Here is a 576,716-nt window from a genome sequence, read left to right as displayed (position 1 = left end):
TGAGCTAGCATGAATGTAAAAAGACAAACAGCGGGGAATTGATCACCCCTCACTATAAGGAGAATGTCATTCCCACAATAGAGAGCGAAGACTAGAAAGTTAGCTAGCTAGAAGCTTAGTTCCGGAGAAGGATAGGCCGGCTTTTTCCGATGGGTGCGCCCTTTTTAGGTAAAATACTGTTAGTCCCACCACTGATAATCCTAACTGCTGCAGCCAAGTTTAAATGGACCATAAAATGTACTCAGTAATTGATGCAGTGAAAAGGGCTTACCTGGGCGCCTGGCAGCCAGACAGACTCACAGAGAATATGAGCTGGCACTGGCTTATTTGGCCTTGCTGCAAGTGTTTATTTCACAATGGTGAATATTACATCAATCTGTGCAACAAAATAGTCTTCAAATCATGTCATACACACAAATAGTTGGAAATAGAAATGAAGAGAACATTTGACAAACCCTTGAGGTAAATTGGAAAGCACGTACCATAACCCCTTAGCTTCAGAAGACATCAACCATCTATCCTCTAGTGTATTAAATTAGAGCGTGAAATGCTATGAATGATCCATTTATGAACATTAAAGTTAATATAGAGATTTAATTTTAATTTTACCTTTATTTAACCAGGCAAGTCAGTTAAGAACAAATTCTTATTTTCAATGATGGCCTGGGAACAGTGGTTTAACTGCCTGTTCAGGGGCAGAACGACAGATTTGTACCTTGTCAGCTCGGGGGTTTGAACTCGCAACCTTCCGGTTGCTAGCCCAATGCTCTAACCACTAGGCTACCCTGCATCCACAGATTGTTGGCAGGTTTGGACAATAGTGCAATATTGCGTACAGAGTTAAGGAGACATACAAAACAGGTCTGCTGAAACTTTTGAGGCCTACTTGAAATACCTGGCAACCCTACTTGGTATTGGGGCCTGCACTGGGGCATTATCTGAGCAGACACCTGACTAATGCTGCTTTCATCCTTCCACTTGACATTGCCTTGGTGGTTTTTGGACTACTACCAAACTTGAACTCCATTTGGTTTAGCATACTTGCACAGTTTTGCACAGTTCCGGGATAATACAGTTGAAGTTTACATACACCATAGCCAAATGCATTTCAACTCAGTTTTTCACAATTCATGACAATTAATCCTAGTAAAAATTAATTGTCTTATGTCAGTTAGGATCACCACTTTATTTTATGAATGTGAAATGTCAGAATAATAGTAGAGTGATTTATTTAAGCTTTTATTTCTTTCATCACATTCCTAGTGGGTCAGAAGTTCACATTACACTCAATTAGTATTTGGTAGCATTGCCTTTAAATTGTTTAACTTGGGTCAAACTATGCAGGTTGCCTTCCACAAGCTTCCCACAAAGAGTTGGGTAAATTTTGGCCCATTCCTCTTGACAGAGCTGGTGTAACTGAGTCATTTTTGTAGGCCTCCTTGCTCGCACATGCTTTTTCAGTTCTGCCCACAAATTTCCTATATGATTGAGGTCAGGACTTGATGATGGCCACTCCAATACGTTGACTTTGTTGTCCTTAAGCCCTTTTTCCACAACTTTGGACGTATGCTTGGGGTCATTGTCCATTTGGAAGACCCATTTGCGACCAAGCTTTAACTTCCTGACTGATGTCTTGAGATGCTGCTTCAATATATCCACATAATTTTCCTGCCTCATGATGCCATCTAGTTTGAGAAGTGCACCAGTCCCTCATGCAGCAAAGCACCCCCCACAACATGATGCTGCCACCCCCGTGCTTTACGGTTGGGATGGTGTTCTTCAGCTTGCAAGCATCTCCCTTTTTCCTCCAAACATAACAATACATTTTTCATTTAAGTCTCCAAACATAACAAATGGTCATTATGGCCAAACAGTTGTATTTTTGTTTCATCAGACCAGAGGACATTTCTCCAGAAAGTACGATCTTTGTCCCCATGTGCAGTTGAAAAGCGTAGTCTGGCTTTATTATGGTGGTTTTGGAGCAGTGGCTTCTTTCATGCTGAGCGGCCTTTCAGGTTTTGTCGATATAGGACTTGTTTACTGTGGATATAGATACATTTGTACCTGTTTCCTCCAGCATCTTCACAAGGTCCTTTGCTGTTGTTTTGGGATTGATTTTTCACTTTCGCACCAATGTACGTTCATCTCTAGAAGACAGAACTCGTCTCCTTCCTGAGCGGTATGACAGCAGCATGGTCCCATGGTGTTTATACTTGCATACTATTGTTTCTACATATGAACGTGGTACCTTCAGGCATTTGAAAATTGCTCCCAAGGATGAACCAGACTTGTGGAGGTCTACAATTGGCAGATTTCTTTTGATTTTCCCATGATGTCAAGCAAAGTGGCACTGAGTTTGAAGGTAGGCCTTCAAATACATGCACAGGTACACCTCCAATTGACTCAAATGATGTCAATTAGCCTATCAGAAGCTTCTAAAGTCATGACATCATTTTCTGGAATTTTCCAAGCTGTTTAAAGGCACAGTCAACTTAGTGTATGTAAACTTCTGACCCACTGGAATTGTGATACAGTGAATGATGTGAAATAATCTGTCTGTAAACAATTGTTGGAAAAATGACTTGTGTCATGCGCAAAGTAGATGTCCTCACCGACTTGCCAAAACTATAGTTTGTTAACAGTAGCTTTGTGGAGTGGTTGAAAAACTACTTTCATGACTCCGTCCTAAGTGTATGTAAACTTCCGACTTCAACCTTATGTCATTTCACACACCTGGCCCCTATTCCCATTGATTAGTAATTGTATAAGTGTGCCCTTTGTTCGCCATTGTCCTGTTGATTATTGTTACAATGTACGTTGGTCGTGTGAGTACCTGCGCCTGGTTGTCTAGGCTTTCGTGCCACTTGTTGTGTGAGGATGATTATGGGTTTCGTCCCATGTGGAATCATTGGGTGCATAGTTGTGGATACGACTGTACTCTGTCAGGTCTGGAGACCTACATTGACAGACCACAAGAACCTGGATTTTTTTAAATCTTTATTTAACCAGGCAAGTCAGTTAAGAACAAATTCTTATTTTCAATGACGGCCTAGGAACAGTGGGTTAACTGCCTGTTCAGGGACAGAACGACAGATTTGTACCTTGTCAGCTCAGGGATTCGAACTTGCAACCTTTCGGTTACTAGTCCAACGCTCTAACCACTAGGCTGCCCTGCCACACTGCCAAGCATCTCTATTCCAGGCAAGCTAGGTGGGCCTTGCTTTTCACCCGGTTCAACTTGTCCCCCTCATACCGATCGGGATCCAAGAATGTCAAGCCGGATGCGCTGTCAGGCCACTATGACTCTGCGGCTACACCCCGGAACCCGAGACCATTCATCCCACTTCGTGCCTGGCGACGGAACTTAGCTGGGGAATAGGGAAGCAGGTTTGTGAGGTGCAGCATTCCCAGCCAAACCCCGGGGGTGGCAAATAACCGGATGTTTGTACCTGATGCTGTCTGCTCCTCGGGCCCACTTCTCCAAGCTTGCCTGCTACGTGGGCTCCTGTCGGACCCTGGTCTTTGTGCGACAATGCTTTTGGTGGCCTACCATGGTTCCTGGAGTCTCTGCGTTTGTCGCCACTTGCACGATGTGTGCAGAACAAGACTCCCCAGCCAGCTCGGGCTGGTCTCCTTCAACCTCAGCCTTTTCATCACCATCCCTGGTCTCACATATCCCTGGACTTTGTCATGAGGTCTCCCCCGTCTGATGGAAACATCGCCATCCTGACAGTAGTGGAGCAATTTTCCAATGCCACCCACTTCATTCCTCTCCGCCCTCTGCCAAAGAGATGGCCCAGCTCATGGTGCAGTAAGTCTTCCGAATCCATAGACTCCCGGGTGGACATGGTCTCCGACCGGGGTTCTCATCCCAGTTCTGGAATGCGTTCTGCAATTAAATCAAATTTATTTACATAGCCCTTCGTATGTCAGCTGATCTCTCAAAGTGCTGTACAGAAACCCAGCCTAAAACTCCAAACAGCAAGCAATGCAGGTGTAGAAGCACGGTGGCTAGGAAAACTCCCTAGAAAGGCCAAAACCTAGGAAGAAACCTCTAGAGAGGAACCAGGCTATGAGGGGTGGCCAGTCCTCTTCTGGCTGTGCCGGGTCGGCCAGCCTGTCCTCCAGATTCCACCCCCAGTCCAATGGCCAGTCGGAGCAAGCCAACCAAGACCTGGAGTCGACTCTTCGCCAGTCTCCACCAACCCTACCACCTGAAGCCAGCAACTAGTGTGGGTCGAATATGCCCGCAACAACATTCCTTGCTCGCCCTTTGAGTGTTCCCTGGGTTATCAGCCCCGCTCTTCCCAGAGGTCGGCTTTCCCTTGGCCCAGATGTTTGTCCTCTGCTTTTGTCATATTTGGAAGAGAGCCCGGTCGGCTCTTCTGAAGACCACCTCCCCATCTCTAAGATCATTATCCCTTCTACTGTTCGTCTTCTCTTTTCATGTGTTTAGGATCAAACCTATGTCTCACAGCCCTTTGTCTCCTGAAACGTGATACATTGAGTAAGCACATTGAGACATTAAAGCATATCCTGGATGGGTCCCACTCAAATACCTTTTCTTTTTCCACTCCTCATCCTGGTCGTCATGCCACTACCTTGCCATCGTGTCGCCACTCTCTGGCCAGTGCTGCCCTGAAAAAACCCATCCCTCGTGAAGTCACCTCCCATCTCACCCACACTTCACATCCTAGCCCCCCTCTCCATCTCCCTTGGAGAATAAAGGAGCAAGGACGCTTTATGAAGACCTGGCAGATGCCGTGGTTACCTATCCTGTATCCCAGTGGAGGCACGTTACACAACATAATCCCAGTGCAAGGCAGCGGTCTTTGGTGAATGGGGCTGAAAAGGCCTCCTTCAACCTCTACCCTGTTTCCCAAGGGTCCAGCTCAGGGGTTTCTACCACAGGCCTGTACTGCTCAGGCTTCCTCTCACATCAGGCCTCGAGGGTGTCTGAGGCACCAGCCCCGACCTTGCTCTGAGGGCTTATGTTGACGATGTGGGTCCTCCCTCCCCCAAGTCCAGTCGGTCCTCAAGGAGGGACAGAAAAGGCCAAACATCCACAGCTACTCAACTTCCTCCAGCCATCATCATTGGTAGCTCCATGTTGAGGGAGGCAAATCTTGGTTCCTGGAGCAAAAACCCTGTGCTACCCGGGGGGGTAAGGTGAAGCATATCACAGGATACCAAACCATCTAGAAGCCTGGACCCTCTCTTCATATTTGAAGGCGGCATTAAGATATTGACTCAGAGACAGACCAAGCCCCACTCAGGTAATACCTACCATCCTTTCTAAGCTCTTTCATCATACTTTTGTCTATAATACCAGGAGTGTTGAACACTCTTAGATCTGCTTTTGTTAGCCCCTAAGAGAAGCCCACTGTGGTCTGTTCTCTCAGTACTATTAGTTCAAATGTGAATTCCATAAATTTGAATACCCTCTCTATTTTCAAATGACGTAGAGGGCTTGGGCTGTTTCACGATATCAAACAAAGCTCATGTAAGTCAGTTTATAACATTCCATCATTGGTTACTCCGAGAGTTCCTCATACTGACATTGGCAGCAGCCTCAGGCCCTATGGTGCCAACCTGGGAAAAGTAATTCCAATTTCCACTCTCTCCTCTATTACAAATAGGAATAGACCAAATGGTGCAGTTCTATGCAATCTGGACTCTGATATTAATATTGAGGGTTATGTGGTCAGAGCTGACAGACAGTGTAGAGGTGGTGGAGTGGCCATTCTTTCCCTTGCCCCCAAAAAATGAGCAACTGTCAACTATCTTTAGCCTTTGTCTGGGGAAAATGGATCCATAACTGTTATAGAGGTACACTGTCCTACCTCCGCTAACTAGTTTATTGTCTTCTGTTATTAAATCAGAAGTTATTATCCTGGTAACCAAAATTATGATTGGCAAATGTAGGCTTCAGACAATCTAAAAGACATGTGTAATGATCTAAACCTAACCCAGCTGGTGACTATGCCTACACGGCCCAACCCTAAAGATCCTTCAACTCTCAATCAGCTCTGATTGATCTGATTCTAACGAATACACCAGAGAAATATGTTTCTACTTGTGTCTTCACCTAAGATATTAGTGACCATTGCCCAGTTGTTTGTGTTAGAGATGTGAGAATACAAAACTCTTAGCCTTGCGTCATCACGAAGAGGAACTTTAAAAACTTCAGTGAACAGGCTTTTTTACATTATCTTTGTTTTAGTGACCTTGAACCTAATTTATCCCTGAACCTGATGTATCTTTCAGCCTTTTTTAAATGTCTTCAAATTATTGTGGATAATCATGCTCCCTTAAAAAAACAAAGGATTAAAAGGTCAGTCAAATGCCTGGTACACTCCAGAATTGTCAGAAGTCATTCATAAAAGAGATGATGATGCAAGGCCAGGAACACAGATTTATGCCCAGACTGAGAATCATTGTTTTAGACAAATCATAAAGGCTAAATCTGATTATTATGTAACCACTCTTTCTAATTGTAATGGGAACCAGGCTAAATTCTGGAAAACTGTCAAATCCCTGAAGGGTTCTACTTCCTCCTTTCTGCCACAACAAATTATTTCTGACACTGGGCTCATTAAGGAAAGAAATGCATCATTGATGCATTTAATCACTATTTTATTTCGGCAGGCTCTCTCTTAGAAGTTATTTCAAAGCTTATTCACAATGATACTAGGCTGGATGCTGATAGTGGAACTTGCTGAATGATCAGGGAAATTATAGTCAAAGCTTTTCTTTTAGGCTATTTACAGAAAAATAAGTCCTGGATGCTTTGCTGCAATAGACAACAAGAATTCTACAGGGGTCGACCAATTGGATCCCGGTCTGCTTAAGTGTGTAGCACCGATCATTGTTGTCTCAAGAACTCACATTTGTATTTAACATTGTTATCAGGAAATATTCCAAAAGTATGGAAATCAGCTCTTGTGCTGCCACTCCATAAGGGCGGGGATAGTAGTGATCTTAATCATTATCGCCCCATTTCAAGGCTTCCTTGTCTAGCTAAGATTCTTGAACCCTTTGTAAACGTACAACATTGATCTTTTTTTATCTGAGAAATATATTTAGAATGTAAACCAATCAGGGTTTAGGCCTGGGCATAGCACTAATACAGCAAACTGTTGATCATGCTATTTTATTGGCTAAGTTGTCTTCGATATTGACAGAACTCAGTCCATCGTGATTGATGGGGTTAAGTCAGAATTTCTTGGTGTACCACGTGTCAAATTTGGGACATGTGCTCTTCACTATTTATATAAACACCATTGGTCAATCTGTTATTATGACCCATTCACCCATCAGCAGCCTCCTGTGTTGTGGAAGAATGTAGCTGTTTTTCTGGATGATGTGATGTTTCTCTGGATGATGTGATGTTTTACTTGTCCTCCACATGACTGTGTTTTTGTGTGTATGTATATACAGTGGGGAGAACTGTATATAGCCTCTACAAAGCATGTAGAGGTCTGTAATTTGTATCATAGGTACGCGTCAACTGTGAGAGACGGAATCTAACACAACTGTCTGGTCTTGGCCATTGTGGAGAGGTTGGAGTCTGTTTGATTGAGTGTGTGGACAAGTGTCTTTTATACAGGTAACGAGTTCAAACAGGTGCAGTTAATACAGGTAATGAGTGGAGAACAGGAGGGCTTCTTAAAGTAAAACTAACAGGTCTGTAAGAGCTGGAATTTTTACTGGTTGGTAGGTGATCAAATACTTATGTCATGCAATAAAATGCAAATTAATTACTTAAAAATCATACAATGTAATTTTCTGGATTTTTGTTTTAGATTCCATCTCTCACAGAAGTGTACCTATGATAAAAATTACAGACCTCTAAATGCTTTGTAAGTAGGAAAACCTGCAAAATCGGCAGTGTATCAAATACTTGTTCTCCCCACTGTATGTATATATGTGTATATGTACATACATACATACATACATACATACATACATACATACATACATACATACATACATACATACATACATACATACATACATACATACATACCTTTTCTCACCACTGTATGTATGTAAGTGAACCCTTTGGAATTACCTGGATGTCTGCATAAATTGGTAATCAAATGTGATCTGATCTTCATCTAAGTTACAACAAATGACAGTGTACTTAAAGTAATAACACACAAATGATTGAATACGTAATTTAAACATTAAAGGTGTAGATGGAAAAAGTATGTGAACCCTTAGGCTAACTTCTCCAAAAGCTAAATGGAGTCCAATCAATCATCAGGCGAGATGTTGGTTAGATCCGCCTTGCCCTATAAAAAACACACAAAATTTGAGTTTGCAATTCACAAGAAGCATTGCCTGATGTGAACCATGCCTCAAACAAAAACGATTTCAGGAGACTTAAGATTAAGAATTATTGATTTATATAAAGCTGGAAAGGGTTACAAAAGTATCTCTAAAAGCCTTGACGTTCATCAGTCCACGGTAACAAGGAACCCAAACCGTCTGCGTGGGTGCTCCATCGTGCACTATCGTGCATACATTTATTTTGTCCCCCTACACCAAACGCGATCATAACACGCAGGTTAAAATAGAAAAACAAACTCTGAACTAGTGACATTAATTTGGGGACAGGTCGTAAAACATTAAACATGCATGGCAATTTAGCTAGTTAACTTGCACTTGCAAGCTAATTTGTCCTGGGATGTAAACATTGAGTTGTTATTTTACCTGAAATGCACAAGTTCCTCTACTCCGCCAATTAATCCACACATAAAATGGCCAACCGAATCGTTTCTAGTCATCTCTCCTCCTTCCAGGCTTTGTGGTGATTGGCATCTAAACTTTCATAGTATTACCACGACTACTGGCAAAACAGTTCGTCTTTCAATCACCCACGTGGGTATAACCAATAAGGAGATGGCACTTGGGTACCTGCTTCTATAAACCATTGAGGAGATGGGAGAGGCAGGACTTTCAGCGCGATCTGCGTCATAAATAGAAAGTAGAGTTCTTTTTAACCCTTGGCAACACAGATGCTCATTGGCGCACTCGAGGAGGGAGGGTGCAATAATTTAATAATAGTGATTTCTAAATGTATTTTGCGATGCTCACGCACGTGACGTGTGCGGTCTGGTCAGCATGTTAGACAAATAGACTATAAATGGAGAAAGTTCAGCACGGTTGCTACTCTCCCTAGAAGTGACCGTCCTGCAATGATGACTTCAAGAACACAGCGTGGAATGCTCAGTGAGGTTAAGAAGAATCCTAGAGTGTCAGCTAAATACTTACAGAAATCTCTGCAACATGCTAACATCTCTGTTGACGAGTCTACGAAACGTTAAACCCTAATCAAGAATGGTGTTCATGGGAGGACACCACGGAAGAAGCCACTGCTGTCCAAAAACAACATTGCTGCACGTCTGGAGTTTGAAAAAGTGCACCTGGATATTCCACAGCGCTACTGAAAAAATATTCTGTGGACAGATGAAACTACAGTTGTTTGGAAGGAACACAAAACACTATGTGTGGAGATAAAAAGCACACCACACCAACATCAAAACTACATCCCAACTGTAAAGTATGTTGGAGGGAGCATTATGGTTTGGGGCTGCTTTGTAGCCTCAGGGCCTGGGCAGCTTGCTATCATCAAGACATTTTGCAGGAGAATGTTCGGCTATCTGTCAGCCAATTGAAGCTCATCAGAAGTTGGGTGATGCAACAGGACAAAGACCCAAACACAGAAATAAACAGAATGGCTTCATCAGAAGAAAATACGCCTTATGGAGTGGCCCAGTCAGTGTCCTGACCTCAACCCGATTGAGATGCTGTGGCATGACCTCAAGAGAGCGGTTCACACCAGACATCCCAAGAATACTGCTGAAAAACAGTTTTGTAAAGAGGAATGGTCCAAAATTCCTCCTGACCATTGTGCAGGTCTGATCCACAGCTACAGAAAAAGTTTGTTTGAGGTTATTGAGGGTCAACCAGTTATTAAATCCAATGGTTCACACACTGTTTCCACCCAGCAATGTGAACGTTTACATGAGGTGTTCAGTTAGTTTAAGCAGACTCTGTTTTTCAATTGTTTTGACCTATATGAATATTGGATGAAATGTTATGACCAATTTACGTAGAAATTAATTATCTCCAAATCGTTCACATACATACTTTTTCTTGCCACTATATATTTTGTGTATAATATGTATATTTGTGTTGTATTGTGCAGGGCACATTTGAAAAAGAGACCTAGTTCTCAATATGTTTTCCCTGGTAAAATAAATGTACAAAATAAATACTGTAGACGAAGTCGAAAGTTTACATAGACTTGGAGTCATTAAAACTCGTTTTTCAACCACTCCACAAGTAATTTTCCCAACAATTGTTTACAGATTGTTTAACTTGAAACTCCCATCCCGGATCCGGGACTGTAAATCAGGCTCATTAGCATTCCAGTTAACGATTTCTGAAAAGCAAGTTTAAAATTAAAATAATGCGTTTGACTGTAGCCTTTTCTTTAACAACACTGTCATCTCAGATTTTCAAAATATGCTTTTGAAAATCATGAAATGGACTAATTTGTGTAAGAGTATGCAAAGCTAGCATAGCATTTTGTGTAGCATTGCACGCAACATTTTCACAAAAACCAGATAACCAAATAAATAAAATCATTTACCTTTGAAGAGCTTCTGATGTTTTCAATGAGAGACTCTCAGTCACATACCAAACGCAGTGTTTCCTCTTTGTTTGACATCATTGGGAAAATCAACCGAAAATGCAGTCACCCAAGTAAAACTTTTTCAGAAAAACATAATATAGACCGAAACACAACGTTGTTTGGAATCAGTCCTCAAGGTGTTTTTTCAATTTCTTCATTGACATGAAGGTGGAAGCTTGCTTTACTCTCTGTATCGCATGGAAAAATACTGGCAGGTGACTTTTGCGCACCTGCGCAGGAACAATGGTAAATGTGGTCTGTTATGGTCAATCTTCCATTGATCTGCCTACAAATACGTCACAATGCTGCAGACACCTTGGGGAAACGACAGAAAGGGTTGACTCAATTCCTCTTGTGTCACAGCCATATAAGGAGATGAAAAACAGACAAAAATCCTTGTCATTTTGGATGCCATCTCATCTTGGTTTTGCCTGAAAATCAATTCCAGAAGATCTTTGTATTTCTGGACACGTCAGAGTGTTTTCTTTTGTAGCAAAATGCTGGCATCTTTTTGTGACAAAATATCTTGTTTACAAAAGTTTTTCATCTGAAATATCCACATAGATGTAAGAGGTTAACTTATCATTCACTGTATTAAGTTCCAGTGGGTCAAAGTTTACATACACTAAGTTGACTGTGCCTTTAAACAAAAATTACAGAAAATCATGTCATGGCTTTGGCCTGATAGGCTAATTGACCATCAATTATGTTGGATGAGGCCTACCTTCAAACTCAGTGCCTCTTTGTTTGACATCATGGGAAAATCAAAACCATCCCAAGACCTCAGAAAAACAATTGTAGACCTCCACAAGTCTGGTTCATGGGGGTGCAATTTCCAATTGCCTGAAGTTACCACGTTCACCTGTACAAACAATAGATGGCATAAAGGAGGAAAATTATGTGGATATATTGAAGAAGTATCTCAAGACATCAGTCAGTTAAACTTGAAAATGCTGAAAATGCGAATGGGTCTTCCTAAATGAACAAACTTTATGGACAAATCAAAGTCAAGCAAAGGATTGGAAAATGCTGGAGCCATCACAAAGTATCTATATCCACATATATAATCGACATAACTGAATGTTCTCTGGTCTGATGAAACAAAAATACAACTGTTTGGCCATAGTGACTGACCATCAATATTTTCTGCAGGAGGGACTGGTGCACTTCTCAAACTAGATGGCATAATGAGGGAGGAAAATTATGTGGATATATTGAACAATCTCAAGACATCAGTCAGGAAGTTAAAGCTCTGCTTGAATGGGTCTTCCAAATTTATGGACAACAAAGTCCATTGGAGTGGCCATCACAAAGCCCTGAACTCAATAATATGGAAAATGTGTGGGCAATACTGAAAAATGCTGGAGGCAAGTGGCTTACAAACCTGACTATGTTACACCAGCTCTGACAGTGAATTTGTCACCAGCAAAGCACCCCACACGAGGTTTTTTTGGGGAAATCTGTAATTTGGTCTGATGAGTACAAATTTGAGAATTTTGGTTCCAACCACTGTGTCTTTGTGAGACATAGAGTAGGTGAACCGCTTGTGTGGTTCCCACCGTGAAGCATGGAGGAGGAGGTGTGATGATGCTTTGCTGGTGACACTGTCAGTAATTTATTTAGAATTCAAGGCACACTTAACCAGCATGGCTTCCATGGCAGCGATATGCCATCCCATCTGGTTTGTGCTTATTGCCTAGTTTGAGAAATAGATTCCTCACAAGTCCTCAACTGGCAGCTTCATTAAATAGTATCCACAAAACACGTCTCAATGTCAACAGTGAAGAGGCGACTCCGGGATGCTGGAATTCTAGGCAGAGTTCCTCTGTCCAGTGTCTGTGTTATTTTGCTCATTTTAAATATTTTATTGGCCAGTCTGAGATATAGCTTTTTCTTTGCAACCCTGCCTGGAAGGCCAGCATCCCGGAGTCGCCTCTTTACTGTTGACGTTGAGACTGGTGTTTTGCTGGTACTATTTAATGTAGCTGTCAGTTGAGGACTTGTGAGGTGTCTGTTTCTCAAACTAGACACTCTAATGTACTTATCTTCTTGCTCAGTTGTGCACCGGGGCTTCCCACTCCTATTTCTATTCTGGTCAGAGCCAATTTCTAAGTGACCCCAAAGTTTGAACGGTAGTATATATATATATATATATATATATATATAATTACTGCACATGTCTCTTTAATTATTTAACACTTTTACGAACACCAGATTGATCTCCCTTTTGAATCCATGTATTCTGGAATGCCATAATAGTCAGGTTTTACTTGATAGAAAGAGTAACTGTGTTCAAAGGTAATTTACTTGTGGATATAAATTCAACATGATAATTTGGCCACAACTTTAAAAAAACTCAGTCCAGTAGAACATCTCTGAATCTACTACGCACAGGTACAAAGAATCATACAAATAAACTGCTGTTTACTCCTGCATTGGGTTATTTATGAATTACCCCAGCATCTAAAATAGTGTTACTAAGTTACTGGATGTAAGTCATCATTTACATACAAAAACAAATTTGAAAACCACTACTCTTCCTAATTGGAATTAGCCTTTTATACCAACAGAAACTCGAGTGGAGATTAGATTTCTTCATGGTACTAAACCGCAAATGAAGTTTGTTCCAGTCACTTCAACGCACCTATTTTTGGGCATATTTCCGCATTTCCATTTTTATTTAACCAAAATACTGATATTACAATTAAGCTCAATTTCTAGTAGCACCATTGTATAATCGATTTCACTTCAGGCACCGATAATCAACAACAGCATGTCGTAGAAGAATGGTGTGAGACTAAACACGGCAGTAAATTAAAGATGTTCTGTCTGAGGCACCAAAGCATGGTGAAAATCTCTGATAATAATGAAAGGGGGCCTACACTCACTTGAATATGATTTGCAATTGAAGCTTTGTGTATAGCAACATGTGTTAATAAACCACACGCTTACTTTTCGGCTTGTGCCTTCCTCGGAGCTGGTGTGGAAGGTGATCTGAGGAAGGCACTTGTGGTTTAGTAAGGCATTTTATTATGTGTTAAAGAAAAATAAACATCTTAATTAAATTGCAAATCATATATATTTATGTGATCGAGTTTGTTCCAAGCTCCCTTTTCACTTGTTTACAGAAGACGATCTAGAGTTGAGAATATGAAAATCTGTTGTAGATCTTACTCTACTTGTATGATAAATACATTTTCAGGCCTTGAGTTGGGATTAGCAAGATGACAAAGTGATCATAACAAGCAACAAAGCAAGTAAAACCAGTGCTAATGGTTAAAATGTTACCAAAATATACCATTGTCTGTTGTGCGCAGCAAACATTATGTAGCTCTTAGTTTGTCTAATTGCTTTTAATGCATATGTACAATTCTTAATTGTGTTTGGAAATTGTATAATTTTGATTCACTATAGAGACCATTGTTGGGTTCTCTGTGACAAATATAGCATTGTGCTTCCTCCTGCCTATTCTGAATTCTTTAATATACACTATATATCACATTTTAGGGAAGACCCAGATGCAGAGTGTCGAAGTTTCAAAAGTTTATTACTAAAACAAGGACAGGCAAAACGACAGGTCAAGGGCAGGCAGGGGTCAGTAATCCAGATCAGAGTCAAAAGGTACAGAACGGCAGGCAGGCTGTGCGCTACTGGTGTAGAAGTCAGGTGCAGGATAGCAGAGTTGTGATCAGGCGCACACTTTATTTGGCAGAAGCAAACAACAGACAGACGCAACTGCGTCAAACAAACCTCCAGCCAAAGGCAAAAGTGAAAAGCGCAACAAAGCCACAAAGATGCACAATGTTTAACAATTAAACATACTACGGGTTGAACATGGTACCCAGAGAAAAACCAGCCTAGCACGTCAAACAAAACAAATATCAAAAACAATTCCACACAAAGACATGGGGGGAACAGAGGGAATATATATGTAGTGTGATTAGCAAATGTAAACCAGGTGTGTGCGGGGAAACAAGACAAAACACATGGAACAATGAAAAGTGGAGCGGCGATGCTAACGTCGACCGCTGTACGCCGCCCAAACAAGGAGAAGAGCTGACTTCGGCGGAAGTCGTGACACAGGCTCAGGGTCAGGGCAGGCAGAATGGTCAGAACCGGGAAAACCATAACACAGGAACTATAGAAAAAGACATGCACAAGGGGAATACCGCTGGTAGACTTGACTGACAAAACGAACTGGCAACAGACAATTAGAGAACACAGGTATAAATACACTGGGGATAATGGGGAAGATGGGCAAGACCTGGAGGGGGTGGAGACAAGCACAAAGACAGGTGAAACAGATCAGGGTGTGACAGTATATGAATTTAATCCTTTGGAAAACTCAGTTAATTATTCTATAACATACTTAACTGGCATGCAATTACTCAGCTCTACACATAATTCAACCAATTAAACTTGGATATTGAACAATTATTTCAGTGATAACATTTTGTAGGCTGAAATTAGTTTCATTTGAAAGTGAAGTTACTACGTAATTTACTACAAATTATCAAAATGTGTGGTTTGGCCATAAACTGAAGTATGTACACCAGAACATGCAGACATATTACATATCTGAATAATTGGATATCCACGTGTGACTTACCCCTTACCTGCACATCCAGATACAGTATGGACAGCAAGGCAATGAATTCCGTCAACTGTCACAGCTTCTTGAAAATGTATTCCGAGAAGCGCTTAGCCGATAACTACATATCTCCCCTTGCTTATTAGAGTAAAACTTTCAGCCTATAAAATGCATGGAAAATCCATCTGGCCCTTATCAGAACATGTATTTTACACATTACCTATCAGATTATTTGTCTTTGCAGAAATGGGGTTTCCAAGAAGGAAAGCGTAGACAGAGAGTGTTGTGGAGGCCAAGGCAAGTGGAATAAATAGGTCTCTTGAAGTGTGAAGGCGCTCGGCAACTGAGGCAAGATGTGAAAGTCACAGGAGCATGTGTTAAAGAAGGTCAAGAGAATGCTTGTTTATTTCATCATGGAAAAAGGATTCAAGATCTGGCAATGCGGAAATCAAGGGGTATCAATAAAACAAACAAGACGCATCAAAATTATATTTAGATAGGATAGTTGTTTTTAATCCATGAAGACAAATGTATTTATTTATCTATTGGCAAATAGCTCTCTACAAGGTCAGCATCACTGTTGGATTTCCATAAATCTCAAGAAAGGCTTTGTGCTATGACACAAAAGTTGATTGATTTCCTCAACATTTTCTTTATCATTATTCTACACCGGGTAACAATAAACATTTAACATTTGTCAAGCAAAGACAAAAAACAATGAAGTGCCCTTTGCAGCAAGAAACACAAACCAATCGTATTTGCAATTTCTCTCAAAATACAGTCAATTGTACTATTTAAATTCGAGTAGGGTTTCTAAATATTGTCTGAATTGTGTGCGTGTGTGTGACAGAGGGAGACAGATTTACAGTAGGAGACTAGTATCACTATCTAGAAGCAACCAGTAATACTATCTCTTTCATGGGCGTAAGTGACAGCAATTAGCAACTCATTTATAGTGTGTGCTAGATTAATGATTTAGGAATAAGAATTCTGGAAAAAAGTCACAACAATGTGAAAATCCATGACTGTTTGGGGTTCCTTAAAATTGACATGGTTATAATAATATCCATTTTTTTACAGTACATTCCAAAACAGAGAGGAAACTTTGTGACCTTGTTATTGGTCGGCATATTACGTTCATATAGTCCTGGGCTTCTATTTGTGAAGACTTCGACATACTAACTTCATCAAATATTTCACAGACACTACCAGTTTTGAAGGAGCAAAACTTGTCTATCACACTAAGTTATAAGCAAGTCAGGTGAATGAGTAAAGAAAAGCTGGCCCTTTAAGAAGCTCCAATTAGATCGACAAATCTCTAGAGACTTAATAATATAATGACCTTCTCTGCTCTCTCACTTTAGTAATGGGGCGGCATGTTTGCGTCTCCGAATCTATATTATATAATCTCCTGATCCGCTGAGGTTACTCCTGATACCCCAGCCAGAAAATGAATAGTCTGTGAACATCGCACCTAGACAAGGTTTCTTCCCACTACTCCTCATCCCTTCCTCTGCTCTGCGTGAATGGTGGGATTTGGATACGCTCACCGATTAAGTTCTTCCAGAGGTCCTAGCGGCAAAGGCTTTATGGGTAACTTAAGAAAAGGTGAAGCGTGGGTGGGTGGCTGGCTGCTGCGCTACTCATTCTTTTGTCGGAGGCATCTAATTAGTTTGGTTTCCCAGTCCCATAACGTTGATTGATGGTGGGCCCAATGTACAAAAGGAAAGCCTGGGTATATGATATAAAGATGCATTTCCCGAAATTGCACATGACCCCAGCTAAAGACACTGGACCTCGTTACTGGAAACGATTAGAGTTCCTTTCTGTCGCGGGAAGATAAGAGATGTCACATGGGGGTATGACAATTTCTACAGTACAGCACTCTTTTTTTCCCCCCAAAGCCGCAGCGGGACTTGTGGCGAAAGTTTAGAAAGAATTGTAAATCAACCCATGACAGAAGTAAAAACCTTCTAATTTCAGTAAAACACAATACAGTGAAAAAAGTGGCCCTTTTTAGAGGGAGATTTCAATCATTTTCAGCCCCTACCTATGACACTTTCCTCTTGAGCCCAGAAGCATGATATCAATTTCTGGAGGGTATTGCTTGGTGCAAATCAAATTGTCTCCCATCCTGAAGGCTGGAGACGTGATACTATGGAGTTACTGGTTGATGGATATCAGCAGCTTTTTGTCTTTGTCTGTTTGATCTGAAACATCAAATAGTTCCTTCTGCTTGCTGACCTGAAGACTACCTCAAACTGGCGATAATGGCCCTAACATGTATTCCCTTATAACATTATTCAGATACTTTTTGTAAAATATTACATTTTACATCCTATTGAGTAAATTCAACTATCAGTTTTAGAATAGCTGTTTCCATCTTCATCTGTTCTATAGGACTGTAGGTTGGTGTACAGTAGAAGGAGAGAATATAAATCCGAACAAATCAAATGTATTTGTCACATACACATGGTTGCAGATGTTAATGCGAGTGTAGCGAAATGCTTGTGCTTCTAGTTCCGACAATGCAGTAATCTAACCTAACAATTCCAAAACTACTACCTAATACACACAAGTGTAAAGGAATAAAGGGATAAGAATATGTACATAAATATATATGAATGAGTGATGGTACAGAACGGCATAGGCAAGATGCAGTAGATGGTATCGAGTACAGTATATACATATGAGATGAGTAATGTAGGGTATGTAAACAAAGTGGCATAATTTAAAGTGGCTAGTGATACATGTATTACATAAAGATGCAGTAGATGATAGAGTACAGTATATACATATACATATGAGATGAATAATGTAAGGTATGTAACACATTATATTAATTAAGTAGCATTGTTTAAAATGGTTAGTGATGTATTTTACAACAATTCCCATTATTAAAGTGGCTGGAGTTGAGTCAGTGTGTTGGCAGCAGCCACTCAATGTTAGTGGTGGCTGTTTAACAGTCTGATGGCCTTGAGATAGAAGCTGTTTTTCAGTCTCTCGGTCCCAGCTTTCATGCACCTGTACTTACCTCGCCTTCTGGATGATAGCGGAGTGAACAGGCAGTGGCTTGGGTGGTTGGTGTCCTTGATGATCTTTATGGCCTTCTTGTGACATCGGGTGGTGTAGGTGTCCTGGAGGGCAGGTAGTTTGCCTCCGGTGATGCGTTGTGAGAGCTCACTACCCTCTGGAGAGCCTTACGGTTGTGGGCGGAGCAGTTTCCGTACCAGGCGGTGATACAGCCCGACAGGATGCTCTCGATTGTGCATCTGTAGAAGTTTGTGAGTGTTTTTGGTGACAAGCCAAATTTCTTCAGCCTCCTGAGGTTGAAGAGGCGCTGCTGCGCCTTCTTCACGATGCTGTCTGTGTGGGTGGACCAATTCAGTTTGTCTGTGATGTGTATGCCGAGGTACTTAACTACCCTCTCCACTACTGTCCCATCGATGTGGATAGGGGGGTGCTCCCTCTGCTGTTTCCTGAAGTCCACAATTATCTCCTTAGTTTTGTTGACGTTGAGTGTGAGGTTATTTTCCTGACACCACACTCCAAGGGCCTCACCTCCTCCCTGTAGGCCGTCTCGTCGTTGTTGGTAATCAAGCCTACCACTGTAGTGTCGTCCGCAAACTTGATGATTGAGTTGGAGGCGTGCGTGGCCACACAGTCGTGGGTGAACAGGGAGTACAGGAGAGGGCTCAGAACGCACCCTTGTGGGGCCCCAGTGTTGAGGATCAGTGGGGTGGAGATGTTGTTACCTACCCTCACCACCTGGGGGCGGCCCTTCAGGAAGTCCAGTACCCAGTTGCACAGGGCGGGTTCGAGACCCAGGGTCTCGAGCTTGATGACGAGTTTGGAGGGTACTATGGTGTTAAATGCTGAGCTGTAGTCTCACATAGGTATTCCTCTTGTCCAGATGGGTTAGGGCAGTGTGCAGTGTGGTTGAGATTGCATCGTCTGTGGACCTATTTGGGCGGTAAGCAAATTGGAGTGGGTCTAGGGTGTCAGGTAGGGTGGAGGTGATATGGTCTTAACTAGTCTCTCAAAGCACTTCATGATGACGGAAGTGAGTGCTACGGGGCGGTAGTCGTTTAGCTCAGTTACCTTAGCTTTGTTGGGAACAGGAACAATGGTGGCCCTCTTGAAGCATGTGGGAACAGCAGACTGGGATAAGGAATGATTGAATATGTTCGTAAACACACCAGCCAACTGGTCAGACAAACAGAACAGGCCATGGTCCACAGGCTAAGTTTTACTCTAGAGAAGTGCTCAGAGGCCTCAGAGAAAAGCAAACAGCAGCCTTTATTTTAAGGGGTGGATCAGCTTTAAAACCTCTACTAACTCCCCATCCCCTGACACTAATTTGCATAAAGCATCGGACATAAATATCCCTAGAAAATATTCCTATTCATGAAATCACCAATTAAATATATTAGCCTTTTGTTAATCACCCTGTTAATCACCCAAAGCTAGACAAGTATTTGTGTAAGTTTATCATAGCCTAGCATAGCATTATGCCCTGCTAGCAGCAGGCAACATTTTCACGAAAATAAGAAAAGCAATCAAATGAAATAATTTACCTAATGTTTTCACTCACGAGACTCCCAGTTAGATAGCAAATGTTCCTTTTTTCCAAAAATATTATTTTTGTAGGTGAAATAGCTCCGTTTGTTCTTCAGTCTGGCTGAGAAATCGACCGGAAAATGCGGTCACTACAACGGCAAACTTTTTCCCAAATTAGCTCCATAATATCGACAGAAACATGGCAAAGGTTATTTAGAATCAAGCCTCAAGGTGTTTTTCACATATCCATTCGATAATATATCCACCGGGACAATTGGTTTCTGATTAGAAGCGATTGGAATAATGGCTACCTCTGTATTTTATGCAAGATTTTCTGCGGGAGCCATCATGTGACCACTTGCTCAATGTGGTCCCTTACGGCTATTATTCAACATAAATGTGTAAAAAGACATTACAATGCTGTAGACACCTTGGGGAATACGTAGAAAGCATAAGCTCATTCGTAGCCCATTCACAGCCATATAAGGAGTCATTGACATGCAGCGCTTTCAAAATATGAGGCACTTCCTGATTGGATTTTTATCTGGGTTTCGCCTGTAACATCAGTTCTGTTGCACTCACAGACAATATCTTTGCAGTTTTGGAAACTTTAGAGTGTTTTCTATCCAAAGCTGTCAATTATATTCATAGTCGAGCATCTTGTCGTGACAAAATATCCAGTTTAAAATGGGAATGTTTTTATACAAAAATGAAAATACTGCCCCCTAGTCACAAAAGGTTAATATTGCTTTCACATGAGAGGTAGCTCTCGTTCCATTGCTTTTCTACAGACAATGGAATTCTCCAGTTGGAACATTAGGATGTTTTTATTATAAATGTTCAATAAAGACTGATTCTATACATAGTTTGATATGTTTCTACAACCGGTAATATAACTTTTCGGAATTTTCGTCTGACCTTTCCGCTGGAAGTTGCACGCGCGTTTCGATTTGTTTACCAAACGCTCTAACAAAAGGAGGTATATGGACATAAATGATGAACTTTATCGAGCAAATCAAACATTTATTGTGGAACTGGGATTCCTGGGAGTGCATTATGATGAAGATCATCAAAGGTAAGTGAATATTTATAATGCTATTTCTGACTAATGTTGACTGCGCAACATGGAAGGTATTTATTTTGGCTGGTTTGGGCTCTGAGCTCCGTACTCAGATTATTGCATGGTTTGCTTTTTCCTTAGAGATCGGGCTACTTTTTTCAACATTCTGTTAAAAATCACGCAACATTTCAACATCCTGCTACTCATGCCAGGAATATAGTATATGCATATGATTAGTATGTGTGCATAGAAAATACTCTGAAGTTTCTAGAACTGGTTCAATGGTGTCTGTGACTATAACAGAACGAGTTCCGTGGTCAAAATCGCCAGAAAACCTGGTCACTAAATCGTCGTAGAAAAAATCAATCCGCCAGTCCATGTATTGTCTATTGGAAGGAAAAATACTTATGGCTGAGAATACAGTTCCTATAGCTTCCAAACGATGTCGCCAGTGTTGTGATTTTGATTCAACTAAATCATTGTTCATCTGAGTAATAGCCACATCCGGTTGTCAAGTCCACAGCTGTAAACAATGTTGACTACGTTTCCCAAACTTGTGCCTATTGAATACAGATCGCTCCGTGATCAATTTGATCGTTTATTAACGTTTAGTAATACCTAAAGTTGGATTACAGAAGTAGTTTGAAGTGTTTTGTCAAAGTTTATAGGCAACTTTTTTAATTTAAAAAAAAAACGTCGCGTTTAAAAAATGTGTTTTTCCTGGATCTGACGGTCTTCATAAATGGACATTTTGGGTACACAAGGACCGATTTAATCGAAAAAAAAAGACCCAATTGTGATGTTTATGGGACATATAGGAGTGCCAACAAAGAATCTCGTCAAAGGTAATGAATGTTTTATATTTTATTTCTGCGTTTTGTGTAGCGCCGGCTACGCTAATTCCTTTGTTTACGTCCCTTCTGTTATTTTGGCGTGTTGCCTGCTATCAGATAATAGCTACTCATGCTTTTGCCGAAAAGCATTTTACAAATCTGACTCGTTGGCTAGATTCACAACGAGTGTAGCTTGAATTGAGTACCCTGCATGTGAATTTTAATGAACGTTTGAGTTTTAACGAGTGCTATTAGCATTTGGCGTAGCGCATTTGCATTTATTGTTGGCAGGGGGTGCGGTTGCGTCCCAGGTGGGCCAGAGAGGTTAAAGTTGTTTTGAAATTTGACACAGCGGTTCCATTAAAGGAAAAGTTTATCTAAAGTTCCATGCATAACACTTGAATTTTCATCAACATTTATAATGAGTATTTCTGTGAATTGATGTGGCTCTCTGCAAAATCCCAGCATGTTTTGGAAGCAAAACATTACTGAACGTAACACGCCGATGTAAAATGAGATTTTTGGAAATAAATATGCACTTTATCGAACAAAACATACATGTATTGTGTAAAGTGAAGTCCTATGAGAGTCATCTGATGAAGATCATCAAAGGTTAGTGATACATTTTCTCTCTATTTGTGCCTTTTGTGACTCCTCTCTTTGGCTGGAAAAATGGCCACTTGGTGTTGACTTAACATAATATTTTGTGGAGCTTTCACTGTAAAGCATTTTTGGAATCAAACACTGTGGCTGGATTAATGAGAATGTTGTCTTTAAAATGGTGCCTAATACTTGTATGTTTGAGAAATTTGATTTTTGAGATTTCTGTTGATTTGTATTTGGCGCCCTGCAATTTCATTGGCTGTTGGTGAGGGGTACGGCTAGCGGAAAGGGGTTGCTGATAAGGCAGAGTTCATCCGTCCAGTGTCTGTGTTCTTTTGACATTCTTAATCTTTTCTTTTTGTTGGCCAGTCTGAGATATGGCTTTTTCTTTGCAACTCTGCCTAGAAGGCCAGCATCCCGGAGTTGCCTCTTCACTGTTGACATTGAGACTGGTGTTTTGCAGGTACTATTTAAAGCTGCCAGTTGAGAACTTGTGCGGCATCTGTTTCTCAAACTAGGCACTCTAATGTACTTGTCTGCTTGCTCAGTTGTGCACTGCGGCCTCCCACTCCTCTTTCTTTTCTGGTTAGACCAGTTTGAGCTGTTCTCTGAAGGGAGTAGTACACATCATTGTATGAGATCTTTAGTTTCTTGGAAATATCAAATCAAAGTTTATTTGTCACATGTGCAGAATACAACAGTGAAATGCTTACTTACAGGCTCTAACCAATGGTGCGAAAAAAAAGTTGCGTGTAGGTAAGTACAGAAATAAAACAACAGTAAAAAGACATTTGAAAAAAGCTTATTGAGGTATTATGTACACGTAGGTATCGTTAAAGTGACTATGCATATATGACAGAGAGTAGCAGAAGCGTATGAAGAGGGGTTGGCGGGTGGCGGGACACAATGCAGATAGCCCGGTTAGCCAATGTGCCGGAGCACTGGTTGGTCGGGCCAATTTAGGTAGTATGTACATGAATGTATAGTTAAAGTGACTATGCATATAAGATTAACAGAGAGTAGCAGCAGCGTAAAAGAGGGGTTGGGGGGTACACAATGCAAATAGTCCAGGTAACCATTTGGTTACCTGATCAGGAGTCTTATGGCTTGGGGGTAAAAACTGTTGAGAAGACTTTTTGTCCTAGACTTGGCACTCCGGTACCGCTTGCCATGCGGTAGTAAAGTGAACAGTCTGTGGCTCGTGTCTTTGACAATTTTTAGGGCCTTCCTCTGACACCGCCTGGTGTAGAGGTCCTGGATGGCAGGGAGGCAGGGAGTGGACTTTGCCCCAGTGATGTACTGGGCCGTATGCACTACCCTCTGAAGTGCCTTGCGGTCGGTGTTGCAGCTGTAGAACCTTTTAATGATCTCTAGACCCATGCCAAATCTTTTCATTTTCCTCAGGGTGAATAGGCTTTGTCGTGCCCTCTTCATGACTGTCTTGGTGTGTTTGGACAAATCTAGGTTGATGTGGACACCAAGGAATTTGAAGCTCTCATCCTGCTCCACTACAGCCCTGTCGATGAGAATGGGGACGTGCTCAGTGCTCACTTTCCTGTAGTCCACAATCATCTCCTTAGTCTTGGTTGTGTTGTCAGCAAACTTAATGATGGTGTTGGAGTCGTGCCTGGCCATGCAGTCGTGGGTGAACAGGGAGTATAGGCGGGGACTGAGCATGCACCCCTGGGGAGCTCCAGTGCTGAGGATCAGCGTGGCTGATGTGTTGCTACCTCCCCTCACCACCTGGAGGCAGCCTGTCAGGAAGTCCAGGATCCAGTTGCAGAGGGAGGTGTTTAGTCCCAGGATCCATAGCTTGGTGATGAGCTTTAAGGGTACTATGGTGTTGAATGCTGAGTTGTAGTCAATGGACAGCATTCTCACATAGGTGTTCCTTTTGTCCAGGTGGGAAAGGGCAGTGTGGAGTGCAATAGAGATTGCATCATCTGTGGATCTGTTTGGGCGGTATGCAAATTGGAGTGGGTCTAGTGTTTCTGGGATAATGGTGTTGATGTGAGCCATTACCAGCCTTTCAAAGCACTTAATGGCTATGGAGGTGAGTGCTACGGGTCTGTAGTCATGTTCAAAATCAAATCAAATGTATTTATATAGCCCTTCGTACATCAGCTGATATCTCAAAGTGCTATACAGAAACTGAGCCTAAAACCCCAAACAGCAAGCAATGCAGGTGTAGAAGCACGTTGGCTAGTAAAAACTCCCTAGAAAGGCCAAAACCTAGGAAGAAACCTAGAGAGGAACCAGGCTATGTGGGGTGGGCAGTCCTCTTCTGACTGTGCCGGGTGGAGATTATAACAGAACATGGCCAAGATGTTCAAATGTTCATAAATGACCAGCATGGTCCAATAATAATAAGGCAGAACAGTTGAAACTTGAGCAGCAGCACGCCAGGTGGACTGGGGACGGCAAGGAGTCATCATGTCAGGTAGTCCTGAGGCATGGTCCTATGGCTCAGGTCCTATGAGAGGGAGAAAGAAAGAGAGAAAGAGAGAATTAGAGAGGGCACACACAAATTCACACAGGACACCGAATAGGACAGGAGAAGTACTCCAGATATAACAAACTGAACCTAGCCCCCCGACACAAACTACTGCAGCATAAATACTGGAGGCTGAGACAGGAGGGGTCAGGAGACACTGTGGCCCCATCCGAGGACACCCCCGGACAGGGCCAAACAGGAAGGATGTTGCCTTTGTGTTCTTGGGCACAGGGACTATGATGGTCTGCATAGGATATTACAGGTTTTGATGTCCCGTTGGTAGGATATTTGTGATCTTACCTCATCTAGTTTATTGTCCTGTGATTGCACATTGGCGAGTAATATTGACGGTAACGGCAGCTTTCCTAGTTGTCTTACAAGGTATCCGGCTCTTCGTCCTCTGCGTCACTTCCTTTTGCGAATAATTAGGATGTCTGCCCTGTGGGGTGTTTGGAGAATATTGTGTGAGTCCTGCTTGCTGCTGTTGTTTTTGAAGAAATCTTTGTCTAATCCGTGGTGAGTGATCGCTGTCCTGATATCCAGAAGAGCTTTTCTTCGTAAGATACAGTTGCAGAAACATTATGTACAAACTAATTTATAAATTTCGCGAAAACCCCCCACATAATAGCACAATTGGTTAGGAGGCCGTAAAACGGTGGCCATCTCCTCCGGCACCATTTTGCTTCTTGCATGGAATAGCCTTAATTTCTCAGAATAGACTGACGAGTTTCAGAAGAAAGTTATTTGTTTCTGGCCATTTTGAGCCTGTAATCTATACCACAAATGCTGATGCTCAACTAATCTAATGAAGGCCAGTTTTATTGCTTCTTTAATTAGAACAACAGTTTTCAGCTGTGCTAACATAATTGCAAAAGGGTTCTGGGTCCTGTGTGGCTCAGTCGGTAGAGCATGGCGCTTGCAACGCCAAGCGTCGTGGGTTCGATTCCCGCTAGGGCCACCCATATGTAAAAGTAGTGGCCCCAGCCGACTTGTAAGTCGCTTTGGACAAAAGCGTCTGCTAAATGGGATATATATGATCAATTAGCCTTTCACAATGATAAACTTGGATTAGCTAACACAACGTGCCATTGGAACACAGGAGTGATGGTTTCTGATAATGGGCCTCTGTACGCCTATGTAGATATTCCATAAAAAAGCATTTTTCATATACAAAAGTCATTTATAACTGTATTTCTGATCAATAGATGTTATTTTAATGGACAAATTTTAAAGGACATTTCTAAGTGCCCCCAAACCTTTGCACGGTCGTGTACATACACACTTTTTCTTTTTTGAATATACCTTTATTTTTCCCCACAAACCCTACCACCCATCGCCCAAATGGAGTAAACTAATAAACAATATCACTTAGGCTTCTACCTTCAGTTTATACATTCTATACATAGTTTACAGACACAATCTATTTCACAATAGTTATATTTTGTTTGTTTTTAGTCCTAGCCTTCCTCTATTTCTGATGCCCATCCAGTTTGATTTCCACTTGTAACTGTGCTATTTCACAAAAGCTCCAATTCTAAACACATTTTACAGACCCCGTGAGTTTTACATTTGTTATCTTGTTGTTATTAATTCCACTCTTCAGCTCCATTCAACCCCTCCATTGATCTCTTAACACAATCGATTTGCCATATATATTTTCAACTGTGCTGTGATGCTTCACAAAAGTACTGAACCTTTCTATTCTCATAGTTTCTATAGATTGTTAATTAAAGATAAACATTTTTGCTAAAATCATTATATTATTGCTCGATTGACTATGACTTTTCAAATCACCCAGTATTGCTATTTGCAGCATTAGTTCTAGGTAAATGTTGCAATTCTTCAGCCATTCCTGGATCTGTGTCCAAAAATGAGCTACATATGGACAGTACAAAAATAAATGATCTAATGACTCTGCCTCCTCGCAGCAAAATCTGCCGAGCTGGGAAGATTGTATCCCCCATATATATACATAACATTCTATTAGTTGCAAGAATTTTGTATAACAATTTAAATTGAAAAATGTTAAGTTTTGAATCCCCTATCATCGTTGCCTGGAGAAGGGAATACAACTGTTGCTTCAAGTTCCAAAGAGGCCTGCTAGATGATAGGATCCATGGCTTAGAGGTCACAGGTCATGTTAGCACTACCCTGAGATTTGAGCTGACATATAAAACGTGGATTTGCCTAATGGTCCTCTACGAGGTATGTTGATACCGAAACTCAGATTTGATGAAAATACAGTGCCTTGCGAAAGTATTCGGCCCCCTTGAACTTTGCGACCTTTTGCCACATTTCAGACTTCAAACATAAAGATATAAAACTGTATTTTTTTGTGAAGAATCAACAACAAGTGGGACACAATCATGAAGTGGAACGACATTTATTGGATATTTCAAACTTTTTTAACAAATCAAAAACTGAAAAATTGGGCGTGCAAAATTATTCAGCCCCTTTACTTTCAGTGCAGCAAACTCTCCAGAAGTTCAGTGAGGATCTCTGAATGATCCAATGTTGACCTAAATGACTAATGATGATAAATACAATCCACCTGTGTGTAATCAAGTCTCCGTATAAATAAACCTGCACTGTGATAGTCTCAGAGGTCCGTTAAAAGCGCAGAGAGCATCACGAAGAACAAGGAACACACCAGGCAGGTCCGAGATACTGCTGTGAAGAAGATTAAAACCGGATTTGGATACAAAAAGATTTCCCAATTAAAATGATGAAGACAACAATAAACTCAGTGCATAGCAGTGTCATTTGAAGTTTGCTGTGCTCTTTGTTCAATTCTCCTGTTTTTAACTTGTCTGAAATGTTCTGGATTCTGTTAAGAGGAATGTGGATAAACTGATTTTCTGCCCGGACAAGGATACAGAAGATATGTTGTAGACAATCTGCTATCCCTGAGAGTTTGCCAACATGATCTAAAATTGGTATCTACTGTAATACAGAGATGTGTTTGGGCATGTATGGCCATGTTTACCTGCCTTTGTCTGCTTCCTCTCGTCTCACTGGTGTCTTTGTCTCAGTCTCCTGCGGAGCGTGCCGTTGCCGTGACGGCATGACAGAGACATCGCATTGGAAACACTGTTGGTGCAATGTCAGGGAAAGATATACCTCAGAAAAGATACTTTGGGGTGTTATTCCCCTTTGGTATTTCATCCTATTCTTAAACATGTGTTAAAGTGAAATAATAAGAGTGTGTTTTTGCATCTGGAAAGTATTCAGACCCCTTGACCTTTTCCACATTTTGTTACGTTACAGCCATATTCTAAAATTGATTAAGGATAGTGGGCAGCATTTTCACATTTGGATGAAAAGCGTGCCCAGAGAAAATTGCCTCCAACTCAGTACCAGATGCTAATATATGCATAGAAAACACTCTGAAGTTTCTAAAACTGTTTGAATGATGTCTGTGAGTATAACATAACTCATATGGCAGGCACAAACCTGAGAAAAAATCCAACCAGGAAGTGGGAAATCTGAGGTTTGTAGATTTTCAACTCAGCCCCTATTAAAACTACAGTGGGATATGGGTCATCTTGCATTTCCTAAGGCTTCCACTAGATGTCAACAGTCTTTAGAACGTTGTCTCAGGCTTCTACTGTGAGGGGGGCTGAATGAGAGGGGTCTGCCAGCAGCCTCGGTCTCGTGATACGTGGTCATGCGAAAGTTACCTCTTGTTCCATTGCTTTTCTATAGACAAATTCATTCTCCGGTTGGGAAATTATTGAACATTTATGATAAAAACATCCTAAAGATTTATTCTATACATCGTTTGATTTGACCAGTAATATAACTTTTTGGAATTTTCGTCCGACATTTCCGCTGGACTTGCCCGCGCCTCGTGAGTTTCGATTTGTTTACTAAACGCCCTAACAAAAGGAGGAATTTGGACATAAATGATGGACTTTATGGAACAAATCAAACATTTATTGTGGAACTATGACTCTTGGGAGTGCATTCTGACTAAAATCAAAGGTAAGTGAATATGTATAATGCTATTTCTGACTTATGTTGACTCCAACATGGCGGATATATTCTTGGGTTGCGTATGTTGTCTGAGTGCCGTACTCAGATTATTGCATGGTTTACTTTTTCCGTAAAGTTTTTTTGAAATCTGACAGCGGTTGCATTAAGGAGAAGTATACCTTTAAATCTGTGAATAACACTTGTATCTTTTATTAATGTTTATTATGAGTATTTCTGTGATTTGATGTGGCTCTGTGCAAATTCACGGGATGTTTTGGAGGCAAAGCCAAATGTAAACTGAGGTTTTTGGATATAAATATGAACAAAACATACATGTATTGTGTAACGTGTTGTCCCGGGAGTGTCATCTGATGAAGAATATCAAAGTTTAGTGATTCATTTTATCAATATGTCTGCTTTTTGCGACTCCTCTCTTTGCTTGGAAAATCACTGTATGCTTTCTGTAACCAGTTGCTGACCTAACATAATGATATGTTCTGCTTTCACTGTGATTGGATTAACGAGAATTTTATCTTTAAAATGGTGCTTAATACTTGTATGTTTGAGAAAATTATGAGATTTCTGTTGATTGAATTTGGCGCCCTGCAATTTCATTGGCTGTCCGCAAGCAGATCATCAGTCCTAGACAGGTTAAATAGTTTTTTTCCTCTTAATCTACACACAATACTCCATAATGACTAATCAAAAACAGGTTTTTATACATGTAAATGTGATATTTATATATTTTTTATAACTATTCAGACCCTTTACTCAGTACTTTGTTGAAGCACATTTAGCAACGATTACAGCCTTGAGTCTTCTTGGGTATGACACCACAAGCTTGGCACACCTGTATTTGGGGAGTTTCTCCCATTATTCTCTGCAGATCTTCTCAAGCTCTGTTAGGTTGGATGGGGCGCATTTCTGCACAGCTATTTTCAGGTCTCTCCAGAGATGTTCGATCGGGTTCAAGTCTGTGATCTGACTGGGCCACTCAAGGACATTCAGAGACTTATCCCGAAGCCACACCTGCGTTGTCTTGGCACTGTTCTTCGGGTTGTGGTCCTGTTGGAAGATGAACATTCGCCCCAGTCTGAGGTCCTGAGCGCTCAGCAGCAGGTTTAGATCAAGGATCTCTCTGTACATTGCTCTGTTAATCTTTCCCTCGATCCTGACTAGTCTCCCAGTCCCTGCCACTGAAAAACATCCCCACAGCATGATGCTGCCATCACTTAGCATTCAGGCTAAAGAGTTCAATCTTGGTTTCATCAGACCAGATAATCTTGGGATTGATTGATGGACATGTCAAATGATTTGCAGTAACTTACAATGTTATTAGAATAGGTACATATGCATCTGTTATATCTCAATATCAAATATTTTACAGGAAAATCACATTAAAGTTGTAACAATCCGGGTGTCGTGGGTGTGGAGTCAAAGGCCGGAGACAGAGAGTACAATGCTGTGCTCTTTAATGCACTAAACGCACCTCAGGGTGCTAACAATGATCACTGCCCCAAAACACAGGGAATGTCAAAATGACGATTCAAAAAGGCACGACTAGGAACTAACACGTTCCTCTGATACAGACCAGAAGGTTACAAAGAATAATCCCGCACAACAACCAGGCGGGCCGGCTGTCTAATAAAGACAAACTAATCATACACACAGGTGCTACCAATAAACATACAAGGAGCGGGAGAAAAGACAATCAGTGGCAGCTAATAGGCCGGTGACGACGACCGCCGAGCGCCACCTGACCGAGAAGGGAAACCACCCTCAGTCGGACTCGTGACAAAAGTTGTCATGTTATCAAAAACTTAAATTCTAAAGGAAAGTGTTCGCAACATATACTGTTGCGTTTTGTCAGAAATTTCACCAAAGGTCAAAACCGAAATGTAGTCAAGCAGAATTCCATGCATACCCCTCTTCACACATAAACAGACAGCGAGAAAAAAAACAGGAAGGAAAAAAGAAGAGAATGATCCACTGAGATATGTCACCTCTTACGTTTTCACACTTTCTGAGATCGAGGTGACAAACAATGAGTGCCATTATGGATCCAGTATTCTGACACGATTCCTGTCAGAAATGACAGCTGTAATTAGGAAACTGGAATAGTCGGCCTGAAAGAGAGCAGCACTTGTGCTGACGGGGTCAAAGGTTCAACCACGCATCCAGCAACATGAAGTGCAACTTCATAAACTGTGGGAGGTTACCGTGATGTTGACTCTCTCCGGCTCTAATAGCACCACCACTAGTCACATCAGTCTGTAGAGATTTGTGTAGAATACAATTATATTTGAATGTGAAAATGGCAAGTGTTAATAAAGTATTGATTAGTCTGTTTATAAAAATGTAGTTAATTTATTTAGCATAAAATCTTAACGTACATAACACTTTATTCATGCAATTAACTGAATTATAATAATAAAGTGTATAAATAGATTAATATAAAGTGTTACCAAATATAGTTTAAGGGGCATTTTCTTCGTTAGTGTATTCTGTGATCTGAGTGGCTCACCAGATTATGGGCTCACGTTTTGCCTCTCTTACCCAACAAACAGTATCATCTACCACACACCCTGGTATGGTGCAGTAGCTATCTTCATCCTATTTCCGCCAATCTGTCAAAGTTGAAACCGCTTTAATAGAATAGGATTAAGGCGAGGGGCCCCCTGTCACTGTGACACACAGGGAACTGCAAACACTGTGCACGTGTCATTGTGTGCTGCCGTGCTGGACTACAGATAGGCAGCTGGAAAAGGTCCAAATGAGTCAACAGGCATGTCCGCTGTGATTGGAACCTGAGGGAGTGTGCTCAGTCTGGGGGAAGTAATACCCCCTGCCCATGGCCCGGCTGCCCCCTCCGCAAACTGATATATTTTAACGGGAGCTCCAGGCAAGGCCAGTTTATACATATTCAACTTGACAGGCGATCCAGGAGGAAACAAGACCAATGACCCAGATTCATCTGCTCTGATGCGAGGACTAAAGAGCGAACTAGAGCTACCAAATGTCTTTCCACCTTTTTTTGCCCCTTTTTATGTCCTATTTTTGGTTTTGATGTTTCTCTTTCTTTCCCTTTCAGTAGAAGGGGCACTCTTGCAGGAATGTATTCCTGCTGCTTCGTTACAGTGTGTTTTGTTTTCTGAACAATTTAGAGGGGTTATAATAGATAAACTCCTAAAGAACAACATTGGCCGATTATGCTTGTTCTGAGTCAACTGGAAAACACGAGGGCTTGTTAAGAAAAATGTAGTAAATGTCACAATGCAAATCTATTTTTATTGAAAGAAACTTATTCTATTGCCATGCTCTTATTCACTCCTTTCCACCCGCAACTTTAGATTACTTTACACAACTTTAGATTGTTCAAATAGCTCTACTTTTCCATCATCCAAAAGAGTCAATCAAAATCTAACCAACTGTCACCTCACAACTCAGATCAGTGAGTTTGATTCTCCTAACTCAACACACCGTGTCAACGTACTTATCAACATCTGTCTTTCCAAAAATATGGATTGCTTCAGCTTCCTATTGCCCATGTACAACCAGTCCAATCTGTGCATTCATAGTCAAGCCAAGTACAGGTATGTCTGTCACTATGCTTTGATTTAATTTCTGTCTTGCCTTCCACACCCGGATTATTGCTTCAAGAGGGCCATGCTTCAAGAGGGCCATGCTTCAAGAGGGCCACCATCGTTCCTGTTCCCAAGAAAGCTAAGGTAACTGAGCTAAACGACTACCGCCCCGTAGCACTCACTTCCGTCATCATGAAGTGCTTTGAGAGACTAGTCAAGGACCATATCACCTCCACCCTACCTGACTCCCTAGACCCACTCCAATTTGCTTACCGCTCAAATAGGTCCACAGACGATGCAATCTCAACCACACTGCACACTGCCCTAACCCATCTGGACAAGAGGAATACCTATGTGAGAATGCTGTTCATCGACTACAGCTCGGCATTCAACACCATAATACCCTCCAAGCTCGTCATCAAGCTCGAGACCCTGGGTCTCGACCCCGCCCTGTGCAACTGGGTACTGGACTTCCTGACGGGCCGCCCCCAGGTGGTGAGGGTAGGTAACAACATCTCCTCCCCGCTGATCCTCAACACTGGGGCCCCACAAGGGTGCGTTCTGAGCCCTCTCCACAACAGTGGTAGGCTTGATTACCAACAACAACGAGACGGCCTACAGGGAGGAGGTGAGGGCCCTCGGAGTGTGGTGTCAGGAAAATAACCTCACACTCAACGTCAACAAAACTAAGGAGATGATTGTGGACTTCAGGAAACAGCAGAGGGAACACCCCCCTATCCACATCGATGGAACAGTAGTGGAGAGAGTAGCAAGTTTTAAGTTCCTCGGCATACACATCACAGACAAACTGAATTGGTCCACTCACACAGACAGCATCGTGAAGAAGGCGCAGCAGCGCCTCTTCAACCTCAGGAGGCTGAAGAAATTCGGCTTGTCACCAAAAGCACTCACAAACTTCTACAGAGGCACAATCGAGAGCATCCTGGCGGGCTGTATCACCGCCTGGTACGGCAACTGCTCCACCCTCAAACGTAAGGCTCTCCAGAGGGTAGTGAGGTCTGCACAACGCATCATCGGGGGCAAACTACCTGCCCTCCAGGACACCTACACCACCCGATGTTACAGGAAGGCCATAAAGATCATCAAGGACATCTACCACCCGAGCCACTGCCTGTTCACCCCGCTATCATCCAGAAGGCGAGGTCAGTACAGGTGCATCAAAGCTGGGACCGAGAGACTGAAAAACAGCTTCTATCTCAAGGCCATCAGACTGTTAAACAGCCACCACTAACATTGAGTGGCTGCTGCCTACACACTGACACTGACTCAACTCCAGCCACTTTAATAATGGGAATTGATGGGAAATGTTGTAAATATATCACTAGCCACTTTAAACAATGCTACCTTATATAATGTTACTTACCCTACATTATTCATCTCTCATCTCTCTTCATCTCTTATTCATCTTATGTACATATTCTTTATCCCCTTACACTGTGTATAAGACAGTAGATTAGGAATTGTTAGTTAGATTACTTGTTGGTTATTACTGCATTGTCGGAACTAGAAGCACAAGCATTTCGCTACACTCGCATTAACATCTGCTAACCATGTGTATGTGACAAATAAAATTCGATTTGATTTGATTTGTGGAAAACTTTTGGGGACCCCACTTTATGTGTACCCTCCTCTTGGATCTTATACCAACTCTCTTGGACCTTCCCCCAAGCACCCAATTACCACAATGAACAGAATAATTAATCACACTGAGTACCTTTACTGCTGCAAGTCCTCATCCAACAGTGTTGCTAAAGGCATTTTTAGATAATGTCCTGATTTCAGGGATCAAATAGCCTAGCTTTAGCGGCATGTGAAAGATGCTACTAGTCTTCCAAGAGACAAGTCTGGAGTCCTGATGTAATACACAGCAAGGGGCAGGTTTTGGGCGTAATTGAATGTCTCTCATTGAAATGCAGAAATACATTGTAATTAAATACATTGTAATTATTGTTTATATAACAGTTAGCTACAGCTGTCAGCATAAACCTCACCTGTCAAAAAACATTACTGATTTGCTTTTTGGCTCTTGAAATTGTGATATAAAATGTTGCCCTCCATGCAAAAGTGCAGGCCTGTGTTATGAAGTAGCCTCCAGTGAGGTTTGCACTTGCAGTTTGTAGGGTAAAGCAATGTAAATATCATAACCCTTTGAGTTGCAGTGTTCCTCAGGAGATTCCTATAATGTAGACTAGATTGGAAGGCACAGTGCCTTACCTCTTTTGATTTCAGTCATCTTTCAAATGTAAATGTTTAATGTACATAATTAAGAGACCTCTTTTGATCCAATTTTAGAAGAAATGTCTACACAAATCTTAAATAATTGTAACCTCTGATCTGAGATGGGTTCTATTGTGGGGACAATTAGATCTAATTGTGTCGACAGCATATAGTTAAGCACTTGGATATATTGTACAGTAGGTTTAAGAAAAACCTTAGCTTAACAAGTATACAACACATAATATATATTTTTTTGTGGTTTTGAAATGATCTCCTGGCGGTTTTAACAAAACAGACAAATTTACTAAACTAAAGTTGATCACTGCAGCAAAAACCCCATCCCTGGATATAACCTCACTTAGCCCACCGTGTACCTATACGACTCTCAGCCCAGCCGAGTGCTTCGGGATAGCGGTGGTGGTGGTGGATAAGAAAACCTCCCCATGCAGGTAATATATACAGCATGGTTTCAAAAACTATTTGAAATAATTTCAAATACTTCAGCTGGGCTTGATTACGCTTGCCTGGCTCAAAGAAACAAATGGAATAATTGCAGAAAAGCAAAGCACACAAACTGTCATGCCCTGTTCGAAGTATATTGTGTTTGTCTGCATTTATTTGGTCAGGCCAGGGTGTGACATGGGTTGTTTGTGGTGTGTTTTGACTTGGGGGTGTCTAGCATAGTCTATGGCTGCCTGCGGCGGTTCTCAATCAGAGTCAGGTGATTATAGTTGTCTCTGATTGGGAACCATATTTAGGCAGCCATATTCTTTGAGTATTTCGTGGGTGATTGTTCCTGTCTCTGTGTTTGTTGTCACCAGATAGGCTGTATAGGTTTTCCCGTTTGTTGTTTTTGTATAGTTAGTTTTTCAATCATCATTAAACATGTCACAAAAATACCACGCTGCATTTTGGTCCGCTTCTCCTTCACCAGACGAGAACCGTTACACAAACCCCGCCCACCTGGCACTCCATGCAGACTAACTCAAATGCTAAGACTGAATAACTTTAGAATAGTATTTAAACCCAGATCTGACAGCACCTTCCTAAAGGAGAGTGAACAACTCCCTCCCCTTCAAATCCCCTCTGATGCTAGAGAGTACTGGGGCTCAGCTCGGTGGAGCATCCAGGTGAGTCCATCACCAGGCATAGCCTGGCTGGCCAGTGTGCTCCAGCAAGTTTGATGGACTTTGGACTCTTATCTGTGCCACTCAGTCCCCTACCAAACCCTGTATATAAGACCTGGAGGAAAATAGGGTATCCAGGTTTCCCAGGGAGAGGCACTGTGACTCGATAGCAAACCCAGGATGAGTGTGAGCTGCACTGCGCTTTAGTCACACTGCAAACCCCCAACCACCACCTCTACTCCTCTCTCAGAGTCTGTTCCAGATAAAAGCTTGGCCTGGGGTAGGACACATGGAAGCATCTGGAACCCCAGCTCACTAATGCTAGATTAAAGCCATGTGATGTGACTGATGGGAAATCAACCTACCCAGTTATACCCAACTCAGGTGCTGGGCTGTTGTGTGTTCATTATTTTAACTTCAATAATCCAGGTGGAAATTGTGATTAATTTGTGAGTTAGTATTTTTCCAAATGGATGTTGTGTTGAGATTTGAACTGGCATAAAGGTTTTGAAACAATGTGTCATGTGTTGTTAAACTTAATCCCCTGGACCGCCAGGTTTCCTGAACCAAAGTAATGCTGGCGGTATAAAAAACAACTCTTGCTTCTTATCTCTCCTCTGGTCTATGTGATACATTTGGTTTCCAGGTTCACAATTCAACCTTTTCTGAAATATCTGCCAAGCAAGGAGAAAACAGCAGCCAAATCATTCAACAACACACTCAGGAGGGGGCTTCTCATAAACACAACACACGGGCAGTTTTCAAAATAGCCTACATCATCACCCGACACGACGTGCTTTTTACTATATTGTCAGAAGCATCATCAGACCTCAGAATTCTCTTTCAATGCTCTGGAAACCAAGCAGAAAATGCTGTGCTCTAAGGATGGCATCGTAGCCACACAATTACATTAGAAGATAATTGTCGAACTGCTTAGAAACACCGTGTTCACAACCTTTATCTCCTAAATGATGTAGCTGGTGTATTTTGTTAACATTTAGGAATACATTACAAAATAGAATATACGGTTTTTACCAGGCACAAGTCAATCCATGCTTAAGTCCCCTGCGCTAAACAACATACATAACAAGCTCGAGAAATGTGTAAGGATGAAACAAAGTTTCACCCACATTTTAAATAAGAAATATCCACCTACCTTTCTTGCAAACTAAATTCCAACCAAATCAAATAACTTTGGTTTTTAAACTTGCACATGGCCTATTCCATGATATTTTGATTTGTTTTTTGGTTACTATATGATTTCATATGTGTTATTTCACAGTGGTGATGTCTTCACTATTATTCTACAATGTAGAAAATAATAAAAATGAAGAAAACCCTTGAATAAGCAGGTGTTCTAAAACTTTTGACCGGTACTGTATATTAAATAAATATTGAAAGATAAATGGCATCGACATTCAACTGAATGCAAAATAGAAGAACATTTTGGAGAAGCAGTAGCCAATGCAGTACTGCCATACAGGCCTAATATAAAATGTCAAGCTATATTTGTGCACAAATTGTTAAATATTTGATCAGGCTGACTTGAAGAATTATACGCAACATTTTGCTGTGTGGCAATACTGTGTTAGGATTCTGAAGGGCATACATTTATACAAAAGTTAACTGTATTAATACCATTATGCAGTTGAATTCCATCTATAGCTACTATCTAAGCACAAGGGGGCACACATGTAACGTTTCCAGAATGGGATAGTATTGTACATGTAATGTTATGCTCCCTTGTGAGTTCACGATAGAATTGCATGCTGTAGCTGGCTAGAGGAAGTCCTCAATTGCTGGATTCAGTCCATTGTAACATCTCGTCTGGACAGGTCACCGTCCTTAGTTAGTTAGCTAGCGTGTCACATGGAATGACGCAGGAGAGACAAAGCAGGTACGGGGAGTAAAACATTTAATAAAGATGGACACAGAACGAGACAGGAACAGCGTCAGCAAATACTAAATAGTAAATACTAATACAAAAGACAAATGCAATACAATGCAGCAGCGGGGAACTGGGATATAAAGGGTAGGAAATGAACAGGTGATAAGTGAGCCCAGGTGAGTCCAATAATGCTGATACGTGTGACAAGGGAAGGCAGGTGTGCGTGATGGATGCCAGAGTGCGTGATGCAGGGCAATCTGGCGACCTCAAGCGCCAGGAGGAGGCAAGAGCGGGAGCAGACGTGACATAGCGTCAACGAAGCTAACGTTAGCTTGTTACATTTACATTTACATTTAAGTCATTTAGCAGACGCTCTTATCCAGAGCGACTTACAAATTGGTGAATTCACCTTCTGACATCAGTGGAACAGCCACTTTACAATAGTGCATATAAATCATTTAAGGGGGGGGGGTGAGAGGATTACTTTATCCTATCCTAGGTATTCCTTGAAGAGGTGGGGTTTCAGGTGTCTCCGGAAGGTGGTGATTGACTCCGCTGTCCTGGCGTCGTGAGGGAGTTTGTTCCACCATTGGGGGGCCAGAGCCGCGAACAGTTTTGACTGGGCTGAGCGGGAACTGTACTTCCTCAGTGGTAGGGAGGCGAGCAGGCCAGAGGTGGATGAACGCAGTGCCCTTGTTTGGGTGTAGGGCCTGATCAGAACCTGGAGGTACTGCGGTGCCGTTCCCCTCACAGCTCCGTAGGCAAGCACCATGGTCTTGTAGCGGATGCGAGCTTCAACTGGAAGCCAGTGGAGAGAGCGGAGGAGCGGGGTGACGTGAGAGAACTTGGGAAGGTTGAACACCAGACGGGCTGTGGCGTTCTGGATGAGTTGTAGGGGTTTAATGGCACAGGCAGGGAGCCCAGCCAACAGCGAGTTGCAGTAATCCAGACGGGAGATGACAAGTGCCTGGATTAGGACCTGCGCCGCTTCCTGTGTGAGGCAGGGTCGTACTCTGCGGATGTTGTAGAGCATAAACCTACAGGAACGGGCCACCGCCTTGATGTTAGTTGAGAACGACAGGGTGTTGTCCAGGATCACGCCAAGGTTCTTAGCGCTCTGGGAGGAGGACACAATGGAGTTGTCAACCGTGATGGCGAGATCATGGAACGGGCAGTCCTTCCCCGGGAGGAAGAGCAGCTCCGTCTTGCCGAGGTTCAGCTTGAGGTGGTGATCCGTCATCCACACTGATATGTCTGCCAGACATGCAGAGATGCGATTCGCCACCTGGTCATCAGAAGGGGGAAAGGAGAAGATTAATTGTGTGTCGTCTGCATAGCAATGATAGGAGAGACCATGTGAGGTTATGACAGAGCCAAGTGACTTGGTGTATAGCGAGAATAGGAGAGGGCCTAGAACAGAGCCCTGGGGGACACCAGTGGTGAGAGCGCGTGGCGAGGAGACAGATTCTCGCCACGCCACCTGGTAGGAGCGACCTGTCAGGTAGGACGCAATCCAAGCGTGGGCCGCGCGGAGATGCCCAACTCGGAGAGGGTGGAGAGGAGGATCTGATGGTTCACAGTATCGAAGGCAGCCGATAGGTCTAGAAGGATGAGAGCAGAGGAGAGGGAGTTAGCTTTAGCAGTGCGGAGTGCCTCCGTGATACAGAGAAGAGCAGTCTCAGTTGAATGACTAGTCTTGAAACCTGACTGATTTGGATCAAGAAGGTCATTCTGAGAGAGATAGCGGGAGAGCTGGCCAAGGACGGCACGTTCAAGAGTTTTGGAGAGAAAAGAAAGAAGGGATACTGGTCTGTAGTTGTTGACATCGGAGGGATCGAGTGTAGGTTTTTTCAGAAGGGGTGCAACTCTCGCTCTCTTGAAGACGGAAGGGACGTAGCCAGCGGTCAGGGATGAGTTGATGAGCGAGGTGAGGTAAGGGAGAAGGTCTCCGGAAATGGTCTGGAGAAGAGAGGAGGGGATAGGGTCAAGCGGGCAGGTTGTTGGGCGGCCGGCCGTCACAAGAAGCGAGATTTCATCTGGAGAGAGATGGGAGAAAGAGGTCAGAGCACAGGGTAGGGCAGTGTGAGCAGAACCAGCGGTGTCGTTTGACTTAGCAAACGAGGATCGGATGTCGTCGACCTTCTTTTCAAAATGGTTGACGAAGTCATCTGCAGAGAGGGAGGAGTGGGGGGGGAGGGGGAGGAGGATTCAGTAAGGAGGAGAAGGTGGCAAAGAGCTTCCTAGGGTTAGAGGCAGATGCTTGGAATTTAGAGTGGTAGAAAGTGGCTTTAGCAGCAGAGACAGAGGAGGAAAATGTAGAGAGGAGGGAGTGAAAGGATGCCAGGTCCGCAGGGAGGCGAGTTTTCCTCCATTTCCGCTCGGCTGCCCGGAGCACTGTTCTGTGAGCTCGCAGTGAGTCGTCGAGCCACGGAGCGGGAGGGGAGGACCGAGCCGGCCTGGAGGATAGGGGACATAGAGAGTCAAAGGATGCAGAAAGGGAAGAGAGGAGGGTTGAGGAGGCAGAATCAGGAGATAGGTTGGAGAAGGTATGAGCAGAGGGAAGAGATGATAGGATGGAAGAGGAGAGAGTAGCGGGGGAGAGAGAGCGAAGGTTGGGACGGCGCGATACCATCCGAGTAGGGGCAGTGTGGGAAGTGTTGGATGAGAGCGAGAGGGAAAAGGATACAAGGTAGTGGTCAGAGACTTGGAGGGGAGTTGCAATGAGGTTAGTGGAAGAACAGCATCTAGTAAAGATGAGGTCGAGCGTATTGCCTGCCTTGTGAGTAGGGGGGAAGGTGAGAGGGTGAGGTCAAAAGAGGAGAGGAGTGGAAAGAAGGAGGCAGAGAGGAATGAGTCAAAGGTAGGCGTGGGGAGGTTAAAGTCGTCCAGGACTGTGAGAGGTGAGCCGTCCTCAGGAAAGGAGCTTATCAAGGCATCAAGCTCATTGATGAACTCTCCGAGGGAACCTGGAGGGCGATAAATGATAAGGATGTTAAGCTTGAAAGGGCTGGTAACTGTGACAGCATGGAATTCAAAGGAGGCGATAGACAGATGGGTAAGGGGAGAAAGAGAGAATGACCACTTGGGAGAGATGAGGATCCCGGTGCCACCACCCCGCTGACCAGAAGCTCTGGGGTGTGCGAGAACACGTGGGCGGACGAAGAGAGAGCAGTAGGAGTAGCAGTGTTATCTGTGGTGATCCATGTTTCCGTCAGTGCCAAGAAGTCGAGGACTGGAGGGAGGCATAGGCTGAGATGAACTCTGCCTTGTTGGCCGCTGATCGGCAGTTCCAGAGGCTACCGGAGACCTGGAACTCCACGTGGTCGTGCGCGCTGGGACCACCAGATTAGGTGGCCGCGGCCACGCGGTGTGGATCGTTTGTATGGTCTGTGCAGAGAGGAGAGAACAGGGATAGATAGACACATAGTTGACAGGCTACAGAAGAGTCTACGCTAATGCAAAGGAGATTGGAATGACAAGTGGACTACACGTCTCGAATGTTCAGAAAGTTAAGCTTACGTAGCAAGAATCTTATTGACTAAAATGATTGAAATGATACAGTACTGCTGGAGTAGGCTAGCTGGGAGTGGCTGCGTTGTTGACACTACACTAATCAAGTCGTTCCGTCGAGTGTAATAGTTTCCACAGTGCTGCTATTCGGGGGCTAGCTGGCTGGCTAGCAGTGTTGATTACGTAACGTTACGTTAAAAGAACGACAATAGCTGGCTAGCTAACCTAGAAAATCGCTCTAGACTACACAATTGTCTTAGATACAAAGACGGCTGTGTAGCTAGCTAGCTACTATCAAACAAATCAAACCGTTATACTGTAATGAAGTGAAATGAAAATGTGATACTACCTGTGGAGCGAAGCGGAATGTTGACCGGGTTGTTGAGGTTCAATTCGGTAGACGTTGGCTAGCTGTTGGCTAGCTAGCTCGCAGTATCTCCTACGTTAAGGACGACAAATAGCTGGCTAGCTAACCTCGGTAAATTAAGATAATCACTCTAAGTCTACACACTCTAAACTACACAATTATCTTGGATACGAAGACAGCAAAGACAACTATGTAGCTAGCTAACACTACACTAATCGAGTCGTTCAGTTGAGTGAATAGTTTCTATAGTGCTAGTGGACGTTAGCTAGCTGCTGGGCAGATAGCAGTGTAGACTACGTTAGGACGACGAAATACGATAATTACGCAATTATCTTTGATACAAAGACGGCTATGTAGCTAGCTAAGAAGAAATTGCTAAGATTAGACAAATCAAACCGTTGTACTATAATGAAATGTAATGAAAATGTAATGAAAAGTTATACTACCTGCGGACCGAAGTGTAGATGCAGGCTGTTCATTCTCACAAAACTGAGGACTGCTTTAGATTGGAAACTTACGTTAATGGGTATGGAACCAGGCTTTATGGAAACGATATACAATATATGGGACAGAATAAAGTTAAGGAAATAATACAAACCTAGTTCGGCCTAGTTAGGACATAATGTTAACTAACGTTACTGTATTGTAGCTCATACAACCCCAACAGTCAAGCCCGGCTTTCTAATATTTATGTTAATTATTCTGAACTATAGCTAACTAACGTGACAGCTAACTTTATGGAAGCTCTTCACAGAATGCCAAAAATTGTCTTCGTTATTTATTAGTATTTTATATTATTATATAAATTATTTTGATACATATTCAGAGCCAAACATCAACCCAACTTACCATTTTAACTGTTTTCACATTCAAACTTGGCATGTTTTCAGTTGCAATTGTGAAGTTCCCTGAAGAACTCCAGCACCAATGGGGGTTCCTCGATGAACCCCACCTCCTAAGAAGTTCTTTGAAGCACCTTTCGGGGCTGTTTTTCATTGCCAAGAACCCTAAGGTCCTTTGAGGATCTTTGAGGATCTCCAGTTGAACCCCTTATTTAAGAGTGTAGACACATTTTCGAAATGTACCGTTATTTCCCTTTAAATATAGTTGATTATGAGCATGTATAGCCATATTTATGAGGTATTACATATCTCAATGACAAATGTTGGCATTGATGGCACGAGGTATCGACAGTTCCATTTTTTTAATGTGCAGCTCAAAGATCAGTCAATGCCGATCTAGTGCAGATATAAAGTCCTGAGCTGAGACGACTGTTTAAAATGGGATGATTGAGTAATTAAAATGAAATCAATCAGATATCTCTCTCTTTAATCACAAGTGTCTGAATACTCTCTCTGTGATTGATGACTGGCATTAATGAGACTGTGAGGGAGGTCTTCCTCGACTTGCTATAAAAACTCACATTCCAAGAGCTACTGTCAAAATAGGGTGAAAAATAGTAAAATACAGTGTGAAGAGGAGATATCTGAGGGCTCAACTACTCTGCGACTTGTGCTGATTGACATTGACCCAGAGTCCACATTTAAGATCTCCTCAGTCGGAAAAAAAACCAGAGCCATCATCTGGTTTTAATTCAAGTGGGTCTCGTGTAGTTAGCAGGGTGAAATTTGACACTGAACATTCCAATTTGATCAAGAGAAACGAATGAAGAGGCACGGAAATGTGCCTGTCAATCAATAGGGCAGAGAGATGGGCAATAATCTTCTGGAATTGAATTAAGCAATTGCATTTCTGACTTGAGTTAAGGCTTTTAAAAATGTTGCATACGTGTGCTGATAACACAAAATGTTTGCCTAAGTGATGACACTGCACCTCATAAGATTAACCTGGGGAAAAAGGGATAAATACATTCACAAGTTGGCTCTGTTGTGACCTGACCTTATGGCATCTGTACTTAATCCCTAACTATTCATAGTCACAACTTTATAATTAACTTTCTTGTTAAAATGCAGGAAAATATGTAAAGGCACAAAAAGGATATAAAATAAACTTTCAAGTGTACAAAAGTAAAGAATGCTAACTATAGCGAACAAACCCACCTGCAGCTCAAATAGCAAAGCTTATGTCATCATCATCATACTGGTAAAGTTCAACATCTGTACCTAACTAAACATAAACAAAGATATCATAGATTTAATTTCTACTGTTATTTCAATTGGAACAACCCACAACACCTCGACTACATATTTGTCGTCTTCACATACTAATCTGAAATATTTTGGACCCAGAATTTTTTTGTGACGGTCTCAAAATTTCGTCAGCCGGTTATTGTCATGCAAATAACTGGCAGGCTCATGGTAATTGACCGTTAATTAACAAACAAATTTAGTATCTCCTGGCTTCCATATGCCCTACAAGCCACTGATGCAGACCTTTGGAACGTCTACATTTTTAAAAGTAAAAAAAATCCATGTAAGATAGCCTACACCTTCACAATATGTTAGACAGGTCTAAAGATGCATGATCTAAAGAAAATATAGACTATTTTTAGAAGAACAGCATAACATACTGAGTTGTCCTTATGTTAGGTCATGATCTGGCTATGCCAAATGGCTGTGGGCTACACTAGTTAATTCCGGCGCCGTGTTATTTACGTGTTATTTCTTACATTGGTACCCCAGGTCATCTTAGGTTTCATTACATACAGTCGAGAAGAACTACTGAATATAAGAGCAGCATCAACTCACCATCAGTATGACCAGGAATATGACTTTCCCGGAGCGGATCCTGTGTTCTGCCTTTCACCCAGGACAATGGAATGGATCCCAGCCGGCGACCCAAAACAACGACTTTGTAAAAGAGGGAAATGAAGCGTTCTTCTGGTCAGACTCCGGAGACGGGCACATCGCGCACCACTCCCTAGCATACTTCTCGCCAATGTCCAGTCTCTTGACAACAAGGTTGATGAAATCCGAGCAAGGGTAGCATTCCAGAGGGCCATCAGAGACTGTAACGTTCTTTGCTTCACGGAAACATGGCTCACTCGAGAGACGCTAACGGAATCGGTGCAGCCAGCTGGTTTCTCCACGCATCGCGCCGACAGAAACAAACATCTTTCTGGTAAGAGGAGGAGCGGGGGCGTATGGCTTATGGTTAACGAGACGTGGTGTGGTCACAACAACATACAGGAACTCAAGTCCTTCTGTTCACCTGATTTAGAATTCCTCACAATCAAATGTCGACCGCATTATCTACCAAGGGAATTCTCTTCGATTATAATCACAGCCATATATATTCCCCCCCAAGCAGACACATCGATGGCTCTGAACGAACTTTATTTGACTCTTTGCAAACTGGAATCCACATATCCTGAGGCTGCATTCATTGTAGCTGGGGATTTTAACAAGGCTAATCTGAAAACAAGGCTAATCTCACTCCCTAAATTGTATCAGCATATTTATTGCGCAACCAGGGCTGGTTAAACCTTGGATCATTGCTATTCTAACTTCCGTGACGCATATATGGCCTTTTCCTCCGCCCTCCTTTCGGAAAAGCTGACCACGACTCCATTTTGTTGCTCCCTGCCTACAGACAGTAGCTAAAACAAGAAGCTCCCGCGCTGAGGTCTGTTCAACGCTGGTCCGACCAAACTGATTCCACGCTCCAAGACTGCTTGCATCACGTGGACAACAACATTGACGAATACGCTGATTCGGTGAGCGAGTTCATTAGAACGTGCGTTGAATGTTGTTCCCATAGCAACGACGACAACATTCCCAAACCAGAAACCGTGGATTGATGGCAGCATTCGCGTGAAACTGAAAGCGCGAACCTCTGCTTTTAATCAGGGCAAGGTGACCGGAAACATGACCGAATACAAACAGTGTAGCTATTACCTCCGCAAGGCAATCAAACACGCTAAGCGTCAGTATAGAGACAAAGTACAATCGCAATTCAACGGCTCAGACACAAGAGGTATGTGGAAGGGTCTACAGTCAATCACGGATTACAAAATGAAAACCAGCCCCGTCACGGACCAGGATGTCTTGCTCCCAGGCAGACTAAATAACTTTTTTGCCCGCTTTGAGGACAATACAGTGCCACTGACACGGGCCGCTACCAAAACATGCGGACTCTTCCTCGGCGTACACATCACAGACAAACTGAATTGGTCCACCCACACAGACAGCATTGTGAAGAAGGCGCAGCAGCGCCTCTTCAACCTCAGGAGGCAGAAGAAATTCGGCTTGTCACCAAAAGCACTCACAAACTTCTACAGATGCACAATCGAGAGCATCCTGTCGGGCTGTATCACCGCGGCAACTGCTCCGCCCACAACTGTAAGGCTCTCCAGAGGGTAGTGAGATCATCAAGGACAACAACCACCCGAGCCACTGACTGTTCACCCCGATATTATCCAGAAGGCGAGGTCAGTACAGGTGCATCAAAGCTGGGACCGAGAGACTTCTATCTCAAGGCCATCAGACTGTTAAACAGCCACCACTAACATTGAGTGGCTGCTGCCAACACACTGACTCAACTCCAGCCACTTTAATAATGGGAATTGATGGAAAATATATCACTAGCCACTTTAAACAATGCTACTTAATATAATGTTTACATACCCTACATTATTCATCTCATATGTATACGTATATACTGCACTCTATATCATCTACTGCATCTTTATATAATACATGTATCACTAGCCACTTTAAACTATGCCACTTTGTTTACATACCCTACATTACTCATCTCATATGTATATACTGTACTCGATACCATCTACTGCATCTTGCCATTCTGTACCATCACTCATTCATATATCTTCATGTACATTTTCTTTATTCTCTATCCCTTTACACTTGTGTGTATAAGGTAGTAGTTTTGGAATTGTTAGTTAGATTACTCGTTGGTTATTACTGCATTGTCGGAACTAGAAGCACAAGCATTTCGCTACACTCGCATTAGCATCTGCTAACCATGTGTATGTGACAAATAAATTTGATTTCATTTAATTTAGTAGACAAGATTTGCATAGAATTCTGTGGCATTATATTATTTTATAGTATGAAGAATTACAATTGAACAAAGCTCAATAAAATAGAAAGGATATTTTCTCCAAACAGTTTGAGGGAATGTGCACATTCGGCAATTCTGTGTTGAGCAGTTAACAATGAAATAGGTACTCCTTAATTTAGAGTTATTAATGTAACTTTAGTTGTTCTACAAACACGGGGCTATAAAATGTTGCGCAACATGAGCAGTGTTCTAGATTATTTTCAATTAAATTTGCATTGATGTCAGAGTGAATAAGAGGGACAATAGAGTGTTAAGTACCAGGCAGTTAGCAAGTTTGGTAGGCTACTAATAACCTGTAGCAGCATCAGAGCTTAGAGAAGCCTAATTACCGTGACTAAACGGTCACGTGGAATTTGACTGCCTTCATAACTTGTGACTGCCAGTGTGGCAATAATACGGTCAACCGCAACAGCCCTAAGAGTGGGTGAACATTTACACGCTGCAGACAAAACGAGTTACAAAAACAAGCCGAGTTACTACCTTTGACAATAATTAACATGTTCTTGGTCACTGGCAATAGGGATGATTGGCGTCTTGAATATCTTGTGAGGCACAGAAAGAGGTCGCACCAGGAATGGCACCCTATTCCCTAAATGTTGCAACATTTTGACCAGAGGACATTACGTAGCTATGTAGGGAAGAGTTATAGGGAATAGGGTGCCATTTGAGATGCATCCAGATTAGATTATCTCAAAACAGATCCCTCAAAAATGTCTCGAGTTCCCTTCCCTATAGTGTGTAGAGATGGGCCTCTGGAAAAAAATGTGTATTCAACACTGTGTTCTTCATTTTCTCTAAGTTATTGTCAATTTATTGCTAAAGTGGTGAAAATATTGTTTGTAAAAGTTGACAGAAGATGTCATTGACTTTACTAAAACAGCTGTAACATTTGAATGGAAGAAGACATTTATGTTCTGTTGTTAGTTTTGAAAAGCAGAGAAGTAGACCAAGATGTCGGTAAAGTGATCAAAAAAGCTGATTTGTGTAAAAGGTATATGTTTACTCGTTTAATTTTTTTTGACCTTTATTTAACTGGGCAAGTCAGTTAAGAACAAATTCTTACTCATTGTCATGTTTAGAATGTGCTCACCGAGTGCTATAATTGGACATGTGGCTACTAGCACCATCATAAAAAGTGGCATGAGGGAAGCACTACAATATAACGTTTTTGTAAGTAGTGAGAGCACTCGGGAGCAGGCAATGTTGCAAAGGAATCTTTAGACATGTACTTTTCTTAAATGTAGTTTTGTATTTGACTAAAACAAGGAGACTACAAGAAAATTGTGTTCATTTCTTTTTACTGTGAGACAAAGGGGTAGCCCAAGTAAATACAGGTTGTTTTTCCCACAAGTGGGCAGTGCCACGACGTTCTATCAAATACAGTGTATGGGCCCTTTAGAATGTTGAAGAAATCCCATGAAAGTGAATGAGGTATTTTAGCCTCTTGAACCTCTGGGGGCAGTATTTCATTTTTGGATGAAAAACGTTCCCGTTTTAAACAAGATATTTTGTCACAAAAAGATGCTCGACTATGCATATAATTGACAGCTTTGGAAAGAAAACACTCTGACGTTTCCAAAACAGCAAAGATATTGTCTGTGAGTGCCCCAGAACTAATGCTACAGGCGAAACCAAGATGAAATTTCATACAGGAAGTGAGCCAGATTTTGGAGGCGCTGTGTTCCAATGTCTCCTTATATGGCTGTGAATGCGCAAGGAATGAGCCTACGCTTTCTGTCGTTTCCCCAAGGTGTTTGCAGCATTGTGACGTATTTGTAGGCATATCATTGGAAAATTGACCATAAGAGACTACATTTACCAGGTGTCCGCTCGGTGTCCTCCGTCGAAACTATTGTGCAATCTCCAGGTGCATGCACGTTTCCATTTGGTTCAGAAGAGAAAGTCAACTGCCCTGAATGATTTATCATCGAAATATATGTGAAAAACACCTTGAGGATTGATTCTAAACAACGTTTGCCATGTTTCTGTCGATATTATGGGGTTAATTTGGAAAAAAGTTTGACTGAATTTGTTTTTTTTTCCTTTGCCGAACGTGATGAACAAAAACGGAGCGATTTCTCCTACACAAATAATCTTTTTGGAAAAACTGAACATTTGCTATCTGACTGAGATAGCATTTGCTATCTGACTCTCCTCATTGAAAACATCCAAAGTTCTTCAAAGGTAAATGATTTTATTTGAATGCTTTTCTTGTTTTTGTGAAAATGTTGCCTGCTGAATGCTAGGCTTAATGCTATGCTAGCTATCAATACTCTTACACAAATGCTCGTGTAGCTATGGTTGAAAAGCATTTTTTGAAAATCTGAGATGACAGTGTTGTTAACAAAAGGCTAAGCTTGTGAGCCAATATATTTATTTCATTTGCGATTTTCATGAATAGTTAACGTTGCGTTATGGTCATGAGCTTGAGGCTATAATTACGTTCCCGGATACGGGATTGCTCGTCGCAACAGGTTAAAAGGTCAAAAACTTTAATATTTTAAAAGTATACATGTTATCAAAAAGATATATACAAGCACACAATTCCTGATCGGTCTGCACATTTGAAAGTTTGAATAACATTTGTACTATAGAGTTGTGGCCAAAAGTTTTGAGAATGACACAAATATTAATTTTCACAGTCTGCTGCCTCAGTTTGTATGATGGCAATTTGCATATACTCCAGAATGTTATGAAGAGTGATCAGATGAATTGCAATTAATTGCAAATGAACTGAATAGCCCAAAAATATTTCCACTGCATTTCAGCCCTGCCACAAAAAGGACCAGCTGACATTATGTCAGTGATTCTCTCGTTAACACAGGTGTGAGTGTTGACGTGGACAAGGCTGGAGATCACTCTGTCGTGCTGATTGAGTTCGGATAACAGACTTGAAGCTTCAAAAGGAGCTTTGGAATCATTGTTCTTCCTCTATCAACCATGGTTACATGCAAGGAAACACGTGCCATCATCATTACTTTGCTGCCAGTAAAATTGTACCTAAATCAACCATTTATCAGATCATCAAGAACTTCAAGGACAGTGGTTAAATTGTTGTGAAGAAGGCTTCAGAGAGCCAAAGAAAATCCAGCAAGTGCCAGGACCGTCTCCTAAAGTTGATTCAGCTGCGGGATCTGAGCTTGCTCAGGTATGGCAGCAGGCAGGTGAGTGCGTCTGCATGCATAGTGAGGCGAAGACATTTGGAGGATGGCCTGGTGTCAAGAAGGGCAGCAAAGAAGCCCAGACACGGGGCAGACTGATACTCTGCAAAAGGTACAGGGGTAAAGCCATTTTCTCTGATGAATCCCCTTTCCGATTGTTTGGGGCATCCGGAAAAAAGCTTGTCAAGAGAAGACAAGGTGAGCGCTACCATCAGTCCTGTGACATGCCAACAGTAAAGCATCCTGAGACCATTCATGTTTGGGGTTGCTTCTCAGCCAAGTGAGTGGGCTCACTCACAATTTTGCCTAAGAACACAGCCATGAATAAAGAATGGTACCAACACATCCTCCGAGAGCAACTTCTCCCAACCATCCAGGAACAGTTTGGTGACAAACAATGCCTTTTCCAGCATGATGCAGCACCTTGCCATAAGGCAAAAGTAATAACTCAGTGGCTCGGGGAACAAAACATCAATATTTTGGGTCCATGGACAGGAAACTCCCCAGACCTTAATCCCATTGAGAACTTGTGGTCAATCCTCGAGGCGGGTGGACAAACAAAAACCGTGTCACACCCTGACCTTAGAGATCCTTTTTATTCTCTAATTTGGTTAGGTCAGGGTGTGACTAGGTTGGCCTGGTATGGTTCCCAATCAGAGGCAGCTGTCTAACGTTGTCTCTGATTGGGGATCATATTTAGGCAGCCTTTTTCCCACTGGGTTTTTGTGGGATCTTGTTTTTGTGTAGTGCCTGTGAACACTGCATTTACTTCACATTTGTTTGTTCGGTATTGTTTTTGGGTGAGTTTCATTTATTAAAACATGTGGAACGCTGCGCCTTGGTCCAGTTATTCTAACAACAATCGTGACAAACCCACAAATTCTGACAAATTCCAAGCACTGATTATGCAAGAACGGGCTGCCATCATGTGGCCAAGAAGTTTATTGACAGCATGCCAGGGCAGATTGCAGAGGTCTTAAAAAAGAAGAGTCAACACTGCAAATATTGACCCTTTGCATCAACTTCATGTAATTGTCAAAAAAAAGCCTTTGACACTCTTATGAAATGCTTGTAATTATACTTCAGTATTCCATAGTAACATCTGACGAAAATATCTAAAGACACTGAAGCAGCAAACTTTGTGGAAATACATTTTTGTGCCATTCAAAACTTTTGGCCACGACTGTAGTTTGAACGGTTTATGAAAAATTGCATCAGAAATAAATCTTACAAGACTTTTGCTTCACAAGTCTCAATAAAAATGTAATAGGCAGTGTGTTATCACTTGTCATGGGAATTTGCCTTAACCTCTTACATCTATGGGGGCGCTATTTCATTATTGGATAACAAAACATGCCCGTTTTAAGCGCAATATTTTGTCACAAAAAGATGCTCGACTATGCATATAATTGACAGCTTTGGAAAGAGAACACTGACGTTTCCAAAACTGCAAAGATATTGTCTGTAAGTGCCCCAGAACTGATGCTACAGGCGAAACCAAGATGAAACTTCAAACAGGAAATGAGCAGGATTTTTGAGGCTCTGTTTTTCATTGTCTCCTTATATGGCTGTGAATGTGCAAGGAATGAGCCTGCCCAATCTATCGTTTCCCCAAGGTGTCTGCAGCATTGTCACGTATTTGTAGGCATATCATTGGAAGATTGACCATAAGAGACTACATTTGCCAGGTGTCCGCCCGGTGTCCTCCGTCGAAATTGGTGCATCATCTTCAACTGCACGTCTTTTTCCAAGCGATTCAGAGGAGAAAGTAGACATCCACAAACAATATATCAATGGAGAGATATGTGAAAAACACCTTGAGGATTGATTCTAAACAGCGTTTGCCTTGTTTCAGTCGATATTATGGAAAACAGTTCGCCGTTTTGATGACTGAATTTTCGGGGTTTTTTGGTACCCAAACGTGATGTTCAAAACGGAGCGATTTCTCCTACACAAAGAATCTTTCAGGAAAAACTGAACATTTGCTATGTAACTGAGAGTCTCCTCATTGAAAACATCCGAAGTTCTTCAAAGGTAAATTATTTTATTTGTATCCTTTTCTGGTTTTTGTGCAAATGTTGCACGCTAAATGCAACGCTAAATGCTATGCTAGCTATCAATACTCTTACACAAATGCTTGTTTTGCTGTGGTTCAAAAGCATATTTTGAAAATCTGAGATGACAGTGTTGTTAAGAAAAGGCTAAGCTTGAGAGCTAGCACATTAATTTAATTTGCGATTTTCATAAATAGTTAACGTTACGTTATGCTAATGAGCTTGAGGCTATAACTGGATACAGGTTTTTTTCATAGCCAAACATGAGAAATAGAGAAATAGAGGGTCCAGATTGTCAAGCCCGGCTGATTTGTAGGGGTTCAGATTTTGCAGCTCTTTCAGAACATCAGCTGACCGGATTTGGGAGAAGGAGAAATGGGGGAAGGCTTTTATAGTGGATTTATCGGTGGTGACAGTGTTTCCTATCCTCAGTGCAGTGGGCAACTGGGAGGAGGTATTCTTATTCCCCATGGACTTTACTGTGTCCCAGAACTTTTTTGAGTTTGTGTTGCAGGAAACAGATTTCTGCCTTGGCTTTTCTAACTGCATGTGTATATTGGTTTCTAGCTTCCCTGAAAAGTTGCATATCACGGGGGCTGTTCGATGCTAATGCAGAACGCCATAGGATGTTTTTGTGTTGGTTAACCTCTAGTGACTCCCAAACCCGCATGCGTAATCATCGCCTGAAACTAATTAGCATAACACAGCGGACATAAATATCCCCAGAAAATATTAATATTCATGAAAATCACAAATGAAATATATTGAGACACAGCTTAGCCTTTTGTTAATCACCCTGTCATCTCAGATTTTCAAAATATGTTTTACAGCCAACGCTAGACAAGCATTTGTGTAAGTTTATAATAGCCTAGCATAGCATTATGCCTTGCTAGCAGCAGGCAACCTTGTCATGGAAATCAGAAAAGCAATCAAATTAATTACTTACCTTTGATGATCTTCGTATGCACTCACGAGACTCCCAGTTACACAATAAATGTTTGTTTTGTTTGATAAAGATTCTCTTTATATCCAAAAACCTCCATTTGGTTGGCACCTTCTGTTCGGAAATCCACAGGCTCGTGCAGGTCACGACAGGCAGACGAGTTCTCAGGTTGTTCTCAGGTTGTTCCGCAGGTTGTTTTTACACTGAATTATCGATAATACTTCAACCGGACGGTAGCCTTTTCAGTAGAAGAGAGAAAAAAGGTCGCGTTGCAGGCGCATGCACAAATCTGAGGACATCTGGCTGTCCACTGATGCGATGTGATCATTCTCGCTTTTTTTTCAGAATAAAAGCCTGAAACTATGTCTAAAGACTGTTCACACCTTGTGGAAGCCATAGGGAAAGGAATATGGTTGATATCCCTTTAAATGGAGGATTGCAATGGAAAAGAGTAGTTTCAGAAAAACAGCACTTCCTGGATGGATTGTACTCAGGTTTTCGCCTGCAATATCAGTTCTGTTATACTCAGACTATTTTGACAGTTTTGGAAACTTTAGAGTCTTGTCTATCCTAATCTGCCAATTATATGCATATTCTAGCTTCTGGGCCTCAGAAATGGGCATTACTTTGGGCACGGTTTTCATCCAAACATCAAAATACTGTCCCCTGGCCTCAAGAGGATAAGATATTCTCTTAAATTAAAATTGTCCAGGCATTTAGTTATAAATTCTTGTCGCACTTTATCAAAATCAGCTATGAATACTATGCCCGGTTTCCCAGCTGTTTCGTGCTGTTCTATTGTTTCCAGTACTTGTGTTATATTATCACCAATGTATCTTCCATGTAAAAAACCTGTCTGATTAAGTTGAATAATATCCGAAAATACTTTTAAATTCTATGCATGTTGGAATAATTTTTACACCACAACACTGAAGTGTCGGCCCGGTTTTGGTGGACAGGATCTTCATATACTGAATAAAAATCTGAACGCAAAATGTTAAGTATTGTTCGCAATCATGAAATAAAAAATCCCAGAATGTCACGCCCTGGTTGAAATATATTGTGTTTGTCTGCATTTAGTTGGTCAGGCCAGGGTGTGACATGGGTTTATTGTGGTGTGTTTTGTCTTGGGGTTTTTGTTAGGTATTGGGTTTGTGGCTTAGTGGGGGTATCTAGCAAAGTCTATGGCTATCTGGAGTGGTTCTCAATCAGAGGCAGGTGTTTATCGTTGTCTCTGATTGGGAACCATATTTAGGCCGCCATTTCTTTGAGTGTGTCGTGGGGGATTGTTCCTGTCTCTGTGTTTAATGTCACCAGATAGGCTGTATAGGTTTTCACACATTTATTGTTTTCTTTAGTTATTTCATGTTGAGTTCATTTATTATAGAACATGAATAACCACCATGCTGCATTTTGGTCCGCTTCTCTTCCACCAGACGAAAGCAGAATCACCCACCACAACAGGACCAAGCGGCGTGGTAACGGGCAACAGCAAAAGGAGCCACAGGAGAAGCAACAGCGGCAGCAGGAGCAACAAAATCTGGACTACACAACTTGGGAGGAGATAGACAGGTGGGCGGTCGACCCAGGGAGAGTGCCGGAGCCCGCCTGGGATTCGATGGAGCAGTGTGCGGAAGGTTACGAGAGAATGAGGTTGGCGAAGCAAGCACGGCGGCGGGGAAGGAAGCCCGAGAGTCAGCCCCAAAAATTTATTGGGGGAGGGCTCAGGGAGAGTGTGGCAGAGTCAGGAGTCAGACCTGAGCCAACTCTCCCTGTTTATCGTGAGGAGCCAAGGAGGAGACCAGAACCAGAGCTGGTGTTGCAGGTGAGCGAGGCAGAGACTGTGAAGGAGTTAATGGGGAGATTGGAGGAGAGAGAAATGAGGGAGTTGCTGTGTTGGTGCTTTAAGCATGATATTCGCCCAACGGAGCATGTCGGGGATTTGATGGCACCTGGGTCAGCGCTCCATACTCGTCCTGAGGTGCGTGTTAGTCGGCTGGTGAAGATGGTGCCAGCCTCACGCACCAGGCCTCCTGTGCACGTCCTGTACCAGCACTGCTCTCAAGATCTCCAGTACGCCTTCACAGTCTAGCCCATCCTGTGCCACCTCCACACAGCAGCCCTCGGGTGGCAGCTCCCCACACCAGGCTTTCTGTGCGTGTCCTCGGCCCAGTACCACCAGTGCCAGCACCACGCATCAGGCCTACAGTGCGCCTCACCTCTCCAGCGCTGCCGGAGTCTCCCGCCTGTTCAGCGCTGCCAGAGCCATCCTCCTCTACAGCGCTGCTGGAGTCTCCTGCCTGTTCAGCGCAGCCAGAGCTGCCAGTCTGCATGGAGCAGCCAGAGCTGCCAGTCTGCATGGAGCAGCCAGTCAGCACGGAGAAGCCAGAGCTGCCAGTCAGCATGGAGAAGCCAGAGCTGCCAGTCAGCATGGAGCAGCCAGAGCTGCCAGTCTGCCAGGATCCGCCAGTCGGCCAGACTCTTCCAGATCCGCCAGTCGGCCAGACTCTTCCAGATCCGCCAGTCGGCCAGACTCTTCCAGATCCGCCAGTCGGCCAGACTCTTCCAGATCCGCCAGTCGGCCAGACTCTTCCAGATCTGCCAGACTCTTCCAGATCTGCCAGACTCTTCCAGATCTGCCAGTCGGCCAGACCCGCCAGTCAGCCAGGATCCACCAGTCAGCCAAACTCTTCCAGAACCGCCAGCCAGCCAGGATCTGCCAGATCCAACTACCTGCCTGAGCTTCCCCTCAGTCCTCAGCTTCCCCTCAGTCCTGAGCTGCCCCTCAATCCCGAGCTGCCCCTCAGTCCAGTGGGGTTCTGGTTGAGGACTACTAGGCCATGGTCGGCGGCGAGGGTGGACTATCCTAGGACGCAAGGAGGAGGGACTAAGACATTGATAGAGTGGGGTCCACGTCCTGCGCTGGAGCCGCCACCATGGACAGACGCCCACCCGGACCCTCCCCTATTGTTTTGATGTGCGTCCGGGAGTCCGCACCTTGGGGGGGGGGGGGGGGTTCTGTCACGCCCTGGTCGAAATATATTGTGTTTGTCTGCATTTAGTTGGTCAGGCCAGGGTGTGACATGGGTTTATTGTGATGTGTTTTGTCTTGGGGTTTTTGTTAGGTATTGGGTTTGTGGCTTATTGGGGTATCTAGCAAAGTCTATGGCTGTCTGGAGTGGTTCTCAATCAGAGGCAGGTGTTTATCATTGTCTCTGATTGGGAACCATATTTAGGCAGCCATATTCTTTGTGTGTCGTGGGTGATTGTTCCTGTCTCTGTTTATTGTCACCAGATAGGCTGTATAGGTTTTCACACATTTATTGTTTTGTTATTTCATGTCGAGTTCATTTATTAAAGAACATGAATAACCACCACGCTGCATTTTGGTCCGCTTCTCTTCCACCAGACGAAAGCCGTTACACAGAAATGTTCCAGATGCACAAAAAGCTTATTTCTTTCAAATGTTGTGCACACATTGTCAGGACCCGGTTACGAACCTGGGTCTCCGGAGTGAGAAACAGCCACTTAACCAACTGAGCCACGAATAGTCAGCAGAACCCAGAAGATGAGGCAGACACAACAGTACTTAAGACGGTGTATTTAATAAAGTAAAAAAGGAGAAGTCCTTCAATACAAAAATGGCAAATCCAAAAGGTGGTAGGAATAGCACAAAAAGCCTCAAGAGATACTCAAAAACAAAATTCCACAAGAGCATCCACCGGAATCGACAAGAATACACAGAACACTAGGGCTGGGTGCTAACATACAAACACAGAGCACAGAACTGAGGGAAACTAAGGGTTGAAATACAATCAGGGTAAACGAGGCACAGGTGCAAATAATAATGGGGAACAAGGGAAAAAACATAAGGTCAAAAAGCACAATGGGGGCATCTAGTGACCAAAACCCGGAACAACCCTGGCCAAATCCTGACACACATTTGTTTGAGTGAGAATTTCACCTCTGCTAAAATAATCTATCCACCTGACTGGTGTGGAATATCAATAAGCTGATTAAACAGCATTGTCATTACACAGGTGCACCTTGTGCTGGGGACAATAAAAGGCCACTCTAAAAATGTGTAGGTTTGTCACAACACAATTGCAAAGACGTTTCAAGTTTTGAGGGAGAGTGCAATTGGCATGCTGACTGCAGGCATGTCCACCAGAGCTGTTGCCAATGTTGTTTTAGAGAATTTGGCAGTATGTCCAACTGGCTTCACAACTGCAGATCACATTTAACGACGCCAGCCCAAGACCTTCACATCCGGCTTCTTTGTCTGATATCGTCTGAGACAAGCCATCCGGACAGCTGATGAAACTGAGGAGTATTTCTGTCTTTAATAAAGGCCTTTTGTGGGGAAAAACTCATTCTGATTGTCTGGGCCTGGCTCCCCAGGCCTCCCAGCCCCACCCATGGCTGCGCCCCTGCCCAGTCATGTGAAATCCATAGATGATGCATTTATTTAAGTTGACAGATTTTTTTATATGAGCTGAAACTCAGTAAAATCATTGAAATTGTAGTGTTTATATTTTTGTTCAGTGTATTTACCACCTGGGTCCTGTTTCAGTAACAGTCAAATCAGTACATTTCATTGGCAGCGGTGTTTCCATCAAGCTGGCTTCTTGCGGATAAAAAGATTTCTGGAAAACATGGGATTTTTTAATGTTACAGGAATCTTTCAAACCTACCTTTGTGGCTCAGACACTGACAGATCCAGGTGACTTAAAAGAGTAGAAAGGATGACCAACTCGCAAGGACACGTCTTTGTTGGTGGCGTTGATAACCTTCGCTTTAACGATTTCGTTGAGTCATTCAAATTAGGGCCTCAGCCAAAGAATTTCGAATGAATGGAGATATAATCTTCAACGGCAAAGACTTCATCACAGAGGGGCGAGCAATATATCTCTTTTAAAGGTCCTTCATGTGAGGAGGAGTGAGCTTTCCAATGACAAACGTATTAGCTGTCACTCGGCAAGGTTAAAGGGAAAGATACATCGAAATCAGAATTGTAAGTGCATTTTTACATAGGAAGGGCACTTTATCATATCTGAGTCCATAATAGATGATCAGTGTCATTATGAATGATGATGTCCCACTGTCGTTATTCAAAACGCTAGTGAGAGGTGAGAACGACTTTCATTTCATGGGAAAGATACCATCTTTTCCATAGCTTGCACATGTAGATGAGTTGGCCAGGACACTTTAGAAATAGGTGACTCACACAGAGTACACAGAGCATACCTATATGTTTTTTAACACATGGTGATCAGAGAGTGAGTTCTGTGGTGTATTGGCAGATAAGTGGCCAAAAATTGCATTTAGGAGAAAAACAACTAGTAATGTCACAACTAGTAAGTGATTTTAAATATTGCCCTTTTAATCTCTTCGACAGAGACCCAAGCTTTTAAATGTTTAAACAACCTCTAAGCCTCCCTAGACATACACTACAGTTCAAAAGTTTTGGGTCACTTAGAAATGTCCTTGGTTTTGAAAGAAAAGCACATTTTTTGTCCATTCAAATAACATAAACTTGATCAGAAATACAGTGTAGACATTGTTAATGTTGTAAATTACTATTGTAGCTGGCCTTCTAGGCAGAGTTGCAAAGAAAAGGCCATATCTCAGACTGGCTAATAAAAATAAAAGATGAAGATGGGCAAAAGAACACAGACACTGAACAGAGGAACTCTGCCTAGAAGGTCAGCATCCCGGAGTCGCCTCTTCACTGTTGACGTTGAGACTGGTGTTTTGTGGGTACTATTTAATGAAGCTGTCATTTGATGACTTGCGATGCATCTGTTTCTTAAACTAGACACTCTAATGTACTCTAATGTACTCTCCCACTCCTCTTTCTATTCTGGTTAGAGACCGTTTGTGCTGTTCTGTGAAGGGAGCCATACACAGCGTTGTATGAGATCTTCAGTTTCTTGGCAATTTCTTACATGGAATAGCCTTCATTTCTCAGAACAAGAATAGACTGACGAGTTTCAGAAGAAAGGTCTTTGTTTCTGGGAATTTTGAGCATGTAATCAAACCCATAAATGCTGATGCTCCAGATACTCAACTAGTCTAAAATCCAGTTCTATTGATTCTTTAATGAGAACAACAGCATTCAGCTGTGCTAACAGCCTTTTAAAATGTAAAAATTGGATTAGCTACCACAAAGTGCCATTGGAACACATGAGTCATGGTTGCTTATAATGGGCCTCTGTACGCCTACGTAGATATTTCATAAAAAATCAGATGTTTCTAGCTACAATAGTCATTTACAACATTAAACGTCTACACTGTGTTTCTGATCAATTTGATGTTATTTCAATGGACAAAAAAATTGCTTTTCTTTCAAAAACAAGGACATTTCTAAGTGATCCCAAACTTTTGAAAGGTAGTGTAACTGTCACATGTACCATGGTCCAGTTCTCCTTTCCCTCATGTTCTATCTTTATTTGCATATTAGAAGTGTCTTATTTGTTTTTCCTCACGTGTGGTTTTGTGTTACAATTTTTATGCACTATGTGCTTGACTTATTTCCCATTTCTCACTATTTGGGTAACTTTATTTTGCTTTCAACTTGATAACCCCTTTTGAGTGTCTATCTTGTCAAATGAATGAGGGAATATGTGTGTCTACTAGCTTTCTGGTTAGGAACCAGAATTCAGGGCAGACGTGCCTGAAGAGCATTGAGCTAACAAGCTGCCACCTGGGTAAAGGTATAGCTTGTAAACCATGGTGAGGGAAATTCAACACCGCAACAGAGACCAGCCACAAAGAAGAAGACAGGCGTCGCTCAACTGTGCCGCCACCGTTACCTGGGGAGAGACCGAGACCCTGCTCGGGAGAGCCTAATGGTGGTCAATCTCCACTCTGTAGCTAATGCAGAAGGGGAGATTGACGCTGTATTACGGCAGCCCCTTGCTCCAACCTCGCCAACCTGTATGTGTATTTCAGAGTGGTTTGGATAAAGCGGAAGTCAAATTTCCGTTGGACCTTGTGTACAATTGGACGAATAAAGTGATCTTAATCTAATCTAATCTGTCTGCCTCCTGTCTGTCTGTGGTTATGAGATTCTAAAGAACCCTGGGTATTGACATAACATAAACATGCATATTATGTAAGCCACAATTGTCATCACTACCACTAGCTTGGTAAGCTAAGTTGAAAGCATAATACCTCTGTGTATACTGTAGTGTTTATGATTATATAACTCCCTATGTCAGAGACTTGGAGTCTCATGGAATTTAATGTATGTCCCCGATTGGCATATCTGTCAATTTATGTAAAAGAAACTTCTTTTTTTTAACCAAAACCATACTCCATGTTTGTCTTAATTGCATGTATTTCCAGTTCACCCTAAATCACATGAACAACAAGACTGTCAAAGTCAACAATGTCCAAAATGGTTGCCTGTCACCGCAGTAAAGTGAATCTCAAACTCAGTGTACACAGTGTATTTGGAAAGGTATTCAGACCCCTTGACATTTCCCACATTTTGTTACGATACAGCCTTGTTATAAAATTGATTAAATACAACATTTCTCTTCAATTTACACACAATACCCCATAATGACAAATAGAAATCACAAAAAAAGAAATACCTTATTTACACAAGTATTCAGATCCTTTGCTATGAGACTCAAGCGTGGGTGCATCCTATTTCTATTGATAATCCTTAAGATGTTTTTACAACTTGATTGGAGTCCACCTGTGGGAAATTCAAGTGATTGGACAAGATTTTAAAAAGGCACACACCTGTCAATATATGGTCTCACAGCAATCGGGGGAGAAGGGCCTTGGTCAGAGAGATGACCGAGACCTTTATGGTAGAGTGGCCTGACGGAAGCCACTCCTCAGTAAAAGGTACATGACAGTCTGGTAGGCTTGATTACCAACAACGACGAGACGGCCTACAGGGAGGAGGTGAGGGCCCTCGGAGTGTGGTGTCAGGAAAATAACCCCACACAAAACTAAGGAGATGATGGTGGACTTCAGGAAACAGCAGAGGGAACACCCCCCTATCCACATCGATGGAACAGTAGTGGAGAGAGTAGCAAGTTTTAAGTTCCTCGGCATACACATCACAGACAAACTGAATTGGTCCACTCACACAGACAGCATCGTGAAGAAGGCGCAGCAGCGCCTCTTCAACCTCAGGAGGCTGAAGAAATTCGGCTTGTCACCAAAAGCACTCACAAACTTCTACAGATGCACAATCGAGAGCATCCTGGTGGGCTGTATCACCGCCTGGTACGGCAACTGCTCCGCCCTCAACCGTAAGGCTCTCCAGAGTGTAGTGAGGTCTGCACAACGCATCACTGGGGGCAAACGACCTGCCCTCCAGGACACCTACATCACCCGATATTACAGGAAGGCCATAAAGATCATCAAGGACATCAACCACCCGAGCCACTGCCTGTTCACCCCGCTATCATCCAGAAGGCGAGGTCAGTACAGGTGCATCAAAGCTGGGACCGAGAGACTGAAAAACAGCTTCTATCTCAAGGCCATCAGACTGTTAAACAGCCACCACTAACATTGAGTGGCTGCTGCCAACACACTGACACTGACTCAACTCCAGCCACTTTAATAATGGGAATTGATGGGAAATGATGTAAATATATCACTAGCCACTTTAAACAATGCTACCTTATATAATGTTACTTACCCTACATTATTCATCTCATATGCATACGTATATACTGTACTCTATATCATCCACTGCATCCTTATGTAATACATATATCACTAGCCACTTTAACTATGCCACTTTGTTTACATACTCATCTCATATGTATATACTGTACTCGATACCATCTACTGTATCTTGCCTATGCTGCTCTGTACCATCACTCATTCATATATCCTTATGTACATATTCTTTATCCCCTTACACTGTGTATAACACAGTAGTTTAGGAATTGTTAGTTAGATTACTTGTTGGTTATTACTGCATTGTCAGATCTAGAAGCACAAGCATTTCGCTACACTCGCATTAACATCTGCTAACCATGTGTATGTGACAAATACAATTTGATTTGATTTGATTTGCTTGGAGTTTGCCAAAAGCCACCTAAAGGACTCTCAGACCAGATGAAACCAAGTCTTTGGCCTGAATGCCAATCGTTGGGTCTGGAGGAAACCTGGCACCATCCCTACGGTGATCATGCTGTGGGGACGTTTTTCAGCGGCAGGGACTGGGAGACTAGTCAAGATCGAGGGAAAGATGAACGGAGCATAGTACATAGAGATCCTTGATGAAAACCTGCTCCAGAGCGATCAGGACCTCAGACTGAGGGTGAAGGTTCACCTTCCAACAGGTCAACAACCCTAAGCACACAGCCAAGACAACGCAGGATGTCTTTGAATGGCCCAGACAGAGCCCGATCAAACATCGCTGGAGAGACCTGAAAATAGCTGTGCAGTGACGCTCCCTTACCAACCTGACAGATGTTCAGAGGATCTGCAGAAAATAATGTGAGAAACTCCCCATATACAGTTGTGCAAAGGTTGTAACGTCATACCCAAGAAGACTCAAAGGCTGTAATCGCTGTCAAAAATGTTTCAACATAGTACTGAGTTAATAAGGGTCTGAATACTTATGTACAGTTGACGTTGGAAGTTTTCATACACTTAGGTTAGAGTTTATTTTTTTTATTTTTAAAATCAACCACTCCACAAATTTCCACAAACTACAGTTTTGGCAAGTCCGTTAGTGCATGACACAAGTAATTTTTCCAACAATTGTTTACAGACAGATTTTTTCACTTATAATTCACTGTATCACAATTCCAGTGGGTCAGAAGTTTACATACACTAAGTTGACTGTGCTTTTAAACAGCTTGGAAGATTCCAGAAAATTATGTCACGGCTTTAGAAGCTTCTGATCAACTAATTGACATCATTTGAGTCAATTGGAGGTGTACCTGTGGATGTATTTCAAGGCTTACCTTCAAACTCAGTGCCTCTTTGCTTGACATCATGGGAAAATCAAAAGAAACCAGCCAAGACCTCAGAAAAAAATTGTAGACGTCCACAAGCCTGGTTCATCCTTGAGTGCCATTTCCAAATGCCTGAAGGTCCCACGTTCATCTGTACAAACACCATGGGACCACAAAGACGTCATACCGCTCGGGAAGGAGACGCATTCTGTCTCCTAGAGATTAACGTACTTTGGTGCGAAAAGTGCAAATCAATCCCAGAACAACAGCAAAGGACCTTGTGATGATGCTGGAGGAAACAGGTATAAAAGTATCTATATCCACAGTAAAACGAGTCCTATATTTCCAAAACCACCACAGAAAAAGCCAGACTACCGTTAGCAACTGCACATGAAGACAAAGATAGTACTTTTTGGAGAAATGTCCTCTGGTCTGATGAAACAAAAATATAACTGTTTGGCCATAATGACCATCATTATGTTTGAAGGAAAAAGGGGGAGGCTTGCAAGCTAAAGAACAGGGGAGACTGGTGCACTTTACAAAATAGATGGCATCATGATTTTGGAAAGTGATGTGGATATATTGAAGCAACATCTTAAGAAATCAGTCAGGAAGTTAGAGCTGGGTCCCAAATGGACAATGACCCCAAGCATACTTCCAAAGTTGTGGCAAAGTGGATTAAGGACAACAAAGTCCAGGTATTGGAGTGGCCATCACAAAGCCCTGACCTCAATCCTATAGAATATTTTAGAACACGTTTACTTGTGTAAGAGCACCTCTGCTGTGTATGAGAGCAACCGCAGATGGGAGATATCTAACTTTGGGCATTTGACAGTGATTCATGTACTGCCAGGACAAGCTTCTTCGCCAGTTCTTGGGAGAGATTGCTGTACTGTAGGTGTTTGCTCCATAATCTACAGAATTCCCAATGTTAGGCTACTCTAAATTATTCACAGTGTCGGCCCATATTTATAAAGCATTTCAGAATAGGAGTGCTGATTTACGATCAGTTAGCCTTTTAGATTATAGTGAATGGACAGGGGGGACCTGATCTTGGATCAGCATAACCAGAGACAATTTTGAATACAGGCCCTGATGACACAAATGTTTAGGGAGTGATATGGTATCACATTATACTGCATTTTAATTGAACGCAAGGTTTTCACATGGTTGTGTGGTGTTACAAGGCTGAAAAAAATGAAACAGGATGAACAAAAAACATCCTTGAGATCTCTATAAATTGTCTCAAAAAATTCTCCCTGTCGTGTTTTGAGACGTGACTTGAAAAGAACCACTGATACTGTACATGTGCAGTTAAAGGTCGATGCTGAATGCATTGTTATTATCTACTGTCTGTGTCGCGCCCTGACCGTAGAGATCCTTTTATTCTCTATGTTTGTTTGGTCAGGGTGTGACTCGGGTGGGAAAGTCTATGCTTTCTGGTTCTTTGTTTTTGGCCGGGTATGATTCTCAATCAGGGACAGCTGTCTATCATTGTCTCTTGTTTTTGTTGTTCTGATTGGGAATCATACTTAGGCAGGCTTTTTCCTTTTCTAATTTGTGGGTTGTTGTCTTCGTTTAATGCATGTATAGCCTTACGGAGCGGAGCTTCACGTTCGTTTTTGTTGTTTTGTTCGCGACATTTAAAAATAAAGAGAAAATGTACGCTTTCCACGCTGCACCTTGGTCCTGTCATTTTCAAGACGACGTCCGTGACAGTCTGTACATTCTATAAACAAAACTTTGTCTCTAAAGAAATCCAATTGATAATAAAAAATGATTATACTTAATATTATAATATATCCTTTGAAAACAGTTGCTTGTTAATATCTTTAGTGTTAGTCCATGTATATGGTCTATAGAGTTGACACTGCAACACAGCTTTTAGATTCAAAATTGTACATTTATGATGTCCATATTAGGACAGCCTCAGTCTCAGCAGGACTAAAGAAAACATGTATAATTTTAGATTCAGTCTGTAAGATAATGTATTGGCATAGTTCCCCTGCAAGCCCTTCATTTAACCCGTATTTTTCCACTCCATCCGTTCTTTTACCAGTCAGTGAATACTCAGACGCAGCCAGACCGTGAGGGGAACCCTATCTGCCACTTAATTGTACTTCCTTTGCAAGTGGGCACTGGAAATGAAAATTAAATCAAGACTAATGAGCAATGGACAATAAAAGAGGAAGATAAATGGTTTGATGGCAGTGAGACAGGCAAGGTTGAGAGAGTCAAATAACTTTCTCCCTTCATAATTTCTCCATTCAAATGGGCGCTGAAGCAATCAAATTCTGATTTTGTTGAAAATGCTTTCAGGGTAATGCAGGTCTTTGTCCCTCTAGGATGTCATTGCTTTATAATTTTTCAGGAGTGAAATTGGATATCTTATGAATACATTATAATGTGACTTGGATCAGGCTATAAAACACAAAGGTTGAAATTTCACATGTAGTAGGTGATACATGGGAGAATAGGTACATGGTAATTTAATTTAGCTGAAATACTAGTTGACAACGTATAGCACTGTGAGAGGACATGTGTGTGTGTTTAGTTTTCAGCAAGTCATTCCTATTCTCTTCAAATGAAATGTTTTATGAATTTACAAGACCTTTTAAACAAGCAATACTATCACATCATAATCCATAAACACATTGCATTGCATAAGGAAGCTGTAACAATGTCAAAGTAACAGGGGATATTACAAGTGTGGTAATTTACAGCTTTTGTTTTGAAGTGTTGAAGAAGGAGGCAAATGTGTTTGTTTAAACCTCCAAATAAAGTAGCTGACAGTGTTGATGCTTCTGTACAGGTTGTCCAAACTCAACATTTTCACTAATCAAATTGTGCAATGTAAATGTAGCCAGGAGTACAAGGTGGTATAACATAATGTGACAATACTTCTGCAGGTTGTGATGAGAAGATTAGATATAAATCTAATAAAGCAAGTGGAATGTTGGAATGTTGTCCCACTCCTCTTCAATGGCCATAACCCCACCGCCACCATGGGACACTCTGTTCACAACATTGACACCAGCAAACCACTTGTCTACACAACGCCATACATGTGGTCTGCAGTTGTGAGTCTGGTTGGATGTACTGCCAAATTCTCTAAAACGACGTTGGAGTGTAACGATAATGCTGTTTAATCTGCTTCTTGATATGCCACACCTGTCAGGTGGATGGATTATTTTGGCACAGGAAAAATGCTCACTAACAGTAATGTAAACAAATTTGTGCAGAACATTTGATAGAATAAGCTTTTTGTGCATATGAAAAATTTCTGTTATCTTTTATTTCAGCTCATGAAACATGGGACCAACAGTTTACGTTTATATTTTTTGTTCTGTGTAATTGACCAACATCAGTTCAATTATTGAATTCCATTTCATTCCTTTTTTTCTGTGAGCTTAATGCACACATTGTGCAGTTTCTCTAGAGATCAAGCCCGAACTGTGCAATGTGGTAGTGAGTTGTAGTTTCGAACAGGACAATATTCTACATAGTTCATCACAGAAAATGTGGTAATTAGCTACAATGATGATAATCCATTGTGCACCTACTTGTCTGGTCTGTGTGTTTATTTTATGCCTGCTATGTTAAATTAGTGTGGGCAGACATGGAGAGAGAAAGAAGAGAGAAGAATGCTCGATCGACAGGGATAGAGAGCAGTTTCTGAGGTATCTCAACCTGTCACATGCACTGAATACAACAGGTATTACAGTGAAAATGCTTACTTATGAGCCCCTAACCAACAACGCAGTAAAAAAAAAATAGGAACAAGAAATAAAGGTAACAAGTAATTAAAGAGTAGCAGTAAAATAACAATAGCGAATCTATATACAGGGGGGTACCGATACGTCGAGGTAATATGTACATGTAAGTAGAGTTATTAAAGTGACAATGCATAGATGATAACAACAGAGAATAGCAGTGGTATAAACGGGGAGGGGGGAGGGGTGGGGTCAATGCAAATAATCTGGGTATTGATGTGTTTTTTTCCACCTTTATTTATCCAGGTAGGCCACTTGAGAACAAGTTGGTATTCAGAAGTCAAAAAAAGAATGCATTATTTACTTTGAAGAGCTAATAAAATAGCGAGATGACTTGGAATTAAATAATAAAGTCATCAAATAAAAGCATATGTTAAATATACAAATTTAATATTTTTATTTTTAAACATTTATTTTATTTAACGAGGCAAGTCAGTTAAGAACAAATTCTTATTTACAATGATGGCCTACCCCGGACAAACCCAGACGACACTGGGCCAATTGTGAGCCTCCCTATAGGACTCCCAATCACGGCCGGATGTGATACAGCCTAATAAAGTAAAGTAATGTGAATAAATTATAGTTAATAAGTGATAAGCTGTATGGGCAGTCACTACCATCATCGGACTTTTATTAATTGTTTTATTCTTAATTGTAACTACATTCAACCCACATGATACATAATAAATGTAATGTTTAAAAAAGTGCGTACATTTTTGAAAACGGTGATTATTTTTGATTAAAAATCTAACCAAAACCGGATCGACCTCGAAAAGCACTAATAGCTCAGCAATAGCATGTGATATTGAATGTTATGGTCCATACGATGAAAGAAAAACAGTCATGACTTACCAAATGCCTCTAACCCATGTACAGCACAGAACCATTTATACGGCATAGCACAGTTTAAAGAGGACTGCAGAAACAACAGTATAACAACAAAAGTGGTCAACAGGTACTGTATATATCATTAATTTGAATGGACTAATTGCTCCTTTATTAAGCTCTTTGAAAAGACTGCTGTTCTAAAGCATTAGGGGACTTCTCACCCAATTCAGGGGCACTGAGAGAGGGAAAACTTGTATTAGTACAAAGCCAAGGCATGGTAACAGGATAACAGCTCTGGGCACGCCTGCTGCTTCTCAGAGAATATAATAGAGAAAAACAAGGCACTTTCTGATTACTCCACCTAAATGATCTTTTTGGTTATCCTTAGCATGTCAGTAAAATGTAATTGGATGAAGTGACTGAGAATTAATGTACTTCGCACAAAGCAATCTGCAGGCTCACAGATACCTTCCGTGAGGATTAATGCTATTATTACAATACAGCCTTCTTCGTTCCACCCGGCAATATTGACAAGATATATTTCCAATCGCCGCCAAACCTTCATTTTTGTTAAGAGGTTAGATAATTATGTTTCTGAGCGGGGCAACCGTGCTAAGGCTCTTGCTTCACTGAAGGATTCCAGCAAAGTAGCATCCTCGACAACACTAAACTGTGGGAATTTTTCCTTACCCACTGTTAGTATCATTGGTTTCAATCAATAATACACTATTAGGTATCACCCAAATGCATATTGGACATTCTATTAACTGAACAAGCCAACATTAACTTTTGTACAGACCACCCGAGTGAATGTTGCTTGATTCCAGAGCTGCAACTGTCCAAGCAGTGGAGCTCACACATTTAGCCTGTTTACATTTCCAATTTTGCAGTGGTTTATATGCTACTGTTCTAAGATTAAACTACCTAAAGACAATGTAAGCAGCAGCACATGTTTGCAGCAGCTGTACAGGCAGAGCCAGTGTTTTCCCATTGGGCCATCCATATACCATAAATCAAATTAAAACTTTATTTTGTGCACTATGTACGGTTGAGTCCGGTTGTGAGCCATAGATGCTAGATGGTAAGCTAATGACACATATATCCTTATTTCTCCATAGAACTCTGTCTCGCACCTTAGAATGAAGACAATGGTGCTCCATAGCTGAAGCAGAAGGTAAAAATTACCATTTAAATACAGTGGGAAACCAGTCTTAATTGCTATTGCCGATTACCCTAAACCGGGAAAGATAAGACAGATCACTGGGCCGATTGAGTCCAAAAGGTATAATGACAGGTAGCGTTGACTCAGATCAGGAAGTCTTTCCGCTTTCAAATGATCAGGTCCATCAAGAAAGGAAAGCAATTTCCAGGCTCTCATTTCCTAAGCCATGCATATCAATGCTCCATTAATCAAATGATAAAGTCCCAAACCGACCCCAAAGCCCCTCCACCTTCCCAGCTCATTTTAATGGGACTATCTTAGAGGGTCTACTTTCCATTGGAGTGACCTGATAAAGCTGATAGACGGACAGAGCTCTGCACAAATAGCATGCCGTCAAAATACAAACATTTGACTTTTGTGGGGAAAATGAACTCGCAACAGTAATATGAACAGTATGTGTGTTTTGGATGGAACTCTTTGGATATATTTAGACTAATATAGATCGCCCTAATATGCATACAGGTTTGTTTAATGATGAAGACACTCATTGATTATTCCCTTGATTATTCGCTGTTACTGTACCTGCAATTTACAACTAACAGTCAACAATTACTTTTGAAACTGAACGATTGAACGGGGCAAGATGAAGATCGACAGAATGCAAATTGCTCAACAGTTTTCCATCTTCAAAATTATAGAGGGAGAAAAATGCTATGATGGGGGGGGGAAATCCTGAAATTGTGTCCTTCTCATCTATTACACGGCTGAGAAGTATGACTGGTGACTAGTGCATGGTGTGATTAATTGCTACTTTGTTAAAGTAATTAAGTCAGAGGCTGTATCTCAAATGGCACCCTATTCCCTATGTAGTGAACTTCTTTTGACCATTGCCCATAGGCGTCTGGTCAAAAGTACTGCACTACATTAGGGAATAGGAGAGATTAGGATGCCATGTGGGATGAAGGCAAAGCGTTGAGGAGTTGTTTTTGCAATGGAGAGAATCTGTGCTGTCTTAAATTACACTAACCCATGGAGAAAGACCTAAAATGCATTACTCATTCAAATGGATGGTGTAAGCATGAGTGCTTTTACACTATAATGAAAATAGAATGCATCATCAAAGACTACTCAGGGATGAGTAGGCAGTATTTTTGGATGAACAGTGTCTTTACAATCAAAGATGTGACTATTGTGCTGCGAGCAAAAGACGTTGACCAGGTCATGGACCTACTGGTACGCTACATGACCAAAAGTATGTGGACAACTGCTTGTCTCATTCCAGAATCATAGGCATTGGTCCCCCATTGCTGCTATAAAGGCATCCACTCCTCTAGGAAGATTTTCCACTAGATGTTGGAACATTGCTGCAGGGACTTGCTTCCATTCAGCCACAAGAACATTAGTGAGGTCGGGCACTGATGTTGGTCGATTAGTCCTGGCTCGCAGTCGGCATTCATCCCAAAGGTTTTCAATGCAGTTGAAGTCAGGGCTTCAAGTTCTTCCACACTGATCTCTGTATGGACCTCTCTTTATGCACAGAAGCTTAGTCATGCTGAAACAGAAGGGCCTTCCCCAAACTGTTGCCAAAAGGTTGGGAGCTCAGAATTGTCCAGAATGTCATTGTGTGCTGTAATGTTAATATTTCCCTTCACTGGACCATCCTAAGACAGTGCCACATTGAAAGTCACTGAGCTTTTCAGTAAGGCTATTCTACTGCCTATTTTATTTTACTAGGCAAGTCAGTTATAGAACAAATTCTTATTTTCAATGACGGCCTAGGAACAGTGGGTTAAATGCCTTGTTCAGGGGCAGAACAACAGATTTGTACCTTGTCAGCTCGGGGATTCCATCTTTCAACGTTTTGGTTACTAGTCCAATGCTCTAACTACTAGGCTACGCTGCTGCTCCAATGTTTCTCTCTGGAGATTGCATGGCTGTGTGCTCGATTTCATACATCTGTCAGCAACCGGGATGGCTGAAATAGCCATATCCACTCATTTGAAGGCATGTCCATATACTTCAGTTTATATAGTGTTGTTAATACCCATAGAGCCACGTGGTCAATTGTGACAGATAATTCATTAAACGAGGTTCGAAAATGTGTAATAATGAGCCATTGACTCAATCACATATCAACGGCTATGGGCTCAACGTTCACTGACCGCTGCAAGTTCATGGCCACATTCGTTATCACAAGATGATATATTGTCAAAGCATGTAGGGGCAGCAGGTAGCCTAGTGGTAAGAGAGTTGGGCCAGTAACCGAAAGGTTGCTAGATTGAATCCCTGAGCTGACAGGAGGAAATCTGTTGTTCTGCTCCTGAACAAGGCAATTAACCCACTGTTCCTAGGTTTTCATTGTAAATAAGAATTTTTTTCTTAACTGACTTGCCTAGTAAAAAAAAAAATTACATTCTTCTGAAGATCAAACATCTCTTAACCAAATTGGCCAGACATCTTATCAGAATGGCCTCTCTTGTACCTTAATCTCCTTCAAACCACAAAGTGCAGATAAATAATTGAACCAGCGAATTAAGGGATAGAGTAGTGAACAGCAGCTCGCCAAATTGTACCAATTTCACCTTTCTACTTTTATTAACCACAATCTCTACACAGGGCACGTAATTAGAGTATACAAACACCTGGCAGGCCCCTCAATCAGGAGAAGGCGACCAAACTAATGAGGCTTTGCTTGCCCCCAAATCAACTCCCGTGAGCAGAGCACATTCACCATTCACATAACAACATTCCATTTCACTCGACAAATTACTTATTATGTCAGTGTGCGTGCAAAGTACAAAAGACATGCCTACCACCTGCTATCTTTTCACTTATCCAGAGTGGATATACATCGACGTACATGAGCCATGGTGTATGTTTAGCTGCTCTTTCAAGGAGAACTAATGCATCAGTCTTGGGCTTGCAATCGAGGCAATAGTTGAGCTAACGAGCCTGATTTCCAATGCGTTTCCACCTCGTTAAATATCTGCGTAGTACCATACAGAATGTAAGACCGTGTAATCCAGTAAAGAGCCAAGTGCACAACTGACATGAAACCCATTATACACGAACAATTAAGAAAATAAATACTGTAAGCTACCCTGGCGGAGGTATTTGTTTATGGATACATTGTATGAGCAAACATTTTGAATGAAGAATTCCATAGATTTAATTATAGTATTTTATTGATTTGCATAAGAGTGAGAAATACTAGAAGAATGTGTCATATAAGCAACATGCACACTGCCTAGTTGATTACTGTAAATGATTGGTCCTGTACGTCTTTAGAAAAATCACCTTCAAAGCAGGGGTTGGGAACTGCAATTATTTTCCTGAACATAACCATTATTTTTTTTGTTCTGTTCCGATGGGCAAAATAAAGTTCTGAACTGGTTCGAACACATAAAATGTAACGGATTATATCGTTCCCTTTCTGTTCCTTTTAAAACTCTGAAATAGCTCAATTTCTATATTTAGCTCAACATTAAATTACTTCACCAATGGATAGAGCAGCTTGCTATGGAGCTGGCAAGCTACAGTACCGTCAGACATTTTGTTGTTACAGCCTGAATTCTAAATGGATGAAATATTTTTTTCTTACCTATCTACACACAATACCCCATAATTACAAAGTGGAAAACATGTTTTTAGAAATTGCTGCAAATTTATTGAAAATGAAATACAGAAACATCACATTTACATAAGTATCCACACCCATGAGTGAATACATGTTAGAGACTGGCAAAGGAGATTCTAAGAGCTTTGCACACCAGGATTGTACAACATTTGCACATTCTTCTGTTTAAAGTTCTTCAAGTTCTGTCAAGTTGGTTGTTGATCCATTGCTAGACAGCCATTTTGATATCTTGCCTCAGATTTTCAAGCCAATGTAAGTCAAAACTGTAACTAGGCCACTCTGGCACATTCAATATTGTCTTGGTAAGCAAAGGTGAATTTGTATCCCAAGGTATGTTGGAAAACAGACTGAACCAGATTTTCCCTGTGCTTAGCTCTATTCCGCTTCTTTTTATCCAAAACAAATCCCTAATCCATGCCAATGACAAGCATAACATGATGTAGTCACCATCATGCTTGAAAATATGAAGTGGTACTCAGTGATGTGTTGTGTTGGATTTTCCCCAAACATAATGCTTTGTATTCAGGAAAAAGTTAATTTCTTTGCCACATTTTTTACAGTTTTACTTTAGTCTTATTGCAAACAGGATGGATGTTTTGGAATATTTTCACTGAGTTGGGAAGGACACCTGAATATTTGTAGTGACTGGCTGTATTGATAGACCTTCCAATGTGTAATTAATTACTTCAACCATGCTCAAAGGGATATTCAATGTCTGTTTTTTTGTTTACTAATATATGCCCTTTTTTGAAAGGAATTGGAAAACCTCCCTGGTCTTTGTGGTTGAATTTGTGTTTGAAATTCACTGCTCGACTAAGGGACCTTACAGATAATTGTATGTGTGGGGTACAGAGATGAGGTAGTCATTACAAAATCATGTTGAACATTGTTATCGCACACAGAGTCCATGCAACTTATTATGTTCCTTGTTAAGCAAATGTATACTCCTGAACTTATTTAGGCTTGCCATAACAAATGGGTTGAATACTTATTGACTCAAGACATTTCAGCTTTTTATTTTTAATTCATTTGTAAAAAAAAATACAAAATCTAAAAACATAATTCCACTTTGACATTATTGGGTATTGTGTGTAGGTCAGTAACCCATAATGTCAATTTGATAATTTTTTTATTCAGGTTGTAACAACAAAATGTAGAAAAAGTCAACGGGTGTGAATACTTTCTGAAGGCACTGTATGTACAGTACATGCATTGGGCAGATAATTGTAATGTGACTGAAGTTTTGCTGGTGAGGAGAGCACTGGGCATGAAGCACTCGTCATCTTGTTATTATGACATGCATTATCAGAATTAGGCCCACAGAATGGAAGGAACTTTGAATGTCTTTGAACGTGGCTTAACAAATGTTGGACCAGAACTAGCCCTTGATCACGATCTCAGTTCCATTACATTACATATACTGTAATGCCGCCTAGAGTTTTTAGGAGCTTGACCAGAGCTAGCTAACAAGCTTGTGCATGCAAAGTGGCACCAGAATTGTAGTTAATAAATCCAATATGAAACATGATAACTATAGTATCCTTAACTAGCATTGAAAAAGTTAATCCATTGTTCTCTCATTTAAAAAATCTCTCTCCTAATTTCTGAATCACACCTGTAACGTTAGTAGTTAATGCATGCTTCGGAGGGAGGGGGAGGGGCAGGTAGCCTACACACATATTGGGCAAAGATTTTCAGCTAGCAGACATTGGAATAAGTTTCTGAGTGACAGTGAGGGCTTTGCACAGGCGTTTTATTGTGCTTTTTGTGGGACTGGGAAAAAATGGCCAGAACGTAAAAGGACGTTATTAACCTGTTTTTAAAATAACGGTTCTGTTCCAGAACAGTATAGATTAATTTGTTCTCGCTTCTGGTTCTATTCCTCAAATAGAAATGTGGTATTTTCCAGTGTCCGGTTCTGTTCCCTGAACCGGTTCCAACTCCTGCTTCAAAGACTGCATGAAGCGTGTCACATGACAACCCTATTCAACGATCAACTGGAAGACATCTGGTGCATGGGACTATGAGAACCAGTGCAGCAATCCCCAGGTATTACTCAGGAGAAAGAACAAGACAGTACACAAACCTTGTTAGCTTCCCTATGTCACGTCCTGACCTTAGTTCCTTTTTTATGTCTCCGTTTTAGGTTAGTCAGGGCGTGAGTTGGGGTGGACATTCTATGTTTTGTAGTTCTATGTGTTTGGCCTGGTATGGTTCCCAATTAGAGGCAGCTGTCAACCGTTGTCTCTGATTGAGAACCATACTTTGGTAGCCTGTTTTCCCACTTTTGGTTGTGGGTGGTTATTTTCTGTTTCAGTGTTTTCACCATACGGGACTGTTTCAGTTTTCCTTTATTCTCTTGTTCTTTTGTATTCTGTATTCATTCTTGATTAAAAGGTATTATGGATATGTACCACGCTGCATTTTGGTCTACTCCTTCTTCCACCAACGACAGCAGTTACACCCTAGCCTCAAGGTATTGATTTAATTTACCTCAGGGTTCTCCCACTGCTTATACAGCGCTGATGGAGCTTTCGTTTTAAGTGATGTAAAAATGGTGTAATAGGGAAACTTAATGAAGATGCCCAATTGGGGTTTTCAAGCTAACATAGCTAATTAAACAACCAGGGTCAGGGATTCCTTTGAGGCCCGACAATAAGAGCCAATAAAAATGACAATAAGAGCCAATAAAAATGACAAGCGGCGAGGGGGAAAATAACAGGAATTACAGTACTCCTTTTCACAAGTTATACAAGTTACTGAATGGTTTTGAATACAACCCACCCACTCATCAATCAAGTTAAGTCAAATATTTTGAATCTATAAGAAAGTGTAGGCCCATCCAGGATAGGAAAGAGAATATATTTATGCTGGTAATTGGAGTTTCATATTGACTTTAGTTAAATAGTGGGAGGGAGAGATTATAGGTTTAGCGAAGTTCCAAACCTTTCCAAAAGCAGAGAGATTATGGGACAAAAAAATCCCCATGTTACTTATTTTATATCCTTGTGTTATTAAGCTGCACCAAATATCACTGACATGAGCAGGTTTTTTCTTTTAAAATATCACTACCTAGAAATAAACAGAACATCTTTACTATGTCAGTATATAGAATTACACATTCATGCATTGTTAAGGTCCCCTGACATTGACGCTGAGTAACAGCAAAATGTAATACTGGACACAACCATGTTTTGTAGCCACGCCATTTGAATTTAAAAATGTCTCAATCTGAAAAGTAATAATGAATGTCAGGAGGGGTTAGAAGCTGTCATGTCATTTTTAGGACACAATGAGTAAAACAGTATATTGGTGAACTTTGTCTGTGCTTTTTCGCTCCTAGACCTGGCTTGGTCATCAAGTGTCTGAAGAAAGAAAAATCCTGTGTCGGGATCGATATATACACACTACATGACAAGAAAGTATGTGGACACCTGCTTGTCGAAGATCTCATTCCAAAATCCAGGGCATTAATAAGGAGTTGGTCCCCCCCTTTGCTGTTAAAACAGCCTCCGCTCTTCTGAGAAGGTTTTTCACTAGATGTTGGAACATTGCTGTGGAGACTTGCTTCCACTTAGCCACAAGAGCATTAGTGTTGGGCGATTAGGCTTGGCTCGCAGTCACCGTTTCAATTCGTCCCAAAGGTGTTCGATGGGGTTGAGGGGCTCTGTGCAGGCAAGTCAAGTTCTTACACAAATCTCGAACAAATCATTTCTGTATGGACCTCACTTTCTGTGTGGGGGAATTGTCATGCTGAAACAGGAACGGGCCTTCCCCAGACTTGGTTCCTGAGTGGCGCAGTGGTCTAAGACTGCATCTCAGTGCACGAGGCGTCACTGCAGTACCTGGTTCGAATCCAGGCTACATCACATCCGGCCATGATTGGGAGTCTCATAGGGGGGTGCACAATTAGCCCAGTGTCGGCCGTCATTGGAAATAAGAATTTGTTCTTAAATGACTAAAAGATAAATAAAAAGCTGATGCCAAAGTTGGAAGCACAGAATTGTCTAGAATGTTGCTGTAGCATTAAGGTTTCTCGTCACTGGAACTAAGGGTCCTAGCCTGAAAAACAGCCCCAGATCATCACCACTTCACAGCTAAGCCGTTGTTGCTCCTAGATGTTTCCACTTTATAATTACATTTACATTTACATTTAAGTCATTTAGCAGACGCTCTTATCCAGAGCGACTTACAAATTGGTGAATTCACCTTCTGACATCCAGTGGAACAGCCACTTTACAATATTGCATCTAAATCATTAAGGGGGGGTGAGAAGGATTACTTATCCTATCCTAGGTATGCCTTGAAGAGGTGGGGTTTCAGGTGTCTCCGGAAGGTGGTGATTGACTCCGCTGTCCTGGCGTCGTGAGGGAGTTTGTTCCACCATTGGGGGCCAGAGCAGCGAACAGTTTTGACTGGGCTGAGCGGGAACTGTACTTCCTCAGTGGTAGGGAGGCGAGCAGGCCAGAGGTGGATGAACGCAGTGCCCTTGCTTGGGTGTAGGGCCTGATCAGAGCCTGGAGGTACTGCGGTGCCGTTCCCCTCACAGCTCCGTAGGCAAGCACCATGGTCTTGTAGCGGATGCGAGCTTCAACTGGAAGCCAGTGGAGAGAGCGGAGGAGCGGGGTGACGTGAGAGAACTTGGGAAGGTTGAACACCAGACGGGCTGCGGCGTTCTGGATGAGTTGTAGGGGTTTAATGGCACAGGCAGGGAGCCCAGCCAACAGCGAGTTGCAGTAATCCAGACGGGAGATGACAAGTGCCTGGATTAGGACCTGCGCCGCTTCCTGTGTGAGGCCGGGTCGTACTCTGCGGATGTTGTAGAGCATGAACCTACAGGAACGGGCCACCGCCATGATGTTGGTTGAGAACGACAGGGTGTTGTCCAGGATCACGCCAAGGTTCTTAGCGCTCTGGGAGGAGGACACAATGGAGTTGTCAACCGTGATGGCGAGATCATGGAACGGGCAGTCCTTCCCCGGGAGGAAGAGCAGCTCCGTCTTGCCGAGGTTCAGCTTGAGGTGGTGATCCGTCATCCACACTGAAATGTCTGCCAGACATGCAGAGATGCGATTCGCCACCTGGTCATCAGAAGGGGGAAAGGAGAAGATTAATTGTGTGTCGTCTGCATAGCAATGATAGGAGAGACCATGTGAGGTTATGACAGAGCCAAGTGACTTGGTGTATAGCGAGAATAGGAGAGGGCCTAGAACAGAGCCCTGGGGGACACCAGTGGTGAGAGCGCGTGGCGAGGAGACAGATTCTCGCCACGCTACCTGGTAGGAGCGACCTGTCAGGTAGGACGCAATCCAAGCGTGGGCCGCGCCGGAGATGCCCAACTCGGAGAGGGTGGAGAGGAGGATCTGATGGTTCACAGTATCGAAGGCAGCCGATAGGTCTAGAAGGATGAGAGCAGAGGAGAGAGAGTTAGCTTTAGCAGTGCGGAGCGCCTCCGTGATACAGAGAAGAGCAGTCTCAGTTGAATGACTAGTCTTGAAACCTGACTGATTTGGATCAAGAAGGTCATTCTGAGAGAGATAGCGGGAGAGCTGGCCAAGGACGGCACGTTCAAGAGTTTGAGAGAAAAGAAAGAAGGGATACTGGTCTGTAGTTGTTGACGTCGGAGGGATCGAGTGTAGGTTTTTTTAGAAGGGGTGCAACTCTCGCTCTCTTGAAGACGGAAGGGACGTAGCCAGCGGTCAGGGATGAGTTGATGAGCGAGGTGAGGTAAGGGAGAAGGTCTCCGGAAATGGTCTGGAGAAGAGAGGAGGGGATAGGGTCAAGCGGGCAGGTTGTTGGGCGGCCGGCCGTCACAAGAAGCGAGATTTCATCTGGAGAGAGAGGGGAGAAAGAGGTCAGAGCACAGGGTAGGGCAGTGTGAGCAGAACCAGCGGTGTCGTTTGACTTAGCAAACGAGGATCGGATGTCGTCGACCTTCTTTTCAAAATGGTTGACGAAGTCATCTGCAGAGAGGGAGGAGGGGGGGGAGGGGAGGAGGATTCAGGAGGGAGGAGAAGGTGGCAAAGAGCTTCCTAGGGTTAGAGGCAGATGCTTGGAATTTAGAGTGGTAAAAAGTGGCTTTAGCAGCAGAGACAGAGGAGGAAAATGTAGAGAGGAGGGAGTGAAAGGATGCCAGGTCCGCAGGGAGGCGAGTTTTCCTCCATTTCCGCTCGGCTGCCCGGAGCTCTGTTCTGTGAGCTCGCAATGAGTCATCGAGCCACGGAGCGGGAGGGGAGGACCGAGCCGGCCTGGAGGATAGGGGACATAGAGAGTCAAAGGATGCAGAAAGGGAAGAGAGGAGGGTTGAGGAGGCAGAATCAGGAGATAGGTTGGAGAAGGTATGAGCAGAGGGAAGAGATGATAGGATGGAAGAGGAGAGAGTAGCGGGGGAGAGAGAGCGAAGGTTGGGACGGCGCGATACCATCCGAGTAGGGGCAGTGGGAAGTGTTGGATGAGAGCGAGAGGGAAAAGGATACAAGGTAGTGGTCGGAGACTTGGAGGGGAGTTGCAATGAGGTTAGTGGAAGAACAGCGTCTAGTAAAGATGAGGTCGAGCGTATTGCCTGCCTTGTGAGTAGGGGGGGAAGGTGAGAGGGTGAGGTCAAAAGAGGAGAGGAGTGGAAAGAAGGAGGCAGAGAGGAATGAGTCAAAGGTAGACGTGGGGAGGTTAAAGTCGCCCAGGACTGTGAGAGGTGAGCCGTCCTCAGGAAAGGAGCTTATCAAGGCATCATGCTCATTGATGAACTCTCCGAGGGAACCTGGAGGGCGATAAATGATAAGGATGTTAAGCTTGAAAGGGCTGGTAACTGTGACAGCATGGAATTCAAAGGAGGCGATAGACAGATGGGTAAGGGGAGAGAGAGAGAATGACCACTTGGGAGAGATGAGGATCCCGGTGCCACCACCCCGCTGACCAGAAGCTCTCTGGGTGTGCGAGAACACGTGGGCGGACGAAGAGAGAGCAGTAGGAGTAGCAGTGTTATCTGTGGTGAGCCATGTTTCCGTCAGTGCCAAGAAGTCGAGGGACTGGAGGGAGGCATAGGCTGAGATGAACTCTGCCTTGTTGGCCGCAGATCGGCAGTTCCAGAGGCTACCGGAGACCTGGAACTCCACGTGGGTCGTGCGCGCTGGGACCACCAGATTAGGGTGGCCGGGGCCACGCGGTGTGGAGCGTTTGTATGGTCTGTGCAGAGAGGAGAGAACAGGGATAGATAGACACATAGTTGACAGGCTACAGAAGAGGCTACGCTAATGCAAAGGAGATTGGAATGACAAGTGGACTACACGTCTCGAATGTTCAGAAAGTTAAGCTTTCGTAGCAAGAATCTTATTGACTAAAATGATTGAAATGCTACAGTACTGCTGGAGTAGGCTAGCTGGCAGTGGCTGCGTTGTTGACTTTGTAGGCTAGCTGGTAGTGGCTGCGATGTTGACACTACACTAATCAAGTCGTTCCGTCGAGTGTAATAGTTTCTACAGTGCTGCTATTCGGGGCTAGCTGGCTAGCTAGCAGGTTGATTGCGTTACGTTACCTTAAAAGAACGACAATAGCTGGCTAGCTAACCTAGAAAATCGCTCTAGGCTACACAATTGTCTTAGATACAAAGACGGCTATGTAGCTAGCTAGCTACGATCAAACAAATCAAACCATTGTACTGTAATAGTTACTACAGTGCTGCTATTCGGGGGCTAGCTGGCTAGCTACGTTAAAAGAACGACAATAGCTGGCCAGCTAACCTAGAAAATCGCTCTAGACTACACAATTGTCTTAGATACAAAGACGGCTATGTAGCTGGCTAGCTACGATCAAACAAATCAAACCGTTGTACTGTAATGAAGTGAAAATGTGATACTACCTGTGGAGCGACGCGGAATGTTGACCGGGTAGTTGAAGTTCAATTCGGTAGAGGTTGGCTAGCTGTTGGCTAGCTAGCTAGCAGCATCTCCTACGTTAAGGACGACAAATAGCTGGTTAGCTAACCCTCGGTAAATTAAGATAATCACTCTAAGTCTACACACTCTAAACTACACAATTATCTTGGATACGAAGACAGCGAAGACCACTATGTAGCTAGCTGACACTACGCTAATCGAGTCGTTCAGTTGAGTGTAATAGTTTCTACAGTGCTGGTGGACAGTGGATGTTAGCTAGCTGCTTAGCTAGCTGCTGGGCAGATACGTTAGGACGATGAAATACGATTATCATGCAATTATCTTTGATACAAAGACGGCTATGTAGCTAGCTAAGAAGAAATTGCTAAGATTAGACAAATCAAACCGTTGTACTATAATGAAATGTAATGAAAAGTTATACTACCTGCGGACCGAAGTGTAGATGCGACCGCTCGCTCCAACCCGGAACCGGAAATCAATAACAACACTTACAGTTGACCGGGGCAGCTCCAGCAGTGCAGAAATTTGACTAACTGACTTGTTGACTTGTTGGAAAGGTGGCATCCTATGACGGTGCCACGTTGAAAGTCACTGAGCTCTTCAGTAAGGCCATTCTACTGCCAATGTTTCTCTAAGGAGATTGCATGGTAGTGTGCTCCATTTTATACACCCGTCAGCAACGGTGTGGGTGAAATGGCCGAATCCACTAATTTGAAGGGATGTTCACATACTTTTGTTATGGGTGTGTGGATTGATGTGGTTTAGTGTATCCAATGAAAATGTCAATGGGATGTCAATCTTTGAGCACTCATGGAAATGATAGGAAGCAGCTTCAGAGGTGTGTCAGCCATAACAGATTTTATTTTTCATTTAACCTTTATTTAACGAGGCAAGTCAGTTAAGAACAAATTCTTATGTACATTGACTGCCAAACCCTGGGCCGATTGTGCGCCACCCTATGGGACAGCCGGTTGTGATACAGCCTGGATTCGAACCAGGGTGTCTGTAGTGATGCCTCGAGCACTGAGATGCAGTCAATCAAATGTATTTATAAAGCCCTTCTTACATCAGTTGAAGTCACAACGTGCTGTACAGAAACTCAGCCTAAAAACCCCAAACAGCAAGCAATGCAGGTGCAGAAGCAGAAGCATACAGTGCCTTAGACCACTGCGCCACTAGGGACCACTGTACATGCCCAGTAACCTGCTTAGGGCCCCATACACATTTGGCACAATGGTTGTGATACAACTGAAAGCATTTCTGCACAGAATTAAATAAACAGGAAATGTGGGCACAATGTGCCATGGTGGTGTAAACATTTTTGGGTAGAGAAACTCTCCATTCTATTACAAAAACATCAGTTATATGACAACCATTGTGCCAAATGTGTTGTAAATCAGTTGTACAACTTGAGTGTGTATAGGGCCTTAGAGTGTCCATTTATCTTGGAGTTTGCCGGCCTGTATCAGAAGCTCATTAAATATTGCTGATTAATGGTGAAGAGAGCCGGTCAGACTGACAAATGTCAATAGACTTAGATGGAGCTCTGCTGTTTTCTACAGTCATCATTCACCCACGACCTTTAGAAGGCAACCAGGGTTTGTACTCAAACTGATGACTCAGGCTTGGCTACATCTCAAGCATACAATGCCCATATAAGAAGAGTATTGTGAACTCTGTGGCCTAGAAAATATCAGTCGGAATAAAACATATACAAATGTTAACAGTCATTGTAGTAATCAGATTCTTAAAAAAATAGTCATATTTCAAAACCACACAATCACTTTACTTCCCCTCAAGACCAAGCTGAAGAAAAAAAGAACTAACAAAATCACCCAGTGTCAAAGACAAAAGACAGAGGTTTGTCGTCAAAGTTATTAATGGCCAACGTGCATTACTGGGACCTCCCTCCCTCCCTCTCCCCCCTCCTTGGGTGCTCTTCACCAAGGGTTTGTCTGGAATCAAAAGTTATTACAGCTGCACAGGCTGTACAGGCAGGCGAGACTAAGGAAAAGTGACAACATTCTCGCTTGGGAAAGTTGACAATAGAGGACAGAAAGCAAGGCGGGAGAAGGCCAAAGGGATGTTCCTTGTGAATGAAGCTGACGAGAATTACTCTCCTTTTTTGGTCTCCATAGCCCACTATGTTGGAGATAGATAATGGCTAAATTAAACTTATCCCTGGCACGTACTGTACTCTAGAGACTGGTTGTTCCCAACATGATTAGGGAGTAGAAGAGAGGCTGGTGCATCTCATTAAGTTCAAAACAGAATATTTGACCAAGCGCCTCACAGCTCTAGTAATTAGATACTCCTCAAAATAATTATTGCAAATTTGATGTATCCAGCATAATTTTATATTACGCAAGGTTATGTTTAGATTTAAGTAGGCCTATGTGTATGTGTGTTTGAAATCCAATAGCAAGAAAGGTGGTGTTATACGCATTCCCCAGAACATTGCTGAGCGCCAAACAGAACCAATTTCCCCATTAACTTTGATTATTCTTACTAACTGAAAAGACATTTGTTAGTTACTGAAGAGGCATTTTAAATTGAGTGGTGATATGGAATGTATTGACTTGTTTTGCTAACATTTTTCTTTTCCGGTTATGTCAACGTGGTTGAGAACTAATATAGTAGGGAGGTTGTTGCATGTTTGTGGGAGGGTCGTCCGGGATTTATGTCACTTTGTTTATTTCTGTGTCGATGGTCTTTTTGTTCAAGTTTGACCTCTGACCTTCCGGTCAGGGGCATAAATGGGCCCATCTATTGGGGAGCCCGGCCCACTAAATCAGATTTTATGTGCTCTTTACTTGTCAGTGTTCCAAATGACACATGATATGTCTTTTTCCCTAAACATGCAAACACCATCAGATATCATTCATAGCAAGCAGGGCCCTGATTTTGTCAGATTTGATTAAGTATAACAGAACAGATGAACTGGAATGAGACTCATGGGATGTGTTGCCAAAAATAACTAACTAAAAGCCACACCCCCAATAAACCACGAATATGACTGCATTGAGGCATACGCCATTGTGCTTCTATGGCTTTATGCACCATGCCACTGCCTATTTAATTTGTTCATTTAGCAAACAAGACAGCTCATAATCCTGTGCCTTTATAACATTTACAGTTGAATTCATTAAAACTAATTTTTCAACCACTCCAAAAATTTCTTGTGAACAAACTATAGTTTCGGCAAGTCGGTTAGGACATCTTCTTTGTGCATGACACAAGTCATGTTTGACAGACAGATTATTTCACTTTTAATTGACTGTATCACAATTCCAGTGGGTCAGATGTTTACGTACACTAAGTTCACTGTGCCTTTAAACAGCTTGTAAAATTTGAGAAAATGATGTCATGGCATTAGAAGCTTCTGATAGGCTACTTGACATAATTTGAGTCAATTGGAGGCCAACATTCAAACTCAGTGCCTCTTTACTTGACAACATGGGAAAAATTCAAAAGCAATCAGCCAAGACCTCGGAAAAAAATTGTAGACCTCCACAAGTCTGGTTCATTCTTGGGAGCAATATCCAAATGCCTGAAGGTACCACATTCATCTGTACAAACAATAGTATGCAAGTATAATCTCCATGGGATCTGTCTCCTGGAGATTAATGTACTTTGGTGCAAAAAGTGCAAATCAATCCCAGAACAACAGCAAAGGACCTTGTGATGATGCTGGAGGAAACAGGTACAAAAGTATCTATATCCACAGTAAAACGAGTACTATATCGACAAAACCTGATTGGCCCCTCAGCATGGAAGAAGCCACTGCTCCAAAAACCGCCATAAAAAAAGCCAGACTACGGTTTGCAGTTGCACATGGGGACAAAGATATTACTTTTTGGAGAAATGTCCTTTGGTCTAATGAAACAAAAATATAACTGTTTGCCATAATGACCATCGTTCTGTTTGGATGAAAAGGGGGATGCTTGCAAGCCAAAGAACACCATCCCAACCATGAACCACACAACAGCATCATGTTGTGTGGTGCATTGCTGCAGGAGGGACTGGTGCACTTCACAATATAGATGGCATTATGAGGCAGGGAAATTATGTGGATGTATTGAAGCAACATCTCAAGACATCAGTCAGGAAGTTAAAGCTTGGTCGCAAATGGGTCTTCCAAATGGACAATGACCCCAAGCATACTTACAAATGACTTAAGGACAACAAAGTCAAGGTATTGGAGTGGCCATCATAAAGCCCTGACCTCAATCCTATAGAAAATTTGTGGGGAGAACTGAAAAAGCAAGGAGGCCTACAAACCTGACTCAGATACGCCAGCTCTGTCAAGAGGAATGGACCAAAATTCACCCAACTCATTGTGGGAAGCTTGTAGAAGGCTACCCGAAACGTTTGACCCAAGTTAAACAATTTAAAGGCAATGCTACCAAATACTAAATGAGTGTACATATGTCAACTTCTGACCCTCTGGGAATGTGATGAAAGAAGTAAAAGCTGAAATTAACCATTATACTATTATTCTGACATTTCACATTCTAAAAATAAAGTGGTGTTCCTAACTGACCTAAAACAGGGAATTTGTACTAGGATTAAATGTCAGGAATTTGAAAAACTCAGTTTAAATGCATTTGGCTAAGGTGTATGTAAACTTCCGACTTCAACTGTATATTTGAGCTTTAATTAGCTATAAAGATACTATATTTCCTCTCAGCCTCATGGAAAAATGTGTAGAATAGCATGAGATTACCTATAATATTGAAACTGTTTTCTTTTCTCCATGGTAAAATGTGTAAAATTGCAGAAAGTTGCTTTCCCCAACAAATGAATTTGTCCACTGAAAAATATCTGCTCTAAAGGATTTCTGGCTTCATCCAGCCATCTGCTGTCATGTTTGACAGTACTGTTATGCAGGGTCCAACATTAATATTGTCCTGGGTCTAGTAAAACCATGTGTCGGGCCAGTGGACCTTGTCGGCCAGTAAATTCTGTGCATTTTTGCTTTCCAGTTCTACATTCACCTGCTCTGTCAGCTACAATAAATTGACTGGTATTGATGTAAGGGATATTTAGATAATCTTGAGTTTAAGTCGGGTAAACAACTTTTCCCATGGTGCCCCAAATTCCTAATGAGTTAATTGTTACATAATTAATTTAATTGAGTAATAATTAATCATAGTAGGTAAATCATCGAGAAATAGCAGTCATCCAAAATGTTATATCAAGGGTGATCAACCATCCTCCAGGAGAACTAATGTATGTGCAGGTTTTTATACCAGTATCCATCTAACACACCACATTTTTAGAAATTAGCTGCTCGCCCGGACCTTAATAAACTGTTTCTGACATGTTTGTGAAGGGCTTGATCAAAAGCCTGCACACACACTCAGTAGCTCTCCAGACTGAGGGTTGACCACATGTGTTTTAAACAGTTGCCTCACAGGTATTCTACTTTGGGGAGGGTTAAGTGCCTTGCACAACAACAGAAGATAGTACATGGGATCAGAGAGCAGCCTCCCAGTGTCTCATTAGACTTTTTTTGTATACGTACAGTGCCAGTCAATATTTTTGACACTCCTACTCATTCAAGGGTTTTTCTTTATTTGTACTATTTTCTGCATTGTAAAATAACAGTGAAGACATCAAAACGTATTTTATATCTGAGATTCTTCAAAGTACAGTGGTTCCTCCTTTAAAAGTTGAAGTGTACTGTGGCGCAGCTTGCATGGTGCCGAAGAATTCTATGGCATGTGTGAACCACTGGTACCATTAATGCTAGTTAGTGCTCATTTGACCACCAGAGGACATCTTTGAGCAGCATTTGACAGCCTTCAATAATGGCTGTCCTAGAGAGACAATTCCCCAACGGGGAGGAAGGAGTAGGGCTGTCCTTGTAAAAAATAATTTGTCTGATTCCATATTTGTTATTTCATAGTGTTGATGTCTTCGCGGGAGACCGGGGTTCAATTCCCCAACGGGGAGGAAGGAGTAGGCTGTCCTAAATAAGAATTTTTCTTAACTGACTAGTTTAAATGAATATTTTCCCTAAGAGCATAACATTTCTACACCTTAATTTTCTAATCTAACCAATACCCAAATGGAGATCTAGTGAAAATAAAAATCTCATTGATTTATCAAGACCAGTCCCCATGCTTGTCTCAGTGCTAAAATAGTTGTAGGCTTTTGCTTTAAATCCAATCGCTTATGCTCTTTAAATAAACAAGACATACACCACTTTTAACAGCACATTATTCAACATTAGTGAGACTCATCTTGCCTACGATAGGCCTACAGTATATTGAAAAATATGACGTGACTCTCCTCCAGTAATTACATATAGAGGATTGGAGGATATTTCTGGAATTCAGTGATATGTATCCATAACTAAATAAACATTGGCACAGTACTGTGCATCCATCTTCGTCGACCTGGCCATGGCTTTCGACTCTGTCAATCACCATATTCTTATCGGCAGGCTCAATAGTCTTGGTTTCTCAAATGACTGCCTCGCCTGGTTCACCAACTACTTCTCAGACAGAGTTCAGTGTGTCAAATCGGAGGGCCTGTTGTCCAGACCTCTGGCAGTCTCCATGGGGGTACCACAGAGTTCAATTCTCAGGCCAACTCTTTTCTCTATATATATCAACGATGTCGCTCTTGCTGCGGGTGATTCACTGATCCACCTCTACGCAGACGACACCATTCTGTATACTTCTGGCCCTTCTTTGGACACTGTGTTAACTAACCTCCAAACGAGCTTCAATGCCACTCCTTCCGTGGCCCCCAACTGCTCTTGAACGCTAGTAAAACCAAATGTATACTTTTCAACTGTTCGCTGCCCCCACCAGCCCGCCTGACCAGTGTCACGTAGAGTAGGCCAGAAGGCTAAACTGGATAACCTAACCTCTATCAAAATAAAAAGATGGCGGAACCGCAAAAGTTCTTCTGTGCAAAGGTGTTTATTTACAAGTGATTCCGGAACAAAAAAACAACAGTATTGCCATCAACGTCTACCTTATGGGACAGCTTAAAAACAATGCTGCCCCATCCACAGCTCAATCCAAAACTGCCTCTCCATGACTGAAAGAGAGGCTCCTTTTGTAGGGCTAGCCCCTCCCCTCAGAACAATTAACCCTAATTAATTAATCAATTAACAATAGAAACCTACATTTTCCATGAACTAAACATACTAAAGGATATACATTGCAACACAGTTTTAAACAATATCACAACATAACATTTACAACATTACATCACTACTGACAATATCTTTCAATATGCCCATATGCATTTATGAGCCATTTGGGACAGGCACTATAAAGCCAACCCAATTCCCTTAGCTCGGGTCCTTTTCCAGCATACCCGGAAGCTACAGAGATGGAGAGAGAGGAACAGAACAAACAAACAATGCGCTCATCCACAACATTGATAAGTATAATAATTATTGTATCTCTCAAATATGAACATTGACAATTGTGAAATGCATGCACCAAGACAGAAGTTAATTTGTGTGTCGACCCACATTGTTAACTTATCTTATAATGGCGCAGGGAGGAGTGATGAATATGTGTGTGCGTTAAAGAACCAAATGCTGCCCGCGGCCAGTGACGGACTTCTACGTCACATTACCTTCCTCCTCTCCTGAAGCGACCATGTTCGGGAGCCTTGATAGGTAGTCCGCAGTAACGTTCTCTTTTCCTGCCTTGTGACGGACACAGAACCTGAAGGGCTGGAGCTCCAGATACCACCTGGTCACACGAGAATTCCGGTCCTTCATGGTCTGGATCCAGGTCAGTGCTCTGTGGTCCGTGTGCAGGTCAAATTCCCTCCCAAGAAGGTAGTAACGGAGGCTATCTAGGGCCCACTTTATAGCCAGGCACTCCTTTTCGATTGTAGAATACCTGGTTTCCCTGGGCAACAGCTTCCGACTCAGGTACAGCACACGAAGCTCTTCTCATGGCTCCCCTTGGGCCAGTACAGCTCCAATTCCTACAGTCGAAGCATCCACCTGCACGAGAAATCTCTTCCGAAAATCAGGGGTCTGGAGAACAGGGAATGAGCACAGTCGTTTTTTCAGCGTCATGAAGGCTTCCTCACACTCCTCAGTCCACTTCACAGGGTTGCTGGCCCCCTTCGAAGTGAGGTTGGTCAGAGGGACAGCGATGGTCGAAAACTGTGGAATGAATCTCCGATACCACCCTGCCAGACCTAGGAAGGACTTCACCTGTGTCTTGGTTCTGGGTCGAGGGCTATTCCTGATGGACTCTACTTTCTCCACCTGAGGCCGAACTTCACCCTTACCCAACTGGTAACCCAGGTACTTTGTCTCCTGTTTCGCCCACTCACACTTCAGGAGGTTAAGCGTGAGGCCTGCTTCATGGATCTTCCCCAGGACTCTGCTAAGATGCTGTATGTGCTCCTCCCAGGAGTGGCTGTAGATCACCACGTCGTCCAAGTAAGCAGCACAGTAATCGTCACAGTCCTGGAGGACCTTGTCCATCAGCCTCTGGAAAGTCGCAGGGGCCCCATGAAGGCCAAACGGCATGACCTTGAACTGGAACAGGCCCATTGGCGTCCGGAATGCAGTGTAGGCCTTGGATTGTTCATCCAGGGGCACCTGCCAGTACCCTTTGCAGAGATCCAATGTGGTGATGTAATGAGCTCTACCTATTCTCTCCAGTAAGTCGTCAATGCGGGGCATGGGATAGGCATCAAACTGGGAGATGGCATTCACCTTACGGAAGTCCATGCAGACGCGCGAAGAGCCATCCTTCTTTGGGACAATGACAATAGGGCTGCTCCATTCACTTGAAGATGGCTCGACAACATCCATCTCCATCATGGTGTGGACCTCTTCCTTGAGGGCTACCACCAGCCTCTCAGGCACACGGTAAGGATGCTGGCGGACAGGGTTGTGGCCAGGTTTCAAACGAATGACGTGTTCTAGGACTTTGGTTCTTCCTGGTCTCTGACTGAAGAGGGCCGGATACTTGCCAAACAGCTGCTTCAGCTCATCTTGCTTGTCTTCTTCCAGGTGAGCCAGTATGACTTCTGCTCGTTCTTTCCATGCCTCTGTGACCCCATCCGACTCATCCTCTTCTACTCTGCGGACCAGAAAGGACTTTCCTTTGTAGAGTTCCTCTTTCTCCTCCCAGGCCTTGAGAAGGTTCACATGGTAGGTTTGCTTCTTCTTACCCTTGTCCGGGTGCAGCACCTCGTAGGTCACTGGGCCCATCTTCCTCCCGATTAGGTACGGTCCTTGCCATTGCGCAAGGAGCTTGCTGGTAGACGAGGGAAGGAGGAGCAGGACTTTCTGTCCTGGCTCAAACTCTCTGTGGCGAGCGTGCTGGTCATAGCCTCTCTTCTGAGCCTTCTGGGCTTGCTGAAGGTTTGCTCTAGCTTCCTCTCGGTACCGTTCCAACCTGTCTCGCATCTGGAGGACATACTGGACAATCCCCTGTCCTGAGGTAGCTACTGGGGAACCTTCCCAGCACTTCTTCAGCAGGTCCAGTGGTCCTTGCACTGGCCATCCATAGAGGAGTTCGAATGGCGAGAAACCTGTCGATGCCTGAGGCACCTCCCTGTAAGCAAAAAGCAGAAAGGGTAACCACTTATCCCAGTCTTTACCAGTGTCAGCCACAAACTTCCTCAGCATGTTCTTGAGCGTTTGATTGAATCTCTCTACGAGCCCATCCATTTGGGGATGGTAGGGAGTAGTCCTCAAGCCTTTAATGCCCAGCTGTCGGTGGAGTTGAACCATCAGTCGCGAGGTGAAGTTTGTCCCTTGGTCCGTCAGGATTTCATCTGGGATTCCTACACGAGAGAAGAGCTGAACAAGAGCACTGATTATTTTTGGAGTGGTTATGGAACGGAGTGGGAAGGCTTCTGGGAACCGGGTGGCATAGTCACAGATCACCAATATATATATACTTAACCTGCACTACTCTTCTCCAAGGGTCCAACAATGTCCATTGCAATTCTCTTGAATGGGGTAGAGATAACTGGCAGTGAACATAGAGGAGCCCGTTCAGACCTACGGACAGCACTGGTTTTCTGGCACGTGGGGCATGATTTGCAGTATTTTTGTACATCAGTATACATGGAGGGCCAAAAGAAACGGGAGCCTAGCCTAAGATAGGTCTTATGTTGCCCTAGATGGCCTGCCCATGGAACTGTATGTGCAAGGTTGAGAACAAGTGGTCTACAGGTAGATGGCACCACCAACTTCCTGCTATCTGCCTCTGACCCAAGGTAGAGTATGTGGTTGTCTACTGTGTAAATCCCCCCACATGAAGATTGACTGTCCCCAGCTAAGGCCTTGTCAAACAAACATTTCAAGGTTGCGTCAGACTTCTGCAGTGTAGCAAAATCACACCGCCTTCACTACTCTGGACGGTTCTGACTTAGAATACGTGGACAACTACAAATACCTAGGAGTCTGGCTAGACTGTAAACTCTCCTTCCAGACTCATATCAAATATCTCCAATCCAAAATCAAATCTAGAATCGGCTTTCTATTTCGCAACAAAGCCTCCTTCACTCACGCCGCCAAACTTACCCTATTAAAACAGACTATCCTGCCGATCCTCAACTTCGGCGACGTCATCTACAAAATAGTTTCCAATACTCTACCACTGTGCCATCTGTTTTGTTACCAAAGCCTCTTATACCACCCACCACTGTGACCTGTATGCTCTAGTCGGCTGGCCTTCGCTACATATTCTTCGCCAGACCCACTGGCTTCAGGTCATCTATAAGTCTATGCTAGGTAAAGCTCCGCCTTATCTCAGATCACTGGTCACGATAACAACCCCCACCTTTAGCACGTGCTCCAGCAGGTATATCGCACTGGTCATCCCTAAAGTCACCACTTCCTTTGGTCGCCTTTCCTTTCAGTTCTCTGCTGCAAGTGACTGGAACAAATTGAAAAAAATTGCTGAAGCTGGAGACTTACATTTTCCCCACTAACTTTAAACATCAGCCAACCAATCGCTGCAGCTGTAAATAGCCCACCCAATCTACCTATCTCATCCCCGTATTGTTTTTATTTACTTTTCTGCTCTTTTGCACACCAGTTTCACTACTGGCACATCATCATCTGCTTATGTGTCACTCCAGTGTTAATCTGCTAAATTGTAATTTCTTTGCTACTATGGCCTATTTATTGCTATACCTCCTCACACCATTTGCACACACTGTGTATAGACTGTGTTATTGAATGTACGGTTGTTTATTCCATGTGTAACTCTGTGCTGTTGTTTGTGTCGCTTTGCTTTATCTTGGCCAGGTCGCAGTTGTAAATGAGATAAAGGTGAAATAAATTTTGAAAAGTATTTTTACCATTATTTTATTAACGAAAGCATAAAGATACCATTATTAGTTACATTGTTTTAGTTTGAACGTGCAGACTGGCACTAAGAACAGCAGAAACGTTTCCCTTGTCAGCTCCATTCTTTGTGCAATGCCCCTTAAAACGTTGCCAGTGTGGCGGTCTTCGGCCCATCCCCTGTCCTTGTGCCTTGGACCTTGTGCGCTTTCAGTGGATACAGCTGGAAAACTGCAAGGCAATTCCTTGTGCGCCGCTAGGAGCCATGAACAATACATATTGTCCTGCTAATAACAGGGTAAATAGTATATCTGTGAGAATATCCAACGGGCTTTTATACAATTCTAAAATAATAATCACTTTGCTTAAAAACAACAAAATGAGCGAGAAAAAAGGCCATTCTTGAACATGGGGTGAGACATTGTTACTAGTTTGTAAATAAAGCCAGTGTTTTATTTAGAACCTACAATCTCATGGGTCTCCCAGTCAAGGGCAGCAAAGGTATTGAACCAGCATCTGTCTCAACACAGCTTGCACTGTTATGCACTGTCTTAGACCGTTGCGACACTCTGGCACTGTATGATGTGACTGGTCGGGAGTGGCCTACAGTAAAACCAAAATAAAATAAAAAACATTTAATGTAACATCAGTTTTAGTAAGTAATACTGAAGTCGTACACAATTATCAGTTTCTATCTAGGTTCATGTCGCCCATTCATTGTCAGTTCGAGACACAGTAGGACCCAAAAGCATAATCAGTGGTCTAACTCCCCCTTGCGCTGGTCTGGAGCAATGAAGTGGTGACGCAGGGTTCCGTAGTAAACCATAAATTACGTCTAAGTCCCGCGATGTAAGTTTGCAATTTTTAAGGGAGAAACCACTGAAGCCACCCTTTGCCTTGATGACAGCTTTGCACACTCTTGGCATCTGTCAAGATGTGCATGAACGTTGTTTATATCATTTGATACATTCTATTTGTTTGCCTTACACATTTGTTTTACTCATATTTGAAACCACTACCGAAGATTCCTGCCTGTATTATTCCTTTGTGTTATTGAGGTTCCTGAGTGGCTTTTGTATGCATTTATTTGACCTTATATGAAATTGTTGTTTTTTTGCTTCCTCGTCAACCATCTCATCCTCAAATCATCCTCAGCGTTATCATCCTGCAATAATAAACAGCCCTTTAAAGTGCAACCTGCATCTGTGTTTTAATGGACACGCCACCCTGATAGCCCCACCTCGAACCAGCAACATCAAGATGCAGTCCTTTATTCAAACACAACTGTGTCAAGACATATGCAATCAAGGCATCCATTTTTTATTTTGAAAATGTGGAGGAGGTTGAGTAAATCTGTAAGGAAAAATTGAATGCCTTTTTAGATTTCATTTTAAGGCAGCTAAATGTGAAGACTGTAAGGCGTGTGTAGATGTAACAGGGTTATATTGGTGATTCCCCTTGCCACTTTATTGTTAATTTCTTGAAACTCCCCATCCCGGATCCGGGATCGTGAATAAAGCCTCAGGCTCATTAGCATAACGCAACGTTAACGATTTCTGAAAATCGCAAATAAAATGAAAATAATGCGCCTACTCTCAAGCTTAGCCTTTTCTTAACAACACTGTCATCTCAGATTTTCAAAATATGCTTTTGAACCATAGCAATTCACCAATTTGTGTAAGAGTATGCTAAGCTAGCTTAGCATTTTGAGTAGCATTTAGCACGCAACATTTTCACAAAAACCAGATAACCAAATAAATAAAATAATTTACCTTTGAAGAGCTTCGGATGTTTTCAATGAGGAGACTCTCAGTTACATAGCAAATGTCCAGTTTTTCCTGAAAGCATCTTTGTGTAGGAGAAATCGCTCCGTTTTGTACATCACATTTGGCTACCGAAACGAACCGAAAATTCAGTCACCAACAACGTCAAACTTTTTCCGAATTAACTCCATAATATCGACCGAAACATGGCAAACGTTGTTTGGAATCAATCCTCAAGGTGTTTTTTCACATATCTCTTCATTGATATATCGTTCGTGGAAGCATGCTTTCTTCTCTGAATTCCATGGAAAAATACTTGCAGCTGAGTTTTGCGCATCAATTTCGGCGCAGGACACCGGGCGGACACCTGGTAAATGTGGTCTCTTATGGTCAATCTTCCAATGATATGCCTACAAATACATCACAATGCTGCAGACACCTTGGGGAAACGACAGAAAGGGCAGACTCATTCCTCTCGCATTCACAGCCATATAAGGAGACAATGGAAAACGGAGCCTCAAAAATCCTGCTCATTTCCTGGATGCCGTCTCATCTTGGTTTTGCCTGTAGCTCACGTTCTAGGGCACGCACAGAGAATATATTTGCAGTTCTGGACACGTCAGAGTGTTTTCTTTCCAAAGCTACCAATTATATGCATAGTCGAGCATCTTTTTGTGACAAAATATTGCGTTTAAAACGGGCACGTCTTTTTATCCAAAAATGATATAGCGCCCCTAGAGTTTCAAGAGGTTAAGCAAATGGGTTTTTGGTTTGAGTTTGTCTTGCCTTCACCTACTCAACATGGCATCTTATTGGCTGGTTTGCGTGGCTTGCTTACAAGGGGGGATGTTCCAGTTAGAATCGTCACAGTGAACAAGCACCAAACCAGCGGTAAGTTGTTGGTTGCAAAGCACTGTACATCAAGTGATTTTTATACTCAAGTGATGATTTAAATGTACAATTTGTATCAAATTGTTTGTAAATGTTATTCGAACATCACACATAAGAAAGATGCAGCGGTTTTTGGAGAATATTTGTTGTGCATTTTGTTGTAAAGAATTCCCGCCAATACTAGTTAGCAACTTACTGTGTCTGGTGGGGGGGGGTTCATATATTTTGTACAGTGCGTGAGTGCAGAGTTGGATGGTGAGATGTGCATTGCATGACGTGCAATTGTGTGGCGTTCCTATCAGGTACATTGTTAAAGATATTATATTGTATATTGTAATTGTATTATTTTGGTAACTAGCCCAGTGAACAAGCACCAAACCAGCGTGTGTGAGCGCAGAGTTGGATGGTGAGATGTGCATTGCATGACGTGCAATTTTGTGCCGTTCCTATAAGAATAAAGCTACATGACTGGTGCTACATATTGGAGTTCCGTGTCGATGACTGATTGTACACAACGCAAGAAGAGTACTGTTACATAGACTTCCACTAGGAACTGTATATGTTCATTATAAGCTACTCAAAACATTTACCATGTTCCTCATCATATAACAATACAGCAACATGCACCCACAGACACACACATGCACAGACACATATTCACTAGCTATTTTGCAGCAGTGTGCCTGCTCTCAGTGGTAGGCCTGCAGAGGTAGAGTAAGCTGATTATCCCTGTCAGAGGAATGCAGACTCAACAATTTGTCACCTTCTCCATTACTGTACTACAACTCTGCAACTGTGCCTGGGTTATATCTGGGTACATAGAATACAGCACATTATCTACCCAGCTTGCACATAATGTTCGGATAACCATATGTGTCATGGGGCTTGGTGAGAGCGTGGATGTCCTATGTTTTTTTTGCATACAACCTTCCCTCAACATTCTGTGAATGGTGCAGGTGTAACGACTTTCCTCTGTTGAAGAAGGAGCGGACCAAAATGCAGCGTGGTGGTTACTCATGTTTAATGATGGAAAAATGACTTGACATAAAAATACCGAAATGTACAAAAACAACAGATGGAAACGTGAAAAAACTATACAGCCTATCTAGTGAAACTAAACACAGAGACAGGAACAATCACCCACGAAACACTCAAAGAATATGGCTGCCTAAATATGGTTCCCAATCAAAGACAACGATAATCACCTGACTCTGATTGAGAACCACCTCAGGCAGCCATAGACTACGCTAGACACCCCACAAAACCCCAAGAAAAAAACACACCACAATAACCCATGTCACACCCTGGCCTGACCGAATAAATGAAGAATAAACATAATATATTTCGACCAGGGCATGACAGCAGGATAGTTGCTTTGGAATACTTTTACTAAAAGTTCAAACATGGTTACATTTAATTTACATTTTTGGTAATGTTCTTGGAACAATGTTCTTCTGTGGGAATTTCAGTACTTCAGCATAACTTTTTCTGCAGGTTTCCTCATGGTTCTATTTAAATGAATGTTCTCATAACATTAAGCAAACCAGACCTTGAACTAGAGAACATAATTGCATTCATGATTTGTGGAACTAGTGAAAAGCACAGATTATCTGAATTCAATCAATCATATTTCCAGCGACGTGGAGGAAGGGGTGTGCGATTGGCAGACAGTTAACCATCAAATTCAGTTGCAGTGATGTTGAAGGGAGGCAATTTGCCAGAGGGATTGGGGTGAATCCCCCCCAAAACATTCTCACACGCACGGATGTACACCACTTATCTTCCTATGGGAATTAAATACCCAGAATTCAGGTATGGATTTTATTCTAACATGATTACTATTATGAGCTTAATCATACAACATTCTCCTTCTGTTTTCCTCACAACAATATTGAGCATGAGCCATCAATGTCTAGTATTTGAGCATAGCTCCATGGACCAAAATTGATATTTTCTACTGTACACAGTTCCCCACCAATATGCATTTGTGTTACATAACTGCTCACCATATTTGTCATGTAGGTGAAGGAAATCATGCACTGGAGGCAGAACTGAGTAATTTCTGCTAGATGTGCCATCTCCAAACTACATTATAGTAAAAATGTTTAGTCTTAATTTAAGTTTAGGGTTAGCTATGACAGTTAAGGTTAGGTTTCTAAATCAGATTTTAGGACTGTGTGGCTGTGCCAGCTAGTGACCACTCTGCAGAGCTGCCTCCAGAACAATATTCATGCTGAAAAAATGCTAGCCTGTGAAGCAAAATGCAAATTTGATCCTTATTGGATGCCTTTGCAGTATTTGACTTGACAATTGACAACATACTGTACCATTTACACCGCCAATGAGAAAATGTATCACTCGCTCGTGGAAGATCTCAGGGCAGGAGTTCTGCTCTCCGCCATGGTAATAATAAGCTTCACAAAGTCCAAATGAAAACTTCCCTCCGTGTGGCTCAGTTTGTAGAGCATGGCCGTGATTCCCACAGGGTACCAGTACAAAGAAATATGAAAATGTATGCAATCACTACTGTAAGTCGCTCTGGATAAGTGTCTGTGCAAACAACTTCACATAATCCCCCAGAAATGTCCGGGAACTTGCAGGTGCCTAGGTGGAAGATTGGGGTAACATCCCACAGCAAGAACTGGCAAATCTGGTGCTATCCATGAAGAGGAGATGCACTACAGTACTTAATGCAGCTGGTGGCCACACCAGATACTGACCTTTACACCCCCCCCCATGTTAGTCACATGTCTGTGGAACTTGTTCAGTTTATGTCTCAGTTGTTGAATCTTGTGTTACATTTGCTGAAAATAAACTCAGTTGGCGTGTTTTTGTTGTTGCTGAGTTTACACAGTCACAATCGCTATTGACTTTAGGATATATGAACCCGTTTTCCAAAGACACTACTGTGTTATATAGTTTTATATTCAGAGGAAGGAGACACGAACTAGCTCTCAGACTGAGGAGCAGGTAGACCAACTTCCCAAATAGGGGAGAAGCACTCAAAGAAAATTATACAATAATGTTGAGTCTAAAGACCTCTCACATTGCCAACCTTACATTGGCAGCAAATCTTCTTATGAATTCAACAACACAATGAAAGGAAACTTTTTTATGTCACACCTTTTCCTGAAGTGAATGGTTTCCCCCACTACTCTACCCACAAACTGAAGCGTTCTTTGATATCTACATTGCGTGCGAGGTTTATGGAAACTCTACATTTCCACATCTGCTAAATGCAAACTGTAATTAGGATATGTTTCCCAGACAAAAATAATGTTTCATGACACTCATTGCCAGCAGCGTTCGTGGAGAAGATGCTCACTAGTGTATGCGGCTATACAGACTGTACATTATATGGAATTTGCAGATCTAGACAGCTGCCCTAGGGGGAATGGTTAATGGTCAGAATAGTGAGTGAAAGGGTCACTAAGATGCTTGTATGGACTTAAATGGAGGAAGAATAAGCGAGAAAATGAAAACAAGTTATATATTGAGGCCGAGACAGGAGTTTAAAAAAAGAACTATCACATTAATACGAGACACTCGCCCAGTCTTGAATCGCCTGTGGCACGCATTAACATTTTATTCCGAGCAGAATGCCAGTTGTTCTGGCTCAGCTACGGGCAGAGCGAACTCTCATGAATTTAGCAATCAATGTCGGCTGCTACACTTGCATTTATAATCAAAAGCCATGCATTTCCCCATAAGGCCTGTGAGAGAATACTGTATATATTATAGTCTTACATACAATAGAATATATCACCTCAAGACCAAGTCGCAGAAATGTAGTGTGATAATGTAAAATAAAATAACCTCCACAAAAACAGATTGGACCAAGTAGTCAATAATTTCACTGACCACAAGTAGCTTTTCTTTTTATTTTCTCATTTGTATTATGCATGGTGATTTTATGGTTTGAATTCATAAAATTGGTCAAGGACACTGAAATAGTAGAACAATCCATTGAGACAGAGCTGATCAAACAATCAAGCCCATTTTACAATAGCTGTCACAAAGTCCATACCCCCAAAGAGCAAGTAGAAAAACTCCCCATAAGGGAGAAGCCTTGAGATGAGACTGACGTAGGGGCCATATATGAACTAAAATACAAAGTGACTGGAGTGAGCCAGGGATGTGTCTTATTGCCTATCAACTGAGTCATGAGGAAGACCACCAAAATGGAAAAAACTTGATGACCTCAACTTTTATTAGTATCAGTTCACAGTTTAACAGATGCTGTAGTGGGCGCAGTAAAAAGCTTATGTTACTAGCTCCTCACAATGCTGTTAAAATGTAAATTAAGTACACTATATTTAAACATGAAAATAAATCAAGAAACATAGCAAATAAGTGTAACAACCCAAGTACAGTAGCACTGTAACCCAAATGCAATCTATACGTACAGTGCATTCAGAAAATATTCCTCCCCCTTTACTTTTTCCACAATTTGTTCTTACAGCCTGAATTCAACATTTATTAAATGTATGTTTTTACCTCGTGAAAAAGTGAAAACGTGTTTTTAGAAATGTTAGCAAATTTATTGAAAATTAAATACAGGAGATCTAATTTACATAAGCATTCACACCCCTGCGTCAAAACATCAACTTTGGAAGTGATTACAGCTGTGAGCCTAAGAGCTTTGCACACCTGGAATGTGCAATATTTGCACAATATAATTTTTTACAAATCTTCAATTTTGCCTCCCGAGTGGCGCAGCGGTCTAAGGCACTGCATCGCTTGAGGCATCACTAACATGAAGTTGCCACCACACCACTTTGATGTGTTTAATTTGCCCCAAACATAACATATTTGTGACCGACCGGCTCAATTCAGTCTTATGTAGTAACATTTGAAATTGTGTTTTTTTTTACATTGGATAAAAGTAAAGCCTAAGAGCTACAAAATGGTATATCATACACAACAGTTGAGGAACAATGGGGAATTAATTCTGCTTTGAAAGTTGATAAACTTGTAACCTCACTCCTGAGAAAATGGCCCTCAGTAGGTAAACCTACTGGAGAACTCTTTGTCTACAACCAAATATATCAAGACTAAAAGCTGGTTTATACTACGGGTCACAACATAAATTCAATCTGGAGTGCCAGGGTACGCACAGAGCGTTTCGCTCTTGGAGAGTTCAGAGCGCACACTGGTCGCTCTGGCTGAGGTGTAGTGTTGATCCGAGCATTCTGACCTAATAACTGAGGTCAAGCACCCAAGCTAACGGGCTAACATTGGCTAACTTGCTAGTTACTTCCAGACACAAATGAGAGAACAGCTCACTCTGACAATTTTACTCCCCTAGCAGAGCTGGTTAGGCTGCTTTCATGTTATCCAGATGATTGTCGGAACATGGCAAAAGAAACTGCTCACATTATGCACAAACACAGGAATGTGTTTGTGCAAAATGTTTCTGAAAAAACAGTGTGGCCAGCTCAAATGCTGATTGTTGCTTCATTTGAAACTGGACGTTCTAATCACACCGGTGTGATCGTAGCTACAGGGACCACTGTAGAATGATCACACCCGTGTGATGGTACGTGTGACAGGGTTAACATTATATTGAAATGGTTACTTGTAAAGATAGGAGCCTTTTGTTTAGACATGTAGCCAGCTAAACCATAATCTCAACTCATAACGTTACTACCTGCATGAATCTGTAGGTAGCTTACTAACCAGGTTAAATGCAAACGGCACTGATATATGAATACTTTTACTACACAGATCATACATGTAACATTGGCTAGCGAGTTTTAACTTGAAATGAAAATGAAAATGTGGCTAGCCTATCTTAACCTCATACATGGATGGACGCTTATCCCTCTCTGTCACGGATGCCATGGTTACCCTTAGTTTGAAGATGTAATCTGGAGACAGGTGTTTATACAATAGCCTTCTGTGTGTTCTCTTTGACTCCCTCTGCATATTTGCAATCAAACACCAGAATTCTCTCCATCTCCTTAGCTATCATACTCTAATTCCACTGATTAGGGCTGCAATCCCATTAACGGGATCGATATGACAACAGCCAGTGAAAGGGCAGGGCGCCAAATTCAAAACAACAGAAATCTCATAATTAAAATTCCTGAAACATACATGTATTTATACCGTTTTAAAGGTAATCTTGTTGTTAATCCCACCACGGTGTCCGATTTCAAATAGGCTGTACAGCGAAAGCACCACAAAATTATCCACCATGTTGGAGTCAACAGAAATCACATTATAAATATTCCCTTCCACAATAAAGTTCCACAATAAATGCTTGATTTGTTCGATAATGTCCATTATTTATGTCCAAGTAGCTACTTTTGTTTGGTACGCGTTTAGTACACAAATCCAAACACTCGTGCAGGTCCATCCGAACGTCAGACGAAAACTTTAAAAAATTATATTACAGGTCGAAGAAACTTGTCAAGCTAAGTATAGAATCAATCTTTAGAATGTTGTTATCATAAATCTTCAATAACGTTCCAACCGGAGAATTCCTATGTCTGTAGAGAAGCCATGGAACGCAGGTCATTATCATGTGAAATGCGCGTGACCAGGACCTGGCTCTCTGCCAGAGCACTGACTCAAACAGCTCCCTTCCGGCTCCACAACACAGTAGAAGCCTCATTTAAGTTTCTAAAGACGTTTGACATCTAGTGGAAGCCCCAGGAAGTGCGACTTTATCCATATCCCACTGTGTATTCAATAGGGGCTGGGTTGAAAATCGACCAACCTCAGATTTCCCACTTCCTGTTTGGATTTCTTCTCAGGTTTTTGCCTGTCATATGAGTTCTGTTATACTCACAGACATCATTCAAACAGTTTTAGAAACTTCAGAGTGTTTTCTATCCAATACTAATATGCATGTATTAGCAACTGGGACTGAGAAGCAGGCCGTTTACTCTTGGTACCTTTCATCCAAGCTACTCAATACTGCCACTGTAGCCATAAGAAGTTAATAAAACTCGGTCTTCCAGGAAATGGAGAGAAATACTTTTGCGGTTCTACTACGTGATATCTTTAAAAAAAAGCTGAGCAATGCAGACCAATCCGAAATCATCTCTCGGCATGTCCAGCCCACACATTATCTCAGCCAATCATAACTAGCGCGAAAGTTCCTGTCTTTTCCCGTTGCTAAACCAACTAGGCTTCTAATTTAACAACTTGGCATACAAGTTTGTTATTTGGGCACATGAAAGTTCACATGACTCTCCTGTGAAGTAGTGACGCGAGACATATGCATAGATTCCTGAAACAAGTGAGTCACATTTTTTGTAGTTTTACTTTTGTGACCTATTGAGAACAGGATTCATTATCTGTACAGGCTTCCTTCTTTTCGGTCTGTCATTTAGGTTAGTATTGTGGAGTAACTACAATGTTCCATCCTCAGTTTTCTCCCATCACAGCCATGAACTGTTTTAAAGTCACCATTGGCCTCATGTTAGGAAGGACACCTGTTTCTTTGTAGTGACGGGGTGTATTGATACGCCATCCAAAGTGTAATTAATAACTTGACCATGCTCAAGGGGATATTCAATGTCTTTTTTTATTGGAAAACCTCCCTGGTGTTTGAAATTCACTGCTCGACTGAGAGACCTTCCAGATAATTATCTGTGTGTTGTACAGAGATGATGTAGTCCTAAAAAAACAAGTAAGCACTATGATTGCACAAAGAGTCCAGACTTTTTCAGCAACATTTACTCCTGGACTTAATTAGCCTCGCCATAACAGAGGGGTTGAATACTTATTGACACAAGACATTTCAGCTTTTATAAAACATTATAAAACGTAATTCCACTGACACAACATTAAATGTAATCCATTTTAAATGCATACTGTAACAAAACAAGATGTGGAAAAAGTCAAGGGGTATGACTACTTTCTGAAGGCACTGAAAAGTAGCCTTCGGAAAGTATTGACCCCTTGACTTTTTCCACATTCTGTTACGTTACAGCCTTATTCTAAAATGGATTAAATAAAGTACATTATGCAATCTACATACAATACGCCATAAGAAAAAGCTTTTTGGAAATTTTAAAACCGATACCTTATTTGGGCTCTCGAGTAGCTCAACGGTCTAAGGCGTCACTACAGACCCTGGTTCGATCCTGGGCTGTATCACAACCGGCTGTGATTGGGAGTCCCATAGGGGGGCGCACAATTGGCTCAGCGTTGTTCGGCTTAGGGGAGGGTTTGGCCAGGGTAGGCCGTCATTGTCACACCCTGACCATAGTTTATTTTGTATGTTTCTATGTTTTGGTTGGTCAGGGTGTGATCTGAGTGGGCATTCTATGTTGGATGTCTTGTTTGTCTATTTCTATGTCTGGCCTGATATGGTTCTCAATCAGAGGCAGGTGTTATTCATTGTCTCTGATTGGGAACAATATTTAGGTAGCCTGGTTTTCACTGTGTGTTTGTGGGTGATTGTTCCTGTCTCTGTGTTTTGCACCAGATAGGGCTGTTTTCGGTTTTCGTACGTTTGTTATTTTGCTAGTTTAATCGTGTATAGTTTCCTAATTAAAATAAAATGATTAACAACCACGCTGCATTTTGGTCCGCTCCTCCTTCACCAGACGAAAGCCGTGACAGAATCACCCACCTCAACAGGACCAAGCGGCGTGGTAACAGGCAGGAACAACAAAGGGAGGAATGGACATGGGAGGACGAATTGTTTGGAGAATGACCCTGGGATCAGCCTGGAAAATATCGCCGTCCCAAAGAAGAACTGGCGGCGAGAGCTGAGAGGCGCTGGTATGAGGAGAAGCAACAGCGGCAGCAAGAGCAACAATATCGGGACTACACTACTTGGGAGGAAATAGACAGGTGGGCGGTCGACCCAGGGAGTGCCGGAGCCCGCCTGGGATACACTGGAGCAGTGCGAAGAGGGTTATAGGAGAATGGAGATGGCGAAGCAAGCATGCCAGCGCGGAAGGAAGCCCGAGAGTCAGCCCAAAAATTCTTGTGGGGGGGGTCACAGGGAGTATGGCTACGCCAGGTAGGAGACCTGCGCAAACCTCCTATGCTTACCGGGGGGCTAAAGAGACCGGGCAGGCACCGTGTTATGCTGTGGAGCGCACGGTGTCTCCAGTGCGGGTGCATAGTGCGGTATATACCAGCTCCTCGTATTGGCCGGGCGAGAGTGGGCATCGAGCCAGGTAAGGTTGGGCAGGCTCGGCGCTCAAGAGCTCCAGTGCGCCTGCACGGTCCGGTCTATCCAGTGCCACCTCCACACATCAGTCCTCTGGTGGCAGCTCTCCACACCAGGCTTCCTGTGCGTGTCCTCGGCCCAGTACCACCAGTGCCAGCACCACGCATCAGGCCTACAGTGCGCCTCGCCTCTCCAGCGCTACCGGAGCCTTTCTCCTCTCCTGCGCTGCCGGAGACTCTCGCCTGTTCAGCGCAGCCAGAGCCTTCCTCCTCTCCTGCGCTGCCGGAGCCTCTCGCCTCTCCAGGGCTGCCGGAGCCTTTCTCCTCTCCTGCGCTGCCGGAGTCTCCCGCCTGTTCAGCACAGCCAGAGCCTTCCTACTCTCCTGCGCTGCTGGAATCTCCCGCCTGTTTAGCGCTGCCAGAGCCTTCCGCCTCTACAGCGTTGCCGGAGTCTCCTGCCTGTTTAGCGCAGCCAGAGCTGCCAGCCTGCATGGAGCAGCCAGAGCTGCCAGCCTGCATGGAGCAGCCAGAGCTGCCAGCCTGCATGGAGCAGCCAGAGCTGCCAGCCTGCATGGAGCAGCCAGAGCTGCCAGCCTGCATGGAGCAGCCAGAGCTGTCAGCCTGCATGGAACAGCCAAAGCTGTCAGTCTGCATAGAGCAGCCGGAGTTGCCATTCTGCATGGAGCTGCCAGTCTGCACGGAGCTGCCAGTCTACAAGGAGCTGCCAGAGCTGTCAATCTGCGTGGAGCAGTCAGAGTCGCCAGTCAGCATGGAGCAGCCAGAGCCGTCAGTCAGCCAGACTCTTCCAGATCTGCCAGTCAGCCAGACTCATCCAGATCTGCCAGTCAGCCAGACTCTTCCAGATCTGCCAGTCAGCCAGACTCTTCCAGGTCAGCCAGACTCTTCCAGATCTGCCAGTCAGCCAGACTCTTCCAGATCCGCCAGACTCTTCCAGATCCGCCAGTCTGCCAGACTCTTCCAGATCCGCCAGTCTGCCAGACTCTTCCAGATCCGCCAGTCTGCCAGACTCTTCCAGATCCGCCAGTCTGCCAGACTCTTCCAGATCCGCCAGTCTGCCAGACTCTTCCAGATCCGCCAGTCTGCCAGACTCTTCCAGATCTGCCAGACTCTTCCAGATCCGCCAGTCAGCCAGACTCTTTCAGATCCGCCAGTCAGCCAGACTCTTCCAGAGCCTTCCTCCTCTCCGCTGCTGCCGGAGTCTCCCGCCTGTCCGGCGCTGCTGCCGGAGTATCCCGCCTGTCCGGCGCTGCTGCCGGAGTCTGAGGAGCCCCTCTGTCCCGAGCTGCCCCTCTGTCCCGAGCTGCCCCTCTGTCCCATGGGTTGCCGTGGCTAGGAGGTCACGGAAGCGGACAAGGTGGGGGAGGACTACGGGGAAGTGGGGGCCACGTCCAGCACCGGAGCCGCCACCACGGACAGATGCCCACCCAAACCCTCCCCGATAGGTTCAGGTTATGCGGCCGGAATCCGCACCTTGGGGGGGGGGGGGGTACTGTCACACCCTGACCATAGTTTATTTTGTATGTTTCTATGTTTTGGTTGGTCAGGGTGTGATCTGAGTGGCATTCTATGTTGAATGTCTTGTTTGTCTATTTCTATGTCTGGCCTGATATGGTTCTCAATCAGAGGCAGGTGTTAGTCATAGTCTCTGATTGGGAACCATATTTAGGTAGCCTGGTTTTCACTATGTGTTTGTGGGTGATTGTTCCTGTCTCTGTGTTTTGCACCAGATAGGGTTGTTTTCGGTTTTCGCATGTTTGTTATTTTGTTAGTTTAATCGTGTATAGTTTCCTTATTAAAATAAAATGATTAACAACCACGCTGCATTTTGGTCCGCTCCTCCTTCACCAGACGAAAGCCGTGACAGTCATTTCAAAATAAGAATTGGTTCTTAGCTGACTTGCCTAGTTAAATAAAGGTTAAATAAAATAAAACAATTGACATCAGTATTCAGACCCTTTGCAATGAGAGACTCAAAATTGAGCTCAGGTGCATTGAATTACAGTGAATTATAAGTGAAATAATCTCTCTGTAAACAATTGATGGAAAAATTACTTGTGTCATGTGCAGTGTAGATGCCCTAACCGACTTGCCAAAACTATAGTTTGTAACAAGACATTTGTGGAGTTGTTGAAAAACGAGTTTGAATGACTCCAACCTCCGACTTGAACTGTAAATATGCAGTGTGTATTAATAGTGTAACAAAAATGCAATGTATAGCAGGAGAAATTTTAGAATAAGCCATGTCAAGAAACATTATTTAAATACACAGTGTGAAACAGGAAGTTAAGGGGATTTAATGTCTCTATTGCAAAGGACAGCAGTGGTGTGAGCGAGTAAGCATCACCTGGTAGATGGTTAGTGATGGCCATTGAACATTCTGATTGCCTGGTCCGGTCACAACTTGCAGACTTGTTTACGTGATGCTGTGCGTTTTGTTGCCAACATTACTTTGCTACTTGACAACTTTACAGTTTTTACTTTTTAATTACCGTTTATATTTTTTGTTTTTCCCTCACTCCATTTTTTTTTATTCCGGACGTTTTATCTGGACGTGGTTCGTCAGGACTTCCAACAGCCAAAGCTATGTAATAACATTAACATGATGCCTTCTAATTGCAGTAGCTTTACTCATAATATACAGAACGATCGCCTTACGGCGAGGATAGCTGTGCTGCAAGCCCAGCTTCAGACACAATCGTTAGGCAAGGGTAATTTCAGTGTAGGAAAGGATGAAACATCGTCTGTGCCACCAGTAAGTACAGATAGTAACGTTAGTATAAATCCCCTCGCACGGTCCCCACAGCCAGACAACTTTCTCATGGCTTCTGGAGGGAAATGCTGTGGGAATGCTCAAACGGTGTCGCTCATTCAGCCGACAGCAACTTTCAACTTTCTCCCCATTAACCTCTTACACTTATGGTGGCGCTATTTCATTTTTGGAAGAAAAACGTTCCCGTTTTAAACAAGATATTTTGTCACAAAAAGATGCTCGACTATGCATATAATTGCTACTGTTCGAAAGAAAACACTCTGACGTGTCCAGAAATACAAATATCTTCTCTGTGCGTGCCCTTTAACGTGAGCTTCAGGCAAAACCAAGATGACTTGGCATCCAGGAAATGACAAGGATTTTTGAGGCTCTGTCTTTCATGATCTCCTTATATGGCTGTGAACGCAAGAGGAATGAGTCTGCCCTTTCTGTCGTTTCCCCAAGGTGTCTGCAGCATTGTGACGTATTTGTAGGCAGATCGTTGGAAGATTGACCATAAGAGACCACATTTACCACGTGTCCGCCCGGTGTCCTGCGCCGAAATTGGTGCGCAAAAGTCACCTGCCAGTATTTTTCCATGGGGCACAGAGAGAGAAGCAAGCTTCCACGAACTGCATGTCAATGAAGAGATATGTGAAAAAACACCTTGAGGATTGATTCCAAACAACGTTTGCCATGTTTCGGTCGATATTATGTAGTTAATCCGGAAAAAGTTTCACGTTGTAGGTGACTGCACTTTTTCGTGATGTGCGCGTTTTGTAGCAACATTACTTTGCTACTTGACAACTTTACAGTTTTTACTTTTTAATTACGTTTAAATTTTTTGATTTCTCCTACACACAGACGCTTTCAGGAAACACTGCGCATTTGGTATGTGGCTGGGAGTCTCCTCATTGAAAACATCAGAAGCTCTTCAAAGGTAAATGATTTTATTTATTTGGTTATCTGGCTTTTGTGAAAATGTTGCGTGCTACATGCTACACAAAATGCTATGCTAGCTTTGCATACTCTTACACAAATTAGTCAATTTCTATGGTTCAAAAGCATATTTTGAAAATCTGAGATGACAGTGTTGTTAAGAAAAGGCTAAGCTTGAGAGCAAACGCATTATTTTAATTTTATTTGCGATTTTCAGAAATTGTTAACGTTGCGTTATGCTAATGAGCCTGAGGCTTAGTCACAATCCCGGATCCGGGATGGGGAGTTTCAAGATTAAGCAGCGAGTCGGAGTCAGAGGCCGAGCCTTCTCTGGTCTCTACTCCTCCCGTTACGGGGTCCGAGACGCCGAAGCCTCCCACCAATACCTCTGACAAATTGAAAACCCTAGTCATTGGCGACTACATTACCCGCAGTATTGGACTTAAAACGAATCATCCAGCGATCATTCACTGTTTACCAGGGGGCAGGGCTACCGACGTTAAGGCTAATCTGAAGATGGTGCTGGATAAGGCTAAAACTGCCAAGAGTATAGAGATATTATTATCCACATCGGCACCAACGATTATAGGATGAAACAGTCAGAGGTCACCAAACGCAACATAGCTTCAGCGTGTAAGTCAGCTAGAAATGTGTCGGCATCGAGAAATTGTCTCCCCCCCCAGTTATGTGGAGTGATGAGCTCTACAGCAGAGTCTCACAACTCAATCGCTGGTTGAAAACTGCTTTCTGCCCCTCCCTAAAGATAGAATTTGTAGATAATTGGCCCTCTTTCTGGGACTCACAACGAAGCCTGGCCTGTTGAGGAGTGATGGACTCCATCCTAGCTGGAGGGGTGCTCTCATCTTACCTACGAACATAGACAGGGCTCTAACTCCCCTAGCTCCACAATGAAATAGGGTGCAGGCCAGGCAGCAGGCTGTTTGCCAGCCTGCCAGCTTAGTGGAGTCTGCCACTAGCACAGTCAGTGTAGTCAGCTCAGCTATCCCCATTGAGACTGTGTGTGTGCCTCGACCTAGGTTGGGCAAAACTAGATATGGCAGTGTTCGCCACAGTGTCTTCTGACCCCTCCTGTCTCAGCCTCCAGTATTTATGCTGCAGTAGTTTGTGTCAGGGGGCTAGGGTCAGTCTGTTATATCTGGAGTATTTCTCCTGTCTTATCCGGTGTCCTGTGTGAATTTAAGTATGCTCTCTCTAATTCTCTTTCTTTCTCTCTCTCATGATGACTCCTTGCTGTCCCCAGTCCACCTGGCCGGGCTGCTGCTCCAGTTTCAACTGTTCTTCCTGCAGCTATGGAACCCTGACCTGTTCACCGGAACTGCTACCTGTCCCAGACCTGCTGTTTTCAACTCTCTAGAGAGAGCAGGAACGGTTGAGATACTCTCAATGATATAACATAGGAGTAGCGTCTTGACAGGAAAAAATACTGCCTGGGGAATGAACCTAAGAGCGCACCAGAGGGGAGGCAATGATAGTCCAGGTGGGCCTCATGATGAAGCGCAGGTGTGCGTATTGATTGATGCCAGGTGCACGTAATGATGGTTGCCAGGACCGGTGGTTAGTAAACCGGTGACGTCAAGGAGCGGGAGTAGACATGACACAGAGATCATTTTGAATTAATAGGGATTCTATATGTAATACTATTAGGCCTATACCAGGAAGTAATCAATTCTACTTTCACCCCCGAATACAAACAGCAAATTCTCCAGTGTTGAATCAACACTGACAGAGTGTTACATTTATCACTGTTCCAGTGTCTATACAGGTCTGTTAAAAAAAATCCCTGTCCCACTAATCCATATTTGCATCGTTTTGTTGTATTGTTCAAACATGGATTTATGACACAGTGGAACATCTGTCACATTCTGACCTTAGTTCTTTTGTCATGTCTTTGTTATAAGTATGGTCAGGGCGTGAGTTGGGTGGGTTGTCTATGTTCCTTTTTCTATGTTTTGGGATTTCTGTGTTTGGCCTGGTATGGTTCTCAATCAGAGGCAGCTGTCAATCGTTGTCCCTGATTGAGAACCATACTTAGGTAGCTTGATTTCACTTTTGAGTTGTGGGCGCTTGTTTTCTGTTTACACCAGACAGGACTGTTTTGTTTCGTTTAATCGCCTTTGATATTTTGTTTAGTGTTCTCGTGATAATAAATTATCAATATGGACACTTACCACGCTGCACCTTGGTCCTCCTCGCTTTCTCCCAACGACGAACATTACAACATCAAAAAAATATAGTGTAAAGATATCACTCAGAATGGGATTCTAATGTAATGAGGTAGTGTGGAGTGTTTTATAATATGCTTTAGACATATTTACATATTTCATTATAGTAAATTGAAAGTGTTGACTATGTGATATTCAATTTTCTCTGTACCAAAAAAACAAACATTTTGGGGGATCAACTACAAACAGAGAGAACATGGGTGAGATTCCCTTATCCTTATTTGACCTTTTATTTAACTAGGCAAGTCAGTTAAGAACAAAGTCTTATTTTCAATGACGGACTAGGAACAGTGGGGTAACTGCCTTGTTCAGAGGCAGAACAACAGATTTTCACCTTGTCAGCTCATGGATTCAATCTTGCAAACTTCCGGTTACTAGTCCAAAGCTCTAACCACTAGACTACCTGAAAAGCAATATTTTGCTTTTCATATTTCATTTTATTCTACAAAGCTCCCAAGTTTGGACATGCTGTCAGATTTTCTCATACTTCTCATATCATTTTACATCGTCCAAGATTGAATCAATGCGTCTTTGTAAACTAATTTATGCTGGAATCAACATCTGCAGCGTTTACCATGAACTTCAGGGAAATTGCCCTTTTTAAGGTGATATGCTGACAGTGCAGTGTGCTTAGGGAGGGAACGTTATAAGAAAATCAAATAAATGGATGACCCTCCCTTCAGCGAAATATATTTTCAGCACCACAATGTAAATTACTCAAATCTGGATTATTGTGAGGTCAATAACTCTGATAATTACATCATGGGCAGGAAAAATATTTTTTTATAAATTATAGTATTAGCAAGCTAACATAGTTGACTTCCGGTCCTCCTCAAACTGAACAGAACAGGCTATAAACTGGTCCGCGCACAACAGTATTATTTGGAAAAAACCTCTGACTCTCTTGCAGTCTTGTAGCCCTACACAGCACAGCCATTGGTTAAGCAGCACACAAAAAAATGTTTTTTGATCAGCAAGAGCAGAGCTGGAATATCCAATGCAGTGTGTAATGCAGCCTAGTTTTATTTACACCATTCCACCAGCTATCTTAGAAATATTCCTTTGCTCTGTGTTTCTCTGACTATGCACTTCATAGCCTATATTTGATTGAGATCACATTAAATAGCCTGTAGGCACAATTGATATTGCCCGCCCGGTGGAGATTCCGAGATCAGGGACGGCATCGGGCACACATCGATATATACAATAGTTTGTGGACATCACTTCAAATTAGTATATTTGGTTACTTCAGCTACACCCGTTGCATCAAATCGAGTTCACAGCCATGCAATCTCCAGACAAACATTGGCATTAGAATGGCCTTACTGAAAAGCTCAGTGACTATCAACATGGCACTGTCATAGGATGTGACCTTTCCAACAAGTAATTTTGTCAAATTTCTGCCCTGCTCGAGCTGCCCCGGTCAACTGTGCTGTTATTGTATAGTGGAAACGTCTAAGAGCAACAACGGCCACACAACCTCACAGAACGGGAATTGATTATTCTAAACCAAGTAGCGCGTAAAAATGGTCTGTCCTCATTTGCAACACTCCCTACCGAGTTCCAAACTGCCTCTGGAAGCAATGGCATCACAATAACTTTGTCTGGAGATTCATGAAATTGGGTTTTATGGCCGAGCAGCCTCACACAAGCCTAATATCAAGTGTTGCCTGGAGTGATGTAAAGCTCCCCGCCATTGGACTCTGGCGCAGTGGAAACGCGTTCTCTGAGTCACGCTTCACCATCTGGCAGTCCAACGGACGAATCTGGGCTTGGCGGATGCCAGGAAAACGCTACCTGCCACAATCCATAGTGCCAACTTTACAAATTGGTGGAGGAGGAATAAGGGTCTGGGGCTGTTGTTCCATGGTTCGGGCTAGGTCCCTTTGTTTCAGTGAAGGGAAATCTTAATGCTACAGCGTACAATGACATTCTAGATGATTCTGTGCTTCCAACTTTGTGACAACAGTTTGGGGAAGGCTATTTCAGCATGACAATGCACCCGTACACGAAGCCTGGTCCATACAGAAATGGTTTGTCGAGATCGGTGAAGAAGAACCTGACTGGCCTGCACAGAACCCTGACATACACCTTATCAAACACCTTTGGGATGAATTGTAACGCCGACTGCGAGCTGGGTCTAATTGCCCAACATCAGTGGCTGAATGGAAGCAAGTCCCTGTAGCAATGATCAAAAAAGAAAAGTGGAAAGCCTTCCCAGAAGAGTGGAGGCCGCAAAGGGGGGGACCAACTCCATATTATTGCCCATGATTTTGGAATGAGGTACTCGACGTGCATGTGTCCACGTACTTTTGGTCATGTAGTGTATAGCCTAGTAATCAACTAATTCTAAAATTACTGAGAAATAACTATACACTACAGTTCGAAAGTTTGTGGTCACTTAGAAATGTCATTGTCTTTGCTTTTCTTTCACTTTTTTTGTCCATTCAAATAACATCAAATTTATCAGAAATACAGTGTAGACCTTGTTAATGTTGTTTCTAGCCATTTCGAGCCTGTAATCGAACCCACAAACGCTGATGCTCCAGATACTCAACTAGTCTAAAGAAGGCCAGTTTTATTGCTTCTTTAATCAGAACAACAGTTTTCAGCTGTGCTGACATAACTTAAAAAGGGTTTTCTAATGATCAATTAGCATTTTTTGAAATGCTAAACTTGGATTAGCTAACACAACGTGCCATTGGAACACAGGAGTGATGGTTGCTGATAACGGGCCTCTGTACTCCTATGTAGATATTCTAAAAATTTGCCGTTTCCAGCTACAATAGTCATTTACAACATAAAAAATCTACACTGTATTTCTGATCAACATTGTTATTTTAAAATGGACAAAAAATGTGCTTTTCTTTCAAAAACAAGTACGTTTTTATGTGACCCCAAAACCTTTGAATTGTCGTGTACATTTCAATTATAAATTACATGACCCTACCCGGGCCTAGATTTTAAAAATCCTAAACCCTCCCCTTGACTAAAATTGAAAAGCATGACCCTCCCCCATTTACTTCCAGGTAACCATTCTGTAAATTACAGATTAAATTAAATTAAATTTAATCGCCAATGCGCCTTTGATTGAATCTCTACTACAATACACCGCTGATGATTCAGGTTGACAAAGGTATACTCCAACAATAGTTATACACTCCATACACAAAGGGAACACAAACATACCACTCTGTGCAAATAAATTCATAAAAAATCCTACAATTTTCTGGATTTTCTTTCTCATTTTGTCTGTCATAGTTGAAGTGTACCTATGATGAAAATTACAGGCCTCTCTCATCTTTTTAAGTAGGAGAACTTGCACAATTGGTGGCTGACTAAATACTTTTTTGCCCCACTGTATTATTGTCACATATAATAGGCTATTTCCTTTTTACTATACCACATGAACAAGTAGTCAGTCATTTTTTTAATGGACCTTGCAAGCTGGTGACATGCACACACAAGGACTTGGCAGAAGGTGAGAGGCTATAGAGGATGTTCTCAGCCTGGCTAACCTTGTCGGCATAGGACTTAATGACACGCTTAATATCACAACCAATGTCATTAAGTACAAAGAAGACCTGTGTCTCATGCTGATAATGGGGAACGATAATCATTGTTCGATTTGCATGAGAATTGTTGTAGCCGAACCGATTTGGGTCTTGGGTAAAGAAGTTTGCATAATAATACAGTTAATTAAACAAACGGCCTTGCTAAATGTCAATCAATAGGTTATCTCCAAAATCAGAGGCAGATTGGGCAAATGGAAGGGAAAATGGGTAAATGCGCCTAAATATGCTCTCCCTGAATTTACTAGTCTGCTGTTATTCTCTATGAACGATTATTAATTCCATACGTTTTGTAGGAGTCTCCTAGGGTTTTCACAAGTGCGGGCTGAATACTGAGAGAGTAGGGAATCTCCGGTACATTGTGTCCTTGCAGAGTAAGATAATTATATAGCAGTATCCAACAACAGGTTCAGGGTTTTGGGTCAACAAGTTGAATGAAATTACCCTAAAAACCACTGCGGCCGCTTTGTTTCATGAATGTACCTTAATTGATTCAGGACTGCATCTGCAGAGTTGGCAGTAATCCATCAATGCACTCCTTATGTCGAATATAATACAGTCTGCCCACTTCCTTCTCCCATTGTCATCCCCTGTTTGAAAGAAAGATTATAATGCCCCCCCCCCCCCCCCATAGCGCCATCATCACTAACCATAAATGAACTGGCCTAATGCTGGCATCAGGGAGGCCAGCGGGGCAAGGGCCCGTCTTTTTTTTCTTATGCACGAGGAGTTTGGATTTACTGTTTTAATAAAACTGCTGCATTTCTAACCCCCTCTGTTGTATTTATGGAGCTGTGAATTATGCCACCAAACATTATCCCAGTGAGCCAGGAGTTATGGGGACATCACCAGAGATGTATCAGTACAATGAAATATGACCTCACAAGAAGGGCCGATTAAGTATCCGGGGGCTGACAGAGCACGGGAGAGCAGGAAGATTATTTTTGCTTATGGTCATACGTTTCATATTCAGCCATAGAAGACTATTCCGGAATGGAGAAACAGGTCTTCAATCATAATAAATGCCAATAGCAGGTATTCAGACATTTGCTTTTAAGTCAAATGTGTACTTTTTGAGTTTGGTCTCTGGCCCATGCCTTTGAGTCAAAGCAAGTCAAGCAGAACCGTTTGTTTCCGATTTAAGTCACCGTCAAATATCTGGACAACAGAATTCCCTGAAGAATAGCTCACTTTGTAAGAGGAGTTTCAGAGCAATATCTTTCTTGTTCAGTCATAAAACTGTAAAGCATATACTGTATATTGTTGGGGGCCCTCTGGAGGCAGGTGCCCCGTGGAACCGAAATCCTGATGGCACATTCATTCTGATTGTCGATAAGCTGTTCAACATGTAGATGAGCTGCTGTTATACCTCCATGAAACAAGCCTGGTGGATGTTTGGATCTCTGCAGTCCCTTTCTTTTTGGTCAGGCAGCATTCCAACCAACGTTTCATCTATACTGAACAAAAATATAAAACGCAACAATTTCAAATATTTCACTGGGTTAAAGATTGTATGAGGAAAACCAGTCAACTGAAATACATTCATTAAGGCTATTGAGCACTCTGTTCACAATGTTGACATCAGCAAACTGCTCGCCCACATGACGCCATACATGTTGTCTGCGGTTGTGAGGTCTGTTGGACGTTCTGCCAAACTTTCAAAAACGATGTTGGAAGTGGCTTATGGTAGAGAAATGAACATTAAATTCTCCGGCAACAGTTCTGATAGACGTTCCTGCAGACAGCTTGCCAATTGCAAGCTCCCTCAAAACGAGATTGAGATATCTGTGACATTGTGTTGTTTGACAAAACTGTGGCCTTTTATTGTCCCCAGCACAAGGTGCACCTGTGCAATGATAATGTTGTTTAAATCAGCTTCTTGATATGCCACACCTGCTCGGGGGATAGGTTATATTGGCAAATGAGGATTGCTCAGGGATGTAAACACATTTGTGCACAATATTTTTGAGAAATACATTTTTTTGTGCATCTGGAACATTTCTAGGATCCTTTATTTCAGCTCATGAAACATGGGACCAACACTTTACATGTTGCGTTTATATTTTTGTTCAGTATACATTCCATCATAATGCTAGACATGTCAATCAGAGTTCATAAGAACTGTTTATATCCCATCTAGCACATAATGTTCTGAGAACCATATGTTTCTTAGTGTTTGGTGAGAGAGTGGTTGACATATGGTTGTTCTGCATTCAACTTTCCCACAATTTTCTGGGAATGGTGCAGGATATTTGATTGGCTTTGGAATATTCTCGGCACATTTTTTGAACTTGATAAAATAAGTTATTTTCTTTGCATTTAATTAACATTTTGGTAAAGCTCTAGGAACATTCTCCAACTGGTTTGACATCGGGAATGTTTTCACATAATTCTGAGAACGTTAACAACGTTCTTCTGTGGGAATTTCAGTACTTCAGCATGACGCTTGCTACATGGTCCTCGTGATTCTATTTAAAGTCATGTTCTCAAATTGTTCCAAGAACATAAAATAATGTACTCCATGAAAACATACATTTCGATCTGAGTCAACAAAACTCTCTCTATCCTCTATCTTGTTAAGTGTGTTGGCTGCGGCCACTACTAGGCCACACCTTATCTTAATAATGAGTGCTTGTTTCCTTTGAAATAGGGTCTATTTTAATAGACTAAAATTACCAGTTTGTATGCGTAAAAAAAACATGTCATGTCAGCTCAATCCTGTTTGCACAGTAGGAATAATTCCTTGGATTTAGAAAGAGAATTATAGGTTAGAATCTCACTGAAGCCATGTCACAATAAAATGTATTTGCATGATTAATGCCTAAGCAAGTTCATTTACATGTGTCCCACTTGTGCTTGGTGTTTTAAAAAGTTAACCCAAAATAAGCTTGCAGTCTTCCTGAAACATTCAGTGAAAGTTTTAAGGAAGCTATTCAAAAACCTCCAAATAGCCAATCATTTCCCTTTAATAAAACCTCCTATGAAAACGTAAGGAAGCAGAGTAAAACATTTGCAGGACCACCCTGCAACCCAAAAAATCTAGTTCCCAGAACAGGGTAAATGTTCACATCTGTTCTCAGAACGTTTTAAAAAAACATATGGCTTTGTTCCCACAACCAATGTGAAAAATAAAACATACAGTACCAGTCAAAAGTTTGGACACACTTACTCATTCAAGGGTTTTTCTAAGTGTAGTAATATTATTCCAAGTAGCCACCATTTGCATTGATGACAGCTTTGCATTCTCTCAACTAGCTTCACCTGGAATGCTTTTTCAACAGTCTGGAAGGAGATCCCACATATGTTTAGCACTTGTTGCCTACTTTTCCTTCAATCTGCGGTCCAACTCATCCCAAACCATCTCAGCTGGGTTGAGGTCGGGTGATTGTCATCTGATGCAGCACTCCCATCACTCTTCTTCTTGGTCAAATAGCCAGTACACAGCCTCGAGGTGTGTTGGGTTATTTTCCTGTTGAAAAGCAAATGATAGTCCCGCGAAGCAGGTGGGATGGCATATAGTTGCAGAATGCTGTGGTAGCTATACTGGTTAAGTGTGCCTTGAATTCTGAATAAATCACAGACCGTGTTACCAGCAAAGCACCCCCACACCATCACACTTCCTTCTCCATGCTTCACGGTGGGAACCACACACGTGGAGATCATCCGTTTACCTACTCTGCGTCTCACAAAGACACTGCGGTTGGAACCAAAAATCTCGAATTTGGACTCAGACCAAAGGACAGATTCCCACCAGTCTAATGTCCATTGCTCATATTTCTTGGCCCAAGCAAGTCTCTTCTTCTTATTGGTGTCCTTTAGTAGTGGTTCCTTTGTAGCAATTCGACCATGAAGGCCTGATTCACTGTCTCCTTTAAACAGTTGATGTTGAGATGTGTCTGTTACGTGAACTCTGCGAAGCATTTATTTCTGCAATTTCTGAGGCTGGTAACTCTAATGAACGTATCCTCTGGGTCTTCCTTTCCTGTGCGGTCCACATGAGAGCCAGTTCCATCATAGCGCTTTATGGTTTTTGCGACTGCAAAGTGAGAAATTTTCCGGATTGACTGACAATGTCTCAAAGTAATGATGGACTGTTGTTTCTCTTTGCTGATTTGAGCTGTTCTTGCCATAATATGGACTTGTTATTTGACCAAATAGGGCTGTCTTCTGTATACCAGCCTTACCTTGTCACAACACAACTGATTGGCTCAAAAGCACTAAAAAGGATATATATATTCCTCAAATAGGCACACCTATTAAATTAAATGCATTCTAGGTGACTACTTCATGAAGCTGGTTGAGCTTATGCCAAGAGCGTGCAAAGCTGTCATGACAAAGGGTGGTTACTTTGAAAAATCTAAAATATATTTAGATTTTGTTCAACACTTGTTTGGTTACTACATGATTCCATATGTGTTATTTCATAGTTTTGATGTCGTCACTATTATTCTACAATGTAGAAATTAGTACAAATAAAGAAAACCCCTGAAATGAGTAGGTGTGTCCAAACATATGACTGGTACTGTATGTTCCCACAACTTCCAAGGAACCAAATGTGCTAGCTGGGATGTCAGAGGATAGGGAATACGTGCAAATCCCCCTTTCCATCTTGAGGAAGAGAGGATGAGCCTCTTCCTTGGCTGTGATTAGAGAGGGAGATTGAATGTATTTGTGCGGTGCGGAAAAGGCTCATTACAATGCACTATCATGTTGTTGGAAATAGTCTCTGCCAGAAGCCCTAATCCTACCTGTGGATAATGAGAGAGGCCCTGCCTCTTCAAAACCGCAATGAGTGCAAAGGGACAGCTAATTCGACTAATGTATCAATCTAACCAATTGATACAGAAATTGCAATAATATAGACCCCTGTCTGCATTCGGTGAGGTTAATTTCAAATGGTGGGTTGATTGTAAAAGTAGAAAGGGTGTTGCGTACTTGGTTCTGGTGCCTTGTAAACATAGCAGTTTTGAACAAGCCTGAAATGTCCATCCTCAAGAAACACAAAACGAAAACAAAAGAGAAATGACTTAAAATACACAGTAATTATCTTCTCCTGATGTGTTGTGAATTCTATATATGGATAGCTTTCCAAAATGTCAATGCAACACAATACACAAAAACCTCTTGGCCTATTGTTATACTCAACTGTTTAATGTTGCCAGCTTGCTGATCACAGTATACCCTGAAAAGCTTTTTTTTTGTCTGACAAGGAGAATACATTTTTTCCAGTCCAATCGCAGAGACACTCATTCAAACTTTTAGTGCTAATCGCTTCAGCGAAAGACAGTAACACCCAGTCATCTAGGTGCTTTTAGCAATGTGGGTCTATTTACATACATTAGTGTTACTTAAAAAAAATGTATTTTACCTTTATTTTACTAAGCAAGTCAGTTAAGAACAAATTCTTATTTTCAATGACGGCCTAGGAACAGTGGGTTAACTGCTTGTTCAGGGGCAGAACGACAGATTTGTACCTTGTCAGCTCTGGGATTCGAACTTGCAACCTTTCGGTCCAACGCTCTAACCACTAGGCTACGCTGCCGCCCACTTTCAAATAGTATTAGGTTTTAATATAATTTCATTTTACTTTGCCAATGGGCAGGAATGGTGTTCATTATGACGGGGGGAATTTGACACAAAGGATCTTCATTATCAAACAAAATTTCCAAACTTATGTCTGTAGACCCAATTCCTCTCTGTTTACCTCATGTCAACATAAAAGTTGTGCACGTACGCCAAAAATCCCACACATATTATTTGGCAATAATGTATAACTCGTTGTCACGCCCTGGTCATAATATATTGTGTTTGTCTTCATTTATTTGGTCAGGCCAGGGTGTGACATGGGTTTATTGTGGTGTGTTTTGTCTTGGGGTTTTGTGGGGTGTTGGGTGTGTGGCTTAGTGGGGTTATCTAGCAAAGTCTATGGCTGTCTGGAGTGGTTCTCAATCAGAGGCAGGTGTTTATCGTTGTCTCTGATTGGGAACCATATTTAAGCAGCCATATTCTTTGAGTATTTCGTGGGTGATTGTTCCTGTCTCTGTGTTTGTTGTCACCAGATAGGCTGTATAGGTTTTCACGGTCCGTTTGTTTTTGTATTGTTAGTTATTTCATGTCAAGTTCCTTTTCATTAAAGAACATGAATAACCACCACGCTGCATTTTGGTCCGCTTCTCCTTTGACAGACGAGAACCGTTACACTCGTGTGGGATTTTTATTTTCAAATTTGGTAAACACCCACCTAGCACATTTTGTTCCTTGGAAGTTCGTTTACCTGACTGGTAACCATTTTTTTTTTCAAATTCTAAAAACGTAAGTGAATATTTAGCCTGTTCTGGGAAGATTTATTGTTAGGTGGCAGATGAAATCAACGGCATCATGAGCTCTACCAATTGCCAGGAAATGTTTTCCCAAAATCTGGTTGCCTATGCCAGAAAGCTGAAACTTGACCTCAATTAGATCTTCCAACAAGACAATAACCCCATGCTCACATTAAAATCGCCAAAGAATTGTTAATTGACCTCAAAATACAAATTTTACTATGGCCATCTCAGTCTCTGGACTTGAACCCCATTGAAAACCTGTGGTTTGAATTAAAGAGTGCATTCCATAAGCGCAGGCGAAGGATATCAAATATTTGAAAATATTTGTATGGAGGAATGGTCTAACATCCCTCCCAATGTGTTATTAAATAAAACATATTAGAAAAAGGCTCAGTGCCATTATCCTCACAAAGGGAGGGTGCCCGAGTTTTGAAAACAGGGGACCCAAATCATTTTGACCCCCATCTTTTTTTAGATTAGATTTTTATTATTTGTTAAACTAAATCTCTTTCTAGTATAAAAAATGTATAAAAAATGCTCAGTATTTTATTTATTTATTTCATAGTCTTTTTTGCTCATCTTTATCAACGGTGCCTATAATTCTGGATCTGACTGTACATATATCGTGAATACTTTTGAAAGTATATGTCAACAGCCAAAGCTTGACATGGAGTAAACAAGTGACAAAACTCATTGCATTTATTGGCATATTAAATGTTTATAAGGGTGACGTACATTGATAATACATGTTTTATATTCTGAGCTCTGTCAATACACAGATGTTATTGTGCAAGGATTGATTTTATTTGCCAGCTAACACATACAGTACATGAATAAAACAAATATTGTTAGTCATTTACATAACATTTTATTTGTCACATTCCCCAAATACAACAGGTTGCACCTTAACTTCTTCAGGACAGGGGGCAGTATTCGGAAGTTTGGATGACTGAGGTGCCCAAAGTAAACAGATTTTACTCAGGCCCAGAACCTAGGATATGCATACAATTGGTAGTATTGGATAGAATACACTCAAACGTTTCCAGAATTGTTATGGCAGGCAAAACCTGAGGAGAATCCATCCAGAAATTTTTTTTGAGAAATTTTTCTTTGGGAATATCAATGGAATACCTCCCAGATTGTAGTTCCTAGGGCTTCCAGTAGATGTCAACAGTCTTTAGAAAGAGGTTCAGGCTTGTTTTTTGAAAAATTTGAAGAATTTGTCGTTTTTCTAGGTGGCTCCCATTTTGGCTGTAGTATTGTGGTGTGTGTCGGTGAGGGCACACACTTCGTTATTTATCTCCTGTAATGAACATACTATTCTCCGTCTTAAATTTGATCGTTTATTTACATATTAGGGTACCTGAGGATTGATGAGAAATGTTGTTTGACTTGTTTGGATGAAGTTTATTGGTAACTTTTGAGATTCATTTGTATGCATTTTGAACGAGGGAAACCGGTGGATTACTGAATGAAGCACGCCAACTATACTGACTTTTTTGGGATATAAAGATGGACTTTATTGAACAAAAGGACCATTTGTTATGTAGCTGGGACCCCTGGGATTGCAAACAGAGGAAGATCTTCAAAGGTAAGTGATTTATTTTATCGCTGACTTTCGTGACGCCTCTGCTTGTTTGGAAAATGATAATTGCTTTTGTATGCGGGGCGCTGTCCTCAGATAATCACATGGTATGCTTTCACCGTAAAGCCGTTTTGAAATCTGACAAAGTGTCTGGATTAACAAGAACGACGATGTAAGACACTCATGAATGTTTACTATGACTTATTTTGAATTTGGCGCTCTGCAATTTCACCGGATGTTGTCGAGGTGGGACGCTAGCGGCTCAACTATCTCAAAGTGAAATGCCTCGATTTATGTCTTTATCCATCTATAGACAGTAGATTTAACATATGACAAGCTCTGACTATTTTACAACAATTTGTCATATTCCATAATGAAACCTCATTTTGATCAGATTAACAAAACTGTCTCTTTACTCTGTTCATGGGCAGGAAGATGGCCTCTCTCGCCTAGTGGGTGGCTGAAAATCAAGTCTTGCAATGCCATAATGAAAAAAATGGATATGCTGATATCTAAAAATTCACCATGTGAATTCCAATTACATCTGATACTTTTTTTTAACACATCTCACTTGCTTGACGCAATACTATGCTCTTTATGGTGGACTCTACCTTAGAATCTTCAGGTAGGCTAAAGTAAAAAATGTTGAATTCTGCTGGCAACACCATGGCCACCTCTTTCACCAGAAACTTCTTCAATGCCCCCAGAGGCTCATATCCCAGTTTATCAGAGGAATGCATACAGAAATTTACACAATAGCTCTGTCCTGAAGAACCACAAAAATGAAGGGATGGAATGTGGTGGCTTTACAAACCTCTTCAATCCATGGGCCCAGCTTCGTTGTTATAAATCATATTCACTGCCTATTTTAACTCGTCGATAAATCTAATTTGAGAAAAAAATGCAGAATGAATCCATGGAGCGACTGAAACGAGCAAGTCACTTCTAGTGCTACTTCGGTTTGAACACCGCAGCTCACGTAGTGACTTATTTATTTTAGCTGTCCTCTCCTTCCGGGATATTAATCTCAGCCTGATCTGTCTACCATTGAGTCAAAAAGAGAATGTCATTAGGAGGGAGAGGGGTAATTAGCCTGTCTTGTTAATTGCTCATATCATGTAAATTAAGAGTCTTGGCAAATTGAAATAGGATCAACAACCGTGTTACTAGATGGTAGACATAATACTTGTGTGTTGTCGAAGAGGATAAGATAGTAGCGGATGTTTAGCATGTTTTATAACTCAGAGAATGTAATGGAATTATTAATTGGATTGAATCTGGCCGATAAATTATGGTGGAATGAGCTCTCATTCCTTAGGGTATGATAGCATCAGTAAGCCACAGCCATAGCAGGCTGGGACACATCTCATCCATTGAAAATATGACAGATCTACATACCAAAGCGAAGTTTAGTGACCCAGTGCTGGCATGTTATGAAAGCACAGATAATGGGTTTAGAAGACATAATGTACATGCGATACATGTCATAGTAACATTGCTTGGCACAATTTGCTCACAAAGCATTCCCCATTACAGGTTATAATAGGACAATGTTGAAGAAATACTACCTAATGGAGCATACATTTTATCGTTATGGTTCTACATGTCTGTAATTACGAGAGCCCCACTCCTGACAAGCATGTTGTCTATTCCTCAGGTTAAATCTGTGATGTCCACTGTCGGGGGGACAGAGAGGCACAGCATTCTAAGGCACTGCATCGCAGTGCTAGAGGTGTCACTACAGACCCGGGCTTGATCCCGGGCTGTATCACAACCGGCCGTGATCGAGAGTCCCATAGAGCAGCTCACAATTGGCCCAGCGCTGTCCGGGTTAGGCTGTCATAGAAAATAAGAATTAATAATTTATTTTTAACTGACTTGCCTAGTTAAATAAAATAAGAATCTAAGACCGCATTCAGAAATTATCCAGATCAATAAAGATGATATAAATGATGGCTTACCTCAATTTCCTAAATGAGCTCTGCGATGGGGCTTTGGATGTATTGGGTTTTCAAAATGTGTTTTTTCTGGGCCTCGCAAGTGTAATGACCTGTTTACCTTTTCTGTCAGAGCAGAACATAATCATCTCACTCATTTGCATCTGGCTTTAATAAAAATGTATGATGTACAAACACTGATAGTTAATTGTGTGGCAAATCTTTCCATCTCTTCTTTCCCCCTCTGCTAGACTCGGCCGGGCTTACTCAGCAAAAGGCAAACATATATACACACACCATCACACACACAAAGGTGTGTGTATAATGAGCATGCCTATTTATTACACATTAGATTAAGGGGACTAAATCAAATATGCGCATCGAGGCTGATGTGTTTATGAGCCAAGGCGGGGAAATAGAACAGCTATGATTTCTATCGAGAATTGATGGGAAAAAATGTATGCTGGTAATTCCATAATTATACCAATCGTGTTAGTCGTGTTTCAATAGTGTGGAAAACATGCAATTGAAAAAAATCATTGACACTGCGTACCACTTTTGGGGTATCTCCCATGTAAGTGTGATTTCTCTTTAGCCAATTCGTGTAGGAGATGTTTCATGGACAGGTCGAAGCCATTTTTAGCACTGGACCAATTGTAGCTTCTTACACTGAAAAGTAACATTCAGTCACAAATGTACCTATCACTGAAAATCATTTCAGTTGATAGTGTGTACAATTGATCATGGTCTTCCCAATGCATTAGTGTGCCTTTGATATACACTGACTGTACAAAACATTAGGAACACCTGTTGCTTTTTTTACATGACACAGACTGACCAGGTGAATCCACGATCATTCATTGACATCACTTGTTAAATCCACTTCAAATCAGTGTAGTTGATCCGCCCCTTTTTTAAATTAATTTTCGCCTGAAATGACATACCCAAATCGGCCTGTTGCAAGGATATGTATATTCTTAGTACGATTTGAAGTTTGTGGAAATGTTAAATTAGTGTAGGAGAATATAACACATTAGATCTGGTAACAGATAATACAAAGGAAAAAAACATCTTTGAAATGCAAGAGAAACGCCATAATGTATTATTCCAGCCCAGACACAATTTAGATTTTGTCCACAGTGTATGGGCAAAGTTTTAGACTGATCCAATGAAACTTTGCATCAAGACTGCCCAAATGCTCCTAATTGGTTTCTTAATACATTTTCAAGTTCATAACTGTGCACTCTCCTCAAACAATAGCATGGTATACTGTGGCTGTAATAGCTACTGTAAAATGGACAGTGCAGTTAGATTAACAAGAATTTAAGCTTTCTGCCGATATCAGATCCGTCTATGTACTGGGAAATGTTCCTGTTACTTACAACCTCATGCTAATCGCATTAGCCTATGTTAGCTCAAGCGTCCCGGGGGACCCACCGATCCTGTAGAGGTTAATTAATTAATTAAAAATAAGTATTTTTAAGCCTTGAGACACGGATTGTGTATGTGTGCCATTCAGAGGGTGAATGAGAAAGACAAAATATTGTGCCTTGGAACCGGGTATGGTAAAAGCTGCCAGGTGCACCGGTTGGAGTGTGTCAAGAACTGCAATGCTGCTGGGTTTATCACACTCACCAGTTTCTGGTGTGTTTCAAGAATGGTCCACCACAAAAAGAACATGCAGCCAACTTGACACAACTGTGGGAGCATTGGCGTCAAAATGGGAAATCATCCCCGTGGAATGCTTTTGGCACATATGGAATCATGTAGTAACCAAAAAAGTGATAAACTAAATCTAAAAATATTTTAGATTTTTCAAAGTAGCCACCCTTTGTCATGATGACATCTTTGCACACTCTTGGCATTCTCTAAACCGCTTTTCCAACAGTCTTCAAATCAAATGTTAGTGGTCACAAACACATGGTTAGCAGATGTTAATGCGAGGGTAGCAAAATACTTGTGGGGCACAAGTTCCGGCCGTGCAGTAATATCTAACGAGTAATCTAGCAATTTCACAACAACTACCTTACACACACACACACACAAGTGTAAAGGAATGAATAATAATATGTACATATAAATATATGGAGGAGCAATGCCATGCTCCTCCATATAGATGCAGTAGATGGTATAAGGCACAGTATATACAGTGCCTTGCGAAAGTATTCGGCCCCCTCGACCTTTTGCCACATTTCAGGCTTCAAACATAAAGATATAAAACTGTATTTTTTTGTGAAGAATCAACAACAAGTGGGACACAATCATGAAGTGGAACGACATTTTTTGAATATTTCAAACTTTCAAAAACTCAAAAATTGGGCGTGCAAAACTATTCAACCCCCTTAAGTTAATACTTTGTAGCGCCACCTTTTGCTGCGATTACAGCTGTAAGTCACTTGGGGTATGTCTCTATCAGTTTTGCACATCGAGAGACTGGAATTTTTTCCCATTCCTCCCTGCAAAACAGCTCGAGCTCAGTGAGGTTGGATGGAGAGCATTTGTGAACAGCAGTTTTCAGTTCTTTCCACAGATTCTCGATTGGATTCAGATCTGGACTTTGACTTGGCCATTCTAACAACTGGATATGTTTATTTTTGAACCATTCCATTGTAGATTTTCCTTTATGTTTTGGATCATTGTCTTGTTAGAAGACAAATCTCTGTCCCAGTCTCAGGTCTTTTGCAGACTCCATCAGGTTTTCTTCCAGAATGGTCCTGTATTTGGCTCCATCCATCTTCCCATCAATTTTAACCATCTTCCCTGTCCCTGCCACCACCATGTTTGACAGTGGGTATGATGTGTTCAGGGTGATGAGCTGTGTTGCTTTTACGCCAAACATAACGTTTTGCATTGTTGCGTCTCCCAGGTGGCTTGTGGCAAACTTTAAACAACACTTTTTATGGATATCTTTCAGAAATGGCTTTCTTCTTGCCACTCTTCCATAAAGACCAGATTTGTGCAATATACGACTGATTGTTGTCCTATGGACAGAGTCTCCCACCTCAGCTGTAGATCTCTGCAGTTCACCCAGAGTGATCATGGGCCTCTTGGCTGCATCTCTGATCAGTCTTCTCCTTGTATGAGCTGAAAGTTTAGAGGGACGGCCAGGTCTTGGTAGATTTGCAGTGGTCTGATACTCCTTCCATTTCAATATTATCGCTTGCACAGTGCTCCTTGGGATGTTTAAAGCTTGGGAAATCTTTTTGTATCCAAATCCGACTTTAAACTTCTTCACAACAGTATCTCGGTCCTGCCTGGTGTGTTCCTTTTTCTTCATGATGCTCTCTGCGCTTTTAACGGACCTCAGAGACTATCACAGTGCAGGTGCATTTATACGGAGACTTGAATACACACAGGTGTATTGTATTTATCATCATTAGTCATTTAGGTCAACTTTGGATCATTCAGAGATCCTCACTGAACTTCAGGAGAGAGTTTGCTGCACTGAAAGTAAAGGGGCTGAATAATTTTGCACGCCCAATTTTTCAGTTTTTGATTTGTTAAAAAAGTTTGAAATATCCAATGTTGTTCCACTTCATGATTGTGTCCCACTTGTTGTTGATTCTTCACAAAAAAATACAGTTTTATATCTTTATGTTTGAAGCCTGAAATGTGGCAAAAGGTCGCAAAGTTCAAGGGGGCCGAATACTTTCGCAAGGCACTGTACTTATTAGGTGTGTAATGTAGGGTATGTAAACATTAGATAAAGTGGCATTGTAAAGAGTGACTAATGATACATTTATTACATCCACATTTTAATTATTAAAGCGGCTAGAGATATGAGTCAGTATGTTGGTAGCAACCACTCAATATTTGTAATGGCTGTTTAACAGTTTGATGGCCTTGAGATAGAAGCTGTTTTTCAGTCTCTCGGTCCCTGCTTTGATACAACTGTCCTGACCTCGCCTTCTGGATAAAAGCGGGCTGAACAGGCAGTGGCTCGAGTGGTTGTTGTCCTTGATCTTTTTGGCCTTCATGTGACATCGGGGGGTGTAGGTGTCCGGGAGGGCAGGTAGTTTGCCCACGGTGATGCGTTGTGCAGACCTCACTACCCTCTGGAGAGCCTTACGGTTGTGGGCGGTGCAGTAGCCATACCAGGCGATGATACAGCCCGACAGGATGCTTTCGATTGTGCATCTGTAAAAGGGTGAGTGTTTTCGGTGACAAGCCAAATTTCTTCAGCCTCCTGAGGTTGAAGAGGCGCTGCTGCACCTTCTTCACCACACTGTCTGTGTGATTGGGTGGACCATTTCAGTTTGTCCGTGATGTGTACGCAGAGTAACTTAAGAAACTTTACACCCCCTACACTACTGTCCTGTCGATGTGGATAGGGCTGCTCCCTCTGCTTTTTCCTGAAGTCCACAATTATGTCCTTTGTTTTGTTGACGTTGTGTGTGAGGTTATTTTCCAGGCACCACACTCCGAGGGCCCTCAGCTTCTCCCTGTAGGCCGTCTCGTCATTGTTAGTAATCAAGCCTACCACTGTAGTGTCGTCGCAAACTGATGATTGAGTTGGAGGTGTGCATGGCCACCCTCGGGCGGCCCCTCAGAAAGTCCAGGACCCAGTTGCACAGGGCGGGATCGAGACCCAGGGTCTAGAGCTTAATGATGAGTTGAGGGTACTATGGTGTTAAATGCTGAGCTGTAATCGATTAACAAAATTCTTACATAGGCATTCCTCTTATCCAGATGGGTTAGGGCAGTGTGCAGTGTGATTGCGATGGTATCATCTGTGGACCTATTGGGGCGGTAAGCAAATTGGAGTGGGTCTAGGGTGTCAGGTAGGGTGGAGGTGATATGCTCCTTGACTAGCCTCTCAAAGCACTTCATGATGACGGAAGTGAGTGATACGGGGCGATAGTCATTTAGCTCAGTTACATGAATATTCTTGGGAACAGGAACAAAGGGTGCCCTCTTGAAGCATGTAAGAACAGCAGAATGGAATATGGATTGATTGAATATGTCAATAAACACACCAGCCAGCTGGTCTGCGCATGCTCTTAAGCCGGCAGCCATGCGAGGGTTAACATGTTTAAATATTTTACTCACGTTGGCTGCTGTGAAGGAGAGCCCGCAGGTTTTGGTAGCAGGCCGTGTCAGTGGCACTGTATTGTCCTCAAAGCGAGCAAAGAAGTTGTTTAGTTTGTCTGGGAGAAAAATGTCGGTGTCCGCGACTGGGCTTGTTTTCTTTTTGTAAACTGTGTTTGTCTGTAGACCCTGCCACATACGCCTTGTGTCTGAGCCATTGAATTGTGACTCTACTAGAGGTGACCGACTATGATTTTTCAATGTCGATACCGATTGGAGGACCAAAAATATATATATATTTGTAATAATGACAATTACAACAATACTGAATGAACAATAAACACTTTTACTTTAACTTAATATATAATACATCAATAAAATCTATTTAGTATCAAATAAATAATGAAACATGGTCAATTTGGTTTAAATAATGCAAAAACAAAGTGTTGGAGAAGAAATTAAAAGTGCAATATGTGCCATGTAAAAAAGCTAACATTTAAATTCCTTCATATGAAAGCATATGAAAGCTGGTGGTTCCTTTTAACATGAGTCTTCAATATTCCCAGGTAAGAAGTTTTAGGTTGTAGTTATTATAAGAATATATCTCTCTATACCATTTGTATTTCATATACCTTTGACTATGGGATGTCCTAATAGGTACTTTAGTATTGCCAGTCTAATCTCAGGAGTTGATAGGCTCAATTAAAGTCATAAACGGTGCAATGTTTGAAGCATTTGAAAAGAGCTGCTGGTAAACACAGGGAAGTGCTGTTTAATTGAATGCTTTTGAGCCTGCTGCTGCCTACCACCGCTCAGTCAGACTGCTCTATCAAATCATAGACTTAATTATAATATAATAACACACAGAAATACGAGCCTTAGGTCATCAATATGGTCAAATCTGGAAACTATCATTTCGAAAACAAAACGTTTATTCTTTCAGTGAAATACGGAACCATTCTGTATTTATTGAACCTGTTAAATCCATAAGTCTAAATATTGCTGTTATGTCTCATTTACGTAAAATTCTGGCAAATTAGTTCACAACGAGCCAGGAAGCCCAAACTGTTGCATATACCCTGACACTGCGTGCAATGAATGCAAGAGAAGTGACACAATTTCCCTAGTTTAATTTGCCTGCTAACATGAAATTATTTTAACTAAATATGCAGGTTTAAAAAAATATACTTCTGTGTATTGATTTTAAGAAAGGCATTGATGTTTATGGTTATAGGTACATTCGTGCAACGATTTAGCTTTTTTTCGCAAATGCACTTTTACTAAATCATCCCCCGTTTGGCGAAGTTGGCTGTCTTTGTTAGGAAGAAAGGGTCTTCACACAGTTCACAACGAGCCAGGCGGCCCTAACTGTTGCATATACCCTGACTCTGCGTGCAATGAACGCAAGAGAAGTGACACAATTTCCCTAGTTAAAATAAATTAATGTTAGCAGGCAATATTAACTATGCAGGTTTAAAAATATATAGTTGTGTATTGATTTTTAAAAAGGCGTTGATGTTTATGGTTAGGTACACATTGGTGCAACAACAGTGCTTTTTTCGTGAATGCGCTTGTTAAATCAGTAGGCTGTGATTCAATGATAAATTAACAGGCACCGCATCGATTATATGCAATGCAGGACAAGCTAGATAAACTAGTAATATCATCAGCCATGTGTAGTTAACTAGTTAATAAGATATGTTAAATGCTAGCTAGCCCCTTACCTTGGCTCCATGCTGCACTCGCATAACAGGTAGTCAGCCTGCCACGCAGTCTCCTCGTGGAGTGCAATGTAATCGGCCATGATCGGTGTTCAAAAATGCTGATTACCGATTGTTATGAAAACTTGAAATTCGGCCCTAATTAAATCATCCATTACAATTAAATTGGTCAACCTCTAGACTCTACTTTGTCTCTATACTGACGCTTGTTTGATTGCCTTGCGGAGGGAATAGCTACACTGTTTGTATTCGGTCTTGTTTCAGGTCGCCTTCCCATGACTAAAAGCAGTGGTTCGCGCTTTCAGTTTTGCACGAATGCTGCCATCAATCTACAGGTTTCCGGTTGGAGAACGTTTTAATAGTCACCGTGGGTACAACATCACTTGCAAATAAACTCACTCGCCGAATCAGCGTATACATAAATGTTGTCTGAGGCTATCCGGAACATATCCCAGTCCATGTGTTCGAAGCAATCTTGAAGCGTGGAATCAGATTGGTCGGACCAGCGTTGAACAGACCTGAGCATGGGCATTTCCTGTTTTAGTTTCTGTCTATAGGCTGAGAGCAACAAAATGGAGTCGTGGTCAGATATGCCGAAAGGAGGGTGAGGGATGGCTTTTTATGTGTCACGGAAGTTAGAGTAGAAATGATCCAGAATGCTGCCAGCCCGGGTCATGCATTCAATATGCTGCTAAAATTTAGGGAGCCTTGTTGTCAGATTGGCTTTGTTAAAATCCCCAGCTACAATAAATGCAGCCTCAGGATATGTGGTTTCAGGGCCGTCGGGGTTTCTGGGGGGGGGGGGGGTTGTAGGGAATTCTAGGTCAGGTGAACAAAGGACTTCAGTTCCTGTATGTTGTTATGATCACACCATGACTCAGTAATAATAGGGCATACACCCTTCTTCTTACCAGAGAAATGTTTGTTTCTGTCGGCTCAATGTGTGAAGAAACCGGGTGGCTGTACTGACTATGATAATATCCCAAGCGAGCCATGTTTCCGTGAAACAGAGAATGTTACAATCAATGATGTCTCTCTGGAAGGCAACCCTTGTTCGGATTTCATCTACATTGATGAGTAGTATACTTGTGAGCGATGTGCCCGTCTACCGAGCCTGACCAGAAGACCACTCCCTCTGCCCCTTCTGCGGCACCGTTGTTTTGGGTCGCCTACTGGGATCTGATCCATTGTCCTGGGTGGTGGTCCTAACAGAGGATCCACTTCGGGAAAGTCGTATTCCCAGTCGTAATGTTGGTAAGTTGACATTGCTCTTATATCCAATAGTTCTTCCCGGCTGTATGTAATAAGACATAACATTTCCTGGGGTAACAGTGTAAGATATAATGAAGGAGTTCCCACATATGCTGAGCTCTTGTTGGCTGATTTTCCTTCACTCTGAGGTCGGGTGATTGTGGAGGCCAGCTCATCTGATGCAGCACTCAGTCACTTTTCTTCTTGTTCAAATAACCCTTACACAGCTTGGAGGTGTGTTGGGTCATTGTCCTGCTGAAAAACAAATGACAGTCCCACTAAGCACAAACCAGATGGGATGGTGTATCACTGCAGAATGCTGTAGTAACCATGCTGGTTAAATGTGCCTTGGATTATAAATAAATCACAGTGTCACCAGAAAAGCACCATCACACCTCCATGCTTCATGGTGGGAACCAAACGTGCAGAGATCATCCGTTCACCTACTCTGCGTCTCACAATGACATGGCGGTTGGAACCAAAAATCTCAAAATGGGACTTTCCACCAGTCTACTGTCCATTGCTTGTGTTTCTTGGACCAAGGAAGTCTCTTCTTCTCATTGGTGTCCTTTAGTAGTGATTTCTTTGCAGCAATTCGACGATGAAAGCCTGATGCACGCAGTCTCTCTCAATACAGTTGATGAGATGTGTCTGTTACTTGAACTCTGTTCAGCATTTAGTTGGGCTGCAATCTGAAGTGCAGTTAACTCTAATGAACTCATCCTCTGCAGAGGTAACTCTGGGTCTTCCCACAGCGCTTGATGGTTTTTGTGACTGCACTTGAAGAAACTTTAAAAGTTCTTGAAATTTTCTTCATTGACTGACATTTCTCTTTGTTTATTTGAGCTGTACTTGCCATAGCCTGATTTGGTAAAAGACAAGACCAAGTCCATATTATCTTCTCTATACCAACTCTACCTTGTCACAACACAACTGATTGGCTCAAACGCATTAACAAGGAAAGAAATAGAACCTTACAGTTAAAAGTTAATTTGTTGTATTTCTTTCCTTATTCAACTTTGTCTGCTTTTATTTTGTGTTCTGAACATAGTCCTGTCTTTATTTTTTGGTCATTGATTTCACCTGTGTTCCTTTCTCACCTGGTCTCATAAGCTCCTGATTTAGTTCAGTTCAATCTGTTTGTATGGTTGTGAGGTATTGTTTGTTTTTGATTGCCTGCGACCACAATTCCTGACTTCTACAAAGGCTTAAGAAACATCAGCTATGTCTGCGCGTGAATCTACACATTCTCCCTGAGTATTCATTACATAAACAAGGCAGATCTCTTAATTGAAATGCATTCCAAGTGACTAACTCATGAAGCTGGTTGTGGGAATGCCAAGCGTGTGCTAATTTGAAGAATCTCAAATAAGATATTTTGATTTGTTAAACACTTTTTTGGATACTACATGATTCCATATGTGTTATTTCATAGTTTTGATGTCATCACTATTATTCTACAACGTAGAGAATAGAAAACAGAGAACCCTTGAATAAGAAGGTTTGTCCAAACTTTTGACTGGTACACATATATATATATTCAATGTTGTTAATATAAAACTCTGAACTAGCTTGAAGCAGTGCCAGGCTCTTAACAGCCTGGCTCAGTAGCAAAGTTTTAGGTCTGCAACAATCTCAAAGGAACAGACTACTGTTCTTCCAAAAGTTTAACCGTAATCCCAGCCAAGCCATGTCTAGTCGGTAAAGTAGCTAACAGCAAGATAGTTTGTTTTCTTTATTTTCAATGGAAGATATTATAAAGTGTTATATTTAAGACAGTCCCCATATAGAGAGCTAAAGCTAAGACAAGGGCCCTTATACTATTTACCCAATCCAAAAACCTTCAACACTATTAGCTTGTCTGGAGGACAGCAGTTGTCATCCCCAGAGACACTTTTAGCTTGAAAGACCTCATACAAACAGGCCTTGATAGACTTTAATAACATCCAGCATCTTCCTCTGTAATGCCGCTGAATGGATAAATCGAACGCCAACTATCGCCCAGCTGGAATACCCAGTTGGAGCAGCAATAGCATGCAATGACGTCCCTCGTTATTTCATTTAATAACAAAAGCAAAACGAGAGGACCTGAGAGGCTGAGTGAAACCATTTGTCTTGTGTGGCGGGCGCCGTCGTAGCTGGCCCTGCTGAGACTGCTTGTACACAGCACAGCATCTGTCGGAGCCCCATGTGGAGACAGGCTGCAACCCACCACCCTGGGGGCCGAGCGCGATCCATTCATATCGGTCACGGAGCCATTTGGCTGTAGACTCAAGTTGTTAATTTGATCAGGGGCTGAGGGGGAAGAGAGCTCACCCAAAGTTTCTTCTTTGTCAAAGGGGGTGAGAGTGCAGTGTGTGTAGTGCAGTTGACTCCCAAATTAAAGGGACTTTATTAATCAAAGTGGCCTGTCCTAGTGGTTTTGTAATGTTTGATGGTGATTGAAGATGAAATGCAGTGACAGTCAGTGGTATCAAGATCATGGGGGGCACAAAGTCAACTGCCCCTTTAGATTTCTACAGTTTAAAACAAATCTGATGTTAAATTAATTACTAACTTTTTGACGACAATACCTTTTGTGCAGTATTGTGGGTGGAGGAGTGTAGAGTGACACACAGCATTTGATTAGCTGCCGGTGATGGGTAGGACTCACTGGAGTTAATATATGTTTGTAAATCAATTTGATCAAGCCACAGTATGTAGCAAATTGATTCCTTCGTGATTAATACATATTTTGTTGTTCCTCTGTAATACTAGCTACCTTGCAACTGTATGGAGTTGGCTTTAGCTAGGTAATCTCCCAACCTCCTAATTAGCTACCAAGCCTTTTCAAGATACCAATCAAGTTAGAGTAGCTTGTTTAACTAGCTTAGCTGGCATGCCTGCTTACAAAGGTGCTAGCATTTTAAAAGCATGCATTTTCTTAGTGTACTGAGTAAGACTCACATTCATTTCAATCTTTTACCCAGATTGTTAGCAGAGAAGCATATTTAGTTTACTTAAAACAGTTTTATTTTTTATGCACAATTCTCCATTCCAGCGCTATGTAATATTTTGTAGTAAAACCCGTTCATCAATATTACATGAGACAAAGTCCAAAAATGAAGACAAAGTTATTTGCTTTGGCAAATTGTACTTTCTTGCTGAGTTTAAATGACCATCACTCTAAAGCAATATCTTAAAGCCCTGTCTCTCACCCGAAATTGTTCAAGGAGCATAATTGTTTTAGGGCAAAACAGGTGTCAACTTAAATCAACTCAATGTTTTATGGATGTGACAATGAGCACACAAAATTGTGGGGTTCGATCAATTGAAAGAGGGCAAAGTAGACTCTCATTCTTCATTCCAAATTCATTTCGTGTTGTCATTTTCATCCTTTTCAGTTCCCTTGTGCTCCAGTCTTTTGCTGAAATGAAATTGTTTTGCATAATGAAAAGGAGATTACATTTACTGTACAGAAATTAGGCATAACGAATTATCTCTTATGGAGAATAGGGTATAAACCCCAAAAAAGCAGGGAGACAAAAAGAGACGTGAAAGACGCAATTACACAGCGCCAATAAACATAATTCCTCCACGTACCAATACCAAGATCGGAGGCTCACATTATTTTTCATTCCACAATGCCACAAAGGCTCATTCAAAGCCGCAATGAGTCTTACAACACAACAATTCCTCTAATCGCCAATGCGCCAAACGTAAAAGGACAATGTAGGCAGCCCTGTGGACAGCTCCTTCCTTTCGCTGGTATTGCTAATTACATTTCTATTATCATGCTAATGAAAAGTCTCAATGTAGAATCTCATCTTATCGTTCTGTTACAGGTATATATCTCTGTTAGGGGAATCATGTCAGGGAGTGAGGGTAAAAATATTAAGATACAGTACATCTGGGCTTGGTTTAAGTACTTTGTTCTCTTGGTTCGTGTTAAAACTGGCAAATGGGTTTTCAAAGTTCTCAAAATGATATTTTACAGCAGATGTAGTGGGGTTACTCATAGGCATAACTGACAAAGCATCTTGTTTACTTTGGGAGTGCAGCCAAGTAGTAAGCTCTTCTAAATCACACACTACTGTTGACACAACACTATTTGCAACACCACTTGCTTGCAACTTGGCAAGGATGAAGGCACATATCTTTAGCAAGACTGTCCATTCTTCTCAAAACAATCACTTTGAGTGTTATCATGTGGGACACCAATGTCCCCACCCATTTGTGGAGCTTCTGAATGGACTGGTGAATCAGCAGCCTGAGAGGACACAGCTTAATGCATCAACTACTTGACCAATATCCATATGAATACTATTCAAATGTTTTCTGAAACCTGAGTATGTTGAAAACTTCCGTCTACCACCATCTTGAGCACAGACCAATCTAAACTTGGAGGGATAAAAGCTATGCTCAATTCTCAAATGAGATACCAATGACTGGCTGTTTCTGTGCAACGCTTGACAAAAAAAGCCTGTAACATATATTTTTATAGTTAAGACGTTTTGTCCTCACGCCTGGGGCCTCTTGTTATGCCTTCATCAATGTTGTAGATGGTTGTCAGCACAAATGTGTAGAAGTTGACAAAATCATATGTCAGCTTAAAGATAAAGTGGGCTTTGAACAGTTCATCACAGGCCACTAGTTGTTTGGCAGCGAACACGCCTCTTGTCCGCCATGATGTAGTAGCTGTCAATCTTGCTCTGTCTTCTTCCGATAGCAAGGAGGTATGGCTGTCGACCATGGCTCCCATCAAGATGGTCTTCAATGCTGCAGCATGACTGCAAAACACAAATGGTCTTTTTAAGTCACTCTCCAGATGTTTTAAGGCAAGGAAGAGAATCCAAAAAAAGAAATGACATAACAATTACTGTATCATCTACCCTTACGAAAGTGCAATAGTGTGCCCACAGCCTAACTGGCACTGATCTTGGTCCTCTTCCCTCCTGCTGGTGGTGAGAGGAGATGAAGCAGCAGCGAGGACATATTGTCCCAGTCTGAGGGCAAGGAAACAGAGAATCCACTTACCGATTTCACTGTCATTCTCTGTCAGTATTTCTGCAGACTTCAGGAGGCAACGCAAATCAGTGGCTGTAGTCGTCAGGGATTTTGCTAGTTTGATGACATTAGGCTTTAATACAGTGTTCCACTTTTCAAGGAGCTTAGAGGATGTTTCATTGTCGAACATCAGAAAAAAGTCCTGATTCACTTACAACAAAGTGGATCAACAACTTTATGACCAACACAAAATCATGTTCTGGTTCAAATCAAATTTGATTAGTCACATCGGTCAAATACAACATGTGTAAACCTTACAGTGAAATGCTTACTTATGAGCCCCTAACCAACAATGCAGTTTAAAAAATATGTATAAGAATAAGAGATTAAAGTAAAAAGTATTTAAAGAGCAGTAGTAAAATAACAATAGCAAGACTATATACAGGGGGGGTACCGATACAGAGTCAATGTGCGGGGGCACCGGTTAGTTGAGATAGTATGTACATGTAGGTTGAGTTATTAAAGTAACTGCATAGATGATAACAACAGAGAGTAGCAGTGATGTAAAAGGGGGGGGCAATGCAAATAGTCTGGGTAGACATTTGATTAGATGTTCAGTTCAGGAGACTTATGGCTTGGGGATAGAAGAGGTTTAGAAGCCCCTTGGACCTAGATTTTTGCGCTACAGAGAACAGTCTATAACTTGGGTGGCTGGAGACTTTGGCAATTTTTAGAGCCTTCCTCTGTCACTGCCTGGTATAGAGATCCTGGATGGCAGGAAGCTTGGCCCCAGTGATGTACTGGGCCGAACACACTACCCTCTGTAGTGCCTTGCGGTCGGAGGCCGAGCAGTTACCATACAAGGTAGTGAAGCAACAACTCAAGATGCTCTTAATGGTGCAGGAGTAGGACCTTTTGAGGATCTGAGGACCCATGCCAAATCTTTTCAATCTCCTGAGGGGGAATAGGTTTTGTCATGCCCTCTTCATGACTGTCTTCGACCATTTTAGTTTGTTGGTAATATGGACACCAAGGAAGTTGAAGCTCTCAACCTGCTCCACTGCAGCCCCGTCGATGAGAATGGGAGCCTGCTCAGTACTCTTTTTCCTGCAGTCCACAATCATCTCCTTTGTCTTGATCACGTTGAGGGAGAGGTTGTTGTCCTGGCATCTCCCTATAGGCTGTCTCATCGTTGTCTGTGATCAGGCCTACCACTGTTGTGTCATCAACAAATTTAATGATGGTGTTGGAGTCGTGCAGTCATGAGTGAACAGGGAGTACAGGAAGGGACTGAGCATGCATCCCTGAGGGAGGATCAGCATGGCGGATGTGTTATTACCTACCCTCACCACCTGGTGGCGGCACATCAGGAACTACATGATCCAGTTGCAGAGGGAGGTGTTTAGTCCCAGGGTCCTTAGCTTATTGATGAGCTTTGAGGGCACTATGATGTTGAATGCTGAGCTGTAGTTAATGAATAGCATTCTCACATAGGTGTTCCTTTTGTCCAGGTGGGAAAGGGCAGTGTGGAGTGCAATAGAGATTGCATCTGTGGATCTGGCGGTATGCAAATTAGAGTGGGTCTCAGGTTTCTTGGATGATGGTGTTGATGCGAGCCATGACCAGCCTTTCAAAACACATCATGGCTACAGACGTGAGTGCTACAGGTTGGTAGTCATTTAGGTGGGTTACCTTAGTGTTCTTGGATTTTCCAAATGGAGGGTGAGGGAGAGCGTTGTATGTGTCACTGTGTGTGGAGTATATGTGGTCCAGAGTTCTTTTTCCTCTGGTTGCACTTGCTGATAGAAATTTGCTAAAACTGATTTAAGTTACCTGCATTAAAGTCACCGGCTGCTAGGAGCACCGTCTCTGGGTGAGCCTTTTCTTGTTTGCTTATGGCGGAATACAGCTCATCCAATGCTGTCTTAGTGCCAGCCTCTGACTGTGATGGTGTCTAAACAGCTACGAGGAATGCAGATAAACTCTCGGTCTGTAGTGTGGTCTACAGCTTATCATGAGATACTCTACCTCAGGCGAGCAATAGCTCGAGACTTCCTTAGATATTGTGCACCAGAGGTTATTTACAAAAATACATAGTCCGCCGCTCCTCATCTTACCAGACGCCGCTGTTCCATCCTGTCGGTACATCGTATAACCAGCCAGCTGTATGTTGATATTGTCATTGTTCAGCCACGAATCTGTGAAGCATAAGACGTTCGTTTTTATTGTCCCATTGGTAGTTTAATCCTCCGTTTAACTCATTGATTTTATTCTCCAATGATTGCACGTTTGCTAGCAGGATGGAGGGGAGTGGGGGTTTATTCGATCGCCTATGAATTCTCAGATGGCAGCCCGCCCTTCGGCCTCTCTTTCTCTGCCTCTTCACGCAGATCACGGGGATCAGGGCCTGTTCCCAAGGAAACAGTGTATCCTTTGCGTCTGGCTCATCAGTCGTGAAAGGAAAAAGGATTCTGCTAGTCCGTGGTGAGAAATGTCTAGAAGTTATTTTCGGTCATAAGAGATGGCAGCGGCAACATTGTGTACAAAATAAGTAAAAAAATTAACATTTTAAATACACAAATCTGCTGGGGACACATAAAATGTCTTCCTTCTTCTCCGACGCCATCACCTTGATCCAAGACATACTAAATCATTCCAGAAACCTAGTTAATACTGTGAGGACATCTATGCTTCCGTCTTGACTATAAACTAGCTCTTGGCGACACTGGAACTTGTTTTTCATAGGCCGAGTGGACAAGGAATGATATGGCCTACTTGCAAGCATCACTAACAAGCTGGTAGTCCAGGTTAGTCTTCCTCCTATGAGTCGGGCCTTCTGACTGGGGTGACATACTCGATGGGTCGAAGTGTGGTCTTCCTTGATACCATCTTCAGTCAATAATTCAGATATGGCCCATGTCAGGATTAGAGAAGTGTTCCTAAGATGTCAGAAAAGGTGACCAACATGGTATTCAAATCATTGTTATTTTTAGACTTGATTATATGATGATATTAAAGCAAGCATGATCTGCCAGCACTTACATAGCTTTTGGTGGGAAAAAGATCTCAATTAGGGAAATAGGGTCACAATTCCAAGAGCATAACGTTCTCTCTGTTGATGAGTGGGAAGCCTCATGCTCAAAAACAGTAAAGCATACACACTCCAAATATGTTTAGCCAAATTTTTGTTGATGAAGGTATGGTGTCTTTTTATAGCCTCATAATAATGCCGAATAACATTAATGTATAGTTTGATTGTTTTGATCGATTGTTTGTGGTCTGATTGGTTAATGAGAAGCTTACCCATGCATCTCTTTCATGTGGCTCACTAAGATGGCAATCAGCTCTCTCCTGGTTCTGTGGTCCAATGTTTTGGCTGTCTTGCCACCATGTATACTAGTCAGGGCATCTTGGACCATCTATTAAATCAAGAGAAAAGTTAAACAATTTAGGGTTGTTTTATGCTGTCGGAATCTCCATGAAGAGCAAACACAGAAGTGTGATCATAAAGATCCAAAGCAGTGTATCTCTTTTACTGCTGTGGAGTCGATGGCATCATCTCCTAAGGTTGTTTTAGCCTTTTTAGACAGTCTTTCTGGAGATCTCAGGTCTTTGTCTGTTCACGAACTAGGTGTCGAACAGCCTGCAGGAGAAAAGTCTGAGCACAATGGATCAAATAAATCAATCCATACATTTATGTTATTTGATATCATTATGTGTGACTGTAGGAATATACCTTCAAGATCTTTGATTGTGACACAGAGGTCTGGATTGGCCTCAATTCCAGCAGGACATCATACTTCACCTCAGTTTGTGAATCATCAAAACTTTGTATTTGTGCTGCAGAGGGCAGTCCAAACCTATTTGACTACAAAAAAAGAGAGAGAGACCAATCAGAATACAGGAAGATGAACCACCTAGGGGGCAACAGAATGGGTCTGACCCAAATCAAGCACAAGGGTTCAATTAAGAAAATACAGACTGCTCATATATTCACCTTGATTGATGAAATCCACATTAGAGAACCCAAGCTGCAGCAACCATTTTTTCCAGCCAAAGATAAAATCACGAAAGCAGGATTAGAAATAAAATGAATCACTAACCTCTTGAAAATCTTCATCAGATGACAGTCATATGACATGTTACACCGTACATTTATGTTTTGTTCGATAATATGCATTTTTATATCCACAAATCTTGGTTTGTGTTCAGAAATTCCTCCAAAATATCCGGAGGAATTATAGAAATCTACGCCAGATAACAGAAATACTCATCATAAACTTTGACTAAAGATACATGTTCTACATATAATTAAAGATACACTGGTTCTTAATGCAACCGTTGTGTCCAATTTTTAAAAAACGTTACGGAAAAAGCCTAACATTGCAATAATCTGAGACGGCGCTCAGACGTAACCGCCATGTTGGAGTCAACAGAAATACGAAATTACAACATAAATATTCCCTTACCTTTGATGATCTTTCATCAGAATGTGGTGCAAGGAGTCCTAGTTCCACAATAAATCGTTGTTTTGTTCCATAATGTCCAATACTAGTGTCCAAGTAGCTGCATTTGCCATCACTTTCAGCTCGCGTGCCCAAAAACTGACTGCTGGTCCAAGATAACTTCCAAAAGATATATGCCAGGTCAAATAAACTGGTCAAACTAAGTAGAGAATCAATCTTCAGGATGTTATTATCATATATATCCAATAACGTTCCAACCGGATCATATGTTTTCATCTGGAACCGGATGGAACAGCCGTAGCATCCACAGAGAAATGCGCCACAGCAAAATCGCATTCTGTTGGGACATTGACTATTTTCCCTCCCATTAGGTCAAAGTTCACAACAAATGCTCCATTACACTTTCTACTGAATGAGGACATCTAGTGGAAGGTGCAGGAAGTTCTTCCAGATCCATATCTTGTTGGGAAAGGAGGGGACGATGACGTCAAAGTTGCCAACTTTCAGAATTTCACATATTGTTTGGAAGATTGCCTGCCCTATGAGTTCTGTTATACTCACATACATAATTCAAGCAGTTTTAGAAACTTCAGAGTGTTTTCTATCCAATAGTAATCATAATATGCATATATTAGCAATCTAGGACAGAGTTTGATGCAGTTCACTATGGGCACGCAATTCATCCAAAGTGAAAATACTGCCCCCTATCCTCAACAAGTTTTAACACTGAAAAATTAACTGTAAGAAACACTTTCATCCACAACTCAGGGATGAGACATTTACTGTAACCATTTCACTGAGACAACACAATGAGCAACTCACCACCAACTGGTTCCCACCACAGACTGGCCTCTTCTCCATTGCCATGTTTTTAATAATGCATGAAGACCGAGTCGGTGCTGCCTGCCTCTCCTCTTGAGAAATGTCAGAGGTGAACGGTGAGGAAGGTTGAACAGAGCACTTCCTTATACGTCACGTCGCTTCAAGCGAGAAAGGACAATAACCCTTAATTTCCTCCCAGGTAAATTGATAAGCATGCGGATGAACCCCCACACCCTATAGTCATGGCTCCGCTGCCCACGCCATAATCCTATCTGCCTCCACTCTCACCCAATGTGTGTGCCCATTATAATGACGAACGAAGCTATATCATTCCATGCTTCAAAATTGGACAAAGTCTATTATATAGTGTTTATTTTAATTAAAACTAGGGAGCGGTATTCTCCTTTTCCAATTATTGGACTTGTCCATGGTTTTGCTTTCAAGTGCAGAAGCTCGGATTAAGAAGCTTCGCATTAATGTAAGCACATGCGAATTCTCATCTATTGAGAGTGGTATGTTAAACCACGTCTCAGAGTCACCGACTTTCAAGGAGCCTCTCAAGTGAGCCTCAGGATATGTTCTTTGGTGGTGCATGGTACACGGTGTGGTCCTGAATAGAAATAAATGGGTATTTGGTGGCTGAAATTAAAATAATATGATGTGTCTTGTACACTGAATCCACCTTGAAGCTGCCGTTTTGCCAATTGCAATTTTTGGGCCATTCACACCAAGGCATGAGCGTGCATAAATGGAAGTTGGCATGTAAATTTCCAGGCCTTAGCAACCTGTTTATCTGACATTATTTAGCAATCCTTCTGGCACTGTCATGTCATTGTGAATAATTTTGGACAAACAAGTATCAAAACAGGTTTGAATGTATGCCACATAAAATAGTGAAGAACAAATACCAAATGAGTGTTTTGCATTACAGAGGAGAGGGCACGTGCATGACATGAAAAAGGGAACTAACATCCTCGGCAGGATTGGCAAATCAATGTCAAACTTAAATGCGCTATCCATTTTATCGTAGCAAGGCAAGCCACAGTGAGAGTGCATACGTCTACACTGAACTATATAAAAATAAGGTCAAAGCATGCAACAATTTCAAAGATTGAAATAAATTCATAAGGCCCAAATCTATGGATTTCACATGACTAGGAGTACAGATATGTGGATGCAGCGTGACATCTCCTTAGTATAGAGTTGATCAGGCTGTTGATTGTGACCTGTGGAATGTTGTCCCACTCCTCTTCATTGGCTGTGCGAAGTTGCTGGATATTGGTGGGAACTGGAAAATAAGCATCCCAAACATAGTCAAATGTGACATATCTGGTGAGTATGCAGGCCACGGAAGAACTGGGAGATTTTTAGCTTCCAGGTATTGTGTACAGATCCTTGCGACATGGGCCGTGCATTATTATGCTGAAACGTGAGGTGTTGGCGGCTGATAAATAAATGGCACGAGAATTGCCTCAGTGTCTCATCACGGTTTCTCCTCATTCTATATTTTGACTGTTTTTTACATTATAGAATAATAGTGAAGACATCAAAACGGTGAAATAACTTGGAATCATGTAACCAAAAAAAGTGTTAAACAAATCTAAATATGTTATATTTTAGATTCTTCAAAGTAGCCATGCTTTGCACACTCTTGTCATTCTCTACATGATTCCATATGTGTTATTTCATAGTTGTAATGTCTTCACTATTATTCTACAATGTAAAAGATAGTAAAAATAAAGAAACCCTTTGAATGAGAAGGTGTCCAAACGTTTGACTGGTACTGTATAAGGTAATAGTTGCAGGCGGGAATAGCTCCCCAACTATAGAAAAGCTATACAGCATTAGAACACATCCCATATGATATTTTATTGACTTGCCTAATTAAATTAAAGGTTAAAAACAAATTCTTATTTACAATGACGGCCTAGGAACAGTGGGTTAAATGCCAATATCAGGTGCTAGGGTGCCCATTAATTTGACCATGAATCTTCAGGATGGACATCACTGACGAAGTGGCTACATTTCCACAGTGCTGGCTGGACAACTTTTCTTCCCAGGCAGGATGACTAGTCTCAAAACATGGTATTGGGAATATGCCGGATAGGGCAGATTACATAGTCAGCAGACGATTATGGCCCAGATCTGGTTATTTGGCAGCACATATAGCTCAGTGCTGCCACTGCAACGTGTCATATCGGCTAGATCTGGTCCAAATGTGGAAGATACAACCTGGAGTAGGTTTGAAATGTTTCTTATGGCTCAGCTCAGGTTTGAGATATATAGCCTTAACAAGTTCCCATAGTTGATGGGCCACATTTCGAATCAAATTTTGTCACGTGCCGAATACAACAAGTGTAGACCTCACTGTGAAATGCTTACTTACAAGCCCTTAACCAAAGGTGCAATTCAAGATGAGTTAAGAAAATATTTACCAAATGAACTAAAGTCAAAAATTATAAAAAGTAACAAAATAACGAGGCTATTCACAGGGGGAGGCGGTACCGAGTCAATGTGCAGGGGTACAGGTTAGTCAAGGTAATTTGTACATGTAGGTAGGGGTGAAATGACTATGCATAGATAATAAACAGCGAGTAGCAGCAATGTACAAAACAAATGGAGGGGGAGTGACAATGTAAATAGTGCTGTGGCTATTTGATATGGCTTGGGCTGTGTTTGCCGGGCTATGTCACTGTCAACAGCGCCACCTCACACTGACCTTTTCATGGTGAAGATTTGGTTTAGGTATGGTAACCAATATATGATAAGTGGTAAAAATGAAGATGTGGGTCAGATTTCGGGCGATAATTATTTTGACGTCTGGGTGGTCAGTAAGTTAATGTCAGCCTGGGCTCACAGGGTTACTCTAATTAGAATTGGCACCATCCCCTGAAATGCCAATTCGAGGGCATATCGAACAAATTCTGGTGTCTCTTCTGTGTGCATATGATGACATCAGAAAGGATCGTCTTTGGCTTTCTGAACGCTGCTTGTGAAAAAAAAAACCCTGAGGGATTTCCTGCATTGTGGCAGCTGAATTTCCGAAAAACATTTCAATATATTACTTATGACAGTTGATGTCAACCTAGGTGAACCAATGGCCTGGAGGGAAGTATCATCTAACGGCATTGGTGAGGCCCACGATAGAGCAAGCCTAGAGAAATAGGGGCTCAAGGGCATCTACAATGAGACGTGTGAGAGGATCAAGCTATCTTTCAACTGTGTAAACTAGTTAAGATTGTCAGCTTTTTTTCTGGAGCAGAACAGGGATTTTGCCAGTTCTGAAATGAGGGGGGAAAAGGATGGAGAGATAGCACGGCAAGCCCCATAAAGCTTAGAGCTAAAACAGCAGCAGACATCTGGGAAGGGATATACTTCTATAAAAACCTTGAACCAATATAGCTATCAGAATTAAAGTAAAGAGTACAGCTCCACTGTACTACAGAGGTATCTAATTATTGCATTAACCTTAAGATATTGCTAGCGACATTATAATATGTAATATTAATAACCAATGAGTAAATGTATTTAATATGTTTTTGCTCCTGAATAATGAAAAGTATTTGAGTGCTTATTTACATTAGAAAAAGCATATTTACCCAATGCATAAAAGATTCAGAACAAAAACATATTGCATTTTCCAAATGTAATCCTCACAGGCTCTCTATGCAGGCTTTTGTGCATTGTGGGTTCTGGGAGGCATCCTGAAAGGACAGATAACCAGCCTTTTATCTTTCTCCGACTGGCAAGATTGCTGACATTATACAACATGATGAACTGTAAAATAATACAATTTACACACAAGCCACGGGAAGAGAGAGAGACAATACCAGCCTTTTCTCCATAGCAGACAGATTACAGCATCCATAGTGCTTATGTTCTTTTTTATTCAAAGTGACAGAGGTGCAGTAGAGGTATAGTCTCAGCACTAACATGGAGTCAGTGTTGAATCAGTTCTTTAGCTACGGAGTCAATGTCTATTGTTCTTAAAGAACTTAATGGTGACGTCTTCATATAGTCATATCAGTTCTTTGTTGTGATATGCAAAAGCCTACCTAATAAAATATTAAACTGTATGTGCTAATTGATTTGTTTTCTCGATGTTCATTTGGTGACGTTTTCAGTGGTAATGGAAGTATTAGCTAATACACAAGGCATTTTTCTTAGCTCAGGGCTATCCTTAACCCTGGTAAACTGCCCAGGGCTAGTTTACCCTACTTTCACACAAGCAGTTGTTTACACAGGGCTATCTGAAAACGTTCACTTTTCTGGAGTAGAATATTCAAAATTACGTGACAACAGAACATAAGTTGGTGCTAAGATTGCTTCTGAGCTGGTCCATCTAGCTCTGGTTTTAGGTTGGCGCTATTTTACTTTAGAATGTGCAAATGTTAAGTCACTTAGCCCCAGGCTAAAATCTCTCTTTGCCCAGGGCAGTGTGAACACGGCTATAGGTCCCAGGTTCTTCAAAAGTCCATTATTGCAAATATCATACAGCTGGTAGGGCTCTATTCTTTCAAAAGTCTTCAAGCAAGAAATGTAACTATCTGGAAGTTAATGATAAAACGAGACAGGATTTGTTCAATAAACTTAAGTTTAATTGTCAATCATATAAATAAAACAGTTTCAAAATGGCAAAGGTCGTGACGTGACAGTCATTAATGCAATGACTCATCTTATCAAATCAATGAACTACGTTTAATTGATTAAATTAATCATGTAACAATTAACTCAGTAACTTGGGGCACCATGGGAACTTATTTACCGAGTTACTTTCTCCCGAATTAACCTCTTATAAGATATATATACAGTATATATATATATATATATATGTCACTTAATGTATTTTTACCTCAGTCTCATTCTGAACATCGTTGACTTCAAATCTGCACAAACCCTAGTCTACATGCCTTAGTAAATAAATAATCCAATTTATGTAAGCGAAATAATCACACAGAAACACACAGTATAGGTTGAATTGATTACTAACATAATGCAATGAACAGTCCTTAGTGGACTAACCCGATGACGGCTGGTTACACAATGAAAGGGGTGGGGGGGAAAAAGAGCGGGAGAAGGAGATATAGGAATTCAACTACCTTACATACAGTTGAATATACGCTCATTGTAAATATCGATATTTAGCATCCCAACAACCACTCATTCATATTTAGAAATGCAATGTATATATTTACGCTTGTATGTCTTTGTCGTCTCTCTTGTAATCGCCCAATCCGTCTGTGACTAATAGTTTGACAGTCTCTGGTTGTGTAAGTCTTTGGTTGTCCACTAGAGGTCACAATGTCCTATGTAGTTGTAGGTTTCCTTTGTACTGGAAGTGTTTGTTAGGCTGGATACAGACGTTCCATTCGTCGTTTGATAAGATCTTCCTCGTGTCTGGTCAAAGTTCTAGACTACTTTCAATCAATCAAATGCATCTATAAAGGCCTTTTTACATCAGCCAATGTCACAAAGTGCTATACAGAAACCCAGCCTAAAACCCCAAACAGCAAGCAATGCAAATGTAGAAGCACGGTGGCTCGGAAAAACTCCCAAGAAAGGCCAAAACCTAGGAAGAAACCTAGAGAGGAGCCAGTCCTCCTCTGGCTGTGCCGGGTTGAGATTATAACAGTACATGGTCAAGATGTTCAAACGTTCATAGATGACCAGCAGGGTCAAATAATAATAATAATCACAGTGGTTGTAGAGGGTGCAACAGGTCAGCACCTTAGGAGTAAATGTCAGTTGGCTTTTCATAGCCGAGCATTCAGAGTGAGAAACAGCAGGTGCGGTAGAGTTGAAAACAGCAGGTCCTGGACAAGGTAGCACGTCCGGTGAACAGGTCAGGGTTCCATAGCCGCAGGCAGAACAGTTGAAACTGGAGCAGCAGCATGACAAGGTGGACTGGGGACAAGGAGTCATCAGGCCAGGTAGTCTTGAGGCACGGTCCCAGGGCTCAGGTCCTCCGGGAGGGAGAGAGAGAATTAGGGAGGGAGCATACTTAAGTTTACACAGGACACTGGATAAGAAAGGCTCCAGACAAAACAGACTGACCCTAGCCCCACCCCCCGACACATTGCAACATAAATACTGGGGGCTGAGACAGGAGGGGTCAAGAGACACTGTGGCTCCGTCTGACGATACCCCTGGACAAGTCCATGCAAAGCTGCATGTGGTGCATGTCTTAGTCTTCACTCGTCGAATTACTTCGACGGGTCTTGTAGTTTTAGACCATTTGTCACGTAATTCAGCTCACGCCGCATGTATACTGGTCTAGTAGTTTTAAACCATTTTACACACTAGTAGCAACCCGGCATGTCTTTGACCCTATTTAAAATGGCAACCATTTCAACATGAAGCCACCGCTACATTTTCCTTTTATAAGCACTCTGGCAAAAGGGGCATTCCATCCTTTTGCCATAATGTCTGTGCTCACATGGACGTGGTTACTAACTGGAAAACACGAATTAGTAGGATAAAAATCACATTTAATCATATAAGTTCTACAACATTTAGATGTAACTCTGACATATACATTGTGAAAGCTCTTAGTTAGTATTTCAGGCGTCGACAGAGATGGCCGCCTCGCTTCGCGTTCCTAGGAAACTATGCAGTTTTTTTACATGTTATTACTTACATTGGTACACCAGGTAATCTTAGGTTTCATTACATACAGTCGGGAAAAACTACTGAATATAAGTGCAACGTCAACTCACCATCAGTACGACCAGGAATATGACTTTCCCGAAGCGGATCCTGTGTTCTGCCTTCCACCCAGGACAATGGAATGAATCCCACCCTGCGACCCAAAACAAAGACGTCGTAAAAGAGGGAAACGTAGCGGTCTTCTGGTCAGGCTCCGGAGACGGGCACATCGTGCACCACTCCCTAGCATACTACTCGCCAATGTCCAGTCTTGACAACAAGGTTGATGAAATCCAAGCAAGGGTAGCATTCCAGAGGGATATCAGAGACTGTAACGTTCTTTGCTTCACGGAAACATGGCTCACTCGAGAGACGCTAACGGAATCGGTGCAGTCAGCTGGTTTCTTTACGCATCGCGTCGACAAACAAACATCTTTCTGGTGAGAAGAGGGGTGGAGGTGCATGCCTTATGATTAACGAGACGTGATGTGGTCACAACAACATACAGGAACTCAAGTCCTTCTGTTCACCTGACTTAGAATTCCTCACAATCTAATGTCGTCCTCAATTATCTACCAAGGGAATTCCCTTCGATTATAATCACAGCCGTATATATTCCCCCCCAAGCAGACACATCGATGGCCCTGAACGAACTTTATTTGACTCTTTGCAAACTGGAAACCACATATCCTGAGGCTACATTCATTGCAGCTGGGGATTTTAACAAGGCTAATCTGAAAACAAGACCCCCGAAATTGTATCAGCATATCGATTGCGCAACCAGGGCTGGTAAAACCTTGGATCGTTGCTATTCTAACTTTCACGATGCCCTCCCCCACCCTCCTTTCGGAAAAGCTGACCACAACTTCATTTTGTTGATTCCTGCCTACAGACAGAAATAAGAAGCTCCCGCGCTCAGGTCTGTTCAACGCTGGCCCAATCTGATTCCACGCTTCAAGACTGCTTCGATCACGCGGACTGGGGTATGTTCCGCATTGCGTCCAACAACAACAGTGACGAATACGCTGATTCGGTGAGTGAGTTCATTAGAAAGTGCATTGATGATGTTGTTCCCATAGTAACAATTAAAACATTCCCAAACCAGAAACCGTGGATTGGTGGCAGCATTCGCGTGAAACTGAAAGCGCGAACCACTACTGTTAACCAGGGAAAGGTGACGGGAAACATGACCGAATACAAACAGTATAGCTATTCCCTCCGCAAGGCAATCAAACAAGATCAGCGTCAGTATAGAGACAAAGTAAAGTCACAATTCAACGGCTCAGACACAAGAGGTATGTGGCAGGGTCTACAGTCAATCACGGATTACAAAATGAAAACCAGCCCCATCACGGACCAGGATGTCTTGCTCCCAGGCAGACTAAATAACTTTTTTGCCCGCTTTGAGGACAATACAGTGCCACTAACAAGGCCCGCAACCAAAACCTACGGACTCTCCTCCACTGCAGCCGACGTGAGAAAAACATTTAAACGTGTTAACCCTTGCAAGGCTGCAGGCCCAGACGGCCTCCCCAGCAGCATCCTCAGAGCATGCGCAGACCAGCTGGCTGGTGTGTTTATGTGTGTTTATGGATATTCAATCAATCAATCCTTATCCCAGTCTGATGTTCCCACAGGCTTCAAGAGGTCCCTGTTCCCAAGAAAGCTAAGGTAACTGAGCTAAACGACTCGCACTCACTTCCGTCATCATGAAGTGCTTTGAGAGACTAGTCAAGGACCACATCACTTCCAACCTACCTGACACCATAGACCCACTCCAATTTGCTTACCGCCCAAATAGGTCCACAGACGATGCAATCTCAACCACACTGCACACTGACCTAACCAATATTGACAAGAGGAATACCTATGTGAGAATGCTGTTCATCGACTACAGCTCAGCACTTAACACCATAGTACCCTCCAAACTCGTCATCAAGCTCGAGACCCTGGGTCTAGACCCCACCCTGTGCAACTGGGTACTGGACTTCCTGACGGGCCACCCCACTGATCATCAACACTGGGGCCCCACAAGAGTACGTTCTGAGCCCTCTCCTGTACTCCCTGTTCACCCATGACTGCGTGGCCATGCACGCCTCCAACTCAATCAAGTTTGCGGACGACACTACTGTGGTAGGCTTGATTACCAACAACGACGAGACGGCCTACAGGGAGGAGGTGAGGGCCCTCAGAGTGTGGGGTCAGGAAAATAACCTCACACTAAACGTCAACAAAACTAAAGAGATGATTGTGGACTTCAGGAAACAGGAGAGGGAGCACCCCCCTATCCACATCGACGGGACAGTAGTGGAGAGGGTAGTAAGTTCCTCGGCGTACACATCGCAGACAAACTGAATTGGTCCACCCACACAGACAGCATCATGAAGAAGGCGTAGCAGCACCTCTTCAACCTCAGGAGGCTGAAGAAATTTGTCTTGTCACCAAAAAGCACTCAAACTTCTACAGATGCACAATCGAGAGCATCCTGTCGGGCTGTATCACCGCCTGGTACGGCAACTGCTCCGCCCACAACCGTAAGGCTCTCCAGAGGGTAGTGAGGTCTGCACAACGCATCACCGGGGGCAAACCACCTGCACCACCCGATTTCACAGGAAGGCCATAAAGATCATCAAGGACAACAACCACCCGAGCCACTGCCTGTTCACCCCGCTGTCATCCAGAAGGCGAGGTCAGTACAGGTGCATCAATGCAGGGACCGAGAGACTGAAAAACAGCCGCTATCTCAAGGCCATCAGACTGTTAACCTCTCGTGTCGAGCAATCCCGTATCCGGGAGCGTAATCATAGCCTCAAGCTCATTAGCGTAACGCAACGTTAACTATTCATGAAAATCGCAAATGAAATGAAATAAATATGTTGGCTCACAAGATTAGCCTTTTGTTAACAACAATGTCATCTCAGATTTTCAAAATATGCTTTTCAACCATAGCTACACAAGCATTTGTGTAAGAGTATTGATAGCTAGCATAGCATTAAGCCTAGCATTCAGCAGGCAACATTTTCACAAAAACAAGAAAAGCATTCAAATAAAATCATTTACCTTTGAAGAACTTCGGATGTTTTCAATGAGGAGACTCTCAGTTAGATAGCAAATGTTCTGTTGTTCCAAAAAGATTATTTGTGTAGGAGAAATCGCTCCGTTTTGATCATCACATTTGGCTAAGAAGAAAAAAACGAAAATTCAAGTCATTACAACGCCAAACTTTTTTCCAAATTAACTCCATAATATCGACAGAAACATGGCAAACATTGTTTAGAATCAACCCTCAAGGTGTTTTTCACATATCTATTCGATGATAAATCATTCGTGGCAGTTGCCTTTCTCCTCTGAACCTAATGGAAAGTGGACGCAGCTGGAGAATGCGCAATAATTTCGACGGAGGACACCAAGCAGACACCTGATAAATGTAGTCTCTTATGGTCAATCTTCCAATGATATGCCTACAAATATGTCACAATTCTGCAGACACCTTGGGGAAATGACAGAAAGTGTAGGCTCATTCCTGGCGCACTCACAGCCGTATAAGGAGACATTGGAACACAGCGCATTCAAAATTTGGCTCAGTTCCTGTATGAAATTTCATCTTGGTTTCGCCTGTATCATTAGTTCTGGGGCACTCACAGACAATATCTTTGCAGTTTTGGAAACGTCAGAGTGTTTTTTTCCAAAGCTGTCAATTATATGCATAGTCGAGCATCTTTTCGTGACAAAATATCTTATTTAAAACGGGAACATTTTTTATCCAAAAATTAAAAGAGCGCCCCCTATATCGAAGAAGTTAAACAGCCACCACTAACATTGAGTGGCTGCTGCCAACACACTGACCCACCTCCAGCCACTTTAATAATGGGAATTGATGTAAAATATATCACTAGCCACTTTAAACAATGTTACTTAATATAATGTTTACATACCCTACATTACTCATCTCATATGCATATACTGTACTCGATACCATCTACTGCATCTTGCCTATGCCATTCTGTACCATCACTCATTCATATATCTTTATGTACATATTCTTTATCCCTTTACACTTGTGTGTATAAGGTAGTAGTTTTGGAATTGTTAGGTTAGATTACTCGTTGGTTATTACTGCATTGTCATAACTAGAAGCACAAGCATTTCGCTACACTCGCATTAACATCTGCTAACCATGTGTATGTGACAAATAGATTTGATTTGAAGTTACCGTGTTTCCGTTATACTGTCTTTAATCACAAAATCAAATGATACGACAATCATTGTTTGGATCCCCATCGACCATTTCCCACATTCTTTATATGTTTAGAAATATGGTTTCATTATCTACTTTTGGATGATGAAGTTCTTTGGGCAAGAGTCTTTCTATACCACTCAGACATGCCATTCTTGGATACTGCAAATGCAAGAGAGAGAAAGCTCACGACCAGACGTTAAAGTCCTAGAACCGGCACCACTCCCCCTCTTTGGTGGGAGAGAGGGGGGCTCGCTTTGATCCTCACTCAGGAAAGTCATGACAGTGTCATGGTTTTTCAATCAAGAAATAGTCCAATTTAAGTGATAAAACAAGATGTCAAAATTATTTAAACCGAAACCTCTGAAATTAAGTATATAAATTAAGTTATATTCCCAATTCTAAATCATCTGAATGAACGGTGTTGTGCATAACTCTAACTGCCTACATGCCTGCAACCTGGCATCAGGTTTTGCCTAACACAAGTAAAGAAATAGGTGGTTTGTTATTACTCTTTCAAATCAGCTTTGTTTTTCATGTGCCTTCAAAAAGTAAATAGTGCTGCCCAGACTTTAGGCCTATTTTTGATGAATATGTTCTACGGTACATTCATATTTGCACAATGCTTTATCAATTGTCATTATCAATTCCAATGAGAAAAGAGGGGGACTTTAATGTCACCACAGAAATCCCCCAGAGCACTGTCAATCACCTTTCATCCATGCTCATAACAAATGAAGGTCCTCATGTTGCACTTGGACTAGGGGAAACGTGTGATTTATTACAACACATGAATATGTTTGAATGTACAGACCATTATTGAAAAATGGCCGCTGCTACCTCAGTAAAGATGCTCATTTATGCGTGGAGAGTGGACTGACCAGGAGTCCTGGGAGAAACGGAGATTCTCCCTTTGGCAGTGCTTACTCTTTAACCTTCTCCATTGGATTAGTCATACGGTGGTATACTTCTGACATTTCACTGATGAGGAATTCATCAGGAGCCCAGAACAACCCCGTCTCCTCTCCTATGACTAATGGCCGGTGTTCATAGGCAACAGTCTAGAGGATTCTAGGATATGACATCACATCATCTGGTGCTGTCGTCTTGGCGCTATGATTAACAATGGATGGACCATCTCCCTACATCACGATTAGACCTGACCACATCCAATCTCGCCTGACCACATATGGTTCCATTTATCTGTTCTCATGCATATTTCAAGTCACATATACACAGAACAAAAATATAAATGCAACAACTAACAATTTTAAAATGGAACTCAGTCAATTGAAATAAATTAATTAGGCCCTAATCTATGGATTTTACATGACTGGGAATACAGATATACATTGGTTGGTCACAGATACCGTTTAAAAAAAAGTAGGGGTGTGGATCAGAAAGCCAGTAAGTATCTGGTGCGACCACCATTTGCCTCATGCAGCTCCTTCAAATAGAGTTGATCAGGCTGTTGATTGTGACCTGTGGAATGTTGTCCCACTCTTCAATGGCTGTGCAAAGTTGCTGGATATTGGCGGGATCTGAAACACGCTGTCATACATGATCCATAGCATTCCAAACATGCTCAATGGGTGACTTGTCTGGCTAGTATGCAGGCCATGGAAGAACTGGGACATTGTTAGTTTCCATGAATTGTATACAGATCTTTGCGACATGGGGCATGCATTATCATGCTGAAACATGAGGTGATGGCAGCAGATGAATTGGCACAAGAATGGGCCTCAGGATCTCATCACGGTTTTGCTGTGCATTCAAATTGCAATCGTTAAAATGCAATTGTGTGCTTTTTCTGTAGCTTATGCCTGCCCTTACCATAACCCCACTCTGACATCAGCAAACCGCTCGCCCACAAAATGCCATCTTCCCAGTACAGTTGAAACCGAGATTAATCCATGAAGAGCACACTTCTCCAGCAGCCATCGAAGGTGAGCATTTGCCCACTGAAGGCGCTTACGACACTGAACTGCAGTCAGGTCAAGACCCTAGTGAGGACGACAAGCACGCAGATGAGCTTCCCTGAGAAACTTTCTGGCAGTTTGTGCAGAAATCCTTAGGTTGTTTAAACTCGCAGATTCATCAGCTGTCCGGGTGGCTGATCTCAGATCATCCCGCAGATTAAGAAGCCCGATGTGGAGGTCCCTGGCAAGCATGGTTCACACGTGGTCTGCAGTTGTACTGCCAAATTTTCTAAAACAATGCTGGAGGTGGCTTTTGGTAGAGAAATGAACATTCAATTATCTGGCAACAGCTCTGGTGGACATTCCTGCAGTCAGAATGCCATTTGCATCACTCAAACAGAAGGGGAACAAACAAAGAGTTACTGACAACCAAAACAAAAAAGGTAGGGTTTTAGGAGGAGTTCTGAAAGACTCCTATAGGGGTCTCCACTGAAAGTTGCACAGCAACAACTGAGACCTATGACACCCACCATGAGCTCCTACTAAATTACCCACTAAGGAGGCAAACAAAAGAAAAACCCACACCAAACTTAGACAGCAAGCAAACCAAAAAGTGGAGGAAACAAAAAACAGGGAAGATCAGATCAAGGATTGTACTTTTAGATATCAAATGGGGCATGCTTACTAAAGGTGTTAAAAAAAATCAGATCTGTCCAAAACTTCATATGTGTGATTAGGCAACCCCCATGAACTGTAAATCAGTCATTTTTCCCATAAAAATTAAAAGGAAAACTAAATCACACAGATACACAACTTGGAAGGAGGGACGTATTGGGGTGCGTAGAGACTGACATTGCCTCCAATAGTTAGCTTTGTTCGAGCTAAAAAAGAACCGTCAGACCTAGAGTTCCGAAACTTTATAAACCTATTCTAGACCTCAGGTCGATAGTGCGTGGTGAGTTAGGTGGCTCTAGAAGGCTCTCGGACCGAGAAACAGCCTCGTACATTTGCAATGACTTCAATTCATTTTGACCATTACTAAAATGGCGACATTTAGAAAAGTCTCAGAGACACAAGACTAGGTGCATTGAAACTGGCTCGGCCCATAGAGATGGACCCCAACGTTTCTATCCGATAGCTCATTCAAGGACCCCGTAGCAAGTAATTGAAAAAGGTGGATTTTCAGTACCAATTAGGGTTTTACTCGGGCACCGAATGACCTATTGAGCCGAAACTCGGGATTCGGGGTCGCCTCACATAGGCCTACACATAATGTCCGAACTGGACCCGCAGCTAGAACGTAACTATGTGTTTTACGTTTTTATTATGTTTTAAACTAATTGCGCTGTGAATTATGGGCCTGCTCTGACATATGTGATAGTTGGCTTCTAAATGAGTTGGACAAAGTGGGTTTGGTGTCAATTGATATCAGTTTGGTGTCAGAATGACATCTAATTGACTGATGGACACTGACTTGCTAGTTGACTTTTGTTAATTTGCAATATGTTTAAGCGGAGAGGGACCATCACCAAAATGGCATTCTGAAATCAACACAAAAAATGGCATCACCATAGTGTCCAGACTGTGCCGAGTTCAACGAGACACCCCACTTGACCATTGCTCGCTCGGTCTGAGCGCAGCGACCATGAGAAAAGTAGGCCCGAAATGAAGCCTGCACCACAACGTCATTTAATTTTGGGTGACAGCGGCGGAACCGTAAGGTTTAGAAGGACAATTCAAACACAGGACTGTTCCTAAGGTCCTCCCGATCTGTGCAAGCCTAACCTTGACGATGTGGCATTAACCCTTCACAGTTAAAAGAAGGTGTTTACATCAAACAGTTTGCATTGACTTCTCTCCCCATAGGAATACATTGGCTTCACCTCTAAATTCAACCTGAAGCCTATGTGGGTTATGAATGCCTTATGAACCTGTCTTCTATGACAGTCCATCAGACTACTATGAGGTCTACCTGTGTCGATTCTAAGCTTCCTGGAGCAACCGGAAGTGGTTAAATTCACCCAAAAGGTATTTGGATGTACATCACCAGCAAAGGTGAAAATGACTCTGCATTCAACCCTGTGTAGATCAGTCAATTCTCAACTTAACTTCTTGAAACTCCCCAAACCGGATCCGGGTTTGTGACTAAGCCTCAGGCTCATTAGCATAACGCAACGTTAACGATTTCTGAAAATCGCAAATAAAATTTAAATAATGCGTTTGCTCTCAAAGCTTAGCCTTTTCTTAACAACACTGTCATCTCAGATTTTCAAAATATGCTTTTGAACCATAGAAATGGACTAATTTGTGTAAGAGTATGCAAAGCTAGCATAGCATTTTGTGTAGCATGTAGCACGCAATTTTCACAAAAGCCAGATAACCAAATAAATAAAATCATTTACCTTTGAAGAGCTTCTGATGTTTTCAATGAGGAGACTCTCAGTCACATACCAGATGCGCAGTGTTTCCTGAAAGCGTCTGTGTGTAGGAGAAATCGTTCCGTTTTCTACATTGCGCCTGGCTACTGAAACGAACCGAAAATGCAGTCACCTACAACGTAAAACTTTTTCCGGATTAACTACATAATATCGACCGAAACATGGCAAACGTTGTTTGGAATCAGTCCTCAAGGTATTTTTTCACATATCTCTTCATTGACATGCAGTTCGTGGAAGCTTGCTTTCCTCTCTGTATCCCTTGGAAAAATACTGGCAGGTGACTTTTGCGCACCAATTTCGGCGCAGGACACCGGGCGGACACGTGGTAAATGTGGTCTCTTATGGTCAATCTTCCAATGATCTGCCTACAAATACGTCACAATGCTGCAGACACCTTGGGGAAACGACAGAAAGGGTTGATTCATTCCTCTTGCGTTCACAGCCATATAAGGAGATCATGAAAGACAGAGCCTCAAAAATCCTTGTCATTTCCTGGATGCCATCTCATCTTGGTTTTGCCTGAAGCTCATGTTAAAGGGCACGCACAGAGAAGATCTTTGTATTTCTGGACACGTCAGAGTGTTTTCTTTCGAACAGCAGCAATTATATGCATAGTCGAGCATCTTTTTGTGACAAAATATCTTGTTTAAAACGGGAACGTTTTTCATCCAAAAATGAAATAGCGCCACCATAGATGTAAGAGGTTAAAGACTTAAAACTCAGGATTCTGTAAGTATCTATGTCAATCAAGACATCCTGTGCCAACCGGAAGTGCCATAATTGGTGTCTCAGGGGCTGTTTGGAAGGGTTAAAAAAATAGGATCTGTCCAAAACTTCATATGTGTGATTAGGCAACCCCATGAACTGTAAATCAGTAATTTTTCCCATAAAAATTCAAAGGAAAACTAAATCACACACACACACAGCTTGGAAGTAGGGACCCATTGGGGTGCGTAGAGACAAACACTCCCTGCATTAGTTAACCTTGTTGAAACTTTTAAAGAACCGTCAGACCTAGAGTTCCGAAACTTTAGACTCCTGTTCTAGACCTCAGGTCGATAGTGCGTGGTGAGTTACGGCGCTCTAGAAGATTCTCGGACCGAGAAACAGCCTCGTACATTTGCAATGACTTCAATTCATTTTGACCATTACGAAAATGGCGACATTTAGAAATGTCCCAGAGTCACAAGACTAGGTGCATTGTGACCGTCTCGGCCCAACGAACCCAACGTTACTGTCCGATAGCTCATTCAAGGACCCTGTAGCAAGTCATGGAAAAAAAGTGGATTTTCAGCACCAATTAGGGTTTTGCTCGGACACCAAATGACCTATCGAGCCGAAACTTGGGATTCGGGGTCGCCTCAGCTAGGCCTACACATAACACAAGAAATGGACCCACAGCTAGAACGTAACTACGTGATTTATCTTTTTTTTATGGTTTGAACCGAAGACGTTGTGAATTTTGGGCCAGCTCTGAAGTATGTGATACTTGGCTCCTAAACGAGTTGGGAAAAGTAGGTTTGGTGTCAGTTTGTATCAGTTTGGTGTGAGAATGATATCAAATTGACTGATGGACGGTGAATTGCTGGTGACTCTTGTCCATTTGCAATATGTTTAAACGGTGAGGTACCATCACCAAAAGTGACATTCTGAAATCAACCCTAACGAGCGATGGAGAGGTACCAGAATCACTGCCCAGCCATCCCGAGTTCATCGGGACAGTCAATTTTGCATTCTTGCACGATTTTCAGTGACTTTGCAAAAGTCAGAAAACATTTGCAATATGTTTTAACAGTGAGGTACCATCACCAAAAGTGACATTCTGAAATCAACCCTAACGAGCAATGGAGAGGTACCAGAATCACTGCCCAGCCATCCCGAGTTCATCGGGCCAGTCAATTTGGCATTCCTGCACGATTTTCAGTGACTTTGCAAAAGTGAGAAAACATTTGCAATATGTTTTAACAGTGAGGTTCCATCACCAAAAGTGACATTCTGAAATCAACCCTAACGAGCGATGGAGAGGTACCAGAATCACTGCCCAGCCATCCCGAGTTCATCGGGCCAGTCAATTTGGCATTCCTGCACGATTTTTATGGCATGACAAATTCGTGATGGTGAATGCCCAGTTAACCATATTGCAAATGCACAGTGACTTTGCAAGAGTGAGAAAACATCAACAAATGGACATTCTGAAATCAACCCTACGAGCGATGGAGAGGTACCAGAATCACTGCCCAGCCATCCCGAGTTCATCGGGCCAGTCAATTTGGCATTCCTGCATGATTTTTATAGCATGACAAATCCGTGATGGTGAATGCCCAGTTAACCATATTGCAAATGCACAGTGACTTTGCAAAAGTGTGAAAACATAAACAAATGGACATGATGAAATCAACACCACGAGTGATTGAAAGGAACAACAATCACTGCCTGGACATCCCGAGTTCATCAGGCCAGTCAATTTTGCATTTCTGCAGGATTTTTGAGCATGTCAAATTTCTTACGACATTTGGCCCCCACAAAACATATGCCTTATGCACAAGTAAAAAAAAATAAAAGATTATGATAATAAAATATGACTAAAGTATGTTGATACAGTTCTTATACGTGTGTAATTGACACAAAATTCTAAAGAATTTCGAAAAACGGTCCAGATAGCACTTTTTTAGGGGTGTGTGAAGTTTTTTATGAAATTTTGCAATTATTGACTTTTGACTTCTGACTTCCTATGAAATCATATTGCAAATGGAGAAAACATATGCAATAATGCGCAAGTAAAATAAATAAATAAATATGATAATAAAATTGGACAAAAGTATATTCATACAGTTCTTACACATGTGTAATTGACAAAAAAAGCGAAAGAATTTCGAAAAACGGTCCAGAAAGCACTTTTTTAAGGGGTGATAAGTTTTTGACAAAAAAAATCATTTTTAAAAAATGTGGCTTTTGGATGTTGACTTGGGGTCCATTTCCTATATGAAAAACCACGGTGGAGCGCACACGCCACCTGTTGGATTTTTGAAGTGTTACAACTGGCAATTGCCATATGGCATTTGCAAAACATTTTGCATGAATCAACGCCGATTTGGGTGGTATTGTCCATCGTGTACATGGTTTGTACTATGCCAATGGTTTCCCATTCATTTTTGTCCATTTCAGGGGGGGGGGGGGGTATTCCCTTACATAAATAGTTAACGTTACGTTATGCTAATGAGCTTGAGGCTATAACTGGAAACAGGTTTTTTTCATAGCCAAACGTGAACAAAACGGAGCGATTTGTCCTACACAAATAATATTGTTTTGAAAAACTGAACATTTGCTATCTAACTGAGAGTCTCCTCATTGAAAACATCTGAAGTTCTTCAAAGGTAAATGATTTTATTTGAATGATTTTCTTGTTTTTGTGAAAATGTTGCTGGCTGAATTCTAGGCTTATAGCTATCAACACTCTTACACAAATGCTTGTTTAGCTATGGTTGAAAAGCATATTTTGAAAATCTGAGATGACAGTGTTGTTAACAAAAGTCTAAGCTTGAGAGCAAATATATTTATTTCATTTCATTTGCGATTTTCATGAATAGTTAACGTTGCGTTATGCTAATGAGCTTGAGGCTATAAATAGAATCCCGGATCCGGGATTGCTCGACGCAAGAAGTTAAGATTAGGGTCATGTTTACAATAAGTGTTAAGTGTGGTGTGTCAGGATTTGGCCAGGGTTGTTCCGGGTTTTGGTCACTAGATGCCCCCATTGTGCTTTTTGACCTTATGTTTTTTCCCTTGTTCCCCATTATTATTTGCACCTGTACCTCGTTTCCCCTGATTGTATTTAAACCCTTAGTTTCCCTCAGTTCTGTGCTCTGTGTTTGTATGTTAGCACCCAGCCCTAGTGTTCTGTGTTTTCTTGTCGATTCCGGTGGATGCTCTTGTGGAATTCTGTTTTTGTTTTTGAGTGTCTCTTGAGGCTTTTTTGTGCTATTCCTACCACCTTTTGGATTTGCCATTTTTGTATAAAAGGACTTCTCCTTTTTACTTTATTAAATACACCGTCTTAAGTACTGCTGTGTCTGCCTCATCTTCTGGGTTCTGCTGACTATTCGTGGCTCAGTTGGTTAAGTGACTGTTTCTCACTCCGGAGACCCAGGTTCGTAACCGTGTCCTGACATGGTGTTAGGATAAGTGTTACATTTATAAGATTAAGGATCTGTCAGCTGAATGTACAATGTCCAACACTTTCCAATGTCCTGACTCATCACTCGAATAAGAAAAGTGAACTTTGAGCTCACCATGAACCTCCAACTCCTTTGAAGCATAACCACAAATGTTATGAGTGGGCCACCTTGACCACCACCACAGACTACAAAGATGAGAATGAACTCCATAAGCGACAGTATCCCCAAGCGACCATGTCAAATAATGGGTTTGGGAGTAGGGAGAAACTCTGAACTCCCTTAATCGGCATCTAGCCATCGTCGGCAGTAATTATACCTACACATTCTGACTGTACTGTAGTGGAACCAAGCTACACAATTCACTTACTGGATGCAGGATTATTGCTCCCTGAAAAGAAACAAGTCTTCAGTTAACAAGTGTCATCATAACGTAATTATGAGGGTAGTTTCACTGTATTGGATCAACTACGATAAGATAAAACTGTATCCTGGCAATACTGTAGTGACTCTCAAACATTGACTTGGTAAGGTAAGATGTAATAAATCTATTAGATCATAAAGATCTCAGTTTTTACAATGTGGAGAAAAAGCCATCAGTATTTTTACATAACAAATCATTACATTTTTTATTGATTTTATTTTCCATACATTTGCAAGTTTAAGATCAACATTAAATGGGTTTTGGATACTGGGTGGAGGAATTCCATTGACTCATCCCTTATTTCTGTACCTGTCACCCCACATATTCATCCACCCTGTGAAATAAAAGTAATCAAATCTTCTGGAATAGAAAACAAGTTGGACACACACATACAAATTCTGGAATGAACAAATACCCAACTCCATGAAAAAACACAGTCATTTCATACAGTATAGTCTTGAATCACTTGTGCGGATTGTGCCTTATTGCCTTTTAGATGGCGTTGAAAAAGCCAAGCAAAAACCCAGTTAACACCTAATGTCCACACATCCTTCATCACACCTTAGAAATCTTTACAATACATTGAAAGCATATCAAACCAAAACCAATCTTTGCACTGAATCGACTCATCGTTTGTTCTCTGACCCTTTTCTTTTAAGTCGCGCTCCGTCTTCCAGTCTTGTTGTCTATTTTACAAAAGTGTTCCTGAAAAATAAATACAAATATTTCCAAGACTGTAGTTGTTTGTGACCCAAATATCACCTTTTGAAGTCCTCTGCTACGTGCTTATACAGAAGCTCTTCTCTCCTCAGGTTTTTTTCACCCATAATAAATATTTCTGTATCATTCTTCATTGATGTCCATTGTTACAAGTGGTGCGGTGATTATGGACAAAATAAATACATACATACAAAAGGAATAAATACATTAATATTTGTTCATAAATAAATACATATTTATCACACATACATATTAACCCCCTGCTGAGTTTCATAACGTTAATTTCTCTGAATGTCCTCAGAGCCTCCACACTCACAAAGCTAAAAATGTACCAGTTTTTGACTCCAGACAGAAAATACCCAGAAACAAATGTAAAATGTAATTGTATTGTAACTTGTTGCGCACCACTTATATTGTACTACGTCTTACTCCTTTGTTCTTTACTGTAAAGGGAATAGTGAATGGATAACACCTCCTTTAATCAGCCCACCTTTCACCATGACGTTTCAAACCATGTGAAAACTCAATGTTTCTTTTTGAAAGATTTTTTGTTGTTGACCAAATTGATTTCCGACTCACACTGACTGGGATTCAGTTCTGTTGCTCTGAAAGGAGTTGGAGGAGTGCTTTTTAGGACCGTTTTGACACTGGGCTCTTGATACAGTGCTGGGGATGGAAAAGAAGAAAGGGTCTGGGCCGAGGACACCGCTAGGAGCCATCTTCCTCAGGATGTCCCGGGGCATAGTATCCCGCCAGTTGCCTGAAGCGCGGCCCCCAGTCGCTGAGGTAGGAGAAATCCTGATCAGATGTGGTGGACAGGGTGTGGATGGAGCTGAGAGAGAGGGCTGGTGAGCTGTTTCCCTCGAAGGCGTACGTCTGGAATGAGTCGTAGGGCGGCACCGACAGGTCGCCATCTGTCTGCTCCACCTTCTTGCGGATGTAGCCCTTGAAGAGGGAGAAGTCGGCCGCCTCGCCGTCACCACTCATCCGCCCCTGAATCCAATGGGGCAGCGTGCGTAGTTCAGGGCCTGACTCGGACGAGCCACTCTTGGCCTCTGGAAAGTCAAAGAGGTTGCGCAGGGTACTCATGTCGTAGGCCTGCGTGTCCTGCTCGCCGCCACCCTCGTCGTTGTACTTGATGACATTGTCGCGCATGTCCTCCTCATCCTCCGACATGCTCTGGCCCTTGCGGTGACGCTTCAGGGTTAGGATTAGCAGCACCAGGACTGCAGAGGTGGAGAAAGAGCATGGGATTAGGGATTAAGGGGTTTAGGGATTAGCCACATCGACAGTGGGGAAGTCAGAGCCTAGGAAGTGTGTCTGTGCTGTGCAGAAGTTGTGAGCCAAAGCTCTGGATTATTATCTGGAGTTGCCAGTGAACATTTGGAGAAACTCTCAGAGAGTAGCTGGTAGAGAGTAATTTCACGTCATGAAGCGAAGACTAATGAATTATACGAATGAACAAAAACATCTGCCCTTTTGTAAAGATTCTCTCAAGCACAAAGGGGAATAACACAAGACGAATGAAGAATATTGGATTGTGTAAATGGTGGGTGGCTAATGAAATTACAACAGCCTTTTTTGTATTTATTAGCAAAAAGTTTGCCCTTTCCTTTTCCATCTCTGGTTTTCCAATTTTGATTTCACCCCAAAAAAGACAGCAAATTGAAGCTTAAATAATGAAGGGTAACATTTCCAATGCATGGGCATTGATTCTCCACCAGTGTACAAAGCAAAATTCCTAATTGCTCGCCCAGAAATATGTTTTCAAATGCTTAATAGAGGCTGATCTGTACATCAATACTTATTCAAGTGAGACATGGTGCATTAGAACCAGACAGAAATTTAGAGCAGAGCTCTACTGTTTTGGTGTCCACCAACAGAGGGTTTAATGACAGAAAAATTAAGTCTGAATTAAAAAAAGAAAACAACTGAGATGGATCACTTAATAGTCTAATGAGGCGGAGGAAAAACAAAAGCTGTATCCATCCCAATAAATCAATCAGGGCTTTAATCCAAGCTTACTTATTTTAATTACTGCCTGATTAGAAAACTACCACTTAGCTGTAGCCACCCTTCTCCAGACATATGGTTATTCCGGAGGGGCTCCGATTGATTAATTAATTAAAACTTCCTGTCTACCACTTATCAAACTAAATGTCAGCGCTATGACAACAACACCAATCTTCACTAATCTAGTCTTCATCAAATGTGGAAATAAAAATATAATGACGATATGAATATTCAAACAATGTAGATCATGACTATTTTGGAGTAATATGACGATTAATATGTATATCACTACTATTACCATTACTATTATTATTGGGATTGAAGCCATTACCGTTCCATGCGGCATGAGGTTGATATGCTATCACCTCCATCGTTGAACATTGACTAATCTAGCATGTGATGATGGCCATCAGTGGGTCAGCTCACTAATGACTTTCATTAACAGTGCATTCAGAAGGTTTTCACACCCCTTGACTTTTTCCACATTTTGTTGTATTACAGCGTGAATTTTAAATGGTTAATTTTAGATTTTGTGTCAATGGCCTACAATAAATACCCATATTGTCAAAGTGGAATTATGTTTTTAGAAAGTTTGAAAAAATAATTAAAAACAAAAAGCTGAAATGTCTTGAGTCAATAAGTATTCATTGAATATCCCTTTGAGCATGATGAAGTTATTAATACAATTTTGGATGGAGTATCAATACACCTAAGCAATGAAATTAAACTACAAAAAAAATGTCAAATAAATGACCTGAAAATAGTGTTATGTTTGGGACAAATCCAACACAACACATCACTGTGGTACCCCTCTTCATATTTTTAAGCATGGTGGTGGCTGTATCATGTTATGGGTATGCTTGTCTTCGGCAAAGACTTGGGAGATTACAGTCATGCCCGCAAAATCACTACAGTAAATACTACAGTAAAGTCTGCAAAAAATCTACAGTGAATATTATAGTATGCTATAGTCATGTCTGCAACAACACTACATTGAATACTATAGTATATAAATATAGTAATAATACAGTATTTAGACCATAGTATACTATAGTATTTTTTCATGTGAGTTAGTTGTAAATGTGTAACATGTTTGAACTAGGACCACAATAAAAATACGTTAAACGTTTTTAGTTATTCTCAACAAATTTCTAAATTCATCGTATCCAAATTTGTGGTTGTATTGTGTTTTTATATAGTCAAATAAAATCAATCACTCAAGGGATACTACAGTGTGGAGTATATTATTCTACAGTATACTACACAATTCTATAGTAAGCAATACACGATCGAGGGGGAACCTTAGAGGAATTTCCTGGCATGAGCTCCCCAAGGACATCCCGTTCAAATCAAAACAACATCGACAAAGCTAGCAGGTAGCAGTAAAGCTAGCTAGGAGTCCCAATCGATCTAAAACTTCTAAAGTAAGCACTACGTGTTTGAGAGTTAGTACAGTGTGTAACTATAGTATTCTACACATTATACAACAATGTTCTAAAGTAAACACTACATGATCAAGGAATACTACAGTTTGTAGTATAGTATTCTACAGTATACTACAACATCCTATAGCAAGCACTACACGATTGAGGGGGATACCACAGTGTGTTGTATAGTATTATGTTTTATCTTAGTGGAAATGGAAAATCAGAGGGAATACATTGGCTGCTTCATTCTTGTTAAAGAGATATGAATTCAATATTTCAATGTTACTGTTATTTGCAGTGTTACAGTGACGGTAATATAACACATCATCTCCAAAGTCACATTTTGCATGTTATGCATGGCATAATGCACAGCCTATGATATGTCCTGCGTACATGTTGTACCTGCCCTCTTAACATGTGGCTGCTCCTCAGTGTACAGAGTGCTCCGATAAGTGGTCCAGACAAGACGGGAAATTTACCCTTGGGCTGCACCAAGCCACATGAGCCAAGGAGTTCATCACAGCAGATGGGGCGTAATTGGTACGGATGTGCGCAGATTCCTCGCCGCGCCAAAATGGATTCATCACGTCACCCACTAAATGAACTGATGGAGGGATTGTTTGTTTGTTGCTAATTAGGGAGAAATGTGTTTTCATTTCGCTCATCATGCCACAATCTAATACAGTGCTTGGGTACCTCCGGAGAGCTGGTTTATCCCCCCAACCACACTCACAAACACGTACAGATCAACAGGCGAGTTGGTGGGAGTCATTTTGTTTGTGAGTTCTGTGTGTGTGTCTAGGCTCTCTGTGTGGTTATATTGTGTGTGTGTGTGTGTGTGTGTGTGTGTGTGTGTGTGTGTGTGTGTGTGTGTGTGTGTGTGTGTGTGTGTGTGTGTGTGTTTGCGCTCTTTGTGTGTGTTCTGTGGGTGGATTGTTGGGAAGTCAAGGCTGACACACAGGTAAGTTAGTCGTTTTGCTCCAATCCCTATCGCCCATTAACACACAAGGTGGCTGTTAAACACACGCTGTCCGTTGTAATTCCCTTGAGCCCAGTTCAGCTAAGCTCTCTCCCAGCCCAGGACCTCCACTATAATTGGCAATACCTCAGTGGTCTTAGAGCTGCTTAGAGCACGAGCCACTTAATATAGGTGTTGTTTCCATTTTCTACCAATGAATATCAATCAGTCAATATTAATTTGTGTGTATCTGACATTACTTGAACTGCGATCTTTTCAAATGGGTGAAAATCAGCCAATGTATTGGCAGAATTACACTGCAAACAGTAAATGGGAGTTTAATGATGACAGATATCAATGTTTTTTCAATTTCATCTTAGGATACTCACCACCTGCTTCACCGAACATACGCCACATCATATTTTATATCTAATTTTCCTGTAAACAATGGGACATTTTATGGACAGCTAGTTTTTGAAGACAGGAACTTTACTGAGATAGCAGGCTTAGGGTAAGTGGCATTTCAATTGAGTTAATTTAGGAAGTACACTGATATTCCAATTCGACATTTAAATGCATTGGGGAAAACTGGAATTAAAAGGTCTGTTTTAATTCCTGACTTTAAATTACCCTTTGAGGTGGTACAGCTAGAGTACCACAAAACACAGTACTTTTTAACCATTGCTTTTTATAGTTAAGCTTGCCTGCTTCAGGTTTGTACATCATCTTAACGTTTTGGTTGAGGGCCAAAAGGCATTTGAAATCGAATCAAATCAAATTATATTAGTCACATGCACCGAATACAACATATGTAAACCTTACAGTGAAGTTCTTACTTACGAGCCCCTAACCAACAATGCAGTTTAAAAATATATATAAATATGAATAAGAATAAAAATAAAAGTAACAAGTAATTAAGGAGTAGCAGTAAAACAACAATAGCGAGACTATATACAGGGGGGTACCGGTACAGAGTCAATGTGCGGGGACACTGGTTAGTCGAGGTAATTGAGGTAATATGTACATGTAGGTAGAGTTATTAAAGTGACTATGCATAGATGATAACAACAGAGAGTAGCAGTGATGTAAAATAGGGAGGGGGGGGGGCAATGCAAATAGTCTGGGTAGACATTTGATTAGATATTCAGGAGACTTATGGCTTGGGGGTAGAAGCTGTTAAGAAGCCTCTTGGACCTAGACTTGGCGCTCCAGTACCGCTTTCCGTGCAGTAGCAGAGAGAACAGTCTATGACTTGGCTGGCTGGAGTCTTTAACAATATTTAGGGCCTTCCTCTGGCACCGCCTGGTATAGAGGTCCTGGATGGCTGGAAGCTTGGCCCCAGTGATGAACTGGGCCGTTTGCACTACCCTCTGTAGTGCCTTGCGGTCAGAGGCTGAGCAGTTGCCATACCAGGCAGTGATGTAAAAACCCCGATTAATAAAATATAGGTTCCTTTTGAAGCTTACTACGCTTAAGTTAATAAAGAAATTACATCAAAACTACCCTAAAAACAATACTACCTCCCTGATTCAGAGATACTGGATGACCCAAGGTAAATCCCAAATGACACCCTATTCTCTAGTGCACTACTTGACCAGAGCACTCTGGGTCCTGGAATAGGGTGCCATTTGGGTTGAAACCCCAGCCTGTTCATCAGTCATTCAAAACAAACGAGATGTGAAACACATATTAGCAAAGTAAGAAAAGAATAAACTGACGACGACGTGCACTGCTTTCGTTTCTACCGCAGCCAAAATAGGAACGTTTTGCCAGTATTGACGAGGCAAGAATTTAAAGTGACTCATTAAACTTTCAAAGATGACAACACAAAATCTTCTCTCGCCTAGCACTCCTGCTGAGAGTGTGTGTGTGTGTGTGAATGATGGTATCTGAGAACGTCTGGAACGCCTTGTCTATTTAAAGAGCGTCGTTCCAGGGAGACGTGAGTGCTGGGGCAACTTCCCCCTCCCACGTTCTTTCTACTAGGCCTCCCACTCTCAACATTCAGCTCCCCAACTATTGTATCCAACTATTGTCCAACTAAGTCCAACTATTGTATGTACTATCCACTTGGGGGAAAAAAGCTAATGAAAGGGGATTGAGAGTTGCCCAACTGCAATGTCACAAATATGGAAAATTGTGACAGAAAATAGAAAACAAATCATAGATACATGACATTCATGAATGAAGGATACATCTGTAGATGTAGACTGTACTTTGGTTTTACAGTCCCTATACTGTATTATTCACATTGTTTTGAATTAGTCCCATTTACTCCTATATGCCACGTACTTATACCTGTATTCCCTATACTGTATATATTTGTCTACTTCTCTCCTGTTTTAAAACAAAACATTGTTCTGTGTCCTGATAGACCCCCATCAGATCATGCAGAGCAGATGTCTTTCCTTTATTAATGGCAGTTGTAAACATAGTTAATCTTATGTTTACCGAAAAATCTGTATCCTTCAATTTGATCCTATCTCCAGATTGTGTCTTTACAGTTGACTTATTCCACCAGAAGGGCAGTTTCATTAATTTGTGACTCAGTAAATATTAAAAAAATATCCCAACAAGTGTGCAATTTATTTTGTCCAAAAACCATACAAGCAGACTAACAGGTCAACGTGTTGTTTGTTTTAAATATTTTCTTTACCCAAGTGCTCACTTATTTTGGAGCTAAAACAGATGATTGCAGACCTAGATTCAAATAACATTTTTTTTTCTTTCCAAATACTTTGAGCATCTAATTTCCTACAGTGCCAAATGGACGGGGTTGCACTTTTAGGACAATGCTGTTGGTTATTTTATGCCAGACAGGCTCAATCAAGTGCAGCTAAATTTGAAGGAACTCAGTTCAATTTTCACTTTGTTCCATACTTACCAATGAGTATGAGCATGCAGACCAGTAGGGCTATAAGGGCCCCGGGACTGAGTGAGGTGCTAATGGCGTAGGCGGTGGCATTGCAGGACTGGATGGTGCCCTCCGGGTCACAGCCACACACGTGGATGGTCAGGGTGCCCGTGGAGCTCAGGGCGGGAGGCCCGCTATCCACTACCAGGATAGGCAGAAGGTAGACGTTCTGCTCGTGGCGGTTGAAGCCTGAGCGCTGTGTCCGGATTCCCGCAGTATTGTCTGGAACAAAGAGATACAATATTAAACCAGTGGCCTGTCATACCTTCATAACTATCTGCTGTTGGCGGTTGAAACCAAAGCGCTGGGTTCAAATCCCTGCAGGGTTATCTGTAACATAGAGACATAATACTGTATATGAGATAATACTAGAGTGGCCTATGCCATAGACCTTCATAACGTGACGGTTGCCGTCCTGCATAGTCATGTTGCCGATATGCCAATGTCCATTATAGTGTTCCAATTTATAGTCCCACACAGGCAGACAAGTCAGAGAACAAGATAATTCTGTAAAGAAATGTGATGCTACCTGAGAAATAGATTTGCCTCTGTGCAGATAGGTACTTGACAAGAAGCTGCCATGTGGCTTGTTTCATCTAGTTTTCTCTTGTTCTTAATACCACACATTGTTTTGAGGTGTTTTGAATGATGTCATGTCTATGATAATATGGCTAAAATTTGCTAGTTAGCTAACCAAGAACTGTAACTGTCTATTCATCACACATTCTTTTTAGTCAAATGTAACCAAGGGGAGAAAATTGGAGGATGCCAAATTTGAAATAAAACCGGTGCACAGCCTCTCAGAGAGACATATACAATACATACAGCATCAGGCGTTGACAAATATAGTCAGAATATCTAGTGTGGATGGATTTGTATATATGATGCTAGACAATTCATCACTGGAGGCATATATCACTGTCATCGATGCAGCTAGAGCACTTCTCTGTCATAGGCAGGCAGTACACTCTTCCTATCACCATTGCTTTTTGTGTACGGGAACTTTGCTGAGTATAATGTCTGTGACATTGACCCTCTGACTTTGACTCTGCATCCTATTTCATAAGTATGCCTTTCTGAACGGACAGAAGAGGGATGCAGTAATCTTAGGCTCTCTCGTCGTTGAATTGTAACTTTCCGAAAGACATTTTGATAATCACCTTGAAATGGCTAAAATGGTAGTTCCCTAATCATTTCAAAATTCATTGAGAAAAGCGTTAACAAATTACCAATGGTGTACAATTACTTGAGGTAAGTACCAGAAAGTATCCATACCATCTTAAACCCATTGAAAATAAAGGGACATTTCATTGCACTAATGGGTGCGTTGACAAGTGCGTTCTAAACAGTGTATATTTTAGACAGGGGAATGTATAAGCTAATTATGTGTGTTTTATTGGAGTATTTTTTTTATTGAATGTTAATTTACATGAATCAGATTAGTAAATTAAAAATGACTTATTAACAGTAACAAAGACTGATCTGACAAAACAAAACACACTTATTTTACAAGCTTTATAACAAATTTTCCAAACCGCGACTATAAAGTCAATAAGTAAAGCAAGACGTCATTTTTGCGACACCTGTAGACCTTTGATCCTTCAATGGCGAAGATTAGCTTTGCAGACTTCCAAAAATAATCACTAAAAAGTTTTGAGGAATGAAAATAAGTGCCTGTTTGTCTTCACGTGTCAAAGCACGAAAACAGAATGGAATGTGAAGCCGTGATGGTGAAAAGAGAAAGTGACAGATCCAATCTGACAGGTTGACAAATGTGTCCATGAAAACTGAAGAACAGTGGAAAAAATAGGTGGGAGGATAAAAGGTCTGAGCCACTGTGTCTCTGTGTGAGAGCATGCATACTGCTGAGCACATAGTGTGTGTGTGTGTGTGTGTGTGTGTGTGTGTGTGTGTGTGTGTGTGTGTGTGTGTGTGTGTGTGTGTGTGTGTGTGTGTGTGTGTGTGTGTGTGTGTGTGTGTATTTATGTGTATTTATGTGTGTGTATGTGTGATGCCAGCATATAGGTTTGTCTGTGTGTATATACGTGTGTGATTAGTTCAAATAGCCTGTGTCAATGCATGTGCATTTGTGTGCCTGCCTGTGTCTCTGCGTATATGCATGAGTCTGTGTGTGTGTGTATGTGGGCGGAGGGGTGAGTCGAGTCATGCAGACGCTGAGCCCGTGTTTCCCAGTACCCAGGCCCCCCTGCCCAGGCATGTGACTGCGCTACACCAGGCCACGCCACAGCCTCCTCTGACATTTGCCTGGCTTGCTCCTCTGACATTTTCACCATGTCAGATCAATCTTGATTAGGCCACGCGTCACATCCACTTAGGTACCCATTTCCAAAGAGGGATTTGCTTGCTAACATGTCATCCCGCTTGGCTCCATGGAGTCAGCGTTTTGCAACAACAACAAAAAGAAAAAGGTTTGGGTCCAATGCAAAGTCGCCACTAGAAAATGGATGTCCTTACATTGTGTTTCATAATGTAGGGGCACTTATATTAATTAAGCAGAACAGTATGTCCATATACTGCATCATATGCCCATATGACACATACTTTTCCAGCTACACATATTTCACAGTATATTCAATAACCTTTCATGCTACACAGTTTGACTCATTCATATCACATATGACACAGTATACTCTAACAGCTCCACTCACGCACGGGCAGCTTAAAGATCCTCTGAGGCATTGCACAGGGATGTCCAGTATCATCCCTCAAAATTACCTTCAGAGTCGCTCTGTAAGAACTGTATGACCTCTGACCTATAACTTTTGACCTCTTACCTTTGACATCCCACAGGGTGAAGTGGCGGTTGTTGGTGGCCTCCGGTGCCAGGGTGAAGTAGTAGCGGTGGCCCAACTGCGGCTCGTCCCTATCCACCACGCTGATAGAGTGAATGAGCTGCCAGAGAGGAAGGAAAACAAGACACGAGGATGACTTTACACGAGCCACCATTCCTATCCCAGCCATCGCTTAACCTCAAGACAGCCCCGCAATGAAAATTCATACCTCCTCATTCTATTTCATTGAAGCCAGCATTGAAGTGCTAGTTGATCAATTACGTTTTCACATTTAATCAGTGTGCTACGGACTGATGAGTAGAGTAGCACATGGAAGGAAATATGGGGAGCTTTATGGTTAACCAAATTAGCTGCAGATATTCAATTAAGTGACTATCTAAAACAACAGATGGGTCTCTTTATAGAGGGGAAGGGGAGGATTGAAATAAAAGGGGACACATCAGGCAATCCTCCTAAAATCCAACGTTCAGTTCTCATTATACGCTTGTCAACAGGCTCGTACAGTTCTGGATTTATTACACACACACACACACACACACACACACACACACACACACACACACACACACACACACACACACACACACACACACACACACACACACACACACACACACACAGAGATAAAGGGGATCCACACACAGATGCATGCATCTCTCGATGTTCACACACAGACAAATCATTCCTAACAGTAACACTTTTAAAGATGATTAAATCAAGAAGTTACAACTTGTATTAAAACATCTTCGGGATCGGTGTCGAGCTAATGTAGGCTAATGCGATTAGCATGAGGTTGTAAGTAACAAGAACATTTCCCAGGACATAGACATATCTGATATTAGCAGAAAGCTTAAATTCTTATTAATCTAACTGTACTGTCCAATTTACAGTAGCAATTACAGCGAAATAATACCGCGCTATTGCTTGAGGGGAGTGCACATTTTGAACATGAAAAGTTATTAATAAACAAACTAGGCACATTTGGGCAGTCTTGACACAACATTTTGAACAGAAATACAATGGTTCATTGGATCGGTCTAAAACTTTGCACAAACACTGCTGCCATCTATTGGCCAACATCTAAATTGCACCTGGGCTGGAAAAATACATTATGGCCTTCCTCTTGCATTTCAAAGATGATTACCTACCCCAATGGATAGTTCCAACTGTAAAGTGTGGTGGATGAGGAATAATGGTCTAGGGATGTTTTTTATGGTATGGGCTAGGCCCCTTAGTTCTTGTGAAGGGAAATCTTAACACAACAGCATACAATTACATTCGAGACCATACTGTGTTTCCGACTTGATGTCAACAGTTTGGGGAAGGCCCGTTCCTGTTTCAGCATGAAAATGCCCCTGTGCACAAAGGGAGGTGCATACAGAAATGGTTTATCGAAATCGGTGTGAAAGAACTTGACTGACTCGCATAGAGCCTGACCTCAACCCCCCCGATTGCGAGCCAGGCCTCATCTCCCAACGCCAGTGCCCAACCTCACTATTGCTCTTGTGGCTGAATGGAAACAAGTCCCAGCATCTAGTGGAAAGCCTTCCCAGAAGAGTGGAGGCTGTTATAGCAGCAAATGGGGGACCATCTCCATATTAATGCCCATGAGTGTGGAATGAGATGTTCGACGATCAGGTGTCCACATACCTTTAGTAATGTAGTGAATTTTCCAAAACCCAAAATATTGTTGTTTCAGCTGTTTGAAGCTGGTGTAAAAAACCATACTATTTTCTGTACTTTTTTGTATTATAGCTACTATTTTTTATTATTGTCACTGTTGTTTTCAGAATTGTGTGTATCACTTTGCTTTGGCAACATTAACCTTTTTCTTCATTCAATTAAAGCATATTGAATGAGAGCGAGTGTTTATTGAGCAGCTCCCTCAAGCACAATCACCTAATTAGATTTCTATCTAACAGTATCCCATCTGACCCTTTACATCTGAAACACCCTTGGAAAGCACGAGGGATCGATTTTTCCAAAACTAGCATATATACCCTGGGGCCAGGGTACAGGGTAAAGGTCCAGAGAATGTGTCTTGCTTTCCCATTTGTGAAGGTAATCTGCCACTTCAGTGGGCAACCAGGGAGACTTTAAGAGGGGAGACTGAAGTTCAGCCCTGTCAATGTAAGATACATGAACCTCAAATCGTTGCAAAGGGGTTCACAATCATTAGGGGTAGGTTAGAATGAAATAAAACATTATTTAAGTGAACAATTGTAAAATGACTCATTGTGAGAAAAAAATTGTTGGAAAATTGTGGAGGGTTGTTAAATCAAGACAGTGTATGTGTCTATGTTAATCAGCAAAACATGGTTGAATGTCATTTTAGTGAGTTAAAAAATGATTCAGTCAATCTCGGATGCAACACATAAAATACTGTTGCAAATCTGCCTGTCTGCTTGTCATATTGTCTATTTGCATGCTGTGTGTGTGTGTGTGTGGGGGGGGGATCTGTATGTGTGCATATATATGTGTGCGTGTGTATCTGTATGTGTGTGCACATGCTTCTGTCTGTGCGAGTCGATGTGATTGCGGATTTGAGCATGTTTTTGTGAGCATGAGCCCCCATGTGTGTGTATGTGGCAATGTGAGCACACGTGTACGCATGTGCCAGTGTGTGTGTTTCAGAGGGACCTCACATTATTCATCTCACTTGTACTGTCCCAGGGGAGGACTGAGCCCTGGTGATCTGTCACACTGACCCACTAGCTGGGCTTTGAGAAGGCTATGTTGAGTTGACAGGCACCTCTACCCAGGGCCTTACTCAGTATTTGCTTCTCCGCCCCGCCTTTTCCTGCACACACAGCACTATATGATATCTGTCTATTTGCATCTAGTCTGGAAAATGCCACAGGGTCGATGAGGGGGATCGACACAGGCCTGAGACTTCTTTAATGTGTCAATCCGAAAAGGGCAGACAAGGAGAATGTGCCAGATTTGGGGGTAGGTTCAAAAATGGAAAGACACAGATGTTGAGGGGGTGGAATGTGGAGGAATTACAGAACAAGGAGGCTGTATAACGGTTTGAATGATTCAACTTGTCACGTCTCATCATTACCTATAGTAAAAGATGGTACCGAAAATTGCAAAAAAAACTTTGGATGCCTTCTCACGATCTTAAATAATTTTGAATAAGCAAGTGAATCAGCACATCTCAGCTATGAGAGAAATTGTATTATTTATTTTTATTTAACTTTATTTAACTAGGCAAGTCAGTTTTAAGAACAAATTCTCATTTACAATGACGGCCTACCAAAAGGCAAAAGGCTTTCTGTGGGGACGGGGGCTGGGATTAAAAATACAAATAAAAAAATAAAAAAAATATAGGACAAAAAACACATCACGACAAGGGAGACAACACAACACTACATAAAGAGAGACCCAAGACAACAACATAGCATGGCAGCAACACATGACAACACAGCATGGTAGCAACACAAGATGACAACAACATGGTAGCAACACAACATGGCAGCAGCACAGGGTACAAACATTATTTGGCACAGACAACAGCACAAAGAGCAAGAAGATAGAGACAACAATACATTACAAAAAGCAGCCACAAGTGTCAGTAAGAGTGTCCATGAATGAAGAGAAAAAAACTATGCAGTTTGAGTGTTTGTTGCAGCTTGTTCCATTCACTAGCTGCAGCAAACTGAAAAGACGAGCGACCCAGGGATGTGTGTGCTTTGGGGACCTTTAACAGAATGTGACTGTCAGAATGGGTATTGTATGTGGAGGATGAGGACTGCAGTAGATATCTCAGATAGGGGGAGTGAGGCCTAAGAAGGTTTTGTAAATAAGCATCAACCTGTGGGTCTTGCGACAGGTATTTAGAAAATGTTTTTTATTTTTTTTATTTCACCTTTATTTAACCAGGTAGGCCATTTGAGAACATGTTCTCATTTACAACTGCGACCTGGCCAAGATGAAGAAATAAGTGCGACAAAAACAACAACACAGAGTTACACATGGGATTAACAAACATACAGTCAATAACACAATAGAAAAATCTATGTACCGTGTGTGCAAATGTAATAAGATCAGGGAGGTAAGGCAATAAATAGGCCAAAGAGCAGAAATAATTACAATTTTGCATTAACACTGGAGTGATAGATGTGCAGATGATGATGTGCAAGTAGAGATACTGGGGTGCAAAAGAGCAAAAAGTAAATAAATAACAATATGGGGATGAGGTAGTTGGGTGTGCTATTTACAAATGGGCTGTGTACAGGTACAGTGATCGGTAAGCTGCTCTGACAGCTGATGCTTAAAGTTAGCGAGGGAGAAATGTCTACAGCTTCAGTGAGTTTTGCTATTTGTTCCAGTCATTGGCAGCAGAGAACTGGAAGGAAAGGCGGACAAACGAGGTGTTGGTTTTGGGGATGACCAGTGAAATATATCTGCTGGAGCGCGTGCTACGGGTGGGTGTTGCTATGGTGACCAGTGAGCTGAGATATGGCGGGGCTTTACCTAGCAAAGACTTATAGATGAACTGGAGCTAGTGGGTTTGGCATCGAAAATGACATCAGCCAACGAGGGCATACAGGTCGCAGTGGTGGGTAGTATATCCTGTTAGGTTAGGGGGCAGCACATGTCACTTTTTGATGAATTGCGTGCCCAAACTGAACTGCCTCCTACTCTGTCCCAGATGCTAATATGTGCATATTATTATTAGTATTGGTTAGAAATCACTCTGAAGTTTCTAAAACTGTTTGAATGATGTCTGAGTATAACAGAACTCATATGGCAAGCAAAAACCTGAGAAGAAATCCAAACAGGAAGTGAGAAGTCAAATTTCAAAACAGAGCCTATTTAAATCCCTGATAGTTATGGATGTGCATGCACTTCCCAGGGCTTCCACTAGATTTCACCGTCTTTAGATCCTAGTTTTAAGATTATACTCTGAAGGAGGGGCTCATGAGACCCCTTTTAGTGAGTGGTCTGGCAGAGCGCCTCAGTCTCATGAAGCGGGCTCCCGAGAGAGTATCCTCTCGTTCCAGGGTTTTTATTCAGACAATGAAATTCTCCGGCTGGAACATTATTGATGATATATGTTAAAAACATCCTCAAGATTGATTGCAGACATGTTTTGACTTGTTTCTACGACCTGTAATGGAACCTTTTGAGTTTTTGTCATGGACGAAATAGTCGTGCCTCCATGATGATGGATTAAAGGGCTGAACACACTAACAACATGTGGCTAAATGATGGCCTTTAGGGAACTTTATGGAACAAATCACTCATTTATTGTTGAACTGGGATTCCTGGGAGTGCCTTCTGATGAAGATCATCAAAGAAAGGTAAGTGAATATTTCTAGTGTTTTTTCTAACTAATGTTGACTCCAAGATGGCGGAATTGTCTAATTGTTTATAAGCAGGTACAGAGAGCCGATCTCAGATTATGCTTTATCCATAAAGTTTAAAAAAAGGTTGGTCTATCTTTAATTCTGTGAATAACACTTGCATCTTTTATCGATGTTTATTCTGAGTATTTCTGGGAAAATCACCAGATGTTTTGGAATCAAAATATTACTGCACGTAACGAGCCAATGTAAACTGAGATTTTTGGATATAAATATGCACATTATTGAACAAAACATACATGTATTGTGTAACATGATGTCCTATGAGTGTCATCTGATGAAGATCATCAAAGGTTAGTAATTCATTTTATTTATATTTCAGCTTTTTGTGACTCCTCTCTTTGGCTGGAAAATGGCTGTGTGTGTTTTTGTGACTTGACTATGACCTAACATAATCATATCTGGTGCTTTCACTGTAAATAATTTTTTAAATCGGACACCATGGGTAGATTAACAAGATGTTTATCTTTCATTTGCTGTATTGGACTTGTTAATGTGTGAAAGTTACATATTTATAAACTATATTTTGGAATTTCGCTCCCTGCCTTTTCAGCGGAATGTTGAGGTGGGGTTCCGCTAGCAGAACGCTTGGCCTAGACAGGATATGGTGCTTCGGTGACAAAACGGATGGCACTGTGATAGACTGCATCCAATATGCTGAGTAGAATGTTGGGAGCTATTTTGTAAATGACATCACATATAATTAGTAGATTTGGATAGAAGTTTCTAAAACTGTTTGAATGATGTCTGTGAGTATAACATAACTCATATGGCAGGTAAAAACCTGAGAAAAAATCCAACCAGGAAGTGGGAAATCTGTGGTTTGTAGTTTTTCAAGTCATCGCCTATTGAATATACAATGTCTATGGGGTCATATTGCACTTCCTAAGGCTTCCACTAGATGTCAACAGTCTTTAAAACCTTGTTTGAGACTTCTACTGTGAAGAGGGAGAGAATGAGAGCTGTTTCAACCAGGTGTCTGGCAGAGTTCCATGAGCTCAGTCTCACGTGCGCCCGTGAGAGTTAACTGCGTTCCATTGCATTTCTAAAGACAAAGGAATTGTCCAGTTGAAAGATCATTGAAGATTTATGATAAAAACATCCAAAGATTGATTCTATTCTATTGATTCTCCGAAATGTAACATAACTTTTGGACTTGTCGTCAGATCTTTCGCCTGGACTTGGAGGTATTTGGACATAAATGGTGGACTTTATCAAACAAAGCAAACATTTATTGTGGAACTGGGATTCCTGGGAGTGCATTCTGATGAAAGTCATCATTCATGACTTTTGTGACACCTCTCCTTTGGAGAATGGCTGTATGTTTGTCTGTGGCTAGGTGCTGACCTAACATAATCGCAAGGTGTGCTTTTGCCTTAAGGCCTATTTGAAATCAGACACTGTGGCTGGATTTAAAATAAGTTTTTTTTTAAATAGCGTAAATACTTTTTTAAATTTTAATGATGGGATTTCTGTTGTTTTGAATTTGGCGCCCTGCAGTTTCACTGGCTGTTGGCGAGGTGGGGCGCTAGCGTCTCACATATCCCAGAGAGGTTGGTGGCAACGTTGAGACACTTATTTATGGAAAGGAGGATTTTCAAAAGTAGAAGCTCGAATTGTTTAGGCACAGACCTGGATAGTATGACAGAACTCAGTAGATTGCAACACAGCCCCCTTTGACAGATCTATCTTGTAGGAAAATGTTGTAGTTTGGGATGGAAATTTCAGAATTTTTGGTGGCCTTCCTAAACCAGGGTTCAGACACGGCTAGGACATCAGGGTTGGTGGAGTGTGCTTAACCTCTTGAAACTCTAGGGGCGCTATATCATTTTTGGATAAAAAGACGTGCCTGTTTTAAGCGCAATATTTTGTCACAAAAAGATGCTCGACTATGCATATAATTGATAGCTTTGGAAAGAAAACACTCTGACGTTTCCAGAACTGCAAAGATATTCTCTGTGCGTGCCCTAGAACGTGAGCTACAGGCAAAACCAAGATGAAACGGCATCCAGGAAATCAGCAGGATTTTTGAGAATCCGTTTTCCATTGTCTCCTTATATGGCTGTGAATGCGAGAGGAATGAGCCTGCCCTTTCTGTCGTTTCCCCAAGGTGTCTGCAGCATTGTGACGTATTTGTAGGCATATCATTGGAAGATTGACCATAAGAGACCACATTTACCAGGTGTCCGCTCGGTGTCCTGCGCCGAAATTGGTGCGCAAACCTCAGCTGCAAGTATTTTTCCATGGAATTCAGAGAAGAAAGCAGGCTTCCACGAACGATATATCAATGAAGAGATATGTGAAAAAACACCTTGAGGATTGATTCCAAACAACGTTTGCCATGTTTCGGTTGATATTATGGAGTTAATTCGGAAAAAGTTTGACGTTGTTGTTGAATTTTCGGTTCGTTTCGGTAGCCAAATGTGATGTACAAAACGGAGCGATTTCTCCTACACAAAGATTATTTCAGGAAAAACTGAACATTTGCTATGTAACTGAGAGTCTCCTCATTGAAAACATCCTAAGCTCTTCAAAGGTAAATGCTTTTATTTATTTGGTTATCTGGTTTTTGTGAAAATGTTGCGTGCTAAATGCTACTCAAAATGCTAAGCTAGCTTAGCATACTCTTACACAAATTAGTGAATTGCTATGGTTCAAAAGCATATTTTGAAAATCTGAGATGACAGTGTTGTTAAGAAAAGGCTAAGCTTGAGAGCAGGCGCATTATTTTCATTTTATTTGCGATTTTCAGAAATCGTTAACGTTACATTATGCTAATGAGCTTGAGGCTATAACTGTATACAGGTTTTTTCATAGCCAAACGTGAACAAAACGGAGCGATTTGTCCTACACAAATAATATTTTTGAAAAACTGAACATTTGCTATCTAACTGAGAGTCTCCTCATTGAAAACATCTGAAGTTCTTCAAAGGTAAATGATTTTATTTGAATGATTTTCTTGTTTTTGTGAAAATGTTGCTGGCTGAATTCTAGGCTTATAGCTATGTTAGCAATCAATACTCTTACACAAATGCTTGTTTAGCTATGGTTGAAAAGCATATTTTGAAAATCTGAGATGACAGTGTTGTTAACAAAAGTCTAAGCTTGAGAGCAAATATATTTATTTCATTTCATTTGCGATTTTCATGAATAGTTAACGTTGCGTTATGCTAATGAGCTTGAGGCTATAAATAGAATCCCGGATCCGGGATTGCGCGACGCAACAGGTTAAGCAGTAAATAAAACAAACTTAGGGAGGAGGCTTCTGATGTTAACATGCGTGAAACCAAGGCTTTTACGGTTCCAGAAGTCAACAAATGAGAGTGGCTGGGGCCTGGGAATAGGTGTGGTGCTGGGGCTACAGGACCTGGGTTAACCTCTACATCATCAGGGGAACAGAGGAGGAGTAGGATGAGGGTACGGCTAAAGGCTTTAAGAACTGGTCGTCTAGTGCATTGGGAACAGAGAATAAAAAGAGAAGATTTCTGGGCGTGGTGGAATAGATTCAGGGTGTATTGTACAGGCAATGGTATGGTAGGATGTGAGTACAGTGGAGGTAAACCTAGGCATTGAGTGACGATGAGAGCGGTAGGTAGTGTCTCTGGAGGCAACAGTTAAGCCAGGTGAGGTCTCCACATGTGTGGGGGGTAGGACAAAAGAGCTATCCAAGGCATGTAGGGTGGGTTTCGGGGCTCTACAGTGAAACAAAACAATAATAACCAACCTAAACAGCAGTAGACAAGACATATTGACATTAGGGAGAGGCACGTGTAGCCGAGTGATCATAGGGTCCAATGAGCAGCAATAGGTGGGTCAGGGAGCCATTCGGTGGTCGCTACTACGATAGGCGAGCTGGAGATACAGCAATTCAGAAAGCTAGCGGGCCGGGGCTAGCAGATGGGTCTACGGCAACGTCGCCACGGAAAAGCCTGTTGAAACCTCCTCGGACGATTATGTCGGCAGACCAGTAGTGCTGGATCGGCAGGGCTCTGTGTCGGCAGAAAGGGTCCAGGCCAATTTGCAAAAGAGCTATTGTAGCCCAAGAATTGGGAGATGGGCCTAGCTCGAGGCTAGCTCAAGACTAACTGGTGCTTGCTTCGGGACAGAGGCGTTAGCCAGCAGTAGCCACTCAGGTTGCAGATAGCTAGCTGCGATGATGCGATACGGTGTACTGGTCCAGAGCTTGCTGTAGGAATCTGGTCATGTGGTAGAGAAATGACAGTCTGATATGCTCCGGGTTGATATCGGGCTGTGCAGACTGGCAGGTATTGACCGAGCAGAAGCTGGCTGGTGTCCGAGTTAATGGTGAAGTCCGCTAGGAGTGGCTAACTGCTTACTAATTAGTAGCTAGTTAGCTGGCTAGCTTCTGATGGGGTTCCGGTTCTAAAGTATAAAAATAGCAGATCCGTACCACATTGGGTGAGGCAGGTTGCACGAAAGTATATTCAGTCCGTAGATGGAAAGAGTGATTAAAATATATATAAAATATATACAGAAAAAATAAAGAAGATGACTATTTACACGGGACAAGACAAAACACACGTCCGACTGCTACGCCATCTTGGAAATACTGAGATGACCAGTTTACAGAATAGTATAGAGTGCAGTGATGTGTCCTATAAGGACATTGGCAAATCTGATGGCCGAATGGTAAAGAACATCTAGCCACTCGAGAGCATCCTTACCTGCAGTAATCTAGCATGGGTAGGATGGTCATCTGAATCAGGGTTAGTTTGGCAGCTGGGGTGAAAGAGGAGAGATTACGATAGAGGAAACCAAGTCTAGATATAAATTTAGCCTGCGGCTTTGATATGTGCTAAGAGAAGGATAGTGTACCATCTAGTCATACTCCCAAGTACTTATATGAGGTGACTACCTTAAGCTCTAAACCCTCAGAGGTAGGAATTACAACTGTGGGGAGAGGGGCATTCTTCTTACCAAACCACATGACCTTTGTTTTGGAGGTGTTCAGAACAAGGTTAAGGGCAGAGAAAGCTTTGTTGGACATTAACTTCTTATGGTATAGGGGATGCTTGCGTCCCACTTGGCCAAAAGCCAGGGAAAATGCAGCGCGGCAAATTCAAATAAAATTATCTAAAAATCAAACTTTCATTAAATCACACATGTAAGATACTAAACTCGTTGTGAATCCAGCCAACATGTCAGATTTTAAAAAGGCTTTTCGGCGAAAGCATAAGAAGCTATTATCTGATGATAGCACAACAGTAAACAAAGAAGGTAGCATATTTCAACCCTGCAGGCGCTACACAAAACAAAGAAATAAAATATAAAATATGCCTTACCTTTGACGAGCTTCTTTTGTTGGCACTCCTATATATCCCATAAACATCACAATTGGTCCTTTTGTTTGATTAATTCCGTCCATAAATATCCAAACTGTCCATTTATTTGGCGAGTTTGATGTGGAAAAAACAGCTTCCAAATTGCGCAACGTCACTCTATAAATATTTCAAAGTTGCCTGTAAACTTTGCCAAAACATTTCAAACAACTTTTGAAAAACAACTTTATTTTTAAAGTTAATAATCGATCAAATTGAAGACGGGTCTATCTGTGCAGTTCCTAGATGGCCGTACTGCTTCATTGCACATAAGAATAACCTCAACCAAATTCCAAAGACTGGTGACATCCAGTGGAAGCGGTAGGAACTGAAAACAAGTTCTGAAGAAATATCGTTTCCCAATGAGAACTCACTGAACAGACAGAGACCTCAAAAATAGAAATTCTGAGGGGCTAGTCCTTGGGGTTTTGCCTGCTACAAAAGGTATGTTATACTCACAGACATGATTCAAACAGTTTTAGAAACTTCAGAGTGGTTTCTATCCAAATCTACTAATAATATGCATATCTTATATTCTTGGCATGAGTAGCAGGAAGTTGAAATTGGGCACGCTATTTATCCAAAAGTGAAAATGCTGCCCCATATACCTTAAAAAGTTAAGAAAGCCTTGTTGTAGAGTGATTAACACAAAATCCGGGGAGGGGCCAGCTGAGTATAAGACGCTATCATCTGCATATAAATGGATGAGAGAGCTTCATACTATATTGTTGATGTAAATTGAGAAGAGCATGGGGCCTAGGAATGAGCCTTGGGGTATACCCTTGGTGACAGGCAGTGGCTGAGACAACAGATGTTCTGACTTTATACACTGCACTCTTTGAGAGAGGTAGTCAGCAAACCAGGCCAACGACCACTCAGAGACACCAATACTCCTTAGCCGGCTCAAAAGATTGGAATGGTCTTCCGCATCAAAAGCATTGGCCAAGTCAATAAAAATAGCAGCACAACATTGCTTAGAGTCAAGGGCAATGGTGACATCATAGAGGACCTTTAAGGTTGCAGTGACACATCCATAACCTGAGCGGAAACCAGATTGCATACCAGAGAGAATACTAAATACATAAAGAAAGTCAGTGAATTGATTATAGACAACTTTTTTCCAACACTTTTGATAAATAGGGCAAAATAGAAATAGTCCTATAACAGTGAGGATCAGTTTGATCCCCCCTTTAACATTTTAGAACTAGGGTGGCGCTATTTTAATTTTTGGATGAAAAACGTTCCCATTTTAAACAAGATATTTGGTCACGGAAGGATGTTCGACTATGCATATAATTGACAGCTTTGGAAAGAAAACACTCTGACGTTTCCAAAACTGCAAAGATTTTGTCTGTGAGTGCCACAGAACTGATGTTACAGAAAGAACCCAGATAAAAATACAATCATGAAGTGCCACATTTTTTGAAACCGCCTCATGGCAATGACTCCTTATATGGCTGTGGAGGAACTAGGAGTCAGCTTACCTTTTCAACATTTTCCCCAAGGTGTCTGCAGCATTGTGACGTATTTGTAGGAATATCATTGGAAGATTGACCATAAGAGACTACATCTACCAGTTGGTCGCTTGGTGTCCTCCGTCGCAATTATTGCGTAATCTCCAGCTGCAATATTTTTCCGTTTGCCTCTGATGAGAAACCGACTGCCAGGAATGATCTTTCATCGAATAGAATTGTGAAAAACACCTTGAGGATTGATTCTAAACAATGTTTGCCATGTTTCTGTCAATATTATGGAGTTAATTTGGAAAAAAGTTTGGCGTTGTATTGACTGCATTTTCGTTTTTTTTTCTTAGCCAAACGTGATGAACAAAACGGAGCCATTTCTCTTACACAAATAATCTTTTTGGAAAAAATGAACATTTGCTATCAAACTGAGAGTCTCGTCATTGAAAACATCCGAAGTTCTTTAAAGGTAAATAATTTTATTTGAATGCTTTTCTTGTTTTTGTGAAAATGTTGCCTGCTGAATGCTAGGCGTAATGCTAAGCTAGGCTATCAATACTCTTACACAAATGCTTGTGTAGCTTTGGTTAAGCTTGACCCCCCCAAAAATATCTGAGTCAGATGATTTAGACCCTTTCTTCTTTAAGGTTGCTGCCCCTATAATCGCCAAGCTTATCTCTGACTTTTTTTAACCTGTCTCTCTTCTCTGGGGTGGTTCCCATTGCTTAGAAGGCAGCCACAGTTCGTCTGTCATGCCCTGACCGTCTATATGTCTCTATTATATGTCTCTATTTTGGTTTGGTCAGGGTGTGATTTGGGTGGGCATTCTATGTTCCTTGTCCTATGATTTGTGTTTGGCCTGGTGTGGTTCTCAATCAGAGGCAGCTGTCTATCGTTGTCTCTGATTGAGAACCATACTTAGGTAGCATTTTCCCACATGTATTGGTGGGTAGTTGTCCATTTATAGTTGCGTGTGAGCACTACGTTGGCTTCATGTTTTTGTTTGATGTTTATTGTTTTGTTGGCAACAGCTTAAAATAAAGAAGTATGTACGCTCCCTACGCTGCACCTTGGTCCACTGTTTCCACCTTAGACGATCGTGACATCGTCCTTTATTTAACTTCTTGCGACTCCAAACCTGTATCCGGGAGCGTAATCATAGCCTCAAGCTCATTACCATAACGCAATGTTTCCTATTCATGAAAATCGCAAATGAAATGAAATAAATATATTGAAACACAAGCTTAGCCTTTTGTTAAGAACACTGTCATCTCAGATTTTCAAAATATGTTTTAACCTCTTGGAACTCAAGGGGCAGTATTTCATTTTTGGACAAAAAAAAAGTTCCCGTTTTAAACAAGATATTTTGTCATGAAAAGATGCTCGACTATGCATATAATTGACAGCTTTGGAAAGAAAACACCCTGACGTTTCCAAAACTGCAAAGATATTGTCTGTGAGTGCCACAGAACTGATGCTACAGGCGAAACCAAGATGAAACTTCAAACAGGAAATGAGCAAAATATTTGAAGCGCTGTTTTCCAATGTCTCCTTATATGGCTGTGAATGCGCCCTGAACGAGCCTACAATTTCTGCCGTTTCCCCAAGGTGTCTGCAGCATTGTGACGTATTTGAAGGCATATCATTGGAAGATTGACCATAAGAGACCACATTTACCAGGTGTCCGCCCGGTGTCCTGCGTCGAAATTGGTGCGTAAACTTCAGCTGCAAGTATTTTTCCATGTGATTGAGAGGAGAAAGCAGACTTCCACGAACGATATATCAATGAAGAGATATGTGAAAAACACCTTGAGGATTGATTCTAAACAACGTTTGCCATGTTTCAGTCGATATTATGGAGTTAATTTGGAAAAAAGTTTGGCGTTTTGGTGACTGAATTTTCGGGGTTTTTTGGTAGCCAAACGTGATGTACAAAACGGAGCGATTTCTCCTACACAAAGATTATTTCAGGAAAAACTGAACATTTGCTATCTAACTGAGAGTCTCCTCATTGAAAACATCCGAAGTTCTTCAAAGGTAAATGATTTTATTTGAATGCTTTTCTGGTTTTTGTGAAAATGTTGTCCGCTAAATGTTACGCTAAATGCTACGCTAGCTATCAATACTCTTACACAAATGCTTGTTTGGCTATGGTTGAAAAGCATATTTTGAAAATCTGAGATGACAGTGTTGTGAAGAAAAGGCTAAGCTTGAGAGCTAGCATATTTATTTAATTTCATTTGCGATATTTATGAATAGTTAACGTTACGTTATGCTAAAGAGCTTGAGGCTATAACTGGATACAGGTTTTTTTCGTAGCCAAACGTGAACAAAACGGAGCGATTTGTCCTACACAAATAATATTTTTTGAAAAACTGAACATTTGCTATCTAACTGAGAGTCTCCTCATTGAAAACATCTGAAGTTCTTCAAAGGTAAATGATTTTATTTGAATGCTTTTCTTGTTTTTGTGAAAATGTTGCTGGCTGAATTCTAGGCATATAGCTATGCTAGCTATCAATACTCTTACACAAATGCTTGTTTAGCTATAGTTCAATAGCATATTTTGAAAATCTGAGATGACAGTGTTGTTAACAAAAGTCTAAGCTTGAGAGCAAATTTATTTATTTCATTTCATTTGCGATTTTCATGAATAGTTAACGTTGCGTTATGCTAATGAGCTTGAGGCTATAAATAGGATCCCGGATTCGGGATTGCTCGTCGCATGAAGTTAAGGAGCTCCTTTACCACCTCAGACCCTGTGACCGCCTGCAGGGAGATACTTTGTAGCGGGGCAGGGGAAAAAGAGGGAGGAGCATCAGGGCTAGTTGCATTAGAGGAGGTAGGAAATGTTGGACGGGCAAGGAGGCATGGCTGAGTCAAATAGGAAAATTTACTTAATGAAATGGTGATGAAAAAGCTCAGCCATGTGCTTCTTGTCAGTAACAACAACATCGTCAAATGTAAGAGACATGGGCAGCTGTGAGGAGGAGGGTTTATTCTCCAGGACTTTAAACGTTTTCCAGAACTTCTTGAGGTTCGACCCACATAACTTTGGCCTTACGGATAGCCTGAGTGCACTTATCTATAATTTGCCTGAATGAGAGCCAGTCAGAGAATGCGTTTACAGAGCCTTTCGCCAAATGCAATTCTTGAGGTGGAGTAACTCTGCAAGCTGACGGTCGAACCAGGGGCTGAAACTCATTTTCTTTATGGGGTTGTGTTTTAACAATACCACTGAAAATATCAAAAAAAGAAGGACCAAGCGTCTTCGACAGAGGGGATTATGCTGATTCTTTACCAATTTACAAAGGCCAAGTCATGAAGGAAGGCTTGCAAAGTTTTTTAGCAAGCGTCTATGTCAAGCCAGGACAGGTCGTTTCACTGAGCAGCCATTACAAACACAGGCTGTAAAACAGTGATCAATTAGGTCATTACAGAATACACCAGACTGATACCTATCAGGATTATTTGTGAGGATAACATTGAGGAGAGTAGCCTTTTCTGGGTGTTTGGGGTCATACCTTGTGGGATTGGTAATAATCTGAGAAAGATTTAGGGAGTCCCATTGCCTTAGAACTTGGTCAGGTGGTAAGCATGTCCCCGTTTAGGTCACCTAGCAGGTCAAATTTAGACTTGTAAGTGTAAGGGGCCAGGAGAGAGCTTAGGGCAGGTAGGGTACAGGCCTGTGCTGATGGCGGACGATAACACCCAGCAACAGTCAACAAAGAGCTATTTGAAAGTTTATTGCTTAAAACCAGCAAATCAAATTGTTTGGGGACAGACTTTGTGGAGACAACCGAGCACTGAAGGTGATCCTTGGTAAAGATTATCACTCCCCCACCTTTGGAAGATATGTCTTGCCGATAAAGGTTATAACCAGAAAGGTTAACATCAGTATTCAAAAAACTCTTTCTTAACCACGTCTCAGTAATGACCAACACATATGGATTGGAGCTGTGAACCGACACTTTCAATTGATGCATTTTAGGTAATAAGCTTCTTGTGTTAACATGCCGAAAACCCAGGCTTTTACAAGAGCAGAAATCAGTGAAACAGATATCAGAGCACAAGTCAGAATTGGGGCTAGCAACTGTAGATGGGCCATTTCCAGATATCATCAACAGTAAAGCAATCAAGGCACGGCAGAGGATAGTGATCTATCTCTCTCTCTCTCTCAATCCTGGGCGATCCAAAATGAGCCTTCAAATATGTAAATTCAGAAGGAACCTACAGTGAATCCCAGGAAGAGTAGCTGCCGCATAAGGAACAGCTAATAGAGGTTCTAATACGGTAAGCCACGACAGTTGTATGTAGCCTACGTGTCACCAATGTGTTTCTTCGACCCCTTACTGTATTCAGAAAGCCATACAGTTGAACGAGTCCCTTCATAATGACCTAAAGGACAGACATAAACACCCACAAATAAATAGCAGAAAAGCAATTTGCCACAATCTGCGCCTGTGTCACACAACTGGCATGAACTTTGCTCCCGAGCTAAAGCTGCTTATCCTCTGTCACCTAAAGTTGCGTCTCAAATGACAGTCTATTCTTGACACTCTACATTGTGAACTACTTTTGTCCATGGGGCTGGTCAAATGTAGTGCAATACAGGGGGTACCATTTGGGACAGAACCCTAAGTCCTTTATTTACATCTCAGCCATTTTCTTTGCCTGATTTATCTTGCCTTTAAACACAAACCAATATGCCATGTTGCCTGCTCCTCAAATTTTCACTGCGGTGCCACCAAACTTGAGTCACAAAACTCACACGCTGACAAGGCATGGGTGATAGGCATGACATATACACACTTAATGAAAAGCCCCTAATGAGGTTGCGTGGGCCATACTGAGCCATACTGAGCTGACAGATGCTGGGATGACAGAGTTCCTGGGCTGAAAGTGGAAATATGGTGGTGTGTGTGTTGATAGGCTTAAAGGGGATATTTCGAGCAAATGAAGTGTCCACTGTGTAGGACTGTGTAGACACCATTTAGGATGGCAGTGAATGTTTTGTTATGCCATGGTAAACCTGCATGACTAGTACATAGAGGAAAATGAAGTTGAATGATGACTATGTAGAAAATGACTATCTAGAATACCCTACAAATTTAGCACAAGTGGAAACATTGCAACCAGCTATTCCAGAAACTATTGAGGGAAAATAAATACAGTCATTGGCCTTACACATTTCTTAGAGGCCATAAAGTAATTGCATGTACTGAAGGCAGAGCAGACAAATCATGGCCAAAGTGCAGATATCAAATGTTTAGCTAGTACTCCAGGTGTAAGAAACATTTAGGCAATTATTCTCACTTCTGAGAGGCTGTGCTCTATCCAACTTAGCCAGCTGATAAATAGTGTTCTTGGGAACGGTAACAAAATTCAAACTAATTTAACACGCAAACAACCACTGCCTTTCCGTACCTCCAGGCTCTGCCTTTGGCTGCCTAATTTGTTGAATAAATAACAGGTTTCTGGCTGTGCATCACTGACACTAGGCATGAGCTTTATATGCAAGAAAATATCATGACCCAATGGTAATACTGTAATACCCAGTGCAGAGAGGGTTCCTTCAGGAGGATTAAGATACTGTAAGGCCTTGTTATAATTGTGTCTATTTTTTTATCAGGAAACTATGAGTGGGTCATACATTGCCCTTTAAAAAACAGTACAGCTGATTTTAGCCAAAACATGAAAGTATTCAACGTTTATTTCCTTACTCAACAAATCCTCGTAGAATAAGCTATTTCTTCAGAGCAATATACTGTAAATGTACAGTATGTCATTCTGGTAATTCATGAATGGGTTGATGTATTGATTCATGCTCCCCAGCAGGACTAAGAGTGAAAGGAACATGGCATCTAAGAGACATTTGCACGTATTGTAAAAATATTCATAAGTAGAGTGTAACAAAATGGGGCAACAAAAAACATAGCACCCGATTCAGACTTAGGAAATCTATTCCTTTTTTCAGCAGCGGTGCGTGGGTTAAATCAAAGGGGAAGTAAGTAAAAAAAGCCATATTACACCCTATGTTGTGATATAACCCATTCGTTCATACGCCACCGTGATATACAATAAGGCTGAGACAACAAAAATACAGTCACACAGTGGCGGAATAAATTAATAAATAATTTATACATGTAAATAAATGTAAATAAATACATTTTTTATTATATTAATCAAAATAAATTCAACTTCACATTACGTTTGTTTCATCACAAAACTGGAGAGCAACCTCTGTCTCGTGAAGTCCACAAAGCAAATATTGATTGTAACAAACAGTTACATGACCTACAGCATGGTCAAGCAAGTTAATATTTTTGACAGTTTACTAAACAACTACCGATTTAGAACCACAGAGTTACCGCAAGTCAGCACAAAGACAACAGGAGCACTGCCTCCACTATTCCAGCAACATCTCTGTAACGGCGTTCTTCGTTTGTCGAAAAAGAGTCAGACCGAAATGCAGCGTGTTGGTTACTCATGTTTTTAATAGAACAAATGACGATACATGAAATAACAAAAACAACAAACGGAACGTGAAAAACCTATACAGCCTGTCTGGCGAACACTAACACAGAGACAGGAACAATCAGCCACGAAATACAAAGTGAAACCCAGGCTACCTAAATACGGTTCCCAATCAGAGACAACGAGAATCACCTGACTCTGATTGAGAACTGCCTCAGGCAGCCAAACCTATGCAACACACACCCCTAATCAGCCACAATCCCAATAACTAAAAAACCCCACTAAGAATTACAACAAACAATAAACCCATGTCACACCCTGGCCTGACCAACTAATTAACTAAAACACAAAATACTAAGACCAAGGCGTGACAGAACCCTCCCCCCCTAAGGTGCGGACTCCCGAACGCACCTCAAAACCATAGGGAGGGTCCGGGTGGGCGTCTGTCCATGGTGGCGGTTCCAGTTCGGGACGTGGACCCCATTCCATAAATGTCATAGTTCCTCCCCTTCGCGTCCTGGGATGATCCACCCTCGCCGCCGACCATGGCCGAATAGTCCTCACCCAGAACCCCACTGAACTGAGGAGCAGCTCGTGACTGAGGGGCAGCTCGGGACTGAGGCAGCTCGGGACTGAGGGGCAGCTCGGGACTGAGGGGCAGCTAGGGACTGAGGGGCAGCTAGGGACTGAGGGGCAGCTCGGGACTGAGGGGCAGCTCGGGACTGAGGGGCAGCTCGGGACTGAGGGGCAGCCCAGTACTGAGAGGAAGCCCAGTACTGAGATGAAGCCCAGCCGGCAGATCCTGGTTGACTGGCGGATCCTGGCTGACTATCAGATCTGGCAGATCCTGGCTGACTGGCGGATCCTGGCTGACTAGCAGATCTGGCAGATCCTGGCTGACTGGCGGATCCTGGCTGACTAGCAGATCTGGCAGATCCTGGCTGACTGGCGGATCCTGGCTGACTGGCGGATCTGGAAGAGTCTGGTTGACTGGCAGATCTGGAAGAGTCTGGTTGACTGGCAGATCTGGAAGAGTCTGGCTGAATAGCAGATCTGGAAGAGTCTGGCTGACTGGCAGATCTGGAAGAGTCTGGCTGACTGGCAGATCTGGATGAGTCTGGCTGACTGGCAGATCTGGAAGAGTCTGGCTGACTGGCAGATCTGGAAGAGTCTGGCTGACTGGCAGATCTGGAAGAGTCTGGCTGACTGGCAGATCTGGAAGAGTCTGGCTGACTGGCAGACCTGGAAGAGTCTGGCAGACTGACGGCTCTGGCTGCTCCATGCTGACTGGCGGCTCTGGCTTCTCCATGCTGACTGGCGGCTCCGGCCGCTCCATGCAGATTGACAGCTTTGGCAGCTCCTTGCAGACTGGCAGCTCCTTGCAGACTGGCAACTCCATGCAGACTAGCAACTCTGGCTGCTCCAAGCAGACTGACAGCTCTGGCTGCCCCATGCAGACTGGCAGCTCTAGCTGCTCCATGCAGACTGGCAACACTGGCATCTCTAGCTGCTCCATGCAGACTGGCAACTCTGGCTGCTCCATGCAGACTGGCAGCTCTAGCTGCTCCATGCAGACTGACAACTCTGGCTGCTCCATGCAGACTGGCAGTTCTAGCTGCTCCATGCAGACTGACAGCTCTGGCTGCTCCATGCAGACTGGCAGCTCTGGCTGCTCCATGCAGACTGGCAGCTCTGGCTGCTCCATGCAGACTGGCAGCTCTAGCTGCTCCATACAGGCAGGAGGCTCCGGCAGCGCTGTAGAGGAGGAAGGCTCTAGAAACGCTGAACAGGCGGGAGACTCCGACAGCGCAGGAGAGGGAGAAAGTGCTGGCTGCGCTGAACAGGCGAGGCGCACTGAAGGCCTGATGCGTGGTGCTGGCACTGGTGGTATTGGGCCGAGGACACGCACAGGAAGCCTAGTGCGGGGAGCTGCTACCGGAGGGCTGGGGTGTGGAGGTGGTACTGGATAGAGGACACGCACAGAAAGCCTGGTGCGGGGAGCTACCATCGGAGGACTGGTGTGTGAAGGTGGCACAGGATGGACTGGACCGTGAAGGTGTACTGGAGAGCCTGAGAGCAGGACTGGCACAGGACGTGCAAGGCTAGGTAGGTACACAGGAGGCCTAGTGCGTGAGGCTGGCACATTTTTCACCAGCCGACTAACACGCACCTCAGGACTAGTATGGAGCGCTGACCCAGGTGCCATTAAATTCCTGACACGCTCCGTCGGACGAATCTTGTACCTAAAGCACCAAACTAGCAACTACCTCATTACTTTCTCCTCCAATTTCCCCATTAACTCCTTCACAGTCTCTGCTTCGCTCACCTCCAACACCGGTTCTGGTCTCCTCCTTGGCTCTTCACGATAAACAGGGAGAGTTGGCTCAGGTCTGTCTCCTGACTCAGCCACTCCCCCTCTGAGCCCCCCCCCCAAGAAATTTTTGGGGCTTCGCTCTGCGCCGCCGTGTCTTTCTTTTCGACTCCATTCTCCTATAGCCCTCTTCGCACTGCTCCAGCGAATCCCAGGCGGGCTCCGGCACTCTCTCTGGGTCGGCCGCCCACCTGTCTATTTCTTCCCACGTCGTATAGTCCATACTGTACTCCTCTTTGGGCTGCTCCTGTTTCCTCTTCTCCTGCTGCACCTTTGGGCGGCTACACTCCCCTGGTTTAGCCCAGGGTCCTCTCCCGTCAAGGATTTCCTCCCATGTCCAGACATCCTTAATACGCAGCTCTTCTTTGGGCTGCTCCTGCCTGTTGACACGCTGCTCGGTCCGTGTGTGGTGGGTGATTCTGTAACGGCGTTCTTCGTTTGTTGAAAAAGAGTCGGACCGAAATGCAGCGTGTTGGTTACTCATGTTTTTAATAGAACAAATGACGATACATGAAATAACAAAAACAACAAACGGAACGTGAAAAACCTATACAGCCTGTCTGGCGAACACTAACACAGAGACAGGAACAATCAGCCACGAAATACAAAGTGAAACCCAGGCTACCTAAATACGGTTCCCAATCAGAGACAACGAGAATCACCTGACTCTGATTGAGAACCGCCTCAGGCAGCCAAACCTATGCAACACACACCCCTAATCAGACACAATCCCAATAACTAAAAAACCCCACTAAGAATTACAACAAACAATAAACCCATGTCACACCCTGGCCTGACCAACTAATTAACTAAAACACAAAATACCAAGACCAAGGCGTGACAATCTCAACATAAACATTTAAACATCATAAAATCAACCAGGCTATAGATGCTTAGTTTAATACAGTGAATACAAACTTAAAGACACCAAAAACAATGTAGTCCAATCAATGTTCCTAAATATCTTGTGGCTATCCAGGGTACTGATTTCTCTCTGTGTGTGAGTGCATCCGTGCAAGTAATTGTTAGTTGAAAGCCAATGCCAGCCTCCTCTCTTTCATGTAGACAAAACAGTATATGGCTCTGTCATACAGTATGCTTTTTGTTGTCATAGCTAAAAATGCTTGCTAGCCTAACTACTTTACATACACTAAGGGAACATTTCGACAATCACCGTATGGTTAGTGAGAAAGTCCCTATTGGAACTGTACGGTCCCTTACTAGACGTCCGAAAACATTTTAGAAATTCGGGGACGGCGTCGGGCCGAGCGGTAGGGCCAGACCTACCGGGAAGTCATCAAATGAACTTTGTCGGACATTCGGTTTTCGTTTAATAAAATAAACAAATTTTAGCCCATTTTTGCGCTATGCCGGAATATCCCACAAGAGGGCATAAGCAATCATATTGCTATTGGACAAAACATCCCGAATCACGACGTGCCATATCTCGGAAACCGAAAATATTTCGAAGCCGAAACTTGGTGAGCGTAGGTTTGGCATTATGGGAAGATGGCCCCGAACAAGATGGCGTCTAGGCCTCAACGGTTTTTGAGTTATGGCCATATTTCTGGGATTAAAGGTCCAAAATGAAAATAGAGAAAAGATTTTTTCACTTCACGTCAAAGTCAAGGAGCCTCCGGTGTCAATAAAAAAAAAATCGGCCATTTATCTATCGCCATTTACGAGAAATCGTACGGTGACCAGATCGTGATGTTCAGATATAGGTGTTTTTTTTTTCAACGGTTACAGATCCAGTTGCAGGGTGTTCATACGAGTATTTTTAAAATGTGCTGCGGAGCTCTGCGACATTTCTGTGATTTTCTATGATTTTCTGAAATAACACACACTCACTAAACCCTCCGTAAATAACTCAGTTCTTAACGTAAAGACTTAAAACTCAGGATTCTGTAAAGGCATACCCCAATGAGGATATGAGTTTATTTATAGCTTCCTGTGCCAACCGGAAGTGCCATAATTGGTGTCTCAGGGGCTGTTTGGAAGGGTTAAAAAAATCAGATCTGTCCAAAACTTCATATGTGTGATTAGACAACACCCATGAACTGTAAATCAGTCATTTTTCCCAACAGATGTCAAAGAAAAGCTCTCACACACACACACAGCAAGGATGGAGTGACAAAGCGTGGTGTTTAAAGACACAGAGAGCAGGCAATGGCATAAACATAATCCCAAGGCAGGGCCGAGTCCAACGAGGTGCCCCGCTTGACCGTAGCTCACTCGGTCTGAGCGCAGCGACCATGAGAATAATAGGCCCACAATGAAGCCTGCACCACAATGTCATTTGATTTTGGGTGACAGCGGCGGAACCGTTAGGTTTAGAAGGACAATTCAAACACAGGACTGTTCCTAAGGTCCTCCCGATCTGTGCAAGCCTAACCTTGACTGTGTGGCATTAACCTTTCACAGTTAAAAGAAGGTGTTTACATAAAAACAGTGTGCATTGACTTCTCTCCCCATAGGAATACATTGCCTGCTCCCCTAAATACAACCTGGGGTCTTTATGGGTTATGAATGCTGTATGAACCTGTCTTCTATGACATTCCATCAGACCACTATGAGGTCTACCTGTGTCGATTCTAAGCTTCAACCCTGTGTAGATCAGTCAATTCTCAACTTAAAGACTTAAAACTCAGGATTCCCTAGGTTTCTATGTCAGTCAAGACATGTGTGTATTTATAGCTTCCTGTGCCAACCGGAAGTGCCATAATTGGTGTCTCAGGGGCTGTTTGGAAGGGTTAAAAAAATCAGATCTGTCCAAAACTTCATATGTGTGATTAGACAACCCCCATGAACTGTAAATCAGTCATTTTCCCCATAAAAATTCAAAGGAAAAATAAATCACACAGATACACAACTTGGATGGAGGGACGTATTGGGGTGTGTAGAGACTGACAGTGCCTCCAATAGTTAGCTTTGTTCGAGCTAAAAAAGAACCGTCAGACCTAGAGTTCCGAAACTTTAGAATCCTGTTCTAGACCTCAGGTAGATAGTGCGTGGTGAGTTACGGCGCTCTAGGAGGTTCTCGGACCGAGAAACAGCGTCGAACATTTGCAATGACTTCAATTCATTTTGACCATTACGAAAATGGCGACATTTAGAAATGTCCCAGAGACACAAGACTAGGTGCATTGTGACCGTCTCGGCCCATAGAGACAGAACCCAACATCTCGGTCCGATAGCTCATTCAAGGACCCCGTAGCAAGGCATTGAAAAAAGTGGATTTTCAGCACCAATTAGGCTTTTACTCGGACACCAAATGACCTATCGGGCCGAAACTCGGGATTCGGGGTCGCCTCACATAGGACTACACATAATGTCCGAACTGGCCCCGCAGCTAGAAAGTAACTATGTGTTTTATGGTTTTTTAATGTTTTGTACCGAAGGCCTTGTGAATTTTGGGCCAGCTCTGAAGTATGTTATACTTGGCTCCTAAATGAGTTGGGAAAAGTGGGTTTGGTGTCAGTTTGTATCAGTTTGGTGTCAGAATGATATCAAATTGACTGATGGACGGTGACTTGCAGGTGACTCTTGTCCATTAGCAATATGTTTAAGCGGTGAGGTACCATCACCAAAAGCGACATTCTGAAATCAACCCAAACGAGCGATGGAGAGGTACCAGTATCACTGCCCAGACATCCCTATGTCATCGGGCCAGTCAATTTGGCATTCCTGCATGATTTTTATGGCATGACAAATTGGTAATGGTGACTGCCCAGTTAACCATATGGCAAATGCACAGTGACTTTGAAAGAGTGAGAAAAATCACCAAATGGACATTCTGGAATCAACCCTAACGAGTGATGGAGAGGTACCAGAATCACTGCCAAGCCATCCCGACTTCATCGGGCCAGTCAATTTGGCATTCCTGCACAAATTTTCAGTGACTTTCCAAAAGTAAGGAACATTTGCAATATGTTTTAACAGTGAGGTACCATCACCAAAAGCGACATTCTGAAATCAACCCAAACGAGCGATGGAGAGGTACCAGTATCACTGCCCAGCCATCCTGAGGTCATCGGGCCAGTCAATTTGGCATTCCTGCATGATTTTTATAGCATGACAAATTGGTGATGGTGACTGCCCAGTTAACCATATGGCAAATGCACAGTGACTTTGAAAGAGTGAGAAAAATCACCAAATGGACATTCTGGAATCAACCCTAACGAGCGATGGAGAGGTACCATAATCACTGCCCAGACATCCCGAGGTCATCGGGCCAGTCAATTTGGCATTCCTGCACAAATTTTCAGTGACTTTGCAAAAGTAAGGAACATTTGCAATATGTTTTAACAGTGAGGTACCATCACCAAAAGCGACATTCTGAAATCAACCCAAACGAGCAATGGAGAGGTACCAGTATCACTGCCCAGCCATCCTGAGGTCATCGGGCCAGTCAATTTGGCATTCCTGCATGATTTTTATGGCATGACAAATTGGTGATGGTGACTGCCCAGTTAACCATATGGCAAATGCACAGTGACTTTGAAAGAGTGAGAAAAATCACCAAATGGACATTCTGGAATCAACCCTAACGAGCGATGGAGAGGTACCATAATCACTGCCCAGACATCCCGAGGTCATCGGGCCAGTCAATTTGGCATTCCTGCACAAATTTTCAGTGACTTTGCAAAAGTAAGGAACATTTGCAATATGTTTTAACAGTGAGGTACCATCACCAAAAGCGACATTCTGAAATCAACCCAAACAAGCGATGGAGAGGTACCAGTATCACTGCCCAGCCATCCCGAGGTCATCGGGCCAGTCAATTTGGCATTCCTGCAAGAATTTTTAGTGACTTTGCAAAAGTAAGGAACATTTGCAATATGTTTAAGCGGTGAGGTACCATCACCAAAAGCGACATTCTGAAATCAACCCAAACGAGCGATCCCAGCCATCCCTATGTCATCGGGCCAGTCAATTTGGCATTCCTACATGATTTTTATGGCATGACAAATTGGTGATGGTGACTGCCCAGTTAACCATATGGCAAATGCACAGTGACTTTGCAAAAGTGAGAAAACATGACCAAATGGACATTCTGAAATCAACACAAACAATGGCATCACCATAGTGTCCAGACTGTGCCGAGTCCAACGAGGTGTCCCGCTTGACCGTAGCTCGCTCGGTCTGAGCGCGGCGACCATGAGAAAAATAGGCCCAATATGAAGCCTTCACCAGTACGTCATTTGATTTTGGGTGACAGCGGCGGAACCGTTAGGTTTAGAAAGACAATTCAACCACAAGACTGTTCCTAAGGTCCTCCTGATCTGTCCAAGCCTATCCTTGACCGTGTGACATTAACCCTTCACAGTCAAAAGAAGGTGTTTACATAAAAACAGTGTTCATTGACTTCTCTCCCCATAGGAATATATTGGCTGCTCCACTAAATACAACCTGGAGTCTATATGGGTTATGAATGTTGTATGAACCTGTCTTTGGTACCAGTCCATCAGACCACTATAAGGTCTACCTGTGTCGATTCTAAGCTTCCTGGACCAACCGGAAGTGGTTCAAATCGCCCTAAAAGTGTATACCCATACACTGCCTGCAATTTGATGGACATAGTGCATTGAACCCTGTGTAAATCAGTCAGTTTTCATGGTAAAGACTTAAAACTCAGGATTCTCTAATGGAATAGCCCAATGAGGATGTATGTTGAGTTACAGCTTCCTGAGCCAACCGGAAGTGCCATAATTGGTGTCTCATGGGCTGTTTGGAGGGGTTAAAAATATCAGATCTTTCCAAAACTTCATCTGTGTGATTAGACAACCCCCATGAACTGTAAATCAGTCATTTCCCCAACAGATGTCAAAGAAAAGCTCTCACACACACACACAGCAAGGATGGAGTGACAAAGCGTGGTGTTTAAAGACACAGAGAGCAGGCAATGGCATAAACATAATCCCAAGGCCGTGCCGAGTCCAACGAGGTGCCCCGCTTGACCGTAGCTCGCTCGGTCTGAGCGCAGCGACCATGAGAAAAATAGGCCCACAATGATGCCTGCACCACAATGTCATTGGATTTTGGGTGACAGCGGCGGAACCGTTAGGTTTAGAAGGACAATTCAAACACAGGACTGTTCCTAAGGTCCTCCCGATCTGTGCAAGCCTAACCTTGACTGTGTGGCATTAACCTTTCACAGTTAAAAGAAGGTGTTTACAAAAAAACAGTGTGCATTGACTTCTCTCCCCATAGGAATACATTGCCTGCTCCCCTAAATACAACCTGGGGTCTTTATGGGTTATGAATGCTGTATGAACCTGTCTTCTATGACATTCCATCAGACCACTATGAGGTCTACCTGTGTCGATTCTAAGCTTCCTGGAGCAACCGGAAGTGGTTAGATTGACCCAAAAGGTATTTGGATGTACATCACCTCGAAAGGTGACGAGGCCTCTGCATTATTCAACCCTGTGTAGATCAGTCAATTCTCAACTTAAAGACTTAAAACTCAGGATTCCCTAGGTTTCTATGTCAGTCAAGACATGTGTGTATTTATAGCTTCCTGTGCCAACCGGAAGTGCCATAATTGGTGTCTCATGGGCTGTTTGGAGGGGTTAAAAATATCAGATCTTTCCAAAACTTCATATATATGATTAGGCAACCCCCATGAACTGTAAATCAGTCATTTGTCCCATAAAAATTCAAAGGAAAACTAAATCACACAGATACACAACATGGATGGAGGGACGTATCATTGGGGTGCGTAGAGACTGACAGTGCCTCCAATAGTTAGCTTTGAATGATATCAAATTGACTGATGGACGGTGACTTGCAGGTGACTCTTGTCCATTAGCAATATGTTTAAGCGGTGAGGTACCATCACCAAAAGCGACATTCTGAAATCAAGCCAAACGAGCGATGGAGAGGTTCCAGAATCACTGCCCAGCCATCCCGAGTTCATCGGGCCAGTCAATTTGGCATTCCTGCATGATTTTTATGGCATGACAAATTGGTGATGGTGAATGCCCAGTTAACCATATGGCAAATGCACAGTGACTTTGCAAAAGTGAGAAAACATAAACAAATGGACATGATGAAATCAACACCACGAGTGATTGAAAGGAACAACAATCACTGCCCGGCCATCCCGAGTTCATCAGGCCAGTCAATTTTGCATTTCTGAAGGATTTTTGAGCATGTCAAATTTCTTATGACATTTGGCCCCCACAAAACATATGCCTTATGCACAAGCAAAAAAAAAAAAAAAACATTATGATAATAAAATATGACTAAAGTATGTTGATACAGTTCTTATACTTGTGTAACTGACACAAAATTCGAAATTTTTTCGAAAAACGGTCCAGAAAGCACTTTTTTTAGGGGTGTGTGAAGTTTTTTATGAAATTTAATAATTTTTGACTTTTGACTTCTGACTTCCTATGAAATCATATTGCAGATGGACAAAACACATGCAATATGCGCAAGTAAAAAATAAAATAAAAATTATGATAATAAAATATGACTAAAGTATGTTGATACAGTTCTTATACGTGTGTAACTGACACAAAATGCGAAAAAAATTCGAAAAACGGTCCAGAAAGCACTTTTTTAGGGGTGTGTGAAGTTTTTTATGAAATTTTATAATTTTTGACTTTTGACTTCTGACTTCCTATGAAATCATATTGCAAATGGACAAAACATATGCAATATGCGCAAGTAAAAAAATTAAAAAAATTATGATAATAAAATTGGACAAAAGTATTTTCATACAGTTCTTATACATGTGTAATTGTCAAAAAAGCGAAAGAATTTGAAAAACGGTCCAGAAAGCACTTTTTTAAGGGGTGATACGTTTTTTTCAAAAAATTCGTTTTTTCAAAATTTGGCTTTTGGATGTTGACTTGGAGTCCAATATCAATATGAAAAACCATGGTGGAGTGCAATCGCCACCTGTTGGATTTTTGAAGTGTTACAACTGGCAATACCCATATGGCAATAGAAGTAAACTTTGCATGAATCAACGCCGCTTTGGGTGGTATTGGCCAATGTGTACATGGTTTGTCCTATGCCAATAATTTACCATTCATTTTTGTCCACTACGGGGGTGAATTCCCTTACATAGGCAACAATGAACCAGAAAAGTTAGCTAGCTAGTTAACATGAGCCTACTAGGGTACAACTTGGCTTCATATTGAACTTCAATCATCTCAGGCTAGTGGCACAATATATGCATTTTTTGGTTAGATCATAATCCTTGTCCTGTACAGAGAATTAAGTCCAAATACCCATCTCCATCCATGGCTTAGAAAAGGGCTGATTTAGCAAGCTAGCTACTGCAGGACAACACATGCAGACCAGAAACAGACATGTTTTTATGACAATAACGTTTTGCTTTGGATGTGATTTGATTTGTGTGAAGCCAAATCCAAACTGGCCTACCTCAGGGGGAGTTTTGCTGCGCCAGGACAACCCACAATTGAGCTCAGTTCAATGCTGATTGGCTAATTATTTAATATTTTTTTATCAAGGGTGGCCAAATGCTTGCTGGCATCAATCAATCAAATGCTACGGCGGACACATTTCATACTCTTTTGGTCATCAGATACATGGGCTACACATACTGAGACAGAGGGAAGCTGTTTCCCTTGCTCTGATGATTTTTCCGGTGAGATTCAGCCACTTACGAATTGAAGTAAAATTATGAAAACTCAGAGAGACAAAAGATACATTATTTTATCATTAAAAAATGTATTGGTAAAATAGTTCAGAAAACTTGGCTTACTTTGATATCCATGAAGAAATACAAGCCACTGTCCTTTTCTCCGCGCTCTGTTATAATCAGACTTATGCTATTCATGTGTGTGACAAGCTAGTTTGGGGGTTTCTTCCTTCCGCACCCTGAAAATGTATATTCTAGGCAAGAAAACCACACCCCATGTTGATCTTCTTTTGGCTGCTGCAATGTTATCATGGAGATCCCACACAGACAAAAATGTCCTCATTAAACAAACCAGCTCAATAACCTCACTACTTTTATTTTGAAAGTCAAAGTTAACATACAGGATACTGTCACCATGAAATAAGAATACAAATATGTTATTAAAACATAAAGCAGGCTACCCCAGATTAAAATTGTAATATCTTTCTTTGGCTGTCAAATCAATTAAATTGAAGTTGACATTTAGATCCTGGATAGTGCTTGACCGTAAGCTATTTTAATTTCCATATTTGAAACTATGAGTGCACAAAGCCTAATATAGCCAATTTCTTACTTGTGCAGGTGGTGGGGCAGCTTGACTCAATTTCAGGGATTCCATTGCACAAGTAAAATTCAATTAACAGCTGCAGCTTGCCTATTTCAGTGGGGTAATCATCATGGTAAATGAAGGGCTATCACCCGACTTATAAACAATTGTTTCAACGAGATGGAATGGAATACTGGGCAATTTAAGGTTATCAGTATGACTAGTAGTCTAGAACCACCATGGAAGAGATGGAAAAAAGACACAAACCAATTTCTCCAGCGAGGAGCTGGGGATACTGGCCACTGATGTGACTCGCTCTATTTATTTACTATACGCTTAAAAGTGACTCCAGTAGAAAACAACAAATCTGGCATTCGGTATTAGGCTGGATGAGCGCCCTGACAAGTTGCAAAAGAGACATCCAAACTGCCGTAAAGTCCAGATTGTTGAACCATAGGACCTTGTTCAGTGCGACCAGTGGAGGGCCAAGCACGAAGCTCCACCTCGCTCCTTGGGAGGAGCTGATTGGATCGACCCTCTCCATCACCGACACCCACGGATATGGTGATGGTGTGGATAATGATCAAGGTAAATACATACAGTATTAATTAGCCTACAATGTTAAGGATTGACAAAAGATGAATTGTAGACATATGATATGTAGTAGGAGACCTCTGTCTCAAATAAAAGCAGTTTGTTTATCCCACAGTGCAGGCAGGAATGTCGGACCCCCTATCAGATGCTGTAGCCGGGATTACAGAAGCACTAGTCAGTAAGGCCAGCAATTCCATGACACTGTTGAAAGAAATTAAGAAATGTATAATTAGAGACTGCAGATGGCGTCCTACAGTATAGGTAAAACTGAAACTTTCCCTCCTACTTTCACCTCCTCAGATGAGGAGACACCTGGTGTTCCCCCGAGAGGGCGGTAGGCCTACTTTGTAGCTTTCCTCCAGTTGAGGGTTGAACGGAGGAAGAAAGACATGTGCCAGTGCCAATCCACCCCCAGGTCCAGATGACCCAGTGTACCGTCCTCAATTGCGGTTGGAGGAGGAGCGGATGGAAGAGTTTAGTTTAGTTCACGAGGATACCCATTAGCTACTGCAAAATGCAGCAGCCACTATTCCTTGGGTCCACATAAAATATACAAATGCATGACAAAGTACAGAACAGTTATAGACAAGAACAACATAAGATATTACATTAAATAAAATAAAATAAGAGTTATATATAGGAAAGACACCAAGAGACAACACAAATTACACACTAATCATATATGCATATTCTTATTGTTATATACAGTAGCCTACAGTTAAAGTAGATATTTAGAAAGAGGAGAGGCGCTGTGATACAATATGTTTTTTATCTGTTTTTTTAAAGCTAAACTTGCTTTTTGCCTGTCAACCTGGCTCTACAAATATAACTGAGCGACACATTATATCTGGTTTTGCATTGGGTACCTGTAGAAACACGTGTTTGATGGGGGTATGTGCGTATGGTTGAAGTGTACGCTAATAGATTATACAAGTAGGCATTTTCAACACACACAAGTTTTTTTAGACTAGAAGAGAAGTCGTCAATTTCTCCTTAACTATGAAAGACTATCATTTATGTTGTTGGTGTTAGTTCAGTGTGTACAGTTCAGGACAAGGCGTGGTGCTTTTGTTTTGAGCCAGCTGCAGCTTCGATAGGTATTTCTTTGCTGCACCTGACCATATTACCGGACAGTAATTAAGATGGGACAAGATCAGAGCCTGAAAAAACCCAGAACAGCTTTTTATAACAGACATACCTCTTCCCATCTTCACAACAACTTTGTCTAAATGACTTGACCATGATAACTGACTTAGTAACTACTTAACATACTTTGCAACTACTTAGGAATGTTACTCCTGGGAGTTGAACTTCTTCAATTTGTTCAATGGTCACCCTTTATGCACAACTCCAGTTGACGTTCTGGTTCAAGAGAATGTTTTGAACCAAATACAATGCTTTTGGTTTTAGACGTATTTAAGATCATTATATTGTTAATTACCCATTCTGACACTGACTGTAACTCCTTGCTAAGAGCCTCAGTGATATCACTGGCTGTAGGTGCTGTTGTGTAGAGTGTGCAATCATCAAGGCATATCAAGGCAACTGCCCTGAGGGATACCGCACTGTACATATCTGACGTTAGAAAAGCTTTTATTGAAGAATAGTCTCGGAGTTCTATTGGATAAGTAATTCTCCAACCATGCGATGGCAGGTGATTTAAAGCCATAACAAGTGAGTTTTTCAAATAACAAATTATGACCAAAAACATGAAAGGCTGCACTGATAATCTAAAACAGCTCCAGCTATCATCTTCTTATCCATTTCTTTTTAGCCAGCCATCTGAGTAACTGCAGTACAAGTTGAGTGCCCTTCTCTATATGCATGCTGAAAGTCAGTAGTAAACCTGTTCTTTATAAAAATAGCATTGTATTTGTTCAAACACAATTCTCTCTATCAGTTTACTAAGAACAGGCAGCAAACTGATTGGGTGGTTGTTGGAGCCAGCAAAGGTAGCTTTACTATTTTTAGGTAGTGGAATTACTTTAGCTTCCTTCCACGCCTGTTGACACACATTACTTTAGGCTTTGGTTAAAGAGATGGAAAATAGGGGTGACAATACAGAGGGGAGAGGGCCCTCCAGGAGACGTTCTGCACCCGTTTGACCACGTCCCTAACAGGAATTGATCCAACCCATTATCACAGATTATTGTAAAATAGACACTAATTGCTTATTGGAAATACATGTTTTTGTGTGCAGTACACGATTTTGTATCCAGTGCATTGATTTAGATTTTTGATTCAGTGATTGTGTATTCAATCGGAGATTAATACAGTAGGTTACAAAGGTTGTGTGTTCAAATCTCATCACGGAAATCTTTAGCATTTTTGCAAATCAGCAACCTTGCAACGACTTGCTACTTTGCAACTACTTAGCATGTTGGCTAACACTTACCCTAAACTTAACCCTTTAGCCTAACCCTAACCTTAACCCCAACCTTAATCCTAAACTTAACCCTAACTTTAACCCTTTAACTACTTAGCTAGCATGTTACCAAACTATAATCTTAACCCCTAAACCTAACCTTAACCGCTAACCCAGCAAACATAAGCCACCTAGCTAGCCTAGCCAATGTTAGCCACCTAGCTAGCCTAGCGGACGTTAGCCACAACAAATTGGAATTTTTACAAATGGAATGCGTTATGAAGAATAAGTGATGTTGTGTCTATTTCACAATAAGCTGTGATAGTGTGTTGATTTACCACGTGCTGAAGGAGCTCAATGCTCCCCCTAACCACAGATTTGAGGAGATTATAGAGGAACTCCAGGACCATAGCCCCAAGTTAAAAAGGCCCAAACCAGGGGAACTTTTAATAATAAAGATTGAATTCAGTTTATAGTTTGTTCTGAGTGTCTAATATTACTGGTTTATTAATTTACCATTACGCATGTTTTTAGTGCACATGCAAATTCACATGTTCGAGAAGGCATTTCTGCCAAAAATCGCATTTTGATAAAAACATTTTTTTACGTTCAAACGGCTCTCCTGTGAAGTTGTGACTTGCGACATCCACCTAGTTTCCTGAATCGGGTCACATATATAGAAAGTATTTGGTTTGAGGGGATGCACCTAAGCAATATAGCCATTGGCCAGTTGTTGGTGTGCTCTCCTAGCACTGCCATCTCCCTGGTGACCTGCAGGTAACGGCCTCCCTCTTCATCTTGCTGCAGCTGTTGTGGACCAGGACCGGGTGCTTGGATGTCTCGCCTCACTGCCATGTTGTGTAACATGGTGCATGCCACGAACACCAGGCACATCTTGACAGGTGTTAGCAGCATGGTACAGTCAGAAGTGTCAAGTTGCAGGAACCTGCTCTTTAGGACTCTGAAGATACTCTCCACGATACCCCTGGTGAGAGTGTGCCATATTATACCCCTCCTGGCTTGAAGGGTTGTGGAAGGACATCATGAGCCATGGCAGAAGTGGAATGCCTTTGTCGCCTGTTGAGATAAACACCTTTTAATATAACTAATAGCACAATTACATACATCTTACTCCTTAAACATGGGTTATATATAGGCTACTCACCGACTAGCAAGTCCCCATTCAGAGTGGCCATTCTCTCCACCAACCCAGAGTGCCACAAAATGAAGGAGTCAAGGGCTGACCCTGGAAATTTGGAACAAACTCTCTAAATCAACTGATCTGCATCACAGACCACTTGAGCATTCACAGATTGTTGCCTCATTCAATTTCTGTACACATGCCCGATGACAGAGGGTGCCCTGGTGGCTACAGTATATGGGTGCCACCGATGGCACCGAGCACATTGGGGCCTTGGCGTGGAAGCTCTCCTTGATGCACCAATGTTCTGCAGGGGCGTCGGGGAAATGAATGAAGTGGTTGGTGTACCGTAGCATTGCAGCAAGGAAGAGGGACAAGCACATGGACACAGATTTGGGAGATGCCAACGACATCTCCGGACACTCTGAAATGACCCAGTAGCAAATACAGAGTGGGCACAGGTGACTGAGGAGAACCGGGAGTGATGTAGGCTGGTTGATCCTGCTCTCCAAATCGTCAGACATAAGATGACAGCTCCATACTCACTGCTCTGTCCAGCTAAAAGTGTTGGACCCACACCGTGTCCGTCATTCCCATTACATTTAGACTGCCTCGGAATGTGCAAAGGCGTGATCACAGGCTGACATCTCCGTTGTCTGTCCCTCAGGAACACCAGGGAACAATCACGGTTTATATACCTGTGGGTTTGAGTTTTGAGCGTGTTCAGACCAAACAAATGATGCATAAAAACACAGCAACTCAATCATTTTCATGTGCTTGGGAAGGGCCTGTTGTAATGTGTAATGTGCTCCTGCAATGCTCTGCTCCCATTGAGTTGCAGTATTTTTTACATTAGTTTGTCTGGTTTGCAGGTGACCTTATCCTATATCGGCTACTGAACAACATATTTTACCAAATTATATTCATCTGCAAACCCACAAGTTAGGTATTAATAGAATGTAGGCTAATCTATCAAATGTACACTACATGACCAAAAGTGTGGTCCAAAATCATTGGTTGAAGTTGGGCATTGATGTTGGGAGATTATGCCTGGCTCGCAGTTGCCATTCCAATTCATCCCAAAAGATGTTCAACTGGGTTGAAGTCAGTTGGCACTATGCATTCGGGCAGGTAGCGTGGTCTTGACATCTGCCAAACTCAGATTTGTCCATTGGACTGCAAGATGGTAAAGCGTGATTCATCACTCCAGAGAATGCGTTTCCACTGCTCCAGAGTCCAATGCCAGTAAGCTTTACAACACTCTAGCCGAGGCTTGGAATTGCGCATGGTGATGTTAGGCTTGTGTGCGGCTGCTCGGCCATGGAAACCCATTTCATAAAGTTCCCGACAAACAGTTCTTGTGCTGACGTTGCTTCCAGACGCAGTTTGGGATGGTGGAGTGTTGTGGTGAGTGTTGTAACCGAGGAAAGATGATTTTTACGTGTTACGCGCTTCAGTACTCAGCGATCCCATTCCGTGAGCTTGTGTGGCCCACCAATTTTCAGCTGAGCTGTTGTTGCTCGTAGACATTTCCACGTCACAATAACAGGATTTACAGCATTGACCGGGGCAGACCTAGCAGGGCAGAACGGACTTATTGGAAAGCTGGCATCCTATGACAGTGCCACGTTGAATGTCACTGAGCACTTCAGTAAGGCCATTTTACTGCCAATGTTCATTATGGAGATTGCGCGGCTGTGTGCTCGATTTTATACATCTTTTGGCAATGAGTGTGGCTGAAATAGCCGAATCCAATCATTTGAAGGGTGTTCACATACACTATGTATACAAATGTATCTCTGCATCAAAGTTTTAGGCTGTGCAAAATGGGCACATTCAATGTTGGGGAAATGAAATGGTTAATGTACAATAATTAAAAAGGTACTATTATTTGAAGGTAGTATAAAGTGAGGAAAGCAGAAACAATCACATGCAAAAAAACTGTAATAGTCTTCATGTGGTGCGTAAAACCAAAATCCAATCCAACATTCAGGGTGGCTGAAAACAAATATAAATAAAAAAAATATTGGTTTGCAAAAGACAGGGTACTAGATAACACAGACATTCTGGTGCATACCACCTTCTCCAGTGTGGAATAATAGTAAAACATGTATTTTATTGATGTCCACATGTGCTTTGACTTTTGCTGCAAACCATTTTATGATGATTATTCCCTAATGGATTTTGAACTTTAGGTACCTTCTCTAACGCCAGAGGTAACCACAAAACAGGTCTTAGTATCTAGGGCCTTGAGCCATAAAATCAGCCATGGGTGTCCTTAAGCGAATAAGATGTTTCAGATGTATAGTCTATTCAACCCTAAGGTCTTAGTCTTGATTTATTGCTTTGGCACCAGGCATGGACGGGTGAAACAGCGAACAGATAAGGCAAGAGTATTTAGGTCTGCCCTCCCCTCTGGAGGGGGAGAGATTTGCTGAGAACCTTTTAGAGGAACGTGGCTGTCTTTCCACATGCATACAGTGCCTTCAGAAAGTATTCATACCCCTAGACTTATTCCACATTTTGCTGTGTTACAGCCTGAATTCAAAATGGAGTAAATATATTGTTTTTCTCATCTACACACAATAACCCATAACGACAGTGAAAACATGTTTTTAGAGATTTTTGCTAATATATTGAAAATTAAATTCAGAAATATCTCATTTGCATAAATATTCACACATCTGAGGCAATACATGTTAGAATCCCCTTTTGGAAGCGATTACAGCTGTGTCTTTCTGTGTATGTTTTTAAGAGCTTTGCACACCTGGATTGTACAATATTTGCACATTATTCTGTTTAAAATTCTTAATTGATAGACATTCATTTTCAAGTCTTACCATAGATTTTCAAGTCGATTTAAGTCAAGACTGTAACTAAGCCACTCAGGAACATTCAATGGTAAGCAACTCCAGTGTATATTTGGCCTTGTATTTTAGGTTATTGTCCTGCTGAAAGGTGAATTTCCCTCCTAGTGCCTGTTGGAAAGCAGACTGAACCAGGTTTTCCTTTAGGATTTTGCCTGTGCTTAGCTCTATTCTGTTTCTTTTTATCCTAAAAAAACATACCTTTTCCTTGCCGATGACAAGCATACCCATAACATGATGCAGCCACAACCATGCTTGAAAATATGAATAGTGCTACCCAGTGATGTGTTGTGTTGAATTTGCCCCAAACATAACACTTTTTTTCAGGAGATGAAGTTAATTTCTTTGCCACATTTATTGCAGTTTTACTTTAGTGCCTTATTGCAAACAAGGCGTGTTATTGAAGGCACTGTATATATGTTTATTAAACCTTTAAATGTATAAAAACATTATTCCATTAATGGGGTATTGTGTGTAGGCCAGTGACACAAAATCTCAATATAATATATTCTTAATTCAGGATGTAACAACACAATGTGGAAAAAGGCAAGGGGTGTGAATACTTATTGAAGGCACTGTATGTATGTCTATTAAACCTTTAAATGTAGAAGTTGTTTGCCTCATTTTTCATCTAGTATTTCTCTACACCTTGACCGGTTTTCAAACCCAAACAGTTGTTACACTTTTGCTACAGTGGCACATTCCTTATTCCAACTTTTCACGAGCACTAGGCTGGTGGAATTATGAGGGAAGGAAGTCAAGGTCAGAATATGGCGTATCTGTAGACACACCTCCTCCACACCTTAATTTCTTTGATCTCCACCCCAAAATAATTACGGGTGTCACACCCTGACCATAGTTTGCTTTGTATGTTTCTATGTTTTGTTTGGGCAGGGTGTGATTTGAGTGGGCATTCTATGTTTCATGTCTAGTTTGTCTAGTTCTATGTTTGGCCTGATATGGTTCTCAATCAGAGGCAGGTGTGAGTCATTGTCTCTGATTGGGAACTATATTTAGGTAGCCTGTTTGGTGTTGGGTTTTGGTGGTTGATTGTGCTTGTTCCTGTCTCTGTGATACTTTGCACCAGTATAGGCTGTTTCGGTTTTCGTGTTACGGTTCTTGTTTTTGTAGTGTTTGTGTTTAGTTGCTTTCATTAAACATGAATCTCAATAGCCACGCCGCATTTTGGTCCGACTCTCCTTCAACCAAAGAAAACCGTTACAACGGGTGAATAGCATGTTATTCTCATGCTTAAGTTCAAGGTCAGAATACGCATATAGAAAATTGCATAAAAAGGGAATTAAGTTTCATTTCCGCACACATAACTTGGGTCGGAATTGGCCCCATAGAGAGCAGCAAATCTGTCCCAGAATGCTCCAAGTAGCTATGCCAAGGCAGAGAATGAACACGAGAAACCCCTGACCCAAAGACAACACATTTCCATTCAATTTTTTTGCAGTCAAAGACGAGAGAACGTCTGGAACATTACAGAGCAGGAAGAAAATAAATGAAATGTCCCAGCAGCTACGAGACAGCTAGACCAAGAGAGCACAGTTTTGAGTGTCCTGGTTTACAGTACTGTATGCATTGTAGTGGAGCAGATTGAGAGCTTCAAGTTCATTGCCGTCCACGTCAACAACAAACGATCAAGGCACTACAGAGGGTAGTGCGTACGCCCCAGTACATCACTGGGGACAAGCTTCCTGCCATCCAGGACCTCTATACCATGTGGTGTCAGAGGAAGGCCCTAAAACTTGTTTAAGACTCCAGCCACCCTAGTCATAGACTGTTCTCTCTGCTATCACACGGCAAGTGGTACTGGAGCACCAAGTCTCTGTCCAAAATACTTATTAACAGCTTCTACCCGCAAGCCATAAGAGTCCTGAACAGCTAATCAAATGGCTGCCCAGACTATTTGCATTGCCCCCCCCCCTTTTACATTGCTGTTGCTCCCTGTTTATTATCTATGCATAGTCACTTTAACTCTACCTACATGTACATATTACCTCAGTTACCTCGCCTAACCGGTGCCCCCGCACATTGACTCTGTACCGGCACCCCACGTATATAACCTCGCTATTGTTATTTTCTGCTGCTCTCTAATTATTTGTTACTTTTATTTTAGATGTTTTATTTAACATGTATTTATTTTCTAAAACTGTATTGTTGGATAAGGGCTTGTAAGTAAGCATTTCATTGTATGGTCTACACCTGTTGTATTCGGCGCATGTGACAAATACAATTTTATTTGTTTGTGCCTTCAACAAAAACAGAAGCCCATTCCATTTTATTTCTAACGCTTACCTGTCAACAAACTGACCATTTTTCCTGACCCATCAATGGATAGACGTCAGTGGATGAATTAAAATGGGAAAATATGGTCCTATCTACGTTATTTGAAAAAGATTTCCAAATGCCAATGTGGTCGTGAGCTGAACATCTTTGAGCTGCACGTCTGAAATCTAAATGGACCTGTGAAAGAATCCTGCTGGGGAAAAACTCAACAATAAGACTAATGGTCTCCCTATGATTATGTGTTGAAGGTTAATGTTGGCTTGCAGATGGAGGAGGGAGCGAGGAAGGAGCGAGGTGGCGAGAGATCAGACCATCAGACAATGTTATTGGGAGAGGTGGCAAACACAGAGGGCGATGAGCAGTTAAGAGTCTGCAGAGCAAGAAGAGGGGAGGCCTAAGCCTCATTACACATGTAAATGTGGCTTCCAGCTTGGAGGCCTCGCTTAAAATCTCTGTGCATCCCAGATGTCACCCTACTCCTTATATAGTGCACTACCTATGACTAGGGCCTATAGGGCCCTGATCAAAAGTAGTGCACTATACTATATAGGGAGTAAAATGCCATTTGGGATGCATCCCCAGTCTTTTAATTATTCCTTTGCTCCGCTCAGTGTAATTGGCTCCAACTGAGCCCGTGGCTTGTTGACCATGAATGGAAATAAAATACCTTAATGACCCCGTCCATTTTTAATGGGAGTTGAGAATCAGGGTTATTCTGTCTATTCTCCTTCTTCTGCACTATGCATACAGCCACACATGTTTTATTCTTACACCACCAACTGTTCCAAGTTCATGACCTTTGGATTATGCATTCATTTCTGTCCAACTTCAATGATATTGTGTAATCTCTCCACTAAATCAGCTGTTGAATATTATGTAGTAAATATCAAAACAGCTGGCATTTTTTTGTTTGTTTAATAAATACAACAGATGAAAGGGTATAAAATCGCATGCAAATGCATGATGTCAACAAATTAAAATTAGCATACTCCTCCAAAGGAGCTAACTCAATTTGTACTTTTTGACACTATATTGAAGACTGATGCTTGTATATTGATGCTGGGGCCACCAAATGTAAAATGTACACACTCACTGCAAGTCACTTTGGATAAAAGTGTCTGCTAAATGGCTTATTATATACTGATTCAATCCCAGCTTTACATCTTCAGTCAAGAAAGCACAAATGCAAAGAGCACAGACATACATTGTCCTTTTATAACCAATAACCAATAGTATAGTATAGTATTGGCGTAAGCCTCGTTTGGTAAGCTGCTTGTGTGCCAAAAACAGAGTTTATAAATTGCCTTTGGAACAAAGTGTCAAATAGATCATGCTGTCCAATTGAGAAAGGTCCAAACGAGAATCTAGGTGATAATGAAACAATTCTGAAAAAGCGATAGAATGTCTTGGCTGTGCTCTACAACCAATACAAACTGATTTCCCAACATTGCATCCGACCAGCAAGCATACAAAGGTTTACTAGTATATGGCAAACAACTTATGTTTTAAACACAGCTTTGGAAACAACATCTTCGATTTGATGCGTCAGAGATAGTTTAAATGAAGTAGAGGAGTTGGATTGCTGGTGCTGGATAGTTCTTAAAACAAAACTGGAAAGAGCACAATGCAGCCATGGGCTGTTCCACAACTGTGATATTGAAAACCCTCAGGTGCGTTGGTAAATCATCAGATTACATTACATTTCTGTATGTACACCTTAGAAATTCAAAATGTATTCAAAAATATTGCCAATTAAGTCAGGTTTTCAATGGGATTTGTTTTCTTAGCCCCTTATTGCTGTTGAACTCAGTTTTGGTTGAGTCATGGTAATATTTTTGCTAATCTACTGGAAATAATTATGATGATGAATTTATGAAATACCAGCAACTTCATTCACACACACCATTCACACAACCAGCACATTAAATACATGGCATTAATGCAATACTTTAAAGTTTGCCCTTACCTGACCCGGCTTGGCATCCTCACAGATAGATGCCTCATAGGGCGTGGCCAGTTCAGGAGGGTTATCATTCACATCCAGGATACGAATGCTCACTGACGAATGGGATATCTGGGATACATTATCTACAAAGAGAACAGAGATTAATTTGCAGTGTTTGTATTGAATATTTTACAAAATGGTGATGTACTGTATACTATAACAGTAATATTGTAGTGACTGAAGTAACGTGTTGAACTGGACATCCACTCTTTCAATGTATAATATTGAAAGACTGAAAGAAATTACCAAATAAAACCAAAACTGTACATCATTCTATATATAACTTTCAGAGGTGAAATGCAGTGCAAAGCTGATTGAAATCTGAGAAAACAGGGAGGTCATAATATCGTGCAGTGCATATTAATATCACCTTTTCTCCACACACAGAGACGTGTACAAAGCTCTCCCTCTCCCTCCATTTGGAAAATCTGACCATAATTATATCCTCCTGATTCCTGCTTACAAGAAAAAATTAAAAGAAGGAAGCACCAGTGAAGAAGCAGATGCTAAACTACAGGACTACAGGACAGTTTCTCTAGCACAGACTGGAATATATACTGTGATTCTTCCGATGGTATTGAGGAGAACAACACATCAGTCACATCAATAAGTGCATTGAGGATGTCGTCCCCACAGTGACTGTATGTACATACCTCAACCAGAACACATGGATTACGGGCAATATTCGCATTGAGCTAAAGGGTAGAGCTGCCGCTTTCAAGGAGCGGGACTCTAACGAGGAAGCTTATAAGAAATGCCCTCCGACAAACCATCAAACAGGCAAAGCGTCAATAATGGACTAAGATGGAATTGTACTACAACGGCTCTGACAATTGTCGGATGTGGCAGGGCTTGCAAGCGATTACAAACTACAAAGGGAAGCACAGCCGAGAGCTGCCCAGTGACACCAGATCATCAGCTGTCCCGGACGACTGTGTGATCATGCTCTCCGCAGCCGATGTGAGTAAGACCTTTTAACAGGTCAAGATTTTCACAAGGCCGCAGGGCAACTGATTTTCATATCAGAGCTCCAACTATCAAATAATGAATATTAAAAAAATACAACTTTAATGATTACAGTACACCAGGGGTCTGACTTAAACATTGAAATATGGATTAACACACTTAATAATGTGTTAAAAGATAACAAAGCAATGTTCACACCCCTATTCTCTCAGTGAACTTCTTAAAAGGCCACATCGAAACGTGGAAGGGAAGACGATTACATAATTAGCACAATCAAAATCCGCTTTAAATTAGACTCACTACCCCTAATTACAAAACTCAGTGGGTTCTGCGCGTCGACAGCTCCTTGCATTTTAATTCCGATTCCTAATTATTTGATTATGTTTGACGAGTTTCCATGTTGGAAGTTATGAGTTACCATTTTACGAATGTATCTCCTTATCAATTGAGAGTGAGTCATCATTGCAATCTCATGTGTGATGACCCTATCTAATGGATGTGCATGTATTGTAATTACATTCAAACATATCTCCATATGTAACTGTGTACAGCCAACAAATGTTGTGATGTTATTATAATTGTCATCCATTCACAGTTTCAAAGTCCATAACAACACAACATTTAAATTGAAAGTGCCACCAATCACTCACTCTTCATTTCACAGTGGTGGTAGTGTTGCTAATGAGAATACTCACTCCACTAACAGCATAATCCTTACATCAATGCTATATTTTAATTGACTGCTATTTGCCTGAGCAGCAAGAATATAAATGGATGTGCACTCACAGTACTCACAGGGGTCCTACAGAGCAGATAGGAGAATGGCATCAGTGGAAATGACATAAAAAACTACTACTATACCACAGAACCAGGCTCTAGACATAAAGGGATTGTGTAGTTCACAGCCAATAGTTCAGCTTGGTTGCTACAAGAAGCAGTTTGTTCTAAATGTCAATTCGGTCAATAGGGAAATGGGGATTTTGAAAGCGCTGCGTTCCAATGCGTCCCTAGAGACGCAACCAGATTAGTTTTTCTCCGTATTCCCCAAGGTGTCTACAGCATTGTGAGGTTGTTTTACGCATTTATGTTGAAGAATACCCGTAAGCGGCTACATTGCGCAAGTGGTCACCTGATGCTCTCAGAGTGATTCTAGCGTAAAATACACAGGTAGCCATTATTCCAATCGGTCCTACTGAAAAAACAATTGTCCCGGTGGATATATTATCGAATAGATATTTGAAAAACACCTTGAGGATTGATTATAAACAACGTTTGCCATGTTTCTGTCGATATTATGGAGCTAATTTGGAATATTGTTTGGCGTTTTCATGACTGCAATTTCCGGGCGATTTCTCAGCCAAACGTGAAGAACAAACGGAGCTATTTAGCCTACAAAAAAATAATATTTTGGGAAAAAAGGAACATTGGCTATCTAACTGGGAGTCTCGTGAGTGAAAACATCCGAAGCTCATCAAAGGTAAACAATTTCATTTGATTGCCTTTCTGATTTCCGTGACCAAGTTACCTGCTGCTAGCTGGACAAAATAATATGCTAGGCTATCGATAAACTTACACAAATGCTTGTTTAGATTTGGCTGTAAAGCATATTTTGAAAATCTGAGATGACAGGGTGATTAACAAAAGGCTAAGCTGTGTCTCAATATATTTCACTTGTGATTTTCATGAATAGGAATATTTTCTAGGAATATTTATGTCCGTTGCATTATGCTAATTAGTGTCAGTCGATGATTACACTCCCTCATGCGAGATGGGGAGTCACTAGAGGTTTTAAGAACACATTCTTATTTCCAATGATGGCCTAGGTACAGTGGGTTAACTGCCTTGTTCAGGGGCAGAACGACAGATTTTTACCTTGTCAGCTCAGAGATTCAATCTTGCAACAGTTAACTAGTCCAACGCTCTAACCACCTGCCTCACGAGGAGCCTGCCTGTTACGCAAATGCAGTAAGAAGCCAAGGTAAGCTGCTAGCTAGCATTAAACTTATCTTATAAAAAACAATCAATCAATCATAATCACTAGTTAACTACACATTGTTGATGATATTACTAGTTTATCTAGCGTGACCTGCGTTGCATATAATCGATGCGAGGCGCATTTGCATAAAAGGACTGCCGTTGTTCCAACGTGTACCTAACCATAAATATCAATGCCTTTCTTAAAATTAACACACAGAAGTACATATTTTTAAACCGGCATATTTAGCTAAAAGAAATCCAGGTTAGCAGGCAATATTCACCAGGTGAAATTGTGTCACTTCTCTTGCGTTCATTGCACGCAGAGTCAGGGTATATGCAACAGTTTGGGCCGACTGGCTCGTTGCGAACTCATTTGCCAGAATTCTACGTAATTATGACATAACATTGAAGGTTGTGCAATGTAACAGGAATATTTAGACTTAGGGATGCCACCCATTAGATAAAATACAGAACGGTTCTGTATTTCACTGAAAGAATAAACGTTTTGTTTGAGATTATATTTTCCGGATTCGACCATATTAATGACCTAAGGCTCATATTTCTGTGTGTTATTATGTTATTATTAATTCTGATTTGATAGAGCAGTCTGACTGAGTGATGGTAGGCACCAGCAGGCTCGTAAGCATTCATTCAAACATGCATTTAACTATACTGTCACACCGGCAATACTAAAGTGACTATAAGAACACCCAATAGTCAAAGGTTAATGAAATACAAATGGTATAGAGAGAAATAGTCCCATAATAACTACAACCTAAAACTTCTTACCTGGGAATATTGAAGACTCATGTTAAAAGGAACCACCAGCTTTCATATGTTCTGTCACGCCCTGGTCATAGAGAGGCTTTTATTCTCAATTTTGTTTGGCCCGCACCAGCGCCGCTGCCGTAAAGAAGGCCCACCCAGACCCTCCCCTTTAGAGTAAGGTTGTGCGGCCGGAGTCCGCACCTTTGGGGGGGGGGGGGGGTAATGTCACGCACTGGCCATAGAGAGGCTTTTATTCTCTATTTTGGTTAGGCCAGGGTGTGACTAGGGTGGCATTCTATGTTTTGTATTTCTTTGTTGTTTGGCCGGGTGTGGTTCTCAATCAGAGGCAGCTGTCTATCGTTGTCTCTGATTAAATTTTTTACAATTTTTAATTTCACCTTTATTTAACCAGGTGGGCTAGTTGAGAACAAGTTCTCATTTACAACTGCGACCTGGCCAAGATAAAGCATAGCAGTGTGAACAGACAACACAGAGTTACACATGGAGTAAACAATTAACAAGTCAATAACACAGTAGAAAAAAAATAAAAAATAGTTTATATACATTGTGTGCAGAAGGCATGAGGAGGTAGGCGAATAATTACAATTTTGCAGATTAACACTGGAGTGATAAATGATCAGATGGTCATCTACAGGTAGAGATACTGGTGTGCAAAAGAGCAGAAAAGTAAATAAATATAAACGGTATGGGGATGAGGTAGGTAAATTGGGTGGACTATTTACCGATAGATTATGTACAGCTGCAGCGATCGGTTAGCTGCTCCGATAGCAGATGTTTGAAGTTGGTGAGGGAGATAAAAGTCTCCAACTTCAGCGATTTTTGCAATTCGTTCCAGTCACAGGTGGCAGATAGCTGGAACGAAAGGCGGCCAAATGAGGTGTTGGCTTTAGGGATGATCAGTGACATACCCCTGCTGGAGCGCGTGCTACGGGTGGGTGTTGCCATAGTGACCAGTGAACTGAGATAAGGCAGAGCTTTACCTAGCATGGACTTGTAGCTGACCTGGAGCCAGTGGGTCTGGCGACGAATATGTAGTGAGGGCCAGCCGACTAGAGCATACAGGTCGCAGTGGTGGGTGGTATAAGGTGCTTTAGTAACAAAACGGATGGCACTGTGATAAACTGCATCCAGTTTGCTGAGTAGAGTATTGGAAGCTATTTTGTAGATGACATCGCCAAAGTCGAGGATCGGTAGGATAGTCAGTTTTACTAGGGTAAGTTTGGCGGAATGAGTGAAGGAGGCTTTTTTGCAGAATAGAAAGCCTACTCTAGATTTGATTTTAGATTGGAGGTGTTTGATTGAGTCTGGAAGGAGAGTTTACAGTCTAGCCAGACACCTAGGTACTTAGAGATATCCACATATTCTAGGTCGGAACCATCCATGGAGGTGACGCTAGTCTGGCATGCGGGTGCAGGCAGCAAACGGTTGAAAAGCATGCATTTGGTTTTACTAGCGTTTAAGAGCAGTTGGAGGCCACGGAAAGAGTGTTGTATGGCGTTGAAGCTCGTTTGGAGGTTAGATAGCACAGTGTCAAAGGAAGGGCCGGAAGTATACAGAATGGTGTCATCTGCATAGAGGTGGATCAGGGAATCGCCCGCAGCAAGAGCAACATCATTGATATATACAGAGAAAAGAGTCGGCCTGAGAATTGAACCCTGTGTCACCCCCATAGAGACTGCCAGAGGACTGGACAACATGCCCTCCGATTTGACACACTGAACTCTGTCTGCAAAGTAGTTGGTGAACCAGGCAAGGCAGTCATTAGAAAAACCGAGGCTACTGAGTCTGCCGATAAGAATATGGTGATTGACAGAGTCGAAAGCCTTTGCCAGGTTGATGAAGACGGCTGCACAGTACTGTCTTTTATCGATGCCGAATATGATATTGTTTAGTACCTTGAGCGTGGCTGAGGTGCACCCGTGACCGGCTCGGAAACCAGATTGCACAGCGGAGAAGGTACGGTGGGATTCGAGATGGTCAGTGACCTGTTTGTTGACTTGGCTTTCGAAGACCTTAGATAGGCAGGGCAGGATGGATATAGGTGTGTAACAGTTTGGGTCCAGGGTGTCTCCCCCTTTGAAGAGGGGGGTGACTGCGGCAGTTTTCCAATCCTTGGGGATCTCAGACGATATGAAAGAGAGGTTGAACAGGCTGGTAATAGGGGTTGCGACAATGGCGGCGGATAGTCTCAGAAATAGGGTCCAGATTGTCAAGCCCGGCTGATTTGTACAGGTCCAGGTTTTGCAGATCTTTCAGAACATCTGCTATCTGGATTTGGGTAAAGGAGAACCTGGAGAGGCTTGGGCGAGTAGCTGCGGGGGGTGGGGGGGTGGAGCCGTTGGCCGAGGTTGGAGTAGCCAGGAGGAAGGCATGGCCAGCCGTTGAGAAATGCTTGTTGAAGTTTTCGATAATCATGGATTTATCGGTGGTGACCGTGTTACCTAGCCTCAGTGCAGTGGGCAGCTGGGAGGAGGTGCTCTTTTTCTCCATGGACTTTACAGTGTCCCAGAACTTTTGGGAGTTAGAGCTACAGGATGCAAATTTCTACCTGAAGAAGCTGGCCTTGGCTTTCCTGACTGACTGAGTGTATTGGTTTCAGTTTCTTCCCTGAACAGTTGCATATCGCGGGGACTATTCGATGCTATTGCAGTCCGCCACAGGATGTTTTTGTGCTGGTCGAGGGCAGTCAGGTCTGGAGTGAACCAAGGGCTATATCTGTTCTTAGTTCTGCATTTTTTTGAACGGAGCATGCTTATCTAAAATGGTGAGGAAGTTAATTTTAAAGAATGACTAGGCATCCTTAACTGATGGGATGAGGTCAATATCCTTCCAGGATACCCGGGCCAGGTCGATTAGAATGGCCTGCTCACAGAAGTGTTTTTGGGAGCGTTTGACAGTGATGAGGGGTGGTCGTTTGACTGCGGATCCGTAGTGGATACAGGCAATGATGAGGCAGTGATCACTGAGATCCTGGTTGAAGACAGCGGAGGTGTATTTGGAGGGCCAGTTGGTCAGGATGATGTCTATGAGGGTGCCCTTGTTGACAGATTTAGGGTTGTACCTGGTGGGTTCCTTGATGATTTGTGTGAGATTGAGGGCATCTAGCTTAGATTGTAGGACTGCCGGGGTGTTAAGCATATCCCAGTTTAGGTCACCTAACAGAACAAACTCTGAAGCTAGATGGGGGGCAATCAATTCACAAATGGTATCCAGGGCACAGCTGGGGGGTCGGTAGCAGGCGGCAACAGTGAGAGACTTATTTCTGGAGAGAGTAATTATTAAAATTAGTAGTTCCAACTGTTTGGGTATGGACCTGGAAAGTATGACATTACTTTGCAGGCTATCTCTGCAGTAGACTGCAACTCCTCTCCCTTTGGCAGTTCTATCTTGACGGTGGCAGTTCTATCTTGACGGTGGCCTTCCTAAGCCAGGATTCAGACACGGCAAGGACATCAGGGTTAGCAGAGTGTGCTAAAGCAGTGAGTAAAACAAACTTAGGGAGGAGGCTTCTGATGTTGACATGCATGAAACCAAGGCTTTTTCAATCACAGAAGTCAATGAATGAGGGTGCCTGGGGACATGCAGGGCCTGGGTTTACCTCCACATCACCCACGGAACAGAGGAGGAGTAGTATGAGGGTGCGGCTGGGAGGTTGTACAAAGGAGGTATCAGAGGTATAAAGCGTGGAACTAGGGGCTCCATTGTAAACTAAAACAATGATAACTAACCTGAACAACAGTATACAGGGCATATTGACATTTGAGAGAGACATACAGCGAGGCATACAGTAATCGCAGGTGTTGATTGGGAGAGCTAGCTAAAACAGCAGGTGAGACAACAGCTAATCAGCTTGCACAACAACAGCAGGGAAAAATGGCGTTGCCAAGGCAGAGAGGTTCGGAAATTAACTACACACAGAGCCTGAGTGTGGCTGGGGCCGACAGATAAAAACATAAACAAACAGAATGGAGTACCGTGATTAATGGACAGTCCAGCAGGCATCGGCTATGTAGCCAAGTGATCACAGTGTCCAGCAGGCATCAGCTATGTAGCCAAGTTTACAGCAAGGATCTGGTGGAGTATTGGGCTCTAGCCGTGTATGAGTGTGGTTCGGGAAAACAGCTGAGTAGCCTGGGAAGTGGGCCTCAGGGATAGCTTTGGTACTGCGTGCAAGCTAGCTGTGAAGATCAGAAGTAGTGGTCCAGGGATTACGGCAGGAATCCGGCGTTGTTGTGGAGAGACAGTTATCCAGGCCAAAAATTACTGTCTGGCTGTGCAGAAGGTAAAATCCGCTAACAATGACTAAATAGCTTGTCGCTAGTTAGCTGGTTAGTTTCTGGAGGTTCTTGAATGTGTTCTAAAAATTAAAAATAATAGTGATTCAGTATCACATTTGGTGAGGCAGGTTACTGGAAGGTATAATCAAATTAAAAATCGAAAAGAGAAAATAAATATGGGTCCGGTGAGTGGTTGGGCTAGCTGGGGACACGGCGATTCAGACAGTTAGCAGGCCTGTGCTATCAATCTAACAGTTAGTAGGCCGGGGCTAAACAAGCTAGCAGTTAGCAGACCGGGGCTAAACAAGCTAGTGGTTAGTAGACCGGGGCAGGCGGGCAGTTAGCAGGCCGAATTAGCAAGCAAGCAGATAGCAAGGGCTAGAAAGTTAGCCTTTGGGGGACTTCACGATGGGGTTAAGTCTGTTTATGCCTCTTCATTCATCGATAGACCGGTCGTGGGTCCGGATATTGTAGCCCAGGAGTATGCTTCGGTGGTAGCACAGGAGCTCTGGCCGGGCTAGCTTCAAGCTAAGTGGATGGAAACACTAGCCAGTGGTAGTCATCCGGGGTTGCGGTTAGCTAGTTGTGAAGATCCAGATGAAAATGTTCCGTACATACTTAGGTAGCTTTTTCACTGGGTTTTTGTGGGTAGTTGCTTTCTGTTTTTGTGTCTGCACCAGACAGAATTATTTCGGTTGTTCTCTTTGTTTTGCTATTCACTGTTCAGTTCAACTTGTAAAGGATGAACAAGTACCACGCTGCACCTTGGTCCTCACCTTCTTCCACCAACAGCCGTTACATGTTCTGAGCAAGGAACTTAAACTTTAGCTTTCTTACATGGCACCTCTTGCACTTTTACTTTCTTCTCCAAGACTTGTTTTTGCATTATTTAAACCAAATTGAACATGTTTCATTATTTGTTTGAGGCTAAATTGATTTTGATGTATTATATTAAGTTAAAATAAGTGTTCATTCAGTATTGTTGTAATTGTCATTATAAATAAATAAAACAAATCGGCCGATTAATCGGTATCGGCGTTGAAAAATCATAATTGGTTGACCTCTAGTTGTGAGTGTGAAACTGAATGGGAAAAACAAAAAAAATGCCATGCATATTTCAATAGGCTACATTTAGCTTACCATTCGTATTATACATTTGCTCATTCGATATGGTCACCAACATAGGCCTACTGCATTGCACCAAATTCTTGTTTCAAAAACATCTAATCTGTGCCTCAGAACCAAAAAGTTGCACGTCTTGACTGTTGACTTGTTCAAAGGACCTGCTACCTTTTCCCGGACCTGCAGTTTCGAACCTCTCACTCGCACTCACTCTCCTACTGTCTCGACCTCTATGCTCGGCTATGAAAAGCCAACTGACATTTACTCCTGAGGTGCTGACCTGTTGCACCCTCTAACCACTGTGATTATTATTTGACCATGCTAGTCCTCTATGAATATCTGAAATTCTTTAACAATATAGCCTAAATGTACACTGTGACGGTTATAATCTCCACTGGCATAGCCAGAAGAGGACTGGCCACCCCTCAGAGCCTTGTTCCCCTCTAGGTTTCTTCCTATGTTCCTGCCTTTTCTAGGGAGTTTTTCCTAGCCACCATGCTTCTACATCTGCATTGCTCTGCTAATGTAAAAAGGGCTTTATAAATACATGTTATTGATTGATTTATTGACCAATGACCAGTCATCAGCATTGGCATGCAAGGGCGGGCTCTCATATCCAGATGAGCGACCATAAAGTTCTTGTTTAATTTTCTTAGGTGTTGCTTGGCAAAACCAGAGTAGACGACCTACGACCTACGACCTACGAAATGAATTACGGTATTTGTGAGGAAGAAAAAGGCCACCGGCAGATCATGCTTTCCATCTGATCCCGCAGCCCTCGCTGCATACAGGTAGGCCATATAATCCGTCTTAATCTGGACTCCAGAGAAGTGACAAAATGACATGATATTCCTAGTTTATATTGACTGCTAACTTGAATAACGTTCAGCTCAAAATGCAGCTGTAAAATGCAGTTCATTTTTGTATCTTGAGTTTTGAAAATGCATCCCTGTTTATGGCTGTAATAACAGGCTACATGTGCGCAGTGATCGTTTGCACGTGTTCTCCCTGTACATATGCAGCTCAAATTTTTTTGGGGGGGGAGGGTGATGAACAATTGTAACTATTTCCGATGAAAGCTCATGTAACAGGGTTATATTGGTGATTCCCCTTGCCACTTTATTGTTAAGCCAATGGGTTTTTGGTTTGAGTTTGTCTTGCCGTCACCTAATCAACATGGCATCTTATTGGCTGGTTTGTGTAGCTTGCTTACGAGGGGGGATGTTCCAGTTAGAATCGTCCCAGTGAACAAGCACCAAACCAGCGGTAAGTTGTTGGTTGCCAAGCACTGTACATCAAAAGTGATTTTTATACTCTCAAGTGATGATTTAAATGTACAATTTATATCAAATTGTTTGTAAATGTTATTCGAACATCACACATAAGATGCAGCGGTTTTTGGAGAATATTTGTTGTGCATTTTGTTGTAAAGAATTCCCACCAGTACTAGCTAGCAACTTACTGTGTCTGGTGGGGGGGATCATATATTTTGTACAGTGCGTGAGTGCAGAGTTGGATGGTGAGACGTGCATTGCATGACGTGCAATTTTGTGTCATTCCTATCAGGTACATTGTTAAAGATATTATATTGTATATTGTAATTGTATTATTTTGGTAACTAGCCCAGTGAACAAGCACCAAACCAGCGTGCGTGAGTGCAGAGTTGGATGGTGAGACGTGCATTGCATGATGTGCAATTTTATGTCGTTCCTATCAGAATAAAGCTACATGACTGGTGCTACATATAGGACTGATTGTACACAACGCAAGAAGAGTACTGTTACACTCACCAGCAATGGGGCATCAAGCAGCAATTACTAGCGTAGGCCTACTGGTCTTTTGGTATGTCAAAATAGCTTGATATTTATAATTTACTTATGAAGCTTGCATTTGGAATTTGTTGTTCAAATTAATTATTACATAATGTAGACAAAATAATGAAAAGGGCTGTCTGGTAGCCTCAAAAATAGACAAATACTTAATGACCCTGGGACTGTACAAAACACTGTTTTGAGACACTAAGCATCAAAGCTTTCACATGTCAGATCTCACCTTAAAGGTACCTAACGTACAGAGTATCAAAATCCTGAGCCATTTATAAATCTGTTTTTTAAGGGGGTGCAATTGCTGATAGAACATTATGGTTCTGAAATGTAAATCTGGGTTCAGCCATATGGTTCTATCACTGCTGGACGGCTTCTAATAATGTCTGGAATGGATTCAATGGAATGGTATCAAACATGTTTTTTAAAATTGTATTCATGTATTATCATTGTTTTATTTGTTTATTTTCCTTTTATATATACAAATGTAGAGGGTGGATCAGCTTTAATATTGTGGATAGATTGTTACTTCCATCAATGTAATTGTATGCATCATTTCCAATATCCCATATATTTATGGGGTATACAGTTGAAGTTGGAAGTTCACATACACTTTAGCCAAATACATGTAAACTCAGTTTTTCACAATTCCTGACATTTAATCCTATTGAAAATTCCCTGTTTTAGGTCAGTAAAGATCACCACTTTACAATCAAATGCTTCTCAAATATGCCCTCTGGTGGTCAAACTAGCAATAACTTGCAGTAACAGAAAAAATGGCTGAGAAATAAACGGCGTGCCACAGAATGCTGTAGCAGCACACATGGTGAGCCGCAGTACGACACAACTTTTAAAGGAGGAACCACTGTAAGTGTCACATGATCTGTCACATGACCTCAGTATATTTACACCTGTTCTGAAAGGCCTCAGAGTCTGCAACACCACTAAGCAACGGGCACCACCAAGCAAGCGGCACTATGAAGATCAAGGAGCTCTCCAAACAGGTCAGGGTTGTTGTGGAGAAGTACAGATCAAGGTTGAGCACCATTAAATCCATTATTAAAAACTGGAAAGAATATAACACCACAGCAAACCTGCCAAGAGAGGGATGCCTACCAAAACACACGGAGCAGGCAAGGAGGGCATTGATCAGAGAGACAACAAAGACCAAAGATAACCCTGAAGGAGCTGCAGCGGAGATTGGAGTAACTGTCCACAGGACCTTTAAGCCGTACACTCCAAAGAGCTGGGCTTTACGGAAGAGTGTCCATAAAAAAGCAAACATGTTTGGTGTTTGCCAAAAGGCATTTGGGAGACTCCCCAAACATAAGGAAAAATGTACACTGGTAAGGTTGAGACTAAAATTGAGCTTTTTGGCCATCAAGGAAAACGCCATGTCTGGCGCAAACCCAACACCTCTCATCGCCCCAAGAACAACATCCCCACAGTGAAGCATGGTGGTGGCAGCATCATGGTGTGGGGATGTTTTTCATCGACAGGGACTGGGAAACTAGTAAGAATTTAAGAAATGATGGATGGTGCTAAATACAGGGAAATTAATTGAGGGAAACCTGTTTCAGTCTTCCAAAGATTTGAGACTGGGGCCGAGGTTCACCTTCCAGCAGGACAATGACATTAAGCATACTGCTGAAGCAACACTCGAGTGGTTTAAGGGGAAACATTTAAATGTCTTAGAATGGCCTAGTCCTCAATCCAATTGAGAATCTGTGGTATGACTTAAAGATTGCTGTACACCAGTGGAACCCATCCAACTTGAAGGAGCTGGAGCAGATTTGCCTTGAAGAACGGGCAAAAATCCCAGTGGCTAGATGTGCCAAGCTTATAGAGATATACTCCAAGAGACTTACAGCTGTAATTGCTGCAAAAGGTGGCTCTACAAAGTATTGACTTGGGGGGGGGGGTGAACAGTTATGCACGCACAAGTTTTCACAAGTTTAAAAAAAACGTATTTCTTGTTTGTTTCACAATAACAAATATTTTGCATCTTCAAAGTGGTAGGCATGTTGTGTAAGTCAAATGATACAAACCCCCCCAAAAATATATTTTAATTCCTGGTTGAAAGGCAACAAAATAGGAAAAATGCAAAAAGGGGTGATTCGCAAGCCACTGTATATAGAGGTGCAGTTGAAGTCGGAAGTTTACATACACTTAGGTTGGAGTCATTATAACTAGTTGTTCAACCTCTCCACACATTTCTTGTTAACAAACGATAGTTTTGGCAAGTCGGTTAGGACATCTACTTTGTAAATAACACAACTCATTTTTCCAACAATTGTTTGCAGACATATTATTTCACTGTATCACAATTTCAGTGGATCAGAAGTTTACATACACAAAGTTGACTGTGCCTTTAAACAGCTTGGAAAATTCCAGAAAATTATGTCATGGCTTTAGAAGCTTCTGATAGGCTAATCGACCTCATTTGAGTCAATTGGAGGTGTACCCGTGGATGTATTTCAAGGCCTACCTTTAAACTCAGTGCCTCTTTGCTTGACATCATGGCAAAATCAAAAGAAATCAGCCAAGACCTCAGAAAAAAAAATTGTAGACGTCCACAAGTCTAGTTCATCCTTGGGAGCAATTTCCAAATGCTTGAAGGTACATTCATCTGTACATCTGTAAACTCGATGGGACCACGCATCCATCATACCGCTCAGGAAGGAGACGCATTCTGTCTCCTAGAGATTAACGTATTTGGTGCGAAAAGTGCAAATCAATCCCAGAACAACAGCAAAGAACCTTGTGAAGAAGCGGTAGGAAACAAATACAAAAGTATCTATATCCACAGAAAAACAAGTCGTATTGTCGTCTAATTCTGATTATTCCCAAACAGAATATAGACATAATCTGAAAGGCCGCTCAGCAAGGAAGAAGCCACATGCCTATTTATATAATGAATATGAGTTTAGGGGGCTAAAATTATTATTAAATATTAAAGCTTTAAACCTCTCACTAAAAGCTTCACTCATACATAAGTTATACTTAAACCCAAAATGTTTATCCAGTAGATTATTAAGAAAGGCTCATCCTTTGTTCAAAAACGTCTAATTTCCGACGAATTGAAAACAACATTTTGTTTCAGGTATCGCCCTTTCTTAAAAAAGCCATACAAAGCTGGTTACAATTTCAGTTTTATCCTCCAGAATAGATAGAACAAATATTACAACAAATGTTATGGTTAAGCTCAAATATACTGATTAATAAAAAAACATTCGTTATGGAAAAAATATTTTAAAATTATATTATATTTATTAATGATATTAGGAATAGAAACAGAGGAGTTATGTCACATATGCAGCTATCAAAAATATATGTGAATATCTGCTCAATCTAAACTAACAACCAACTGATTGCAGTACTACCCCAAAAATGGAGGAGGCAAGTGGAAAAGAGAGAAGGTTGGGCATTTGTTTGCCTGACATATATTAAAGATACAAATTGGCTGAAAGGAACTGGCATAAATATAAAAATATACCAGTTTCATTTGAGGACAAAAAATTTGATCTCTGCACCATTACAGGTTGTGTCACGCCTTGGTCTTAGTATTTTAGTTTATTAGTTAGTCAGACCAGGGTGTGACATGGGGTTATTATGTATTGTATTTTTGTATTGGGGTTTGTAGTGTTTGGGATTGTAGTTGATTAGGGGTGTGTGTGTGTGTGTGTTTATTAGGTTGGCTGCCTGAGGCGGTTCTCAATCAGAGTCAGGTGCTTCTCATTGTCGCTGATTGGGAACCGTATTTAGGTAGCCTGATTTCGCTTTGCATTTCGTGGGTGATTGTTCCTGTCTCTGTGTAGGTTGCACCAGTCAGGCTGTATTAGGTTTCGTTCTGTTTGTTGTTGTTTTTGTATTTATTAGTTATTCGTGTTAGTTTGTTCGTTTTGTCTTCACTTAATAAACATGAGTAACTTACACGCTGCATTTCGGTCCGACTCTCCTTCAACAAAACAAGAACGCCGTTACAGAATCACCCACCACACTCGGACCGAGCAGCGTGTCAACAGGCAGGAGCAGCGTAAACAGGAGCAGCGTGTTAACAGGCAGCGACAGCTGGAGCAGCAAAGGGAGGAGGAATTATTCGAAGAATGGACATGGGAAGACGTGCTGGATGGTAAAGGTTGCTACACTTGGGAGGAGATATTGGCCGGAAGAAATCGCCTCCCATGGCAACAAGTGGAGGCACTAAGGAGAGAAGAGGCAGCCGGAGATTGGAGCCGACGATACGAGGGAACACGGTTGGCAAGGAAGCCCGAAAAGCAGCCCCAAAAAATGTTTTGGGGGGGGCTATCAGGGAGTATGGCTGCGTCAGGTAGGAGACCTGCGCAATCTCCCTGTGCTTACCGGGGGGCTAGAGAGACCGGGCAGGCACCGTGTTATGCAGTGGTGCGCACGGTGTCCCCAGTGCGGGTGCATAGCCCGGTGCGGTATATTTCAGCTCCGCGTATCGGCCGGGCTAGATTGAGCGTCGAGCCAAATGCTATGAAGCAGGCTCTACGCATCCGTTCTCCAGTGCGTCTCCTTGGGCTGGTTTTCATGGCACCAGCCTTGCGCTCTGTGTCTCCGGTTCGCCTACATAGCCCAGTGCGGGCTATTTCTCCTCACAGCACTGGCAGGGCAACCGAGAGTATTAAACCAGGTAAGGTTGGGCAGGCTCGGTGCTCAAGAGCTCCAGTGCGCCTGCACGGTCCGGTCTATCCAGAACCACCTCCACACCCCAGCCCTCCAGTAGCAGCTCCCCGCACTAGGCTTCCTGTGCGTGTCCTCGGCCAAATACCAACAGTGCCAGCACCACGCATCAGGCCTACAGTGCGCCTCGCCTGTTCAGCGCAGCCAGCGCTTTCTCCCTCTCCTGCGCTGTCGGAGTCTCCCGTCTGTTCAGCGGTTCTAGAGCCTTCCTCCTCTACAACGCTGCCGGAGCCTCCTGTCTGTATACAGCAGCCTGAGCTGCTAGTCTGCATGGAGCAGCTAGTCTGCATGGAGCAGCCAGATCTGCCAGTCAGCCAGACTCTTCCAGATCTGCCAGTCAGCCAGACTCTTCCAGTCAGCCAGACTCTTCCAGTCAGCCAGACTCTTCCAGTCAGCCAGACTCTTCCAGATCTGCCAGTCAACCAGACTCTTCCAGATCTGACAGTCAACCAGACTCTTCCAGATCTGCCGGTCAGCCAGACTCTTCCAGATCTGCCGGTCAACCAGACTCTTCCAGATCTGCCTGTCAGCCAGACTCTTCCAGATCTGCCAGTCAACCAGACTCTTCCAGATCTGCCAGTCAACCAGACTCTTCCAGATCTGCCAGTCAACCAGACTCTTCCAGATCTGCCAGTCAACCAGACCCTTCCAGATCTGCCAGTCAACCAGACTCTTCCAGATCTGCTAGTCAGCCAGGATCCTCCAGTCGGCCAGGATCCGCCAGTCAGCCAGGATCCGCCAGTCAGCCAGGATCCGCCTGTCAGCCAGGATCCGCCAGTCAGCCAGGATCTGCCGGATTCAACTTCCTGGCTGGGCTTCATCTCAGTACTGGGCTTTTTCTCAGTACTGGGCTGCCTCTCAGTGCTGAGCTGCCCCTCAGTCCCGAGCTGCCCCTCAGTCCCGAGCTGCCCCTCAGTCCTGAGCTGCCCCTCTGTCCCGAGCTGTCCCTCAGTCCCGAGCTGTCCCTCAGTCCCGAGCTGCCTCAGTCCCGAGCTGCCCCTCAGTCACGAGCTGCTCCTCTTATGTAGGGTTCTGGGTGAGGACTATTCGGCCATGGTCGGCGGTTAGGGTGGATTATCCATGGACGCGAAGGGGAGGAACAATGACAATTATGGAGTGGGGTCCACGTCCGGAGCTGGAACCGCCACCATGGACAGACGCCCACCCGGACCCTCCCTATGGTTTTGAGGTGCGTTCGGGAGTCCGCACCTTGGGGGGGGGTTCTGTCACGCCTTGGTCTTAGTATTTTGTGTTTTAGTTTATTAGTTAGTCAGACCAGGGTGTGACATGGGGTTATTATGTATTGTATTTTTGTATTGGGGTTTGTAGTGTTTGGGATTGTAGTTGATTAGGGGTGTGTGTGTGTGTGTGTGTGTGTGTGTGTTTATTAGGTTGGCTGCCTGAGGCGATTCTCAATCAGAGTCAGGTGCTTCTCGTTGTCGCTGATTGGGAACCGTATTTAGGTAGCCTGATTTCGCTTTGCATTTCGTGGGTGATTGTTCCTGTCTCTGTGTAGGTTGCACCAGTCAGGCTGTATTAGGTTTCGTTCTGTTGTTTTTTGTATTTATTAGTTATTCGTGTTAGTTCGTTCGTTTTGTCTTCACTTAATAAACATGAGTAACTTACACGCTGCATTTCGGTCCGACTCTCCTTCAACAAAACAAGAACGCCGTTACAGGTTGCAAAATAAATGGGAAGGATTTTCGATGTACCAATTCCATGGCACATGGAACAAAAAACTACACTTGATTTAATTAAGATTTTAAATTTAAAGTATTATATAAAATCACTTCCACCAACAGAATGCATAATTTCAGTCTCAGCTCTGTAGATTTCGCTGCGAAGAGACAGAATCAATAAATAATTTACTCTGGTATTTTTTGTATTTAACCAGGCAAGTCAGTTTAGAACAAACTCTTATTTACAATGACGGCCTACCAGGGAAAAGTGCCTTATTTCAGGGGAGAATGAGAGATTTTTTCAAATCTGTTTGTGTTACAAGCAAACCAGTTGATTGCAATGAAACCAAACATGGAAAAGTCATGTTTTGTGTGTGTATATACCTCAAATGTGTCATCGAAAATGCAATGAGACAAAATTCACGACACAAGCGGTTCACAAAATGTTTCGTGTTAGGCTATAAAAATGGATTTTATCAAACAAAAGACCATTCATTGTGTAACAATGAGCATTGGAATTGCAAACAGAGGAAGATCGTCAAAGGTAAGTGATTTATTTTGTTACGCCTGTGCTGGTTGAAATAGTTGTTATTTATGGGGCTCTATCCTCAGATAATCGCATAGTATCCTTTCGCAGTAAATCCTTTTTTAAATCTGACAACGCAGTTGCATTAGCAAGATTCTAGGCTTTCGAAACATGTGAGACACTTCTACTTTCATGAATGTTTAATGTGACTATTTACGTAGCGATCACTGTATGTTGTTGAATTTCATCCCACTAACGGGTTCTGTGCACAGATAGGTTAACCTTTTATAACTAGGGGGCCCTATTTAAATTTTTGGATGAAAAACGTTCCTGTTTTAAACAAGATATTTTGTCACGAAAAGATGCTCGACTATGCATATAATTGACAGCTTTGGAAAGAAAACACTCTGATGTTTCCAAAACTGCAAAGATATTGTCTGAGTGCGACAGAACTGATGTTACAGGAAAAAAAACAGATAAAAATCCAATCAGGAAGTGCCGCATTTTTTAAAACCGCCTCATGGCAATGACTCCTTATATGGCTGTGGAGGAGCTAGGAGTCAGCTTACGTTTTCCACCTTTTCCCCAAGGTGTCTGCAGCATTGTGACGTATTTGTAGGCATATCATTGGAAGATTGACCATAAGAGACTACATCTACCAGGTGGTCGCTTGGTGTCCTCCGTCGCAATTATTGCGTAATCTCCAGCTGCAGTATTTTTCCGTTTGCCTCTGATGAGAAACCAACAGCCACAAATGATTTTTCATCGAATAGAATTGTGAAAAACACCTTGAGGATTGATTCTAAACAACGTTTGCCATGTTTCTGTTGATATTATGGAGCTAATTTTGAAAAAAGTTTGGCGTTGAAGTGACTGCATGTTTGTTCTTTTTTCTTAGCCAAACGTGATGAACAAAACGGAGCTATTTCTCTTCTCTTCTATTTCTCTTCTCTCACAAATAATCTTTTTGGAAAAAATGAACATTTGCTATCTAACTGAGAGTCTCCTCATTGAAAACATCCGAAGTTCTTCAAAGGTAAATGAATTTATTTGAATGCTTTTCTTGTTTTTGTGAAAATGTTGCCTGCTGAATGCTAGGCTTCATGCTATGCTAGGCTATCAATACTCTTCCACAAAGGCTTGTGTAGCTTTGGTTGAAAAGCATATTTTGAAAATCTGAGATGACAGTGTTGTTAACAAAAGGCTAAGCTTGTGTTTCAATATATTATTTCATTTCATTTGCGATTTTCATGAATAGGAAACGTTGCGTTAGGGTAATGAGTTTGAGGCTATGATTATGCTCCCGGATACAGAAAGTGTAGGCTCATTCCTGGCGCATTCACAGCCAAAAAGTAGACATTGGAACACAGCGCATTCAAAATCTGGGGCACTTCCTGTATGAAATTTCATCTTGATTTTGCCTGTAGCATTAGTTCTGTGGCACACACAGACAATATCTTTGCAGTTTTGGAAACGTCAGAGTGTTTTCTTTCCAAAGCTGTCAATTATATGCATAGTCGAGCATCATTTCGTGACAAAATATCTTGTTTAAAACGGGAACATTTTTTTATCCAAAAATTAAAAGAGCGCCCCCTATATCGAAGAAGTTAAGACTTGTGCTTGGTTCGCAGATAGAACCTCTACTTACACATCATCATCTGCACATCTATCACTCCAGTGTTAATGCAAAATTGTAATTATTTCGCATCTGGCCAAGTTATTGCCTTACCCACCTACTCTTCCACATTTACACATACTGTCCATAGATTTTTTTCTATTGACTGTATGTTTGTTTACATGTTGTTTTTGTTGCACTGCTTTGCTTTATCTTGCCCAGGTCGCAGTTGTAAATGAGATCTTGTTCTCAACTGGCCTACCTGGTAAAATAAAGGTGAAATAAAAAAATATATACAAACATATCGCCAAGTTCAAATGGGTTTATACAGATACACAACTTGGAATTGACTTGAGACTCGGCCCGTTCTACTTGTGACTCGACTTGGGATTCGTACCTTCTGACTTGTGACTTACTTGTGACTCAAATAATAGTGACTTGGTCCCACCTCTGGATTACAGTCTTACTCAATATTGTTAGACATGGTAGTGGATGAGGTGAGTTTCCTCTGAACAATGTAAAGATCTTGTGCATTTGGATGTAAACCCAAATCCAGCGCTACAGTGCCTTGCGAAAGTATTCAGCCCCCTTGAACTTTGCAACCTTTTGCCACATTTCAGGCTTCAAACATAAAGATATAAAACTGTATTTTTTGTGAAGAATCAACAACAAGTGGGACACAATCATGAAGTGGAACGACATTTATTGGATATTTCAAACTTTTTTAACAAATCAAAAACTGAAAAATTGGGCGTGCAGAATTATTCAGCCCCTTTACTTTCAGTGCAGCAAACTCTCTCCAGAAGTTCAGTGAGGATCTCTGAATGATCCAATGTTGAACTAAATGACTAATGATGATAAATACAATCCACCTGTGTGTAATCAAGTCTCCGTATAAATGCACCTGCACTGTGATAGTCTCAGAGGTCCGTTAAAAGCGCAGAGAGCATCATGAAGAACTAGGAACCAGGCAGGTCCGAGATACTGTTGTGAAGAAGTTTAAAGCCGGATTTGGATACAAAAAGATTTCCCAAGCTTTAAACATCCCAAGGAGCACTGTGCAAGCGATAATGTTGAAATGGAAGGAGTATCAGACCACTGCAAATCTACCAAGACCTGGCCGTCCCTCTAAACTTTCAGCTCATACAAGGAGAAGACTGATCAGAGATGCAGCCAAGAGGCCCATGATCACTCTGGATGAACTGCAGAGATATACAGCTGAGGTGGGAGACTCTGTCCATAGGACAACAATCGGTCGTATATTGCACAAATCTGGCCTTTATGGAAGTGACAAGAAGAAAGACATTTCTTAAAGATATCCATAAAAAGTGTAGTTTAAAGTTTGCCACAAGCCACCTGGGAGACACACCAAACATGTGGAAGAAGGTGCTCTGGTCAGATGAAACCAAAATTGAACTTTTTGGCAACAATGCAAAACGTTATGTTTGGCGTAAAAGCAACACAGCTCATCACAATGAACACACCACCCCCACTGTCAAACATGGTGGTGGCAGCATCATGGTTTGGGCCTGCTTTTCTTCAGCAGGGACAGGGAAGATGGTTAAAATTGATGGGAAGATGGATGGAGCCAAATACAGGACCATTCTGGAAGAAAACCTGATGGAGTCTGCAAAAGACCTGAGACTGGGACGGAGATTTGTCTTCCAACAAGACAATGATCCAAAACATAAAGCAAAATCTACAATGGAATGGTTCAAAAATAAACATATCCAGGTGTTAGAATGGCCAAGTCAAAGTCCAGACCTGAATCCAATCGAGAATCTGTGGAAAGAACTGAAAACTGCTGTTCACAAATGCTCTCCATCCAACCTCACTGAGCTCGAGCTGTTTTGCAAGGAGGAATGGGAAAAAATTTCAGTCTCTCGATGTGCAAAACTGATAGAGACATACCCCAAGCGACTTACAGCTGTAATCGCAGCAAAAGGTGGCGCTACAAAGTATTAACTTAAGGGGGCTGAATAATTTTGCATGCCCAATTTTTCAGTTTTTGATTTGTTAAAAAAGTTTGAAATATCCAATAAATGTCGTTCCACTTCATGATTGTGTCCCACTTGTTGTTGATTCTTCACAAAAAAATACAGTTTTATATCTTTATGTTTGAAGCCTGAAATATGGCAAAAGGTTGCAAAGTTCAAGGGGGCCGAATACTTTCGCAAGGCACTGTATATACAGTCCATTATATACAAATGGCTGACATGATATATTCATCATAAATACAATAAATTGTAAGTCATTTCAAAAGTTCTAAATATCCCTAAAAGCTATTCTTGATAAGGATATTATAGATAATACAATCACATAGATGAAACAGTCACAGACACAGGTCAGTGGCTCTGATGCACATCTGATGTACGGTGCATCATCTGTCTGAAATTTCCTAGAAACTGCACACCATTACTAACTGAATCCAACAAAAAATTCCTCTTTTGTATAATTTCCTTTCTCATTTTAACTGTTACACAGGCTACCACAAGTGTGTTGTATACGATTAGATAAAAGTTTCACTATCTGTCTAATTTCTATTAATTTTCTACGGTTGCAACTTTTTAAAGATATTTCCGTGTGAGGAAGCAGTCTGCCCCAGGTCAGGGGAAATGTGAAACCTATGCTGTAAAAAGTATTTTGTACTCTGGTATCTTTTAACCCTAAGGGTGGGAATATTATTTTTTCCATTTACCTGTCTCAAAAAATACAGTTTTTCAATGTGATATGCTCACTATCACAGGTCTCTGAAATTATGTGTCAGTCTTCCTACTCTGATAGGATTCTGCACCGAAAGCAGGTCTGTCAGGAGTCTGCAGAAGATGCAAAAGGCTGCTCATGACACTACTACTCAGGTCCTCAGTCTCCCATCGAGGGAAGGACTACATGTACTGCAGAGGTGCCGCCTTTATGATGCATTCATGCACAAGTTGGAACTAAGAAACTCTGAAATATCCAACTTGGAAACAGAGGATGCAACAATGCTACCCGAGTTTCCAACTCATATTTAACACTCTGGTTATAAACTGTTTTGGATGTCGGAGGTTCTGAGTTTATACGTGTTTTAATACAAAAAATTAAACATATGTGAATGCAAACAATTTAGTTGACACACTGTATATTCGCTAACTCTGATATGGAGAGAATGTGGTATGACTTCCTCTGACATGGAGAAATAATAGTAAAAAATATTATGAGTTTTTCTGGCATTGCTCATTACTAATCAGGGTCAATCACCCATGCAACATGATGACCAACCATGGGCTTCATTTCATCAAGGAAGAAATCAACAGTGCTGATGAAGCAAACACAGGGCATTAACATTTTCACACATGAGTTCCAGCTAACCGTCTCTAACCGTCGCCCCTGCATGAGTTTTTTCATGCGTGTGATGTCAGAATACTCTCACTGTTCCAAAATGTGAATGTTACACAACAGGACAGTTCGTTACCCATGCTGCCCTCAAACCAAGGCAAGCTGACTGCTAATTATCAATAGGCTATGTTTCAACTTGTCAATTTCAAATTATTTTCTAACAAGTTTTATTTTCTAACAATTTGAATTGAGGTGTGTTCCGCCTCCTCGTTAATTTGCATAATAAGTATTCCATTTCACTATGCACAAACAATTTATGGTTGAGACTTTACTGAACAGACAAACTTCTCTCTTCAACTTGAGCCCAAGCACTTCCCGAGTGTTTACCCAGATCAAATATGAAGACATTGCGCATCTCTAGTCAGAACAGGCCTAACACAAACATTTTCCCCCACCCCATTTTCTGGCTGGCACTTGCATTGCCTTCATGGTTGTTTGTCTTACAAATTGGACTTTGGACATGTGTGCGTTCCTATCAAAATAAGTAGCTTACTTTCTGTATAACCTGTTTATGCTGTAGCACACCATATGTATGTGTCACGCCTTGGTCTTAGTATTTTGTGTTTTAGTTAATTAGTTGGTCAGGCCAGGGTGTGACATGGGTTTATTGTTTGTTGTAATTCTTAGTGGGGTTTTTTAGTTATTGGGATTGTAGCTGATTAGGGGTGTGTGTTACATAGGTTTGGCTGCCTGAGGCGGTTCTCAATCAGAGTCAGGTGATTCTCGTTGTCTCTGATTGGGAACCGTATTTAGGTAGCCTGGGTTTCACTTTGTATTTCTTGGGTGATTGTTCCTGTCTCTGTGTAGTTTCACCAGATAGGCTGTACTTAGGTTTCACGGTCCGTTTTGTTGTTTTGTATTTTGTCTCAGTATTTTCATGTATTCGTCATTTGTTTCATTAAACAACATGAGTAACCAACACGCTGCATTTCGGTCCGACTCTCTTTCGACAAAGAACGTCGTTACAGTATGTATGGATCATAATGTATTTACTGTTTTATTAACATGTTTTCAAGTACTGGTGACAAATCGTGAATTCTGATACTTGCAATGATTGTAATGGACGCATATGATGTGTGTAAAATACTATAATGTTGTTCTGATTATGATGAGCTAATGCTAAGCTATTTCCTGGCTATGTGTGGTGCCATGTTTGTTGACAGAATACAATGCATTCTGTTTGTCACGTTAGCGTCTGTCAGACCAAAGATGTAATCCGACCCTCTCTGCTTAGTCAACGCCATTTTACATGCTGTTGTTGTCTCACCTACTGTTTTAGCTAGCTATCCCAATCAACACCTGTGAATACTGTATGCCTCGCTGTATGTCTCTCTCAAATGTCAATATGCCCTGTATACTGTTGTTCAGGTTAGTTATCATTGTTTTAGTTTACAATGGAGCCCCTAGTTCCACTCTTCATACCCCTGATACCTCATTTGTCCCACCTCCCACACATGCGGTGACCTCACCCATTACAACCAGCATGTCTAGAGATACAACCTCTCTTATCATCACCCATTGCTTGGGATTACGTCCGCTGTACCCGCACCCCACCATATCCCTGTCTGCGCATTATGCCCTGAATATATTCTACCATGCCCAGAAATCTGCTCCTTTCATTGTCCCCAACGCTCGAGGCGACCAGTTTTGATAGCCTTTAGCCGCACCCTCATACTACTCCTCCTCTGTTCCGCGGGTGATGTGGAGGTAAACCCAGGCCCTGCATGTCCCCAGGCACCCTCATTTGTTGACTTCTGTGATCGAAAAAGCCTTGGTTTCATGCATGTCAACATCAGAAGCCTCCTCCCTAAGTTTGTTTTACTGACTGCTTTAGCACACTCTGCTAACCCTGATGTCCTTGCCGTGTCTAAATCCTGGCTCAGGAAGGCTAACAAAAATTCTGAGATTTCCATACCCAACTGTAACAATTTCCGTCAAGATAGAACTGCCAAAGGGGGAGGAGTTGCAGTCTACTGCAGAGATAGCCTGCAAAGTAATGTCATACTTTCCAGGTCCATACCCAAACCGTTCGAACTACTAATTAAAAAAATTACTCTCTCCAGAAATAAGTCTCTCACTGTTGCCGCCTGCTACCGACCCCCCTCAGCTACCAGCTGTGCCCTGGACACCATTTGTGAATTGATCGTCCCCCATCTAGCTTCAGAGTTTGTTCTGTTAGGTGACCTAAACTGGGATATGCTTAACACCCCGGCAGTCCTACAATCTAAGCTAGATGCACTCAATCTACACCAGGTACAACCCTAAATCTGTAAACGAGGGCACCCTCAAAGACGTCATCCTGACCAACTGGCCCTCCAAATACCCCTCCGCTGTCTTCAACCAGGATCTCAGCGATCACTGCCTCATTGCCTGTATCCGCTACGGATCCGCAGTCAACCGACCACCCCTCATCACTGTCAAACGCTCCCTAAAAACACTTCTGTGAGCAGGCTTTTTTAATCGAACTGGCCCGGGTACCCTGGAAGGATATTGACCTTATCCCGTCAGTTGAGGATGCCTGGTCATTCTTTAAAAGTAACTTCCTCACCATTTTAGATAAGCATGCTCCGTTCAAAAAATGCAGAACTAAGAACAGATATAGCCCTTGGTTCACTCCAGACCCGACTGCCCTCGACCAGCACAAAAACATCCTGTGGCGGACTGCAATAGCATTGAATAGTCCCCGCGATATGCAACTGTTCAGGGAAGTCAGGAACCAATACACTCAGTCAGTCAGGAAAGCAAAGGCCAGCTTCTTCAGGCATAAATTTGCATCCTGTAGCTCTAACTCCAAAAAGTTCTGGGACACTGAAGTCCATGGAGAACAAGAGCACCTCCTCCCAGCTGCCCATTGCACTGAAGCTAGGTAACACGGTCACCACGATAAATCCATGATTATCGAAAACTTCAACAAGCATTTCTCAACGGTTGGCCATTTCTTCCTCCTGGCTACTCCAACCTCGACCAACAGCCCCCCCCGCAGCTACTCACCCAAGCCTCTCCAGGTTCTCCTTTACCCGAATCCAGATAGCAGATGTTCTGAAAGAGCTGCAAAACCTGGACCCGTACAAATCAGCTGGGCTTGACAATCTGGGCCCTCTATTTCTAAAACTGTCCGCCGCCATTGTCGCAACCCCTATTACCAGCCTGTTCAACCTCTCTTTCATATCGTCTGAGATCCCCAAGGATTGGAAAGCTGCCGCAGTCATCCCCCTCTTCAAAGGGGGAGACACCCTGGACCCAAATTGTTACAGACCTATATCCATCCTGCCCTGCCTATCTAAGGTTTTTGAAAGCCAAGTCAACAAACAGGTCACTGACCATCTCAAATCCCACCGTACCTTCTCCGCTGTGCAATCTGGTTTCCGAGCCAGTCACAGATGCACCTCAGCCACGCTCAAGGTACTAAATGACATCATAACCGCCATCGAAAAAACACAGTACTGTGCGGCAAACTATATAGACCTTGCCAAGGCTTTCGACTCTGTCAATCACCATATTCTTATCGGCAGACTCAGTAGCCTTGGTTTTTCTGATGACTGCCTTGCCTGGTTCACCAACTACTTTGCAGACCGAGTTCAGTGTGTCAAATCGGAGGCCATGCTGTCCAGTCCTCTGGCAGTCTCTATGGGGGTGCCACAGGGTTCAATTCTCGGGCCGACTCTTTTCTCTGTATATATCAATGATGTTTCTCTTGCTGCGGGCGATTCCCTGATCCACCTCTACGCAGACGACACCATTCTGTATACCTCCGGCCCGTCCTTTGACACTGTGCTATCTAGCCTCTAAACAAGCTTCAATGCCATACAACACTCCTTCCGTGGCCTCCAACTGCTCTTAAACGCTAGTAAAACCAAATGCATGCCGTTCTCTGCCTGCACCCGCACGCCCGACTAGCATCACCACCCTGGATGGTTCCGACCTAGAATATGTGGACATCTATAAGTAACTAGGTGTCTGGCTAGACTGTAAACTCTCCTACCAGACTCATATCAAACAAATCTAGAATCGGCTTTCTATTCCGCAACAAAGCCTCCTTCACTCACGCCGCCAAACTTACCGTAGTAAAACTGACTGTCCTACCGATCCTCAACTTCAGCGATGCATCTACAAAATAGCTTCCAATACTCTACTCAGCAAACTGGATGCAGTTTATCACAGTGCCATCCGTTTTGTTACTAAAGCACCTTATACCACCCACCACTGTGACCTGTATGCTCTAGTCGGCTGGCCCTTGCTACATATTCGTCGCGAGACCCACTGGCTCCAGGTCATCTACAAGTCCATGCTAGGTAAAGCTCCGCCTTATCTCAGTTCACTGGTCACGATGGCAACACCCACCCGTAGCACGCGCTCCAGCAGGTGTATCTCACTGATCATCCCTAAAGCCAACACCTCATTTGGCCGCCTTTCGTTCCAGTTCTCTGCTGCCTGTGACTGGAACGAATTGCAAAAATCGCTGAAGTTGGAGACTTTTATCTCCCTCACCAACATCTGCTATCTGAGCAGCTAACCGATCCCTGCAGCTGTACATAGTCTATCGGTAAATAGCCCACCCAATTTTACCTACCTCATCCCCATACTGTTTATTTTTATTTACTTTTCTGCTCTTTTGCACACCAATATCTCTATCTGTACATGACCATCTGATCATTTATCACATTTATCAAAATTATAATTATCCGCCTACCTCCTCATGCCTTTTGCACACAGTGTATATAGGCTCTCTTTTTTCTACTGTGTTATTGACTTTTTAATTGTTTACTCCATGTGTAACTCTGTGTTGTCTGTTCACACTGCTATGCTTTATCTTGGCCAGGTCGCAGTTGCAAATGAGAACTTGTTCTCAACTAGCTTACCTGGTTAAATAAAGTTGAAATTAAAAAAAATGTAAAAAATCACAAAGGTTAGTTCACTCGACTGACTTTTTGTGCTTTCAAGACAACTGTGACGTCAATGATCTTCAGTTCAGAAAGTCGGAGTTTTAGAAAGAGGCCCGAGTTCCCGAGTTGGAATTCTGAATTGAAGGACCATTCAAAACTTTTTTTTCCTTCGAGTTCCGAGTTGTTTTGATTGTGGTATCAGATCGAAACTTTGGTACCTCAGGGTTGCCAGCTCAGATCCCCCTTTCCAAGGGGGTTATTTTGATTTATATATCTTATATAACCTTCTCTTGTGTTTGTCTCCCATTTATTGATAAATTACCCATCATAGTAGTATATTATATATTATATCCCCCCACGATACCTTCCCCCATTTCTACCCCCCACAGACTTACAAACCCCCCTAAAATCGTTTCAGCCCTGTTTACCTTTTGTGCTATGGGTAGGCTTGGCAGTAGGCTAGTATTTGATGTGATGATCTGTGAGGTTAAACATTTTATTTGCTTTGTGATTTGTCAAAAAACGACTTGTCAACATGTGCTCCGGTTCTTGTATACACTGTAACAAGTACATCAATGTTTTGTAATATGCTGAAAAGTGTCTAAACAAAGTAAATATTTTTTAGGCCATGAGCGAAGCCATCTTTGACTTTGTTTATTTGTATTTTATAGTGAATGGCATTCTGGGATTAGGGTATTTTCACTTGTCAAACTTAAACAAACATGGCTGCCATCATAAAGAATTTAGCTGCTGTTAGCTTAGCTGACATGCATTTATTTTCTAAACAGCATTACATTAGTCTCTTTCGTCTCACCATTATGGTCTGCTACTTTGAGGACGATCAGCTGTCCGTCCTGTCTCCCTGTAGCGCTGTCTTAGGTGTCTCACTGTATGGACATTGCAATTTATTGCCCTGGCCATATCTGCAGTCCTCATGCCTCCTTGCAGCAGGCCTAAGGCACGTTCACGCAGATGAGCAGGGACCGTAGGCATCTTTCTTTTGGTGTTTTTCAGAGTCAGTAGAAAGGCCTCTTTAGTGTCCTACATTTTCATAACTGTGACCTACCGTCTGCCTACCGTCTGTAAACTGTTAGTGTCTTAATGACTGTTCCACAGGTGCATGTTCATGAATTGTTTATGGTTCATTGAACAATCAGGGGAAACAGTGTTTAAACCCTTTACAATGAATATCTGTGTAGTTGTTTGGATTTGTACAAAATATCTTTGTAAGACAGGGTCCTGAAAAGGGACGCTTCTTTTTTTGCTGAGTTTACATGAAGGCAGGGTAAAGTGACTAGACATCAGGATAGATAATACCAAGAGTAAAATAAAGAACAGAGTAGCAGCAGCATATAATGAGTGTAAAAGTGTGTGTGTATGTGTGTTTGCTTCCAAGGCAAACAAGTGTGTCGCGTAGAGCACTTAAATAAGCATAATCCCAAACTACTATGAATAATTCCATTCATACACATATTTCTATAACATACAGTTAGGGCTATGTTTTTACAATCGCAGATGCAATATGTAACTTTTTGGGCAACTGACCAAATTCACATAGAATGTGAGTTATTGATCTGTCTTTCTCAGTGAAAGCATGTTTTAGAAATGGTAGATCTATTCTATGTGCGTTATTTTTATGCATCCTTTTCTTATAGGTGCATTATGCAGAAATGCTTCACCATTTACTGGTTGCTAAAATTCTATACTGAACAAAAATATAAACAAAACATGTAAAGTGTTGGTCCCATGTTTCATGTGCTGAAATAAAAGATCCCAGAAATGTGCCATTTACACAAAAAGCTTATTTCTCTCAAATCGTGTGCACAAATGTATTTACGTGCCTGGAAATGAACATTTCTCATTTGCTAAAATAATCCATGCACCTGATTAAACAGAATGATCATTACAAAGGTGCACCTTGTGCTGGGGACAATAAAAGGCCACTCTAAAATGTGCAGTTTTGTCATACAACACAATGCCACTAAGTTTTGAGGGAGAGTGCAATTGACATTTTGACTGGAGGAATTTCATGTTCATTTCTTTACCATAAGCCACCTCCAACTTCGCTTTAGAGAATTTGGCAGTACATCCAACCAGCCTCACAACCGCAGACCACGTGTAACCACGACAGCCCAGGACCTCTATATCCGGCTTCTTCACCTGTGGGATTATCTGTGACCCACCACCTGGACAGCTGATTAAACTGAGGAGTATTTCTGTCTGTAATAAAGCCCTTTTGTGGGGAAAACTTATTCTGATTGGCTCCCCAGTGGGTGGGCCTATGCCCTCCCAGGCCCACCCATGTCTGCACCCCTGCCCTGTCATGTGAAATCCATAGATTAAGGCCTGATTTCCTTCAACTCAGTAATCGTTAAAATTGTTGCATGTTGCTTTAATATTTTTGTTATGTATAATAGTTTGCCTAGTTTCAGTTTGTGTGAGAACTGTGAAATACAGTACATTTTCCATAACCAGAAATATTGTATTTCCAGCTGTTTGAAGCTGGTGTACAAAATCTATAGCAAAAGACGCAAAAACTAAACTTAAGAACACAAAGCATAGAAATAGAGGACATGCTTTCAATGAGAATGACAGATCTATAAATCACACCTCTATGTGAATTTGGTCGAGTCATCCAAAAAGTAACATATTGTAGCTTTAAGTTTAGTTTTTCAGTCTTTTACTTTGGGTCTTGTACACCAGCTTCAAACAGCTGAAAATACAATATTTTGGGTTAATTGAAAATATACTTCACAGCGGTTTAGATGGTACAATGATTCTCTACGCTACACATTGCTTGTTTTGTCACGTACACTGAAATTAGGCCAACTATTGGAATTTTAGCAACCAGGAGATTGCGGACCGAATTCGGCATGTTGCACCTTTAAGGGGGAAACACAAATACCAAGAGATATAGAATTCAGTGTTGTTGTGCTGTAATACTTTCTTTCATCCTGTGCCTGTGCGGACAGGTAGGTATTACTAGCCAGATGCAGAATGCAATCTCTTGTGCTTTGAATACAATCCCAAAATCACATCTGTCGAAGATTAGAAAAAGTACTGAGTGAATTCCCGTCCCTCCTCTTTGCTCCCCTAAGAACTAAACTAAGGAGGGACGGGCATTCACTCAGTACTTTTTCTAATCTTCGACAGATGTGATTTTGGGATTGTATTCAAAGCACAAGAATAGCTTGTCACCAGCTACTCCACAGTAAGGTTATTACATTCTTCATTTTCTTTGCGAATGAAAAAGTATTAGGAGAGACAAAACAACATTACAGGTGTTCTGCTTTCATGTTGGATTATGTGACAGTTTGGTTGGACGCTGATATTTGTCCGCCAACTGTGATTCCATATCAATATCATAATAATCACATCACGTTAGGCCCATTGGTATTTGAAAAAAGAAAACAAACAAGCTTCAGGCTTTTATTATGTCAGTTATTATTGGGGCAGGGCTGGGTGTTATAAACTGTTATGACATATGCTATGTCATTCTCATGACAGTGTTATGTATCATGGCCCTGTGTCAGCCTCTCCATCAAAGGCTTATTAACGATTCTTAAAAACACTTTACTTAAAACATCCAGGTATAATGCTTTAAAAACGTGTTAGAAGCATGTACTGTATGAGCCTTTACAATATCTTATAAACTGGGTAGCTTGGATTCTGGATGCTGATTGTCTGAAAGCTATTGTATATCAGACGTTATAAACTGCGTGGTTAGAGCCCTGAATGCTGATTGGCTGACAGCCGTGGTATATTAGACCGTATACCACGGGTATGACAAAGCATTTATTTTTAATGATCTAATTACTTTGGAAACCAGTTTATAATAGCAATAAGGCACCTCGGGGCTTTGTGGTATATGCACAATATACCACGGCTAAGTGCTGTATCCAGGCACTCCGCAACAAGAACAGCCCTTAGCCGTGGTATATTGGCCATATACCACACCCCATCGGGCCTTATTGCTTAAATATACCACAGGTATGACGCAAAAATGACTTGTTTATTGTTCTAATTATGTTGGTAAGTTTATAATAGCAAGTGTTTGTGCTATATGGCCAATATACCACGTCTAAGTGTTGTATCCAGGCACTCTGTGTTGTGTCTTGCCTAAGAACAGCCCCTTGGCGTGTTATATTGGCCATATATTTATATCATCACACTTCCTTAGGCTTTATTGCTTAGTTATATAAGGCTTATGATATGTCATGTATTTCTATGCATACCATGCAATACAACATTATTTATAGTACTGTAGCATTTACCTGCTTCCACTGCCATCACAGTAATGTTGTGCCAGCCAGCCGTCTCTCGGTCCAGAATATTGCCCAGCGTGATGGCACCCGACACTGGATCAATGTGGAAGATCTGATCCTGGTCCGTACTCTGGTCAATAGAGTACCTGGTAGGGAGAGTGAGAAAAAAGGGGAATACATAATTGAATGGGGAGTCCATCTGCAATACTTTTTTAGTGGCGCCCTAACACTGTGGCCCATGGGGATATTGCCAGTTGCATTTGACACCAGGTTATGGCTTCACATTAGCATTTTCAAGTGGGAAACTGTGAGCCAGATTCAGAGGACGATGAAAATAATGATGCATTTAGCCAATGTGCTTGTTTCCCTACTGCACCTTTGTCCCCAAACATGTCTGCTGTTTCAGCCCTTGCTGGAGAAAAAACATTATAATTAATATTTAATGCTGCACTCCAATGAAACCAAAATACATTTGCACATCCTTGTGGTTGGCTACTCAAGGACCATTCAGGAGAGTACAGAGCCAACAAAATACGATGAGTAGTTTCTCTTCTTTTTCAGCAGTCTTGTATGCCCATTGGGACTTTAATTAAATATTATGAGGATCATCAGTTTCATTTTCTACCTTTTCCACAAAAAGCTCATCAAAGGGATTGGTCGGGTCTTTGTACATGCCATATAAGATTGCCAAAACTGCTACAGTGAGATGAGCTTCTTATAGTCGAGGTTTGGAGAGCATACTGCATCCACAGTTAGATTATTCTAGTCATATTACATTAGTCTGCCTGTTCTACATGTAACATTTTTTGTCATTTAGCAGATGCTCTTATCCAGAGCGACTTACAGTTACTGCATTCATATTAAGATAGCTAAGTGGGACAACTACATATCACAGGCATATAAAGTACACTTTTCCTCAATAAAGTAGTTACGGGGGGGGGGGGGGTCAAGTGCATCTGCTGGTTCAGGTTTTCATTTCTTATTTTAGAGATGAGGAGGAGGATGATTTAAGATTTGAAGAGGTAGGGTTTCCGATGTCTTCAGGAAGATGGGCAGGGACTCTGCTGTCCTAGCTTCAGGGGGAAGCTGGTTCCACCATTTGGGTGCCAGAACAGAGAAGAGCTTGGACTGAGCTGAGCAGGCGCTGCCCTGCCATAGGGGTTTTGATGGCCAAGAGACCTGAGGTGGCAGAACGGAATGTAGGGTTTGAGCATAGTCTGAACGTAGGGAGAGGCAGTTCCTCGTGCTGTTCCGTAGGTTCTGAATCTGAATCGAGCCTGTAATGTTTATACCAAACATACTATATTAATAAGCGGTATTACTAAACTTGAAACTTGAGATCATTAAAATATGTTTTATTTATGCAAGAATTGGGAATAAACTGTGACACCTACACAATAATGATGTAAATTACATACAATTACAGTGGGGCAAAAAAGTATTTAGTCAGCCACCGATTGTGCAAGTTCTCCCACTTAAAAAGATGAAAGAGGCCTGTAATTGTTATCATAGGTCCACTTCAACTATGACAGACAAAATGATGAAAAAAAATCCAGAAAATCACATTGTAGGATGTTTTATGAATTTATTTGCAAATTATGGTGGAAAATAAGTATTTGGTCACCTACAAACAAGCAAGATTTATGGCTCTCACAGACCTGTAGCGTCTTCTTTAAGAGGCTCCTCTGTCCTCCACTCGTTACCTCTATTAATGGCACCTGTTTGAACTTATTATCAGTATAAAAGACACCTGTCCACAACCTCAAACAGTCACACTCCAAACTCCACTATGGCAAAGACCAAAGAGCTGTCAAAGGACACCAGAAACAAAACTGTAGACCTGCACCAGGCTGGGAAGACTGAATCTGCAATAGGTAAACAGCTTGGTTTGAAGAAATCAACTGTGGAAGCAATTATTAGGAAATGGAAGACATACAAGACCACTGATAATCTCCCTCAATCTGGGGCTCCACGCAAGATCTCACCCCGTGGGGTCAAAATGATCACAAGCACGGTGAGCAAAAATCCCAGAACCACAGGGGGGGATTTAGTGAATGACCTGAGAGCTGGGTCCAAAGTAACAAAGCCTACCATCAGTAACACACTACGCTGCCAGGGACTCAAATCCTGCAGTGTCAGACGTGTCCCCCTGCTTAAGCTAGTACATGTCCAGGCCCATCTGAAGTTTGCTAGAGAGCATTTGGATGATCCAGAAGAAGATTGGGAGAATGCCATATGGTCAGATAAAACCAAAATAGAACTTTTTGGTAAAAACTCAACTCGTCGTGTTTGGAGGACAAAGAATTCTCAGTTGCATCCAAATAACACCATACCTACTGTGAAGCATGGGGGTGGAAACATCATGCTTTTCTGCAAAGGGACCAGGACGACTGATCCATGTAAAGGAAAGAATGAATGGGGCCATGTATCGTGAGATTTTCAGTGAAAACCTCCTTCCATCAGCAAGGACATTGAAGATGAAACGTGGCTGGGTCTTTCAGCATGACAATGATCCCAAACACACCGCCCGGGCAACGAAGGAGCGGCTTCGTAAGAAGCATTTCAAGGTCCTGGAGTGTCCTAGCCAGTCTCCAGATCTCAACCCCATAGAAAATCTTTGGAGGGAGTTGAAAGTCCGTGTTGCCCAGCAACAGTCCCAAAACATCACTGCTCTAGAGGAGATCTGCATGGAGGAATAGGCCAAAATACCAGCAACAGTGTGTGAAAACCTTGTGAAGACTTACAGAAAACGTTTGACCTCTGTCATTGTCAACAAAGGGTATATAACAAAGTATTGAGATGAACTTTTGTTATTGACCAAATACTTATTTTCCACCATAATTTGCAAATAAATTCATTAAAAATCCTACAATGTGATTTTCTGGATTTTTTTTCTCATTTTGTCTATCATAGTTGAAGTGTACCTATGATGAAAATTACAGGCCTCTCTCATCGTTTTAAGTGGGAGAACTTGCACAATTGGTGGCTGACTAAATACTTTTTTGCCCCCACTGTATATTTCGGCATTCGAAAGTGATATTGTAGGTGTTGAGGCGAAAGTGTGTGGATGTTAGCAATGCATTCTATAGCAATTGCAATTGTTAGCACTCTAATATATTCATGGAGAAGTACACATTTCCAGAAAACTGGAAAGCACTAATAAGATACTGTATGCCACTAAATTGTTTTGACAACACAACTACCCATACACATCAGTTTCAAGACGCCATTACATCTTCCCCAGTCGATAAAGAGCCAAACAAAGAAAAGCTTGGTCAGCTTTTGTGTCCAGATGCTGTATTCATTCCTCTGGGCCTCTTAACCCCTTGGTACAGCTAGTACCAGGCAGTGGCCACCAATGCCCAGTTGGTGTAGGGTGGCAGGGGTGTGGGAGAGTGATGTCCCCTGGGCACCGGGCACCTGGGTTAGTTCCATCCAATAGAGATGATTAAAGTGGTACAGATGGGCACGGCACCGCGCCAACACTCAGGCGGCGGCACTTCCATTGTGTTGTACTTTGTTACACCTGGAGCACTTTCAGTTCAGCCTCATGCATTTTTAATACAGGTAATTTGAACAGCCTGTGTGAGTCGGTGTACGTGAAGCTCTGTTCATCGCACTTGACTAGCCTCTTTTATTCTTCCACCAAAGACCTAAGAGGCTCTGGCACAAAATAATAGAATTTTGCTCATAAATAGGGATCTGATCGAACTCAAAGCCGCGTGAGATATTGATGAACCCTCTAGCACGGTCATCAGTCAATGCGGTAGCCTTCGGTAATAAAACGGATGAATCAATGTATTCATGATATATATTGTTGTTATGAAGTGGTGTCTTCCTATAGTGCGTTTATTACCATTGTTTTGATTGAAATGTCAGTCCCAAAGTCCATGTACGCTCCATGACAAACTGGGACGGTTGTTTCTATCGGGGCTCATCGCAACGTGTGTTTGTTGATATAAGATGACATTTGCATCAGCAGTGTTAGTGAATATCTTATAATTACTTGTTTATAAATGCAATCATGTAGTCCTTATTTGGGGGTCTTTAATTTTACATGAAATTGCACAAATAAAGAAGGGTCATTTGTAGCTACAGTATAAACAAGTTTCTATTTGTTGAAAGTTCTACTTCTTTACTCGTGAACCATACATTATACTAATAGCATGTCTTATTATACACTCTTAGAAAAAAAAGGGCTCCCGAGTGCTGCAGCTGTCTAAGGTACTGCATCTCAGTGCAAGAGGTGTCACTACAGACCCTGGTTCGATCCTGGACTGTATCGCAACGGGTCGTGATTTGGAGGCACACAATTGGTCCAGCATCGTCAAGGTTAGGGGAGGATTTGGCCGGGATAGGCCATCGTTATAAAATAAGAATTTGTTCTTAACGGACTTGCCTAGTTAAATAAAATAAAACATCTAGAACCTAAAACGGTTCTTCGGCTGTTCCCATAGGAGAACCATTTGAATAACCCTTTTTGGTTCCAGGTCAGAACCCTTTTGTTTCTAGGTAGAACCCATTAGGGTTCCATGTAGGACCCTTTTCTTGCATCATACAACATAATTAAAAAACATGTTAGTATGTAGGTGAATAAAAACATTGAACACCACACATGGCTGCTACTGTAGGATGTATCATAGAATAGCTATTTTCAAGTGAAAATGCATTTTCTCAATAATTTCTGATGGTAGGCCACCCTGACAGGTTTCACTGTACATTATGATCAAATAGCCACAGTAGCCTACTTGGACACTGGGAAACGCTGTCACAGTGGGATCAATGATCCATACCTGACAGGCGCGTTCTCCATGTCCGGGTCCTTGGCAGTCACAGTGCCCACCAGCGCCCCTAGCCTAGCATCCTCCTGGACCTCCAAGATGGTTCCCTCAGCAGGGTGGAAGATAGGCGGCTCATCAATGTCGTTTACACTGACCCGCACGATGGTCTGGTCCCGAAAAGAACCCAGCTCAGAAAAGCGGGGGTCTACGTGCTTGTTGACAGCCTCCACCACCACGTTGTGTGTGCGCTTGCTCTCAAAGTCCAATGCCTTAACAGAACACAAACAGAGAGGAGCTAAAGCAGTGACATGTCACAAAGTGTGCCTACGTGTAAGCTGAACAGGTATAAGCACTCCTTCATACCGAAACAGCAATAAGTACATCTGAGCTGTGGTAGTATGCCACTGACAGAATGTGTAAGGGCAGTTTACAGTATATTGCACAAAACATTAAGAACACCTTCCAAATATACCCCCCCCCCCCACCCACCACCACCACCAAGAACAAACTAAATTTGTCGGGGCATGGTCTCTCCAAGGTGTTGAAAGCGTTCCACAGGGATGCTGGTCCATGTTGACTACACTGCTTTCAACACTATTGGGTGGTGGAACCTTCTTGATACACACAGGAAACTGTTGAGCGTGAAAAACCCAGCAGCATTGAAGTTCTTGACACAAACAGGTGCGCTTGGCACCTACTACCATACCCCGTTCAAACGCACTTAATAAATATTTTGTCTTGCCCATTTACCCTCTGAATGGCACACATACACAATCTTCTTTAACCTGTCTCATCTTCACTGATTGAAGTGGATTTAACAAATAACATCAATAAGGCATCACAGCTTTCACCTGGATTCACCTGGTCAGTTTATGTCATGGAAAGAACAGGTGTTCATTATGTTTGGTACACTCAGTGAATACAGTGCATTTGGAAAGTATACAGAGCCCTTGACTTTTTCCATGTTTTGTTACATTACAGACTTATTCAAAAATGGAAGGAATTGTAATTTTAATGATGAAACAATAATAGTGACGAAACAAAAATAGGTTTTTAGAAATATTTGTATAAGTATTCAGACCCGTTACTCAGTACTTTGTTGAAGCTCCTTTGGCAGCGATTACAGCATTGAGTCTTCTTGGGTATGACGCGATAAGCTTGAAACACCTGTATTTAGAGAGTTTCTCCCATTCTTATCTGCAGATCCTCTCAAGCTTTGTCAGGTTGGATGGGGAGCATTGCTGCACAGCTACTTTCAGGTCTCTCCAGAGATGTTTGATCGGGTTCATGTCAGGACTCTAGCTGGGCCACTCAAGGACATTCAGAGACTTGTCCCGAAGCCACTCCTGCTTTGTCTTTGCTTTGTGCTTAGGGTCGTTGTCCTGTTGGAAGGTGAACTTTCACCCCAGTCTGAGGTCCTGAGCGCTCTGGAGCAGGTTTTCATCAAGGATCTCTCTGTACTTTAGTCTATTCATCTTTCCTTAGATCCTGACTAGTCTTCCAGTCCCTGCCACTGAAAAAACAATCCCCACAGCATGATGCTGCCATCACCATGCTTCACTGTAGGGATGGTGCCAGGTTTCCTCCAGACGTGACAATTGGCATTCAGGCCAAAGAGTTTAATCTGGTTTCCTCAGACCAGAGAATTTTGTTTCTCATGGTCATGTGCCTTTTACTGAGGAGTGGCTTCCGACTGGACACTCTACCACAATGGCCTGATTGGTGGAGAGGTCCTTCTGAAAGGTTCTCTCATCTCCACAGAGGAACTGTCTGGTCACTTGGTAACATCCCTGACCAAGGCCCTTCTCCCCCAATTTCTCAGTTTGGCCGAATGGCCAGCTCTAGGAAGAGTCTAGGTAGTTCCAAGCATCTTCCCTTTCAGAATGATGGAGGCCACTGTGTTCTTGGGGACCGTCAAATGTTTTGCTACCCTTCCCAAGAGCTATGCCTCGACACAGTCCTGTCTGTGAGCTCACAATTCCTTCGATCTCATGTCTTTTGTTTTTACTCTGACATGCACTGTCAACTGTGGGACCTTATGTAGACAGGTGTGTGCCTTTCCAAATCATGTCCAATCAATTCAATTTACCACAGGTGGACTCCTATAAAGTTGTAGATGTCACACCCTGACCATAGTTTACTTTGTATGTTTCTATGTTTTGGTTGGTCAGGGTGTGATCTGAGTGGGCATGTTATGTTGGATGTCTTGTTTGACTATTTCTATGTCTGGCCTGATATGGTTCTCAATCAGAGGCAGGTGTTAGTCATTGTCTCTGATTGGGAACAATATTTAGGTAGCCTGGGTTTCACTGTGTGTTTGTGGGTGATTGTTCCTGTCTCTGTGTTTTGCACCAGATAGGACTGTTTTAGGTTTTCGCACGTTTGTTGTTTTGTTAGTTTTATTTGTGTACAGTTTCTTTATTAAAGTACAATGAATAACAACCACGCTGCATTTTGGTCCGCCTTTCCTTCTACAGACGAAAGCCATGACAGAATAACCCACCACAACAGGACCAAGCGGCGTGGTAACAGGCAAAAGCAACAACAGGAGCAACAAAAAGAGGAATGGACATGGGAGGACTAATTATTCTGAGAAGACCCTGGGAACAGCCTGGAGAATATCGCCGCTGAGAGGCGCTGGTATGAGGAGGCAGCGCGGCGACGCGGATGGAAGCCTGAGAGTCAGCCCCAAAAATTTCTTGGGGGGGGGGCTCACAGGGAGTATGGTGACGCTAGGTAGGAGACCTACGCCAACTTCCTGTGGTTACCGGGGGGCTAGAGAGACCGGGCAGGCACCGTGCTATGCTGTGGTGCGCACGGTGTCTCCAGTGCGGGTGCATAGCCCGGTGCGGTATATTCCAGCTCCGCGTATCGGCCGGGCTAGGTTGAGCGTCAAGCCAAATGCCATGAAGCCGGCTCTACGCATCTGGTCCCCAGTGCGTCTCCTTGGGCCGGCTTACATGGCACCAGCCTTACGCACGGTGTCCCCGGTTAGCCTGCATAGCCCAGTGCGGGCTATTCCACCTTGCCGCACTGGCAGAGCGACCGGGAGTATTCAACCAGGTAAGGTTGGGCAGGCTCGGTGCTCAAGAGCTCCAGTGTGCCTGCACGGTCCGGTCTACCCAGTACCACCTCCACACACCAGCCCTCCGGTGGCAGCTCCACGCACCAGGCTTCCTGTGCGTGTCCTCGGCCCAGTACCACCAGTGCCAGCACCACGCATCAGGCCTACAGTGCGCCTCGCCTCTCCAGCGCTGCCGGAGCCTTCCTCCTCGTCTGTGCTGCCGGAGTCTCCCGCCTGATCAGCGCTGCCCGAGCCTTCCTCCTCTACAGCGCTGCTGGAGTCTCCCGCCTGTTTAGCGCTGCTGGAGTCTCCCGCCTGTTTAGCACTGCCAGAGCCTTCCGCCTATACAGCGTTGCCGGAGTCTCCTGCCTGATTAGCGCAGCCAGAGCTGCCAGCCTGCATGGAGCAGCCAGAGCTGCCAGTCTGCATGGAGCAGCCAGAGCTGCCAGTCTGCAAGGAGCTGCCAGTCTGCAAGGAGCTGCCAGTCTGCAAGGAGCTGTCAGTCTGCAAGGAGCTGCCAGTCTGCAAGGAGCTGCCAGTGAGGCAAGAAGCAGCCAGAGCCTCCAGTCAGCATATAGCAGCCAGAGCCGTCAGTCTGCCAGGATCCTTCAGTCAGCCAGACTCGTCCAGATCTGCCAGTCAACCAGACTCTTCCAGATCCGCCAGTCAGCCAGACTCTTCCAGATCCGCAAGTCAGCCAGCCTCTTCCAGATCCGCCAGTCAGCCAGACTCTTCCAGATCCGCCAGTCAGCCAGACTCTTCCAGATCCGCCAGTCAGCCAGACTCTTCCAGATCCGCCAGTCTGCCAGACTCTTCCAGATCCGCCAGTCTGCCAGACTCTTCCAGATCCGCCAGACTCTTCCAGATCCGCCAGACTCTTCCAGATCCGCCAGTCTGCCAGACTCTTCCAGATCCGCCAGTCTGCTAGACTCTTCCAGATCCGCCAGACTCTTCCAGATCCGCCAGTCAGCCAGGATCTGCCAGAGCCTTCCTCCTCTCCCTGTGCTGCCGGAGTCTCCCGCCTGTACGGCTCTGCTGCCGGAGTCTGAAGAACCCCTCTGTCCCGAGCTGCCCCTCTGTCCCGAGCTGCCCCTCTGTCCCGAGCTGCCCCTCTGTCCCGAGCTGCCCCTCTGTCCCGAGCTGCCCCTCTGTCCCGAGCTGTCCCTCTGTCCCGAGCTGCCCCTCTGTCCCGAGCTGCCCCTCTGTCCCGTGTTATTAAGTAGGGTTGCCGTAGCTAGGAGGTCACGGAAGCGGACAAGGTGGGGGAAGACTACGGTGAGGTGGGGGCCACGTCCAGCACCAGAGCCGCCACCGCGGACAGATGCCCACCCAGACCCTCCCCGATAGGTTCAGGTTTTGCGGCCGGAGTCCGCACCTTGGGGGGGTAGTACTGTCACACCCTGACCATAGTTTACTCTGTATGTTTCTAAGTTTTGGTTGGTCAGGGTGTGATCTGAGTGGGCATTTTATGTTGGATGTCTTGTTTGTCTATTGCTATGTCTGGCCTGATATGGTTCTCAATCAGAGGCAGGTGTTAGTCATTGTCTCTGATTGGGAACCATATTTAGGTAGCCTGGGTTTCACTGTGTGTTTGTGGGTGATTGTTCCTGTCTCTGTGTTTTGCACCAGATAGGACTGTTTTAGGTTTTCGCACGTTTGTTGTTTTGTTAGTTTTATTCGTGTACAGTTTCTTTATTAAAGTACAATGAATAACAACCACGCTGCATTTTGGTCCGCCTCTCCTTCTACAGACGAAAGCCGTGACAGTAGAAACATGTCAAGTATGATCAATGGAAACCGGATGCACCCGAGCTCGATTTTGAGACTCACAGCAAATGTTCTGAATACTTATGTAAATATTTCTAAAAACCTGTTTTCGGCTTTGTTATTTTGGGGTATTTTGTTTAGATTGATGAGGAATTTGTTTAATTTAATCCATTTCAGAATAAGGCTATAAAGTAACAAAATGTGGAAAAGGGAAGAGGTCTGATGTGTATGTGCGAGACATGTACAATGTCTATGACATGGGTAACGTGCAATGCATGTATTATGTTGAGGTTGTAATGCACATTGATTATTTTGTGTACAGCAGCACTGTGTGTCTAAGACCATGATCCCCTCAGGGACAGTAAAGTTAATTATATTTTATTCCATCATGCTTGCGAAAGTATTCACCCCCTTGGCATTTTTCCTATTTTGTTGCCTTACAACCTGGAATTAAAATTGATTTTTGGGAGGTTTGTATCATTTGATTTACACAACATCCCTACCACTTTGAAGATGCAAATTATTTTTAATTATGAAACAAACAAGAAATAAGACAAAAAAACAGAAAATGTGAGGGTTCATAAATATTCACCCCCGAAGGTCAATACTTTGTAGAGCCACCTTTTGCAGCAATTACTGCTGCACGTCTCTTGGAGTGTGTCAATATAAGCTTGGCACATCTAGCCACTGGGATTTTTTCTCATTCTTCAATGAAAAACTGCTCCAGCTCCTTCAGGTTGGATGGGTTCCGCTGGTGTACAGCAATCTTTAAGTCATAGCACAGATTCTCAATTGGATTGAGGTCTGGGCTTTGACTAGGCCATTCCAAGACATTTACATGTTTCCCCTTAAACCACTTAAGTGTTGTTTTAGCAATATGCTTTGTGTCATTGTCCTGCTGGAAGGTGAACATTGGTCCCAGTATCAAATCTCTGGAAGACTGAAACAGGTTTCCCTCAATAATTTCCCTGTATTTAGCACCATCCAGCATTTCTTCATTTCCAACCAGTTTCCCAGTCCCAGCCGATGAAAAACATCCCCACAGCATGATGCTGCCACCACCATGCTTCACTGTGGGGATGTTGTTCTTGGGGTGATGAGAGGTGTTGGATTTGCGCCAGACATAGCGTTTTCCTTGATGGCCAAAAGCTCAATTGTAGTCTCATCTGACCAGAGCACCTTCTTCCATATGTTTGGGGAGTCTCCCACATACCTTTTGGCAAACACCAAACATTTTTGCTTACTTTTTTCTGGCCACTCTTCCGTAAAGCCCAGCTCTGTGGAGTGTACAGCTTACAGTTGTCCTATGGACAGATACTCCAGTCTCCACTGTGGAGCTTTGCAGCTACTTCAGGGTTATCTTTGGTCTCTTCGTTGCCTATCTGATTAATGCACTCCTTGCCTGGTCCATGTGTTTTGGTGGGCGGCTCTCTCTTGGCAGGTTGCTGTGGTGTCATATTCTTTCCATTTTTAATAATGGATTTAATTGTGCTCTGTGGGATGTTCAAAGTTTCATATGTTTTTTTTATAACCCAACCCGGATCTGTACTTCTCCACAACTTTGTCCCTGGCCTGTTTGGAGAGCTCCTTAGTCTTCATGGTGCTGCTTGCTTGGTGGTGCCCCTTGCTTAGTGGTGTTGCAGACTCTGGGGCCTTTCAGAACAGGTGTATATATACTGAGATAATGTGACAGATCATGTGATACTTAGATTTCATACATGTTGACTTTATTTAACTAATGATGTGACTTCTGAAGGTAATTGGTTGCACCAGATCTTATTTAGGGACTTCTTTGCAAAGGGGTGAATAAAAACGCACCACTTTTCCATTTTTGAAACAAGTCATTGTTTTCATTTCACTTCACCAATTTTGACTATTTTGTGTATGTCCATTACATGAAATCCAAATAAAAATCTATTTAAATTACAGGTTGTAAAGCAGAAGAATAGGAAAAACGCCAAGGGGGGTGAATACTTTTGCAAGGCACTGTGGTTTGCCAGGTGAATGGTTGTCAAATGTCTCTGGTATATGAAATCTTTAACCTTCCAAGCAATCAGTTAAGATGAATGACAATATATGACAATGTTCTGATGTGAAAGAATGTAATGATTTCCTTCCCACACAGTCAATTAACAGACTGGTTCAACTTAATTAAGATTAGATAGAATCAAGACATTCAGGAATTAGAAGGATCATTCTGCAATTAACACTTGTAATTGCTGTGACGATAGACTGAACTTCTATATGCTTTACAAAATGTAACACAGAAATATCACATTACTGGCACATTCTTTGTGACAGAAAGTAGAACGTTTTGTACTGTAAGCTTTTGCTTCATGTAGGCACAGATCTTAGATCACTGTTTAGGGGCAACTGTATCCTACTCTAACCTTGTGTAGAAGTTACCCGTAGACACAGGTCTAGGATCAGCACAAAACTGATATTAGATCATTGTTTAGGGGCAACTTTATCCTACTCTAACCTTGTGTAAAAGTTACCCGTAGACATAGATTTAGGATCAATCCTTATCAAATCCGAATCAAATCAAATCCTAACTATAACCATTAGGTGGTAAAGCTTTATTTTACTCCCACCTTTTTGATGGTGATGATGGCCTCTTGCGTGTCACTGTCGGTGGTGACTTTGAAGAGTTCCCCACCCTCCTCATCTTTGATCAGGTAGCTCATGTCTGTGTTCTCCCCCATGTCTGCGTCCGTGGCGATCACCCTCCCCACCGGCGTCCCCACGGCTGCCCCCTCAGACATTGAAAACTGGTACATCTCTGAAGAAGAGGAGTGGGGAGGTGGAGAAGGTGGAGGGAGACATTTGTGTAAGAAGAGGAGAGAAGGTGGAGGAGGTGAAGATTAGGGGAAACATGAGGAGGAGGAAGATAATATTTGGGAGGGAGAGTAAGAGGAAGAAGAGAAGTAGATGATGAAGACGGTTGGTAGGTGGAGGAAGAAAGACAGATGCCTTCAATACACAAGCCCACAATTTACTCTATGTATGAGCACTTCTATAATCAGAAAAAAGAGAATTCACCCAGGATCTTTATTCTGTAGAGACAACAACCTAGTGACTCATGCATCCATCCACCCCCAGTGTTTGACCCATAATCCCATTGGTACTCACGATTCAATGCCCTATGTGCAATATATTTAACTAAAGCCTAAAGGAATGTGTGTGTCCACAGGCGTGAAGGAAGCTAAAGTAACTGCACTGCCTAAAAAGAGTAAAGCACCCTTTGCTGGCTCTAACTGCCTCCCAATTTGCTGCCTGTTCTTAATGAACTAATGGTGAAGATTGTGTTTGACCAAATAGAATGCTATTTTTCTGAGAACAAGTTAAAGTAGGGATAGGCGTCCTGTCAACAGGTCAATTTTAAATCATGCAGTGCCGTGTGTCACGATCGCAGATTTTAGAAACAACCAATATCGGTACATATAAGTGTCTTATATCGGCTGAAAGCTTATATTCTTGTTAATTAAACTTCGCTGTATTTCCACGCGTTCAATTTGTGATTGAACCCCAGGCTGTAGTGACCCCTTAGATCACTGTGCCATCTGAGAGGCCATAATCCTGTGCTTTTCTAATAAAACTATGTATCCTCTTACCCCCATACAGTATTTTGAAATGGCTAAGAAGTTATAGAGCAGAAAAAAATCATATAGGCGACAGCCAAGAGATGGACTAAATCAGCTTATGTGAGATGAAGAGACTAGAGTCTCATGACTGGAAGAGAAGAAATCAAGTACAACACACTTAAACTCAAGACAGTTATCTGATAAAAGTAATGTTGGTCATCTCATAAGAATGGGAAATGAGGAAAAACACTCACTGCTACTATTCACCAGGGTTGGGATCAATTCCAATTGAATTAGATATTCCAATTCAAATGTTGATTTCACTCATGAAGTGGAGAATTGAATTCGAATTTAAACAATCTTCAAATTATGGAATTGGAATTAGACTGTTTGAATCTTTGACATTGAATTGTAATCATAAAACCTTAAATCTTTGGAATTGAATTGGAATTCATTATTTGTATATTTCCCAATTAGTGTAATTGGTATAGAAAATGTACTGAAGGATTTGTTTTAAATCATTTCAAAATATATTTCTATATGTTCAGTATAGCTAGGCTGTCTGAACAGTGACATAATCAGCCTGAAAACCTGAGGGAATTGAATTAAAATTGAATTTATGGAATTGTTGGTATAATATTGAATTGGGAGTATGCATAGATAATAAGCGGTGACTAGCAGCAGAATAAAAATAAAGGTGGGGTGGTCAATGTAAATAGTTTGGTGGCCATATTATTATTATTATTTGACCCTGCTGGTCATCTATGAACATTTGCACATCTTGGCCATGTTCTGTTATAATCTCCACCCGGCACAGCCAGAAGAGGACTGGCCACCCCTCATAGCCTGGTTCCTCTCTAGGTTTCTTCCTAGGTTCTGGCCTTTCTAGGGAGTTTTTCCTAGCCACCGTGCTTCTACACCTGCATTGCTTGCTGTTTGGGGTTTTAGGCTGAGTTTCTGTACATCACTTTGAGATATCAGCTGATGTAAGAAGGGCTTTATAGATACATATGATTTGATTAACAGACCATGTGCTGGTATTGTGCATGTGGTTTACAAGATAACTACACTTTTAGTTCCACGAAGACGTCAAGTATAAACTAGAAAAAGTTCTTAACGTTTCTGAATCATGTACTAGTGTCATAGGTAGGTAGGATTTTGTTTCACCAGGAAACACATGTTGAAGACATCCTCATCCTTTTACTGAGGACCAATGTGAAATGTACAATACATATTTATATGTCCATTGTGAAATGGAATTTGTCTATTTTCTGCTGTTGTATAGTACTGCTTTGGTTCAAGTTTGTTCACTTGAGTTTCATTTATAAAAGACACTGAGAAATAAAAAAGAAAAGTATCAGAATTCTAAATTACAGGAAAATGTTGCAGCCTTTTTTATTTTCCCAAGGCCCTGTTTAAATTCTTTAGACAGACATCCTTCCTTCCTTGTTTCCATAAGCTTAGCAGATATCTATAAGTGATTGGATAAGCTTAAGCAAGGTCAGCAACCCATTAATTTCATTAGTTCAGATCTGTTAGTACTTCAAGAAAGGTATGAAGGAAGGATGCATTTCTGAAGTATTCAAACAGGACCCTGTATATTGATAACCGGGTTCCATTACGGCCTTTGACCTTTCTCCAGCTGATACATTACGAATGTCAACAGCATAAATCTATACCACTGGAACAAAAAAATTGTTAATCAGCTCGATTGATTCTGTGCCTTAACATATGCAGACATATGGAAACTCCCAAAACCACTTTCATCAGTTAATTGCTTAACCCTTCTAAGCCAAGTGTTAGACCTGTGGATAAATATAAGTGAAATTATTTTCTCCAAGTGCTTCTGGACACTCCATGTAGACTGATACTTAGATTACTGATGGGTGTAAGTGCACTGCAAGCATATATCTCGTCCCGCCTCTTAATAAGAGAGTGACTCACTCTGCGGAAAGCGTGGTGGGTTGTCATTAACATCTGTGATAACTATGGTCACTGTGGTGGAGCCGGAGAGACCGCCCATTTGGCCTGCCATGTCGGTTGCCTTGACGACCAGCTCATAGCGATCCTGCTTCTCCCGGTCCAGATCTGCCACGGCCGTCCGAATCAGTCCTGATATGAGAGAAAGAGGGTGGGGGGGGGGGGTATGGGGGGAGAGAGAGACGCCGAAAGGGAAAGGTCACGTTAGCGCTTAGCTCTCAGATGTGATAGCCTGCTAAATCTTCTCTAGTAGCGAATATCAACTTCAGTTAAGCACTCTATTAGAGGCACAAGTGCGGCACATTCCATTTCACCCTCTCAGCTCGTCTTGATAGAGTAGATTGTGTCACATCTGTGACTCCATGCTTATATCATTACAGCTGAGCTGTATTAAAATGAATAATATATAGGGGCCAGAATGAAGGCACACACCACTGAAGAATGTTCCGGCGAAAAATCCAGTGCTCGTCTTTCACTGGCAATCGAGGAGGAGTGGATTTAAGATAGAAAACCAAGACAATCGTATGACTTCTCTTCATGTGATGTGAGTGAGCATTTTGTGAAGTTCCGACGCTTTAACAATAACATAAATATACTCTACCGTTCAAAAGTTTGGGGTCACTTTAGAAATGTCCTTGGTTTTGAAAGAAAATCATGTTTTTTGCTTTTCAAATTGATCAGAAGTAATGTTTAGGCATTGTTAATGTTGTAAAGGACTATTGTAGCTAGAAACGGCAATTCTGTTAATGGAATATCTCCATAGGCGTAGGGAGGCCCATTATCAGCAGCTATCACTCTTGTGTTCCAATGACACGTTGTGTTATCTAATCCAGGTTTATCATTTTAAAAGGCTAATTGATCATTAGAAACCTCTTTTGCAATTATGTTAGCACAGCTGAAAACTGTTGTGCTGATTAAAGAAGCAATAAAACTGGCCTTCTTTAGAATAGTAGGGTATCTGGAGCATCAGCATTTGTTGGTTCGATTACAGGCTCAAAATGGCCAGAAACAAATAACTTTCTTCTGAAACTCAATAGTCTATTCTTGTTCTGAAAAAGGAAGGCTATTCCATGCGAGAAATTGCCAAAAAACTGAAGATCTCATACAACGCTGTTTACTATTCCCTTCACAGAACAGCGCAAATTGGCTCTAACCAGAATAAAAAGAGGAGTGGGAGGACAAGTACATTAGAGTGTCTAGTTTACAGTCTCTGATGTCCCTCTGGTTTGAGAAACAGACACCTCACAAGTCCTCAATTTGCAGCTTCATTAAATAGTACCCGCAAAACACCAGTCTCAACGTCAACAGTAATGAGGTGACTCTGGGATGCTGGCCTTCTATGCAGAGTTGCAAAGAAAAAGCCATATCTCAGAATGGCCAATGAAAATAAAATATTAAGATGGGTAAAAGAACACAGACACTGGACAGAGGAACTCTGCCTAGAAGGCCAGCATCCCCAAGTCACCGCTTCACTGTTGATGTACTGCTTTTCTTTAAAAAACAAGGACATTTCTACGTGACCCCAAACTTTTGAACGATAGTATATTTACCACCTTACCCCAAACATGACATTTCTATGTATGTTTCTCCAAGATCCTGGCAAAAAATAGCATGGCAATATACCACGGGCAATATAAATCCGGAACTCAATTGGAATTGTTAACATCCTCAGAGTATTTCAAAACAGAAAAAGGAAATTCTAAATCAGAGAAGGCTGTGAATTTCTCCTCCTTTCAGTGCAATTTCCATCTGTATATATTTTCATACCGATCCCAGACTCACTGAACGAGATGATAATGTAAAGAGTCAACTTTCTGGTCAAATAGTGGGAGCTGTGTGCTGCTAACTAATGCAATTATATTCCCTGGTGGGATATCTGCATCAAATTCCATTGTTGCATTGCCCGAGTTGATGGCATCTCTCCCAGTGCCTTGCATCGTGCTTGTCTGCTAGACACACAACTTAGAGATTCCACTCACATTCAACATCAAGTAGCTGCAGGCAATGTTTGTATGTCAGCATAGTCAAATTCAGTTGCGGGATATAGAGGCACATAATACTGCTTTCAAGAACCAAGGGCATGGGAGACATCATAAATTCAGCTTTTTGCATCAGCTCTTTCTTAGTAAGATCTCATTCAACTCAATCAAATGTTTCTTGACTGCTAATGTTTGTAACATGCTTGAAATGTAATTCCTAAAAAAATATTGCACATCAGTTGTCAATGACTGAGCCCTGCGTGTTTGACTGTTAGTCGCTCTGTATAAGAGTGTCTGCAAAATTACCAACATGTAAATGTATTATTATGACAGGGTAGTGAGAGCAGAGCTCCAAGAAGTTGTTATATCTCTAGAAATGTATGGAATATAATTAAGTAGAACCCTTCGGCTTTCATCTTGAGAAGTAACTCAAACTTGAACTTCAATACCAAATACCATAATGAAGTTAAAATAAATTCAAATGACATACCATTCCATTCCCAAAAACCTCACATGTAAGTCATTGTTCATCGATCCAGAAAGATGGTTAAGGATTAACACTTTTGAGTGACCGCGACAAAATTTATGAGGTGAAATTCTCAGCTGTTCTGTTCTTTTACCTGCACCTACACTACATGACCAAAAGTATGTGGACACCTGCTCATCAAACATCTCATTCCAAAGTCATGAACATTAATATGTAGTTGGTCCTCCATTTGCTGCTATAACAGCCTCCACTCTTCTGGGCAGTCTTTCCACTAGATGTTGGAATATTACTGCGGGAACTTGCTTCCATGCAGTCACAATTAGTAAGGTTGTGCACTGAGGTTGGGCGATTAGGCCTGGCTCGCAGTCGGCGTTCCAATTCATCCCAAAAGTGTTTGATGGGGTTTGAGGTCAGGGCTCTGTCCAGGCCATTCAAGTTCTTCTACACCAATCTTGACAAACCATTTCTATATGGACCTATCTTTGTGCACGGTGGCATTGTCATGCTGAAACAGGAAAGGGCCTTCCCCAAACTGTTGCCACAAAGTTGGAAGCCCAGAATCATCTAGAATATTATTGTATGCTGTAGCGTTAATATTTCCCTCTTCCGGAACTAAAGGGCCTAGCCCGAACCATGAAAAACAGCCCCAGATCACTATTCGTCCTCCACCAAACAGTTGGCACTATGCATTCTGGCAGGTAGTATTCTCCTGGCATCTGCAAAAACCAGATTCGTCCTTCGGACTGCCAGATGGTGAAGCGTTCATCACTCCAGAGAACTCATTTCCACTGCTCCAGAGTCCAATGGCTGCAAGCTTTACACCACTCCAGCTGACTCTTGGCATTGCGCACGGTGATCTTAGGCTTGTGTTCAGCTGCATGGAAATTTCATGAAGCTTCCGAAGAACAGCTATTGTGCTGACGTTGCTTCCAGAGGCAGTTTGGAACTCAGTAGTGAGTGTTGCAACCGAGGAAAGACGATATTTAGAAACTTTGGCGCTTCAGCACTCGGCAGTCCTGTTCAGTGAGCTTGTGTGGCCTACCACTTCGCGACTGAGCTGTTGTCACTCCTAGACGTTTCCACTTCACAATAACAGCACTTACAGTTGACCGGGGCAGCTCTAGCAGGGCATACATTTTAACTGACTTGTTGGAAAGGTGGCATCCTATGACGGTACCACGTTGAAAGTCACTGAGCTTTTCAGTAAGGCCATTCTACTGTCAATGTTTGCCTATGGAGATTGGATGGTGGCGGGCTTGATTTTATAGACATATCAGCGACGGGTGTGGCTGAAATAGCCGAATCCACTAATTTGAAGGGGTGTCCACTTACTTACAAATGCATAGTGTATTTGAACTGATTGTGAATAAATATTATCTATGAGTCTGAGGCAGGGCCTTTCATAAATATGCATAAAAATGATCCAACGCCGCTGAGGCAGGACCATTCATCATCTAGGCACAACCGAATCAAAGTGGGAAGACCAAAAAAGGAATCATTGAAAGTAGGGGGTACATTTGCAGACAACACAAACCTTGGGATATGCCTGAAAGACTACAGTTCATGCCCATGTACCTCCGACAAAGAGGGAATTCACCCAAATGTGCTGACTGGGAGATACAATCAGTTTTCTCAACAGACTGTAATATAACACTTCAGAGATGTAATGATAACTATTTCATTTCAATACAATATTCTTAGATTTTGAGAAGTATAAGTACACAATATGAGGTATGAGACAAGAAATACATAAACTCACTATTTGCTGATTCATTATTATTTCCTTGGATAAAGTATCCAGGACCTCTGTACCAGGTGGTGTCAGAGGAAGGCCCAAAAACATTGTCAAGGACTCCAGTCACCCAAGTCATAGACTGTTCTCTCTGCTACCGCACGGCAAGCGGTACCAGAGTCTGGGACCAAAATGCTCCTTAACAGCTTCTACCCCCAAGCCATAAGACTGCTGAATAGTTACTGTAATCAAATGGCTACCCGGACTATTTGCATTGACCCCCTTATTTAATTATTATTTATTCTCTATTGCACAGGCTGGATGTACACTCACTGGACTCTAACCTCACACTCACACATACTACACTGACACTCCAACACACACACACACACACACACACACACACACACACACACACACACACACACATTCCTTCATACTCTTCACATACGCTGCTGCTACTCTTTGTACCCCTACCAAAATGTATATATTACCTCAATTACCTCGACTAACCCCTGTATATTGATTCGGTACCCCTTATATTTAGCCTTGTTATTGTTATTTATTGTGTTACTATGTTTCCTTTAGTTTATTGAGCACATTTTTCTTACTTACTTAAAAAAAATCTGTGTTGTCGTGTAGTAAGCATTTCACGGTAAGGTGTCACGAATACAATTTCATTTGTAATACTACAAGTCTGTGAGTCTGCCCTTACCCTTACCTGTCTGTCTGTCCACTGTGAAGAACCTCTCTCCGTCCAGCACGCTGTACACAACCCTGGCACTGCTCCCGTATGTAGGATCATCTGCATCCGACGCAGTGACCTTCATCACCGATGTTCCTGCAGGAGAATTACATGTCAGAACAGCACAATAACACAAGGCTTCAGGACGTCTAGGTGAGACCTCCACTCATACAAACAGATAGTGAATCAGTGAGGAAGAGGAACCACGAGACAGAGAGAGTGGGGAGGCTGGAAAGGCTGTGGAGCCATTTCAGTTCCTCAAAATAATATATGTGTTATTTCAGGACACCTCCCCTTCGTGACCAAGTGTTCTCCCCTTCATAGGACAACAAGCTGTGTCTTTCGAGATGAAAGAGAATATTAAGACATTTAACAACTCTATTTTCAAAGACTGATGAAAGAACGTGATAAATCGAACAAACATTTAACAGTGATTACAACCACATATGGACATGAATAGTTTCCATGATGACTTTAAAATTGTGATTTATTGGGGAACACAGTTGTTTCATTGAAGCATAATTGTCGCTCTGTTCCAAGTCAATTGTATGTGTAGCCACAGGCCTCTGGCACTACAATCCAAAGGCCATATTTACATTTCGTCACACATTTTAGCCAAAGCAAAGCCCTAAGCACATAAAGCTTAATGAGCCTGAGTCCTGTGGGGAAAGGAAGCTAAACTTGCCTTTTAGCTTGTTAGCCATTTCTCTGTGGAGAAACACCTTGAATGGGGTGACTGGGTTTGTGGCAGCAATGGCCCCTCAAGGAAAGAGAGTCGGCCTCCATCCCAGGCCAAGATATAGGTAATTACTGACAGCTGGTGTTGTCCACAAAAGGTCACAGCTGTAGTCTTTCCCAGAGCCCTGTCATGCTACTGTCCAGCCGCATAATGACCGTATGATAATGATCCTAATTAGCAGGATGTGTCAGCGCTCTGTTTGTTTCCTGTCATGGTGGTGTAAGGAAAAGGACAGTGGATTATCATTAAAAGCCACCCAGTCATTACCACAAGCGCCTTTTTGGTTTCTCTCGCTAGCAGGGCTGCAAAGTTTCTCCACAGTGACTTGCGCCAGCTATTAGCAAAGCTAGCTAAAGTAAATGTTCTCTGCAATGGTACGGAACTAAAGCCTGGAAATTCTGTGACGTGCTTGAACTTTAAGCTAGCGTCCTATTATTGCACTGCTAAATCCTTGTGATCAGTGTAGCTCTTTAAATTGAACCGCTTAGAGTTCATATTTCAACTCCCTTTGGATTATTCAATGGCTGGATCTATTGATGCTGTTCGAATGAGGTCTTTAAGCGTGTATTGTGTTGTATGCTACCATCATTATCACTGCTACGAACAGTCTTGATCTCCTTACAGCGAAACATAATGTAAGCTCGGGAGATCAGGGTGGTTGGTACGGGGCTAAAAGTAGATAACCTGATATTTGAGGATAGGCAGGGTTTCTGTCATTGTCTGGCTGATATCAATTTGAAACTGTCCTTATCACCTTAGAAACAGAAGGCATTACAGCAGATACCTTTTTTTGCATTGCTGGAAAGAGGGGGGTTGTCCATTTTTGCATACTTGGTTGTGCACTGGTAAAGCAGAGCAGCCATTCCCTTTCATGGGATTACTTTCTTATCTTAATTTTCCCCAGGTAATAATCAGCGTGACGCTCAGCTGTTTCGGGGCTGCCTGGGTGCGAGGCGGCTGGAAGAACTATATAAATGCAAATGCTACGTTATTGTGTATATATATAAAAAAAAAGGTGAAGTAGGAGTAAGTCTGCAGCAGCTAGAGTCGTTACTAATGCCTTGGCTGGCCTCAGCTCTCACAAGCAGAAGCAGCTAAGGCATTAGTTATCGGCTGTGGGGTTTGTCAGTCTTAATTAAGCAGATTCCACTTTGTGACAGCCTCAAGAGAATTTCAATAAAAGTTATTGACTAACTCAATAGGTAAACAACAAAATGTTACAGTAATGAGAAAAGTATTTTAATGAAGAAAGCGCCCTTTATTCACTATCTAAAGATTTGTTTTGCCCGCTCTGTAAATAAAAGCAGATGAGTAAATTGCTTTGAGATGAGACGGAAGGTAGTGGAGTAATTTATTTCCTTTTTTTTAACAGCGTAATGGCAGATATACACTAAGTGCACATATTTTTTTTTAACAAGCATGTTTACCTGTTTGTTTGTGGATCTTTCTCGTATTCAGCCGAGTTTCACATTGAATGTTTTCAATCTCTGGCTACTGTAGATTTGGAAAGACCTACTATTAGCGTGTCCTGGCCATTAATGTTGCATATACTATGGAACCTCATATCACTGCTCCACCAGAATGAAAGGCATTCTGAAACCTATGTCTGCATACCAAATTTCACCCTATTCCCTAGATCGTGCACTCCTTTTGATGAGGCCCAATAGGGCTCTTGTCAAAAGTAGTCCAAATAGTGTACTATGTAGGGAATTAGGGTGCCATTTGGGACGCACAGCTATGTAATATCAATGTCCCAGCATCGCACATACATCACTATTCATGCTCAGCACTGGCATTGATGTTACATCAGCTAGCAGATATGGACTGCATATCCCTGCCAATTTCATACTTAAGACACACAACTCGGAGGTAGATGCAGTTTAGTCTTTGAATGGGAAAGAGACTATGTATCTCCGAGGAAATGTATCAGGAAACAGTTCCTGCCACTTTGCGAAGATCTCAGAATTGTGTTGTCACAATGGCAATATGAACATAATTTCTTTGAAACTTATCGTTCTGACCATGGTTGAAGCAATCAAATTAAATGTAACTTATAAAGCCATTTATACATCAGCAGTTGTCACAAAGTACTGTATCTGGCCTCATCTCCATTGCTTGTTCGTTGTCTAATGTGGACATGAACGGGGGAGTCTGGCATACCATTACCCATCACCGATCTAACTACTTTACACCCTTCTCAGTTGAAACAGTTGAGGAAAATTAGTAGTGACTGGCTGTGTCATAAAAGATACATTAAAGGGTGCTTAATTTCTGTCATACAAACACCCCCGCCGAAATGTCACCTCTCAGCTTTCAAGCTGTCTGTCTCTCAGTGGAAAAAGCGTGGAGTGGTGAACTGCATATTTCACAGATAATCTGCAACGGCGTCCAAAAAAGCACACTGGACAACAATGCAAAATGTGGCGCTTTCGGATGCTTATTACCTAGTAATAGCATGTTAGTTACTAAGTAGTACAGAGTTCACAACAAAAAATGAGGTCAAATCCCGTGTCAGTGTTTTAAAACGTCTAATAGTTCAACGAGCTAAGTGTGTCTGAGTAATTGTACTCTCAGTGATTTACAATACTGGGGATTAAAAAATACATAGGCTATTGAGGAAGATACGTGCGGAAATGAAAGCTCTAATGAAAAAAAAACACATTTTAATGCCAGCTCCTCTGGAACGAATGGAGAGTTTTGGTGTGATATATTTATTTTTCGCACCTACTGGCAAGATTTATGCACGGGTCGGTTTTAATGGCACAAACACAGTCTGTTCAAACGGCTTCCCACAGCATTCTGCACTCATGGGGAGATGGTTCAATTACCGTGTGGGGAGCTGGAGGAGAGTGCCATGTGTGAGACACTAGACTGACAGCTATTTAAGGGGCAGCCTCGTAAAAGAGATTTGTGCCCATCTCCGGCGCGGCGGTGATGGCTGCACGGTGGCAGTGGCTAATGTGGCACCCTCCCCTAGTCCGGCCCACCCTAATCTGCAGGACCGAGTGCTCCCTTCCATATTATGGATAATTTAGTAAAGCCATAAAAGCCTAGGTGTTTTCACATGAAAAGTTATTTCTCCACTACTTTCAGTTGTGATTCATTCCTCAGCATTCCGCATAAAGGTGAGGAAGGGGAAAAAAAAGTGGAGGGAAAAAAATTACTGTCATAAAAGTCAATGGCCTGCTTACTGAGGTCCCTATGAGGATTTAGTGATAATATTTCCCATCTGCCGCGACAGAAAAATAAATCTAGCCTTTATTAGCCCGTACCTTGGTTCTTTTATTAGATTGTGTCATTATTTGTTTAGGAGACAGTATTGTGGAGCCGTGACCTTCGGTTGGCTCCTGTGAACCACATCTACTGTTCAGTTTGAAAGTAATCGATTTAATGCTTACAGTGCAGAGTCGGCACTAGCGCGGCCAGGGGACCTAGGAACATAGCGAAAATGTTGCTGAATAATGCAATAGGCAATACGAACATAATCTCTTTGAAACAATAAACTGTACTGGAATCGGGTTAACAAACCTGTGTGTGTAATGAAATGTATCAGTTGAATATTCTTTACTGCACATCCAAAAGACTGCCACTACTAACATGTCTGGGTCATTTTACTCAAGGCATGAAAAATATCCCTTGAAAGCGTCTCTGCCTGCTCTACATTTGTCCATCCAGCTCTCCCAGGTGACACATCACATTTCCCCACTTCCATGTCTATTCATGCTCAGCCAATCTCCTGACACGTCAAAACCAATGAGTTACAACGCAGGGGTTGAGTCTATAACACTGAATGTTCCTCGGCTCACAAATATACCTGGATGTGGGCCATATTGATCGAGGCACGTGGCCACCGTATCCCATTCCTCTTCTCTGTGATCTCTCTCATTTCACATCTCTCCTGCACTTAGCCCAGATAGGCTGGCGCTGTCATGACTGTGACCTCCACAAGCTACAGTTCTCCACAGCCTTCCACAGCATCCAAAGGTTATATGACCATATGAGTGATGATTACTTTAGTCTCTACTAGACCTGTGGTGGGATTCCACTAAGAGGCTGCTCTCTTGTGTGCTGATCTGTGCTCTACACAAAGCCATGTGCTGTGCCCTGTCAATCAACACAAGCAGCATCAGGTAGGGGTTAGATGGCTGTGACACAAATCTAATTTCCTGGCTTGTCTTTGCTGTCCAGCGTCCCCCTTAGAAGAGAACCACATTAGTCACAGGATTAACGCAGAGGAAAACGTTCACGCAACGTTCACCCAGCAACTCTCCAGTCAGAGAGATGGCTCTGCTTCTCACTGTGTTGATCTTTGGGGTCACTGTGAGGATGTCTCGTGTGCAAATACGACTTAAAAGCATACACACGACTACAATTTGAGAAATGCTTTCTTGCTGTTTCTACCAGACCTGGGTTCAAATCCTATTTTAAATTATTTTAAAATACTATATCTGTGCTATATTGAGCCTTCCTGGCTAAATGGACTAATACAATAGTCCAACAACTGCAAACCCCACCCATTGGCACTTCAGGTAGGGTAGAGCAAACACTCAAATACTTCATAAGATTTCAATAGTATTTGAAGCCAGGTCTTTTCTAATTAAGGGCCCATGCAGAGTATAGGGCCCTACAAAAAGTTGTTACCGGCTTGATGTGAAGATTCACCTTTTCTGTTAGGTCAAGGAGCATGACCTTTTGAGGATTATGGTTCAGAGATTATTGGAAGATGCAGGTTAAAGGTCGTGTGGATGAACACTAATGACCATTGTCCAATGAGGTTCGTCTTTGGTCCTATTGATCCACATGGATATTTTAGACACAAAATACAAATTTGCCTCAAGTCCAGAAAAATTAAGCACAATTGTGTTCATGAAGAGCAAAGTGTGAGAATTATCCCTAGTGCTGTGGATCCTTGAAAATTTACAGAGCTAATTTGACAACTTTTTCATTAGTTTTTTTTTAAACTCTAGGAACTCAATGCAAAATCTAAATATTTAAACCACTACTAAGGATGGCATAGCCCGAAAGAGCGGGGAGATGGATGACATTCAAATGTGACTTGTTTCAGGAAACTAGGCTTATGTCGCGCGTCACTACTTCACAGGAGAGCCATTTGAATGTAAACTTTTTTTTTTATTGTAATGAATTTTTGGGCAGAACTGGCTTCTAGAACATGTGAACTTTCATGTGCCTTTATTTTAAACTTGTATGCTATAATTAAATACAAATACAATGGTTAAATCACAATATTAGTTGGTTTAGCCACTGAAAAAGACAGGATTGGCTGAGATAATCGGTGAGCTGGACATGCTGAGAGATGAGTTCGGATTGGTCTGCCATGTTGCACGCTTCTGTCTATAACACGAACTGGTCAATATGTCAAGGTAATCCTTTCTAACCCAGCTTTTTTTAAAGATATCACATAGTAGAACTGCAAAAATGTTGCTCTCCACTTTCTGAAGGACCGAGTTTTGAAATCAGTGGAATGCCGGGTGGAATTACTGTAGTGTATGATAGCTAAGGAGATGGAGAAGATTCCGGCATGTGATTGCAAATATGTAGAGGGAGTCGAAAAGTGAACAAGTGGAAGGCTGGTGTATAAAACACCTGTCTCCAGATTTCATCTTCAAACTAAGAGTAACCATGGCATCTGTGACAGAGAGGGAGAAATGTCCATCCAGGTAAGATAAATACATTTTCAGATATTACATTTTCAGATATTACATGTTTGTAATTTAGTCAGAAAGTATTTTTCATTTCAAGTTAAAGCCTACTGTTAGGCTAGCAAACATTACATGTATGATCTGTGTAGTAATATTATTTGTATTTCAGATCCATTTGCATTGCTAGGTATAGCCTAATGTTAGCTAGCTAACATTGAACCTAGTTGGTTAGTTACAGTTGAAGTCAGACATTTACATACACCTTAGCCAAATACATTTAAACTCCGTTTAAAAAAATTCCTGATATGTAATCTTAGTAAAAATTCCCTTTCTTAGGTAAGTTAGGATCACCACTTTATTTTAAGAATGTGAAATGTCAGAATAATAGTAGAGAGAGAATGATTTATTTCCGCTTTTATTTATTTCATCACATTCCCAGTGGGTCAGAAATTTACATACACTCAATTAGTATTTGGTAGCATTGCCTTTAAATTGTTTAACTTGGGTCAAACATTTTGGGTAGCCTTCCACACGCTTCCCACAATAAGTTCGATGAATTTTGGCCCATTCCTCCTGACAGAGCTGGTGTAACTGAGTCAGGTTTTTAGGCCTCCTTGCTTGCACACGCTTTTTCAGTTATGCCCACACGTTTCTATGGGATTGAGGTCAGGGCTTTGTGATGGCCACTCCAATACCTTGACTATGTTGTCCTCAAGCCATTTTGCCTCAACTTTGGAAGTATGCTTGGGGTCATTGTCCATCTGGAAGACCGATTTGCGACCATGCTTTAACTTCCTGACTGATGTCTTGAGATGTTGCTTCAATATATCCACATCATTTTCCTACCTCTATTTTGTGAAGTGCACCAGTCCCTCCTGCAGCAAAGCACCCCCACAACATGATGCTGCCACCCCGGTGTTTCAATGTTGGGATGGTGTTCTTCGGCTTGCAAGCCTCCCCCTTTTCCCAACAAACATAACGATGGTCATTATGGCCAAACAGTTATATTTTTGTTTCATCAGATCAGAGGACGTTTCTCCAAAAAGTACGATCTTTGTCCACATGTGCAGTTTCAAACCGTAGTCTGGCTTTTTTTATGGCGGTTTTGGAGCAGTGGCTTCTTCCTTGCTGAGCGGCCTTTCAAGTTATGTCAATATAAGACTCGTTTTTACTGTGGATATAGATATTTCTTTTGCACCAAAGTATGTTCATCTCTCGGAGACAGAATGCATCTCCTTCCTGAGTGGTATGATGGCTGCGTGGTCCCATGGTGTTTACACTTGCGTACTATCGTTTGTAAAGATGAACGTGGTAAAAAAAATGTATTGAGTCATGCACAAAGTAGATGTCCAAACCGACTTGCCAAAACTATAATTTGTTAACAAGAAATTTGTGGAGTTGTTGAAAAACAAGTTTTAATGACTCCAACCTAAGTGTATGTAAACCTCTGACTTCAACTGTACCTGCAGATTCATGCAGGGTAGTAACGTTATGAGTTCGGATTATGGTTCATTGTTTAGCTAGCTTGCTAGCTAGCTACATGTCTAAACAAAAGAGTCCACTATGCAAATAACCATTTCAATAGAATGTTCATGATGTCACTGCGTCATCTGTCAATAAATGTAGCTGCTAAATTCGCACTGGCTATTTACTCCGATTTCAGAGCGCACTCGGTAGAACGAAGAATAACTGACAAAGTTACGAATGCTCAACACCCGTTGAATATGGCCAGTGTCAGTAACGTTGGCAAAAAAAAATGTTGCCAGCAGCACAGATACAGTCACCAATGCTCTGGATAACATAAAAACAGCCTAACCAGCTCTGCTCGGGCGAGTAAAATGTTCAGAGTGAGCTGTTCTCTCAGAAGTAGCTAACAAGCTAGCCAACGTTAGCTAGTTAGCCTGGGTGCTTGACTGCTGTTAGGTCAGAACCCTACTCCTCGGCCAGTGCATCCAGTGAGATTGTGTGCTCTGAATGCTCCGAAAGCGAAATGCTCTGAATTTACAAACGAACCATCGAACAACACACTGAGTTCATGAAAGCTCAGAGCACACTCTGGCCCTCCAGATTGAATTTACAAACACACCGTAATATATACCAGCCTTTAGTGTTGAAATCTTTGGTTGTTTGGTACATGGCCTCACATGTGAATCCTTAAAGAGATGGGTGGGGATAAGGCTTAAGAGGGTATGAACGATGCTGAATGGATGCAGACAAAGAAGAGGTCTCCAGTAGGTTTACCAAAATATTCAAGGACATTTTCTCAAAAGTGAGGTTACAAGTTTATCAATTTTCAAAGCAGAATTACTTTCCCATTGTTCCTCAACTGTAATGTATGATATAATACTTTCTAGCACTGAGTCTCTAATTTTATCCAATGTAAAAAAAATATTTAAAAAAATCAATTTTTGCTGTATAAGACTGAATCGAGCCGGTCACAAATATTAATGGCTTAGCTTTCTGTAGCGCAAACAAAAGCCAAAGTTCGATCCCATTTAAGCCCCTCTCAATAAGTTATTTTCGAATTGTCAGCACAGAACTAAAAGACTGGTATTTGTTCAAAAGATTAAAAAAAAAATCCATGTCCCAAACACAGTAAGTCGTTGTGTGGTGTACTCCAATACCATAGGCAACGCAAAGTACTATTATCTTTTTTCAAGTGTAGTATTTTCCGAACTGTATTCACACTCTTTGTGTGCTACTGTATACTGCCAGGCTTCCACAGAAAACCCAATCTTACTCTATAAATATCAACAAACAGAGATACACAATGCCCTGCAATCATCAGTACAGTATGTTCGCATCATATATAAAATATAATATTTTTCAGCAAAGTGGGTTTTCCCATCTTGAGTGCACCACTTGAAAAGACAAACCATTCCCTTCTCAGTTGCATAAGCAATGGCTAGGAGCCACGCTGTGAGCGCTTAACCACCTCCTCACTATAGAGCTGGTACACCTACGGAAGTTTGTTTACCCATTACCAACTTCTGAGTGGACTGTGTGAATGAAATGTCCTCTTTCAGAAAGGGTCCATCTCGACATACAAACACAGTTTTTGTCCGAGTCAAATTAGAGATATGTGAAAAGCAGCTAGTACTTTTGGACTTTAAATGGATGGCTGCCCATGACTTGCAAATGGACAGAGGTAGGTAACATTAGCTGTTAACATGGCCAAATAATTTACATTAATGCCAGGAAAATAAAAAAGGAAAAACCATAAAGAGAGATGATGACCTGGTGGTTTTTAAGTGAACAGCCATTAATCAAAAAGGCATAGATAGTCCTCCACACGATGAAGCCTTCTATCTCATGTTACCGTTAGCACTGGCTCCTCACTGTATATAGACTGTATGTTTGTTTATTCCATGTGTAACTCTGTGTTGTTGTTTGTGTCGCACTGCTTTGCTTTATCTCGGCCAGGTCGCCGTTGTAAATAAGAACTTGTTCTCAACTAGCCTACCTGGTTAATAAAGGTGAACAAAATGGAATCATGTAGTAACCAAAAAAGTGTTAAACAAGTGTTAAAATATATTTTAGATTCTTCAGAGTAGCCACCCTCCCTGCAGGAGGGTCTGGTGCACTTCACAAAATAGATAGCTTCATGAGGTAGGAAAATTATGTGGATTTATTGAAGCAACAACTCAAGGCATCAGTCAGGAAGTTAGAGCTTGGTCACAAATAGGTCTTACAAATGGACAATGACCCCAAGCATACTTCCAAAGTTCAGGCAAAATGGCTTAAGGAAAACAAAGGTATTGGAGTGACCATCACAAAGCCCTGACCTCAATCCCATAGAAAATATGTGGGCAGAACTGAAAAAGAGTGTGCCTAAAAACCTGACTCAGATACACCAGCTAAAAGGAGGAATGGGCCAAAATTCACCCAACTTATTGTGGTAGGCTACAACTTATTGTGGAAGGGAACGGCACCGCAGTACCTCCAGGCTCTGATCAGGCCCTACACCCAAACAAGGGCACTGCGTTCATCCACCTCTGGCCTGCTCGCCTCCCTACCACTGAGGAAGTACAGTTCCCGCTCAGCCCAGTCAAAACTGTTCGCTGCTCTGGCCCCCCAATGGTGGAACAAACTCCCTCACGACGCCAGGACAGCGGAGTCAATCACCACCTTCCGGAGACACCTGAAACCCCACCTCTTTAAGGAATACCTAGGATAGGATAAAGTAATCCTCTCACCCCCCCTTAAATGATTTAGATGCACTATTGTAAAGTGGCTGTTCCACTGGATGTCATAAGGTGAACTCACCAATTTGTAAGTCGCTCTGGATAAGAGCGTCTGCCAAATGACTTAAATGTAATGATGTAAATGGAAGGCTTGTGGAAGGCCACACAAAACGTGGACCCAAATTAAACAATTTAAAGGCAATGCTACCAAATACTAATTGAGTATATGTAAACCTCTGACCCACTGAGAATGTGATGAAAGAAATAAAAGCTGAAATAAATCATTCTCTCTACCATTATTCTGACATTTCACATTCTTAAAATAAAGTGGTGATCCTAACTGACCTAATAAAGGAATTTTTACTAGGATTAAATGTCAGGAATTTTTAAAACTGAGTTTAAATGTATTTGGCTAAGGTGTGTTCAACTGTATATTATAACTCTTATTTATTTCATTTTTTATAAAAATATATATTTTTTAATTTAATGTAATATCTTATGTTGTTCTTGTTTATTACTGTTGTGTACTTTGTCAAGTATTTTATATGTTTTATGTGGACCCCAGGTAGAGTAACTGATGCATGTGAAGTAGCTAATGGGGATCCGAAACTAAACTAAACTAACTACATAGAACATGTATAGGGCCCTTAATACAGAGGTGAAACAGCCACAGCACGACTCTATTCCTGTTCAACCAATGGTCCGAACATGAAGACATTCACACGGCTCAATGCAAAAATCATTCAACGTCGTGACGCAATTTTGATTTAGGACTCCAATTTCATTAACCGGGCCATGTTTTCACAGGACGGCGGCGAATGATCCCTCGGCATTCATCTTCGGCCTGACAGGCCTAGTTTATTCTCCCCTCCTCTCTTCCTAGGCGTTAACCGAGCCGAAACAACAAGCAGACTTTGAATGATATGTAAAGAAATATACTTTGGTTCCCGGGCCCTCTCTCATTGGGGCCATGAGCTATGACAGGGCCATGTTAGGAAGAACATGACAGGAGCGATAAGTGAAAATGAATATGCCGCAGGCTGCCTTGTGATTACTTTCTTGTTATTATTGCAGACCAGCTTTCCACCAAGGCCATAAAAAAGCACAGTGAGCATGTGCATGCTACTGGCTGAAGATGTCTCCCAAATGGCACCCTATTACATACAGTAGTGCACTAGGGCCACTAGGCATCAGGTAAAAAGCAGTACACTATGTAGGGCATAGGGTGCCATTAGGAATGAAGCCCGGGATAATACTGGAAACCTGCTCCCATTACCGTTCCATCCAGTACCGTCTCAGATCAGTGGTTCTCACATTTGTCTCACTCCATGCCACAGATTAAAGTGTCTGGATAGAGTGAAAAGACATCAGAAATAAATGCTGATTTGTGCTAATCAATTAGTCACATTGTAAAGCATGATGGCAGTGCAATGTATGGGATGTGTATGGAATGGCAAAAAAAAACATCAACTGAAAAGTTGACACGCATGTTTGGAAAGAGAATATTACATGTATTATCATTCATTCACTTTCCCATTCAACAATAGTTTCCAATTAAATGTAATTGATTAATTAAATTAAATTAATCCAATTAAACTCAAAATTATCTCACAAGGCTTCATATAGTTCACATTTTCCATGAAAACATTTAACAAGTGTTACTTCTTCCATCATAAGATATCTGCTACTACGACAAAGTAACTCAGGTGAATACATGTATGTATACTTTGGCATACATCATATTGAAGTGTGAGCGCCACCATCAACTAGGCCTACGCAGTGGCCCTTAGCGCTGTGCATTTGGTTTGAAGTGTGCATCATTGATCGTCAGTCTGTCACCCAAGCCCTTAGCCTCTCAACCATGCACCACGGTGACCTTATCATAGTGGTGCCACAGCAACGCCATTAGCTGTTGTTCTACAGGAAGAGCAAATATGACCAGAAAACTAAACGGTGAGAAATGCTTGACTAAGCACTCCAGTTATCTCATTAGCATTGGCACTGTAGTCAATGTATAAAACATGAAGTGCACACTAATTTAGTGTGTAATTTGACTGAGAGGTGGGGGAACAAGTGGGAGGAGGAGAAATGGAGGGCGCGAACATGAACTATTCTCCCCATCTCTCTCTCTCTCTCTCTCGCTCTGTCTCTCTCTACACTGTTATCTTGCCTTCTGTCTCTTCTCTTTCCCCTGTTTCAATAAGCACTGCCGGCAGAAAAAAGGCCAAAACGTGCTGAGAAGGCAGGAATTAATTCCAATCTGGAGCGAAGGAGGGCGAGAGACATTACATTTTGCCTCGTATCCCCTACTTACAAGTAGACTCTCTCTGACACACACACAAAACTCTTTCTGTACTTTACCTCGAAAACACTCACACGCGCTTAAACAACGTTTCTTATTTCCTCACAAACTCTCAAACTTTTACCTCTGGTGATTGTAATCTTGAGACTGGATTGGGTAGCATTGTCCAAATCTGACCTGGGTAAAAATTGTACCATCAACAAATGTCTCTTCAAATACTGTTAACATTGTTTAATGTCCTCCCAATGACAGGTAATGAAGGCCCTATCACTTATCCCTATGGACACATACTGTATCTCTGATACTTAAAATGAACTCCTCACATCTTCATGATCAGACATGAACATAGTCAGAACACATTCCTGCAATCCAGCACCGCCTTTGTTTCACAAATACACACACACACCCCTCCCTCCTTACCTATTTGTGAAAGCTCTCCCACACTCCCGATATAGGGCCCTTCCAGGAACTTGGGTTCACTGTCGTTGATATCCTGGACTTTGATGACAAACTCTGACTCGGATTCCAGCAGGTGGTTGGTGAGCCGGTCCCGGGCCTGAGCTCTGAGGGTGTAGTAACTCTGCTCCTCGCGGTCTAATCGCTCGGTGGCGTGGATGTCGCCCGTCAGCTCGTCGATGATGAAGATCGTGCCCGCCCCTTCCCCGGAGATGGTGTACTTGATGTTCCCCTCACCCTCGTCCGAATCTGTGTGGATCTGGCAATCAAGGCAATCAAAGTCAAGCTGAGATTTCATGCTTTCTGGAGGTATATAACATGTTGTTAAAAAGGTTCTATAGAATGCATTGATTTCATTGATTGACAGTTGACCATATTGTGAATGCAATACAATAAGGACTAATACAGCGGTTTCTATCTCAATATCAAATCATGGGTACCTTAGTGTTGTTGTTTTCAATTTAAATGGTCAAAAATAAACAAAAAAAGGCTTTAAAGCAAGGAGCAATTTCTCTAGGACTGTCTGGAAGTGGTCTGAGTAGGGAGGGGGAAACTGACAACTAGCTGTTATTGGCAGAGATGTTTGGAACTCTTTCTTATTGGTCTATTAACTAATTTACCACTTGGTGATGTCGCCAGGTAGGCCAACATTTCAGGCAGTCTTTTCAACAGCTTTTGCACTTTTTATTTTTTACCTTTATTTTACTAGGCAAGTCAGTTAAGAACACAGTCTTATTTTCAATGATGGCCTAGGAACAGTGGGTTAACTGCCTGTTCAGGGGCAGAATGACAGATTTGTACCTTGTCAGCTCAAGGATTTGAACTTGCAACCTTTTGGTTACCAGTCCAACGCTCTAACCACTAGCCTACCCTGCCACCCCCTAATAGTGTTGAAATATATATAAAACACAGGAAAATCACATTTATGACTGCAATGGACCTTTCACAACATCAGAGAAGATTAACAGAAAGTGAGGGATACTTCTACATAGCTACAGTCGATAAACAATTCCATGCTTCAAAGAACATGACATGTTCAAAATGTCAGATTATAAAACAGCCTTGAACCTGCCAATCCCAACATGTTTATTATATACATTTGTAGCACTTCACAGTATGCCCTTTATAGTATGGTCAAGGCTTTTCTCTTTCTTTTATGTCAAGGATGTTCTATCTAGTCATCAAGAAGCAAAGTTCCTATTCCACAGCCAGCGAAAGAGGGAAGAGGAGAAGTCATCACCTCCCAGTAAAGGCAGTCAACATATGTACTATGACAAAAGACACTGCAGCACTACCTATGATTAACTCAATTCCCACATGGCGTGCCCTTCACAGAATAGGGGCCCATTGAATTCGAAGATCAGTCATTTCTATAGATCGTTAAAGGTGCGGTATGAACACAAACAAGGTAGGGGCCAAAGAGTGAAGTTAAAGAGCCCTTATAAATCTGCCAAGACTTCTATTAATGTGATTAAAATGCATTCTAACAGTCCCCTATATACCCTTTGGCTTCATTGCACATCCAAACTGCTACTCCCTCCCTATCTGAAATTAGAACGCAGGACTCAGGCTCCATAGCCAGTAGGACCCATCTCGCAAAACAGGTGGGAATTGAGGGAGAAAATGGGAGAAAATGCCCATCTCCCGCGTTAATATTTTATAAAGGCATGATTAAATACAGGACTCGATCGCTGTTGCTGTGGTATTTGGCGTAAAATGGGGGAATAATGCAAAACCCAGCCTTCATATTGCCTTTTCTTTCACCCTTCCCACTCTTTTTTTCATTTTGAATTGTCCCCATGTCAAATAAATGAACACTACGAGAGAAAATATACTATTTTTGCAGGTATCAATATTTCAGCAATAATAAAATAAACTTCAATAGCCCATACAGTAGAAAGACAGTAGAAAGCTGTCCAATATCTGGAGATATGTGACAGGAAAAGGACGACTCTCTTCTCCCTTTGCCTGCCTTCACATTGTCTGACTGTCTCTCTATTGCTCACTGTCTTTGATCAACTTGTGTCAACTTACTGCAATTACATAAGTCTTTCAAGACTAGTAGAGTAGACGTGGAGACAAGAATCAACAGTGATGCCTTGCGCATCATCCAAACACATACACAAACATCTTTTGGGAGCCTGATTACTGTAATGTGTTCTGTGAATGTAAAGGGTTTTCTATCATCAAAGTCCAGATGCAGTACTTTGATATTTGCTCTCTGATCACACGTACTGTTTGCATACAAACACCCACACAAATGTCATGCACACACACACACACGTATACACACACGTACACACACACGTACACACACACGTACACACACACACACACACACACACACACACACACACACACACACACACACACACACACACACACACACACACACACACACACACACACACAGTATGGTACCAGTATGGTACAAAATGTAACATTTTACATTTTCCCAACAAACACAACACATGTTGTGGTGACCAGGCACACGTGGCAACAACGCAGCACGAATGTGATTATATAGATATTTTTGACAGATCGTTCTCCCCCTTCAGGCTCAATGTGTCCATCCGTCAGTCTGTCCTCAGTGGAGTGACTCGGGCCGTGGCTAAGCTGTGGACTTCAAACAAAAGGTCAAAGTCAGGGCTTCACTTGCTTAGCAATCATAGCTATTAGCAATGTCATCACGCCATTTCTAGCTAAAAAACCCTGCAACCAAACAGTAGGCTCGTGTCCCAAATGGCACACTATTCCCTATATAGTGCACAACTGTTGACCAGCCCAATCAAAAGTACAGCACTAAATAGGGTGCCATTTGGGACACACCGAGGCTAACAGTAAGCATTCCAGTCAAGAACAAAGAGGTGGAGAGGTATTTATCAAAACAATGGTGTTGGCACTTGGCACACAAAATATAAAGTTGGGACAAAACAATGACTCATAACGTCACCTCCCACTCAGAGGGAAATAGTAGCTTTGTCCCAAATGGCACCATATGGCCTGCTTCCTCAGCAACTAGTTTACATAAAATGTCAGGCAGACAGGCAGGTGAGTGCCAGACACAAGTTGTGTGAGGAAAGAGTCAAGAGTTAGCCTGAAGCACCGTGGTTGGCGTGAAACCCCCTTGCCTTGTCACACCCTGATCTGTTTCACCTGTCTTGTGCTTGTCTCATCAAGCCTACCAGCGTTTTTCCTGTACTCCTATATTTCTCTCGAGGCCCCGTTTTCTACTTTTCCCGGTTTTGACCATTCTGCCTGCCCTGACCCTGAGCCTGGCTGCCATTCTGTACCTTGTGACACTGCCCTGGATTACTGACCTCTGCCTGCCCTGATCCCGAGACTGCCTGCCATTCTGAACCTTTTGGACTCTGCTCTGGATTACTGACCTCTGCCTGCCCTTGACCTGTCGTTTGCCTGCCCCTGTTCTTGTAATAAACTTTTGTTACTTCGAACTGTCTGCATCTGGGTCTTATCCCAAGGTCTGATAGTACGAACTGGCCATGAATGACCCAGCAGACTCGGAACAGCTCCACCGCGCCATCACCTTCCAAGGAGCCACCATTGGGAGACACGAGGACTTTCCTCCGAGGTCTTATGGATGGATTCCATGCCTTGACAGAACGCCTTGACTGTACCTTGAATACATTGCTGGAGCAATTCCATGGATTATCTGTGAGGCCGTCGGCCACGACAGTAGCCTCGCAGACCCCCAGTAACACCGCTGTCAGCAGTGCATCTCTCCAGGCCACCCCGGCTTCCCGATTGCCCTGCTTCTACACCCTCGGACCCCGAGACCATTTTCCTACCTCGTGCCTGGCGGCTACCCTCGTCAGGCAAATAGAGATCCAGGTCCGTGAGGCACAGCGGGTGGGGGGGCCCAGCTAACCGGATGTTTGTCCCAGACGCTGCCCACTCCCCGGCCCTGGAATGGGCTCATTCCTCAAGGCTTGCCTGCCACCCTGGCTACCGTTGGACCCTGGCCTTTGTACGACAAAGCTTTTGGTGGCCCATCATGGTTCCGGACGTCTCCGCATTCGGCGCCGCCTGCTCTGTCTGTGCTCAGAACAAGACTCCACTGCAAGCTCCAGCTTGCCTCCTTCAACCTCTTTCTGTCCCTCACCGTCTCTGGTCACATATAGTCCTGGACAGTCACTGGTCTCCCTCCATCTGATGGCAACACCACTATCCTCACAGTGGTGGACAGGTTTTCCAAAGCCGCCCATTTTATTCTCCTCACTTAGCTACCGTTGGCCAAGGAGACAGCCCGGCTCATGTTGCACCACGTCTTCAGGATCCATGGATGTCCGTTGGAAATGGTTTCCGACAGTGGTCTTCCATTCTCGTCCTGGTTCTGGAAGACATTCTGCATACTCATTGGGTTGTCGGCCAGCCTGTCCTCCGGGTTTCATATCCAATCCAATGGCCAGTCGGAGTGTGCCAATCAGGACCTGGAGACAACTATTCAGTGCCTCGTCTCGGCCAACTCCACCACCTGGGGCCAGCAACTCATTTGGGTGGATTACTCCCAGAACACCCTTCACTGCTCCGTCACCGGGCTCTCACCCTTCGAGTGCTCCATGGGTTATCAGCCCCCGCTCTTCCCGGAGCAAGAGGTCAACATATCCTCTGCACAGATGCTCATCCGCCGCTGTCGGTGTAACCTGGAAGAGAATATAAAAACTAATCGGCCTATATCGAATCTTCCATTCCTCTCAAAATGTTTAGAAAAAGCTGCTGTAGCACTGAGACTGCACATGTGAAGGTGGTAAATTACCTTTTAATGGCTTCAGACCGAGGCTCTGCATCTGTCCTCGTGCTAATAGACCCTAGTGCTGCTTTTGATACCATCACCAGAGATTGGAAACCCAAATTGGTCTACCCGGACAAGTTCTGGCCTGGTTTAGATCTTATCTGTCGGAAATATATCAGTTTGTCTCCTCTGACAAATCAACTGTACATTTCGGTGTTCCTCAATGTTCCGTTTCAGGACCACTATTGTTTTCACTATATATTTTACCTCATGGGGATGTCATTCGAAAATATCATGTTAACTTTCACTGCTATGCGGATGACACCCAGCTGTACATTTCAATGAAACATGGTGAAGCCCCAAAATTGCCCTCGCTAGAAGCCTGTGTTTCAGACATAAGGAAGTGGATGACTGCAAACTTTCTACTTTTAAACTCAGACAAAACAGAGATGCTTGTTCTAGGTCCCAAGAAACAAATAGATCTTCTGTTGAATCTGACAATTAATCTTGATGGTTGTACAGTCTTCTCAAATATAAATGTGAAGGACCTTGGCGTGACTCTGGACCCTGATCTCTCTTTTGAAGAACACATCAAGACTGTTTCAAGTACAGCTTTTTTCCATCTACATAACATTGCAAAAATCAGAAACTTTCTGTCCAAAAATTATGCAGAAAAAATAATCCATGCTTTTGTTACTTCTAGGTTAGACTACTGCAATGCTCTACTTTCCGGCTACCCGGATAAAGCACTAAATAAACTTCAGTTAGTGCTAAATACGGCTGCTAGAATCCTGACTAGAACCAAAGAATGTGATCATATTACTCCAGTGCTAGCCTCCCAACATTGGCTTCCTGTTAAGGCAAGGGATGATTTCAAGGTTTTACTGCTGACCTACAAAGCATTACATGGGCTTGCTCCTACCTATTTTTCTAATTTGGTCCTGCCGTACATACCTACACGTACGCTACGGTCAAAAGATGCAGGCCTCCTAATTGTCCCTAGAATTTCTCTAAGCAAACAGCTGGAGGCAGGGCTTTCTCCTATAGAGCTCAATATTTATGGAATGGTCTGCCTACCCATGTGAGAGACGCAATCTCGGTCTCAACCTTTAAGTCTTTACTGAAGACTCATCTCTTCAGTGGGTCATATGATTGAGTGTAGTCTGGCCCAGGAGTGTGAAGGTGAACGGAATGGCTCTGGAGCAACGAACCGCCCTTGCTGTCTCTGCCTGGCCGGTTCCCCTCTCTCCACTGTGATTCTATGCCTCTAACCCTATTACAGGGGCTGAGTCACTGGCTTACTGGTGCTCTTTCATGCCGTCCCTAGGAGGGGTGCATCACTTGAGTGGGTTGAGTCACTGACGTGATCTTCCTGTCTGGGTTGGCGCCCCCCCTTGGGTTGTGCCGTGGCGGAGATCTTTGTGGGCTATACTCAGGATGGTAAGTTGGTGGTTGAAGATATCCCTCTAGTTGTGTGGGGGCTGTGCTTTGGAAAAGTGGGAGGGATTATATTTTTCCTGTTTGGCCCTGTCCGGGGGTATCATCGAATGGGTCCACAGTGTCTCCTGAACGCTCCTGTCTCAGCCTCCAGTATTTATTCTGCAGTAGTTTACGTGTCGGGGGGCTAGTGTCAGTTTATTATATCTGGAGTACTTCTCCTGTCTTATCCGGTGTCTTGTGTGAATTTAAGCATGCTCTCTCTAATTCTCTCTTTCTCTCGGAGGACCTGAGCCCTAGGACCATGCCTCAGGACTACCTGGTATGATGACTCCCTCATCGCTGAGTTCCACCGCCGGCACCCTGGTCAACCAGGTATGTGCCCGCGTAGGATGCCAGGTGGCGTCCCTAGAGGTGGGGGGTGTCTGCATCTGGGTCTTATCCTGAGGTCTGATATCCCTGGCCATCACTGAAACTGACTGTGCAAATACTCAGATACACACACAGATTCTGGCACTCACTCACACACAGACAAAAACACATGCGCACATATGCACAAACACACACAGAGACACACACACACACACATACAAACACATACACACAAACACAAACACAAACCCACAGAGACACAACTACACACACACTATCTTCCTCTCTCTATCTTACACTCTGTCTCACACATACATAACTGGGCAAGCTGAGGGCTGACTCAGAGAACGAGCAGGGGTGGATGGGATATGGAACTGCCTGCCAAGTAGGGGTCCGCACGCAAACAAAGAACTCTGGTGTCACTTTGGATTCAGGGCAAGCCACCCTACAGAGGGACATTACAAATGAGACCGCTGATTTGAAGTTAACAACGAGATCAGATATACTACATTTTGTGTAGTGAATTGGCATTGTGCCTCTGCTCACCTATTCTCGCTCGCCCTCCCACACATATTCCTATTCACCCTCCTTCGCTCTACCATTCATATGCACATACATATACACACAGTGTACACCCACTCACACACACACACATCCATATAACAATTATTGACAATTATTAACATACATGCTGGGTCAAGGATGTTCCTAGCGGGGACCCAGCCCTCATCGCTGAGTTCCACCGCCAGCACCCTGGTCAACAAGGTATGTGCCCGGGTAGGATGCCAGGTGGCGTCCCTAGAGATGGGGGGCGTCTGCATTTGGGTCTTATCCTGAGGTCTCTAATCACTAGCCATGTTACTGAAACTGACTGTGCAAATACTCACATACACACACAAATGCTGGCACCCACACACAGACAAAAACACAGGTGCACACATGCACAAACACACACAGAGACAAACACACATGTACAAACACATACACACACATAGACACACACAAACACACAGAGACACAACTACACACACATTATCTTCCTCTCTCTATCTTACACTCTGTCTCACACATACATAACTGGGCAAGCTGAGGGCTGACTCAGAGAAAGAGCAGGGGTGGATGGGATATGAAACTGCCTGCCAAGTAGGGGTCCGCACACAAACAAAGACCTCTGGTGTCATTTTGGATTCAGGGCAAGCCTCCCTACAGAGGGACATTACAAATGAGGCCGCTGATTTGAAGTTAACAACGAGATCAGATATACTACATGTAGTGAATTGGCATTGTGCCTCTGCTCACCTATTCTCGCTCACCCTCCTACACATATTCCTATTCACCCTCCTTCGCTCTACCATTCATATGCACAGACATATACACACACTGTACACCCACTCACACACACACATCCATATAACAATTATGAACAATTATTAACATACATGCTATATTTAAACAATAAGGCCCGGGGGGTGTGGTATACGGCTAATATACCACGGCTAAGGGCTGTTCTTGTTGGCGGAGTGCCTGGATACAGCACTTAGCCGTGGTATATTGTGCATATACCACAAAGCCTAGAGGTGCCTTATTGCTATTATAATCTGGTTACCAATGTAAATAGAGCAGTAAAAATACATGTTTTGTCATACCCGTGTTATATGGTCTGATATACCATGGCTTTCAGCCAATCATCATTCAGGGCCCAAACCACCCAGTTTATAATTCCTCTTTTACATTGTCTTTTCAGTGTCTCATTGGCAACGGCTGATTCTATAATTTCTTCCTAGAGAAGCCTTATTGTAATCTGATAGCCAATTAGGGATTGGGAGGTGGGGGAGACCTACTTTTTGGTGACCATTCGAAACCAAAAGCTATGTTATTGCTATTAAAATATTTATTGTGATAGCTGTAATTGATATTTTAATTCACCCAGTAGGCGAGTGCAATTTTGGTTTATTATGGTATTAGGGCCGGGATGATACCAGTATCGCGATACTCGTTAGAATCATGGCAAGGAAACAAAACATGAAGAGGATTTAACTTCTTCAGGAAAACAGTCCTAATGTTGGAAACACACATTATGTTGTCATCCAGAATCACATTTATTCATTTCCCATGTTATTAGGATCAAAGGGTGAGGTCAGCTTCATGTTTTCATATTTGCCATGGTAAACATATTACAATAATGTTATTATCACAGCCCTAATTGGTATGAAAATGTGTTAGCATTTGAAGTCGGCCTTGTTGTGACTTGATAGCGTGTATTGTGCATCTACTTCATGTTGCACAGTATGCACCGTTCCATAAGTCAATTAGTCAATTTATGACGAGGTTGAGTGATGGTTAACATTGTGCACGCCATTCAACAGACCTTTAAAAAGCTAATTTTGTGGTGATAAGTGTCAGGATTTGGCCAGGGTTGTTCCGGGTTTTGGTCACTAGATGCCCCCATTGTGCTTTTTGACCTTGTGTTTTTTCTCTTGTTCCCCAAGGGAATTATTTGCACCTGTGCCTCGTTTCCCCTGATTGTATTTAAACCCTTAGTTTCCCTCAGTTCTGTGCTCTGTGTTTGTATGTTAGCACCCAGCCCTAGTGTTCTGTGTATTCTTGTCGATTCCGGTGGATGCTCTTGTGGAATTCTGTTTTTGTTTTTGAGTATCTTTTGAGGCTTTTTCTACCACCTTTTGGATTTGCCATTTTGTATTGAAGGACTTCTCCTTTTTACTTTATTAAATACACCGTCTTAAGTACTGCTGTGTCTGCCTCATCTTCTGGGTTCTGCTGACTATTCGTGGCTCAGTTGGTTAAGTGACTGTTTCTCACTCCGGCGACCCAGGTTCGTAACCGGGTCCTGACAATAAGTAATGTCGGGGGTCATTTGTTTTAATTTTTGCTATTCACCAGATAGTATTTTTGAGTTTTTCAATTGTGTAGAAATGCAGCAAATGACCTTACACTTCTAAAGAATCCCTTGGGGGAGGGATCCTCCCCACCCACTTTGCCATACCCTTGGTTTAGCTGAACTGGCGCCACTGCTTCCAACACACCGATTAAATGTGCTGTAAAAGATGACTTAACTTTAACAGCCAATCAAAAGCAAAATACTGTCCATGAAAATAATACAAATTTAATAGGGACTATACATGTGGTCAGTCTGGTAAATAGGCAAAGCTCAATGACATTCAAAGTTGTCCATACTACATGTGCCCATGTTTCAACCCTTTTTAGTCGTTCAATTGTTGTTTTAATCTGATCTATTGCTCTATAAATCTAGAAATATTAAATGAAACTCAAAGCCACAGTCTGGGAGATGTCATGAAAAATACCTGATTTGTAATAATATTAGTGCAGTACAATCGCCGTCACAAAAAAAGGACAATGATTCTTTTGTCTATGCATTTGTTGTCATAGGAGGCTTTGCAAGCAAATTATGTGTAGCAATAAATCATAATGTAAATTATGTTTCAAAAATAAGTGTTGCTCAAACCTTCAAGACATTCATTGAGCACTACAGATATATCACAACAGATATATAACAGAAGTCCATGTGAAAATGTCATGGAATGCATTCGCTCAATTGCTTACGTTTTTTGTTGGTGGCCCAGTGTTTGGTGGCATGCACATCTCACAGAGTGTGGGTTTAACTGAGTCTAACACATCTTGTATCTGCAATGAAACAAATGAATACAGCTTGAGACAAAGGTTGTGTCACCAAACAGTATGCTTTTATAATCTATGATCTATACATGTAACATTTCATTTTGTTTTATGTTTTGTGTACAATTTGATGGCTAGTGTCTTGTAAGCTAATATGGGCTAAGCACCAAGAAAAATCAATGAATGAATGAATCATTCAATCCATCCATCAATCAACCACTCAATCAATAATATATAGTAGAGGAAATACAATACTGTATTGGTTTATAATATCTTTAAACCTGGTAGTTTTTAGTGGTTTGAAACCTGCTATTACACTTTGGGGTTACTATATCTACTACAATAAAGGTGGAAAAGGTTTAATTCTCTTTCCCCCTTATACAAAATTATTATTGTCCAATTGTATATGAATGCCTCTAGCTGACAATGAGTTCAAATGCATCCTAAGTACAGGTAGTTGTAAGTACCTGTAAACACAGAATTAGAATGCGATTCTGTGGCTGTGTTTACACAGGCAGCACAATTCTTATGTTTTGCCAATAACTGTTTATTTGACCAATCAGATTTGATCTTTGGCCAATAATTGGGCAAAACATCAGGATTGTGCTGCCTGTGTAAACCAGCCATAGTCAATGTCTGTAACCTTCTACCTCCTGAATGAGGTTCAGCATTGGTATGGAACTATCTTAAATGGCTCTTTAAATAATCTTAAATCTTAACACTTTCAGATCTCTGCTTTGCATTAATCTGCATGGAAACCTTGGAACACCTTTCCCTGTCAACATTAGGTAAGCATTCGACCTGAACCTACTGGGTCCCAGACCTTCTGACGGGTCACCCCCAGGTGGTGAGTGTAGGCAACAACACCTCCAACACACTGATCCTCAACATGAGGTTCCCCCAGGGGTGTGTGCTCAGCCCCCTCCTGTACTCCCTGTTCACCCATGACTGTGTGGCTAGGCACGACCACAACCCTATCATCAAGTTTTCTGACAATGCAACAGTGGTAGGCCTGATCACCAACAACAATGAGACTACAGTCTACAGGAAGGAGGTTAGTGCACTGGCAGAGTGGTGCCGGGGAAATAACCTCTCCCTCAACTTAAAAAAAGGAAGGAGCTGATCGTGGACTACAGGAGACAGCAAATAGAGCAAGCCCCCATCAACATCAATGGGCCACAGAGGAGCTTAAAGTTACTTGGTGTGCACATCATCAACGACCTGAAATGGTCCGACCAAACCGACACCGTGGTGAAGAAGGCACAACAGCAGCTCTTTAACCTCAGGAGGCTGAAGAAATTTGGCATGTCCTCTGAGACCCTCACAAACTTCTACATGCATTCGGTCAGGCTGCATCACCGCCTGGAAACACTTGGCTCTCTAGAAGGCGGTGCGGTCAGCCCAATGCATCACTGGGGGCACAATGCCTGCCCTACAGGTCATCTACAGGACCTAGTGTCATAGGAAGGCAAAGAAGATCCTCAAGGACCTCAGCCACCTGAGCCACAGTCTGTTCACCCTGCTACCATCTAGCAGACTCTGCCCTACACCTTAGAGACTGCTGCCCCATGTATATAGATACATTGAACACTGGTAACTTTAACAAGATTTGTATACTGTTTGACCCAATTTATATGTGTATACTGTATTCCAGTCATGGCTCACCTTATACTGTATATATATTGCTGTACACACCTTTTCTATCCATGTATTTATGCTCATGATTTTGGAATGAGATGTTCGACGAGCAGGTGTCTATATACTTTTGGTTATGTAGTGTATATATACACTGGCAAGAAAAGGTATGTGAACCCCTTGGAATTTCCTGGATTTCTGCATACGTTTGTCATAAAATTTGATCTGATGTTGATCTATGTCACAACAATGGACAAACAGAGTGTGCTTAAACTAATGACACACCAATTATTGTATTTTTCTTGTATACACTGACTGAATACATAATTTAAACATTCACAGTGTAGGTTGGAAAAAGTATGTGAACCCCATGGCTAATGACTTCTCCAAAAGCTAATTGGAGTCAGGAGTCAGCTAACCTGAAGTCCAATCAATGAGACGAGATTGGATATGTTGGTTAGGGATGCCCTGCCCTATAAAAAAAACATTTACAAAATTTGAGTTTGCAATTCACAAGAAGCATTGCCTGATGTGAACCATGCCTCGAACAAAAGAGATCTTAGAAGACCTAAGATTAAGAATTGTTGACTTGCATAAAGCTAGAAAGGGTTACAAAAGTATCTCTAAAAGCATTGATGTTCATCAGTCCACAGAAAGACAAGTTGTTTATAAATGGAGAAAGTTCAGCACTGTTGCTACTCTCCCTAGGATTGGCCGTCCTGCAAAGATGGCCGCAAGAGCACAGCGCAGAATGCTCAATGAGGTGTCAGCTAAAGACTTACAGAAATCTCTAACATGCTAACATATCTTTTGACGAGTCTACGACACGTAAAACACTAAACAAGAATGTTGTTCATGGGAGGACACGAAAGAACCCATTGCTGTCCAAAAAAACCCATTGCTGCACGTCTGAATTTCAAAAGAGCACCTGGATGTTCCACAGCGCTACTGGAAAAATATTCTGTGGACAGATGAAACTAATGTTGAGTTGTTTGGAAAGAAAGAACTCCCAACACTATGTGTGGGGAAAAAAGGCAACAGTATACAAACATCAAAACCTCATCCCAACTGTAAAGTATGGTGGAGGGAGATCATGGTTTGGGACTGCTTTAGTGCCTCAGAGCCTGGACAGCTTGCTATCATCGACAGAAACATGAATTCCCAAGTTTATCAAGACATTTTGCACAAGAATGTAAGGCTGTTGTCCACCAATTGAAAACCAACAGAAGTTGGGTTATGTAACAGCACAATAACCCAAAACACAGCAGGAAAAGGGTCATCAAGGAAAAGGGTGGCTACTTTGAAGAATCTCAAAAATAAATTGTTGTGAAGAAGGCTTCAGGGCACCCAAGAAAGTCCAGCAAGCGCCAGGACCGTCTCCTAAAGTTGGGGTAAAGTCATTTTCTCAGATGAATCCCCTTTCTGATTGTTTGGGGCATCTGGAAAAAAGCTTGTCCGGAAAAGACAAGGTGAGCGCTACCATCAATCCTGTGTCATGCCAACAGTAAAGCATCCTGAGACAATTCATGTGTGGGTTTGCTTCTCAGCCAAAGGAGTGGGCTCACTCACAATTTTACCTAAGAACACAGCCATGAATAAAGAATGGTACCAACACATCCTCCGAGAGCAACTTCTCCCAACCATCCAGGAACAGTTTGGTGAGGCAAAAGTGATAACTAAGTGGCTCGAGGAACAAAACATTTATATTTTGGGTCCATGGCCAGGAAACTCCACAGACCTTAATCCCATTGAGAACTTGTGGTCAATCCTCAAGAGGCGGGTGGACAAACAAAGACCCACAGATTCTGACAAACTCCAAGCATTGATTATGCAAGAATGGGCTGCCATCAGTCAGAATGTGGCCCAGAAGGTAATTGACAGCATGCCAGGGCGGATTGCAGACATTTTGAAAAAGAAGGGTCAACACTGCAAATATTGACTCTTTGAATCAACTTCATGTAATTGTCATTAAAAGCTTTTGACACGTATGAAATGCTTGTACGTATACTTCAGTATTCCATAGTAACATCTGACAAACATATCTAAAGACACTGACGCAGCAAACTTTGTGAAAATTAATATTTGTGTAATTCTCAAAACTTTTGGCCACGACTGACATTGACTAGAGCAGTGAAGTCAGGTATATTTTATGACGTCGCTATGCGCAGGATCGCTGGGAGGTGAGAGTCGGTAAGAGATGATCTGTGCCTTGACTTGTTCTATTTCATCCCTGAAAATGTCTGTTCACATACATCGGTTGAGCCAAACAGTACAAACATTTTCTGAGCATGACTCCTAATCTTTAGAAGGTTTTGTTCATCGAGAGATACAGTGGAGAGAACAAGTATTTGATAACCTGCAAAATCGCAGTGTTTCCTACTTACAAAGCATGTAGAGGTCTGTATTTTTTAATCATAGGTACACTTCAACTGTGAGAGACGGAATCTAAAACAAAACTCCATAAAATCACATTGTATGATTTTTAAGTAATTAATTTGCAGTTTATGGCATGACATAAGTATTTGATACATCAGAAAAGCAGAACTTAATATTTGGTACAGAAAACTTTGTTTGCAATTACAGAGATCATACGTTTCCTGTAGTTCTTGACCAGGTTTGCACACACTGCAGCAGGGATTTTGGCCCACTCCTCCATGCAGACCTTCTCCAGATTCTTCAGGTTTCGGAGCTGTCGCTGGGCAATACGGATTTTCAGCTCCCTCCAAAGATGTTCTATTGGGTTCAGGTCTGGAGAATGGCTAGGCCACTCCACGACCTTGAGATGCTTCTTACGGAGCCACTCCTTAGTTGCCCTGGCTGTGTGTTTCAGGTCGTTGTCATGCTGGAAGACCCAGCCATGACCCATCTTCAATGCTCTTACTGAGGGAAGGAGGTTGTTGGCCAAGATCTCACGATACATGGCTCCATCCCTCCTCCCCTCAATACGGTGCAGTCGTCCTGTCCCCTTAGCAGAAAAGCATCCCCAAAGAATGACGTTTCCCCCTCCATGCTTCACGGTTGGGATGGTGTTCTCGGGGTTGTACTCATCCTTCTTCTTCCTCCAAACACGGCGAGTGGAGATTAGACCAAAAGGCTCTTTTTGCCTCATCAGACCACATGACCTTCTCCCATTCCTCCTCTGGATCATCCAGATGGTAATTGGCAAACTTCAGATGGGCCTGGACATGCGCTGGCTTGAGCAGGGGGACCTTGCGTGCGCTGCAGGATTTTAATCCATGACGGCGTAGTGTGTTACTAATGGTTTTCTTTGAGACTGTCCCAGCTCTCTTCAGGTCATTGACCAGGTCAAGCCGTGTCCTGCCGTGTAGTTCTGGGTCATTGACAAGGTCCTGCCGTGTCCTGCCGTGTAGTTCTGGGCTGATCCCTCACCTTCCTCATGATCATTGATGCCCCACGAGGTGAGATCTTGCATGGAGCCCCAGCTCTCTTCAGGTCATTGACCAGGTCCTGCCGTGTAGTTCTGGGCTGATCCCTCACCTTCCTCATGATCATCGATGCCCCACGAGGTGAAATCTTGCATGGAGCCCCAGACCGAGGGTGATTGAGCGTCATCTTGAACCTCTTCCATTTTCTAATAATTGTGCCAACAGTTGTTGCCTTCTCACCAAGCTGTTGCCTATTGTCCTGTAGCCCATCCCAGCCTTGTGCAGGTCTACAATTTTATCCCTGTTAAGGCTTCTAGGAGTGGTGGGTGGAGGAGTCAGGCGCAGAGAGCAGGTTTAGTTCCGAACGTGGATCTTTATTCCAAAGACAGTGAAAACGGACATGCCAAACACAAGGGCGCATGAAATAACCAGTCCAAACAAACAGGACTAAACTGTCCGGAAAAATTGAATCCACAAAATAATCCAACACCATGAACAGAAAACAAGCCCCCACAATAGCCGGCGGGCCTAGTGCCCTTAAATAGCCCACAAACAAAACTAAACTCAAAACAGATGTAACCAATTAGACCAAACTAACATAAACAAAAAAGGGAATCAATGGCAGCTAGTAGCCCGGCGACGACAACCGCCGAGCGCCCCGCCCCGCCCGAACAGGAAGAGGCACCATCTTCGGCGGGATTCGTGACAATCCCTGATGTCCTTACACAGCTCTCTGGTCTTTTTGTTGCCTTCTCACCAAGCTGCTTGCCTATTGTCCTGTAGTCCATCCCAGCCTTGTGCAGGTCTACAATTGACACAGCCCTCTGGTCTTGGCCATTGTGGAGAGGTTGGAGTCTGTGTGGACAGGTGTCTTTTATACAGGTAATGAGTTCAAACAGGTGCAGTTAATACAGGTAATGAGTGGAGAACAGGGGGGAGTCTTTAAAAAAAACTAACAGGTCTGCGAGAGCTGGAATTCTTACTGGTTGGTAGGTGATCAAATACTTATGTCATGCAACAAAATGCTAATTAATTACATAAAAATCATACAATGAGATTTTCTGGATTTTTGTTTTAGATTCCGTCTCTCACAGTTGAAGTGTACCTATGATAAAAACAATTACAGACCTCTACATGCTTTGTAAGTAGGAAAAGCTGCTAAATCGGCAGTGTATCAAATACTTGTTCTCCCCACTGTACATAGAACCTCGTCAGTGACATGGTTTTGAATAGGTCTTCCTTCACTGCATCAGACTGAAGATCGATAAGCTCAAGTTGCAGGTCAGTGGGAGCGTTAACCACATTGAAGGTGAAAGGAGAGGAAACCAACCGTATGTAATTTTCCAACACTTTGAAATCCTCAAAATTATGAGAAAACTCACTGTTCAAAGCATGCAGCAGCGATGTATACTTCTCCCGCTGGTCATCGGATAGGCAACAGCCTCGTAGTCTGATGGGTGGGTGAGATTGTTGGCTTCTGCTTGGTGGGTCAGGAGGAATAATTTTCCCTTGAAGGTTTTGACAAGGCTCTACATCTGATGTGCAAAAAAGGCCCTTCCCTTGTAGTTTGGAATTCAGTTCATTCATGAGGGCCATGATGTCCACAGTGAAGGCAAAATCAGCCAACTATTTTTTATCTTGCAGTTGAGGGAAATCCGCATATTTTCCATTAATTTGCAAAAACTCAGCAATCTCCGACTTCAGGTCCCACAGCCTTTTAAGCATCTTCCCCAAACTCACGTTTGTGTGGTAGGGGAGATCTGCATGACCCGACTCTGTCTCTTCCAACAGTGAGACAAACAGCCTGTGGTTTAAAGATGTTGCTCTTATGAATTTTCCCACTTTAGTGACTGTATCCACAACATGGTTCAATTTCATTACACATTTCCATAGCACCTCCTGATGAATAATACAATTCAGGATAATTATTTTCTGATCTGGGTTCAGCTCAGCTACTTCATCTTGTATCCTTTTCAAAAGGCCAATGTTTTTCCTGTCAAGTTTGGGCACCCATCAGTGGTCACACTGGATAACTTGTCAAAACTCAGTCCCAGCTTTGCCACACACTTATTAACCTCCTCCAATAAATATTTCCCTATGGTTGTGCTCTTCATTGACTGCACTGAAGCAAACTGTAAATTCAAAGTCTGGGCTTATACCTCATAAGAATATCAACAACTGTCACGTGCATCACTGCTCTCATCAAGGCCAAGGAGAAATAGGTGAAATCCTTTACCTTGTCTTTCAACCTTTGTTACATATTCTCTGCGATGTCCTCAACACGCCATGTCACTGTTCGTCTTGACAGGGAAACACTTTCAAACAGCTCTTTCTTGTTGGGGCAAAGTATTGCTGCAGAGTCAGTAAAATATTATTTCATGAATTCGCCCTCAGCAAATGGCTTGCCTTGTTTAGCAATTTTGTGGGACAGTATATATCTATCTCTCGCTGAACAGTTTTGTGAAAAGTCCTTGCTGCTTTTGCAACTGAGAAAGCAACTATTTCGATGCATTTGCCCTCTGCTCAGAAGACACATTCCTATATTTCTCTGCATGCTTCGCCTGGAAGTGTTTGAACATGTTGTAGTCTTTCATGACAGTGATGCTCTCTTTGCACACTAAGAAAACAGCTTTCCCTGATACCTCAATAAATAAATATTTCGATGTCCACTTCTGCTGGAGCACCCTACATTCATTGTCTACTTTCCTTTTCGTTTTGCGAAATTTCTAGCTAGCTACTATTTGTAACTGTGACGTCTGTGTCAGCCTGTCAGTCACTGTCTGTCCTTGTGCAGTTGTTATTTATATGTGCCTTCAAAATAAATGTCCCACTAGCTGTGAGAGTTAAATCATTACACAAAGGTGAGTATTCATTGGGCTTTTAGTTTGAATAACAAATATTCTTTTCAATACTTTTCTACCATTCAACTCCATAGTACCCTCCAAACTCGTCAGTAAGCTTGAGACCCTGGGCCTTCATCCAGCCCTGTGCAACTGTGTCCTGGATTTCCTGACGGGCCACCACCAGGTGGTGAAGGTAGTAAACCACATCTCCAGTCTGCTGATCCTCAACACCTCAACACCCACAAAGGTGTGTTCTCAGCCCCCTCCTGTACTCCTACTGCCTGTTCACCCCGCTTCCATCCAGAAGGCGAAATCAGTACAGGTGCATCAAAGCTGGGACAGAGAGATTGAAAAACAGCTTCTATCTCAAGCCCATCAGATAGTTAAACAGCCACCACTTGCACAGAGAGGCGGCTGCCTACCTAGAGACTTGATATCATTGGCCACTTTACTAAATGGAACACAAGTCACTTTAATAATGGCACAATAAGAATGTTTACATATCTCACATTACTCATCTCATATGTACAGTGGGGCAAAAAAGTATTTAGTCAGCCACCAATTGTGCAAGTTCTCCCACTTAAAAAGATGAGGGAGGCCTATAATTTTCATCATAGGTACACTTCAACTATGACAGACAAAATGAGAAAAAAAATCCAGAAAATCACGTTGTAGGAATTTTAATGAATTTATTTGCAAATTATGGTGGAAAATAAGTATTTGGTCAATAACAAAAGTTTATCTGAATACTTTGTTATATACCCTTGTTGGCAATGACAGAGGTCAAACATTTTCTGTAAGTCTTCACAAGGTTTTCACACACTGTTGCTGGTATTTTGGCCCATTCCTCCATGCAGATCTCCTCTAGAGCAGTGATGTTTTGGGGCTGTTGCTGGGCAACACAGACTTTCAACTCCCTCCAAAGATTTTCTATGGGGTTGAGATCTGGAGACTGGCTAGGCCACTCCAGGACCTTGAATTGCTTCTTATGAAGCCACTCCTTCGTTGCCGGGGGACGGGGTGTTTGGGATCAGTGTCATGCTGAAAGACCCAGCCACGTTTCATTTTCAATGCCCTTGCTGATGGAAGGAGGTTTTCAATCAAAATCTCATGATACATGGCCCCATTCATTCTTTCCTTTACACGGATCAGTCATCCTGGTCCCTTTGCAGAAAAACAGCCCAAAAGCATGATGTTTCCACCCCCATGCTTCACAGTAGGTATGGTGTTCTTTGGATGCAACTCAGCATTCGTTGTCCTCCAAACACGACGAGTTCAGTTTTTACCAAAAAGTTCTATTTTGGTTTCATCTGACCATATGACATTCTTCCAATCTTCTTCTGGATCATCCAAATGCTCTCTAGCAAACTTCAGACGGGCCTGGACATGCACTGGCTTAAGCAGGGGGACACGTCTGGCACTGCAGGATTTGAGTCCCTGGCGGCGTAGTGTGTTACTGATGGTAGGCTTTGTTAATTTGGTCCCAGCTCTCTGCAGGTCATTCACTAGGTCCCCCCGTGTGTTTCTGGGATTTTTGCTCACCGTTCTTGTAATCATTTTGACCCCACGGGGTGAGATCTTGCGTGGAGCCCCAGATCGAGGGAGATTATCAGTGGTCTTGTATGTCTTCCATTTCCTAATAATTTCTCCCATAGTTGATTTCTTCAAACCAAGCTGCTTACCTATTGCAGATTCAGTCTTCCCAGCCTGGTGCAGGTCTCCAGCTCTTTGGTCTTGGCCATAGTGGAGTTTGGAGTGTGACTGTTTGAGGTTGTGGACAGGTGTCTTTTCTACTGATAACAAGTTCAAACAGGTGCCATTAATACAGGTAACGAGTGGAGGACAGAGGAGCCTCTTAAAGAAGAAGTTACTGGTCTGTGAGAGCCAAAAATCTTGCTTGTTTGTGGGTGACCAAATACTTATTTTCCACCATAATTTACAAATAAATTCATTATGATGAAAATTACAGGCCTCTCTCATCTTTTTAAGTGGGAGAACTTGCACAATTGGTGGCTGACTAAAATAACTTTCCCCCCACTGTATATACTGTGTACTATATTCTTAACTATCTATTCTTTACTATCAATTGCATCTTGCCGCTCTGTCACTGCTCATCCATATATTTCATACTTATATATTCTTATCCCACTCCTTTACTAGATTGTGTGGATTATGTTTTGTTGTGGAATTGTTAGATATTACCTGTTAGTTACTTCTGCACTGTCAGATCTAGAAGCATAAGCATTTCACTACACTTGCAATAACATCTGCTAACCATGTATATGTGACCATTAAATTTGATTTGATTTGACATGAGTTTTGACTGACTCAAACCAGGAAATGGGCAACACACTGTAGATAAATGCTGAATGGGATAATATAGCTTTCAGAATTTGAATATTGAACTTAGCAGAAGGGGGGAATCAGACAGACGGACAGATCATAGAAGGCCAAGGAAATTCATTACCCAAATGTATCAAACAAAGCTGCCAGTTTATTGCGATGTGAGTGGCCATTTAGTGAAAATAATATTTCATTAGTAGATTAATGGCCAGCAGGACAGCCTTGGCAGCTTTGCTGAGTTGGGCGAGAAGAAGTTGTCCCACACTGGCCGTATTTAATCCTATATTGCTCTAATTAAAGTTTTTGATATCCTTAGCGATGGATGAGTCCGGCAACATCACCACCGAGCTACTATTAATAGTCTTGGCTTGTGCCCCGGCTTCATGGACAGCAATAACTCTGGGTAATTTTATTAATAAAATCATCTCTCTTTCTCTCCCCCTTGCTATGCCTCTACGGCGTTTATATATCAGTGCCTCGCTTGCCCCGCCACACTCTCCCATAATGAGTCACTTCGAAATGCATGAATCCTCTCTCTCCACCTCTCATTCTTTTGAGCTCATCTTTTCTCATGCTCAGTCTGTTTTTTTTCTGTCTGTCTTTCTGTCCCTCTATATGCGTGTCTGTTCATCTGTCTGTCCGTCTGTTTCTTTATCTTCAAGCCCCACCCCACCCTCTTTCTCTCCTCTGCTCGTCCTCTCTATCGGCCTGGCTAAGGCCTATCATGTATCCTGGCTGAATAGATAGTACAGTCTGTCTCCTAATAGAAAAAGAATACAGTGGCAGACGGGGAGGCCTGGGGGTAATTCCTGCCTTTATAAGGAAAAGCATTCAGACTAGAGTTTAATATATTAATTTATGATTATCAATTGCCAATGACTGAATCCAGACAATCATGGGTATGCAGAAACAATTTACCAGCACCATCCCTATTTCTTTCACTTTTGCCATCTTATCTTTTCCAATCATAACATGTCATACAAATCAAATAGCAATCAACTCATAAGTAAGATATGAATGAGGATAGGATGTCTGGGGATGTTTTGAGCAAATACTTCAACTGTTATGTTGGTGTTATCCCCCTAAACACACAAAAATCTCTCAGACATAGTTGACTTACCTTTCCAACGTAGAGTGGTTCTGTGCCTGTGTACTCCTCCACCACAAAGAACTGGTTCCACACCCATCCTCTCTTCACTCGTTCATGGGACATGAGCTCCTGCTCCTTCGTTTCACCCTTGGCCACGCCATTAGTCCTTGTGGTCTCTGACCATCCACAACTACAGCAATGCAAAAGCCAAAGGGCCACCAACAGGCTACAAGCTCCCAGTCTCCAACAGGTAGCCATTTTGGAAAATCCTGATTGGCTCTACATATGACGGAGATTACCAAAGAGGTGAAAAAAAAGAGTCCTCAAGCCAGCAATGTTGAAGAACAAACACACCAAGGACAACCAAGATTTCTGTTCTAGGGCTCTTGGATTAATTCACAAGATTCTTGAGTATTCAATTGTCTTAAATAGTTGCGTCTCAGGACGCAGGGCATGTCATGACACGCCATGATTCGGTGAATTTAGAAAGACTGCAGAATGGTTTTTCTCTTTGCAGAAGAAACTTGACAATTCATTTTGAAACAAACTTATCTTTCCTGTGTGATCTTCGCCATTGAGTTTTTCCAGACTTATCTCCACTGTCTGTCTACACTGGTATCAAATCCATTCTGGTAACAGAGATGTCTTTTGTTACTGTACAAGGGAAAACTCCATTCAAGATTTCCAAGACTAGCTTTCCCATATGCTTTATGGGTAGCACCGTTTCACGTCGTTGACGGCAGCTCCACAATCTCTAAAACAAGTATGGCGTTGAAGGGAGTGGGCCTGATATTGATACAAAACTCCCTGAGAATTCAAATTGACAATTTCAATCCATACATGGTCTTTTTTTTAATTATTCAAACACATTAATTTGGGAAATCCTGCAATGGACAAGCTCCTTTGAGTAGAAGATCGTGGGACCTATAACCATTGAAATGGCCTTGGTATCAATATCAAGGTCAATTTGGGATGCAACTGGTAAAACAAGGTTAAAATCTTACTAAAAACCTTGAGTATCTCACCACTAACTCCAAACTATTGGAGCTGATTGACACTAAAAGTCATAGTTATTATCTTTCAAAATATCTCTATTTTGTATTTTCAAATTAAAATGGATTTCAAAGAAATCGAACACTCGAGTCCTCAGATCCACAGATTACAAGCATCTCTCTAGGTCCAGGACCCTAGGGTTGTGTATGGTCCAGCGACCGTCTCTTTCCACTCCATTGCAGTATTAGGGAACAGTATCCTTCATGGGACTCCATTGGCTTAGATCTTATTCCATTCCAGAATTCTTCTGGATGATTCAGGCATAGAGAGGGTCCCCATAAAGTTCTGAAGGTAATGGCAAAACCTGAAAAAGACAAGAAGGAAAAGTATAGGTTACCATGACGTTTTCCTGTAGAACAAAAGGCATTTATCACTGCTGGGCTTTACACTGCAGTGTTTTCCATCATATATGAAATTGTATAAATGCTTTAAATGCATACTGCAAACACAAAACATGCCTAAAGCTCAACTCATTTATCGTTCATTATCTCTCCAAAACATGCATATATTTTCATGCCAGCTTTCATCTAGCTCTTCACAACTCGAGCCACAATAATGAAAATGTGTTTTCAGCCTGCCATTTGTTGTGTTCGGCAAGCACCCAAACAATGTGCTTTAAGCACAAGAGCGATGGCACAGTACTGTATGAGGGGAGTGCGCGCCAGGTGTGTGGAGGGGAGGATGGAGAAGAATAGAGGCAAGAGAGAAAAAGGGGGATGGTTCTTCATCACGAGTCAGGCCCCTAGCATCTGTCTGCCTCAGTCTGGCCAACCAAGTGGGCCTAACCCCGGCCAGCTGATTAATTGCATGAGGGAACACTAATTGGATAAAATTATTAATCAATCAATTCAATCCCTCAAGGCAACAACCCCCTAATACTTCAAACAAAGAACGGGGGAAGATATTGCGATTAAGACAGGGCTTTGCGTTGTATTTAGGCAGCAAGGTAGGTATCAGACATGCTTCCTGAACACATACTGATTTCTGAAATCGAAATTCCATGAATAACAATTACTACGTTTTGTAAGGAGAATATAACTTTTATACAGATATTGTATACAAAGTACAACATCTGTGAAGTGTAAACACACAGTATCTTCACATCATCAGATGCCCATGTGTGATATACAAGCCAATTGAATAAAATGCACAGCTTCATGACAGACTGCACTTCAGTTATGGATTCTTCCAATTCTGGCCTCATGCTGTCCATTTGATTTTGTCATGTCTTTGGCTGTGAAATGCTGTGCTCTGATAGAACACAAAGCTATCTTATATAACACTGAGTAATAGTGCTACAGTTTGCTGCTCTGTCCTGCATCTATGAATCATTGTGATGTTAAAAGGTTATGACATATGTGACATTTAGAGTAAGAAGTGGCAAAGATTAATCAAGTCACAATTCAACATGACTGTTTGATCCAACGGGTCAACCCTGACAACTGGGAGGGGAAACATCACGGTCAAACACGCACAATCAATGGACAAAACAGCACTTTTTATCAACCAGGATTTTAGAATATGAAATGGTAACAAAAAGATATCAAACACTTTTCTGGGTAAAAGTACAGCTCTTAAGTTGCTCTGTAAACCAAAACACTTGCTCAACTCAGAACCGCTTGTCATTTCAAAACAGCAACCAGACTACCAGCTCACTCTGAATTTCATTAAGTACGTATGCATTCTCTCTTAATTAGGTGTAAAAAAAAGTATGCAACCATAATGAGTTTGAGAGAGCAAGCGAGAGAAGATGTTCGTTGCTAGTAGCCAGGGTTAATTAGCGCTGTGTCAATGAATGCCCTTCCGAGAAGGAGCCATTTAGCTCGCCGATACAGTACAGTCACAAGTCATCTCTTCCACCCCTAAAGCTATTGGCAAGTCCTGTGCAGTCATTCGTGACATATTAGGGTGGTGGATTGATTTTAAAGCATGGCTGCTGCTTCTCATCAGTGGCCGTGCCCAGAGTAGGCCCCCTGTCAGCTGGCAAGCGGCAGACAACGGATTGGGAGATGGATCACTGCAAAGTGATGGGCATGGTGAGGCCAGTGACAGGGAGACAGGCCATCTCAGTCACTCCCCTCTCCCACATTCTCTCCATTACACCCATCTCTTCATCAGCTCTTGCATTCTCTCTCTGATCTCTCTTTCTCATCCTCCTCTTTTTCCAAATGGTCTCCTCCCTCTCTCTCCACCTCCCTTTCTCCCACTCTGTCTCCATCTTCCCATATCTATCTCCACCTCCTCTCCCACTGTCTCCACCTCCCCATCCTTCTCTTTTCCTTCCTCTTCTCCCACTCTTCTACCTCTCCCTCTATCTCCTCCTCTCTTCTCTAATACCACTCCATACTCTTCTTCTCTCTGTCTCTGCAGACAAAGGCTACTATTTTTCCATTGATGTTCATTCATTTCATAGCGTGTGTCTCCTATTGACAGTATGTGTTTTTTTGTGGTTTAGTAGAATAGTTTAATAACAAAAACTGTATAGTAAAATTAAATTGTGTTGATGCCACTTCTACAATGACTTCCAATATTTATCTGTTCTCTATGTTTTTAAAACCCTGATAGTTGTCTTTCTGCCTTTTAACTCTCTATACCCTTCCGTCAGCCACTCGCGTAGTCTCTCCTAATTTACTAAGATACCTACTTTTCCTCAGTAACCTCAGTTCTTTTCAATGTCTCTCACTGTATCTCCCTTTCTCTCCCTGTGTCACGTTCTGACCTTAGTTATTTTATTATGTCTTTGTTTTAGTATGGTCAGGGCGTGAGTTGGGTGGGTTGTCTATGTTAGTTTTTCTATGATTTGCTATTTCTGTGTTTGGCCTGGTATGGTTCTCAATCTGAGGCAGCTGTCAATCGTTGTCCCTGATTGAGAACCATATTTAGGTAGCCTGTTTTCTATTGTGTTTTGTGGGTGATTATTTTCTGTCTTCGTGTATGTCACCAGACAGGACTGTTTCGTTTCGTATCATTCTCGTTGTTATTTTTGTTTTAGTGTTCTGAGTTGAATAAATATCGCCATGAACACGTACCACGCTGCATTTTGGTCCGATTCTTGCTACTCCTCGTCAGAAGAAGAGGACGAGCGTGACACCCTGACCCTCTACACAAGTCTACTATTTAATTGTTCAGATTTGTATAGCCATCTGGCCTTCTCTTCCTCTATTCCCTTTTTATGTTTAGATGTTTCCATCTATTTCGCTCACCCTTCATTACCCCATCTCTCAGTCTGTCTCGATCTCTTTTTCCTCCTCTTTGAATCTCTTCATCATGCTCCCTCAAGTAATTGCACCTTGTTAATGTCCTTGTCATGTAAACTAGTGATTGAGGTTTACTGTTCCAACAAGTGAGTAAAAAATGAATGGCCACCATGTTGGTTCCTTTAAAGAACTAATCTGCAGTTGAAACAATAACAAAGCAGGCAACCCGCCACAGAGCTATGGATGCAAGGACTGACCATTCATGATATCAAAACATCTATCCTTTAACCATGTTTTCAGGCTTTACAGTGTTTGTTTATATTTACATTGTTTACAAACTTTGGAGTAAAATAAGCTTATATTTTGGGATCTGATTTGGTACGACAGTTGAACAGCTCACGAGGCATTTATAAGTTGTATTATTTAAAAATCTATGGATATTTATCATTAATTTATGAATGTAGCCACTGCAGATTTCCCCTTTAAACACGTGACAGCAGAGCTGTGTCCTAGTATCACTGCAACATCACCATATTTCTCCTATAACAGCTCGTCATTTCAGGGGGGCAGGAAATACAGACAGAATTGATTAAAATCTAAGGGGGGTGAGGGATTATATTGGTAAACTAATAGCCTGAGGTTGACACATACCCTTCCCATCCTCCCTCCTGTGTTTTTTATATTATTTGTTTTGAATATGCATCTGCAACACTGTCCATGCGATGGATGAAAGTGATCATCAAAGCAGGACCCACGAGGAGTTCAGACAGTCTGCTTATTCAAGTGAGCTCCGCCGCCAGAGTCAAATCCCCTTCGCTATGCTTAGAAAAAAAGTTGATTTTGTTATCTCAAATCCTAATTTGTCACAGTTGCTTGGGTTCCATGGCCCCAGTTTCAGAGAGAAAAAAACACAAAAAGCAGCATACACAACAAAAACATTGCTTTGCAGTGAAATTTTTACGTGGTTGTGCTTTATCTGAAGTATTAAATGGGTAGTCTGGTTCAGGATTGACAAAGAGTGGGTTGAGAATTCAGTAGGCGGAAAAGATAGCAATGTTGCTCACACAGGAGTACTATAACTTTGGTCAAATCATTTGAAATTTGACATAATAGTTTAAAAGTATATCCGTAAAATCAAATCAGGCTTTATTGATATAACACATTTCAGACATGAATGCAACGCAATGCGCATCACAGGAAACATTTTTGTGGTTATTGTACTTATTGTACTTTTACCCCTTTTTCGTGATATTCAATTGGCAGTTACAGTCTTGTCCCATCGCTGCAACTACCATACAGACTCAGGAGAGGTGAAGGTCAAGAGCAATGCGTCCTCCAAAACACGACCCTGCCAAGCCGCACTTCTCACTTCTTAACTCGGAAGCCAGCCGCACCAATGTGTCCGAGGAAACACCGTACAACTGGCAACCGGGTCAGGTTGCAGGCGCCTGGACCGCCACAAGGAGTCGCTAGAGCGCGAAGGGACAAGGACATCCCGGCCGGCCAAACCCTCCCCTAACCCGGACAATTGTGCTCCGCCACAAGGGTCTCCCGGTCACAGCCGGCTGTGACACAGCCTGGGATCATGCCTTAGACCGCTGTGCCACTCGGGAGGCCCTAGGAAAAAACATTATTTTTAAACTATGAAAATAAAACATAAATATTTACTACACAACAAACATAAGAGGATAAAAACAAAAGAATAACAATAAGAACTGAAAGACTAAAAAAGCACCGAATGGAAAAGCAACACTAAAAAGGTGTTTTAGTATCTCTTTAAAATATGTCCAAAGAATGTTTAAACTAATAACACAAGTGATTGTATTTTTCTTTTCTGTATTGAATACATCATTTTAGCATTCACAGTGTAGGTGTAAAAAGTGTAAAAAGAATGTGAACCCCTAGGCTAATGAGTTTTCCAACAGCTAATTCGAGTCAGGAGTCAGATAACCTGGAGTCCAATCAATGAGATGAGAATGGAGGTGTTGGTTAGAGCTGCCCTGCCCTATAAAAAAACTCATAAAATTTGAGTTTGCTATTCACAAAAGAAGCATTGCCTGATGTGAACCATGCCTCAAAAAAATAGATCTGAGACGACCTAAGATTAAGAATTGTTGACTTGCATGAAGCTGGAAAGGGTTACAAAGGTATCTTGAAAAGCCATGATGTTCATCAGTCCACAGTAAGACAAATTGTCAATAAGTTCAGCACCGTTGCTACTCTCCCTAGGAGTGGCCATCCTGCAAAGATGACTGCAAGAGCACAGTGCAGAATGCCAAATAAGGTTAAGAAGAATCCTACATCTCTACATCTCTGTTGACAAGTTTAAGATAAGTAAAACACTAATCAAGAATGGTGTTCATGGGAAGACCCCACGGAAGAAGCTACTGCTGTCCCCCAAAAATATTGCTGTGAACAGATTAAACTAAAGTTGAGTTCTTTGGAAGGAACACACAACACTATGTGTGGAGAAAAAAAAGGCACAGCACACCAACATCAAAACCTCATCCCAACTGTAAAGTATGGTGGAGGGAGCATCATGGTTTGGGGCTGTTATGCTGCCTCAGCGCCAAGACAGCTTGCTATCATCAATGGAAAAATTAAGTTAATTAAGACATTTTGCAGGAGAATGTAAGGCTATCTGTCCGCCAATTGAAGCTCAACAAAAGTTAGGGGGATGCAGCAGGACAATGACCCAAAACACAGAAGTAAATCAACAACAGAATGGCTTCAACAGAAGAAAATATGCCTGCTGCAGTGGCCCAGTCAGAGTCCTGACCTCAACTCGATTTAAAATGCTGTGGAATGACCTCAAAAGTGGTTCACACCAGACATAATAAGAATATTGCTGAACTGAAACAGTTTTGTAAAGATGAAGGGTCTAAAATGTATCCTGACCATTGTGCAGGTCGGATCCACAACTACAGATAACTTTTGGTTGAATTTATTGCTGCCAGGGTCAACAAGTTATTAAATCCAAAGGGTTCACCTACTTTTTCCACCCTACACTGTGAATGTTTACGCAGCGTTCAATAAAGACATGAAAATGTATAATTGTGTGTGTGTGTTATTAGTTTAACCAGTTGGATTTAGGGGGCGCTATTTTAATTTTTTGGATGAAAAATGTTCCCGTTTTAAACAAGATAGTTTGCCACGAAAAGATGCTCGACTATGCATATAATTGACACCCTTGGAAAGAAGACACTCTGACGTTTCCAAAACTGCAAAGATATTGTCTGTGAGTGCCACAGAACTGATGTGCCGCATTTTTAAAAACCGCCTCATGCCAATGACTCCTTATATGGCTGTGAATGAGCAACGAATGAGCTTACATTTTCGCCGTTTTCCCCAACGTGTCTACAGCATTGTGACGTCTTTTTAGGAATTTCCCTTGAAGAATGGCTGTAAGGGACCATGTATGGCATGACCATGTATGGCATGTGGTCACATGGTGTCTCCTGCAGAAAACCTTGCGTAAAATACTGAGGTAGACATTTTTCCAATCGCTTCTTATGAGAAACCAACTGCCTCGACGGATATATTATCGAATATATTTGTTAAAAATGGATCCTAATCAACATTTGCCGTGTTTCTGTCGATATTATGTAGCTAATTTGGCGTTATAGTTGTAGCATTTTTCGGTCGATTTCTCAGCCAAGCATGGTGAAGAAACGGGAGCGTTTTCGCCTATAAAAATAATATTTTTGGAAAAAAGGAACATTTGCTATCTAACTGAGAGTCTCCTGAGTGAAAGCATCCAAAGTTCATCAAAGGTAAATTATTTAATTTGGTTGCTTTTCTTATTTTTGTGAAAATGTTGCCTGCTGCCAGCAGAGCCTAACATAGCATTATGCCATGATAAACTTACACAAATGCTTGTCTAGCGTTGGCTGTAACGCATATTTTAAAAATCTGAGATGACAGTGTTGTTAACAAAAGGCTAAGCTTGTGTTTGAATACATTTATTTAATTTCATATGCTATTTTCATGAATAGGAAAAGTTTCTAGGGGTATTTATGTCCGTTGCGTTATGCTAATGTGTTTGAGGCTATGATTACGCTCCCGGATACGGGTTTGCTCGTCGCAAGAAGTTAAGCAGACTGTGTTTGTCTAACGGTGTGTATTAGATAAAGATCACATCAAAATGTTATGACCAATTTGCATTTAAATACAGGAAAATCCAAAGGGTTCACATACTTTTTCTTGACACCGTACTTGGATAAGAGAGTATTTGCTTCGTGGACCATCATTATTATATAAATGAAATCTCTTTATTTACACACCAAAATGGAGCAAGTTAATACAAAAGACCATTTGTATTCACTGGCTGTAAAAACATTCCTATCAAATGATGGGATTTGCTAAAATATCTAGTTATGCATTCAAACATCTCCAGACACCACAACTGAAACATTGACTCATGAATTATTAAAAGCCCCTCTGATGTTGTGATAATCCAGACATTTGGCTCATCCAGACAGCAATGCTCCAGAGACAATTATTGTTTGGAAACTTCACCTTGAAAAAAAGCATTCTGCATACAGAAGACCCAGTGTCCTATTGCCAAGACAATGATGCAGCCGGCTGAGATCAGAGACGAGAATCCGGATTGACCGCGTCAGCCAGGAAAATGTCTGGAAAAACTGTCCAAAGAACGCTGAAACACGCTGCTACTTATTAAGCCATTAAGCCACCAAATAAAATCAAAACGTATTGGTCACTAACACATATTTTGCAGATGTTATTGCGGGTGTAGCAAAATGTTTGTGTTCCTAGCTCCAACAGAATTGAACAATTCACAACAATACACACAAATCTTAGAGTAAAATAATGGAATTATGAAATATATACAGTTGAAGTCGGAAGTTTACATACACATAGGTTGGAGTCATTAAAACTAGTTTTTCAACCACTCCTCAAATTTATTGTTAACAAACTATAGTTTTGGCAAGTCGGTTAGGACATCTACTTTATGAATTACACAAGTAATTTTACCAACAATTGTTGACAGACAGATTATTTCACTGTATCACGATTACAGTGGGTCAGAAAAATATACACACTATGTTGACTTTTTGGAGAAATGTCCTCTGGTCTGATGAAACAAAAATATAATACTGTTTGGCCATAATGACCATCGTTATGTTTGGAGGAAAAAGGCTTGTAAGCTGAAGAGCACCATCCCAACTGTGAAGCACGGGGGTGGCAGCATCATTTTGTGGGGGTGCTTTGCTGCAGGAGGGACTGGTGTACTTCACAAAATAGATGGCATCATGAGGGTGGCAAATTATGTGGATATATTGAAGCAACATCTCAAGACATCAGTCAGGAAGTTAACCTCTCTAGGGTGGGGTTCAGGGCGGGGTTCAGACCCAGGTTCCGTGCTTAACCTGTTTACACGTACCAACAAATGGGTGTGATCATTCTACAGTGGTCACTTATTTAGAACGTCCGGTTTCGAATGACGCAACAATCAGCATTTGAGCTGGCCACTGTTTTTTTCACAGAAACATTTTGCACAAACACAGTCCTTACAAAGTTATGTCCAGAATGTGACCAGTTTATTTTGGGATGCAATGTTCAGACTTTCACAGAAGTAGCTACAGCATAAAACTATCATCCAAACCGGAAAATGGAGGCTACATTTGTCCTAGCGCTAACTGAGGCAAGATTGACAACACAAGCGGTCATATTATTATAACTCTCAGCTGACAGAAACTACAATATGAATTAGCTAATAGCAATGACTATTTATAATAAGTCATATCACGGGTGAGCTCCCCACTGTTCAATATAATTGAGTAATACACTTTCTAGAAATCGAAAGTAATCCGACTATGGGTAGTTTCTGATTGCCACCATGTTAGTTTTTTTTTCGCATCAATCAAAGATATTAAGGAGACAAGATGAGTTTGGTCTGTTTATAGTTTATATTATTGTTTATATAGTTTATATTATATGTTTATATTATTTCAACACCTTGTAAACACCAATGGTAAACACCACTTTAAAAGAGATCTTAAAACACACCTTTTTAGCTTTACTTTTCCTTACGGTGCTTTTTAGTCATTCAGTTTTTATTGTTATTCTGGTCGTACTTTAATTAAAATACGTGCAATTTATAAAGCCTTCACAAACACTACATACATGTGTTACACATCATCTATGACCATATGTCATGTTTATAAAAGGTTTATAAATGTGGCAGAACTGTGTGACATACCACCAGTGTCAAATGTGACAAGCATGACTTAATAAAGGCTTTATAAATAATTAAATCGAGGCTTCACAAAGCATTTATAACCCTGTCATGCATATTGGTAGAGCATTGCAAATCCAGGATAGTGGGTTTGATTCCCGGGACCATCCACACATAATAATTTATTCATGCATAACTTTAAGTCGCTTTGGATAAAAGTGTCTGCTAAATTTGATAATATTTCTCTAAAACATTTCTAAGATGGCCCAATATTGGACTGGACCTCAACTTTCCCCAAAATGATGTGCTGCAGGATAACACACACACTCTAAAGGGCAGTCATGCACAGAAAAAAAACATTGATAGGGCCTTTTAAAAAATGTTTACATGTTTTTGCCTAATTCTGTTTTTTTGCAAATACCATTTTCCATTTTTGTTTTCTTTTTCCAGTTTTGGAATTCCCACATTTTTTCTGGTGTTCCCTGAATTTATTCACACTTTTTAAATAGAAAAAAAAATATTTTTTGTGTTCACAACAATGTCACATCATGGGATGGCTTTTGAGGTCTGGGAAAAATCTAAGAAACTTTGATTTTTTTGTGCAGTTGTCCTTTTAATTTAGTGTGCATGCCCGGCACTGTTGTTTGGTTAGCAGGTTTTCTGTAGCACAGTAAGTGCACGTGATGAGTTCACAAATCAAATGCCTACTTGTGGACAGTGATAAATAAGTAAGATAACCTTTATTTATTGCAATTTAAATTTGTTTGTAGTAGTTAAGTGTTGAGTTAGATTACACCTCTTATTATTTCAAGTCATTTCTGTGACTTCACAGCAACTGATAGCTAGCGAAACATTTTCTAGCTAGCAGATTCAGCAAAATAAAATATATAACCAGGTCTCATAGTAACATCTTGAGATTTGTAAATGAAAGAGGAATATAATAATACAAATCAAATGGCGTTTCCTATCTCCCCATTTAGTTTTTTTAGCACAGCACAGAAATATACTTAGGCATTTCCGAACAGACCTGATAACTTTCTTTGTTGTTACTTTTAAGGTTGGAACCAACATGCAGTTCCTCCAGCAGCCAAAGGCAAGAACCATTCGTCCGCCAACTCAAGAACAAGCTATTGTACACTATTTACAGTGTATGTAATGTTCAATGTAATTGCATTGCTGAACTTTTTGAAACATAATGTATTTGAATAGTTTTAGAAATATTGAAATAAAGGTTTGGTTTAAACATGTCTGTCACGAATATTACCGAAGGTGACTCCCCTTCTTGTTCGGGTGGCGCTCGGCGGTCGTCGTCGCCGGTCTACTAGCTATCACCGATCCGTTGTTCTGTGTTCCTTTGGTTTTGTCTGATTGGTATCACCTGTTTCTTGTTTGGTTGTTTGGGTGGGGTTATATATAGTTTGTTCAGCCCGCTTCTGTTTCGTGCGGGCTTGTTTGTCTGTTCTGTGTTTGAGTGTATTTTGTTTGTATTTTGGGTTTCGCGCTGTCCGTTATTATTTCTGATCATTTGTTTTTCCTACTTTTGTTCATGTTATTTTTCCTGGACATTAAAGCGTGTTTTTTCCCTCATCTTTTGCTCTCTGCGCCTGACTCCACACCTCCTCACTCATTTGTCGTAACAATGTCTTTAATGTTTATTTGTTTTAGCTGTCAATGATAATTCCCTAAGTGTTAATACATTTGTTGTTACGTCATTAAGCCTTTATGTTTGTGTTATGAATGACCAAAGGTAACTGGCTTTATAGTAAGTACAGCGTCATATGATACAAGGCATTTATGTATGTGTTATAAATGACCAGAGGGATCTGACTTTACAGTAAGTACAGCATCATGTGATGTCGTCTTAATGGATGTGTTATGAATGACTGAAGGTGTCTCACTTAGGGCTGTTAAGGTGGCCATATCATCGTCACACCAGCGGTCACGAGTCATGCAGGCAGTCAAATTCGACGTGACTGTTTAGCGGAGGTATGGACTCGAGTCACACAACTTGACCTCGAGTCAGACTCGAGTCACAAATATGATGACTTGCAACTCGACTTTGACTTTAACACCAATGACTCGTGACTTGACTTGGACTTGAGCCTTATGACTCGACCTGACTTGATACCCTCCCCAAGCCCAAATATTAAAAATGATGCTATCAAAAATGTGTGCAGCACATCAACTCTTCATTTAATGGATTACAGTTTGTGTACAATTTTTGTGTACAATTTCTGTAGGCTATGGAATTGCGTAAGAAAACAGAGTGATGGACTCTATTAAAAAGAGGAGGATCCCATCAGCTTTCTATAGGTTAGACCTACTATATTTATCTCTCAACTCCTAATATTAACATTGCTTCTCCTTACAACAGGAGTATAGCCTACCTGGCTGGCATGAAAATGTACCATGTGAAATGCATCCACCATTCGCTATTTAAGTGCATAGATGACATATATTTTTCAACTACCCCTGTTTCGAGACAGGTGCATGATAATGGTCCATTCTAAATCAAAACTACTTTCAAACATACACTACCAGTCAAAGGTTTGGACACACCTACTCATTCAAGGGTTTTTCTTTATTTTTACTGTTTCCTACATTGTAGAATAATAGTGAAGACATTAAAACTATGAAAGAACACATATGGAATAATGTAGTAACCAAAAAAGTGTTAAACTGTCATGTCTTGTTATGTCTGTTCCTGTCCTTTCTCTTCACTCTGTCTCTCTCTGCTGGTCTTTTTAGGTTACCTTCTCTGTCTCTCATTCTTCAGCTGTTCTACATCTCCCCTAACTAGCTCATTCACTCCTTCCCACCTGTTGTCTCTTCCCCCTCTGATTAGGTCTCTATTTCTCTCTCTGTTCCTGCTACTTTCAGTGTCTGATTCTTGTTTGTGTTTTTGATGCCAGAAGCAAGCTGTCGTCTCGTTTGCTTCCACCTTGTCCTATCCTGTCGGAGTCTGCCTGGCAGGTGCATCCTGCATTATTCTAACGTTCTTTTTGTTCCATTGACTACGTTGGAAGAGGATTTATGCCATTCCTGTTTTTCATTAAAGAACTCTGTTTTCTGTTAAAACCGCTTTTGGGTCTTCACTCAAGTACATAACAGAAGAATCAGACCAGAAATGGACCCAGCGGCTCCGGACCCTTTTCACTCCGCCGTCGAGATCCAGGGAGCGATGCTAGGCAGACACGAGGAGGAATTGTCTGCTGCTCGACATGCCGTTGAGACCCTGGCCGTCCAAGTCTCCGACCTCACAAGACAGGTTCACCAACTCCACCTCGATCCACCGCCCACTTCCAGGGTTTCCGAGTCTCCGGAGCCCAGGATCAACAACCCGCCGTGTTACTCTGGGGAGCCCACTGAGTGCCGCTCATTCCTCACTCAGTGTGATGTGGTGTTCTCTCTCCAGCCCAACACTTACTCCAGGAGCGCAGCCCGCATCGCCACGTCATTTCTCTCCTTACCGGACGGGCGCGTGAGTGGGGCACGGCAATCTGGGAGGCGAGGGCTGAGTGTATTAACCAGTATCAGGACTTTAAGGAGGAGATGATACGGGTTTTTGACCGTTCTGTTTTTGGCGAGGAGGCTTCCAGGGCCCTGTCTTCCCTATGTCAGGGGAATAGATCCATAACGGATTATTCTATTGAGTTTCGCACTCTCGCTGCCTCTAGTGACTGGAACGAGCCGGCTTTGCTCGCTCGTTTTCTGGAGGGTCTCCTCGTCGAGGTTAAGGATGAGATCCTCTCCCGGGAGGTTCCTTCCTGTCTGGACTCCTTAATAGCTCTCGCTATTCGCATAGAGCGACGGTTTGATCTTCGTCGCCGAGCTCGTGGAAAGGAGCTCGCGTTCTCCGTTGCTCCCCTCTCCACATCACTGCCACCTGCCGCATCACTGCCACCCTCCTCCGCCGGCTCGGATGCTGAGCCTATGCAGCTGGGGGGTATCCGCATCTCGGCCAAGGAGAAGGAACGGAGAATCACCAATCGCCTCTGTCTCTACTGCGGCTCCGCTGGTCATTTTGTCACCTCATGTCCAGTAAAAGCCAGAGCTCATCAGTAAAGGGAGGGCTACTGGTGAGCGCAACTACTCAGGCCTCTCCTTCTGGATCACGCACTACCTTTCCGGTCCATCTCCGCTGGCCCGGTTCATCTGCTTCCTGCAGTGCCTTGATAGACTCTGGGGCGGAGGGCTGTTTTATGGACGAGACCTGGGCTCGGGAACATGACATTCCTCTCAGACAGTTAGGGAGCCCACGGCCTTGTTCGCTTTAGATGGTAGTTCTCTCCCCAAGATTCAGCGTGAGACGCTGCCTTTAACCCTCACTGTCTCTGGTAATCATAGCGAAACCATTTCTTTTTTAATTTTTCGTTCACCTTTTACACCTGTTGTTTTGGGTCATCCCTGGCTAGTGCGCCATAACCCTTCTATTAATTGGTCTAGTAATACTATCCTATCCTGGAATGTTTCTTGTCATGTGACCTGTTTAATGTCTGCTATCCCTCCTGTTTCCTCTGTCTCTACTTCACAGGAGGAGCCTGGCGATTTGACAGGGGTGCCGGAGGAGTATCACGATCTGCGCACGGTGTTCAGTCGTTCCAAGGCCACTTCTCTCCCTCCACACCGGTCGTATGACTGTAGTATTGATCTCCTTCCGGGAACTACTCCCCCGGGGTAGATTATACTCTCTGTCGGCTCCCGAACGTAAGGCTCTCGAGGATTATTTGTCGGTTTCGCTCAACGCCGGTACCATAGTCTCCTCTTCCTCTCCCGCCGGAGCGGGTTTTTTTTTTTTGTTCAGAAGAAGGACGGGTCCCTGCGCCCATGCGTGGATTATCGAGGGCTGAATGACATAACAGTTAAGAATCGTTATCCGCTTCCTCTTATGTCTTCAGCCTTCGAGATCCTGCAGGGAGCCAGGTTTTTCACCAAATTGGACCTTCGTAACGCCTACCATCTCGTGCGCATCAGGGAGGGGGACGAGTGGAAGACGGCGTTTAACACTCCGTTAGGGCACTTTGAATACCGGGTTCTTCCTTTCGGCCTCGTTAACGCTCCAGCTGTCTTTCAGGCACTAGTTAACGACGTCCTGAGAGACATGCTGAACATTTTTGTTTTCGTTTACATGGACGATATCCTGATTTTTTTCTCCGTCTCTCTCGATTCATGTTCAGCACGTGCGACGCGTCCTCCAGCGCCTTTTGGAGAACTGTCTTTATGTGAAGGCTGAGAAGTGCATTTTTCATGCCGCCTCTGTCCCTTTTCTCGGTTCCGTTATTTCCGCTGAGGGCATTAAGATGAATCCCGCTAAGGTCCAGGCTGTCATTGATTGGCCCGTTCCTAAGTCACGCGTCGAGCTGCAGCGCTTTCTGGGCTTCGCTAATTTCTATCGTCGTTTCATCCGTAATTTCGGTCAGGTGGCAGCTCCCCTCACAGCCCTTACTTCTGTTAAGACGTGCTTTAAGTGGTCCGTTTCCGCCCAGGGAGCTTTTGATCTTCTTAAGAATCGTTTTACATCCGCTCCTATTCTTGTTACACCTGACATCTCTAGACAGTTTGTTGTTGAGGTTGATGCGTCAGAGGTGGGCGTGGGAGCCATTCTTTCTCAGCGCTCTCTCTCTGACGGCAAGGTCCATCCTTGCGCGTTTTTCTCTCATCGCTTATCGCCGTCAGAACGTAACTATGATGTTGGTAATCGCGAACTGCTCGCCATCCGCTTAGCCCTAGGCGAATGGCGACAGTGGTTGGAGGGGGCGACCGTTCCTTTTGTCGTTTGGACTGACCATAGGAACCTTGAGTACATCCGTTCAGCCAAACGACTTAATGCGCGTCAGGCTCGTTGGGCTCTGTTTTTCGCTCGTTTCGAGTTTGTTATTTCTTATCGTCCGGGCTCAAAGAACACCAAGCCTGATGCTTTATCTCGTCTCTTCAGTTCTTCTGAGGTCTCCACCGACCCCGAGGGGATTCTCCCTGACGGGCGTGTTGTCGGGTTGACTGTCTGGGGAATTGAGAGGCAGGTAAAGCAAGCACTCGCTCACACTCCGTCGCCGCGAGCTTGTCCTAGGAACCTTCTGTTCGTTCCCGTTCCTACTCGTCCGGCCGTTCTTCAGTGGGCACACTCTGCCAAGTTAGCCGGCCACCCCGGCGTTTACGCTCGCTTCCATTCGCCAGCGTTTCTGGTGGCCCACTCGGGAACGTGACGCGCGTCGATTTGTCGCCGCTTGTTCGGTCTGCGCGCAGACTAAATCTGGGAACTCTCCTCCTGCCGGCCGTCTCAGACCGCTTCCCATTCCCTCTCGACCGTGGTCTCACATCGCTTTAGATTTTATCACCGGACTGCCTTCATCAGCGGGGAAGACAGTTATTCTTACGGTTGTCGATAGATTCTCTAAGGCGGCTCATTTCATTCCTCTCGATAAGCTCCCTTCTGCTAAGGAGACGGCTCAGATCATTATCGAGAATGTTTTCCGAATTCATGGCCTTCCGTCTGACGTCGTTTCCGACAGAGGCCCGCAGTTCACGTCTCAATTTTGGAGGAGTTTTGCCGTTTGATTGGGGCTTCCGTCAGTCTCTCGTCCGGCTTTCATCCCCAGTCTAACGGTCAAGCCGAACGGGCCAATCAGACTGTTGGTCGCATTTACGCAGTCTTTCTTTCCGTAACCCTGCGTCTTGGTCAGAACAGCTCCCCTGGGCAGAGTACGCCCACAACTCGCTTCCCTCGTCTGCTACCGGTCTATCCCCTTTTCAGAGTAGCCTCGGGTACCAGCCTCCGCTGTTCTCATCTCAGCTCGCCGAGTCCTGCGTCCCCTCCGCTCAGGCTTTTGTCCAGCGTTGCGAGCGCACCTGGAAGGGGGTCAGGTCGGCACTTTGCCGTAACAGGGCGCAGACTGTGAGGGCCGCTAATAAAGCGTAGGACCAAGAGTCCTAGATATTGTTGCGGTCAGAGAGTATGGCTCTCCACTCAGAACCTTCCCCTTAGGACAGCTTCTCGCAAGTTGGCCCCGCGGTTCATTGGTCCGTTCCGTATTTCTCAGGTCATTAATCCTGTCGCAGTGCGACTTCTTCTCCCCGCTATCTTCGTCGCGTTCACCCGGTCTTCCATGTCTCCTGTGTTAAGCCCGTTCTTCGCGCCCCGCTCGTCCCTCCCCCCCCCATCCTTGTCGAGGGCGCACCCATCTACAGGGTTCGTAAGATTTTGGACATGCGCCCTCGGGGCCGTGGTCATCAGTACCTAGTGGATTGGGAGGGGTACGGTCCTGAGGAGAGGAGTTGGGTTCCCTCTCGGGACGTGCTGGACCGTTCGCTGATCGATGATTTCCTCCGTTCCCGCCAGGTTTCCTCCTCGAGTGCGCCAGGAGGCGCTCGGTGAGTGGGGGTACTGTCATGTCTTGTTATGTCTGTTCCTGTCCTTTCTCTTCACTCTGTCTCTCTCTGCTGGTCTTTTTAGGTTACCTTCTCTGTCTCTCATTCTTCAGCTGTTCTACATCTCCCCTAACTAGCTCATTCACTCCTTCCCACCTGTTGTCTCTTCCCCCTCTGATTAGGTCTCTATTTCTCTCTCTGTTCCTGCTACTTTCAGTGTCTGATTCTTGTTTGTGTTTTTGATGCCAGAAGCAAGCTGTCGTCTCGTTTGCTTCCACCTTGTCCTATCCTGTCGGAGTCTGCCTGGCAGGTGCATCCTGCATTATTCTAACGTTCTTTTTGTTCCATTGACTACGTTGGAAGAGGATTTATGCCATTCCTGTTTTTCATTAAAGAATTCTGTTTTCTGTTAAAACCGCTTTTGGGTCTTCACTCAAGTACATAACATAAACAAAATATATTTTAGATTCTTCTAGTAGCCACCCTTTGCCTTGATGACAGCTTTTTAAAATGTAGATGTTCCAAAGGTCTGCATCATGTGTGGAAGCCATGAGATGCTAAATGTGTTCATGTTAATTAACAGTCAATTACCGTGAGACTGGCAGGTATTTTCTTGAGAATCACTGGCTCACAAAATTGCATGACCGCCACACTACATAATGTGTAAATAAATAGGTTACAAAGTATATTTATTGCTAAATCATGCCTGTTTTCACAATTTCTCTCCTTAAAATGTGTTTTTAACCTAACCCTAACTAATGAAGGCGAAGGTTGATGCGTTGGTCCACCAGGCCTTCCACGCATTTAGCCGTATGTCTCTGGAAATGAGATTAGGTGTAATGTTACATGACTTCACTTTAGAGCGTATGCCATCCTTCAGCACACAACATGTCACCCTTAATTAAGCACATGTTTATATCATATCCGACATAGCTGGTTATGTCACATTTGACATTGGTGATTGTCACAGTTATGCCACATTTATGAACCCTTTATAAAGCATGACATACAGATAGATACTTTCTACCACATTTATGAAGTGTTTATGAAGACATTATGAAGACTTTATGAAGCCTTTATAAGCTGAAAGTCATTTAAAGTGGGACTGTTATTATTTTGTATTTCATCCACTTATGTTTGTTGTGTAGAATATATTTCATTTTTTGTCATTGTTTTTTGCACTCCATGTCTGAAATGTGCTGTATAAATAAAGCTTGATTTGATTTGTAGAGTCCATGCCCCGATGAATTGAGTTTGTTCTAAAGGCAAAAGGCAACTCTATATTAGGAAGGTGCTCCTAATGTTTGGTATACTCAGTGTATATTGTCAGTCTAGCTAATTACGCAAATTGCTGCTTTCCGCTCCCATCCTCTCTGTCACTCTTTCCCCCCTCTCCTCTCTCGTTCCCTCCAGTACAGGCACAGCTCTAAAAATCTATTCTATATCTGCCCACAGCGCGAGGCTTAGAAGAGGATTCCTTCCACTATCTCTATTTTTATTAGTCTCTCTCTCTCACAGATTGGGCTGTGGCGGTCACGAAATTTCGTCAGCCTGTGATTGTCAAGCAAATAACTCTCGGTCCAACAGTAATTGAACGTTAATTAACATAAACACATTTAGCATCTCCTGGCTTCCACACAGCCTACAAGCAATTTTAAAAAGTCTAATAAATCCATGTAATATAGTCTACACCTTCACAATAAATCCATTATTTATTTTAGACAGGTCTAAAGAAGCATGATATGAAGAAAATAAAGTTTGAAAAATTGCACCGACAGAGAGGGCTGGCTCGCTTCTAGTCCTTAGGAAACCTTGCAGTAATTTGTTTGTTTTTCATGCGTTATTTCTTACATTGTTAGCCCAGAAAATGTTGTGTTATTACATACAGCCGGGAAGAACTATTGGATATCAGAGCGGCGTCAACTTTACCAGCACCAGGAATACGACTTTCCCGAAGCGGATCCTTTGTCCGCACCACCCATGGAATTTGAACTGATTCCCAGTGGTCGACCCAAAAGAACGCCGCTGGAGAAGAGGGAGTCAGAGCGGTCTTCTAGTCAGATTTCGGAGGCTTGCACACCACCCACCGCTTCTGAGTATATTGATCGCTAATGTCCAGTCCCTAGATAACAAAGTTGACGAGATCAGGGCAAGGGTAACTATCCAGAGAGACATCAGGGATTGTAACATACTCTCTCTCGGGATATACTGTTGGAGTCGATACAGCCACCTGGATTCTCAGTGCATCACGGCGACAGGAATAAACATCTCTCCGGGAAGAAGAAGGGTGGGGCTGTATGTTTCATGATTAACGACTCATGGTGTAATTGTAACAACATACAGAAACTCAAGTGCTTTTGTTCACCTGACCTAGAATTCCTCACAATCAAAAGCCGACAGTATTATCTCTCAAGAGAATTCTCTTCGGTTAATGTCACAACCGTGTTTATCCTCTCTCAAGCTGATACCACGATGGCCCTTAAGGAACTTCACTGGACTTTATGCAAACTGGAAACCATATATCCTGAGGCTGCATTTATTGTAGCTGGGGATTTTAACATAGCTAATTTTAGGAAAATTCTATCAGCATATTGACTGTAGCACTCACGCTGGAAAAACACTGGACCATTGTTACTCTAACTTCCGGGATGCACACAAGGCCCTCCCCTGCACTACTTTCGGCAAATCTGACCACCACTCAGTTTTGTCCCCCCCCTTCCTATAGGCAGAAACTCAAACAGGAAGCTAAGGACTATTCAACGCTGGTCTGTTCAATCGGAATCCACGCTTCAAGAATGTTGTGATCACACGAACTGGGATATGTCCTGGGTAGCTTCTGGGAATAATATGGACGTGTACACCAAGACGGTCACTGAATTTGTCAAGACGTGTATAGGAGATGTTGTACCCACTGTGACTATTAAAACCTACCCTCACCAGAAACAGTGAATAGATGGCAGCATTCGTGCAAAACTGAAAGCATGAAGCACCGCATTTAACAACGGCAAGGTGACGGGGAATATGGCAGAATACAAACAGAGTAGTTGTTCCCTCCACAACGGAATCAAACAGGCAAAACATCAATATTGACACAAAGTGGAGTCGCAATTCAACGGCTCAGACACAAGAAGTATGTGGCAGGGTTTACAGACAATCATGGACTACAAAAGGAAAACCAGCCACGTCACGGACATGTCTTGCTGCCAGACTGTAACAGTTCTCGTCTGTCGAAGGAGAAGCGGACCAAAATGCAGCGTGGTGGTTATTCATGTTCTTTAATGAAAAGGAACTCAACATGAAATAACTAACAATACAAAAACAACAAACGGAACGTGAAAATCTATACAGCCTATCTGGTGACAACAAACACAGAGACAGGAACAATCAAAGAAAATACTCAAAGAATATGGCTGCCTAAATATGGTTCCCAATCAGATACAACGATAAACACCTGCCTCTGATTGAGAACCACTCCAGACAGCCATAGAGTATGCTAGATACCCCCACTAAGCCACACACCCAACACCTAACAACACCCCAAGACAAAACACACCACACAAACCCATGTCACACCCCGGCCTGACCAAATAAATAAAGACAAACGCAATATATTACGACCAGGGCGTGACACAGACAAGCTAAACACTTTCTTTGCCTGCTTTGAAGATTAACACAGTGCCACCGACGCGGCCAGCTATTCATTAATTACATTCATTTTAAAATAAGTGTTATTGTTCTGCAACTACAGTGCCTTGCGAAAGTATTCGGCCCCTTGAACTTTGCGACCTTTTGCCACATTTCAGGCTTCAAACATAAATATATCAAACTGTATTTTTTTGTGAAGAATCAACTACAAGTGGGACACAATCATGAAGTGGAACGACATTTATTGGATATTTCAAACTTTTTTAACAAATCAAACACTGAAAAATTGTGCGTGCAAAATTATTCAGCCCCTTTACTTTCAGTGCAGCAAACTCTCTCCAGAAGTTCAGTGAGGATCTCTGAATGATCCAATGTTGACCTAAATGACTAATGATGATAAATACAATCCACCTGTGTGTAATAAAGTCTCCGTATAAATGCAAATGCACTGTGATAGTCTCAGAGGTCCGTTAAAAGTGCAGAGAGCATCATGAAGAACAAGGAACACACCAGGCAGGTCCGAGATACTGTTGTGAAGAAGTTTAAAGCCGGATTTGGATACAAAAAGATTTCCCAAGCTTTAAACATCCCAAGGAGCACTGTGCAATCGATAATATTGAAATGGAAGGAGTATCAGACCACTGCAAATCTACCAAGACCTGGCCGTCCCTCTAAACTTTCAGCTCATACAAGGAGAAGACTGATCAGAGATGCAGCCAAGAGGCCCATAATCACTCTGGATGAACTGCAGAGATCTACAGCTGAGGTGGGACACTCTGTCCATAGGACAACAATCAGTCGTATATTGCACAAATCTGGCCTTCATGGAAGAGTGGCAAGAAGAAAGCCATTTCGTAAAGATATCCATAAAAAGTGTCGTTTAAAGTTTGACACAAGCCACCTGGGAGACACACCAAACATGTGGAAGAATGTGCTCTGGTCAGATGAAACCAAAATTGAACTTTTTGGCAACAATGCAAAACGTTATGTTTGGCGTAAAAGCAACACAGCTCATCACCCTGAACACAACATACGCACTGTCAAACATGGTGGTGGCAGCATCATGGTTTGGGCCTGCTTTTCTTCAGCAGGGACAGGGAAGATGGTTAAAATTGATGGGAAGATGGATGGAGCCAAATACAGGACCATTCTGGAAGAAAACCTGATGGAGTCTTGGAAAAGACCTGAGACTGGGACGGAGATTTGTCTTCCAACAAGACAATGATCCAAAACATAAAGCAAAATCTACAATGGAATGGTTCAAAAATAAACATATCCAGGTGTTAGAATGGCCAAGTCAAAGTCCAGACCTGAATCCAATCGAGAATCTGTGGAAAGAACTGAAAACTGCTGTTCACAAATGCTCTCCATCCAACCTCACTGAGCTTGAGCTGTTTTGCAAGGAGGAATGGGAAAGAATTTCAGTCTCTCGATGTGCAAAACTGATAGAGACATACCCCAAGCGACTTACAGCTGTAATCGCAGCAAAAGGTGGCGCTACAAAGTATTAACTTAAGGGGGCTGAATAATTTTGCACGCCCAATTTTTCAGTTTTTGATTTGTTAAAAAAGTTTGAAATATCCAATAAATGTCGTTCCACTTCAAAATGACGTTCCACTTCAAAACAGCTTCAAAATGACCAGTGCAATAATGTACAGGCTAAACATTATTTACTTACAAAATATTGAATTTAAATATAAGAGCAAAAAAAATATCTCCTTCTCCATGCCCGATGTGAGTAAGACACATGTTAACCCTTGCAAGGCTGACGGCCCAGATGGTATCCCTAGCAGTCCTCAGAGCATGCGCAGACCAACTGGCTGATGTGTTTACAGACACATTCTATCATATTCACAAACTCCAATGTGTTTCCTTTCAAATGGTACCAAGAATATGCATATCCTTGCTTCAGGGCCTGAGCTACAGGCAGTTAGATTTGGGTATGTCATTTTAGGCAAAAATTGAAACAATACATCCCTTGATGTAACTTTAGTTGTTCTACAAAAGTTGGGCTATATGTTTTGATTTAATGATTATTTGAAAAAAGACGCTTGAAAGGTATGAGCTCTAATTTGTTTTTTTTGCACAGGCTGTACCCACTCCAATGGTTTCTCATTCACAATTTGACAAGCACTTAAAAATGGCTCGAATTTCATGGCGGCATCCCCCTTTTGGCCGTAATGCACCCTAAAAAAATCCATGTCTTTTGTGACCTTGAGTGCTGCGTGGTGCTCTTCTCCCTGAGTGTGTTGAGCAATCTGACATGGCTCTCCGTCACATGATCAGTTCTTCCTCAGACACATCGGGGACGCAACTGCGCGCGTTCCTTATCCAATTCTGAGACGCATATTGAACATATTGCAACTGTCGACATTTACTTTTCGTCAGCCAACAAGATGAGCAGGCCTAAAGAACAGCAAAAGCACTTGCCTATGTCAATTTACTATCCCCCATTGTACATAAGTCAACCGATTTTATTCTGTGTGAGAAATAAATATTACCAACATAGTTTGGGACAGTTGTGGGATGCGATAGATCCCAAATTAATACACCCACTAGCATCAAAATAAAAAAAATGTATGCAATGTGGCTGACACAACATTGATTAACTATTAGGCTATTTCTTCACATTATAAGCACAGCAATGCTATAAGCGCAAATGTTCCATTAGCGGAAAACACCATTATCAAAAGTGACAATAAAGCATGTAATTATTTTATTATCAAGGTGCATTTTTATGAAGAAAATTAACCTCCACAAACTTGAAACTCACGAGCTGCTTATATATGCCAGATAGACTCTACACCCCTTGTAAAGTGGATTAATGTGCTTAAATGTAAGAAGTTATTTTGCCACTTTAGTTGTGATACAAACCTTATTAAAACATATAGGCCCCGGGACTAGGGTACATGAGGTATGCGACAATGATTCGAAGTCACAAAAAAAGCATTGTTTCTTATGCTGGGCATCATTCACAAGTGATAATATATAATTCACAAGTGAGAGGCTAATATTGTCACCCATAAGACTATTGTTGATTTAATCTTGTCTTTACATATTCTAAATAATATGTGTGTAACATTTGTTTCGATTTAGAATGGACCATTATCATGCACCTGTATCAAAGCAGGGGCAGTGGAAAAAATACATGTAATCTAAGCACTTAAATAGTGAATGGTGGACGCTTTTCCACATGGTTTATTTTCATGCCAGCCAGATATTGCTTATATTTACAACATGAGTATAACCTGTGCTTAATATTAGGAAAGTTTAGAAATAAATATTGGAGGCCTAGCCTATAGAAAGCTGATGGGATCTTCTTCTTTTTATTAGCAGCCATCACTTGAATTGCCTATAGAAATGTTGCACAACATGAGCTCATGGGCTCTCATGAAGTGTTTGATTCGATTTTCGAAAACAATGCATTGACATCAGAGTGATTGGAGGGACAAAAGAGTGCTGAGCACCAGGCAGTTAGCAAGTTTGGTAGACTACTAATAACCTGCAGCAACATCTAAGGTTGGAGAAGCCTAATTACCGTGACTAAACGGTCATGTGGAATTTGACCGCCTTCATGACTCGTGACCACTGGTGTGGCGGTAATATGGTCACCGCAACAGACCTACTCACAGACGGCTCTGCTAAAGACAGTCCTCTCTCACTCTCTCAGAGACAGCTCTGCTACAGACAGGCCACTGACTAATGTCTACACATTCAACACTGCCCACCACCGTGGTGCCGGCACACACATGGGGTGCCAGCTGCACAATTACTCAATCGCTCATCTGGCGCACTGGAAGCCCCAGCTTTGGCCAATGATCAGGGGCCACAAGATAGAGCAGGGAGAACTGGGAAATCTCTGAGGCCAGACTACTCCCCACTGGCAAAGACAGAAAGCTCGCAAACACTGAAAGACACGGGATGGCCAAGGCAGCTGACAGCTGTCGGGCCCAGAACAGAACAGCAGAAAAGCATGGGTACCTGCCAGTTCCTGTAAGCTCAGGTTCGTTAAGGGGTCGAGGTTAGGGCAAGGGGTTTGACAGAGCTGAGGAGATGAAGAGTCTAGAGACCCAAATCTGGACCATGTCCAATGTTCTTTGTCCAATGTGATCAATCATCCATAAGCCATGGCATGTCTCTCTGAGGAGGTCCTCATTACATCATAATTAGCCATCATCATGCGTGGCCTGTCAATTGATGGTTGCTAAGCTAATCACACACAACAGCAGGGGCATAATCTGTATATTTGCTACTATGTTGAGCTTCCTTGTAGGTATATAGCCCACTGACCCAGTGAGTCCAGAGTGCACTCAATCAAACAGATTCAACTGCTTTGTTTCACATTGCAAAGGGATTTTAAAGGGACCATTCAGCGATTTTAGAAATTAAAACTTCTTAGGGATGGGGGCAGTATTTTCACGTCCGGATGAAAAGCGTGCCCAAAGTAAACTGCCTGCTACTCAGGCCCAGAAGCTAGTAATAATATAATATAATTGGTAGATTTGGATAGAAACGTTTCTAAAACTGTTAAAATAATGTTTGTGTGTATAACATAACTGATTTGGCAGGCAAACCCCGAGGACAAACCATCCAGGAATTTTTGTTGTTGTTGAGATCATAGTATTTCCCATTAGATTTCTATTGAAATCCCTATTTAATAGGAACCTGGTTGCAGTTCCTATGGCTTCCACTAGATGTCAGTCTTTAGAAATTGGTTGATGTTTTTCTTTTGAGAAAAGAAGTAGGGCTGTTCTTTGTGAGTATCAAGCCAAGTGGACTCTTCTGTTTGGTGCACGTGAACTGGAATGCGCTTCAGATTGTTTTTATCTGGTATTGAACCCAGTATATTCCGTCTTAAATTTGATCGATTATTTACGTTTTAGGATACCTTAGGTTGGATTAGGAACGTTGTTTGAAATGTTTGGACCAAGTTTACAGGTAACGCATTAGATACTTTGTAGTCATGTTGGGCGAGTTGGAACCGGTGTATTTCTGAATCAAACGCGCCAAATAAATTGACATTTTGGGGATATAAAGAAGGACATTATCGAACAAAAGGACCATTTGTGATGTTTCTAGGACATTTTGGCGTGCCAACAGAAGAAGTTTTTCAAAGGTAAGGCATTTAATATCGTTATTTCTGACTTTTGTGTTGCCACCTGCGCCACCTGCTTGAAAATTATTTTCATGAGTTTGTATGCGGGGTGCTGTCCTCAGATAATCGCATGGTCTGCTTTCGCCGTGAAGACTTTTTGAACTCTAAAACTGCGGCTGGATTAACAAGTAGTTAAGCTTTATTTTGATGTATCACACTTATATTTTTGGTTATCTTGAATATTGATATTTCTGTAGTTTGAATTTGGCACTCTACAATTTCACTGGATGTTGTCAAATTGATCCTGCCAATGGGATTGGCACTGGAAGGGATCACTAACAGGTTTTAAGATATTTAAGTTAATTCCTTACCTTGAAAGCAGTCTATGGACAAGGAGTGACCACAATCCACAATTTGGTTTTGTTAAAATAGCCACAAATGCTAATATTAGCATTTTACTTCACTGTTAAAGATCTAAATGTTTTAGAGCCCACTGGTGCAGTAAAGATATGCATAAGAGCTATACAAACAGGCCATGAAGGCACTGAGACAGAAAGGGTGCTAATTGGGTGTGTCCATGCACACTACGTATTGACACGTAAAAGTGTTCAAAGTTCTTCTAATAACCCACATGAGAAAGAGCAAGAATCTGGGCCCCCAACAAGGTCTTCAACTAGTAAAGAATGGTTAACACTGGAATCATTTATGGTGAAACTGCCACAAAGAAGCTACAGCAAACAACAAACACTTTCTTTCCCCTCGGACATCATTGCTGGTTCGATAGAACAGCAGAAAATGTTATTGCACAATGCTTCTCACCTCTGCTTGGCCAACAAAACTAAAACAATAACAACAGCGGTGGGGCCGTCAGTGGCACTCATTCCCTTATTTCAGATTCAATCTTTAACATTAAACAGGAAACCAAAATATAAATGATTATCAGAATTCAGGATAAGACCCAGATGCAGACAGCTAGAGTCACTGATGTTTATTGACCCAAACAGGGGGCAGGCAAAAGACAGGTCAAAGGCAGGCAGAGGTTTGTAATCCAGGGCAGAGTCAATAAAGTACAGAACAGCAGGCAGGCTCGGAGTCAGGACAGTCAGAGGTTCGTAAACGGGTCAGAGTCAGGCAGGTACAGAACGGCAGGCAGGCTCAGGGTCAGGGCAGGCAGAAATGGTCAGAACCGGGGAAACAGAACTTGAGAAAGGAGGGAGACAGGAAAACACGCTGGTAAGACCTGACAAGACGTACTGAGAACAGACAAACAGAGAACACAGGCCTAAATACACTGGGGATAATGAGGAAGACGGGTGACACCTGGAGGTGGGTGGAGACAAGCACAAAGACAGGTGAAACAGATCAGGAATGGATAATGGTCAATTAATTCAAGAGGAATGTTAGTATATATATATATATATATATATATATATATATATATATATATATAGCGGTGGGGCCGTCAGTGGCACTCATTAGCATAAATGACTACAGAAATATAATTATAAACAAAACAATTTGAATGACTGTCATTCAAAAACAGAATATTAGCATAAATGACTACAGAAATTTGATCAGCATATTTCTTTTAATGAGAAAATAAAGTATCATAGCAAAAAACGTGTATATATATATATATATATTATATTATATATATATATATATATATATATGTATATATATATATATATATATATATATATATATATATATATATACACGTTTTTTGCTATGATACTTTATTTTCTCATTAAAGAAATATGCTGATCAAATTTCTGTAGTCATTTATGCTAATATTCTGTTTTTGAATGACAGTCATTCAAATTGTTTTGTTTATAATTATATTTTATAATGTTATTTTTATTTTTTATTTAACTAGGCAAGTCAGTTAAGAACAAATTCTTATTTACAATGACAGCCTACCAAAAGGCAAAGTCCTCCTGTGGGGATGGGGGCTGGGATTAAAAATAAAAATGATTCAAATATATAGGACAAGAGAGACAACATAACACTACATAAAGAGAGACCTAAGACGACAACATAGCATGACAGCAAGACATGACAACACAGCATTATAGCAACACAACATGACAACAACATCGTAGCAACACGGCAGCAGCACAACATGGTAGCAGCACAAAACAGGGTACAAACATTGTTGGGCACAGACAACAGCACAAAGGGCAAGAAGGTAGAGACAACACGACATCACGCAAAGCAGCCACAACTGTCAGTATGAGTGTCCATGATTGAGTCTTTGAATGAAGAGATTGAAAATAGTCAAATTAACACACTTGTCAAGAGAATACGTGGTCATCCTGTGGCTTGGCGGACTCACTAAGCACAAACACATCTTTTGTAAATAAGTGGAGTGTTCCCCTGACTATCCATCAATTTTACAAACCAAAAAATGCTGCCATCTGCATTCCTTACCTGTTAGAGATCGGGCTACTTTTTTCAACATTCTGTTAAAAATCGCGCAACATTTCAACGTCCTGCTACTCATGCCAGGAATATAGTATATGCATATGATTAGTATGTGTGCATAGAAAACACTCTGAAGTATCTAAAACTGGTTAAATGATGTCTGTGACTATAACAGAACGTGTTTCGTGGTCAAAATTGCAAGGAAACCTGATCACAAAATCGACGAAGAAAAAATCAATCCGCCAGTCTCTGTATTGTCTATTGCAAGGTATAATAGATAACGGTCTTACAGTTCCTACAGCTTCCACACGATGTCGCCAGTGTTGTGATTTCTATGCAGCTAAATCCTTGGTCATATGAGTAATAGGCACAGCCTTTCGTCGGGTACACAGCAGTAAGAAATGGAAGGGGGAAAGTGGACTACGTTTTCCAAACTTGTTGCTATTGAATACAGATCGCTCCGTGATCAATTTGATCGTTTATTAACGTTTACTAATACCTAAAGTTGGATTACAGAAGTAGTTTGAAGTGTTTTGTCAAAGTTTATAGGGAACTTTTTAATTAAAAAAAATAACGTTGCGTTTATAAACGGTGTTTTTCCTGGATCACACAGTCTTCATAAATTGACATTTTGGGTATACAAGGACCGATTTAATCGAAAAAAAGACCCAATTGTGATGTTTATGGGACATATAGGAGTGCCAACAAAGAAGCTCGTCAAAGGTAATGAATGTTTTATATTTTATTTCTGCGTTTTGTGTAGCGCCGGCTACGCTAATTATTTTGCTTACGTCCCCTTCAGGTATTTCGGGGTGTTGCATGCTATCAGATAATAGCTTCTCATGCTTTCGCCGAAAAGCATTTTAAAAATCTGACTTGTTGGCTAGATTCACAACGAGTGTAGCTTGAAATGAGTACCCTGCATGTGTGTTTTAATGAACGTTTGAGTTTTAACAAGTGCTATTAGCATTTGGCGTAGCGCATTTGCATTTATTGTTGGCAAGGTGGGACGCTAGCGCGTCGGGTTGCCCAGAGAGGTTAATGTAAGGAATTTTAAGTGATTAACACTTTTACATTTGATACTTAAGTACATTTTAGCAATTACATTTACTTTTGATACTTATGTATATTTAAAACCAAATACTTTTAGACTTACTCGTGTAGTATTTTACTGGCGTACCTTTCTATTAAGGTATCTATACTTTTACTCAAGTATGACAATTGGGTACTTTTTCCACCACTGAAATTATGTTTCCATAATCTAGCATGGGTAGGATGGTCACCTGAATCAGGGTTAGTTTGGCAGCTGGGGTGAAAGAGGAATGATTACAATAGAGGAAACAAAGTCTAGATTTAACTTTAGCCTGCAGCTTTGATACGTGCTGAGAGAAGGACAGTGTACCATCTAGCCATACTCCCAAGTACTTGTATGAGGTGACTACCTCAAGCTCTAAAGCCTCACAGGTAGTAATACCTGTGAGATACCTGTGAGGAGAGGGGCATTCTTCTTACCAAACCACACAACCTTTTTTTGGGAGGTGTTCAGAACAAGGTTAAGGGCAGAGAAAGCTTGTTGGACAGAAAGGCTTTGTTGTAGAGAGTTTAGCACAAAATCTGGGGAGGGGCCAGTTGAGCATAAGACTGGATCATCTGCATATAAATGGATGAGATAGCTTTCTGCTGCCTGAGCTATGTTGTTGATGTAAATTGAGAAGAGCATGGGGCCTAGGATCATGTAATAATTATAATCATGTTATATACCAGTGGAGGCTTGCTGAGGGGAGGACGGCTCATAATATTGGCTGGAACGGAGTAAATGGAATGGCATCAAACACACAGACTATATGTGTTTGATGTATTTGTTACCATTCCACCAACTCCACTCCAGCCATTACCATGAGCCCGTCCTCCTCAATTAATATGCCACCAACCTCCTATGCTACTGTATGCCTCAATATATTCAGGCCATTAAAAATGTTATGCGGACTTCAGAAGCACAAATATCGTATTCTTTTCCTTTATCTATACAAATCCTGAGAAAAAATAAATCCTATCTCAATAAATGGAACAAATACGTACTGTACCTCAACAGAACAAACAATACACCATGTACGTGTACAGGGGCATTTTCCACCACTATAACCCAGATACTCTTAACACCAAAGCAACAGGGACAACCAAACCATCTAGCCGATAACTACAAAGCTTCATTGCATCAGTGTGAGAAGACAAGCAGAAGCACTGAATGACTTTCGACTGTCTCGCTGCCTGGGAAGAAAATAAACACCTTGGCTCTGATTTGACCACTTCATCATTAATCCCATTGTGGACTATTTCTATCAGCAGCAGCAGCCTTCCCACTTTCCCCCTGCTCTCCCTCACAGTGGAGTTCATTTTCCATGTCAGTCGCACAGCTGGAATACTTTCATTCCTCCACCATACATCCTGCGCACTCAGCCATAAGATTCCCATTAGACCGGGCTGCAGTCGGTGAAGGCCAGTCTCCCAATGTGTGTGTGTGTGTGTGTTTGTTTCCCCTCAACCTCCCAATGTGTTGTAGCTGCCTCCCTGCCTCCTCAAGCCCAGGTAAGCCCACACACCGAGTGGCCATTAGATTCCCATAAGGAGAGACTGTGAGAGAAAGGAGAGGATGCCCCATCCCAAATGAAGTATTGTTGTGGTAAATGGGTCCTGCTGCATATGTGAGTGAAGGGTTGGATGACATCTGTATTACTATGGGTAAATAAACAATTTGAAGAAACCCCTGTTTTGACATTAAGGGAAATGAATGTACAATTTTTTTCGAAAAGTTAAACCTGGTCAACCTTGCCGAGTACCTTACAGCCCATTATAAGGTTCAGCACATGATAGGAGACAATGACACAATTGTCTTGTAAAAATAATCATACATTCCTTCCCCTGCTATGGAATTCTGCTTTAAAAAAATATATATATACATACATACATACATACATACATACATACATACATGTGTAATGGCTGGCTACATTAGCATTGTGAATTCCTCGATGGGATCTGAAGTACTGTCATTGGAGACACAAAGTGGTATTGACGTTAATTCTATGTATGTTGGGCTTTCTTGGTCTGCAGTGGCAGTGATGGACCGTGTTAAAGGCCTACACATGGACCACAAATTGTTTTGCTGAATAAGATAATATTTTGGGGGCTGAACTATTTAACTTGCGAGGAAGTCGTTAACACACAGATCTCAGATTTGTTCCATACCAACTTTCAGGGAGGCTGACAACGTCGGGAGCAGTAATTAAATGGATTGTCTCCGTATCAGACATCACAAACTTACACTGCAAACAAATAGGCGACGAAGCCGCTTCCACCCTTTCGGTTTCATATCCCTAGAGCCACATGTTCGCATTAGAAATCTGTAATGGTTCCGTAACGGCAGATGCTGGGAGACGGGAAGCAAGTACATGGTGAGGATTTAATAATAAATAGACATGAAACTAAACAAGAACAGCGTCTGGACAAGAGAAACAAAACAACATCAATGCAGACACGGGAATGAAACTTAGGAAGTGACAGATATAGGGGAGGCATTCAATGACGTGATGGAGTCCAGGTGAGTCCGATGAAGTGCTGGTTCACGTAACGATGGTGACAGGTGTGCGTAATGATAAGCAGCCTGGCGACCTTGAGTGCCAGAGAGGGGGAGCGGCAGCAGAAGTGACATAAATCACTGTGTGCTTCGCAAATGTCTCCCTATTCTCTAAATGGGGAAGTGCACAATATAGGGAATAGGGTGTCATTTGGGACGAAGATTGAAAATACAGTGTGCAAATGGCTCCTCTGTGAAATGCAAAACTTAGAGCATCAACAGTGGTTTGCATAGTGGGCTACATAAATACTATATCATCCAGTGAACTTTGATGATCTGACAAGCGAGGTGACGCATTGTCATGTCGCTGCTAAAATACAGCTTTTGCTTGATTTGTGTCTCTACCATTGGCCCGTCTCATTGATAGTCATTAAGGCTGGGTTAGCTGCATGTTGTTCTTGGTGTACACTTGGGATAAACACTTTATTTTAACATTGTGAAATGTCAGCATATTAGTATAGAGAATTATTTCTTTCAGCTTTTTTTTCTTTCATCACATTCCCAGTGGGTCAGACGTTTACATACACTCAATTAATATTTGGTAGCATTGCCATTAAATAGTTTAATAACTTGGGTCAAACATTTTGGGTAGCCTTCCACAAGCTTCCCACAATAAGTTAGGAGAATTTTGGCCCATTCCTCCTGACAGAGCTGGTGTAACTTATTCAGGTTTGTAAGCCTCCTTACTCACAAATGCTTTTTCAGTTCTGCCCACAGATTGTCTATAGGGTTGAGGTCAGGGATTTGTGATGGCCACTCCAATACCTTGACTTTGTTGTCCTTAAGGCATTATGCCACAACTTTGGAAGTATGCTTGGGGTCATTGTCCATTTGGAAGACCCAAGCTTTAACTTCTAACTTGACTGATGTCTTGAGATGTTGCTTCAATATATCCACATAATTGTCCTCCTCATGATGCCATCTATTTTGTGAAGTGCACCAGACCCTCCTGCAGCAAAGCACCACCACAACATGATGCTGCCACAACTGTGCTTCACGGTTCGGATGGTGTTCTTTGGCTTGCAAGCATCCCCCTTTTCCTCCAAACATAACTATGATCATTATGGCGAAACAGTTCCATTTTTGTTTCATCAGACCAGAGGACATTTCTCCAAAAAGTATGATCTTTATCCCCATGTGCAGTTGCAAACCGTAGTCTGGCTTTTTTATGGCGATTTTGGAGCAGCAGCTTCTCTTTGCTGAGCGGCCTTTCAGGTTATGTCGACATAGGACTGGTTTTACTGTGGATATGGATACTTTTGTACCTGTTTCCTCCAGCATCTTCACAAGTCCTTTGCTGTTGTTCTGGGATTGATTTGCACTTTTCGCACCAAAATACATTAATCTCTAGGAGACCGAACTCATCTCCTTCCTGAGCGGTATGACGGCTGCGTGGTCCCATGGTGTTTATACGTGCATACTATTGTTTGTAAAAATGAACATGGTACCTACAGGCATTTGAAAATCCCTTCCAAAGATGAACCAGACTTGTGGAGGTCTAGAATTATTTTTCTGAGGTTTTGGCTGATTTCTTTAGATTTCCCTATGATGTCAAGGAAACAGGCACTGGGTTTGAAGGTAGGCCTTGAAATACATCCACAGGTACACCTCCAATTACTCCAATTATATCAATTAGCCTATCAGAAGCTTCTAAATCCATGACATAATTTTTTCCAAGCTGATTAAATGCACAGTCAACTTAGTGTATGTAAACGTCTGACCCACTGGAATTGTGATACAGTTAATTATAAGTGACATAATCTGTCTGTAAACAATTGTTGGGAAAATTACTTGTGTCATGCAGAAATTTGTGGAGTGGTTGAAAAGCGAGTTTAAATGACTCCAACCTAAGTGTATGTAAACTTCAGACATCAGACATATATATATATATATATATATATATATATATATATATATATATATATATATATATATATATATATATATACATATATATATATATGGTCTAATAGAGGATCTAAGAAGGCTTCATTTTAAACCTTACGGTACTTTAAAAGTAGGCCTGGATTTATGAACTCGACAATCTCTAGATAAAGGGTTTCAATACACAGACTCCTTCCCCGTTCATTCACATAGCAAGAGTAATGCCAATAATGTATAACTAACCCAAGATGGACCACAGCCTGTCATTTCCAATGGGAGAAAAGTAATCATAGTGGACAGAACAAGCAAGCAGGTGAGCAGAGCCAAACATGTGCTAGCGTGGCGTGTTCTAGCATGTAATTGCATACATCCGTGAGGTACTGCGCGTGTGCAATAACTCAATCAGCAACGCAATTTATTTGAAACTTTGACAAAGAGTAAAGTCTACAAAACTTAGTCCACTCTGTTTGGAACAGATTCTAGTTTTGGGAACAGAAAACTGTAATGAGATTAAATGCTTCCTAGATGAGAAAAGTTGCAGAATGTCAGCCAAAATCATCTCACTTCATCTTCTACCACTGCCGGCCACTGTGGGAAATGCCAAGCGGATGCTTTAGATTTATATATCCGGTGAAACATCTAACCCCTTATTCTGTGGTAATAATCCATACCCTCACACACATTGTCCCCAACATGATTGACAGGCCCATTACATGACTCACCATTATGATATAAGCTAATCAATCTATTCGTTGTATTTCATCAAGGCAAAAATAGGCAATCTTTTGCATAAAATGACTAGGATGTCGGAGTGATTTGAAGGAGGAAAAGGGCAGGATTTTAATTGGCTGAGTGGGAAAGCGAGATCGTTGAGAGGAATCTACTTCAGGAGGTGTTTGGTAAAAGTGTTTTATCCTTACTTTCTCATCTAAAAGAAATGAATGAGACATTTAACAGTGATGCAATGAATATGCCATAATGTGCATCATTTTGCATGTACTTCCTAACTGATGATAATCAGATTATGAATACTATGAATATACAATTCCCAGAAAATATTCAAATCCTTCCAGCACAGTTCTCTTTCTTCTTCATCTTTGAGAATACAATACGCACGAACACATCAAGCCACTCAAAATGTAATTTGGCTAAATACACCCATAAATAATTTGCTGTCCAATTTTGAACTTTTGATTTATCAGTACCAGTACACCCGGAAGAAATTATAAGTGGTACCACTAATTCCAGTGATTCTGTACTACCAATACATGCCTGCCAGACAAACTAATCCTACAGCACTGTTCTGCCACTGTATCTAAGATGCATCTGCTGCTTGACCCTTCTCTCAAATCCAGCTAGCGGTGTTTCAAAGCTGACTGATATAGTAGAGATACAGACTGTATTGTCTTTACTATCATTAAATTGAAGACTTGGTTTTTATCAAAGATTCTCTGTAATTAGTATTACGCGATCAAACTGATTAATCATGTAACTGTAATTAACTAGGAAGTCGGGGCACCAAGGAAAATATTCAGATTACAAAGTTATAATTTTCCAATATCACCTTTCAGATATTTTCATATCTGATGCATAGTCTTCTGATTAATGAATTATTTACTTTACCTCACGTTAGTCTCATTCCAAACATCGTAAATGGTTGGTTATCTGCACAAACCCAGTCTTCACTATGAGTCATCCATACATCAATTGTCTTAAATCATTTATTTATTACTAACTAAGTAATTCACAGAAATGCATCAACAAACACAGTAAATATTGTTACAAGAAATGATAGGGAAATGTGCCCTAGTGGGCTAAACTGGCATAGCGACTTGTTAGATAAAAGGGAAGTGGGGGTTGACTAAGAAGTCACAGAGTTAATAATTATAACAATTGAAAAGCTACTACTTCACACATGAACGCTCACTTATTCGGGAACAATTGCAATCAATATATATATTTACTCTGTGTGTCGTCTTGATCTTTGTTGAGAAGTTATTTTGTAGAATTGTCCGTCACTCTCGCTCTCTCTCTGTCTGTCGTGGTTAGAGGGGATTGTTCAGAGTGACATTCATTCATGTTGTAGAATGGATGTTTCAGAGGTTGTCGTTCTTCGTGTTCAATGATACCGAATTCCTAGCTGCAGACTAGTAATTTATATCAAAGACTTGTTCTTATTCTGTCGGTATCGATAGTCTAAGAGTTTAACCACGTAGTATGGTTAAAAGATTCAGCAATGGTCTGCAACCTTCGTCCACTCGTAATAGAGAAAATCATGGTCTGCTGAGAATTTCTCAAAGTTGGGTTTTATTCGGAATTGCAGAAAAGGGGCTGCCCAGGATGCCTGACCCTAACTGGGCTCATGTGCGGTCCTCTGATTTAGTTCAACTCAAAAGGGAATTGGAGTTTCCTTCATTAAACAGTCCAAAATCACATTACACAATTTTACAAACATTATCATACTCACTCATTCATCTTATACAACATTTAGATGTAAACCTCATATCAGAGGCTATTATATAAACAGTGTTATGGTAATGTGGCCACACTGTCTCCCATGAGCTTCCCCAAGTTGTAACAAACGGACCAGTTCGTAGCTGGATTCTTCACAGATCTTTTATACTTTCTCCAGAACATGAAATTTGTTCAGACCTCAAGTTCTGTGAGGTGGAAGAAATTCCTTTGTTCTCTATGAAAATTAACTCTGTCTCAAATACTGTGTGGCCATGAGGCAGTGTCTTCTCCTCAGGAATTTACGACCTCTCTCTGACCACAGCAGTCTGGTTGTAGAAGCAGAGAGCGAGGGATGGTGCTCGCTGTACCCAAAGAGTGCAACGTCATGACAAGACACTATCCTTGATGAACATACTGTAACGATCTGCGACAGTGCAAAGGCCTTGCAGGTCTTGAACCCCTTACAATAAAATGAAGAAACATTCCAGAATGTTACTCGTGTTCAGAAATTAGTCGCAGGCACAAGGGCTTATAGGTAGGCTCACTCACCCCTGAACTTATCAGGAAACCCCAATTCCCTGAAACAACGAGAGACCAAGCAAGGTCTGTGCCTACCTAGGAAATTGCCTGACACACAAAACAAAAATCCACTTGCACTCTGCACTCCACTCTGCTCGAGTCTGAATCATACCTTTGAAAACCGAGAGCCGGTGTTGCACCCCATTGGAACTGCACCACAGTAATCAACGGACGATAGGAACAGTGTGCCAGGAAAGTGTGAATACCCATTATGGTGACCACAATCATTATTACAGTATTACTATTATTGTTACCATCATAAACCACATTATAGCCATCAGGAGCCTATCAGAAACTCTGTGTGAGGCCGCCAGTAGCGTGTGGACGGATTTCAAGTCAGCTCGAGGTGGATATGCAGTACTGTATGTGGTTTCAATGAAGTAGAGCTCTAGGCTAAGAATAAATATCATATTTTAGTGGCAAAAAAGCAATGTACTGTATCTTATGAAATTGCCTTGATACATGCTATAACCAAGGTTTTCGACTCCGTCAATCACCGCATTCTTATCGGCAGGCTCAATAGCCTTGGTTTCTCAAATGACTGCCTCACCTGGTTCACAAACTACTTCTCAGATAGAGTTCAGTGTGTCAAATCGGAGGGCCTGTTGTCCGGACCTCTGGCAGTCTCTATGGTGGTGCCACAGGGTTCAATTCTCGGGCTTACTCTTTTCTCTGCATATATCAATGATCTCGCTCTTGCTGCTTGGGATTCTTTGAAGCATCTCTACACAGATGACACCATTCTGGATACATCTGGCCCATCTTTGGACACTGTGTTAACAAATCTCCAAACAAGCTTCAATGCCATACAACACTCCTTCTGTGGCCTCCGACTGCATTTAAATACTAGTTAAACTAATATGGGGCTCTTCAACCAAAGCCCCATATACTACCCACCACTGCAACCTGTATGCTCTCGTTGGCTGGCCCTCACTATATTTTCATCGCCAAATCCACTGGCTCCAGGTCATCTATAAGTCTTTGCTAGGTAAATCCCCACCTTATCTCAGCTCACTGGTCACCATAGCAACACCCACCTGTAGCACGCACTCCAGTAGGTATAGTTCACTGGTCATTCTCAAAGCCAACACTTTCTTTGGCCGCCTTTCCTTCTAGTTCTCTGCTGCCGATGACTGGGACAAATTGCAAAAATCACTGAAGCTGGAGACTTATATCCCCCTCGCTAAATTTAAGCATCAGCTGTCAGAGCAGCTTACCGACCACTGTACCTGTACACAGACAATCTGTAAATAGCACACCTCATCCCCATATTGTTATTTATCTTTTTGCTCTTTTTCATCCCAGTATCTCTACTTGCACATCATCATCTGCACATCTATCACTCCAGTGTTAATGCTAAATTGAAATTATTTCGCCTCTATGGCCTATTTATTGCCTTACCTCCCTAATCTTCTACATTTGCACACACTGTACATATAGTACATATATTTTTCTATTGTGTTATTGACTGTACACTTCTTTATGTGTAACGTGTAATGTTGTTTTGCTTTGTTTTATCTTGGCCAGGTCGCAGTTGTTCTCAACTGGCCTACCTGGTTAAATAAAGGTGAAATAAAATAAATGAAAAATAACTGAGGGCAAAATGTATTAAAATGTTAACAAAACAATTAAATCCATGCAGTGAATAACTTCACAGAGATGACCCTTTTCAAAATGTATTATGCTGGCCTGCTGCCAAGCCCACGGTCAACATGAGACAACAGGAACTTTTTATGCAGAGTTTCACTTCAAAGCTTGTAACGTATGTTAAGGAGTCAGTGACGTCTTAAAGGGAAACTTCACTGCCATACACTATTTGGGGTGTTTTTGTAGTCTCGCTACATAATTATGAGTAATGAGAGGTGTTTCAGACATAATTCATTATTATTTAAATTTTCACGCCGGGAGAGTTCAACCAATGGCATCATCGGTTGATTGAGCCTGCTGTCTGATCTAAAAAATGAATGGAGTCCTGTTTTGTAGCAATTGTTGTGGCCTTTGTGTTTTGCGGATTGCCTCGATCAAGCTAGCAGCGAATAGGTATGGTTGTCTTTGTTCAATTGAGCCATTGTTGTTGCAGGATATCTATGTTGACTAATTTTCCCTGGCTTTGTAAAGACTACAGCCAGCAGGAGCCGTTACTTCTCTGTCCAATTTTATTCCCACTCTTGAAGGCGGACTTTTCTAAACGGGGACGGTACTAGTTTCTCCAGGTTCACGGGAGCTATGTTACAGTGCACTGCCTATCTCAGATGATTCTTATTTCCAAAAAGAGCTGTACGACGAAACATTTTTTTTAATGTAAAAGAACATACAGCCCTATTTATTTGATCTGGAAAACACTGAAAGGGAGTTGAGACAGCGAGAAAAATAATTGTGAGACCAGCAAGCAGTGGTGGCAGCCTAGACCAGCTGGACTAGGAGGGCAAATGACAAATTAGTAAGTTGTTTCGCAGTCAGTAGCTTGCTAGCAATTTAAGACATATTTTTACACGAGGCCATGTTGTTCAGTACAGTACAATTTCGGGATTGATTTGGGATACCGGGGCTTGCTAGTACCACTACAAGCCAAACTAGCTAAGTTTCCACAATGTCTCAGAGCTCTACTTTGACCTCATCACTTGTTTTTTCTCTGACATGCACTGTCAACTGTGGAGCTTTATATAGACAAGTGTGTGCCTTTCCAAATCAATTGAATGTATGTCCAATCAATTGAATTTACCACAGGTGGACTCCAATTAAGTTGTAGAAACATATCAAGAATGATCATTGGAAACAGGATGCACCTGAGCTCAATTTCGAGTCTCATAGCAAAGGGTCTGAATAATTATGTAGATAAGGTATTTCATTTATTTTCTTAAACATGTTTTTATACAAAAAAAAACATCTAAAAACCTGTTTTTGCTTTGTCTTTATGGGGTACTGTGTGTGATGAGGATTTTCATTTTATTTAATACATTTTAGAATACGGCTGTAACGTAACATAATGTGGAAAATGTGAAAGGGTCTGAACAATTTCCGAATGCACTCAATTGTTTCGATAATAAAATAGTTCAATTGAAACTTAAATAAACAGTTCCCGGAAATCCTAGATGAATTTGTGCAGGACTCTAGTGGGAGAGTAGAGAGACTCTCGGACAGAAACATTCACTCCTCCATTAATTTACAAAACAATAGTCTAATAGCTCAGTTAGGTGTGAATGCTGTGGTCAGTCATCTGAGCGAAGATAGGAACGCAGACTGATTACTCAAAATAGACATTAGATTGTCGCCACCGCAGTTCACAATGCACTAGCAAAACGTGAGAATACTGTGAATACTGATGAAAGCTGATAGTAAGAGTGCGTAATTTGGTTCTAAGCCTTCCCCAAACGATTGCCCTAACATTACCCACTTGGAATGAATGCCTACATTTTTAACCTTCGAGTTGTTTCTGTTCTTAACCCTGTAACCACCCAGAAAGAAGGCAAAAAGAAGGATCCTCTGATGATTATATGCATATACTGTTAATATATGTCCCTTTAAGTTGCTTTGGGACTGGAATTGAACTAAATAGATAACAACAATAGAAAAAAGCATCTGGTGGCATTGGTAGAGAGTCAGGCGGAGAATGACTCGTTAAAGAGAGCGAGGGAAGAGATGATGATCACAATCAGGTTTGGGCGGAGTATAGGACTATGCACTAACTGTGAATGTCCAATGTGAGTGCCCTTTGCTCAATATAAGGGTTCAGCAATATAATGTTGAACTACAGAAAACTTGGGACCCTCTTCTTTTCAAAATTAACAACAGAGTGAAAGTGCACTGTAAACACGCTACAAAGCTGTGGGCCGGGCCACCTGTTATCTATTCATTCAATAAATTGGAATACAAAAGATGCCATCCATAAAACAGGTACTGTTAGATTACAATCTTTTTTTTCTGACCGGATCAGTGTAAACACAAATACAATAATAATTTATTATTCTAGGTTATTCTAGGAAAAAGTTATATTATAAAGCAGAGACCATGTGCACAATTGTTTGTGTAATTTGGAAAAACTAGATTAATTAATAACCTTGGAGTATGCTGTTTCTGATAGTGTATAACAATCAAAATGTCTGGCCTGCATAGACCTCTGTAGGTTTATTTGGAAAAGTATGGAAGCACCAACAAACTTCCCTCTGGTGTTTCAAACGACCATTATTGGCAACAATGGCTGACAGTAAAATACTATGATGTTGTGCACTGCAAATTGCTCCCGAGTGGTGCAGCGGTCTAAGGCAATGCATCTCAGTGCTTGAGGTGTCGCTACAGACACCCTGGTTCAAATCCAGGCTGTATCACAACCGGCCGTGATTGGGAGTCCCATACAGCGGCGCCGTCTGGGTTTGGTCGGTGTAGGCCGTCATTGTAAATAAGAATTTGTTCTTAATAACTGACTTGCCTAGTTAGATAAAGGTTAAAACATTTTTTATTATTACGTGCACTTCCATCCCACGGCATCCCACACACTATACTGCAGTATAACGCATCTACTAAATGAAGACCTAATCTACTGTTTTATTGAAACATGTTTACTTGCCAACAAATTAAAGTTTAAATGATACACAAACTCCCTGCATCATTTGTTTTAGCAGTACGATTTTAGCTAGTTTATCCAAGTACATTTCACAAATGTCAAAATGAATTGATCCAGAAGTTGAACAGTTTTTTGATGCAGTTGGAATCATTTAATCACTTGTCAGTACACTTGTAAAACAATATTTACTTACTTAGTTTTTTATATATATAGTTTATATATATATATATATATATATGTGTGTGTACAAGAGCGAGCAATAGAGCTAGCAATATCTACTCCATAATGCTGTGAGTACACTAGGCATTCAGTCTTATACTACATCATCAGTCTAACTGAATATGAATGTTGTGTTGGCTGAATGTTCCAAGCAGGTTCAAAAATGTTCTTCAGCTGGTGAACCTCGTCTTGTGTTCGGTAATGACAGCTGGTTTAGCAGGCTTTGTTGGCAGCGGTGTTAAGTTTGAGGAGCTGTGGCCCCTTGTAGACAACTGTCTGGTACTTTCTGCACTCCAAAGCCAGGTGGATAAGCCTCTCCCTGAAGTGGTGGGTTCTGGGCTCGTAAACATCATTCTCTCCCCACTGCTTCGACCTCTTGCAGAAGATTTGTTTGTATTGCAAGTCTCCTGTAAAGACATGAAGACTGATCATGAGGGTGTGAAACCATACTTTAAACCATGTTAATCTGGAAATTAAATAAAGGTAAAGTAGCCTGGAATGTGTTTTTCAACATCCAGAATCAAATATGGGGCATTGAGATGGACTGTTGTGAAAAGTTTGTGGGGGGATAGACAATCTAGTCATGGATTGTTGTGTTTGATCACCTACAGTTGTGCTGTCGAGTAGACTAGAATGGCCAACAATAGAGTGAATAGGCTAAAAGAGTATACCAACAGCCCCTTCCACACGTGAAAGAACTGACTACAAGGGTGTGAAAACTTTGAAGAGCACTTGGTTTGTAGACATTTTGGTGTATTGGTGAATATCCTTTCTCAAGAGGGTATTGTGCTTTGATAAATACCTTTGGCTATCCTGGTTAGTTTCCTGGTTAGTTTCCGATGTTGAGCTTGAACTTGTTCCCGGCTGAAAGCTTTCATCTAATGGATCTACAGGCTCTGTACTACTAAATCTGGTGTCAAGGTCATTGTCATCATCTACAGTGGGGCAAAAAAGTATTTAGTCAGCCACCATTGTGCAAGTTCTCCCACTTAAAAAGATGAGAGAGGCCTGTAATTTGCCTGTGAAGCCCTTTTGTGCAAAGCAATGCTGACGGCACGTGTTTCCTTGCAGGTAACCATGGATGACAGAGGAAGAACAATGATTCCAAGCACCACCCTCCCTTTGAAGCTTCCAGTCTGTTATTCAAACTCAATCAGCATGACAGAGTGATCTCCAGACTTGTCCTCATCAACACTCACACCGTGTTAACAAGAGAATCACTGACATGATGTCAGCTTGTGGCAGGGCTGAAATGCAGTGGAAATGGTAGTTGGGGATTCAGTTCATTTGCTTGTCAAATAGGGACTTTGCAATTAATTGCAATTCATCTGATCACTCTTCATAACATTCTGGAGTATATGCAAATTTCCATCATACAAACTGAGGCAGCAGACTTTGTGAAAATCAATATTTGTTTCGTTCTCAAAACTTTTGGCAACGACTGTATATATTTAGAGTGAGCTTGATTGTTACATCTACTGCATGCACACAACAGAAAATAACCGGCACATTAGCAGTGGCTAAGCCACTGCCAGCATGACACCCGTAAACAAAACAGAATTGTGTTAATCACATGCTGAAAACATTTAGATAGGAGGGAGGGAGTGCATAGGTGTAGAAAAGTATAGACCAGAGTGTAGAGAAGAGGATAATTACAGTCTAAATAGCTGCTTTCAAACTTCCTGCTTTCTTTTTTCTTAAGTAGCGGCAAAATATTCTCCCTCTGCTGCTTCATTAGGTCCTTTGTTGAGCAGTTAGCAATGTCAAAGAGGAGATAGAGAGACGGGGTAGTGAAGCGAGAGGGGGAAAATATTATAAATTGCCTAGAGCCCTTGCCTTCAGTGTCAGATCATGCACCCCTATTAGCTCTTAGGAAGGTTTCCAGAGTGTCTGCGGCCACTATAACTCAAAGTCCACCAGTCTGACAGACGAATGCCCAGAGAAACAGGGTCAAAGGCTTCCCCAGTTCTGACAGACTTAAAGGCATCGACAAGAGGGAGAGAGATCAGGCTTTCTTAACTGACATACAGGTGTACTTATAAGAGAGGGAAAATCCATATTTCGTTTTTTTACTTAGCTATTCTCAAATACAAAATATCATCCTCACACGAGAGACAGTAGTGATCTTGCCATTTGGTCTAATTTAGCCAAAGCTTGTTCTCCTCTCTCTCTCTTTCTCTCTCTCTCTCATGGTCATTTCTCTTTTGCTTTTTTTCTCTCTCTTCTTCCCTTTCTCAAACCCTCTTTACCATTCCACATGGCACGCTGAAATTGTTATTTCCAAGTCATTATCTTATTTGTGCGTCTCCACTCGACTGCAAATACTCCAGATATTCCATCCTTCTCCTCAAGTAGCTACACTGCACCAAAGCTTCAGATCAATGGGGAGAGGGGTTTCTTTTGGTTTGTAGATAAGGCAGTCAGTGCTTGCTGGGGTTACGGTACAGAATATAGAGTGCTAATTGGAAATTTGGTGAAGTTTGACAGAGGAGTGCCTTTAGAGAAAATGGAATCTCGATCTGCAAGACCAGTGTGGCTATGAGGAATCTGGGCTGGATAACAAGACAAATTAACAAGTCTTGCCTGGACTTTGCACATGTTCATCAAGCTCCTATTTGAAATAGTAAGATACTCCTGATTTACTAAACAATGAAGCAAAAAACACAGGTGATCCTACCTAACAATTCTAAGGAGAGAGAACATTTTTGTAATGTTACCTGTAATATTCCCCTCATGTTTGAGTGTCCAGTTTGCCATTGGTTAGGGGAACATTCTATGTTAGCACAAACCTTCTGGAAGTCGCTCTGGATAAGAGCGTCTGCTAAATGACTTAAATGTAATGTAATGTAATGAAACATTTTTGGAAGTTTTAGTGTTAAAGTTAGGAGAAAATTCCCTTCATGTCAAGTAGAACTTATTTAAAACATGGTTACAATGTTCTCAGTATATGCACCATTGATGTTCTAGACAAGTTTTATGAGACGTTGAAAGAACATTCATGTGTCCAGTTTTCTAACGGTTATGAGAATATTCCATCAACATTCCACCAAACATGGCTGCCATGTTCTCCGAATTTCCAAAGGGGAAACCTAGTCAGTTGCACAGCTGAATGCATTTAACATAGCCCCTCTGATATTAATGTGCTAGAAACATTTCTTGGGATTTTGCAAGAACATTCCTGTGTCCAGTTTTCTAAGGGTTCACAGAGTAGTCCATCAAGTAAGGAAAGCAGGTGAGTTCAAATTCAGGCCACCAACACCAAAGACAAATGTTCTAACCCCTGTTCCAATAAGGGATATCTCTAGAGCATGTGCTTATTGCACCAGAATAGTTAGACCCTGTCCAGAAGAAAAGATAAACCCTCCTCCCTAGGCACTTGTATAGATCTGAAACAACTTGATAGGTGTAATCAATAAGGTGAATACACTTTGAAATAAATCTCAGCTCTATTGAACATACACTCAAAAACATTTTGTGATCATAGTGATTGAGGAGTATCATTAAAACATGTTAATATGCCACACCAAAATTAGACAGAAAGTCCTTTGCGGAAATACGTTCATAAAATCAATTATGAAAATAGTCAGATTAAGTGACGCCTGACGTATCCATTACAACCGACACGATCAGGAGCCGCCGATAGAGCAACCACCATGAGTAACCAGAGACTCTCCGATGAACTGACTCTCCCGCAGATGGACTGACGATTCCAACAGAGAAGATCACAATGACATATGGGCGTAAATATATATCGATTGCAATTATTCCCGAATGAGTGAGCGTTCATGTGCAAAGGATTAGCAAAGTTTAGCATTTAAATTACTATAATTATCAACTGTGTGTTGTGATCCCTTTTGTCTTCCCTGTTCCTTTCTCAGTCCACACCCCCTTCCCTTTGTCCACCAACCCGTCATATCGGTAGTAGTAACCAATATCTACTGTTTGTTTGTTTATGCATTTCTGTGATTATTTAGATGGTTAGCAAATAAATGATTAAGCTAACTGGTGTATGGATGCTTCATAGTAAAGGCTGGGTTTGTGCAGATAACCAACAATTTATGACATTCAGATGAGACTGACGTGAGGTAAAGAATAATTCATTAATAGAAGACTAATTGATCAGATTTTTAAATATCTGAAGAGTTCTATTCTGAAAAGTATAACTTTGTAATGTGAAGATTTTCCGTAGTGCCCCGACTTCCTAGTTAATTCAATTTACATGATTACATAATAATAATTACAGAGAATTGATTTGATAAAATAACAGTCTTCACCTTTAATGATGCCAAAGACACGGCAATGGTCACCATGTTCTGTGGTGCCATTGTGCCATGAGGTCGCCTAGGCAGAGTGCTCTGAAAATGTTGTACATACAGTATATTCATAGTTTTAGTTTCAAGTGGTATATCGGCCAACTAAATGCTTACTTGTAGGTTCCTTCTCGACAATGCAAAAAAAATAAATAAATGGCAGTAGAACAGAATAAAGATTTTTAACATAAGTATAATGCAGGAAGGGACAATTTATAGTACAATATTACATGTGTATTGGGGAAGGTGGGGATGGGGGGCAAGTGTATAAATTGAGCTGTAAAATAAGTCTGGTAGCAGCAGTTGCGATGTGGGCCATGGTGCTTTCCTCGCTCAACGTTTTTCATTCAATTTTTTCACCCTGGATACTTTCTGGACATAGTTCTACAGGACCTCCACTCGCTGAAAAAGCTAAGTAGTAACATTAACGCTATGCCATCTAATTTCAGTTGCTGTACTCAAAATATGAAGGAGAACTATCACCTTAGGGTGAGGATAGCCGAGTTGCAAGCCCAGCTTCAGACGCAATCGTTAGGCAAGGTCAATTTAAGTGTAGGAAATGATGAAACAGTGTCTGTGTCACCAGTAAGTACAGATAGTAGTAAAATCCCCCCAATGTTAGGATGAAACATTCAGAGGTCAACAAGCGCAACATTGCTAGAAAGATGTGTCGGAATCGAGTAATTGTCTCTGGCCCCCTCCCAGTTGGGTGGAGTGATGAGCTCTACGGCAGTCTCACAACTCAATTGCTGGTTGAAAAACTGTTTCTGCCCCTCCCAAAATATACTATTTGTAGATAATTGGCCCTCTTTCTGGGATTCACCTACAAACAGGACCAACTTGATGGCACTGAAGGGGATGGCTGGCGTTTTATTGGCTCTTAACCAAACATGCTATTTTGTTCGTTTTTTTGCATTGTTTTTAACTTATTTTGTACATAATGTTGCTGCTACCGTCTCTTACAACCAAAAATCTTTTGGACATCAGATCAGCGTTTACTCACCTCGAATTGGACAAATAATTCTTCTTTAATGAGTCGGACGGGAAGGATATACTCCAAACACCAGAACAGGGATCAGGGTGCCTTTTGAGGAAAAGGCGATAAGTGGCAAATCCGCCTTTGCCATCCATACGGCTAGCTGGTTATTAAAAATGCATACAGAAGGAATGAGATTCAACGCCACGGAAAAGACTGTCATTGGGATCTGTACCAAAAACAAGACAAGCATGGTTTGGTTTTCAATCACTGGAAAACAAATGTGACGAACTGAAATCATGTAAGGTGGGGAGAGCAAGTATTTGATACACTGCCGATTTTGCAGGTTTTCCTACTTACAAAGCATGTAGATGTCTGTCATTTTTATCATAGGTACACTTCAACTGTGAGAGACGGAATCTAAAACATCACATTGTATGATTTTTAAGTAATTAATTTGCATTTTATTGCATGACTTAATATTTGAACAACGACCAACCAGTAAGAATTCCAGCTCTCACAGACCTGTCAGTTTTTCTTTAAGAAGCCCTCCTGTTCTCCACTCATTACCTGTATTAACTGCACCTGTTTGAACTTGTTACCTGTATAAAAGACACCTGTCCACACACTCAATCAAACAGACTCCAACCTTTCCACAATGGCCAAGACCAGGGAGCTGTGTAAGGACATCAGTGTTAAATTGTAGACCTGCACAAGGCTGGGATGGGCTACAGGACAATAGGCAAGCAGCTTGGTGAGAAGGCAACAACTGTTGGCGCAATTATTAGAAAATGGAAGAAGTTCAAGATGACAGTCAATCACCCTCGGTCTGGGGCTCCATGCAAGATCTCACCTCGTGGGGTGTCAATGATCATGAGGAAGGTGAGGGATCAGCCCAGAATTACACGGCAGGACCTGGTCAATGACCTGAAGAGAGCTGGGACCACAGTCTCAAAGAAAACCAGGTGTAACACACTACAACGTCATTGATTAAAATCCTGCAGCGCACGCAAGGTTCCCCTGCTCAAGCCAGCGCATGTCCAGGCCCGTCTGAAGTTTGACAATGACCATCTGGATGATCCAGAGGAGGAATGAGACAAAAATAGAGCTTTTTGGTCTAAACTCCACTCGCCGTGTTTGGAGGAAGAAGAAGGATGAGTACAACCCCAAGAACACCATCCCAAACGTGAAGCATGGAGGTGGAAACATCATTCTTTGGGGATGCTTTTCTGCAAAGGGGACTGGATGACTGCACCATATTGAGGGGAGGATGGATGGGGCCATGTATCGTGAGATCTTGGCCAACAACCTCCTTCCTTCAGTAAGAGCATTGAAGATGGGTCGTGGCTGGATCTTTCAGCATGACAACGACCCGAAACACACAGCCAGGGCAACTAAGGAGTGGCTCCGTAAGAAGCATCTCAAGGTCCTGGAGTGGCCTAGCCAGTCTACAGACATGAACCCAATAGAACATCTTTGGAGTGTGCTGAAAGTCAATATTGCCCAGCGACAGCCCCGAAGCCTGAAGGATCTGGAGAAGGTCTGCATGGAGGAGTGGGCCAAAATCCCTGCTGCAGTGTGTGCAAACCTGGTCAAGAACTACAGGAAACGTATGATCTCTGTAATTGCAAACAAAGGTTTCTGTACCAAATATTAAGTTCTGCTTTTCTGATGTATCAAATACTTATGCCATGCAATAAAATGCAAATGAATTACTTAAAAATCATACAATGTGATTTTCTGGATTTTTGTTTTAGATTCCGTCTCTCACAGTTGAAGTGTACATATGATAAAAATTACAGACATGCTTTGTAAGTATGAAAACCTGCAACATCGGCAGTGTATTAAATACTTGTTCTCCCCACTGTATATCCTACCAACAGGACATTAAAACCTCTTGGATTTAGGGGGCGCTATTTTAATTTTTGGATGAAAAACGTTCCCGTTTTATACAAGATATTTTGTCACGAAAAGATGCTCGACTATGCATATAATTGACAGCTTTGGAAAGAAGACACTCTGACGTTTCCAAAACTGCAAAGTTATTGTCTGGGAGTGCCACAGAACTGATGTTACAGGCGAAACCCAGATAAAAATCCAACCAGGAAGTGCTGCATTTTTTTGAAACCGCCTCATGCCAATGACTCCTTATATGGCTGTGAATGAGCTACAATGAGCTTACATTTACATTTACATTTAAGTCATTTAGCAGACGCTCTTATCCAGAGCGACTTACAAATTGGTGAATTCACCTTCTGACATCAGTGGAACAGCCACTTTACAATAGTGCATCTAAATCATTTAAGGGGGGGGGGGGTGAGAAGGATTGGTTTATCCTATCCTAGGTATTCCTTGAAGAGGTGGGGTTTCAGGTGTCTCCGGAAGGTGGTGATTGACTCCGCTGTCCTGGCGTCGTGAGGGAGTTTGTTCCACCATTGGGGGGCCATTGGGGGGCCAGAGCAGCGAACAGTTTTGACAGTTTTATTTTCTACAGCAGTGTGACATCCTTTTAGGCATTTCCATTGAAGAATGGCTGTAAGGGACCATATATAGCATGTGGTCACATGGTGTCTCCCGGAGAAAATCTTGCGTAAAATACTGAGGTAGCCATTTTTCCAATCGCTTCTTATGAGAAACCAACTGCCTTGACAGATATATTATGTATGTATTTGTTAAAAACACCTTGAGGATGGATCCTAAACAACGTTTGCCGTGTTTCTGTCGATATTATGTAGCTAATTTTGAAAAAAGTTTGGCATTGTAGTAGTAGCATTTTTCAGTCGATTTCTCAGCCAAGCATGATGAAGAAACGGGAGCTTTTTCGCCTACAAGAATACTATTTTTGGAAAAAGGAACATTTGCTATCTAACTGGGAGTCTCCTGAGTGAAAGCATCCGAAGTTCTTCAAAGGTAAATGATTTAATTTGATTGCTTTTCTTATTTTCGTGAAAATGTTGCCTTCTGCCAGCAGAGCCTAGCATAGCATTATGCCATGATAAACTTACACAAATGCATCTAGCGTTGGCTGTAACGCATATTTTGAATAGCAAAGGTTTCTAGGGGTATTTATGTCCGTTGCATTATGCTAATGCGTTTGAGGCTATGATTACGCTCCCGGATACGGGTTTGCTCGTCGCAAGCGGTTAAAAACTGTAATATCTTATGTTTCACCGAGTCGTGGCTGAACAACGACATTAATAACATATAGCTTGCAGGTTATACACTCTATCGGCAGGATAGAACAGGTATTTTGGATATCAAAAGGAACATTTATTGTGTAACTGGGAGTCTCGTGAGTGCAAACATCAGAAGATCATCAAAGGTAAGCGATTTAATGTATTGTTTTTCTAACTTTCTTGACCAATCTACTTGGCTGTTTGTAATTTTTTGTCTACTGAGAGAGATGTGCTTACATAAATGCTTGGTATGCTTTCGCCGAAAAGCAGTATTGAAATCTGACGCGCCAGCTGGATTAACAACAAGCTAAGCTGTGTTTTGCTATATTGCGCTTGTGATTTCATGAAAATTAAATATTTTTAGAAATTTAATTTGGCGAGCTGCAATTCAGCGGATGTTGATGAAAATGATCCTGCTAACGGGATGGGTGCGTCAAGAAGTTTAAGGAGCGGGACTCTGACCCAGAAGCTTATAAGAAATCCTGTTATGCCCTCCGGCGAACCATCAAACAGGCAATGTGTCAATACAGGACAAAGATCGAATCGTACTACACCGGCTCCAACGATGTGGAGTGGCAGGGCTTGCAAACTATTACAGACTACAAAGGGAAGCACAGTCGAGAGCTGCCCAGTGACACAAGCCTACCAGATGAGCTAAATAACTTCTATGCTCGCTTCGAGGCAAGTAACACTGAAACATGCATGATAGCATCAGCTGTCCTGGACGACTGTGTGATCATGCTCTCCCCAGCCGATGTGAGTAAGACCTTTAAACAGGTCAACATTCACAAGGCCGCAGGACAAGACAGATTACCAGGACATTTACTCTGAGCATGCACTAACCTACTGGCAAGTGTCTTCACTGACATTTTCAAACTCTCCCTGTCTGAGTCTGTAATACCTACATGTTTTAAGCAGACCATCATAGTCCCTGTGCCAAAGAACACTTAAATGACTTCCGACCCGTAGCACTCACGTCTGAAGCCATGAAATGCTTTGAAAGGCTGATCATGGCTCACATCAACACCATTATCCTATAAACTCTAGACCCACTCCAAATTTGCATTACTGCCCCAACAGATCCACAGATGATGCAATCTCTATTGCACTCCACAGTGCCCTTTCACACCTGGACGAAAGGAACACCTAAGTGAGAATGCTAATCGTTGACTACAGCTCAGCATTCAACACCATTGTGCCCTCAAAGCTCCCCAATAAGCTAGGAACCCTGGGACCCCAAGGGTAGATAACAACACATCTGCCACACTAATCCTCAACACGGGGACCCAGGGATGCATGCTCTGTCCCATCCTGTACTCCCTGTTCACTCATGACGGTACGGCCAGGCATGACTCCAACACCATCATTAAGTTTGCTGATGACACAACAGTGGTAGGCCTGATCACTGACAACAATGAGACAGCCTATAGGGAGGAGGTCAAAGACATGGCTGTGTGGTGCAAGGACAACAACATCTCCCTCAAAGTGATCAAGACAAAGGAGATGATTGTGGATTACAGGAAAAGGAGAATTGAGCACGCCCCCATTCTCATCGATGGGGCCATAGTTGAGCAGGTTGAGAGCTTCAAGTTCCTTGGCATCCACATCACTAACACACCGAGACAGTCGTGATGAGGGCATGACAAAACCTATTCCCTATCAGGAGACTGAAAAGATTTGGCATGGGTCCTCAGATCCTCAAAAGGTTTTACAGCTGCACCATCGAGAGCATTCTGACGGGTTGCATCACTGCCTGGTATGGCCAGCGCTAGGCCTTCGACTGCAAGGCGCTACAGTGGGTAGTGCGCACAGCCCAGGACATCACCAGGGTCAAGCTTCCTGTCATCCTGGACCTCTATTCCAGGCGGTGTCAGAGAAAGGCCCTAAAAAATGTCAATGTCTCCAGCCACCCTAGTCATAGACTGTTCTCTCTGCTTCCGCACAGCAAGCGGTACTGGAGCGCCAAGTCTAGGTCCAAAAGGCATCTAAACAGCATCTACCCCCAAGTCATAAGACTCCTGAAAATCAAATCTAATGGCTACCCAGACTACTTGCCCCCCTTCTACACTGCTGATACTCTCTATTATTATCTATGAATAGTCACTTTAATAACTCTACCTACATGTACATATTACCTCAATTACCCCCACACATTGACTCTACCTGTGCCCCCTGTATATAGCTCCTCTATTGTAATTACTGCTGCTCATTAATTTGTTTTTATTCTTATCTCTTGCTTTTTGGGGGGTATTTTCTAAATACTGCATTGTTGGGTAATGGCTTGTAAATAAGAATTTCACTATAAGGTACACGTGTTGTACAGTGGCTTGCGAAAGTATTCACCCCCCTTGGCATTTTTCCTATTTTTTTACAAAGTAAAATAGATTTTTGGGAGATTTGTATCATTTGATTTTCACAACATGCCTACCACTTTAAAGATGCAAAATATTTTTTATTGTGGAACAAACAAGAAATAGGACAAAAAAACTGAAAACTTGTGCGTGCATAACTATTTACGCCCGAAAGTCAAAACTTTGTAGAGCCACCTTTTGCAGCAATTATAGCTGCAAGTCCCTTGGGGTATGTCTCTATAAGCTTGGCAGATCTAGCCACTGGGATTTTTTTCCCATTCGTCAAGGAAAAACTGCTCCAGTTCCTTCAACTTGGATGGGTTCCGCTGATGTACAGCAATATTTAAGTCATACCACAGATTCTCAATTGGATTGAGGTCCGGGCTTTGACTAGGCTATCCCAAGACATTTTAAATGTTTCCCCTTAAACCACTCGAGTGTTGCTTTAGCAGTATGCTTAGGGTCATTGTCCTGCTGGAAGGTGAACCTCCCATCCCAGTCTCAAAAAAAAAGCCTGAAACAGGTTTCCCTCAAGAATTTCCCTATATTTAGCACCACCCATCACTCCTTCAATTATGACCAGTTCCCCAGTCACTGCTGATGAAAAACATCCCCAACGCATGATGCTGCCACCACCAAATCAAATCAAATCAAATTTTATTTGTCACATACACATGGTTAGCAGATGTTAATGCGAGTGTAGCGAAATGCTTGTGCTTCTAGTTCCGACAATGCAGTAATAACCAACAAGTAATCTAACTAACAATTCCTAATCTACTGTCTTATACACAGTGTAAGGGGATAAAGAATAAGTACATAAGGATATATGAGTGAGTGATGGTACAGAGCAGCATAGGCAAGATACAGTAGATGGTATCGAGTACAGTATATACATGTGAGATGAGTATGTAAACAAAGTGGCATAGTTAAAGTGGCTAGTGATACATGTATTACATAAGGATGCAGTCGATGATATAGAGTACAGTATATAGGTATGCATATGAAATGAATAATGTAGGGTAAGTAACATTATATAAGGTAGCATTGTTTAAAGTGGCTAGTGATATATTTACAACATTTCCCATCAATTCCCATTATTAAAGTGGCTGGAGTTGAGTCAGTGTCAGTGTGTAGGCAGCAGCCACTCAATGTTAGTGGTGGCTGTTTAACATGCTTCACTGTGGTGATGGTATTCTCGGGGTAATGAGGTGCTGGGTTTGCGCCAGACAGCGTTTTCCTTGATGACGAAAAAGCTCAATTTTAGTCTCATCTGAAAAGAGTACCTTCTTCCATAGGTTTGGGGAGTCTCCCACATGCCTTTTTGGCGAACACCAAACGTGTTTGCTTATTGTTTTCTTTAATTAAGCAATGGCTTTTTTCTACCCACTCTTCCGTAAAGCCCAGCTCTGTGGAGTGTATGGCTTAAAGTGGACCTATGGACAGATACTCCAATCTCTGGTCTCTTTGTTGCCTCTCTGATTAATGCCCTCCTTGACTGGTCCGTGAGTTTTGGTGGGCAGCCCTGTCTTGGCACGTTTGTTGTGGTGCCATATTCTCTGCATTTTTTAAATAATGTATTTAATGGTGCTCCACGGGATGTTCAAAGTTTGGGATATTTATTGGAGTTGAGTGACGAACTTCATCCTAGCTGGAGGGGTGCTCTCATATCTATCAACACAGGCAGGGCTCTAACTCCTCTAGCTCCACAATGAGATATTGTGCAGGTAGCCAGCCTGCCAGCTTATTGGAGTCTGCCACTAGCGCATTCAGTTTTGTCAGCTCAGCTATCCCCATTGAGACCGTGTCTGTGCCTCGATCTAGGTTGGGCAGAACTACAAATGGCGGTGTTCACCTTAGAAATCTCAATGGAATAAAGAGCTCCTCAATTCCTGTCATTATTAAAAGAGATTGTGTTATCTCACATCTCAAAATAGGGCTATTTTATTTTGACTGATACATGACTCAAGCCTGATCAACTTACTGTGTTAAATGAGGCCTCTCCTCCTGGTTACACTAGTGACCACTTCAACCTGTGCATCCCGCAAAGGCGGAGGTGTTGCTAACATTTACGACAGACAAAAAAGACTGTTTTTGTCTTTTGAGCTTCTTGTCATGACATCTATGTAGCTCCTCAATCACTTTAATAGCTGCTGTTTACAGGCCACCTGGGCCATATAAAGCGCTCCTCACTGATTCCCCTGAATTCCTATCGGACCGTAGTCATCGCAGATAATATTCACATTTTTGGTGACTTCAATAGTCACATGAAAATGTCCACAGACCCATTCCAACAAGCTTTTGGAGCCATCATCGACTGGGTTTTGTCCAACATGTGGACATGTCTCTGGGCCTACGCATTGGATCTAGTTTTGTACCATGGAATAATTATTGTGGATCCACATAATCCTTCACTAGCAGACCACCATATTATTATGTTTGCAATCGTAACAAAAACCTGCTCAGACCCCAACCAAGGATTATCAAAATCTGTGCTATAAATTCTCGGACAACCAAAAGATTCCTAGATGCCCTTCCAGAATTCCGCCACCTACCTAAAGAAGGAGTATAAAAATCGGTTAATAACCACCTAACTGAGGATCTAAATTTAACCTTGCGTAATACCCTAGATGCAGTCGCACCCCTAAAAACAAACAAATTTGTCAAAAGAAATTACCTTGCTGGTATACAGAAAATAACCAGAGCCCTGTAGCAAGCTTCCAGAAAATTGGAAAAGAAATCGTGCTCCACCAAACTGGAAGTCTTCTGACTAGCTTGGAAAGACAGTACAGTGCAATATAGGAAAGCCCTCACTGCTGCTGAATCAGCCAATTTTTCCAACCTAATTGAGGCAAATAATAACAATACAAATTGTGTTTTTGATACTGTTGCAAGCTAACTAAAAAGCAGCATTTCCCAAGAAAGGACAGCTTTCACTTCAGCGGTGATGAATTCATGAACTTCTTCAACAAAAAGATCATGATCATTAGAAAGCAAATTACAGACAAATTATGGACTTGGGAATTTTTCATAGCCACCATACTTCTATATCTGCATTGCTTGCTCTTTGGGATTTTAGACTTTTACATCTGCTGATGTAAAAAGGGCTTTATAAACACAGTTGAATTTCTATCAGAGCAGGTGGTCAGTCCAGTTCAAGTTCAGCATTCTGATGGCTTGTAGATATAAACTCTCTCTGAACCTGTTGGTATCAGACCTCATGCTACAATGCCGTCTGCCCGACAGTAAGGGTGAGAACAGCTCGTGGCTGGGGTGTGTGGGGGTCTTGATGATGCTGCGTTCCTTTCTCGGGCACCATTTCGAGTAGATGTCCTGGATGGGTGGAAGCACGGTCCCATGCCGTAATGCAACCGGTCAGGATGATCTCGATGGTGCATCGGTAGTACTCTTCAGCCGCCTTAGGAAGTAGAGCCCCCTTGACAAGAGTGGTGGTGTAGTTGGTCCATGGCAAGTTCACGGTGATGTGGACGCAAAGTAACTTCAAACTCGTAACTCAATCTTGATGCTTGAGTTGGTGTCGTGCAAAGCCACACAGTCGTGGATGAACAGGGAGTAGAGCTGAGGACTGAGGACACACCCCTAGGGAGCCCCTGTGTTAAGAGTCACTGTGGAGGAGGTGTTGTTTCCATTCCACACAGCCTCCACACAGTCTGGGGTCTGCCCGTCAAGAAATCCAGGATCCATTTGCAGAGGGTGGTGTCCAGACCCAGGGCTCTGAGCTTTGGGTTGAACTTGGAGGGAACAATAGTGTTGAATGCTGGACTGTAGTCATTGAACATCATTCTCACGTAGGTTTTCATCTTGTCCAGATGTGTTACAGTCGTGTGAATACTGATAAAAATGGCATCTTCCGTGGATCTGTTGGAGCGGTAGGCAACTTGGAGTGGGTCCAGAGTGCATGGCATGCTGGCCTTGATGTGGACCATGACCAGCATCTCAAAGCACTTCATGATGACCGAGTTGAGAACGATGGGGCGATTTTCAGAGGAGTTTACCAAGGAGTCTACAGCTGGGGATGACAAGAGATGACCTGAGTTCTGACTTGTTTCCATCCTGGATCTGACCATTGTTTCCCCCCCTGCTCAACCCTTATTCCGGGCCACAGACGGAAGAGATGTGGATGGAGCGGGAGAAGAAGGTGCGCATGGAGTGGATCGGACACAGGATGTGACCTTTTGGACTTGCACCTGCCTCTGTGGATGACTGTGGAAGATTTACCAGCCAATTTACCCCCCTTAAATGATTTAGATGCACAAAACTGTTCACTGATGTCAGAAGGTGAATTCACCAATTTGTAAGTCGCTCTGGATAAGAGCGTCTGCTAAATGACTTAAATGTAAATGTAAAACTGTCAATAGCCTTACTGAAATGTTTTGATTTGCTGTTTGAAGACTGTTCAAGATTCTTGCTGTAATAAAAAGCGCTATACAAATTAAATTACATTATTTTATGTGCATATTAATGTTCTGTGTGACATTGATGGAATTTTCTCCTAACCCACAGAAAACTGGACACATTAATGTTTACCACGTTCCCATTTCTAGAACATAAATATATTATATTCTGAGAACATGGCAACCATAATCCGTGTATGTTAGGTGGGATGTTGATGGAATATTCTCTTAACCTTCAGCGTCGAGCAATCCCGTATCCGGGAGCGTAATCATAGCCTCAAGCTCATTAGCATAATGCAACGTTAACTATTCATGAAAATCGCAAATGAAATGAAATAAATATATTGGCTCACAAGCTTAGCCTTTTGTTAACAACACTGTCATCTCAGATTTTCAAAATATGCTTTTCAAACATAGCTACACAAGCATTTGTGTAAGAGTATTGATAGCTAGCATAGCATTAAGCCTAGCATTCAGCAGGCAACATTTTCACAAAAACAAGAAAATCATTCAAATAAAATCATTTACCTTTGAAGAACTTCGGAAGTTTTCAATGAGGAGACTCTCAGTTAGTTAGCAAATGTTCAGATTTTCCAAAAATATTATTTGTGTAGGAGAAATCGCTCCGTTTTGTTCAACACGTTTGGCTAAGAAAAAAGAAAAGAAAATTCAGTCATTACAACGCCAAACATTTTTCCTAATAACCCCATAATATCGACAGAAACATGGCAAACGTTGTTTAGAATCAATCCTCAAGGTGTTGTTCACATATCTATTCGATGATAAATCATTCGTGGCAGTAGCCTTTCTCCTCTGAACCTAATGGAATAGTGGACGCAGCTGGAGATTGCGCAATAATTTCGACGGAGGACCCCAAGCGGACACCTGGTAAATGTAGTCTCTTATGGTCAATCTTCCAATGATATGCCTACAAATACATCACAATGCTGCAGACACCTTGGGGAAACGACAGAAAGTGTAGGCTCATTCCTGGCACATTCACAGCCATATAAGGAGACATTTGAACACAGCGCATTCAAAATCTGGGGCATTTCCTGTATGAAATTTAATCTTGGTTTCACCTGTAGCATTAATTCTGGGGCACTCACAGACAATCTTTCCAAAGCTGTCAATTATATGCATTGTCGAGCATCTTTTCGTGACAAAACATCTTGTTTAAAACAGGAACGTTATTTTATCCAAAAATTAAAAGAGTGCCCCCTATATCGAAGAAGTTAACTCACAGAAAACTGGACACTTGAATGTTCTTGCAATGTTCCCATAAAACGTGTCTAGAACATTAACATCTTAAGTGGTAACCACGTTCTGACATTAAGGGAATGGTCGCGGGAACATTCCTATGAAAACGTTAATCTATCTCAGATCTTCTTGACCCTAACAAGTCAGGCTTCAAGGCGGCTCACTCAACTGAGACCACTCTGTGTCACAGAGGCTTTCCGCTCTTCCAACGCTGACACACATGTAGAAACACACATCTCTGCGTGATGGCAGACATCTCAGCTGGATGTTGGCCCACCACCTCAAGCTCAATCTCGACAAAACAGAGCTGCTCTTCCTCCCAGGGAAGGCCTGCTCGGGAGGAGGAACACCATGGTGTCCCCCTCCCATAGTGCAAAGAACCTCGGCATGACCTTGGACAACACCCATTCATTCTCTGCAAACATTAAAGCAGTGGCTCACTCCTGCATGTTTATGCTCTTCAACATCCTGGGCTCCCCCATTTGTGCCATCAAACCCCTGCAACTTATTCAGGATGCCACAGTCCACCTGGTGTTCAACCTTACTAAGTTCTCCTATGTCACCTTGCTCCTCCTCACACTCCACCGGCTTCCAGAAGCTTGCATCATCTTGAAGTGCTTGCTTACAGAGCAGCAAGGGGAACTGACCCTCCTTACCATAAGGTTATGCTCAAACCCCACATCCCAACCCGAGCACCCCGTTCCGTCACATCTGGTCTCTTGGCCCTCCCACACCCATGGGAGGGCAGCTCCCGCTCAGCCCAGCCAAAGCTTTTCTCTATTCTGGCACCCCAATGGTGGAACAAGCTTTTCCCTAAAGTCAGGACAACTTCCCGAAAATGTCAAAACCCTTTTAAGAGTATTTTCAAAACTCTCACAGCACCCCCCAAAAAGGCACTTGTCTTTTCCTACTAGCACTGACTTTGCTGATAAAAACCTTGAGGGAAAATGTACTTGATACGACTGTTATGTGTTGTTTCACCTAGCTAACTAAAGATGAATGCACTAATTGTAAGTCGCTCTGGATGAGTGTCTGCTAAATTGCTAAAATATAAAATTAAACACCCAGATTTAGGCATACATGTGTCACACACTGATCAATTTCACCTGTATTTGTGCTTGTCTTCACCCCCCACCAGGTGTAGCCCATCTTTCCCATTACCCCTTGTGTATTTATACCTGTGTTCTTTGTTTGTCTGTTGCCAATTTGTCTTGTCTTACCAGCGTTGTTTCCCACCTTCCTGTTTCTCTAGTTCTGTTTCCTAGTTTTTCCCGGTTCTGACCTTTCTGCCTGCCCTGACCCCTTAGCCTGCCGTTCTGTACCTGCCTGACTCTGACCTGATCACGAACCTCTGCCTGCCCTCGACCTGCCCTTTGCATGCCCGTGTTTCGAATAAATAATCAGCCTCCCGTGTCTGCATCTGGTCAAATCCTGAGTTGTGATACATGTACATACAGTACCAGTCAAAATATGATATTCAAGGGTCTTTCTTTATTTTTTACTATTTTCGAAATGTAGTAACCGAAAAAAGTGTTACATCAAAATATATTTTAGTTTCTTCAAAGTAGCCACCCTTTGCCTTGATGACAGCTTTGCACACTCTTGGCATTCTCCCCAGCAGCTTCACCTGGAATGCTTTTCCAACAGTCTTGAAGAAGTTCCCACATTTGCTGAGCACTTGTTGGCTGCTTTTTCTTCACTCTGCGGTTCAACTCATCTCAAACCATTTCAATTGGGTTGAGGTCAGGTGACTGTGGAGGCCAGGTCATCTGATGCAGTACTCCATCACTCTCCTTATTGGTCAAATAGCTCTTACAAAACCTGGAGGTGTGCTGGGTCATTGTCCTGTTGAAAAACAAACGATAGTCCCACAAAGCGCAAAATAGATGGGATGGCATATTGCTGCAGAATGTTGTGGTAGCCATGCTGGTTAATAAGTGTACCTTGAATTGTAAATAAATCACAGACTGTCACCAGTAAAGCACCCCCACACCATCACTCCTCCTCCTCCATGCTTCATGGTGGGAACCACACATGCAGAGGTAATCCGTTCACCTACTCTGCGTCTCACAAAGACACGGCGGTTGGGACCAAAGGACGGATTTCCACAGGTCTAATGTCCATTGCATTCCAGAAGACTACCTCATGAAGCTGGTTGAGAGAATGCCAAGAGTGTGCAAAGCTGTCATCAATGCAAAGGGTGGATACTTTGAAGAATCTCAAATATAAAATACATTTTGATTTTGACACTTATTTGGTTACTACATGATTCCATATGTGTTATTTCATAGTTTTGATGTAGAAAATAGGACAAATAAAGGAAAACCCTGGAATGAGTTGGTGTGTCCAAAATTTTGACTGGTACTGTACACATTCCTGAACTGAGCTAGTGGTCCACCCATTAATCCACTAGCTACCGTCCCAGGCTGCATCAGAAATTCCACCCTATCCCCTATATAGAGTAGTGCACTACTTTTGACCAGTGCCGCATTATAGGCCCTATATAGTGTAGTTCCCTATGTAGGCAATATGGTGCATTTGGGATGCAACTAGCCTTAGCTTTGTTTGTTATCTACCTCTACCAATCCCCCTCTGATTAGTACATACCCATCAGTCCTCAGATATCAGATATTAATCATTCCTAGGTTAAGGTCAGTCACATATAGGCAATATGGTGCCATTTGGGATGCAACTAGCCTTAGCTTTGTTTGTTATCTACCTCTACCTCTACCAATCCCCCTCTGATTAGTAAATACCCATCAGTCCTCAGATATCAGATATTAATCATTCCTAGGTTAAGGTCCGTCACATTACAACAATACTAGCCTACTTTATTTAACTCTTTGCAAACTGGAAACCATTTATCCGGAGGCCGCATTCATTGTTGCTGGGGATTTTAACAAGGCTAATCTGAAAACAAGACTCCCTAAATTTTATCAGCGTATTGATTGCGCAACCAGGGGTGGAAAAACCTTGGATCACTGTTACTCTAACTTCCGCGACGCATATAAGGCCCTGCCCCGCTCCCCTTTCGGAAAAGCTGACCACGACTCCATTTTGCTGATACCTGCCTACAGACAAAAACTTAAAAAAGAAGCTCCCACGCTGAGGTCTGTCCAACGCTGGTCCGACCAAGTTGACTCCACACTCCAAGACTGCTTCCATCACGTGGTCTGGGACATGTTTCGTATTGCGTCAGATAACAACATTGGCGAATACGCTGATTCGGTGTGCGAGTTCATTAGAACGTGCGTTGAAGATGTCGTTCCCATAGCAACGATTAAAACATTCCCTAACCAGAAACCGTGGATTGATGGCTGCATTCGCGTGAAACTGAAAGCGCGAACCACTGCTTTCAATCAGGGCAAGGTGTCTGGTAACATGACTGAATACAAACAGTGCAGCTATTCCCTCCGTAAGGCTATCAAACAAGCTAAGCGTCGGTACAGAGACAAAGTAGAATCTCAATTCAACGGCTCAGACACAAGAGGCATGTGGCAGGGTCTACAATCAATCACGGACTACAGGAAGAAATCCAGCCCAGTCACGGACCAGGATGTCTTGCTCCCAGGCAGACTCCCAGGCAGACTAAATAACTTTTTTGCCCGCTTTGAGGACAATACAGTGCCACTGACACGGCCTGCAACGGAAACATGTGGTCTCTCCTTCACTGCAGCCGAGGTGAGTAAAACATTTAAACGTGTTAACCCTCGCAAGGCTGCAGGCCCAGACGGCATCCCCAGCCGCGCCCTCAGAGCATGCGCAGACCAGCTGGCTGGTGTGTTTACGGGCATATTCAATCAATCCCTATACCAGTCTGCTGTTCCCACATGCTTCAAGAGGGCCACCATTGTTCCTGTTCCCAAGAAAGCTAAGGTAACTGAGCTAAACGACTACTGCCCCGTAGCACTCACTTCCGTCATCATGAAGTGCTTTGAGAGACTAGTCAAGGACCATATCACCTCCACCCTACCTGACACCCTAGACCCACTCCAATTTGCTTACCGCCCAAATAGGTCCACAGACGATGCAATCTCAACCACACTGCACACTGCCCTAACCCACCTGGACAAGAGGAATACCTATGTGAGAATGCTGTTCATCGACTACAGCTCGGCATTCAACACCATAGTACCCTGGGTCTCGACCCCGCAACTGGGTACTGGACTTCCTGACGGGCCGCCCCCAGGTGGTGAGGGTAGATAACAACATCTCCACCCTGCTGATCCTCAACACTGGGGCCCAACAAGGGTGCGTTCTGAGCCCTCTCCTGTACTCCCTGTTCACCCACGACTGCGTGGCCACGCACGCCTCCAACTCAATCATCAAGTTTGCGGACGACACAACAGTGGTAGGCTTGATTACCAACAACGACGAGACGGCCTACAGGGAGGAGGTGAGGGCCCTCGGAGTGTGGTGTCAGGAAAATAACCTCACACTCAACGTCAACAAAACTAAGGAGATGATTGTGGACTTCAGGAAACAGCAGAGGGAACACCCCTATCCACATCGATGGAACAGTAGTGGAGAGAGTAGCAAGTTTTAAGTTCCTCGGCATACACATCACAGACAAACTGAATTGGTCCACTCACACAGACAGCATCGTGAAGAAGGCGCAGCAGCGCATCTTCAACCTCAGGAGGCTGAAGAAATTCGGCTTGTCACCAAAAGCACTCACAAACTTCTACAGATGCACAATCGAGAGTATCCTGGCGGGCTGTATCACCACCTGGTACGGCAACTGCTCTGCCCTCAACCGTAAGGCTCTCCAGAGGGTAGTGAGGTCTGCACAATGCATCACCGGGGGCAAACTACCTGCCCTCCAGGACACCTACACCACCCGATGTTACAGGAAGGCCATAAAGATCATCAAGGACATCAACCACCCGAGCCACTGCCTGTTCACCCCGCTATCATCCAGAAGGCGAGGTCAGTACAGGTGCATCAAAGCTGGGACCGAGAGACTGAAAAACAGCTTCTATCTCAAGGCCATCAGACTGTTAAACAGCAACCACTAACATTGAGTGGCTGCTGCCAACACACTGACACTGACTCAACTCCAGCCACTTTAATAATGGGAATTGATGGGAAATGATGTAAATATATCACTAGCCACTTTAAACAATGCTACCTAATATAATGTTACTTACCCTACATTATTCATCTCATATGCATATGTATATACTGTACTCTATATCATCGACTGCATCTTTATGTAATACATGTATCACTAGCCACTTTAACTATGCCACTTTGTTTACATACTCATCTCATTTGTATATACTGTACTCGATACCATCTACTGTATCTTGCCTATGCTGCTCTGTACCATCACTCATTCATATATCCTTATGTACATATTCTTTATCCCCTTACACTGTGTATAAGATAGTAGTTTAGGAATTGTTAGTTAGATTACTTGTTGGTTATTACTGCATTGTCGGAACTAGAAGCACAAGCATTTCGCTACACGCGCATTAACATCTGCTAACCATGTGTATGTGACAAATAAAATTTGATTTGATTTGGTAATAAGCATGTCGAAAGATTTTGCCGGGAAACAAATGCAATTCCGTAATGCGACGCATTGCAGTCTGGTCCGTCAGTGAAATTGCATGCCGTCAGAATTAATGGTGGCCGCCTTTGCGCCATGCCTCAATCTCCCATCTCATCCTGCACATCTGAATGCAGCAATCACCATGGGTTGAAATTTCCCGCTAAATTTGTCGTGCAGGGATGCCAAAATAAGGCATTACCACCACCAGTACTTCGACATCAAATAAGAACGGTTCTGGAAAATTACATACACCTTGTATGATGCTGACTAAATGCAAGGGGACAACATTATGCATGTGCCATTACTCTTATCGGCCCGGCTTACTTTCTGGCTTGTTGTTCTCATGAATCGTAATGATTTTATTTCCCTAGCGAGGCCATGTTGTTTGTGAAGCACGGACTGGAAATGGAAAAGTCTCTTTTCACATAGCAGAAGTTTCAGGAAGGCAATAAAACACATTGATTTGTGAGAGCAGACTAGCTTTGGATCATTAATAAATGAGTCTTGTATTGGTGGTACCAAAATGGTGGATTGTAGGTACCTACATTAGAAGATGCTTTAGCTTCGGTCTGATATTCATGAAAGCTTTTCCCCAATATTATAGTGTACAGTATATTACATTTTTCCTCATAGTTTACTTACCATAAAACAGTTCAAAATCAAACAATTGCAGATAGTGACCTTTCAGATAACACTTTCAGAAGTGTTTTTGATTTGCACAGGAGCTTATCCTGGATGGAGGGAGTTGACACCTGATTTAGAAAGTGGAAATCCCATGGCATGACCTGTTCAGTTCTGACCACACACCTGGCTGAGAAGTCATTCAGAGTACACAACCAGACAGGCAATTTTTAAATCAAGTGTCAAGTCATAAGGCTGTGCAAAATAGTGGAAATCAAATGCCCTTCTTAAAGTACCATCTGGAAATCTACTATCTGTATTTGGTTGAATCCCTTTCATATATTTTCTGACAAACCTATTCGCTGGATTCAGTACTGACTAAATTACATGTCGGAGTTGTGTACATAAATGTTTCCTGACAAAAATACTGTATCCTGTCAACATGCTACAGAATATCTGTTACGGTTTTCTTCTAACTCCTCCTCTGACGAAGAGGTGTAGCAAGGATCGGACCAAAATGCGGTGTGGTAATTTTCATACATGTTTAATGAACTAAATAAACACGAACAATACAAAACAACAAACGTAAGGTGAAAACCTAAACAGTCCTATCTGGTGACAACACACACAGAGACAGGAACAATCACCCACGAAACACTCAAAGAATATGGCTGCCTAAATATGGTTCCCAATCAGAGACAATGATAAACACCTGCCTCTGATTGAGAACCACTCCAGACAGCCATAGACTATGCTAGATACCCACACTAAGCCACAAACCCAACACTTAACAAAACCCCAAGACAAAACACACCACAATAAACCCATGTCACACCCTGGCCTGACCAAATAAATGAAGACAAACACAATATACTTCGACCAGGGCGTGACAATATCACTATTATTTTCCATTAGTTTTACATGTGCTGGTCCTGACAATAACGTTGTTTGATTTACAATACATTTTAAAATCAACAGTCGGAAACCCCTGCATAGTATTCTGGGGAAAGGTTGTGTGCTGATCAAGCTCTGTGACAATTTTGGCCTAAATTAAACTTCACGTTAAAAGTACATAGTACACAGCCGAAACAGAAATGGCGGAGGTTCATCTCTCATGGCAGAACTGAAGTTATTTTGACGAGAAACAGCCACCTCACGCGGCAAAATGCAAATCTCTATCGACAGCATGAAGGCTACTCTAGAGAAAAATGATAAACGGATGACCCACAAAAAAAAATGAGGAACTTGACAAAAAGTTAATACAACAAGACCAGGCTATTAGCTACCTGATGGGCCAGGTAGAGGAATTGCAAAAGAAGGGAGACTTGTTGGAAAACTATTCGCGTCATAATAATATTATAATTTTTGCGGTTGAAACCAACGCAGAAAGGGGGCAGAAAATGTCAACATTTGAGGACATAGATGGCCTACAGAACCGCACCTGCAGCCCAGAGCAGGCCCGGAGTGAAGGGCACACAGAGGCTCAGCGCTATCATTGTGCACCCTCTCAACTTCAAAACAAAACAGGATATAAGGCAGCTGTCGAGAACCAAGCTAAAGCTATTCTACAAAGACAAAGGCATATCTATCGTCAATGACTAGTCTGCAGAGCTGTTGCAGAAGAGAAAAGATTACGACGGGATCAAGAGAGAATTGGCAGCCAAAAACATCACATACTTTCACATGTTCCATGCGAAGCTGTGCGTCACCCAAGAGAGCAAGACCCATATCTTTGATTCTGTACCTAATGCCGAGTCCTTCCTGCGCTCCATTGGGATTACACCACCTTCCGGGTCCAAACAAATATGCTGACTATGTTGGTCCAGAAGGAGTGAGAGACTGAAGGACCCAAGCCCTAGGAAGTAGCCTAAATCTACCGCGGAACATTGTCCAGTCCACATTGACTACTGAAGCGACGCTTGAAACTACCTGGATGTATGCTCATAGTTGGGATATTATTGCTGGCCTAATTCATCAATCTTTTTTCATATTTGTTTTATTTTACCGTTATGTATCTAGGCAAGTCAGTTAACAAATTATTATTTTCAATGATGGCCTAGGAACAGTGGGGTTAGCTGCCTTGTTCAGGGGCAGAAGGCCAGATTCTTACCTTGTCAACTCGGGCTTCCATCTTGCAACCTTTCGGTTAGTAGTCCAACGCTCTAACCACTAGGCTACCTGCTGCCCAATAGGCTTTGACCTACAGTTTGTTGGGATGATAAAGTAATTATTCAATCTGGGAAAAAACAGAATAGCCTGCTTTCCTCATTCCCACTTTTTTAGTAGGCTATAGAGTAAAGATGATCAATGTTTTATGTTGTTTTATGGCAATTACATATAGGCTACCCAAGTGTAGGTTAGTGAAAATATTAGTCTAAAATGTGCTGATCCTATACCTACCGTTTAGAACAGGCTGCTTTGGAAAGAGAGACAGTTAGCCTGCCCGCATATGTTTGCATTATTTTTTTTTATTTTTTTTGTGTGTACTGTTTTCTTATAGCCTAATATTATTTGAGTTGGGAAAACATTTAATAGGCTATGGGGCTATATTTCATAGTTTATAACGAGTCCGTTTATGGGCTCCTCTCCTTTGCTGTTTCTTATTTATTAATTTATTTTTGAATCCAGGCTACTCTTTAAATTATAGGTCGCTGAAGTGAAATTGTCTGTGATAAATACCCAGGAATGTGGCAGTCTTATGTGTTCAACTTTTAATCTCACTGCTTGGGCTCCCTTCGTTCTAGTGGAGACTTGTTTTTGTGTTGATTTTCTTGTTGTTTCTATGTGCGTTTTGTATTGAAATGAAAAACAAGGGAGAATTTCTGTCTGCAATTATGGTTACAAGGAAAAGGTCAATTCAAATCAAGGTCTGTAGTGTTTTATATAGACACTTTATACTGACAATGAAGTCACTTAATATTTTGATTAATAACGTGAAGGGCTTAAACCATGTGATTAAACTGAAGAAAATATTGACACAGCTAAAACAAATGGATTGTGACATTGCCCTCCTCCAGGAGACCCACTTATCAGATGAGGAGCACAAAAAGCTTAAACGGGAATGGGTAGGTCAGACCTTTTTCTCCTCTCATTCTTCCGCAAAGAGAAATCGTGTTTGTATACTGGTTAATAAGTATTTTACATTGAAAAAAATCAGGTAACTGATTCAGGGGATAGTTTTGTTATTGTTCAGTGCCTACTATTTGGCATAGATTTGACTTTTGCTCATTTATATGCACCAAATTATGTTTCCCACAATTTATTAATAGATGTTTCTAAGAGAACGCTAAGCATCCAAATACACATTAGAGGTGACTTTAATTGCACAAAGAGCAGTTACATTTCACTGTGAAGAACAAGTTAAACTCAACAACAAAATATTATACTCTCTTTTCAAATCCTCATGGCACTTACTCTAGGATAGACTTTTTACGTATCACTCAGACCTTAGCTCATCAGGTAGAAAACTGTATTATTAATGACATCACCATCTCAGATCATAGTCCGGTATCCCTAAAACTAAAGTTAAAAGATTGACAACATGATGCATGGAGGTGGAGGCTAAATGCTTCTCTTGGAGAAACTTGTTTTCAAAAGGTTATTCAAGCTGAACTTACAACATTTTTGGAATTTAACTGAACAGAAGGTATCAGCCCAACCCTTTTATGGGAGAGTGCTAAGGCTTATCTTAGAGGTCAAATCATAGCCTATTCTTCTCTGCAACAGAAAAAACGGATACAGAAACAAGAGAAGATGGAAAGAGAAATCTCACAATTAGAAGAAATAGGTACCTTCAAGTAAGGCAATTCATTGTTAAAAAAGCATTGTTACAAAAAAATGACTGAGCCGATTATGCCTATTGACGAGATGATTGAATAACTTTATCAAGGGGAAAGCATTAGAACCATTTCAAATTTTAATCACAATATCCTTAACATGCAAATATTATATTTAGATAATCTTAGGAACTCATGGCAGGTTAAATTACAGGTGCAGATATCAGAGGAGAGCTGGGTGAACACTCAGTACTACAAAAAAAATGGATGAGCCCTGATAAACTTAATAAAATTAACAAAGGAATATCAGCTACGTGTTGGAGGCAGTGTGGACAAATAGGTACTTTATCACATACATTTTGGCAATGTCCAAACATTTTGAAATTATCCATGTTATACAGGACATCACAGGTATTATTATTCAACTTTTTAGAAATCTGACTCGCTGGGTAGGTGAACAAGGTGTTTATCTTTCATTTGAGCTATTGGACTTGTTAATGTGTGGAGGTTAAATATTTCTAAGAATATTTTTGCATTCTGTGCGCCACGGTTTGAGTTGAGCGGGGGGTGGGGGGGGGGGGGTGGTACCCCTTGGGGAACCTGTAGCGTGAACACGTTAGGAGCCTTTTGGTTCTAGACATGGCGCTCCGATACCGCTTGTCGTGCGGAAGCAGAGAAAATAGTCTATGACTTGGATGACTGGAGTCTCTGACAATTTGATGGGCTTTCCTCCGACACCGCCTATGAAATACAGTTGAAGTCGAAAGTTTACATACACCTCAGCCAAACACATTTAAACTCAGTTTTTCACAATTCCTGACATTTAATCCTAGTAAAAATTCCCTGTCTTAGGTCAGTTAGGAACACCATTTTATTTTAAGAATGTGAAACGTCAAAATAATAGTAGAGAGAATGATTTGTTTGAACTATAATTTATTTCATCACATTCCCAGCGGGTCAGAAGATTGCATACACTCAATTAGTATTTGGTAGCATTGCCTTTAAATTGTTGAACTTGGGTCAAACGTTTCGGGCAGCCTTCTACAAGCTTCCCACAATAAGTTGGGTGAATTTTGGCCCATTCCTCCTGACAGAGCTGGTGTAACTGAGTCAAGTTTTTTAGGCCTCCTTTCTCGCACACACTTTTTCAGTTCTGCCCACAAATGATCTATGGGATTGAGGTCAGGGCTTTGTGATGGCTACTATTTTGACTTTGTTGTCCTTAAGCCATTTTGCCACAACTTTGGAAGAAACCTTGGGGTCATTGTCCATTTGGAAGACCCATTTGCGACCAAGCTTAAATTCTTGACTGATGTCTTGAGATGTTGCTTCAATATATCCACTTAATTTTTCATCCTGATTACGCTATCTATTTTGTGAAGTGCACCAGTCCCTCCTGCAGCAAAGCACCCTCACAACATGATGCTGTCACCCCTGTGCTTTACAGTTGGGATGGTGTTCTTTGGCTTGCAAGCCTCCCCCTTTTCCTCCAAACATAAGGATGGTCATTATGGCCAAACAGCAAGGCTTCTTCCTTGCTGAGTGGCATTTCAGGTTATGTCGATATAGGACTCGTTTTACTGTGGATATAGATACTTTTGTATCTGTTCCCTCCAGCATCTTCACAAGGTCCTTTGCTGTTGTTCTGGGATAGATTTGCACTTTTCGCACCAAAGTACATTCATCTGTAGGAGACCGAATGCGTCTCCCTCCTGAGCGGTATGACGGCTGTGTGGTCCCATGGTGTTTATACTTGCGTACTATTGTGGGTACAGATGCACGTGGTACCTGTAGGCATTTGGAAATGTATCCCAAGGATGAACCAGACTTGTGGAGGTCTAGAATTTTTTTCTGAGGTCTTGGCTGATTTCTTTAGATGTTCCCATGATCAAGCAAAGAGGCACTGAGTTTGAAGGTAGGCCTTAAAATACATCCACAGGTACACCTCTAATTGACTCAAATGATGTCAGTTAGCCTATCAGAAGCTTCTAAAGCCATTACATAATTTTCTGGAATTTTACAAGCTGTTTAAAAGGCACCGTCAACTTAGTGTATGTAAACTTCTGACCCACTGGAATTGTAATACTGTGAATTATAAGTGAAACAACCTGTCTGTAAGCAATTGTTGAAAAAATGTGTTGTGTCATGCACAAAGTAGATGTCCTAACCGACTTGCCAAAACTATAGTGTGTTAACAAGAAATTTGTGGAGTGGTTGAAAAACGAGTTTTAATGATTCCAACCTAAGTGTAAGTACACTTCCGACTTCAACTGTAGGTCCTGGATTGCAGGAAAATTGGCCCCAGTGATATACTGGGCCGTTCGCACTACCCTTTGTAGCAATTTATTAATAGATGCCGAGCAATTGCCATACCAGGAGGTGATGCAACCGGTCAGGATGCTCTCGGTGGTGCAGCTGTCTAACTTTTTGAGGATCTGGGGACCCATGCCAAATATTTTCAGTCTCCTGAGGGGGAAAAGGCTTTGTCGTGCCCTCTTCACGACTGTCTTGGTGTGTTTGGACCATGATAAATCATTGGTAATGTGGACACCAAGTAACTTGAAACTCTCGACCCGCTCCACTACAGCCATGTTTATGTTAGTGGGGCCTGTTCGGCCCGCATTTTCCTGTAGTCCACCATCAGCTCCTTTGTTTTACTCACATTGAGGGAGAGGTTGCTGTCCGGGCACCACACTGCCAGTTCTCTGACATCCTCCCTATAGGCTGTCTCATCATTGTTGGTCAGCAAACTTAATGATGGTGTTGGAGTCGTGGGTGAACAGAGAGTACATGAGGTGACTAATTACATTCCCCTGATAGGCCCCAGTGTTGAGGATCAGCGCGGCAGACGTGTTGTTGCCTACCCTTACCACATTTGGGTGGCCCGTCAGGAAGTCCAGGATCCAGATGAAGAGGGAGGTGTTTAGTCCCAGGGTCCTTAGCTTAGTGATGAGCTTTGTGGGCACTACGGTGTTGAACCCTGAGCTGTGGTCAATGAACAGCATTCTCACATAGGTGTTCCTTTTGTCCAGGTGGGAAAGGGCAGTGTGGCGTGCGATTGAGATTGCGTCATCTGTGGATCTGTTGGCGTGGTATGTGAATTGGAGTGGGTCTAGGGTATCCGGGAGGATGCTGTTGATGTGAGCCATGACCAGCCTTTGAAAGCACTTCATGGCTACCGATGTGAGTGCTACGGGGCGGTAATCATTTAGGCAGGTTACCTTCGCTTCCTTGGGCACAAGGACTATGGTGGTCTGCTTGAAACATGTAGGTATTTCAGACTCAGTCAGGGAGAGGTTGAAAATGTGGATACATTCCAATCCTCTCCACTTAAATTGATAGATTCTCTTTGAGCAGCAGCAAGGAAATGTGTAACAAAATGCTATTTTAACCAAAAAGATATTTGGTTAGGTCTATGCAGGGAACTTGCTGACATGGAGAAAATTCCATCAACCTTGCAACATAGACAGCATAGGTATGACGGTGTCTGGTCAGAGTTCCTGACATATCATACTTATTCTGTCTTTTATGGGCTTTTTGTTTGTTTCTGTTGTTTTTGTATGGTTTAATCCACATTGTATTCTTATTCAGACTCTTGAAATATTTGCTCTGTACAGCCAAAATGTACCCTTAGCATGTTAATGTAAAGACAACAAAGATAAGTTGTGTATGTATGGTACATGTTCTTTACGTGCTCTTGAACAAAAATGGAAAAAAGTCTTGACACAAACTGTATTACAAGCCAATATCTGTGTCGACTAGAAACATACTACAGTCGAGCCCAGATCACCTGATTCATTTTAGAGTTCTAAATGACCCCTCAGTGCAGAGTGGAACATTATCTGGATTACAAGAATACAATTTCAAACAGGGTACCGTTATAACCAGGCCTAACAGTTAGGTAAAAAGTTAGTGCCCTATTCTTCATGGAAAGTAACATCTCGTCTGGATTGTACTGTACAAGGCGATTTTGTCAATCGTGAATTTACTGTTTTCTTCAGGAACAGTCGCTATCTGAAAATGGACCATTCATTGTTTTTCAGGCAGGCGTCGTAACTCATATCCTGGGGGAAATTCATTTGGGACTGTGGCGGAGTGTTTGTTGACTTTTTATTGAACGCGGCTGGTAGCTCTCTCGATCGAGACAAGCCGTTCCCACAACCCAAACAAAGGGGTCAGAGAAGAGAGGTATCACAATCAATGAATGACTGACAAAGCTGGGAAGAGCTTCACCACACACACAACATCTGGTTTCAAATAGTATCTTGTTTTATTTCAGATACTTTGAGAGTTTGTTTGATCCTGCCTGGAGTGCAAGATAGGCGGGGTTGCACTTTTGGGATTATTCCATTGGTTCCTTTGCACCATGCAAGCTTAATCAAACACAGGTACAGTATTTCAAAGAACACATACTATTTGAACCCAGGTCTGACATGTACACATACATATGAACAAATATGTCCACAAACAAGCCCACACCCGTACCCACATATTAAAACACACACACACATACTGACGAGATGCTGGTTTTGCTAACTACTTTTGTTGAGGGCTGGGTGCTTGCCAGTTGAAGGAAAATATAGATTGAAATACAACTTGGTAAAATCGAAACCGGGATGAAAAGGCATTAATTACTGTGTTTTGTTAAAGTATTCTTTGGGAGATCCATCTTGATTTCCCCCTAACTTCCAACTATTGAGCCATTATTAACTGGCGCAAGGTTAGTGGGCCAACGTTAGAGGATTCAACTAGTTGGGCGACAGGTAGATTAGTGGTTATTCAACCGTAATGCACACTGCCCAAATTGCAGGCTGCCCAAAAAGGCATAGGCCTAAAAGCTTGTGGTTTGAAACAATCCACAGCTATTCTTCAAAATAAGCTAATGATAATCATTTCCTCTGTGATTGTCATGCTTTCTGGTTAAGTATTTTGAAGTAATTATGTAATTTTGGCAATTGTATTTCGATTTACTTCCCTATTTGACCCACCACTATGCCATTTATCTGTTGTTCTTTTGTTTTTCATTTCAACTTTCTTTCATTGTCCAGAAGGCAAAGGCACAATCCTAGTCATATCAGCAACTAGTTCTGAGATCTTTAGATTCCCCCTCTTTCTACATTTCTAAAATAGATTTTAATCTCTATCACATATGGAAGCGCTATCAGGTGCGCTGTGTAGAATGCTGTTTTCCAGCGAATTGCATTTTGGCAAATATTTGAAAATGAAGTTTCATTGTCTGCTTCATTACGAGTTGAATGTTCTCTTAAGATGCATTACCATAATCATAATGGGATTTCTGTCATTCTGAGCACCATTGGGTGGATGCCCTAATGGGTAATGCACCCAATGGAAACCCTGGTATATGTTGACGATGCATGTGAGTGCGCAGCTATTTGTAAAACCAACACAAGATGCCAAATGTTAGACAGCAAAATAAAGAAAATCAATACATCCATATCTGTAATGCTGTGTCTGAAAACACAGTGCCCACAGGTAGACGAAACACTCATATTAGTACAAGCAGACATAGGCACCCTGTACATTCATTATAAAGCAATGGGGGTTTTGGACCCTGGGCTAATACCGCAAAACAAACAGGCATGCTGCTAGGCTCATAATGACACCCGGTTGAGCTACTAAGACAAGCAGCGGCACGCTGTTGTTTTGCAGAGGAAAGACATTATGGGCAGTCACATATTATATCAGTCAAGGATTTCATTTTAACACGATGCCCATAGGTGAGGACGTTAGCTGCATAATTCCAATGGCGATGGATAACAGTGCAATGTGTAATAAGGGCTCAGGGCCAGACGCAGATGCAGACACGGGAGGCAGATGGTTTGAGTGTTTGATATTTATTAGTTCCAAAAGGGGTAGGCAAGAGAATAGTCGTGGACAGGCAAAAGGTCAAAACCAGATCGGAGTCCAGGAAGTACAGAGCGGCAGGGAGGCTCAAGGTCAAGGCAGGCAGACTGGTCAGGCAGGCGGGTACAGGCGGGTACAGAGTCCAGAAAACAAGCAAGGGTCAAAACCCAGAGAACTAGCAAAAGAGAGAATAGCAAAAGCAGGCACATGGGGAAAACAAGCTGGTTGACTTAAAACAGACAAGACGAATTGGCACAGAGAGACAGGAAACACAGGGATAAATACACTGGGGGAAAATAAGGGACACCTGGAGGGGGTGGAGACAATCACAAGGACAGGTGAAACAGATCAGGGTGTGACAGTGCAGGTAAAAAGCATCCTATGAAGACTTTTTTGACAATATTATACTAATGTATAATATGTTTTTTTAATGAATTGTAAGAAATTAGATAAATTGCAAAAATCTTCTCCCCCCATGGTAAATTGGTAAAATTGCAAGACATTAACACTAAAAATAAAATACATCTACTGTCATGGGGGGCAACAGTTGGCTCTGACTGTATGTGTGGGTATGGATGTGGGTCCTCCCACCCCCATCAAAATTGCCCATCCCTGACATAGCTAGTTGGCTATTTCCAGAAGTTTGAAAATGCCACAAATCAAGTAATGTTCAAACAAATGTTAAGGTTAAATCACAAAGTATTCAATAGCATAATAAATTACAGAGCACAGAGAGAAAATTATTATAAGAAATAGTCCCATCAATACCTCACTAAAAGAGTCAAGAGCTAGAAATGAACTGTGCCTTTAAACCAGGACCTGTATTTATAAAACATCTGAGTGCTGATCTAGAATCAGTTTTGTGTTTTGGATCACAACGACTAAGATTACATAGACATGGGGGACTCGATCCTAGATCAGTACCCCTACTCTGAGATGCTTTAGAACACTAGGAGTTCTAAAGCTCATAGCAGAGGTCACAAATGAATTATGTTGCAGTTTGCAAAACACTTCATTTTCCAACTGGGTAAGGACCATGGATAGTACCAGAATGGATAGAGTCGCTGGACATTCCATATTTCTAAGGGTTTCAAACACATTTGGGATTTAATGTCACACACTATACTTCCCAAAACGGTAGCAAACATTACAGTAAGTGATTTTATATCTGCTAGTTTCATGAAAGACAATACACAGAATGAGAAGAGTTAAAAACTACAACTACTATTATCAAAACGCTTCCATGTTGGTGCACAAATAGAACCACATTTTCAAGTCTTCATGAAGCGTCTCTTTCAGACCCATACTCCATGCCTTACATGAGCTTTACTTACAACTGACTATCTTCAGTCACCCCAAGAGAAAAAATGTTGGTTTTAAATAAGTCTATATTTACATTTTCATACTGAAGCATACTTAAATATAGTACAAATTCATATAACATACTTCTTATACAATATGTATTTTTCTAGTATATTTTAAGTATACTATATGTTCACTATTATTACACTTAAACACACTTATTCAAATTGTACGTCAATTTCATACGCTTTAATTAATAATTCATTGAAAATTCATTGAAAATACACATAGTTGTTAAGTTGAAGCATTGATTATTGTTATGAGTGATCACATTTCAGTGCCAATAATGAGTTTAAATACTTTCTGAATTCCCATTCAGAAGAGTGCAGAGAAAGAGGAAGTTGACACTTGGTATGTTTCCATTAAGATGACGACAGATTTTTCATTTCAACATTCTAAAGTCTGCATGAAACAAATACGCATATTTTCCCACCAGTGGTGTGTTTCCACCAAACTGACTTGTTGCGGATAACAATCTGTGCGCGGTGCACACAAAATATACCTTTTTTAAATTAAATTTCATGTACAAAATAAACATCTAAGGTTCAATGTGTTTCCATTACATGTTCAACTCTACCGATAGTTGTCACAAAAACTGTTGTATTAAATAGCAAATGTGCCTAGTCTAGTTTTGGCATGTGCACTCTAGCCATCAGCTTATAGATGCATTGCAGGTATAATTGTGATTAATTTAGATATCATTTCGATTTTAAATATTCTAAAGTATATTTATCACGGATATACTTAAATATATTAATGTAGTATAATTGAAAGATATTTAAAAACATGTTTTTTCCACCTTGGACACCTTATGAAAAGCAACCAGAATACATTTAACAGCCTCCCCAAAGTAAGAATTATAAAAGCAATTTTTAGTTATGGTAATTGCTACCGGCCCAGCACTTCAAGACAACCAACTTGGTTTCTTTGCAATGTACAAAAGTTAAATATAAGACTCTTTTAATGAGAACCCGAGTGACACTAAATTTACATGTATTTAAACACCGATACACACACGTAATCTCTGAACGATAACTGTCTCTAGGTCTTAAAGCACCCATACAGTCTTTTTATTCTTTTTAATATTCATTCATCTTAATTTGCTATTGTTGAAATGTTTTCAATAGGTCACCAGAAGATGCAGACTGGTTCCAGAACAGTTTGTTTGCAAGGTGGACCATCCTGGCTTATGCCCTGTCTTCCATCTATTCATTGCCAAATGCAATGATTATCTGCAGGGCAAACTATACGCCTCTGCATCTCAAAGGCCAAACACAGTAACCTTGAGTGCGGATTTGGTGCCTTGTCTGCAGAAAGAAATGGACGGACTAACAAAATATAAGATGCAATGCATCTAAAGCACTTTCATATCCATACCATAATTTCCTAGACACCTTTTACATATTCACTGCCCTCTTACACAACACATTTTGACAGAATGTGGTGACATACAAATAGTTATTTAGTAAATTAGAAAGATTGGGAAAAATGGGCCAACAAGATTTGGCTGTCCAAGAGGGTTGAAAAGTCCCCAGTTCAATATTGATGAGTTGATGAGGCTGCTGCTGCTAAAACATAGCTAGCCAATGACTGTTTTGTGTAAATTACACTATAATAACCTGGAAATACAATGACATTGCTAAAGCAGGCAAATAAAAAGTATGAAACTATGCCATCATAATGTCGTAAAATTAATTTAGAGATGAAAATGTTGTCATTAGCTATATGATGCTGCAAGCTTGGCACACCTGTATTTGGGGAGTCTCTCCCATTCTTCTCTGCAGATCTTATCAAGCTCTGTCAGGTTGGCTGTGGAGTGGTGCTGCACAGCTATTTTCAGGTCTCTCCAGAGATGTTCAATTGGGTTCAAGTCTGGGCTCAGACTGGGCCACTCAAGGACAATCAGAGACCTGTGTGTTCTTTTGGTTGTGTCATGTAAGAAGGTGAACACTTGCCCCAGTCTGACACCCTAGGCGCTCTGGAGCAGGTTTTCATCAAGGATCTCTTTCCCTCTATCCTGACTAGTCTCCCAGTCCCTGTTGCTGAAAAACATCCACACAGCATGATGCTGCCACCACCATGCTTCACCATGGGGATGGTGCCAGTTTTCCTCCAGATTTGACGCTTGGCATTCAGGCCAAAGAGTTCAATCTTTCTTTCATCAGACCAGAGAATCTTGTTTCTCATGGTCTGAGATTCTTTAGGTACCTTTTGGCAAACTCCAAGCGGGATGTCATGTGCCTTTTACTGAGAAGTGCTACACTCTGGTCACTCTACCATAAAGGCCTGATTGGTGGAGTGTTGCAAAGATGGTTGTCCTTCTGGAAGGTTCTCCAATCTCCAAAGAGGAGCTCTGGAGCTCTTTCAGAGTGACCATCACGTTCTTGTTCGCCTCACTGACAAAGGCCCTTCTCCCCAATTGCTCAGTTTGGCCGGGCAGCCAGCTCTAAGAAGAGTATTGGTGGTTCCAAACGTCTTCCATTTAAGAATGATGGAGGCCAGTGTATCCTTGGGGACCTTCAATGCTGCAGACATTTGGTACCCTTCCCCTGAGCCTCAACATAATCCTGTCTCCAAGCTCTACAGACAGTTCCTTCAACTTCATGGCTTGGTTTTTGCTCTGACATGCACTGTCACCTGTGGGATGTTATATAGACGTATGTGCCTTTCCAAATCATGTACAATCAATTGAATTTACAAAAGGTGGACTCCAAGTTGTAGAAACATCTCAAGGATGATCAATGGAAACAGCATGCACTTGAGCTCAATTTTGAATTTCATAGCAAAGGGTCTAAATACTAATGTAAATAAGGTATTTCTGTTTTTATTATTAATACATTTGCAAACATATCTAAAAACCTGTTTTCACGTTGTCATTATGGGGCATTGTGTGTTGATTGAGGGAAAAAAATATTTATAAAATTTTAAAATAAGGCTGTTGCGTTACAAAATGTGGAAAGAGTCAAGGGGTCTGAATACTTTATGAATGCACTGTTTGTCAGCTATAAATCAAAAGTAATTTCAGTCCCCACGTCTTCCTACATTCATTTCAGTTCCCAGTTGCTACTACAGTCATTTCAGTCTCCACACCTTCCTGGTCATTTCCATAACTGTATTTGCTAATTAGAGTATATCTTTAGTAGGGCAGCCATGTTTGGAGACCTCTATGGTAGACAAATAATGTACTGTAAATAGAGAAACCATGAGAGGTACCGTGCAGCTTGTGTGAGCCACATGGAGAAGAGCACTGTGTCACAGACTGATGACTGACCACAACAAATGAAAGAGAAAGACAAGATGGCACAAATCACCTCCACTTCCACAGCAGCCCTAGACTGGGTACTCCACACGCAACTAAGCACCCACTGCTCCAGTCAATTATACAGTTAAAGCCAGAAGCTTACATACACTTAGGTTGGTGTCATTAAAGCTAGTTTTTTAAGCACCCCACAAATTTCTTGTCAAAAACTATAGTTTTGGCAAGTCGGTTAGGACATATGTTGTTAATGACACAAGTTATTTTTTCAACAATTGTTTACAGATAGATTATAAAACTTATAATTCACTGTATCACAATTCCAGTGGGTCAAGAAGTTTACATACACTAAGTTGACTGTGCCTTTAAACAGCTTGGAAAAATCATGGCTTTAGAAGCTTCTGATAGGCTAATTGACATCATTTGAGTCAACTGGAGGTGTAATTGGATGTATTTCAAGGCCTATCTTCAAACTCAGTGTCTCTTTGCTTGACGTCATGGGAAAATTAGAAGAAATCAGCCAAGACCTCAAAAAAATTGTGGAGACCTCTTCAAGTCTGGTTCATCCTTGGGAGCAATTTACAAATGCCTGAAGGTACCAAGTTCATCTGTACAAACAATAGTACGCAAGTAAAAACACCATGGGACCATGCAGCCATCATACCGCTCAGGAAGGAGACGCGTTCTGTCTCCTGGAGATGAATGCACTGTGGTGTGAAAAGTGCAAATCAATCCCAGAACAGCCAAGGACCTTGTGAAGATGCTGGAGGAAACAGGCACAAAAATATCTATACCCACAGTAAAACGAGTCCTATATCGACATAACCTAAAAGGCCGCTCATCAATGAAGAAGCCACTGCTCCAAAATCACCATTAAAAAAACCCAGACTATGGTTTGAAACTGCACATGGGGACAAAGATCAAACTTTTTGGAGAAATGTACTCTGGTCTGATTAAACAAAAATAGAACTGTTTGGCCATAATTACCATCATTATGTTTGGAGGAAAAAGGGGGAGGCTTGCAAGCAGAAGAACACCAACCCAACTGTGAAGTACGGGGGTGGCAGCATCATGTTGTTGGGGTCCTTTGCTGCAGGAGGGACTGGTGCACTTCACAAAATAGATGGCATCATGAGGTAGGACAATTATGTGGATATATTGAAGCAACATTTCAAGACATCAGTCAGGAAGTTAAAGCTTGGTCGCAGATGGTTTTTCCAAATGGACAATGACCTCAAGCATACTTCCAAAGTTGTGGAAAAATGGCTTAAGGACAACAAAGTCAAGGTATTGGAGTGGCCATCAAAGCCCTGACCTCAATACCGTATACAATTTGTGGGCAGAACTGAAAAAAACATGTGGGAGCAAGGAGGCCTACAAACCCGAATCACTCTACTATTATTCTGACATTTCACATTCTTAAAATAAAGTGGTGATCCTAACTGACCTGAAACAGGACATTTTTACTGGGATTAAATGTCAGGAATTGTGAAAACTGAGTTTACATGTACTTGGCTAAGGTATATGTAAACTTCCAACTTCAACTCTATGTTCTGCCAGACTCACTCCGATTTAGTTAGTCCGTGTCTGTCATTTGTAGCCTTCATGTACATGTGATGTCATAAAATATGCCAGTAAAGCAATACCTGTAACGGGTGTCGTCGAAAGAATGAGACCAAGGCGCAGCGTTCTTTGAGTTCCACATAATTTATTAACTAAGTGAAACTTTAGAAAAGACAAACCATTAACGACTACACAGCTTTGTTGTGCAAACTACCTGCACACAAACAAAGAACAAGATCCCACACAGAAGGAGGGAAAAGGGCTGCCTAAGTATGGTCCCCAATCAGAGACAATGAAAGACAGCTGCCTCTGATTGGGAACCACACTCGGCCAGAAAGAAAGAAATAAAGAACATAGAATGCCCACCCAAATCACACCCTGACTAAACCAAAATAGAGACATAAAAAGGCTCTCTAAGGTCAGGGCGTGACAATACTAGAAAAGGCAAAAAAGACACATAGGCTGTACATTGGCAGTTGAAAAACAGAAGGAGAGCAATGCAATTTATTTTTCGAGTGAGAGAGAACAAGAGTGAGTGTGTAAGAGAGAATGAAAACGAAACAAGAGAGAGAGAGCTGAGGAACCTACAGCCCATTGGTTGAAGGAGAATTTGTACAACCGCTTTAACCTGGCGCCACTGAACTCAATCAAATTCTCCTCATTCTTGAGCAAGTATTAGCCTAGCGAGCAGGGACCCCGGTTCACTCCCTCAATTAAATGCCTTTGCTCACATAATTAACATCTGTTTTGTCCACAGATCAATAAAGGGCTTGTTAATTAAAAGTCCCTTTGCTTCCTCAAAGATCCCCTTACAAAGTTCTATCATGGTATGAAGTGGTTGCACCTGGCAGAATTTGCATTTGGGTTTCATGTTTTTGAGTGTTTTTTTCCTCTGAGGAAAGATACGAGTAGAAGTCAAAGAGAGAAAGAAAGAGGGAAAATAAAAGCTTGCTGGAGCTCAGTTGAAAGAGGAAGGGGCTTGAGGGAACCTTTTAGATTGAATGCACCACCACAAGAGAAGTAGAGTGGGTTTGGTTAATAACTTCTTTGGGGTACACCCCCTTTCTTCTCAATTTCCGCCTAAAGACATACCCTAATCTAACTGCCTATAGCTCAGGCCCAGAGGCAAGGATATGCATATTCTTGGTATCATTTGAAAGGAAACACTCTGCATTTTGTGGAAATGTAAATTGAATGTAGGAGAATATAACACAATTGATCTGGTGGAAGAAAATACAAGGAAATAAACATATGTTTTCTGTTTTTTATTTTTGCTGCATCATATTTCAAATGACCAAGAACAGCGTAACATACAGATATGATGATGTGGATGATTTGAATAAAGAACATAAGACGGCAACAATAGCTGAGAAAAGTTTTGGACAGATAACTTCAAAAATGAGCGAGCTACATGACATTGAGCATGAAGTCATCCAGGTGTCCCACACAAATGTACCCAAATGGCCGAATTGGTTACAGTGATACATTTTGAAGGAAATAACATAAATGCTATTTTAACACACACACACCAATTTTTATATAAATATATATATATATATATATATATATATATATATATATATATATATATATATAAAACAAACAATTAACAAGGGTAACTATTTACATATTTTCTATTTACAATATTGTGAAGACCCTCAGTCCTCTACACAATATTGTGCTGCTGGTGCCATGGCCCATAGCAGTCTCTTTCTGCTGTAAAGCAAAGGCTTACTGAACAGGTGGTGCAGGTGATGGGGGATTTCCTGTGACAAAGGGCACAACGACGTCTCCCTACTGTGCCCTTTTTGCCCTGAGGCACATTCATGCCTGCAGAGATGAATCTGGGCAGGTGAACACCACTGGTTGGAGCAGATGGGACAGAGGTAGACAGGACAGAAGATGCTGCAGTGGACTTGATGTAGCTAGCAAGATCCTGGAAGGGCTGCTCCCTGAAGGCTAGCTGTGAGATGGGGGGCTGTCCACAGCTCTTAGCCATTTCCTTCTGGAGGATGAAGACATTCACCACAGCAATGTCAATTAAATGATAGAAAAATGTCTTGTACCATTTCATGGTCTTGTGGAGAAGGTTGGAGTATCCTATCAGCGCATCTGACAGGGCCACACCTCCCATGCTCTTGTTTTAGTCCTTCACAGCAGCTGGAATGGGGGCATTTTTTGTGGTCCATGCCCCGGCACCGTCCTTCACATGCCTGACAACGTGATCTCCACTGAAGGACTTGTGGATACTGGAGCACATGACCACCTCTCTGGTATCCATCCACTTCACAAAGAGCAGGCCATCTTCACGGATCCATCGCATGGTACCCCGTTCAGCCCGCTTAGGCATGTCGTTCATCTTTGTCTTTGGAAAGCCCACTCTGTTGGTCCGAATGGTGCCACAAGCCCACACATCCCACTTCCTCAGCTCTGTAAACAGGGTAGGGCTTGTGTAGAAGTTGTCCACAAACAGTTTGTAGCTCTTCCCCAGCAGTTGAAAATCCAATAACTCCATAACGGAATCATAACTCAGTCCATTACCGGTAGCAAAACTGTTTTTCCCCTCATAAACCAAAAAATTGGTGTAGGCACACACAGAATCAGTCAAAATAAACAGTTTGTAACCCCATTTGGTTGGTTTGTTACGCATGTATTGTTTGAGGCTGACTCTGATCTTTGAGGATATCATCCTCTCATCGATGGACAGGTTCTGGGCGGGCTCAAAATAGATCTTGCAGGCCTCAACGATGTTGGGGTATAGAGGTTTGATTTTGCACAGCCTATGTGCCTCTCTTCTTGTCATTCTCCCCATCAACTTCTGGGTCACTGATGTGAAGCGCCCGTGAGATAGTCAGAAACCTTTTACAAGACATGACAGTCATGGGGAAAGGCAGTTGATAGAGAGCTGACGTTTTCCAGTAGTCCCTTAGAGTTTTCAACTTCACCAGCCCCATGTAAATGACCATTGAAAAGTAGCAGAAAAGGTCTGACATGGAAATGGTCTTCCATGCCTCTTTCTGTCCTGCCTGCTTCTTAGCCCCGTACTTATTGGTGTTCGACACCAGGGAATAAACAACTGACGAGGTGAAAAACAGTTGAAAAAGTTAAAGGGGGCTGTACTTTGCAGTCATGTCTAGTTGAGGTCCTGGCTGCCTTTTGGGTCTAAAAACTGGTGGATTTGGTTCCACATCATCTTCTCACAGTGTTTCAACGGCCATCTGGCCCTCTGTCTGCAGGTTTCTCTCCTCCACACCGCCGCATCTTTGTCACTGACTTCACATCTCTTGATGGCCAAGTAGGTGTGGAGCCGGAGACAGTGGGAGTCCGGCTGGATGAACCAGCTTCAGAGGGAGATGGACACCTTGACATTGGTGGCTCATAATCAGAATCACTGCCACTGTGAAAGATTTTTAAAAATCAGTAACAATACTTTAACGTATGAGCCCTGTATCAACACGTAATATATATATATATATATATATATATATATATATAAATTATAGAGAGAGAGAGAGAGAGAGAGTACAGGTAACATAATCACTATGGTGAAGTGGTGAAGGGCTGTTCCATGCCATGTTTATGTAAAATAAATGTTAAAAATATATCACACACACACACACACTTCATTACAGATGATATTTTTATATATTGCAAATAAAATAAGAAAATCCCCCCCAAAATCTCAAATTAATAATATTTGATATTATTAATTTCAAACAATGACTTTAGCATTAGGACTTACCAATCCAGCATGGCATCCTCGCCATCAGAAACATGTCTTCCGCCTGGGAGTCCAAACTATTTACAAGAATGTTTACTATAACAAATGGTGTATTTAGAATGTTAGCTCTCTGCAGTTTCACCGGATGTTGGCCTGGTGGGACGTTAGCGTCTCACCTACCCTAGAGAGGTTAACCTTGCTTGCTTAACATGACAAAATAAGGTGGAATATTGGAAGGGTCCACACTCTACATAACACATCTTCATCTTTCTCCAAGAAACTGCACTGCTTGCGCGACACACCATCAGTGTCTAAAGATGTAAAAACAAAATACTTCCCTGTATCGTCTTTACAGATAGAAAATCAGTAAAAGCAACAGATAACATGCGCCCACACAACCATGATCAATCCGGACTTAATACTCTCTTGTGAGAAGGTTTACGTGGTTTAAACTTGCAAAGGTAATTGCAGTTTATTAATATTAACCGTGTTAGCCCGGACACTAACTTAGGTTTTCTCAAATTAAGTTAAGAAATGTACAATGGGCCTACATTCCACATTTGGTCCTATGTTTCATATTTTTGCATGTGCAAATATGCATCTACTGGTATAGCTTGGCCATCTTTGAAGGCATCAATGTTACTTTCAAAACATCTGATTGAGAGATAAACATGGTAATGCTTTCACTGATTGCACATATTGTAAAGGAAGATTGTTCCGAAATGATAGAGTGCTTGCTTTGTTATGCAACTGATCTTGCGTCCTTTCTGTGATCCTGTGAACCCCGTTCATTGCTGCTCGCAGCTATATTTATTATATATTTTCCATTGGAATAAACAATTGTTGATATACAGTTGTACACTACTTAAATTGAATGTAGTTATAGTAATCAACCAATTGTCCTGCACGGATGTCATCCCTATATGCTGAGTGCACTGTTTTTCAAATGATTTCTGTTGCACAAAAGTCAAATGCACTCTTTGGAAGTGGAAAGACAATCTGCACACTGCAAAATGTAAACAGAATATGAATGTAATAATATATGTTTTATAGCATGCTTCCTTTTCCCTATTATCTTATTTACCATGTGCTGATAATGTACAGTATATCCACATACAATTGCACCGCAACATACAATAAACAATTATTTATATTCTCGTTATCACAATTTCTCCATAACAGCTCTTATCGATGCATCCGCATTTCCCTTTCCCCTTGGGTTTGCAGGCATTGCCACTTGGACAGTCTGAATGCAAATCTTATAATTAAATACATCTCTATAAGAACTCCTTATATAGATGATTCGGCAACCAGCTGCTATATTGTGGCGTTCTATCCATTCTCATATCTACTACTCAATCCATTATTGTTTGTGATCAAAGTTGCACAATGGAAAACATTCCACTTAAACTGTGGACCATTAACGGAGAATAATCAATTTGAAACGCAAACTTAATATTTTTTTATTTGCGAAAAAGGGCCCAATTTTTAAAACCAATTTAAAACATATTTCACCCCAGGCAGTTTGTCAATTGGATTCCCATATGTGCTATTTGATGATTCTCTAAGCAGTCTGCAGTTTTGCATTCACTCTCATCTCATAAACTAGTATAAAATCTAATTCTACTGCTTTCAGTACTTTTCTCATATTCTGGGCACAGTCTAAAAATAAGCTTTGTATTGCCTAGTACTGTATATTGCATATGTACAGTAACCAATCTCAAATCAGCATTCCTGGAAATGGAAGGCAGCAAAGCCTTGAAAGTGTGTACAAAATGGAAGCTTAATTCCCTATATAGAACACTACTTTAGACCAGAGCCCTATGGGTCATGGTCTAAAGTAGTGCACTTTATAGGGAATAGGGCAACATTTGGGATGGAATAGGGACACATGTCTAAACTGATTTGTAATCTGAGGTAATTTTTACACAGTAAATTTCAATGCTAAAACTCAGCCATAAAACTTAAATCATTTTATTTTCTCCTAGACAGATTAATGTAGCATACATTGGCTTGCGAAAGTATTCTTTCCCCTTGGAATTCTTCCTATTTTGTTGCCTTACAACCTGGAATTCAAATAGATTTTTGTATCATTTGATTTACACAACATGCCTACCACTTTGAAGTTGCAAAATATTTTTTATTGTAAAACAAACAAGAAAACAGAAAACTTGAGCGTGCATAACTATTCCCCCCCCGCCAAAGTCAATACTTTGTAGAGCCACATTTTCAGCAATTACAGCTGCAAGTCAGTTGGGGTATGTCTCTGTAAGCTTGGCACATCTAGCCACCGGCAAAACTGCTCCAGCTCCTTCAAGTTGGATCGGTTCCGCAGATGTACAGCAATATTTAAGTCATTCCAGACTCTCAATTTGATTGAGGTCTGGGCTTTGACAAGGCCATCCCAAGATATTTAAATGTTTCCCCTAAACCACTTGAGTGTTGCTTTAGCAGTATGCTTAGGGTCATTGTCCTGCTGGAAGGTGAACCTCTGTCCCAGTCTCAAATCTCTGGAAGACTGAAACAGGTTTCCCTCAAGAATATCCCTGTATTTAGCGCCATCCATCATACCTTCAATTCTGACCAGTTTCCCAGTCCCTGCCTATGAAAAACATCCCCACAGCATGATGCTGCCACCACCATGCTTCACTGTGGGGATGGGGTTCTCGGGATGATGGAGCTGTTGGGTTTGCGCCAGACATTGCATTTTCCTTGATGGCCAAAATGCTACATTTTAGTCTCATCTGACCAGAGTACCTTCTTCCATATTTGGTGAGTCTCCCACATGCCTTTTGGCGAACACCAAACATATTTGGTTATTTTTTTCTGGCCACTCTTCCGTAAAGCCCAGCTCTGTGGAGTTTAAAGTGATCCTATGGACAGATACCCTATTGCCACTGTGGAGATTTGCAGCTCCTTCGAGGTTATCTTTGGTCTCTTTGTTGCCTCTCTGATTAATGCCCTCCTTGCCTGGTCTGTGAGTTTTGGTGGGCGGCCCTATCTTGGCAGGTTTGTTGTGGTGCCATATTCTTTACATTTTTTATAATGGATATAATGGTGATCCGTGAGATGTTCAAAGTTTCGGATATTGTTTTATAACCCAACCCTGATCTGTACTTCTCCACACTTTGTCCCTGACCTGTTTGGATAGCTCCTTGGTCTTCATGGTGCTGCTTGCTTGGTGGTGCTCCTTGCTTAGTGGTGTTGCAGACACTGAGGCCTTTCAGAACAGGTGTTTATATACTGAGATCATGTGACACTTAGATTGCACACAGGTGGACTTTATTTAACTAATTATGTGACTTCTGAGGGTAATTGGTTGCACCAGATCTTATTTAGGGGCTTCATAGCAAAGGGGGTGAATACATATGCACGCACCACTTTGTTTTTTTACTCTTCTAATATTTTTTTTTTTCATTTCACTTCACCAATTTGGACTATTTTGTGTATGTCCATTTTATGAAATCCATTTAAAATACAGTTTGTAATGCAACAAAATAGGAAAAACGGCAAGGGGATGAATACTTTTGCAAGGCACTGTAAGCATTCTTAGGCTTCCCCCTGTGCCAGTCTTGTGGATTATCCTCCCAACCCACACATACACAATTTAAGTATTACTTTTTATTTTGAGAATGTGAGATTTCAGAGCATTTGAAAAATGTCTCTAAAGTAAGTCAGATATAAGATTTACACTTACTGCACTTGTTTTGAATGCATATTAAATGAATGGTAAATAACCATTTCAACGGACCCTAATAAATAACAACTGCACAAAATGAAAGTATTACATTTAACTTTTGAGCATTTATGATTTCAGAGTATTTTAAACATGTCTCTGCATCAGACATGAGATATACAACTACTGCACCTTCGGATTTTCAAAAATGTATGGGAGCTTAAGCTAAAGTACAGCATATAGCCATCTCATTGGAAAAAACAGTCACTGCTAGAACACCTCTTACGCCCAACTGTTGTAAGGCTGCTGGTACAGTTTGATGCTTAAGGATTTATGGGTAATGCCTTTATCCTGTATTTAAACCAGTGACACACTATTCACAAGTCTACCTCAATGCCCTATTAACCACAGTTCCACACAATGGGAAAAAACTATGTACATGATGTAACATGCCCTTTTCTGAAAAACAAACTGCAGTAGTACTGTATGCCGTTAAGACAACTGCGTTCCCTCACTGTGATAGCACGAGACAAAAATAAGACACGATACACTATACAATATGTTCTCATCATAGAAAGTATTACACCAGATAAGGTATAAACACTAGTAGTTGTTCTAAAAGCTTAGTACTGGGGTAGTAAAGAAAATAAGCACATGAGAGAATTTTTTATTTTTTTGTTAACTCCTAACATATTAACCCTTTCATGCGTGAGTTCCAATTATCTCTAACAGTCGCCCCAGCGTGAGTTTTTTCATGCCCGTGATGTTAGAACGTTCTCTCCGTTCCAGAATGTGATTGTTACACAACAGTACATTTAATCTCCACTGCCCTCAAACCAAGGCATGCAGCTTGTTTTTATTCATAGGCTGTTTTCAACTTCAATTTCAAATTATTTTCTGACAAGTTTTTTACTTTCTAAGAACAGTTTGATTTGAGGTGTGTTCCGCCTCATTCACATAAAAGTAGTCATTTTTACTTTTGCGGACCAATACATTTTTTAGACATTTCTCACCCGGACAAAATTCCCCAAACACTTCCCAATTGTTTGTGCAGTTCAAGACATTTCCGTCTCTTGACTGCACGCCAGGTAACGTTACACTTTTCATAACCTTTATGGTGTTTTGCTCAATGCTTAGGTAGCTAGCTACATTATTATATTAGGAAAACAATGCTCTTGAAAACAATGCTAATTGTGTCAGAGAAGTATTAGCCTGTGTTGTATTTTGAAGCTACCCTGGCCCTTTGACTCCCAAGTGGCGCAGCTGTCTAAGGCACAGCGTCTCAGGCACAGTGCGAGAGGCGTCACTACAGACACCCAGAATCAAATCCAGACTGTGTTTCTATCAAAGTAAGTGCCTTATTACGTTATAATAGTTAATGTATGTCTTGTTATACCATTTCTACTGTAGCTCACTATGTGTGGAGCATAATGTACAGTGGGGCAAAAAAGTATTTAGTCAGCCACCAATTGTGCAAGTTCTCCCACTTAAAAAGATGAGAGGCCTGTAATTTTCATCATAGGTACACTTCAACTATAACAGACAAAATGAGAAAAAAAATCCAGAAGATCACATTGTAGGATTTTTTATGAATTTATTTGCAAATTATGGTGGAAAATAAGTATTTGGTCACCTACAAAGAAGCAAGAATTCTGGATCTCACAGACCTGTAACTTCTTCTTTAAGAGGCTCCTCTGTCCTCCACTCGTTACCTGTATTAATGGCACCTGTTTGAACTTGTTATCAGTATAAAAGACACCTGTCCACAACCTCAAACAGTCACACTCCAAACTCCACTATAGCCAGGACCAAAGAGCTGTCAAAGGACACCAGAAACAAAATTGTAGACCTGCACCAGGCTGGGAAGACTGAATCTGCAATAGGTAAGCAGCTTGGTTTGAAGAAATCAACTGTGGGAGCAATTATTAGGAAATGGAAGACATACAAGACCACTGATAATCTCCCTCGATCTGGAGCTCCACGCAGGATCTCACCCCGTGGGGTCAAAATGATCACAAGAACAGTGAGCAAAAATCCCAGAACCACACGGGGGGACCTAGTGAATGACCTGCAGAGAGCTGGGACCAAAGTACATGTCCAGTACATGTCCAGGCAAGTCTGAAGTTTGCTGGAGAGCATTTGGATGATCCAGAAGAAGATTGGGAGAATGTCATATGGTCAGATGAAACCAAAATATCACTTTTTTGGTAAAAACTCTAATCATCGTGTTTGGAGGACAAAGAATGCTGAGTTGCATCCAAAGAACATCATGCCTACTGTGCAGCATGGGGGTGGAAACATGCTTTGGGGCTGTTTTTCTGCAAAGGGACCAGGACGACTGATCCATGTAAAGGAAAGAATGAATGGGGCCATGTATCGTGAGATTTTCAGTGAAAACCTCTTTCCATCAGCAAGGACATTGAAGATTAAATGTGGCTGGGTCTTTCAGCATGACAATGATCCCAAACACACCGCCCGGGCAACGAAGGAGTGGCTTCGTAAGATGCATTTCAAGGTCCTGGAATGTCCTAGCCAGTTTCCAGATCTCAACTCCATAGAAAATCTTTGGACGGAGTTGAAAGTCCGTGTTGCCCAGCAACAGCCCCAAAACATCACAGCACTAGAGGATATCTGCATGGAGTAATGGGACAAAATACCAGCAACAGTGTGTGAAAACCTTGTGAAGACTTACAGAAAGCATTTGACCTCTGTCATTGCCAACAAAGGGTATAAAACAAAGTATTGAGATAAACTTTTGTTATTGACCAAATACTTATTTTCCACCATCATTTTCAAATAAGTTCATTAAAAATCCTACAATGTGATTTTCTGGATTTTTTCCCTCTCATTTTGTCTGTCAGAGTTACAAAATTACAGGCTTCTCTCATCTTTTTAAGTGGGAGAACTTGAACAATTGGTGGCTGACTAAATACTTTTTTTGCCCCACTGTATATGTGTATAGTCCTTATAACCGCAGACACATGAGGTAACATTACTCATTTCATAACCTTTATGGTGTTATATTCAATCGTACTTATGTAGCTAGCTACATTATTCTATTAGCTCTGTAAAACAATGCTAATTACGTCAGAATTATTGACTTGTTGTAATTTTAAGCTACCCTTGAAAAATATCTTCTTGTACCACTTGGTCGTTTTCTGAGTGCATTCTACAAAGCTGTTAATAATGTCCGCCTTATCCACTGCCCCCATTTGGAGGTTATAGTCAAACCCACGCAGTTGATATTTCTCTCTCCACTCGGGTGGTCCACCTTCTCATGGTTGCTGTATGGACAGTGGAGAGGACATGGATGTCTCGTTTGCCACTTTACTGTCAGCTGTTGACATTTCTTATTTTGTATAACGGGTCATTCAGGATGGCAATAGCATTGTTGATGAAATGCAGTCATCGCAGCAGAACTAGGAAGCGGTCTTGGAAAAAGAGGGTGGCAAAGAAAGAAATTGCAAATATAGGCTCTGTGCTCCAGTATTCTCTTAGGGAGTTCTTCTTTACTATCCCCATGAGGACTGTCACCAGGAAGGTATACATTTCAATGATTGTGGTTTCCCCCCCCACTCCTGGCTCTCTCTTCTCCTGTAGCTCCAAGGCATAGCGATTGGTCTCTACTATGTCTCCCACCAGCTCCTCTGTCAGAAACAACTTGAAGCACTCTGCCTCAGATGTAAATGGTAAGGGGCGTTTCACTCCAGACCGGGACTCATCAAAGCAAACAGTAGGGCCAGGAGGGGTGATTTCCTGACTTTCATACTCAGACTCATTGTCAGAATTGTAAAAAAATATCCAGAATTTCCGCGTTTGTTAATTGTCTGCTTCTTAAAAGACATTACCAATGCTACAGCTTAGCTCACTGGTTACATACAGAGCCTTGCGAAAGTATTCGGCCCCCTTGAACTTTGCGACCTTTTGCCACATTTCAGGCTTCAAACATAAAGATATAAAACTGTATTTTTTTGTGAAGAATCAACAACAAGTGGGACACAATCATGAAGTGGAACGACATTTATTGGATATTTCAATTTTTTTTAACAAATCAAAAACTGAAAAATTGGGCGTGCAAAATTATTCAGCCCCTTTACTTTCAGTGCAGCAAACTCTCTCCAGAAGTTCAGTGAGGATCTCTGAATGATCCAATGTTGACCTAAATGACTAATGATGATAAATACAATCCACCTGTGTGTAATCAAGTCTCCGTATAAATGCACCTGCACTGTGATAGTCTCAGAGGTCCGTTAAAAGTGCAGAGAGCATCATGAAGAACAAGGAACACACCAGGCAGGTCCGAGATACTGTTGTGAAGAAGTTTAAAGCCGGATTTGGATACAAAAAGATTTCCCAAGCTTTAAACATCCCAAGGAGCACTGTGCAAGCGATAATATTGAAATGGAAGGAGTATCAGACTACTGCAAATCTACCAAGACCTGGCCGTCCCTCTAAACTTTCAGCTCATACAAGGAGAAGACTGATCAGAGATGCAGCCAAGAGGCCCATGATCACTCTGGATGAACTGCAGAGATCTACAGCTGAGGTGGGAGACTCTGTCCATAGGACAACAATCAGTCGTATATTGCACAAATCTGGCCTTTATGGAAGAGTGGCAAGAAGAAAGCCATTTCTTAAAGATATCCATAAAAAGTGTTGTTTAAAGTTTGCCACAAGCCACCTGGGAGACTCACCAAACATGTGGAAGAAGGTGCTCTGGTCAGATAAAACCAAAATTGAACTTTTTGGCAACAATGCAAAACGTTATGTTTGGCGTAAAAGCAACACAGCTCATCACCCTGAACACCTCATACCCACTGTCAAACATGGTGGTGGCAGCATCATGGTTTGGGCTTGCTTTTCTTCAGCAGGGACAGGGAAGATGGTTAAAATTGATGGGAAGATGGATGGAGCCAAATACAGGACCATTCTGGAAGAAAACCTGATGGAGTCTGCAAAAGACCTGAGACTGGGACGGAGATTTGTCTTCCAACAAGACAATGATCCAAGACATAAAGCAAAATCTACAATGGAATGGTTCAAAAATAAACAGATCCAGGTGTTAGAATGGCCAAGTCAAAGTCCAGACCTGAATACAATTGAGAATCTGTCGAAAGAACTGAAAACTGCTGTTCACAAATGCTCTCCATCCAACCTCACTGAGCTCGAGCTGTTTTGCAAGGAGGAATGGGAAATAATTTCAGTCTCTCGATGTGCAAAACTGATAGAGACATACCCCAAGCGACTTACAGCTGTAATCGCAGCAAAAGGTGGCTCTACAAAGTATTAACTGAAGGGGGCTGAATAATTTTGCACGCCCAGTTTTTCAGTTTTTGATTTGTTAAAAAGGTTTGAAATATCCAATAAATGTCGTTCCACTTCATGATTGTGTCCCACTTGTTGTTGATTCTTCACAAAAAAAATACAGTTTTATATCTTTATGTTTGAAGCCTGAAATGTGGCAAAAGGTCGCAAAGTTCAAGGGGGCCGAATACTTTCGCAAGGCACTGTACATAACAACACTGAATGGCTCAGAGCGGGAGTGAGAGGTTACGTGATTGACTGCCGGCACGTGCCATTTGTATCAATAAATCACTATCAGAAAATGTTTTGTGTGGTAATTATTGATATATATACTGTTTTATTCACATTTTCAAGTAACGGTGACGAATCATGCATAGACTGTAATGGGCACATGGGTGTAAAATACTTTTTTGAAGGTTGTATTGATTATGATGAGCTAAGCTAATTCCAGCTATGTGTTTGGAGCCATGTTTGTTGACATACAATGCATTCTGGGTTTCACATAATCGTCAGTCGGACCAAAGATGCTATAAAAGAATGAGGCGAGCAAGGGTTCACTCATTTTTTGAGAACTTCAAGAAGTGAATGGTGGGATATGAACGATGGAAGACAACATTCCGCTTCAAAATGCATACTATAAACAGACCAAACTCATCTTGTCTTCTCTTATTATCTTTGGTTTCTGTGAGGAAAGAAAGCACGGCGGCAAGCTGAAACTAATCGTCGGATTACTTTCGATTTCTAGAAAGTGTTTTATTCAATTATTTCAATAAATGGTGAGCTCACCCATGATGTGATGAATTATAAATAGTACTTGCTATTAGCTAATTCATATTGTAGTTTGTCAGCCGAGAGTTATACAAATATGACCGCTTGTGTTGCTTCAATCTTTTCTCAGTTAGCGCTAGGACAAATGTAGTCTACATTTTTCCAGTTTGGATGATTGTGTTATGCTATAGATACTTCTGTGAATATCTGAACATTGCATCCAAAAATAAACTGCTCACATTCTGGACATAACTTTGTAAGGGCTGTGTTTGTGTTAATAGTTTCTGAAAAAAAGTGTGGCCAGTTCAAATGCTGATTGTTGCGTCATTCGAAACTGGCCATTCTAAATAAGCGTTCTAATCACACTGGTGTGATCATACGCTTCAGGGACCACTGTAGAATGATCACACCCATGTGATGGTAGTGTGAAAGGGTTAATAGCACATGTGAAAGTGACATATCTGGTAAAAGCCTGTAGTGCTATGGTCTTGAAATACAATGTTATATATTGTAGCCCTTTCTTATATTCACATGCCCTTAATTGAGAATTTAGCTAAAACAATTAAGAGACAATTTGGTCGTGAGGTTTGCGTTTTTTATAATGACTCTTGTTTTGGATTCAGCTCTGCAGACTAGTTTAACCTTTCTAGCGCAGGGGTTCCGCTAGCGAAACACCTCAACAACATTCCGCTGAAAAAGCCAATGCGTGAAATTACAAAATGTTTTTTAGAAATATGTAACTTTCATTACATTAACAAGTCTAATACAGCAAATGAAAGATAAACATCTTGTTAATCTACCCATCATGCCCGATTTCAAAAATGCTTTACAGCTAAAGCACAACATATGATTATGTTAGATCGCCGCCAAGTCAAAAAAAACACACAGCCATTTTTCCAGCCAAAGATAGGAGTCACAAAAAGCAGAAATATAGATAAAATGAATCACTAACCTTTAATGATCTTCATCAGATGACACTCATAGGACATCATGTTACACAATACATGTTTTTTTTCTCGATAATGTGCATATTTATATTCAAAAAATCTCAGTTTACATTGGCGCCTTACGTAAAGTAATGGTTTGATTCCAAAACATCCGGTGATTTTGCAGAAATACTAATAGTGTTATTCACAGAATTAAAGATAGACTTCTCCTTAATGCAACCGCTGTGTCAGATTTAAAAAAAATGTAATCTGAGAATGACGCTCAGAACCCAAAACAGCCAGAGGAATAGCCACAATTTTGGAATCAACAAAATTAGAAACAACTCCATAAATATTCACTTACCTTTGATGATCCTCATCAGAAGGCACTCCCAGTAATCCAAGTTCGACAATAAATTACTGATTTGTTCCATAAAGTTCCATCATAGCCAAATAGCCACTTGTTGTTAGCGTGTTCAGCCCAGTTATCCATCTTCATGAGGCGCGAGCATTTCATCCAGACAAAAACTTGAAAAGTTCCATTACAGTCCTTTAGAAACATGTCAAACATTGTATGGAATCAATCGTTAGGATGTTTTTAACATAAAAAATCAATAATGCTCCAACTGGAGAATTCCTTTGTCTTCAGAAAAAGCACTGGAACGCGAGGTAACTCTGTCGGGAGCGCGCGTCATGAGACCGAGGCACTATGCCAGACCACTGACTCAAACAGGTCTCATGAGCCCATGAAGTGAAAGCTCATCCATATCTCAATGTGTACTCGGTAGGCCAAGCTTTGAAAAACTACAAACCTCAGATGTCCCACTTCCTGGTTGGATTTTTCTCGGGTTTTCACCTGCCATTTGAGTTCTGTTATACTGACAGACATCATTCAAACAGTTTTAGAAATTTCAGAGTGTTTTCCATCCAATAGTAATAATAATATGCATATATTAGCATCTGGGACAGAGCAGGAGGCAGTTCACTCTGGGCACAATATTCATCCAAAAGTGAAAATGCTGCCCGCTATCCCAAACCCTAACCCTAACCTTAACAGCACTGCTAACCCTAATGCCTAGCCCTAACCTTACATTAAGACCACATTTTTGTTTTCAGATCATTTGAAAATATAGCCAATTTTGACTTTGCAGCTGATCTATCTAAGGGGAAATCACTCAGTTCTGCCTCCAGGACAAGACACATGACATTAAAAATCAACCTGTCACTGGCATGCCATATACATAATATCCACCGTTGTGCCAATGCAAACACATGGAGATGGTAAACACATAACAAGACCTAATTCATACATCGATGTGGAAGAGATTTTGGGTGAGAAGTACGTACGGCACACAACGGCCATGTCCATCCGATTATGGTATACATGAAATTACAGAAAAGGCAGATGGTGTAAACAAATTCCCACACTAATCTGGAGAGATTGGATTCTTTAGTTGGGCATTACCCCTGATATCAAAGACACTGACACAGATAGAGACATATTAAGTTGGGGAGGTCCATAAAGTCTATAATCCTGTGAGTCAGCATATTTTGGTTGCGTATTAATCTGGAGCATTGGGAACACACAAGGGCAGAATTGGTTAACTGAGAAGAGTACGAATTTCTCTTCCTAATCTACCCCCCCCCCCCCATTAAGTCTCATCAATGTATTTATTAATCCCAAACACACTGGTTGAACATTCTGATCATTCAAAGACTATGTGCTTACTCTGTTTTTCTGATGCACCTTAGGGAAAATTTAAATAATAATTTGCATTTCTATGTACACTGCTTCATACTTGTATAGTAGGAAATTGGGGATCTATTGGCAAAATGTACACAGAACATTTGTATTCCAGCACACAGTTGTTTGAGAAGGTTTGAATCATAAGCATCATGGCCAGTGGTTTGCTTAAAGCAAAGTGAACCAATAAAACTACAGCAGGTATCTAAGATCAATGTGCTGATGTCAGACATAGGTGTATAGGTGGCAGGGAAGTCAGGCGCAGGAGAGTCAAAAGGAGTGTAAAATGTAGTCTTTTAATAAAGTCCACGTAGTATGCTCCATAACACTAAAATATACACATTCAAACAAACATGGGTACGAGGACCCGACGCGCACCTATACAACAAGCAACTACACTGACAATAGAACAATCTCTGACAAAGGGGGAAACAGGGGAAACAGAGGGTTAAATACACAACAGGTAATGAATGGGATTGAAAACAGGTGTGTGGGAAGACAAGACAAAACCAATGGAAAATGAAAAAAAGGATCAATGATGGCTAGAAGACCGGTGACGTCGAACGCCGAGCACCGCCCGAACAAGGAGAGGCAACGACTTCGGCAGAAGTCGTGAAAGCTGGAATAACTTGATAGTGAATAGGTCATGTATTTTGGTTGTGGTACTCATGTGAACTGAGTCTTTTTTTTAGCTTTTGTCAACCCAGAAACATGTTTTTTGGTATGTACTACATATAGCGCATTCCGAAAGAATGTATATCCCTTGACTTATTCCACATTTTGTTGTTACAGCCTGAATTTTTCAGCCATCTAGACGCAATAGCCCAAAATAACTAAGTTAAAACATGTGTTTAGAAATTCTTGCAAAAATATTGAAAATGAAATACAGAAACATCTCATTTGCATAAGTATTCACACACATGAGTCAATTCTTCATAGAAGCACCTTTGGCGGTGATTACAACTTTCATCTTGGGTATGTCTGTTTCAGCTTTGCACATGTTGATTTGGGGATTTTCTCCCATTCTTCCTTGCAGATTTTCTCAAGCTGTGTTAAGTTAGAAGGGGAGCGGTGGTGAACAGCAATATTCAAGTCTTTCCACATATTTTCAATGGGATTCAAGTCTGAGCTTTGGCTGAGCCACTCAGGGACTTTCACATTTTTGTTCTGAAGCCATTCCAGTGTTGCTTTGGTTATATGCTTGGTGCCATTGTCCTGTTGGAACGTAAATCTTCACCCCAGTAAATCTTCACCCCAGTCTAAGATTGTTTGCACTCTGAAGAAGCTTCACTCTGAAATATTAATGTCTAATTTGCATAAGTTTTCACACTCCTTTGCTATGACACTCCCAGAGCTCAGGCGCATCCAATGTCCTTTGATAATCTGTGAGATGTCACTACAACAACAATGCAGGGACTGGGAGACGAGTAAGGATAGAGGGAACAATGAATGGAGCCAAATACAGGAAAATCCTTGATGAGAACCTGCTTCAAAGTTCAAACGACCTTAGAATGGGGTGAAGATATACTGTATGTTCCAACAGGAACTAGAAACAGAACATTGACCCCAAACATACAGCTAAGCAATGCTGGAATAGCATCATAACAAGAATGTGAAAGTCATTGAGTGGCCCAGCCAAAGCCCAGACTTGAATCCCATTGAAAATATGTGAGAAGACATGAAGATTGCTTGTTCACCACTGCTCAAATATAAATACACTTTGATTTGTTTAACACTTTTTGGGTTACTACATTTAGAAAAAAGGGAAACTTATATTTTGGTGTTATTTCATAGTTTTGATGTCTATTATTCTACAATGTAGAAATAGTACAAATAAATAAAAACCCTTGAATAAGTAGGTGTGTCCAAACTTTTGACTGGTGCTGTATGGAAATGAGATCTTTCTGTATTATCAATACATTTTCAAAAATGTCTATAAACATGTTTTCACTGTCATTACGATGTTTTGTGTGTAGATTGATGAGAGAGAAACATCTAGGCTGTAACACAACAAAATGTGTAATAAGTCAAGTGGTATGAAAACTTTCTGTACACAAGGTCTCACTGTTTGACTTTCCATTATGTCGAAGTAGTGTTGTTCTTAACTCGGTAGTGTTGTTTTTTGATTCAGTGCTTATGTATACAAACACTTTATGCTGTATGCCATACGAGTAGTATTTGTTTTTGTGTGAGCGTCAAGGCACTGTACATGTAAACGTACATGCAGGAATATTTATAACATTTTACTATTGGTCAATAAAGTATTTGATAATGGTTTAAAAGTGGTTATAAACACAAATTAATTATGTAAATTAGGTGTTCATAAGAATATCACCTGACCTTGCTGGTTTCTTTACAGAGAATTATACTCTTCAGGTCTTCTGGTCCTCTTCATGTCATCCCTAATTTCCCTCTCCATCTCCCCGCAGCCCTGCAACAAAGGAGGAATAGTACTTCATTGTTTTCCAAGTGAAGATTAATTAATCTAATGGCAGAGAGAGGGGAGGGGCAGGTAATTTGCTAATGGATGGGAGAAAAATGGTGGGACCATCTCCCTTGCGGATGAAAAGAGAGAATAGCCTCACACTGTCTGAGACGTAAGTAAGAGCTAAAGTGGTTTTATAAAACAGAGTCATTAACTGTCTTCCTCTACTCTCAGGTTGGGAGAAGGCACCACTTTGCTCGGGAGAGAGCACATTCAATAACCCACAGACATTTAATTAATTAACCTCCTCCTCGCTTCCCCCCGAAGGTAGGGTACAGGCTACATGATCCCTTGAGATGGTGCTATGTCTACTTAAACTCTTTTAATTACACTTTAACTCCCGTCTAATCACACAAACTTTGTTACTGACAACATACTTACAAAGAGATACATCCTGCATCTGCCCCCCAGTTTCCTGGGACAAGTGTTATTAACTCTGTCATTACGGGTTGGGTGTGAGGTTAGCCACGTGCTAATATCCTGCCTGTTGTGCTGCTTGAGAGCCCTGGTGAGCTCGAAGTGGATAAGTGGCTTGGTCAAAGAAGAACCACATTGAAATGAGCGTGATTTCTCTCAATTTACCTGCCAACGCACATTTGAACCAGATTTGATCTGTGAGTATAGGTGAATGCGATAATATACAACAGATCATTCCAAAAGAAAATCAAATGTATTGCAAAGCAACAATATATTGCCTCTCATTCTTTTACCTTTTCAGAAAGCAATATGCAGTTGGGTACAGCTACCATAAAACAATACGTGACGCTCACGCGAAAACAAATACGACTCGTATGGCATACAGCACAAAGTGATTGTATACATAAGCACTGAATCAAAAAACAACACTACCGAGTTAGTGACACTTCTACTTCGACATAATGGAAAGTCAAACAGTGAGACCTTGTGTACTTGACGAAAACAAAGGAAATCCACAAGAGAAGTGTTGTTGAGCACTAACACAAGACCTTGAGGAGATTGAGTGAAGCTCATCTGATGAAACACTTCAGTATACGGAGAGCTTGTCTCCTCAGGCCTCTGACAGTTCCCTGCTTAGGTCCTGTTGTGCTGAAACAGATCCACCACATAATGGGGGTCTAAATACACCACCCAAACCCATTCCTGGGGTAGGAATGACAACCCTTTCACACCGTTTTCATTTATCTCTGTCTGTTTGTGATGGCATAATGTTTGTTCAGTGAAAGACAACACAATGTGGTCTCCGAGGTTTCAGTAGCGCTTTTCTTGACACCCAGTGTCATAACACTTTATGACATGTCATGAACATGTCATAATATGTCATAACAGCTGACATAACCTGTCATAATATGTTCATAACACTGTCATGACACATATATTTAGACCTGTTGTGATATACATTGAGTTATTTTATCACTGATTATGACACCTACATAAGAGTGCCAAAACCCACAAAACCTCCCACAGTAGTTATTTCATGGCTGATTATGACACCTATATAAGAGTGTCAAGAACCAACAATGCCTACCACACAAGGCAAAATGTTCAATTACAGCATAGCCTACGTGTTTATGTTGAATATTTTTTTTTTTACCAAATTAAATTATAATTGTAAATGCACATTCCAGTGCGTGTATACCAATGCTCTGTTGCTGAGGACTGGGATGAATGCAGGAGCATATTTCAGGAGCAGGACCAGACACCCTCTTTTTGACTGATGACTGATATAAGGGCATGAACGTGATAGGCCTATCTGGCTTATATGATTATGATGGTAATAATGCTTCTTTACAGTGTCATAAAGAGTATTTTGTCACGATTGTCGTATGAAGGAGTGGACCAAGGCGCAGCGTGGTAACGGTACATTCTTATTTATTAAAAGAATGAACACTGAACAAACGAACAAAATAACAAAACGAAACATGAAGCTATACAAACGAGTGCTGACAGGCAACTACACATAGACAAGATCCCACAAACACCAAAGGGAAATGGATACCAAAATATGATCCCCAATCAGAGACAACGATAAACAGCTGTCTCTGATTGGGAACCATATCAGGCCACAAATCACCTAGACCTACAAAACTCTAGACATACAAAACAACCTAGACAATACAAAAACTAGCGTACCCACCCAAGTCGCACCCTGACCTAACCAAAATATAAAGAAAACTGAGTTCTCAGGTCAGTGCGTGACTTCTTTCTTAGTCCGAAGTGACACAGGGCGGTCATAATGCTTCATGACAGTGTCATAAAAAAACATGAATGTAAAGAAATTATTACAACAACAATTTCAGAAAAATATTAATAATAAACATACTTCTTGGCAGACTTTTTTTGAATAAATGTGGGTTTTGACACTCTTTTGTAGGTATCATAACCAGCCATAAAATAACTCAATCTATGTCACAACAGGTGTAAATATATGGGTCATAACAGTGTTATGACCATATTATGACAGGGTATGACAAGTTATGTCAGCTGTTATGACATATTATGACATGGTTATGACTGTGTCTTAACGTGTTATGACACTAGGTGTCAAGTAAAGTGTTAATGAGGTTTCACACAAATTCAAAGTACAAACAAATAAGTAGCACAGTGGTTTTGTGTTAAAAACACACAGACTGAGGTGTAGGACACTGTTTTGTTTAGTTTTGACAGCTTAGGGAAAAAAATCACCTGGAGATGACTTTGCCGTACAGTATGATGACAATTGGATATATTTTTAGCGAATAAGTTAATTGTGGAACAATTGTACCATAAGAACTTGATCGAGCACATAAGTCAAAACAATTAAATGTGTGCCGGAAAGATAAATGAAAGCGTTGTTGGAGTGGCTCAAACATTATAACAACATGTATTTATTTTATCATGTTTTTTTGGAATGGTGGCAATGATTTAGCATGAATATAGGGGAAGCACTGCATATGACAGTTCACCATTAACAAACAGAAATCGGAACTGTCTCCATCTCTCAGTGGATCCATTCCACACCAAACCGAAAAATAACAGTTAAAATAAAATAAAATTGTATTTGTCACATACACATGGCTTGCAGATGTTAATGAGAGTGTATGGAAATGTTTGTGCTTCAGGTTATGACAGTGCAGTAATAACTAACAACTAATCTAACAATTCCCCAACAACTACCTAACACACACAAATCTAAAGGGGTGAATGAGAATATGAACATGTAAGAATATGGATGAGCGATGGTCGAGAGGCATAGTCAAGGTGCAATAGATGGTATGGAATACAGCATACACGTCATATGAGTAATGTAAGATATGTAAACATTATTAAAGTGGCATTATTTAAAATGTGTCATTGGAAAAAATGGCTAGTGATCCGCTTATTAAAGTGGCCAGTGATTCGGTCTCAATGTAGGCAGCAGCCTTTCTGAGCTAGTGATTGCTGTTTAGCAGTCTGATGGGCTTGAGATTGAAGTTGTTTTTCAGTCTCTCGGTCCTAGCTTTGATGCACCTGTACTGGCCTTGCCTTCTGGATGGTAGCGGTGTGAACAAGCAGTGGCTCGGGTGGTTGATGTCCTTGATGATCTCTTTTCCCTTCCTGTGACATTAGATGCTGTAGGTGTCACAGAGGGCAGGTAATTTGCCCCCGGTGATGCGTTGTGAATACTGCACCACCCTCTGGAGAGTCTTACGGTTGAGGTTGGTGCAGTTGCCGTACCAGGCTGTGATACAGCCCGACAGCATGCACTCGATTGTGCATCTGTAAAGGTTTGTCAGGGTTTTGGGTGACAAGCCAAATTTCTTCAGTTTATCCAGATGGGATACGGCAGTGTGCAGTGTGATGGCGATTGCGTTGTCTGTGGACCTTTTGGGGCGGTATGCAAACTGAAGTGGATCTAGGGTGTCCGGTAAGGTGAAGGTGATATGATCCTTGACTAGTCTCACAAAGCACTTCATGATGACAGAAGTGAGTGCTGCAGGGTGGTAGTCATTTAGTTCAGTTATCTTTGCCTTCTTGGGTGCAGGAACAATGGTAGCCATCTTGAAGCATGTGGGGCAACAGATTGGGATAGGAACCGATTGAATATGTCCGTGAACACACCAGAGAGCTGGTCTGCGCATGCTCTGAGGGATGCCATCTAGGCCAGCAGCCTTGCGAGCGTTAACACGTTTAAATGCTTTACTCACGTCAGCCACAGAGAAGGAGGTGCAGTACTTGGTAGTGGGCCGCAATGGTGGCACTGTATTATCCTCAAAGCAGGCAAAGAAGGTGTTTAGTTTGTTTGGTAGCCTGACGTCCGGTGTTCTTGGCGTGGCTGGTTTTGTTTTTGAAGTACATGATTTCCTGTAGACCATGCCACATACATCTTGTGTCTGAGCCGTTGAAATGTGACTTCACCTTGTGTCTGTACTGGCATTTTGCTTGTTTGATTGCCTTGCGGAGGAAATAACTACACTGTTTATTTTCAGTCATATTCCCAGACCTCTTTCCATGGATAAATGTGGTGGATTGCGCTTTCAGTTTTGCGCGAATGCTGTCATCCATCCACGGTTTCTGGTTACGGTAGGTTTTAATAGTCACAGTGGGTACAACATCTCCAATGCACTTCTTTATAAACGCACTCATAAAGTCAGCGTATAGGTCTATGTTGTTCTCTGAGGCTGATCGGAACATATCCCAGTCCGCGTGATCAAAACAATCTTGAAGTGTGGCTTCCGATTGGTCGGACCAGCGTTGAATGGTTCTCATCACTGGTACATCCTGTTTTAGTTTATGCCTATAAGACGGTAGGAGCAAGATGGCGTCGTGGTCGGATTTGCTGAAGGGAGGCCTGGGGAGGGCTTTGTATGCATCGCGGAAGTTAGAGTAACAGTGGTCGAGGATATTGCCCATGCGCGTAGGCCAATCAATATGCTGGTGGAATATAGGTAGCCTTGTTCTCAAATTTACTTTGTTAATAACATCCCCAGCTACAATAAATGCAGCCTCAGGATATAGTCCAGTGAAGTTCCTTGATAGCAGTCTTGGTGTCTGCTATCTGACTATAACTGACGAGAATTGGCCGGCATTTGATTGTAAGGAATTCTAGGTAGGGTGAACAGAAGGACTTGAGTTCACGTATGTTGATATAATTACACCATGAGTCGTTAATAATGAAGCATAGACTCCCGCACTTCCTCTTCCCAGAGAGGTGTTTATCTCTGTTGGCGCGATGCATGGAGAAGCCCGGTGGCTGAACCGATTCCGACAACATATCCCGAGAGAGCCATGTTTCCATGAAACAGAGAATGTTACAGTCTCTGATGTCTCTCTGGAAGGCAAACCTTGCTCGAATTTTGTTTACCTTGTTCTCAAGAGACTGATGATTGGCTAGTAGTATACTCATCAGCAGTGGGTGATGTACACGTCTACAGAGTCTGACCAGGTGGCCGCTTCGTCTGCCCCTTCTGCGGCGCTGTTGTTTTTGGTCGACTACTGGAATTAGATCCATTGTCCTGGGTGGTGGTCCGAATAAAGGATCCGCTTTCGGGAAAGTCGATTCCTGGTCGTAATGTTGGTAAGTTGACATTGCTCAGATATCCAATAGTTCTTCCCAGCTGTATGTAATAAGACTTAAGATTTCCTGGGATAACAATGTAAGAAATAAAAAAACTAAGAACTCAAAGTGAGGCGACCATCTCTGTCGGTACCATCAACACAGTTGATAGCATCCTATAACTAATCAACAATCATCCTGTTTAACCGCTCAACTATACTTAATAAGGAGGCCTTTTCCATGTCTACCCGAGCGCTATCTTTAGGTGACAATATCCGACAAAGGCAGATGATGGCCCATCTAATCTGTAAATCATAGAAGTAACTTCATGGCTGGTGGCTAGGATTGTCTGCACCGAAACAATATGATCAAACCCCTCTTGTGTCCTCAGCGAAGCCCTATGAACATGGGGGTATTAGACAGATCAGTGTGGAACAGCAGCCAACTGCTTTAATGAGTCTTCCTGAGGTGCTGGTTCAGAAGCCTGCTGCAGAGCTGGATAAACGCACTCGACCAAACCACAATCCCCCCGATCCTAGGACTTCCTCAGCCCCACTCAGCCTGAATCCACTATCCCCTCCTTTCTCTTCCCTCCTTCCCTCTTTTCCTCTTGCTAGACTCCCAGGCAGGGAAAGATGCTAATGGCCATCCTCCCCTAGTGGCACTGAGGATATGGAAGTGGGGCTATACAGTATAGCTGAGGCAGATTCTTCTTATTTTTCCTCTGCTTCTGCATCTTCTCTTCCTTGTCTTCTTCTGTGAAGTTATGCTGCTGTCTATCTGGTGTCGATGCTAAGCTCAATGTATGTTTCAACGATTTACAAAAAGGATGGTCATTGCATCGCTGAACCCCACCATATTTTCTTTTTTCATACTCTGTACTCTACTCACCATACAACACAGTCAAGATGGCCCATCATATTTTATTAGTTACCAGAATTGTTTGCCCATTCAAGTGCAAACAACACAAGGCCCATCTGCTCCACTGGCTGGGACATATTTGTATGATAAACAGGAAGGAGCAGGTGTTATCACCTACACTGTAATGTCTGTGAAGACAAGTGAGAGAGAGAGAGCGAGCGAGAGAGAGCGAGAGAGGGAGAGGAGAAAGACTTAAAGGCCCAGTGTAGTCAAAAATGTGATTTCATGTGGTTTATACAGTGTATATTTCCACACTATGGGGTTGGAATATTAATGAGAAATTGTGAAAATTATAATAGTCCATTTAGTGTAAGAGCAGTTTGAAAAAGCCGCCTGAAATGTCAGCCTGTTTTGGTGGGATCGAGTTTTGGCCTGCCTGGTGCCATCATCAGGCGTTAAATTAGTTAATAGACCAATAAGAAAGAGTTCCAAACCTCTGCCAATAACAGCTAGTTTTCAGTTGTTCATTCCCTACTCAGACCACTCCAGTCCTAGCAAACTTCTTGTTTGAGAAATTACTCTTTGCTAAGAAGCTATTTTTGATGATTTTTGACCATTTTCATTGAAAACATTCACACTAAGGTATTTAATTATTACCCAGAAATGATATGTGTTTTGTTCCTACTTTGAAAGATATTGATAGGTATGTAACCTCAAATTATTCTAATGTAAAACAGACATTACAGTTCTGATCACTGCATAAAATGGTGTGTACATGTAAGTCAGAATATATTTGATAATAAGAGGTAGAAACTCAGTACTGAGAAGTCCGAATAAAAGCAGAGCTGGACCACTCTTGATTAGTTGGCTCTGGAAGGTCAAGGATCTTCACACATGCTATTAGCCCCTAACACCTTGTCTATTGTCCTCATATCACACCCCAGTGCAGCTCAGCAGGCAATCTACTCCAAACATGTATTTAGTAGCCCTACATCCCACAGGAGGTCGGTGGCACCTTAATTGGGGAGGACAGGCTCATGGTAATGGCTGGAGCGGAATTAGTGGAATGGTATCAAATACAGTACCTCAAACACATGGTTTTCATGTGTTTGATGCCATTCCAGTCACTTCGTTCCAGCCATTATTATGAGCCGTCGTCTCCTCAGCAGCCTCCACTGATATAACCTAGTTCATACATTTGGAAAACATCTTAATAAGAATGATTGACTATAAAGTTAATGGAGTCTATATTCATACAATCATCCATTAAAGATCCAACATCTAATCAAACTTCAATTCAAATGTTATTTGAAGTGCATTTAAAAGAGCAACACACTTAAAAAAAACAAAAAACAAAACAAGCACGGCAAAAAAAGAGATCAAATGTTATCAAAGAACATAAAACACAAAAGGCGTCAAAAGGCGACAAATCGGATTTTAACACCTCAATCAGTTTCACAGTACAATGCAAAGTTCCATATAAAAAAACAGATAATAAAATGTAGAAAAAGTATGAGACACTTTATGAAATAAACACAAACAATGATAATTAAACATGAGCTTTTCTCTCAAATTCCCGAGGGTAGGCTCATAGCTCAACCTGATTTCTCATAGTTTAACCTCCAAGTAGCCTAATGCCTAACAAGCAGCTCTGCTTGAAACTGGTAAACTGCACTTTATACAGGCAATATGCACGGCTCTTTATAATTCAATGAACTGGAATAAACTGTGCCTTCAATGCCTTGCCCCAAACCTTAACAGGGGGCTTGAAATAATATTGATTTGGATGTTTCTGGAACCAATTTACATGAGCTATGACATGAGAAATGCCTGTGTTTTTATGTGCTGGACCAACAAGCACATCACAAGAAAACAAATATGTTACTATGCCTGGTGTTAGCTCTGCATCTGGTTGAATGCGTGGTAGGCCCATCTGTCTGTCAGTGGCGAACCACTTTGCAAGTACATATGATGAGTGAAAACATTTACTTTGATCAGTGCATATAACCTCTCACAGCATCCCTACCTTATCATTTTGTTTTGTCAGCTGTACAATGGTGAAATCCTTGTTGAGATACATGAATGTGAAGACACCATACACATCATTCCTATCTTCACTTGCTACGACAAACAGCTGTTTAGGGGGCAGGCAAATCCTTATTCTCACAGATCCTTATTCTCAATTATGTAAGTACTTGGTACCATCAGGACCTACATGTCCTGCGTTTCATCTCTCTCATGACAGATTTCTCCTTTTAGCAGTCAGTTGGCCAGAACCTGCTTTTAACCCTTTGGACAGTTAAAACTTCTCGTTAACTGAACTGAGATGCTGTGATTGTTTGTCTTCTGTGTACCTATGAAACCATTAAATGTCAACATTGTGCTCGCTCAAATGGAAACTACCAGAAACCATATACTGGACCGGAGTCCAAAACCCATTTCTTAAAGTGACTGGAGGTGCATATTTAGTGTGCAATGCTGTTTTCCATACGACCTTGCAAAGCTCTCACAGAACTGCTGCAAGTGGCAATGAGCCTCTCTAACTCGTTCCATTGTGATACATCTTGTACATTAGACGGTACAGGATTTCACAAAATCCAAATGGGCATCCTCAACAAGTCCCTTAAGAGCAAATAAGGAGTAAACGCATTTCCATTCTTGTGCATTGAAATGAGGAAACCCTGATGAGATTTTAGCGGGTTGTTGGCCTATGTCTGCAGGTGCTTTCAGTGAATCAACTTTAAGCTGAATATTTCTTAGTATTCCATCATTCAGCACACTAAAATTCTTCCCGATAGTAAAAATGTGTTTTACTGTCCCCAAAAAGATAATGCATAGGGTCCAATACAGACATGCCTATGGGTGTGAAATTATGAACATTAAAATAGCTCAGAGAATCTGGCCCCAGTTTCAGTATCTTTTGTTTCCCTCTCCGCCTTGGTCTTCGCCTGTCTCCACATAATCCCTTGCATTTTGTGAACTTCATCCCGACGTTGCAGTACATGGTTGTCCGTCCAGTGCATGACGGACTAATCTGCTTTTTCACCCCATTTCCATGGAAATGTCTGGAGGAAATCGTAACGACCTGTGTTTAGCTTGACCTGGATCTGTATTGTTGAACAGATAAGAAGTCGGTGGTGAAATCCCAAGTAGGCCACATGAAAGTTCTAAACATCACACTCACAAAAAAAACGTTTTGAATAAAAGTTTATAATAGAATAACATTGAAAATAGACAAGGGCCTGAAAGGCCCGGCAATAAAGTAACTATTATAATATATCATCGATGTACACTAGTTTTTAGTAGGAGAATAGAGAACTGGGGGACAAGATTACAAATGCTTTTACAGAGGCAACACAAATAATGATGAATACACACATAACATGTTTATCCTGCCAAAATAACTCCTGGGTCTGTTCTTGCTGCAATGGCAATCCTTCGTGAAAGGTGACTGTCTTGCTGTTATCTGTCCATTGAGTGAATTGAACATATAACTTAGCTGTACGTTCATAGTATGCCATCTTTCCCAAAGGTCTGTGGCACTTGCCACAGTCTTTCATGGGGCAAGTCCTGAGTTAGACATCATCTGCCTTGCGCTTTGAAATTATTGCGACACAGAATCTACACTGACACTCAATCTACGCTGAACAAAAATATAAACATAACATGTAAAGTGTTGGTTCGATGTTTCTGTGCTGAAATAAAATATCCCAGAAATGTTCCATATGTACTAAAAGCTTATTTCTCTCAAACCTTTTTTTTGCATTTCTCCATTACCAAGACAATCCATTCAACATACAGGTGTGGCATATCAAGAAGCTGATTATACAGCATGATCATTACACAGGTGGACCTTGTGCTGGGGACAGAAAAGGTCCACTCTAAAATGTGCAGTTTTGTCAGAGAAATTACCAAGAAACATTAAAGAATCAATAAAAATGGCCTTCTTTGGAGTAGTTGAGTATCATGAGTACAGTTAAAGGCTCAAAATGGCCAGAAACAAAGACCTTTCTTCTGAAACTCATCAGTCTATTCTTGTTCCAAGAAATTAAGGCCATTCAATGCGAGAAATTGCTAAGAAAATGAATCTCGTACAATGCTGTGTACTACTCCCTTCACAGAACAGAGGAAACTGGCTATAACCAGAATAGATTGCACAACTGAGCAATAGGACAAGAACATTAGAGTGTCTAGTTTGACAAACAGACGCCTCACAAGTCCTCAACTGGCAGCTTCATTAAACAATATCCGCAAAACACCAGCCTCAATGTCAACAGTGAAGAGGCGACTCCGGGATGCTGGCCTTGTAGGCAGAGATCCTCTGTCCAGTGTCTGTGTTCATTTGCCAATATTAATATTGAATTATTATTGGCCAGTCTGAGATATGCCTTTTTCTTTGCAACTCTGCCTAGAAGGCCAGCATCCCAGAGTTGCTTCTTCACTGTTGACGTTGAGACGGGTGTTTTGTAGACCTCCACAAGTCTGGTTCATCCTTGAGAGAAATTTCCAAACGCCTGAAGGTACCACGTTCATCTATATAAACAATAGTACGCAAGTATAAACACCATGGGACCACACAGCCGTCATACCACACAGGAAGAAGACTCCTGTCTCCTAGAGATGAACGTACTTTGGTGCAAAAACTGCAAAACAATCTCAGAACAACAGCAAAGGACCTTGTGAAGATGCTGGAGGAAACAGGTGCAAAAGTATCTATATTCACATTAAAACAAGTCCTATATTGAAATATAGCTTCAGCAAGGAAGAAGCCACTGCTTCAAAACCGCCATAAAAAAGTCAGACTACGGATTGCAACTGCACATGGGGACAAAGATCACAGTGCTTTGCTGCAGGAGGGACTGGTGCACTTCACAAAATAGATGGCATCACGAGGTTGGAAAATTATATGGATATATTGAAGAAACTTCTCAGACATCAGTCAGGGAGTTAAAGCTTGTCCCGATCAGCTCCATTGTCTTGCTGACATTGAGGGAGAGGTTGTTGTTCTGGCACTACACTGCCAGGTCTCTGATTTCCTACCTATAGTCTCATCTTCATCGTCGGTGATCAGGCCTACCACCGTTGTGTCATCAGCAAACTTAATAATGTGTTGGAATTGTGCGCTAGGCACGCAGCCCTGAGAGGCCCCCGTGTTGAGGGTCAGTGTAACGGATGTGTTGTTGCCTACCCTCACCACCTAGAGGCGGCCACAAGGAAGTCCAGTATCCAGTTGTGGAGGGAGGTGTTCAGTCCCAACGTCCTGTGTTTAATGATGAGCTTGGAGGGCACTATGGTGTTGAACGCTGAGCTGTAGTCAATGAACAGCATTCTCACCTAGGTGTTCCTTTTGTCCAGGTGGAAAAGGGCAGTATGTAGTGTGATAGAGATTGCGTCATCTGTGGATTTGTTGGGCGGTATGCAAATTGGAGTAGGTGCAGGGTGTCTGGGATGATGGTGATGATGTGAACCATAACCAGCCTTTCAAAGCTTGTGAAGGGCTACGGGGCGATCGTCATTTAGACAGGTTACCTTTGCGTTCTTGGACTGAAAGAGAGAGGCATAAGTTGTCGGACACCCTAGACAGAGCAAAGGAATGGGACCTAATAGATCGAAAGGCGGTGTCGCCAGAGACAGGAAAGTTCATAAATGTAAACCAATCCATACATTTTAAATACAGTCCTGAGTTTGAAAAGTCAAGTCTTTTCCCACAGATTTTAGTGTGTGCTTTTTTAAAACTTTGAGAATCCAGTGTTCAAGACCGTGTGTTTATTGGACAGAATAATTGATCCTCTCCTGTAATTTCACAGGCTCTGGCCAGTCGGTCAAAAGAACTCTCTGCTGAAGAGAAACAGCGATTTGAGGGGGCAACTGAAGACATGATGTCTGATGTGGAGACAAACCCCGAGGACCTGGATGCATTTTTAAGAACCTCCTCACCCTGGCGCTCCCCTGAGTTTGAGGACCTGATTGTGTCAGCAGACTGGAGAAGAATGGCCATGGGGAGAAAAAGCAATATCAGAATGAAAACCAGAGCAACTGGCCACATCCACCACAGCCCTGTCCAGAACATCGGATCGTGCAATCGACCACAGACAAGATTATTTTCACTGACTCTTCACAACTGCTTCTCAAGAGGCTTTTTGAAGCGACTGCCACGCGCTCACCCACCCTTATATACATACACGCACAGAACATTACCCTCTTATTTTTAATACTTTTATTACTTGTAGTTTTTTAAAATAAATCTCTTGATATTGTGTATTTTTTCATATATTGAGCTTGCAATTTTTTGGTTTGCAATTTCATTACTTATTTTTTGTTATTTCATTTGTATTATTATTTTATTTAATTAGAAATGTTGTATTTAATAATTTGTTTGACCTTTGAACGCTTGTTCTTTTTGGTAGGATGGGGGCAATATAGTACAATTGTAATATTTTTTTATGCAATTTTACTTATTCCATGACTTATTTTTTGGAAGGGGATATGAGAATATTTTGTTTACTTATGTCTTGACATATCTTGGATACTTTTATTTTTATTTTATTTTATTAGAGATGTTTTATAATTTGACACTTGAACACTGAAAAATAATGTTATTCCGACTGGCATGGAAGTGGCTAGAGTCTTCAGAGGTGTACGGATAATTAGTAGTCTGAAACGAGGGTATTTGGTGCAGTGGATAGACTTGACAGCGCATTCCATTGATATGTAGGGTGTTAGAGATTTGGAGAGCGGTTAAAAAACTGTTTGAAAATTGGTCTACAGTACGCTTTGAGAAAGAGACCAGCAGGGAAGCCGCCTCACACAGGGCCGGAATAAGAAATCATCGGCCCCGGGGCTTTGTTTTGTTTTTTTGGCACACTGACTTACCTAATGATGAAGATGAAGCCATAGGCTACTCACAGTGTTGGCTGGTGCACTCGCCATGCTAAAAGCCTATCACGAGATGAGCTACTTTGAATAACTGTGCTGCTGTTAACAACTCCTATTTTTTTGCTGAGGAAAACATTTTTCATTTGTTTTTACAGACAGATTAGTCTTCTCTTTTCAGCAGTAGGTATTTGATTTCCAAACTGTACGCATTTCCCGTGATTGTATTTTGAAATCTGCTAAATACAGCTGCAAACAACCATAGAAATATAATCCATAGATTGTAATTCCCATTCAAGTCAGAACTGGCTTCCATTGCTAGTGTACCCATGAGTCCAATTGCCAGGGTAAGAGGTTACAAAACCTTTCTATGGATTATACTCTATGTCTATAGCCACAATGCAACAAGCTGTAGGCCTATATTTGGCGCACATGCTGCTCAAACTGTGGCCTTCCCGACTGTAGGCATACCGGTAACTGCCAAAATAAAGAAAACGCTTGAGTTAACGAGGGATACAAAGTATATACTATATTATGACGTGGGTACATTTTCCTGGCATGGTTTAGGTCCACTTGTAGAACCTTTGCCAAGGCGCATTGAAACTGTTTTGGCAGCTCGTGGTGGCCCAACACCCTTTTACGACACTTTATGTTGGTGTTTGCTTTATTATGGCAGATACCTGTATGTGCTTGTGATAAAAATGAATCATTTACATTTACATTTAAGTCATTTAGCAGACGCTCTTATCCAGAGCGACTTACAAATTGGTGAATTCACCTTCTGACATCAGTGGAACAGCCACTTTACAATAGTGCATCTAAATCATTTAAGGGGGGGTGAGAAGGATTGGTTTATCCTATCCTAGGTATTCCTTGAAGAGGTGGGGTTTCAGGTGTCTCCGGAAGGTGGTGATTGACTCCGCTGTCCTGGCGTCGTGAGGGAGTTTGTTCCACCATTGGGGGGCCATTGGGGGGCCAGAGCAGCGAACAGTTTTGACAGTTTTATTTTTTTAAATAAACGACTTATCCTCTGTGGTTAAATTATGCTCTCTGGTGTGTTTTCAACATTGACAGCTGTGGTTGGATAAAAAAAATGATTTATGATCTTTTTTTTGCATCCTCTTGGGCCCCCCTCGAGCCTGGGCCTAGGGACTTAGGCCCCGGTAAGCCCATGGCCTCACAAGTGTCTGAGCAAAGCTTTCAGACCAAACGCACCCCTATCCCCAATGAATACCACTTCATACACATCTCAATCAATCAAAACTTTCATTCAACATGCTTGCATGTATAGCACTGTGTGAGAACATTTACGAGGTCACACAAGGCATTGCCAGATACACTGTAAAAAAAATAATAGTTTCAACTAATTCATTATTTCATTATTAAGGAAGTGGAACTGCAGCCTTTTTAAGTTTACTTGAAGTGTAACCTGAATGTAACATTTTTAGTTGGCCAAAACCGAGCTCCAACTTCAGAAAACGTACACAAAAAAATCAGTCAACTTAAAATGATGTATTTGCTCAACTTGTCTCATGGTACAAGTTTTTATCGTCACGTGCACTAGTACAGTGAAACGCCTTTCTTGCTTGCTCTTTATGTTTATTCAACTATAAATAATTATTGTGTCATTTTAACAATAAAGGGCAGTGCAACTGGTTACACAGACACACAAACAGTTATTTTAACATACAATGTTTTCAACTTACATATTTGACACGTTGACATACATGATTCTCTCATCATCGATTTGATTTTCAGCAATTTTCAGGTTTTCTGTATAGTATTCTTATGTTGATGGGGCATATGACTCTGTTTTAATATTACTCATTAATCACTATGACAAATACATTTGTTTTAGTTGAGTGTATTTTAACAGAGCTGAGATTTACTTTGAAGTGAAAATGTCATTGACGCAGACATGGTGGCATAACTGGAAGATCAGTATGCCGTGGACCGAGAGATTGTAAGTTCAAATCCCAGGTTAGGTCATCTTGAATAATAACTGTATAAATGAACATGCACAACGTAATCATGTATGTCAATGTGTGTTAAATATGTAAGTTGAAATCATTGTATGTCAAAAGCATTGTTTGTGTGTGTATAATAAGTTCCACAGCCTTTTTTAGTTAAGATGTCCAAATAATAATTTCTCGTTGAATGAACATATGACATAAGTTGAGCAAACAGATCATTTAAGTTGACAGAAATGTTCACATTTTGGAGCTAACTAAAAATTGTAAATTCAGTTAACACTTTGATCGAAAAGTTGAGTAAACTAAAAAAGGATGTGGAACCAGTTACTTAATAATTGTCACGCCCAGACCATAGAGAGCCATTGTTTCTCTATGGTGTAGTAGGGGGTGATCTAGTATATCTATGTCTATGTTGTGTTCAAGTTTCTTTTTCTATGTTGGTGTTTTGTATGATTCCCAATTAGAGGCAGCTAGAAATCGTTGTCTCTAATTGGGGATCTTATTTAAGTAGTTATTTTCCCACCTGTGTTTGTGGGATCTTGTTTATGTGTATTTGCCTGTGAGCACTCCATTGTCTTCACGTTTCGTTCATTCCTTTTGTGCGTTTTCAGTTAATAAACATGTGGAAACCATACGACGTTGCACCTTGGTCCGATAATTCTTATGACGAACGTGACAATAATTAGCTGAAACTACTATAATTTCTGTACAGTGTAAGAGTAGGAACCAACCAAAGAGAAACGCGTTCAGTGATATCAATATAATTTATGAACTCAAATTCCCCAAAAAATAATAAACTCCTGCAAATTCAATCAGCAGTGTATGTACTGCGCATATCAAAGAGAAAGGGAAAAAAACTGACATAAAAGGCCAAGAGATTTGAAAGTTCTGAACTTCAAACATCTCCTGATTTTCATCAAACGGCTTCCAACACACAGACTAACGGAAAGAAAGGATGAAAAAGCATTATTTACCACAAGAAAGAGAGCCGGGAAGAGAAAGAAAAATTCCCTTGCCTTTTCAAATAGCACACCGAGATCTCACCAGGAAGTGGACACAGAAATAAAACATGGGTAGTATGACATGACGGTATCTTGTACAGAGAGAATAGTGCTTCACATTAGCGTGCTAAGGGAGCGAGGGGAAGGAAAGATATATACTTTATCCTACTCTTGTATTGGAGTTGTATCGGATTTAGGAGTTCTGTGTGCCTGTATGCATGTGCGTGCATGTGGGCACAAACACATTCTAAAAAAGTTGTTAATACTGTATGTCTGCTCTACAATATAATCTACAGCCATAATTTCCTCCAGTCAGTGATTTAGCTATTCTGCTGATAGCACAGAGCAGTAGGCTAAACTACATTAATACATGAGAATAAAGTTAGCTATTGATTGATCTGCAGCCTAAAAGCATTTTTCATAAAAGACAAAAAGGTACTTCTGACAGTCTGTTGTACAATAGGATCTAAAGTTAGACACTTCAAAAAGACCCATTGAAATCCAAAATGTTTGAATCACGAGAGCTCGACAATTAGATGTCCTTTTCTCATTCTGCTTTTTACGATGCAACAATGGATGACATTTAGGCAAAAAAAAATCTCAGCATAAACTTCAATTCCAACAATAGCTAGGTTTCCTTCCAATTGGCGACAGATTTCAATATTAAAAAATATGCATAAAAACAATATGAGCCTCTTCCCATCAGAGATGTCTTTCCATTAAATTGACTTGTGGCGGATAAGTCTGTGCGTGATAACGTAGTACACATAAAAATAACTTCTGCGGTTCAATTCACCTGTATCCCCCAAAAAATTAAAAAAATTAAATGGGGTTCCATCGCAATGTTTTACTGATGGTTTTGTCCAATTTATTGTTGTTGCTATATATCAAATGTGCCCACTTTCGTCTTCACGTGTACTTTGGCCAACAGCTCGCAGATACACTATACAGTGCAGGTAGGCTAGCCTACATGATGAGATTACCATGGATAAAAGAGCTAAATAATTTTTTATCTGTGAAACGGCAGCCAAGCATTGGTCATCATGTCACCAGAATAAGACCCTCAATATTTAATGGAAAGGAGCATCAAGCTCATCACCGTGCACTTTCGGCACCCTGTGACGTTCATCGTAATTTATTTAATATGTAGCCTAATAAACTGCATGTTTTCCCGCGTCGTAGTGCTAGGACCACACAACATATTATCGCGTGACTCCAAGTTTACTTCAATATGATGGTTATTATATCAATACTTCCTCATAAAGACGATTTCCACCACCATTTCTTACATACATTAATTTTACAGACATAAAAAGTTCCCACCTTGTCTAGTGTGTTTTGTCGACCTTTGGAAAGTTTAGCGCCACATTTACTTTTTCCATCAGGCCTGTCCTGCCATTTTTATCTGGTGTACTTTAGTCGCATAAAAAGGTTGGCTGGAAACCTGGCTATTGTTGAGCAATCATGTCACGCCTACTCCCGCTCCCTCTCTCCAGTGCTCGACATCGCCGGTCTAATAACCACTAGCCCTGGCAACCATTATTACGCACACCTGCTCCCCACCATTATGCACACCTGCTCCCCTTTATTACACACACCTGGACTCCATCATCACCTCGATTACCTTCCTTTCATTTAGCCCTCAGTAGCCTCAGTAATAAGGCATTATTGGTTTGTTTTCAAGTTCAGTACGCATCTCCTGTTTTGTTAATTTGACTTGCATCTTTATTATTGAATTCCCCTTCTCCTTCTGCACCTGCTTCCTGACCCCCTGTGTATACGTGAAAAATAATCTCATGCCCACACTGATGTAGCTTTTTTAACGAACAGCACATCCACGCTGACATGCGACTTTAGAGCAATTATAATCTCCATTATGTCGACATGTACCTGGGTCCAATTATGCTTCAAAATGTCCAAAAAGAGGAGACAGGGAAAAGACATACACTTCCCGTCCACATCACTCTTAAAATAAGCTAATAGACACACTATACTGTTGTTCAGGTTAGTTATCATTGTTTTAGTTCACAATGGAGCGCCTAGTTCCACTCTTCATACCCCTGATACCTCCTTTGTCCCACCCCCCACACATGCGGTGACCTCACCCATTACAACTAGCATGTCCAGAGATACAACCTCTCTCATCATCACCCAGTGCCTGGGCTTACCTCCGCTGTACCCGCACCCCACCATACCCCTGTCTGCGCATTATGCCCTGAATATATACTACCATGCCCAGAAACCTGCTCCTCTTATTCTCTGTCCCCAATGCTCTAGGCGACCAGTTTTGATAGCCTTCAGCCGCACCCTCATACTACTCCTTCTGTTCCGCGGGTGATGTGGAGGTAAACCCAGGCCCTGCATGTCCCCAGGCAACCTCATTTGTTGACTTCTGTGATCGAAAAAGCCTTGGTTTCATGCATGTCAACATCAGAAGCCTCCTCCCTAAGTTTGTTTTACTCACTGCTTTAGCACACTCTGCTAACCCTGATGTCCTTGCCGTGTCTGAGTCCTGGCTCAGGAAGGCCACCAAAAATTCTGAGATTTCCATACCCAACAATAACATCTTCCGTCAAGATAGAACTGCCAAAGGGGGAGGAGTTGCAGTCTACTGCAGAGATAGCCTGCAAAGTAATGTCATTCTTTCCAGGTCCATACCCAAACAGTTCGAACTACTAATTTTGAAAATTACTCTCTCCAGAAATAAGTCTCTCACTGTTGTTCTTTTAGGTGACCTAAACTGGGATATGCTTAACACCCCGGCAGTCCTACAATCTAAGCTAGATGCCCTCAATCTCACACAAATCATCAAGGAACCCACCAGGTACAACCCTAACTCTGTAAACAAGGGCACCCTCATAGACGTCATCCTGACCAACTGGCCCTCCAGATACACCTCCGCTGTCTTCAACCAGGATCTCAGCGATCACTGCCTCATTGCCTGTATCCGCTACGGAGCCGCAGTCAAACGACCACCCCTCATCACTGTCAAACGCTCCCTAAAACACTTCTGTGAGCAGGCCTTCCTAATCGACCGGGCCCGGGTATCCTGGAAGGACATTGACCTCATCCCGTCAGTTGAGGATGCCTGGTCATTCTTTAAAAGTAACTTCCTCACCATTTTAGATAAGCATGCTCCGTTGAAAAAATGAAGAACCAGGAACAGATACAGCCCTTGGTTCACTCCAGACCTGACTGCCCTCGACCAGCACAAAAACATCCTGTGGCGGACTGCAATAGCATCGAATAGTCCCGCGATATGCAACTGTTCAGGGAAGTCAGGAACCAATACACGCAGTCAGTCAGGAAAGCTAAGGCCAGCTTCTTCAGGCAGAAGTTTGCATCCTGTAGCTCCAACTCCAAAAAGTTCTGGGACACTGTGAAGTCCATGGAGAACAAGAGCACCTCCTCCCAGCTGCCCACTGCACTGAGGCTAGGTAACACGGTCACCACCGATAAATCCATGATTATCGAAAACTTCAACAAGCATTTCTCAACGGCGGGCCATGCCTTCCACCTGGCTACTCCAACCTCAGCCAACAGCTCCGCCCCCACCGCAGCTTCTCGCCCAAGCCCTTCCAGGTTCTCCTTTACCCAAATCCAGATAGCAGATGTTCTGAAAGAGCTGCAAAACCTGGACCCGTACAAATTAGCTGGGCTTGACAATCTGGACCCTCTATTTCTGAAACTATCCGCCGCCATTGTCGCAACCCCTATTACCAGCCTGTTCAACCTCTCTTTCATATCGTCTGAGATCCCCAAGGATTGGAAAGCTGCCGCAGTCATTCCCCTCTTCAAAGAGGGAGACACCCTGGACCCAAACTGTTACAGACCTATATCCATCCTGCCCTGCCTATCTAAGGGCTTCGAAAGCCAAGTCAACAAACAGGTCACTGACCATCTCGAATCCCACTGTACCTTCTCCGCTGTGCAATCTGGTTTCCGAGCCGGTCACGGGTGCACCTCAGCCACACTCAAGGTACTAAACAATATCATAACCGCCATCGATAAAAGACAGTACTGTGCAGCCGTCTTCATCGACCTTGCCAAGGCTTTCGACTCTGTCAATCACCATATACTTATCGGCAGACTCAGTAGCCTCGGTTTTTCGGATGACTGCCTTGCCTGGTTCACCAATTACTTTGCAGACAGAGTTCAGTGTGTCAAATCGGAGGGCATGCTGTCCGGTCCTCTGGCAGTCTCTATGGGGGTGCCACAGGGTTCAATTCTCGGGCCGACTCTTTTCTTTGTATATATCAATGATGTTGCTCTTGCTGCGGGCGATTCCCTGATCCACCTCTACGCAGACGACACCATTCTATATACTTCCGGCCCGTCCTTGGACACTGTGCTATCTAACCTCCAAACGAGCTTCAATGCCATACAACACTCCTTCCGTGGCCTCCAACTGCTCTTAAACGCTAGTAAAACCAAAAGCATGCTTTTCAACCGATCGCTGCCTGCACCCGCATGCCCGACGAGCATCACCACCCTGGATGGTTCCGACCTTGAATATGTGGACACCTATAAGTACCTAGGTGTCTGGCTAGACTGTAAACTCTCCTTCCAGACTCATATCAAACATCTCCAATCGAAAATCAAATCAAGAGTCGGCTTTCTATTCCGCAACAAAGCCTCCTTCACTCACGCCGCCAAACTTAACCTAGTAAAACTGACTATCCTACCGATCCTCGACTTCAGCGATGTCATCTACAAAATTGCCTCCAACACTCTACTCAGCAAACTGGATGCAGTTTATCACAGTGCCATCCGTTTTGTCACTAAAGCACCTTATACCACCCACCACTGCGACTTGTATGCTCTAGTCGGCTGGCCCTCGCTGCATATTCGTCGCCAGACCCACTGGCTCCAGGTCATCTACAAGTCCATGCTAGGTAAAGCTCCGCCTTATCTCAGTTCACTGGTCACGATGGCAACACCCATCCGTAGCACGCGCTCCAGCAGGTGTATCTCACTGATCATCCCTAAAGCCAACACCTCATTTGGCCGCCTTTCGTTCCAGTACTCTGCTGCCTGTGACTGGAACGAATTGCAAAAATCCCTGAAGTTGGAGACTTTTATCTCCCTCACCAACTTCAAACGTGCTATCTGAGCAGCTAATCGATCGCTGCAGCTGTACATAGTCCATTGGTAAATAGCCCACCCATTTTCACCTACCTCATCCCCACACTGTTTTTATTTATTTACTTTTCTGCTCTTTTGCACACCAGTATCTCTACCTGTACATGACCATCTGATCATTTATCACTCCAGTGCCAATCTGCAAAATTGTAATTATTCGCCTACCTCCTCATGCCTTTTGCACACAATGTATATAGACTCCCCTTTTTTGTACTGTGTTATTGACTTGTTAATTGTTTACTCCATGTGTAACTCTGTGTTGTCTGTTCACACTGCTAAGCTTTATCTTGGCCAGGTCGCAGTTGCAAATGAGAACTTGTTCTCAACTAGCCTACCTGGTTAAATAAAGGTGAGAAAAAAATAAAATAAAATAAATAAATTAGAGACTACTTCAAATATGCTAGCAGATAATTCACTATGACATCCAATATTAGATAAGTTGTAACAGTGTAGGTGACCAATATACACTACCGTTCAAAAGTTTGGGGTCATTTAGAAATGTCAATGTTTTTTAACAAAAAGCACATTTCTTCTGCTTAAATTGGTCAGAAATACAGTGTAAACATTGTTAGCATTGTAAATGATTATTGCAGCTGGAAATGGCAGATTTTTAATGAAATATCTTCATTGGCGTTGTGACGGATGAATCAGAATTAGTTGGGTAACAGATAATTAAGATGTCTTATCTGCATAATATGCTCATGTGATATACTTGTTATTAGAATGTATCCCTCCGGACTCTGGTGTTGGCAGTTGCACTTCTTCCCTCAGCTGGGGCTCAGTCACCTGGGGCCCAGAGGGGAGAGGTCAGGCTTGTCTTTCACATGTCCCTGGTGCTATGCAGAATACCAGTAAGAGAAGAGGACAGGAGGGAACATTGTCTTCATATGTGAATGTGTCTTTACCTATTCTTAAACCATGACAATGATCCCAAACACACCGCCCGGGCAACGAAGGAGTGGCTTCGTAAGAAGCATTTCAAGGTCCTGGAGTGGCCTAGCCAGTCTCCAGATCTCAACCCCATAGAAAATCTTTGGAGGGAGTTGAAAGTCCGTGTTGCCCAGCGACAGCCCCAAAACATCACTGCTCTAGAGGAGATCTGCATGGAGGACTGGGCCAAAATACCAGCAACAGTGTGTGAAAAGCTTGTGAAGAATTACAGAAAATGTTTGACCTCTGTCATTGCCAACAAAGGGTATATAACAAAGTATTGAGAAACTTTTGTTATTGACCAAATACTTACATTTGCAAATAAATTCATAAAAAATCCTACAATGTGATTTTCTGGATTTTGTTCTTCTCATTTTGTCTGTCATAGTTGAAGTGTACCTATGATGAAAATTACAGGCCTCTCTCATCTTTTTACGTGGGAGAACTTGCACAATTGGTGGCTGACTAAATACTTTTTTGCCCAACTGTAATTTATAGCGAATGCTATCTGGCTATGGGATACTCCTTTCTCATTTAAAAAGTCTCACCTTGTGACCCATTCTATATATCTGTTGTTCATCAAGTAGGTTGAAAGGAGTGTATCTTGGCTATAATAGACCTTTGTACTTTTGTCTTGGGGCTTTTCAATGGATCATCAGAAACGGTGATTCGTTGAAATGCCATTGCTATTGCAAAGCTCTCATTATTAAAGATTTAGTTTAAGTATAACTCTGACTTGTGTGATAAGTTTGTCTCTCCTCATTTGATAGTAAAGAAATGTACCACCACAGCGTTGAGGCCCATTATCAGCAACCATCACTCCTGTGTTCCCAATGGTACGTTGTTGTAGCTAATCTAAGTTTATAATTTTAAAAGGCTAATTCATCATTAGAAAACCCTTTTGCAATTATGTTAGCACAGCTGAAAACTGTTGTTCTGGTTAAAGAAGCAATAAAACTGGCCTTCTTAGACTAGTTGAGTATCTGGAGCATCAACATTTGTGGGTTCAATTACAGGCTCAAAATGTCCAGAAAGACATTTCTTCTAAAACTCATCAGTCTACTCTTGTTCTGAGAAATGAAGGCTATTCCATGCGCTGTGCACTACTCCAGCGCAAACTGGCACCGAGGTCCCGGTGCACAATTGAGCAAGAGGACAAGTACATTAGTGTCTAGTTTGAGAAACACACACCTCACAAGTCCTCAACTGGCAGCTTCATTAAATAGTACCCGCAAAACACCAGTCTCAATGTCAACAGTGAAGAGGCGACTCTGGGACGCTGGCCTTGCAAAGAAAAAGTCATATCTCAAAATGGCCAATAAAAATAAAATATTAAGATGGGCAAAAGAACACAGACACTGGACAGAGGAATTATACCTAGAAGGCCAGCATCCCGGAGTCACCTCTGTTGACATTGAGACACTGTATTTCTAATCAATTTGATGTTATTTTAATGGACAACGGCCACTCTCATTCTCTAGAGACTAACGCCAGCCATAGGCCTATGTGCCATTTGAGAGCTGAAATGGTGCATGCTAAATCAAAAGACGTTAGTGCCCATGTCATTGAATAGCGGAAATGACCAGGCTCCCATTCATTCCCATGCCAGAAAGTGGCATTTTAGCTAAGCCACTAGCCAACTGCCCAAAAAGGGCTCACATATTCAAGCATGGAGTAGTAAAATCACAAAATATGTTGTTATAAACAAGCAATAAAACCTTATATAACATTTAGATAATATAAAGGATTATAGATAATATAAAGGAGTTTCCATATATGACACATTTTAAGTACAATGAAGATGCCATCTTAATAAGATTCCCAGGGGCACAAAAGAAATGTAAATCATATGAAAGGCCGTCACCTTGAATTAATTTTCTGCTCTGTGTCAATGGGTTGGAAGACTCTCAGCAACACCCTTGAGATAAATCTTCCCGGCTGGCTTTTGCCCAACACAAATCTTGTTTCTGGATGTAATGTGTTGAGTAGTAATTATTATTTGGGCGCCATGGAAAGCAAAGCAAGGCAGCACGTTATCACGGGATGACATGGAACTAATTTCCTAAAGCAAAGAATGAGTTCCCTTCACAATTATCAATTTAGACAGCCTAAAGGCAGACATTTTTACCTCAACTCCCCATTTCCCCAGAGGGAGATAGCCTATTCTTGTTACTACTCATAACTCTTAAGGAGTGAATATGGGTTCTTTGATCACTGGGTATTGTTCATTTAAGTCTCCAGATAGTTTAATTAGTTAAGCATTAGCTATTAATTCCACATACATTAGGCTAATTCTGAAGTCAATATCCCTAGCATGCCAGAGTTTCTTGAATTCAAACCTATGCTATTCAATAGATCACACAATGGAGGTCAGTGTTGAAACTCAATGTGCTTATGGGATGTTACATCCACAGATGATTACATCCCTCACTTCTCTTAAGTTGAGCTATTACAGTAACAATGTCTTGTCATGTTTTGAATTACTTTTTAGGGAAACACAGGCTGTATCACATCCGGACGTGATTGGGAGTCCCACGGGCGGAGCTCAATTGGCCCAGTGTCGTCCGGATTTGGCCGGGTTAGGCCGTCATTGTAAATAAGAATTTGTTCTTAACTGACTTGCCCTAGTTAAATAAAGGACCCTTCACATACTCAAAATGCTCAAAGTTTCACTGTATTCATGCATAATATATGACAACAAAGTTTTGAAGATGGAACCAAATGCTCTGTATTCAATGTAAAACAAGGTGTTGTTTCAACAAGCAGCAGTCTCTGGACACAAATGTTGTTGATTTATAAGTATGACATCCAATTCTAACATTGTCGGCTGGGTTAACAAGAGGCTTAACAGAGAACACACAAAAAATAGCCATTGGCAGCCAATTAATTATATTTTGCAGCTATATATAGTTTGGCCCCTCAAATAAAAGTCTTAATTTTCACTTTGCCTTCCAATATAGGATTGTACAAATTGGCTATTTTTGTTAGAAATGATTCTGTACAGAGGAAGTCATTTTAGACCAACTCCAGTTGTTGTGATTATTGGTCAGTGTTGGCCACAGAGAGCCATGCGACTTGGTGAGAGTGGGCAAGCTGACAGCAAATCAAAACCAAACTCTGATGCATAGTGACCTGTGTTCAAAGAATGCCCTGTCTTCCTCCCCTCTCCTCTCTTTCCCTTTCCTCTCCACCCTCTCTTCCCTTCCCTCAATCGCCTAGCCGCAGATGAATGTGTTTGACAAACCACTGAGCAAGAAAAGGCATTAATTGCTACTCAAAGCAGAGGGCTATCATGGGAGCCCTTGTTTGGAGAAAATTGCACATCTTCAGACCCGCAAGGCAGCAGCAGGCAGGGATGGCAGTACATTGTTATAGAGAGTACTCTCCAAATGCCGTATTGGCCGCAACTGAAAAGGGAAGAGAGGCTTGGGCCTGGATGGGCAACACGTAGGGGCTACACTACGGATCAGCTGGCATTGGCCCCCACTTTGTCGACAATGGCCTAATCAGCAAATGACATGATGATCCAGCTTACAGTGGCAGTTTGACAAAGAGGCTGTGTTCCAGTCACTCCTACACAACACTGGGTCTCATCCTTCCCTTGCGTGTGTGTCCTTGTGTTTGTGTGTGTGTGTGTCCGTCTGCGCAAGCTTAACATTCAGCCCAAGAGTGTACATAACGCACACGCTTTTGCTCAATTTCTTGTAATTTCTCTGAATGAACTGGAGAATGAAGGTAATTTACCTAAATTGTTCCTTCCTGACCACACAAACAGGCTTGGGATGTTGACTTTTTTGTCAACACATCTTGGATACGATAACTCAAGCTACTTTATCTAGGTTTTCAAAAATAATGACAATCAAGAGCTATTATTACTTTTAAGTTGTCTTTGAGTTGTCCCAATTGAATGGCTTTGGGTTTTGTGCAATTATAGTGTCCAAGTCTATGTAGCTAATTATAACATCCAAGCTGAAAGCTAAGGAAGATATTTGTTGAATATGGGTGGCAGGTAGCCTAGTGGATAGAGCGTTGGGCCTGTAACCAAAAGGTTGCTGGTTTGAATCTCCGAGTTGACAAGGTAAAAATCTGATGTTCTACCCCTGAACAAGGCAGTTAACCTGGTAGGCTGTCATTTTAAATAAGAATTTGTTCTTACTGACTTGCCTAGTTAAATAATATATATTTTTATAACAGTGCCTCCTTGCTGTGCTTTCCTTAATTACAAAGCATGCCATTAGTTAGAGAATTCCCATTAGATCCCATCAGTAATCTGAATTGATGCACTGAAAGACATAGTCCATTGAACTGCAACTGCACCTCTTCTATGTAACATCTTGCTTAGATGTTACTGGGCAATGCGTAGGGGCTACAGTAACAGGGGCTCAGTAACATCTATTCCCCTGCCTTAGGGTACAGCCCGGAGGAGGCTGGTGGGAGGAGTTATAGGAGGATGGGCTCATTGTAAATGGAACAAAGTCCACATGTTTGATGTTTTTGACACCATTTTTGATACCATTCCAAATATTCCATTCCAGTCTTCACAATGAGCCTGTCCTCCTATAGCTCCTCCCACCAGCCTCCGCTGGTACTGTACAGCCTCACTGAGACCCATCAACACGCATGAAATCGTATATGACGTACTGTTTTTGTCCATCAAAAGTACTATTTTCAGAAAAGACGGACAATTTATTTTCTTTGTCTGACAATCAACTCTCGTTTTCATTCATCTGGCAACGGATAAGGACTACCATTGATAAAGCATTTGCTCCATCCAAAGTTGTATGACACAAAATACCCAATATGACCACAGCCTTTAGTGTTCAAACAAACATGGTCACCATCTCTGTCACGTCATATCGACGCACAGTCCATTAAACTGAAACTACACCTCCCGGTAACTCATACTCCCATGGCACTTACTAGTGTTCGCACAAACATAGCAGCTGACTTCATAATCATATCATCCCAGTGAAGCTGCCTCGTCTAGAGTGGCTGTCGGAGTGGCAAACATCAACCTCACCTGTAATTAGAGGCAAGCCAAATTGCACCGGAGATTATGACTGATGCATGAAAAAGAGGTGTTAGGCAAAGGTCTCCGATATTAACTCTTGACTAGGTTTGCCAGATAAGGAACATGCAATTTTCTACCCCTGATCGAATGTTTGAGTGCTCAACTCTGTGTAAATAACCTGGAGCTGAATAGAAGCGGCTGCCCTGGAATAGTTGCAGCCAGATTCTCCTTAATGAATGGGCGGCCATGGTTCTGCCTGGTTAATTATTCAGGAATGACCGGCGACGCTAAGTCAAAAGGGTTCCGACCACAAGTGATACCAGTTGGACAATTTTGCAATTTTGTTCAATGTGTGTGTTTTCTCTATTACAGTATGTGTCATCATTGTGTTGTGTGTATTTGAAGAGATATAGACTGTGTGAGAAGGAGGATGGAATGCTGAAGGTAAAGGTTCATTTTGGATGACTTTGCGGTGTTGACAGCTGCTGAAATGTTGCTGCCTAGGCTCCAGACTGTGGCTGCATCACAAATGGCACCTGTGCTTCCCAAATGGCACTCTATTCCATATTTAGTCCCTTACTTTTCACCAGGGCGTATAAGGCTCTGGTCAAAAGTAGTGCACTAAATACCATTTGGGACGCAGCCTTTGGTCTGACAGGTGAAGATGGTGTGCAAGTAGGTTAAAGGGGAGAACTCACAGCCAAAACCGGTCACTTCCCAGGAGAAATGGACATGGAAATGGAGAGGTTTCTGCACAGCAGCCAAACTGGGGGTTTAAGGTTTGATTTTGATGTGTTGTTTCTAAAAGTCAAGTAAGTCATTATATATAGTTTGATTGGCAGCTCATTTGAACCATACCAGTGAGCAGTCGCATATTGCCAAATGTGTTAATAAAGTAGGCCTAGTGGAAATCTATTAGTATGTCTTCCCCGTACTATTCTGTATTGTCATTGAAAAGTTCCAAATAAGGTATGCTAATGGGGGAATCCCCAGCTAATAAGGAATGTTCCCCTAACGGTTCTCCTTTGGCTATTTGGAAAAATAACTTTAACACAACGTACTTGGAACCAACATATGGGTCTGGGCATGCTCTGACCTTTAACTCCAAAACAAAAATGACTTAGTGCATGTGATTTGTCTCTGTTTAAAACATTCCATGGAATTTGTATTCATTTTCATCCTGACTTTGGGACTATAACAGCAGTTTATAGCACTTTGGGACTATGCAGTAAAAGTTTTACATGACAAAAGGTCAGTATGGCTCTGTTCTTTTTTTCTGGGCTCCTGAAGTTCTTATGCAGAAGGGAGAATATGTGATGTATCACCCACTCTAAAGGTTAAGAACAACTCTGTGTTCTGAACATTAAAATGAGAACACTGGAACTTCAGATATTCGTGAAATACACACTAAAAAAGCAGTTAGCGCTTGTTTTGGTCAGTATACTACCAGCAATCTTGAGCCTCGCTAAAGATTACTGCTCTCTTGCCTTTCCTGCTGAAGGTGCACCTTAGAACAAGAGATCTTGTAAATCAGGTGGTGCTCAATCTCCGCTCCGTGGCAGCTATATTCAACATTTTGCTAACAATGGGGCCCGGCTAAATGGGCCTTGTCCAGTTAACATCTTCAGTCCCTTGTTTTATAGATTCTGCAGTCATGTCCGTCTCCTCTAATGGCTGAGGCTTGGTAAAACATGTTGCTTTGTTGAACGCGATCGAACAGGCAAGAGAACTCTAAAGGCTAAAAATATATATCCTCCATGTGCAGTGCATTGCTCTGTTTCCCACAGCAAGGGGCCTGTTGCCTTCAGTCGATGAGGTTCGAACCTTAGACATTCAGACCGTTGTTCTCCTCAAGCAAGAAAAACAGATACCTTTCATATTACCGAGATCCTAAGAAACAGACCATAAAAGCTTGTCAGATGCAATTAGAACATATCTTGATGACGCTCTTTGTCTTTTACTTTGTGGCTTTGTGTGCTTAGACAGAGAAGAGAATGTGGCTAGGATAACAGAGTGCATTCTGCTTTATAGCAGGCTGTGATTACAAGTTCTAAGCACACCAGGCAGCTAATTTTAATATTAATTTCTCTAACTGCTGTTTCTGTTGAAACTAATGTCAAAATGGAGCAAAACGGGAATGCACTCATGGCTTTCCATGCGATTACGTAATATAGAAATATAGTGCCGCAATATCTATTTGTGTGTCCATGATACAATTGTGTTATGCCAAATGTTTCCATAATTTCTTCACTTCTACCATCTAATAATTGTCTTCTGTGATCTCATCTAAGTTCTTCATGTAATAATATGCCACATATATAGCTATTCAGCAAAAGAAAACCTTTTTTTTTTTTTTTTTTTTAAATAACCTAATTTCTAACAAACAAAACCAAAACATGTTCACAGTGCTTGTGCTTATCTGTTACTGTTGTTGCAAATTATCTTGTGACATGACTCAAACGCCAATGTCATTTCCTAATTCCTTGGCCAACATCTTTGTCTGATTTGTCTTCACCTCTGCTAGGCCATTAGCATTTAGTGTTAGTACTTCAGTCTCCCCTGGTCCGGCGCCAAACCAAAGACGGTTCTGCCGAGTTGTTTTGCTGACTTCTTTGAAGAAGGAAAGAGAGGAAGACTCCACACCACTCTCTCACTTGAGTATCTTACCTAGTTATTTTCTGATAATCTAATTTTGCTCTTTTGTAGCTTTGGCAACTATGTGTGTGTTTTCTATACCTGTTCGCTCCTCTCCTTGTAGGCTTACAGACGCTCGCCACCCCTTGGCTGCAACCCTTCTAATTTAGTGTACCCTGTGCGCACAACACATGTGGAATTCTGGGTCTTTGACAGTGTTTAGAACTGCGACCTGTGGTCAAGAATGCAGAGTTCATATCAGCCTATGCATCCCTTCCGTCCCTTGACTTTTTGGCCCTGGCGGAGACATGGATCACCCCCAGGGAACACTGCTACTCCAGCTGCTCTCTTTTTCATCTGACTACGTTTTCTCTCATAGTCCAAGAGCATCAGGTCGTCGCAGTGGTGGCACAGGGCTACTCATTTCTCCTAACTGGAGATTTTCTCTTTTCTCCCTCTCTCACCTGTCCATCTCCTCATTTGAAATCCATGCTGCCACTGTCACTTGTCCACTCAAGTTGAACATTATTGTAATCTATTGCCCACCAGGTGCCCTTGGAGTTCCTCAATGAGTTCATTTCCTAAAGATGGCTCATCGCTCTTCGCAGCTCTTCTTAGTTCAACATCTGCCTTCTAGTCAATTCTTTCCAACTCTCTCTTTCCCCTCCTTGCCTCTTGACCTCACCCTTTCCCAATCCCCTCCAACTCACAAGGCAGGCAATACGCTTGACCTCATCTTTAGTAGAGGCTGTTCGCCTGCTAATCTCACCGCAAACCCCCCTTCAGGTCTCTGATCACTACTTTGTTTCCTTTTCTGTCTCCCTTTCCTCCAACCCCAACCACTCAGCCCCTACCTAGATGGTCATGCGCCGCCACAATCTTTGCTCTCTCTCTCTCTCTCTCTCTCTCTCTCCCCCACTACTCTCTCCTCTTCTATCCAATCATCTCTCCCTTCTGCTAAATCCTTCTCTCTTCTATCTCCTGATTTTGCCTCTTTGACCCTACTCTCCTCCCTTTCCGCATCTTATGACTCACACTGTCTCCTTTCCTCCCGGCTAGCTCGACCCTCCCCTACTTCTCCGTGGCTGAGTGACTCAATGCCAACTTACAGAACAGGGCTGCGGGCAGCTGAGCAAAAATGGAGGAAACTAAACTAAACTTCCGGAGGACCTATAATACTTTCACTCCCTCCTCCCAACCTTCTATTCCTCTGTATCCGCTTCTAAAGCCACTTTCTATCACTCTAAATATCAAGCTTCTAACAATAGGAAACTCTTTTCCACCGTCTCCTCCCACATTAATCCTCCCACTCCTCCGCCCTCTCTGCCGTCAACATTGTCAACCACTTTGAAAAGACGGTTGATGACATCCCCATTCACTCAGCCCGTTGAGTCCACTGGTCCCACTAACACATAACCGCCCTACGCTTTGACCTCTTTCTTCCCTCTCTCTCCAAATGAAATCCTGCGACTAGTGAGGTCTGGCTGCCCGACAACCTGCCTACTCCCATCTCCTCCTCCTTTCTCCAGATCATCTCTGGAGACCTTATCCCATTCCTCACTTCCCTCATCAACTCATCCCTGAACGCTGGCTGCGTCACCTCTGACTTAAAAATTGCCCGAGTCGCTCACCTCCTAAAGAAACTAATACTCAACTCATCTGACATCAAAAACTACAGACCTGTATCCCCTCTTTTTTGTCCCTAATCAACGCTCTCGTTATTCTCTCTCAGAACGATCTTCTTGAACCTAACCAGGACGGGTCATTCAACCGAGGCTGCTCTTTTCTTTGTCACTGAGACTCTCCACTAGAGGTCGACCGATTAATCGTAATGGCCGATTAATTAGGGACGATTTCATGTTTTCATAACAATTGGAAATCTGTATTTTTGGACACCAATTTGGCCGATTTATTATTATTATTATTTATTTTTTACACTTTTATTTAATCTTTATTTAACTATGCAAGTCAGTTAAGAACACATTCTTATTTTCAATGACGGCCTAGGAACAGTGGGTTAACTGCCTTGTTCAGGGGCAGAACAACAGATTTGTACCTTGTCAGCTCGGGGATTCAATCTTGCAACCTTGCAGTTAACTCGTCCAACGCTTTAACCACCTGATTACATTGCACTCCACGAGGAGCCTGCCTGTTACGCGAATGCAGTAAACCAAGGTAAGTTGCTAGCTAGCATTAAACATATGAAAAATAATCAATCAATCAATCATAATCACTAGTTAACTACATATGGTTGATGATATTACTAGTTTATCTATTGTGTCCTGCGTTGCATATAATCGATGCGGTGCGTATTCGTGAAAAAGGATTGTCGTTGCTCCAATGTGTACCTAACCATAAACATCAATGCCTTTCCTAAAATCAATACACAGAAGTATATATGTTTAAATCTGCATATGTATCTAAAAGAAATCCAGGTTAGCAGGCAATATTAACCAGGTGAAATTGTGTCACTTCTCTTGCATTCATATGCAACAGTTTGGGCCACCTAATTTGCCAGGATTTTACGTAATTATGACATGACATTGAAGGTTGTGCAATGTAACAGGAATATTTAGACTTGTGGATGCCACCCGTTAGATAAAATACGGAATGGTTCCATATTTCATTGAAAGAATAAACGTCTTGTTTTCGAGATGATAGTTTCAGGATTCGACCATATTAATGACCTAAAGCTCGTATTTCTGTGTGTTATTATGTTATAACTAAGTCTATGATTTGATAGAGCAGTCTGACTGAGCGGTGGCAGGCACCAGAAGGCTCGTAAGCATTCATTCAAACAGCACTTTCGTGCGTTTTGCCAGCAGCTCTTCGCAATGCTTCAAGCATTGCACTGTTTATAACTTCAAGCCTATCAACTCCCGAGATTAGGCTGGTGTAACCGATGTGAAATGGCTAGCTAGTTAGCAGGGTGCGCGCTTCAATAGCGTTCAATAGCTTCAATAGCATTTCAAACGTCACACGTTCTGAGACTTGGAGTGGTTGTTCCCCTTGCTCTGCATGGGTAACGCTGCTTCGAGGGTGGCTGTTGTTGATGTGTTCCTGGTTCAAGCCCAGGGAGGAGAGGGACGGAAGCTATACTGTTACACTGGCAATACTAAAGTGCCTATAAGAACATACAATAGTCAAAGGTTAATGAAATACAAATGGTATATAGAGAAATAGTCCTAAAATTCCTATAATAACTACGACCTAAAACTTCTTAGCTGGGAATATTGAAGACTCATGTTAAAAGGAACCACCAGCTTTCATATGTTCTGTCACGCCCTGGCCATAGAGAGGCTTTTATTCTCTATTTTGGTTAGGCCAGGGTGTGACTAGGGTGGGCATTCTATGTTCAGTATTTCTTTGTTGTTTGGCTGGTGTGGTTCTCAGAGGCAGCTGTCTATCGTTGTCTCTGATTGAGAACCATACTTAGGTAGCTTTTTCCCACTGGGTTTTTGTGGGTAGTTGCTTTCTGTTTTTGTGTATGCACCAGACAGAACTGTTTCAGTTGTTCTCTTTGTTGAGAGAGAGAAATAGTCCTACAATTCCTATAATAACTACAACCTAAAACTTCTTAACTGGGAATATTGAAGACTCATGTTAAAAGGTACCACCAGCTTTCACATGTTCTCATGTTCTGAGCAAGGAACTTAAACGTTAGCTTTTTCACATGGCACATATTGCACTTTTACTTTCTTCTCCAACACTTTGTTTTTGAATTATTTAAACCAAATTGAACATGTTTCGTTATTTGAGGCTAAATTGATTTTATTGATGTATTATATAAAGTTTAAATAAGTATTCATTCAGTATTGTTGTAATTGTCATTATTACAAATAAATTAAAATCGGTATGGGCTTTTTTTGGTCCTCCAAAAATCGGTATCGGTACGGGCGTTGAAACGCCATAATCGGTCGACCTCTACTCTCCACATTCCCAAAGCTGGCTCTCTCTCCTCTGTTCTCATCCTCCTAGATCTATCTGCTGCATTCAACACCGTGAACCATCATATCCTCCACTCCACCCTCTCAGGGCTGGTCGTCTCAGGCTCTGCACACTCTTGGATTGCATCCTACCTGGCTGGCCGCTCCTACCAGGTGACATGGAGAGGATCTGTGTCTGCACCACGTACTCTCACTACCGGTGTCCACCATGACTCAGTACTAGGCCATGTCCTCATCTCTCTGGTTGTGTCTACACTTGACACTTAAATATTACTTCTGCTATCAGAATACGAAGCTTGCATTGAAAAGACGGGTGTGAACGCACAAAAGTCGCTTTGTGGTCTGATTGTGTTCAGATCTGTCTGACCACTTCAGGAGCTGGTCAGGGATGTATTGTGTGCGGATTTCTCCTGTCTGGATGCATTCAGCCTACCGAAAGTGCATACAATGGGTGACATCATCAGCACTCTCACATATCTCCAGGAAACTGTTGTTTTGGGACCGAGAGGCACCTTTTCATTATAACGTTGGATGAAATACATTATATATACAAATACGTGGACACTCCTTCAAATAAGTGGATTTGGCTCTTTCAGCCAGACCCGTTGCTGACAGGTGTATAAAATTGAGTACATAGCCAGACAATCTCGATATACAATCATTGGCATTTGAATGGCCTTAATGAAGAGCTCAGTGACTTTCAAAGTGGCACCGTCAGATGATGCCACCTTTCCAACAAGTCCGTTTGTCAAATTTCTGCTCTGCTAGAGCTGCACCGGTCAACTGTATGTGCTGTTATTTTGAATTATACAATGGGTGGGTCTAATTCTGAATGCTGATTGGTTAAAACTGCATTCCAGACCGTGTCTATTCCACAAGTTGCCCACGGCTAAATCTATGACATTAAAATGCCTATTTACACTGTTCTATCTGACTGTGCAATCCACAGCCCAGCCAGGCAATTTATAAACTTGATCTCCACTAAAATATGCATCTGGACATTATCTCACATTTCTTTTAGACTAGAGATTTGTATAAACCTTTCGGTCTGTCTTTACAACATTTACAATATTGTTTCAATATTCAAATTTGATCTACAGCTGTCCCATAGTAATGAACGTGTCAGGAGTCGGGATGAGACAGAAAGGCAGGCAGCGTTTCTCAGCCCGTCAAAATCATGAATCAGCTGGTATCATTTTTATGGATACTTACAAAGAAATGTCAATTGAAACAAGGTTAAATGAAATGAAGTGCAGCTAGTTTGCAGTCTTTCCAGCTTCCGTTTGAAGTTATTGTGTTCGTTGGCTAGTTCCTTTGTACAACAGTGTCCTAACGAGAGAACACATGTTCTACGTAAGGCGAAATTGAGCCTCATTAGCTCATTGTTATGGATGTATCCTAATAAACGTCACTAGAAAACAGCTTCAACAAATGTAAATGCAGCTACTTTGTTGTTATTCTGGCTGTACTGTTGACATGACTGTAAGTTAGCCGTAGTTGGCTAGCTAGCAAGCAAGGGATAAGAATGTTGCCAGCCAGTATGGCAGGCGGAACATTTAGAATCATGGACTGGGTCGTGTCCATACAAACAGAACAAAAAGATTTAATGACTGGGTCGGCGTCTCTGGCAACCAAACCAAAAGAATGAACGACCAGCCGGCTTGGGTAGCTACCCTAGATTTGTGTCGGGACTATATCTTGTGGAAGGCTGAAATAGTTTGAATAAATTAATACAAATATGTCAATCATTATTTGAATATGTGTCATGCATAGGTGTAATAGGTGGCAGGGAAGTCAAATGGAGTGTAAAATGGAGTCTTTTAATAAAGTCCACAGAGTATGCTCCATAACGCTAAGTGTACATAAACAAACAAACATGGGCACAAGGACCCGACGCGCACCTATACAACAATCGCACTACACTGACAGTAAAACAATCTCTGACAAAGACATGAGGGGAAACAGAGGGTTAAATACACAACAGGTAATGAATGGGATTGAAAACAGGTGTGTGGGAAGACAAGACAAAACCAATGGAAAATGAAAAAAGGATCAATGTTGGCTAGAAGACCGGTGACGTCGAACGCCGAGCACCGCCCGAACAAGGAGAGGCAACGGATTCGGCAGAAGTCGTGACAATATGTTGGTAGCACGTTGAATACAAGTGATAATTTGGAGGTTTGCCGGCCTTCAACTTTGTTCCGGGACTATCAACATCTGTGCCAATATACTCCAAACACCAGCTTCTCAGGCATTATCACTTAAGTGAAAACATCTAGGAGCAGCTCCCATAACGGGACCGCCGAGTGCTGAAGCGTGAAGCACGTAAATTCGTCTGTCCTCGTTTGCAAAACACTCACAACCGAGTTCCAAACTTGCTTCTGGAAGCAACGTCAGCACAAGAACTGTTCGTCGGGAGCTTCATGAAATGGGTTTCCATGACCGACTGCCACACACAAGCCTAAGATTACAATGCACAATGGCAAGCATCGGCTGGAGTGGTGTGAAGCTCACTGCCATGGGACTCTGGTGCAGTGGAAACCTGTTTTCCGTAGTGATGAACCTCACTTCCCCATCAGGCAGTCCGAAGGACAAATCTGGATTTGGCGGATGCTAGAAGAATGCCCCAGTGCATAGTGCCAACTGTAAAGTTTGGTGAGTAGGAACAACTGTCTGAGGCTGTTTTTCATGGTTCGGGCTAGGCCCCTTAGTTCCAGGGAAGGGAAATCTTAACGCTGCAGCATACCATGACATTCTATACGATTTTGTGCTGTTTGGGGTAGGCCCTTTCCTGTTTCAGTATGACAGTGCCCCCGTGTACAAAGAAAGGTTCATACAGAAAGGGTTTGTCGAAATTGGTGTGGAAAAACTTGACTTACTTTTGGTCATGTAGTGTGTGGGGAACGTGTTACTGGCCTAGTAACTGCTCGTCAGGAAGCTAATATTTAGAATTATATTATTGTTCTGGCTAGTTATTCTACCTTTTTTCCAATCCCTTTAGCGTTGCTTGTTATTTTGCTGGCTGGCTACAGAGGTTAGCTGGCTACTTATCTACAGTAGTACAGTTGCCTATTACACCATTTGTAGAATACATACTGGCATTTTAATATAGCAGGGGAACTGACACAATGTGGACATATTTAAATGTACAGTTGAAGTCAGATGTTTACATACACTTAGTTTGGAGTCATTAACTCGTTTTTCAACCACTCCACAAATTTCTTGTTAACAAACTATAGTTTTGGCAAGTCGGTTAGGACATCTACTTTGTGCATGATACAATCATTTTTCCAACAATTGTTTACAGAGAGATTATTCCAAGCACAATTCACTCTATCACATTTCCAGTGGGTCAGAAGTTTACATACACTAAGTTGACTGTGCCTAAACAGCTTGGAAAATTAAAGAAAATGATGTCATGGCTTTAGAAGCTTCTGATAGGCTAACTGTCACCATTTGAGTCAATTGGAAGTGTACCTGTGGATGTATTTCAAGGCCTACCTTCCAACTCACTGAATTTTTGCTTGACATCATGGGAAAATCTAAAATTGTAGACCTCCACAGGTCTGGTGTATCCTTGGGAGCAATTACGCCTCAAGGTACCACGTTAATCTGTACAAACAACAGTACGCAAGTATAAACACCATGGGACCACGCAGCCGTCATACCGCACAGGAAGGAGACGCTTTCTGTCTCCTAGAGATGAACATGCTTTGGTGCGAAAAGTGCAAATCAATCCCAGAACAACAGCAAAGGACCTTGTTAAAATGGAGGAAACAGGCACAAAATAATCAATATCCACAGTAAAACGCATCCTATATCGACATAACCTGAAAGGCAGCTCAGCAAGGAAGAAGCCACTGCGCCAAAACAGCCAGACTACGGTTTACAACTGCACATGGGGACAAAGATCGTACTTTTTGGAGAAATGTCCTATGGTCTGATGAAATAAAAATAGAACTGTTTGTCCATAATGACCATCATTATGTTAGGAGGAAAAGGGGGGAGGCTTTGAAGCCGAAGAACACCATCCCAACCGTGAAGCATGGGGGTGGCAGCATCATGTTCTGGAGGGGCTTTGCTGCAGGAGGGACTGGTGCACTTCACAAAATAGATGCCATCATGAGGAGGACAATTATGTGGATATATTGAAGCAACATCTCAAGACATCAATCAGGAAGTTAAAGTTTAGTCTCAAATGGGTCTTCCAAATGGACAATGACCCCAAGCATGCTTCAAAAGTTGTGCCAAAATGGCTTAAGGATAACAAGATCAAGGTGTTGGAGTGGCCATCACAAAGCCCTGACCTCAACCCCATAGAAAATTTGTGGGTAGAACTGAAAAAGCGCGTGCGAGCAAGGAGGCCTAAAAACCTGATTCATTTACACGAGCTCTGTCAGGAGGAATGGGCCAAAATTCACCCAACTTATTGCGGGACGCTTGTGGAAGCCTACCCGAAACGTTTGACCCAAGTTAAACAATTTAAAGGCAATGCTACCAAATACGAATTGAGTGTCTGTAAACTTCTGACCCATTGTGAATGTAATGAAAGAAATAAAACCTGAAATAAATAATTCTCTCTACAATTATTCTGACATTTCACATTCTTAAAATAAAGTGGTGATCCTACCTGACCTTAGACAGGGAATTTATATTAGGATTAAATGTCAGGAATTGTGAGAAACTGAGTTTAAATGTATTTGGCTAAGGTGTATGTAAACTTCCGACTTCAACTGTAAATATAGACGCATGACATGCTCAGAACTCCGTTATCAGAATACAAAAGCTGCATGAACTGTCAAGTATAGACACAGCCTTTTTAAACCAAGTCACTCGGCTCAGTCATATCCTCACATGGTCTCTCCTATCAATGTTATGCGGATGACACTCAACTACTTTTCTCTTTACCCGTTCTGACACCCAGGTGGCAACACAAATATCTGCTTGCCTGGCAGATATCTTAGCTTGGATGTCGGACCTCTACCTCAAGCTCAACCTCGACAAAATTGAGCTGCTCTTCCTCCCGGGGAAGGGATGCCCACTAAAAAACCTCTCCATCACGGTTGACAACTCCATAGTGTTGCCCTCCCAGAGTGCAAAGAACCTTGGCGTGACCCTGGGCAACACCCTGTCGTTCTCTACAAACATCAAAGGAGTGACTCGCTCCTGCAGGTTCATGGCTCTACAACATCCGTAGAGTATGACCCTATACTCTTAGAAAAAAGGTGCTATCTAGAACCTAAAAAGGTTATTTGGCTGTCCCCATAGGATAACCATTTGAAGAACCCTTTCTGGTTACAAGTATGGCCATTTTGGGTTCCATGTAGAACCCTTTCCACAGAGGGTTCTACATGGGACCCAAATGGGTTCTACCTGGAACCAAAAAAAGAGTTTTACCTGGAACCAAAAAGGGTTATCCTATGGGGACAGCCAAAGAACCCTTTAGGAATCCTATTTTATGTACCTCACACAGGAAGCAAAGGTACTAATCATCTCCCGTCTGGACTACTGCAACTCGCTGTTGGCTGGGCTCCCCACTTGTGTCATCAAACCCCTGCAATTTATCCAGAATGCCGCAGCCCGCCTGGTTTTCATCCTTCCCAAGTTCTCCCATGTCACTCCTCTCCTCCACACACTCCACTGGCTTCCAGCCGATGCTTGTATCCACTACAAGACCATGGTGCTTGCCCAGAGAGCAGCAATAGGAACTGCCCCTCCCTACCTTCAGGCTATGCTCAAACCCTACACCCCAACCCGAGCACTCTGTTCTGCCACCCCTGGTCTCTTGGTCCTCTCTCCACTAGGGGAGAGCAGCTCCCAGTCAAAGCTCTTCTCTGTCCTGGCACCCCAATGGTGAAACCAACTTCTCCCTGAAGCTAGGACAGCAGAGTCCCTGAAAGCACCTGAAACCCTAACTCTTCAAAGAGTATCATAAATAATCCCCCTCCTCACCTTGAATAATAATATAAAAAATTATTCCTGAACCAACAATTGCACTTGAACCCCACCCTTCTAGATCTGACTTTGCTGACAGCTACCTTATTGAGAAAAGGTGTACTTACTATGCCTGTGATATGTGATTGTCCCACCTAACTATCTTAAGATGAATGAACTAACTGTAAGTCCCTCTGGATAAGACCGTCTGCTAAATTACTAAAATGTCAAATGATCTGCATCCCAGTCTCAGCTCCCTTCTTCCTTTGCTGCAACAATTTAGTTTCTCTTTCTCACTCACTCTGCCCTTTACAAGGCAAAACAGAGAGCCAATTGAGAGCTTGCGCTTATCAGGTCAATGAGAAAGAGAGTGCCATGAAATGGAGAGAAGAAGGGAGTGAGGCCATATTAGACGCCACTGGATTTTCGGAGACATTTAGAGGCAGTGAACAAGGGTAATGATGTTGATGAAGAAGTGGTAGTCTTTTGGGGAAAGTTTACTCCGAGTGCCGAGGTATCTCGAGAACATTAATTTAAGATTAGACCCTGTGACAGTGATCGAAAGGTAAGTGAAACTGAATTGGAACTCTGAGGGCAACCCGACAGGCAGTTCTCTCGAGATACCTAAAAAAAAATGCAGGTTAGTGTTTTTCGTCATGAATTCTGTTCTGGAAGCAGCCCTGCAAAGTGCTCACTAGCTGGCACAGCCACAAAGTCATCAAAACCCTAACCACACTACTAACGTTAACCCTAAATGTTAACATTAAATTAAGAACTTGTTTTAATAATATAGCCAATATTGACTTTACAGCTTGCCTATCTAAGTGGAAATTGCTCAGTTCTGCCTCCAGGACAAGACTCATGACAATAAATGTCAACCCACTAAAAAAGCATCTCAAAGTAAGTTGAAACTTGAGTGTTAGGGGCTCTGGGATTCCAGGCCTGTTCTTTGGGACATGTTGCCTGCATGTTTCGGGGAGGGAGTTTATGCAGATTGACCACTGGACCTATTTTTGCTTCAGGGTCACGGGGTCACTGCTCAAATATGAAATCAATAACACCGATAAGAGGAGCATTAAGACTGGCATGCAGGATTTAACAGTCTCATATTTGCCATTGTCATTCTTCCATTTCTCTCTAGCTGTTTTTTGAGGCATTTTCTCTTTCTAAAGTTCCCTGGGACAATTATTCTGCAAGCACATCTCAGATACAAGACTGGCTTTCAATAACAAACAATAGTTGACTCTCAAAGGTTATTCATTCTGGCTGTCTTTGAGAACTTGAATCATAGTTCTAATCATACTCTATTGTCAGAAATACTGGAGTTCTCCGTTTCCTAGCTTCACTGAGGAAGGGAATATTGAATATCAAATGATGTTCAAGCCCTTTCTCATTGGATATAAAAAGGTTTTGTTTTGCTCAAAAGCTGTAGCACAATGTTTGGTTTAGGTGTTGATTTTTATATCTGTGGAATTTGTGAGACTCCAATACTCAGCAACACAGAACTGTGCTAATTTTGTCTAGCTTTTATATTCTATAAAAGCATTATCGGTCAGACAGTCATGTGTCGTACACAATTTGTACACTGTACTGTAAAGTAGGAAGGGGATTAGCAGGGCAGTGGTTCAAAGCCTCTGAATGACTGTTGACCTTGTTAATAGGGTGTATTGCCAATTACTCTTTAATGCAAAATGATTTCTTTAGATTATACTGAGCTGAGGCCTCACAGACAATGTCTAAAAAGAAGGGAAGTAGACTTCCAGAGCAAGAACAAAATAAGCTGTGGCTTGTATCTTCAAAAACAGTCAAAACAAAAGTCCACAACACAAAAATGCCTTTTGTTCCATTCACTAAGTGAAATGACAATCTGGACAGGATATTTTTTCAGGCGACACCAACAATCAAATGAATCATCATGGGCAGAGAAAAAGCAGCAAGAGATTGACTAGTGTTAAGTGCTACTGTCCTCTCTGTAAAAGGCTCTTGTCCTCCCTAATTTATCAAAATGACTTTTAAACACATGAAATTCAGAGGAAGATGCTTAAATGCTGTGAGATCTGGTGGAATAAATGGTGCAATTACGCACATGTGATTTTTGAAGGATTATCTTTCCTGCTTTCCCATAATGCAGCCTAAACTAACATTTGAAGTGTTCTGACACTAATAGCTCTGTAAAGGCATGCTGCTCCAGAAGCCATCTTGTCTTATCGTGACAGCAGCGGAGCAGTACCCAGTTAGGCAAATTTCCTCTCATGATGCAAGGTTAATCTGGTGGGTATAAATGAATGTGGCACCCTATTCACGCCGCAATTTAACAATGTACACTACCATGTTTATATCCAATTTGCACAGCTGTTCAACTTTTGTGATCAAATTCAGCATTCCAAATTTGTCACAAAAACATGAAACAAAGGGGTATTTGGTTGGTTTCTGGTTTCAATGGTACTTAAAGGGATTAGGTTTTAATTGCAAAATCATGTAGCCTTGTTGATAGCTTAATTGTCGAGCACCTTTTGTGATCAGACAGTACAAATCCGCAATTACCAAAGAAGGGCTCACACAAAAGAGTTAGCCTACATTTGATTGTTCTAATTTGAAATTGCAGGAGATGCATGCTGAACTCTCTTCACCCTCCACAGTCCTTTGCTTTTCTCTGTCGGTCAGTGTTTGAGAAGTTGTGGGCAGAGAACTCAGTACAGACCATACTATGGGACTTGCCCAGCACCTCTACACTATTATCACATTGCCATCACATATCCTGCTATTGATTTGTCCAACCTTTCTATATTCTACCTGGCCAAGGGATACATGAATAAAACATGAATCATTCAATATATGACTTCTACCATCGTTCAAGCTGAAAAAAAGTGGTTATCAAAAAACATACTTCTACGCAGGTGCAACTTCCGACCCATTTTAGTTATCGAAATCAATCTAGTAAAATATGTCCAACACATTTGATAGGCAGTCAATTAAGTATTTTTTCTAATATCACGTTGTCTTGTATTCATCACATGAACAACTTTTTTTGTCTCAAAGATGGAATCTGCAGTAGGGGAACAGCGCTACTTTCTGCCCCACGGCCGTTATTATTGTTTTTGTCGATGAAGTGGAGGTGAGGAGCGTCGCCCAATGTGAGAAAAAACATTGCAGTACATATTCTGCTGTTCTACTGCACGTGCAATAATGTCTGAAGGAGAAGAAAACTGTTTGCTGTTTGCAGTAACTTCTTTGATGTTGTAATATCGCAAATGGACGCAGCAGTTTCACCATTAAGAATTCCAGCTTTAAGATGTCTAAAAACAGCACAACAGAGTGTGTCTGGCACTGCACATTGAAAGAAGAGGCACGTTGAGTCGTTGCCAGCCGGAGACACACAGCCCAGTTCACTAATGATTCACCAAGTGCATCATTGGACTCTCAATGATGTGTCCACTGAATGTTGCCCTTTGAAAACGTTAATTACCTGGGAGACATTGTTGGCCTCTGACTTTCACACACCCTTTGCCTCTTTGCCATTTCGCATCTTTAACGCCATTTCTCCGAAAAAAGGAGGTTGGATAAATGTACAGATGTCACATGTCGATAGAGCATGTAAGTGATCTGTCTAGAGCAGGGATCATCAACTAGTATCAGTAGATTTCTTTGAAGGGGCCATAACATAATTGAAAAATATTTGTAGACCGCAAATTGACTGCAAGAAGCCCAAGCACATATAATACTTGACTATGTATTGAAGAAGTATGTGAAGCCTAAAATGGCGCCGGAAGAAATGGCAGCAGTTTTACAGGTGCCCAACCAATTGTGCTATTATGTGGGGTTTTTTTGCGTTTTTTTGTAACTTATTTTGTACATAATGTTTCTGCAACCGTACCTTACGGTGTCACGACTTCCATCGAGTTTGGTCCCTCTCCTTGTTTGGGCGGCATTCGGCCGTCGACGTCACCAGTCTTCTAGCCATCGTCGATCCACCTTTCATTTTCCATTTGTTTTGTCTTGTTTACCCGAGAAAAAACATCACCCAGAAAGGTCCGTCGTGTGAGAAACTCATCATCATGCAAGCGGTCAGACAAGTGAAAATTATGGTCAGTAAAGAAAACTGTAAGCTCGTTTCTCAATAAAAAAAACGTGTCAATAATTTGCCCCTTGATAACCAGCACACTTCTGTATGTTATAAAAGCGTTACATGGTTGCTGCCCATATCGTTGCATAGTGCAGAAAATACACGAGAGTTCATGGCCCTTGCTTTAACAAAGTTAACCATTTTCACTGTAGGCCCGGTGCTCAAGAGCTCCAGTGTGCCTGTACGGTCCGATCTATCCAGTGCCACCTACATGCACTAGCCCTCCGGTGGCAGCCCCCCGCACCAGGCTTCCTATGTGTGTCCAGAGCCCAGTACTCCCTGTTTCTCCTCCCCGCACTCGCCCTGAGGTGCGTGTCCTCGGCCCAGTACCACCAGTGCTGGCACCACGCACCAGGCCTACAGTGCGCTTCAGCTCTCCAGCGCTAGTAGAGTCTCCCGCCTGTCCAGAGCCGCCAGAGTCTCCCGCCTGTCCAGAGCCGCCAGTCAGCCGGAATCCTCCAGAGCCGCCAGTCAGCCAGGATCCTCCAGAGCCGCCAGTCAGCCAGGATCCTCCAGAGCCGCCAGTCAGCCAGGATCCTCCAGAGCCGCCAGTCAGCCAGAGCCATCATTCAGCCAGGATCCGCCAGAGCCGCCATTCAGCCAAGAGGTGCCATTCAGCAAGGATCTGCCAGAGCCGTCAACCAGCATGGGCTACCCCTCAGTCCTGAGCTTCCCCTCAGTCCAGTGAGGCCATTTAGTAGGGTCGCCGTTCCTAGGATGCTACAAAAACAGACTAAGACGATGGTGGAGTGGGGTCCACGTCCCGCGCCAGAGCCGCCACCGTGGACAGACGCCCACCCAGACCCTCCACTATGGGTTTAGGTGTGCAGCCGGGAGTCCGCACCTTTGGGTTGGGGGGGGGGGTGTACTGTCACGCCCTGGCCTTAGTTATCTTTGTTTTCTTTATTATTTTGGTTAGGCCAGGGTGTGACATGGGTGATTTATTGTTTTTCGTCTTTCTAGGGGTTTATTAGATTAATGGGGTTGTGTTCAGTTTAGTTGTCTAGGTAGGTCTATGGTTGCCTAGAGTGGTTCTCAATCAGAGGCAGGTGTTTATCGTTGTCTCTGATTGGGAACCATATTTAGGCAGCCATATTCTTTGGGTATTTTGTGGGTTATTGTTTCCTGTCTTTGTGTTTGATGCACCAGTTAGGACTGTTACAGTTTTCACGTTTATTGTTTTGTAGTTTGTTCATGTTTGAGTTTCTTATTAAAAAACCATGAATTATAACCACGCTGCGTTTTGGTCCGCCTCTCCTTCCTAGGAAGAAAGCCGTGACACTACCTGTATATGACATTGCGTTATTTCACTGGACACTAGATGGTTTCATTTTATTTTTGGCAGTGAAACAAGACTACACAGGCGAGAAAAAAACCTCACCCAAATGTATAGCCCCGTTGGAAAATAGAAGGAACATTTCTTTGAATAACTCACATTAACGAGTGAAAATTACCACTCTAAGGAGAAAAATGGAAAATATTTCCAAAGAAACTCAACCCTACAATTGTCTCCCCACAGTCTTACCGTCAACCCACGTCAGAGCGTAAGTGTCACGCCCTGGCCTTAGTTATCTTTTTTTTCTTTATTATTTTGGTTAGGTCAGGGTGTGACATGAGGAATTTATGTGTTTGGTCTGGTCTAGGGTTTTTTGTATGTTTATGGGGCTGTTTCCTTTCTAGGTAGTTTGTAGGTTGCCTAGATTGGTTCTCAATTAGAGGCAGCTGTCTATCATTGTCTCTGATTGGGAACCATATTTAGGCAGCCATATTCTGTGGGTACTTTGTGGGTGGTTGTCTTCTATCATTGCACCAGATAGGACTGTTTCGGTTTTCACATTTGTTATTTTGTAGTGTTCTCGTGTATGGTCTTGATTAAACATGTTGAACTCTAACCATGCTGCATTTTGGTCCTCCTCTCCTTCAGCGGAAGAAAGCCATTACAGTAAGAGTGTATTGTTACAAGAAAATAAGGTTTGATTGAAATATGTGTTCAGCTTGTTGCATCAGCCTATTCCGAGATAAATATATTGTGTGCCATTTGTTTGCTACATGATTCCACAACATCTACATTTAAAAAATGTAATTCAGTGGCAAATGCTTAAACCATCGCTCAAACAGTCCTTTAAGAATAAACCCTTGTGATGAAAGTAAGAAATGGAAGTCTCACAACTTAATCTCAGGTCCAAAATCAGGTAAATGAACATTGCTTAAACAATTGACAGCCCTGTAAAATGGAAAAGTGCTTTGGCACTTGACCTTTTGCTGAGGTAATCATCACCTGCAACTAAGGTTTGATAAACATTGTTTTCCCCAGTGAAATCTCCTAGAGAATATAAACTCTTAAAGTGTGTATGTGCACTAGCCACGCATGACTACCTTTTGCATAACCCACTTCACAATGTGCAAAATCCCCTCGCTCTGATCACAGCCCAATGACTGCAAACCTGCATTACAATCTAATCACTGCACTTCACTCCAGCCTAAATACCTTAAATGGGCCGAAAGAGAATGATCACACTCACTTTTCAAACACCAATGAGATTCCACTGCAGTTTCTATTGCATTATCAATAGGCCATTATATGCGAAAATTAATTTCAGGATGTCGGTATAAAAAGGCTCTAAACATGCCATCTAAGACCAAAACTAAATGGAAATAAGCCACTAAAAGCATCCTACTGGCAAATTCCACAGCAGCAATATTGTTTGCTGTCGGTCTCATTACTGTGGTCGGTCATTAGCAGGGGGAAAGAATACATCGAAGATGAGGAATCATCATTGTTATGACAACTTCCAGCGTAAGGTAGTGGTGTAAGGCAAGAAACCCCCAACAGCCCCACCCCACCCCCCCACCGGATCACCTGGGTCATGAGAGGGGGTCACATCACACTTACTGGGCCCTGTTTGATTTTTGCAGATCAGGTGACAGTGTTCTCTATAAGCTCAGGTTGAACCATGAATAATGGATCTGCCAATGGCCCAGGCCCCCGTGGGACCCACAGCCCTTACTGTGACTGGAATTATCAATGCCCCATTAACAACCATTGATTTATTGCACCGCCATCCCCAACATGAACTGGGATTAGTTCATTAGAGGTTGGTTGTGTACAAATATAGAACACCCCTTACCAAATGGTTTATTTTTAAGTTTTATTACCTTTTTATTCTGGGTGTTTTGGGGTGGAAAGAGATATTTGGTAAAAGAGAATATTGAATAAAATCCGGGTGGTTCAAGCCTTGAATGCCGATTGGCTGAAAGCTGTGTTATTTCAGACCGTATACCCTGGGTATGACAAAAACATGACTATTTGTCTAATTATGTTAACCAGTTTATAATATCAATAAGGCACCTCGGGGGTTTATTGTATTCGGCCAATATACCACATCAAGGGATATATCAAGGCACTCTACGTTGTCTTGTGCTTAAGAACAGCCCTTAGCCATAGTTTATTGGCCATATACCAAACCTCCTCGGGCCTTAATGCTTAATTATAGTATAGTGGATTGCAGGTCCCAAATGCCTGCCTGCAATGTCTGTGCTGAGGTTATAAATAACGTTTTACTTTGAATAACAAGACAAACCTCTTGATTTCATCTGCCTTCATAGAGTACCACAGATATGACAATATTATTGATACATATTTAGTTTTGTAGCTTTTTTACTTTTATAAGTAACAGGCCTATGTCCTTTGAAATAATGTAGAACATGTGATTGTTTTCAGGCAACATTAATTCTCTCTATCCAATTTGAAAAACCACTAGATTCAACTAGTCTCTTGGTTTCACTAGTCCAAATTGTATATGAATATATTATATTTATTGAAGACACATTGACCTAGTTAATTGTACCTGCCCCACTCTGTTCTATGGAGTTGCAAAATTCCTGTAACTTTTCCCAAATTCCCAGGTTTTACAGAAATCCTGGTCGGAGGATTCCTGATTTATCCTGATTATTCCCTCTTGATTCCGGGAATCTTCTTATCAGATAATGTTATAAATTGTGCATGTGATAAGGCCACACAGAGGGCCATTGATAATTGCAAATACCTGTGATAATCTGAAGTACCCAAAAGGACCACTAGATGTCTTGTGATAAATTACATAACATCATTGAAAGGTAACACATTTCTGGTAGTTTACTGGTAAGCTTAGACATTTTAGACACTTAGACACTAATTAGCGTAACGCAACGGACATAAATATTAATAGAAAATATTCATATTCATGAAAATCACAAGTGAAATATATTGAGACACAGCTTAGCCTTTTGTTAATCACCCTGTCATCTCAGATTTTCAAAATATGCTTTACAGCCAAAGCTAGACAAGCATTTGTGTAAGTTTATCGATAGCCTAGCATAGCATTTTGTCCAGCTAGCAGCATTGTAACTTGGTCAACTTGGCCATGTAACTTGGAAATCGTTTACCTTTGATGAGCTTCGGATGTTTTCACTCACGAGACTCCCAGTTAGATAGCCAATGTTCCTTTTTTCCAAAAATATTATTTTTGTAGGCGAAATAGCTCCGTTTGTTCTTCACGTTTGGCTGAGAAATCACCCGGAAATTGCAGTCACGGAAACGCCGAAAAATATTCCAAATTATCTCCATAATATTGACAGAAACATGGCAAACATTGTTTATAATCAATCCTCAATGTGTTTTTCAAATATCTATTCGATAATATATCCACCGGGACAATTGGTTTTTCAGTAGGACCGATTGGAATAATGGCTACCTCTGTATTTTACGCGATAATCACTCATCAGGTGACCAGTTGCACAATGTAGCCACTTACGGGTATTCTTCAACATAAATGCGTAAAACTATGTCACAATGCTGTAGACACCTTGGGGAATACGGAGAAAACGTAATCTGGTTGATAGCCCATTCACTGCTCAATAGGGACGCATTGGAACGCAGAGCTTTCAAAACATGAGGCACTTCCAGATTAGATTTTTCTCAGGCTTTCGCCTGCAATATCAGTTGTTATACTCACAGACAATATTTTTACAGTTTTGGAAACGTTAGTGTTTTCTATCCTAAGCTGTCAATTATATGCATATTCTAGCATCTTGTCCTGACAAAATATCCCGTTTACTACGGGAATGTTATTTTTCCAAAAATGAAAATACTGCCCCCTAGTTTAACAGGTGTGCCTAGTTAAAAGTAACTTGTGGAATTTCTTTCCTTCTTAATCCGTTTGAGCCAATCAGTTGTATTGTGACAAGGTATGGGGTGGTATACAGAAGATCCAAATTATGGCAAGAACAGCTCAAATAAGCAAAGAGAAACGACAGTCCATCATTACTTTTAAGACATGAAGGTCAGTCAATCCAGAAAATTGGGATGAGTTTTACCGCAGGGTGAAGGAAAAGCAGCCAACAAGTGTCAGCATATGTGGCAACTCCTTCAAGACTGTTGGAAAAGCATTCCAGGTGAAGCTGGTTGAGAGAATGCCAAGAGTGTGCAAAGCTTATAAGTAATTTTGATGTCTTCACTATTCGATAATGTAGAAAACATATTTAAAAAAAATAATAACTTGAATGAGTGGGTGTGTCCAAACTTTTGACTGGCACTGTAATTTTAGCCTAGCTCAGTGGCAGTCATTGCGTGGTCCGAGCCCTTAATTTCCAGCTTGCGGAGATTTTCCTATTTTCCCTTTCATACATAATACATAATAATGATACAATTTCAAATCCATGTGTTTAATGCAGGCCTGAATCACTTCTTTGAATATATCTACTGCTCCCTGAACGGCCAATAGATGGCAGTATAGCGCAACTGTTGAACAGAAAGGCCGAAATAGAATGTTTGCCAAAATAGAATGCAACTGCACAGCTACAGCGACTGGTACATACCAGTTTGCTACTAGCAAATTTTGCAGTCTGGTCGACATGGATCGATTTATTGTAAAAATTAAACATACATCTATTGAAAATAAAAATGAGGGGGGAGAGCTGGAGAACAACGTGACAGCTATGAACTAACAACCACCGGAGAACCAGGAAAATCAGGAAGATGGCGCAGAGGAAATGCGTAGCTAACATAGCTAATGTGGCTCCGGTGGCTATGAGAAGGATACGGTCGATTCAAGGAGAAGACAGAAAGTTCCAAGAGAAATGGACAGATAAGTATTTGTCTGTCCATGTACTGCATGATGGGACTAGCTAATTTTGTCTTATTTGCCAGAAGGCAGTCAGTTGCTTTAAACGAGCAAATTTAGAGTAACATTTCCAGTCACACCATGCCCACTTTGACAAAACATATCTGCCACAAAACAACCTCAGTAACAACAAAATAGGGCAACTCAAAAGGACAGCTCAAAGGACAACAACAAATGATGGACAGATCTAGCACTGTTGCAGAGAAAATGAGAGGCAACATGAGATTGCTTGGATACTCGCGAGAAACAAGAAGGCCTTCACAGATGCCAAAAAACTTTCTTTGACAATCTCCGCCTCAGCCGAAATATTGTATGCTGATTTCAAAAACAAGGAAGCTATTTTAAAGCAAATGAAGGGACTGCAACTCTCAGACTCGACCATAACAAGACACATAGAAGACATCGGCGAGGACATCGGTAAGTATCTGACTACTGACATATCCATGGCACCGTGTTTTAGTATGCGCTTAACGAAAGCACTGATGTAAGTGACATTGCCCAATTACGTGTTTGGGTTCGCTTCCATCAAAATAACTCATTCAGAGAGGAACTCCTTCAGGGACAAAAACGAGGAGAGGATATTCTGAAAGCCCTCGTTAAATGTTTTGCTGCTAATAATATTGACTGGTCAAATCTGACATCTGTGTGCACTAACGGAGCCCCAAACATGCGAGGGAAGGAGAAGAGACTCATAGGCCTGAAAGAGAGAATATATTCCCAAATTTGTCATGTTTCATTGTATCATTCATCAAGAAGTACTTGTGGCTAAACTCAGACTGTGACTTACAGAATGCGATGCAGCAAGTCGTGCACATGGTGAACATAATTTTTTGCTTGGGCACCGAATCACCGGCAATTCTGCAAGCTGCTGGAGAAATACCTGATAGAATACGGTGACATGATATTCCACAACGAGGTGAGATGGCTGTCTCGTGGCAGAGTTCTAGATTTCTCTCTCTCCTCCCTCAAATCCATGAATTTGTTGCAAGCAAGGGGAGAGAGGAGCCAGAGCTGGATGATCCACAGTGGATATTAAAGCTGGCTTTTATAACTGACATCACCTGGCCACCTGAACACGGTGAATCTCCAGTTTCAAGGGAAAGCTAGAACTCTGGGACAAATGCTGCATGTGGTCACAGCATTTCAAAATAAAATCACCACACTGTTCATACCTGACAGACAGTTTGTTAATTTCCCAAAACTCAGAGCAGTCACCACACGCAACATTTTTAGCTATGATGCATTTGTGCATGTGTTGGAAAAGTTCAAGTTGAAGTATGAGTCAAGATTATCATGGAGTACAAGGAGTTTTTCAACTTCACCTCTTGATACTCCCCATCCCGGATCCGGGATCGTGAATAAAGCCTCAAGCTCATTAGCATAACGCAACGTTAACGATTTCTGAAAATCGCAAATAAAATGAAAATAATGCGCCTGCTCTCAAGCTTAGCCTTTTCTTAACAACACTGTCATCTCAGATTTTCAAAATATGCTTTTGAACCATAGCAAATCACTAATTTGTGTAAGAGTATGCTAAGCTAGCTTAGCATTTTGAGTAGCATTTAGCACGCAACATTTTCACAAAAACCAGATAACCAAATAAATAAAATAATTTACATTTGAAGAGCTTCAGATGTTTTCAATGAGGAGACTCTCAGGTACATAGCAAATGTTCAGTTTTTCCTGAAAGAATCTTTGTGTAGGAGAAATCGCTCCGTTTTGTACATCACATTTGCCTACCGAAACGAACCGAAAATTCAGTCACCAAAACGTCAAACTTTTTCCAAATTAACTCCATAATATCGACCGAAACATGGCAAACGTTGTTTGGAATCAATCCTCAAGGTGTTTTTTCACATATCTCTTCATTGATATGCAGTTCGTGGAAGGCTGCTTTCCCCTCAGAATCGTATGGAAAAATACCAGCAGCTGAAAAAGACGCACCAATTTCGACGGAGGACACCGGGCGGACACCTGGAAAATGTAGTCTCTTATTGTCAATCTTCCAATGATATGCCTACAAATACGTCACAATGCTGCAGACACCTTGGGGAAACGACAGAAAGGGCAGGCTCATTCCTCTCACATTCACAGCCATATAAGGAGACAATGGAAAACGGAGCCTCAAAAATCCTGCTGGTTTCCTGGATGCCGTTTCATCTTGGTTTTGCCTGTAGCTCCCGTTCTAGGGCACCCACAGAGAATATCTTTGCAGTTCTGGAAAATTCAGAGTGTTTTCTTTCCAAAGCTATCAATTATATGCATAGTCGAGCATCTCTTTGTGACAAAATATTGCGCTTAAAACGGGCACGTCTTTTTATCCAAAAATGAAATAGTGCCCCCATAGCATCAAGAGGTTTAAGAACCCCTTCCATGTGCCAGTGTCATCTCTGACCCCAGTCATCACAGCCCTCTGTCCTGACAGTGCTGGAATAGAGAGTGAGATAGTGGAGCTGCAGGCAAATGACACATTGCAAGGTAAACTAAGATCAGGTGTTACCCATTTCTGGAGTATCCACTTCTGACGCAGTGTGGCTAAAGGTGACATCTTTTTTTGTCAGCACTTACACATGTGAAGCAATGCATGCATTTCAAAACAGTAATTGAAGTGAAATACATATTAATAGCTTTAATAATATATTTGCAAGGGACCACAGTACAACCTCAGTTAAAATAATTAAATCAATTTAATTATAATAATAAACAATTTTGGCAATTGCCAAAAAATATTCTTAAGTCCCAGACAGCAATATAATACATCAAGGTTAGTGGAGCATCTATTCCGCTACTGACACACTAAAACTTTTATCTGTAATTTTCTTGATCCTGAAATGAAGTGTTATATTGATTAGACTAACACTGCCTAAAAAATACTACATACCATGCACTCTTGGCTTTGGTATGGTTATTGGAGGGTAAACCTCTCCCTCCTGCTCCATCTCACTTCTCACCACTTGCCACCCCCTGCCATTTTGAAACATGACCATAAGAGACCTGAAACATCAATCGCCGTTTCCGTCGCCTTTTGTGCCCTTTTATGAGAGATTACAGGATCTATAATTCAAATTTCAAGACAGCAGATTTGAATAGGCCCGAGCTGCTGTGCAGAACAGTTGGAGGCGCATTAACCCTTTACACTCGTACCCGTATACAATACCAAAATTGGAATACAGTGGCTGTACAGTGACAGGCTAAAAATGGCATCAGAGCTCAGGCTCTGCACTTCACAGCGCTGTATGGGTTTTGATTGACAGCCATTCTGAACTTGAGCTCCGCACGCAACAATAAGCTGCACGAAACAATAAGCTCCCCCATCCCTCCCGCTAATTGGGCAACTTTTTTTTTTTTTAAATGTTGGTTGTCTGAGTGAGGGAAAAGCTTAAATTAAGAGGACTCAATGTATTTTGAAAGATGAGACGTCGAGGATTATAATAAATACCACTTTGATGTCATACAAGCAAGCCAAACACCCATGAATCCAAATGTGCACTTCACATTCCCATATCATAAAACTCATGTCATATACAGGGAATGGTACTGTAAATAAGAGCAAGCTAAAGTGTTATGGTGCCATGCATCCTACTGCTGTAAATTGCAATGTGTCAGTGCTATTGCACATGTCCCTCCTCAAATAAACAGATTATTGCATTTATCCCTACTCAAATAAACATTTTATTGTGTCTGTCCCTACTAAATATACACTACATGACCAAAAGTATGTGGATACCTGCTCGTCAAACATCTCATTCCAAAATCATGGGCATTAATATGGAGTTGGTTCCCCCTCTGCTGATATAACAGCCTCCACTCTCCTGGGAAGGTTTCCCACTAGATGTGGGAACATTGCTGCAGATTCTTGCTTTCATTCAGCCACAATAGCATTAGTGAAATCGGGCACTGAAGTTGGGCGATTAGGCCTGGCTCGCAGTCAGCGTTCCAATTCATCCCAAACTTTACATTTTGCACTATGCTTTGGGGAAGGTAGCGTTCTCCTGGTATCCGCCAAACACAGATTTGTCGGTCGGACTGCCAGATGGTGAAGCGTGATTCATCACTCCAGAGAAAGCATTTCCACTACTCCAGAGTCCAATGGTGGCAAGCTTTACAACACTCCAGCCGACGCTTGACATTGCAGACCGTAATCTTAGACTTGTGTGCGGCTGCTCTGCCATGGAAACCCATTTCCTGAAGCTCCTGACAAACAGTTATTGTGCTGACGTTGCTTGCAGATGCAGTTTGGAACTCGGTAGCGAGTGTTGCAACCAAGGACAGACAATTTTTATGCGCTACATGCTTTCAACTTGTGTGGCCTACCACTTCGTGGCTGAGCCATTATTGCTCCAAGACATTTCCACTTCACAATAACCACACGTACAGTTGACCGGGGCAGCTCTAGTAGGGCAGAAATTTCACATCCTATGACGGTGCCACGTTGAAAGTCACTGAGCTCTTCAGTAAGCCCATTCTAATACCCAGTGGTGTAAAACGTAAAGATACATTCATAGAAAATGACTCAAGTAAAAGTCAGTCACCCAGAAAAATACAGCTTGAGTAAAAGTCTAAAAGTATTTGGTTTTAAATATACTCAAGTATCAAAAGTAAATATAATTGCAAAAATATACTTATGTATCCGAAGTAAAAGTAACAGTGTAAATAATTTCAAATTGCTTATAATAAGATCAGACGGCACAATTGTCTTGTTGAATTTTTTTTTTTACTTACGGATAGCCAGGGGCACACTACAACACGCAGACATCATTTACAAAGGAAGCATTTGTGTTTAGTGAGTCCTCCAGATCAGAGGCAGTAGGGATGACCAGGGATGTTCTCTTGATAAGTGAGTGAATTGAACCACTTTCCTGTCCTGCTAAAAACAAAGCATTGAAAATGCTGACTGTTACAATGAGAACTTGGAGAGCCAAAAAGGGTGGTCAAACTTTATATGGATAGTCCGGATAGTCCATCTGTAGGTGCTTTACAGATGGTCATAAAATCAACAAACGATTTGTTGAAAAGCAACTGCATGCAAAGTTTACGGTTAGGGTAAGGTTTAAGGTTAAGATTAGGGCTAGGGTTAGTAGATAGTTAGTTGAAATGTTACCGATATTCAAATTAAAGTGTTACCAAATGGATAGCTTCAAATACTAAACTCTAAAGAGACATAGTATCTGTCCCATCTGAAAGGGGATGCGTCGGCTACAGAGGTGAAAGGTTACATTCCGACCATGCGGCCTCTCCCTCGGGTAAAACCTATGGTGAACCTGACATAAGAACAAAGGCCAGACAGTTTACGTTTAACTGCCTGGTGTCCTTATCAATACGAGCTGTTGGGACCTTGAGTATAATGATCTCTTTATCGGCGTATTACAGACCGTCTTGGGAAATAAATCAGTCGTCGTAAACAAGCGGTCTACTCCACTGTTACACTGCACCTTGTAAAATGAACTCCTAATTAAGCTCCAGTTCTTATCTTCACAAGTAGAATTATGTTGTTTTTTTTCATTGCATTGTAAAGTAGCACCACAACCAATTATGGGCACAGCCATATGAGTCTCATTTCCTTTGCTAGTTCAAGTTGTTTTAGTTGATTGCAGTGCAAAAGGTAAAAATTAAATCAGAATATCGAGTTAGTAGGGAAACTTAAAGGCCCAGTGCAGTCTGTTTTCCTGTGTCTTGTATCATAGTGTACAATAGCTGATGAAACTAACACTTGAAAAGTGTGACATATTTGATCAGTGTTATTGATAGCTGTTTTCGGCTGGCCTGATGACATCACCAGGTGGTAAATAAGTTAATAGACCAATAACAAAGAGTTAAAAACCTCTCCGCCAATAACAGCTAATTTTCAGTTCAGATGCCTTCCCCTCCCCTTTCCAAATTAAATTGTATTGGTCACATACACATGTTTAGCAGATGTTATTGTGGGTGTAGCGAAATGCTTGTGTTTCTAGCTCCGACAGTGCAGTAATATCTAACAAGTAATATCTATCAATTCCCTACACATACCCAATACACACAAATCTAAGTAAAGGAATTTAATTAAGAATATATAAATATATGGACGAGCAATGTCAGAACGGCATAGACTAAGATACAGAAGAATAGTATAGAATACAGTATATACATATGAGATGAGTAATGCAAAATATGTAAACATGATTAAAGTGACTAGAGTTCGATTTATTAAAGTGGCCAGTGATTTCGAGTCTATGTTCATAGGTATCAGCCTCTAATGTGCTAGTGATGGCTATTTAACTGTCTGATGGCCTTGAGATATAAGCTGTTTTTCAGTCTTTCGGTCCCAGCTTTGATGCACACGTACTGACCTCGCCTTCTGGATGATAGCGGGGTGAAAAGGCAGAGGCTCGGGTCCTCGATGATCTTTGTGTTTCGTCATCGTGATTTGTCTAACCCTTTCAGACCCACTCAGACCACTCTGACAGTCTTAGCTAAGAGGGGGGGGAGGGGGGGGGGGGCTGTTTGCTATTATGTGTGACATCCTTCCCTCTGTTTAAGGTCATGAAACTTAATCGCTTGAGATGAAGTCCCATACTGTGTGGATACGATGACAGTCATGCTACATCCCGAATGGCACTCTTTTTCCTATATAGTGCACCACTTTTGAAGAGAGCCCTATGGGTCCTGGTCAAAAGTAGCGCACAACATAGGAAATAGGATGCTATTTGGGAAACAGCCTAGTAATGTACAACCGTCTGACTTTTCTACTTCATCGTCAGTAGACTAGAACTTCCATCACTAGAAACCCAAGTAGTGAAATTGTCCCAAAACCGAATTACATCACTCTCAATTGATTGAAAACTCAAAAAGAGGAGACAAAAAGCATAAAAGAAAGGAAGACTGCGACGATTAATGTCGCTCTCTGAAAAATCCACCTGTTCTCTCTGTTCCAATCAGAGTCGAAGCGGCTTCGAGCTGGGACACTTTCGCAATCCCGGCTCAGAAGCATTGTTGTATCTCATGGGTATTAACTTACAAAGCCCATTATGCTGTAGAAACAAAGGGAAATGCACGCAGAATGACAGAAAACGTTGCACATCCAGGCAGAGGCCTTAATCTCCCAAAGATATGCATCATCAGTACAAATCCCAACGTGTGCCAGGATTAAATTAATGTGAGCATGCAGCTGTGCACCATTAAAAAGAAATGCCACTGTCAAATGTGCCATTGTCATATCATAACTTCTTTACACTTACAGGGCGGATTCAGCGGTAAACAACCACGCTGACACACACACACACACACACACACACACACACACACAAAAACACTGGATGCATATAAATGCATGTGCACAATAGCACAAGGGTGCTTAAGCACAAACTCAAACACACCCACATATTATCATGCATGTACATATACAAAAGCAAAAAATAATATCAACAATATCAATGATCATGCACAACCACGCAATCACTTTCCAGGGTTCTAGACTAACCTTTTCCACTGGTGGCACTGGTGCTACCAAATTTCTCTGATGGCACTAGCACGATTTGGTCGCAGATACAGATATTGACCTGACCTGTGTCCATTTATAGCATATTTTATACAATCAATTTCACTTTGTTTTTACCTAACTACATAAGGGTAATTGTTCATTTGAATGCCAAATCTCTTGATAAACTGGGTGAATCAAGATGTAGCCTAGGCCTATTCACAATACAGGTGAATGCATATTCAATAGGAATGTGTGCATGCATTGAGTTATTGAGCTTGTTTCATGAAAAATATGTTTTCATTTCCCCCCCAGCAGCATCCTGTGACCTCCACATCTGGCTTATTCCTCTGCGGGATTGTCTGAGATCAGCCATACGGACAGCTGATGAGACTGTGGGATTGCACAACGTAATATTTTTTGCACAAATTGCTGTCGTCGTCATCACCAGGGTCTTGACCTGACTGTAGTTCAGTGTGCAAAACCTCACCTTTGATGGCCACTGGAGAAATGTGCTATTCACGGATGAATCCCAGTTTCAACTTTACTGGGTAGATGGCAGACAGCATGCATGGCGTCGTGTGGGAAAGTGGTTTACTGATGTCAACGTTGTGAACAGAGTGCCCCATGGTGGCTTTGGGGCTATGGTATGGGCAGGCATAAGCTACGGACAACGAACACAATTGCATTTTATCAATAGCAATTTGAATGCACAGAGATATCATGACGAGATCCTGAGGTCCATTGTAGTGCCCTTCATCCGCCACCGTGATAATGCACAGACCCATGTCTCAAGGATCTGTACACAATTCCTGGAAGCTGAAAATGTCCCAGTTCTTCAATGGCCTGCATACTCACCAGACATGTCACCCATTGAACCTGTTTGGGATGCTCTGAATAACTTTGTATATGACAGCGTGTTTCAGTTCCCGCCAATATCCAGCAACTTTGCACAGCCATTGAAGAGGAGTGGGTCAACATTCCACAGGCCACAATCAACAGCCTGATCAACTCTATTCTAAGAAGATGTGTTTGAGGAAAACGGTGGTCACACCAGATACTGACTGGTTTTCTAATCACACCCTGATCTGTTTCACCTGTCTTTGTGCTTGTCTCCACCCCCCTCCATTATCCACAGTGTATTTATACCCGTGTTCTCTGTTTGTCTGTTGCCAGTTTGTTTTGTTCGTCAAGCCAACCAGCATTTTCCCCCTTGCTCCTGTCTGTTTCTAGACCCTGACCCTGAGCCTACCTGCCATTTCTGTACCTTGTCACACCACCCTGGATTATTGACCTCTGCCTGCCCTGACCCTGAGACTGCCTGCCATTCTGTACCTTTTGGACTCTGATCTGGATTACTGACTTCTGCCTGCACTTGACCTGTCATTTTGCCTCCCCCTGTTCTAGTAATAAACCTTTGTTACTTCAACGTTGTCTGCATCTGGGTCTTCCCTGAAACGTAATAGTACGTACTGGCCATGACTGACCAAGCAGACTCAGACCAACACCACAATGCTGTCTCCCTGCAAGGAGCCACCATTGGAAGACACAAGGAGTTACATCAACGCCATAACGAGACAGATACAATATGGCGATCTGTATACATCTCTATGGCCAACAGGACAGAGAATGAGGAAGTGGATAGAATCTCGTTTCTTATGATTATCAGTCAAATGAACGAATATATAAAATAAATACTGATTACTATGTATAGTTTGTAAGACTATAAATGACCAACCACCCATCTTTGGAGTAGTTAGGTCTATTTCCATGTTTTTGAGAGGAGCTGGCTACTGTGGGAGACTTCCAGTAATTGTGCTAAACTAACAATATGCTAACTTCAATCATCTCCTAATTGCACGCAGAGAAATAAAATGTTGTCCATGTGTTTGTATGACTGTGGGTAAAATCTCAAAATCTTGCGGAATAATATTCACCATTCTTTCTGCCATGAGTCATTTACACTGAGTATACGAAACATTAAGAACACCTGCTCATTCCATGACAGACTGACCTGGTGAAAGCTATGATCCCTTATTGATGTCACTGTTAAATCCACTTCAATCAGTGTAAATGAAGGGGAGGAAACAGGCTAAAGAAGGATTTTAAAGCCTTGTGTATCAAGAATGGTACACCACCCAAAGGACATCCAGCCAACTTGGCAGAACTGTGGGAAGTATTGGAGTCAACAGGGGCCAGCATCCCAGTGGAACGTTTTCAACACCTTGGAGGGGGAGGGGGTGCAACTCAATATTAGGAAGGTTTTCCTAATGTTTAGTATACTCGGTGTATAAGTCATATTATAAACTGGGTGGTTCCAGCCCTGAATGCTGATTGGCTGACAACTGTGGTATATGAGAGCGTATACAATGGGTATGACAAAACATTTGTTTTTGCTGCTCTAATTACTTTAGTAACCAGTTTATAATACCAATAAGGCACCTCAGGGGTTTGTGGTATATGGCCAATATAACACGACAACGGCTGTATCCTGGCACGCCGCAATGTGTCGTGCATAAGAACAGCCCTTAGCCGTGGTATATTGGCTATATACCACACACCCTTGGGCCTTACTGCTTATTTATTTTTAAAACAATATCATGATGATACCTGCACACCGTCAAATGCTATTTGCAATCAATGCACATCAATGCACACACATTCTAGCCTTTTAGCCTTGCCACGGAGAATTGTTCAAATTAAATAAGATTAATGTGTCATAAATAACTCTCCAAAGTTGTAACGACACAGCTGTAATGGGCAGTAATAGAGTGAATATGTATATGATATTATGAATATAGTACCTCACATGGGACTCGTAATAAGACTAAGCAATTAGCCTCTTAAAATGTTTATCTGACTCCATAAAGATAATTAGCAATATGCAAGAGACTACAGTTGAACTATGTGCAATTAAGTATTATGCATTTAGCTGACTAAGATCAAGGAATGGTCATGAGAAGTGAATATCAAAGCAAGTATTATTTAATAACTTTGTCAAATGAACGGGGCAATACTGATATTAACAAAGCATTTTTCAAGGCATGTAGATTCTAAGGTTAACTTACAATATAAAGCATGAACAAAGAGATGCTTATTAGGCCAGAGGTCTAGAATCCTAAAAAATGGGAATTGATCATACTACCTTCCTCCATGAACTGGATACAGGATAAGAGAAAGAACAAAGGCATTTAATTCCATTTATAACATCTGAAGATGTACCTTTCAACCCAAGACCAAACATCATTGACCAATCAAACGATACCAAGTTTACAGTGCAACCTAACCACCAAGGCCCAATCTCCACAGGGTGTCACAGCATTAAAATGCTTGCGAGGGGGATGAGACCAGCGTAAATAAGACATAATTCCTAAGAGGACCACAGTAATTCAGAGGTCACCCTATACAGCTACAAGTAACCACAGAGATCATACATAGATATAGTTAGCATCAGAGTGATCCTCAGTGAACAAGTTTCAGATACAGTATCCATGTTTGGTATCTATAATATTATATAATTGATTATTATTACTCATTCAACAGTCAGTCATCTGGATACAGTAACAGAGATACATGTTTTCCCCCTCAGAGGGGGAGGGCTGACTCGTCCTAGGATATTGTCCATTGTCTCCTTGTGCTCCTGGACCATTTGCCAACTCCAGGTGTCAGAGAGCTCATCAATTGGGGAAGATCCTACGCAGCCAGACATTTAAATTTGAGTGTGGTCTAAAGAGAATGAATCTGGCTTAGCTGTACAACACTACACATAATACATGCATTACCTTCAGAAAGTATTCAGACCCCTTTAGTTTTTTTCACATTTTGTTATGTTAAAGCTTTATTCTAAAATGTATTACATTGTTTTATTTCCTCATAATTCTACACACAATAATGAAAGAAAACTGTTTTTTAGAAATTATTGCTAAATTATAAAACATAAAAATCCGGAAATATGAAATTTACTAAGATTCAGACCCTTTGCACTTTGTTGATGCACCTTTGGCAGCGATTACAGCATTGAGTCTTCTTGGGTATGATGCTTGGCACACCTGTGTTTGGGGAGTTTTTCCCATTCTTCACTGAAGATCCCCTCAAGCTCTGTCAGGTTGTATGGGAGCGTTGCTGCAGAGCTATTTTCAGGTCTCTACAGAGATGTTCGATCAGGTTCAAGTCCGGGCTCTGGCTAAGCCACTCAAGGACATTCATAGACTTGTCCCGAAGCCACTCCTGTGTTGTCTTGGCTGTGTGCTTAGGGTCATTGGCCTGATGGAAGATGAACCTTCGCCCCAGGCTGAGGTCCTAAGTGCTCTGGAGCAGGTCTTCATCAAGGATCTCTCTGTATTTTTCCCTAGATCCTGACAAGCTTCCCAGTCCATGCCGCTGAAAAACATCCCCACAGAATGATGCTGCCACCACCATACATCACGATAGGGATGGTGCTAGGTTTCTTTATTTTTTGCAAATGGATTAAAAGTTCAAAACAGAAATTAATTGTTTAAGTATTCAGACCCTTTGCTATGAGACTCGAAATTGAGCTCAGGTACAGCCTGTTTCCATTGATCATCCTTGAGATGTTTCTACAACTTGATTGGAGTCCACTTGTGGGTGGCAGGGTAGCCAAGTGGTTAGAGCATTGGACTAGTAACCGGAACCTGCAGGCCCAGACGGCATCCCCAGCCGCGCCCTCAGAGCATGCGCAGACCAGCTGGCTGGTGTGTTTACGGACATATTCAATCAATCCCTATCTCAGTCTGCTGTTCCCACATGCTTCAAGAGGGCCACCGTTGTTCCTGTTCCCAAGAAAGCTAAGGTAACTGAGCTAAACGACTACCGCCCCGTAGCACTCACTTCTGTCATCATGAAGTGCTTTGAGAGACTAGTCAAGGACCATATCACCTCCACCCTACCTGACACCCTAGACCCACTCCAATTTCCTTACCGCCCAAATAGGTCCACAGACGATGCAATCTCAACCACACTGCACACTGCCCTAACCCATCTGGACAAGAGGAATACCTATGTGAGAAAGCTGTTCATCGACTACAGCTCAGCATTCAACACCATAGTACCCTCCAAGCTCGTCATCAAGCTCGAGACCCTGGGTCTCGACCCCGCCCTGTGCAACTGGGTACTGGACTTCCTGACGGGCCGCCCCCAGGTGGTGAGGATAGGTAACAACATCTCCTCCCCGCTGATCCTCAACACTGGGGCCCCACAAGGGTGCGTTCTGAGCCCTCTCCTGTACTCCCTGTTCACCCACGACTGCGTGGCCACGCACGCCTCCAACTCAATCATCAAGTTTGTGGACGACACAACAGTGGTAGGCTTGATTACCAACAATGACGAGACGGCCTACAGGGAGGAGGTGAGGGCCCTCGGAGTGTGGTGTCAGGAAAATAACCTCACACTCAACGTCAACAAAACTAAGGAGATGATTGTGGACTTCAGGAAACAGCAGAGGGAACACCCCCCTATCCACATCGATGGAACAGTAGTGGAGAGAGTAGCAAATTTTAAGTTCCTCGGCATACACATCACAGACAAACTGAATTGGTCCACTCACACAGACAGCATCGTGAAGAAGGCGCAGCAGCGCCTCTTCAACCTCAGGAGGCTGAAGAAATTTGGCTTGTCACCAAAAGCACTCACAAACTTCTACAGATGCACAATCGAGAGCATCCTGGCGGGCTGTATCACCGCCTGGTACGGCAACTGCTCCGCCCTCAACCGTAAGGCTCTCCAGAGGGTAGTGAGGTCTGAACAACGCATCACCGGGGGCAAACTACCTACCCTCCGGGACACATACACCACCCAATGTTACAGGAAGGCCATAAAGATCATCAAGGACATCAACCACCCGAGCCACTGCCTGTTCACCCCGCTATCATCCAGAAGGCGAGGTCAGTACAGGTGCATCAAAGCTGGGACCTAGAGACTGAAAAACAGCTTCTATCTCAAGGCCATCAGACTGTTAAACAGCCACCACTAACATTGAGTGGCTGCTGCCAACACACTGACACTGACTCAACTCCAGCCACTTTAATAATGGGAATTGATGGAAAATGATGTAAATATATCACTAGCCACTTTAAACAATGCTACCTTATATAATGTTACTTACCCTACATTATTCATCTCATATGCATACATATATACTGTACTCTATCATCGACTGCATCCCTATGTAATAAATGTATCACTAGCCACTTTAACTATGCCACTTTGTTTACATACTCATCTCATATGTATATACTGTACTCGATACCATCTACTGTATCTTGCCTATGCTGCTCTGTACCATCACTCATTCATATATCCTTATGTACATATTCTTTATCCCCTTACACTGTGTATAAGACAGTAGTTTAGGAATTGTTAGTTAGATTACTTGTTGGTTATTACTGCATTGTTGGAACTAGAAGCACAAGCATTTTGCTACACTCGCATTAACATCTGCTAACCATGTGTATGTGACAAATAAAATTTGATTTGATTTATTGATTTGATTTGAAGGAAGGTTGCAAATTCAAAACCCCGAGCTGACAAGGTACAAATCTGTCGTTCTGCCCCTGAACAGGCAGTTAACCCACTGTTCCTAGGCCGTCATTGAAAATAAGAATTTGTTCTTAACTTACTTGCCTAGTAAAATTAAGGTAAAAGAAAAAAAAGAAAACATTCAATTGATTGGACATGATTTGAAAAGGCACACACCTGTCTATATAAGGTCCCACAGTTGACAGTACATGTCAGAGCAAACACCAAGCCATGAGATCGAAGGAATGGTCAGTAGAAGCTCTGAGACCGGATTGTGTCAAGGCACAGATCTGCGGAAGAATACTGAAACATTTCTGCAGCATTGAAGGTCCCCAAGAACACAGTTGACTCCATCATTCTTAAATGGAAGAAGTTTGGAATCACCAAGACTCTTCCTAGAGCTGGCCACCCGTTCAAACTAAGCAATCAGGGAAGAACGGCCTTGATCAGGGGGGTGACCAAAAACCCGATGGTCACTCTGACAGAGCGTCAGAGGTCCTCTGTGGAGATGGGAGAACCTTCCAGAAGGAGAACTACCTCTGCAGCACCTTTATGGTAGAGTGGCCAGACAGAAGCCATTCCTCAGTAAAAGGCTCATGACAGGCAGCTTGGAGTTTGCCAAAAGGCACCTAAAGGACCCAGACCATGAGAAACAAGATTCTCTGGTCTGATGAAACCAAGATTGAAATCTTTGGCCTGAATGTCAAGCAACACGTCTGGAGGAAACCTGGCACCATCCCTACGGTGCCAAGCTTGTAGCGTCATACCCAAGAAGACTCGAGGCTGCAATGCTGCCAAAAGTGCTTCAACAAAGTACTAAGTAAAGGGCCTGAATACCTATGTCAGTGTGATTTTTCAGTTTTTATTTTTTTAGAAATTAGCGACATTTCAAAAAAACTGTTTTTGCTTTATCAAATGGGGTATTGTGTGTAGATTGATAAATGATATAATCCATTTTAGAATAAGGCTGTAATGTAACAAAATTAGGAAAAAGTCAAGGGGTCTGGATACTTTCCGAATGCACTGTATATTGGTTTGAAGTATATGATCATATATTGCTTTTCTGTATGGAGTGGATCGGGTGGCTGAGGTCCTTGATGATCATCTTGGCCTTCCTGTACCACATGGTGCTGTAGATATCCTGGAGGGAAAACAGTGAGCTCTCTGCGGTTGTGGACGTTGCAATTGCCGTACCAGGAGAGAGCACACATTGGAGAGAGGAGATTGAGACAGTTTGACGGATTAAGGTAGAAACAGCTATTTAATTAGATCCTAAATGTACACTACTACTATTGAGAGAAAAAAATACAATAAAATGTATGCATTAGAGCGGTTATTTAATTTTATTCACGGTCTTCATCCATGATCGTCGGTTACACGGTTGTAACATTTCTACATGTCGTTTTGCATTATTCATGGATGTTAACTTCTGTGCAGCATGAGTGATTGGGGAGCTAAAATGATGCAGCCCAGATTCCCAGTGAGTGCAGTGGTTCCCCGGGAACTGCTAGAGCTAGCAATGAGTAAGTGGAGCAGGCACGGTATAGACGACGCAAGACACATTTGACAGAAGTACGGAAAGTACCAACATTTTTAGCACCGAACCGTTTTTCATGTTCTATTATCGAAAAAGTACTGAAGTTTCAGTATAACATGCAACACTGAACTAATGTCACTGGCAAAAAAAAATTCACTGGCACCCTAGCGACCAATAAAAAAATGGTTTTGCACTGCCAAGTCAAAGGGTCGCAAATTAGAATGTTTTGAAACCTGACTTTCACTACAACACACAGTTATACACCATGATAAGTAAATTCCATTTTGGTCATGACAGAGTACAAATCACACAAATCGCAGTAATTCTATGTGTAGATGCAGACAGGAACAAGGAAGTGTTGTGGTGTCTCTGTCGTAATGTGTGTTTTGTCCTATATTTTTTTATGTATTTTTCATCCCAGCCCCCGTCCCCGCAGAAGGCCTTTTACCTTCTGGAAGGCCGTCATTGTAAATAAGAATTTGTTCTTAACTGACTTGCCTAGTTAAATAAAGGTTCAATAAAAAAATAATATATACTGTATATATAAAAGTAAACTTCTGTTAAAATTTTGGAAATCTGTCCTCCCCATATTGTGCAGTACTTTTGACTAGGGCCCATATGACTCTAGTCAACACTCATTTTGGAGAGAACACCCGCAGCCCACCAGAGGCATTCCTTTTCAAAGCCATGTTGCACTGAGCAGCTTCCTAACCCTGTTCACTGTGCTACTCAGATGCTCTAGTTTACTTGCCTACCAGAGTTCTGGGGCTGAACAGAAGCATTCTGCGCTCGGTCCCACGCAGCAGGGCCCAGTCTGATTCAACCTCTTTCTTTTCTCTCTCCACTCTCTCCCACACCTCCGTCACAGTGGGTGGGGATAGAAAAACACACACGGACACTCCAAGTCTCTCGCTCTGTCCCTCCCTCTGTCTCTCGCTCCATTTCTATCTCTCACACGCAACACTCACTCTCTTTGATTCTCTTTCTATCCTTATCTCTCACACACACTCACTGGTTTTTCATACTTGTGCATGAACTACTGTAAATATAAAACCTGTAGCCATCTAATGTTGAGGTGATCAAATTCCTGTGTTGCCCATCTTGATTAGAGACATAGCAATCTGTATTGAAATATAATTTAAATGGTAGGCTCTCTTACTCTTCTGTGAACTGGCATAACTTGTAGCACATTACAACACATACAGGGGAAATCCAATAGTCTATGACGTTTAATCAAATCTTCATTGATACTGTATGTGCCTACGCTAAGCATATTTTGATAGGAAATTAAAAATATGAAGTTTTGCCTGAGACATTTGTGTTAACAGGTTGTAAGGCCTTGAGCTTGCACTGAATGGCTGCTGAGAGACATGCAAAAACATTGGCTAAAGTATCACAACACAAGCATCATCAAAAAACTGCAACTCAATGTGCTGTGGGGCTTTCTTTTCAAATAGACTTCTGAGATTGAATGGGGGAAAGCAATGTATTTGTGTAGGGCCAGAGCAGAGCTCCTCACAAATTGTGCTTTTGTCTAAACCTCCATATGTCATGACCATGACTCAATATGACACCTTAACGGTCATTAGGTAGAAAAACGATGGTCGGAGCTGGGCAGACCCTGGGCAGGGCAAATGTTGCCCGTTGTTACAGGAGACAAAAAGAACTCTCTTTCAGAGACAGAAAGAGAGGGAGACAGGGGAAAGGGAAAGTGATAGAAGGAACGAGAGAGACAAAGAGAGTGAGAGAGATAGAGGTATGAGGACCACGGGGGCTGTATAAAGATCTGATATACATTAAAGCTGTACGAGAGAGACTATTTCTAGCCTGAAAGCTGAAACATCACTATCTGCCGAGCTGGTCAACCTCACCGGACTTCAACATTGCCTTTTATAAATAGCAACATTGTACTGTGCAATCAATTGTGTAGTACTTCAAGAAATCCCTCAGGAATGAGTAATAATTCTATACTATCCATTACCCGTCTGAGTGGGGGACTTGGCAACTTTAGGTGGTGTGATCAAGTCTGTTAGTACGGCATTGATTGATTCTTGTCTGTAATCTGTGATGAGAGCCATTGATCATGTATCATGCCCTTAGAGCAAGCAGCAACGATCAGCTAGGCAAATAATAGCACAGACATAGAAAGAGAAATGCATTGTCTTACAGGAGAAAGGTTCCAAGCCAAGTCAGACAACAAAAAAACACCATGAGAGCTAGGTTCTGGTTCGTAGCGTTCTAGGCCAAGACGCTCCAAACACATCTCCCGAGAAGTTTCTATCTCCATCATCTTCAAAACACACCATGCATCATAGTCGTTGTCTCCCTAGTCTGCGATGAAAACTCGTAAAATTGGTCATTCTAAAGAGAGACTTCCTGCTGTATTTGCGGCGCAAACAGTGCTTCAGTGGTCAGGCCAGAGAGGACTTGAGTTGGAGATGGATGCGATTTGACCAGCAGCTACCCAGACAGTCTACATAGGCAACCAGAGGCCAAAGCAGGCGTGACTCTCGCTCCAGTGGCACAGCACTGGGCTAGCATTAGGCCCAAGGTCTCAGCCTAACAGCAAGCCTTCTACTTTATCTATCCACTATCTGATTCCAGGCAAACCCCAGGCTGAATGGACTGTATGACAACCTCAGAATGTGTGAATGAGTGAGTCTGTGCATACCTGGGGGTCCTATGAACAGACCACTAATGTTGAAATGGAATTTATGACCATCCCAGAATGTGCCACCAATGCATAATTCAGAAACTTAAAATGTGAAACTTTATGCAGTTTTGTACCAGGGGGGCTTATGAGGCTTTTCGATCTTCTGAAACTATGGTACTTGATTTTCATGTGCCTGAATCCTGAAATTGGAATGCAAACTTATCATTGCAATTTGCAATTGCTTTCCTAAGTAAAGCTAACAGGCCTTTGATTTATTAACTTACCCTGAAATTAGAATCATATCAAACAGATACCACATTTTAAAACAGCTATTTGCCAAATAACCACTTTTTATGACACTTAGACACCGGAACACTTCTGTCCTAAGCCTTCTTTATCATAAACTGTTGCAGATGAAAATACTAGCAAAGTGAGACAAGCAAAGCGTCAATTTTCAATCTGCTGCTTTCTCTGACAAATGCCAAATGTCCTCCACAAAAGCTAAATTGCTCTGGAAACACCCAGCTTGGTGATAATCATAGAAAATTCGCACGACATCCTATTGAAACGATCAGAATAAACACAATGGCAAAATCATGTTATTTTGTTGATGCTTTCAGCATCATTCTAGCACTTACAAGCACTTCAGAGAGATTCAGGTGGGTCTTGGCAAAATGGCCTAAGTGCTGCTATTACAAAGATGCAAAGTTGCCAGTTTGCGCCATTACATTCTTTCATTTACAATTATGTTTCTGACCATGAAAATTCAGCACATCTTACTAAACGACGGGGGCTAGCAATGTAAATGTAATATGACCATTATGTGTTTGATTTGGTTATATGTTAATAGCATAGACAACAATATGGACGTCAAAATGTTGATTTCAAAACATGCACATTTGAGGAATCACCCACAAATGATAGAAAATCTTTGAACGTATTGGATAGATACGAGCAAGCTGGTAATACTGCAGCTCCACCTTTACCTGTGATAGGTATATTGTTCTGCCTATCCAATCCTTCTAGAGCAACAAGTGCCTAGGGAACTGGGGGACTACAGGGGTTTTGTTAAAAGATTAAGGTTACAGTAAATGTCAGGGGGATGGCATGTCAGCTGTGCTCCTTTAGTCACACCCCATCTGTGTCACGATTCCTTTAAACAACCCGGAAGTGAAAGCCACCATAACGTCCTGGCAGATGAGCCTGGTTCCTAACGCCTCGATCACACCGATAGTGTTATTGAGCATAATGGCATCACCTGGATGTGTGTGTAACAAAAGTTCAACATTCACTTTCTGCTACCATGTCTGTCAATGCCTACAGTTTTACTCATACGTTCGATAACGCACTGCAACTGCTTTTGCAACGCAATGCTGCAAGACAAAACACAGCATTCCATTGGAAATGAATATACTTCCGGTGTACCAAAATGCAATGGCACTATCAGTGTGCTTGAGGCGTAAGGTTATAACCCAGAGAGCGTGAAGTATACGAGCCAATCACCCACTGGTCCCGGGCCAGAGACACTGGAGCAGGTGTGGAGCAGTGTGGAGTACTGAAGATGAACTAACCGATGCACGGAGCCCAGAACAACTAAATAACCTAATAGTCTCCACTCCAGTCATTAATCCTCTCTCGTTTGTAACCCGTCTGTCATCTTTACAACCCCAGCGGCTACATCAATCAGTCCCCCCCCCCTTTCCTTCCTTTCATCTCCCCCACCTCCCTCCTCCACTGGCTGAGGTTTATACCCATGATTGGTAAATGGTAATCAATGTCCCACAACGGTGGACTGCTTCATCGCAACAATTTATCCCAGGGTTGGGTGGGTGTCTAGGATCGGCAAGGAGGCTGCCCCCAGAGAAGCCAGATATGCATTCAGGGGAGGTACATAAATAAGAATAAATCAATAAGGGTTTCATTTGACCCTTGAAATGTACATACTACTTACAGCAGTCCTACGCTATAATAGAATATGACAGTGTCAGATGTAATAGACAACATCAATTTGTCTCGACTTGGGAGCCCATTGCTCGCAAATACTGTGTCGCATTATACACCACATTATGATGTCACCTGATTTATCCTCGTACAGTCACTACTGTTATTGGAAAGAATCTAATTTAATATCTAGATAATACCATGACAAGTGAGCTGTATACATTCTTCCCAGTGGCAACCCGTCATTCAGGGCAGGTGAGAGCCCCATCTGTTTTGAGACCCACCTGTTTAGCTTGTTGCCTGTTTTGCATGTTATTTTGGCATTAACACATGTCACATATCAGTTTGCAAACAGTGTAAAAAAAATGTTTGTTAATAAAGCCTGATACAAACATGGTCTCTTTTTTGCTTAATTGAGTAAGGCAGTTCCAAAATGCAGGTGTTTCAGCCTAGCTCAGGGCTTTCTTTGGTGATGGGGCAGCCAGCGCAAAATACGGAGCGCAGGGGTTGGTCATATTCTGTAATTGGCTTAGTGTTCTGTCACTAATAGGGACACTACATCACCGCAAAATCTACGGATAGAGCTCAAAAATCTATGGGTAGAGCCCCTTGGGTGCTGCCATAGAGTTACATTAGAAGTGCCCATCCAAGAAGGCTCAAGGTCATTGGCCACAGATAAAACACATTCAAATCTCATTATATCTACCTTATCTTTGATTGGACTGATTATGTCAACATCATACTTTCAAAAACGTAGCTAGCAAGCTAACAGTTATCATGAATCTAGTCGACAATATACTGGCAAATACTTTTCAATCCTTGTTTTACGAAGGCAAATTATTGCTCACCGGCCATAAACATGACACAAGTTGGAATAAAGAGATATGTATACTGTTGCTAAGAAAGTAATACTAAGTGTATGTTGTTTAGTACGCTGTTAGTAGCCCATGTGCCTCACCCTAATAATTTGGCCCCTTTCCTCTACATAATTTAGCCTACTGTTCTGACTTGGTGGTGCACATGTAGCCTATAGCCTGTGTCGTGTCTTTGACTATGCCGCATTAAGTGATATGACATGCTATTCTATAAAATCATTTCTCTGTAATTATTATTACCTGATTAACTTCTTGCGTCGAGCAATCCCGGATCCGGGATCCTATTTATAGCCTCAAGCTCATTAGCATAACGCAACGTTAACTATTCATGAAAATCGCAAATGAAATGAAATAAATATATTTGCTCTCAAGCTTAGACTTTTGTTAACAACACTGTCATCTCAGATTTTCAAAATATGCTTTTCAACCATAGCTAAACAAGCATTTGTGTAAGAGTATTGATAGCTAGCATAGCTATAAGCCTAGAATTCAGCCAGCAACATTTTCACAAAAACAAGAAAAGCATTCAAATAAAATCATTTACCTTTGAAGAACTTCAGATGTTTTCAATGAGGAGACTCTCAGTTAGATAGCAAATGTTCAGTTTTTCAAAAAATATTATTTGTGTAGGACAAATCGCTCCGTTTTGTTCACGTTTGGCTATGAAAAAAACCTGTATCCAGTTATAGCCTCAAGCTCATTAGCATAACGTAACGTTAACTATTTATGAAAATCGTAAATGAAATGAAATAAATATGCTATCTCTCAAGCTTAGCCTTTTCTTAACAACACTGTCATATCAGATTTTCAAAATATGCTTTTCAACCATAGCAAAACAAGCATTTGTGTAAGAGTATTGATAGCTAGCGTAGCATTTAGCATAGCATTTAGCGTAGCATTTAGCGTAGCATTTAGCGGGCAACATTTTCACAAAAACCAGAAAAGCATTCAAATAAAATCATTTACCTTTGAAGAACTTCGGATGTTTTCAATGAGGAGACTCTCAGTTAGATAGCAAATGTTCAGTTTTTCCTGAAAGATTCTTTGTGTAGGAGAAAAATGCTCCGTTTTGTACATCACTTTTGGCTACCAAAACGCCAAACTTTTTTCCAAATTAACTCCATAATATCGACTGAAACATGGCAAACGTTGTTTAGAATCAATCCTCAAGGTGTTTTTCACATATCTCTTCATTGATATATCGTTCGTGGAAGTCTGCATTCTTCTCTGAATTAAATGGAAAAATACTTGCAGCTGAGGTTTACGCACCAATTTCGACGCAGGACACCGGGCGGACACCTGGTAAATGTGGTCTCTTATGGTCAATCTTCCAATGATATGCCTACAAATATGTCACAATGCTGCAGACACCTTGGGGAAACGGCAGAAATTGTGGGCTCTCTCCTTGCGCATTCAAATATTTTGCTCATTTCCTGTTTTAAGTTTCATCTTGGTTTCGCCTGTAGCATCAGTTCTGTGGCACTCACAGATAATATCTTTGCAGTTTTGGAAACGTCAGAGTGTTTTCTTTCCAAAGCTGTCAATTATATGCATAGTTGAGCACCTTTTCATGACAAAATATCTTGTTTAAAACGGGAACGTTTTTTTATCCAAAAATGAAATACTGCCCCTAGAGTTCAAAGAGGTTAAGCTAATCATGTAAATGTAATTAACTAGAAAGTCGGGGCACCTCAAAATAATGTTTTTAGAGCTGTTATCTTCCGAATAACTCTTAATCTCTTGAAACTCTAGGGGCGCAATATCATTTTTGGATAAAAAGACGTGCCCGTTTTAAGCGCAATATTTTGTCACAAAAAGATGCTCGACTATGCATATAATTGATAGCTTTGGAAAGAAAACACTCTGAAGTTTCCAGAACTGCAAAGATATTCTCTGTGCGTGCCCTAGAACGTGAGCTACAGGCAAAACCAAGATGAAACGGCATCCAGGAGATCAGCAGGATTTTTGAGGCTCCGTTTTCCATTGTCTCCTTATATGGCTGTGAATGCGAGAGGAATGAGCCTGCCCTTTCTGTCGTTTCCCCAAGGTGTCTGCAGCATTGTGACGTATTTGTAGGCATATCATTGGAAGATTGACCATAAGAGACCACATTTACCAGGTGTCCGCCCAGTGTCCTGCGCCGAAATTGGTGCGCAAACCTCAGCTGCAAGTATTTTTCCATGGAATTCAGAGAAGAAAGCAGGCTTCCACGAACGATATATCAATGAAGAGATATGTGAAAAAACACCTTGAGAAGTGATTCCAAACAACGTTTGCCATGTTTCGGTCGATATTATGGAGTTAATTCGGAAAAAGTTTGACGTTGTTGGTGACTGAATTTTTGGTTCGTTTCGGTAGCCAAATGTGATGTACAAAACGGAGCGATTTCTCCTACACAAAGATTCTTTCAGGAAAAACTGAACATTTGCTATGTAACTGAGAGTCTCCTCATTGAAAACATCCGAAGCTCATCAAAGGTAAATGATTTTATTTATTTGGTTATCTGGTTTTTGTGAAAATGTTGCGTGCTAAATGCTACTCAAAATGCTAAGCTAGCTTAGCATACTCTTACACAAATTAGTGATTTGCTATGGTTCAAAAGCATATTTTGAAAATCTGAGATGACAGTGTTATTAAGAAAAGGCTAAGCTTGAGAGCAGGCGCATTATTTTCATTTTATTTGCGATTTTCAGAAATCGTTAACGTTACGTTATGCTAATGAGCTTGAGGCTATAACTGGATACAGGTTTTTTTCATAGCCAAACGTGAACAAAACGGAGCGATTTGTCCTACACAAATAATATTTTTTTGAAAAACTGAACATTTGCTATCTAACTGAGTCTCCTCATTGAAAACATCTGAAGTTCTTCAAAGGTAAATGATTTTATTTGAATGCTTTTCTTGTTTTTGTGAAAATGTTGCTGGCTGAATTCTAGGCTTATAGCTATGTTAGCAGTCAATACTCTTACACAAATGCTTGTTTAGCTATGGTTGAAAAGCATATTTTGAAAATCTGAGATGACAGTGTTGTTAACAAAAGTCTAAGCTTGAGAGCAAATATATTTATTTCATTTCATTTGCGATTTTCATGAATAGTTAATGTTGCGTTATGCTAATGAGCTTGAGGCTATAAATAGAATCCCGGATCCGGGATTGCGCGACGCAACAGGTTAAAGACCTGGTAATATTTTACCTCAATAGCAGTCAATATTTAAAAGTTGAAAGTTGTAAAATCTTGGTTATCTTCACGAACTCTGGCTAACAAGTTGAATCAGCAATACAAATTTTGGTTTAATTGCTTATTTACTAAATACCTAAATAATCACACAGAATTACATCTACACAGAACGGATCATACATTGAATACTAATTGTCATGAAGGAAAACGTCCTTAGCGGATGGAACAGATATAACGGCTGGTTACACAAAGAAAGGGGGTTGGGTTTTAGTGAAAGAGCGGGAAGACAGAGTAACAAATGACAAGCTATGCTATCGTAAATACAGTATCTTATGCATTCTAAATAACCACCCATTTGAAAAAGGAAAATGCAATAAATATTTACTCTGAGCTGCCCTTTGATAGATTGGTCGTAGATAGAAGGCTGGGTTGTCAAGTATGGATCTCTTGTCCTCTGAAGAATGTCTAGTGGTGATCTGGAGCGTGGTAGAATGGATACTCTGTCCGTCGTCTACAAGCCCACGTTTACAGCTGCGGGTGGCAGCTGTAAACTTGGGAGCTCAGCTGAGGTTAGCTTAGTTCTGTTGGTGATCTTGTCCTTTTAACGCAGGGACCGCAAGTCCTCACATCCTTGGAACAGAAAGTTACATTTTCATAAAGGGGATTGCTTATATAGGGTTGGGATAGAGGCCGTGTTTCATAGTATACAACCAATGTCTGTTCACATGGGCGGGGCCACTGAGTTGAGCATAGTTCACTCATGAAAACCAATTCTCTCATTTAGAAGCTAAAATTACATTTAAACATTTAAATTGCACAACAATTCCATGTGAATCTGATAACTAGAATGTGTAGACTTTCCAAGATACCGTTTATGTCGTCCTATCATCAGTTATAATGTCTCAGACAACAACGTATCTGGCATCATATTCATTAAGTACCAACGGATATTTTCAACTGGTTGGATTACCAAAATATGGTTCCGTTTCCCATCTTTTGATGTTACCAAAGGCTTTCCAGAGTCCCTCTCTAGAATAGAGAGTGAGAAAAAGGGAAAGGTATTTATGGGGGTCATAAACCTCCCCCAACAGGCCAACGTCATGACACCTGTTTAAGAGAAATGTAATCATTGAATATTGTAAGAGCTTTCATTGTCTGCTTATAAGCCCCCTTTATTTATCCGACGGTTCAGACTTTGGGTACATGGCGAATACTGTAAGAACGGCATGTTCTAAATTGCTGAACAAATAGTTATATTGACTACGTCCGTCCTAGCTCACTCATTAATGTCTTAATCAGAATTACGTATTGACTCTTATCCGTTCGTCGTCCCCTTATGACATAGTTTTTGTACATCTCAACTGTCAGTAGAAACCCCATTTGTTTAAGCAAGTAAGCCATATCAGCTGACTTGTTTTTTTTAAAGGCAGTTAATGAGGCTGAATTATGCAGGCCAGAAAAGGCTCCGCTGGTAACCAGGTGTAGCAGTGGTACAGATTCACTCCATGGTGCTAAAAATAATTTATACAAGCCCAAACAGTTTGTGGGCACCGTTTGTCACCATTACAGTGCAAATAATATATTGCTTAGTGTTGTGTTGTGCTCTTTAGTGGCTATGCTGGCATTCATCAAAATATTTTGGGGGGAGTTTGCCCACACCACGATTTACATGCTAAAATCGCCACTGATTCTTCCTACTTCCCAAGTTATCGGTATGTGATTCTATCAATTAAGAATCTTGGCAAACTATGTGCTTAGAATACTAATAGCTTTGAATAAGCAGACACAGCCTTAGGTAAACTTTGCAACACAGATTTGGGATAAACATGTATTGTTTACCATGAAGTAAACATGTGTTATTAGCATGCGGTAAACATGTATTGAAGTGAAAAGACCATTTCCGTACCCTACATGCATACACAGTGAAGCAATATCCATGTCCTCTTAATATAGAGCAATTCTAAAAAAAACACCCCTGCGTGCACCCTCGTCGTAAAGTGTTACCTATAGTTACTAAAACCCAGGCACGCAACATTCACATGCCCCCCCCTCCAACCCCAAACATTCTGAAATTATATTTTGTCCCCCCAGCTTTATCATTGGAATGTGACAAATCGAGGAAACAATGTGCTTTAGGACAATGTGGACTCCTCCGAGCGGTCGGGTAGGCTGTTTGGTGTAGAAGTTGACCGATTTAATTGGCATAGCCAATTAATTAGGGACGATTTCAAGTTTTCATATCAATCGGCAATCAACATTTTTGGACGCCGATTACATTGCACTCCACAAGGAGACTGCGTGGCAGGCTGACCACCTGTTACACAAGTGCAGCAAGGAGCAACGGTAAGGTGCTATCGAGCATTAAACGTATCTTATAAAAAACAATCAATCTTGACATAATCACCAGTTAACTACACATGGTTGATGATATTACTAGTTTAACTAGTTTGTCCTGCATTGCAAATAATCAATGAGGTGCCTGTTAATTTATCATCGAATCACAGCCTACTTTGCCAAACGGGTGATGATTTAAAAAGCACATTCTCAAAAAAGCACTGTCGTTGCACCAATGTACCTAACCATAAGCATCAATGCCTATCTTAAAAGCAAATCACAAGTGTATTTTTTAAACCTGCATATTTAGTTAAAATAAATGAATGTTAGCAGGCCATATTAACGAGGGAAAATGGCTCGTTGCGAACTGTGTGAAGACCATTTATTCCGAACAAAGACCATAATTAACTTGCCAGAATTGTACAGAATTATGACATAACATTGAAGGTTCTGCAATGAAACAGCAATATTTAGAGTTATGGATGCCACCCGTTCTATAAAATACGTAATACGTTACGTTTTCTAAATGATTGTTTCCGGATTTGACCATATTAACCTAAGGCCCGTATTTCTGTGTGTTTATAATATTATAATTAAGTCTATGATTTGATAGAGCAGTCTGACTGAGCGGTGGTAGAGAGCAGCAGACTCGTAAGCATTCATTCAAACAGCACTTTCCAGTGTGTGCCAGCAGCTCTTCGCAATGCTTGAAGCACAGCGTTGTTTATGACATCAAGCCTATCAACTCCCGAGATTAGGCTGGCAATACTATAGTGCCTATAAGAACATTCAATAGTCAAATGTATGTGAAATACAAATGGTATAGAGAGAAATAGTCCTATAGTTCCTATAATAACTACAACCTAACTTTTCCTAACTGGGAATATTGAAGACTCATGTTAAAAGGAACCACCAGCTTTCATATGTTCTCATGTTCTGAGCAAGGAACTTAAACGTTAGCTTTCTTACATGGCACATATTGCACTTTTACTTTCTCTATCACTGTTTTTGCATTATTTAAACCAAATTGAACAGGTTTCATTATTTATTTGAGACTAAATAGATTTTTATTTTTCTATTATATTAAGTTAAAATTAAAGTGTTCATGCAGTATCGTTGTTATTGTCATTATTACAAATGTAATGTAAAAATCGGCTGATTAATCGTATCGGTGTTGAAAAATCAGAATCGGTCGACCTCTAGTTTGGAGTGTTTATCCGAATGGATTAAAAATATATATAGTATTCAGACCCATTGACTTGATCCAAAATTTGTTACGTTGTAGCCTTATAAATTATAAAACTGCTTAAATTGTTTTTTCCCCTACACACAATATCCCATAATGGCAAAGCAAAAACTGTTTTTTAGACATTTTTGCGATTTAAAAAAACATAACATTTACATAAGTATTCAAACCCTTTACTCAGTACTTTGTTGAAGTGCCTTTGGCAGCGATTACAGCTTCGAGTCTTGTTGGGTATGACGCCAAGCTTGGCACAACTGTATTCGGGGAGTTTCTCCCATTCTTCTCTGCAGAACACCTTAAGCTCTGTTAGGTTGGATGGGGAGCGTTGCTGCACAGCTATTTTCAGGTCTCTCCAGAGATGTTAGATCGGGTTCAAGTCTAGGCTCTGGCTAGGCCACTCAAGGACATTCAGAGATTTGTCCCTTACTTTGTCTTGGCTGTGTGCTCGTTGTCCTGTTGGAAGGTGAACCTTCGCCCCAGTCGGAGGTACTGAGCGATCTGGAGCAGATTTTCATCAAGGATCTCTCTTTACTTTGCTCTCTTCATCTTTGCCTCGATCCTGACTAGTCCCGTAGTCCCAGCCATTGAAAATCATCCACACAGCATGAGGCTGCCACCACCATGCTTCACCATAGTGATGTTGCCAGGTATCCTCCAGACGTGATGCTTGGCATACAGGCCAAAGAGTTCAATCTTGGTTTCGTCAGACCAGAGAATCTTGTTTCTCATGGTCTGAGAGTCTTTAGGTGCCTTTTGGCAAACTCCAAGTGGGCTGTCATGTGTATTTTACTGAGGAGTGGCTTCTGTCTGGTCACTTTATCATAAAGGCCTGATTGGTGGAGTGTTGCAGAGATGGTTGACCTTCTGAAAGGATCTCCCATCTCCACAGAGGAACTCTGGAGCTCTGTCAGAGTGACCATCGGGTTCTTGGTCACCTCCCTGACCAAGGCTATTCTCCCACGATTGCTCAGTTTAGCCGGGCAGCCAGCTTTAGGAAAAGTCTTGGTGGTTCCAAACTTCTTCCATTTAAGAATGATGAAGGCCACTGTGTTCTTGGGGACCTTCAATGCAGAAGTATTTTGGTACCCTTCTGTGCATCGACACAGTCCTTTCTCGGCGCTCTGTGGACAACTACTTAGACCTCATGGCTTGGTTGTTGCTCTGATATGCACTGTCAACTGTGGGACCTTATATAGACAGGTGTGTGCCTTTCCAAATCATGTCCAATCAATTGAATTGTACACAGGTGGACTCCAATCAAGTTGTAGATACATCTAAAGGATGATCAATGGAAACGGGATGCACCTGAGCTCATTTCGAGTCTCATAGCAAATGGTCTGAATACTTACGTAAATAATGTATTTCTGTTTTTAATTTTTAATACAGTAAGCAACATTAAAAAAATTGTTTGCTTTGCTATGAAAAAAAAATTAAGGCTGTAATGTAACAAAATAGCGAAAAAGTCAAGGGGTCTGAATACTTTCCGAAGGCACTGTATATATGTCCCTCTCACTTCTAAAACCAAAGTTTCGCCCCTGCTAAAACCGATTCACCACCTAGGTCAATATGGGTTCAAGGTCGATCCCTATGTCATTTGAGAGTCTGCTGATTATTGTTGTGGATCAACATCTAATTGTATTAATACAGCCATTGATTGGATGGTGAGAGAAAGTTCTGGCTGAGTGGTAGCCTAAAAGTGAAAACTAGCAGCCCCCAAAAGCTCTCAAGGATTCAACTCAGACACCTCCAGCAAGGTCAGAAACTAATAGCCCGATTTTAAACGTACATAAACCCCCCTCCCTTCCCATCACAAATCAGACTCTAATACCTCTACATTGGTCCCTCTTATTGGAAGCAGGCTGTATTTCATTGGGAGAGTAAGGGCATAGGGGCCTATTCACGATCAATGGTAAGCTGTAAAATAAAGGTTTTGGTCAATGAAAGGTCAAGAACAATGCAAGATAATAAATAATTGGGCTGCACACACCAAGCAGCCAATACTTGACTTGCATCAGAAATAAGAGTCTGTGAAAACTAGTTGATACACATTTCGAGACAAATCAACATTTACCCCAAGGAAAATGCAAAACATTGCAAAGTAGGTCTTAAACATTATGAGTCTGAATGACCAGCTCTAAAATGGTTGACACAATAAATCTCCTTGCAACACAGTACTTTTCTGAAGGATATGTAAGCACATTCATGGAACAATGGAATTATGGTGTAGGCCTACAGATTATGAAAGGATTCAGGATTCAATCAATGCTTTCTTGATTGATTTCTAACTACCCAGAGTTATCCAGCATATGTTGGATGCACTTGGCAATAGAAAATACAAAATTGTATATAAAACTCGTAATTTATGACTGAGTAGGTCTATATAAAACATCATCTGATGTATGCTATAGAAGAGTAACATGGTAAACTATAAAATATTGTATAACTCATACAAATGGTCCCAGTTTTGGGTGAAATTTCAAACAAAGAAACGCAGATAGCAAATAACCGAGATGTATTGTTTTATATATCAAATATTCAATCACATTATAACTGGAGGTATACTCATACTACTACCACTACTACTACAGCTACTACTACTAATAATAATAATAATAATAATAATAAATTGTGAATATGCTGCTTTGACGGGTAGCCATGCAACCGGTAGCCTAATGCACACGTCCAATTTCCATGCACACAGGAGTCCGCGAATCAAGTGTCAACTCCACTCGTTTTCAGGATGTGAGAAAAATCGCCAACAAACAATTCCAATACAAAATAATTTCTAGACAATAACACATATGCTGTGAACTAACAGTCGCTCCATAAAGTGTGTATAATTTCGTTCTCTCCCTTTACCTAGCGCAAATAAAAATCTGCAGTGCATATCCTTATTGGGTTTGAAGTCGATAGGCTATCAATCTATACAATAATGTAATCGCATAGGCTACCGTAGGACTACTATGCAATAGTGATTTTGTCGCAATGCCCTAGCTCATTTCCCAAAGTAAAGTGGCATTTGAACTATTTTTTATTTTACTTTTATTCCCCGAAATCCATGCGCAATCATTGAGCTCGAGAACAAATAGCCTATACATATTGCGCAACACATTACGCTTTTTTATTTAAACATATACATATTTGGGAATATCTTCAGATATAATTATGTTTTAAACTAGCAGCGAACAAGTTCACTGTAAAACCGATGATTCAGATAATGTAGACCGAACATTATGCACGGTCAATATTTCACTTGAGATATCTATCCGCCTTCATCAGTGTAGCAAATAGCAACAAGTTCAGCCTTTGATTTAATTGAATCGTTAATAGCGCATAACTAATTAGAAGATATACATGATAACTTTCCAGGTCGGTTAACTCTGGTCGGTCGACATAGGAAACTCTCCAATTTAGAATTTTAGTTCGCCTCTTTTCCCTTGACTACGGAAAAGAGCTCGTACTGAAGTTGCTCTTGCAGACGGTTATAAATGTCCAAAATAAATGGAAAAGTAGACCAAACATTATGTTCCTACCTTTTTACGTGGGAAAATGTCGAAGCAGACTCGGGTAGCAAGTTGGGAGAGACTGTTCCTTTTTATCCGACTTGTGTTTTTCGAAAATATATGATCCCCTATGAGGAGCAGTCCTCGCAGGAGCAGCGCGGACAGTCTGAAGCGCTCTCTGCTCTTCCACCACGTTGGTATCTAAGTGCCCTTTTCGAGAGAACAGAAAAAAAGCCTCTTGCGGCGATGGAGAGAACTTGAAAATTAAAGTGAGAGAGGGGGAGAGAGTGTTAAAAGAGAAATGGTGAGAATAAGCCTTGTCGCATAAATAACGATTTATTTATGATGAGTAGGCTTTGATTGCCCATGGTGCATATAAACCTAGAACACTAAAGACAAAAAAGTAAAGTATTTGTCATTATTTGATCTTAGGGAATCACACAACTGAGAGGCATGGCTCGGAACCAGACACGTGTGGTGTCCTAGAAAAACATGCCCAAATTGGAGAGGCCAAATGATAGTTAGCTATCTAGAAGTTATCTTTCAGTGTAAGCGACAGCCCTGCTGGCTATACAAGTTCAAATCGGTGGTAAATGTGTGTTGCACTAATGGGGGAAACGAATTTATATAATACATGACAGTATGGACTCAAGCAGCTAGCTACATTTTAAACCCATACAGGAGAAACATAAACATAGTTACTGTTAACAATATGGGAAGTTTTTGTCAGAGATGATTGATGGGAGATTGAGCCAATGACTATCTGGACTTTCTCCCAAATTTCTATTGGTTTTGGGACTATCTCCTGACCTTACTATGAAATTAACAAAAGCCATTTTTGGGAGGAAGTGTCTGGTGCATGAAATTACATGATGAGTTACATTGCCAGTGACCTAAAGACTTAGATTCCTGTTCTAAGGCTTTAGCTCAGCACGGTCACACATGCTAAAGGTACATCTGCAAAGAGGGATGCAGTAAGGAGCAACTCAAACATTATTCCTGATATAGATAGTCACACAAAGGACAACTGTAAAAGCAGCAGAGACAATGGAGAGACCCTTGCAAGAATACTATCTTACAACAAAATAAGAGCCAATCAAATCATCAAATCAAATTGTATTTGTCACATGCAACTAATAGAACAAGTGTAGACTACCGTGAAATGCTTATTTACAGTGCAAGCCCTTTCCCAATAACGCAGAGTTAAAAAAGTAAGAAAAGATGAGCAAATAAAAAATATATACATTTTAATAAAGGATGTATTTACAAAATCCCAGTTTATTTCAACAACATTTTCAACATATTTTGTTTTTCAAAGAAATGAAACACATGTCAATGATCTGTAGATGACTAAGATTTCCTGTGATCCAAAAGTAAAATTACCTTTCTTTACCGTACTACTAGTGCCACCTCTCTTGCTGTTACTAGATCTTTAAATATTCTGGTTATTAGAAACGCTGACTAAGAAAATGTCTTGATTATTCTCAGTGAGGTGTTGAAAGAGTGCAGTGACGAGCGGTCCAGTCTGAGGCCAGGTAGGCACTTTCTATTGAGCCCCCATCCCCCGGATGTTTCTATTGAGCCCCCATCCCCCCCGATCGGCTGTTTACCAGTTTCGATTTCTGCCAGGCCCAGTTCATTGTATTTCTGCTTGATTTTCTCATATAAACTATCAGTCTAGTCACTGCTGTTCCAGTGCTTTCTTTGTGTCACTGATACCGGTATGACAGAAGTCCATATCCATCACCTTGTTCTGCAGGTCACGGAATAGCGTGTAAGTTTCATTGAAAATGCCATCATAGGCCATGGGCAAAAAGCAAAGACGCGGTCTCTAAATGGCTTGGTAACTGTTCATTTTTTTCAGCAAATGCATGTAATAGTTTCACATTCACTCATCGTTGCCACGAAATGCCAACTTCTGTTTACCTAGGTAGCATAAATGAGCATGTTTTTTGGGGAAAATGTCATTATTCTCTTTTACCGTTGCATTGTACTTACATACTGATGTTCAATGGCAGATCTATCTGTAAGAGCCATCTGGCTTTGGATGTGAGACAACGATTTCTAACACTTGTTGAGTGCAATAGGCAATTTGCTCAAGTCGCAGTAACCAGCTCTTGTCCACACGCTGTCGCTGGTGGAGAACAGCAGGCAGGGAGAGCAGGAGAGTTGGCTTCCAGCAGCGCAGCCACAGAGCCAGACTTTCTGTTGATACCACTCAGATTGAAATTATTATGTTCTTTTTTGCCCCTTCCTTTGATGTACAGTTGAAGTCGGAAGTTTACATACACCTTAGCCAAATGCATTTAAACTCAGTTTTTCACAATTCCTGACATTTAATCCGAGTAAAAATTCCCTCTCTTAGGTCAGTTAGGGTCACCTCTTTATTTTAAGAATGTGAAATGTTAGAATAATAGTAGAGGGTGATTTATTTCAGCGTTTATTTATTTCATCACATTCCCAGTGGTTCAGAAGTTAACATACACTCAATTAGTATTTGGTAGCATAGTCTTTAAATTGTTTAACTTGGGTCAAACGTTTCGGGTAGTCTTCCACAAGCTTCCCACAATAAGTTGGGTGAATTTTGGCCCATTCCTCCTGTAACTGAGTCAGGGTTGTAGGCCTCCTTGCACGCACATGCTTTTTCAGTTCTGCCCACAAATGGGATTGAGGTCAGGACTTTGTGATGGCCACTCCAATACCTTGACTTCGCTGTCCTTAAGCCATTTTACCACAACTTTGGAAGTATGCTTGGGGTCATTGTCCATTTGGAAGACCCATTTGCAACCAAGCTTTAACTTCCTGACTGATGTCTTGAGATGTTGCTTCAATATATCCATTTAATTTTCCTCCTCATTATGCCATCTATTTTGTGAAGTGCACCAGTCCCTCCTGCAGCAAAGCACCCCCACAAAATTATGCTGCCACCCCTGTGCTTCACAGGTTGGGATGGTGCTCTTCGGCTTGCAAGCATCCCCCTTTTCCTCCAAACATAACAATGGTTATTATGGCCAAACAGTTCTATTTTTGTTTCATCAGACCAGAGGACATTTCTCCCAAAAGTACTATCTTAATCCCCATGTGCAGTTGCAAACCGATGTCGGGCATTATTATGGCAGTTTTGGAGCAGGGGCTTCTTCCTTGCTGAGCGGAATTTCAGGATATGTCAATATAGGACTTGTTTTACTGTGGATATAGATACTTTTGTACCGGTTTCCTCCAGCATTTTCACAAGGTCCTTTGCTGTTGTTCTGGGATTGATTTACACTTTTCACACCAAAGTACATTCATCTCTAGGCGACAGAACGCTCCTCCTTCCTGAGCGGTATGATGGCTGTGTGGTCCCATGGTGTTTATACTTGCACACTATTGTTTGTACAGATGAACGTGGTAACTTCAGGCATTTGTAAATTGCTCCCAAGGATGAACCAGACTTGTGTAGGTTCACAATTTTTTTCTGAGGTCTTGACTGATTCCTTTTGATTTTCCCATGATGTCAAGAAAAGAGGCACTGAGTTTGAAGGTAGACCTTAAAATACATCCATAGGTACGACTCAAATGATGTCAATTAGCCTATCAGAAGCTTCTAAAGCCATGACATCATTATCTGAAATTTTCCAAGCTGTTTAAAGGCTCTGTCAACTTAGTGTATGTACACTTCTGACCCACTGGAATTGTGATAGAGTGCATTATACGTATACAATTGTCTGTAAACAATTCAAAAAGAAAGGAAGCACAATGTGATGAGATCTTGAAAGAGAAAGTAGACACATTCACTCTGATATTGAAACAAGACAAGCTAAGAAAATGTAGAGGAGATGAAGTAGACTATAGAGATGGCAAGGTCTTTGCCTGGAGAAAACCAACACACAAGAATTCAGAATTACATCTGCAGAGAAGGAAGCCTAGATCTGTTTCTTTCAACTTTACAAGCAGTGACGATGAGGATCACCCCAGACGCTCAGACGCCAGCTCCTCCCAATATTTTTTGGGATCAGGAAGAGGAGTCACGCAGGTTCCTCAACAAGAGAAGGAGAGGACGCAGAAGAGGCCAACACTGAGGGGGAGGAAGAAATCAAGACAACCACACGGAGCAGGAACAGAACAAGGCTGTGATCAACATTTCTGGAGAACCCCTTTCTGATGATTGCATAAGGGTATTATCTAAAGGACTAACGTTTGCCCCCACATATTCAACTAATGAATTTAATACAAAGTTTGACCTATTTCGTTTCTACAGGAATCTACATCTGAAGGCCTGGTACAAGCAAAACATCTCTCCAACTACACACACCAGTGTCTTAGGTCAGCCAGTTTCTGTTCCCTCAAATGCCACACTAAATACATTTGCCAAGAAAGTGAATTTTGATGTGGAGAATCTGTTTAAGGGTAAAATTGACTCCAACCAAACACAACGTAATCTTTCTAAGACAGAGCGGGATGCAGTTGAATCATTGTCCAAAAATGAACAGATTGTGGTTAAAAAAGCAGACAAAGGTGGTGCTACAGTAGTGTGGAGTAATGACAAATATGTGACAGAAGCCTACCGTCAATTAGACAATGATGAATTCTACCAGTCTCTTACCTTCAACCCTACGGAGGACCTAAAAACTGAATTGAAAGGGATCCTTTTAGTAGCACTTATCTTCCTCCTCTTTCTACTGTCTGTAAACAATTGTTGGAAAATTACTTGTGTCATGCACAAAGTAGATGTTGTAACCGACTTGGCTAAACTATAGTTTGTTAACAAGAAATTTGTGGAGTGGTTGAAAAACTAGTTTTAATGACTCCAACCTAAGTGTATGTAAACTTCCGACTTCAACTGTTGGTCCCTAAGATCAGGTATTGGTCTTCCATCCCTTATCCACTAGAAAATCCAACTGTTTCAGATGCAATATGTTAGCCATTCTGATCAGCTTACTTTAGCTTGCAGTAAAATTAATGTTACCGCCAAAAGCCAGGATGGGTAGTTCCAAGAGGTTATTAACATTGATTACTCAATTACATTTTCTCTTGAAAATGTGTTAATGTCCAACTCCCACATTACTGATCCAGTGTTGTCTTTTACATAGACTAAAATAGTCTTTGCAGCTTCTAACGACTCAAAACCCAAACTTTGAAAACATTTTACAACATGTTTTAATAATGTGCAAGCTATCAGAGTGGGGGGTTCCCTAACTACGCCATTAGCGGCAAAAAAACAGCAGAAATGGTAAAAAACACTCTCCAAAGTCAACCATCGAGAGCAGGCATTGTAAAGGTTCTCTCAACTTTAGCCCTTATGTATCGCCATCAGAGATTGGCATCGGTCAGGTACCACAATGCTCAGCAGAAGCACGTGCAAGAAATAGCTGATATGAAGGGAAAGGTAGAGTAAATCGAGCAACTAATGAGAAAAGTAGGAAGTGAAAACATTCTGCTAGTTTGAAAATGGAACAATTAAAATGAATTGCAAACACTTATGACGATGACAAACTCTTCAACAAAATTGTCTTCTACAGGAACAACTCCATTTAGCCAAAACTGAATACGAGGTAGTCCACTCCAACCTAGATAAATCTGTCAAGTTATCTACAAACAGGAGAGCTTAACTTGCATGCAGTTTTCATTAACTTTACTCAAAGCAATAATGTTCTAGCCGTAATGCTGCAGACCAAAGACAAATCAGTAAGTGAACACAATGACTAAGGTGGATGACAAATCAGCAGAACTCATTGAAGTCGCTGACCAAATTAATGATGAGAGAACTCAGGTGATGAAGATGGAAATATTAATTTCTAAGCAAGTGGAGGAAATCAAATCACGGAATCTCTCGCTCCGTACTCAAGACGTGCAAACCATGACAGATAAGTATGAGGCCGAACGGAGCAAGTGCGACACTCACGTGTCTAAAATCAATCATCTATGCGCCTAAGTGGACTCTGCTATGCAGCAGAATACCACCCTTAGGTACAATCTGGAGGAATTCCAGGACGGTCATGTGCTACAGGGTGACTACCCAACCGGAGCTCGGTACTCAAAGGCGTGAAGACGAAAGGAGGTTTCAGAATTTGCCTCCCTCATGTGTCCCTCAGTCTTCTCCTCTTTGCCATTTGGCACAGAGTAATATGGCGCCTCTTTGCAAACAAAGCCAAAGCTTGGCTTCTCCTCTTGGCCTTCCGGACCCAATTTCCCCACAGGATGAAGCCAACCCTCTTGGCACGGAATGCCTTGATAAACTTGTCAAAACCTTCTGCACCTTTGACGCTGTTCCAGGTCAGCCAAACGACACTGAGACGTTACTAGCAGACATAGAGAATGCCTTGGATGGCTACCAGGACACTGTCCACTGCATGTTTGTGTAGGCTATATGTGCCCGTGCATGTGTTTGTCATATCAAATCAAATTTTAATTGGTCACATACTGTACACATGGTTAGCAGATATTATTGTGAGCGCAGCGAAATGCTTGTGCTTCTAGTTCCGACATTGGAGAAATATCTCACAAGTAATATTTAACAATTCTACAACAAATGCCCAATACACACAAATCTGAGTAAAGGAATGGAATAAGAATATAAAATTATAAATATATGGATGAGCAATGACAGAGCAGCATAGGCTAAGATGCAATAAATAGTATAGAATACAGTACATATGAGATGAGTAATGCACAATATGTTAACATTATTAAACTAGCATTATTAAAGTGACTAGTGATCCATTTATTAAATTGGCCAATGATTTCATGTCTGTATGTAGGCAGCAGCCTCTCTGCGCTAGTGATGGCTGTTTGAAGGATAGCCCCCTATTTCAATTTTCGCCTAAATGACATACCCAAATCTAACTCTTTGAAAGTAAACACGTTGAAGTTTGTGGAAATGTGAATTGAATGTAGGAGAATATAACACAATAGATCTGGTAGAAGAAAATACAAAGAGAAAAAGAAATGGTATTTTTCTGCCATCATCTTTGAAATGCATGAAAAAGGTCATAGTTCTAGCCATCACTCTGGTTGTAATTCCGATAGAGTCCAGAAGATGGCAGCATTATATGTGAAAAGTTTCAGATGGATAACTTGTAGAATGACTGACCTACAAGACTTTTAGTGTGAAGTCCCCAGGAACATTTGGGCAAATCGTGAAGGAGACATTCGGCATTCATATTAAATTTTTCTGCAAGAATATCATCAAATCTGTATACTTGGACTTTGATTTGGCTTTCCAAGTATTAGTAGCCATATTATAAGTTCAACATTTGCCAAACAACCCGTTTTTATAGCTCTGAATATCCTTGGAATTTTGTCCAAAATGAAAAGACATGCTGTCGTACAAGGTTGGTACCTACATTTTATGATATACTGTACATGGTTTCTGTTCAAGTGATGGCCGCCCGCGTCATCGGCATGCCATGAAGGCGTCGCTCTCTGACCAAATATGGTGTCCTATAGGATATACTACACCCTAATTAAATAGTGAAGTCTTGTTACCTTCTAGGATCTCTGATGAATAGATATGAACGTGATTTGACTCGTTCAAACAAAGTTTAGGGTGAGATTTTCACAGATTCCTTTCTTTGCAAATTGAACGAGTAGAAATACAAAATCGATTGTGTGTGTTATATGGACCTTTTAGGATATGAAAAATGATTTTGTGTCATCTCTGGGACCCTTTGGGGAATAAATCAGAGCATGATTTCAGAATATAAGTACACATTTCACCTTCAGAGGTGAATTTATCAAACCTATCTCGTTGAAAAAAGTGTTGTGTTGTTAGGAGCTCTCCTCAAATAATAGGATGGCATTGTTTCGCAAGTAATAACTACTGTAAATTGGAAAGTACAGTTATATTAACAAGAATTTAAGCTTTCAGCTGTTATAAGACACTTATATGTACTGACCTGTTGTTTCTCTACAATCTGCGATTTTGACATAACACGCTGCATGGTCTTGAGATAGAAGCTTGTTTTTCAGTCTCTCGGTCTAAGCTTTGATGCACTTGTACTGAACGCCTTCTGGATGATAGTGGGGGAACAGGCAGTGGCTTAGGTGGTTGTTGTCCTTCATGATCTTTTTGGCCTTCGGTGTGCTGTAGGTGTCCTGGAGGGCAGTCATGGGTGAACAGGGGGTACCTGAGGGGGCTGAGCAACAGTGTTGAGGATCAGCGAAGTGGAGATGTTGTTTCCTACATTCACCACCTGGGGGCAGCCCGTGACCCAATTGCACAGGGCGGGGTTGAGACTGTAAGGGGCAGGGTCCCAAAGACCATCCGCATTATTGATTAAGGGGACCTAAATATTCATATGCTTGTCTCACTATTGTACTGTTGCTATGTGTCTGAACACTGCCACTATACTTTGCACAAGCTATCTATATTAGTCTTTGCGGTTAACCTCTGTGAACACTAGGGGCAGTATTTCATTTTTGGATAAAAAAACATTCCCGTTTTAAACAAGATATTTTGTCACGAAAAGATACTCGACTATGCATATAATTGACAGCTTTGGAAAGAAAACACTCTGACGTTTCCAAAACTGCAAAGACATTATCTGTGAGTGCCACATAACTGATGCTACAGGTGAAACCAAGAAGAAACTTCAAACAGGAAATGAGCAAAATATTTGAAGCGCTGTTTTCCAATGTCTCCTTATAATGGCTGTGAATGCGCAAGGAGAGAGCCCACAATTTCTGCCGTTTCCCCAAGGTGTCTGCAGCATTGTGACGTATTTGTAGGCATATCATTGGAAGATTGACCATAAGAGACCACATTTACCAGGTGTCCGCCCGGTGTCCTGCGTCGAAATTGGTGCGTAAACCTCAGCTGTAAGTATTTTTCCATTTAATTCAGAGAAGAAAGCAGACTTCCACGAACGATATATCAATGAAGAGATATGTGAAAAACACCTTGAGGATTGATTCTAAACAAAGTTTGTCATGTTTCAGTCGATATTATGGAGTTTATTTGGAAAAAAGTTAGGCGTTTTGGTGACTGAATTTTCTGTTTTTTTTGGTAGCCAAAAGTGATGTACAAAACGGAGCATTTTTCTCCTACACAAAGAATCTTTCAGGGAAAAACTGAACATTTGCTATCTAACTGAGAGTCTCCTCATTGAAAACATCCGAAGTTCTTCAAAGGTAAATGATTTTATTTGAATGCTTTTCTGGTTTTTGTGAAAATGTTGCCCGCTAAATGCTACGCTAGCTATCAATACTCTTACACAAATGCTTGTTTTGCTATGGTTGAAAAGCATATTTTGAAAATCTGAGATGACAGTGTTGTTAAGAAAAGGCTAAGCTTGAGAGATAGCATATTTATTTCATTTCATTTGCGATTTTCATAAATAGTTAACGTTACGTTATGCTAATGAGCTTGAGGCTATAACTGGATACAGGTTTTTTTCATAGCCAAACGTGAACAAAACGGAGCGATTTGTCCTACACAAATAATATTTTTTGAAAAACTGAACATTTGCTATCTAACTGAGAGTCTCCTCATTGAAAACATCTGAAGTTCTTCAACGGTAAATGATTTTATTTGAATGCTTTTCTTGTTTTTCTGAAAATGTTGCTGGCTGAATTCTAGGCTTATAGCTATGCTAGCTATCAATACTCTTACACAAATGCTTGTTTAGCTATGGTTGAAAAGCATATTTTGAAAATCTGAGATGACAGTGTTGTTAACAAAAGTCTAAGCTTGAAAGCAAATATATTTATTTCATTTCATTTGCGATTTTCATGAATAGTTAACGTTGCATTATGCTAATGAGCTTGAGGCTATAAATAGGATCCCGGATCCGGGATTGCTCGACGCAAGAAGTTAAGGCCTAGCTGTTGCGAGAGTGTGCTTGCAGGCTATGTGTGATTCAGACCGAAACTAGATAAAGAGAAGTAACCACTGTCTGGCTTTGACATTTTGATCTTGTGTGACAGTGGACAATGGTATTGAATTCAGAGAAGATACTGTACTAGGTTACCTTATAAGGTAACCTCAGCTTATTGCTGCATATATACATTGACGTAGGTGATCACACGTGTATAATCAGCTGCACCCTTTGGTTGGTTGCATAACTTACTCTGAAACATACATGTTGTGTTTCCATTGTCAACTTCTGTCTGCAATTGCGTTAATAAAGGTTTAATTTATGTACTTAAATTGTTATGGCTGCAATCCCGATATCGGGATAAGTGTCATCAACAACCACTGAATAGCATAGCACTACATACAATAAATATTACTATAAATATTTATATTCATGAAATCACAAGTGCAATATAGGAAAACACAGCTTAGCGTTTTGTTAATCCACCTGTCGTGTCAGATGTTGAAATTATGCTTTACAGAGAAAGCAAACCAAGCGTTTGTGTAAGTTTATCAATCGCACGATAAACATTAAGTACACTTAGCATCAGGTAGCTCGGTCACGAAAATCAGAAAAGCAATTAAATTAATCGTTTACCTTTAATGATCTTCAGATGTTTTCACTCACGAGACTCCCAGTTACACAACAAATGTTCCTTTTGTTCCATAAAAATTATTTTTAGATCCAAAATACCTCCGTTTGTTTGTAGCATTATGTTCAGAACACGACACACGCAGACGAAAATTCCAAATAGTTTCCATAATGTCTACAGAAACATGTCAAACGTTTTTTTAAATCATTCCTCAGGTTGTTTTTAAAATATATAATTGATATTATATCAACCGCAAATGTCTTTCACAGTAAGAGAGGGAAAAGCAATACCTAGCCAAACTCTGTTGCGCGAGCAAAACTCATGTGACCACTTGACGCGATCGTTGTGGCTCATTTTTCAAAACTAAAGGCCTGAAACTATGTCTGAAGACATGACACCTTGAAGAAGCGATAGGAAAAGGAATCTGGTTCATATCCCTTTAAATGGAGCAAAGGAAGGCTATGGAACATGGGAGTTTTCCACTTCCTGTTTTGATTTTCCTCAGGGTTTTGCCTGCAATATCAGTTCTGTTATACTCACAGACAATATTTTGACAGTTTTGGAATCTTTATAGTGTTTTCTATCCAATACTAATACTAATAGGCATATATTAGCAACTGAGACTGAGGAGCTGGCCATGGGCAACTTTTCATCCAAGCTACTCAATACTGCCCCTGCAGCCATAAAAAGTTAAAGAATATATTGCCTGACAAGGAACCTACCCCGACAAGACCCAGGCCTCAAGCTTAATGATGAGCTCGGAGGTTTTGGTGTTGAATGCTGAGCTAAAGTAAAGTAACAGCATTCTTACATAGGTATTCTTCTTGTCCAGATGGGATAGGGCAGTGTGCAGTATGATGGCGATAGCATCGTCTGTGGACCGATTTGGGCGGTAAGCAAATTGAAATGGGTCTAGGATGACAGGTAAGGTGGAGGTGATATGATCCTTGACCAGTCTCTCAAAGCACTTCATGATGACAGAAGTGAGTGCTACGGGGCGATAGTCATTTAGTTCAATTACCTTTGTATTCTTGGGTACAGGAACAATGTTTGCCATCTTGAAGCATGTGGGGACAGCAGACTGGGATAGGTACAGATTGAATATGTCCATAAACACACCAGCCAGCTGGTCTTCCCATGCTCTGAGGACGCGGCTAGAGATGCCGTCTGGGCCGGCAGCTTTGCGAGGGTTAAAACGTTTAAATGTCTTTCTCACCTCGGCCACAGAGAAGGAGAGCCCACAGTCCTTGTTAGCAGTCCGTGTTGGTGGCACTGTATTATCCTCAAAGCGGCAAAAAGGTCTTTATTTTGTCTGGAAGCAAGACGGCGGTGTCCGTGACGTGGCTGATTTTCCTTTTGTAGTTCGTGATTGTCTGTAGACCCTGCCACATACGTCTCGTGTCAAAGTGGAGCCGTTGAATTGCAACTCCACTTTGGCTCTATACATACATTTTGCTTCTTTGATTGCCTTGCGGAGGAAATAACTACACTGTTTGTATTCTGCCATATTCCCAGTCACCTTTCCATGGTGGTCCAAGTGGTGGTTCGAGCTTTCAGTTTTGCGGGAATGCCACCATCTATCCACGGTTTCTGGTTAGGCTAGGTTTAAATAGTCACAGTGGGTACAACATCTCTTATACATTTCCTTATAAACTGATTCACCAAATCAGTGTATACATCAATATTATTCTCTGAGGCTACCAGGAACATATCTCAGTCCACGTGATCAAAACAATCTTGAAGCATGGATTCGGATTGGTCAGACCAGCGTTGAATAGTCCTTAGCACACGTACTTCCTGTTTGAATTTCTGCTTATAGGAAGGGAGGAGTAAAATGGAGCCGTGATCAGATTTTTCAAAAAAAGAAGGCGTGGGAGTGCCTTGTATGCATCACAAAAGTTAGAGTAACTGGTCCAGTGTTTTATCTTGTTCTAAAATGTGCTTTGTTAAAATCCCCAGCTACAATAAATGCAGCCTCATGATATATGGTTTCCAGTTTGCATAAAGTCCAGTGAAGTTCCTTGAAGGCAATCGTGGTATCGTCTTGAGGGGGCTTATACACGGCTGTGAGAGTAACCGAAGAGAATTCTCTTGGGAGATAATACGGTCGCCATTTGATTGTGAGGAATTCTAGGTCAAGTGAACGAAAGGACTTGAGTTCCTGTGTGTTGCTACAATACACCATGAGTCTTTAATCATGAAACATACACCCCCACCCTTCTTCTTCCCGGAGAAATGTTTATTCGTGTCGGCGTGACGCACTACAATTCCAGGCGGCTGTACCGACTCTCTCGGAATATGACCGCATATCCCGAGAGAGCCATGTTTCCGTTAAACAGAGTATGTTACGATCCCTGATGTCTCTCTGGAAAGCAACTCTTGCCCTGATTTCGTCGACCTTGTTTTCTAGGGACTGGACATTAGCGAGTAATATTCTAGGAAGCGGTGGATTGTGTGCGCGCCTCCAAAGCCTGACCAGAAAACCGCTCCGTCTCCATTGGTGTTGTTTTGGGTTGGCCTCTGGAATCAGGTCAAATGCCCTGGGTGGTGCGGACAAAGGATCCGCTTCGGGTGTATCTACCATCATTATTTGATGGAATGGAAAGAGGAACAATAACCCAAAGGCCACCTGGTCACAAAGCATAAGAAAACATTGCTGTTTTGGCTGCTGGTTGCAGCACCGGTCCTCTGAAACCAATAACAAACGGTTAACAAAGTGAATTACTGTTCTATATAATGAGGATATCCTTTATTGCAGTTTTTGCCAAACTTTTATTCAGTTGAAAGGTTCTCGGGACATATTGAATGAGATTACTTCAACAAGAAATGCACACCATTGCTTTTGTCACAACCTGACCTGAGATATCTCTGTTTTCTTTATATTTTGGTTAGGTTAGGGTGTGACTAGGGTGGGTACGCTAGTTTTTGTATAGTCCCGGGGTTTTGTATGTCTATGGTGGCCTGATATGGTTCCCAATCAGAGGCAGCTTTTTATCGTTGTCTCTGATTGGTGATCATATTTAGGTAGCCATTTCCCTGTGGTGTTTGTGAGATCTTGACTATGTGTAGTTAGTTACCTGTCAGCACTATATTGTATAGCGTCACGTTTCTTTTGTTATTTTGTTTGGTGTTCATTCTTTTAATAAAGAGAATGTACGCATACCACTCTGCCACTTGGTCCGATCCTTTCAGCGAACGTGACAGCTTTTTGACAGAAAGCCAATAAAATGGAAATGTTATAGAGGTATCTGTGTGGGTTATTTAGCTCTATTTTTCATCTAATTTTATTTTCTCTACATTTTCCTTACAGCCTATTGTAATTAAGCTTTGAGTAACCTGTCAGAAAAATGCTTCAAATATTTAATCATGTGTTTATTTAATGGCAAGCAACCTACACTGTAAACAATGTCAGCACAAGTTCATCTTTTTTTGTTATACCTCTGCAGTTTTATTGCCTCAGTGACTTATTGCCACCTGCCTTTATTTAACTAGGCAAGTCAGTTAAGAAGAAATTCTTATTTACAATGATGGCCTAGGAACAGGGAGTTCCTAGTGCCCCTTATTCAGGGGCAGAACGACAGACTTTTACCTTGTCAGCTCAGGGATTTGATTTTGTTGTCTTAAAATGGATTCAATTGAGATTGTCATGGATCTACACACAATACCCCATAATGTCAAAGTGGAATTATGTTTTTTTACATTTTTACAAATTAATAAAGAATGAAAAGATGAAATATTTTGAGTCAATAAGTATTCAACCCTTTTGTTATGGAAAGCCTAAGTAAGTTAAGGAGTAAACATGTGCTTAACAAGTCACATAAGTTGCAATAATAGTATATGACATGCTTTTTAAATGACTACCCCATCTCTGTGCCCCACACATGCAGATAATTGTAAATTCCCTCAGTCAAACAGTACATTTCAAGCACAGATTCAACCAAAGACAAGGGAGGTGCTCCAATGGTAGGGAAAGAAGGGCACCTACTTGTAGATGTGAGAGAAAAAAATAAATGTAATATCCATTTGAGCATGGACAGTTATTAAATTACACTTTGGATGGTGTATCAATACACACAGTCACTACATAGATACAGGCGCCCTTCCTAAGAGGAAGGAAACCGCTCAGGGATTTCCAGCCAGGTCACCTGTGATACAAGTCAGTATTCAACATCCATTTCTGAGGACGTTGGGAGATGTGGAAACCTGCCACTAGGGGCAAACGTGAGTGTTGTTACCTTCAAGTAGTTTTCAGTTGTGGACGGGATGGCGGATGGGTGTAAGCATCTGCCTCTGATATAAAAGTGTGCCAGTTTGAAACCAGCCATAGAAAGATGATTGAGGTTTTTTTTAAGCCTATCCCGAACCTTAACTCTAAGTTTAATCCTTCGGAATTAATACCAAAACGTAACCTTAAACACTTATAAATTAAACTTTTGAGGAACGTATGAACATCGAATTCTGATGTGAGACAGAGCTAGTTGGGGATTTCACCAAGAGGCCAATGATGATTTTAAAAAGTTTGAGTTTAATGGCTGTGATAGAAGATAACTGAGGAAGGAGCAACTTTATATTTACTCCACAATACTACCATAAATGACATACACATTCCAAAACATCCATCCTGTTTGCAATAAGGCAAAAAATGTGGCAAAGAAATTAACTTTATGTCCTAAATACAAAGATTTTTATGTGTGTGACAAATTCAACACCACATCACTGAGTACCACACTTCATATTTTTAAGCATGGTGGTGGCTGCAGCTTGTTATGGGTGTACTTGTCATCTTCAAGGACAGGGTGTTTTATTAGGACAAAAATACATGGAATAGAGCTAAGCATAGGAAAAATACTGGGGGCAAACTTCAGTAGACTTTCCAACAGACACTAGGAGAAAAATTCACCTTTCATCAGAACAATTACCTAAAACCATCAGGTACCAAGGTAAGACCCATATGTGCAGACTGAGTGAAGTAACAATGTTCATAGTAACAGGGGCAGGCAAACGACAGCGGTTGATAATCCGGAGTCGAGGCCAAGGTACAGGATGGTAGGCAGGCTCAGGTCAGGCAGAGGTCGGTAATCCAGAGGTGGAGTGAAGGTACAGGACAGCAGGTAGGCTCAGGCAGAGTGGTCAGGCCGGCAGGGTACAGCGTCAGGATAGGCAAGGTTCAAAAACCAAGAGGACGAGAAAAAGCAGGAGCTGAGACACAAAACGTTGGTAGGCTTGAACGAACAAGATGAACTGACAACAGACAAACAGAAAACACAGCTATAAATACACGGGATAATGGGGAAGATAGGCGACACCCGGAGGGTGGTGAAGACAATCATAAAGACAGGTGAAACAGATCAGGGCGTGACAAAAACATGGCCAAATATACACTGAAGTTGATTACCAAGACGCCATTGAACGTTCCTGAGTGGCCTAGTTACAGTTTTGACATAAATCGTCTTGAAAATCTATTGTTTAGCTGTTAGAGACTTACCCAGAAATAATCACATCTGTAATCGCTGCCAAAGGTAATTTTAACATGTATTGACTCAGGGGGTTGAATACCTATCTAATCAAGATATATGTGTTTTTTTTCCATTCATAATTTTTTTTTTTTTAATATTTCCTCCACATTAGAGTATTTTGTGTAGATTGTTGACCAAAAATGTACAATTAAATCCATTTGAATCCCACTTTGCAACAACAGAATGTGGAAAAAGGCAAGGGGTGTGAATACTTTCTGAAAGCACTGTTGTCTGTCGGGTTAAATGTTTTTCTTGTTTATATGGTCACCTGTCCGGGGACTCCAGATGGAAATGAGCTGGTAGCTAAATCTGTTACAAAGCATCATTTATCAAGTGTACTGAGACTTATGCTTTTGTTGTACATTGTCCCTGTTCAAATCAACATAATAAAATAAAAACATAAGAATCAGACGAAAATAGCTTCACACTAATGAGGAACGTAGAGCAAAGGAAAAAGGCAATACAGTACAAACAATGTAATGATTGTAAAAAGGCTCTGCTTTTCATTACACAAAGACTACAATCTACCCCCAAATTATTTAGGAGATTAAATATGTACTACCTGCAACCCATAACAAAATGCTTTTGTGTTTTATTAGAAGAATATGTAAAATCTCCGCACACAAGTCAGTGGTCCTCTGTTACGCTTTGGTAGAGCATGGTGCTTGCAGTGCCAGGATAGTAGACTCAATTCCCAGGACTGCGCGTATGTCAAATTTATGCATGCATGAATGTAAGTCACTTTGGATAAAATCATCTGCTAAGTGGCATATATAATGAGGTTGAAACCACAATTTAATCAAAAATGGCCAATAGCTCCTAAGATATCCTAATTTGAGGGCAGAAAATAGTTTTTACCGATATTCAGATCAGACAAAACATGAATAAAAAGAGGACGACACCGTCCCAATAGTTCCACGGGCTACACGCACAGTTATCTACACATTGACAGACATCTGAAGTATCATCCTGTATCAGCCCTATCTCAGTGCACATCTTCCCTGTGAGTACAACACATCAGATATCCCTTCTATCTGGTAAACTTCCCCACAGCTAAACCACTGTCTATTCCGAGATGGGCTAGCAGTTCTAAAATGCCCACTGATAATCTTCACTGATTTGATCTTATCAGCCCTGAGGCAGTGGGATCCTTTCAAAGGGTTCCTTTGAGCTACAGTATATCGGAGGATTCTCTTCTGTTCTGTAGCTACAGCCCTTCAAAGCCATCATTTACCTAAACACTGAAACGCTGAAACGTCAAAACGTCCACTCCAGAGTTGAGGTTTTGAGGAAAGAAAATGCCACACAAGTACTCAGTGTCATGACTTCTGCCGAAGTCGTTGCCTCTCCTTGTTTGGGCGGTGCTCGGTGCTCGGCGTTCGACGTCACCGGTCTTCTAGCCATCATTGATCCATTTTTCATTTCCCATTGGTTTTGTCTTGTCTTCCCACACACCTGTTTTCAATCCCATTCATTACCTGTTGTGTATTTAACCCTCTGTTTCCCCTCATGTCTTTGTCAGAGATTGTTTATCGTCAGTGTAGTGTTTTTGTATAGGTGCACGTCGGGTCTTCGTACCCATATTTATTTATTAATTTGTCTATTTAATGTTATTGAGCATGTTACTTGGACTTAATTAAAAGACTCCATTTTACACTCCGTTTGACTCTCCTGCGCCTGACTTCCCTGCCACCTATACACATATGCCTGACACTAAGTATGAACAATTTCCTGTGCAGACCCTCAATTTTGTCATTTACCTAAACACTGAAATGAGGAAATTTGAGAAAAGAAAATGCCACACAAGTGCAAAGCATATAAGTGTGCCTGATTTGTTTCCTGGTCTATATTATGTGGTTGTAACATTTAGGGAAAGCAATGAGCGACTCCCCACTTGGCACATTGTAATTCATCAACATATTGTGATGTGGAAAATACATTGGATTTGAAAAAGACATCAACAAACTGTTATTTTGAGAGTGAAATTTCGACAGACATGTTGAATGTGTACCTTTTTAAAACCACATCAGATCTTCAACGTAATATCCACTATCAGGAAAACAAGAAGCTGGGCAGCACCTCTTACTGGATAATTGATCTATACAGCTACCCTTTGGTCTTCCATCCAAGGTTTTAACCAAGCCTAGCATTGCTTTGCTATTCTATTTGCCACTGACTATTACCAATGTGCTATTGGGAGAATGATTGTTGAGCGATCTCCACTTAAAACACTAAATAGATTCACTGTTGCCATCAATCATCCCAAAGGGTAGGTTTAATTAACAGATATAATGAAATGTGACCATACTTTAACACTCATATCATTAATGATATTATTTAGGTCTATTTACAGTGCCTTTGGAAAGTATTCAGACCCCTTTACCTTTTCCACATGTTGTCACGTTACAGCCTTATTCTAAAATTGATTCAAAAAATGTTCCTCATCAATCTACACACAATACCACATAATGACAAACCCAAAACAGTTTTTTATAAAAAAAAAAAATAATTACGCAAGTATTTACACCCTTTACTCAGTACTTTGTTAAAGCAACTTTGGCAGCGATTACAGCCTTGAGTCTTCTTGGGTATGACCTTTCAAGCTTGGCACAGCTGTATTTGGGGAGGTTCTCCTATTCTTCTCTACAGATTCCCTCAAGCTCTGTCGTCGCAGGTCTGTGAAGGTCTTCACAACTGCTGTAATAATCTGCGCGGAATCTCGAACGGCATTGATCACTTGCACCATGTACTTTTAAATGTAATGTCAACTGCAATCCAGGTCTTTTGGTTCTGCTATTAGAGGAAGCACAGTGATAACACATTAATCTATCGTTTAAAAATATCCGTAAAATATCCGACATTGTACTCCTATTTTAATTTTGCTGTGCTTTTAAATGGTTGAAAGCACAGTTAGACATTTAGGTGACAACTAAACAAAACATCTGCCATTGTTTCTCCACTGACATCTGGTTTTGCTTTTAGATGGTTGAAAGGATAGTGACACATTGGAAATTCAACTAACTTTTGGCTGTCTTTTGAGTGGGTGAATATAGGTTGTAATCTCATTGATCAACATCTCAACCAAATAGTACCCAATTATCCACGTTGAAATGTTGTGCTGTGCCCAGAGGGACATTTCCAAATGATCCAGGAGTATAGAAATAGACGTATTTAACACATGAATCTGTCTTTACTCCCTGTGAGACATTATAGAAGGAGGATCCCTATATTTTATTTTTAAGTGTTTCTTTTAGTCACATAATATAACCAGTCTGCTGCATTATATGGATTTGTTCCGGAAGATGGAAGCAACTTATTGCATCCCAGTGTCTATTTGGGAAGAAATGTAGAAAGGGTATGAATATATCATTTCGTACTCACAACAGGGTTCTACAAAGAAGGAATGCGAAGAAAACATTATGGGCCCTCGCCCTGCTCTTAACATAGTTTCATTACATTGTTTCTGTTGTTCTTTATGAGCATGAGGATATAGAAATGAGTAAATTGCATGCCACAGCAAAACCCTTTTCACTAATTGATGCTGACATGTTGCCACTGACAAAAGTCTGGAGATGACTATTTAAATTGGTTTACATAATGTAATGAATGAATGACGTGGGTCGTCATTGTTTTGTCAGTTTTTATGACTGTAGGGTCATAGTACTCATGAAGCTTGTACATTGTTGATGCCCAATGTCAAATTACAATGTGGATAAAGTGTGTAGGAGGCGCTAGTCAAGGGCTGGTAAGCACATTCCATCGAGGAGATGCCACAAAATAAGCCCCAAAGTGTTATCGGCTATTAAGGAAACGGGTTTGTGGCTTTGGAGGGATGGTAAAAGAGTAAAAGCAATCAAAGCTTTAAATAAAAAGGCATATTGAAAGTGTTTCATATGAGGGCAAAGTCATCTCCTGTAGCTACCGTTGATGCCAATTCCTGAATAATTACTCTAGCGCTCAATGGCATTGCTCTCCCATTGCAATAGCCTGTTTATCTGCTAATGCAACCCCCCCCCCCCCACACACACACACACACACTCCCAAGCAACTTCTCACATTGTAAGCCACGGGCCCTTGGGCCATGGTTGACAGAAGAATCTTGTAAATACTGTTACTGTGAAATAAAAGGTTACAATTGCTTTTAAATGTTACAAAGTTACAAAGGTCATGGAGACCATAATGTCCATAACACAGGCATACCAACTTAACAGTGTCGGTTTCAGGTGTTTATGGCATTTCTCCATAGACTTCCATCAATTTCTGCCCATCAACTATTGAGGGGGCTCGAGACTCTCAGGAGCGTCCACTGTGGTGAATTGCAAAGTGCGGAGGGCCGAGACTACAGCACTGGAGAAGTTTGACTTGACACAAGGTCACAGGGAGTGCTGATTGACGAGTCTGATTACTGACATTGCCACACAGGGCCAGGCTTTGGCAGAAGCTCCCAGTGCCGGGCGTTTCAACCGACAATCACTCATTCACAACATCGCCGCCACCCGACAAACTGACACAAGCAGACATCCTGATAGATCGACTGGGTCAAGAGATGGAGAGATTTTAAAAAAAATGTATGGTACCTCGTACTGAATAAACAGCAGCCAGGAGGAGATTCCCAAGTGGCCTATATGTATGCGGCAAAGTGGAAACATAATGGCTTGTGTACTGTGTGTGTTTTGGAATGTGTACAGCGGTAGAGGCTGGATTTGGGATATATGTGCTTTCTATAGCACATATTGACCTGAATTCTACAGAGGTAATGTATAGGCTTGGCTGACAGTATACATCATTTAGGTCCCCGAGGACTATTAAAGCAAAGCATTAGGGGTTAAAAAGACGTGCATTTTTCTATGATCCAAAGCAGCATTTTTACAGAAGATCAACCAATCAAATTCATTTTCAAGAAAAGTTCATGTTAAATACTGCAATCGGAGGGACAGATGTCGTACGTCTTATCTCATTGAGATGGTCTCTATATGGCACTGGACAGCGACGCACATGCCTAAGAGCATAATAAAGAAAGTTATTATACAAATCCGTTTCTATGCATTTCATGCCGCCAGAGCAATTATAATTCTATGATATGTGCAATGGAAAAGGATGGCGTGGCAATTTTCACACTCCACTTGGATCAAGTCATGCTTCAATATTACATGACATTTACAGTTAGAGCCCACTCCTGTTGGCGCCAATTCATATACAGTGGTGGTTTTTCCTGCTAGCCCTTTAAGGCAGTGAACACTATAGCGGTAAGCCTTTCCTTATATTCAATACCCTTCTCTTGGAAATATAAGTGGAGATGAGTGTATTATTGTAAGACAGAGGTTTAAGTTGACTGTGAGACATTTAAACTTTCTTAAACAGATAGTAGTAGTTCATTTCTGCAATGGATGTGTTATTATTTCAAACCCTTATCTACCTGGTCAAGGTGTGCCTCCCAAATGGAACTCTATTCCATATACAGTGCTTCGGAAAGTATTCAGACACCTTTATTTATTCCACAATTTGTTACGTTACAGCCTTATTCTAAAACGTATCTAATTGTTTCCCCCCGTCATCAATCTACACACAATACCCCATAATGACAAAGCAAAAACAGTTTTTTAGAAATTTTAACAAATGTCAACAAAAAAACAACAACGAAATATTACATTAGTATTCAAACCGTTGACTCAGTACTTTGTTGAAGCACCTTTGGCAGCGATTACAACCTTGAGTCTTCTTGGATATGACGCTACAAGCTTGGCACACTTGTATTTGGGAGTTTCCCCCATTCATCTCTGCAGATCCTCTCAAGCACAGTCAGGTTGGATGGGGAGCGTTGCTGCACACCTACAGTGCCTTGCGAAAGTATTCGGCCCCCTTGAACTTTGCAACCTTTTGCCACATTTCAGGCTTCAAACATAAAGATATAAAACTGTATTTTTTTGTGAAGAATCAACTACAAGTGGGACACAATCATGAAGTGGAACGACATTTATTGGATATTTCAAACTTTTTTAACAAATCAAAAACTAAAAAATTGGGCGTGCAAAATTATTCAGCCCCTTTACTTTCAGTGCAGCAAACTCTCTCCAGAAGTTCTGTGAGGATCTCTGAATGATCCAATGTTGACCTAAATGACTAATGATGATAAATACATTTCACCTGTGTGTAATCAAGTCTCCGTATAAATGCACCTGCACTGTGATAGTCTCAGAGGTCCGTTAAAAGCGCAGAGAGCATCATGAAGAACAAGGAACACACCGGGCAGGTCCGAGATACTGTTGTGAAGAAGTTTAAAGCCGGATTTGGATACAAAAAGATTTCCCAAGCTTTAAACATCCCAAGGAGCACTGTGCAAGCGATAATATTGAAATGGAAGGAGTATCAGACCACTGCAAATCTACCAAGACCTGGCCGTCCCTCTAAACTTTCAGCTCCTACAAGTAGAAGACTGATCAGAGATGCAGCCAAGAGGCCCATGATCACTCTGGATGAACTGCAGAGATCTACAGCTGAGGCGGGAGACTCTGTCCATAGGACAACAATCAGTCATATATTGCACAAATCTGGCCTTTATGGAAGAGTGGCAAGAAGAAAGCCATTTCTTAAAGATATCCATAAAAAGTGTCGTTTAAAGTTTGTCACAAGCCACACCAAACATGTGGAAGAAGGTGCTCTGGTCAGATGAAACCAAAATTGAACTTTTTGGCAACAATGCAAAACGTTATGTTTGGCGTAAAAGCAACACAGCTCATCACAATGAACACACCATCCCCACTGTCAAACATGGGGGTGGCAGCATCATGGTTTGGGCCTGCTTTTCTTCAGCAGGGACAGGGAAGATGGTTAAAATTGATGGGAAGATGGATGGAGCCAAATACAGGACCATTCTGGAAGAAAACATGATGGAGTCTGCAAAAGACCTGAGACAGGGACGGAGATTTGTCTTCCAACAAGACAATGATCCAAAACATAAAGCAAAATCTACAATGGAATGGACCACAAGGATGTCTGGCAAGAACAGACTCAATGAATGTCAGGGCAAAGAGATATTCATTGTCACCTCCACACAAACGCACCCCAGTTTACTTGGTATATATATTATGATGGGTGTGTGGTGTCTACGAGAAAGGAGATACATTGCAATTGAATCAAACACGCAAATCATTGATAAACACAATAGCTTATTCAAGACAGCTACACAAATTCACACTATTGCAAAACATGTTAAAGGCCCAGTGCAATCAAAATTAAGTTTTGTAACATTGTACACAGTGGGGACCTGTTAATTCCTGTTTTGAGCCCCATCTGTTGAGCAAAATAAAATAAAAAAAATGTATTTTATTCTGGCATTAATTCGTGTCACATAGCAGTTTGCAAACAATAATAAAAATAAATCCTTGAGTGAATAAAGCCATATACAAACATGTTCTCTTTCTTGAGTAACGCAGCTCCAAAATGTAGGTGTTTCAGCTTAGCTCAGTGCTTTCTGTGGTGGTTGGGCAGTCAGCAGAAAATAGAGCATAGGCATTGGTAATATTTTCTAGTTGTGCTGTGATTTGCTCAGTGTTCTGTCACTCATGGGGACATTACATCACCACATAAACTACAGGAAGAGCTAGGCAGTTCAAGCCCCCTTGGGCAGTGCCATAGATTTACAGCAGTTCCTGTCCAGATAAACTCAAGGTCATCGGCCACAAATAAAATGACGTCAAATCACATTATTTCTACCGTAGCTTTGATTGGACGGATCATGTCAACATAATACCTTCAAAGTCTTAGCTAGCAAGAATCATGTCAACTATCTACTGGCAAAATTAGAGATAAAATGTATCGGTGCTCAAGTCAGTAATCGCAAATTCAACAGTGAGTGGTTTGGAAGGAATCAGTGGCTAACTGCAAGCATCGCAAATCAATCATCATTATTATTCCCCTCCCTGCTATTCGGTGGAGATGGTGTGTGGTCCAAGTCCGGGTTCAAGGAATCTGTCTGAAAGGGTCTATTTTCCAAGCTTAAAATGATAAACATTTGCACGCAACACCACAGACCAGCAAAGGTTGAATACATTAGCCATGCTGTCAAACCAGCATGACTTCATCCAGAAAATGCCAGACTTTGATGACAAGGTTTTCCCACAAGAAGGACAGCTGAGCCACCTTCCTGTTCAAGTGAGCACAGCACAACAACGGTGAGTCACAAAATGTGTCTGGCATGCTGCTACATAAATGATGTATGCCAGGGAGACATGTATACTATTACACTAAGTGTTTGTTGTGTAGTAAGCTGTTAGTGGCCCATGTGTCTCACCCTAAGAATGTAGTCCCTCTCCGCCTCAGAAACCTGAAAAGCCTACTCTTCTGACTTGGTGGTGCACATGTAGCCTATAGCCTGTTTTAGAGAAGTGTCATCATTATATATTGTAAGAGCTTTCATTGTGTGCTTATATACCCATGTTATTTATCCTATGGTTCTGACTTGGTGTACAGGGAGAATACTGTAAGAATGGCCCTTGTTCTGAATTCTGTTGCTGTCCATTTCAAAAGTGCTGAACAGATCAGCATATTGACTACATTCGTCTTAGCTCGCTCAAATGTCTTTAATCGAAATTACTGCTTGCCTTATCCGCTCATCGTTCCCTCACATTGTTATATTGCGTATATACAGTGCCTTCGGATAGAATTCAGACCCCTTGACTTTTTCCACATTTTGTTACGTTATAGCCTTATTCTAAAATGGATTAAATACAAAACAATCCTCAGCAATCTACACACAATACCCCATAATTGTCACATCCTGATTTGTTTCTTTGTCTTTGTGCTTGTCTCGACCCCCTCCAGGTGTCGCCCATCTTCCTCATTTCCCCAGTGTATTTATACCTGTGTTCTCTGTTCGTCTGTTGCCAGTTCATTTTGTCTTGTCAGGTCTTACCAGCGTGTTTTCCCATCTCCCTGCTTTCTCAAGATCTGTTTCCTAGTTTCCATGGTTCTGACCATTCTGCCTGCCCTGACCCCAAGCCTGCTTGTCGTTTTGTACCTGCCTGACTCTGACCCCCAACTTGATTGGAGTCCACCTGTAGTAAATTCAATTGATTGGACATGATTCTGAAAGGCAAACACCTGTCTATATAAGGTCCCACAGTTGACAGTGCATGTCAGAGCATAAACCAACAACGGAATTGTCTGTAGAGCTCCGAGACAGAATTGTGTCGAGGCACAAATCTGGGGAAGGATTCCAAAAAATGTCTTTAGCATTGAAGGTTCCCAACAACACAGTGGCCTCCATCAATCTTAAATGGATGTTTGGAACCACCAAGATTCTTCCTAGAGCTGGCCACCCGGCCAAACTGAGCAATCGGGGTAGAAGGACCTTGGTCAGGGAGGTGACCAAGAACCCATCGGTCACTCTGACAGAGCTCCAGAGTTCCTCTGTGCAGATGGGAGAACCTTCCAGAAGGACAACTATCTCTGCAGCACTCCACCAATCAAGCCTTTATGGTAGAGTGGCCAGATGGAAGCCACTCCACAGTAAAAGGCACATTCCAGCCACTTGGCGCCTAAAGACTCTCCGACCATGAGAAAGAAGATTCACTGGTCTGATGAAAACAAGATTGAACTCTTTGGCCTGAATGCCAAGCGCCACGTCTAGAGGAAACCTGGCACCATCCCTATGGTGAAGCATGGTGGTGGCAGCATCGTGCTGTGGGGATGTTATCCAGCGGCAGGGACTTGGAGACGTGTCAGGATCAAAGCAAAGATGAACAGTGCAAAGTACAGAGAGATCCTTGACATAGACCTGCTCCAGAGCACTCAGGACATCAGATTGGGGCGAAGGTTCACATTCCAACAGGACAACAATCCTAAGCAAACAGCCAAGACAACGTAGGATTGCCTTCCGGACAAATTAGATTTCCACTGGACAAGGGGTTAGGTTGAGATCACCACATTATATAGGCCTATGTAAGTACTATTCATTTTTGGAAATAGTTTGAAGTGAATATCCACTTTTTCGTATACATAGCAAGATCTCTCCCCAACTTTGTGGAAGACTGCAATGGAGGCGGCATTGTGTGCTTTTGAAAATGGATGAATGTTTCAGTGAATAACTTTTTTCCAACATGTCTCTCTATACCTGCTCTGTGTCATCAGCCTCTCTCTTCTCTGCCTCCTTCCTCATGGCGCTGAATTTTGAAGATACATTTTATCTCTTTACACATCATCTCAATGCTTGATCACTCCTCGTCTTTGTACTGTCGAACACTGGCAGATCGGAACATTAATCTTTATCAAACACATAAATGGTTTACACGATATGAAAAAGCCTTTGACATCCTCAGGGTGCGAAAAAAGTTTAAGAGAGGATACTAAGAAATGGCACCCTATACAGTGCACTCCATTTGACCAGAGCCCTATGGTACCTAGTCAAAAGTAGTATAATATGTAGGGAGCCATTTAGGACACAGACCATGTATTGACTCTGAGCGAACACACACACATATCAACATGCGCAGTACAAGACAAGATACTTGGTTTGTTTTACTTTAACAACAAGCTACCTAGTTAGCTAATAAAAGTTTACAATAGTATTCCTATTCATATCTGGATCCTGGGACACAGTTAGTTAATGCTGAGACCACTGATATATGTCCCCGGAGCCTTGCTCCAACAAGGTGGTACAACATTGGTAAAGCAGCAAACCTAGCTTCTAGATAGACAACCTGGTCTACTATTGCCAGATACTAAGCACACTAAACAGTTAGCCCTTGTTGCTAGGGCCACAATTCTATAAGGCTCAGTTTTAGGACTATCAATTTCCAGAGTTTTCTACTACCAGCATCTCACATTTCACAGAGTGAATTTTACTTTATCCTTATTGAACTCGGCAAGTCAGTTAAGAAAAAATCTTATTTAGAATGACAGCCTAGTAAGTGGGTTAACTGCCTTGTTCAGGGGCAGAATGACAAAATTTTATCTTGTCAGCTTAGGGATTCGATCTAGCAACCTCTTGGTTACAGGCCCAATGCACTAACCACTATCCTACCTGCCTCCCCAAATAGTGGGCTCGTCCTACAATTAGTACGATCATGGCTCCAAAAAAAGACGAGGATCACATCTCCGCTGGGCAGGTACGTGAACTCTTGGAGAAGCAGAACATTTTCTATAAGGAAATGATACTTCAGCAGGAAAATAACTCTTAAAGCTTCGTACAAATGATCATGGAGTCTACCAACAAACGGCTGGACAACCTGGCTAAAGATGTACAAGACAATAAAACAAGCCTTCAGTTCACACATAAGGATGTGGATGTGTTAAAGACCACACAGGATACACTTTCCAGAAACTGTTCCTCTATGAGGAATGAAATCACCACAGTTAGGGAGGGCCTCCAGAACATGTCTGGGAAGGCTGATTACCTGGATAGACAATTGAGGAGAAATAATAATAGAAGGTATCCAGGAGAGCCAAATTGAGACATGGGCGGAATCAGAGGACAAAGTTTGAAAGCTGTTATCTGAGGAACTACAATTGGATCAAAAGGTTGGGCTGGAACGTGCTCACCAGTCTGGGGGCACTGGTGGTGCCAATGGAATCAGACCCAGGTCAATTATAGTGAAATTCCTCAGGTTCAAGGATAAGCATGCAGTCCTTGAAAAAGCCAAACGTCTTAGAGTCCTTCATCTTCATCAATGAGGATTTCTCAGATGCAGTCCGTCAAAGAAGAAAGGAACAAATACCAGCTCTGAAGGCTGCAAGAGAACGAGGTGACATAACATATCTGAGGTATGGCAAACTGATTGTTCACCCTCCCTTCCAAGGAGTTAGGAGGAGTGACAGACACAAGTAATTCCAGCCCCCCCCCCCCCCACACACACACACACTGACTGAGTTCTCTCTCTCAGATCCCAACTGCTGATTCATGTTTGGACACAAATACTGTAAATCTATCAAATAAAGGTCTGTTAATTGCTCACTTGAATATATGTAGTTTAAGGAACACAATTTATGAAATTTGCTGTCTAGTGGAGTCAAACAATATTAATGTACTGGCAATACCAGCGACTCACTTGGGCTCTTCTTTTGAGGACGCTGAGATCTCTATACATGGATACAATTTGTTCAGGCAGGACAGGAATAGATATGGGGGTGAGGTTGCAGTTTATATCCAGCAAAACAGCGTAAGAACTTAATGTTGAATGGATTAGAGGCGCTATGGGTACAGGTGCAATTACCACAATTGAAACCCATACTACAGTAGTTGGTTGCTGCTCTTAGACCACCTAGTGCTGATGTGAAATGTTGGATGAGGTATCTGATGAAAATAGGGAAGTATATTTTTTGGGAGATATGAATATTGATTTTTTTTAACAACTGTCTAATGAGAAAGAAACGTATTTCTGTTGCCAAAGTATGTAACCTGACCCAAGTTATGACATTACCAACCAGAACGTTCACCAATAGGTCCGGTATCACAACATCAACTTGTATCAATCACATTTTTGCTAACATGACTGAACATTGTTCGAAAGATGTGTCAGTGGCACTCTGTTTGATAAGCAAAGTTATTGTAAGTTAAGAGATCTTGTGATCAAGCTAATCAAAGGTAAGAAGAAGGGATTCCATCAGCGCAAAATTGATGAAGTAAAGTGTGATGGGAAAAAACTGTGGAGAACATTGAATTCTATTATGGGTAGTATTTGAACAGAGGGTATATTTACTACAAAACCACACGACATCGCAAACTACTTTAATTCATATTTTACAGGCGAAGTGGACAAGTTGATGAATGCTATGATTCCAACTGATGGCCCCATACCCTTATAGAATATTGCATCATGAAGGAGAGGCATTGCATGTTCGAATTTCATCAAGTAGAAAGGGAAAAGGTACAAAGGATGCTGTAGTCCCTTTCGGATGACAAGTCACCTGGTACAGATCATCTTGATGCCAAATTTCTTAGAATTATAGCTAACCACATATCTACCCCAATCTCTCATATTTTTAATAAGTGATTGATGTATAGATGTGTGTCCAGAAGTCTGGAAAGAATCCAAGGTTATTCCACTACCTAAGGATAAAATAATCTGCATTCACTGGTCCTAATAGTCGTCCTATAAGCTTGCTGCCTGTGTTAAGTAAATTATTGGAAAATTTGTATCTATACAAATCAAGGATTATTTGTCATGTAATGGCTCTGATAACCAGTTTCCAGCATGCATACAAAGAAGGGCATTCTACGAGTATGGCCTTAGCACAAATGACAGATGATTGGTTAAAGAGTATGGATGACAGGAAGTTAGTTGGCGCAGAGTTGCTAGATTTCGGTGCTGCTTTTGATGTAGTTGATCATGAACTGTTACTAGTTAAACTCAAATGTTATGGTTTTAGGTCTACAGCTCTATCGTGGATGGAAAGCTATCTATCCAGGAGAAGGCAAAAAGTGTTATTTAATAGTAGCTTTTCAAACAGTGAATATATACACTATGTGTTCCTCAATGAAGTTGCCTTAGGTCCACGTCTCTACTCTATCTTTAATAATGATTTACCTTCAATAATGAACCAAGCAAGAGATGTCATGTAGGCCGATGACTACAATGTATAGCACAGCATCAGAATGTAATGAGCTAACAGATGTACTGAGCAGTGAACTAAGAATGGTGTCTGATTGGGTTGATATGAAAAGATTGGTGTTGAACATTTCTAAAATGAAATGTATTGTATTTGGTTCAAGATATATGCTTGCTGATGATTCCCAATTGAAAAAGTTGATGAATAGAACGCATGTAGAGCAAGTGAAAAAAACGAAACAAGTCGGTGTCTAGTTGGACTCAGCTTTATCATGGTCAGAACACAAAGATAATATTGGTAGATGGGTAAGGGAATTGCTGTTACATGAAAATGTTCAAAGTATGTAACACCTAGCACTCTGCATCAGGTGATTCATTCCCTGGTTATATCACACTTAGAGTACTGTCCAGTTATATGGTAATGTGCAGCAAAGAAAGATATGAAAAGCTCAAAATCGCTCAAAACAGGGCTGCCAGATTAGCTCTTCATTGTTCTATCTGTATGAATATTATCCAAATGCATCAGACTCTCTCATGGCTTCACGTTAAAAACAAATTACTGTCCAGTCTTTACATTTTATTTAGGAATGTTATATATTTTTTTTAAAACACAGAATTTTTCAAGCCAGTAAGTACATACTAGCAACACATAACCAGACAGACAAATTAAGGGCAGCTAAAACAACCCAAGCCAAGGACAAATCGCCTTAAATCTACAGTTTTATATAGAACCATAGCTAAATGGAACTCTTTACCAATCTATATTTCTCAGTCAAAAAGTAAATCCACCTTCAAGAAAAATGTTCAATAACATCTGATGTGATATACCATATGACTGGATAGGAAATAGAAAGCATCAACTGAATGTTAAATGTGTTTCCTGTCACGTATTTTAATAGCCTGTTTTGTCTACTTGTTGAATGTTTGAAGTCTTGATTTGTGGTTGTTCTGTCAGGATTTGGCCAGGGTTGTTCCGGTTTTTGGTCACTAGATGCCCCCATTGTGCTTTTTGACTTTTTGCTTTCCCTTGATCCCCATTATTATTTGCACCTGTGCCTCGTTTGCCCTGATTGTATTTAAACCCTTAGTTTCCCTCAGTTCTTTGCTCTGTGTTTGTATGTTAGCACCCAGCCCTAGTATTCTGTGTACTCTTGTTGATCCTTGTGGAATTCTGTTTTTTGTTCTTGTTTATTTATTTTTGAGTATATTTTGAGGCTTTTTATGCTTTACCTACCACCTTGTGGATTTACCTTTTTGTCTTGGAGGATTACCTTGTGGATTACCTTGTTCTTGTGGAATTCCTTTTGAGGTTGTGGAGTTACATGTTTTCCTGAAGGACTTCACTTTTTACTTTATTAAATACACCGTCTCAAGTACTGCTGTGTCTGCCTCATCTCCTGGGTTCTTCTGACTATTCGTGGCTCAGTTGGTTAAGTGACTGTTTCTCACTCCGGAGACCCGGGTTCGTAACCGGGTCCTGACATGTTCGCAATGTCTTGTTAATTGTTGTTGTACCCCAGGAAGATTAGCTAGTGTTACTGCGTTAGCTAATGGGGATCCTAATAAGAAATTACAAGTATAATCAGGGAGTTTGTCCCTCATCATGCATACAGAAACGAATATGTATTAAGTGTATTCATTGAAATACACATTTGTATGTGTTTTTCCCCATATTGGCAATCAGAAAACAATGCCTCATGCAAATTAACCTTGAAAGTGAGAAAAAGTGTAGATTACTTTCACGAGATAAACAACGACGACAACAGCAGCAATCAAGCAGCTTAATTTTTTTGCACATGTAAAAATGACTTGACTCCTTAGCCAGAGTCATATTTTTTAAGAACATTAATTCTGCTGACTGATTTGCTTTTGTAATAGCCTAATAGTATTCCACTGGCCTGCTCATTCAACTGTAACTGATTAAGATTTTTAAAATATTGATTGAGAGGCCTACATTGCTCCACAATGTAATAGAGATTTCATTTTGTTTCATTTTTCAATTTCTGCTGCTGTCATGGATAAGAAAATATGAAAGACGGGATTAATAATGACTGAATATTTTTTATTTGAGCCCTGAAGCACAAGGTATAATCGTATGGTCCCAAATAGTTGAGTAGAACAAAGTAAATGATAGGGCTTTAGCTAAGCTTCTTAGGGCTAGGCCCCTTTTTTTCTCAATTTCCGCCTGAATGACATGCCCAAAGTAAACTGCCTGTTGCTCAGGCCCTGAAGCCAGGATATGCATAACATTGGTACCATTGGAAAGAAAACACTTTGAAGTTTGTAGGAGAATATAACACAATCGATATGGTAGGCTAAATCCTAGCAGCAATATCGCTTATACCCTATTCTGAAGAAGAACCTAATGCCTTGTTAGAAATGTGATGTCCATTTGTCTCAAACAGAATTGGCACCTTAATCTATTTTACTCAGTATCTGAGACAGAGAAACGGAGAGAGGGAGCCATTCAAAACAAATCTTCGCTAGTTTATCATTCCCACTCAAGGCTGAATCAACACACAGCCACAGAAGATGTTACATGGCATATGGGCATTTCCATCAAAAAGGACGCATGAGCACCAACATGTGACGTTCATACGACCATATCAAATTGTGTGTCAAATAAAACCTAAGAGTCTATATTTTGGAGAAATGAAGAAATGAAGGCATAGATACATTTTTCCATCATAAAAGTGAAGATAAGCAGATGGAAAAGGGGTCTTAAAAAACATCTACCAGAAATAGTCTTAAAAGGTATAAGAAATATATCAAAACACAATAATGTTGATGTAAAGACCCGTGGCAACTAATATGAACAAATATATTTTGTTTTTGAAAAATTGTTTACCTTCTGTAAGTTGAAGAAATATTGCCTTGTGCCTTCTAATTCTGTTACCAAAAACACACATATCTTTAAGATATTTTCCACATTTCTCTCCCTCATGAGGAGAGAGGATAATGAAAGTTCACAGAAGTAACAAGTAATGGTAGACCCAGGAATTAGTTAAGGATTTTAGGGATATCAATTTTGATAATGAATTAGTAACAGAATTTCCCAAAAAACAGCAATGGAATTACTGCAACTGAATTGTCTACAATGAGAAATCATAATAGTCACAAACAACAGTTGGGTCCCTTGCTATTATCTTCCCTTCCACTGGAATACTTATTTTCAGCTCATAACGGTTTTCTTTGTATTTCTGTTGGTGGTCAAACCAAGAGTATTATAATTGTCTGAGTCTGCACAACCCCTGTCTCTGCTCTCTCTTTCACTCTCTAGTTAATGTCACCTCTCCCAGCTCTCACTGACACCTACCCATGAGCCAGCTCTCTTTCCATTTACTGTTACCAGCATCCTCAACCACTGAGCATCGATTGTCACCGGACATCCATGGATGTTGAAAAGTAGTTCAAATTTGGTCATTCCACCCTGGCCTTTTTTATTATTTTTTTATTTAACCTTTATTTAACTAGGCAAGTCCGTTAAAGAACAAGTACTTATTTTACTATGACGGCTTACCCCGGCCAAACCCTCCCCTAACCCGTACGACGCTGGGCCAATTGTGCGCCACCCTATGGGACTCCCGATCATGGCCGATTGTGATACAGGCCGGCACTGAAATGCAGTGCCTTAGACTACTGCGCCACTCGGGATCCTTGATAACGTTCACAGACGGACCGGACTGGGCCATATCTGAACCCATCATAGATGCATGTCTAACAAGTTTGGATAGCACAGTAAAGTACAGTCCAATACAATAAGGCAGTACAGTAGAGTAGAATATATTGTACTGTACTCTACAGAACTATACTGCACTTTACTGTACTAAACTCTCTGTACCATATTCTACTGTACTCTACTGCACTCTTCTGAACTTTACTTTTCTCTGCTGTTTTGTACTGCATTGTAATCTACTGTGGTGGACTGTGATGTCCAAACTTGTAAAACATGAGGATAATTACATTCATATGTTTAGTACGGATCAGGGACCTATGACGTAATTCCGTTACCGGGTGCAAATCCACTTCACTTTCTGTAGTTCAATAAACAAAATTGTTTTTTTTTCAAACTCAAGGTGCTACGTATGTCATAGCTGACACCCCATTCTTTCTGAAGACATCTTTGAATCTTAATTCAGGGCAGATATTAAACTGAGTTTTTGGAAAACATGGTAGCATAAAAACCTGAGGGAGATTTTTGCACAGTTCGCAGTTCTTCCACTAAACACATTTTTGTAACACGGGGGCCTCACTGCGGTGACGGTCAGCGCTCTTCTTCTGCCTTACACTCGCTTGGCGTAATGACTCTTGGACAGCCCTCCAGGTCTCCTTAGAGCGCTGCACCCACTCCTCCACCGCAGGAGCCTCAGTCTGGCTCTGATGCCACGGTGCCAGGACTGGCTGGTACCCCAACACGCACTCAAATGGTGACATGTTGGTAGAGGAGTGGCTTAGTGAGTTCTGGGCTATTTCTGCCCAGGGAATATATCTCGCCCACTCCCCTGGCCGGTCCTGGCAATACGACCGCAGAAACCTACCCACCTCCTGGTTCACTCTCTCCACCTGCCCATTACTCTCCGGGTGATACCCTGAGGTCAGGCTGACCGAGACCCCCAGACGTTCCATAAATGCCCTCCAAACACGGGAGATAAACTGGGGGCCCCGATCAGAAACTATATCCTCGGGCACCCCGTAGTGCCGGAAGACATGGGTGAAAAGAGCTTCCGCAGTCTGTAGGGCCGTAGGGAGACCGGGCAATGGGATAAGACGGCAGGACTTAGAGAACCGATCCACAACGACCAGGATCGTTGTGTTACCCTGAGAGGGGGGAAGGTCAGTAAGAAAATCCACCGATAGATGGGTCCACGGCCGTTGTGGAACGGGAAGAGGTTGTAATTTACCTCGTGGAAGGTGTCTAGGAGCCTTACTCTGGGCGCACACCGAACAGGAGGAGACATAGAATCGCACATCCCTCCTCAAAGTGGGCCACCAGTACTTCCTCTGAAGACCTCGCACTGTCCTAAAAATACCTGGGTGACCCGACGAGGGTAGACAATGAGCCCATCGAATCAATTGATCACGAACAGCCAGCGGCACGTACCTACGACCCTCCGGACACTGTGGAGGCGCAGGTTCCTCCCTTAGCGCCCGCTCGATGTCCGCGTCCACATCCCATACTACTGGTGCCACCAGCTTAGCTGCCGGAATGATGGGAGTAGGATCGATGGACCTGTCCTCAGTGTCATAGAGTCTTGACAGCGCGTCGGCCTTAGTGTTGAGGGAACCTGGTCTATACGAGATAGTGAAACGAAATCTGGTGAAAAACATGGCCCACCTTGCCTGACGAAGATTCAGTCTCCTAGCTGATCGGATATACTCCAGGTTACGGTGGTCAGTCCAGATAAGGAAAGGGTGCTTAGCCCCCTCAAGCCAGTGTCTCCACACCTTCAGGGCCATAACCATAGCCAACAACTCCCTATCCCCCACATCATAATTCCGCTCCGCTGGCCCGAGTTTCTTCGAAAAAAAGGCACAGGGGCGGAGCTTCGGTGGCGCACCCGAACGCTGTGAGAGCACCTCTCCAACCCCAGCCTCGGATGCGTCCACCTCTACTATAAACGCCAAAGAAGGGTCCGGATGCGCCAACACCGGCGCCTCAGTGAACATCGCCTTCAACTTATGAAAAGCTCCGTCCGCCTCTGCTGACCACTGTAAACGCACCGGTCACCCTCCATTTTCAACCCAGAGCTGGAAATGCGATAACCCAGGAAGGAAACTGATCGTTTGGAAAACTCACATTTCTCCGCCTTCACATACAGGTCATGCTCCAGCAGTCATCTAAGAACCTTGCGCACCAGAGATACATGCGCAGTGCGTGTAGCGGAGTAGATCAAAATATCGTCAATATACACCACTACACCCTGTCCGTGCAGGTCTCTGAGAATCTCATCCACGAAGGATTGAAATATAGCTGGAGCATTCTTTAAACCGTATAGCATGACAAGGTACTCATAATGGCCAGAAGTAGTGCTAAATGCAGTCTTCCACTCATCTCCATCCCGAATATGAACCAGATTATAAGCACTCCTGAGATCCAGTTTAGTGAAGAACTGCGCTCCGTGAAATGATTCCACTGGCGTAGCAATGAGAGGTAGTGGGTAACTAAAACCCACCGTGATGGAATTTAGACCTCTATAATCAATACACGGACGCAAACCACCATCCTTTTTCTTCACAAAAAAGAAACTCGAAGAGACAGGTGACATGGAGGGCCGAATGTACCCCTGTCCCAGAGGCTCGGTGATATAAGTCTCCATAGCCACCGTCTCCTCCTGGGTCAAAGGATACACATGACTCCTGGGGAGTGCAGTGTCACCCTGGAGGTTTATCACGCAATCCCCCTGCCTATGGGGTGCTAATTGGGTCGCCTTCTTTTTACTGAAAACGATAGCCAAATCGTCATACTCAGCTGGAATGCGCACGGTGGAAACCTGGTCTGGACTCTCCACCGTTGTCGCACTGATGGAAACCCCTACACACCTGCCTGAACACTCATCAGACCACCCCTGGAGAGTTCCCTGTTTCCACGAAATCGTAGGATTATGAATAGCTAGCCAGGGAATCTCCAGCACCACTGGAAACGCAGGTGAATCGATAAAGAACAAACTAATTCGCTCCATGTGATTCCCCTGCGTAATCATCTCCAAGGAAATTGTGGCTTTTCTCACCAGCCCTGACCCTAATGGTCGACTATCTAAAGAGTGCACGGGAAAAGGGGGGTCTACTTTTACTAATGGAATCCTCAACCTCTGAGCGCGTCCGCGATCTACAAAGTTTCCAGCTGCGCCTGAATCTACCAGTGCCTTATGCTGGAGAGAAGGAGAATAATTAAGGAAACAAATTAATAAGAACATGTGACCAACAGGAAACTCTGGGAGAGTGTGGTGCTTACTCACCTGGGGTGACTGAGGAGTGTTCTGCCTGCCTTCTCGATTCCCAGATGAATTCCTCCAGCACCGACCAGACGTGTGCCCTCTCCGGCCACAACTGGTACAGGAGGAGCTTCCTCCTCCTATCTCCCTAGACGCGGTCCCTCCTAGCTCCATCGGGATAGGAGCAGGAGGGTCAGGAGGTAGAACTGACAGGACCCTTTCAGAACGTCCACGAGCAGCTAGCAGATTGTCCAACCGGATCGACAGGTCTATAAGTCCATCCAGGCTAAGTGTAGTGTCCCGACAGGCCAGCTACCTGCGGATGTCCTCTCTCAGGCTACATCTGTAATGGTCTATCAGGGCCCTGTCGTCCCACCCTGCTCCAGCGGCCAAGGTCCGGAACTCCAGTGCGAAGTCCTGCGCGCTCCTCGTCCCCTGTCTGAGATGGAACAATCTCTCACCCGCCGCTCAACCTTCTGGAAGGTGATCAAAAACGGCCCTGAAAGGCGGGTGAACTCCGGGTAATTGTCCTTCGCTGAGTCGGGCCCGTTCCAGACCGCATTAGCCCACTCCAGGGCTCTACCCGTAAGGCATGTGATGAGGACCCACACTCTCTCCTCGTCCGAGGGAGCCGGCCGAACGGTGGCCAGGTAGAGGTCTAGTTGAAGCAGGAATCCCTGGCACCCCGTCACTGCTCCATCGTACTCCCTCGGAGGCGTAATGCGCAGAGCGCTGGAACCGGATCCAGATGGGGGAGATGGTAGAGTTGCTGGTGGGAGGGTCGGTGGGGTAGTAGGGAGACCCTTCCTCTCCCAACGATCCATCCTCTCCATCATTTGATCCATCGCTGATCCTAGGTGATGGAGGATGGACGTGTGATGAAGGACTCTCTCCTCCATAGTGGGAAGAGGAGTGGTCGCTGCTCCTGCTGACTCCATATCGTGGTGCGGGCCGAAGGGGAGTCACCTTCGGTAATATTCGTGACAATTACCCATATTTTGTCATTGGCTCTATTTCAGTGTTTCACTATCGTCCTGTGAGCCACATGCTATCATTCAAAAGAAAGACTGAAGAGAAGCCAACCTGACTCATTCAATACCAGTGAATACACATAGGCTGTATATTTCCACAAGCAAGTAAAACAATTAAAAATAAAAGCAGTATAGAATTCAATTATTTTCCCACATACAGATCAAATAGAGCACAGGCACATCCGTAGCCAAACACTCCAGAATTAGATTCCATCTCCAATGCCCCTTGCCAGAGCATATACAGTACAACAGGTCATCTCGAATTGGAAAATAATTCATATTTGGATATGATCCTTCTGCAGAGTTTGCCCTGTAACCCCCCACTCCATCTCAACAGATATATTGGATATGTCCCAAATGGCACACTTTTCCCTATATAGTGCACTAAACGTACTGCAATATAAAGGAAATAAGGTACCATTTGGGACATACTGGGGTGCTCAGCTCTGTTAGGCTTATACCAATGTCATACATCTTTACACAATCCAGACGGCTCCTGTGCACCAGTGACATCCAGACATGCACTGGGCAGGAGTTCGGGAACATATGGACATGCATATTTGACAAGACGTAAGGCCAATTCTGGGATGTTTTCCAGATATTTTATATGTTTAAAAAGAGAAAAGTAAATCTTGACTGCTGTAGAGACAGTGTATTTTTCACCTTGGCCCTACCCCTTACCTTGATTGTGTGCATAAAATTAATGAAGTTCTTTTGCATTTTTCCTGATTCTGAGTTTTAATATCTGAAATCTTTTGATAAGGGATTTTGTCAATCTTTTAAAATAGGCATGTATATAGGATGACTTTGTTAGGTTCAATACTGTCTTCTTGAGACCTGACTGTGATATACACAACATTAGTTCAAGTTACTGTAGTAGGCTACCTTAACCACCATGTAAAGCACTGAACAGTTGTCTGGCTACCTTTTATATGTCATGAACAAACATCAAATCAAAAAAAATCTATGATCAGCTTTATTCACCTGCTAGATGTTCCTAGCACCAGGAACTTTTTATTTTCATGGTTGCCAAATTTGGAGCAGTCAAGAAATCTCAAGCCTTCTCAGCTGACCTTTCCATTCAATACACATAAGGCGTTTACAGCGAAAAGCCGTCCCAATAACACACTCCCGTGAGAGCTAAGCGCTACTGTAAGCATCAGGAAAACAGATTTCAACTCTGTTCATATCTAAAGTGTTTGTGTTATTCCCCGTCCTACCCACACTCTTAGAAAAAAAGGGTTCCAAACGGGGTTTTCGGCTCTATATGGATAACCCTTTTTGGGTCCCATGTACAACCCTCTGTAGAAAGGGCTCTATATGGAACACAAAAGGGTTCAACCTAGAACCAAAAGATGTTTCTCAAATGGTTCTCCTATGGGGACAGCCGAAGAACCATTTTAGATTCTAGACAGCCCCTTTTGTTCGAAGAGTGCACCATTCCCCTATCTCTACCAAGCCACTGACACTATCAGGGCGACGCAGTGTGTGTGTTTATTCCCAGCTCCCCCTCTCTTTTACCCGCATCGACACTCCTATATTTAAGACAGTAATCATTTCAAACGTCTGTCTTTGAATTAATTGCCTTTATCATTTGAATTAGGAATTCAGTAGCATTCACCAGACATTGGGGAGGAGGAGCACTGTACTGAGATGGTGACTGCAGTTTGTGACTGTGTTCTTATTTGTATGCAGAGAGTACTGCCATATGAAAGTTTCCAGGATCTTGTGTCCATAAAAGCCTGAGCCAGCCCTGTGGGTGACCATTAATGAGAATCTATGCACTGGGTCATATTAAATGTTAATGGAACCTGCCTGCCTGGCTGCCTGACTGAAACGAGCCCTACCAATCATCCATACAGGAATATAAAATTGCCTAGAATAGAGGCCAATATTGATACCATTAGATATAGATTCACATATACAGTATAATTATCAAACTCCTGGATCTGAATGATCCTGTACGAGGATAAACTATTTCGGTAGCACTTTATTTTACAATACAGAAAATGACCAATATTTACTTGAAAGTACATGGTAAAATTGTAAGAGTTATGACCTGTGAATTACTTGTTTGTTGCTTTGGGATTCATTAAAGAAACATTTGCTTCCAGGTAGTTACCAATTGTGCAGAGTTCTTTGAAGTAAGTACCAGAAAGTACCAATTGATACTATGTACATTTTTAGTAAAATGTAGTGGAACATGGCATTTAATAAAGTAAGCTGCTGAGAATGTTTGGTCTGCGCTGAATTATTTTTTTGGCCCTCGCTACTGACGGCTATATCGGTCCACCAGTACAGGAATAGTAAAGACTCAGTGCACTACTTTACTTCCAGTGGCAATGGTCTGTGGTCATTGTATAATGTCTCATTACAGAATGGTAATGAGGAGCGTGATAATGTAAGATGTAACTTTGTACTGTTATATGAAATCAACTGTAGGGACTGTCCTGAACATTTGTAGAGACTATTATAACAAAGTGGTAGCCTATTTTAACACCTGTACTTTCCTTCATAGATCTCCAACATTGATGAAAAAGACATCCAATCATGTCTTTGTATATAATACACACTACAGACCTGTGGAATATTGCAAATAAATTGTATGCCAGCTTTCTTTAGAAGTAAGAACGTGTTTTTAATGAAACGTGGTATACAGGGAGACTGCATGTGGGCTTCATTTACATTCGTGCTGTTAGCATGGGTGAGGGGTCAATTTATCTATGCATTGTATCAGCATGTAGTCTCAATGTAATTTGGCATGTCATTAGAATAGGAATGAAGGGAAAATGTGGGGAGTTATTGCTTGGCAACATAGTATTATAATGGGTATGAAGACAGAAATGAAAATCCACTGCAGTGAAAATGGAAATATGAATATCAAAAGCGGAAGCAAACGTAATTGTTTTTTTTTTACTGCATTGCAAGTTTAGACTGCTGGACTAGCACCTGGCAAACGGTTACAAGTGAAAATATAGATAAGAAATTATTGGATTGAAAGAAATGAAAGTATCTAACATAATTGATTCATATTAAACCACATTTCTGTGTTGAGCCTCTATGGTTTAAATAAGTAAATTCAGAATGAGAGGTGTCCTTCATCTTTGCCAATAGTCAAACTATGGCAAAGCTAGCCATGAACAATCTGACAAATGCAGTACTCAAGTGTGTTTTCATTAGTGTTCTGCATAGAAAAATGTTTTCAATTAAAATAAGCATTTCTTCTTGGATGTTCAGTTTTAGCCTGTTTGCTTCCGTTTGGTTCCTAGTAAATACACCCATAGTTGTACCACACAAGGTTTAGTAACATTTCTGTGTATCTCTCCTTTATGCGAGATCTTGAGAGATGGAATATAAGTGAGTGGGTTTCCGCGGAAAGTTGCTGACATCACAACATCTATAAGAGGCTCTGGTTGTCACGCCTCGTCTTTATTCTTCCCGTGCACGCGTCAGGCTTTATGATGTATGTCCCGTGTCAGGCTGTAAACTATGACCTATTAGCTTTGATAAATGGTCAGAGGGCAGTTTGTCTCCCCTCCTAGTTGCTGTGCATTCATGCATGAGAGATAGGGTCATCTTAAGGGGCTCTAATACCCCAATAATCAAATATTTTGATAAAGTAGGCTTTTCAGTGAACTCAACCTTTCAATTACACATAACTGCATCAAAACATATAGAGAAAACTTCCAAAGATTTATCCTTCATATGCACATAACCATTCTTCTTTTATGATTGTGGATTCAACTCTCTAATGCCGATTGGACATTCTTTGCATCTTCTGAGTATTCATTTGGCCATGGTCAGCGAACAGGTTGCTGGATTACTTTATTGGGACACGGGGGCCCATCAGGGGTGCATGCTTAGGTCCCTCCTGCTTAGTCCCCTCCTGTAGACCCTGTTCACCCACGACTGTGTGGCCGTGCACAATTCCAAAACCATCTAATCACCGACAACGATGAGACAGCTTATAGGGATGTGTCAGAACAACAACCTCTCCCTCAATGACAGCGGAGGGCCAAGCATTCCCCCACTCACATCAGCATGGCTGTAGTGGAGCAGGTCGAAAGTTTCAAGTTCCTTGGTGTTCACATCACTAAGGATCTATCGTGGTCCAGCTGAATCCGTAACCATTGGATGCAGTGATCACAATATAGTGGCTGTATCCAGGAAGCCAAAGTTCCAAAAGCTGGACCAAAACAGTGTGTAAGAGATCATACACAAGATTTTGCTCCGATTCTTACAGTATGTGGATGACGTAAAAAAAATGTGTTGGTCTGATGTGATTAATAAGGAGCATCCAGATTCTGCACTTGATGAATTTATGAAATTGCTTCTTCCAATGATTGATTAACATGCACCTGTTTATAAACTGACTGTTAGAACTGCTCCATGGATTGATGAGGAAATGAAAAACTATGGTTGAAAGAAATTGAGGGAAAAGGAGTGGATAATAAGTCTGGTGACACATCTGACTTACAGAAATGTTTGAAATTATGTGACTAAACTCAACAAAAGAAAAATTAATGAATCCATGAAGCCAAGATTGATGATATAAAGAATTATCTAAAAAAAACTGAGTACTTTAAATGAAATCATGGACAGAAAGACAAATTCAACTTCATCTTTCATCGAATCAGATGGCTTATTCATCACAAAACCATTTGATGTTGCCAATTATTTTAATGATAACTCAATTGGCAAAGTGGGCAAATTTAGGGAGGAAATGCCAACAACGAACAGTGAGCCATCGTACTCATACATTAAAAAGTTTGTATTTTGTAAAGTTAGTGTAGGAGAGGTGGAAACATGACTGGCATTGACAATTTAGATGGAATGCTGCTGAGGATGGTAGCTTACTCTATAGCCACTCCTATCTGTCATGTCTTTAATCTGAGCCAAGAGGAAAGTCTTTCTCCTTAGGGCTGGAGGGAAGCCAAAGTCATTCCGCTACCTAAGAGTGGTAAAGCGGCCTTTACTGGTTCTAACAGCAGACCTATCAGCTTGCTACCAGCATTTTTGCAAACTTTTGGAAAAAAATGTGTTTGACCAAATACAATGCACTGAGACAAATGACTGATGATTGGTTGAAAGAAATTAATAAGATTATTGTGGGAGCTGTGCTGTTAGATTTAAGTGCAGGCTTTGATATTATTGACCATAACCTGTTGTTGAGATAACATGACTTATGGTTTTTCAATCTCTGCTATATATCCATCTAATAGTATTTTTCATTAACCTGTTAGTGATCTCTTCGCGTGCCAATCACTTTAGCGGGATTGAGTTGACAACATCCAGTGAAATTGCAGAGCGCCAAATTCAAACTACAGAAATATCAATATTCAAGATTCACGAAAATATAAGTGTAATACATCAAAATAAAGCTTAACTTCTTGTTAATCCAGCTGCAGTGTCAAATTTCAGAAAGGCTTTACGGCGAAAGCAGACCATGTGACTTTGAGGACAGCGCCCCGCATACAAACACATGAAGATAGTTTTCAACCAGTCAGGTGGCGATATAATAAATGCCTTACATTTGAAGACCTTCTTTTTGCAATCCCAAATGTCTAAGTGACACAATGAATGGTCATTTTGTTCGATAAATTCCTTCTTTATATCCCCAAAATGTCCATTTATTTGGCACGTTTGATTCAGAAATACACCGTTTCCCACTCGCCCAACAAGACTATAAAGTATCTAATAAATTACCTGTAAACTTAGTCCAAACAATTCAAACAATGTTCCTAATCCAACATAAGGTATCTTAAAAGGTAAATAATCAATCAAATATAAGACGGGATAAACTGTTTCCAATAGTGGATAAAAACAACGTGAAGTGCATTCCAGTTCACGTGCACCCCACACTATAGTCCACCTGGAGTGACACTTACAATTAATAGCCCTACTTCTTCATTTCTCAAAAGAAAAACATTTAACAATTTATAAAGACTGTTGACATCTAGTGTAAGCCATAGGAACTGCAACCAGGTTCCTATTAAATAGGGCTTCCCATAGAAACCTATTGGGAAATACTATGACCTCATTTCCCCCCCCCCCCTGTATGGTTGTCCTCTGGGTTTCCACAGCCAAATCAGTTCTGTTATACTCACAGACATGATTTTAACAGTTTTAGAAACGTTATAGTGTTTTCTATCCAAATCTACCAACTATGCATATCCTAGCTTCTGGGCCTGAGTAGCAGGCAGTTTACTTTGGGCACGCTTTTCATCCAGACGTGAAAATACTGCCCCCTATCCCTGGAAGCTTCTCTAATGTGAAACATTTAAAGTGCGGTGTACCGCAGGGCAGATCTCTAGGCCCTCTACTCTTTTCTATTTTTACCAATGACCTGCCACGGGCATAAAACAAAGCATGTGTGTCCATATATGCTGGTGATTCAACCATATACAGTGTCTTGCGGAAGTATTTACTCCCTTGGTATAATTCTTAATTTGTTGCCTTACAACCTGGAATTAAAATAGTTTTGTTGGGGGTTTGCATCATTTGATTTACACAACGCCTACCACTTTGAAAATGCAAAATATTTTTTATTTTGAAACAAACAAGAAATAAGACACAAAAAACTTGAGTGTACATAACTATTCACCCCCACAAAGTCAATACTTTGTAGAGTCACCTTTTTTGCAGCAATTACAGCTGCAAGTATCTTGGGGTATGTCTCTGTAAGCTTCTAGCCACTGGGATTGTTGCCCATTCTTCAACGACTTTTCAGTATTTTATTTTGGGGGTTTCTTTCTTTGAAACGTGTCCTTTTTAAAATTTCACTTCACCAATTTGGAAAATTTTGTGTAAGTCTATTACATGAAATTGAAATAAATATCAATTTAAATGACAGGTTGCACGGGTTACAGTCTGTTTTGGAATGGGTGGCCAGTAATAAACTGGTCCTGAACATGTCGAAAACTAAGAGCATTGTATTTGGTTCAAATAATCCGTAATTTCTAGACCTCAGCTGAGTGGTGTGACAGTTGAACAAGTTGAGGAGACAATTTTTATTTTATTTTATTTAACCTGGTAGGCCAGTTGAGAACAAGTTCTCATTTACAGCTGTGACCTGGCCAAGATAAGCAAACAGTGTGAAACAAACAACACATGGGATAAAGAAAAATACAGTCAATAACACAATAGAATAATCTATAGTGTGTGCAATTGTAGTAAGGAGGTAAGCCAATAAATAGGCCATAGTGCCAAAATAATTACAATTTAGCAATTAAACACTGGAGTGATAGATGTGCAGAAGATGAATGTGCAAATAGAGATACTGGGGATGAGGTAGTTGGGTGGGTCCTTTACAGATGGACTGTGTACAGGTGCAATGATCGGTAAGCTGCTCTGACAGCTGATGCTTAAAGTTAGTGAGGGATATAGAAGTATCCAGCTTCAGTGATTTTTGCAATTTGGTCCAGTCATTGGCAGCAGATAACTGGAAGGAAAGGCTGCCAAAGGAGGAGTTGGCTTTAGGGATGACCAGTGAAATATACCTGCTGCGGGCAGCGATCGGTTGAAGAGCATGCATTTAGTTTTGCTTGCATTTAAGAGTAGTTGGAGGCCATGGAAAGAGTGTTATATGACATTGAAGCTTGTCTGGAGGTTTGTTAACCTCTCTGAGCAACCCGACGCGCTAGCGTCCCACCTTGCCAACAATAAATGCAAATACGCTACGCCAAATGCTAATAGCACTCGTTAAAACTCAAACGTTCATTAAAACACACATGCAGGGTACTCAATTCAAGCTACACTCGTTGTGAATCTAGCCAACAAGTCAGATTTTTAAAATGCTTTTCAGCGAAAGCATGAGAAGCTATTATCTGATAGCATGCAACACCCCGAAATACCTGAAGGGGACGTAAACAAAAGAATTAGCGTAGCCAGCGCTACACAAAACGCAGAAATAAAATATAAAACATTCATTACCTTTGACGAGCTTCTTTGTTGGCACTCCTATATGTCCCATAAACATCACAATTGGGGTTTTTTTCGATTAAATCGGTCCTTGTAAACCCAAAATGTCCATTTATGAAGACTGTGTGATCCAAGAAAAACACCGTTTATAAACGCAACGTTATTTTTTTAAATTAAAAAAGTTGCCTATAAACTTTGACAAAACACTTCAAACTACTTCTGTAATCCAACTTTAGGTATTAGTAAACGTTAATAAACGATCAAATTGATCACGGAGCGATCTGTATTCAATAGCAACAAGTTTGGAAAACGTAGTCCACTTTCCCCCTTCCATTTCTTCCTGCTGTGTACCCGACGAAAGGCTGTGCCGATTACTCATATGACCAATGATTTAGCTGCATAGAATGCACAACACTGGCGACATCGTTTGGAAGCTGTAGGAACTGTAAGCCCATCGCTATGTATTATACCTTGCAATAGACAATACAGAGATTGGCGGATTGATTTTTTCTTTGTCGATTTTGTGATCAGGTTTCCTTGCGATTTTGACCACGAAACACGTTCTGTTACAGTCACAGACATCATTTAACCAGTTTTAGAAACTTCAGCGTGTTTTCTATGCACACCTACTAATCATATGCACATACTATATTCCTGGCATGAGTAGCAGGACATTGAAATGTTGCGCGAATTTTAACAGAATGTTGAAAAAAGTAGCACGATCTCTAACAGGTTTTAGCACAGTGTCCAAAGAAGGGCCAGAAGTATACAGAATGGTGTCGTCTGTGTAGAGGTGGATCAGAGAATCACCAATAGCAAGAGCGACATCATTGATGTATACAGAGAAAAGAGTCGGCCCGAGAATTGAACCCTGTGGCACCCCCATAGAGACTGCCTGAGGTCCTGTCATGGTAATTTCCTGTATTACTAAACATTGAGAGAGCAAACCACACACAAGTCAGAGTTATATTATAAAGTACATTTTTAATTATATATGAGCTTTACCATAGCCCTGTGACTCTCAGATCAATTCAGTGTCTATAAATGAATTCTCTGAGAGTGCTTACAAAACAGTTCTTAGTATCATTTATAGCCAAGACACAGCCATCTCAACTCACATGATGAAACACAGATCTTAGGAACATTACAAAGGAATACTTTACTTGAGAGAGGAGTATCCCATAGCCAGACAGCATTAGCTATAAATTATCGTTCAGTTTGCTCTCTTAGACAAGCTTCTCATCTTGCTTTGTTACCACTTAGGACCAAAACATTACCTCAACCAATGGCATATATCAATTTTCCATTCTAGATACCCCCATCTCAAATACACCCCCTTCTGAACAAGCTCACCGAGACAGTGAGCCTCTTAGATCATATACTAGATCAAGATAAGGGCAACCTCCGAGGGGACATACAATAGTTACAGACACATTCCCATAAGAAGACAAGCCTCCATTCTGTCCTCCTCCCCTTCTGATATTCTTCAAAGCATCACATGGTTTAACAGATACATAGACATATGAAGACAAGCCTGACCTCTCCCCTCTCTGGGCCCCGAGTGACTAATCCTTAGCAGAGAAGGAATAACTGCAAACTGCCAACATTATTATCCAAAAGAAGACATCCCAATGACAAATATCTCACAATAGCATTATTATGTAAGTAAAGCATCTTATTTATCAATGTTACCTAACTAATTCTGATTGTGCTACCACATTCCCCTCTCAAGGGACATTGTCCCTTCTGGAGAATCAAGAAGTAATTATATACTTGATATTTAAAAGAAAAAGAAAATCCCTTCAATGTCAAATACCTTACCTTATATGTAAGCTTTTTCCCTTCTGAAACTACGTTTACAACCTTCATTCTACAAGACAAACTTGCACAGGTTTAATCACACAGAATAATCAATTTGAGGAAAATAAAAACACAACATAGAAGTTACATGAGAACCAGTATCTAAACACAGGCCTCATCTCAACATATAGGACAGGCATCCCTCTACGTCCTTATGCTCAGAGATGCAGTCAGGAATAGAGAATAGGTCTGGGAAATCATTCATATTCAAAATCAGATTTAACAACTCAACTATTTATCCAACCAAAATTTAGAATGACATTCCTCAGTGATTCAAATTGAGTCTTATCACTCAAAGTAAAAAACTCAATTTAACACACATCAATATTAGCAGACAGTATAACTATCCCATAATTCTACTATTACTATCACGATTTTAATACAGATCAGTATCTTAATGCATTCTTAATCTAAATTACTATAATTTTACATGGTGTAGACCTCTACAATCAACCTGATACCACAAAAGTATAAAACAATTTTATTGGCATATTTGACCAAACCCCTCTCTCAGGCACTGATTATTCTGGCGTCCTTTTCCTTCTTCTTCAGATAGCTTTACAGTTTAAAGTGGATGGCCCATGATAATGTCTCAATTTCAATGTCTCATCCTTACACCATCACCTTTACCACCCATTATGTCTTGCCCACTCGTCAACCAATATACCAGCATAAGAGAAGTTTAGAACAGATCTCTCTACATGCTCACTCCACGTGGAATCCTCTCACACTCCTGAGAGAAACATGAAAGAAAAGCAGTTGATAGCTTAGATCGGATACTATACACTGATTTCTGGCTTGGTTCCTTTCTCTCGGTAGAAGAGGTTTGGAAGAGCTTTATTCAACGCCTTTGTCACTCTTCTTCAGCCAGTTAGAGGGTGTTTTGAGGTACACACACTATTCGGTCCAATCATCTCTTCCATGCATTAAGATACCGTCTGATGTCACTTTTCATGATAACCTCAAAAGAACAGATCAGAACAACAGTTTAGTTCAGTTCATCAACTACATGATAAATTATTACTTTTACCAATTATTCTTAATACACATATCTAAACATATTTCAAAGAGAATATCCACACATTCTATTGAAACTATTCTTTCAAATTGGCTTATACTCCCCATCACACTGTCAACTCCATCGTAGAGCCAAGGATCAAGAAGTTAGACCTATATCCCATCGGGAATAGAACAAAACAAATACAACATTACATATTACTCCTTCACATATCACTCAAGGTGTATAAACTTCAATTCAAAACCTCAAAAACTGAATCCTCCCCCATTTTTTAACACATATCTCTCAGTATGAGAGTAATGTATAAAACACCATTTCAAATAACATAATCAAATAAAAATCACTAAACTGAAATAACTTCACAAAGAAACATTATTTAACCCATATGGTCATAGGAAAATAGAATTAAAGCAGCATACCCTTAGTTAAAAGCAATGCCCTCTCCTTCACATTGGTCCAAATTACGAATATGGCTAAGAACTATAAACTCAAACATATTTATCAATTACACAAATTCTTGAAATCAGTATTACAAATAACCATAAAGTCATTATCCAAATGCATTTCCAAGGAGGGTGATCAAGCCACAACAAAAGGTCATTATAGAGGTCATAGGTCATACAAAACCGTTCAAATAAACTCAAAAAAATGTCATGTGCGTGCGTGCCCCTTTAAGATACATTTGCACTAAAACAAATTTTAACACAAATCAAACATAGTATTTTAAATCACCAACAAATAGTCATAACATGTTTTGTTTGTGTGTATTTGCAAACCTTAATGAAAAAACAAAAACTTCCAGGCCCTTTTCAATTTGGTAGTTTAAGGCCTCAAATTCACTCACTCTCCCCAAGATTATAGTCCCAGGAAACATTTCAAAGAGAGACAATGAAACACCCATTTTCCCAGAAAAAAACACTTTGTTAGTATTCATTATACTACATTCAGAAACTCAAAAGTGAACTAAAAACCAAACCTAATGATAATACCACTCTACTTCAAATCATTAATCATCATCGATGTATATGTATGCTTAAGTGAACATGCTACCCTTAGATACAATTATCCTGATATCATTACTATCTAAATGTAATACTTTTTTCCTCTGTCGCAAACGTAGTAGATTACTCAGCGTAAGGAATCAGTAATTTAATCCCAGGAGTTTAATAAAAATGTAAACATGTTCTCCCATGGCTCCTTCAACTTACATATTTTAGATAACTTCCATCCGTCCCGGAAGAAAGAATCCTACTCAAACACATCAGATAATACAATGTTTAATTAAGTTAAATCAACACCTAAAATAAACAATAAACAGTAAACAAATAAACAAACCCCTTTAATCAGCTATCTAAATCATTTCAACCTGTTGATATAAATTTATTAAAACCGATTTTTAACAAATCAAAATTCTTTCAAAAGCTGGCGCTGTCACATCAGCGTAAAAATCAAAACAAACTTTTTTCCACTCATATCCACAATGTTTTCATTCCCCAAAGGTCAATACTCTTCAGCTCGTACATTAATGATCTTCCTTCTGTTCCAATGTATGCAGATGATACATTGAGAAATTCATGCAAATAACAAACAAACTACACAAGAACTCACTACTGTAATGGTTCAGATGACAAACTTGCTCAGAGACTCATGTTTGCATTTCAATTTAAAAAAACACAGTCTGCATGTTTCTCACAAAGAAAACAACGGATTACCCTGAGACAAATGTCTCTGCATCAGGGGAAAAGCTCCAGGTGGTATCTGATTTTAAGTACCACGGTATCTTACTTGATTCCAACCTCTCTTTTTTTTAAACCTAGCTAATTTCCCAAAACATATGCAATTGGTTTTGACTATAGAGGTAACAAAACTATAATTCAAATCTATGATACTCCCCCACTTAACATACTACCTTACTAGTTTGGCCCAAGCTTCCTTTTCAACATTAATACCCATTCAGTCTTCTGCCAACAGTCTGTCAAACTACTGGTTAGGAAACCCAAAAGCTATAGAAAGCATAAGCTCCTGAGTTGGAAAAACTATTATTCAATACACTGACGCCTATCTTGTATTCAAGAATCTAAATGTCCAGGCTTCCTCTGTCTCTGTACTTTTATTGAAAAGAAAACCCAAACTTTATTTTAACAGCATAAGAAATGACTGTATAGTTCCTTTAAGGAAAAGTACCTTTAGTCAATCTGCTTTCAGTGAAACACTATACATAGGGGCATTATGTGGTCCAGAGGTAGCAGATATACCACTAGACCAGCCACAGGTACAGTTAAAATTTGACTCATAATATCAACTGATGTCACTCTGCAACTCCAATACCAAGAAAGAGGACAGGATAGGTCAAGGGTAAAAAGCATTATGTCTTAAAGAACATTGCCACCCATAGCTGTCCAAAACCCATGCAGATGCACAGAGAGTGACATTTGTTTGCTGGTTAGCATCTGGGAGATTATATTAGAACATCTGGGGGAGATGGGAACAGATCTTAGTTTGTGTGTGTGTGTGTGTGTGTGTGTGTGTGTGTGTGTGTGTGTGTGTGTGTGTGTGTGTGTGTGTGTGTGTGTGTGTGTGTGTGTGTGTGTGTGTGTGTGTGTTTGTTCGTGTCTGGTGGGTGAGAGGAGAGCAAAACACACATTTCAGTTGTAACAGATGGGCAAATAAATACAATTGCGGTGTAGATGAGATGTGTGCAACAATACATACAAATTAGTTTTGCTTCTGTACTTTACAGTCAAAGCACTGAAGAAACAAGAGAGCAAAGGAAAAAGACCCGATTTAGACATAACAAATGATTATGACAATTAACAACCAAGGCATCCATGTTCACTTTCAATTCTAATATACATTTCTGATCTCAATCATTTTCTGACTTCTGGATGCTTGGAGACCATAATTGAAGATAATCTAAAATATTTAGGCTTATTCAAAGAGAGTGGGGGACAGACAGAGAGAGACAGCCAGATCAGTAAATCATATTAAGTTTGAAAGGCCCTTCCTCCTCTGTCTTACCTCTCTACATCTCTCTGTCTTAGTCTCTCTCTCTCTACCGCTCTCTACTTCTCCAGTCTCATTTCTGTCTCTACTTCTCTCCTCTCCCTCCGGTCTCTCTCTGTCTCACCCGCACACTCTCCCTCCCTCTCCCTAACCCCCCCCCCCCCCTCTCTCGCTCTCCATTTCTCTCTCCATCTCTCTCCCGACCATCTCCCCTTTTCTCAGGTCTCTCTATCGGCCTAACAAACAAACTTATCCTGATAAATAATTTGCAGCCACAGTGGACAGCCACAGGCTTCCAAATCAGTCAGCCGTTTCGAGGTGGCTACTCAATTAAGCTGTTTAAATATATCTTATACTCACCCTTGGATAGAAATGTCAATAATTCTAGAGGCTCGCCTGTGGTTCCAGTGGCTGAACGGAACTGCAAGTAATGTCACGAGTCAGGCAACAAGAGAACACGGGTCTATGTGTTTGTGATTTGCGCTAGGTGGAAGGATGGAAAGCAAGTGGAAGGCTTTGAACATTTAATTAGGCACTTTAAATAGGTTCTAAATTATGTACTCTAGTGTGATGTATTTAAAGACTAATAGAACCTATGTATTTATATAATCAATACCGTAAAAGTGTGTGGAAAACTCTAAATCAGTGGAATCTGTTTCAAATCAAATTGTATTTGTCACATGCACCGAATACATCAGGTGTAGTAGACCTTATTTATTTAAACCTTAATTTAACTCAATAAGTCAGTTAAGAAGAAATTCTTATTTACGATGCCGGCCTCGGAACATTGGGTTAACTGCCTTCTTCAGGGGCAGAAAACAGTTTTTTACCTCGGGGATTCGATCAAGCAACCTTTTGTTTACTGGCCTAACCACTAGGCTACCTGCCTCCCTAAATATACAGGGGGTACCGGTACCGAGTCAATGTGAGGGGGTACAGGTTAGTCTGAGTTGGAGGTGTGCGTGACCACGCAGTCATGGGTAAACAAGGAGTACAGGAGCGGGCTGAGCACGCACCCTTGCGTTCCCTGTGTTGATGAAGCCGGTGACTGAGGTGGTATACTCCTCAAAGCCATTGGATGAATCCCGGGTACATATTCTAGTCTGTGCTAGCAAAACAAAATGTTATTTTTTATTTGAACCTTTATTTTACTAGGCAAGTCAGTTAACAAATTCTTATTTACAATGACGGATGACACCGACCAAACAAGGATGACGCTTGGCCAATTGAGAGCTGCCCTATGGGACTCCCAATCACTCCCGTTGTGATACTATCACACCAGCATTCGCTTTGGCTCCCCCTTCTTTCAGCGTCGCCGGCCTTCTAGCTGCTGCTAAACCTACTGCTGGAAAATGCCAGTGACAGATACACCATTTTCTTGTTTGCTTGCGGTCTTAGTGCCAGCATAGGTTTGTGGTGGTAAATAGATGGCTATGAAATATATAGATGGAAACTTTCTTGGTAGGTAGTGTGGTCTACAGCTTATCATGAGGTACTCTACCTCAGGTGGGCAATACCTCTAGATCACCTTAATATTAGACATGGCACACCAGCTGTTATTGACAAATAGACACACACCCCCACCCCTCGTCTTAACGGACGTAGCTGTTCTATCTTGCCGATGCAAGGAAAATCCAGCCAACTGCATATTGTCCAGTTAGTAGGATAGTATTCTCCAGTGATTGCACGTTGTCTAATAGAATGGATGGTAGAGGCAGGTTACCCACTCGCCCACAAATTCTCACAAGGTACCCTGATCTCTGCCACCTGTATTTCATTATTTTCTTCATGCGAATGACAGGGTTTGGGCCTTGTCTGGGAGAAACATATCCTTTGTGTCCAACTCATTAAAACCTCTTAGAGCTACCCCCCTACTTTTTTTCAATTCAGCCTGAAGACTGCCTGTAGCTCTGCCCCCCTACTTATTTTTAATTCAGCCTGAAGACTGCCTGTAGCAGTTGCCCAGAAGCAATGATATGCATATTCTTGGTACCATTTGAAAGAAAACACACTGAGGTTTGTGTTAATTGAATGTAGGTCTGGTTTAGATAATACAAGGAAAAAAACATATGTTTTTTATTTTTTATTGTTGTCTCATCATTTTAAAACGAACAAGATAAAACAAACATTCAGATAGGATGATGGACAATTTCAGTGAAAAATATAAGAGGGCAACAGTACGTGTGCAAAGTTTCAGAATGATAACTTCCAAAATGAGTGTGCTACATGACACTTATCATGAAGCCACCCAGGTGTCCCACACAAGTAGCCCAAATGTACCCAAGTGGCCAAATTGCTGAAAGTATACATTTTGAAACAAATGGCTATATACAAAATGCCAAAATGGTATTCTGACACACCCCACCAAAAAATGGAGAAAGAAATATGGGGGAAAAAATATGAAGAAAAAAATATATGCATTTACAAAATAACATGGGTGAATATTTACACACGTTCAATATTTGGAAAACCCTCAGTCCTCTATCAAATCATATTTATTTATATAGCCCTTCGTCCATCAGCTAATATCTCAAAGTGCTGTGCAGAAACCCAGCCTAAAACCCCAAACAGCAAGCATTGCAGGTGTAGAAGCACGGTGGCCCTAGAACGGCCAAAATCTAGGAAGAAACTTAGAGAGGAACCAGGCTATGAGGGGTGGCCAGTCCTCTTCTGGCTGTGCCGGGTGGAGATTATAACAGAACATGGCCGAGATTTTCAAACGTTCATAGATGACCAGCAGGGTCAAATAATAATAATCACAGTAGTTGTAGAGGATGCAACGGGACAGCACCTCAAGAGTAAATATGAACAGTTTAGGGTTCCATAGCCGCAGGCAGAACAGTTGAAACTGGAACAGCAACAATGCCAGGTGGACTGGGGATAGCAAGGAGTCATCATGCCAGGTAGTCCTGACACAGGGCTTAGGTCCTCCTCCGAGAGAAAGAGAGAATTAGAGAGAGCATACTTAAATTCACACAGGACACCGGATAAGACAGAAGAAGTACTCCAGATATAACAGACTGACCCTAGCCCCCCGACACATAAACCACTGCAGCATAAATACTGGAGGCTGAGACAGGAGGGGTCAGGAGACACTGTGGCCACATCCGATGAGACCCCCGGACAGGGCCAAACAGGCAGGATATAACCCCACCCACTTTGATAAAGCTCTACACAATATTGTGCTGCTGATGCCATGTGCCATAGCAGTCTCTTTATGCTGTAAAGCAGAGGGTCACCAAGCATGTGGCGCAGGTGATGGGGGACTTAATTTAGCAAAGAACACAGCGACGCCTCCATGCTGTGCCTTTTTGGCCCTGAGGCACATCCATGCCTGCAGAAATACATTTGGGCAGATGAACACCACTTGTGGCAGGAGCGGGATGAACCAGTTTCAGTGGGGGATGGACACCTTGGCCCTTTCACAGTCAGTGTCACTGTGAAAGAAAATGTTCAGTTAGAATAGCTTCACATATGAGCCCTGTATCAACAGGTATAATAAACAGATATATATGTAGAGTACACGGAACATAAGGTTGAATATATTATGACAGACCAGCTAGATCTACTGTCTTTATTATATTACAACAGACCAGCTGTATCTACTGTCTCCATTTCACTTCCATTTCAACAGCCTCAAATAGGCTATTTCATGTGGGTTGGGGTGGGGCGGCAGATACACGCATCTCACATTATGACATTACATGTTTATATATTGCTTCTAAAATAAATAAATAAATCACAAATAATATTTTCTATTATTAATTTCAAACAAAGGGCATTAGCATGAGAAGAACTTACCAGTCCAAAAGGATGTCCTCTCCCGTTCAAAAAATATTCCTCCACTTGGGAATCGCTAAATGAATCGTCCTACAACAATCTCTGTCTCACTTTTCCGATCAATTTCTTCTAAAATTGTGTGTACATCTGTATATCTAGACTTAGATTTAGCTTTCCCTGACTTAGTCGCCATAATGATTGATATATAAACAGCTGAATATGCGAAACAACGCTGTGCGTAATATGTGTTGCTCCTTCCGGTATAAAACTTCAATAGCGAATTACTCTCTTTAATCCGGAGTTTACTACATGGGTTGGTCTGGCAACACATAAACATGACCTATTGCCGTTTACCTCAGCTCATTGGCTATCTACCCAGCTAGATTTCAAGACGATCAGTGGTCATTGGGTTAAAATACAGTCAATCAACGAAACAGCGGGCAAATCATTGGTGCACAATGATGTCATTACTTGTTGTCTTCAAATCGGTTTCTTTCAGTCAATATGTCCCGCGAAATGACCCATCAGGTTTGATTTTGTTACAATTGTGTTACAATCAAAGCAGTTGATTGCAGGGAAACCAAACATGACTGGAAAAGTCACGTTCTATCTGGGTTATTTACCTGGAATGTGTCGTCGAAACTGGAATGAGTCGGAATTCACGACACAAGTGGTTCACAAAATGTTTTGTGTTAGGCTATAAAAACGGATTTTATCAAACAAAAGATCATTCATTGTGTAACAATGAGCAATGTGATCGCAAACAGATGAAGATCGTCAAAGGTAAACAATTTATTTTAATGCAGTTTGTGATTATGTTACGCCTGTGCTGGTTGAAATTGTTCCGTGCTCAGAGAGGTTAAAGAAAATTCTTTGTCGAGTTTGAGGTGAGTAATCGCTGTTCTGATATCCAGAAGCTCTTTTCGGTCATAAGACACCATTGCATCAAAACTCTGTACAAAATAAGTTACAAACAATGCGATAAAACACACAAAATCCTCATCTAGTTGTGTGATACATGTTCATCATGTGTGCTAAATTCTCTCAAAATCTGTGTTAATATCGCAGTGAGGTAATAAAGTGAAATGCATGTTTATGATATTACAACGGAAACACTAGAGACACCAACTGTGAAACTCTGTCCTTGGCAATACAGAAAGCATTCTGTATTTACCAGGATGATATAAATATTTCCTTTGATATTTTCAAGACAAGCCTTCGTTGTATACAAAGGCTTCAAAAATGACATTGCTATTTATGGGGACATTTTTTCTGCCAATTTCATTTAGACATAGAGCTGTAACTAGGTGCCCACAGACCCGCTATCTCAAGGTCATCACCAAGCCATATCCAAGCGAGGGGAGGGAGCCATTTCTCATACAATGCAGAAAATTAAAAATTGTCATTCAGTAATCCAAATAGAAACGAGAAATGAGTGAGGACAGTAGCTAGTTTAAGCCAGAGTTGTAATCTACAGTGTTGCTCTCTAAACCCTCTCTCTCTCTAATCTGACAACTTCATAATTGCCTTCCATGCAAAAGTCTGAGTCCTGGAAATTACCGTTTTTTCTCCCCTGCTTCTGAACAATTAAAGGCAAAAAAAAGAAAAGACAGCAGTCGTTCACTGAGTCATTGCGCTAATGATCGTAATTATTTTCTATTATTTTAATGCTCTAATTGAAGGGAGGGAGGCAGCCCTGAAGCCCACTGACAGGTCATTTTGAAAAGAAAGAAGTTGGCTGCTTCGTTTTCTGCTCGCCGTAGCTCTGTGCTTTAATTCACTCTGGCACAGGGTCTTCAGCATTGCTCGGCGGCCCAGATCTCCCTAACCTTGCCTTTCTCTGAGGCAGATTGGTCTGGCTTCATCCTGCCATACACTCTCTGCATCCCAAATGGCACCCTATTCCCTATATAGTACACTACTTTTGACCACGGTCTCCATCCAGTAAGGCTCCAGATATGTCTAATAACTTGGGCTGGTGGCAAAGTATAGCAAAGTCTGAACTTATTAGCATGAGGGAAGAGTTTAAACTAGTGAGATAAACACTACAGTTTATTAGGTACACCACCCAGTTCACAAAATGTTTTGCTCCTACAAACAGTGAGTCACATGGCCGTGGCTTGCTATATAAATCAGGCAGACAGGCATCAAGGCATTCAGTTACTGTTCGATTGAACAGGAATAGGGAAAACAAGTGACCTAAACCACTTTGAGCATAGACATGGACTTTTCATTACCAACAGTGTCTAGGGTTTATCAATAATGGTGCGACAAACAGAAAACATCAAGTCAGCAGCAGTCCTGTGGGTGAAAAAAGCTTTATGAGAGGTCGAATGAGAATGGCAAGAATCTTGCAAGCAAACAAGTGGGCTACAAACAGGCAAATAACGGCGCAGTACAACAGTGGTGTGCAGAACAGCATCTCGGAACACACAAATTGTCGGTCCTTCTCACAGACTGGCTATTGAAGCAGAAAGCCATTCCACTCCTATCAGTTAACAACAATAAGAAATGGCTCCAATGGGCACGCGATAACCAACCCTGTACAATTGAGGAGTGGGAAAATATTTCCTGGTCAGATGAATCTCGGATCCTGTTGCTTTATGCTGATGGAGGAGTCAGAACTTTTATGCAGTGTGCAGCATGAGTCCATGGCCCCATCCTGGCTGGTGTCAACAGTACAGGCTAGTGGCGGTGGTGCAATGGCATAGGGAATGTTTTCCAGCCACACGTTACGTCCCTTGATACCAATTGGGCAATGTTTCCATGCAACAAAGAATTCAGGCTGTTCTGCAGGCAAAGAAGGATCTGTCCCAGTACTAGATGGGTGTACCTAATAAACTGGACAAAGAATAGATGTAACTGGATGTTTCATTAATTATGATGTTATAATTTATGTTTTAGCTCAATTTCAAAGGAGAAGACTAAATTTAGCAAGATGGGTAAACCATTCACTTGTTGCTTGCATTTGTAGTTGGTACTACTGCTGTAGGTGGAAGTAAGACATTAAAAATGCACTTTGTTTTTCCTTTGCCAGTATTACATTACATCTAAACTGGAATGTCACTTACAGTTTCTATAGTGCCAATTCATATCTACAAATGGCTAAAAACTACATTACCCAGAAGCAGTTAGGGGGCATTCATGCAATACTCCTCTCCAAAGTGTAGTGTTCTTGCCGGTTGGTATCTGGAGCACTCACTCCAGTATTGCAATTCAACCTGCCACTGGAAATCTCTAAATTATTTCTATTATGTCTTTTCGTAATCCGGGGGGGGGACACAATTTTATCTCTGCCCATTCCCAGCTTGGTGATGAAATTGCGAGTGGATCACGAGCAGTGGGGTGCTCAACACTTCCTCATTCAAACAAATGACTCACAACATATAAAAGCAAAAGGTATGTTTTGTGTGAGAGCTAACATGATTGTGTAGCTATTTGTGTCTTTATTTAAGAGTTTCAGGGACAAGGCATATAAGCCCTGAACAGCGCATGACAGGCAGCCCTGTCTCCTAGTCTGCGTGCCGCCCCAAAGACTGGAGCCAAACGCATGGAAGGAACAACAAGCCACCGAGCAACATTCAACAAAGCCAGAAAGCTGAAGCCTAGAGGAAAAAAGATAATATAGCTAGCATCTTTCAAAATGAAGGCAACTTTATTCTGATCTATCACTGATATTATATGTGACTGATTAGTTGTAGATGAGCATCTTTTTGTGTTTGTTAGCTGGCTTGACAGCTGGGCACTTAGCAAGCTCACTAGTTAGCTAGGTGGTCTTGTTGACTAGCTAGCAAGCTAGCTAGTTATCTATGCTGGTTGTTAGCTTGCATAATTGATATGTATATAATTATAAGGGAGACCATGCTTTACGGATAATATTATAGAACTCCATTCCTGACAGACTGAGCAGATTAGTTTTCAGCCTCAGAGCTCGGTCAGATTCAATAGCAGCCTCAGAGGCTCGTAGCAGCCTCAGAGGCTTGTAAGACAAGATGCTGACTTGTAGGCTGTTTCATGAGTAAAGCTCCTTACAGGCATATTGGCAGTCAAGTGCCTTATAGGCTGATGCATATGATCCAGTGGGTGAGCTCATAAATCAGGATGCTGCCATTCATGGTTCCATGTTAACTCAATTAACCCCTTCCCTCCCCTCTGCCAGCTCCCTGTGTCACTCCAGACAATCTAGGTCTCTAGGCAGCATGCATGTAGTGGACAGAGAACCAGTGTTCTGTGAGCCCAGTTGCGGCCATAGAGACACAGCCAAGAACACAGTCAGCACAGGCAATCTGCTCAACCTAAACATGCTGCAGGTCCCTCAGAAGGCAAGCCCACCTAGCCCCTCCTCAACCTCTTTCTCTGGGCTCAACCTCAAGGGGTCTGCCAGAGTTTTTGAAATCACATAAGCAAACACCTACATCTGTGTGTGCTGATGCTAGAATTCCAACACTTTCAAGCTCCCTTCAACGCTCAAACACTCTCTCCAGCTCTTTACACTCCCTAAGGCTCTTTGCATGTTCTGTTTGGAATGAGTGATTCAGGAGTGTGACTGGCTACAGCTTCTCTCGACTTTGTCTCCTTCCTTTCAGACACCGGCAACCTTTTTCTTTTCCCTCCTTACAGACACATTGTCAAAAGGACGGAAAATGATGTTCTTTACAATCAATGTGCTTTACGAGACTATGATCCAGTGTCTATTTCCCTTCCCTTTCATTGTATGTCTCACTGGTCTGTTCTATGCTTATTTTTTTTTGTGTGAGATTTGTCTCTAGTCAATCTTTTCTCTTAGTTGCCCACATGTCCTTTACTAAGATCAGAATGGACAGACTGCATGCATAGTAAACTCTTGCATATCGTGTCATTCTTAATCCATCTTTAGGGTCTTTCATTAAAATAATTCAATTTAGCATTATTAAGGTTTTGCTGTGTACGATCTGTATGTCCCATTTTTCTATGTACTGTGTGTAACTCTGTGCATTTGGTCCCTTGAGTCACTCCATACCAAAGCTAGAGCCCCTCTACTGCGCTGAGGTTCCGGAATTCTAAAGGAGTTCTACAGGAGTCCAGTCTACCTACAGCTTCTGCGAACTGAGATTTTATTTTCATTTCTTAAAAGAGGGACTGGGTTTATTTTACTTGAACCAGTCCAGTCAATTGTAGATTAAGGGTGATGTTGATGAGTAAATCTGATGTCTCTAATTGTGAATGGAAAGAATGAGTTATCAGGTTTGGTTAGTTTGCAATTAATTTGCCAACCCTTTGTATCAGAAGGCACTTCTTTTTTTTATATTTCATTGTTTATATCATGGAACAAGTATAACATAAAGAGTATGTGTGTCTTAAAATGGTACTAGATTTCATGAATAGTGCACTACTAGTCCTGGCCAAAAGTAGTGCCATTTCAGATGTACATACTCATTGAATGCTTGTTTACGAGTAGAAGGATGCCATGGCAACCCAGACTGATCCTGAACCGTAAGACTATTATGTCAATCTGCTTGTTGATGAAGGTCCATCTGAGCTAGGCACCGCTCAGATGTCTTAACCTTTGTATGATATTGTACAGTTCATGCCCAGTTGTTTGGGAGTTGAGGTGTTTTGAAGAATAAATCATTTGTGAAAAGCCTAGCTCAAGTTAGCACTCTAGAATAAGCACAAAGTCTACTGTAGGGGGTACGCTCTTTTGAGAACATCTTTCAGAATGTTGCAGATATAAATGTAATGCATGGAACTTCTTCGATGCATCTCTCTTGAATAATACAGTTGAAGTCGGAAGTTTACATGCACTGAGGTTGGAGTCATTAAAACCCGTTTTTCAACCACTCCACAAATGGCTTGTTAACAAACTATAGTTTTGGCAAGTCGGTTAGGACATCTACTTGTGCATGACACAAGTCATTTTTCCAACAATTGTTTACCTTATAATTCACTGTATCACAATTCCAGTGGGTCAGAAGTTTACATACACTAAGTTGACTGTGCCTTTAAACAGCTTGGAAAATTACAGAAAATGATGTTATGGCTTTAGAAGCTACTGATAGGCTAATTAACATAATTTGAGTCAATTGAAGGTGTCCCTGTGGATGTATTTCAAGGCCTACCTTCAAACTCAGTGCCTCTTTGTATAACATCATGAGAAAATCAAAAGAAATCAGCCAAGCCCTCAGAAAAAAATTTGTAGACATCCACAAGTCTGGTTCATCCTTGGGAGCAATTTCCAAACGCCTGAAGGTACCACGTTCATCTGTACAAACAATAGTACGCAAGTATAAACACCATGGGACCACGTAGCCGTCATACCACTCAGGAAGGAGACACGTTCTGTCTCCTAGAGATGAACGTTCATTGGTGCGAAAGGTGCAAATCAATCCCAGAACAACAGCAGAGGACCTTGTGAAGATGCTGGAGGAAATAGGTACAGAAGTATCGATATCTACAATAAAATTAGCACAATATCAACATAACCTGAAATGCCGCTCAGCAGGGAAGAAGCCACTGCTCCAAAACCCCCATAAAAAGCCAGACTATGGTTTGCAACTGCACATGGGGACAAAGATTGTACTTTTTGGAGAAATTACCTCTGGTCTGATGAAACAAAAATGTAATTGTTTGACCATAATGACGATTGTTATGTTTGGAGGACAAAGGGGGAGGCTTGCAAGCCGAAGAACACCATCCCAACCGTGACGCATGGTGGTGGCAGCATCATGTTGTGGGGGTGCTTTGCTGCAGTGGGGCCTGGTCCACTTCACAAAATAGATGGCATAATGAGGGGGGAAATTATGTGGATATATTGAAGCAACATCTCAAGACATCAGTCAGGAAGTTTGATGGGTCTTCCAAATGGACAATGACCCCAAGCATACTTCCACAGTTGTGGCAAAATGGCTTAAGGACAACAAACTCAAGGTTTTGGAGTGGCCATCAGAAAGCCCTGACCACAATCCTATAGAAAATTTGTGGGCAGAACGGAAAAAGTGTGCGCGAGAAAGGAGGCCTAAAAACCTGATGATTCAGTTACACCAGCTCTGTCAGGAGGAATGGGCCAAAATCCACCCAACTTATTGTGGGAAGCTTGTGGAAGGCTACCTGAAACGTTTGACCCAAGTTAAACAATTTAAAGGCAATGCTACCAAATACTAATTGAGTGTATGTAAACCTCTGACCCACTTGGAATGTGATGAAATAAATTAAAGCTGAAATAAATCACTACTATTATTCTGACATGTCACATTCTTAAAATAAAGTGGTGATCCTAACTTACCTAAGATGGGGTTTTTACTAGGATTAAATGTCAGGAATTGTGAAAAACTTAGTTTTAGTTTAAAAAATGCTTTTGGCTAAGGTGTATGCAACTTTAGATGATTTGTTCACATTGTACATTATAATTTCTATCTCCATTCTGCATGTGTTTTATTTAATATGCCCCAGCTTTCTTTCATTCTCCTGTGAAGCTTCTAGTACTGTACTTACACTGTAAGTAAGTCATTTGATAAAAAACAAATTAATTAGGACTTGAAAATATTTTTCTACTTGTTTTAAAGAACCATACTATCAGAAGGCAATCAGTCTTACATACAAGATGGTCCTAAAGGGGCCTCATCTCATTCATGATTATCATTCAATAAATATCTGCTCAGAGCACATAGAATATAGCAGCTTTTTAAAATTAAATACCACCACTTATACTCACCATTGTATTTGACAGTTATGTACTGGGGTCCAGATTCGAAGATATGTTATTTATAGAAGCATGGCGACGTTTAATGTCACAGGACTAATTCAACATTGATTCCACAGTGCTTCTATCAGAACACAAGCCGGGAGGAGAAATAACAACAAAATGTATCCAAGAACAGTGTGTTGGAATAGCAACAAAAAACCAACAGTACTTAAAGTTGAAGTGCAACCCATTTCACCAGGAGGCAAAACAGGGAATCTTTTGTGGTCTTTATAAGATAACTCTTCTCCCCACAGCTAAGGCAGGGAAGTTCTCAGGGTGGTCTGGGTTTGGGGCTACAACATACAGTGTTTTCAAAAAGTATTCACACCCGTTGACTTATTCCACATTTTGATGTGTTACTGCCTGAATTCAAAATGGACTACCCTTATTTTTTCTCTACTATCCACACACAATACCCAATCATGACAAAGTGAAAACATGGTTGCACATTTATTGAAAATTAAATACCGAAATATTCTATTTACATAAGTATTCGCAATACACATTACAATCACCTTTGGCAGTGATTACAGCTGTGAGTCTTTCTGTGTAAGTCTCAAAGAGCTTTGCACACCTGGATTGTAGAATATTTACACATGATTCTTTTTACAATTCTTCAAGCTCCATTTTCAAGTCTCTCCATAGATTTTCATGACGATTTAACTTCTTTGGGAAAGGGGGCAGCATTTTCACTTTTGGATGAATAGCGAGCCCAGAGTGAACTGCCTCCTACTCAGTCCCAGATGCTAATATATGCAGTAGTATTGGATAGAAAACACTCTGAAGTTTCTAAAACTGTTTGAATGATGTCTCTGAGTATAACAGAACTCAAATGGCAGGCAAAAACCTGAGAATTTTTTTTAACAGGAAGTTGGAAATCTGAGGTTTGTAGTTTTTGAACTCACCCCTATCGAATACACAGTGGGATATGGGTTATTTTGCATTTCCTAAGGCTTCCACCATCTTTAGAACATTGTTTCAGGCTGCTCCTATGAAGGGGGGCCGGATGAGAGCTGTTTGACTAAGGGGTCTGCCTGCAGCCTTGTTCTCAGTCATGCGCTTTCACATGAAAGGTATCTCTCATTCCATTGCTTTTCACACAGACTATGGAATTTTCCGGTTGGAACGTTATTGAACATTTTAAAGATTGATTCTATACTTAGTTTGTCAAGTTTCTTCGACCTGTAATATAACGTCTTGAACTTTTCGTCCGACTGGACCAGAACGCGCTTTTGGATTTGTTTACCAAACGCCCTAACAAAAGAAGCTATTTGGACATAAATGATGGACATTATTGAACAAAACAAGCATTTATTGTGGAACTGCGATTCCTGGGAGTGCATTCTGATGATGATCATCAAAGGTAAGTGAATACTTATAATACTATTTATGACTACCCAACATGGCGGATATTTCTCTGGCTGGTTTGGGCTCTGAGCGCTGTTCTCAGAATATACTTTTTCCGTAAAGTTTTTTTGAAATCTGTCACAACGGATGCATTAAGGAGAAGTGGATCTAAAGTTCCATGCATAGCACTTGAATTTTCATCAACATTTATAATGAGTATTTCTGTGAATTCATGTGGCTCTCTGTAAAATTACTGCATGTTTTGGAACTACTGAACATAACACGCCAATGTAAAAAAAGATTTTGGGATATAAATATGAACTTTACCGAACAAAACATACATGTATTGTGTAACATGAAGTTCTGTGAGTGTCATCTGATGAAGATCATCAAAAGGTTAGTGATTCATTTTAGCTCTATTTGTGCTTTTTGTGACTCCTCTCTTTGGCTGGAAAAATTGCTGGATTTTTCTGTGAGTTGGTGGTGACCTAACATAAGCCTTTGTGGAGCTTTCGTTGTAAAGTATTTTTGAAATCAGACACCATGGCTGGATTAACAAGAATTTTATCTTTAAAATGGTGCCTAATACTTGTATGTTTGATTTATGAGATTTCTGTTGATTTGTATTTGGCTCCCTGCAATTTCATTCTGCTAGCGGAGCCCCAGTCCTAGACAGGTTTTAAGCCATAAAATATATAAGATGTCATTTGAAAGGTTTAAAAGATGATTGTTTATGATATTGTAAACACACAGTACTTTAATAATAGGCTATATGTCATGTCTGATTTTCCCATTGAATATAAAGTATTATATCCCAACTATTTTCTTTCTTTTACAATTAAAACACATTTAGAATAGACAATGTAATTGTTATGGTAGTCTTAGGCAAAGCATCTTCATTATCACAATAGCACCCCCAAGTAAAACTAAGAGCTTCTGGAAGAAGAGATTCTGGCATTGAACTTGTTGGTAGTAGTTGTTTGTATGTTTTCCAGGGTTGGATTTGCACTAAACAATTTCAACTCAGCACAAGGCATGTACAAAATCAAGTATATGCATTGTGCACTGGTATTGTTTTTAAATTGAGGACATATAGCTGAACAATATGCAAACAATGTGTGAGTTAAGGTATTCTCTGCTTCAGATGCACAAAGTCAAGGGTTGCATTGCAAATGCCCATAAGGCCAATGCCATCATACTGTAGGCCAGTGGTTCCCAACTCCAGTCCTCGAGTACCCCCAACAGTACAGTTTATTGTAGCCCCAGACAAAGAAGACTGATTCAAGTTGTCAACTAATCATCAGGCCCTCTGAGATGAATCAGACATGTCTTCAAAGCTCAGTTGTCCTGAGTCTGCACAACTCTGCGTGGACCTAGGATCAAGAGAGACGCTCAAGTGTTTTAGTACTATATCTCTTGACACAATGATGAAAATAATCATGGCCTCTAAACCTTCAAGCTGCTTACTGGACCCTATTCCAACTAAACTACTGAAAGAGCTTCTTCCTGTGCTTGGCCCTCCTATGTTGAACATAATAAACGGCTCTCTATCCACCGGATGTGTACCAAACTCACTAAAAGTGGCAGTAATAAAGCCTCTCTTGAAAAAGCCAAACCTTGACCCAGAAAATATAAAAAACTATCGGCCTATATCGAATCTTCCATTCCTCTCAAAAATCTTAGAAAAGGCTGTTGCTCAGCAACTCACTGCCTTCCTGAAGACAAACAATGTATATGAAATGCTTCAGTCTGGTTTTAGACCCCATCATAGCACTGAGACGGCACTTGTGAAGGTGGTAAATGACATTTTAATGGCATCGGACCGAGGCTCTGCATCTGTCCTCGTGCTCCTAGACCTTAGTGCTGCTTTTGATACCATCGATCACCACATTCTTTTGGAGAGATTGGAAACCCAAATTGGTCTACACGGACAAGTTCTGGCCTGGTTTAGATCTTATCTGTCGGAAAGATATCAGTTTGTCTCTGTGGATGGTTTGTCCTCTGACAAATCAACTGTAAATTTCGGTGTTCCTCAAGGTTCCGTTTTAGGACCGCTGTTGTTTTCACTATATATTTTACCTCTTGGGGATGTTATTCGAAAACATAATGTTAACTTTCACTGCTATGCGGATGATACACAGCTGTACATTTCAATGAAACATGGTGAAGCCCCAAAATTGCCCTCGCTAGAAGCATGTGTTTCAGACATAAGGAAGTGGATGGCAGCAAACTTTCTACTTTTAAACTCGGATAAAACAGAGATGCTTGTTCTAGGTCCCAAGAAACAAAGAGATCTTCTGTTGAATCTGACAATTAATCTTAATGGTTGTACAGTCATCTCAAATAAAACTGTGAAGGACCTCGGCGTTACTCTGGACCCTGATCTCTCTTTTGAAGAACATATCAAGACCATTTCAAGGACAGCTTTTTTCCATCTACGTAACATTGCAAAAATCAGAAACTTTCTGTCCAAAAATGATGCAGAAAAATTAATCCATGCTTTTGTCACTTCTAGGTTAGACTACTGCAATGCTCTACTTTCCGGCTACCCGGATAAAGCACTAAATAAACTTCAGTTAGTGCTAAATACGGCTGCTAGAATCCTGACTAGAACCAAAAAATTTGATCATATTACTCCAGTGCTAGCCTCCCTACACTGGCTTCCTGTCAAAGCAAGGGCTGATTTCAAGGTTTTACTGCTAACCTACAAAGCATTGCATGGGCTTGCTCCTACCTATCTCTCTGATTTGGTCCTGCCGTACATACCTACACGTACGCTACGGTCACAAGACGCAGGCCTCCTAATTGTCCCTAGAATTTCTAAGCAAACAGCTGGAGGCAGGGCTTTCTCCTATAGAGCTCCATTTTTATGGAACGGTCTGCCTACCCATGTCAGAGACGCAAACTCGGTCTCAACCTTTAAGTCTTTACTGAAGACTCATCTCTTCAGTGGGTCATATGATTGAGTGTAGTCTGGCCCAGGAGTGGGAAGGTGAACGGAAAGGCTCTGGAGCAACGAACCACCCTTGCTGTCTCTGCCTGGCCGGTTCCCCTCTTTCCACTGGGATTCTCTGCCTCTAACCCTATTACAGGGGCTGAGTCACTGGCTTGCTGGGGCTCTCTCATGCCGTCCCTGGAGGGGGTGCGTCACCTGAGTGGGTTGATTCACTGATGTGGTCATCCTGTCTGGGTTGGCGCCCCCCCTTGGGTTGTGCCGTGGCGGAGATCTTTGCGGGCTATACTCAGCTTTGTCTCAGGATGGTAAGTTGGTGGTTGAAGATATCCCTCCAGTGGTGTGGGGGCTGTGCTTTGGCAAAGTGGGTGGGGTTATATCCTTCCTGTTTGGCCCTGTCCGGGGGTGTCCTCGGGTGGGGCCACAGTGTCTCCTGACCCCTCCTGTCTCAGCCTCCAGTATTTATGCTGCAGTAGTTTATGTGTCGGGGGGCTGGGGTCAGTTTGTTATATCTGGAGTACTTCTCCTGTCCAATTCGGTGTCCTGTGTGAATCTAAGTGTGCGTTCTCTAATTCTCTCCTTCTCTCTCTCGGAGGACCTGAGCCCTAGGACCATGCCCCAGGACTACCTGACATGATGACTCCTTGCTGTCCCCAGTCCACCTGGCCGTGCTGCTGCTCCAGTTTCAACTGACCTGAGCCCTAGGACCATGCCCCAGGACTACTTGACATGATGACTCCTTGCTGTCCCCAGTCCACCTGGCCGTGCTGCTGCTCCAGTTTCAACTGTTCTGCCTTATTATTATTCGACCATGCTGGTCATTTATGAACATTTGAACATCTTGGCCATGTTCTGTTATAATCTCTACCCGGCACAGCCAGAAGAGGACTGGCCACCCCACATAGCCTGGTTCCTCTCTAGGTTTCTTCCTAGGTTTTGGCTTTTCTAGGGAGTTTTTCCTAGCCACCGTGCTTCTACACCTGCATTGCTTGCTGTTTGGGGTTTTAGGCTGGGTTTCTGTACAGCACTTTGAGATATCAGCTGATGTACGAAGGGCTATATAAATAAATTTGATTTTGATTTGATTTGATTTTTTTCCGGGCCTACAACAAAAATGTGTGGAGTTGGGAACCACTGCTGCCGGCCTTGGCAGTGCCAATGCATTGGCGTTGCATGCCATTATCAGCTGCAAAATGGGTTCACATGGCTGATATCCTGAAAAAATGGTGCCAATCAAATAAAACTCATTGGAAAGCTTATGACTGAACAAAAAGGTAATACTCATTTGAGATTACAAAACAGAAACAGATATATTTGAGAGATTCCCTTCCCTTCTTTATTGCAGGATTGTGATCTGTGATTAATCAACATTGACAGTAATTAATCTTGAATAATAGTTAAGCTAACAATTAAAACAAGTTTAAACACTTAACTTCAAAGAATCAACACTATTTCATATAATTTGTGTACAAGTAAGCTAACTCATACAGTATGTAAAGGTTAGACATTTTAGTAACAAGTAGCCTATTATTACTAAAGCATAATTTCAGGTGAACAAAAAAAGTAAATACCATAGGTGGCCAACCTCTCTCCACTGATCCCTGAACTACGGGGGGAGCAGACTTTTGTTCCAGCCCAGCAATAGCACACTTGATTATTAACTAATTAGGTTTGAACAGAAGCCTGCACACCCAGCAGGGTTGGCCTGCTCCAGTTGTAATAGGTTTATTATACATTGTGTGTGACTTTTAAACAATTTTTTCACAAAATGTGCTAACAAAGGTACACATATCCATGGCATACATTATGGGTGTCTCCTGGGACATTCATTAGGATTTTACAGCTATCTGAGGACAGAAAACATCACAAAAGAAACAGGCTGCATTATTTTAAAATTAGACAGTACTGCATATTATGTTGCTATATCTCTCTGACATCAGTTTTATCTATAGGGACTGTAACTGGAGAATATTTTCATAATGTCCTCCCACAAAGGTACCTGCCCTATTCAGAGTAGCCTACTCTCCCTTCTGACAGCTGCTAGCTAATCCTTTCATCCTTTCATAACATTACGTTAGCAGCTTATTTGAGTTAGCCTGCACACTAAGTTTCTGTAGCAAGCTAGCTAGATTGTTTTTCATCATTTTCTAAATACACTGCTCAAAAAAATAAAGGGAACACTAAAATAACACATCCTAGATCTGAATGAATGAAATATTCTTATTAAATACTTTTTTCTTTACATAGTTGAATGTGCTGACAACAAAATCACACAAAAATTATCAATAGAAATCAAATTTATCAACTCATGGAGGTCTGGATTTGGAGTCACACTCAAAATTAAAATGGAAAACCACACTACAGGCTGATCCAACTTTGAAGTAATGTCCTTAAAACAAGTCAAAATGAGGCTCAGTAGTATGTGTGGCCTCCACGTACCTGTATGACCTCCCTACAACGCCTGGGCATGCTCCTGATGAGGTGGCGGATGGTCTCCTGAGGGATCTCCTCCCAGACTTGGACTAAAGCATCCGCCAACTCCTGGACTGTCTGTGGTGCAACGTGGCTTTGGTGGATGGAGCGAGACATGATGTCCCAGATGTGCTCAATTGGATTCAGGTCTGGGGAGCGGGCGGGCCAGTCCATAGCATCAATGCCTTCCTCTCGCAGGAACTGCTGACACACTCCAGCCACATGAGGTCTAGCATTGTCAAGCATTAGGAGGAACCCAGGGCCAACCGCACCAGCATATGGTCTCACAAGGGGTCCGAGGATCTCATCTCGGTACCTAATGGTAGTCAGGCTACCTCTGGCGAGCACATGGAGGGCTGTGCGGCCCCCCAGAGAAATGCCACCCCACACCATGACTGACCCACCGCCAAACCGATCATGCTGGAGGATGTTGCAGGCAGCTGAACGTTCTCCACGGCGTCTCCAGACTCTGTCACGTCCGTCACATGTGATCAGTGTGAACCTGCTTTCATCTGTGAAGAGCACAGGGCGTCAGTGGCGAATTTGCCAATCTTGGGGTTCTCTGGCAAATGCCAATCGTCCTGCACGGTGTTGGGCTGTAAGCACAACCCTCACCTGTGGAAGTCGGGCCCTCATACCACCCTCATGGAGTATGTTTCTGACCGTTTGAGCAGACACATGCACATTTGTGGCCTGCTGGAGATCATTTTGCAGGGCTCCGGCAGTGCTCCTCCTGCTCCTCCGTGCACAAAGGCGGAGATAGCGGTCCTGCTGCTGGGTTTTTGCTCTCCTACGGCCTCCTCCACGTCTCCTGATGCACTGGCCTGTCTCCTGGTAGCGCCTCCATGCTCTGGACACTACGCTGACAGACACAGCAAACCTTCTTGCCACCGCTCGCATTGATGTTCCATCCTGGATGAGCTGCACTACCTGAGCCACTTGTGTGACCAAAACATCAGCCAGGAAGCGTAGGAACTGAGAAGTGGTCTGTGGTCGCCACCTGCAGAACCACTCCTTTATTGGGGGTGTCTTGCTAATGTGAAATGTATTGTCAATCAGTGTTGCTTCCTAAGTGGACAGTTTGATTTCACAGAAGTGTGATTGACTTGGAGTTACATTGTGTTGTTTAAGTGTTCCCTTTATTTTTTTGATCAGTGTATATTTCCTTACTTGAATAGGTTCTCCCACTGCCTCCATTTTCTGGGTCCTTAGAAAAACTAAATAGCAAAATGCAGCCAGCCATGTGGATGATTGGAGGTATCCGACATACTGACCCTGGTCTTCCAACATGGTGCCTGGTGTGGTTGCTAGGTGATGTGTGATGCAACCGCAAGTCCTCTATTCAGTACACAAAGTGAATTTCTTAGCCACATTTTTGGCCATTTTACTTTAGTGCCTTATTGTAAACAGGAAGCATGTTTTGGAATATTTATTCCTCCTGTTTAAAATGTAATTTAGGTTAGTATTGTGTAGTAACTACAATGTTGTTACTATATTGTTACCATCCTCAGTTTTCTCCTATCACTGTTTTAAGTCACCATTGGGCTCATGGTGAAACCCGTGAGTGGTTTCCTTACTTCTACTTACTGAGTTAGAAAGAACGCCTGCATCTTTGTAGTGAGTGGGTGTATTGATACATCATCCAAAGTTGAATTAATAACTTCACAATGCTCAAAGGGATATTCAATGTCTGCTGTTTTCCTTTTTACCCATCTACTAATAGGTTCTTTGCAAGGCATTGGAAAACCTCCCTGGTCTTTGTGGTTGAATCTGTGTTTGAAATTCACGGCTTGACTGAGGGACCTTACAGATAATTGTATGTGTGGGGTACGGAGATGAGGTCATTCAAAAATCATGTTAAACACTAGTATTGCACAAAGACTGGGTCCATGCAATTTATTATGTGACTTACGTGACTATTATGACTACGTGAAACATTTTTACTCCTGAACGTATTTAGGCTTGAGTACTCATGGACTCAAGACATTTCAGCTTTTCATTTTTAACTAATTTCTAAACCCCCCCCCCCCCCCACATAATTCCACTCTCACATTATGAGGTGTTGTATGCTAGCTATATAAACATTTTCCTCTAGGCTTTCTTGCTGTTTAAATATGGATCATTGTTCCTTGCGATTGGTTATTGTCTTGGGGGCGGCACACGGCTGTAAAGAAGAAAAGCACACCCTCCCCCCTCATTTAATTAACAAAATGTATGATTATGACCACTTATTACAACAAACTATCACTTCAGCATGCTTTTGTGGCACAGTCGTTGCCGCACAGGGCTACAGGCCAAAAAGTTGAGGGTTCGCCGACCACCACGGACAAATTCACTCTCCCTGCCTGTTTCATTACACTATGATCAGAGCCGACTGCAGACAATGATCATCTAGGGGGAAATCTGATTTTCAAAATGTTTATGCTATAGTTGTAATTATATAAAATAGATGCAAATAATTTTCAACCGACAGGTTTCTATGCCAATGTACCACAGAACCGATAAGCAGGGTGGCAGAGAAGTCAGGTGCAGGAGAGCGAAAACTTTAATAAACATAAAAACCACCCTAAACAGCACAATCAATTTATGGGTCAAACAAAACCCGGAACCACCAGCTTAACGTGCACAAGCACTACAAGAAAAAATTCCGGACAAGGGCATGGGGGAAACATGTAATTGAAACCAGGTGTGAGGGAAGACAAGACAAAACCAATGGAAAATGGAGGGTGGATTGGCGATGGCTAGAAGACCGGCAACGTCAGCAGCCAGCAGCATATCACCCTGCATACCACTGCTGGCTTGCTTCTGAAGCCAAGCAGGGTTGGTCCTGGTCAGTCCCTGGATGGGAGACCAGATGCTGCTGGAAGTGGTGTTGGAGGGCAAGTAGGAGGCACTCTTTCCTCTGGTCTAAAAAATTATCCCAATGCCCCAGGGCAGTGATTGGGGACATTGCCCTGTGCAGGTTGCTGTCTTTCAGATGGGATGTTAAATGGGTGTCCTGACTCTCTGAGGTCATTAAAGATCCCATGGCACTTATTGTAAGAGTAGGGATGTTAACCCCAGTGTCCTGGATAAATTCCCAATCTGACCCTCAAACCATCATGGTCACCTAATAATCCCCAGTTTACAATTGGCTCATTCATCCCCCTGGTCGTTGCTGCAAATGAGAATGTGTTCTCAGTCAACTTACCTGGTACATTAACTGATAAATAAAAAACCCTTAGACAGCAGACAGTCAGAGGAAGTCGTGAAAATAACTGCATACCGATTACTGACATTAGGTGCTTCAACATCACGGTTTACATTTTCAACACCACAATTAAATAGACTGTGTAAATCTCTAAAAAAATGAATCCCTCCTTGTACCCAGGATCGAAGGCTTGGCTTGACAATCTCCAATGGCATTACACTTTTTGGTGTTTTGTAACAGTCTCTGTCATGGAAAGAGCAGGTGTTCTTAGTGTTTTGTATTCTCAGTGTACATGGTCACAATATTATGAGACAAGTTGGTACAATAATGATTGGCAACAGACAGCGCATCTCAGTATCCGAAGTAAAATTACAGCCAGACTGGCCTGCTACTGTGCCTTTCTAAAGCTTAGAAACTATTGAGAGTAGACCCACAACTGATCCAAATCTCATGAAATATTCAGGTCTTTTGCGCCGTTGTTCAAAATACATTTTCACTGCAGTTTACAGCCTATAGTGCAATTTTGTACTGACTTGGAAACAATAATGCAACTACTCATTGAATTGTGGTGTTGTATGCTTGTCTAGAATAGGATTGTCCCTAAACAAGATCAATTGGGGAGCTTTATGAGCTTTGTGTCTCGTGTCTTCACTGTTCTTTCATGCGCAATGACGCACCAGGCCTCTCCACTGCCTATCAGCTATTCCTCTTTGTTCTTGTGGATTTATATTGAAAAGTGGTGCAGCTTTGAATGATTTTATGTGTGGTCTATTTGATCGTTAGCCTATTGCAGATCTGGACAAACGATCCACCTACCACTATTCTTACTATGAATGGTAGATGAGGGCAGGATAGACATTTAGACTGGTATAGTATATTGACCTGTGCTATAGCAATCTTGCAGAAAGGCATAGTGCATAAGGGAAGTACCAAAACATCTTGATAGGTAAGGCGCACAAAAGCATGAAACCCACTCCAAAGCCAAAGTTTGACAACCCTCCCCTATTTTGGGCCACCCCTCAACCACAGTCATTTTCAAACCGTCTCGAATGCAAAGCATTCAGAGACCAACACACAAACCAAGCAATGTGTGGAAAATGATTAAAGGTGAGGTAAAAAAAATAATTATTTATTAAGGTAGTTACAACAACAGAGAGTCTATCCTGCACTGGCGCACTGTCATTTAATGTGTGCCATTGGTCTTATATCTGGCTCTCAATTATTCAACGGAAGGTTTGCCCTACTGAGAGAAAGCATGTATTGGACTTTACATTACCCTTCGACAGGGAACTGCTGAAATGCACCTGATAGGCTGTGTTGGTGCTGGTTAATAAATGTGGCAAGGCTCCCTCTCCTAATGACCTCATCCATTTCTGGCCCCACTGGAACATGATTACAATTTAGAATGTCACTGTGTTGCATGCTGTATCGAACCTCGAGCTACTGTACAGGTCCACTACAAACAAATCAAAAGGTCTACATATTTTGGGGCTTTACTGCATTGCAAAGCTGTATGATATTTTGTGAACCAAAGATAAATAAATTGAGATTTCTTTGGTGAGTCAAATAACCCCTTAAAGGTGCAATATGCAGAAATCTATCCACCATTTCCTGGTTGATTTAAAAAAAAAAAGTTTGTAGAATTTCAGTTCATGTGCCTAAAAATCATACCATCTAAACTACTGTGAAATCTATTTTCAAATACCGCAAATATAGTTTTTTCAGCTGTTGAAGCTGGTGTACAAAATCGAAAGTAAAAGATGCAAAAACTAAACTTAAGATTGGGAAGCAATGAAATAGCACACACAGAATAGATATTCCTAGACATGCGTCCAATGAGAATGACAGATCTATAACTGCCATTTCTATGTGAATTTGTTCAGGTCTAGGGTTTAATATTTTCCTGGTGTTTTACAAATATTCCATCCCTAGTATGAAGTGTCATTCAAAAGCATTAAAAACCCTATAAATATGTCTGGAGTTGATTAAAGCTTTGATCAGCATGAAAATTAAAACCTGATGCTACCTGAGCCTCATGAGCCATATATTAAATAAATTTAATGAGCCCAAGCCCCCAAAAAATCCCAAACGATTGTTCCATTATTGAACACATAGACTATATGATAGAGGCTACTGCACATTACACAAAACAGAAAAACAGAAAAGCCCATTTTTGTAGCTAGCAATATGCTATCTTGGGTAAATAAATTAAACTAGCTCTAGTAGGCTAATCTGTTTTATATGGACTAGAATTACACACAAACCATGATAAAGCAGAACAGAACTGGTGCAGCATATGTGGCCTACAAATATACAAGTACAGGCTAGCGAATTAGATTTACATTTTAAAATATAATAGGACATATTTGTACAATTAGTAGGCTGATGCATATATACAGTACATTTAATAATATTTCCCTTAATAATATTTGCCTACCTCCTCTTTCTCTCTCTATTGTTGCATTCAATAGTTCAATAAAATACATTTAGTCCTTATCTTCATCATTCTAATGACAGCCTTTAATAATATAGGACTAGAATTAGTTGCAAAGGGCATTTCAGATGGAGATGGGTAAATTAGATGCGCATTCAGTCTGTATATTACTGTAGCATAGGTCTACCTGTCACAAGAAAAAAGTTTCCCTGATGAGATGATAGCTCTAAATGCATTGTGAATTACACTCCATACTGAGATGGGCTTTCTGTCCCCACCCTGAGCATTGATTCATCATGCAGAGGCCGTAGAGAAGCTAGATTTAGACATTGCATATCATTTAACAGCACCATTTCACGCCATGCTGTTCATATGAATAATTTATCATAATTGACCTGTTTCTTGCAGTTATATATCCCAGGAAAAGGGAGTGTTTTTGCGGTAAATCCCGGTTAACCGGGCTCCTGCCATTCAACCATAATTGGGTCACCCAAAAAGTTACATGTTGCAGATTTAATTATTGTCTCCACTCACAGAACACATTTTATAGATACCATTATCAGTACACAAAGTTTAAACACAGGAGTAATTCATCGGATGGAAGGAGTTGACACTTGATATAGAAACTGGCAGTCACATGACATCCAGGGCAATCAACCATATTGACAATCTCTACTGTGTCATATAGGGTGCCATTTTGGGACTCAAATCATGTCAAATGAAAGGCAACCCACTTGTGGTCACAAACTGTATCTGGTTAGACAGTTTACAAAGGAGAAGGGGCAGTGCCCTATATAGGGAATAGTGTGTAATTTGGGACACAACCCTGGCGCTGTAGCAACATCCTTACAGTACCACCTGACTCACAATAAACCATTAAGTCAAAGCAGATGGCAAGTAACCCAAGATGCAGCTCCTGGGCAATGCTAATTTACCTAGACCATGCATTTTATATGACTTGACTATGGTTGCGCACATTATATAACTCAATATAGCTCAAGCAAGGCATCGCCAAAAGCGTTTGTTCCATTGACCTTGCTGGACATCTGATATACAGACTGGGGCATACATCGACATCCAATACACAGAATGGGCAGACTGGCTACTAGAGGCTGACTACAGTGTATTACAATGGTCTGAGTGAAGTGGACAAAGAGGAGTCTTATTCTTCACTCTCTGGTGCAGAACTCATTTATATGTTCATATTGCGACGCGGAATGTGAAGGAAAACCAGCCTGGGGGGTTATCAATGAATACTAAATTCATTTGAGGTTGTACCTCATTTTATATACTTATTTCATCTCCCTTATCACTTTTGCTGTAACTGATTGGCTAAGCGGACGTGCTGACTATACATTGCGGACATGATGTTTACTGCATCCTGAATGGCGGCTGGCTCATTTAATTTCTCCCAAGACACTCGACGAACATGAGGTTTCGTAAAGTAACACATGCCTGAACTGAATGGAGCTAAATGGATAATGTTATCAGATGCACACATCCTACGGAAAGCCTTGACGTAGCATTTATCAAGATTGGAGAGGGAAATTGTTTGAAGGACTTGTAGTATGTTTGTAGGGATATGGAACAATGGAGTCTGAGACAGGCTGTCTTAACAGTTTAGAGAGCAGGCCGTCAGCCATGTATTCGTTATGGGGACATTGCAATTGAATTTGTTTGCAGGTATTATGATCACTATCAGATTATCCTCTTCAAGATTCAGCCAAGTATTGTCTTAGACACCTTACTGGCCAGTTAAACGAGGCACTACCTCTCGCGATCAAGCTACTGGAGAACAGTCATTTTCAATGGGGGGAGGAGACACAAGGATACATTCTGAGATTTAACGATCAACAACTATGAGCTTGACGGCCAGAGTCCCACAATTATGCAAATTAGCAGTGGGGCGATTGTACAATAATCAATCAGAGGAGGGAGGGTGTTGCTAGCTAGCTTTGATACCATGCTGTATAGACTAAAAGCCAAAACAATTGGTTGTGCACACTGCACGCTGGCAGCTATACCCACAAAGGTAGATATTGCGATATCTTACCATGTACAGTGTATTCAGAATACTTGACTTTTTACACATTTTGTTACGTTACAGCCTTATTCTAAAATTGATTAAATTGTTATTTTCCTCATCAATCTACGCACAATACCCCATAATGATAAAGCGAAAACATATATTTTTTTCCGAAATAGAAATACCTTATTTACATAAGTATTTAGACACTTTGGTATGAGACTTGAAATTGAACTCAGGTGCATTCTGTTTCCATTGATCATCCTTTAGATGTTTTTACAACTTTATTGGAGTCAACCTGTGGTAAATTCAAATGATTGGACACGATTTGGAAAGGCACACGCATGTCTATATACAGTCCCACAATTGACAGTGCATATCAAAGCAAAAGCCAAACCATGAGGTTGAAGGAATTGTCTGTAGAGCTCCGAGACAGGATTGTGTCAAGGTGGAGGGTACCAAATCATTTCTGCAGCATTTATGGTCCCCAAGAACACAGTGGCATCCATCATTCTTAAATGGAAGAAGTTTAGAACCACCGGCCATCCCTATGGTGAAGCATGCTGGTGGCAGCATCATGCTGTAGGGATGTTTTTCAGCAGCAGGGACTAGGAGACTAGTCAGGATCAAGGGAAAGTTGAACGGAGCAAAGCACAGAGAGATCCTTGATTAAAAACCTGCTCCAGAGCTTTCAGGTTCCTCTGACTGGGACGAAGGTTCCAGACCCTAAGCACATAGCTAAGGCAACGCAGGTGGCTTCGGGACAAGTCTCTGAATGTCCTTGAGTGCCCCAGCCAGAGCCCAGACTTGAACCCAGTCAAACTCCCCAAATACATGTGTGCCAAGCTTGTAGCGTCATACCCAAGAAGACTTGAGGATTTAATCGTTGCTAAAGGTGCTTCAACAAAGTACTGAGTAAAGGGTCTGAATACTTACGTAAATGTCCTATTGCAGTTTTATCTTTAATACATTTGTAAACATTTCTAAAAACCTGTTTTTGCTTTGTCAATATGGGTTATTGTGTTTAGATTAATGAGGAATTAAAACAATTTAGTCCATTTTAGAATAAGGTACGTAACAAAATGTGGAAAAAGTTAAGGTGTCTGAATACTTTCCAAATGCCCTGTAGCTTTTGGTATAACTTTGCCGTTAGTCATTATCAAGTTTTATGATAGTAGTTTTGTGTGTGTATGTGTGCATTTGTGTGTGTGTGTATACGTGTTTGTGTGTGTATATGTCAGCACACATGCATGTGGATTGCACACTTCAAAGAGCAGCGGTGGAGCTCAGCAGGGAAGTGACTCACAATCCACAGAGACTCTGTGGGAAAATCAAACAGGATGGCTCTCTCTGTTTGGGCATTTCCTGTTCATCCACCCGTACAGAGGTTGCCTCTCTCTTCTCAAAGCCCTGGCACCAGCCCCAAACTGAGGATTTCAGATTATCTCCATGTGGCCCCTACAAAAGCATATAATGTGTCTCAAATTGCACTATATTCCCTCATTGGGCACTACTTTTGAACAGAGCCCTATGGCCCTGGTCAAAAGTAGTGCACTATATAGGTAATCGGGTGTCATTTGGGATTTAGCCATAAACACATGAAATGAGTTGTGAGCTCCACTATTTCATATTACAATATACATGTAGGTTAAGCCATGATACGACATCCTGGAGTACTCTTTCCGAAGTATCATGTATACAAGCTTGGAAGAAGAACCATTAAACATAAAATAGTAAAACTATTTGTTCTCTTACTCATGTGTTTCATTGGATTGCGCAATACGCTGGACAACGCACAACATTCCTAAAATGATCCTTTTTCAGTATTTATCATGGCTGAACTTGATTTGATAACTACCTAAGAGACATATTTAAATTGACTGGAGGGTTGATCCAACTCAAGGTATCATAACACCCCCCTTTCATCTTTATTTAACCAGGTAGGCCAGTTAAGAACAAGTTCTCATTTACAACTGCGACCTGGCCAAGATAAAGCAAAGCAGTGCGACAAAGACAACACAGAGTTACACACGGGATAAACAAACATACAGTCAATAACAAATTGTTGCAGACAATGATCAGCCAGGGGGAATGAGATTTAAAAAATGTTCATGCCATATTTATAATTATATAAAATACAAATTTTCCACCAACAGGTCTCTGTGCCAATGCACCACACAACCAATAAACAAAACATACCAACCTCGGGCACGTCAATATCATGGTTTGTGTTTTCAACACCACAATAAATAAACTATGTCAATCTTGACTAACAGAAAACACATCCCTCCCTACCTTGTAGGCTTACCTAGTATTGAAGGCATGGCTTGACAATCTCCGAATGTCATTGAACTTTTTGGTGTTTTGTAACAGATGTTTCTTTCCATTCACAAATTGCCGCTGCACAGTTTGGATTGATTGATTTTACTTAAAAATACATATATAAACAAATCATTGTAAAAGTGGGGTTGAACAATAAAGGAGTGGACTTATTTCCATTGTGGTCCCTACATTTGCTGCAGCATATGCTACAGTAATATACGGACTAAATGCGCGTCACATCTCCATCTGGCTTTCGGAGGTCACCTTATTTTTTTTACTTTAAAAATTTTGTTTTTTGTTTTAGAGTTTTAAAACAGCATATTGTTGCTTTAAATCAGTGGGCACGAGAGAGAGAGAGAGAGAGAGAGAGAGAGAGAGAGAGAGAGAGAGAGAGAGAGAGAGAGAGAGAGAATAATTCCAGGTATTCAATTCAATGCAGTTATTAGCCTTAAATTTAGCTAATGAATGATGGGCTATGCATAAGGTTCTAATTTATAGTCTCTGTCTCTTGCACAATAAGCACTATGCGCTCTGCTGACCTTAAAATACACTCTTTAGCCATTAGAGTCCCAGGACAAGCTAGACTTGAATAGTTTTCTGGAATAACTTATTTTCAGCATTTGTAATACAAATTGACTATTGGAAGAGGGATGCAAGCTCTTGTTTGCTGAATGTTAAATACAGCAGCTAATAGAACTCACGGCCACAGGCTGGTGAGTTTGAAAGAGGATAGAACGTGGGATGGCGGTAGGCTATAGCAGTTATTTGTTCATACCCGTAACCATTCAATCTTTGTGAAAAGAAAAGAAAGCCATGTGCATCTTATTCTAGTCCTATATTATTCAAGCATGTCATTACAATGATGAAGATCAGGACAACTAAACATGTCATTTAGAATAACTGCTGAAAACGAGAAAGAAATGAAGCAATAATAGAGAAAGAGGAGATAATATGCACTTCGCACAACATTAGGGGAAATATTATGAAAAGTATGCATGTGTCAGCGTACCTATAATAACAATGTAATAAAAGCCCTATTATATTTCAACATTTAAATCAAATTCGCTAGCCTATAATTGTAACTTTGAAGGCCGCATGTTCTCTCCCAGTTTCATAGTTTGAAAGAGTTGCGTCATTCCAGTCCATATAATACAGTATAATACACATACACATAATACAGTCCACACTCAATAAGATTAGATTACTGACACTTGTTTCATTTACTTACCCAAGAGAGCATAGCTAAATCTATGGGCTTTTATGTTTTTCTGACGTGCGTAATGTGCGGTAGCCTATCATAGGCAATGTATTGGATAACGGCACAATTATTTGGCCTTTTTTGGGCTTGGGCTCACGAAATGTCTTTAATGTAGGGATCAAAACATTAATTTAACGTATGAATTATCAGGCTCAGGTAGCATCAGACTTGAATGTTCATGCAGATCAAAGCTCGAATCAAATCCAGACATATGCTTTATATGCAGTGGTGACCCGTCATTCAGGTCAGTTTGCAAACAATGTAAAAGAAAAATACAAATAATTTAGTTAATGAAGCCGGATACAAACATGGTCTCTTTTTCTTGAGTAAGGCAACCCCAAAATGCAGGTGTTCCAGCCTAAGTCAGTACTTTCTGTGGTAGTGGAGCACCGAGTGGAAAATAGAGCGTAGGGGTTGGTAATGACTTCAAATCACTTTATATCTACCCTTGCTTTGAACACTACACTTTCAAAATCTTAGCAAGCAAGCTAGATAAGCAGTTGTCGTCATGAATCAAGTCGACAATCTACTGGGAAATCCTCTTCAATCCTTGTCATATAAGGATAAAACGTATCGGTGCTCATTGGACATAAAAATTACACAACAAGTTGGAAATCGCAAATTTAACAATGAGTGGGTTAAGGGAGTGAGTGTTTTAATAAAATAAATGGAACATAATAAAAAACAATCAACACTAACAGCACACAAACATGAAACTGAAACAATGATGCCTGGGGAAGGAACCAAAGGGAGTGACAAGGGAAGGTAATCAGGGAAGTGATGCGGTGTAGGTGTGCGTAACGATGGTGACAGGTGTGCACCATAATAAGCAGCCTGGGGACCTAGAGGCCAGAGAGGGCACGTGACAGAAGTTATCTGTGGGTAACTGCAAGAGTTGCAAAGCAATAACTAACCTGCTATTCAGTGGAGAGGGTTTATGGTCCAAGTCTGGGTTTAATGGTCTCTTTTTCAAACTTAAACGGATAAACTTTCACATGCAACACCATGGGCCAGAAATTTTTGAATACACTGGCCATGCTGTCAATCCAGCATAACTTAGCCTACAACATGTTTAAACTTCGGTCCGGTAGAAGATTTGGTCAGTGCCATTAGTGATGATACAGGGCACTGGCTGGTTCCAGTGCGGGTGTGGGTCTGGGAGGAGGGGTGTGTGTGTGGCAATACACTGCCGTTTGGCATGCAACAAGTTAGGAATGCTTGCAGTGTATCGCAGGCTACATGCAGCGGGTCAGAACTAATTGACAACCCCTTGCTCTGACCAGATAGAAATATGTCACGGCCCGGATTCGGATTCGACCCGCAGGCCTTGTGTTTGACACATGCTATAACAAATTACCAAAATACTATTCCTTGTGTTTCGATGTGTAGCATATGCGAAGCTTTATTGCCTATTTTGTTGTTGTTTTCTTTTGGTTACTTTCCTAAAACAATAATTTTTCAGCTGTTGGAGACTAAATGCATAGGCGTCTAGGCTTAGGTGTCCACTGTATGATATTAATATTAAAAAATTATATAGTCTAAATAAAGGAAGAGAGCTTAGGCCTGTCCCCAGAGAGAGGGAGAGATATGCCAGCGGCATGCTACAATAGCGACATGCATTTCTTTATGTCAGATAGCTACTGTGTCTGCTATACAGATAGACTTACAGAAGGTTAATTCATCGGAATATTTTGTATAAAGATAAGCATTATATTGTTAGATTGTAGGAGTAAATCTGGCAGGCCTGAAACATTCTTCCTCACCTCAAGTTCAACTGTTGGAGTAAGTTGGAGCACCCCCGGTGCGCACTGCCTTCATATCATAGGCTTGCAGTAGCTAAAGCTTAATAATAGCCACACCAAACCATCACAAAAGTTTCAAAACTTTATTACGTTATTATCAGAAGTAAGTCAAGCCATTATAGCCTGCTCATATATTCCCTATTATAGTGCGTCAAACACAGCCTTATAGTTGGAACTTAATTTGGCCAAAAGAAATGGCTCAACAGAATGAAATAAAACACCTGCTTACTGGTTTAAACCTTCACGAAGGTTTTGAACAGGCTATATTGCAGCAATTAGCAATAAAGGCAAGTGCCTACTATACCCAACAAATGACAGAAATAGGCTAATGTTGTTTATTTTACAACAGACCTACTTATAACCATATTATCTTAAACTAAATAAGGAGCACTGTCACGTTCTGACCTTTATTTCCTTTGTTTTGTCATTATTTAGTATGGTCAGGGCGTGAGTTGGGGTGGGCAGTCTGTTTGTTTTTCTATGATTTGGGTATTTCTATGTTTCGGCCTAGTTTCGGCAGGTGTCATTAGTTGTCTCTGATTGAGAATCATACTTAGGTAGCCTGGGTTTCACTGTGTGTTTGTGGGTGATTGTTCCTGTTTCTGTGTTTGCACCAGATAGGGCTGTTTTCAGTTTTCACGTTTCTTGTTTTGTTAGTTTATTCATGTATAGTGTCTTTTAAAAATAAACATGAATAACCACCACGCTGCATTTTGGTCCGCCTCTCCTTCAAGTAAAGAAAAACCGTTACAAGCACACAATTAAAAAGGCAGATTGAATTTAATTTAGCCAATGAAAACGTCCCAACAGAATTAAACAAAACTGGTTTTGCATGTAAACTTTTTTAGATAATAATAATGATAAAACAAATGATAAATGTATTTGCGTGTCCCTAAACAAAATCAATAGGGGAGCTTTTTGAGCTGTGTGTTTCATGTCTTTTCATATTGAAAATTGATGCAGCTTTTATGTGTTGTATGATTGCTAGTTAGCATTTTGCAGATCTGAACAAACAATCCACCTACCACTATTGTCACTATGAATGGTGGACCAAGGGCAGAATAGACCGTGATACTGGTATACTATACTGACCCTTGGTATAGTAAAAGTTAGCATATAGAAAAGCGTAGTGCATAGGGGAAGTACCAAAACACCTTGATATAGGGGAGGCACATGCAAGCAGATGAGGAAGCGAATGTTAAACAGGGAAACAAATCACTACCCTACCCTGCGCCCAATACATACCACACGACCCTCCCCAAAGCAAAAAATAAAGTTTGACAATCCTCCCCTATTTTGGGCCAGTCCCCCCCCCCACAGTATATTGGGATCTGTCCCTAAACCAGAGAGATGGGGATATGAGGATGGCGAGAATGGCTTGCATGTGCTTTGCATCATATTAAAACACAATCTATATAAATGTCCCCTCCTTATTTCTTCAACTGTGATTGGTTCAACTTGTTATTTAAAAGGTATTTAATCAGGTCTTGCCTTTAATGTCTAGTTCTTTTGATCATTGCAAATGTGAACATCTGTAAATACCTTTAAGTATATGAGCCCGAAATGAATTCCCTGAATACGTCAAGCATTTACATGCGACAATGAGTTTCCCGAAACATCAAGCATAACATGTGACATTCCCAGGTCTGGGCTATCTCGTTTTCCTGGATAGACTTTGCTAACTAAAAGCTTTAAATAACAAGCCGTCAAACCAGCCTTTTACCTGAGCTGAACACGCTGTTCCTCAAATATGTCTTTCATCTTGGAGACTCCATTGGACATGACGTCTCTCTTTTGTCTCCTAGGCGAGGAATATCAAATCATCTCCCTCTCCCTGCCCTCCACCACTTTTTATTTTATTTTTTGAGACAATATCCTTCTCCATTTTGTTCTCCCACTCTGGCAACACTGGACAAATTGGGGTGCGGAAAAATTATCTCTGTCAAGCAGATACAATTAGTATTGATAAAAAATATCAACCTGCAGCTGAGTGAGCGCCCATTACCGTGGCCCACGATGCTCTCTGCCTGTCCCTAGCCTGTCAGAAACATACAGAGAGTGTGACACAGCCATTGGGAAAATTGAGATAAAAGCCATAGTAATCATGAAGAGCCCCTGACATTAAAACCCTTTATAGATTTCTCCATGCAGGCATTATGACGGAAGGGCTATTTCAATGGGCTATGTTAGTCTCTGTCAAGGCTCATGCGAGTTCAGCGACAAAAACTTTGCAGCGATGAATTAGATAATTCATAAGCCTCCATACCTTCCTTTACCTTAGTCTACCTTTTCTACTATAAAGCGTGCCTGAGATGAACACATCTGTCTCTGTTCGTGCTTTGGTGGTATTGTTTTGGCAGTTTTACATAATAAAATATCCCTATTTTAAGTATGGCAGGTAGAGTCCAACGAAAGTGTCAACTCTATATGATGATGTTGACGTACTATGTTAGGAGATCACCACCAAGGTTGACTTATTTATCAAAAGCCAGTTACCATGGTAGCCATCTTGACACATTTCAAGGATTTTGCAATAAGTTAATTTGAATAATAAAGTGCTTGCAGGTTTATTCATATATTAGCCATTAGACATTTCAAATTAATTGAATCAACTCAAATCATAGTTTACCTCTCAAATATTTGTGCAATTTTGACATAGAGTCAGAATTAGTCAGGCCAAGACTGAACAAGTTGACTGTCACGCCCTGACCTTAGAGAGACGTTTTATTTCTCTATTTGGTAAAGGTCAGGGTGTGATTTGGGTGGGCATTCTGTGTTTTCTATTTTTTTCGTTTTGGCCGAGTTTGGTTTCCGATCAGAGGCAGCTGTCTATCATTGTCTCTGATTGGGAATAATACTTAGGCAGCCTTTTTTCCCACCCATAATTTTGATGGTAATTATTTATTTTCTGTGTGTGTAACGGTGTGTAACGTTTGCGTCACGTTCGGTTTCTGTTTACCCACTTCACTTTATTAAAATAAAGTGGAATAACATGCACGCTGCGCCTTGGCTCATCTATGACAGGGAGTTTGAAGACAGTGAACGTGACATGGACACTTTAAAAACTATGTTAAATGTAGTAGCCTACATGATGTGTGGTGGAGGGCGTCGTAACACAGCAAAGAGAATTAAAGTTATTTATCATATTTTTAATCATTCATATTTGATTGATTCATTGATTAATCCGTTTACAAGTTGGTTGATTTATCTTTGAATCAATCTTATGTCTTGTAAAATATTTAACATATTTAATTTTTGTGATGTTATATCTGCTCTCAGTCTGTAATTGTTTCTCTATCCTCAATTTGAAAGGTCTCCTCTAACACACTGCTCATCTTTGATCTTGCCACTGCCTTTGATACACTCCAGTTCAGTATTGTCTTGTCACTGGATAGGTTTTGTTATGACATTTTATAAAATTAGAGGGGGGACTATGGATCTGTCTCCGTCTGTTCGTAAGTATGTAAGTCACACGCAATATCTCAAACACCACTTTCCAAATGTTTATGAAATTTAGGTGAATGATGCATCTTGCCATAGACATTTATATATCACAAAATTATATTGATTGGCCCAAGTGGGACACTATAAACTTTGAACAAACATATCTCCTCTCCTGTTTGAGCTTAAATTGTTGACACTAATTAGCCCAAGGCGGGAGGAGGGGCTGCATCATTCATGGGGGACAATATGTTTACTGTTGTTGCCTTGTCCTGTTCATTGTAACAGCTGGAATGGAATGAAACTATTTTTGCATTCGTTCCATCATCGCCATTACAATGAGCCCGTCCTCCACATTTCTTCTGGCACCAGTCTCCACTGGTATACGTATGCACCATACTGGTCTCCAACAGTAGACTTTCCCCCCAGTCCATCACTCACGACTAAATGAGATATTGTCTTTCTATTTGAATAAAAAATTGTACAGTAATGGTTTCAAGCTACTATCACATACCATACACAACATACTGACATCACAGTGTGTACAAAAGTACAAAAACAGCAAACTGAGGAGATGGAACTTGATCAACTAGGGTCCAGTTTCCTGGCTAAATTCATCGTTAGAACCTTCGTAAGACCATCGGTAATTTCAGAGCTGTTTCCAAAAACCATTGTAGGTTGTACTTGAAAATGCTTGTTATTTACCAACTGCCTCAGACCACTTATAGAACAGCTAAGTGCGTTGTTGGACGCTTCTTTGCACTTCCAAAAGCACTTTACAAACTAAACATATAATCAAATCAAGATGACTTCTATAAAAAAATATAAATACAGTATAGGCCCTACAGGCCTTCAGAAAGTATTCACACCCCTTAACCTTTCACATTGTGTTACAGCCTGAAGTTAAAATGGATTAAATAGAGATTTGTGTTGGTCACTGGCGTATAGACAATAATTTCAAAGTGGAATTATGTTTTTGAAATTCTTTAAAAAGCAAATACATTGAAAAGATAAAATGTCTTAAGTCAATAAGTATTCAACCTCTTTGTTATGGCAAGCCTAAATAAATTCAGGAGTAAATTTGCCTAAAACCTTATAAGGTTCCGCCCCTTTTTTTCAATTTTTGCCTAAAATGACACACCCAAATCTAACTGCCTGTAGCTCAGGCACTGACGCAAGGATATGCATATTCTTGGTACCATTTGAAAGAAAACACTTTGAAGGTTGTGGAAATGTGAAAGGAACGTACGAGAATATAACATAATAGATTTGGTAAAAGAGAATACAAAGAAAAAAACAACCGTTCTTTTGTATTGTTTTGTACCATCTTTGAAATGCAAGAGAAAAGGCCATAATGTATTATTCCAGCCCAGGTGTAATTTAGATGTTGGACACTAGATGACAGCAGTGTATGTGCAATGTTATAGACTGATCCAATGAACTATTGCATTTCTGTTAAAAATGTTGTATCAAGACTGCCCAAATGTGCCTAATTTGTTAATTAATTACTTTTCATGTTCAAAATTGTGCACTCTCCTCAAACAATAGCATGATATTATTTCACTGTAATAGCTAATGTAAAATTGACAGTGCAGCTAGATTAACAAGAATGTAAGCTTTCTGCCAATATCAGATATGTCTATGTCCTGGGAAATGTTGTTGTTAGCTAAAACCTCATGCTAATCGCATTAGCCTACATTAGCTCAACCGTCCCGTGGTAGGGACACCGATCCTGATTAACAGTAACATTGTAAGTTGCACGACTGACTACCTCGTCTCTGTACCCCCTACACACACAATTATTGTTTGTAACGTCCTTCAGCAGAGCAGTGAATTTCAAAAACAGATTCAACCACAACGACCAGGGAGGTTTTCCAATGCCTGGCAAAGTAGGGCACCGATTGGTAGACATTGAATATCCCTTTGAGCATGATGAAGTTTTTAATTGCACTTTGAATGGTGTATCAATACAACCAGTCACTACGAAGATACAGGTGTCCTTCCTAACTCAGTTGCCAGAGAGGAAGGAAATCACTCAAGGATTTCACCATGAGGTCAATGGAGACTTTAAAACCACTACAGAGTTTAATGGCTGTGATAGGTGAAAACTGAGGATGGCTCAACAACATTGTAGTTAGTCCACAATACTAACCTAAATGACAGAGTGAAAAGATGAAGTAAAGGCCCAGTAAAGGCCCAGGACAATACTTTTGTCAATCCCTGAGTTTCCTCTCCACATAACGATACTTGAAATATTCTGTTAGTGCCATTAAGGGAAGGGAAGGTTGCCTAAGGAAGGATCATTTTCTCAGTTTTGCACCGGAGCCTCCCACTCCTCTTTCTATTTTGGTTAGGGCCAGTTTGCGCTGTTCAGTGAAGGGAGTTGTACACAGCGTTGTACGAGATCTTCAGTTTCTTTGAAATTTCTTGTATGGAATAGCCTTCATTTCTCAGAACAAGAATAGACTGACAAGTTTCAGAAGAAAGTACTTTGTTTCTAGCCATTTTGAGCCTCTAATCGAACCCACAAATGCTGATGCTCCAGATACTCAACTCGTCTAAAGAATGCCAGTTTTATTGCTTCTTTAATTAGCACAACAGTTTTCAGCTGTGCTAACATAATTGCAAAAGGGTTTTCTAATGATCAATTAGCCTTTTAAAACGATAAACTTGGATTAGTTAACACAACATGCCATTGGAGCACAGGAGTGATGGTTGCTGATAATGGGCATCTCTGTAGATATTCCCAAAAAAATCCATCTACAATAGTAATTTACAACATTAACAATGTCTGCACTGTACTGATCAATTTAATGTTATTTTAATGGACAAAAAAATAATTTTCTTTCAAAAGCAAGGACATTTCTATGTGCCTCATTTTTTTGAACGGTAGTGTATGTTTAGTGTTGTTAATGTTTGATGCTGTGAAACTTGGGGAATAGTTCACAATTGTGTATAGCGGTAAATTTGGGCTGTGCTCATGAAGCGTCAACCTCACCTGTCACTAGCCGTACAGACAACCAGCTAATTAGCCACCAAAATGAAGGATAGAGTAATTTGGTTTTATCTGTTGGGCTTAGGTTATGGTTTGTCATGTTTGCTAGGTGCAGATATTCTCAGTCTATACATTGCCTAATTTTCATTTTATTTGACAGTTTAGCTTTCGTGTTAGGGTCGTAGATGCCCGTGCAGTGGAGGAAGAAGTGGATATTTGTTTATACAGCCAGCTAACATGTTGCTTGTTTTGTTCTGTTTCTACCAATGCAATTAATTTGGAAACTGTCCCAGCTTTGTAATGAATCAGCTAACATTGGTGAACACTGTAGTTAGTCTGTCATTCAAGAAAGCAGGAGTTGAGAGAGTTGAGAGAGGAGAGAGAGAGAGTGTAACTGTATTACACAAATTATTAAGGAAACCCCTTATTAGGAAGAGAGTATGTGTATGGTTGAGAGAAATAGAGGAAGGAAGAGAGAGTGATTATGGTCTTGACTAAAATTTCTCATTTGTTGTCTCTCTACTCTCCCTTTGTTACTCTGTACCTCTAGGTCATAGAAAGCAAAGGAAGTTGTACCAAACATCCTGGGCCTAAAGTGACAGTAGCAGGGGTTTTGGATTTGTTTTTAAAAGTGGTAGGAACGTATATCTGTTGCAGTGCTTGTAATAGATTACAGCAAAAAAATGGGTGGGGGTTGACCATATTGACCAACTGAGGAGCAATTGCAAGGTTGGATGCACAGGCAGAAAATGATGGAAGTATGTGTTTTGGGAGATGCACAACATTGCCATCAAAAATGCGTACATTGTGTGGAGGACCCTGCCAAGGACCCTTCCCAAAAACCGCAGGTGCTGGTCCTGAAGGCATTCAAAATGCAGCTGGTGCATTCACTTTTTGATATGGCTACAGTGGCAGGAAGAAGAGAGCCAAAAGTGTGGCACCAGGGCGCGTGGACCGAGTTGTAACTCATTTGAAAGCAGGTGAAGTTTGAAGGGCGCAAGATAGAGTGGAGACAGGGCAAAGAGTGGGAGATCTGTAGAAACCTCATTTGGGTGCTCTACGTGTTCTGTAACACTTTGCAGGATGGGGGATGTGCTTTCAGAAGTTCCATGACATGTTGTAGGTTAAATGCAAACACTAACATGATAGTGTGAAATATGAATTTGTCCTACAAATATTTTGTCTCTGAACAGTGTTTTGTCATCTTCGCTCTTTATCTGTCTCTGTCTAATATGTGTTGCATTCACTGAATTGTCAAAGTAGGCTACTATTTCTATATTTTGTGTCAGGCCTGGTCTGTACTAAATCTTATTGAGAGAGATTACCTACATTTTGAAAGAGTCTCAATAGTTGTTTGCATGTTTACATTGTTACAGAAGTAAGAAACGTTGTCAATAAAATAGCCTACTACGTGTGGGATTTGAAATACTTTCTGAATATTGTCCTCTGGTCACATTTTGGATATTTTATTTATTTATATTTAAATAAGTGTTATACTTGGTATATTTTGAGTGAGTAATTTAGTCAAATATACTACAATTTAAATACTCCAGGGTGTTTTGTTGTGTTGAGTGTTAAGTTTTTTGATAGTCATATTGAAGAAGAGGTTGTGCTGTTTAAAACTAATTTAACTTATAAATGTCATTTGTTCTTTGTTTTTGAGCTGTGTGTTTGTTTGAAATGTGTGAGAAAATTAGCTTGACATTTTTCAGTAATCTCCAGCAGCATTCAAGAATTCGATTGGGTTCTAAAGGGTTAATTTTTATCTATTTTTTTATTCAACACTATTTTAAAACAAACTCCTTCTCACTACTCCCACTCCTGGTGCAATGAATGCGTAGCCAATTGCATCGATAGACCTGCGTTTTTATTATTAGTTGCAGCTCGACATATCTATTTTAATATCGAGGAATATTTCACTTTCTCTGGTCATAGTAACAACATGATCTTGTGCTTGAGGTAGATGCGATGCAACTCAAGTTTCGCCATCAGGTGGAAGACGGTGTCCCCTCTCTGGTCAGTCTCACCAGAGGTAATGAAGGAGAGAGCAGAGACCCTGAGATGCTGACCCTGCTGCGCTCTGCCTCCAGCTGCTGATACTAATGCCATGCTCAAAACAACTCAGAACTCTGACATCACCGACTTCAGTGCGTTCAAGACAACTGGGAACAAGAAAAAAAAGGTGAACAGTCATCCAACTTGGAAACGAAGGCATCTTTCTAGAGCGCGACTTTCCGACCTGAATATCACTGATGTAGTGATTTTACTTCTTTTCCCCCCCAGAGTTCTGTCACAAACTGGCTCAATGCCCGTAACAAAAGGGAGACAACATGGAGATAAGGAGTAACAAAACATATATTTATCAAATAAAGTAAACTAAGTACAATATACAATGTTGTGTGTAATCAGTAATCCGTAGTGTAAGTGAGTGTTTTGGCATGCTGTTTTGGCATGCATGAATGTGATAATGCAGGGTGTTGAAAGCTGCCAAAGTAAACAACCAAAGGCCACCAAGATACACAACAAAATCTGTAAAGGTGTCTGCATGGAAAGTGTCTCTTCCATGAATGGGGAAGTGGTGTATTTATCTTGGGACACACCGGGCCCTGGTGTTTCCCATGTAGCTGACGACCCTCCCAACTCCGCCCACCAGCATCCTAATAAGGAAACAATAACAAAGAGAGAATACGGCAGACAGAGTGGGAGGGTCATCACAGTTCCCAGTTGTCTTGAAAGAAGTCCAGTAAAATAAAAAGGAAAATTATTAGCAAATTATACACAGCTTTGTGTTGCAAGTGCTCCACCAACTGATGATATTATTTGTTAACAAAGCTTGGGTTTTGAAATATACTATGGTCTGAGGGGAACAATATTGGCAGGCCAGGCATATAGCCAATATTCTGTGATCATCTATTAGACCTGTGTACTGCACAAACCTCACTCCTACAGAGCTGTTTTAATGAGGTTAATGTTAATGTTTTTTAAGTCATGTTTAAAAAAATATCTGAGCAGTAGATCATGGCTTAGTTTTTTGACTGTGAAAGTGATCTTTACTCAGAAAGGGTCATTGACCACTGCTGTACAGAATACAAATATTCCAAAACATTCACTAAAGTGAAAGTGCCAAATTATGGCAAAGAACATAACTTTATGCCCTGAATAAAAAGCATTATGTTTGGGGCAAATCCAACACAACAAAAGCATGGTAGTGGCTTGTCCTCAGAAAGGACTAGGGAGTATATATTAATATCTTTTTACCCCTTTTTCTCCCCAATTTTGTGGTATCCACTTGTCCCATTGCCACAACTCCTGTAGGTCGAGTGTCGTGCATCCTCCAAAACACAATCCAGCCAAGCTGAACTGCTTCTTGACACAATGCCTGGTTAAGCTGGAAGCCAGCTGCACAAAATGTGTTGGGGGAAACACCTGGCAACCGTGTCAGCGTGCACTGCGCCGGGCCCGCCACCGGCACAGACAGAGATGGCAGCCTTGCTCCGCGTTCCGAGGAAACTATGCAGTTTTTTTTTTTTTTTTAACGTTTCATTTCTTACATTGGTACCCCAGGTAATCTTAGGTTTCATTACATACAGTCGGGAAGAACTACTGAATATAAGAGCAACGTCAACTCACCATCAGTACAACCAGGAATATGACTTTCCCAAAGCGGATCCTGTGTTCTGCCTTTCATCCAGGACAACGGAATGGATCCCAGCCTGCGAGCCAAAACAAGACATCGTAAAAGAGGGAAACGAAGCGGTCTTCTGGTCAGGCTCCGGAGACGGGCACATCGCGCACCACTCCCTAGCATACTTCTCGCTAATGTCCAGTCTCTTGACAACAAGGTTGATGAAATCCGGGCAAGGGTAGCATTTCAGAGACTGTAACGTTCTTTGCTTCATGGAAACATGGCTCACTCGAGAGACACTAACGGAATCGGTGCAGCCAGCTGGTTTCTTCACGCATTGCGCAGACAGAAACAAACATCTTTCTGGTAAGAAGTGGGGTGGGGGCGTATGCCTTATGGTTAACGAGACGTGGTGTGGTCACATACAGGAACTCAAGTCCTTCTGTTCACCTGATTTAGAATTCCTCACAATCAAATGTCGACCGCATTATCTACCAAGGGAATTCTCTTCGATTATAATCACTGCCGTATATATTCCCCCCCAAGCAGACACATCGATGGCTCTGAACAAACTTTATTTGACTCTTTGCAAACTGGAAACCACAAATCCTGAGGCTGAATTCATTGTAGCTGGGGATTTTAACAAGGCTAATCTGAAAACAAGACTCCCTAAATTGTATCAGCATACCGATTGCGCAACCAGGGCTGGTAAAACCTTGGATCATTGCTATTCTAACTTCTGCAACGCATATAAGGCCCTCCCCCGCCCTCCTTTCGGGAAAACCTGACCATGACTCCATTTTGTTGCTCCCTGCCTACAGACAGAAGCTAAAACAAGAAGCTCCCGTGCTAAGGTCTGTTCAACACTGGTCCGACCAATCTGATTCCACGCTCAAAGACTGCTTCCATCACGTGGACTGGGTTATGTTCCGCACTGCGTCCAACAACAACAATGACGAATACTCTGATTTGGTGAGCGGGTTCATTAGAAAGAGCATTGACAATGTCATTCCCATAGCAACGATTAAAACATTCCCAAACCAGAAACCGTGGATTGATGGAATTCGCATGAAACTGAAAGCGCGAACCACTGCTTTTAAACAGGGCAGGGTGTCCGGAAACATGACCGAATACAAACAGTGTAGCTATTCCCTCCGCAAGGCAATCAAACAAGCTAAGCTTCAGTATAGAGACAAAGTAGAGTCACAATTCAACGGCTCAGACACAAGAGGTATATGGCAGGGTCTACAGTCAATCACGGATTACAAAAAGAAAACCAGCCCTGTCACGGACCAGGATGTCTTGCTCTCAGGCAGACTAAATAACTTTTTTGCCCGCTTTGAGGACAATACAGTGCCACTGACATGGCCTGCAACCAAAAAATGCGGACTCTCCTTCACTGCAGCCGACGTGAGTAAAACATTTAAATGTGTTAACCCTCGCAAGGCTGCAGTCCCAGACGGCATCCCCAGCCGCATCCTCAGAGCATGCACAGACCAGCTGGCTGGTATGTTTACGGACATATTCAATCAATCCTTATCCCAGTCTGGTATTCCCACATGCTTCAAGAGGGCCACCATTGTCCCTGTTCCCAAGAAAGCTAAGGTAACTGAGCTAAACGACTACCGCCCGTAGCACTCACTTCCGTCATCATGAAGTGCTTTGAGAGACTAGTCAAGGACCATATCACCTCCACCCTACCTGACAACCTAGACCCACTCCAATTTGCTTACCACCCAAATAGGTCCACAGACGATGCAATCTCAACCACACTGCACACTGCCCTAACCCATCTGGACAAGAGGAATACCTATGTGAGAATGCTGTTCATCGACTACAGCTCAGCATTTAACACCATAGTACCCTCCAAACTCGTCATCTACCTGCCCTCCAGGACACCTACACCATCCGATGTCACAGGAAGGCCATAAAGATCATCAAGGACAACAACCACCCAAGCCACTGCCTGTTCACCCCGCTATCATCCAGAAGGCGAGCTCAGTACAGGTGTATCAAAGCAGGGTCCGAGAGACTGAAAAACAGCTTCTATCTCAAGGCCATCAGACTGTTAAACAGCCACCACAAACATTGAGTGGCTGCTGCCAACACACTGACTCAACTCCAGCCACTTTAATAATGGGAATTGATGGAAATTGATGGAAAATATATCACTAGCCACTTTAAACAATGCTACTTAATATAATGTTTACATACCCTCCATTACTCATCTCATATGTATATGTATATACTGTACTCTATATCATCTACTGCATCTTTATGTAATAATGTATCACTACCCACTTTAAACTATGCCACTTTGTTTACATACCCTACATTACTCATCTCATATGTACGTATATACGGTGCTCGATACCATCTACGGCATCTTGCCTATGCCGTTCTGTACCATCACTCATTCATATATATTTTTGTACATATTTTTTATCCCTTTACACTTGTGTGTATAATGTAGTAGTTTTGGAATTGTTAGGTTAGATTACTCGTTGGCTATTATTGCATTGTCGGAACTAGAAGCACAAGCATTTCACTACGCTTGAATTAACATCTGCTAACCATGTGTATGTGACAAATACATTTGATTTGATTTAATGCGCAATGGGACAAGAACATTCCTGCCGGCCAAACCCTCCCCTAATTCAGGCGAAGCTGGGCAAATTATGCGCCTCCCCATGGTTCTCCCGGTCGCATAGGTGTTCCTTTTGTACAGGTGGGAAAGGGCAGTGAGGAGTGCAAAAGAGATTGCACCATCTGTGGATCTGTTTTGGTGTTATGCAAATTGGAGAGGGTCTAGAGTTTCTGGGATAATGGTGTTATGTGAGCCAAGACCTGCCTTTCAAAGCACTTCATGGCTACAGACGTGAGTGCTATGGGTCGGAAGTCATTTAGGCAGGTTACCTTAGCATTCCTGGGTACAGGGACTATGGTGGTCTGCTTAAAACATGTTGGTATTACAGATTCGGACAAGGAGAGGTTGAAAATGTCAGTGAAGATACTTGCCAGCTGGTCAGCGCATGCTTGCAGTACACATCCTGGTAATCCATCTGGCCCTGCAGCCTTGTGAATATTGACCTGTTTAAAGATCTTACATCAGCTACGGAGAGCATGATCGCGTGGTTGCGTCCAGAACAGCTGATGCTCTCATGCATGTTTTAGTGTTACTTGCCTCGAAGCAAGCGTAGAAGTAATTTATCTCGTCTGGTAGGCTTGTGTCACTGGGCAGCTCTCGGCTGTGCTTCCCTTTGTAATCTGTAATCGTTTGCAAGCCCTGCAACATCCAACGAGCATCCGCGCCGGTATAGTAGGATTTGATCTTAGTCCTGTATTTACACTTTGCCCGTTTGATGGTTTGTCAGCTCGGGGGTTTGAACTTGCAACCTTCCAGTTACTAGTCCAAAGCTCTAACCATTAGGCTACCTCCTTGAAAGTGGCAACTCTACCCTTTAGCTTTGTGCGGATGTTGT

The 576,716-nt window shown here is 41.7% G+C and overlaps 1 protein-coding gene and 1 long non-coding RNA gene across 5 annotated transcripts; one reads left to right on the top strand and one right to left on the bottom strand.

The window, feature by feature from the left end:
• Positions 1 to 146,529: 146,529 nt before the first annotated feature.
• LOC135539561 (cadherin-22-like) lies at positions 146,530 to 480,769 on the bottom strand. 4 transcript variants are annotated; one of them, XM_064965503.1, is made up of 14 exons: positions 480,648 to 480,769; positions 399,138 to 399,228; positions 299,892 to 301,218; positions 278,313 to 278,607; positions 264,984 to 265,103; positions 260,029 to 260,196; positions 257,095 to 257,282; positions 249,682 to 249,938; positions 244,898 to 245,034; positions 212,843 to 212,964; positions 171,369 to 171,486; positions 168,544 to 168,795; positions 150,412 to 150,530; positions 146,530 to 147,505 (listed from the first exon to the last, which is right to left on the bottom strand). In XM_064965503.1, exons 3-14 carry the CDS (start codon positions 300,117 to 300,119, stop codon positions 147,425 to 147,427), a joined length of 2,085 nt encoding a protein of 694 aa, XP_064821575.1. In that variant the 5' UTR covers positions 300,120 to 301,218; positions 399,138 to 399,228; positions 480,648 to 480,769; the 3' UTR covers positions 146,530 to 147,424. The 4 variants fall into 4 exon arrangements, with proteins under 4 accessions (XP_064821575.1, XP_064821574.1, XP_064821576.1 ...); XM_064965502.1 differs by lacking the exons at positions 146,530 to 147,505; positions 150,412 to 150,530 and adding an exon at positions 160,718 to 162,487; XM_064965504.1 differs by lacking the exons at positions 146,530 to 147,505; positions 150,412 to 150,530; positions 168,544 to 168,795; positions 171,369 to 171,486 and adding exons at positions 201,385 to 205,650; positions 205,739 to 205,819.
• On the top strand, positions 260,242 to 267,062 carry LOC135539562 (uncharacterized). Its single transcript, XR_010455644.1, has 3 exons — positions 260,242 to 260,608; positions 265,007 to 265,160; positions 266,651 to 267,062. It is a non-coding gene; the product is annotated as an uncharacterized LOC135539562 (long non-coding RNA).
• Positions 480,770 to 576,716: the final 95,947 nt, after the last annotated feature.

The sequence above is a fragment of the Oncorhynchus masou genome, chromosome 5 (assembly GCF_036934945.1).
Source record: "Oncorhynchus masou masou isolate Uvic2021 chromosome 5, UVic_Omas_1.1, whole genome shotgun sequence".
In the NCBI taxonomy this organism is placed as follows: Eukaryota; Metazoa; Chordata; class Actinopteri; order Salmoniformes; family Salmonidae; genus Oncorhynchus; species Oncorhynchus masou.
The sequence above is the reverse complement of the archived record's forward strand: the minus strand, read 5'-3'. Positions and strand labels throughout refer to the sequence as shown.

What these genes read in the sequence shown, in the direction of transcription:
- LOC135539561 (XM_064965502.1), bottom strand. Translation starts at nt 300,119, where the DNA reads ATGGCTACCTGTTGGAGACTGGGAGCTTGTAGCCTGTTGGTGGCCCTT. An exon ending in GGGAGAGCTTTCACAAATAG is followed by an intron (nt 265,104 to 278,312) that starts GTAAGGAGGGAG and finishes ATTCTCCTGCAG; the next exon opens with GAACATCGGTGATGAAGGTC. An exon ending in CCATCATCACCATCAAAAAG is followed by an intron (nt 249,939 to 257,094) that starts GTGGGAGTAAAA and finishes TGTTCTGTTAAG; the next exon opens with GCATTGGACTTTGAGAGCAA.